The sequence below is a fragment of the Bos taurus genome, chromosome 2 (genome assembly GCF_002263795.3).
Source record: "Bos taurus isolate L1 Dominette 01449 registration number 42190680 breed Hereford chromosome 2, ARS-UCD2.0, whole genome shotgun sequence".
NCBI classification, from domain to species: Eukaryota; Metazoa; Chordata; class Mammalia; order Artiodactyla; family Bovidae; genus Bos; species Bos taurus.
The window spans coordinates 25760534-26309540 of NC_037329.1; the positions used below are offsets into that span (position 1 = coordinate 25760534).

Below are 549007 nucleotides of genomic sequence, written 5' to 3' on the forward strand. Positions count from 1 at the left end.
GACAGAAATAAAGGTATTGAAGTTTTTGAGGTAGGGACTGTAATTAAATAATAGAATCTACCCTCCAGTTATGAGATCAACCTGATTTTCAGATGCAGTGTTAATGCTTCTGTTTCTGTAAAGTAAAGCTCCATTTGGGTGTCTCAGCAGTAAGGAACCCACCTGCAATGCAGAAGACATGTGTTTGGTCCTGGGTTGGGAAGGTCCCTGGAGGAGGGCATGGCGACCCACTCCGGTATTTTGCCTGGAGAATCCCATGGACAGAGGAGCCTGGAGAGCTACAGTCCATGGGGTCACAAAGAGTTGGCCACCACTGAAGTAACTGAGCATGCATGCACAAAGTTCCATTTAAAATTGTTTTGCCTACTTGTTTACTCTCAATAATTTAGAAAAACATTCTGTGATGTATAAGGACAATGCATATAATTTCTGTATGATTATAGTTTAGTGAGGACCTTATGATGTCCATGTGAAACCAGTGATTAGAAAACGAAATAACAGAATGAAAAGCCAGAGCTTTGCTAAGGCTTGCTAGGAAAAACATGTAATTGCTTCTCCCTCTCTTCCTTAGTGGTTTCTCATTGAAAGTTGAAGCCAAGTTTGTTCTCCCCCACATTTAATTGTCAAACTCATCTGCATCATTTAGATATGTATATATTTTTTTAGTTGGTGGAGGTCTTTATGTTTATAGTATTTCTCTCCCTCTTTATACAGTGAAGAAGTTATGGGGTTATACCAACTCTAAAAGTGCAGGAATCTTTTCTGCCTTGTTTACCTCAGGGTCTCCAGCTCATAGTAGGTGCTCATTAAAAATGTATTGCCTGAATGGTGATCTGGTGTTACAGACTAGAGACAGTACCTCTAAGGAAGAACTGTAATTTACCTAGGGCATTGCACAAAGCATGATAATTGGGGAATTAGAAATGGTATTCTGTTAATTTGGGTGACTAGCTGGATAAGTGAACTTATCTAAGATGACGGAACTAACTTATTCCAGGTAGAATTATTCATTGTGCCTTTCTCCATCACTTACCCCTTGCTAACTGTTTAGAAGCCACACATGATTATTAGTCATGAAAAGAGGCAAACAGGAAACTAAGTAAAAGAGATTTACTAAAATACAATGAATTGTTGCATACAGTTTTAGACATCTAAAAAGGTGTATCTCATTTCTGCCAATTTAATAAGAATTTATATTTTATTGTTGCAATTTTTTTGACATAAACACTCTAGGATTCTGATAAGCCAGTGGACAAAATAAAGCTTTGTCAAATGAAAGTGACTGTTGCTCATCCAGGAATCATGGAAATTTGCAAAAAGAGTGTGTTTACGGCCAATCAGGGGAGACGCTTTGTAAATAAACTCTCCCATAATCGAGAGTTGCCATTTAGTGGGGAAGACTGCCAATTTTACAAAATATTTTAGGCACAAAAGAAAATCTCTTAGGTCCTGTCCTGAAAATGACATGAACATTGTTCCCGTTCCTAAGGTCTGGAGCTGGGCTCTCTTATTTACAAGACGTGATTAGGAGGAGTCTATGCCATTTTAGACTAATGATGTAAGTTGGAGGATATTCATTATGACAAAGTATTTACTGCTTATGAGCACTAATTTCTAATAAATGTTTAGTTTGCTTCTTTTTGTAATGCTGTGGATAGTTGCCTTAAGTGTTATTTGTGAATGAGCATTAAACACAATAACCAGGCAGCTCTTTTTTAAAGACCCAAATTAAAATCCCAGATAAAGACACAATCCTAGATAGATACTGATATAAAATACATTTTGCTGGTAGTTAGTCATCTAATTTGGCAGAGGAATTTGTTTCTGAACAAATTCCTTAAAAGATACAATGACAATAAGCTAGTTGACTAGATTTTTCCCCTTTAACTTTTCATTTACTACTTGGCAAAGACAGTTTGGGACAGATTTCTTTATTTTCTCCTCTGGCCTAAAACAAAAAACCCCCACTTTCCAAACTGTTACCACCAAAGAGTTTATTAAATGGCTGAAAAAGACAGCTGGTCCCACCATCTGTTAAAATTTTTCAGGGGCCAAATAAAACAGGTTACACCTTTAGCCATGCCAAGTCTTGCAATACCCCCTTCCTCTCACAGCCTGGGGAGGGCTAATCTGAATTTCACGCTCTGATTTTGCTATTGCTAATGCTTGAGCTGCTTATGTGAGCTTCTCCTTGTTGCTTCTGTTACCTCTCTTTCTTACTTACAAAGCTATTCTCACATTTCAACGAAGCTTATTTGCCACCATTACCTTACACCTAGAGCTTCTATAGTTATACCCAACAACTAGAAGAGAATGCATAGACACCTAATTTCTGACTTTTCAAGCAAAAGGGGAGAGCCAAAAGTATGTTTCTGTTGTTTTGCAACCATTTTTCTATAAATGCTAATGGAGGTAATTCAGATTTTGGAACAAAGGCTTAGCTCACCACACATTGCAGGTGTGAGAGGGTTGAAACAAAAGAGATGCTAACCCTAATGGTATTTCTTGTCATTAACAATTCTTTGATGTTCACACTGGAGCCTCCCTTTTATCTTTTAGTTTTTCAGCCATCTTTGTTAACACGCAGCTCAATTGAATCTTTTTTTTTCCACCTCCCCCGGCCTTTAAAGACATCTGCAAAATGTTTATGCTAAGTTAGTTTCCACTGCATCTTTTAGTACCAAGGCAAAGTACGATGAGATAAAGCTTGTGAGGTTATTATTAAAACATCAGTAAGTTTCTATCATTAAGCTGAAGGGGAAGATCAATAAAAAGGGAGCACTTAATGTTACTTTAATAAGGATGAGTTTCCTGTAACAGGACTTGGGATTAACTTTAGTATTATAGAAGTTGGCTTTACAATAAGGACATTGCTGTGATGAGAAGAGTTTAATTTGCCTTTACCCAATTAAGCACTTTGCAAATACTCTGGATGTACTTGATCTATTATTTCCTGTTTTATCGAAAGCGTTCCTGATAGAGCATATTTTAAGATTATTTGACTATAGCTTTTCCTTCCTTCAACATCAGTCCCTGGCAGACTGCCAGACTGTCTAAGGCCGGTTTCCCTCCGTCTGTCCTTCTGTCCATTTAGGATTGGAGGAGGGAGGAGGTGCGATGATAGAGAGTAGAAATGCAGCTCTAAGAAAAGTTTAACTTGCTTTGATGACAGCAAAAAAGTAGGGAACAGTCAACATTACATAATATACCCGTAACATATCATCCTAAGCTATTCAGAGGCGGGATCTGCAGCTACCCAGTGGGTGCAAAGTAGAATCATATGTTTCACACCAAAATTGTTTGGCTGACCTTACCATTCGTTAGTACATTTTGCATTGTTTTGAATAAAGCAGTAATGTTTATTAATTGTGTCTTAATTAACTAATACAGCTTTTCTTTTAATTGCTGGACAAGACAAAACGTTTAACTAGTTAACTGTTCAACCAGTATAAGTGCTGATCTCTCTGGACAGTTTATTTGTTTTCACCCGAGGACTCATTTTTGGCAGATATTAATTTGGAGCTAGGTTAATACTGCTGTTCACAACTATAATAAATGTGGCAGCTCCCTCAGCCTTTTATATATAGTTCAGCCCCAAATGTCAAATGCTAGGGAGCAGATAATAAGAAAAGATAAAATACAAATTAATGTTAACAATGTATCTATTTTATGATTTTCCTCTCATATTATTTAATAATTCTTAGCATTTATATGATGCTTTTCATCTTCAAAGCACTTTACAAATGTTAGCTAATTAACCACGAGGTAATGAGGCCTGGATAATAATGCTGCAGTACATTTTCTCTAGCTCAGACTATAAAGTAGAAATGGAGACGTATGTATTCATACATTAAAAAAACTAACAATAGGTGGTCTTAGAGATTTTTCTGAGTTCGAGACTCAGCCAGTTTATCTTCTATGTACAACTTATGTCTCTCTTTAAAATATCTTGAGCAACTCAGATGCTCATGAATTGTATTTCCCATCTGGCAGATGGTTGGCAAACTTGCTTTCATCTTAGCCTTGTCTGTTCTTATTCCTTGTTATTTTCACCTGGAGCTCTCTCCTCTTATCCAATAACAGAGAAAAGTCCAAAGGGAAGGACATTCACTATTAAGAATTAGGGACAAACAATCATCTGTTCTTCCCCCAATTTTCTGTGTTCTTTTCCATGTGTTTCCCATGTAGTTTTCAGCTTGTGGACTACACACTGAAACATTTGTGTTATTTTATACTTTAGTATAAGGCGCTAGTACAGGTATATTTCATTACTTTAGAATGGATGTATATTTGTGCTATGGACAGTCTGACTTTGTATAAGGCCTAAATTATATAGCTTTTCAAATGGTAAGCATACTTTATTCAATATAAAGTACTACTCTCTAATATAAAATGGACTCCAGTAAGGAAAACTGTTCCCAATAAAAGCACTGTAGTTCATAGCTGACTTCCATTAAAAACTAATAAACACTATAAAAACATAAAAACACAGTTTTATGAGAATGGAGAATGAATGAATTACTGCACTCAGGCTCTGAGGACAGGTCTTATTTTCCTGAATCTTTAATATGGAAAAGCCACTAAAGCAAATAAGACTCTTCTTATTCATGAATAAGATCTTGAGAATTCAGAGGGAATTTTATTTGAACCACATAAAGTCTTATATATTCTAAGTCAGGGAAATTTAATTTAGCAAGCAGTTATCCTATTTGTTAAAGGTTTTCCACTCTTTTTCCTATGAATTACGGTATGGAGCTATGTCTACAGAGCCCAAACCCAAGACTGATAAATTGAGGTTTCAATCTGGGAACTCTGTCCTCCTGAGACTTGGGGAACATGCTGATGCTACTGGAAAAAGCCAAATAATGATGGGTGTGTCACAGACCACAATCGTCCGAAGGACAACTGAATTTTTTCACTTTTCAGTCTATTTCTGAAGTCCTGAAATCCAGTATCAGCCTGTCTGCCTTCACAGTAATAATAGATCACCAAAGAGAAGAATCAATTGCTAAGATTCATTGAATCTGGTTCTATAAATGTCTTAGTGATATGGCCTCTTGACCAAACTAGCACTAGCTGACACAGTACACATAAAATGTACCATTATTGTAGGATTGGTTTCCCCAAAAACAAATGAATTATACATTTAACTTGCCATCACATAATGTGATCAACTGGAGCTTTCAATATGATGGTCATGGGGAAGTGTTTCTATTATGAATCATGACCTTGTCCCCAGCCTTTTATTCCTAAGGATACCCGTAGTGTGGTGTGTTATTTTGATGACTCCAGTCTTCAGATAGGGGTCGGGGAGAGGTCAGGTAGGACAAGAAGTGAAATCAAGACTAGTTTTTCACATCAGTGACAAAACCTACCCCCTTGTCTACTTGCTAGGGGAAAGGAGTGAACCCCAGTGAAAACAAGAACTGAACCAAGTTTTTTTATACTATTTCAATTAAATCTATCAAACATTTCCTTGCTGACTGATTTTGCTTCTGTTGAGAGGATCATCACCACATATAACAAGAAACTAACCTGATCCAAAATGCATAGGCTTGTCTGCAGTAGTTATTAAGTGTATACTGACAGAAATACCCTGTGGAGGCCTTGTAGAACTTCAAACTCTTACAGTATTTAATAAGAATTATTTCTTGTTATATCTAGCTTGTAAGTATAAATAATGGGGAAAAGATGTGAATTTGCTAATAATTTTTTAAAGGTGCTAAGTCACCCAAACATATTAAATATAAACAGAATAAAGATGTTAGAATAGTAGTCAGTAACTGGAGAGACCTAGTGTACTGAATAGGTGCTTCAGTGGTTTGATGGTTGTTGATTGGCAGGATCCAAATCTGGAAGTGAATGTAGGATGCTGGATTTCAGGACATAAAGTCTTGGGATTTCATGCTGGTTCAGGAAAAGCCAAGGAAGCTACTGATTGAGGGTCCTTGGAAACCCAGGCGTAGGCCCCATGGAGGAGCCCAATGCCCTCACTGGACAGATGAAAAAACTACAGTTTTAAAGAGATTCTGTCCCAGCTCCTACCCTCTTTGTCCTCTTTGACCATGTTTTCTCCCCTCTTTTCTGAAGGGTGCTTGGTGAGCTGCTAAGCACCCCATAGTGCCTTCCTCCTTCCACAGTCAATGATCAGTTAGTTATCTGTTTTATCAACAGTGTTTTTTAGCTTAGGTTCTAGCAGTCAGAACTACTGCCTATGGCTGCCTTTGCATAACACACCCCAGACTTTTTACTGCCTGTCAGTCTCCAAAAAGTTTGTTTTTCTTGGTTCCTTGCTTTAGTACCAGCTCTCAGAAGTTAGCACATCTGAGAAACTAATCACAACAGAAATGTAGATTGTGACAAGAGAGTTTAATGCACCCTTCTTTTGGATAAAAGATGGCTTAGGTGGTCTTCAAACAGAAGGCTCACCATCATCTTTCCCATTGTTTTGTTAATTTTCACCAAGAAATCCAGGATATCTCTGCAAATTCCTGCTGAGGCTATTCCACACTGCCTCCAGACATTCAGTAATTTCATATTTCATAAGTTAATAGCTGTCTGAAGCTTCAAGTTTTTTTCAAATACTGCCCCATTGGACTGTGCTGAACATTTCCACACCTCAGTTTCCTGTAAAAATGCTACTAATGATGATGATAACATCTATCTAACAGATTACTGTGAAGATTAAATGGAGCATTAGGGGGTAAAGCCCAAGATTTGGCATATAACGGGTACTCAATACATGCCAGTTCAATTATTCTCAGATAAAGATTAAATGAAAGCATCGGGATATTATATATTAAACTGCATTTTGGCTATCTGTCCCAGGTGGATCGTCATTTAACTACCAATGTACCTTAAAGGACAGTGAAATGCAGGCTGCATGGCTCCTGGAAAGAACTTGCTTATAGGACTCTGATACATCTGGATTGCCTATTGCTCCTTCCTCCTAGCTCTCTGACCAGGGTCAGGTAACCTTTCTGAGCTTTCGGTTTATACTTTTCACCTACTTAACATAGCTGGTGTGAAGATTTGATAGGAGAACGCCAGTGAAATTGTGTTAAATAAATGCACTAAATATTTAAATTTCAAAAATGGCTTTAGATGTCCTCGATTATATCTGTAAATATCTGTGAAGTTGTTGCCAGGCACTAGGTCTGGTATCAACATCTTATACATTTGGAGAGTTAGAGAAATATTTTTGGAAAGAAGAACATCTCTTTTCTAAGAGATATCTGTTCCGTGTACAAGTGAGGCAGATCTTAGACAGTATGACATAACCAGGAAGCCTGACAGTTTGGTACAAAGAGCCTAGAACACAGAATAAATTGACTTAGATTCTTTCCTCTACTCTGTCACTGCCTCCCTGTGTGACCCCAGGGCAAGTCCCTGGACCTCTGCTCTGTCATCTGTGAAAAGAGTAGATTGGCCTAGAGATTTTCTAAGTCTTAATAACTATCCCAAAATAGAACCTTTGTGCGTACAGGGCAGTGACATGTCATTTTTATGTCCCGAAGTCTAGCAAGTGACATTCAACTATCCGGTGATGTCAAGGAAGGTTAATTTGTAGAAATATTTTCTTGGCAAATCAAACCTCTTTTGTTGTTTTATTTTGTTCCCTTCCTTTTGTTTTGAACTGTATGTGGCTCAGTAAATCTACAAGAGTGTGTGAATGAAGAAAACATTCTGTGTGACTCAAAAGACTAGCATTCTTTGCTGGCTGGTTTGGAGAACAGTAAACAGTAGAGGTTTACGTAAGTGGGAAACATTATGCAACTAAATAAATAAGCACAGGCTCTCCCCAGGTTGTCACTGGTTCATGTAATGTCGTGTGTAAATGCACAAAATCCTTCTCTACCTTAACATAAGTTTTTTACAATGAAAGCCTGATTTGACTGGGCACTTCAATAAAAATAGCCAAACTGGTGTTTACGCATAGCTGGGTCAGTCTTTCAACCAATTAGCCTGATCAATAACTAGTCTGACTTTATTGAGAGGTCCTCAATGGATCAAATGATTTAAACCACTGGGTCTTATTAGACACAGTACTGTGAGCAAGTCATGGATACAAATAAGAAAATATTTAAGAGGAAATATCTCAACATCCCTTTAAAATTTCTACTTCACACAAGGAAACCCTCCTGCGCTGTTGGTGGGAATGTAAACTGATACAACCACTATGGAGAACAGTCAGGAGGTTCCTTATAAAACTAAAAACATAGCTACTATATGACCCTGCAGTCCCACTCCTGGGCATATATCCAGAGAAAAACATGATCTGAAAGGATATATGCACCCCAGTATTCATTGCAGCACTATTTACAATAGCCAAGACATGGAAGCAACCTAAATGTCCACCGACAGAGGAATGGATAAGGAAAATGTGGCACATATATACAATGGAATATTTCTGCTGAGTGACTTCAGTCGTGTCCGACTCTATGCGACCCCATAGATGGCAGCCCATCAGGCTCTGCCTTCCCTGGGATTCTCCAGGCAAGAACACTGGAGTGGGTTGCCATTTCCTTCTCCAATGCATGAAAGTGAAAAGTGAAAGGGAAGTCGCTCAGTCGTGTCCGACTCTTAGCGACCCCATGGACTGCAGCCTACCAGGCTTCTCCGTCCATGGGGTTTTCCAGGCAAGAGTACTGGAGTGGGGTGCCATTGCCTTCTCCGAATGGAATATTACTCAGCCATTGAAAATAATGAAATAATGCTATTTGCAGCAACATGGATGGACGTAGAGAGTGTCATACTGAGTGAAGTAAGTCAGACAGGGAAGGAAAAATATGATATGACATCACTTATATGGAATCTAAAAAGAAATGATACAAGTGAACTTACTTACAAAACAGAAAGAGACTCCCAGACTTAGAAAACCAACTTATTGTTGCTGGGGGAAAGGAATAGTTAGGGAGTCTGGAAACGTCATGTACATATTGCTATATTAAAAATGGATAACCAACAAGGACGTATTGTATAGCACATGAAACTCTACTCAATGTTATGTGCCAGGCTGGATGGAAGGGAGTTTTGGGGGGAAATGGATACATTTATATGCACGGCTGAGTCCCTTTGCTGTTCACCTGAAACTACCACAACATTGTCAATCAGCTATACCTCAATACAAAATAAAACATTTAAAGTCTGAAAAAAAAGCTTCTACTTCACACAAATTTGACTTAGGATGAAGACTATCATAATTCAATAATAGCTACATAGCAAAGGGGTCCCATATGTAAATAAAAAAGAAATCCCCCAAAATTTATTTTAGGAAATTGTCTCTGAACTTTGAAAAAGATTTTATATATATATATATATATATATATATATATATATACATATATATATACACACACACATATACATATATACACATGCACACATATATATACATATATATATACACACACACATATATATACATACACACATATGTGTATGTATATATATATGATATAATAATCTCTTCCTCTTGAAGGTTATGTTACTTGTTATCAGGGAACTGGCATTAAATAACTTATGAAATCCCACAAAGCAACATTAACAGTATGAAAAACCAACACTCACAGCCCTGAACAAACCACTTTTCAATGACTGCTTTGATGTCTAGGGCAGTCTAGTTATTACAATGATTTTTCACTTTTGAACCTCACCTATTTCATTAATAAAAAACTAAATCTCTCCCATTTTCACTCTAAATCTCAATTCTACTCCTTCTCTGCAGTCTCTGATTGCTTCCATCCTAAAAATCTGGATAATCCTACAATCTTCTTGAATTAACTTTCTATCCTTTTCCTTCTTTTTCCTACTAAGCTTCTGGAGAAGTGGTCAGCTGCCACAGGAAACTAAAGTGACTGTCCCAGACATCCAGTTAATAAATTACAGAGCAGTTCCAGACCTTAACCTGTTTCTTCTGCATGGGGTCATCTTTAATTTATCCCTCCCTATCCCTTCCTTCCCTATCCCCTACCACTCAACACATAAATGACGTTTTTGCAGGAGGTATTGGTTTCATACCCTTTCTACTCTCCTTCCATACTCTCACTCAGGTGCATGCTCGTGTGCTAAGTCGCTTCAGTTGTGTCTGACTCTGTGCAACCCTATAGACTGTAGCTCTCCAGGCTTCTCTGTCCGTGGGATTCTCCAGGCAAGAATACTAGAGTGGGGTGCTATGCCCTTCTCCAAGGGATCTTCCAGATCCAGGGATCCAATACATGTTTCTTACATCTCCTGCATTGACAGGCGGGTTCTTTACCACTGACACCGCCTAGGCCTTTGCTGCCTTTTGCTGAACTAACACGTAAGACTTCCAGCTGATCTTGCTGCTCACTTCTCCCCTTTACACTACTGCCAACAAGCCTTTGCCAAATCCCAGCTCTGTTTATGGCATTTCTCTGAACAAAGTCTCCAGTGGTTTCTTTTTGCCAGTAGAGTACAGACTCCCTAGCACAACATTCAAAGTTCTCTATAATCAATGTCTCTAGTTTTACCTATTATATATGTTCTATGCACTAATCAAACCAGAAAAGAACCTGAATTTTCCTGCTGCTTCACTATTCAAGATTCAGGATGAATACTGATACCTTCATGAAACATTCCTTTAGGTTCTATCCTCTAATATTACTACTCTGCCATTTCCTAATAAATATTTATCCATGTGTCACATTTTCCTTTCTATATTGTAAGCTCCTAGATCAGCTCAATAATAGTGTCTTGAAACAGTAATATCTGGAGGTTTATTTTTTAATTTTATATAAAATCATTTATTTTTAATAATAGTTCAAATTCATTGAACTGTACACTTTAAAAGCGTGAATTATATGGTATGTGAAACTTATCTCAATAAAGCTGTCATAAAAATGGAAGTTCAAATACTAATATTTGTAAATAATTTAAAATCATTTACATAATTTTAAGCAGAGCACTGGGTTTCCCTATTGCTCAGATAGTAAAGAATCTGCTTGCAATGCAGGAGACCTGGATTCAATCCCTGGGTCAGGAAGATCCCCTGGAGAAGGGAATGGCAACCCAGTCCAGTATTCCAGCCTGGAGAATTCCATGGACAGAGGAGCCTGGTGGGCTATGGTCCATGGGGTTGCAAAGTGTCAGACACTCTTGAGTGACTAACACTTAAGTAGGAAAAGTTACAACAAAGCAAATAAAGCATTCACACATTTGTTCTATTTCTTGAGATCTCATTTGAAGTGAAGTGAAGTGAAGTGAAAGTCTCTCAGTCGTGTCCAACTGTCTTCAACCCCATGGACTCATCCACGGAATTCTCCAGGCCAGAATACTGGAGTGGGTAGCCTTTTCCTTCTCCAGGGGATCTTCCCAACCCAGGGATCGAACCCAGGTCTCCTGCATTGCAGGTGGATTCTTTACCAGCTGAGCCACAAGGGAAGCCCGAGATCTCATTTAAATGGCAGTAAAGAAGAACTGAAAAGAATAAATGCAAATTTGTCATGGGAATAAACTCAAAGACGGAATTGTCAAGGGAAATGATTTTAACATATTTCTGGAAGATGAAAAGTGGAAAAAGAAAGTATCTGCTTCCAGTCATTAAGAAATAGGTAATTCAAACTGCCTTTCTTTGAGGTCAAATAGTAAATTAAGAAAAAAAATTTTAAAATACCTAACTAAAGGCACTGGAAAGCTAGCAAGAGAGTAAAGAAATACTGAACCAAGGTCTAGGAGAAGACAGCAATTCTAAGAGGATAGCTCAGCACTGGGGGTAACTTTTCTTCTGGGAGACATTTGCCAATTCCAGAACAGGCAACTAAGAAGAAGAGGCTGTTAGGTTGAGCAGTGTGGGGCCAATGGGACAAAAGTTGGACTCTTAAACATCTAACCTCCAACACATGCACACATACTCTGACTTGGATTGCAAAGAGCTCCCCTCTAGCAGATAGGGAACCAGATGCAGCTGCTCTCACAGGGACTGCAGGTCCATTTCCAACCGTCCCAGACTCTGAAGTTGGATTAAAGTTGTCCTGATTTATTCATGCCCCAGCAAATATTACTGCCTTATGGAGGAAGAGAATACTATTCTGAGCCTTCAATTACCTTTACAAACAACTTTGTACATATAATTTCCATCATGAAATAAATAATAACTAAGACAGGAAGAAAATATGAATGAGAACCATATCTAGTAAAACTGTTGGAAACCAAAGAGAGGGGAAACCATAAAAGCAGCCATGGAAAAAGACAGATTACCTTCAAAAGAACAATTTGGCTAAAGCTGACCTTTCAACAGATACAATGAGAACCAGAAGATAAAGTGTTGTCTTTAAAGTTCTAAGAGAGAAAAAAAAATAAAGTTCTACGAGAAAATAACTACCAATATAGCATTATACACTAATCAAAAATATCCTTCAAGAACTAAGGTCAAATAACGATATTTTCAGTTGAACAAAACCTTATAGCAGCAGACTCACACTAAAGGAAACTCTAGGCAGAAGGAATCAGATTCTAGAACAGAAGGTCAGAGATGTGGGAAAAAATGAACAGACATGAAAACAATAATAATGTCTTGTGGGATATAAAATACGTGTTAAATTAAGATACCTCATAACAGTGGGAATATAGTCAAGGAATATGATCAAAAGATAGATAGATACTGTGAATAGTGTTTTAAGGTCCTTGGATTCTTGCATTATCTAAGAAGAGGGTATAAGTAGCCTAAGTAATATTAGATTTTGATAAGTCAAGGGTACACACTGTAATTTCTTGGGTAACTGTAAGAGAACGATAAAAGTGTGTGTGTATATGCCTAATAACATAGCCTCAGAATGTAAAAAGAAAAAAATTGACAAAAATAAAAAGGAATAGGCAAATTCACAATCACAGAGGGAGATTGTAACATATTTCTCTTAACAACTAACAACTAACAGAAGCAGTCAAAAAATCAGTAAGAGTGGGAAGATGACAACTGTCAAACTTGAACTGCTGCTGCTGCTGCTGCTAAGTCACTTCAGTCATGTCCGACTCTATGACCCCATAGACGGCAGCCACCAGGCTCCCCCATCCCTGGGATTCTCCAGGCAAGAACACTGGAGTGGGTTGCCATTTTCTTCTCCAATGCAGGAAAGTGAAAAGTGAAAGTGAAGTCGCTCAGTCGTGTCCGACTCTTAGGGACCCCATGGACTACAGCCCACCAGACTCCTCCTTCCATGGGATTTTCCAGGCAAGAGTACTGGAGTGGGGTGCCATTGCCTTCTCCGAAATTTGAACTACTGTGTATAAATTAAAGGCTGTAGAACACACCTAATTTTAAAGTATATATGGACTATTTATAAAAGTTTTATTCCAAAAATCATATGCTAAGCCATGGGCAGGAGGAGAAGGGGATGACAGAGGATGATGGTTGGATGGCATCACCGACTCAATGGACATGGGTTTGGGTAGACTCTGGGAGTTGGTGATAGATAGGGAGGCCTGGCGTGCTGTGGTTCGTGGGGTCACAAAGAGTTGGACACGACTGAGTGACTGAACTGAAAGTCTCAACAAATCATAGTAAATTAATTCTTTGGCCATAACACAATTAAGCTAGGTTCAAAAACAAAAAGAAGAGAAAATGCCTGTATGTTTAGAAATTAATAAATAAAATTCCAAAAATCTTATTTAAAAAAGATTATAAAAGGAATGAAAATGTTTTGAGCCCAACAGAAAAAAATGGGCTTCCTTGGTAGTTCAGCTGGTAAAGAATCTGCCTGCAATGCAGGAGACCCTGGTTCAATTCCTGGGACGGTAAAGAATCCAGTGCAATGTGGGAGACCTGGGTTTGCTTCCTGGGTTGAATCCCTGGGTTGGGAAGATCCCAGAAGGGAATGGCTATCCACTCCAGTATTCTTGTCTGGACAATTCCATGGAAAGAGGAGCCTGGGAGGCTATAGTCCATGAGGTCGTAAAGAGCTGGACATGACTGAACAACTTTCACTTTCAATAATAAAAAATACTTGTATGTTGCTGCTAATTTTATACTTAGAGGGAAGTGATAGCTTAAATGAATATATTAGAAAGGAAGTCATAAAATTCTAAAAAGTTAGGAAAAATAACAGCAAATTATATCAAAGAAAAGATATAATAACTATAGCAGGAAAAGTTTGTAAAATAGAAATCAAATAGATACTAAAAAGGATGAACAAAATCAAAAGTTGTGTTCCTTAAAAGACTAATAAAATTGACAAACCTGAAAAGACTACTCAAGGAAAAAGAGAGAGAACACAAGTTACCACAAATGAAAAAGTAGACCTTTACTGTAGATTCTACAATATAAAAAATATCTTAAGATAGTTTTTGAACAATTCTAAACAAATCTGAAAAATGTAGAAGAAATGGACAAATTCCTTGAAAAAGGAAACCTACCAAAACTGACAGAGAAAGAAATAGAAAATATGAATAGTCATTTAATAAAGAAATTTATTCCATAATTAATATTTTCCCTTATAAAAAATTGTAGGCACAAACAGCTCCCTTAGTAAATTAAAAAAATTTTAAGAAGGGATTATTGTCATGCTTATACCAACTATTCCAAAGAAAGACAGATTGGATATTATGAGAATTAAAATTTTACATGCCAATTTTATCATGAGCAGAGCTATAAAAATTTTTTTAAAAAATGAACAAATCAAATGCAGCAATATGTAAAAGGATAATACAACCTGATAGAGTTGTATATAAGAATGCAGATTTATTCACATTAGAAAATCAGCATAACTCACTATTTATCAAAATAGAGGAGAAAATTCATAGGTAATTTAAATACACACAAAAACCAAGTATTTGATAAAATCAAACATCTCCTTATAAAGAAAAAACTCTCCTACATATAGAAGAGATAGCAATCATTTGGTAAAATACTGAAAGTTTTCCCTTTGAGATTGGGGAAAAAATAAGAGTCTTACTGTTAACCCTCCTAATTACTATTGTATTGGAAATCTTAGCCAGGTCAGTATGGCAGATTGATTATAAACATGATTCCATTTTCTGTCTCTCCGTGTACATGCCTTTTGTGACATATCTGACTTTGAAGCATATCTCCCATCAAGAGATAGATTCTATTTATCCACCTCAAATCTGGGCTAGCCTTGTATTTTGCTTTGGTTTAAAGAATGTGGTGGAATTGACAATGTGCCAGTCCTTAAGAGGCATCTCTCTCTTTTGGAGACAGACACTGCCACTGGGGATAACAGCAAACTGAAGGATGAGACCACAGTGAATAGAACTAAGTTAGCCCACCTGTCCCTGCTGTGGCTCTAGATATGTAAGGAACCCAGCCAACATCAGTAAAGCTGCTTAGCTGACCTGCAGCTAATTTCAGATGCACAAGTGGGCCCTGGCAAGAACAGCTCAAATAACAGAAACATTCAGCTAACCCATAGACTTGTGAGAAATATGTGGTTGATTTGGGGGTTTACGGTGCAGCAATAACTAATTGAAACAGGCAGTGAGTCAAGAAAAAACAAAGTATAAATATTGAAAAGGAAGAAAAAGTCTATAATTATTTGCAGAGGGTCTAACTGTATATGCAGAAAATCCAAAAATATCCATAGACTTGTGAGAAATATATGGTTGATTTGGGTGGTTTACAGTGCAGCAATAACTAATTGAAACAGGCAGTGAGTCAAGAAAAAACAAAGTACAAATATTGAAAAGGAAGAAAAAATCTATAGTATTTGCAGAGTGTCTAACTTTATATGTAGAAAATCCAAAAATATCTACAGATACATTATTGGAATTAATGAGTAAATTTGGCCATGTTGATAGATCTCAAGTGCAAAATATCAACTGCATTTCCATATAAGGACAATGTCTTAGTCTGTTCAGTCTGCTATGGCAGAATACCATAGACTGGGTAGCTTAAACAACAGAAATTTCTCTCTCACAGTTCTGGAGGCTAGGAAGTCCAAGATTAGGGTGCTGACAGATTTGGTGTCTGGTGAGAGCCTGCTTCCTGATTCATAGGCAGCTACCTTTTCACTGTATCCTTACATGCAGAAGAGGCAAGCAAGCTCTCTGGGATATGTTTTATAAGGGCATTAATTCCATTTATGAGGGCTCTGTTCTCATGAAAGTGAAAGTGAAGGTCGCTCAGCCATGTCCAACTCTTTGACCCCATGGACTATACAGTCCAGGGAATTCTCCAGGTCAGAATACTGGAGTGGATAGCCTATCCCTTCTCCAGAGGATTTTCCTGACCCAGGAATCAAACTGGGGTCTCCTGCTTTGCAGGCGGATTCTTTACCAGCTGAGCTACCAGGGAAGCCATGACCTAATCACTTCTTAAAGGTCATGCCATCAAATAAATTGGGGATTAAGGTTTCAGCATACAAATTTTGTGGGGACATAAACATTTAGTCCATAGCAATCAACTAATAGAAATTTTTAAATAAAAATTACATATGGTACAAATTACATATGGTACATAGGAATACAACTGACAAAATATGTATAAGATTTCTCACATAAAACTCTAAACCATTATTGAGAGAAGAAATAAATAAGTAGAAGGATATATCATGTTCATGGATTAAAAAATCCAATATTGTATACATGATAATTCCTTCTAAACTGACTTATAGACTCAAGATAATTCCAAAGAAATCCCAACAGGTTTTATTTCCTCTAGAAGTTGACTAATTCTACAATATACAAAGGGACCAAACTAATCACAGGTGTTTTGGAGAAGAAAAACAATGTTGGAAGATTTGCTCTGCTATATACTAAGACCTATTATCAAAGTATGGCATTTAAGGTAAGGATAACAGATAGATCAATGGAACAGAATAGAGTATCTAGAAACAGGCTCATGAACACTTGGTTTATATAAATAGTAGTAATTTAGAACAGCAGGAAAAGGATAGCCTTTTCCTTAAATGGGGCTGAGACAACTATCTATTACAGAAAACCTGAAAATTGACCCTTACTTTCCACCATCCACAAAGTCAATTCTGTGTGGGTTGAAGATCTAAATGTGAGAGGCAAAGCAATTAATGCTTCCTGAAGATACTAAAGATATCTTTATGACCTTGTTAAGTAAAAGATTCTTAACAGGCTATAAAAGAGCACTAATCAAAAAGGAAAAGATTGATATGTTGTACTATGTTAAAGTGACAAACTTTTTTTCAATCAAAAGGCTTTTTAAGAAGAAGAAAGGGCAAGCCACCTAGTTGAGGAATTATTTGCAACACGTATAACTAACAATGTGTAATACATTCTTCAAATTAAAGGAAAAATAGTCAATGAATAAAAAACAGACACGTAGCAAAAGGAGATATCTAAAGTGGCCATTAAACACATATAAATATTCTCCATATCATTATTAGTCAGCAATGTGTGAGCTATAATCACAGTAAGACCCTACTATATACTTGTCAGAGTGCTCATATGAAGAAGACTGATCACAGCAAGAGCTGGTGAGAATGCAGAACAATGGGAGTTTTCTTATACTACCAGCATGGCTAAATTGGTACATCACTTAGGAAAAAAGTTAGGCATCATCTCCTGAAGTGAGGGTATGTGTACCTTAGGATCCTGTAATTCTAATCCTAGGTATATAGCCAATAGAAAGGCATGCAAATATAAATAAGAGACATATACAGTAATGTTGTGGTAGCAATTTGCAAAACAGACCCAGATTGGAAACAATTCATATTTGTCTATCAAAAGTAGAATGGCTAAATAAATTATGGCATAATTATATCCTGGAATACTATACAGTCATGAAAATGAATGAACTACATTTACATCCCATAACACAGATGAACTTCACAAATATAACATTGAATAAAAAGAACAAGGCCCTCTCAAATTACATACTACATGATTCCATTTATATACAGTTTCTCAAATCTATCTATAAAAGATAAAACCTAACTGTAGTGTTTAGGGATACATGTAAATGGTAAAACTATGACGAAGATCAAGAAGTATTTACCATAATGTCATGAGAGTGCTTCTTTTTGGGGAGGGAGGTGGGGGTGGTAGTGATTGGGAAGGAGGCTTCTAGGGTGCTGACAGTGTTCTGTTCCTGACTGTAGGAGTGGTTACATAGATACTCGCTTTCTGATAACTTATTGAGCTAAGCCTTCTGATTTGTGCCTATTTCTGTATATGTACTATATTTAAAAATTAAGTTTAGAAAGGAGATGGAGGCATATCTGCAGATGAACCAAAATGGAGGAAGAAACAGTAGCTCAGAACATGAACACCAATGGTTTCCATGAAGTTTTAAAACTACTGTTCTACTATTCTTGGAATTATTTCTATTTTGCCCAAGGATCATTATTCTATCTGTTTTGATATTATCCTTCAGTCTTCTGGTTTTCTTCATGCCAGGCATTCTCACAGAGCTACTATCTGAAGTCAATGGCACAAAAAATAGGTATTTAATTACATAATTTAAAGTTTAAAAGGTAATCAACAACAATTTAAACACAAAATTGTAAGCACTGGAAGAAGAGAGGGGTGAAGAAATTGACATAAATGCACATCTTTCATAGAGGGGAGAGTAGATATTGTCTAAAATGACAAATCAACATCAAAGCAAATTATTCAGAGACATGATGGAAACCATTAAAAGAATTAGAAATAATTTTTAAAAACGACTGCTTCTGGGAGAGGGACTAAGTTTGGGGCATCGAGAAGAAGAATGCTCTCGACTGTTTGACTTTTGCTTTGGTTTTGCTATATGCACATTACCTTCATAAATCTAGTAAGACATCTATGAGATTCCAGTTTGCATCATTCTCATCTAAAGATTTAAGAATGCTCTTTGAGTTTGTGGCATTATAACTAGTCAAAGAGTAACATCTGTAGTCTGTCTTCTCTATGCAGTGACTGATAATGAGCAGCATTTCTAAAGTACTGTCAGGAGCTATGATATTACCGAAGCAGTTATTCTGTGTGACCAGATATTTTAGAGCTTCTGAATTATGATTTTATAATTACTTCTATTTCCTTTTAAACTTTATTTATGGATATATTTTAATTAGAAACAAGCCTGTGTATACAATTGTACACAGACAAGTGGGAGATTACGATCATTTATATTCAACAGTTTGAACAGCTAACATTATCAAACCAAAAGTAGATGAATCAATGATGAAAGTGAAATTGCCAAAACTACTCATATTAATAATAATGTTAAAATCTATATATTCTATATACTATATTTTAAACAATAAAATAAAATGCATTTGTGTTTCTGCTCTATTTGCATACCTTATGAACATACATTTAGGGAGAAGATCTGGAAAAAAGATCAAGACTCATTTTTTAAACAGTAAAGTTTAACTATTGAATAATTGGCTCTATTTCTTTTTCTTGTAACATTACAATTTCTGAGATCTTTAAATACCTCATTTCATCATTTGTGTTTGTAAAATGCTTATTAGAACTCTCCCCTTTAAAACTTTGGTAACAATTATTTTTTCTATTTCCTTAAGTATATTTTTGTCAAAATTTAGGTACTCCCATGTGTACTATCTGCCAAATATGTTTAAAGTAGAAAGAATATAAAGAACATCTTTTCTAGAGAAAGGGTCTTATTGGATTTTCATATCACACAGCAGTCTCACATATTGTTTTGCACAGAGTAGTTACTCAAAAGAGTTTGTTGCATTGGATCACACTGAGTCATATATGGTATAATATGATTAAATAGGACTAGTCCAAGCTTCAGTGAAAAATCAGAGCTTATGGTATAAGAAAAGTGATCAATCCTATATCACATATAATTGAAAGTAACTTCAGATATGTTTGTGTAACTAAGTCTCTCCACTCACTCAAGGTGGGCATGTCCTCCCTGTGCTGGGCACTGTGCTAGACTCTGTGGCCACAAAGATGGACGAGACAAGATACTTCCTCTGCAGCTACTCATGGCCCCATGGAGACAGTCAACCAGGGAATGGACAGCTACAAAATGATGTGACACGAATTCTGATGAGTCCAAATTTTCTTTCCAGTTCATTCCTTTCTTTTTACCGTCAAGGTGATGAAGGTGTCTTAGTAAGGTGGAATAAAGAAGCAAAGCTTTATCAGAATAACAACTAGCAGCAGAGGGGTTCATTTGCTTTAAAGGAAGAACCTGAAAGGTTCAGGCTTCTTCCCCTAAGCATGAAACATTATCCTGGCCTCAGAGACCTTGACTGTATCCTTCTGGGATGGGGGCACTCAGCAATGGAGCCCCAACACGGTGGTGAGGCGGGAAGGACAGAAAAGACCAGCAAAAGGAAAGAGGATGCAGTGCAGAGGTGAGGAGGAAAGGGACTCCTGGCTTTTCACAGGGGCAGATTCTGCATGGAACGATGTGGTAGGAAAAATAAAGAAATATCATCAGTGTCCTCAGGTGAGACTGTTACTCTCGTAGATGTTGGGGCATGAATTATGGGTATTGCTGTAGTGGAGGTGTGCTCATGTCCTACAGGGACTCAAGAGATAAGAAAAGGAGGGGTTGCCCAGCTCAGGCTACAGAGCAGATGTTACAGGGGGAGGGGAGAAGGTGATGGAGGTAGGAGAAAATGGTTTGGAATCTGAAAATTGTTCAGTAAGGCTCCAGCACAGACCACATCAAGATCAACCAAAGAAGTTGGTCCCATTGCACCTTTCTTATTAAATGACAGTCAGTGAATTACCATGATTGTTCTTACCCTCAACAGACTTGGGAGGCAGAAAGTATAGCTCAGTGCTGAGCAAAAGATGCCCCTTTTGAAGATGAAGAAAAAAAGAAAGGGTGGACTGAGTTGTCTTCCTCAGGGATAGAGTCCACAGGCGACAGAGATTTGTAATATTCATCTTCTCCATCAAGCACTTTGATTTGGCTGCAACAAAGGAAAGAGTTTCAGCAGAAAAAGAAAACAAGTGCAGCAGTCATCAATGGGGCAGCTAAAATTGTGTGAGTACCTGGAACAGGGCTGGGCCCTCACACTGGGTGGTGGGGCAGAGCTTAGTGTAGCTCAGGGCCTCCCAGCATGGAAACTGGGGTCTGATTCACAAAGCCTTTCACATCTAGGTCACACACTAATAACGGGCCCGATTTAGTGGTGTCTGGAAGTTGTGATCATATTGCAGTTTGATTTTTGTGAATTAACTTGTCTGGCTCCCTCTAGATGAGAAAGTTCCCCTCCTGACCATCTTTAGCTCTCAAACTACTACCAATTACCTATCTCATTGCTATTCTCAATAGAGACGCTAACAGTCACATCAGCCACAAACTCTGTAGTGGCTAATCATTGGGAGAAAATTTCCTCTGTGTACCTTTAAGGCTCAGGAGTAGAGGAATGTGGAGGAAGGAGTATTTGCACAACTGGGGTGCTCTGATTGTGGGAGAGTTTTATATAGCCCAATACATGTCTTGAATTATAAAGACAGTATAATTCCCTGGGATAATTATGAGAAATAACATTTACCTTTTGGTGGCAATTTCAGTCTTTTCAGACAGAATAGATTCAAGTTTTGTATACTTGCTACTGTGAAAAGTAGTTTCCAATGTCAATAATTGTGATGATATCCCCACTGTATATTTTTAGAAGCCTCTCTAGAAAGTTTTGCATTTTCTGAATATCACAAAGGACCCCGTCTGTTTACAGTTGCTTAGAACTAAGAAGACAGATATTTACCCAAGTTTTCTTGGCTTCCTCTTGCTCCCTTGATATTCTAGAGTTCCCTGTGGAGAGGGCCAAGAACACACAGTCAAAGCAAAGCAGCAAGTCGTTAATTTTTAATTCAAAGTGATTTTGTGTTGAATGCAAGCAGATGCTGATAATATCAGAAGTCACAGCATAATTTTTTTGATCAAAGGGCTCAAGTGAGCCTGATGAAGCATGCATCTTGCTCGTCTTTGATAAACCACATCAATTATTCACCGTGAAGGCAGACATCCTGACATGAAAGCAACAGATAAAGAGCCTAAGCACATGTTCAAGACGAGAGTATAAGAGAGTGGGGGTGGGGCTGGAGGGGCTGGAACAGGTATTAATAACAGAATTATTAACTGGAAACAAAGCCAGTGAAACCGCTTTATGGCCACTTTGAACTCACATTTAACTGGTTATAGTACATGGTGTCCTCAGGGCTACTCAACATTTTGGGCTCCTGACATCTTCGGCGAGGTGTTCGCTGCTTCTGTGCAAGACCATTTTCTGAATCTGCAACAGGATAGCAGAACTTTTCTGTCAACTATCTGAGGTATTGGGAAAATTAAGTGTAAAATTGCTCATCACATAAATGCATTTAGCAGAAACCCTGTCCTATTTTAACAGGCAAGTTAGAGCTTTGCTAATATCAGGAGAAATACGCCACACACACACACACACACACACACACACACACACACGGACTGCTAAGTGTAAACAAGGGCAGCTATCAGGGACTTTGCCTTCATCTTTCTTATCTGAGTCAGCAGTCAACAGTGACAGAAGGCAAATTGGTTTGTCCATGCTGGTGAAGTAGAGGTTGGTGGTCAGCCTTTGTAGAGTAGAGAATGCCCTCTTGGTGAGATAGTTAAGGCAATGAAGGCAATCTGGGGCAGTTTGTACCATGTCCTACAGTGAGAGTTCAAAGACATCTGGAGAACACACATTGCTGGGTAGATGAGAAACAAACCTTTTGGTGGGATACATTTTGGAGGCAAAGTGGCTTCAGCTAGTATTTTCTGAAATGCTTTGAACAATGCCACTGATCCATGCAGTCCCTGGAGGTAGTGTAAAGGAGAAGGGGAAAGGATGATTGCTTGATTTCACAGAGCAGCCTCTCTGTCTTAGTCCTGATTTCAGAACCCTGGACCAAGGGTGCACTGGAGATTAAGAAGCCACGTGTACAACGAAGTCATGACTTATTTCTCTTCCAAGCAGGTGCTTTCTGTGAAACCTGCTATCCTTTTGCACTATATCTGAATCAGAATTCAGCAGTTCTAACTTCTTGCCAACACACACACAGACACAAACACACACACAAACACACACACACACACACAGCTGCCATAAAATACTGCTCATGAGTGTCATGGTCTGGAGAAGAGATATCACTTTCCTCAACCAAGGATATGTATACCATAAACTAATTATTTATGAGAGTGATTTGCACTTGGAATCATAGTTTGATTTTATTAGAGATTCTTACTCTACAAGGAAATTCTAGGGGAGTTTTCTAAGTGAAGAATGACTCAGCAAAGACCATTATGAAGAGCAAATTATCAGTTTCCTAAATATGAAGTTTTGCATTTTTTTTTAACTGGAACACATCTATGTTTGAACATGACTATTAGAACCATACAGGGCTTTAGGAACTGTCTGTTCTAAATACCCATTTTTTCACAAAAGGAAACCGAGGCCCATAAATGCGGAATGACTCACTCCAGTTTAAGTGGCAGAGTAGAGACCCAACCCTAGATCTCCTACCTCCTATTCTAGCAGTTAAAAAACTATATCATATTGTCTTAATACAAAATTCTTTTAAAAAGTCAAAGGTCTGCATAAAAGTAAGCTCCATGAAAAAATATTAATTAGCACAGCAGAATGATGGTGCTTGCAGAGGATTCCAGTAGCCTGGACAGACATCCCCATCCACTTCTTCAGGAGCTGTGCAGAGAACAGGACTCCAGCCTCTTGTACTAGCAGCAACCTCAGACTATAAGGAATCCAGAACTGAAATGGGTACTTTCTGATAGTTCCAACACACCTACCTCCATATGCTTTGCAAAGTCCATATTTTGTAATATGGTAGAACCTGAGGTTGTGAGGCTTTTACATTATACCTTCAGATTTATAGATTAATGAACAGAAGTGTTTAGAGTTAAGGTTGCTTGTTTTAAGCATGTACTGAAGATCTGACATCTATTCTCTTTTAGACTTTCTACTATTACAGAAATTCCAACCCTAGCACCTCAAAAGACTGATCTTAAATAGTTTTGAGATTCAGCTGAAGTTCAGCCCAGTTCAGTTGTTCTTTATGTAAAGATTACAATTGATCAGAAGCCTTTATTTATATTCTCCACTAGAAATGCTTAATACAAGATGTGGTTCTCAACTTTTGCTCCTGATGAACTTGCTGTACCATGGGTGGGTATTCTTTTCCCGATCCTTATAAAGAATCAGTTATTGCATTGAATTTTCTCTTTTTAAAATTTCCCATAAATTAAAACAAAATATTAATATCTGATACCATACTAGAATCTAGCATAAGTTGGTGTCTGATTTAGCATCAAATTTTAATTTTTATTATTTTAACTTTAATACCTCCATATTTCATGATGTTTTTCAAAACACTGGAACAGGTATTTTGCTATTGGAACAAAATTGAGTATTAGTGATATATGGTCAATCACAAGCAGCCAACTAAATTGAGAAACAGATTCAATTACTGCTGTTACAACAACTGGACAGCAGTGTGCAAAAATATCACTTAAATACAGAGTTTACAAATCATATTCAATATGTGAGGTAGTTTGCTTGATAACGTGGGGAAGACAAAGAGAAATAAGACAAGGTCCTTGCCTTCAGTCTAGTAGAGGACACCGTGCCTTAAGAGGTTAGTGATCTGCCTAAGGCCATAGCTATTGCTGCTGATCTCAAATTAGTTCTTTTTAAATTCTATATCTTTTACTTTTCTCAATACAGTTCTTGATTCTCACAGGCCACAATAAATTCCAGATGTTATATAGTTAAACATTTTAAATAGCCCCATGAAAACTGTGGAAGGAAATGAAATAGACTACCTATCTTAACTGTGGAGGAAGATAATAGGGACAAGGATGGGTTCAATTATATTAAAGTAAAATATTCTATATGATGAACATTAACAAAACCTTAAGATGAAAGAAAGCGCAACAGAAAGATTAAAAACAAATTAAAATATAGAGACACGATATTATACATAATGTGGAAAGGCTGAGGAAGGACAAAGATGGTGGTGGTGGTTTAGGCACTCAGTCATGTCTGACGCTTGTGACCCCATGGACTGTAGTCCGCCAGGCTCCTCTGTCCATGGAATTCTCCAGGCAAGAATACTGGAGTGGGTTGCCATTTCTTTCTCCAGGGTATCTTCCTGACCCAGGAGTTGAACCTGGGTTCCTGCATTGCAGGCAGATTCTGTACCAACTGAGCTAACATATATTTATATATGTTGAAATACAATTATGAAATGAGATACTGAAAAAATATTCAGCCACCTTGACAAAGAGCTTCAGTTAAAACAATTACTACTGACTTTCTATTAGAATAAATTGAAAGGTCAAAAGACAATGTGGCAGTGGCCCTGGATACACAGATGAGTCTATAGGCTTCCCCTCTCCTGAAGTGACTTGACAATAGATAACAAAAGCTAAGCAACTTGTTTCAAGGACCATGTTCCAACAAAGTAAACTGAAAGAGAACAAAAAGACCACTTGTATGAAGATGGATGTAACACTTTCTTCAACAGAAAAAAGCTAGAATCATAATAAATATTTAATAATTGGGGAGAAATTACCGCTGAGATATAAATATGATGTCATGTCATGAAAGCACCAATGAGGATAAAAATGGCTATGATACTGATACATGAAAATTCAAAATTAAGAAAAAGACACAAAACACAAAATAGCATATGGTACACTGATTAAATCTATGTATGTATGCACTTTGAGAAGTTTGTCAAGATTTTTTTCCTTAAAAATTAAAAAAAAAATAATGGGGCATGTAGAACAAAAATTATTGTTTCTTTCAGTATACAAAGAAATTACAAGTGAGAAAGACTAAGTCTGTAAGTGGCAGAGTGGATGCACGAATCCCTGTCTTTTAGCCTTTGAGCCAATCAATTTGCCCATAAGAGATACAAAGCAACAGGATTATCTGGCAATTTCCTAGTTCATTTGACTAGTTTATGTAGATAAACTGGGCAATTTGAGTTTGAAGACATACATTAGAATAGGAGTTATTTACTTTGGAGACAATGAAGTTCATATTCTGTAAGTAGCCAACTTCTGCCTCACATAAATACTTGTAAGCCAAGCCAAACTTCAGTTTGTAATACTTGGGGTTTTGTTTGTGTGTACATGCTCAGTCATGTCCTATGCTTTGTGGCCCCATGGACTTTAGCCAGCCCGGCTACTCTGTATAGAATTTTCCAGGCAAGAATACTGGAGTGGGTTGCCATGCCCTCCTCCAGGGGACACCTCCCTGACCCAGAGATTGAACCCGTGTCTCTTGCAGCTCCTACACTGGCATGTGGGTTCTTTACCACTAGCACCACCCGGGAAGCCCGTACTCTGGGTGCCACCTATCTACTGTGCTTTTTAAAAGTATATTATATCATGAATACCGGTTTGCATTTAACATAGGTCTCTTTCCTTTTCAAGAATCTCTGTACATTTTTTCCCCCTGCACCTTTTCGATTTCATTTTTGAGATCTTGAACACACCCTTCTCTTCTGAGTTGTCACAGAACTCTATAATAAACTGGATATAAATCTGTCAGAAAATGCAAGAAATATGGAGGGAGTTTCAATAGCACCAGGAAATGCTAAGTCATGTCTGATTTAGGGAATACTCCTTATTGTACGTGAACCATGGACTTCCAGATGTTCAAGCTGGTTTTAGAAAGGGCAGAGGAACCAGAGATCAAATTGCCAACATCCTTTGGATCATTGAAAAAGCAAGAGAGTTCCAGAAAAACATCTACTTCTGCGTTATTGACTATGCCAAAGCCTTTGACTGTGTGAATCACCACAAACTGGAGAATTCTGAAAGAGATGGGAATACCAGACCACCTGACCTGACTCTTGAGAAATGTGTATGCAGGTCAAGAAGCAACAGTTAGAACTGGACATGGAACAACAGATTGGTTCCAAATAGGGAAAGAAGTACATCAAGGCTGTATATTGTCACCTTGCTTATTTAACTTACATGCAGAGTACATCATGAGAAATGCTGGGCTGGATGAAGCACAAGCTGGAATCAAGATTGCCGGGAGAAATATCAATAACCTCAGATATGCAGATGACACCACCCTTATGGCAGAAAGTGAAGAAGAACTAAAGAGCCTCTTGATGAAAGTGAAAGAGGAGAGTGAAAAAGTTGGCTTCAAACTCAACATTCAGAAAACTAAGATCATGGCATCTGGTCCCATCTCTTCATGGGAAACAGATGGGGAAACAGTGGCAAACTTTATTTTTTGGGTCTCCAAAATCACGGCAGATGTTGACTGCAGCCATGAAACTAAAAGATGCTTGCTCCTTGGAGGAAAAGTTATGACCAACCTAGACAGCATATTAAAAAGCAGAGACATTACTTTGCCGACAAAGGTCCATCTAGTCAAAGCTATGGTTTTCCAGTAGTCATGTATGGATGCAGAGAAGGTAGCAACCCACTCCAGTACTCTTGCCTGGAAAATCCCATGGATGGAGGAGCCTGATAGGCTGCAGTCCATGGGGTCGTGAAGAGTCGAACATGACTGAGCAACTTCACTTTCACTTTTCACTTTCATGCACTGGAGAAGGAAATGGCAACCTACTCCAGTGTTCTTGCCTGGAGAATCCCAGGGACGGGGGAGCCTGGTGGGCTGCAGTCTACGGGTCACACAGAGTTGGACATGACTGAATCAATTTGGCAGCAGCGGCAGCAGCATATATAGATGTGAGAGTTGGACTATAAAGAAAGCTGAGTGCAGAAGAATTGATGCTTTTGAACTGTGGTGCTGGAGAAGACTCTTGAGAGTCCCTTGGACTGCAAGATCTAACCAGTCCATCCTAAGGGAAATCAGTCCTGACTATTCACTGGAAGGACTGATGTTGAAGCTGAAACTCCAATACTTTGGCCACCTGATGCAAAGAACTGACTCATTTGAAAAGACCCTGATGCTGGGAAAGATCGAAGGCAGGAGGGGAAGGGGGCAACTGGGGATGAGATGGTTGAATGGCATCACCGACTCAATGGACATGAGTTTGAGTAAACTCCAGGAGTTGGTGATGGAGAGGGAGGCCTGGAGTCCATGGGGTCATAGTCCATGCTGCAGTTCATGGGGTCACAAAGAGTTGGACACGACTGAGTGGCTGAACTGAACTGAACTCCTTATTCCTTAATTCCAAGTCATTACATGGCATGACTGCACAATTGTTCAAGCCTGTGGTGAGAAACAAATGGCTGAATTCAGTTGATGGCTTTGTTCTGTAACTTTAAATGACTTGCTTGGGAATTTAATATTTCAATTTTCTTTACTGAACATGCAGGTATATTCTAACTAGAGTGGCTAGATCAAATACAGGGTACCTGCTTACATTTGAATTTCAGATAAGCAACTGATACCTTTTGAGTGTAAGTACAGTTCAGTCACTCAGTCGTGTCCGACTCTGTGCGACCCCATAGACGGCAGCCCACCAGGCTCCTCCGTCCCTGGGATTCTCCAGGCAAGAACACTGGAGTGGGTTACCATTTCCTTCTCCAGTGCATGAAAGTGAAAAGTGAAAGTGAAGTCGCTCAGTCGTAAACTCTTAGCGACCCCGTGGACTGCAGCCTACCAGGCTCCTCCGTCCATGGGATTTTCCAGGCAAGAGTACTGGAGTGGGGTGCCATTGTGAGTGTAAGTATATCCTGTGCAATATTCAGGACATATACTAAAAAGTGATTGATTATTTATCTGAAATTCAAATCTAGCCAGGTGTCCTATTTTCTCCTCTAAATCTGGCAACCCTAATTCAAACACAATTTTAAGTCACAAATGAGGCTTTTTGTTTTTCTCCAAATGCTCTTCCCAAACATTGACCCTAAGACTGTCTCCCTTTTTATCACCTAATCTGGATGTCCCAGTTCTGGTAAATTTCCTAGCATGGTTACAGCAAGGGAAAGACAACCACAGGGATGGCAGGATGGGTCATGCAGCCTGAATATTCTCTGGCTTGGTGGGACAGTACGGATTCCAAGTCTTGAGGAGTGGGCAGGCAGGGAGCAGGGTTCCAGGGAAAGCCAGACTTTTGCACCCTCCTTGAGGGCCTCAGCAGACATGGATACTTTCAGAGCAGTAGGACTGCTGGTTTGATTGCCATTTTGTGGATGAGGCATTTCCAGGCTTGCTTGCCAAGTAAAACATCCTCTTGAAGCAAACAGAATTTGGATTTACAGATGGCAAATCCTATATGAGGTTATGAGATACATTCTATTTAGGGTCATTTTCTTCACACTAAAGCAGATGTTCAGCTTTTAAAAGTACCAGTGTCCATATATAATGCAGAGAGCCCAGCTTGGTGTTCTGTGGTGACCTAGAGGGGTGGGATGGAAGGAGGGGAGGGAGGCTCAAGAGGAAGGGGATATATGTATAATGACGGCTGATTTGAGTTGTTGTACAGCAGAAACAAACACAACATTGTAAAGCAATTTTCCTCCAATTAAAAAATAAATTAAAAAATTACCAATGCCCAGATCAGGACCTACTACACATTCATGGACTATAGCCCACCAGGCTCCTCTGTCCATGAATTCTCCAGGCAAGAATACTGGAGTGGGTTGCCATGCCCTCCTCCAAGGGATGTTCACAACCCAGGCATCAAACCTGGGTCTCCTGCGTTGCAGGCAGATTGTTCACCGAGCCACCAGTCAAGCCCCATATCTGTATATAGATACGTATAGATACAGGTAGACAGACAGACAGACAGACAGACAGATAGATGGTGCTGGTGGTAGTTTAGTCACTAAGTTGAGTTTGACTCTTGGGACCCCATGGACTGTAGCCTACCAGGCTCCTCTGTCCATGAGATTTCCCAGGTGAAAATACTGAAGTGAAGTGAAGTGAAGTCGCTCAGTTGTGTCAGACTCTTTGTGAACCCATGGACTGTAGCCTCCCAGGCTCCTCTGTCCATGGGATTTTCCAGGCAAGAATACTGGAGTGGGTTGCCATTTCCCTCTCCAGGAGCTCTTCCCAACCTGGGGATTGAACCCGGGTCTCCAGTTTTGTAGGCAGATGCTTTACTGTCTGAGCCAATACTGAAGTGGGTTGCCATTTTCTTCTCTAGGGGAAATCTTCCTGACCCAGGGATAGAACCTGTCTCTCCTGCATTGCAGATGGATTCTTTGCTGCTGAGTCACCAGGGAAGACCAGATGGATAGATAGACAGATTTAATTTCCTTAGATGGTTCTAATGTGCAGCATGGTTGACAGCCATGGTACTAGACCAATAGGAACCACATTGGCATAACGTGTTCAATGATTTGTACTACTTTAAAAACACAGTCTGTGGGGACTTCTCTGGTGGTGATTCAGTGGTTAAGATTCCTCACTCCCACTGCAGGGGGCATGGGTTCGATCCCTGCTTGGGGAACTAGGATTTCTCGTGCTGCTCGGGCACAGCCAAAAAAAAAAAAAAGAATGCAGTCTATAGAGAATTGTATAATTATGAAGTCTGTGGAATTAGGGTTGCCAGACTTAGGAAAAGAAAAAAAAATATTTGTCTAGATTTGAATTTCAGGTAAACAACCAGTGTGTTGTAAACCACTGGCTCCTGATATGCTGTTGGACATGGGCTATGTCAGAGAAGCTCAGAGTCTTATAAGGAGTTGTTGTTCAGTTGCTCAGTCATGTCTGACTCTTTGCAACCCCATAGACTGCAGCATGCCAGGCTTCCCTGTCCTTCACCATCTCCTGGAGCTTGCTCAAACTCATCACTGAGTCGCTGATGCCATACAACCATCTCGTCCTCTGTCACTCCCTTCTCCTCCGGCCTTCAATCTTTCCCAGCATCAAGGTCTCTTCCAATGAGTTGGCTCTTCACATCAGGTGGCCAGAGTATTGGAGTTTCAGCTTCAGCATCAGTCCTTCCAATGAATATTCAGGACTGATTTCCTTTAGGATTGACAGGTTGGATCTCCGTGCAGCCCAAGGGACTCTCAAGAGTCTTCTCCACGTGGGAGAAGGCGAGGGTGGAATGATTTGAGAGAACAGCATTGAAATATGTATATTATCATATGTGAAATAGATCATCGGTCCAAGTTTGATGCATGAGACAGGGTGCTCAGGGCCGGTGCACTAGGATGACCCTGAGGGATGGGATGGGGAGGGAGGTGGGAGGGGGTTTCAGGATGGGGGACATGTACACCATGGCTGATTCATGTCAATGTATGGCAAAAACCACTACAATATTGTAAAGTAATTAGCCTCCAATTAAAATAAATACATGAATAAATAAATAAAAAAGAGAGTCTTCTCCAACACCACAGGTCAAAAGCTTCAATTCTTTGGGACTCAGCCTTCTTTATGGTCCAACTCTCACATCCATACATACTGAATACAGTAAGTATGTATGTACAGTAAGTATCCAGTATGTATGTACTGGCTACATACGTACTGGATACTTCTTTATGGGTCAACTCTCATATCCATACATACTGGATAGGGAGTCAAAGGGGAGAAATCATGCCTTGGAAGTTCAAATGTTCCATTTTAAGTCATGATATGGAGGATGATAATCTCTGTGGTTCAGCTCCCTGCTCTTATGTCTAGGGGTTCTGAAGGTCAGGGAGCTTGGGCCCCTCTGCTGGCCTCTGCTCAGAACCTGGGCTTGGACTCAGGTCTTTTGATTCGAACCCCATGGCCTAGGTCATGGCCTGTATTTTGATGCTTGTTCTTTAACTGAGACATTCTGACAAGTTTTCAGCTTACTACATCTAACTTCAGGGAAGACTAAGGAATTCAGTAGGTTTTTGTAAAACACACACACACACAACCAGAAAGAGAGATTTTCTCCTGGGGTGCATGTAAGTCAGATCTTCCTTTCTAAGATGAAAGGAAAGCTACAAATTTTCCCAGTTGCCATGTTATGTCATGAACAATCTTCTTCAAAATTGCAAAATTGCTACAAAGAAAACACCCCTGAGTTACATTAGTGCCTGTGGAAGATGGTGCAGTTTTAAATTGTCTGTGTGGAATTTTCTCCTTATTAGTTAGGGAAGTGGTAATAACTTCTCCTGAAACTATTTCATAGCTCAGGGCTTGGCATACACTCACCAAATAATGAATGAATGGTGACTATTCATTATTCTTGTTAAGGCCTGTTCCATTTCTGTGGTCCACTCTTTGTTTCTGTCAATTGGGATATTGCCAAGGACTTTCTTATCCTAGGATACCTCTAGGGAACCTTAGTCTGCCAACAAGGAAGATGAAAATGGCCTTTAACAAACAAGATTCATGTGTAATTTTTTCTTAAAATCATTTCAATATTTTTTCTAGGAATATATATTCACTCTTTAAAAAAAAATTAGTCATTCATATACTTTGTTACTACTTTTCCTCATACTTAACAGTAAAGTCATAAATATTTTTCCATTATTTAGCCTAATTTAAAAATAGTATCATACTTTGAGTTACATTTTTAAAGTAATGAATGAACATGATGTTCAAAGAAGTTAAGCAATGAAAACAAAACAAAACAACAAAAAACCCTGATCCCATTGCCATAATAGCAGTAAATGTTGGAACATATTTCTTATCTGTCTTCCAGATTTATCTAAATGGCATCAATTCTAAAGTTGCATGCTATTTCTTTTTATGAATGAACTATAATTAACTTATACAATTTCTTGTTTTGGGCACAGAAGTTGCTTGCAATGTTTTTCAATAATAAGCAATGCTGCGGGGAACATACTCATAGTTTGAGCTTTGACAATTCACATTATTTTCTTAGGATAAGTCCCTAGAAGTGGAATTATTGGCCACAGATTATATATATTTTTAAAATTTACAAATTTTATTTCCAATTGCCTTCTAGGAAGTACGTAGCAAAATACACTTCTGTCACCTGTACCTGAGATGACTTGTTTCTGAAGGCTTTCAGTATCATGGACCAGCATCTTGAAGAAAAAGCCTGACAATTCAATAGGTGAAAAAAATGGCGTATCATTTGTTTTGATCTGCATTTCATTAACTACTTGAGAGGGTGAATGCCTGCCCTTTCCTGCTGTCCATGGTTATCAGTCACCTGTGTTTCAGGATTCCTCTTGAGCTGGTAGCAGCAACAAAGTTCAAAGGTCCTGGCTGGACCTTTGAGGAACCAGTTGGACTTTGGAACCATGGACCCTGAAAAACCAGTTGCCTGTCTGGTGTAATCAAATGGTAGATGAAAGTTCCCATTGGCTAACAGGTGCGGAGATGCCTATTTTTAAAATTGCCATGTTGCAGGAAAGTATTTTTCAAACTTCCGTCATTGAGCTGCCACATAAACTTTTTTTTTTGCTATATTCAAGACACCTGTACTGTTCTTCAATATTTTAAAAATCAACTTAATTTCTTTTTTTAACTTAAATACACTTCTTTTAAAATGAAGCTTTACTCACTATTGTAAGTGGAAACTCACTATTGTAAGTGTTATTTGCCATAAATAGAAGAAAATCACAAAGTAAATTCAGTGAGAATAAAACAACATTATTACACCTGAGCTAGATTCTATTTCCCACAGAATGTTCTGGGCTTCTTAAAGTTTTGTTAAAAAGACAGGTGAGAAGAATTTAAGACATACTAATACCACTAAGACTTTCTCCTTAATCTGAAGAACTTAAAGTGAGAATTGTAAAAGGAATAACTTTCTTTTACACAATTCAATGTTATTTAAGGTCATAGCCACACACCATCTAAAATCAACGTGCAAACTATCAGAGATCTACATCCCACGCTTTAAGAAACATGAATGTTGCAGAAGAAAAAAGGCAGGGGAGTCAGAAAAACCTAAGTACGAATCCCAGCTCTAGGACTTGTTACAGGTCTGAACTTGCTGATGATGATCATGCAGGTAAGGCTGCAGTGAGGATGGCATATAACACGGAAAGAGAAAGCATGGCAGCGGAGGCGGAGCGGGTACGCTTAAGGGGCTGCCATAATTTTTGGTACATGAAAGTGGTTCTCTGCCTTGTTTATACATTAGTATCACCTAAAGACCTTTTGAAAAGCACTAATGCCTCAGCCTCACCCCTGGAAATCCTAATTCAGTTGGTTAGGATTAGGTCTCTGGAATTGTTACTATTTTAAAAATGCCCCTCCCCCTTTCAGATGATTTTAATTTGTAGCCAGGATTGGAAAAGACCAGAGATTTAACTCTTTCCTAAGAGCTTAGGTTGATTTTGTGGACTTGTTAGCTGCCATCTTGAAAGTCAGCCCAGGATGAGAGGTTTTGCAAGGATAGAAGAAATTCTGGGAAGGGGAAGCATCTCCAATAGGGCCCTCAACGTGACCAAGCATTTTCTTTGCCCTGGAAGCTGCATCAAATGGCTTGAGCCCAAAGCAGACATTGATTTCCCTGGACACTGGGAAAATCACTTCTCTTATTCCAAAAGAAAAGTTTTGCTGATCATGGAAACATTATATCTGGTTTCCAGAAGTACAATGCTGCTCAGTACTCTTCTGGAAGTTTCTATATGAATGTGTGACAAAGCTGAAAAGCCATTTGAACCTAGTAAGACTTCCTTTAAAGCAAAACAAATGCAAGGCAAAAATCTCTGAGGTGTTAGGAGGCTTGAAACTGGTCAAAAATGTTTAAAAGGTACAAGCTTAGAATCAATTATACAGATTCCAGTGGGTTGTGTTACTTTTCCTTCTTTTTCTTTTACTTTGCATAGTGGTCAGAATGCTTATAACATGTCCCATCTCTCTGCTTTTAGGAGTTTTTAAACTGCTTATTTTGAGGTCTCACAGCATTCCTTTCCAGCCAGGTGTCTTCATGTGGGGATGACCCACTTCTTCTGTTCTATAACTTTGGTCCTGTAGGGGGACAGGAATTAAGGCGAAAATGGCCACCCAAACTGTGTCCAGTGGGTAAACAGCATTAATTCAGCTTTTTCAAAAATGTCAACATGAAAAAAATCCACAACCTGGATCTGCTGCTTAGCAGACCCACAGTGCCAGGCAGCAGGCTGGGAGATGTCATTTCTGGAGCTCCTAATGAGATGCAAATCACCTAGTGAACTACTCGGGTGCTGGGAAACAATGTCCTGGGTAAAAGCAGATAATTTGGCTATTCGAGGTTTTTTGTATTTCCATACAAATTGTGAAATTATTTGTTCTAGCTCTGTGAAGAATACTGTTGGTAGCTTGATAGGGATTGCGTTGACCCACCTCCCAGAATATTGGAAATAAAAGCAAAAATAAACAAATGGGACCTAATTAACCTTAAAAGCTTCTGCACATCAAAGGAAACTATTAGCAAGGTGAAAAGACAGCCTTCAGAATGGGAGAAAATAATAGCAAATGAAGCAACTGACAAACAACTAATCTCAAAAATATACAAGCAACTCCTACAGCTCAACTCCAGAAAAATAAACGACCCAATCAAAAAATGGGCCAAAGAACTAAATAGACATTTCTCCAAAAAAGACATACAGATGGCTAACAAACACATGAAAAGATGCTCAACATCACTCATTATCAGAGAAATGCAAATCAAAACCACTATGAGGTACCATTTCACACCAGTCAGAATGGCTGCGATCCAAAAGTCTACAAATAATAAATGCTGGAGAGGATGTGGAGAAAAGGGAACCCTCTTACACTGTTGGTGGGAATGCAAACTAGTACAGCCACTATGGAGAACAGTGTGGAGATTCCTTAAAAAACTGGAAATAGAACTGCCTTATGATCCAGCAACCCCACTGCTGGGCATACACACTGAGAAAACCAGAAGGGAAAGAGACACGTGTACCCCAATGTTCATCGCAGCACTGTTTATAATAGCCAAGACATGGAAGCAACCTAGATGTCCATCAGCAGATGAATGGATAAGAAAGCTGTGGTACATATACACAATGGAGTATTACTCAATGGAACGAAGAATGTCTTTGAAGATTGGAACGACATTTTAAATGCTTGAGGATATGGGACACCAGATAGTGCTGGTTTTACTAAACTAATTGTGACGGGGTCTTTGATTCCTCATGGCAGGGGATTCTGGGCTGTTCCTCCCCAGCTCTGCCTGGCTCTCTAAATTGGGCACCTGGTTCCGGTTTCTGTTGTGAGTGTGCAAAGGGCCAGTCAGCTGTACTGACACCAGCACTGGACTTGGGGTCAGAAGGCCTGGGCATAGTTCAAGTTCTGGGTGAATTGTCTACCTCCTCGGGCCGCCACGTTTTATCTGTAAAATGGAGTTGGACTAATACAGTGATTTTTTTTTTTTCAACAGAGGATGGTGATGTGGGCTTGCCTGGAGATTCTGAGCTGTTCTCCCTGGGGTCACGCTCCTTCCCAGTGTGTGAGCATCTGTGTACAGTGAAAGATGCACCTGATGGAGGTTTGTTGCATGAAACCAGTGTGAGAGCAGGTAAAGGCTGAGAACCATTAGCTGAGATGCTCTGTAAGGTCCTTGCCAACTTTAAGATGCTGTAACTACAGACTTCCTGCCATTTGGCCTCTTAGTACCTCATCTGAAAAATGGACATAAATGCTGTTGACCCTACTGGCTTGATGGAATTTAAAGATGATCAATCAAAATACATTCGGGGGGTTAAATTCTCCATAACTACACCAGAACTTCATTCTAACACAATTCAGTCATTTAAAATGCAATGCTGCACAAGGTGGCCTCATCTGAACACCTTTCTGGGTCATTTGGTTACTGATGGACTAAAAGACCACATTTTAAGCTCACTTAGTCTTTCCCCAGACATGAGCAAAACCTGCAATTTACAGATTAATGTCATACAGCTGTACAAACACTCACCCAGGTTCATAAATTCTACATTATTTTTACAAATAGAGAGAGCAGTCATTAGTATGAATGAGTTGGTCTGAGGGAGATTATACACACAAATGACTGACAGGTATGTGTGTACCTGTGGGAAACAGAGAGAATGTGAATAACAGAGGAAAAGAAATCACAGGTATGATTTTTGTTTGCATTAAACTAATGAGATGCAAAAGTGAAATCAATGTAGTATTAGTGGTGAAAAAATAGATTCCTCTCGTTCTCTCAGTTTTAATCTCCAAAAACCCAATAAAATAGGACGTATCTGGGGGAGACAAGGTTAAATAGAAAATAATTACATTTGGGTTATTTTCCTATTTTGTGCTTCATGTTGGAAAAAAAATTCTTTGGTACACTGTAAATGAAATCTGATTCAACTATCCAGTAAACATATAAAGATTTATAAAAATAGTGAGACTCAAAGCTCTCAGTTCTCTGCTCAGATTAAGAGTTCAGACTTCAGTTCTGTAGGGTCATACAGAATTACTTAATTTCTTTTGCTTGTTTTCTTACAGTTTGATATGAGGTTAACAAAAACCTCATATGGTTCCTAGTGGTATGAACTCATAAACAAAATACTGATCTCTCATGCTCTCTACTTCCCTTTATTTTTATAGAAGGTTATTTTGTCATAAGCAGGTCATACAAGACCTGAGTTTGAGTTTCTCCACTGGACTCAAGATCTCTCAACAAATGAATATCATCAACTTTCTTCCCCTTTAAACCCCCCTTTTCTGAGTCACCTGACCAGTATAGCTACAAGCATGTTCCAACATGTTGCAGAAAAAAACAAGCCAAGTTTAACCAAAGTAAATACTTACAGCTATTATCAGCATACCTGAAATGGGTATCTCCTGGGTTATACAGTGATTTAGGCCTTAAGAAGGAAATTATCACCTTCCCTCAGGCTTCTTTTGGAGTGATTTTGTATACTGACACATATGAGTAGTTGTGATTACTAAATTTGACCAAAAGACACGTTCTGGTGTAATTTTAAGTTTCCAAACTAACATATTTCAGGGGATTCATATCAGGAGTCTTCAACTCTTGAACCTACAGGAAACACTCTTTCAGTGTTTCCTGGCTTATTCAAATGAAATTTTAGCAATCAGAAGCCTGGTAGCATTGATGTGACAATGTAGGGAGAACCATGTTAACAGGAGCTCTCCACTGGAGCGATCTTGGACGTGTGTGATGGTGAGAGGAAACGCGCCACTAGCTCTGGAAGGGCCGGAGCTCCTGGATGACTTGGCACCTTCCCACCTCCAGCTCTCACTGCCTCTCACCCTGCATGAGCCGGGGACCCAGCAGGGAGGGGTTAAATGGGTTGAGGAGCCAGTCCAGCTGGGGGTCATTAGCAATCAAGGACCAGCATTAAAAGGCAGCAGGAGACTAAGGGTCTCTGACAGGCTTGGCTCCGTGCACCATCTGGAAGAAAAGAGGCTGTCGAAGCTGGATTTAAAAAAAAAAAAAAGACTGTGTGGCGATCCCCTTCTTGAAGATACATGAACAGTGATATTATTTTCCAAGTGGGTCCTTCCTTTTTGAGAGCGAGGCCAAACAGCCACATTTCCAGGTCAATCCCTGGCCATAATGGACCAGTGGCTGGCACCTGGGGCTGGGCCAGCCCAGGACTATCTAATGGCTTGATAGTGGGTAGTGATCAGAACATCCGTGCTGGATAATGAGGTACTGGCATTGCGAAGCCTGAGTGAGGGGCAGACTTCATAGCAAATAACACATTTAACTGTATGTCTGTGCATTATAAACCAATCTGTGACAAAAAAGAGAAAACCTGACAGCTTTACTTAGGATATTCCAAGTTGATCATTCAAGTTATAATTTTTGACACTATGAAAATTTAAAAACAAGCCAAGCTCACTTCTTAAGGTCATTCTTAGGCAATCTGTACAAAGAGGTAGCAAATACAGGCAGTCATAGATGTCATAATTGCATCTACCTGGTCACTGACAGTCACATTATTCATTAAGTTGCTTTTCTCTCTTTTTTTCACTTTGGGTCCCTCCTCCCACTTCACCTTATCTATAAATAAGAAAGAATCAAATGTTTACAATACAGAATTGTATTTCTTTTGGTCACAGATTGTTGTAGGTTTACAGATAGATAAGCCTTATAACGTGATCCCTAAGATATATTACAAGACTAATTTAGAACAAGCTGCTAATCTCTTTGTAAGAATCATTAATATTATAGTTGAATTTCAAGAGGAATTTGCATCCCAAGTTCATTATTGTGTGATTCTAACACTGGTCTTCAGTATACCTTTAACCCTGATAACAAAGAAGCCAGTGCAATCAAGCAGACTCAGGGTTGTATTTGTTTTTACACGGTTGGATGTACTCTTCTGGAATTGTTAAGAATGAATAGTAGGTAAAATCATCCTCAAGAAGTTTTTGGCAAGTTTATAGATGCCTGGGAAAGGGAAAAGAAACAAGGAAGATCTAGGACACAGTAGTCTCTCAGATTTAGGGTCACCAGAGTGGAGTGGAGGGTCAGAGGGCACTGGCTGCTGATCCAGGCAATATACATAATTTGGAGAAGAAATCAAGGTGGTTGGCAGGCCAATAGAAACACAAGATTCTGAGAGTTGGGATTTGGATAATTTTTAGTCATCCTATCCTAAACTTTGGACAAATTTATATCCATTATTGGCTATCCTGTCAGAAGTACAAAGGTCCAGTCACACAGGACAGAGCTTATTTAAAAGGAGATATACAAATCTGCAGAGACAGAACATTGTAGATTCAAGGCATGGAGGAATTTTACGCTTAAAGTTCTATAGCTGGGCTCATGCTGATTTGGACAGTTCCCATGGGAAGTTTTCTTAGGTATGTAAGTGTGACTACGTGAACGTGACTTCTAAACAATGGAAACTGAGCACTGATTAGGGTTATGGGTTCCTGGGAATGGATATGAGAAAGTTCTTTCAAATAAATTGTTTGGTAAAAACATCCAAACTTGATACAAACTTACTGCCAATCTCATACTAAAACTCCACAAAAGATCTGTCTACAGATTACTATTGTCTCTTTAGCGTGACATCTTTTATTTTATTGAAGGCAATAGAAGAAGACTTTTGCGCTCTTCGGCCTTGTCCTCTCCCATCCCTAGGAAGGAAGTCCTCAGAGAGGAAATACTGAACAACTGATTCCATTTCCAATCTGCAGAGTTCCCTTAGGCTCCCCTGTGCTTAATGCTCCCATTTTGTGCAACTGGTGAAGTTTTGCCACAATAGATATTATTCCAAGAGCTAGTTGTTGGATATTCCATTTTGCCAAGTGACTCTGGCCCTTGCTCTTTAAAAGGATAAAACAAACAAAGAAACAAAAACATAATTGTTTAACACATACGACTTGTTGATAGAATCTTTATTTAGACAAGTTTTCCCAATCTTGGGTTAAATGTCCTGCTTCTGTGTGATGTTACATAGGTTACTTTGAAACACAGCAGCCAAATTTCTGCTCCATAAAGATTAGGTGATATATCATCTAACTGCCAACAGAGCTAAGCTTCTAATTCTATTCATTCCAGAACATAGTTGGTTTGCAGTGCTGATGAATTTACTGTGCTATTAACTGTGGTTGATCTGTAAATCCTCATGAAGGTTAGTAAAATCACAAACAATAAAATAGACTCTGAATTTTTCTGACCTCCAAGGTCTATAACTACTTGCTCCAGAGACTTTAGTCCCTATTCTGTGATAACAAAGCTTTAAAGAGTATATTTCCAGCTTTGTCTCTACATACTGAGAATTACATGTTTGAGGCTCACAATATATAAATTGCTTAATAATTGGAACAAGCATCTCACATCAAAATATGCAATTCAGATTCTATCTACTACCTAAATACAAAATCCTTGAGAGGGCTGAGTTACGAAATTATTCAAACAAATATTTCTAAAAAGTTTTCAACTGATAAAAAATACTATACCCTGTTTCTTTTTCCTGGGTATGATTTAGTAATAATTAAGTATCAGGATATTTAGTGTAAATATCAATATGTTCTATGAAATAGAATAATATTTACACATGTATAGGGAAAGCAATTTTAATTTATTTGTGAGAACTACCATAGCTGGAAAAGGAATATCCAAAGGTACTTCACTTCTGCTCTTCAAGACCCACTGGGAGTTTTGTTTAAAACTTATAGAACAGTACTGACCACCTGATAGAGGACAGTCAATTTCATCAACAGAACCTAGACATGTGTAATCAGAGATCTCTGCGTCAGCCTCCCCTTTTGAAAATTTGCTACATTCAGCCACAGAGCATGATGAATATATTGGAAATAAAAATTTCTAAGTGGATACTGGTTGTTCGCCTTAATATCTCCTCCCCTCTGCTCTGGTAAAAGAGTTTTATCTTTCCTGTGGGCAACATATTCCAGGAATGCGGATGTGGCTGCCTGCCCGTCCTCTGCCTCTTCCCCAGACCAGGCTGAACACACGGTCCAGGTCTGGTTCCAGGCCTGGGAGCCTGGAAGAGTGTCTCCTACAGAAACGAGTTCATGGGTGGGCACACAGGCCACAGGGCTGGAGCTCCTCTAGTAGATCTGAGATAGGGCACTGGAGGAGAAAGAGCCCTTTGCTCTTTGAGATCTCAAGTTCTACCTAGTAGATATTGGCTCAGGGCTGGCAGTGGCCATTTTACTAACGTTGAAAGTGACATCCCGAAAGGCTGAGCAGCACCGAGAGAGGGAAACATAGACAGAGGCCTAATGACATTGTTTAAACCCTAATAAAGTGCTTTGTGGCGTAAGCTAGTTTGAGATGGGTTTCTGGTTCTTGGATCTATATGAGTCCTTGCATAGTTCTTACAAACAAGTAACCTAAATAGTTATTGTCCTTCCTGCTAATTACCAGCATTAACACTCCAAACTGCACCCAATATGGAGCTCACTGGGTCCCTTTTTCAGGAACGCCTAAGTTTCTCAGATGGGTGTAGTCCATCACAGATTAGGTCATTAGGTCCTTCTGAGCCTCTAAAAAGTTAATACATGGAGGTTCCCAAAGAAATATCATGTATGGTGTGTGTGTGTGTATAGCATTTCATAATTTTAATATTAGCTAGGGGTGGAACAAGCTAAATGTGCCAGTGTAATTTGTGAGGCATCCATTTCTTATTAATGAAGTAAACAGAGGCATTTATGAGGAAACATGAGCAAGGAACTCAGCAAGCACGTGGGCAATTTCCCACCTACATCAGACAAAACATGAAAGAGTAACTCTTAATTACAACCAAATATTAGCTGGCCCCAGGGAACTCATCATCCCATCTCAAGGTCTATATTTATGAAAATTTAAGCAATGTCTTAAAACATGTTAATTTGTTCTTTGTTTATTTCTTTCCCTGACAGATTAATTTATTCCAAGGGACTTTGGTTCTCAAGCGCTAATGTATCGATCGGGCCCATGTACGACATAACTAACAGCCTGGGGAGGAGATTTTGGTGGAAAACAAAAGTCTTTCTTGTAGTTTTCCTTAGGTAATTAACTTTGTATTTGTGGGCCCTGGAATGCTTCCAGTTTTCTTGGGATTTGCATCTCTGACTTTCAGATCAATGGTTAATTTCACAAGAGAGGCTAGGAGCATGGGGAGGGGAGGATGATAGAGAAAGGACTTCAGGCTCGAATAAGATGCTCAGAGTACATGGAGGCTATAAGAAAAGTTATGGTTTTTTTTTCTTCCCTTTACTGGGTGATGTCTTTCCAAGAGCTTCTATGTAAAGGGCATTTAGACATTAATAAGAACCTGCAGTACTGGCTCTGGAGAAGAGAAGGTGAGGAGCCTGTGAGGAATGCTATTTATCACTTATGGAAACATTTGTGAATTTTGGATCTTTCCATCTTATTTAATCTCACTGGGAAGTCTGAGCAATGCTTACCAAGTGCCATCGTTTTACCTTCTGTTAGTTGCTTACCAGTTACTTTGAGGCCCGTGAACTGTACTGAGAAGTCTGTGGAACTTACACACTATAAATATTTATATCTTGTATAAAGAGAAAGTACATAGCAAGTAAGACAAAAGATTAACCCTACACTCTGTTCCCTCACCAACATCATGCTTATAACTATATCACAAGACTAACTTAGCAGAATAGAAAGCCTCCAAAAATGAACCAGTCCCCAAATTTCAGGCAACTTCTTAAACATCCCTGGATTTTGTCTATAGGTTGTTTTAATGGTATACAAGTTTTTAAAAGTACATAAAAATCAGTGACCCCTAATCATTATTTCCCTTTCACTAATCTTTCAAATCAGCAAGCAGAGAGATTTCTGTCACTCTCTGAAATTCCTGATTTCTACGAGCTTTGTGCCTTTACCTAGAGCTTGCCATATACAACAAGCCTACATTATTACTTATAAAATGCTAAATACAAGTCAGAACTCTAAGGTACATATTCTGAGTAATATTGCTTTCACAAATGGGTTAAATGGCATAAACCTAGTCCTATGTACTACTAGGACACAGACCTGAAATTCAGGTACCTACTACTTAAAGCAGCTTCCTGGTGGCTCAGCGGTAAAGAACCCACCTGCCAATGCAGAAGACTCAGGAGATGCAGGTTTCGATCCCTGAGTTGGGAAGATCCCCTGGGAAAGGAAATGGCAACTCGCTCCAGTGTTCTTGCCTGGAAAATCCCAAGGACAGAGGAACCTGGAGGGTTGCAGTACATGGAGTCGCAGAGTCAGACACGACTGAGCACACGTGCGTGCACATCAAGTGAAAGCAGTAGCTGCTCAGGATTACTGTCATAGGGGTGTTACTTTTATCCCAAATATTCCTATTGCTACCCCTCAAGTGCTTCTCCCAGCAGAAAGATTCACATCCCTGCCCTGTTGAACTCAGGAATGGTTATGTGAGTTTTTTAGGCCCATGAAACACAAAAGGATGTGTGTATTTCTAGGTACAAGCTAGAAAGTGGTTCATTCAATTTCTGCCACCATCTCTACCAGCAATGATCTGGATGAAAACTGTTACAGTAGCCTGGGCCCCGGAGTGAAGATGACACAAAGCAAAGCCACAGCCAAGCCACAGTGGTACAGCATGAGTGAGAAATGAGCCTTTGTGGTTGTAAACCACTAAGATGTGCAGGGTGTTTGTTTCTGCAGCATAATCGAATCTATCCTGACACAACATCTTAAACTAGAGATAGACACTTCATTTAACTATTTGTTAGCTGGCATCTTATGAAATTGCCATTGGTTGTAATAAATGATCTAATAGAGCAATCTCATGTGATTCAGCTTATTATAATTGAGAAAAATTGTAATATAAATTTGTATTCATGACTGCTTTCCTTCTAAGCTGTAATTGCTTATTAAGAGCACAATTATTACTTTTATTTTCTTTTTATGAGGAATATCATAGCAAAGTCAGAAAATGGTGGGAATTTAAATATGCATTCCTAAATCCACAGCAATATCACTGATCAACTGAGCGTCTTCCATGTGTCAGGTCCTAGGGATGCATTGGTGAGCAAGACAGACATGATCCCCGTCTTCACGGACAGTCCATTCATTCTAGTGGTGGAGTTCAACTCTAAACAGGTAGATTATTGCAAATGATCTCAAATGAAACAAATCATCCAAGGCTTTGATGTCCGTGGAGGGAATCTGAATTTGAAGCCAATGGGAAGCTACTGAAGGAGAATGGGAAGAAAAAAGATATGCAACAGTTTACTTCTTTAATGAAAATCATTTTCTCTGGCTGGAGTAAGTGTGGAAGTAAGAAGACCAGTGAGGAGGTCAGAGGTGATGGCTATTTGGACGAGGCTGTGGTGGTGAAGAAGAGGTTGAGACAAAATCAAGAAACGTTGAAGTCAAAACAAAAACAGAACTTGCTAAAGGACTGGATGTAGAAGGTGAGGGAAAGGGCACAATCAAGAGAGGCTTCCCGATTGCTGGCTTGGGTCCTTGAATGGACGGTATGCCATGTACTGAAATAGGGAACACCCAGGGAAGACAGAGGCTTCCGAGGCTATGAGGAAATCAGGGGTTCGGTTTTGGATACGTGAAGCATGGGATGTCTACGAAACATCTGAGTGGACATGCTGAATGGGAAGCATGTGTGGAACGCAGAGAAACAATCTGGGCTGGACATAGGAACTGAAGAGTCATCAACACCTCAGCGGGATTTTAGGTTTGGGGAATAAATATAGATGAAGAAGAAAGATGATTATTGGATGCCTGAGGAACCCCAGCATTTAGAGGTTTTAGTAGGAAATCAAAGAGTAATCATGAGGCTGGGGGAAAGCCAGGAGAGTAACCTTCACAGACACTAAGAAAGGGGCTGGTTTATGAAGGCCGAGAGAAGAGAAATAGGAAAAGGACAGAGAAGCTCCCCTGGACCTAGCAAATCGGAGGTGTTCCAATGACTTGGGAGTGTGTTTCAGGGGAGTGATGAACCCAAGAAGTTCTGTAAGGGAGGAGATAAAGGCAATAGGTACCAAAGATGTTTTAATATTTGGGATTGACATATACACACTACTGCTGCTGCAGCTAAGTTGCTTCAGTCGTGTCCGACTCTGTGCAACCCCACAGACGGCAGCCCATCAGGCTCCTCCGTCCCTGGGATTCTCCAGGCAAGAACACTGAAGTGGGTTGCCATTTCCTTCTCCAATGCATGAAAGTGGAAAGTGAAAGGGAAGTCGCTCAGTCGTGTCCGACTCTTTGCAACCCCATGGACTGCAGCCTACCAGGCTCCTCTGTCCATGGGAGTTTCCAGGCAAGAGTACTGGAGTGGGTTGCCAGTGCATATACACGCTGGTATATATAAAATAGATAAACAACGAGGACCTACTGTATAGCACAGGGAACTCTACTCAGTACTCTGTATGACCTACATGGGAAAATAAAAAGGAGTGGATCTATGTATGCATATAACCGATTCAGTTTGCTATATAGCAAAAACTAACACAACACTGTAAATCAACTATACTCCAGTAAAAAGGTTAAAAAAAAAAAGTACATTTGCAAAATCTGAAACAGCAAAAACAATTGGCTAAGAAGTGGAACAGAGAAGAAGGGTGAGGGAAGAGAGTTCAGAATTAACTGTATTTGTTTTAAAAAGACTGTGGAAAACCCTGGAAATGATTGAGCTTATACCTAGAAGCTACCAGATTGTTTTCTACCATTAGCAGAAATGTAGGCTTGAGAACTAGCTAGCCAGTTATAACCCTGCACATCTGCAATACACGGCCACTCTCTGAAATACCATGTTCCTCAAGCACAGTCTCCTCCTCCACTTTCTTTTCCTATATTTATGGAAAATGCTGACCTAGCTGGATTCTGTATCTCTTGGTACAGTTCAGTTTCCTCTTAGCTTAAGGGTTATTAGATGAGAGTAGAATTTCATTATACATTTTAGTCAAAACAATGTTTAATTAATATTTTTAATTGAAAAATTTACACACTTTAGGTATAGGACCAGACAAGCACAAAAGAGGACAGAATGACTAATTCCTCTCCAGACCCCTACCCCTTGCTCCAGAGGAATCACTGGCATTACAGTATTGTGTGAAATAGCCTATGTAGATACAATTAGAAAGCAGTCACTTCTGCTGTTAGAGCAAAACCCAAACCCCCAAGCCCCTCAAATGTAGCATATTTCTACACTCTGTGCCTTGACTTTTCTCATATTTCAATATAATATGGAGACTGTTCTATAAGAATACATATGGATACAACTCACTTTTTGTGGCTTCCTAATATTACATTTTTTATGGTTGCACCATCATTTGTTAAGTTTCTATTGATGAAGATATAGGTTATTAGCATTTTAAAACCAGAAAAAAAAAAGTCAAGTGATTACAGAAAACTTTGCCCCAGATTAATTAAACAGCTGTTATCCCTAATCCCAAAGAAGATTAGACTGGGAATAACTGATATTTCATATTTTGTGATAAGAAAGATAGTTGGTGTCCTCGTGACTTTTTCATTTATGATGTTTGGAGATGTCAGCAGCTTTAGCCTTTAAAAATAATAAGCATAAGTCATAGGAATACTAAGGAAAGAATGAATATGGAAGTTTTAAATCATTTAGGAAAAACACTCCTTTAGAGTAAAGAAACAGTATATGGGCTATCAAATGGCTTATGTAACAAGTACATGGTGTTTTATTTTCTTGAATAATAAACATGCTACTAGATTTTTTCAACTTGGCAAGGTTTTCTAAAGATACTTTCTTTCACACTTTATGTTACATGAACAATTAGTATTTTCAACTTCAAACAATAATGCTGCTTTTGGTTGAGGGGGAGGAGCAGTCTGAGAGTTCGGGATTGACACGTATACACTTCTATATTTCTAATAGATAACCAACAAGGACCTACTGTATAGCACAGGGAATTCTGCTCAATATTCTATAATAATCTAAATGGAAAAGAATTTGAAAAAGAATATATGCATGTATATGTATAACTGAATCACTTTGCTGTACACCTAAAACTAACACAACATTGTTAATCGACTATGAACTGAAGTGAAGTCGCTCAGTCATGTCCGACTCTGTGCGACCCCATGAACTTAGCCCACCAGGCTCCTCCGTCCATGGGATTCTCCAGGCAAGAATACTGGAGTGGGTTGCCATTTCCTTCTCTAGGGGAATCTTCCCGACCCAGGGATCGAACCCAGGTCTCCTGCATTGCAGGCAGACACTTTAACCTCTGAGCCAGTGACCCCATGGACTGTAGCCTACCAGTCTCCTCCATCCATGGGATTTTCCAGGCAAGAGTACTGGAGTGGATTGCCATTTCCTTCTCCAGGGGAATCTTCCCAACCCAGGGATCGAACCCAGGTCTCCTGCATTGCAGGCAGACGCTTTACCATCTGAGCCACCAGGGAAACCCTAATCAACTATGGTCTGATGCAAAATAAAAATTTTAAAAAATAAAAAAATTTAGACTCCGTCTGCCAGTGTAGGAGATGAGGGGTCAATCCCTGGGTCAGGGAGATCCTCTGGAGAAGGAAATGGCAACCCACTCCAGTATTCTTGCTCCTCCAGTAACCCCATGGACAGAAGAGCCTGGCAGGCTATTGTCCATGGGGTTGCAAAAGAGTGGGAAACAGACATAGCACCTAAACAACAAAATTAATGTATTATGGAAGTAAAGGGCTCAAATGCCCTCTCCTAGTATCATCACTGATTAGGAAGGTGTGTTTCAGGGGTTAGGGAGCTGGACATTTGTTTGAAAACACATAAAATAAGGTTTAGTTGTGAAGGTTTGGAAGTCATCTTAAAGATTTTGTCTTTTATCCTGTGAGCCTTGGAGAGGCACTGAGGTTTCTGATCAGGAACACGACACAGTACAGCTGTCCCTCAGCATCTGAGGGTGATCGGTTCTGGGATACCCCAAGAACACCAAAATCCATGCATGCTCAAGTCCCTTATATAAAATGGCCCCTTGTATCTGTGGGTCCAACCAGTCCTCAGATACAGAGGGGAGGGCTGACTGTAATTGGTAGTAGTGTAATAGAATGAATTAGAGGAGAGGGAAAAGGGAAAATGGAAAAGGACACAGCAGGAGTCCAAGCTGAGGTGATGAAAACCTTGGCTACAGTGAGAACAGACGAAACAAAATGTGAAAAGGACCTAAGAGTGAGTCTTAACCTTTTTCTCTGTCCCAGCACCCCTGAGAAGTGAGACAAATCCCATTAATTAACATTGACTCACTCTACATTCAAAATTTTGCTATAAATGCAGCAGAAAACTCAATTAAAAGGCTAAACCATTAAAGCATGTCACAACAAATCATTAAAATATATAAACAAGGAAGTGAGTGTCTTTAGAGTTTTCTGTTGCTTACATTGAATGGGCTGCTTTTGCTTTTTTTTTCTGGTGCCTTTCATGAGCCATTGCTGTTATAAGGCAGGAAGGCAAGACCTCCAGGAAGAGAAGATAGCAATGATGGTTGATTCATGAACCTAATCATTTGTGCTAGGTAAATTCCAGATGGTTTAAGAATAAACACTTTAAGGATATTTATATTAAATCTAAATGTTAATGAAGTCTTTAAAATGATAAAAGATATGGGTGAATATATAATTGGGGTGGGAAAGAACTCTATAAGTATTATACCAAAGGCAGATACTCTAAGGAAAATATAGAGTTGACTACATTAAAATGAGAAAAAAAATCATAAAAAACTTTTAACAGTGAAAGAGCAAACAAAAAAGAGAAAATATATAAAACACAAACAATAAAGTGGAAAATATTCACAACTTTTATATTTAACAACACATCACTATGCATAACGTATAAACGTCTATCATAAATGTTTGCAAGGAAGGTATTTCCTACTCAGAGCTCTCTTCAGGGAATACAGCCCACTGGATAAACCTGAAATGCCTCTCCTTTGATGGAAAGGCAGTCATAGTTACCCAGAGTATGGCCAAAGGATGCTCCCAGTGTTAACAGAATTATATACCTTAGCTTGATATAGTCCATTCTGCTGATTGGTGAGGAGACAGGATAAATAAGGACACGATGGAGACGGGGTAGGTCTTATAAAAATGAAGAAAGGATGTGTGCAAACATCCTTTCTGGGTCATGTTCCTGATCAGAAAAAAATAGCAGAGAAATAGTAAATCTATTTTTCAAGCAACACAACACACTAAGAATGTGAAAGCATCTAAAACACAGAACCCAGCCTGCAGTAAGACACTTTACTAAAAGTGTACTGAATTTAAGCAAAGGCTTGACAAACTAGAGGCAGAGAGGAAGCTGCTGCTGCTGCTGCTTCTAAGTCCCTTCAGTCGTGTCCAACTCTGTGCGACTCCATAGACGGCAGTCCACCAGGCTCCCCCATCCCTGGGATTCTCCAGGCAAGAACACTGGAGTGGGTTGCCATTTCCTTCTCCAATGCAAAAAAGTAAAAGTGAAGTCGCTCAGTCGTGTCCGACTTTTAGCGACCCCATGGACTGCAGCCCACCAGGCTTCTCCGTCCATGGATTTTCCAGGCAAGAGTACTGGAGTTGGTTGCCATTTCCTTCATCAATGTATGAAAGTGAAAAGTGAAAGGAAGCAGGCCCTCCCTTTAATAATAATTACAATAATAGCTAATTATATGATTATGACTTACTAGGTACCAGAGGCTTAGCTTAGGTCTGACATAGGTAATTTCATTTAATTCTCATAGCAACTCCTGAAAATTGGTACTATTACCCCCATTTTACAGATTGGGAAACCGAGACTCGGGAAACTGAAATGCCTTGCGTGGGTTCACGTAACTAGAAAATGGCCAGGGGATTAAAATTTGACACCAGAGCCCATGTTCTTACTACTACACTCTGGTCATTTCCTCACTGGCCATCTCTTATTACCAGGGATACCACATGTGGTCTGAATGGATCCAGGTTCTCAGCCTGCAGCCACAAACACGACTCTTGGTAGAAGGGCTGTAGTTCTGAATTTCCACATAGGATGGCTGAACTCCTCAAGTGCCATGAAGTATCAGGCTAGGCTAGGAGGCTGAGAGACTAAAAAAGGAAAAGCCACCACAAAAGAAATGGTCTCTCTAGGCCTTCTAGTTTTCAGTGACCAAGCTGCACCCTGTTTATTCAGATGGAGGCAGGCCCTGGTGCCAAGTGCTGGACGTTGCCGGGGAAGTTGTCCGTGTGGTCCTTTGATGTCCCATGCACCCCAGGAACATCCAGCGAAAACAGGGAGAGCTGCTTCGTGTTTATGCCTCTAAATAGAACCATTTGAGTATACAGACCAAAGACCTGGTCCAGGAGCACTGCGTTTTCTCCAATAGGGTGATTCATTACTAATGTCTTCGTTTTGGACACTGCACTTGAATGTGAAGCCATATGCTTTAAATTAAAAGCACACTAAGCAAATCACAAGTTTCTCAAGATGGTGCTTAAAGTCTGTTTTGGCATCTGTTGGTTGCCAAAAGACCCATATGATCCTGTAATTAAACAACAAATATTTTCTGCAAAATCAATCACTTTAGCTGTCCCCAAATGCTATGATTACGTTTAGATGCTATGTTGAGAAATAAGTTGCACAACTAGACCTTTTTAGAATTGTTTGTTCTCTACTCCAGTACTGTGCTGATCTTTCTCTTAGCCATTTTATTCCAATTCATTATACCAAAATACAAAGCTTTTTAGTTCCAATAAACATCAGAGCCACAGAGCCAGAAATATTGGCAGCAGAACCACCACTAATAGATACTGCTGTATCTACTTGGTCGGAAGAGTCCTTCACAATGCGGTTGGTACCAGAATGAGCTATGCATCTTGGCTGCAGTCATCAGAAACCAATTGAGATCATCTTAAGTAAAAAGGGGAATTCACTGGAAGGAAGTCAGGGACTCACAGAATGGATGGGCAGGTAGTGAACCCAGCCTGGTAGGATCTAGAGGCACTCTGGAGAGCCCGGGAGTGGAAAGAAGCATGACCACTGCTGTGTTGATGCCTCCGCCTCCTCTTTCCCATGTCCTTGCCTGGTTGGCTGGTATCCTGGGGGGCACCACCTTGGCAGGACCTCTTTTAAGGGTTGCTCCATGGCTGTTCTATAATAGAAGGCAGGATTGCTCATACTTTCCACCTAGATGGTAAGGAAATTATCCCCAAAAGATGGGGTTGCTGAGAGTCAACAATAGGCAGCCAAAAATTCTGGTACCACACTTCTAAAATGGAGGCCATTTTTAGGCCATGTTTTCCTACCTAAGCAGGAAAATGTGTGGATAGGAAACCAACTCTATGAGGTTCACAGACAATATAAAGGTAGGGTGAAACTTGAAAGTTATATCTCTCTGTCGTGTACAACTCTTTGCGACCCCATGGACTGTAGCCTACCAGGATCCTCCGTCCATGGGATCTTCCAGGCAAGAGTACTGGAGTGGGTTGCCATTTCCTTCTCCACGGGATCCTCCCGATTCAGGAATCAAACCCGGGTTTCCCGCATTGTAGGCAGATGCTTTACTGTCTGAGCCACCAAGGAAGACACAACACCTAATCAGCAGACACTGGCAAGCGAAAAAGATTCCTTCCGGAAAGAATTGAAGCTTTTTTCACAGGCTTATGACTGGTATCCTAGGGGGCATTTAGAGCCATTTAGAGCAATGGCTTCCTAGGCCTACTTCAGCTGGGAGGTTGCCTTCTACCACATGCTTCGTTTCTTATCCTCTTACAGGGCCTTCTCCATTCCAGAAGCAGTGAGGCAGGCGGGTAGCGGTAGTTGAAGGCAGAAGTGGAAAAAAGAACAGAGGAACGGATGCTTATTTAAAATGGCTTCTTCCCCCCTTGAATGTTATGGGTAGGAAGAAAACACATAATCAGAGTTAAGGAATTTCATGGCCAAATTAAGGCCAATTAGGAATGTGCAGTAATGCTTAGGTATGTGGAACAGCTAGAAGCAGCGTTCTGCACGATTTACATTGTACTCTGAGGCCCAGCTAAACTTAGGTAAGATCTAGCTCAGATGAGGAGGGGCAGATGGAGAGCCCCAGGCTGGAACCAGTCAACAGAAGGCCCACCTAGGAGGTGAGACATGAGGGGCTGACGGGCCCACTCTCTCTCGGGGCTGGTACCAGAAGCAACAGCTTCTTGGGTGGGGGGCAGGGGTTAAGGGAGGGATACCTCTCAGAATGGTTGTGATGAAGCTTCTTAGACTATTTTCAGTATTTGAAAAAACCCAGCCGCATCAAAGACGGGCTAATTACAAACTCAAATTTCTTTCCTTTTGGCCTGAAATGAACTTCCTCAATGCAGTGCCATTGACTGTATCATGGTGGGTTAAGCCCGAAAGGCAACCATTCCCATAATTAATAAAGTGGTGAAATTAATTTTACTAAATAAACTATATGCTTGGGAGAAGATAAAATTTCAAAATATATTATCCACAAGAGAAATAATAGTAGGTATTGTAAGTGACCAGACATGTTGGGAACACCTGCACTTGTGCATTTTGACTGCAAGTGTTTAGTTGCTCTGTTGTATCCAACTCTTTGCAGCCCCAAGGACTCCAGCCTGCCAGGCTCCTTTGTCCAGGGGGATTCTCCAGGCACAAAAACTGGAGTGGTTTGCCATGCCCTCCTCCAGGTGTGACTGGAAAGGTCTCCACTAAAATGCAGCCAGGTTCAGGAAGCGTGATTTCATTAGGTATAGGGACCACAGGAGCCTCATTCATTCATTAGACTAGCTGAGAAAGGGGCAAGAATTGGTTGGGGTTACGAGTGAGAAGGGAGGCCTATGAAGGCCCAGATGGTATGTCCTTTGGAGCTGGGAGACCCTGGAACACCCTTGAGGCACTTAGAAAGCAACAGAAAACAAGGAGAAGTGGGCTGTGTTGGGTGGGGGCAGAGGTATAGGGCTAATAACAGCTTCTACCTCATCATCTAGTCTTGCCTGTCTCAAGCTGTACTGGACAGCTCACCTCTCCAGCGGCTATAAGCTTTCCACCTACCATCTGCCCATCTTTAGTTAAGGCAGCAGTGCAAGAACTACTGCCATTTTTTGAACACCTCCTATCCCCATGAGGGCTGGGCTGCCTGATTAGAATATATTATCTTTTGTCCTCCCCACAACTCTGTAAAATGGTGGTCATGGTTCCTACTTTACAGATGAAACTTGGGAGGGTAAGTGACTTGCCCAAGATCCCAAGGGCTGGTGAATATGGCAGCAGACAGCTCCAGAGCCCATGTCATTCTCTTGCACAGGTGTTCTGTAGATGGGGAATTGGGGGGGGGGTTGGCGGGGTACTTCCCTGACCTTGGGCTCCACACAACCCTCACAGCTGAGTCCACTGGGGCCAGTGAGGCTTTAATGATCATCTTCTGTGCCTGGTACTGGGCTGCCTTTGGCAAAATAGATAGAAAAGTAACAGATGAAGATGTGTAAGTGCAGTTTGGCCCTAAGGGTGTGTGTGCTGGGAGAGAGTGCATGGCCACGGGGTGGCCAAGAGCAACAGGGAAAAGCAAGGGGAAAGCTGCAAGAAGGAGGGGGTTGGAACATGGGTGGGGTTGGGTTTGCATATGAGGGGCTGGTCTTGGGGCACAGTTTACCTCAACACATCTGCCACTGGCTGGGGCATCAGGAGATGCTTGGGACCTGCCACCCACAGGGAAATAATCTTGTAGCACAAGTTAGCCATTTTGTTGTTTACTTCTGTGGTAAAGTCCCATTTGCTGTTAGATAATGTGTTCAATGTTTGTTAGCTGAGGTGATAGGAGCCACTTCAAGTCTGTTTACCCAGCACAGAAAACATTGGTTTACTTGACAGAATAGTCTGTGAGGAAGGGTTGGCTTTAGATGTTCTGGGGGGCTCGCATCATCTAACCTGGATTTTCTCTCTCCTACTGTCTCCTGTATACCCAGTGACCCCGCTTTTCTCTGTCTCTAAACTCTGCTCCTCCCTAGGCGTTGACCACACTCTTTTGTACAGCCTTTCTCTCCCTGGCAGGGATGGGGGAGTGACAATGCCGGAGGATGTGATCTGGGGGAGGGAGGCAGCCATATGTAAAAAATTACAAGTGGGCCTAACTTAGGGCATTTCTCCCACCCTGCGCCAGTCACAGTGGCTGAGGGGATACCTGAGATACCAGGCCTGGGTCACACAGTCCAAGTTTAGACCAGGAATTGGCATAATTTGCCTGAGAGCCTCATCAGAACCACATGAAGTGTATGTGTTGGGGAGCAATTTCCCAAAGGAAGGAAAGTGACAAGATCAGAAGAAGTGGAGGAGAAGGAATGCTGACACTAACCATTGCTGGTTACAGTGTCATGAATATCACAGTGTACAAATTCAGAGAGCTCCACGAAATAATATGGATTCTCTAGGAAAAATGGGCTAACATCTCATGACACAGGAAAACCTCACAGATGCTCCTGACTAATGACTACCAGGGTGCACATCAGAGAGAACTGGGAAAAAAAATAACAGTGGAAAGCCAAGGCTGCATCGTGTTCAAGTATATGGAGCTCATTATTTTAAGATGTGCAGTTCTCTTTTAATTATTTATGATACCTCACAGCATACTGTAAGTGGATCTCAGTATGTTTTGTGAGACTAATGACGTCGTCGAAGTCACAGACCTCACTTGGGTCTGTGTTCTCAGCTCTTGCTAAGAATTGGGAGAGAAGCAGGAAAGTTGATATTCAGATCTATTTATCTGCTTGGAGATGTACATTTTCTATGCTGGTGTGTGCAAGAGGCCATGGGCTTTGGAGTCAGTGGACTTAGAGAAACTCTCTGAACCTGGCTGAGGTACGTCAGGTCACCGAACCTCAGTTTTCTTCTTTGTAAAACAGAAATGTTAAGACTCTCATTAAAATTGGTGAGAGAGTCATTCATTACTATGTTCAAACAGTGATGAGCATCTAGCATGGCTGTGTGAAGGGCTCCAAGGATACAGCACTAAACAGCATGGACAGGATCCCTGACATCAGCGAAGGAGACCAATGAAAGGAAATAATATTCAAAAGACACCTGGCCCAGAGCCTGGTACACAGTAAGTGCTTAATAACTATGAATTATTTTCCCGCCAACCAACTCACGCATCTTGTCTTAATCCCCAAATGGTTGCAAATCTCTTAATTTCTCTGAGCCTCAGTTTTCTCATGGGTTTTTTGAGGGGTTTAGAGATATTCTAATATTTCATCTTGCTTTAAAATTCTGCAGATCTTTGGTTCTCTTTCCTTTTCACCCAGGGCACAGAAAATGGGCTTATTTAAGGGAACCTCCCTGGGGACTGTCACTTAAATCCTGCTTTAAAGGGCAGCTTTATTATTGTTGCCAAGCTGGCACCCACGCTATCAACCTGACCCCAATGCGAAGCTTGCAGAGGTTTACACCCACCCATCTGAATCAGCCTCAATAAGCACCTCTATCAACATAAAGGCACATATGAGAGTGATTTTATAAGACATGTAAGAGAGTGTGGTTATGACGGGGGCTTTCATTCAGATAGATTTGGCTGAAATCTCAGCACTAATAAGGAATTTTTGGACAAATGATTTAACCTCTTCATGCCTCATTTTCCATACGTGTAAATGAGAGGAGAAAAAAATCCACTTCAACAGGGTTATTGTGAGGATTGAATAAGATAATGTATGGGGGTGGTGCCTGGTGTGGAGTGTATTAGTAAATGGCATATACTACTTTGAGTTGAGAAGTGACTGGCTGTTAACTGCAAAATGGTAAATGTAAGGAACTTCTGCTGGAAAGTAAAGCACCTGCAGCTGGTTCTAAATTTGAACTATTAATCTTATTATGTTTTAAATGAGTGTAGTACATAATATTTGTGCATTCTGTTAATACATTTTTCTTTTAGCAGAAGGTTGGGGGAAGAGATATCATGAAAGTTAATTAGGAAGTGCAATGCTCACCTATGAAACAAGAGGGCTGGATTAGGTGACCTTGAAGATTCTTTTAAACTCTAAAGTTCTCGAATTCCAGGCTTTGCTAAAAAAAGTCTGTGGGGGAATTTGCCAAAAGGGGAAAAAAAATTCTTTGGTCCTGCTCTGCTTCACCCTCTCTTTCCATACTGGACTTGTCAAATAATGGCCACCAACCTGTCTTGTCATAACCTTATGTTTTCATAGAAAATCTGTTTTGTTCAGTGAAATGTGAAAGTATGGTTTACAACCATACTTTGATTTTTAATTTTTTATCTTAGAGAAAGTGGTTGGAACTCGCTTAGCATAATCATGAGAAACAACAGAGGCCCTGTGTGCCTTTCACACAGAGATGAGAGTTCCCCTCCTGGGAATGAGGGTGAAGGTCTCAAATTGCAGGTGCATATTGACATTGAACAAGCCCCTAAATCCCCAGGAATCCTCTGGTGCTCAAAGGACAGCAATCAAAACCTAAACTAGTTATTGTGTCAATAAATTTTGCTAAGGCAAGGAAAAAATTATCGTGCCTGAGGCTATTGGAAAAAAAAGTTCCAAGTAAGGAGGAGAGGTAGTAAAATATCCAAAGGTTCAGCTTGGTGATGTTCACTTTTAAATGTTGAGAGCAAATGTGGTATTATGACAGTTTTCTTCTCTCGGCCCATTGTGACAGGACTCTGTGGCCTCTGAATATCGGGACATACTCTTTCAAGTTAATTTACTCAAAGATTCCACTACAAAATCGAAAGCCTGAGGGATGGCGAGCGTGAAGAGAGTGGTTCAGCCGAGTGTTTTCCCCAGCAGCACCCTAGAGGTCCTAATGGAGAGAAGCCAGGTGAATACTCCAGCCCACATCCCAGGAAATTCTAAATTTGGCATCAAAGTGCAGCACCTCCTCCCACTCTTCCGTTGTACATTTAAAAGAGAGCAGTGGATCATTTTTGTTCCCTCCAAATTCAGACAGATTTTCTTGGCTCGGTTCTATGTCTGTCCTTCACAGAGGTAAATATGCAGATGAAGAAAGATCTCTCAGGAAACGATTTTGTAGATTCAGAGAGATTTGAGGCAAACAAAACAAAAAGAAAGAAACAAACAAACAACCATATGGTGCATGACTTCTGATAATGGAAATGAAAATGTTTGAAAAAAAAGTTTGAAGACAGTAGTCTTAGCTGGTGCAAGGAGTGGAGCATTTGGGTCCTGGCCTTCTTGGACCTGGCTCCCTCATTACAGATGTATTAAAAATAAAATAAGTTAAAGTGGGGGTGGGCCAACTCTTATTCTCAAAGTAGATAAGTTAGGATAGAACTTTACAGGGAGAAAAAAAAAACCACCTTTTAATTTTTGAATCTTTGTCCTTTTATTCATAGGAAGCATTCACTCTCCTATGGCTTTTGGTTGTTTTCAGAGAAAGTAACTGTACCAAGTATTCTGTTCTTGAAAGTAATTTCTTATCATGTATACACATATTTGGGCTTCCCTGGTGGCTCAGATGGTAAAGAATCTGCCTACAATGTAGGAGACCCAGGTTTGACCCCTGGCTTGGAAAGATCCCCTGCAGAAGGGAACGGCTACCCATTCTTGCCTGGAGAATTCCATGGACGGGGGCCTGGTGGGGTATGGTCCATGGGGTTGCAAAGAGTCAGACATGACTGAGCGACTTTGAGACAGAGAGAGATACATATAATTATATATATTTGTATATATGTATACTTCTATATTTATGTGTATGTTGTTTATATATGTATATATGTCTATGATGTAAAAATATATAATATATACATATGTGTATATATAGTATGTCTCTGTATATATATACACAGAGATGTGTGCATGTATGTGTGTGCATATGTATGTGTGTATATCTATCTATCTATATATATAAAATACTTTTCCAATGGATACTGGCAATTTGATCTCTGCCAAAAGTGTTACATATATATAACCAGGAACCAGAGATCAAATTGCCAACATCTGTTGGATCATAGAAAAACCAACAGAGTTCCAGAAAAACATCTACTTCTGCTTTATTGATTATGCCAAAGACTTTGACTGTGTGGATCACAACAAACTGTGGAAAATTCTTTAAAAGATCAAATACCAGACCATTTTACCTGCCTCCTGAGAAATCTGTATGCAGGTCAAGAAGCAACAGTTAGAACCAGACATGGAATAACAGGCTGGTTCCAAATTGGGAAAGGAGTACGTCAAGGCTGTATATTGTCACCCTGCTTATTTAACTTATATGCAGAGTGTATCATGTGAAATGCCGAGTGGGATAAAGCACAAGCTGGAATCAAGATTGCTGGGAGAAATATCAATAACCTCAGATATGCAGATGACACCACCCTTATGGCAGAAAGCAAAGAAGAACTAAAGAGCCTCTTGATGAAAGTGAAAGAGAGTGAAAAAGCTGACTTAAAACTCAACATTCAAAAAACTAAGATCATGGCATCTGGCCCCATCACTTCACGGCAAATAGGTGGGGAAACAATGAAAACAGTGACAGACTATATTTTTTTGAGCTCCAAAATCAACTGCAGATGGTGACTGCAACCATGAAATTAAAAGATGCTTGCTCCTTAGAAGAAAAGCTATGACCAACCTAGAAAGCATATTAAAAAGCAGAGACGTTACTTTGCCAACAAAGGTCCATCTAGTTGAAGCTATGGTTTTTCCAGTAGTCACGTATGGATATGAGAGTTGAAGTATAAAGAAAGCTGAGCGCCAAAGAATTGATGCTTTTGAACTGTGGTGTTGGAGAAGACTCTTGAGAGTCCCTTGGACTGCAAGGAGATCCAACCAGTCCATCCTAAAGGAGACCAGTCCTGAATATTCATTGGAAGGACTGATGCTGAAGCTGAACTCCAATACTTTGGCCACCTGATGCGAAGAACTGACTCATTGTAAAAGACCCTGATGCTGGGAAAGATTGAAGGCAGGAGGAGAAGTGGACAACAGAGGTTGAGATGGTTGGATGGCATCACTGACTCAATGGACATGAGTTTGAGCAAGCTCTGGGAGTTGGTGATGGACAGGAAAGCCTGGCATGCTGCAGTCTGTGGGTTGCAAAGAGTCAGACACGACTGAGCGACTGAACTGATAATAATTTTGCCTCTGAGATCACATAATTTAGACAGTGCTTGTGGTAAGAATATTAACTATAGGAAGCAATAAGTTTGAGGCATATTTTGACCAAGATAATACAGACATAAGTCCTCTATGGTTTTGTGTTTGGGAACAGTCGTTTTCTTTCCTTTACCTGTCTTGTGATTTCAACAAAAAAACAAAAACCCATACCATGCACTGTTGCAAAAGCAGGTGTGAAAAGTTACCCAAGTGTTCTCTGCTACAGTGGTTGATTTTTCTTTATCACAAAGTGTCCCTTCAGTAAAGGTGCTGCATTTCTTACTTTGCTGGCACTGGGAAGAGTTGGCAAGACAGAAAACTAACATATCCATTTATTAAAAATGAATTGAGTTCCAGAGATTTTACTTAAGTGTTGTTTACCCAAACTGTTAAATATTTGGATAATCAAGTGTCAAAGTAGCGGTTCCTGAAAGAATCATTTTTCATGAAGCTGCCAAAATATCTGATTTCAACATCAAAATTAATTTCTCAAAATTTTAGATTTAGTTTAAATCAAATTTAGGTTTGATTTGGAGCCATTGATAATTAAACTTTACGAGCACACAGCAGAGTCTCTGGTGCCTGGCAAAGTCTTCCTGGCCACTGAAACCAAAGCTTCCACCATGTGACCTTTATTTAGGGGCAGGTCTACTTTTCAATTAAGAACTTTTCATCTCACAGAAAATGAAAAATAATGAGCAATTTCTTTGAGTCACATATCTCTGTTGCCAGAAAAATAAAAGGCATCGAATTTTTCAGTTACACACATAACCAGGCACCATTTTTGCTTTTATGTAAAGTATCAATTCCACATGTAATTGCTGAATATTTTCTAAATTAAGAGCCCATGTGGTGAGCGGGTGCACACAAAAAAAGATAATCAGAAAAATCTCGGCATTAAAATATAGCCTGCAAGTAAAAACACATAAATCACTTTGGTGAGGCCCAGCCTGCTGTGAAAATGACAGCTCTCAGCCTCATATTTCTGTTGAGTCTAGTGCGGAGGAACCAAAAATCCACTGGGCCTGTGAACTTTAGGTCATAAGGTAAAGGCAACTGAAACAAATAGTACAGAGCACCAAGTCAAAGACCAAACCTGAGCTTATGATACAGTCTTATGATAGAGTCTGTGCCAGAAGGAGACCTGCATTCTAGTTTCTACTATTCATTCCACTGCTCACTAAATTCACTTCGCCAAAGGTGCCACTTTCCCAACTGAGGATAATAAAACCTCTTCTCCCTGCACCTACACCGTGTGATTTCTTAAAGTGATTTCCAACTCCAAGAGTTGTGACTTTACTTATTTCTTTGTTCAGCTGCTTGTTCAGAGGCTGTTGCTAATGAAGTCACAGCTGTAGGTTATCTGGGTCTGTTCCGTTGGTCACAAATGGTACCGCACCGGGTTATTGTTACCATCACAATAACCCAGTGTACGAGACAGCAAAAGAGACACTGATGTATAGAACAGTCTTATGGACTCTGTGGGAGAGGGAGAGGGTGGGAAGATTTGGGAGAATGACATTGAAACATGTAAAATATCATGTGAGAAACGAGTTGCCAGTCCAGGTTCGATACACGATACTGGATGCTTGGGGCTAGTGCACTGGGACGACCCAGAGGGATGGTATGGGGAGGGAGGAGGGAGGAGGGTTCAGGATGGGGAACACATGTATACCTGTGGCGGATTCATTTTGACATTTGGCAAAACTAATACAATTATGTAAAGTTTAAAAATAAAATAAAATAAAAAAAACCAAAAAACAAATGGTACCGCAGTGCTGGCTGGTCATCTCACAAATGTCACCAGAGGCAAGTCTGAGATCACAGCTGTGCCTGATGTGCCCCTGTGTCTACTCCTGGAAAATCATGAAAGCGTTTGCAAAAGTGGAGGCGGCTTTACAAGAGCTCAAGGCCCTACAGTGTGGGGTGGGAGGGATGGGGGAAGAAGAGGGTAGTGGGGTTGAGAAGGTGAGCAGACTGCACAACCGCACTACTTCTTTCCACCCTGAGACGCCTTCAAAGGTGACTGAGGTATAAGAACAGATACTCTTTTGGTCCCTCTTAGAAGAAAGATATGCTCAAGTGACTCCTGAAACTCTTTTTGACTCAGGACACAAAGAATCACTAGGAGTAACACATTATTCACCTGGGATGCATTATTCAGGCTAGTAGAAACATTTGTAACTTGAGGACATGCTGGAATTTATGTGCAAGACTTAGTTGTCAGGTTTCCTCTCTCTGCATGTCCCCAGAGCTATAGTCTTCAGCCTTGGCTGCACGTTAGAGTCACCTGGGGAACTTTCAAACAATCTTGATGGCCAGGCCACACCCCAGAACAATCATATCAGAATCTCTGCAGGTGAGATCCAGGCAGGTCAATATTTTTTTAAGTTCCCCTGGTGATTCCAACATGCAGCCAAGGTTGAGAAGTGCTGTATCAGAGGAATGACAGTCTGAAGCACAGACCCCGACTCAGGAGCTGAGAAGGACGGAAATGCTGTCAGTTACGCTGACTAGTACTACCTAGCGTCTATTGGAAAGTTATTTCAGTTTTCCTATTAAAGGCCAGAATCAAAGGCACACAACCGAAAAATAACTCATCAACAACTTGTTTGGTTGATGAAAATTTTGGAAGTTCTAAGTTGTTTTTTAACTTAAGCTTATTGTCTTCTCCCTTCGAAATATTTTAAGTATTAAGAATCACCTTACAGATCAATAAAAAGTCTTGTTCACTGTGTTAACAAATATGAAAGCTCCAAAACAAACCCTGAGTATACCCCAGTGCCGACATAACTTTCTACCTAAAATTCAAGAGACACTTAAAGGAGAAAAAACCAGCAAAGATATTTGAAGAGAACTGTATTTCCTTAAAGGAATGGCAAGTGATACATTTTCCACATTAATTTATATCTGCCCTTCATCTCCACAGGCTCAATTAATAAAAGCTATGCATAAGTCATAGGAGAGATCATTAAATCAACCAGTTCACAGTGCTGACTAATTGGTAAATAAATACTTCATGAAAATGGTGATGGGTCTACAGATTCTGTTTTTCTTTTAAAAAGAAAAAATAACCATAAAAACCTTTTAACTATGGCTTCGGTAGAGATAACGACACCTCATACACTTTGATTTTATAATACTGCTGAGTTTGTTGGAGGGAGTTATACCACAAAGATAAAGCCCCACAGGGTGGGCCACAATTCTGGGTGAAAAGTTTATAATTAAGTGACAAATTCAGATTTGTTTAATTAGCCAGATGCCCGGTAGCATGTACACGAGACACCCTAAATCTGGGTGTTACCACACTTTTGTTTTGGTCCAGTTGTTTGTCACTGCATGAACGTAACTAGAGACAGAGGAAGAGGAAACAAGGCAGGCACAGGAGAGGATGAAAACACATCTTTGCCAGGATCCCCTGAACACGAAGAGACACTTTGTAAATTAGCTTGCTATCTGAGGTTTTATTTATTTTTAAATCTTATAAGGTTCTGCTATATATGAAAATTCCTGGGTTGGGAAGATCCCCTGGAGGGGATCATGGCAACCCACTCCAGTATTCTTGCCTGGAGAATCCCTATGGACAGAGGAGCCTTGGTGGGCTGCAGAGAGTTGCAAAGAGTCAGAAACGACTGAGCAACTCAGCACAGCATAGCACATATGTGAAAATAACATCTTCAGAGAGAAACATTTTTCCCCTCACCATGAGACCTGGGCTTCCCTGATAGCTCAGTTGGTAAAGAATCTGCCTGTGATGCAGGAGACCCCGGTTTGATTCCTGGGTCGGGAAGATCCGCTGGAGAAGGGATGGGCTGCCCACCCCAGTATTCTTGGGCTTCCCTTGTGACTCAACTGGTAAGGAATCCGCCTGCAATGTGGGACATCTAGGTTCGATCCCTGGATTGGGAAGATCCCCTGGAGAAGGGAAAGGCTGCCCACTCCAGTATTCTTGCCTGGAGAATTCCATGGACTATATAATCCATGGGGTTGCAAAGAGTCAGATACGACTGAGCAACTTTCACCTATGAGACTTCAGTCTGAGGCCAGGCTGTACTACTTGATCACTGTGTGATTTTGGGCAAGATGCTAAACATCTTTCCCCATCTGGGGAGAATAATGGTACCTACTTATAGAGACATTATCTTATTTAAGATACTGTGTGAAAAACATTTTAACCAGGTATGGGCAGAGAAGAAAATGCTCATGAAACACTTATTATTGCTTTTATTTACTACCGGCTTACTACCTGTCTTGATTTTTCCTAGAGAAATTCAATTCTTACAGAAATAGATCCAACAGAGCAAAGACCCAGATTCAGATGTAAATACAGATCAATGATCCTTCATAAAATAAATGAAAATTCAGGAAATTGATGCCTTGAGCTCTGACCTGTCATCCTCATCTCTCATGGAGATCTTGGATGTGGCCAAGGGAATGGTGAAAGCAAGCTTAGAAGGGATGCAGTGTTGCCACGGCCTGTGGAAAAATGCTCAGGGAGAATGAACCTGACTGTTCACTGGGGGCCTCTGACTCAGGGGGACAGCAAGGCTGAGCTTCCCTCCATTGAGTCAGGATGCAGCGGGGCCCAGAGGTGGACCAGGGGGGACCTGTTCTCAAGAATCTATCAAGCTATTAGTGGAGACCAGAGTTAGCGAAACACAAATATGCTTAAACACCAAAATCAGAGCCCCTTGAGTTCCATCAGGACCTGGGGGTGGACTCTGCAGTGTGGCAGCAGTCCAGGGGCAGTGGGGTGACAGGAGTGGCCAGAGGGCCCGAGGCAAGGTTGGGCTCCTGGTGCTCTGGCCAAGGCTACTTTTGCATTTGTGCAGAGGGGTTATGTCTCCTTGCAAGCTGTGACTTTCACAGCCTTTGAAGTGAGCGTTTGCAGAAAAGGACCTGTCAACCTCTAGAGAGTAAGCTCAGGAGGGCATTCTGTGGGAGAGCGAAAGAAATAGTCCCATTTCCTCTTCCCTGGACCCCAAGAGAGAAAAGCCACAACTATGAAAGGTTTAAATATTGAATGTTTGAACATTGCTGAGCACTTATTTCAGTCTTCTGGGGGACCTCAAAGTCACAACTCTAGGTGGGATTTGTATTTTCTTAAAGAAAAAGATGAGAGAGAAAGAAATAAGTAGAGGAAGGAAAGAGAGGCAAAGAAGAAGGAGGAGAACTGGGAGTAAAAGCAAGAGGGTGAGGAAAACTGGAGAGTTCTCACCAGGCGCCGGTTAGAGACTAGACAGTGATGTGTGTTGGAGACTAGCCAGGGATGTGTATTTAAAGGCAGCAATCCCAAGCGGGAGGGGAGGAGGGAGAAGTAGAAGAGGGATGGACTAGGAATTTGGGGTTGGTAAACTATTGCATTTAGAATGGATAGACAAGGTCCTACTGTATAGCACAGGGAACGATATTCAATATCCTGTGGTAAACCATAAAGCAAAGACTATAAAAAAGAATGTATATAAGTGTATATCACTTTGTTGTATAGCAGAGGTTGGCACAACATTGAAAATCAACTATATTTCAATAATAAGTAAATAAGTAAATAAACGCAGTGACCCCAGCAATGGGCCCAGAATTAAAGAAAAGAGTGGTGAAGTCATCCTTCCCCCAAAACAGTGCTTTTCCCCCAAGACTTCATTCTGTCCTGCACACATTTGTCTCCAAGCCTATATTGTTTTGTTTTCTTCCAAAGTCTAAGACAAGAAGTAGCAGTTGTCCACCAAACTTCTATCTCCACCTGCAACCCTTCCCAAACTGTTTTCTCTGAGTAACATCAAACCCAGGAGCTCAGGTTCCTTGCTTCCTGGGAATTTTCCAGACCTACTTACTAGTAGTGTGTCTCTCCAGATATCACCAACTTCAATCTGCTTACAGTCCTAGAACCTCTTCCTCACAAAGTTATGTAACATGAAAGAGCCTTTCCTTTGCCCCTGCAAAAGTTAAGTGGTTAGAAGGTAGTTTACAAATCAACTGGGTGTCTTACAACTGTACCCTATCCAACTTGAGGTTATCTTACATTGTGTGTGTGCCTGACTCTTTGTGACCCTGTGCACTGCAGCCCTCCAGGCTCCTCTGTCCACAGGATTCTCCAGGCAAGAATACTGCAGTGGGTTGCCATGCCCTCCTCTCGGGGATCTTCCCAACCCAGAGATTAAATTCATGTCTCTTATGTCTCCTGAACTGGCAGCTTCTTTACCAACAGTGTCACCTGGGAAGCCCGTATCTTAACGTTAGATTAAGATAAGTCTTGGCTTTCTGGGTTGTTTTCACTTGTTAATAATGACACATACCTTTCAGCTGCTTTCCAACACATATTTTTTAAGTTTTATTAAAATTGCCACAAAAGATTCTTACCTGAAAAGATAGCTTATTAACATATACCATCATCAAGAGCATAATGGTATTGTTGTATCTAAAGTAAACATTAGCTTTTGTAATAAATTAGATAGAAATTAAATTGCTTAGCCAAAATTGTGAGGGTTCAGCAAGACCCAAGCTTGCAGAGGAGGCTGTAGCCATCAGAAGGCCAAATGAGAGTTGGGCACAGCTGGGGATTCCTCCTTATAATCTGACCAGCAGCCCTTCCACAGCAGCCTCAATAAGCACACAGTATCGGTAGAAGCTGGGGGACTACAGTGTAAACACAGCTTCAAGGCCAGTCTCCTAGCTGTTCTCCAAACAGCTTACAGTCCCTAATATCTGCCCATGTGGGGATTCCAGAGCCAGCACTGGCTATAGGTATCTGAGTAGCAGTGTTTGGAGTTTCCCATTTACTGAGGAGATGCAAAGAAGGAAGGAAATCCAACTGATTTTGTATTAAATCATTTAACAAACATTAATTAATATCTACCAGTGAGCAAGGAGCCCTACTAAGATGTCACAGAAAATGTCCAGAGTATAACATCCCAAATCCTTAGCCTGTTGACACAACCAGCCCTTTGCAGGTGGACTGAACTTCTTCCAGTCCTTCAAGTTTTGTGAATGTTCCCTGCTTTCCTTTTTCTCCCAGTTTTTTCATCATTTTTTTTTGCCTGAAACATACTTTCTGCTATATTGTATGAAACTAATTTCTTCTCATCCTTTAAATATAAGCTTAATTATAAGTTTTCTAGGGTAGTCTTCTCTGATCCTTGGGACAAGGCTATGTTAATTTTCTATTTGCTCCCATAGCCTCCTGAACTTCCCTTTTCACATAATCCCTTTCATGTTTTTCGCTGCTTAAATGTCTTTCTTCCTGTCTGTAAATTTCATGAGGTGGGAGCTCTCTGTCTTCTTTATAACTATGTGCCAATATCTTAAAACTTCATGCCTAGTACATAATTTGCTTCATGTTTATTATAAGAATTATTTAATTGAATATAATGTCCCCTGCCTAGAAGAAGTCCTCTCACAAGAGAGGGGGTAAAGTACAGATAAATGCCAAAGTATATGTGTGTGTGTATATATTTAAAGTATACAAAATTAAAACCGGACAATAGCACAAAGAAAAAATTCCGAACCAAGGGTTGCCAGTTTCTGATTCTCCTAATATTGAGTAATATCACATGGATTTCAATTCCTCCCTATGGTCATTGTTACTGTTGTAGATATTTAGCCACTGCTCATGAGAATGAGTAAAAGGAACTCAGTCTCAATTTTGTTCCTCTATAGATTAAGTTTTAAAAAGTGTGTGTGTGTGTGTGTGTATTTCAGGGGCACAGTGTTCAGTCTTAGCTTTCTCTAAATAGGCAAGTTGTCTGCAGTATTACGACTATCAGTGAAGTGACATCACAGGAGCTTTGGCTGACCAAAAGCTCAACAGTAAGAAAGCACCCAAGAGCACTGTCAGGATTCTGCATATAAACCTCTGCAAGACATTTACATAAGTCACTGACTCCACAGAACTATGCTAAGCTCTGAGGAAAAACTACAAAACTATATTTAATGCTATAAAGCATTAGCAAGCAAAGGTCAGTGTATAAAAAATACATTATGATCAAATAGAATACCAAGATTTCAAGGATGGTTCAGTGTTTTTATAGTCTTAGAAATGTGTAATGCTAATATACCACACTACCTAGAAAGTTAAAGAAAAGCTTTAGTTCTGTGATTCATCTAAATTGATGAAGAAATAGATTTTGACAAAATATGGTACTCTTACATGTTATCAAACTAGGAATAGAAGATAATTTCATAAAATTAATTTATTAAAAATTTACAGTAAATATCAAACTTAGCGGTGAAACTTTAGAGGCATTTTCATTAAGGTCAGGAAATACATAGTCATACTCATTAGTTCTGCTAATATCCAATCCTGTATTGAAGCTTCCAGAGAACATGATGGGGCAAGAAAAAAAAAAGAAAGCTATCAATGGAAACGAAGAGATAATTTTCCTCTTATATGTAGCATTGTTATAGGCTATATAGGAAGCCTGAGACAATCCATAAACTATTGAAACTAATAAGTGTCTGCTACTGCTAAGTCACTTCAGTCGTGTCCGACTCTGTGCACCCCATAGACGGAAGCCCACCAGGCTTTGGGATTCTCCAGGCAAGAACACTGGAGTGGGTAATAAGTATCTAGCAAGTTGATATTCAAAATCAACATACAAAAATCAACAGTGTTTCAGTTCCACTTATAATAATAACAACAGAAAATATAAGTGTGGCGGGCCATCTCCAAGATGATCCCAATGAACCCCCGCCCACAAACCCTGCCTTCCTGGTATTCCTGTGTAAGCAATAGGAGAACACATAAATAACAATGTATGACTTCCAAGGTTGGGCCATTTAAGATACTGTGGGTTCATCTTTTCCCTCTTGGATCACTTGTGGGTGGAAGCCAGTCACCGTGTCATGAGGACACTAGAACAGCCCTCAAAAGAGACCTATGTGATGAAGAAGTAAAGCCTCTTGACAACAGCCAGGAACTGAGGCTTCCTTCCAACAGCTGTCTTGGAAGCAGACCCTCTAGCCGTAATTAAGCCTTCATATGACTGCAGCCCTGGCTGATATCTTGACTTAAATCTCATAAATAAAAAATGCTAAGCTAGAATCACAGTTAAACTTCTGAACTCCTGGCCCTCAGAAACTGTTAGATAGTAAATGTTTGCTGTTCTAAGTAACTAAGTTTTAGGCTAATTAGGCAACAATAGATAAAGAAGTTTCAGAAAAATTTCAAAAATTAATATAAGAAAAGATATGAAGACATAGAAAATTATTTTTTTTTAATTATTAAATGACATAAAAGACATTAAATAACTACAATATTCTTTACTAAAGGGGAGAAATTCTTTCCAATTTAAGCTACATATTCAGGGCAATGGAGAAGGCAATGGCACCCAACTCCAGTACTCTTGCCTGGAAAATCCCATGGACAGAGGAGCCTGGTAGGCTGCAGTCCATGGGGTCGCTAAGAGTCAGACATGACTAAGCGACTTCACTTCCACTTTTCACTTTCATGCATTGGAGAAGGAAATGGCAACCCACTCCAGTGTTCTTGCCTGGAGAATCCCAGGGACAGGGCAGCCTGGTGGGCTGTCATCTCTGGGGTCGCACAGAATCAGATATGACTGAAGCGACTTAGCAGCAGCATTCAGGGCAAAATCCCAAATCGATGTCCTTTGCAACTTGCTGCTGCTGCTGCTGCTGCTAAGTCGCTTCAGTCATGTCCGACTCTGTGCGACCCCAGAGACGGCAGGGCAGCAGGCTCCCCCGTCCCTGGGATTCTCAAGGCAAGAACACTGGAGTGGGGTTGCCATTTCCTTCTCCAATGCATGAAAGTGAAAAGTGAAAGTGAAGTCGTTCAGTCGTGTCCAACTCCTAGCGACCCCATGGACTGCAGCCTACCAGGCTCTTCCATCCATGGGATTTTCCAGGCAAGAGTACTGGAGTGGGGTGCCATTGCCTTCTCCCCTGCAACTTGCTAAGCTAATCCTAAAATTTACATGGAAGATCAGAAGAGCAAGAATAAGAAAAATTTGAAGAATAACTCCAGGTGTGTGGAGCGGGATAGATAAGGCTTGTATCCCAGATATCAAAATTTATTACAAAGCTGTTCTAGCTTAACTAGAACATGGCATGGTATTGGCATAAGAATAGACAAACAAATCAATGGAACAGAATAGAAAGCCCAGAAAGAGAGCTGGAATCTTGATTGATGTGATAGGCAGAATAATGCCCAATCCCCACCTCCAAAAGATACCTATATTCTAGTTTTTAGAATTTGTGAATATGCGGATTACATAGTAAAGGCGAATTAAGGGTACAGATGGAATTAAGATTGCTAATCAACTGACTTGACTTTAAAATAGGGAAAGTATCCTACATTAACTGAGTGAGCACAGTATAATCACAAGAGTCTTTAAAAATGGAAGTGAGAAGCAGAAGAGTCAGTGTCAGACAGATGGCATTGTGAGAAGGGCTTGGTCTGGCATTGCTGGTTTTTAAGATGGAGGAAAGAGGTAATGAGCCAGGGAATGCAGAAGGCATGCTTAAAATGGAAAAGCGAGGAAATGAATCTTCCCCCAGGACCTTCAGAAGGAATGAAGCTCTGCCTAGACTTTGGTCTTAGCCTCCTAGGACCCATTTTGGACTTCTGACCTCAAGAATTTTAAGATAATAAATTTGTGTTGTTTTACACTACCAAATAGTGGTAATTTGTTACAGGAGTCATAGGAAATGAATATAATCTATGTTACATGCCAGCAGGTAAAGAACGTACTAGTCTACCAGTGGAGTGAGACCAACTGGTTACCTATGTAAAAAAAAGAAAATCAGTTCCCTCTCTCATGTTATATACAAAAACAAATTTGAGGTAGAGTGAGTACCTACATGTGAAAAGCAAAATAGTAAAACTTTTAAGAGACATAAAGTTTAATATTTTTATGAGCTTGGAGAGGAAACATTTCTTAAACAAGGCACAAAAAGCATGAGCCATAAAGAAAAGAAATTGGCAGAACTATATTTAAATTAAAATCATCTGTTCAGGAAAAGATACTATACATAAATACCGAAAACAAGACACAGACTAGGAGAATATATGTGCAATGCATCTAAGACACAAGAAATTAATATTCACAATATAGAAAAAATTTTCCAAATCAATGAAAAAAAGGCAACCCATTGGAAAAACAAATGAAGGATATGAATAATTAGTTCATAAGAAAGAAATTCTAATGCCCATTAACATATGAGAAAGTGCTGATCTTTATTATCAGTCAGAGATGAGCAAAGAAAGCCATGCATTGTTGTATATCTGACTGGAAAGTTTTTTTAAAAAATCTGAAAATTCTAAGGATTGGTGAGGATATGGGAAAAAGGAAGAGTCATAGTCTTCTGGAATGAATACAAATCTGTAATTTGTTTTTGGAGAGAAATTTGGCAGTATTCTGAACATTATATGTGCATCCTGTGTGACCCAGATTCCTATTTAGGTAGGGATGCGCCCTTGTATATAAGGTGACGTGCACAAGAACATCTGTCATAGCATCCTTTGGAACAGTGAAAACTCATGAACAATCTAAATGCCAATGAAAAATAAAATAGATGCTGTATTGCTTCCATGAATTAATAAAAGAGTGCCACATGTGTCAACATGGATAAACACTGGCAACATTTTAAGGAAAAAACTAAACTTGCAGCGTGATGAATACATTCTGCACTTGTAAGGCTTCAAAGACACACTATTTATAGCCAAGACATGGAAGCAACCTAAATGTCATCGACAGATGAATGGATAAAGAAGATGTGGTACATTTATACAATGGAATATTATTCAGCCATTAGAAAGAATAAAAGAATGCCATTTGCAGCAACATGGATGAACCTAGACACTGTCATGCAGAGTGAAGGAAGTCAGAGCAGGAGAAATATTGTATGATACCCCTTACATGTGGAATCTAAAAAGAAATGACATACATGAACTTACAAAACAGAAAGAGACTCACAGACTTAGAGAACGAACTTTTGGTTGCCTGCACACACTGCTGTATTTAAAATCACATGGAATACATGGAATACTTGTAATGCCTTTCACACATGGAATACTTTTCAACATTATGTGGCAGCCTAGATGGGAGGGGAGCTTGGGGGAGAATGTATATGTACTGCTGGGTCTCTTTGCTGTTCACCTGATACTATCACAACATTGTTAATCAGCTATACCCCGATACAGAATAAAAAGCTTAAAAAATATATACACTTTTTATGCTTTTGTATAGAGAAGCTTGTATAGGATCTGAAGCTTATACAATTGCAGGCGGTATCCTCACTAAGAAAAAGATTATAAATAAAAATTTTAAATATAAAATAGAATATAAAATTAGGTACAGAATTGAATATTAATTTTGAATAAGGAAAACACAACAAATCACACATTTTAAAAAGCTGACAAATATCTGGAATAATAAAATCCAGAAAAAACAACATAGTATGATTACTAGCTATTCAACACATCTTTATATAATACAACGTTTTCTTATATTTGTTAGCTTCATTCTCCTTGACTGCAATTAAAAATTTTTTTTAACTTTTAATTTTATGTTGGAGTTTAATAAACAAACAATGTTGTGACAGTTTCAGGTGGACAGCAAAGGGACTCAGCCATACAAACACATGAATTGATTCTCCCCCAAGCTCCCCTCCCATTCAGGCTGCCAGAGAACACTGAGCAGAGTTGCCTGTGCTATACAATGGAATCTTGCTGGTTACCCACTTTAAATACAGCAGTGTAGACATATCAATCCTACACTCCCTATCTCTTCTCCACAGTCTTCACCACTTCCCACAACCATAAGTTCATTCTCTAAATCTGTGAGTTTCTGTTTTACAAATAAGTTATTTGGATCACTTCTTTTTAGATTCTGCATATAAGGGATGTTATATGATATTTCTCGTCTGTGTGACTTATTTCACTCAGTATGACAACTTCTAGGTCCATCCAAGTTGATTGCAATTTTGTAACAGGTTTTTTTTTTTATAGTGAGCGTTCAAAGACAATTCCATTTTTTTCTGGCATGGCTGATCAACGAATAAAAGACAAAAAAGGATCCTTTAGAGAAGATTCTTTAAGCATCACAACTCTAACTTCTGTCCTTGCACAGCAGAATGGCAATTTGACCTTTCTGGGCAGGGCTCCCAGGGCGGCCTGGAGCCTGGCCTCTGAGCAAGGAGCAGATTCTTCTCTGAGGTTGAGGGAAATCAACCGGGGGCAATCTATCAGGGGCAGAACATTTCTGGCTTCTGGGAGCTGGAAGGCTACAGAGGTAGTCTTGGCAGCCCCAGGGGTTTGAAAATTAGACTGACAAAGACAAATAGATAGGATGAAAACAAATTTATTTAATATAAATTGTATATGATACAGGAGCCTTCATTAGGAAATGAAGACCCAAAGAAATGATTAAGACTCAAAGAAATGGTTGACCCAAAGAAATGGTTATGCTAGGTGTGTTGAAGAGTAGAAAGATGTTCTAGGACAAAGGGACAAAGGTGAACTAAGTGTAGTAAACTAGGGGAAACTTAGCAAGGTGTGTTTAATCAGGTTGTTCTATGCATCCCGTCTCTTGGGATATAAGGATGCTCCTTTCCTCTGGGCATAGGTAGGAGGAAAATCTCATATGAGCGCTTTATGATGTGCTCTCATCACAAAAGGCAGGAAGTCCTTGCTGCACATGACGTTTCTGAAATTCCTTCAGCTTGAAATAGTCAGTTTGCCAGCATGTCGTAGTTTGGAGTAGTGTGTCCTGAACCGAGTCACTACACGTTCAACAGAAGATTAATAACTTGTTAGGGTATGAAATGAAAATTCAGGATAGTGATGACTGTGGGGATAAGAGACAAACAGTAGGATTGGGATAGGGTGAGGGAGGTTTCAACAGTATTTCAAATTAAAAAAAAAAAACTTGAAGCAAATAGGGTGAGATATTAAGACCACTTATGGGGCTATTTTCATGATATTTTTCTTCTTTTCTGGATGTTTGAAAATATTTTATTACTATATACATCTATAAAAATCAAAGCACCGACTGCTGGGGTTGTAACTGGCAGTGCCCCCTCCATGCTCAAATGACTTGAAAAGGTCTTGTCCAAAGAAAGGATATTGTTTAAAAAATGACAGATCTTTAAATTTGGTGATGCTTATTCTCCAGTCCTTTGCTGGTCATAGTTTCTCCGTTGTATTATACAACCAAGAAGCACATTTCATAGCCTTAATATGAATAGTTACTTCTATAGTGACATGCTGAGTAATTACATTCAATCCACAAACTTTTTGTTGCCTAGGATTTATGGACTAATTAGAATATGAATTTCTTAAAAAGAATAGCTTGTTCCCCATAACATATAGAATTTCTATAATAAAGTCATTTCTCTAAGAAAGCGATAAGCTCTTTGGAGCTACTGCGAAAGACCCAAGGCTTCAGTAAGCTTTCCAGGCCCTCCCTGTAATGCTGCCAGCAGTCGGGGGGAAACACAATCCCGGGGGTCTGTTCACTGAGACCATAGTATCTACTCTTTAAAGCAAGTTTCACAGGTGAACAATGTGAATATTTTAACAGTTAGTTCAGAGAATATGTGCAGATTGTGGATAATACAGCAAATATATTAATAGCCTAAGATATTTAATACATTTCAAAAGTATAAATTATGTAAAATGCAAATTTTAAGAGTAATTAAGAGTGTTCACTGTATTTACCTTAGGATGCTTTTGAGATCCTTTAACAGGAAATGTTTATTAAGTTTCCAATACTCTCTCACAGGGAATTACTTTTGATATTATTTGTTTAAAACAAAGTACTTCATAGCAACTCAGGAGAGGGTGAAACTTCAAATACAGAACAGCTGTTCTGTATTTAAAGTCCAGGCCAGCCTTTAATATTGTGTTTTTATAAAACAGATCTAATTAACATTAAGTTGCTTGGTCACCTTTTTGCCCATTCCTGCCTCTTCCCCTGAAACAAACCATGTTGAGTCACTAGAGGTTATAGCCCTAAGAGGGCACAGCAACCTTGTGTGTGGGAACCCACTTTCTCGCAGGCTGACAGCGTGGTTGTATTTGGGGGAGGGCACATGTACCTCCTGCTTCTTCATAACGAACCCTGGAGACTACCCCAAACAAGTATTGTTTATGCAACCTTGTTTACAGAGGATTTGGGCATAACATTAAATTTATCTCAAGTATTAAATGAGAAACACATATGGCATGCATGCACGTGCACACACACAGAGACATTCTCACATACCCTGCAGTTGTGGAACACTTTGCAGTTAGAGCAAAATCTTTCCTCTTCACATTCAATATCTGGAAATGCTTGAGGTTTGAGGAAAACATTTTCATTAAGTGTTTGATGTTGTGAAGGAGCTCCAGGCAGTGGAAGACTGCTTTGCTTCACATTTCAGAAGCTCCTCAGAATTTGGGAAGAGGAGCTAATGAAATATTTCCCTGTTTAAAGTCACAGGAAAACGAATCTTCTAAAAATTTAAGATATTCCATTTTAAAGTGCATAGTAATATAAACCACTACCTGAAAGCCATGATACTCCAAAGGGAAATAGGGACCCATCATCTCCTTGAAGAAATTCACATCCTAGTAATCTTCAACCCAATACTGATAAATGGGGTGCTGAGTCACAGATTACTAGAATTTATTCTTAAATCCAGAGACTGAAGAAACCTAGCTTTTATGTGTGTGCTAGCAATATTAAAGTGAAAACAAAAAAAAATATTTACTCTTCTGATACAAACCAATTAGCCCATATCTAGCTATCTATTTACCAATACATTCAACCAGCATTTATTGACTGCCTCTCAGGTTACAGATGTTATAAAAAAGGCCCCATTAGGCATCCAAACAAGAATGAGCTGTAAACTTTGCCCTCCAGGAGATTAAAGTCTAAAGGCAAAAACATTTTTCCCAGTGGATAATAAATCAGATAACAGGCCCATTCTATAATTTTTTATTACTTCCTAAATAAAATAGTCAGATATGAAATTTTTGCTTCTTATCCCCACAACTTCTACCTCTCCTAATCTGAAGGCCTTGGTCCCCAAGAGAGGAGTGTTTCCACCTGGAGATATAACAGTGGTTCCACTGAATTGGAAGATGAGGCTGCCACTTGGCCCTTGCGGCTCTATATTTCACTGAACCAACGGGTTACCGAAAGGGATTACTGGATGGATTGATCTTGATTGTCAGCGAGGACTCGGGATGTTCTCCAGATACTGCTCAGTATTTCCATGTCCAACAGTAAAAGTTAATGGAAAACTACAGCAAGCAGAAATATGTAGAACTAGTGAAGATTCAGACCCTTTAAGAATGCGGTAAGCAAGCTGAAATCTTGTCTGAGAGATCACAGGGTAAGGAATAAGGATATTATAAGCATCAACTAAGGCATTATGAGGGCTTCCCCACCTGGTAAAGAATCCACCTGCCTTTTGGGAGACCTGGGTTCCACCCCTGGGTTGGGAAGATCCCCTGGATGAGGGCATGGCAACCCCACTCCAGTATTCTTTCCTGGAGAATCTCCATGGACAGAGGAGCCTCGTGGGCTACAGTCCACAGGGTCCCAAAGAGTCAGACATGACTGAGCACAGCACAGCACAACACGTAGCTTTATGTTTTTCTCAGTTATAATACAAGGACTATAGCAGTTCTATGTATTTTCTTTTAGCCTTTCTTATGCACAAGTGTGTATACACAAGTACACTAATTTCTTTTTCCTTTTCTTCTTGTTCTCATACTATTAACCAATACCCTCAGTTTCACACAGTTTGTGATGGTGGGATGGGACCTGACAAAAATCACATTTCCTTTGCTATATGACTTCCTATTAGGCTCTGCCAACAGGAGGTGCTAGAGGGAGGCTGTGAGGCTGGAGGGGGGAAGGTGAGGTTTGATTCCTCCTGTTTGCTCCTGTTCCAAACAACATGACCACAGCCAGGAATCTTCATCCTGGCAGCAATGCTTAATTCCAGCAGTCACAGTTGGTCCCAGCATGCAGTGTCCACACACTGCCAGAGCCAGCCTCACTGCCTCCCCTCAGATACCAGCACTGGCTGGACAGTGACCCTTCCCAGAGGTCTGGACTGCAGCTCTGGGAGGCTCCTCATCCAAGTCTAAATTCTAACAATATCAACATCTTTTGCTCCTCAAGCTTTAAGAGTGATAGCTGCTTCCTAAAGCTATTATCTCCAGGAAACTACAGGGTCTCTTTTGCCTTTTCAGTTCTCTATTACTGGTTACCAACCAAAGAGCTAAATTTTCCCAGTTAAAGTAACTGGTGTGGTTTCTGTCTCCTGACTGATACACACTGTTATTTCTCCAATATCCTTTCCACCCCTTCAACTATACAGAGCAGTCCTGTCTGGGAAAGATTGACCCTGCTCCTGACCCAGGGATAGGCCCTAATTGGTCTAAATCAGAGCAGCTTCATTCCCTTCTTTAGATGATTGGTGTATACAACCCAGGCCTCAGCCAATTAGCTCACAGCCATGGGGACTGGTTAGGCTAGTCCAGTAAAATTGTGGGAGGTGGAGGGTCTATCTCCATGGGAACAGGGCCTTGTTTAAATGTAAAATCTACAACTGCTGAAGCCATTTTGCCATCTTAAAAGAAACCAAAGAGAGAATGAAGCTAAACCAGGCAGGATGACAGAGTCAAGGGAATTTCAAAGAACAGAGCCTGAAGTCCTGAGCATGTCATGCCTCATGTACTCAGGACATTTCAATTAAGTGAGCCAATAAATCCTCTTTACTGTTTCAGCTATTTTGAGTTAGGTGTGCAATTACTTGACAGCAAAAGCCTTACAATGAAGTCATCTTATAATTAAACATATGTGTGACTATAAAGTCATGCTCAAAATTCTCCAAGCCAGGCTTCAGCAATACTTGAACCGTGAACTTCCAGATGTTCAAGCTGGTTTTGGAAAAGGCAGAGGAACCAGAGATCAAATTGCCAACATCCTCTGGATCATTGAAAAAGCAAGAGAGTTCCAGAAAAACATCTACTTCTGCTTTATTGACTATGTCAAAGCCTTTGACGGTGTGGATCACAATAAACTGTGGGAAATTCTTCAAGACATGGGAATACCAGACCACCTGACCTGCCTCTTGAGAAACCTATATGCAGATCAGGAAGCAACAGTTAGAACTGGACATGGAACAACAGACTGGTTCCAAATAGGAAAAGGAGTACGTCAAGGCTGTATATTGTCACCCTGCTTATTTAAATTCTATGCTGAGTACATCATGAGAAACGCTGGGCTGGAAGAAGCACAAGCTGGAATCAAGATTGCCGGGAGAATATCAATAACCTCAGATATGCAGATGACACCACCCTTATGGCAGAAAGTGAAGAGGAACTGAAAAGCCTCTTGATGAAAATGAAAGAGGAGAGTGAAAAAGTTGGCTTAAAGCTCAACATTCAGAAAATGAAGATCATGGTATCTGGTCCCATCGCTTCATGGAAAATAGATGGGAAAACAGTAGAAATAGTGTCAGACTTTATTTTTTTGGGCTCCAAAATCACTGCAGATGGTGATTGCAGCCATTAAATTAAAAGACGCTTACTCCTTGGAAGGAAAGTTATGACCAACCTGGATAGCATATTAAAAAGCAGAGATATTACTTTGCCAACAAAGGTCCGTCTAGTCAAGGCTATGGTTTTTCCTGTGGTCATGTATGGATGTGAGTTGGACTGTGAAGAAAGCTGAGCGCCGAAGAATTGATGCTTTTGAACTGTGGTGTTGGAGAAGTCTTTTGAGAGTCCCTTGGACTGCAAGGAGATCCAGTCAGTCCATTCTAAAGGAGATCAGTCCTGGGTGTTCATTGGAAGGACTGATGCTAAAGCTGAAACCAATACTTTGGCCACCTCATGCGAAGAGTTGACTCATTGGAAAAGACTCTGATTCTGGGAGGGATTGGGAGCAGGAGGAGAAGGGGATGACAGAGGATGAGATGGCTAGATGGCATCACCGACTTGATGGACATGAGTTTGAGTGAACTCCGGGAGTTGGTGATGGACAGGGTGGCCTGGCGTGCTGCGATTCATGGGGTCGCAAAGAGTCGGACACGACTGAGCGACTGAACTGAAATGAACTGAACTGAAATGAAAGGACCATACGGACTTATATTATGATACCGTTTTATATACATGCTTTGCATTAAGCACTCACAGAGCACGTAACCCAAATGGGAAGAATACAGTAAATACTGAAGAATGGCAAGTCCTTCACCTTTGTTTGGGTCCTGCAACTAGAGTTATCTTTTATAACCTGTCTTCTTCCCTCTGTACCTTAAACATTTTTTTAAAAAATCTTTTTTTATCTGAGTAGGAAAAGTTTTTCTGAGTCTGTTTTTCATATTCATCAGGACATGGAAATGTGTTTATTTTTAAATTTTTTTGGTTGGTATTTCTAATATTCTGGGGATAGGAATTCAGATCAATTAGAATACATACAAGTTCAAATGAATCAAAACCTGGAAACTAATTTCCATCAGCTTCGCCTTCAGCTTCTTATGGTAGCATGTTGACAGGCCAATCGGGAGGAAACGACCAGTGGCAGCCTGCTCTTATTTCTAGAAACCTGAGATCTTGAGGCTCCTTCAGGGCCCGCCTCTGCCTCCGACCTCCTATTTTTTTGGCCATTGAACCCATGCCCTCTGCAGTTCAAAATCAGAGTCCTAACCACTGAACTGCCAGGGAATTCCCTGTTCTCCTTCTTATACATTCTTAAACACTGTCAAAGCCTCAACCCTGGGCCTTTGACACTTTCGTGAGGAGAAAAGGCACCAGTAATAAAAATCACCCCTCATATTTGCATAGTGCTCTAATTTTCAAAATACTTTAGACAGATAATTTAAATTGGATACCAAACTTCCCAGAAGGTGAACGGGGGAGGTATTGCCACTTTACTGACATGGAAGACCAGGGCCATGACTGACTTATCCTGATTGACTTCTTTCCCCAGGCCAACCTAGCACGGTGACCTTGATGTAACTAGAGGTGATCAGGAAATACAGGCTAGTGAATGAAAATGAAAGACAAAGGAGATTTGGCACAGTGACTCTCCCTACAACATTCTTAGGACTGCAGAGTTCAGTGGTGGAACTGGGACAGGAACAGAGAAGCTCGTCTGGAGGGGGCCGGCTTGGACATATTTGCATAGGGTAGGGCTGACGGTTAACCACCAAACCGAGCCTTCATCAACTGACTCATTTTCTGACAAAGCTGACTCCACAAACCTCCTTCCACATGTGGGACTCTCTCACGGAGAATTAGTAGGCCACCAGGCCTCTGGTGTTTTTGCACAATGGCCTACAGAATTGGCTATGGGATTAAAAACAAAAAGAAAGGAACCTCAAAGAAAAGGGAACTATACAAAATAAAAGTGACTTGGAGATTCGCTCCCCCCGCCTCAAAAGAACAGATGTTCCCCCACCCACCCATGCCTCTATCTAATGGTGCCTAGGGAGGAAGTAGAAAGAGCACTGCTCCTGGGCTGGGGCCTGGAGCTGCTGACTGCCATGTATCTTGAGTGAGCTGTTACGTTTTGGGAGTCTTCACTTCCTTTTGTAAAATAAAAGGCTGGACTCTTCACACATCTCTAAGGACTCTTCCAGTCATGTGAATCTAGAGGGCACTGGGTATGGCAGAAAGGGTTTCTCTGTTCAAAACCTGCCCTTGCCACTTACCATTTGTCAAACCTGGACAAAGTCTCTCTTTAAAAAGAAATAATGCTTATTTTTTTCTTCCTATTGTTAAAGTATAATATATGTACTATAGAAAATGTAAAACATACAAGCAAGTATGTTAAGGAAGAAAATAAGGATCTCTCATAGTTCTGTTACCCAGAGGTAATCAGCTGTTTTAGGGTGTTTCTTTCAGTGACGTAAATTAGGGGTTGGCAAACTCTGACCCTCAGGCCAAATCTTGTCCACTGCTATTTTTTTAATGGTTGTGACCAAAGAGTGGTTTTTACATTTTCAAATGGTTGAAAAATTATCAAAAGAGTAATAAAATTTTGTGGCTAGTGAAAATTATATGAAATTCAAATATAGGTGTCTATAAAAAATTTTATTGGAATATAATAATGCTGGTTAGCTTATGTACTGTCTTTTACTCAACAACAGCAGATCTTGTGCCCTGCCAAACCTAAAATATCTGGTTCATCACAGAAAATAGTTGCTAACCTTTGATGTAGATAAAATAAATATAAATATGTGGGTTTATGTATTACATTATGTATCTTATATCCTACTTTTTTCTCTTAACACTTAAATACAGACACTTACTGGTCACTGTAAATATTCGTTGTAAACATGACTTGCTGCTGCTGCTACTGCTGCTAAGTCACTTCAGTCGTGTCCGACTCTGTGCGACCACATAGATGGCAGCCCACCAGGCTCCCCCGTCCCTGGGATTCTCCAGGCAAGAACACTGGAGTGGGTTGCCATTTCCTTCTCCAATGCATGACTTAATAGCTTCCTAGTATTACATCATCATTTAAGATGTTGTTGGATATTTGGTTTATTAAAAATGTTCACTTATAATTTTCAGAAACATCCTTAGGCATAAATATTTGACCATATCTCTTATTATTTCCTAAAATTAGATTCCTAGAAGGGAGATGACTAGCATAAATTATATGGATAGTTATAGATACTCTAAAGAAATGCGGTATCAATTTGTACATCCATTATTCTCAGTGAGTGGGAGTGATCGTCTCTTAGTACCCTCCGAGTACCCATCATTAAAGGAGAGAGAGGGGAGATAAAAGGAGAGGAGGAAGGGGAGACAAAGAGAAAGGGGGAAGTTAACATTGAGATTAGGTGCAGGTCTACAAGCATAGCTCCTCTTCAGTGATATGCTGGTGAGAGCTCTGGAACTACAAGGTTTGCTTTAAGGGTCAAAAAAGATGTGAAAGCATTTTGTAAATTGTTAAAGAAGGACCACTGTCTCATAATAACTATCATGAAAGCTACCTATCTGAAACAGCCAGCAGTTCACCGCAAGGGTGGAAAAGCCACTCACCATAACTGTCCTTGTTATGAGAGAATTGGGTCTTAACTTTACAAACAGTATTTCATCCCTGTGTTACATTCTTAAAATTAGATCCATGTGTTTCTTTTAATTAGTATTTGATACAGTATTAATATTCTTATTTATCTTCTGCATGCCATATGGATTAAATTCTCATTACCTTTGATCTTAATACTTTTAAAATATGTAAATCAGCAGACACTCTCTTTAAAGCAGTGTTTGCATCCCTGTCTATTATTGCCTTGGGCAAAAGGAAAATATCTGCATTGCAAAAAATCCCCAAATTGTGTTGAAATCTTGAAAACTATATATTACACGGGTCAATCTCAATAGATTAAATAATGGCCAACTGAAAATGAAGCCAATTAGAATTAAATATCTTAAACCTGATGAAGGTTAATGAGAGCCCCCCCATGCATGCACATCATCAAGATGGTCACGTTTCAGGGTGAAACTGGTTAAGGCTTTGTGATTTACTTAACTTCAATAAACAGAACACAATAAAGATTTTCTGATTAACAAAGATCAGCATGCTATATTAAGTGCTTCAGTGTTCTGGGTGAAAGTCTTTTCATTTGTTTTGAGCTATGGCAACTCACTTTACTTTCTTGGTCCTTAGTTTCTTTCACCATAAAATGGGGGTGATTAGGCTGTTGAATTCTAAGGCATATTCCAGCTCTAAGCACTAATTGGAAGTAATAACAGGGCTGTTATGTAACATATGTTAAAGGAACTTTAAACTTAACGGGGACTGTAGTTACTAATTAATTTAAGAACTGGAGAAGAAAAAGTGCACCTATGGTTGATTGATGGAAATTATCCTAAACAAGACCATTTATATATCCTTTTTAAGGCCATCCAGTCTTTTAGGAAGCTTTTTATTTAAAAATGTATTGTGAAATATATATTGGCACTATCTTTTCACCTCTTAACTTGAAATATTCTCCTAGCTATTGCTGGGATAGTTTTTCCTTCCCCTTCGAGCTTATTCAATTAATAGTATAAAATATTTTTAGGGAAACTTTGTGTCAATCAAAGGTCCATAATCTGCATGCCACAAATTATTCTTCTTATTTTATAAGGTTAATTTCCTTTTGTCAGCTGTTCATTTTACTTTGGAAAACAAAGTCTCCCAGGCTCATAATGGAGGTAAGAACCCTCTTTGGTCTGTAGGAGGACTAGAGTTCTTAGGTCCAGATGCAGTTCCTTCTGGAAGAGTGTAATCATGTGTACATTGTGAATTAATTACCAAAATAGCCACTCCCTAATTTCTTGGACTTTGATCAACAAACATCCTATATCCTACTAGTTATTATATAACTCAGTTTGATTCTCAGTTCAGTAAAACTTTGCTGATACAACAGTCTACATACATATCTCCTAGAAGAAGTCGAATCTCTAGAATAACAAATATCTTCTATAGAGAGGGGGTTTTGCTTTAGAATTTACAATCCTTTAGAATTTACAATTTACAATATACAATCCAAACACACACACACCTTTTGTTTGAGCCCTATTCCTGACTAGTAGCACACTGAGACCAACTTTAAGGTATAGCTGAATATCAAGTATGGAAGATTGGAGTTTATATGACAAATTACTGAAGGGATGAGGAATACCTAGAAGAAAATCAGTCATGACACAGATTAATTCTCATAACAGACTGACCTGGAAAAATGAGAACAGGCAGAGCTTCACAATTTTGTGAATTTGTTTCCCCACTTTACACTGTGAATTACACTGCGAATTTGTTTCCCAAATTTAGCCAAACATGCTTATGGATATTTATGCTTATCAAAATCTGCCATGTTGCACCAGGGGGTGTCTTACATAAGTGGGTGCCAACCTTGGCCATGAGGCAGGGCCTGTTCCATTGCCAGGTGGAGAAAATGCCTTTGACAGCCTCCTCTACTCTTCCACCACCTGACCACCAAGTTTCATTTGTGCATTAAAGACAAACCATTGTTTCAGACTTATTTCTCTAGCTTCAACTTATCATAACCTTAACAGCTGCCATTGAGACTCATTGCCTTAAAAAGTTATTGGAAAGGCATACTTTTCTACAATGTGTTGAGGAAGAGCACAAGCCAGAATCTCTCTCCAGTAGTTTCTACCATGAATCAATCACCAGGCCCTTTTAGCTTCTCTATGGGAATCATTCTGTCTGTCATCACTTCAGAAGATGGCACTCTACAGCTCAGCACACAAGGCCCTTTCTGATCTGACACCTACTTCCCTCTATAGCTCATTTCCTACTGCTCCTCAGAGCTTGGCCTAGGCTCCAGCACAACACTCCATCTGTTAGCCCTGAAGAATCATCTCAGGTTGCTCTTCTCCTGGAACCTTTCCTGAGTCCTAAATGCAAGTTGAATGCCCTAACTCTGGGTTCCCATTTCAACCTGTACAGAACAACATAATAACAGTTATCCCACCTGACAGGTATAAAACCATATTCATCCTTCTCTTTCTGCGGCTTATATCAAAGTAAATAATAAATGAGTGTTTATTTAAGAAATGAACAAATCTTTTAGTTGCTCTTGCTTAAAAATATCCACCAACATCTCCAATTCCTTTAGAAATTCGGTTTGGTTCGGTTCAGTTCAGTTCAGTCGCTCAGTAGTGTCCGACTGTTTGCAACACCAGGCCTCCCTGTCCATCACCAACTCCCACAGCTCACCCAAACTCATGTGCATCGAGTCGGTGATGCCGTCCAGCCATCTCATCCTCTGTCGTCCCCTTCTCCTCCTGCCCCCAATCCCTCCCAGCATCAGGGTCTTTTCCAATGAGTCAACTCTTCATACGAGGTGGCCAAAGTATTGGAGTTTCAGCCTCAGCATCAGCCCTTTCAATGAACACCCAGGACTAGTCTCCTTTAGGATGGACTCGTTGGACCTCCTTGCAGTCCAAGGGACTCGCAAGAGTCTTCTCCAGCACCACACTCACTGCTAATGAAAGCCAGTTAGCCTGATAAATATGTGTTAACTATCTTGATAAATACAAGGTTATGTGAACAGCAGGCTTTTAGAAGGTAATCCTAAATTAGCAAGGGAGATGTTATTGGTGAGTCTTCCAGGATGATCAGATAGACTCATTTATTTCACAAAGATGAAGTCCCAACTGTGTTCCAAGTACCACGTTAGGGAACAACAATAGCAAAAGGCTTAAGGAGAAGGCTGTGAGAACTTCAGATTCCTGCCTATCATTCACAGATGGGTTGCTGGGGTGCTGATAATTTGTGAAATAAATGTTTATACAGATATCTGTGTGATAACTGAGAAACTGTCTGGGGCGCTGCAAAACTACAAAGAAAAAATTGCAAATAATCTAAAAACTAGCCCAGAATAAAACACAAATGGTTATTTCTTCAAGGACCAATAATCAGAATGGCCATTTGCTAAATAGAATCAGCCCTGCCAGTCATACAAGAATGATTAAGGAAAACCACCAAAAAGCAGGGTTAGGTATCCGCTACATTAGAAGTTTGTGTCCCCCCACCCTGATTCAACTGTTCATACACTGAAATCCTAATCCCTAGTGTGGTAGTATTTGGAGGTGGGGCCTTTGGGAGGTGATTAGGAGCCTTCAATGGGCCTTGTGCCCTTATTAGACCCAGGAGAGGTCCCTTACCACTTCTGCCACGCGAGGACACTCAAAAGAGCCCTGTCTATGAACCAGGAAGCAGGCCCTCACCAGACACTGAATCTGCTGGCACCTTGATCGTGGACTTCTCAGCCTCCAAAACTGCAAGAAAGAGATGTCTTCTGTTTAAGCCACCCAGCCTGTGGTATTTTTGTTATAGCAGCTGGAAGAGATGGAGGCAATGTGTAATGACACCAAGTGGAGTTATGTATTTGCTATGGAAGATGATAGAGCGGTCCAGAGCCCAGGTTTTTCGGTGAGAAAAACCCATGTGGAATCTTGGCTCCTGGCTGTGGAGTGTGGGCAAGGCACCTAACCTTTTGGAACAGCAGTTTCCTTATCTGTGAAATGGAGATATTTTGCTATTTTGTTCACAAAGATCCAATTTACAAAAGATTAATTTTAATTCAGAGGCTACCAAGCATAAAGGAAAGAGCTAAATAAAAAGGAAGACAGAAAATTAACTCAACTCCAATCCTTTAAACCAATTTTTTACATGCAATTTCTTTCCTTCAAACACCATTTTCATGCTCCTGTTACAGCAGCTGGGAGAAGCTGGTTTTCACTCCAAACTGGAAAACTCTTTTTCTTCAGCCAAGAACTTGTGTATGAGATCTAAATTTGATTTCACAATGTTTGAAACAATAGTTCTGGCAGCTCAGTACGTTAATCTTGGCTCTTCTCCCTGGATCATACCCGTGTCTGAGTCTCCTTAATCCTCTTCCAAATTAGTTAAATTAGGTTTAGGTGGATGAAGTATTTACCAAATACTCTCATCTTCAAATAATCCACATTACCTTATAATGAAAACATTGTTAAAAGAGCCAGATCCTGCAGGCAAAAAAATTAGCAAAATAGCCTAAATTCTAGAATTTAGGGATTAAAAGAGCAAAATATTTTCCATAACTTTCAGTTTTCTATCATTCACAATTCAAAACTTGAAGTTTGAGAAGATAACCCGGTTTGGTTTTATAGAGTCTCTCTCTTTCAAGGTCCTAGGAAGGAAATGACTCCTCTGCTTATAAGTTAACACACAATTCAAGTGCAGCTTCATAACTTCCAGTGAAATATCCTTCAGAGGCTATTGGTGATGAAATGTGTATCTTCTTATACAACCATTTTTACCTAAGACATTAACCACATTAGTAAAGAGAAGAACATGTTACTTGAACATTACTGGAAGTTGCATTTTTTTGTGGGGAATGTAAAAGAAAGACACTGACTTTAGCTAACTTTTGGAAAGATGGGTGAACAGCCATCAGAGAAAGCTAAATACAGACAAAAGGAAACAAAACTGGCATGCCAATATTCCTTGCAATAATATTCAGGTCCCAGCTAATGGGAAAATACAGGTATGATGATTAACAAACAAAACAGTGACATTCACAATTTTATGAATCACTAGTATTTTAAGCTTTTTTTTTTCCCCCTCTCCTCCAACCTCCCTTACCACCAAGGTTGAAAGAGAAAATGACAGACTGGATGTCTAAAAATATCTATGGATATTACACACCAACTTATCTAACAGGACACACATGCCACTGACTTCATTTTTTAGGCCTTGTCCCTGGCAATCCAACTTTTCAAAGAAACAGTTGGCTTCGTCGGCTCTAGTATCATGACCATATTCCTACTATAGTAACTGCATTCTGGAATCAAAATATCAAAGTTTTTTGGTCCGTGGAATTTTCACAGCCTCCATTTATTGCTTTAACCTTAATACTCCAAGATCCAACTGAAACCCACTGTTGAGAGTCACTGAAATCTCACTGACAAGTAAAGGTATCTTAGGGAGGAAAGCCTATACCTTTGCAAATGTGGGGAGGCAGATCACATAATCAAACCTGGGAGCTGGATGTTTCAAAGAGCTATGGTTCTCATCTCTTTATTGAGCACAAAAAGATCCAAACAAAGTCACACAACAGCTAAACCAATGCCATCTGTGTGGAAATCATATTTTAAACACAAACGAAATCAAACGCTCCATATGCCACCACTCCTGACCATTTGCTAGAATGTTTCTGAGTATTTATTGTTAGAGTGTCAGTGTGGTCAAGTGAAGCAAGCAAAAAAAAAACAAACAAACAAACCCAACAGGAAGTCCCCTGAACTCCTCCAGGGCCTTCTTCCACACTCTGCCCTTATATACCAAGGATGCTGTCTTATTTAACTATCACCATAAGCTGAAGATAACTTAGAATTAGGTGAGATGGTGGAGAAGGCAATGGCACCCCACTCCAGTACTCTTGCCTGGAAAATCCCATGGATGGAGGAGCCTCGTGGGCTGCAGTCCATGGGGTCGCTACGAGTCTGACACGACTGAGCGACTTCACTTTCACTTTTCACTTTCATGCACTGGAGAAGGAAATGGCAACCCAGTCCAGTGTTCTTGCGTGGAGAATCCCAGGGATGGTGGAGCCTTGTGGGCTGCCGTCTATGGGGTCGCACAGAGTCGGACACAACTGAAGCAATTTAGCACCAAAAATGTGCATGACTCTTCATCATTCCATTCCTAAATCTCATTGAGCTTTTCACAGTTTAGATCTGTGTAAGGACAGAAATGGTATGGACCTAACAGAAGCAGAAGATATTAAGAAGAGGTGGCAAGAATACATAGAAGAACTGTATAAAAAGATCTACATGACCAAGATAATCACGATGGTGTGATCACTCACCTAGAGCCAGACATCCTGGAATGTGAAGTCCAGTGGGCCTTAGAAAGCATCACTATGAACAAAGCTAGTGGAGGTAATGGAATTCCAGTTGAGCTATTTCAAATCCTGAAAGATGATGCTGTGAAAGTACTGCACTCAATATGCCAGCAAATTTGGAAAACTCAGCAGTGGCCACAGGACTGGAAAAGGTCAGTTTTCATTCCAATCCCAAAGAAAGGCAATGCCAAAGAATGCTCAAACTACCGCACAATTGCACTCATCTCACACGCTAGCAAAGTGATGCTCAAAATTCTCCAAGCCAGGCTTCAGCAATACGTGAACCGTGAACTTCCAGATGTTCAAGCTGGTTTTAGAAAAGGCAGAGGAACCAGAGATCAAATTGCCAACATCTGCTGGATCATGGAAAAAGCAAGAGAGTTCCAGAAAAACATCTATTTCTGCTTTATTGACTATGCCAAAGCCTTTGACGGTGTGGATCACAATAAACTGTAGAAAATTCTTCAAGAGATGGGAATACCAGACCACCTGACCTGCTTCTTGAGAAATTTGTATGCAGGTCAGGAAGCAACAGTTAGAACTGGACATGGAACAACAGACTGGTTCCAAATAGGAAAAGGAGTACATCAAAGCTATATATTGCTACTCTGCTTATTTAACTTATATGCAAAGTACATCATGAGAAACGCTGGGCTGGAAGAAGCACAAGCTGGAATCAAGATTGCTGGGAGAAATATCAATAGCCTCAGATATGCAGATGACACCACCCTCATGGCAGAAAGTGAAGAGGAACTCAAAAGCCTCTTGATGAAAGTGAAAGTGGAGAGTGAAAAAGTTGGCTTAAAGCTCAACATTCAGAAAACAAAGATCATGGCATCTGGTCCCATCACTTCATGGGAAATAGATGGGGAAACAGTGTCAGATTTTATTTGGGGGGGCTCCAAAATCACTGCGGATGGTGATTGCAGCCATTAAATTAAAAGACGCTTACTCCTTGGAAGGAAAGTTATGACCAACCTAGATAGCATATTCAAAAGCAGAGACATTACTTTGCCAACAAAGGTCTGTCTAGTCAAGGCTATGGTTTTTCCACTTGTCATGTATGGATGTGAGAGTTTGACTGTGAAGAAAGCTGAGCGCCGAAGAATTGATGCTTTTGAACTGTGGTGTTGGAGAAGACTCCTGAGAGTCCCTTGGACTGCAAGCAGATCCAACCAGTCCCTCCTAAAGGAGATCAGTCCTGGGTGTTCATTGGAAGGGGTGATGGTGAAGGTGAAACTCCAGTACTTTGGCCACCTCATGCGAAGAGTTGACTCATTGGAAAAGACTCTAATGCTGGGAGGGATTGGGGGCAGGAGGAGAAGGGGATGACAGAGGATGAGATGGCTGGATGGCATCACCAACACAATGCATATGAGTTTGAGTGAACTCCGGGAGTTGGTGATGGACAGGGAGGCCTGGTGTGCTGGGATTCATGGGGTCACAAAGAGTCGGACACGACAGAGCGACTGAACTGAACTGAAGACTACTTAAGACCCTAATTTCCAAACACTTGTAATTATTTCTGTTCCCCATAAGAAGCAGTAAAAGGTATGGCTTTCTTCACAGTGGCATTCACTTTGTGACTCTGGCTCTATGTTGTTCTTTTCCATTGGACTTTCTGCCTGGAGGCATCTCAGCATCCACTCAGCAAGTCAAATCATTCCTTTCCAACTTCAGCCAATGGCCCCAAACAAAACATCTTATGCTGATCAGAAGTGAAGCTCAGTGGTTTATTCTTCAGTCTCTGATTGGGTCTGTATCCTGTTAACTTTCTTAAACCTTTCATTACATGACTTTATATGAACAAAGCAATGTCACACTTTCAGGTCCAAAGAGTTTCAAATATTTCTATAAGTCCCATTCTTTGAATCTCCCACAATCTTCACTAGCATCACCTAAAATTCATTGGTAGGGGAGAAATTTAACATTTTCAGTTGCGAAACTTACAGAAATTTACAAAGATCTTATTGAAATTCTTATTAATTTCATTAACACTCATCTAGTTTTGATTTTGGCATCAGAATGACAGTTTCAATAGAAATATATTATAATTATTATTGTTGTTGTTCAGTTGTTAAGTCATGTCCAACTCTTTGTGACCCCATGAACTGTGGCCCACCGTCCTCTATCCTCCACTACCTCCGGGTATTTGCTCCCATTCATGTCCATTGAGTTGGTGATGCTCTCTAACCATCTTGTATGCTATCTAACCATATAAATATATAATCGTATTATAATAATAAGCTTATAACTAAACATTAGGTTAATAACTGAAATCATTCCCTCTTCATCCTGCATTGCATCATTTTATTTTTGCTCTTAGAGTCTCTGGAAAGACAACATTCTCTTCATGACAATGAATGCAGTTCAAATTTTTGTTTTAACTGAAGGTTGCTTGCAAAAATTCTATAATCTGTTTCCTACAGGCCACTGGGTTGAGTTCTCATTTAAAAATATGACAATATTAAAGGTTAGATGGCTGACGAATATCTGTGCTAAAGTTCTAGGGCTCTAAGTGTGTGACTCAGGCAGAGAAGGCTGTATTTCTTCATCAGGTCACTGCCCTCCTCTCAAACCTGGACTCAATCATGCTGAGATGTGAGGACTGCATGCACTCTACTAATCTTCCTGACTTCTAGGAGGTACCAGTGAGACAGCAGGACACTAATCAGAAACATCTGAGCTTCAGAATGATACAGAGAGGATTTACGTACTGAGAATGAGACCCTTTTCAAAATGCCAAACCCATTCACACTTGGTGTATAATTTTTTAAAAATTGAGCTTTCTTTTGCTGGCATGGTCTGATAATACCATAGATTCCCATACTTTGAATAAGTTTGGTGCAGATAATGTTAATGCTGTGGAAAAAATTAAGATTTTTCTCACCAGCCACTCATAGTTTTCCTCATAAAATGGGTAATAATATTTAGTTTCTGGGGTAAGCAGAACTTAGAAAAATTCAAATGATGGAATTCTAGCCATAATGCATATTCAAAATGAACCTAAAATGTAAGCTTTATTTTCTTTAGTTGTCTATACAATTTACATGGTAAAAATTCTCAAGTATTACAATCAGTAAAATAATAATGCCATAGCCATTTTCTAAAGCTCATTTTTTCTTAGATACCATGTTATGCACATAAACTGAATTTTCTAGTCAAAGTCCTTCTAACTCAGCAGCATTACTTCATCCTTCCCTTTGTAGCTTAAACAGTGAAGAACAAGTCTCTTAACCTATTTTAGATACTTTCTTACATTAAGTGATTTAAGCATATTCTTTTGGGAATTTCTGAGAAAATAATGCAACCTGCAGAAGTTTCTATTTCAACATATTTTCATCATTAAAATCCAAGAGTATTTTAATGTGCTATAACCTGCTGATATGAAGTCCAATATTTCAAACTGTCTTCACTGATTACTCTAGTCAAATTCTTTTGCAACAAAGGTTAGGGGATTTTTCAGGTGTGTTATGGGAAAAGTGTTTGAGGAAAGGAGGAGAAAAGACTTTAAAGTAAGCTACACCCTCCTTTCAGCAGGGCCTGAGATCATCTCTCCAGACTATGCAAATTTTTCTAAAATGATTATGCTTGTCAATCAGATGACCCAGTTTAGTTTTTCTCTCAGTCAAAGCACTGAATAAGCTAAATAAACCACCGAGCAACCTGATTTGGTCTACCTTGCTCCCTACAGATTTTTCCAAGGCTCACTACTAATCTCTTTCTCCAGCCTTGTTTGGAGACCACATTCATTTTCATAGCTGATTTGTACAAGAAAGAAAAGAAAGGAAAGACAGACAAACAGAAAGAAATCTCATCCCTAAAGTCTCCCACTGTTCTTGACAGATGGCTGTGTCCTGTTTCCTAAGCTCTAGTCCACGGTTACCAACGTTGACCAGAAATATTTACAACATGAGACTAAAACGCAAGATGCTCTTTTAGACAAAATTCATTTTCCCCTAAAGTGTCTACCCATCTGAATCAATTTATCATTTAATAAACACTTATTCAGCACCTACTGTGTGCTAGGTACCATGTCAAGCACTTTCTTATTTCTCATCTATCAAAATTCTCAGAGTGACCAAGAATTAACATCATTGGGTTCTTGTTTATACTTCAATACAACTAGCCACAGAATAGTATAAATTGCTTCCAATGCGCTTGTCCAATTATGTACAGAGAATAAGCCTTTATGGTGCAGGTGTTTCTGAGTCAAATGATATATTGGCAGATTTGTCCTCAAAGAGGGTGTTGCCCTGACACAAACAATTCTATGAGTGCCCTTGTTTCCTTGCTTTCCTGACAGCCCAGGTATTATCTTTTTTTAAAAAAATCATAGCTTGGGGCTCCCCTGCTGGCTCAGATGTTAAAGAATCTGCCTGCAATGTGGGGGCCTGGGTTCGATCCCTGGGTCAAGAAGATCTGATGGAGAAGGGAAGGGCAACCCACTCCAGTATTCTTGCCTGGAGAATTGCATGGACAGAGGAGCCTGGCAGGCTACAGTCTATGGGATTGTAGAGTCAGATACAGATGAGTGACTAACACTTTCATTTTCATTTGTAAAGCAAAAAAGAAATTTTCATTTTTTTGTATTAAATTTGAAGCTGAACATTTGCATAGAGTCCTAGGTCATTTGTATTTTTTTTTTTTCCTTTTATGAACTTCCCTTTAAAGCTCTTGATCAATTCTTTCTAAAGAGGTGTTTGTTTTTTCCTTCAGTTTGAGGTGCTGATGGGCAGTTTGAGGGTATAAATCCTATTATTAATACTAGAATACTAATAATCCTACTATTAATACTAGGCTCTGGTCATTTCAGTGGATATTAAAGCAAAAGGAGACCTAGAGAATTAAAATACTCAAGAAAAACTGCAGCAGAATCTTGGCTAATGTGATAATGAAATCAATTCTCTCATGCTATCATAAATGCTTTGTAATATAATTTTAATAGTTATATATTATTCCATAATATATGGGTTTCACTAGTGCCTGCAATGCAGGAGACCTGGGTTTGATCCCTGGGTCGGGAAGATCCCTTGGAGAAGGGAATGGCTACCCACTCCAGTATTCTTGTCTGGAGAATTCTATGGACAGAGGAGCCTGGTGGGCTATAGTCCATGGGGTACAGTGGTATCAAATTTATTTAATTGTTCTCATAACTTTTTTAGACTTTAAAAAGGCAGATTATGAGTAAATTATTGGGATAAAGGATCTGACCATTTTTAGAAGTCCCTCAATATACACTGAAAAATATTTCTGTGTAAAAATTGTTCCTTTATACTTCTACCAGCATTCTAAAAGTGTGTCTTTTCCATTGCTCTCATTTCTCGACTCTACCATAAGAAGTAGCTTCACTTTGTTTGAACAAACTGTTTCCACAAAACATACTTGAATATCTGTCTTAGAATTTTATTTGTTGTTATTGTTCAGTCTCTAAGTTGTGTCCAGCTCTTTGCAACCCCATGGACTGCAGCATGCCAAGCTCCCCTGTCCTTCACTATCTACCAGAGCTTGCTCAGATTCATGTCCATTGAGTTGGTTGTGCTATCAAACCATCTTGTCCTCTTCCACCCTCTTCTCCATTTGCCTTCAATCTTTCCCAGCATCAGAGTCTTTTTCAATGAGTTGGCTCTTTGCATCAAGTGGCCAAAGTATTGGAGCTTCAGCTTCAGCATCAGCCCTTCCAATGAATAATCAGGGTTGATTTCTTTAAGGATTGACTGGTTTGATCTTCTTGCAGTTCAAGGAACTGTCAAGAGTCTTCTCCTACACCACAGTTAATTCTTCGGCACTCAGCCTTCTAAAGGTCCAACTCTCACATCCATACATGACTAATGGAAAAACTATAGCTTTGACTAGATGGACCTTTGTTAGCAAAGTGATATCTCTGCTTTTTAATATGCTGTCTAGGTTTGTTATAGCTTTCCTTCCAAGGAGCAAGCTGGATTTTATAACCATCTCTTATAAGTGGCCTCTTTCCTGCAGGCCTTGGTATTCCATGAAGAGAGATCCAAGGCTAAATCTGATCATTAAGGAGGGACTATTTTATTCATATGACTTGAAAATTCCCCAGTTCAGAAACCAGCAAGAAACTCTGTCCTTAGCATATGTGCCTGAGATGATTAAAGTCTATATTGGGTAGGCACTACTGGTTGTCTACTCAACATTCATTCTTGCTTGCTTCTTTCCCAACAGAATGCTTTTTCATAGGGGCAACAAACTGATTAACTCAAATTTCTTTTAGGTTCTCCTGCAGATAAAGGAGGGCCCTGAGAAGTAAACAAAAGGCATTTCATAGGGCCTCCAGGAAAATCCTTTTTGTCCTTTCACAAAGAATGCAGCTGTGATGGCTGTAGCTCCGGCAGCCATCTTGAGATCATAAAAAGCCAAGAGAATTGCAGAGGCATGGCCTTGGCTGACATTCTTGATCTCTTCAGTCAATATAAAAAACTGCATACCCCCAGAGTTCTGGTGGCATGAAGAAAATGAACATTTATCTGTTGAAGTCACTGTATTGCAGTCTGTTTATTTAAATACAGAACAATTCCTAACTAAGGCACTGTTTTAAAAAATATATTCCAGAGAAGTGTTTTCATCTTTCATCTGTCAAAGGGAGTGAACTTATTAGGAATGTGAATTTATTAGTAACTGAAGTTATATTGGGTACTTTTAAGTGGTGCAGCATTTCTTCCCAGCATATCCATTCTCCATCTATGTCTACCACATTTTCTGACCCAGAAACTGACCTGTATGGAGTACTTTGTCTTCCCAGTGGCTTGGCCAATAAGGGGTCCTAACAGGACATAAAGGAAGGAAGAAAGTGAGCAAAGAGAGATAAAATACTTTCTCTTATTCCACAGCTCCCTTCCTGTCAGGTTGTTGTGTGTTGACAACATTCTTTTTTTTTTTTTTTTTAATTGAAGGATAATTATAATATTGTGTTGGTTTCTGCCATAAATGAACACAGAGCAGTCATAGGTATATATATATGTGTATATATATATATATATATATATATATATATGTATATATATATATATATATGTCCCCTCCCTCTTGAGCCTTCCTCCCACCTCCCATCCCATCCTACCCCTCTAGGTGGTCACAGAGCCCTGGTTTGAGTTCTCTGAGTCAAATAGCAAATTCCAACTGGCTATGGGCTTCCCAGGTGGCGCAAGTGGTAAAGAACCACCTGCCAATGCAAGAGACTTAAGAGATGTGGGTTCAATCTCTAGGTCGGGAAGATCTCCTGGAGAAGGGAATAGCAACCCATTCCAGTATTCTTGCCTGGAGAATCCCATGGACAGAGGAGCCTGGTGAGCTATAGTCCATGGAGTCACAAAGAGTTGGACACGACTCAGGTGACTTAGCATGCATCTGTTTTACATGTTAGTATATGTTTCCATGCTATTCTCCATTAGCCTACCCTATTCTTCCTACCTGCCGCCCCCACCCCCGTGTCCATAAGTCTACTCTCTATGTCTGCATCTCCATTGCTGTCCTGCAAATAGTACCTTCAGTACCATCTTTCTAGATTCCATATATATGTATTAATATACAATATTTGTTTTCCTCTTTCTGTCTTACTTCACTCTGTATAATAGGCTCTAGGTTTATCTACCTCATTAGCACTGACTCAAATGCATTCCTTTTTATGGCTGAATTAGAATTCTATTGTATATATATGCCACAGCTTCTTTATCCTTTCATCTGTCAATGGACATCTAGGTTGCTTCCATGTCCTAGCTATTGTATATAGTGCTGTAATGAACCTTGGCCTACACGTGACTTTTTCAGTCTTGGTCTTCTTGGGGTATATGCCCAGTAGTAGGAATGTTGGGTCATATGGTAGTTTTATTCCTAGTTTTTAAAGAAATTTCGATGCTGTCTTCCATAGCGGCTGTATCAATTTACATTCCCACCAAAAGTGCAAGAGGGTTCCCTTTTCTCCACACCATCTCCAGCATTTATTGTTTGTAAAATTTTTTGATGATGGCCATTCTGACTGGTGTGAGGTGATATCTCATTGCAGTTTTGATTTGCATTTCTCTAATAATGAGTGATGTCCTTTCATGTGTTTATTAGCCAACTGTATGTCTTCTTTGGAGAAATGTCTGTTTAAGTCTTTTGCCCACTTTTTAATTGGATTGTTTGTTTTTCTGGTATTGAGTTGCATAAGCTGCTTGTATATTTTGGAAATTAATCCTTTGTCAGTTGTTTCATTTGCTATTATTTTCTCCCATTCTGAGGGTTGTCTTTTCACCTTGTTTATAGTTTCCTTTGCTGTATGAAAGCTTTTAAGTTTAATTAGGTCCCACTTGTTTATTTTTGTTTTTATTTCCATTACTCAAGGAGGTGGGTCATAGAGGACCTTGTTGTGATTTATGTCATAGAGTGTTCTGCCTATATTCTCCTCTAAGAGTTTTATGGTTTCCAGTCTTACATTTTGGTCTTTAACCCATTTTGAGTTTACTTTTGTATATGGTAATTAGGAAGTGTTCTAATTTCATTCTTTTACATGTAGCTGACCAGTTTCCCTAGCACCACTTATTAAAGAGACTATCTTTGCCCTATTGTATATTTTGCCTCATTTGTCAAAGATACGGTGCCCATAGGTGTGTGAGTTAATCTCTGGGCTTTCTATCTTATTCCATTGGTCTATATTTCTGTTTTGGTGCCAGTACCATACTGTGCTGACTGTGTTCTTGACTGAAGGTCATCTGTCTTCTCAAGACCCCTCTACTCACATGGTTCTTTCCTTCTGGGTTCCAGATGCCATGTCCTTTCCTTACCTTTTAGGTATATATGCTAACAGCGCCACTCGCACTAGCCCCCAGGGTACGATAGTATCCTATATAGTTTCCTTACATTCTATCCATAACCTTTTACTATAAAATAATCCCTTAACAATTCTCAATCTATCCTAATTTGACTGTACAATCTATTTCCTGCAGGGATGCTGTCTGATATGTTTCTTATTATACACATACATGCATGTATCTATCTATCTATACACACACACACACACACACACACTCATATATACACACACATGTATAGACTCACACCTTCAGGCCTCCATGTCAAGGTAAAGAGCACTAACTGTAATAGGATAGGCAAGAAAACACTGTTAGGTGGTGAGTAGACTCAAAGGAAGTATGTAAAATGTTACAATAGTGAATCACAATCATTTTCTGAAAAATATTTTCTAAAATGCAGACATTGCAATCATTTTACTACCTGGGGGGAAGATGTCAAGACTCTGTCAACACACATACCTCGTTACCAACTCAGATATCTTCTCTTTACAGAATTATATAACTTTTAGGGAATTCTGGCATGACTTGATCAAACCTATTCACTTTTTAGTGAGGGCTAACCGACTGCCTAAAATCAAGTCAAACACCTCGTCTCTAGACATTTGATCAGGTTTGTTGTTATAATTGGGGGATTTTATGAGGTTTTGTTTTGTTTTATCTGTATCTTGATTTTTTTCTAAATTCTATCTAGTTATAATTCAGCCTTCGATGAAAGAGAAAAACCAACAGCAGTTTTAAAACTCTAAAATACAACATATGAGATTCCTGGGACCATTAATATTTTTACAAAATTAGTGGCCTAAGAAGTCAAAGCAGGGTAGCATCTAAGTTCAGACTGATATTAATGAGAACCAAGAAGAAACTGCTTTCAAGGAGAGCATAAATACTAATATATGTTGTGTATAAATTATCTGAGCATTTACAAGTGGCTCAGAAAATATTAATCCCATTTTGTAGGGAGTTCAAAGTAAAAAGCAAAATAATTTTTTCTCAATCTTTAAGTTCCAACTTCCAGTCTAAAATTCTAAGAATTTTCCTTCTCTATGAAGCATGGAAAATTGAACAATAGCTAAGTAATATTTTTTAATTAAAAAAAGAGTTAAGGTGATGGAGAAATAAATGAGGTTCAATATTTTAGTCTTTTCAAGAATTCTGAGGTTTAAAAAAAATTTTTTTTAAAGGGATCAATGTTTTTTTATTTTAATGAAGAAGGAAAATACTATAGCAACCTGCCTTGGCATTTTTGAGAACTAGGTAGCTCTATCTTTTTTGGATTGCATGTGTGTCTTCTAGTCCCAAGACCTTAGATCTTGGCATTAATAATGTCTTGGATGTGGTCATAGCTTTTAAAGGTTATTTGATGAATTACAGAATGAACGGCCCCAAAGACAAAGCTATAACAATCTACAAATAGTTGAAGAACTAAACCCGGAAAAAGAAGTACCTTTTTTTTTTTTTCTTGTTCAGTTATTGGGAAACAGGAAGAGAAGTCCTTCTATCAAGCTTTCTAACTATAAAATTGATAGTCTTCAAAGTTTGTCAGCTACTTTCACCAGTACAGATTCTTAACCTGGGATGAAGACCCCGATGGGACTATGAAGATGTCTGGGGAGAGCCTGGCATTATGCACAAAATAGTATAGCTGTGCATTTGCCCATTTTTCTGGAATTAGGGGATGTGGATTACATTAGTTTCTCAGAGGGGCTCTGGATATAAAAAGGTCTGCAAAAGAATGTGTGAAATCAGCCTGCATGACCATGTGTCAGGAGTGCTACAGAGAAGATAATCACTCTAAGCTCAATGTTTATAATTCAATGGTTACAGATAATGTAAGCAGAACTTTAATGCAGTGTGTGTTCAATCCTCTAATCACTCAGTCATTATTTATAGGTTGTCCTTCAGATGGGTTAATTTGCTCAGAGTGGTGGGTTGGAGGGAACATCTATTTTAACTTCCCCTTTATGGGGCAAGATAATGTGATGTACTTTTTCCCAACGCTTTCCCACAGAATTTGTTTGGTAGAAGCTGCAACATGAAGTGGGTTCACCATTAATAAACTGAATGAGAGGATGCAGTCTAGAACAAAGAATGGCAGCCCACAGCAGATGAGAAGAACCTGGTCCCCAGATGGCAACCGAAGTTGAAAATCAGAGCGCAGAGTGCAAGTGTGAGGCTGGGAGCTGAACTGCTCTGGGCATGGATAAATATAGCAGTGAAGGACAAACAGAATGGACACTTTGTAATTTGACCCTTGGAGATCTGGAGAGGATCCTAGGATGCTCTGTCCCCGGCTCATACCCCAAACATTCAGACCCTGGGTAATGAACTAGCATGCGAACTGTCCTTTTGGAGGACAAATCAGTTAAGAGCTGAAACAAGCCTCGAGCTCTTTGCACTTATCTGATTTCTACACAAAGGCAGAATTTGGCATTTAAAGCCCACTGGGAGAGCCCAGCCATTGTATCCTGGCATCAAAACTTCTCCTTTGAAATTAGGATAGTGTGTAACTCATCCCTCAAGAGCTTTGCAGATCTCTTGCATTTGTTTCTGGGGCCTGTTTGAATTTGTTCTTTTAAAGAGGCTGCTTAGAGAAATTCCCGGCACCAATGTAATGAAAAGGGATATCATTAATTTCTTCCTTTAAAAAGGAAGGGTCCCTTTGGGACCACTGATCGCCATGTATATTAGGTTAGACAAATCCAGCCTAATATCTGGGTAGACTGGCTGTTCTAATTGCTGACTGCCAAGCAGCCTAACGGACCTTCTGCATAGTGGAGAACGAAAACGGGGTTTTGAGACAGAGGGAGCTCTCAGAATCCCTTATACCATTTAGGTGGATTAATGAAACATAACTCTTTCCCAATACACAAATTGCCAGACAAAGAAAATATCAACAAATTAGTCCAACTCGTTTTAAATGTGGTAAAGTTTCAAGGTGATAAACTCTTCAGACTTGTGGTGGCAATGGGAAAAAACCAAGTGCAGTTTTAGAAACCAGCACACTCTGTAAGACTTGGCAATTTGAGCAGAAGAAAGGAAGGAAGGAGTTGTTAACTTGAAATTAAGTACTCAGAAGGATTATCTGAGGAGTGGGGAAAACGCAGTGGCAACAGCTAAACATTTATTAGGTGCTTTACACATGTCAGGCTCTGTCTTCATGCATTAAGCCCATAATCTGGAGTCAAACTATGGTATTTAGGATGCACACTTAGGGGGTGACCTCTAGGGAGGAGGAGAATCATAATCAGGAAAGGGTATCAGAAGGCTTCTGAGATGCTGGCAAGTTCTGTTTTCTGACCTCAGGTGTAATTGTATATAGACTTCATAATAATTCATTACACTGTCCATCTCTTTTATAAACCTTTTTTCTTTTTTTTCTGTCAGCATGTTACATTTCAGAATTTTAAAAGGTATCTGATGTCTCAGTGGGTAAAGAATCTGTCTGCATTGCAGGAGACACAGGTTTGATCCCTGGTTCAGGAAGATGCCCTGGAAGAAGAAATGGCAACCCATTCCAGTATTCCTGCCTGAAAAACCCCATGGACAGAGGAGCCTGGCAGGCTCCAGTCCAAGGGGTTGCAAAGAGTCAGACATGACTGAGCAACTAAGCATTCACGCACATTAAAACAACCTCAATGTTACATCTCTCATGTGAGAGCCTTTCCTGGTGTGAAAAGGGAACAGGCAGAGAGGCGGTCCTAAGATGGCAGAGGAATAGGACGGGGAGACCACTTTCTCCCCCACATATTCATCAAAAGAACATTTAAACGCCAAGTAAATTCCACAAAACAACTTCTGAATGCTGGCAGAGGACATCAGGCACCCAGAAAAGCAGCCCATTGTCTTCGAAAGGAGGTAGGAAAAATATAAAAGACAAAAAAAGGAACAGGCAGAGGGCCAGAGATATCCTTCTCCATTCTATCTGGTCAGTTCCTGATCCCCTTCAGTTCTCAGCTTTGGTGTCAGCCCACTGACCCTTCTCTGCTCCCACAAGATCACAAGGGTACCCCTGTCAGAGCATAGCTCCAGGGGCCACTCTTATTAATATCCTGTCCAGAGATCTGCTTTCAGGTTTACTTGTCTATTTCTCCCTTAGAATGTAAACCCACGAGACAATCTTGGCTGTTGCTCCATTATATACCACTGGCACCCAACACAGCACCCACCACCACCACTTAATAACTGCTCAGTAAACACCAGCTGACTGAATACTTGAATCAATGAGTAGTAAAGGTGCACTTCATGCTCCCCCACCCCTCTTTGAACTTAAACCAACAATTTCTCCCTTGCTAAATTCAGTTTTTACTGAAAGAAGACAGCCCCAGAGTCTTCCTGCGGCAAGTTTAAGTAACTAGGAGTTCTAGTTACTTTAAAGAGTCAGATAAAAATGAAAAGAGAGAAAAACCTTACCATGGTTCTGCACACAGTCATATAACCACAGATTCCACCCCCCACCCCCCGCCCCACTTATGTAATTTTGGACTATGTCTTTCTTGCCTCCCTGTAACACTTAGAATTGATTACATTTAATTTAAGGAACACATTTGTGTCATGGTCCTTACACGCTCAACTACTGAACAACCAATCACCTTGTTCCTCTTAGGCTGTTTCATTTTGAACAACCAATCACCTTGTTCCTCTTAGGCTGTTTCATTTTCTTAGGGAGTAGGTACTATGCCGAGAGTCAGGTTTATTTAAAAAATTTTTTCTCCTTGATTACGTGCATAAAAAAATTCATTACTGCTCCACAAAACACACTGCTGAGAGAATGAAAAGACAAGCTCCAGACCGGGAGGAATATTTGCAGAACACATTATCTCACAAAGGACTGGTACTGAAATATACAAAGAACTGGTACACCCTCAAATAAGAAAGCAAACAGCACAATTTAAAAACGGGCAAAAGATCTGAACGGACACTTCACCAAAGAAGTTATACAGATAGCAAATGAGCATATGAAAAGATGTTCCACATCAGGGAAACAAAAATTAAAACAACAATGAGATACCACTACATACCTATTTAAACAGCAAAAAGCCAGAACACTGACAACACCGAATGCTGGTAAGGATGAAGAACAACAGGAACTCTCATTCACTGCTGGTAGGAATGCAAAACGGTGCAGCACTTTGGAAGAGAGTTTGGCAGTTTCTTATAAAAGTAAACATACACACTTACCATATAATCTAGCAACCACACATTTTGGTATTAACACAAAGGACTTGAAAAACTTATGTCTACACAAAAACCTGTACAAAAATGTTTATAACAGCTTTCTTCATAATTGCCAAAACCTGGAAGCAACCAAGACATCCATCAGTAGGTGAATGGATGAACAAACTGTGATACATCCATATAACAGATTATTTTCAGCAATAAAAAGAAATACACTGTCAAGCCACATAAAGACATGGAGGAACCTTAAATACATATTGCTAATGGAAAGAAGTCAATACGGAAAGGCTAAATACTGTCTGATTCCAACTATACGACATTCTGGAAATGGTAAAACTATGTGAAAGTGAAAGTCGCTTCCAGTTCTTTGGACTGGAAAATACAGTCCTTGGACTTCTCTAGGCCAGAATACTGGAGTGGGTAGCCTTTCCCTTCTCCAGGGGATCTTCCTGACCCAGGAATTGAACTGGGGTCTCCTGCATTGCAGGCAGATTCTTTACCAACTGAGCTATCAGGGAAGCCAAAATTAACAGTTGCCAGGAGCTTAAGGTAAGAGAGAGAGGGATGAATAGATGGAGCGCAGGGGATTATTAGGCAAATAAAACTATTCTGTTTGATATTGCAATGGTGGATACATGTCATTATATATTTTTCAAAACTCACAGACTGTACAATGCAAAGACTGAACTGTCATGTAAATTATGGACTTTGTTAATAATAATATATCAATACTGGCTCATCACTGTAGCAAGCAAGTCACTCTAATGCAAGATGTTAATAATAGGGGAAAATGGGGAGAGAGGGAAAGGTGAGGAGAGTAAATGGGAACTTGCTACTTCGTACTCAATTTTTCTAAAAACCCAAAACTACTAGAGAAAGCTATTAATTTAAAAAAACTAATAAAATTTATTACTCCCAATCTTGGAAAACAAACAAAAGTAAATAGAAGAAAAATCATTCCATTCCTACTACACAACTGTGTGTTTCACTTTAAAGTTGAAAAGAATCCTTTAAAATGAAACAAAGGAGCCAGCCAAGGTTAACAATGAGTTTATGCAGTTTCAAATACATAAAGTAAGAAAAGAATGTAAAAATTAAATTCCTCTTGGCACATTTTACAGCCACGCCATCAACATCAAATTCTGGAAGCCAAGCACCCTAACTTGACTCACTCCCTCCACCCCTCCCCACCCTGCTTGTTTGGCAGCTGTGCTCCTGATGTCCTGGGTCAATGCCAGAATCTAACTTGGCATTGGCAAAGAGTGCATCCTGACCTAATGCACTCAGGAAAGCACCAGAAAAGTTCCTACTGATCTTCCTCAGATACATTTACATTAACAATCTAAGCAGAAATAATGTCCCAAAACTATGCAACTTTGTAACATGCTTTAATGAGCTGCAGGAATGAGAACATGCTGTCACAGGGCTTTCCCTGAGGTACATGACCATAAGAACTGTGGCTGACAAATGACCTCCATATCTTCTACCCACCAGCCCTCAAAGGGCAGCCACTTTTCCCTCTAGCCTCAACTCCTGCAATGGAGACAGGATCTCGCCAATTCAGCTGGCTGAGGGGTGGATGGTGCCAACCTATGTGGACTGCATCCTTTCTTCCTTATCATCATCACCTCCAAATTTCCGGGAAAATGGTCTGTCAAGGAATCTTTGCCTCTTGCTAGGTATTCTGCACAGTTCCTATAGAAAGCCACAATTTTGCACAGAGGCCTCAGTCGGCGTAAACTGCCATGAACAGCAACTGATGACCCAAGCACTCTGCATTCTCCAAAATTATGAAATTAAGCAAGACAAAACCAAACAACAGCCAGACAAGATCTAGTAAGAATGAGGAAAGTCTTTTAAAGGAAAGGTGTGTGATTAACATAAATGGCACTAGGTTAGAAATCAAATTTGGGATTAAGAGAACTATAATTTCTCCCCTTTTTACTTCTATTTATCTGCCCATTTATCTGTCCTCATGCTTTCAATTCTTTTGCAAAAAGCCAGGTAACAAACTTTATGGCAATGACATATGTATTAGAGATACATGCACATATTCAGATCTGGTAGAGTTTGGAGCAGTTTTGCCTTGTGGGAGGCTGGCAGAGGTAGTAGAGTTTATAAAAGACAAAAATCTTTTAAAGGCAGTAATTCCTAATAATTTTATAAATTGAGACACTTTTAAAAGTCTGGGACACTCCCTTCATCCTCCTCTACAGCAAAGTGACAAGTAACTGTAACTTTGTTCTGGACAATTTCCTGACAATTCAATGAGACCACTTGAGATAAATATGGACACTCAATATGTTACCAAACTTGCTTTGGAAAATGACAGCTGCAAAGACCAAGCTGTTATAATTGCATTTGTCTCTTAAGTGTCTTATTTCACTGCCTGGCCTGTGTTTGGTATACAGTAAGTGTTCAATAAGTGTTTGTTAAGTGAAAGAATAAAAAAGCATCTATATAAAGTTTACTTTTTCTGATTCAATGTAATATCATAGAGATAGGGGATGTGGTTCTCAAAAGGTAGCATTGTATAACCCGGGAATGTGATAAAAATGCAAATCCCTCCTCTCCTGTACCCCACACAAAACTGGAAACTATGGAATGAACCAGTAATTTGTATTTTAACAATCACTCGGGTGATACTAACACTTACTGAAGTCTGAGAATCACCAATTTAAAAAGGATCCTTTAAGAAAGATTACCTCCCACACTGCTGCTACTGCTGCTGCTAAGTCACTTCAGCGTGTCTGACTCTGTGCGACCCCACAGACGGCAGCCCACCAGGCTCCGCCTTCCCTGGGATTCTCCAGGCAAGAACACTGGAGTGGGTTGCCATTTCCTTCTCCAATGCATGAAAGTGAAAAGTGAAAGGGAAATTGCTCAGTCGTGTCCGATTCTTCACGGACTCATGGACTGCAGCCCACCAGCCTCCCCCATCCATGGGATTTTCCAGGCAAGAGTACTGGAGTGGGGTGCCATCGCCTTCTCTGAACCTCCCACACTAAAGGTTAAGAATTCCACACCAATAGTACCTTCACTATTGCACTGAGAAAAGTCCTGAGACCGAGGCATCATGATGAGAGTTTATGGTGAATTCTGTGACACCCAGGCAAGAAGAAAAGATGGCTCAGCATTATGGGAGTCAAAAAGAGCAGGGATTCGAGGCTTGAGAGATTATTAGTGGTCTCCAAGTCTTGTATGTGGCTTTCTGTCGTGGCCCTGGGTGTGGGAACGGGGAGGCCCAGTAGCCTTGCCTCCATAGGGTCTGGCTCCCACGTGCTTTCCCAACAGGGATTATGTTGCCTTTGAGTCTCTGTTGTAGGAACATGCTCTCCCTGTCAAATGGGTGACATCTGAGCCCTTTACGATCACAGTGGTTGTGGTTTGGCAAGCTGCTTGCATCCCCTTCCAAACACAGGCAGCAGTGTGAGCTGTAGCAGAGTGTAGCATAAATCTAAGGCTCAGTTTTGCCCGATACAATGATCTAATTAAAAGTTAGTTTTCACCAGTCAAGTTCAACTTCCAATATTATTATAGGGTGACCAACTTGTCCTAGTTTGCTTGGGAAAATTCCAAAAAATCCACATCTTGGAAAACCTTCAGTCCCAAGAAAATTGAGATGTTTGGTCACCCTAATGATTTGGGGTTCCAAGGATAAAAACACAGCCCAAGTTTGCTTTCTGATAGCTGAACTTCTGCCAAGACCAATAAAATTTAGTAATAAGTAGTGAGAAAGGCAGGAAAATAAGAGTAGATGGCATTAGAGAAGTAGTGGGTGAAAGAAAATGTGTATGACTTGCTTAGCAAATCTGAAGACAATATGGAACCAGATCACTGAATTCTAAAGCCACTTTGATGGGGACTCTACCATACCCCGACACTGCAAGCTACCAGAGGCACCCCCCTGGGGAGGCTAGTATAATACCACCTCTCCCTGGCTCCCTGAAAATGTACTAGACTCCATTTTAAAAAGCCATATAGCTAAAGTTACTCTTAGCAAATGCAATGACTTTTTTTACCTTCCAAAAGAAGTATGAATAATTTATACCACTCGTAGACAAGAAGATAACCAAGGGCAGGACTACCTAATGTCAGTGAGGTATCACAGGCCCTGACAATGAAGGCCCTTGAATAAGTAGGTCACAAACTTAGTAGCGTACACTTTACACTAAGAAAATACGGGTAAAATACTTAGTATGTGCCCAAAGTCGATAGTACATCTGTGGCAGTTCCCTTTCTTTCTTTCACTGGGATTTCCTCACACCCTCAACTCAGATTCCCTTTGTTAAAATATAGAAAAAACAATTAAAGTTTGGTTTTTATACCATCACAAGGAGAAAAAGAGAGAAGGCAAAAGGAAGGTATGTTATAAAAAATGAGCACATTAGCAATAGCAGGAAATAACAGCTTTGTGTTGAGAGAGAAGAAAGTTAAAATAAACAGGTGCATTAACTAAAAATCATAACAGTTGAGAGTCATCTATTTTAAGGGTAGATGACTCGGTGGTAAAGAATCTATCCACCAATGCAGGAGACATAGGAGACTAAGATTTGATCTCTAGGTCAGGAAGATCCCCTGGAGAAGGAAATGGCAACCCACTCCAGTATGCTTGCCTGAAATTCCATGGACAGAGGAGCCTGGTGGGCTATAGTCCATGGGGTCGCAGAGAGTTGGACATGACTGAGTGACTGAGCACACGAGGTGGTCCCATTTCACAATGATCTCCAAGGAGCTCTGCATTAGCACCAGTGTGAACTGTTACTAATAATCATGTCCCAAGACATTGTGAGTAAGGAGAACTGTGTCCAATACACTCAATATGAAAGGGGAGTCATAGTTTTAGAAAGTTCCAGCTGTCTGGAATATGTAACTTAATAGAATATCTCATTTCATTGATGATGTCTATCGTCTCTCCTCAAACCAGTGGTTTCCATTTCACCCTTGCTACTCAAAATGTGGACCCTGGGTCAACACCATGGCACCACCTAGAAGCTCTTTAACACTGCAGAATCTCAGGAGCCACCCCGACCTGCTGAATCAGAACACTCTTTTTAACCAGATTCTCAGGGTTTGGTAGGACATGCATCACCTGGCTCCTTACCTTCTATGGTTCTCTTTCTTGCTCTCTCAGGTCCAGTCACCCAGGTTTCCTTCTACTCCTCCTGTACTCCACACTGTCTCCTCAGGGCATTTGCCTCAGCGGTTCCCTCTGCTTGTAATGTTCTCCTCACGCCCTCTCTGTGCAGTGCTCTCTGACCACCCCGTTTAAAAGTTAACCATCCTCCATCCTCGTCCTCCATGCTTACCACCCCCGATCTCCCTTGCTGTACTTTTTCCCCTATAATACTTCACCTTTCTAACATCCCACACAACTGATTTAGGATTACGCTTATTGCTTATTGTCCCTTTGATGAATGGAGAAGGCGATGGCATCCCACTCCAGTACTCTTGCCTGGAAAATCCCATGGATGGAGGAGCCTGGTGGGCTGCAGTCCATGGGGTCTCGAAGAGTCGGACACGACTGAGCAACTTCCTTTCACTTTTCACTTTCATGCATTGGAGAAGGAAATGGCAACCCACTCCAGTGTTCTTGCCTGGAGAATCCCAGGGATGGGGGAGCCTGGTGGGCTGCCGTCTCTGGGGTCACACAGAGTCGGACACGACTGAAGTGACTTAGCAGCAGCAGCAGCATGAAACTGGGACTTTTTGACTGTGTTGTTCCTTGATGTCACACGTGACCAGAACAGTGCCCATGAAGTGTAGTCTACAGGCTGACTCTCGCCTCTGGTCTCAACTGGATCACTGAAGAAACTTAGAGTAGTTTAAGTTAGAGTAAGAAATTTAGAAAATTATAAATCAATTTGATATTGACACAACACCTAAATGGGTGATTATTTACCTAGTAATTCATTTCACTGTATTTTACAAAAATATCAGACTGTGCAGTTTGAAAATGAAAACATCCAATTCCAATTTGTTGTTTTTTTTTTTCCCCAATTTGGTCTTTTTAAAAATAGTTTGAGAAGCACTGGCCCAGGAAAGTTCCTGGCACTTAGTGTTAATAATTGTTTGCTGAAGAAATAAAGAGAAGAACAAATGCCTGAAGAATAAACTTTTACATAGTAAAGGACTGCTGCAGTCCATGGTGTCGCAAAGAGTTGGATACAACTGAGCAACTGAACTGAGTAAAGGCAAATCAGGTTTGTATCTATGCCTGGCAGTCCAATTAAATAATTTCTGCCTGGATTAGTGGCAACGTGATTCATGTTTTGCACTTCCTCGATATACTGTGCTTTCTTGTCCCATGTGAAAAATATAAGGCTCAAATGATCAATGAAGGAAATTTCTGAGACTCCCTGAATAACTGACTGAAGATAGCCTTTGTCCAAGCCCCACATCTGGACACTTTTTTGCCTGGCTGTTCTGAGCAAAGCTGGCCTGATTAAGTAACTTTAGATTTATTCCCTGCTTTCCCCTACCCTCACCTCCCTCACATCTCTTTATAAAACAATGCAGTTAGCACTCACTGAAAGTTAGAAGGCAAGCTTGTTGGATGTTAGTGTTTTCTTAAAACTGAAAAGGTCATAATATTCTCAGGCTTCTATAGAATCATGGATTGCAATAATGGATCATTTAAGGCAATGAATTGAACACAAAGGTATAACCGGCTAAAATGTCTCTTACAGAGTAAATACACTCATTTCTGCAGCTTATCACTGTGAACATATAAATAAAACTGGAAATCTTTTGTTCTTCAGCCATCTTTGTTGGCTTCTAAGGTCAAGAGGAAGAGGCTTCTAAGGTCTGGTTTATAAAATGCTTTTTCCTGCCCAAACCTTCCTTCCCTCTCCCCCTGTTCAAAACAATAACAACAAAATGAAATGGCTTGGATTTTTTAAACTTGTCCCACTGGTATGCTATACCTCTTTGGGGGTGTTAAGAGACCATGGACAGAGGAGTCTGGCGGGGCACTGTCCATGGGGTCACAAAGAGTCAGACATGACTGAGCGACTAAGCACAGCACAAGAGACCTTTATTTTGTTCCGGGATTGTTAGAAGTACAGTTTAAAACTTCTCTGACTCATTTACTTGAGCTTTATTTCATTCTTGCTTCCACTATATCCTATCACAGTTGTGAATGCTTAAGAATTCAGTTTGGGGACCCAGGCTAGTTTGCAAGGACAGAATTCGGAAATGAAAAGACATGGTTCTAGAGGGTTTAAAATCTAGTAGATGCATGTAAATAACTGTAATACAAGGAAGGACGTGATAAGTACTAAAGGAAAGTCAAAGCACTCAGAGGGAGCCATGGTGGACTCTGAAGAATGGAGGGGACCTTGAGAATGAACAGTGAGGCAGAGGCAACAGCATGAACAAAATCACGGAGGAGAGAAAGGACACACTTGGCATGCATGGAGGACAGAGAGTAGTTTGGTATGCCAAAGCACAAAATGAGGAAGAGACACCAGTGAAGACAGAGCTAGAAAGGAAGACAGGAAGAGTTAGAACAGAGACAGCCTTGTATGTTGTGCCAAGAAGCTTAAAGTTGATGCTAGAACAACAGGGAGCCACTGGAGATTATGGTGGAAGAGAAAGTTATGATTAGGGAATGCTTTAGAAGAGCTCCTCAGATACCCATGCATGAGGCAAGTTGAGAGAAGAAAAGAAGCAGGAAGACCACTTAGGATACAGTTTACAAGAGTTTAAGGAGAACTCATAGTGATGGTGGCAAACCAAACAGAGAAACCTCTAGATGGGAAGGAAGGAGCAATAGTGACAGGAAATACATATGAACATTTGCAGCAACTTATTAATAAGTTTGACTTTTGCGGACACTTATCTAAAGGCAGGGAAAGATGATTATAATCCAACATGTCTCTTCGGTAGTTAATTCAAAATGCAATATATTTTTACTCCTCCTAAACGATACCACCAAAACTTGATGCCTCAAAATAAGAACTTTATTTCTCGACCCGTTTTTCATATTTAACTTTGCATTTGTATAATGTCAATAGCATAAGTACCATTGCAACACCCGACATAATAGTGTACCGTTATGATGAGCCAGACACCACACTGTGCCCTTTACTTCTACTAGCTTATTTAATCCTCAATACAACCTTTTGGCTATGAATTACCATTTCCCTCATCTTACATGTGTAAGTCCTGAGGTAAGGAATTGTTACATAAAGCTATGTAACAGGAAAGCAGAGATTTGCATCCAGGCAGATCTGACTCCATAGGCAGAATCTGTGCCTTTGGCTATTCAAGCATGCTTTAAAATTTTCTTTTTACACGTATTTTAAAGTAGAATGCTAGAAGAGAACAAAGACCAGATGGAACAAAGAAAACAAATAACAAGATGACTGCTATAAACCAAAGTATGTCAACAGTCACATTAGATGTAAATGGTTTAAACATCCAAATTAAAAGGTAGAGATTATCTGTTTGGATAGTGAAAAATGCCAACCAAATTCTTGCATAATAGATTCTATTCCACCATGTGATCTTTTTCCTCAATTTCCATTTTTGCACCACTCTTCCCCTTACCTCAGTGTGGCCTTATTCCTGAATATTACCTGGCTGTGAGGAAATTAGTCCATTGGACATATTTATCATTTTCTGCATGTTCATTTAAAAGGTTCTGCCATAATACACGAATCCTCTCTCATCTCTCTTGAAGAGTTAAATTTCATATGGACTGAAGGTCCTAACACATATATCACACATTCTCTACTTCATATTTTACCACTTTATCACTGAAACAGACTAAGAAGAAACTTTGAGAAGTCTAAGAAACTACTATATATTGCAGAAAAATAAATGAGGTCAACAGTAAAGGCACAGTAGTTTCTTAGTATTCGTATTTTAAGTTGAAAAGATTTCTTCCTTGGGAATGATCCAAAATGTGTTTAGTATTTTCTGGTTCATAAATATTTCTTATGATCTTGCTTCTAGTTTATCTTCCAGAAGTATTGATTATAGCTACTCATAACACCCCAAACTGACTTTTACCATATTCTGTAGCAAGAATTTAGAAAGGGGGCAAAAAATATCATTTTCCATGAGTGTGGCAAGATGTCTGTATTCTTGCTAAAAGAATAGCCATGTTGCCAAAAGGGCAGAACTACTCTCTAAATCCATATTCTTTACCAAGCCCTAGATTTTGACTCTGAACTATTTGCTTCGGTCAGTTGTCTATCTTCCCTGTTGTTGTTGTTTTTAATATGGAATGCTTTGCAAATTTGCATGCTGTCCTTGTGCAGGGGCCGTGCTAAACTTTGTACCTTTCCAAACTTAGTATACATGCTGTTGAAGTGAGCACAAGAAAGTTTTAAAGGAGTTTCTTAATTTAGGCTTCTTACAAGTAAAGGGAAAAGTATGATCTTTGATATTCATTTTTTTTTTCCTTTAGAAAAAGTAAACTTAAGTGGCACAGATAGGTAGTAAACTGCTACTTTTAATGAAAGTTTTGTTTCCAGTCTTTAAGGCTTTCTATATCTGAATGTTCTGCTAACATTAGCCCATACTAGTATCAGAGTACTGCCTTCTACACAGCCTGTCTAAACAACTCATTAAAAAGTACACAAGCATGCAAATAGTAGAAATAGCTTACAATTCAAAATGTTCTTCTTACCAGATTTTGCAGGGGCTCCCCTCGAAGGACTCAGTCCTGGGCAATCTGGAACAGCATGGCATGTCTGAAAAGACAGAATCAGTCCCAGAAACTGAGTGCTTCAGAAAGACCCAGTAAAATAATTATTACTTTTATCCTCTGATGAGTCAGCCTTTAGAACTTGGCTTCCATTTAACTAAGGGACCCTGAACTTCAATCATACTAGGGAAAAGTTTAAGTATATTGGGGTCATGTGGTGAGTTGCTCATGCCTTACAGTAGAATTGAGTGGAGGTCCTCTCCTTGGGGGCAATTAGCTGCAAAGTCTCAACACCTTTGCCTCATCCATTTATTTATTCCTCTGAACAAGCCAACCTAGCCCCCTTGTAAATTAATTATAGTCCGTATAAAAAACAGCTTGTGCTGATTTTCTCTTATACTTAATTTTTATCCCTGAGAAAGAAAAAAGAAAACCTATAGGAAGGTATTAATCTACTTAACATTTCTAAGTACATCATCCAAAGGATTTTGTTTTTTTAATCTTACATATGCTCAGCAGAGTTACTGGCAAAAACTGTACATTTTCTTCATTTCATCCTTTCAACATCAAATAGTAGGCAGCAAAAATTGGATCAGACTTCAAAGCCTGCTGTGGGCTCCAAGTCACAGAGAGACGCCTCCATTTCACATATTGAATTCGAGCAGGATATCAAAGTGCTACCAAAGAACCTCAGGTCCTTACTCAAAAAGAGGCTCTAACATCTGTAGAGAGTGGAGTGTACAGACAAACCACCTCAGGGATCAGCTAGCATTTATTCTCAGCAGCAAATTTCCAGGCTTTTGATTCTCTCTTCGCTGTACCTCCCTGCCTCTCTGCTGAACCAAAATTCTTAAGCAAGCTGGGCTTTTGTCTCAAAGCCTTCAAAATATCACTAACAGTTCATGTCTGGATGGCTTGACCAAGCAGCCACAGACAGGCACCATGACCACAGACTAGGACGAGTCTGTAATAAGGATAGACAGTTACTTCAGAGTCAAGGATGTCCAGCTACCTTATTTGAGTGTCCTGCGAAGACATCACACCCTTTGGAAGAACTCTGGGCTTGTGAATGCCTAAAAATAAAAATATAATAATAATTATTATAATAATATTTTTAGAAGGCTTGAAAAAAAAAAAAAAAACTTACAGAGGATTGCTTTCCTCCAAAGATGGATCAGAACAAACTCTCATTCAGCATCTGTTGCTTTCCATTCCAATCCTTGGTTAGGAGGACATGGTCAACTTAAGGAAATGTATCCTATCAGGTGCTGCTCAAGTCAGCCTGAGATCCTAAGACCCAAGACCCTGCCCGTTTAAAGTTGTGTGATCTAATCTACTTTACTGCTGGGTGTTCGCAAACATTACCAAGTAGCCAACCATGATGCTAAGGCTGAACCTCCAATCCAGCACCTTAATCACATTGTTAAATAATTCAAAATAGATCCTGTAGTCAAATAAGTCTGGGGAATGCTAAGCTGTGTGTAGTTTAAGAGGTTTCCTTATTGCAGAATGATCTTTGACAATATGCATTTAAGGATTTCTAAAATGGGGTGTGTGAGGGAGGGGGAGAATTCAGTTCCCTAAACTACTTTGAGCAAGAAATTTAAAAAGTGATAATTAACATCTATTTAAATACTAATGTTTCATGGAGCAAAGTTTGGAAAAATCAACTTATATAAAAAATCCAGAAATTGGAACACATGGTATAAAGTGTGATGAGGGACTTCCTTGGCAGGCCAGTGATTGAGACTCTGCACTTCCATTGCAGGGGGCATGGGTTAGATTCCGAATTGGGGAATGAAGATCTCGTATGATGCACATTATAGCCAAAAAATGGTAGAAATTATTTTTTAAAAAATGTTTTAAGAGTGTGATGATTATAATTCACTCACTGCTAAAACCGACTCTCACAATTCCTTTCAGATGGAAGCCAGGAGTATGGAAAGCACTGACTAGGTGAAGGGAAGTCTGGGTAACTGAGTCCTGCTTCAAAATCCATCCTGTCTCTCTGGGTGTCTCTGTCTCTCTTACACATACACACAGGCATACACATTTACACACATTCAATTGGGTAAATTTCTATGGTATTCTGGGTTCTAGTTTTCCTCATCTATAAAATGAGGGGATTGAAATAAACTATTCCTAAGAGTTGACTCATTGGAAAAGACTCTGATGCTGGGAGGGATTGGGGGCAGGAGAAGAAGTGGACGACAGGATGAGATGGCTGGATGGCATCACTGACTCGATGGATGTGAGTCTGAGTGAACTCTGGGAGTTGGTGATGGACAGGGAGGCCTGGCGTGTTGCGATTCATGGGGTCGCAAAGAGTCGGACACGACTGAGCGATTGAACTGAACTGAACTGAAGAACTCTCCTAATTCTATATTAAAAAACTGTTTATTTAAGCTGAGCATTTCATTTTCTGAATTTCTGTGAATGGTTCATTAGTATTACCTTCAAAATGCATCTATATATAGATTATAAGCAATGTATGTAAGAGCTCAGTCATATCCAACTCTTTGCCACCATATGGGCTGTAGCCTGCCAGGCTTCTCTGTTCATGGAATTTTTCAGGTAAGAATACAGGAGTAGGTGGCGATTTCCTACTCCAGGTTATAAGCAATATACCCATCTAAAAATATCACATCAATATCTGTGGAGAGGAGACTCTGCTGATATATTTATTTGTATATATACTTGTTTGTCATATGTCTCCCACTATGGAATGTTAGCTTCCAAGCAGGTAGGGACACAGTCTGCTTTATTATATACTCTGTATCAACACTTAACCCTGTACCTAGTACACTATAAGTGCTCAATAAATATTTCACAAGTTGAATGAATAAAATGATGACTAGTGGACTCCCAAAATATGGACCATGAAGAATACCCTTTACATTAAAATTGAATTAACTAGCAATTATATAGTTTTCATATTTTAAAAATGTGTTTATATATCTAATAAGGATTTCACAATCATTTGAGCTAAGTGCTTTAATTGCCTATATTATACAGATGAAGAAACTATAGATCAGAGAGGTTAAGAGGTCTGCCCAGGGATTATGGCACATACCTGGCAGAGCTAAGACACTGAGCCCTGTTAGTCTGATCCCAAATACTCTGCTCTCCCTCTGAAGAATGACCCCCATGCCCTTGGGCCCATGGAACTCATTCCTGTCAGCTTAGGCAGGTCCTAGTGGCAGTGGGACACCTACAGAGAGGTGGATTCAGGTCTTCCAGGAGTCCTGGTGGGCTCTGGAGAAAATCTAAGGAAGATAATTTGGCTGTTGAATTACCAAGGGGTCTCTAATTTCTGCCTTTCCTGCCCCAACAAAAGAATGAAACCTTTTAACTCCTCTAGTTTGCAAGGATTTTCAGGACCCAAAGGTCAGTGCACATACCTTCCAACAATACACTGAGGGTTGGCTCATCAGTTTGACTACTTTGTCATTCAAATCTTTGGGAGGATCTAACGCATCTCAATATAATTTTTACATGTGTTACTTGGTTTTAAAAGGCAAAGGTAGAATGAGTAATGTCCAAAGGCAAACAGATTAGAAAATACTTGATTAAACAAAGTTAAGCAGGTTTCTTTCCTAAGAAGATTTCCAGAATCTTTAACTTAGTAATATGCACAATGAAACCTCAACAGTAGGAGAGAACAGGCAGCATTTCCCAGACATTATCTTGACAGTGGAAGCCTCCCTTCACTGGGGCATGTTGAGGCCCTGGTTCTTACAACACATCTTAGAAAACAGTAATCTGAGCAGCTCTTATTTGAAACAACTTTTGCCTTAAAAGAAAAAAAAAAAAAAAAGGATATAAGTCACTTTTCTTTAAAGTCTATAACTGCTTCAACTCTTTTGTAGCAATTTTATCAGATATCTTGTCATTTGCCTCAGGGACTTGAGCCTGGCAGCAAATGGATAACACTTTGCAAGTTGTCATCACCAAAACAAAGTCAATACTTATTACCTGCGTATGTGCCACCAGACCATGGTCAAACATGGATACATGGTTATCCCACCTAATACTTCCAACAACCATGTGGATTAGTTCTATTTTTACACCCATTTTACAGATGAGGGAATTAAGGATCCAGAAGCTAGTGACTCCCTGGTGGCTCAGCTGGTAAAGAATCCACCTGCAATTCGAGAAACCTGGCCTCAATCCCTGGGTTGGGAAGATCCCCTGGAGAAGGGAAAGGCTACCCACTCCAGCATTCTGGCCTGGAGTATAGTCCATGGGGTTGCAAAGGGTCGGACACAACTGAGCAATTTTCACTTTCAAGCTAATGACTTGTTTAAATGTCATAACTAGTAAACAGTGCAGCATAAAACCTGCCTACATAAAAAGGAGACTCCAAAGGGAAATCACTGATTCAGATACAAACGATCAATTGCTGATAAAATGTTAGACAAATGGTTGATGGTGAATAGGACGTGCAATATGGTGCCAAAGCACCACCATACAGATTCCTTCTTTAGGTCACAAGGAGAGTAAGGGAACTGCATACTGGATATTTATACCACCTCAATTCAGTGCCAATCTTAGCACCACTGATGCCCACACAACACTGTCTTGTGACGTGAGACAATATGAAATATTCAACATCACCCAGGATACTTATATTTTTTCATTTAGTTAAAAACTTAACTTTAATCAAAGCTTTTAGATCTAATGTATAGTTTATCTAAAACACATAGTATAGAGGGGGAAAACTAGGACTGCAAAAAATCAAGCAGGCAAATATAGAAGATGAGTTATTTTATGGGATGACTGGTTCATTCTTCTAACAAATCAGTGTCATGAAAAAGGGGAGTCTTGTATGTGAATAGAGATTTAGGGGACATAACAACTTGATATAATGTAATGTCCTACATTAGATCCTGACTTGGACAAACAGGTATAAAGGACCATTCTTCAAACATCTAGGAAATTTTTATTGGTATTAGATGATAATAACAAATTATTTATTTTAAAGCATGGTATTATTTTGAACCTGTAGGAGAAATTTTTTGAAATAACATATTGTTCTCAGCCTCTGTTAGAAATCTGATGCTAAATGACAGAAGCAGTCCATTTGGTTATCAAAGGGCGGTGAATAGGAGGTAGTTGTCTCTCTGGAAATGATCCACTGCATATTTCCAGGGCTCCTGTAGCCTCTCAGAAGCCATGACTGAGGTCTCAAGCAGATTGCCTCAAGGGCTTGGCCACTCCGCTGCTTTATTGCAGTCAATTCATTGAATTGTGGGTTCTGGGGGAGATGAAAACTCTGTCACCATTGAAAACCCTTCTGCTCGGTCTCTCCCTTGAATAAGCCCCCAAATAAACTCAAATCTAATTCTCTTTTCTTAAACCAATCCCAGTGCAACAGGATGAGGGGCAGGGTGAAGGCTGGCTCTCGAGCACATGGCTACTGAGAATGCCATAGCATCTCTGCTGTGCAGCAAAGATCCATGAGGCCAGCTGGCTTTGTCATGCTGGGCTGGCAGCACTAGGGGAAGTCACCTTGGTCCAAAACTGGGTCTCAGCTTTGCAGCCTCCAAAAATTAGTCTGCCAGTTCTTTGAGGGGTAATGTATTTTCAGGAGCTGAGTTGTACTAACCAAACTCAAAACAGTCATATTTGAAAAGTAGAATGCTATTGTGTGACTTTACAGTGAGTACAATAATCTGGACCAAACTTTCCCCCTAACTAATTCGTTGTTATACTCTGCAGACCAAATTACACATTAGAAGGAAAACAGAGGAAGCAGGGTGCTCTTTGAGGATCTGACCAATCAGGCTGGTCTTATAACTGGACTTTTTTAACTTTAGGGTTAGAATCAGTCACTTTTTTTCTTAGACAGGAATAGAGACATGCTGGCTATCCTTTGATTTGCCATTTTCTAGATTTCATTTAAATTTCTTTGTGCAGTTTTTATTAATTTTGATAAAACTTGCAAGATTGTATCTTATCTTTTATCAATTATAATGTAGAATGGTTTCTAGAACTGAGAAACCCACTAGTTGTTCACTAATGAGACAATTAGTCATTCACTTACATGCACATTCTATTTTAAAGCAGCTTATTTTGAAATTAAGGTTACTCAACCTTAATTTCTGCAATCTCTAAATAAGATGGCAGTTATTCATTGTGGGTAGATTTTTCTTAGCTTCCTACTGTCTTCAGATTTGGGAATAGTTCCTGGAAACTCTTGTCTTACTTGGTAGCCCTGGGAGAAAGGCTAATCAGAATAACCAAGCAAATTTGTTCCTGCCTCTTTGACAACTCTGAAAAAAAACCTTTTGTACATGGAGTTTTTAATATGAAGAGGTCAATTTCTTTTTTCTAAGAAGCAGCAATCAATCCACCCTGCCAAAGTTATGCTCAGACTAAGATATTTTAACTAAGATATTTTAACATGGAGACCCATGAATCTTGAGGGAGGCACGCTTCAGGCAAATAAGTCAAACAATTTTCCTTCTGGAAGTTATTACTATGAAAGATAATAGAAAACATAAACACCTTGAGAAATGGTTTCAGTAAGTTCAAGTTCTAAAGATAAATTAAGACGTTTAAGGGATAGTATCAGAGAAGAGGACACTGCCCTTTGTAAAAGATCCCATGCTAACCTGAGTGCTAACAAGGCTTCTTTGTGAGCTGGCCATAGGCTGAACCCAAATGGCAACTCAAGAATTATTGTTTAGTTCTTATATGGAATGTGAACATTCAAAGGGCTGAGGGTATAAATGTGAAACAATATCCAGATCTGAATCTACCAGCATTGTATCAACTATGCATTAACTCTTTCCTGAATTATATCAGCTCGGTGTCATTGCATATTCTTACTACTTGCTGTTGCTAAGTCGCTTCAGTCGTGTCCAACTCTGTGCGACCCCATAGACGGCAGCCCACCAGGCTCCCCCGTCCCTGGGATTCTCCAGGCAAGAACACTGGAGTGGGTTGCCATTTCCTTCTCCAGTGCATGAAAGTGAAAAGTGAAAGTGAAGTCGCTCAGTCGTGTCCGACTCTCAGCGACCCGATGGACTGCAGCCTTCCGGCCTCCTCCATCCATGGGATTTTCCAGGCAAGAGTATTGGAGTGGGGTGCCACTGCCTTCTCCGATTCTTACTGCTTACATTTATTTAAATAGCTTTGAAAGCACAGAAGATTGGAGGATAATGTTTTAAGAACACAAATTATTAAGTTGGAAGACACCCAGAGTGTATAAGTTAATGCATGTTTATTACAAAAACTGGGAAGTTAATATTTCTAGAATACTATGTTGTTTTCTATTCACCACCACCACCACAATAAATATTTGCCAAGCACATGCTAAATCTCCCCAGGGTTGTATTCATATTTCTGTGCTTTTATCTGCAATGTCATCTTCTCCCTTGACCACCTGGCCATTGCATCCTTACCCTTTAGCTCTGGCGTTGGCTCCTCTGAAGAGTCTTTCCTGCCCCATCCCCACCCCGGCTACCTCTCCCACTTGGGGCAGAGTTGGAGGTCCTTGGTGTATTTCCACAGTCTACTGAGCATAACCATACTGAAAACTTGGTTCTGCAACTGACTTATCTGGTACTACATCCTGACCAATTAAAAATGTCTGAAAATCATCTACTGAAGGTGAGCTTTATCAAATTTTGATCAAGGGAGAGAAAGCAAAGAGCAAGCACCATAATATTCTTGGCTTTTGAGATATCAGAGCTGTTCCTATTGCTGTGCTCATCAGTTTTATCTTTTCTTCTCTAGTTTTTATTTGATGAAAATGCTCTCAACTCCCAAGTGGTCTGAATATTCACCAATCACTAATCAATGAAAATGAAGCAATATCTGACTTTCTCCCCAAAGTAAATGACTAAACGAACTGGTGGCAAAATGTTTCCTTTTTTCCCTCTTTCTGATTAAAAATATATATTCACTGTTGTACTGTATAAAATATAGATATTCAAGGAGAAGAAAATAAAGAAATGGAAGAATATCCACACCCAGATATAATATCTTGCTTCACATATTTTCAGATGCTTTTCTATGTATATAATATACATTAAAAAATAATGGCTCATGATATATTTGCCATTATAACTTACTTTTTGTATTATGAGCATCTTCCCACATATGTACGTGGAATACAATATAACATTTATGTAATATACACCTATGTCATATTTATGGCTGTACAATACTACATAATTGGTTGGTATCACAAGTGATGTAAGTAATCTCTTATTTTTGGATATTTGTTTCCAGTTTTATGACATTATAAATGTGCTCAGTTAGTCATGTCTGACTTTTTGTGATCTCATGGACTGTAGCCTACCAGGCTCCTCTGTCCATGGGTCCTCCCAGGCAAGAATACTGGAGTGGGTTGCCATTTCCTACTCCAGGGAATCTTCCCAATCTAGTTATTGACCCTGCATCTCTTTTGTCTCTGGCATTGGCAGATGGATTCTTTACCACTAGAACCACCTGGTAAATAATGGGTCATTAAGGATATGTGCATATAGTTATGAGTATATCCAATTTAATTTCCAAAATTTTTCCAATTTTTAATTAGGATAAATTTAATTTAAAGCTATTAGCTTAAATGATGAACAAATTTTCTATTTTAAAGCTTTTGAATTGTATCATCAAATTCTCCTTTAAAAAGTAACAAAAATTAACATTCATAACTATAAAAGTATGAAAGGCCCCACTTGTCATATCATCAACACTGGGTATTATCAGTATTTTTCATCTTTGCTTACCTCTTAAGTAAAAAAAAAAATTTAACCCATTTTTATTTTAATTGACATTTCTTGATTCTGAAAAGGGAAAACATTATTCCTGGGGTTTAATATATGATATGAAGGAAATATAAAAAGCATAGGAGAAATGAAAAGAGTAATCATACAAAATAAGATCACCACTATAGTAGGAAAAAAGGAAACATAAAGGAATGATCACAGCTTTTGTATTTTTTTTTTCCATTGGGTTTGCTACTTGGTAACTTTTCTGTTTTGAATGCATGCACTGTATCTTACCCCAAGTAAGTATCATTACTCAATAAGTTGAATATGCAAATTATGCTTAAGTATATGGATATTTGTTTGCTCTTGGACACATTCTAAATTTTAGAACATGGCTCAAGGAGAAATTCATAAAAGGGCTCAAAAAGGCTGACAAATGTTTCATGATGCCGTTGCTTCAAGTTAGCACTACTAGTTTATGTACTTATGCTAATTTCCCAAATCCCACTGAGCCCTTTAAATTTGATCATATTTGTCTGCCTCATTGCTTTTCCCCAACCATGAGTCCATACAACCTTAATTTGCCACTTCTGTAACCTCATTTCTTTAATTTTTTTCTCCTTTACTATTTTATTACAGGCAGCTATCACTGTGTAAAGTCAAATGTAAGAGCAGAAGATTTTCTTCATTCTGCTGAGAATTCTTGTCTTATTGGGGGGAAAAAAAAGGACACTCAACACTCAACATAAAACTGACTTCAGTTCTTTGTTAGCAACCACGGGAGCCATGAGAAAATCTGACCTCAGGCTTGGGGATGGAGTTAAGACAGAGTAGTGAGGAAGAACACATGACCCAGAGGGCTGTACTGCCACGGGCTGAGGGCCCCAGCACAGCCAGAAGAGCTGACCATTCAGTCACCACATCTACATGAGCAATATAGAGCCTACCAGGGTCTCTACTTCACAGCTCAAGCTTAGGTTTTTTGAGGAGCCCGCTCTGGAGGCACCTAGATCTGCATATACAAACCCAGATCCCATGGACACAGAGTCTGTGCTCTCAGCCTGCAGTGCCATTTTGTTACTGGACTATTCCAGATATTCACTCAATCATATCTGGGATCTTAATAAATGACACCTGGGGTGACAAACATCTAACTATAAAAAACATGCTGCTGCTGCTAAGTTGCTTCAGTCATGTCTGACTCCTAGCGACCCCATGGACTGCAGCCCACCAGACTCCTCCATCCATGGGATTTTCCAGGCGAGAGTACTGGAGTGGGGTGCCATTGCCTTCTCCAAAACAAAACATGCTGGGGGCAGATTAAATTAAACTAGGTCTGGAGATAACTCTTAAACCCTGACCTGCTGACATTTTACTCACCTTACGTCTGTGGGCTAATATTAAGATTATAAACATTTATGCCACACTCAAGGCTCCAATTTGGTGGCAAGCTTTGAGATTCTGTATGATTGCAAGAACAATAGATACTACATTGACAATATAAGGTCCTGAATAGCCTCTCAGGCGTCACTCATTTGTTCCACAAATATTTATTGAGCCCCTTTATCTCCTACTGTTTTGGGGGATACAAAAGTGAACAGGAAATCTAAGATGCCTCTGCTCCTAAGAACCTATATTTCTAGCAGGGAAAGTATACAATAAATGAAAAAATAAGTAAATATGTTAGTATGTTAAACAGAAGAGCCAAAGAAGAAAATTAAAGCAAAGAAGGGGTAAAAGAAGTGTTGGAGGCAGGGTCTGCAATTTTAGATTAAGTGGGTACAGAAGGTGATATATAAGTAAAAGATTTTAGTAAATAAATATATTTCCCTTGTAGTTCAAACAGTAAAGAGTCTGCCTGCAGTGTGGAAGACCTGGGTTCGATCCCTGGGTCGGGAAGATCTCCTAAAGAAGGGAATGGCAACCCACTCCAGTATTCTTGCCTGGAGAATTTCATGGATAGAGGAGTCTGGCGGGCTACAGTCCATGGGGTCACAAATAATCAGACATGACTGAGTGCCTAACACTAGTAAATAAAAGAGAATTCACATCTTTGAAAGTGTTATCAATAAAAAAACTCCTAATGGGTAAAAAAACTTTATATGTTATGGTACCTTGGGGCTGGAGGACTGATGTAAACACTTGGTAAAAGTTTAGCAACACACTTTATGATGTGTGTGTGTGTATATATATATATTCATGATATATATACACATATTCATGATACATTAGTTCCAAAACACTTAGGCTAGTGTTGTTATATAAAATATAGGACACCCAGTTAAACTTGAATTCCAGGTACAAGATGAATAGTTCTTTTACTATAAAAATTTTCAAATACTTCATGGGACATACTTATGTTAAAAAGCAATCTGTTTTTTACATAAAATTAAAATATCAGTGGGTATCCTGTATCTTTATCTGCCAAATATGGCAAGTCTAACTTGGGCAAATCAGCCACTCAGCTTCTTCATCAGCAAAACATAAATAAAAAGTCTTGCCAAACTGGGGCAAAAGGATTAACTTGTCCTTTCTGGCAGAATAAAATAAAAATATAACAGGGTTTAAAAAGGGTTAAACTGAGACGTGTATATGGTTAGAATTTAGAAATAAAACACACACTCAGTAACGTGTTATACTTATTGCAGTTCTGCAAGACAAGTCCCTGAACATGGACACTTCAGGCTGCACAGGATAGAGAATGACAGTGACAAGTATCTGGCATGGCTTTCATCCTGTCACCTTCCTCTCTCCTTTGGGTGGGGTCATAGGTAACTTGTGGGTTAAGTTACAGGCTTAGCACTTTAAAGACTTGTAGAGGCAAAGCAAACTTCAGAGACCATTCACTACACTTTTTTTCACATTGCAAGTGGGGAAACTGAGGCCCAGGGGCTGATATAACATGTTCAAGTGAGTTAAAGGGAGAACGGGTCTAACAGCCACATTCGTTGGATGATGGCTCTTGTCAGCAGTGCAGCCCTCAAAGATAATATTCAGTCCCGTTTTCCTCCCTTAGTTCTGAAAGCAGTGCTCCGTTTGCGGAAAGAAAAGCAAGAAGCACTGAAACGCAGAGCAGGATGAGCATGGCTTGAAGGGATGGGACCCACAGACAGATGAGGAGGGGGCATAAGAAACGCTATTTAGGAAGTGTTGAAAAATGAGGTGAAAAAGTCCAAGATTGTGTGTGGTGGGTGCTGACTGGTCAGTGAGGTCACAGCGGAGCTCAAGGACAGATACCTGGTGGTGCCATGCTGATGTGGTCAGAGATGCAGGTGTGGATGGAGAGGGATCAGTTTCTAAAGAGAAAGTGGCTGATAGACTGCCCTGTCTAGAAGAGGGATGTAGTACTGCCTTTTTTTTTTTTCATTTTAGCATTTTAATTTAACTCAACTTCATATTTAGAAAGAAGACACAAGAATAGTGTATGGAGTTCTGTATATTCCTCAGCAGATTCTCCAGATATTAGAACGTGCACATTTGCTTTATCCTCTCTTTGTGTCTCTGACTTTCTTTTGGTACATGTATACTGATAATACACACATACAAATACATAAACTTTTTTCTGAATCATCTAAGAGTCAGTTGTACCTGATACTCCTTTACCCCTAAATACTTAAGTGTTTAATTCCTTAAAAGCAAGGGTATTCTCCTATATGACTATAGCACAACGCTCAAAGTCAGGAAATTAATATTACTACAATGCTATTACCCAATGTATAGATTACGTTCAGATTTTGCCAATTGTCTCAATGTCTTCCATAGAAAAAGAAAATTTTGGATGGTACATTGTATTCATTTGTCATGTTCCTTAATCTCCTTTCACCTGGAACACTTCCTCAGCCACACTTGGCATTTGATTTTGAAGCCCACGGGTCAGTCATTTTGGAAGAAGGCCTTTTGTTTGGTTTGTCTGCTGTTTCTTCATGATTAAATTCAAGTTATGCACATTTTGCTGGAAATCCACTGAAGTGGTGCTGTTTTCGGTGCATCCTATCAGGAGGCACGTGCTGTCAATTGTCTGATTATTGGTGATACTAACTTGCATCACTTGGTTAAGGTGGTGTCCACCAGGTTTCTCCCACTGTTCTTTTGAAACTAATAAACATCTTATGAAGATTTTTTCTAAAACACTGTTACCCCTTAAGCTTTCACCTATTTGTTTTAGCATCTGTGGAAGATTCCTGCCTGAAACAATGATTATTTTGATAGCTGCCAATGGTGATTTTCTGTCTTCATCATTCTTTTTACATGTGTTTCACATTTGACTGTTTCTTTCTTCCTTCCCCACCTCCCTCACTTCCTCCCCTACCTCCCTTCCTTCTTCTGCCTCCTTTGTTCCTTCATTTCCTCCTTCCTTCTATCAATGTGGATTCATGAATTCTTACTTTATCCAATGTATTATATTCTTTTATCATTATTTACTTTGATAGTGAAGTTGTCCTCCATTTGGCTTAATTTTAATGGGTTGGGAGTAACAGACTTCAAAACAAGGACTTCAGAAAGGAATGTATAATACTAAGGAGTACATAAAGAAAGGTGAATTCCTCCAAAAAAACAATAACTCTCCTTATCACTACTATTTATGAGTGCTTTTGTGCATCAGATGAGATGCCGCGTGATTTGTGTAAGTTGTCTCATTTAACTTTCATGACCCTGTAAGGTTGTCATTATGTCAATTTTACATTCCATTTAAAGATAAGGAGACAGACTCTGAGAAAATAAGTAAGTTCATCAAGATCTTACCCTTAGTAGTAGCAAGTCTAGTGGACTCCAGGGTCCCTGCTCTCAACCACTAGGCAACCCTACAAATAGGGGTGGAAACCTTCAGGAAAGGAAAAGGTCTTAGAAGCAAGGCTGCACTGTTCCTGTGGGCAGCTGGACATTAGTACCAGGATTTGCAGAGTCATCTAAGCTTTTTGTATTTTTACAAATGGGGCAATAATTGCCTACAATTCTGTCATTAGTGTAGAAACTTCCCTAACCTGCATTGTGAAAAGCATCTAACCCTGCCTAAAATCCAGGGAGGAAAGCATAAAGGACTCATTTGTATCAATGTCAGCTGACACAGATCCAGAAAGACATGAGTTGGCCAAGTCACCAAAGGAAGCATTCCCATGGGTCGAGACAAGTGAAACCCGAATTTAGGCAGAGAAGAGACAACTGAGGGAACAGTAGGGTAGGGATTCTGAAGAAATTCAGTATCTATTCATCTCTTGAGATCCCAAGTGAAGACAGGGCTGTGTAGCTCTCCCACCAAGGCTAACATACAAGATCCTTCTTCCTGCAACAGTATTAGCATCTCTATCACCATCACACCACTTTTATTATTATATTTCAGATCCTATGAAAATAAGTTTGGGTGAAATAAACATATTACCTGCTAGTGAAACTAATTCAAACAACCATTTTGCCCTAGAGGGAAAAGCACAATTGAATCTGAGAATAGCATCCTTACCCTCCCAGGAGGAAGAAACTAAAAATAAAAGACAACAAGGTGCTTCCTGCCAGTTGGTAAATCCAATAAGCAAAGAAGATGCCTCAACCTGGCACTGGGCAGTTAACAGTCAGCCTGACTCCCTCCATTGGAGAATGGCCATGTGGTTCTCAGAGCTAACAGCTGCCAAGCAGAACCTCTCAGATTAACCCATAGGTGGTGTTGAACCACTTCCCATTAAGATATTTGCAAAGCAAACAAAAATGATAGCCCCATTCTGAGTGCTGGGAGCCGGCCAGGAGCTCTAGCTGTTCTTGTTGACACAAAGAGCTCTCCAGGGAGGGTCTGGGCCAGAGTGTGGAAGGCCACTCCTGCCTGCCTCTCCAGACTGTGTTGATCTTAAGCCATTAGAATCTCGGTATCAGGGGCTGTTTATTATCTAATTTCCCAATCACAGCAGTTGCTGGAGCTTTGTTTCACCAGAACTCTCTACTTCTCTATCTCCCTGACCTACACCATTCATGAGGGAAAGAAAAAATTCAACTCTCCTCCTGTTATGTCTACTCATTAAGGAGACAAGTCTGAGAAGTTACTAAGATGCATACGGAGAGTGTGGCATCACCACTGTCAACAGCTTCTGTGGCAAACACTTGTTAGGGTTCCTTCTGAATTTAAAGTAACCATAGCAATGCTAATGGGAAATATGCTTGCATATTTGTGTCCTACAGGTAGGAGCAAGCTGCTGTTTAATTCACAAAATACACTTAGAGCTGAAACACTAATATTTTTTCCTTCTAATCCAGAGGGTAAAATGAAATAAGGTTTAAAAGGCTGTGGACACATGCAAAATTAATCTTCTTTCAACCTGGAGGATTATAGTCTCAGTTTTTTTAACTGTTCATAAAGAATTGCTTTCACATAGAATTCATTTTTACACAAATATTGTTTCCTACAATATTTTCAACTTTAGCAAGTTTTCTTTTCTCAAGTTTCTTTTCCTTCAAAATAGCCTCCATATGCAAAGGTGAAAGTGAAACGAAAGTTGCTCAGTTGTGTCTGACTCTTTGCGACCCCAATTCTCCAGGCCAGAACACTGGAGTGGGTAGCCTATCCCTTCTCCAGCAGATCTTCCCAACCATGGAATTGAACTGGGGTCTCCTGCATTGCAAGTGAATTCTTTACCAACCGAGCTATCAGGGAAGCCCCATATGCAAACGTATTTTTTTTGTCAAAAACTCATTCTGAGCTTGAATTGAACAAAGGTCTTGATGAGGACACAAGCAAAAGTTGACACCAGAAATGTGCTGAATTTCTAGAATTTCCTAAACTCATGGAATGAGTAATGCAGGAAGGGAACAAGGGATGGCAAAATGGTCAGAAGAATTTGTCAGATTTTGTCATTACTGGAAATTGTCCTGAAGTTGTCCTTTAGGTTAGAAATCAGAATGTTAGAGGTATTAATTCTATAGCGAGAGAGACAAAGAAAGAGAGATTGAGAGAGAAAGAAGGAAAGGGAGACAGATAGAGGTTGAGATTTCTTTAGAAAAAGTACAGGCATTATCATACTAAAAAAAAAAAAGAAGAGAACTGCTTGACATTTACAGTATACAGTTAGAAAGCAGCTTTTTAGACTTTTGAAAATATCTTTTAGTTTTAGATGATGTTTCTCCAACTGTTGCTGGACCCAAGCTCTCTGTAAATGTGCAAGTTTTCCAGAGAGAGAATGAATCTAACACTACAGGCCAACTTTGCTGAACTCAAGACATTGTTTGCTAATGTTCTTATCATTTGCTGATGGCAAATATGTTTAGGGACAGATTAAGTCTGTCCACGGGTGATCACGTTAAAGATGTTGCTGGGGTGGTAGAGTAACGTCGTCTATCTGTAAGATGTGTTGGACATATCGGAAACTAGCTCTCATGCCAAACTGTCTAAATTGTTTCTGGACACGCTCTTGTCTTTGTCTGAGGTACCAGACACAAAAACATTGCCTTGAAGTGTGGGTCTCACACAGGGGTAGAGGTGGCCAGAGAACCCAAGTCAGACATGCATTCTAACATCATTTCTGCTTAACTTTATTACATGCTGGTTCCTGGCAACTGATATCTTTAAGATATCAACCATAGATGGCTACCTGCCAATAACTAAGCTTCTAAAGAAAACACACAATTAAGCATCTTTCCAAACTCAGGGCTTATTTTTGAGCTAGGAAAGTATATCCACTACAGAATAATTACATAGTGTTAACAGCATCTCCCTTTATTTATATCGTTAGCACTGTTGACTTTTGAGAAAGTCAGCTTCCTACCTTATCAAAAATTAATTATTGTGTTCAAGCTAAACTCAAGATAAATAGGAAACATTTCTTAAGTAAAAGTAATGAAAGTTAGCTTTAGATCTAACAGAAATAAAAATTCAAGGAGCGTATATTCATTCGTCCATTCATCCATTCATTTTATTTTATGCGTATAATAGCTGAAGATTTTAGATTCTAGATTCAGTGAGTCGTACAGAAATAAATGACAGTTTCAATGCTGGAGTTTATTATCTCATGTAGAATATAGTAATAATGGCTAACATTTCTGTGTACTTACTACATTCTAGGTAGTCTTTTAAAAATTTCCTATGGCTCATTCTCACAATAGCCATATGAGATAGGTACCATTATCAGAAATTTGTTTAACTTGCCCAAGTGACAAATGTTTAACTTGTCACTGAGCTACTTGGACACAGACCCAGGTGAGAAGAGAAAACAATCTGTCTCCAGAATCTGTAGCCTAAGTTGTTTCCTCTACCTTCACAGAGCCCCTAATACACATGGGCAGGAATCAGACTCAGATGCTGGTGGGGCCAGGCCATGAACTAAGCAGGACTGTGAGTTACTTTCAATGGAACATAGCCTCTACTCAGTTCTAAGTGGTCGCTGCTAGATACTCCAGCTTTCAGGAGCTATCAGAATTCTGAGTTGTGATATGAAATATTTCTATTTTTATATATTAGAAACATTGAGAATTTCAAAGATATTGTTCAGGTTAAAGAAAATATGTCTGCAGACCATATTCTATCCAATGACTGTGGGTGTGCATCTTTTAGTTTATAGAATAATGTCCATAATATCATGCAGCTTTTAAGGTCTCCCATATCCAGTTCCCATCTGCCTGATTCCGTATCATAGTTCTCCCTGCATCACAGCACTTCTACCCACACTCAGTCCTTATCCCACTGGACATCTCTCCCCAGAGCCATACCCGCCCCAACACCCCCCGTACATCCTGCCTCTGGGCCAGGGCCCACTCTATTCTGCCACCTAGGCTACTTTTCTCCTGGCTCTAGTCTGCTTCAAAGCACTGCACCATGAGACGCCTCATGGGTGAGACCTTGAAGGATGGTTAAATACCAACAGGTAAAGAAAGAACTGGCAAGGGAATTCTATTCAGAAGGAACAGCATGAAAAACTACACAGAAATAGGAAAACAAAAGATTTTGAAAACCATCAAACAATTCCAAATATTTTAAAAGGTTTTTGGCCCTGAGAATCTGATCCTATAAACAGAACTCTGATTACTGACATCCTGGACATCCACAGTCCTTCTAAAAGAGTTCTTTGCATAAGGATCACTGATGATTTAAGGTTTGCTGAAACAGTTCCGATAAATATTTATGTACAGCCATAAGCAAATCCACAAGGAAAAATATAATTCAAAACAGACTTTTTGTTGAAGATCCTTGCAGCTGGTGATAAGGTTTCTGGCTTCAAAAAGGTTTTGAAAATACACGTGATCAATTACTATTTTAAACATCTAGAAACTCTAAGAAGGTGCTAACAATCACGGAAACTCTGAAAGTTATCATTTGAGGGTGTTGCCAATGAAACCTAGCTATATTGACAAGGGTGAGTCTTGGGCCCAAAATCAACCTCAGATTTATTCCTGAGGTAAGAACCAGGAACACAGAAAAGAAAATTTGGCTCTCAGTGTCAAGCTGAGAGTGAGCATTGTTCTAAAGTACTGGAATCCTCAGTGCTTATTTTAGATCACAGCGCTAGAGCTAAACCAGAGGTCTTAACTTTTCATATAATGGTAGCTTTGCAGGAAACTTTTACATACTACTATACTACTATTATTGCTACTACTTCTATCACCATGATCAACAATAGCTTGCCATCATCTTTTATCAGGCATTTATTATGTCTAGAACTGTGCTAATGCCTTTGTATAGATTACATCTAATCTTGTATAGATCTAATCTCAGATAACTTATTTTTAATTTTTTATTAATTGATATTGGAGTATAGTTGCTTTACAATGTTGTGTTAGTTTCTGCTGTACAGCAAAATGATTTAGTTATACGTACACATATATCCACTTTTTCTTAGATTCCCTTCCCATCTAGGTCACCAAAGAGCATTGAGTAGAGTTCCCTGTGATATATAGTAGGTTCTCATCAGTTGCTGCTGCTGCTGCTAAGTCACTTCAGTTGTGTCCGACTCTGTGTGACCCCATAGACGGCAGCCCACCAGGCTCCCCCGTCCCTGGGACTCTCCAGGCAAGAACACTGGAGTGGGTTGCCATTTCCTTCTCCAATGCATGAAAGTGAAAAGTGAAAGTGAAGTCGCTCAGTCATGTCCGACTCCTAGAGACCCCATGGACTGCAGCCTACCAGGCTCCTCCGTCCATGGGATTTTCCAGGCAGGAGTACTGGAGTGGGGTGCCATTGCCTTCTCCGTCTCATCAGTTACATATTTTATATACAGTAGTGTATGTATGTCAATCCCAATTTATCCCACTCTCTTCCCCCTTGCTAATGATGTTTGTTTTCTACATCTGTGACTCTGTTTATGCTTTACAAATAAGGTCATCTATACCATTTTTCTAGATTCCATATATAAGTGATATTATACAATTATTTGTCTTTCTCTTTTTAACTTACTTCTGTATGACAGTCTCTAGGTCTATCCATGTCTTATTTCATTCCTTTTTGGCTGAGTAATATTTCACTGTATATATGTACCACATTTTCTTTATCCATTTCTGTGTTGATGGACATTTAGGTTGCTTCCATGGCCTGGCTATTATAAATAGTGCTGCAGTGAATATCAGGCTGAATGCATCCTTTTGAATTATGGTTTTCTCCGATACATGTCCAGGAGTAGAGTTGCTGGATCATATGGTAGCTCTTTTTAGTTTTTAAAGGAACCTCTATACTGTTCTCCATAGTGGCTGTACCAATTTATATGTCCACCAACAGTGTAGGCGGGTTTCCTTTTTGCCACACCCTCTCCAGAACTTACTGCTTGTAGATTTTTTTGATTATGGCCATTCTGACTGGTGTGAGGTCATATCTTGTAGTTTTGATTTTAATTTCTCTAATACTTAGTGATGTTGAGCATCTTTTTCTATGTTTTTGGCCATTTGTCTATCTTCTTTGGAGAAATGTCTATTGAGATCTTTGGCCCATTTTTTGATCGGATTGTTTGTTTTTTTGATATTGAGCTGCATGAGCCATTTGTATATTTTGGAGATTAATCCCTTGTCAGTTGCTTTGTTTGCAAATATTTTCTCCCATTCCAAGGGTTGTCTTGTTTTATTATGGTTTCTTTAGCTGTACAAAAGCTTTTAAGTTTAATTAGGTCCCATTTGTTTATTTTTGTTTTTATTTTCATTACTCTAGGCAGTGGATTGAAAAGTATCTTGCTTCAATTTATGTCCATAAGAGTTCTGTTTAGATTTTCCTGTAAGAGTTTTGTCATAGTATCCAGCCTTAGATTTAGGACTTTAATCCATTTTGAGTTTATTTTTGTGTATGATGTTGGGGAGTATTCTAATTCCATTCTTTTACATGTAGCTGTTCAGTTTTCCCAGCATCACTTCTTGAAAAGATTGTGTTTTGTTTTGTTTTGTCCCCTCTGTTGTGCACTAGGTGGCCATAGCTATGTGGGTTTATCTCTGGGCTTTCTATCCTGTTCTGTTGATCTGTATTTCTGTTTTTGTGCCAGTACCATACTGTCTCGATTACTGTAGCTTTGTAGTAATCAAGATTGCTTTGATTATTTGGAGTCTTTCGTTTTTCCATACAAGTTGTAAAAATTTTTGTTCTAGTTCTATGAAAAATGCCATTGGTAATTTGATAGGTATTACACTGAATTGTAGATTGTTTTAGATGGTATAGTCATTTTGACAATGTTGATTCCTTCTGTCCAAGAACATGGCAAGTCTCTCCATCTGCTTGTTTTATCTTTGATTTCTGTCATCAGTATCATAGTTTTCTGAGTACAGGTCCTTTGCCTCCTTGCTGCTACTGCTGCTGCTAAGTCACTTCAGTCGTGTCTGACTCTGTGCGACCCCAGAGACGGCAGCCCACCAGGCTCCCCCGTCCCTGGGATTCTCCAGGCAAGAACACTGGAGTGGCTTGCCATTTCCTTAGGTAAGTTTATTCACAGGTATTTTATTCTTTTTAATGTGATGTTAAATGGGATTGTTTCCTTAACTTCTCTTTCTGATCTTTCATTGTTAGTGTATAGAAATACAAGAGATTTCTGTGTATCAATTTTGTATCCTACATTTTTTACCAAATATATAGAAGAGCTCTAGTAGTTTTCTGGTAGCATCATTATATGTATAGTATCATGTCCTCTGCAAACAATAACAGTTTTACTTGTTTTCCAATTTGGATTCTTTTATTTCTTTTTCTACTCTAATAGCTGTGACTAAGATTTCTAAAACTATGTTGAGTCTGCTGCTGCTGCTAAGTCACTTCAGTCATGTCCGACTCTGTGTGACCCCATAGACGGCAGCCCACCAGGCTCCCCCATCCCTGGGATTCTCCAGGCAAGAACACTGGAGTGGGTTGCCATTTCCTTCTCCAATGCATGAGAGTAAAAAGTGAAAGTGAAGTCGCTCAGTCATGTCCGACCCTCAGTGACCCCATGGACTGCAGCCTACCAGGCTCCTCTGTCCATGGGATTTTCCAGGCAGGAGTACTGGAGTGGGGTGCCATTGCCTTCTCTTGAGTCTAACATGTCTAAAACTATGTTGAATAAAAGTGGCAAGAGTGGACATCCTTGTCTAGTTCCTGATCTTAGAGAAAATGCTTTCAGCTTTTCACCATTGAGTATGATGTTAGCTATAGGTTTGCCATATACGATCCCTATTATGTTGAGGTAGTCAGTCAGTCAGTTCAGTTGCTCAGTCGTGTCTGACTCTTTGCGACCCCATGAACCGCAGCACGCCAGGCCTCCCTGTCCATCACCAACTCCCGGAGTTCACTCAAACTCATGTCCATTGAGTCGGTGATGCCATCCAACCATCTCATCCTCTGTCGTCCCCTTCTCCTCCTGCCCTCAATCTTTTCCAGCATCAGGGTTTTTTCAAATGAGTCAGCTCTCTGCATCAGGGTTTTTTCAAATGAGTCAACTCCTGCCCAAAGTATTGGAGTTTCAGCTTCAACATCAGTCCTTCCAGTGAACACCCAGGACTGGTCTCCCTCTAAGCCCAGTTTCTGGAGCGGTTTTTTTTTTTGTCGTTGTTGTTGTTCATAAATGGGTGTTGGATTTTGTCAAAAGCTTTTTCTGAATCTGTTGAGATAATCATGTGGTTTTTACTTTTCAATTTGTTAATGTGGTATAGGGGAAGGGGACAACAGAGGATGAGATAGTTGGATGGTATCACCAACTCAATGGACATGAGTTTGAGTAAACTATGGGAGTTGGTGATGGACAGGGAGGCCTGGTGTGCTGCAGTCCATGGGGTCACAGAGAGTCGGACACAACTGAGCAACTGAACTGAACTGAACTGAATGTGGTTTATCATATTGATTGACTGTGTATATTGAAGAATCCTTGCATCCCTGGGATAAGTCCCACTTGATCAGAGTGCATGAAAAGTATTATAAACTTATTACAGGACAGACCTATCTACTCGATTGTGTCAGTGGGGCATGTGTGTGTATGCTCAGTTGTGTCCAATTCTTTGTGACCCCATGGATTGCAGCTCGCCAGGCTCCTCTGTCCTTGGAATTTTCCTGGTAAGAATACTGAAGTGGGTTGCCATTTCCTACTCCAGGGGATCTTTCCATCCCAGGGATCAAACCTGTATCCCCTGCTCTGGTACGCAGATTCTTTATCGCTGACCCACCAGGGAAGCCCTCCCTGTCAAACCGTGTTTGACTTAATGAACAAATTTGACTTATGAATGTGCTCTCAGAATGGAACTCGTTTGTATGCAGGGGACCTACTGTAGCTAAACTAAGATTCAATCCCAGGTCTGTTACTTGATTTTCTACTGGAAGAAGGTAACCCATAGCATCATAAGCATGTCATAAAAGAAGGCCACCACCCCTAGCTCCTCTCACACCTGCTGATATTTCTCCCCTGGTGTCATGGGGAGGTGGGGGTGTCTCTTAATATGTTAGTGCAATAACTTGGCCACAGGGGCAGGAAATGTGCACTAGCCCCCTGCGTGAGTGAAATGAAAGTGGAAGGAAAATTAGCATGGGAATTGAAGGGTGGGAGAGGAAAGGTGGGAAAGGGGACCTCCTCCAGATACTGACATGGAAAGAAAAGTTTTGTTTTGTTGAATCTTCTTAGCACTGCCACATATTTCTACAAGGACCCCCCACACAGTCTGTCAAGATATGTGGCAATCTGTACTTCACAGCCCACAGGAAAATCTGGCCCACAGTCAGCCCTGATGGGAAGGCTGTTGCTCTGGCTCATCAATTCTGAGGTCAGCCCAATTGGCTTCAAGCCCCGGGCCGTAAGGATGACAAACGGGAGAAATATGAGTCCATTTTCCCCTCTTGCAAAGTGCCAGCTCCCCTCGGGCTGTCTGAGTCATGAAGTTTCAGTCTCTCTTGAGCCTGAAGTGGCCAACAACGAAGCAGCTTCTCTGGGGGTGTGTTACAAGCTGCTGGGTAAAAACATCTGCACCAGCATGGTCAATCTGCTGCGTCCCTCATAGGGGCTTCTTTTTACACAACAACAGGCTAGCTGTGCTAAAGAATGTCAAATAAAAGCCTTGTGAGAGCTTTGCCATACGCAGGCCAAATTAAATTAAGGGGCATAATCCTCGCTATTGTACTTATCAGCATTAAAATGGAGGATTACCATCATGGGAACAAAGCCCCATGGCATAAAAGACTACTTCCATTCTGTCATTCACTGTACACAGTTACAGGCTTACACAGGAAGTGGAACAGAGGAGCACCGGGCCAACCACTGACTTGCACTTGCAACATGAGGTTTCTTTCTCCCCAGCCAAGTGAGCCCCGCCCCACCACATACCCATGGGAACACCTTTCCCATGAGGCCAGAAGCTTTCTCCCAAGGTTGAGACCTGGAATTTTCTCCACCAATCACAGGCTGAGAGTTTGTTGCCCATCAGAATTTACTCCTTAGCTGGTTGTGATTCAAGATTTGTTGCAATGACAAATAGAGAATATAGAATTTTAAAAAAAAATACAAAAAACCCTGGGCTAGGCATTTGGAGCTGGGAGAGGCAGCAGAATGTACTGGCTAAAAACATGGGCTCTGGAGTTAGAGCTGAGTTCAAATCTTGACTCTGTCACTTTGCTGACAAGGTAACATCAACAGCAAGTCCCTTGTACTCTCTAAATGTCAGAATTTCTATAATATGTGCCTCTCCCACAGGATTAATATGAGGATTAAAAAGAATCATTCATGCGAAATCCTTAACACAGTGCCTAGGAAGTTGTTGCTGCTAAGTCACTTCAGTCGTGTCCGACTCTGTGTGACCCCATAGACGGCAACCCACCAGGCTCCCCCATCCCCGGGATTCTCCAGGCAAGAACACTGGAGGGGTTGCCATTTCTTTCTCCAATGCATGAAAGTGAAAAGTGAAAGTGAAGTCGCTTAGTCGTGTCCGACTCCTAGAGACCCCATGGACTGCAGCCTACCAGGCTCCTCTGTCCATGGGATTTTCCAGGCAAGAGTGCTGGAGTGGGGTGCCATTGCCTTCTCTGAGGAAGTTGTTAATGAATATCAAATATTAGTTGTTACTATTATTGTTAGAGACAGAAAATCCAGACTCAAACCCTAGACCTGCCATTTATTCTCTGTGACAGTGAGGGAACCCCATGCTAGCCGACTGGGGCAGGAGCAGGTAAATCTGATGCCTCCAACCCAGTAGTGGCCTCCAGTCCAGCATTTGAGAGCTGATTGAGTAGCCATCCCTGTATTCATCTGACTCATAGAGAACATCATGCAAAAGACTGGTGTGTGCATTCTGTGAGATAACTGTGAGGAAGACTCGCCACTGCCATAAATGTTGGGTGAGTCAGAACAATGTCCTCAACATGTCCTTGTCATTCTAGTCTCACAGTGTTTATTCTTATGTCTGGGTCTTCCTTATAAACTCTTCCTTCTGATTTTGCCTTCCCTCCATCATTCCCTGAATGTATCTGTTCTGTCGCTACCTCTTTAGGATTCTTCTAGAACACTTTATGGGTTGCTTCTCTAACCCCTTTATTCTTTGCTTACTTTCTTCTGCAGAAGCTGAAAATGCTCACCTTTCCAGCTTCCCTCGCTGGACTCCTCTCCCCTGCAGAGCCACCTCTGCAAATTTCATCTGATAAGATGTGAGAGGAGTGTCCTGGGGACTTCTAGGAAAGGTCTCCCTCATGACCAACAGGGAGAGACTCCTGACGATAGGCCTTCTCCATCCATCTCTTCCTTCCTTCTTTGGACAATGCCATGTGAACAAGGGATCCTTAGCATGCTGCTTCAGCTAACTTGTGCTTCTAAGTTCTGATGTGCTGGGATACAGCGGCAAAGTAATGGAAGGAGTCTGTGTCCACATATCTGAGTGGCCAGCCCAGCACTGGAACTTCTGATTTCAGACCTGTTACCCTGAGGGGTCCTTGAATCTGCTGAGTTTTGTTACTTGCTGCTGGGAGAGTCACCACTGGCATGACCCAGCTCTCTCCTCATTATGCCCCGCCTGACTGCCTCAAGACTTCTTTCCTTTCAATCCCTGGGTTGATCCACAGGGCATTGAGGTAAACATCAAATACAGAGAGAAAGATGGGCTCCCACCTTCCCTAGGGCACGGATGACCTGAAACACTATCTGATGAATTATTCTGAATCCTGTTGTTGCCACCACTACTTAAAGATTGAGGGAGAACATTCCTTTCATAAAAATATGAGTTCTGAGGAGTGGTCTTGGAAGTCAGCCTGACAAATTTATTGAGACCCATTGCATGTACTAGAAACAAGAAGGAAAATTTGGCCCTTGCCCTTGAGAAGCTGAACTGCTGGCACATGGTCAACCACAACACCAGACAAAACATGGGGAGCCACAGAGAGTAATATACCAAAGTGGTCCGAGGACCCAGTCTGTCAATGTTATCACTCACAATGTCATAAAGAGTTTGTGTCAGAATACAAATCAGTTCAATTAGTTACCAAGTATCTTGTTTCATTTGGCTGAGACTATACATGGGGGAGGGGGAGCAAGACTTCCTTGAAGAAACAGTAGCTTGATGTACATTAGGACACAACCTCATTTTCTTATGAACCAGCCCTTTGAGTAGTACAGTCATAAATGGACCATGATGGTTCAAGGAGTGTTAAAGAGAATTAAGGACTCTGTAGAGAAGAGAGATATGATGTTGTATCTTGATGAAATAGGTAAGAGCTGAACTGAAAGGAGAGGGCAGACAGAACAGAAGGAGATGCACTTGTAGGAACAATATGAAGTCTGACTCCAGGAAGCCAGAGGGTGCATAAAGGGTCACGCAGGAGCTGAGTCTAGAGGACAAACTGGAGTGAGATAGAGAGAGGCTTGCAAAAGCAGACTGAGGAGTCTGAACCTCTTTTGGTCTGAAATAGGAAGCCACTAAAGTTCTTTGAGAAGTCAGAATATGCTTTAAGACAATTGATAAGGTGTTAGAAATGAAAGCTGATATATACAGAGGAGAGAGTGGAGAGAAACAGATAATGGTAGGTCTGGGCTAGGGAAGGATGCTAAACAAGTGATTGGAGGTGGGGTTAAGTGAGATGTAGGGATCAAAAATGAGCACCAGGTTTGAAGACCAGGTCACAGGAGAATGTGTGTAGCACTCATGGAAGTGGTGAGGTCTGGTGAGCTGGTGGAGGTCCTTTGGTGGGCTTTTCTGTTGAGGCTCTGGTGTATAGATCAGGAAATCTACGGGCAGCAGGAGGTGGGTGTAGTAGGGTGGAGCTCAGAACAAGAGACCTGAGAATCATGCTGTCTCAGCTGAGAGTTGGTACCAGAATACACTAGTGAGAGAGGCTATCACCCAGGGAGAAGTGAAGAAAGAAGAGAGTCAAGGACTTGGAGAACTGCCTGTATTTCAAGGTGTGTGGAAGAGGAGCAGGATAAAGACGGAGGACATCTGGGAGAAAGAAGCTGAAGACCATGGTGCTGCCAAAACCATGGACGAGCACAATTCATAGAAACCATGGTCCATGGCACCAAGTGTTGCACAAACTGATGAATACAAGGCTCTCTTAGCTGGGAGCTAAGCTTCCCAAGACTGTTTGAGGGATGTGGTGAGGGCACAGATGATTTCGGGTTTAGAGAGGCAGGGGTTGGTGAGGGAATGAGGCAACCAAGCTGGAAGTCAGTCTGAGGAAGTCTGAGGTATAAAAGTAAGAAGAGGGAGGGACAGGGCCCAGGGAAGACTTTTGTTACATGGAAGAGGAATCAGCAAATGGGGAAGAGGCAGCAGAGGGAGAAAGATGTGAAAGCCAAGGCTTGTCTGCCTGATGGTGGCAGGACCTGGAGAGCAGGAACATCACAGAGGTGAGCCAGGGAGAGCTCACCTGGGTGAGCAAAGGAAGAATGGACAGCTGAATAGAAGGAGCAGTTCTAAGGTAGAGGGAAGGGAAGTGGGCATTGCTCACAGCACAGCCCTGATATTCTGAGTAAAGCTGGTCATCAGTGGAGGTTGATGGGAGTCAGGCTGGGGCTGGAGCCATTTCCCAAACTATATTCATTGACTTGCCCAAAATCACAGGGCTGGAAAATGCTAGCTTTAGGATCAGAACCCAAGTCTTCCACCTGCCAAGTTCACTGGTCTTTCTGCTGAAAGAAATTTTGAACTTTGTTCAAAATATGAGAGCATCTCTAATATGAGATACTAGGCCTACAATATTTCATCAAGTACCCTTATATGAGCTATTCTGACTATTAAGTACAATCTGCCCTCCATTTCTATGGGTTTTGTGCAAATCCAAGGTTGGTTGAATTTGTGGTTGTGAAACCCATGGATGTGGAGGGCAAACTGTACCACAACATTCTGTATGTAAAGGACTTGAGCAACAGCAAAGTTTGGTATCTGTGGGGGCTCCTGGAACCATTCCCTGTGGTTACTGAGAGACAACCACAAATTACTTTAAAAGCAGCTCAAGCAATTTGAGACTGCTAGAGAAGTACTGAGGATTTAATTTGTCAAGTTTCGAATAAGATGTCTCAAAAAATTAAGAATTATTTTTAGAAGTTACAAATTAAGACCACCTCTTTTTCCAAAAAGATACAATGAATTTTCTAATGGCCTGCTTACTTCCTCAAAATCCTGGAGTAAACTTTTAATGAAAACGATATACCCTTTTTGCATTAGCTTAAGCCCACAGTTTTTTGTCCTTTTAGGCTAGTCAGTTCTTTGGTGGGCGGGACTGTCTTGCGCACTGTAGACTGGGCAGCAGCATCCCTGGCCTCGATCCACTAGACATCCTTCACGCAAACCCCCTGTGAAGAGTTGTGACAACCACACATGTCCTCAGAAGGAGAGCGGGAGGGGGCAAAAGTGCCCCCAGTTGAGAACCACTGTTTTAACCTACTGAGGCCAAATACAGGTTTCACTACAAGGAGAACTCACAAGAAGGTTGAAACCAGATTGCCCTGTAGATCAAAGACTTTTGCCCACAGACTAATGAACTTCTGACATGGGGGAATCTGGTGGGCAACACTTTTTGGCTCCACTCTCTCCAACTCACCAAAATAACACAGAGTGAGAAATACTTTTGCTTCATTGTCTGTTGGAATAAAATCTTACAGATAAGACTCACCAATTTTTCTCAGTGACAGGAGAGGTGCTTGAAGCCTCTGCATGGCCATTGCTGGATTCTGCTTGTGGGCTGCTTTTATGATTGCCAGAGCCCCTCAGAACTAAGAGAAAACAAACAAGTGCTTAGAGACTGAGGATAAATTCAGAGGCAGGTAGGGTTTGATTTCAGTAGCCATCTATTCTCTCTGCAGCACCTTGCTGCCTGTCATGCTACTCCCTGACTTTCTGTAACCTTTGTCTAGGACACATCATCAAAAGTGACTTCTTCCATGATGACAGGCCTTGCTTTGACCTCAGTCCCAGCTGACAAACTGGATAAAATAACTCATCTTGTAGGAAAACAAGCCACCTGTCTATGACAATAGATATAAAGAGTAGACAGGTTGGAGGCCCCAAGGTGAGGAAGTTGGTGAGCAGAACACATGAGCTGGAGTGGTGTGGTGCTGGACAGTCTTAGGAGTCCAGCTTCCAGTCCTGGCTGGGCTGGGCAGAGCTGCCTGTGGGTGAGGATGGTGGTCAAGAAATACCTTCACAATGTGTGTAAGCAAGTGAAAGTGTTAGTCACTCAGCCATGTCTGATCCTTTGCAACGCTATGGACTGTAGCCTGCCAGGCTCCTCTGTCCATGGGATTCTCCAGGCAAGAATACTGGAGTGGGTATCCATTCCCTTCTCCAGGGGATCTTCCCAACCCAGGGACTAAACCCAAGTCTCCTGCACTGCAGGCAGATTCTCTACCGTCAGACAATGTGGGTAGGATTACTACAACTAGTGATTCATTTCAGGAGGAACTCAGTTCTGTACTGTGATTGAAGACAGCTCACTGAAGAGTTTCTCAAGAGTGAGAGTGACAAGTACAATTCCTCCTTTTATGACCAGGGCAGCTGTGACTAACTAACCATTGCCTTCTTCTCTTGAACTTTCATTCAGCTTCAAGTTCCTTTCTAACACAATGTTTCATGTCAGTGGTTCTCAAGGTGTTGGCCCCACATTATCACAGCTAATCAAAAACACATCACAGAAAATGTCAACATCACCTAAAAACTTGTTAGAAAATAAAATTCTTGGGCCTCACCCTGACCTAAATGAATCAGAAAGTCTTGGGGTGGAGGCTGGCAATCTGTGTTTTTAACAGGCTCTTGAGGTAATCAGGATTGATGTTGAGGTCTGGAAGACACTGCTTCAGATCAACAATTCTTAATCTTGACTGTACATTAGAATCACCCAGTAAGATTTTAAATATGCCTGAACCCAACTCCCAGAGATTCTGATACTGGTCTGGTGTGGAGTTGGCATCATTTTTAAAAAGCTCCCTAGATAATTTTAAGGTGTGGCCAGGGTTGAGAACCATAGTTACACATCATTACCACCAATCCATTAGGGTCAGAAGGAGACTCTGTACCTATTTTCTCTCCTTATTTTAGATCATCTAGAAAGAGCCAAACCAAAATACAACCAATGAAGATAATCTACACATTTTTCAATTGTGACATAGTGTGGAAGGTGCATAAAATAGTGAAGGTTTCTGTTATAATGATGGAAAATATAACATGATAAAAATGGAGTGCATTAAAAGAAATATGGGGGAGGCAGTCCTAAGATGGCAGAGGAATAGGATGGGGAGACCACTTTCTCCCCCACAAATTCATCAAAAGAACATTTAAACGCTGAGTAAATTCCACAAAACAACTTCTGAATGCCAGCAGAGGACATCAGGCACCCAGAAAAGCAGCCCATTGTCTTCAAAAAGAGATGTTTTATCAATGGTACTGTATAGAAGGAGAAGTCTTGAGACTACTGTAAAAATAAGACTGAATACCAGAAGCAGGAGGCTTAAGTCCAAATCCTGAGAACATCAGAGAACTCCTGACTCCATGGAACATTAATCGATAGGAGGTCATCAAATGCCTCCATACCTACACTGAAACCAAGCACCACCCAAGGGCCAACAAGTTCCAGAGCAAGACATACCACGCAAATTCTCCAGCAACACAGGAACACAGCCCTGAGCTTCAATATACAGGCTGCCCAAAGTTACTCCAAAACCATTGACATCTCATAACTCATTACTGGACACATCATTGCACTACAGAGAGAATAAATCCAGCTCCACCCACCAGAACACCGACACAAGCTTCCCTAACCAAGAAACCTTAACAAGCCACCGATACAACCCCACCCACAGCAAGGAAACTCCACAATAAAGAGAACTCCACAAACCGCCAGAATATAGAAAGGCCACCCCAAACACAGCAATATAAACAAGATGAAGAGACAGAGGAATACCCAGCAGGTAAAGGAACAGGATAAATGCCCAGCAAACCAAACAAAAGAGGAAGAGATAGGGAATCTACCTGATAAAGAATTCCAAATAATGATAGTGAAAATGATCCAAAATCTTGAAATAAAAATGGAATCACAGATAAATAGCCTGGAGACAAGGATTGAGAAGATGCAAGAAAGGTTTAACATTGACCTAGAAGAAATAAAAAAGAGTCAATATATAATGAATAATGCAATAAATGAGATCAAAAACACTCTGGAGGCAACAAATAGTAGAATAACAGAGGCAGAAGATAGGATTAGTGAAGTAGAAGATAGAATGATAGAAATAAATGATTCAGAGGGGAAAAAAGAAAAATGAATTAAAAGAAATGAGGACAATCTCAGAGACCTCCAGGACAATGTTAAACGCCTGAACATTCGAATCATAGGAGTCCCAGAAGAAGAAGACAAAAAGAAAGACCATGAGAAAATATTTGAGGAGATAATAGTTGAAAACTTCCCTAAAATGGGGAAGGAAATAATCACCCAAGTCCAAGAAACCCAGAGTCCCAAACAGGATAAATCCAAGGCAAAACACCCCAAGACACATATTAATCAAATTAACAAAGATCAAACACAAAGAACAAATATTAAAAGCAGCAAGGGAAAAACAACAAATAACACACAAGGGGATTCCCATAAGGATAGCAGCTGATCTTTCAATAGAAACTCTTCAGACCAGGAGGGAATGGCAAGACATACTTAAAGTGATGAAAGAAAATAACCTACAGCCCAGATTACTGTACCAAGCAAGGATCTCATTCAAATATGAAGGAGAAATCAAAAGCTTTTCAGACAAGCAAAAGCTGAGAGAATTCAGCACCACCAAACCAGCTCTCCAACAAATGCTAAAGGATATTCTCTAGACAGGAAACACAAAAAGTGTATAAACCTGGACCCAAAACAATAAAGTAAATGGCAACGGGATCATACTTATCAATAATTACCTTAAATGTAAATGGGTCGAATGCCCCAACCAAAAGACAAAGACTGGCTGAATGGATACAAAAACAAGACCCCTATATATGTTGTCTACAAGAGACCCACCTTAAAACAAGGGACACATACACACTGAAAGTGAAGAGGTGGAAAAAGATATTGCATGCAAATAGAGACCAAAAGAAAGCAGGAGTAGCAATACTCATATCAGATAAAATAGACTATAAAACAAAGACTGTGAAAAGAGACAAAGAAGGACACTACATAATGATCAAAGGATCAATCCAAGAAGATATAACAATTATAAATATATATGTACCCAACATAGGATCACTGCAATATGTAAGACAAATGCTAACAAGTATGAAAGGGGAAATTAACAATAACACAATAATAGTGGGAGACTTTAATACCCCACTCACACCTATGGATAGATCAACTAAACAGAAAATTAACAAATAAACACAAACTTTAAATGATACAATAGACCAGTTAGACCTAATTGATATCTATAGGACATTTCACCCCAAAACAATGAATTTCACCTTTTTCTCAAGCGCACATGGAACCTTCTCCAGGATAGATCACATCCTGGGCCATAAATCTAGCCTTGGTAAATTCAAAAAAATTGAAATCATTCCAAGCATCTTTTCTGACCATAATGCAGTAAGATTAGATCTTAATTACAGGAGAAAAACTATTAAAAATTCCAACATATGGAGGCTGAACAACACGCTGCTGAATAACCAACAAATCACAGAAGAAATCAAAAAAGAAATAAAAATATGCATAGAAACGAATGAAAATGAAAACACAACAACCCAAAACCTGTGGGACACTGTAAAAGCAGTGCTAAGGGGAAAGTTCATAGCAATACAGGCATACCTCAAGAAACAAGAAAAAAGTCAAATAAGTAACCTAATTCTACACCTAAAGCAACTAGAAAAGGAAGAAATGAAGAACCCCAGGGTTAGTAGAAGGAAAGAAATCTTAAAAATTAGAGCAGAAATAAATGCAAAAGAAACAAAAGAGACCATAGCAAAAATCAACAAAGCCAAAAGCTGGTTCTTTGAAAGGATAAATAAAATTGACAAACCATTAGCCAGACTCATCAAGAAACAAAGGGAGAAAAATCAAATCAATAAAATTAGAAATGAAAATGGAGAGATCACAACAGAAAACACAGAAATACAAAGGATCATAAGAGACTACTATCAGCAATTATATGCCAATAAAATGGACAACGTGGAAGAAATGGACAAATTCTTGGAAAAGTACAACTTTCCAAAACTGAACGAGGAAGAAATAGAAAATTTTAACAGACCCACCACAAGCACGGAAATTGAAACTGTAATCAGAAATCTTCAAGCAAGCAAAAGCCCAGGTCCAGACGGCTTCACAGCTGATTTCTACCAAAAATTTAGAGAAGAGCTAACACCTATCCTACTTAAACTCTTCCAGAAAATTGCAGAGGAAGGTAAACTTCCAAACTCATTCTATGAGGCCACCATCACCCTAATACCAAAACCTGACAAAGATGCCACAAAAAAAGAAAACTACAGGCCAATATCACTGATGAACATAGATGCAAAAATCCTTAACAAGATTCTAGCAATCAGAATCCAACAACACATTAAAAAGATCATACACCATGACCAAGTGGGCTTTATCCCAGGGATGCAAGGATTCTTCAGTATCCGGAAATCAATCAATGTAATTCACCACATTAACAAATTGAAAAATAAAAGCCATATGATTATCTCAATAGATGCAGAGAAAGCCTTTGACAAAATTCAACATCCATTTATGATAAAAACTCTCCAGAAAGCAGGAATAGAAAGAACATACCTCAACATAATAAAAGCTATATATGACAAACCCACAGCAAACATTATCCTCAATGGTGAAAAATTGAAAGCATTTCCCCTAAAGTCAGGAACAAGACAAGGGTGCCCAATTTCACCACTACTATTCAACATAGTTCTGGAAGTTTTGGCCACAGCAATCAGAGCAGAAAAAGAAATAAAAGGAATCCAAATTGGAAAAGAAGAAGTAAAAACTGTTTGCAGATGACATGATCCTCTACATAGAAAACCCTAAAGACTTCACCAGAAAATAACTAGAGCTAATCAATGAATATAGTAAAGTTTCAGGATATAAAATCAACACACAGAAATCCCTTGCATTCCTATACACTAATAATGAGAAAATAGAGAAATTAAGGAAACAATTCCATTCACCATTGCAATAAAAGAATAAAATACTTAGGAATACATCTACCTGAAGAAACAAAAGACCTGTCTATAGAAAACTATAGAACACTGATGAAAGATATCAAAGAGGACACTAATAGATGGAGAAATATACCATGTTCATGGATCGGAAGAATCAATATAGTGAAAATGAGTATACTACCCAAAGCAATCTATAGATTCAATGCAATCCCTATCAAGCTACCAATGGTATTTCTCACAGAAGTAGAACAAATGATTTCACAATTTGTATGGAAATACAAAAAACCTCGAATAGCCAAAGTAATCTTGAGGAAGAAGAATGGAACTGGAGAAATCAACCTGCCTGACTTCAGGCTCTACTACAAAGCCACAATCATCAAGACAGTATGGTACTGGCACAAAGACAGAAATATAGATCAATGGAACAAATAGAAAGCCCAGAGATAAACCCACGCACCTATGGACACCTTATCTTTGACAAAGGAGGCAAGAATATACAATGGAGAAAAGACAATCTCTTTAACAAGTGGTACTGGGAAAATTGGTCGATCACTTGTAAAAGAATGAAACTAGAACACTTTCTAACACCATACACAAAAATAAACTCAAAATGGACTAAAGATCTAAACCTAAGACCAGAAACTATAAAACTCCCTTAGAGGAGAACATAGGCAAAACACTCTCCAACATAAATCACAGCAGGATCCTCTATGACCTACCTCCCAGAATATTGGAAATAAAAGCAAAAATAAACAAATGGGACCTAATTAAAATTAAAAGCTTCTGCACAACAAAAGAAACTACAAGCAAGGTGAAAAGACAGCCTTCAGAATGGGAGAAAATAATAGCAAATGAAGCAACTGACAAACAACTAATCTCAAAAATATATAAGCAACTCCTGCAGCTCAATTCCAGAAAAATAAACGACCCAATCAAAAAATGGGCCAAAGAACTAAATAGACATTTCTCCAAAGAAGACATACAGATGGCTAACAAACACATGAAAAGATGCTCAACATCACTCACTATCAGAGAAATGCAAATTAAAACCACAAAGGTTCATTTCACGCCATTTCACACCAGTCAGAATGGCTGCGATCCAAAAGTCTACAAGCAATAAATGCTGGAGAGGGTGTGGAGAAAAGGGAACCCTCTTACACTGTTGATGGTAATGCAAACTAGTACAGCCACTATGGAGAACAGTGTGGAGATTCCTTAAAAAACTGGAAATAGAACTGCCTTATGACCCAGCAATCCCACTGCTGGGCATACACACTGAGGAAACTAGAATTGAAAGAGACACGTGTACCCCAATGTTCATCGCAGCACTGTTTATAATAGCCAGGACATGGAAGCAACCTAGATGTCCATCAGCAGATGAATGGATAAGAAAGCTGTGGTATATATTACACAATGGAGTATTACTCAGCCATTAAAAAGAATACATTTGAATCAGTTCTAATGAAGTGGATGAAACTGGAGCCTATTATACAGAGTGAAGTAAGCCAGAAAGAAAAACACCAATACAGTATACTAACACATATATATGGAATTTAGAAAGATGGTAACGATAACCCTGTATGTGAGAGAGAAAAACAGACACAGATGTATAGGATACTCTTTTAGACTCTGTGGGAGAGGGAAAGGGTGGGATGATTTGGGAGAATGGCATTGAAACATGTATAATATCATACGAGAAATGAATCGCCAGTCCAGGTTCGATGCAGGATACACGATGCTTGGGGCTGGTGCACTGGGATGATCCAGAGCGATGGTATGGGGAGGAAGGTGGGAGGGGGGTTCAGGATTGGGAACACGTGTACACCCGTGGAGGATTCATGTTGATGTATGGCAAAACCAATACAATATTGTAAAGTAATTAGCCTCCAATTAAAATAAATAAATTTAAATTAAAAAAAATAAAAGACATATGGAAATCAATTGTTTTTGTTTTGTCTATTCTGTGAAGAGAATGCTCTGATTTTATATTATTTGTTTGGTTCCTTAGGCATATTTATCTCTTGTGTAGCAGTAATGTGATTTTTTTTTCACTATTGGTGGTAGATAAGACCATCTGTTGTTATTATTATTGCTATAAACACCAAAAGGATAAAAAGAAAATTTTATATGGAACATTATTACATTTTTATTATTATATACATACACTCACATGCAAACACACATTATGACCAAACCATGAAACAACAATATTAAAAGAAGTGGGAAGCAGAAATCAAGAAAAATAGCTGCAGCCTTTTAGAATTTCACGAACTGATCCCCTCTCCTCCCTTCCCTGCCTTCTCTTGATTGATCAACTCCTCTGGTTAGAGGACCAGGCAGGCTTCCCCCTCCTGGAGATATTAAACATTGTTTGACCCAAGCTCATTTGTAATACCATGAGAAGCAATATACAAGTGAGAAATGATATGAAAAGAAAAAAAGAGAAGCCCACTTTAGGGACAAAAATATCTATTTCCTTGTTAAGAAGGAAAATCAACAGAAATCATTTTTAATCTTGTTCTCTGGCCCAATTCAGCAGCACCAAGGGCTACCACGCCCTGACCAAAGCACAGATGGTCTTGTCCACATAGGAGGTTGACGTTGTTGCTGTCTGCATCTATTTTGAGATCCTCAGTATGAAAATGAGAGATAGCAGTTTAATAGCAATTCAGAGAGAAAGAAGCACAAGCAAAGCGAGGACGACCATTAACCCCATTTGGTTTGGGCTCTCCTTATGAAGGTGCTGTGTCCACGGCCAGGGAGAGGGGAGGCAGTGACGCCTTTGTCTGACACTTAGCAAACGCCCCCAGTTACTCTGCCCAGGCTTCCAATAAAAACCCATAGAATTTCTGATCATGTAATTAAAGGGAAAACTCATTCCTGCTTCTTATTCACTTGCACTTCAGTCATCAAAATATTGATTTCTGAGAGTTATTTGAAGTTTAAAAGCCAAATAGAAAGGTACAGAATATTCTTATTAAAGATTAGACAAAGTCTGCTCCTCTGTCCTGCAGCTTTGTCAGAAGAGCAGTGACAAGGATTTGAGTCGAAGAGATAAACTTAAATCAGAAATGTTGTACACCTGACACAAATATAATGTTGTAGGTCAATTATACCTCAACTTTTAAAGTTTTTGAAAAAGTTGGCTTAAAGCTCAACATTCAGAAAACTAGGATCATGGTATCTGGTCCTATCACTTCATGGGAAATAGATGGGGAAACAGTGGAAACAGTGTCAGACTTTGTTTTTTGGGGCTCCAAAATCACTGAAGATGGTGATTGCAGCCATGAAATTAAAAGACGCTTATACTTCTTGGAAGGAAAGTTATGACCAACCTAGATAGCATATTAAAAAGCAGAGATATTACTTTGCCAACAAGGGTCTGTCTAGTCAAGGCTATGGTTTTTCCAGTGGTCATGTATGGATGTGAGAGTTGGACTGTGAAGAAACCTGAGCACCGAAGAATTGATGCTTTTGAACTGTGGTGTTGGAGAAGACTCTTGAGAGTCCCTTGGACTGCAAGGAGAGCCAACCAGTCCATCCTAAAGGAGATTAGTCCTGAGTATTCACTGGAAGGACTGATGTTGAAGCTGAAACTCCAATACTTTGGCCACCTGATGTGAAGAACTGACTCATTTGAAAAGACCCTGATGCTGGGAAAGATTGAAGGTGGGAGGAGAAGGGGATGACAGAGGATGAGATGGTTGGATGGCATCACCGACTCAATGGACATGAGTTTGAGTAAACTCTGGGAGTTGGTGATGGACAGGGAGGCCTGGCGTGCTGCAGTCCATGGGACGCAAAGAGTTGGACATGACTGAGCAACTGAACTGAACTGAATGTTCATAGCAGCGCTACTCACAAAGCCATAACATAAAAACATTGAAATAAAATGAAAGAGCATTTGATCATCAGGAGAAAAAAAAAAGAAAACAACATAGCAGGTGTTGTAAAAATGCCTTTGGGGTCACTCAGGCAACAAATGAGGTTTGTGGAGAACCAGAAGATGCACACCCAATTTGAAAACATTTGGGTTCAATGTTTTCTGTTAAAAAAAAAAAAAGTTGGTCTGGCCAAACAAACCATACCTGTGTGTTGATTACAACAGGAAGACCTCTTGTTTCTGACATCTGCTAGGGAGAACGGATCTAGACTGTAGGTCTGTAACATCTAGACAGCCTTCTTTTGAAACTGAAGTGTCTCCCTGTCTCACCTCCAAGCCTCCTCAAGTTCAAGAAATAATGCTGATCCTGGGGCTCCCCCTCTTCTCTTTTTTCCCTCTCCCTAACCTCCTTGCCCCGAGGTGAGGCTTCAGTTGTGCATTTTCTTGAAACCTAGGCTGGGTTGCAGATTCCAAAGAAGCAGGAAGCACCTGGACCTCACTGCTGGGCCTGGAGTTACACTGTACCTCCAAGCTCTATGGTGAGATTCAGGGCAACTCAGCCTCACATGTCATACATGTGAGCATCAGCATTAAAGGTCGTATTTTTAAAATCATAGCTGCTTCTTCAAGCAGAAGTTCAGGGACCTTCAAACTGAAAAAAAATGGAGGATTCTAATATCTTTTAAATGTTTGAAAACCATTGATCTAGTCCAATTCTCTCATTATACAATGATGGTAATTAATGGAAGGCTTAGACTAGATACTCAAGTTTTAACTTCTTGTCCACAGTGTTCCTTCCCCCTATGGATGTGCTCAATGTATCAGTGTCAGGATCATAGAAAGATAGTCCTGAGAAGCTAAACTTTCAAAAGGTCTTAAGGTAAATAAGATAGAAACATGTCAGTGTCTGCTCCAAGAAGATGAACTGAAGGGAGGCAGTTGGCAAGAGCTGCCACTGGCCCATCTTCCCCAGTGAACAGGTAACTGGGCACCCAGACAGCTGCAGAGGTGTTGAGCACCAGAGATAAGGGGCTCCCCTGCAAGACTGCCCCTGAACCTAATCAGCTGTCACCTGTAGGAAAAAAAAAAAAAAAAGCGTGCCAGACAGAGGGATCACATCAGGTGATCATTTCCAGCTCTGGAATCTTCTCTGGAGAGTCCATAAATAAAGGACACCCATCCCAAACTTCTAATGACCTCACCTTTGTGGTCACCAGGCTCGCTGGAGAACTGACCCTGTGCAGTTCCACTGCGACCCCCTGTGATGGTGGGCTGTGGATCACTGCTTTGGTCTGAAGGGCACCCTGTGGAATGAAACAAAACAGCATCTTTTCAAGGTTATGCCCTCCACCTGGATGAATTACCAAAGTGGAGGATACAGCATGGCTAGGGACATCCACATTTTTCTTATGGTTTGAGGCTCTGAGGTGATGAATCTCAGCCATGGATTTGGAGCTTATTTTGAAGAGTTAACACAGGGTGGTTGTGAAACGGCACCAGTATAGGGAACAGGAGACTTAGTAACTCTCCTGGCCGAACTCTCTACCAGCTTGGTGACATGGGGGAGGTTGGGTAACCTGTCTCATTGATTGCATTGGTCAAATAGGGAGTTGGGTGACCGAGGTCATGAGTGCAGCAGGTGGGGGTTCCAGATGTGACAGCTGGACAGCATTCCCATTACCTTTCAGCAGTGCCACCTGAAGAGAAAAAGAGGGATGAGGCCTCCTCTGTCTCTCCACATGTCTACCCTGGGGCAGGCCTCTCTCTATTCCTTTTGTCTTTCAGTCCTGTTCACTGACCTTTGTGGGTCCATGGTCAATTATGCTGTCATGGAAAAGACAGACTACACACTATCTTTAGTGGCGGAACATCACCAGTGCAGTTTTTCATAGTCCAGTTAGCATACTTCAGTAACTACAGTTAACTTACTGCAAGGAGATCCAACCAGTCCATCCTAAAGGAGATGAGTCCTAAAAGAGATCAGTCCTGGGTGTTCATTAGAAGGACTGATATTGAAGCTGAAACTCCAATACTGTGGCCACCTGATGCGAAGAGCTGGCTCATTTGAAAAGACCCTGATGCTGGGAAAGATGGAGGGTTAGGGTAGGAGGAGAAGGGGATGACAGAGGATGAGATGGTTGGATGGCATCACTGACTCAATGGACATGAGTTTGGGTGAACTCTGGGAGTTGGTGATGGACAGGGAGGCCTGGTATGCTGTAGTTCATGCGGTCACAAAGAGTCGGACACAACTGAGCAACTGAACTGAACTGAACTAGCTTACTTCACAGTGATAAACATCTAAAGACTTCTCTACCAAGACCACTAATGGCTTGGGTGAGAAAGTGCTGCAGGGATGTTCCTGGCTGGCCCAGGTCTTCTTCCATGCTCCATGACCCACAAGGTCACAATGGGTTGAAAATGTTCCTACATCTCAGACCACCTCAGGTATCTAGAGAAGCCAGGTTCTTTCCAAATAGACCCCTTGGCTTTAGAAGCAACTGTCCTGCCAGCGGGGCCCTCCTCTCCACAGCAGGCTCCTCCCTGAGGTTTCAACCCTAACTCTGTCCTGTCTCCTTCCTCCCTGGCCTGTGATCCACAGGCTGTTTGCTTTCATCTTGCACTGCTTCCTAACTCAGGCTGTTTCTAATTCTGCCAAAACTGCTTCTAGACATATCATACTAGAATATTTGGGACTTTCTCCTTTTTTATTTCCTCAGATGTGTTTCTTTCTATCCTGTCTCTCTCCCTCCTCCTGGATGGCTCCCCTCCCTCAAGCATGGCCCTCCTGGTGGCACCATGTCTCTCCATTCCTTGCAGGCAGCCCATAAGTATTCTGTGATAAGTAATGCAGGCTGCCTTGGACCACATTTAAACAGGCACACAGAGTCCCTGTCCTCATGGAGCTTGCGTTCTGACACAGAGACTGAGCATACAAAGAGATGTTTACCCTGCACCTCAGAATGTAACCTTCTTTGGAAATAGGGTGTATACATATATAATTGGTTTAAAATAAGGTCCTGTTGGATTAAGGCAGGTCTTAAACCCAATCATCAGTATTCTTATAAGATGGCCATGTTAAGACACAGGACATGTTAAGGCCATGTTAGGATACACACTCTCTCGAGGGAGACCTGGGTTCAATCCCTGGGTCTGGAAGATCCCCTGGAGAAGGGATAGGCTACCCACTCCAGTATTCTTGGGCTTCCCTGGTGGTTCAGATGGTAAAGAATCCTCCTGCAATGTGGGAGACCTGGGTTCAGTCCCTGGGTTGGGAAGATCCCCTGGAGAAGGGAATGGCTGCCTATTGTCCTAAGCTCTTTACAAAAATTAATTCATTTACTCCTACAGGAACTCTCAAAGATAGAGACCACTATCATTCCCATTTTACAACTAAGGAGAGGCACAGGGAGCTTAAACGGTTTTCCCCAGAAAATCACACACAGCTGGAGGCTGGCAGAGTCAGAATTCAAACTCATGCAGTTTTGCCCTGAAGTCTGAATTCCTAAATATTACAGGGTGTAGCCCATTTATTTAAACATTTAAAAATCATTAACCCTCACTGTCTTAGTAATGGAAATAAAAATTCAGACTTTATTTCATTCACGTGCCTGGGCCTTTTAGAGTCCCACAGCTCAGCTGCTGCAGGAGGTGGCTCTGGCGTTGCCTGGTGTTTGATGACCCACCTAGAGGACAGACCCAGGCACTGCTTCCAGCAGGGACACTGTCTGCGTAGGTCTCCTGGCTGGTGATCTTCGCCTGCTGAGCCTTCCTCACCATGGACCTGGCACAGAGGGTGCTCACAGACGAGGTGCAGAGACCCAGGCTTCCCCTCCTCACTGCTGCTGGCCAGTGGAACGAGAAGCCCGTGTGGTTTCTGGCTGGAGTTACAGCTGGTCAGTAGCCGTTTTACTGGAATTTAAAGAGGCCAACTTGTGGGAGGTCCAACAAGCAAATGCCACCAAAAGCAGCCCAAAGTCGAATTCTTTTCTTAAAGGGCAGAATCTCATTGACACAATTTTTTTCCCCCCTACAGCTGTATCACAAAGCCTGGCCTCCGCCTCTACCACACAAAACAAATCTAGTAATTTTAGGCCTATGAGCATTTTCCACTCTGATTCTTCACTACTTAATTTCAAATTAATCAAACTTTGACAGAGTTCAAAGAAAGTCTCGTCTGGTAACCACTTTCTCTAACTTGGAGGCTAAGGAGGGAGGCCTTCCTCTCCCCTGGAGATGAGCTTCCTGCCTGTCCTGGAGCATCACTGAGGAATTCCTCTTCCCTTCAGGCATCTAGGGACAGTAGCTCTCCTGTCTCCTGACTCCCAGCAGCCTTAGGTTGGATTCACTTCTTATAATTTATGCCCTGCTTGCTTCCAAAAAGGATTGAGGCAGGGACGTGTCACAGATCATTCTCTCCTTGTGACTGTGTTAGTTGGACCTGGCTTAGTCCTCTTTTCAAGCCTGTAGTAGGCCAGGTTTCATCTGAGACTGTCCCCCTCCCTTGTTAAAATCTATATTTTTAGAGCAATTTTAGGTTCACAGCAAAATGAGGGGAAGGTACAGAGATGTCCCATATACCCTTTGCCCCCACACATACTCAGACTCCCCAGTTATCAACATCCCTCATCAACTGTACATTTGTTATAACTGATGAACCCACACTGACACATCATACTTACCCCAGATCCATAGTTTACATTACAGTTCGCTCTTGATGCTATAAATTTTATGAGTTTGGACTTTATAATGACACATATCCATCATTATGGCGCCACACAGAGTGTTGTCAATGGCCCTAAAAATCCTCTGTGTTCTACCTATTTGTCCTTCCTCACAGCCCCTCACCCCTTGACAACTATTGATCTTTTTACTGTCTCCATAATTTTGCCTTCTCCAGAATGTCATATAGTTGGGATCACATAGTGTGTATTCTTTTCAGATTGGCTTCTTTCACTTAGTAAAATGCATTTGAGATTCCTTCATGTCCTTGTGTGTTAGTCACTCGGTCGTGTCTGGCTCTTTGTGACCCCACGGGGTGTAGCCCACCAGGCTCCTCTGTCCATGGAATTCTCCAGGCAAGAGTACTGGAGTGGGTTTGCATTTCCTTCTCCAGCTTCATGTCTTTAGTGGCTTGATAGCTCACTTCTTTTTAGCACTGAAGACTATTCCATTGTGTGGACGTGTCATGGCTTATCCATTTACCTACAGAAGGACATCTTTTTTGGTTCCAAGACTGGTAATTATAAATAAAGTTGTCTTAAACAAACATTCCTGTACAGGTTTTTGTGTGGACATACATTTTCAGCTCCTTTGGGTAAATACTAAGGAGAATGACTACTGGATTACATAGTATGTTTAGTTTTATAAAAAATTGCCACATTCTCTTCCAAAGTAACCACACCATTTTGCATTCTCACCAGCAGTGAGAGTTCGTATTGCTCCACATTCTCACCAGCATTTGGTGCTGTTTGTGTTCCAGATTTTGGCTATTCTAATATGTGAACAGTGGTATCTCATTGATGTCTTAATTTTATTTCCCTGATGATATATGATGTAGAGCATCCAACTGTCTTTCCATCTTTTGAAGGAAAAAAATCAGTATTTTTATGTAGTTTATGTGAGCACTCAAAAAGCATCCAGCAGAGTGTTCTGAATGACAGGATGTTCAAAATACATTTTGAGGGAAGGGCAGGAGATCAGGAGTTATGCAGTTTGAATTGCAGGGAGGTTTCTTAGCCACAATCTGTAAAATGAGGTAAAATCTCTAACCTCCTTCTCAGCGTTACTATGATATTATAGAAATAAGGAGATTGGAAGTCCTTTGTGTGAATGTATGAATTTTAAAACTGCTGTGCAAAAAGTATAAGATGTTGTAAAAATAAGTATTTCTATTGGTTAGTCAAGAAAGAAGCAACTCCTACCTCCAGTATCATTCTGTCTTCTTATAAAACAAAGTTATTTACTTTGCTCTAAATTTTTCTTAAAATGACAAAGCTCTGAATGTTTATAGTAGCTTTATTCATCATCACAGGAACTGGAAACAAATGTCCTTCAGCTGGTAAATGGACATAATTGTGGCACATCCGCAGACCAGGATTCTGCTCAGCAATGAAAAAGAACAAACTGCTGATAATGGAGCAACACTGACGACTCTCCAAAGCGTGAGGCTAAGTGAAAGAAGTCAGAGCCAAATATCTACATACTATATGCTTTACTTACATGGTGTTTTAGAAAACATAAAATGACAGGGACAGGAAAACCAGTATGGTCACCAGAAGCTGGGGGTGCGGAAGGGATGGACAACAGCAAGGGCATGAATGAACTCTTTGGAAATGTCTTTTTCTTGATTGTGTTGGGGGTTACCTGACTATATGTGATCATCCAATTTTATCAAACTGAGTTTCACTATATGTAAATTATACCTCAATAAATCTGACTTTAAAAAATTTACCAAATTAAAAAACAAAAAGGGTAAAGCCTCCTTCTCCCCAAACTGGATTGTTTCTGGACAGGAGGATGCAATTGCTTCTAACCCACTAGGAGGAGAGTCTGGGGGAAGAGCCTTGCTGTCAACGAGGGACACTTCACAAAACGTTTGCATCACTGACCATAGCTGGTTTTGACACTAAGCAGTTGGCTCAAAGTCTATGAAATTAGCAGGCTGTGGTTGCTTATACATCTCACCCATCACAACTTTATTGACGAGAATGGCTACCAGCTGTCACCTCTGCCTCCGCCTCTGTGCTTGGTGATTCAGACTGCGTGGCCACAGCAAATCAAGCCATGATCCTGCTATGGCTCTTCGTGTTGGGGTTTGAACTCCTGGCCAAATGGCTGTTGCTCAGCTGTTATGCTGCCAATCACCTGTCACTGAGGGTTAAATGTGATAGGCTTACCCATATCTTCCAACTCTTCAGACATCTCAAAGGCAACTTGCCTTCCACAGCAGGAGGCAGCAGTCTTAGTGATATTCAACTCCTGGATTTTAGAATTCCTGACTTCTGGGGGGCAGGGTACAGAGGAAACTTGCTATTTTACAGAACAAGCTGCAGAAGGGCCTCAAACCCATGAGTGGGAAAAATGATGTCAGGAGCATATCACCTAAGTCATACCAATTTTGAGATCACTGGAAAATGTATCCACACAAATGAACCATACTCTTGGCATAATGGATCATAGCTCATTACAAAAAGAAAGCTGCCTGAAATCTTTCACATACTATTGCTGTGTTTTAATTTTTCCCTGTCAGATAGGCAAAGACATAAGATTCAGAAAATCCTCTCTTTTATAAAGGTTTTATTATAATTGTATTTGAGATCTGACATGCACTATCTTTTTTTACTTCCGTATAAATTTTATTTATTTTTTTTATTTTTTTAAATTTTATTTTATTTTTAAACTTTACATAATTGTATTAGTTTTGCCAAATATCAAAATGAATCCGCCACAGGTATACATGTGTTCCCCATCCTGAACCCTCCTCCCTCCTCCCTCCCCATACCATCCCTTTGGGTCGTCCCAGTGCACTAGCCCCAAGCATCCAGTATCGTGCATCGAACCTGGACTGGCATCTTGTTTCATACATGATATTTTACATGTTTCAATGCCATTCTCCCAAATCTTCCCACCCTCTCCCTCTCCCATAGAGTCCATAAGACTGTTCTATACATCAGTGTCTCTTTTGCTGTCTTTCCTCCAAAAGTGAGAGAAATAGTTTCATCTTTCTTAAGTTACAAAATTATTATTCTAATCATAGAAGAGTATTTCACAGACTCATTTTTTTTCCCCCTCAAGTAACTTCATACTTAGGAAGTGGGGACAGAGAGGAAATTGACACTTACTGAATAGCTGCCATGTGCCAGGTCCCATGCGGGATACTTTGTGTAAATTACCTGCTATGATCTTCACAACAGTCCTGAGAATTAGACCTTAATGAGTCCCATTTTGTAGCTAAGGAAACTAAGGTTCAGAAGTTAAGCAATTTCCCCTAAACCATATGACAAACCTGGTGGTACAGCCAGGATTTAAAGTAATTTTGACTCCAAAGTCCACATGCTTAGGATGGTATATAAAACTCTCCCCAAAGCTTTGACTGGTGCCATATCCAAGATGGAAATCAACGTTAGAGCTGGTCTACTAAAAAGAGCATTGGGTAAAGACTCAGAACAGGGCTCTGATATTTGTCATTAAGCTTATGTAACACATAAGGGGAGACAACTTATGTAGACTCTCTGTGCTTCTGTTTGATCTGTTTGGGGAGAAAACAAAATCTGCTTTTCTACACACAGAAGTCTTTTGAGGGAAAAAGTTCAATAATTCTTGTCACATCAGTTAATTTTCCTACAAGGTTTCTTTACTATTACTTGGACAGAGTCCCCAAACTAATAAGGGTTTCATAAAATGTGACATCACATTTTATGATTCTATGTGAAAACAATGAAATACATAAATGCAATTCAAGAGTGTTGTTGACATCATTATTAATCAATTATTGACTACAATGCTGCTTCACTCAATGGTGAGGTGGTAGAGATACCATCTGAAGAACTGCCTTTTTGCAGCCAGATTCTGGAGCTCTACATGAAGTCCGTAAGGGAGGAAATGATTCCCACCCAAAGAGGTTCTATCCATGGGTTTACTCTGAAATTTAATCTTGAGTCCTGTGATGCCAACCACTGCACCAAAGTTTCATCTTCAGCATTTCCATGCCGTGTCAGTATGATACCAGGAAAAAGCAGACCTCAGTTCCACACTGGCTTTGCAGCTTCTTCTCTAACTGTTAATTAGGTTAACAGTACTTTACCTGCTGGGTGTTTAATTCTAACATGGGCAATAATTTGATTTCAGAACAAAGGACATTACTTTGCATCACAAGTTACTTTATGGTAAGAATTTTACTGCTTGTGCCCAGTGAGGTTTGGCAGAGCCCATTTCTTGACAGAAATCTCGAGGCTAAGGCCAGACTCTGTCTCTGCTATACACCACTTCCCTGAAGCCATGTTTCTGGAGCTCTCTGTATGTCCTGACCCAGCTCACAGACAAGGCACATTTTCCCAAAGTAAATCACAATCCTTAACCATCACCCCCCAAAACATTCTCCTTCTCTAAGAAGTTATACCTGTGGTTATCAGAAACCAGTTGCAGACCTTTACCTACAGAGAGTCAGAGAAGGTCAGACAGTGCAAGTAGACTCTGCAGGACCCTCACATTGCCTGAAAGGCACCTTCCTTCAGTTAATCAGAGCTTGGAAGACAGTGGAGCTAGCGTGAGCTCTCCATTCACCTCAAGCTCAGGTGCACCAGTTAATTCCTTCCCCTAGATGTTGTTTTACTCTTGTGTGGAAATGGCCTGAAATACCAGGAATGGAGAGGCAGCTGGCTCCTGCCAAGAAGAGTTTGGAACTTTTCTTCCCTCACATTTTGAGAAATCACATGTTTTGTGCAAAACAACCAGGAATATTTCCAAAAGACAGAAACAGAACGAGTGAAAAAACAATGGAATAGGGTGGGATGATAGAGATGCATAAAGGAGCATGCTTGTTTTCCTCCTATCTGTCCAAAGTGGATATTTTCCCTCACTGGGTACATTCATTTGACTTTCCTCTACTGTTTGACTCGTGATCAACAATGTGCTTATGCACAGATTCATCAAACTGAAAAACATCTGCCTAATCATTTTTACCTTCAAGAAGCTTGGGCCATTTCAATGTATTGTTGTTGGTTGTTTAGTCACTAAGTCATGTCTGACTCTTTTGCAATCCCATGGACTGTAGCCCACCAGGATCCTCTGTCCATGGGATTTCCCAGGCAAGAATACTGGAGTGGGTTGGCATTTCCTTCTCTGGGGGATTTTCCTGACCCAGGGATTGAACCCATATATCCTGCATTGGCAGGCAGATTCTTTACTACTGAGGCACCAGGGGAAGCCATTTCAAAGTATATCCTCAGCTATATATTACAATGATTTTGACTCTTTGGTGTTTAATAGAATTCCCTTCCAAGGAGTGCTGACATAATATAGAGTACTTGATTATACAAACAGCGTCCATTTGAGGGAAGCATGTTTTTTAATCCTCTGTGTTGAAGATGAAAAATCTGAAGCCCCAAACTAAATCCTATTGTTCACCTTGAGAGTAGCTCCAGCATAAAGCAGTTACTTAAACAGTAGTTGAATAAGTGAATGAAATAAAGACATTTCCTAATTTGAAATATAGTTGTTCTGTGCACCTAGGGATATTTCTGGGAATCTAGTTCTAGGAAATTATTGCAACAACCCAGTCATTGCCAACCCACCAACAATGCTAAAGGAATCAACCTTTCAAAATTAGAAAAGACTAGGAGGAAGGCTTACCCTGAGAGAGGTTTAAAAGTTCAGGCGTTTTAAGTGTTAAAACTTGGTTCTGCCGTGATGTGGGGTCAGACTTTTAAAAGAAGTTAACCTGGAGAAGGGGGAGAGCCTGTCTGGATTCTATGCTTGCTTTCCTCTTTGGAAACTACATTTAAAGCAATTCCCATTGGCTGGCGTCACATGATGTGCCCAGGGGTTCCAGCTGCAGCTGGTTTAAAATGCCTGCTCACAGGCTCAAGCAAGAGGGCCTCTCAGCCTTGGCAGGACTGAGGATGCGGTTCCAAAAACCACTCCCCTCAGAAGGCATTAGAAGGAGAAATGGCAATAGATTTTAGCGCTGTTATCCCCTGTAGGACCAAGGAGGGGAGTAAGTAGGAAGCTAATCAGATAACAGAGAGAAAGAGAAAACAATTTCCAAAGCACTGAAGCAATTAGATGAGAAAGTGCTATAAACCAATGGGCTCTTCCTGCTCCTGGAGGGCTAGGGGAAGAGAGGCTGCAAGAGCCAGCTCCTCCTGGAGACACCCTTTGAAGTTCCTTCCCAGTCCCTCAGGCTCCGCTGTCACTGAGGGCTTCTCCCCTGTGAGATGAGGAGCCTGGCACTTTGTTCTTGCTTAAAAAACAGATCTTGAGTTAGAGGGGTAATTTTTAAAAATTGTGCTTTCAAAAACTTAGAGAATGAGACATTGTAGACCTTTAAAAAAAATTCCCTGCAGGTTGTTTGTTTTGATAGTATTTACTGAGGAACGTATGCAATTTTAGTTGACAAAATCTAGTTATATCCATTCTCTGAAAGTTAAGAATTCATTAAGAAAAAACAACAACAATACATTAGTGATGGGTGACAACTATTGGTTTTTACTTCTACTATCCCATCTATCCAAACAGGAATATGTTTGCAATTATTTTTCTGATTAAAAAAGTACATATTTTTAATTGTTTTGTTATGTTTTCCCATAGCAAGAGCCTATTATCAGCATTAATCAAAAATAAACACACACACACACAAAAATAATAATAAAAAACACAATAAAGCATGCCACTTCTCACCAAGGTGACACTTGAAGTCGTTTCCCTCTCCTTGAAAAAAGAAACTGAGGAAGGCCATTTTTGCCCAGATCCTCAGCAGGCTCTCTGCCTGTGAACCCACATCTCACAAAGGCCCTTTCTTGCCGGCACAATGTTCCGCACACAGGAAATGTGTGTGCATGTGCCTAGCATGTTCCCCCGTTTGTTTTCTTTTCCAGCATTGCTCACTGGCTGGTGAACAGTTCAGGCCCACAGAGAGCTTGAGACCACCAGCTCATGTATTTGAAAGGCATCTGTTTATTTTGAAAATGCAAATGTGGCCTACCTCAAAGACTGACAGGCAAGAAAATACCAGGGAGCAAAGGGAGAGGTATCCAGTCTGGAGCTCTGTCCCTCCCTCGATCACGCCCGCTGAGATCACTCGCCATCAGAACCACTTGAACAGCTCCGGGAGTCTGAGCGAACGGCCCACATTTCAAACGAGCAGGCTCGTCTCTCCCAAGTCTAGCCCGGCGGATCATAGCTCACCTGATTTAAAGTACTGATTGAGTCATTTCCAAAAGTACCCTGGGACTTGGAGATGGTGGTGCCCAGGCCAAGTACTGCCTGGAGGAGGGCCCCTAACACTGACACCAGTCTCCTAACAGCCAAAGCCCTGTCCTGGGGACAGATTCCTGGAGAAAGCCCGGGAAGGTTAATACCCTGACTTTGATCTCTGTCAAGGCATACCAGCAAGAATTAATTTACATTTCAGATGAAAAAGGTTGACAGCATGAAAAGGCATCTTGTTTCTGGTATGTGAATGTGCCGTAATAGATCGGGAATTCTGAAAGGAAGTTCTGAGGAAGCTAAAGGGATAAGCCGAGCGGCTGCTTTTATTGGGAAGAAGATGAAAGGAAAATAAATTTCAATATGCGCCGCTCTGTAGCAACATGTAGGCCAAATGCTTCCTAAATTTCAAGGGCTATTCTTTCAAAAACTATGTAACATAGCGTTGCAGCATGATTTAAACAAGCAAAAAAAAAAAAAAAAGACAATAGGCCAGAACTTGAAATATAAACCAAACACATTGAAGAGTCTACATTTCAAATGAAATGATCTGTTGAAAAAATAATAAATTAGAGAATAACCGTAGAAAATACCCAGAAAAGGTTATGTTGTGATAGCATCCCTAAGCCACTTCTGCAGGCTTCAAAAGTAAGAGTACCCCTATATTTGGAGTTTGTTCTACTTGAAATGTCCCAGGGACATGAAGAGCTTGTAAGGAGAGGATTATACTTTAGGAAGAACACACCCCAAAACAGAGACATTGGAATGAGCTGTCTTGCTTTTAGATCAACACTGCCTTTGAATCGAAAGATAAGGAGAACATTTTCAAGTAAAAGTAATCTGCCCATAAAATTGCAAATGTCATTACCCTATCTGAGTATCTTTACCACTTACACAAAACCAGCCCCTCAACTCCTGTCCATGATGTTGGCTGAAGGGCAATGAGACATTGCCCGCCCTTGCTCTGGCTGTCACACTCTCCTGCCAAGAGGGTGAGGTGGTGTCAGTACCACCCTCAATAACTACATGCCCACCCAAGCCCATGGGGACTCAGAAGCCCCCAATACCACTTGATATGCAGGACACTGGCTGCCAGGCTAAGAAGGAGGGTGTTTCCAAGGTTTAAAAAAAAAAGAAGCTACTTAAAGAAATGTGTTCTCTCCAGTCCCATGAAACAAAAGGACCCTTTCATAGTGTACCCACCCCACAGGTGCTGCGCTGAAAAGATGCAGCCGAGCGTCCTGATATAATGAAGCCACTCACCTGTCTGTTCTTATGCATTTTCTTATGTCTGTTCTTATGCATGTGGCAATAACAGAGTCCAAAAGGGAGCCATCTAAAGATGATTTTCAGAGAGGGAAAATTTGATTTATGATCCTACACACTTTATGATAAGGGAATCAACAATAGATAAGCTCAAAGTTTATATCTGAAAATACATGTTAGGTTTTGAGCCAAACAGTGTGATCAGTCCAGTATCTTCTCTTGGTGTGGGTGAGGGTAAGGGGAACTGTGTGTGTGTGTGTGTGTGTGTGTGTGTGTGTGTGTGTGTGTGTGTGTGTGTGTTGGACAGTGGGGAGGAAGAGAGAAAATGCGTTTTGAGTTGTTTTACTTGTTGCAACTAGGGCTGGATCCTTCTTCCTGATGCTTTGACGCTGTGGAGCTTAGAATTCCTAGGGGATGGTGTTAAAAGTTGCACTCTGGGGTTGAAATGACACTCTTTCCTCCCAAACATTTTGTTTTTGAATAAAGTTGTCTGGCCTTACAGGGCCAGAGAGTTCTGAGAAGTGCCTCAAGAAGCCAGGCTCTGAGTAGAGATCTCCTCGAAAGGGGTGCAGTTGTTTCCCTTAAAAGTTTGTTCCAAGTGTGGCAGTATCTGAAATCCTCTCTCTCTGCTGCAAGTCCGCTGGCCTGGTCACGTCTCTCTCGTTCTGTCTCTGATATCTTGTGCTCTCAGAGCCCGGGTGTGTCTGCTCTGGGGCCTGTCTCTTCCAAAGCCTCAATTAGGCACATGCAGCTTCAAAAGACAGAGGGAGCTGAGCCCCACAGCCCCTGGGGATACTGCCCTTTGCAGAAGAACAGAGTGACCTGGGAGCCAGAGCTTGAGGTGCTCAGGCAGCTACAAGCTGAGCCACAGCATGCTAACCCCAGGGGGCCCAGAGGACCACTGCAGTCACACACAGGCCTGGGTGTGGGAAACACAGTTTGCCAGGCAAGTACCTGAGTTAGTCCTATCTCTGTGCTATGAAGAGATAGGCTGAGCATATAGTTAGAGAATTCCAAGGTTGGAAGACCTTTCAGACCTTTCTAGCCAATGTTCTTGTTTGCAGACAAGGGACGGGTGACTCCAGGAGAGGAAGGGAATTGCTCAGTTGGCAGTATGTAAAATGGACTCTATCCAAACTGGCTGTGAATAAATGCTGACTCGACTTCTGACTGGCTGTGTGACTATGGACAAGTTATTTCACTTCTCTGTGCCTTGTTTCCCCCTGTATAAAATTGGGAATACAAGAGAACCGACTTGGAGCATCCTTAGCCAAGGTCTGGCATGCAGCCAGTGCTCTCAATCATCACATGGACGGGGGTGAATCAGAACAAGCGCTAGACCCACTAGAACTCTTGACTCCTCTTCCAGTGCTCCTGAATTATTAACCTTTCAGCTTTTTGAAACTCATATGAACTTAATCACAGAAGATTTCCAAGTGGATGCTATGAAAATGATGTTTTAATTACCTGCGTGAATATGAACAGCAGGCTCACTCCTTCTGTTGCTTATTTTCTTAAATTTCCTCCGAGCATCATATCCTCTCCAGGCTAAAAATATAAAACCATGTGCTAGGAATGAGATTAATTTAAGAATGTGCCAGAGAATTGATATAAGCTGTTTCCCTCCACTCCTCTACCCCTCTCCTCCTCCCCACTGCTTTCTCACTGAACAAAATAAGCAGAGCTACGTGAGTGATGGTGGGGAAGAGGGGCCTCTCTGTACTCTCAGCTCGGCCTCCAAGATGCTTTTGAGAAGGAGTCATTTTGGTTCAGGCAGTGAATTTCTGCAACCTCTGGATTCCACTTAGGAATCACTTGGAGCCCTGTGCAGGTGAGGTGGGTCCCTGTCATTCCAACCCATGGAGGAAGCTCTGCCTTCAGGACTTGAGGGGTAGGAGAGGACTGGAATGGCCTGACTCACTCTGTATTTTTTATTGGGAGAAAGGTATAAAACATGAAAGTTGAAGGAGAGAAAAATAAATAATAATGATTAGTAGCATTACATTTGCGTTTGGTGAGGGGAGACTATGTAAAGAACTGTGTTCAGGGAGGGAATGCGTGACGGAAAGGGAAAATGCGTGGGAAATGAATGAAGAGAAGAGAAAGGGAGCCTGGGGCAAGGGGCAGGGTGTTGAGTCCTTCAGAGCGCTAGGCACTGAGCTGCCACCAGCAGCATGACCAGCTCTCCTTTTCACTTCCTCCCTGAGCGCTACAGCTCTCCATGGGACTGAATGAGGTCATGGAGTCCATGTGGACGTTATGATTCTGGGTTATGAGAACACAAAGGAAATCATCTGCTGTGCTCAAGACCTGGGACAACTGCCTGCAGTAGCACAGGAGCTCAGACGCTGTTTGTGACACAAATGACACATGTGTGTGCAAAGAGACACTGACAGGGCTGGGTGTAGGACAGAGCCTAGTGATAAGCTGCCTTGGTTTACAAGCTCTGTCTGAGCCAGGAAAGCCTCCTAGATGTGACAGTAGCAGTTCTGAGGCTGAAAACCTGGTAATGGACATGAAGTGTGCATGAGGTGGGTCATCTGGGAGCTGGGGCACATGTCTGTGTGATTGGGGTTTTACATCCACCCACTGCTACTGCCTCTATCTTGCCGTGGGTAAGGATGGCTCGTTTGCTTATCTGGAGGTCAGAGACTGTGGCAGTCTTGCTCACAGCTATACCCCCAGCACCAAGCACAAGGCCTGGCCTGCAGTAGATACTTGATAAATATTTGCTGAAGGCAAGAGGGAGGGAAGAAAAGGCACCACTGAGAAGAACAAAAGGTGAGTGGCCTCAAGCACTTAATGAAATGCCAAGATTCAGGGATGTTTACCTGACTGGATGGCAACAGCCCCCTTCTCTCTCTTCTCTCTGACTCTTCTGTATCTCCTGGCTCCCAGCCACCCCTTGGCATAGGCCTGCAGCACAACCACTCTGCCTATGACTTCCCGCAGCAGCAAATTTAACTGCTCAACATGATAATACTTGAGAAAAACCTGAAATAAGACATCAGTTTTAGCATTACATATAGGCTCCCAAGGGCTCCTCTGGTGCTCAGGGGTAAAGAAGTGTGTTAGTCTCTTAGCTGTGTCTGACTCTTTGCTACCCCATGGACTGTAGCCCACCAGACTCCTCTGTCCGTGGGATTCTCCAGGCAAGAACACTGGAGTGGGTAGCCATTCCTTTCTCCAGGAGATCTTCCTGACTCAAGGATCAAAACTGGGTTTCCTACATTGCAGGTGGATTCTTTACTGTCTGAGCCACCAGGTTCAGATAAACCCTGCCAGTGATTCTTCAGTGGTAAAGAAACCACCTCCCCATACAGGAGATGTGGGTTCTCCCCTGGAGAAGGAAACAGCAACCCACTCCAGTATTCTTGCCTGGGAAGTCCCATGGACAGAGGAGTGTGGCGGACTACAGTTCATGGGGTTGCAAAAGAGTCAGACACGACTGAGCGACTAAAAAACAAGAATAATGGACTCCCACAAAGAAATTCACTCTGCTCCAACAAATTAACATAAATATTAAAACATCATCTAAATAAAGTTTACAGTGACTTGATTTATGCTAACATTACTGATTTCTTAGAAGCAAATACGATTAATTCCCCTTGTAGGGTCGAGCCAATATGGGACTATTAATATACACAGATGATGAAGTTAACAGCGTTTTAGGAGATCCTAAATGTTCTCTAGGCCTCAGTTCTGCCATGAGTTCCATTTTCTCAGCTTCATCTTTTCCCCCTCAGCTCTGATGGAGGTGTTAAACCAGAAAAACTGACCAGGGCCGACAGAAGTTCTGAGGGAGGGGGGCTTGAATGGGCCACAGTGATCTGATTTCTGCTGAAGAGCAGCAGCATTGCCATCCACACTCAGGCTGAGGCTGGCATTGTAGGGCAATTCAGAAGGGACCACAAAAACCTGAAATCTTGTAGGAATATGATGTTCCCCCAAATGAAAAGCTAGACATGATGAGACTACTAATCAGAGTGGGCAGTAAACAACATGAGTCTAAGGAAAAAAGGACAAAAGTATAAAAGATACTCATTATTGTCATTAACATGATTTGTGTATTTGCCTGCAGTGCTGGAATAAGCAGCACTGAAAAAAAGGACATTTAAAAATGAGCTCAAAGATCTCATTCTAGAAATGTTAAATGGTTCTCAAACTACATGCAGAACAGGAAAGAAACTCTCCTCTTTTGGCCTCTGAGATCCTGGGACTCCGGACCCAAGACCAGCAAAGATCACTGTTAGGTTGGGGTCTTGTCTGGTAAGTTGCAAAACTTACAGAGCTATTCAAATCACTGATAAGAGACCAAGGTACACAGCAGAGCATCTCAAGTGACAATCTAAACAACAAAGAAAGAACTACCTTTGTTTTTCCCAGCAGCCAGTGATCTAATCTGGACTTCTCCAAGATAGCGATGCAACTCTCTTTGCTAGCAAGAGGTGTTTGATGTGCTCTGAATGCCAAGTAATAATACCTACAAAACAGAACAGTGAAATAAAGCATTTTTAGTCACCATTTGATTCAGCATCACAGAGTTGCTCTGGGCCCATTGACATGCCTTGTTTTTCAATATCAAATATTTGTTGAGCATCAATAATAGTGTACTAGGTAGTGGAAGACACACAATTCATGCTTATTAGCACTTATCTACTTTCATATTTTCTGCTACATGTATTTTCCTTTTAGTATTGCTTGTAATTCACATTCAAAGCATACTTGGCATCTTTTACATGCAAAATCAAAGTATGTAATCCTTTAAAAAACTGAAGTTTAGACAGCTCTCCCAGCAAAAGTTACCATTTTAAATGTATTACTCTTTTAAAAATAATTTGTCATCTCACTGTATGAATTTGGCTCTACTTTGAAAATTCCATCTGAAGCAATGTGTAGAGAGCAAAAATGATCACAGCCTGACACTACTGATTTTGTCTGTTAAGCTCTGTGTCTCTTTCAAGGTAAAAAGTGGGTATGTTTTCTTGAGACAATTACCAAAACCACATTTGTCTTCCTAAATTACTCATTTTAATAAACTTCTGTACTTTCAGATGAAAGAGTTTCTGGGTAGATTCAAAGAACATGACCAGATTATATATATATATGTAAGTTTGTATATGTATATGTGTGTATGTCCATATGTATGTCTATATACATGTATATGCATATATATGTACATGATGTTGAATATATTATCTTTTTAGAAAACTTTATCTTAGCTTTTCTTTTAAAAACTTTCAAGCATCTTTCCTCTGCTCCTTGTTGCCATCTGTAATTAAATTCAACCACTTGGAAGTATTTCCTTGTCAGAGGATTTTCCTGTCATTGCTCAGACAAGGGTGATCTGTTATTTCAGAATTGCTTTTAAATGTAGAGCCATTTATACTTTTTAAGAAAATCACCAAAATATAAAATATGTCCTTTCCTCTCACCAAATATTCCCATGCTTTCTGTTTATGGAAAGATAAACACACTTGATTAGCACTTGAGCCATTTAACTTTATCTTTGTGCTACAAGATTGTTTTACAAGTTAGGATCGAATGCTGATTTTGCCGAAAACATTTGCATTCAGAGATTCTGAGAATGTTTCTAAGACTCTGAGTCTCTGTTTCCACCTGTGAGGAAGAGAAGCAGTTTTCTCTCAGAACCCCTGAATGGTGGCCAGGACCATGCTAGGTCATCTGGCCAAGCCCAGGAACCTGTTCAGAGTAAATGTTCCTGGAGCTAGGTGGGAGGAGGGACAGCTAGGAGTCAGGCTGAGGTCTGGGCAGTTCATGGCATCAGCACAGATTCTTTAGCCCTAGTTTCTCAAGGACTGTAATTCCAATCATAGGCTCTTGGATTTGGCTTGGGCTAAAGCAAGAAGATTGTGTACTAGAGTGCATGGGGGTGGTAGAAATAGATGGCAAATCTCTGTGGAGTGAACATCTTGGGAAAGGTAAAGTACAGATAGCGTAAGATGTAAAAGTCATTGATAAAAGCAGGACTTCCCTACTCTCTTTTCCTTTAGTCCCGGCCATTTATAAAATGGGCTATATATTATAAATAACATATGGCATGATTATATGTTTATAATATGATTAAGGGCTTACTTCCCTGGTGGCTCAGACGGTAAAGCATCTGCCTACAATGCGGGAGACCCGGGTTCAATCCCTGGGTCGGGAAGATCTCCTGGAGAAGGAAATGGCAACCCACTCCAGTATTCTTGCCTGGAAAATACCATGGATGGAGAAGCCTAGTAGGCTACAGTCCATAGGGTCGCAAAGAGTCGAACATGACTGAGCGACTTCACTTTCACTTTGGCCTTAATCAGACAGGCTTGCTCAGGCTGATTGCTCAATACTGTTAGTGATGAAATATTTAAAGATAATCTAATGAATGACCAGAACTATGCAGTATATGAGATTACAAGATATGTTCTAACTATCCGTTCAAGGATTTATCCTTGTTTTGGGGGCATCCATGGATGCTTCTTAGCCATTTCTAAATAGACAGAATATATCTTGAATTAATATAAATATTATAAATTAACTTTGATTTTTAGCACTTCAATTCAAATCTCTTATTATGATAATAACATTCATATATAGCTTTTAGTTCAGAAAGAGATGGATAACAGTATGGTCAAGATGTGAAGATTTCAAAAAACATTAAGGGAGCATTCAAGTGATATGTCTGCAGTAGTCAGGTCAGAGAGGTATCAGTGCAGTGTGTTTTCTCCACAGAGTATTCTAATAGATAATACGGTTAAAAACAAAACAAGACAAATAAGCACTTTGGCTGAGTTTCTGTATGCTTAAACGCTTCAATATAAGGGCAAAAATGAAATGAAAGGCACGAAGATAAAAGGCCTGCCACCAAGGGGACATCTTTTTGAGAAGATCCATTCCACCCCCTTCTTGAAGCAGCTTGATGAGTTAAATAAGCAGGAGACAATGCAATAGCAAAATAATACATGTAAAGATTTGTCTTGAGGGTCTGAGTACTTGAGAACATTGTAAAGACCAGTTCTATCTCTCTATTCAAGAGTTCTGCCCTGAGCTGTTCACCAGTTCTGCCCTGAGCTGTCTCTGATAGGTAGAATTCATCTCTCAGATTGGAGTTTGAGCCCTGAGTTAAGAGTGAGAAGGTCTTTCATCTCTAACAATAGGTAAGTCACTTGTATCTGAATTTTCAAAGGGAGCAATGGGAACCAGATAAGTGGTTCTTAGCTCTTAGGTGAGGGGGAGCGTGGTGGAAGACTCTCTGAAAATCTGGTAAAAGCTATAAACATTTTTTCTTAGGAAAATGCTCTTGATATAACATATTGCACACAGTATCAAGGGTTCCACATAGTTCGTGTTGGCCCTCCAACGACCTAAGAGCCCTTCCCTATTTCAGAGCTCTACGGAAAGTGATAAATTTTACAATACTTTATCTTATTAAAACATATAAGTTATTAAAAGAGTAAATATCCAGTTGAAAAATCTCTATCCAAAAATGTTCTTTAGTTTTCTGCCTAAAATGTTTTATTGTATGAAATACAAATTTTTCAAGGAAGAGTTTTTAAACTAGTTAAACTAGAAGTACCAGTTACTACATAACAAAAAACTTCAAAACTTAATGGGTTAAAGAGTAGACATTTATTGTCTAACAGTTTGTGAGGGTCAGGAATTTAGGAGCAGCTTATCTGGGAATTTCTGGCTCAGGGTCTTACATGAGATTACAGTCAAGATGTTGGCCAGGGCTTCAGTCATCTAAAGGCTTGAGGATCTATTTTCAAGATGGTGCCACCACAAGGCTAATGGTAAAAAGCCTTAGTTTCTTTCTGGCTATTGACAGGATGCTTCTCAGTTCCATGCTACATGGGCCTCTTCAGAGGACTATTTCAGTATCTTCATAACAGAAGATGGTCTCTACCAGAACAACGGATCCCAGAGAAAAAGCAAGAAGGAATCTGTAATGCCTTTTATGACTGAGGCTTAGAAGTGATACACCATCACTTCTTCCATATTCTTCTATTCATTAGAAGCAAGTCTCAAAGTCCAGACTACATTTAATGAGAGAATTTAAGTTTTACCTCTTAAAGGGATTTAAGTATCAAGTAATTTGTGGCCATATCTTTAAACCACTGCAAAGAATCTCTCTGAATCATCAACTCTTATCAAAAAATGCACAAATACAATAAAATAAGTTAAAAGTAAAAGTAAAAGACATACCATACTAATACTAGTCAAATTAAAACTGGACTGGTTATATTAATATAAACAAAGTAGATTTCAGAGCAAATAAATATTATGAGGGATAAAGAAGTTTATTTCATAGTGATAAAGAGGTCAATCCATTAAAAAAATTAAACATTCTAAGCATTTTTTCACTTAATAACACAGCTTGAAAATACATGAGCCTAAAAGTATTAATGCTGCAGGTGCTAATACTGTTAATTGTGTCTTGTTAATAATACACAATTATAGTCAAGAGAATTCAGTACCCTCTTCCAGTAATTGATAGGACAAGTAGACCAAAGAAAAAGAATCATCAAGGATATGCAAGGTTTGAATAACCAACCTAACCTAACTGACATTTATAGAAAATTCCAGCTAAAAATAATAGAACACATTTTCTTTTCAATTACATATGAAACATCTACCACAATAGGCTATATTCTGGGCAAAAAACCCCATGACTTAGTCATACAAGGTACATTCTCTGACCATAGCAGAATTAAATTAGAAGTCAACAAGATACCTGGAAAATTCCCAAATATTTATGAACAGACTTCCATGGAAAAATAACCCATGTATCAAAGAAGAAATCAAAAGAGAAATCAGATTGATCAAATGAACATGAAAACACAACCTGTCAAAAATTTGTCGGATACTGCAAAAGTAGTAGTGTTTAGACATATATACCATTAAACACCTATAACAAAAAAGAAGAATGGTCTCAAATACATGAGTTCAACCTCTAACATACATTAGGAAAAGAACAAATAAAACCCAAGATCAGCAGAAGAAAGGAAATAAAGATCATGGTGAAAAATCATTGAAATAAAGAAGAGACACTGAATGAAACTGAAAAGTGTTATTTGAGAAGGTTAATGAAACTGGTAAACCTTTAGCCATATAGGTTAGGAAAAGGAAAGCAAACAAAGGTATGAGATTAGTGATATTCTATAGATTCTACAAATATTAAAAATACAATAAGGGAATATTAGAAACAACTTTGGGGGCCTCCCAGGTGGGCCTAGTGGTAAAGAATCTGCTGCCAATGCAGTAGATATAAGAGACGTGGGTTTGATCCTTGGGTCAGGAAGATCCCCTGGAGGAGAGCACAGCAACCCACTCCAGTATTCTTGCCTGGACAATCCCATGGAAGGAGGTGTCTGGTGGACTATAGTCCATAGGGTCACAAAGAGTCAGGGTCACGACTGGAGTGACTTAGCATACACGCACAAACTTTATGTCATGCTAACGAGATAAAAGTGAAAAAACATATGATCTTAATAAATGAGGAAAAGGATTTGACAAAATCCAATATCCAACACTAATTTAAAAAAAAAAAAAAGAAACTTTTCAACAAGCTCAATTCAAGGGAATTTCCTCAATCTGAAAAAATGAAGTATCTATGAAGACCCTACAGCTAACACCACATTTAATGGTGGAACACTGAATACTATTCCCCTAAGCTTAGGAAAAAATAAAGGATATCCATCATTACCACTTCAATTCAGCATTGTAAAAGTTCCAGCCATTGCAAACAAGAGAAAGAAATAAAAGGTATCTCTATAAGAATGGAATAAGTAGAACTGTCTTAATTTGAAGATGACACATTATCTATGTAGAAAATCCAATGGAATGTATGAAACAAACAAACAAAAATCCTACCAGAGCTAATAAGTGAATTTAGTAAAGTTGTAGGCTACAGATCAAAACCAAGATCATGGCATCCGGCCCCATCACTTCATGGCAAATAGATGGGGGAAAAATGGTAACAGTGACAGACTTTATTTTCTTGGGCTCCAAAATCACTGCAGATGGTGACTGCAGCCATGAAATTAAAAGACACATGCTCTTTAGAAGAAAAGTTATGACAAATCCAGACAGCATATTAAAAAGCAGACACATCACTTTGCCAACAATTGTCCGTATGGTCAAAGCTATGGTTTTCCAGTAGTCATGTACAGATGTGAGAGTTGGACCATAAAGAAGGCTGAGTGCTGAAGAATTGATGCTTTACAACGGAGGTGCTGGAGAAGACTCTTGAGAGTCTCTTGGACAGCAAGGAGATCAAACCAGTCAATCCTAAAGGAAATCAACCCTGAATACTCATTGGAAGGACTAGTGTTGAAGCTGAAGCTCCACTACTTTGGCCACCTGATGAGCCAACTCATTGGAAAAGATCCTCATGCTGGGAAAGATTGAAAGCAGGAAGAAAAGGGGGGAGCAGAAGAAGAGATGGTTCAATAGCATCACTGACTCAGTCAACATGAGTTTGTGCAAACTGGGAGATAGTGAGGGACAAGGAAGCCCGTCATGCTGCAATCCATGACATAGCAAAGAGTCAGATGAGACTGAGCAAGAGAACAACAACAAAAGGCCACAGATCAATATACAAAAATTATTGTACTTCTATATACTAAAAACAAAAAGTAAAACTGAAAAACTATATCATTTATAACATTTACAAATGTGAAATACAATAGTGATAAATCTGACAATAAGTGCCATTTCTTCAGTCTTTGAAGACAACAGCCAGAGTTCTACACAGTAGAGGGCCAGGGTAGATCTGAAAGGAACAGTGTATAGCATCTTTGTGTTTCTGTTGTATACAGGTGATTTGGAGATTCAGCTTTTTTTTTTTTTAACTTTGGTCTTTTTTTTCAAATATTGTTTAATAAAGTTTAATTAGCTTCAGAAAAAAAAAATAAAAAGACCTGTTCACGGAAAATCATAAAACATCAGCTAAGAAAAATTAAAGAAGACCTAAATAGATGGAGAGAGATATTATATTTCTGAGTCAGAAGATTTAATATTGTTAATATTCAAGTAAAGCACATTGGAGAAGGAAATGGCAACCCACTCCAGTGTTCTTGCCTGGAGAATCCCAGGGACGGGGGAGCCTGGTGGGCTGCCGTCTATGGGATCGCACAGAGTCGGACATGACTGAAGCAACTTAGCAGCAGCAGCAGTGGCAGCAAAGCACATTACCCTTCATAATGCAGTGAGCTTCATCCAATCAGTTGAAAGCCTTAAAAGTCTGTGGTCCCCTGAGAAGGAATTTTATCACGATGCTGCCTTTGGACACAAGACTACATCAACTCCCGCTGGAATTTCTAGCCTGCAGATTTCTAACTTGCCAGCCCCCACAACTACCTGAGCTGATTACGTAAATCAATTTCTCCTTGAGAGAGAGACAAATCTGTATCTGTATGTATAAATACACACACATCCTATTGGTCGGGTTCTCTGGTGAAATCTAATATAGTCCCAGTTCCTTTTTGCTGTTATTTAAACATGGAGTGGAGATGGAGCCAACTGTGGTGGTAAACTTCCTACTAATGGTAGAGGCAAGTAATGAGTTTGGTAGGTTGTTTTTTAGTAACTTCCTTTCCTCTCTCTCATTTCTTCCCCCTTTGTCACTGAACTCCCCAAGTTTTCCACAGATGTTGGGTTTGTGTACCACACACTGGGGGTCCAGGACATTCAAATCCAGCTGTTCCTCCACATGTTCACATACAGATCTTCCCTGTCCTGTGTCAAAACTCTCCGTGCCTGGGCATTGTTGCAGGGCCATCTGTGCAGGGGATTAGCTGGCTCATCTAATAAGCATTTAGATCCTGAAGGGAATTTAGACTCGTCAATAAAAATTCTTACTTTGTTTAGAGGAGAAAGCCTGGGAGAAAGCCAGAGAGCCAGAGCAACTGGCTTCAAGGCCACAAACCTAGAATAAGAGCTGAGGCTTTGCCTGGTCTTCTAATCCCAAGTTCAGGCTTCTTTATACTCATCTAACCTGTGTTTACTCTTAGCTATTATAATATACACAGGTAGTATCATTGTCTCTCTAACAGGGACCTTTGTTCCTTCAGCACTTTCCAGCTAACTGGAGTGTCTACAGTGATCTGGAATATTGGGACTTGACTTAGAAGTGTTTATTACCTACATCTGAACATCAGCTGTCAGGCACTCCTTGATACATGATCCAAATAATACTCTATTTGCACTAGTGTATCAGTAAGGTGTTGCTGTTTCAATGGAAAACTACATTGTCTTCAGCGTATTCTCCAGGGTTATCAGATTCTAGCCCTGGTTCATCTTCTTTGAGCTATTTTGCAACTCTTTCTAAATTGTAGGTAACTGATAGATACATAAATTCTGTCCATTCTGGTGATAATTTTAATTGACTTCTTCTCTGCTGTGGAAAAACCACTGGTGTTTCTATTCATGATTCATCTTAACATTCCTTTACTTTACATAAGCCTGTGCTGGTTTGACTTTTCCTTTGAACTGATTATAGCATCTGTCTGGTTCCCTCATATCATATAAATAAAATAAATTCTTTAAACACATTCACTTTTATATCTGTATGTAAGTCATGATTTTATTTTATGAAAATTATCTTTAAACAAGAGGAAGAAAGAAGTCGAGAAATTCAGGCTATGGAGTTTTGACCCAAAGGAGCACAAACACATGAGCAAGTGGAGGCAGGAAGTCCTCATACCTTGGCAGACCCAGTGCTACCAAGCAGTCCTAAAAGGTCTCGTGTGCTCAGAAATACTGCCACTCTTCCACCTCTGAAATGCAAATACTGGTTAGTGCAATAGGTTCATTTGGGGACTTACTGAAAAAAATAGTTATTTTCCAAAGTGATCACAGCAATTTATAGCCTCACCAGTGGAGTACAAGAGTCCAGCTGCCGTCTATCCATGGCAACCCTGGAGATTGTCAGACTTACTGATTACTGCCAAAATAGGTATGAAGTGGTATTTCATTGTGGTTTTAATTTGTATTTCCTTAATTACTCATGTGGCTGAAATTTTCCTCTTGTTTTCAACAGTCTTCTGACAATGACATCTTCTAACAATATATATAATGAATTTAATTCTTCTAGTTTTTCCTAATGATTATCCATATGGCTAGAATGGGAAAGGAAAAGAGGAGGAAAAAACCCCCCAAAACACTAAGAGTATCTAATTTAGGTAAAAATTATATTAGCATTGGCGATCACTTACTTTTTGTTATGCCTGACATTTTTAATCTGTACCTCTTACCTTAATCATTCTCCTCCTGCATCTTTATGTTGTTTGGGAAGGATGTGCCTCCTTTAAAGATGCTTTTGAAATCCCAACCTATACTGAATGAGCTCTGCTTTTCATCCCTCTGGTTTGAATTTTGCTCTCAAAGGCAAGCAAAACATCTATATTCTAAATGAAGATGTGCACTAAGTCAATAGTGAGTCATTTTAAAAACGGTTAATTATACAAACAATTTTATTTTCCTTTTTAAAGAAAAAAAAAAACTTTAAACAAGTAACTTCCTTTACGAAGAGTCATTCATTCTGTATAGTGTCAGAGCTCTGATACAACTGTGTTATTACTGTTCATCACTTTCTAAATTTCACTGACTCTTCATCCCCTCTCTACTCATTTGTTTGGGCTTCCCAGGTGGCTCTAGTGGTAAAGAACCCCCCTGCAATGCAGGAGTTGTAAGAGATGCAGGTTTGATCCCTGGGTTGGGAAGATCCCCTGGAGGAGGGCATGGCAACCCACTCTAGTATTCTTGCCTGGAGAATCCCCATGGACAGAGGAGCCTGGCGGGTTACAGTCCATAGGGTCGCAAAGAGTCGGACATGACTGAAGTGACTGAGCACGCACTACTCATTTGTTCATTAAATAAAACTTCATTTAGGACCTATTAATGTACCAGATACTGATGGAAGAGCTGGAATGACATGAGCGAGCAAAGCAGACAATTTCCCCACCCTCACAAAGCTTCCATTCTAGTGGGGGAGACAAACATTAACAAGTACACAAAGGACATCATTTTGAGTAGGGACAAGGACTGTGAAGAATAGCAAAACAGGGCAGAGGGGTTCATTAGTATATTGGGGGATATTTTGGGCAGGCAGCCTTTAGCAACCAGGATGGGGAGGGAACTCAAACCATGTTATCTGAGGAAATGGTGAAGACTTTGGGGGCTTCAAACTTAGAAACAAAAAATTTAACAGGGTCTTATATGGGAGGAAAAAGTTTTCTTTGACTCTCTTAGGGTCCCTCCCTGTTGGGGTCTGAGAATTAGACTTTCACAGACAGATTCACAGAAGAAAAGCATTCAAATCTATTCACACAAGTTTTATGTAACACAGGAGCCTTCATAAGGAAGACATGAAGAAATGATTAGATGTGAGTGTTTTTATGCTGGGTGTGATGAAAGAGTGGAGAGGTGTGGAAATGTGTAATAAGACAGGGGATGAGCTAAGTATAGTAAACTGGGAGAAACTTAGCAAGGCCTGTCCAGATTCTGCTCTGTGTCCCTTTGTCTTCATTGATAAGGATGTTTATTTCCTCTGGGTCTAACAAGGGCACCTTTCACAAGACAGTTTTTTTGGTAAGGTACTCAAATATGTTTCAAATTTTAATAAGATTCTCTATCAGTGTGTTAGTTGCTCAGTGGTGACCAGCTCTTTCTCTATAAATTTATTTACTATAAATATCCATTTACATATAATAATATACATTTATTTACTAATGAAAATTGAAATAGCACATCAAAATTTTTATTACAGTTCAAATTTTTGAAAACCAGATAATTTAGTTAATATACCTTTCTCTAATTATGCTCTGGCCACACTACCCAATGTTTTCTTTACATTCCTTCCATATAAGTTAATCTGTTTCAGATTCTTGATATTGGGTTTCATCTTACCGACTTCAGACTTTTAAAACAATGTGCATGCTTAGTCATTCAGTCATGCTCAACTTTTGCCATCCCATGGTCTATAGCCCCCCAGGCTCCTCTGTCCATGGGTTTCTCCAGGCAAAAATACTGGAGTGGATTGCCATTTCTTTCTCCAGGGGATCTTCCTGACTCAGGGACTGAACCTGCATTTACTGCATCTTTTGCACTGGCAAGCAAATTCTTTACCACTAAGCCATCTGGGAAGCCCCAAAACAGGTGATCAGTTCAGCTCAATTCAGTTGCTCAGTGATACTTGAGACCTATTAGTGCTTCTTTGTGTCAAATCAAGAAGTGGAACTAAAATATCTTCAAGTCACCCAAATGCAAGTTTCTGTATTAATGTAGAAAAGAGATGTAAGAAGAAAAGACATCACAGACCTTCTATCACAGGTATTACAATATTGGTACCCAGTCTGTTCTAGTGTAGAGCAGCTTTCCCAGGCTGCTTAATAATGATCCTAAAATTACTAGCAAGAAAAAAACAGTACAAGAACAAAGTTTCTGGCTCAACTGACTCTATGTCATAATTATTCTCTGTGAGCATATGCTCAGAAGGATCTCTATGTACAGGCAAAAATGACAGCTACATTTAAATCTTTCCAGAGATTCAGTCTCAACTACCTTCTGCCAAAGTTCTCTCTGAGTTAGAGGAGATTGGTTCCCATAGTACTATTTCATGATCTGAATCATCCTTTCTATCCTTTCTTTCTGAGCAGTTAACAATGTCCTCATTCTTCTCCTCCTATAGAGTATGCCTTTACTAAGTCTCTGTCCATCCTACTGAGGTGGATATTTTGGTAGAAGAGAAGAGAATTTGGTACTACAGTTGAGAGGCGAGTTACTAAGTTTCTTTATAAACATTTCAGAGACAGGTTAAGAGGCAGCTGAAACTTCTTGGAAATTTTCTTTGACGGACATGTGAGGAGGCTCCAGGGTCCAGGTGGGGTTGAGCACCGATGAGTCCATTGGAAGTCTAGTCACAGCTTGAAGATTCTCCTAGATTTTTGAGGTCCAGTAGAAGGTGATGCTTCAGTTTAGTTCAGTTGAGCCACTCAGTCACATCTAACTCTTTGCAACCCCATGGACCACAGCATGCCAGGCTTCCCTGTCCATCACCAACTCCCAGAGTTTGCTCAAACTCATGTCCATTGAGTCGGTGATGCCATCCAACTATCTCATCCTCTGTCATCCCATTCTCCTCCTGCCTTCAATCTTTCCCAGCATCAGGTTCTTTTACAATAAGTAAGTTCTTCACATCAAGTGATCAATGTATTGGAGCTTCAGCTTCAGCATCAGTTCTTGCAATGAATATTCAAGACTGATTTCCTTTATGATTGACTAGTTTGATCTCCTTACAGTCTAAGGGATCTCAAGAGTCTTCTCCAACACCACCATTCAAAAGCATAAATTCTTATGTGTTCAGCCTTCTTTATGGTCCAACTCTCACATCGATACATGACTACTGGAAAAACCATAGCTTTGACTAGATAGATGGACCTTTGTGAGCAAAGTAATGTCTCTGCTCTTTAGTATGCTGTCTAGGTTGTTCATAGCTTTTCTTTAAAGGAGCACATGTCTTTTAATTTCATGGCTGTAGTCACGATCTGCAGTGATTTTGGAGCCCCCACCCCAAAAAATAAAATCTGTCATCATTTCCACTGTTTCTCCATCTATTTGCCATGAAGTGATGGGACCGGATACCATGATCTTAGTTTTCTGAATGCTGAGTTTTAAGCCAACTTTTTCACTCTCCTCTTTCACTTTCATCAAGAGGCTCTTTAGTTCTTCTTCGCTTTCTTCCAGAAGGGTCATGTCATCTGCATATCTGAGGTTATTGATATTTCTCCTGGCAATCTTGATTCCAGTTTGTGCTTCATCCAGCCCAGCATTTCTCATGATATACTTTGCATAGAAGTTAAATAAGCAGGGTGACAATATACAGCCTTGTTGTATATTCCCGATTTGGAACCAGTCTGTTTTTCCATGTCTGGTTCTAACTATTGCTTCTTGACCTGCATACAGATTTCTCAGGAGGCAGGTAAGGTGGTCTGGTATTCCCATCTCTTTAAAAGCTTTCCACAGTTTGTTGTGATCCACGCAGTCAAAGGCTTTGGCATAGTCAATAAAGCAGAAGTAAATATTTTTCTGGAACTCTCTTGCTTTTTTGATGATCCAACAGATGTTGGCAATTTGATCTCTGGTTCCTCTGCCTTTTCTAAATCCAGCTTGAACATCTGGAAGTTCTTGGTTTACATACTGTTGAAGCCTCGCATAGAGAATTTTGAGCATTACTTTGCTAGTGTGTGAGATGAGTGCAAAACATTCTTTGGCATTGCCTTTCTTAGGGATTGGAATGAAAACTAACCTTTTTCAGTCCTGTGGCCACTGCTGAGTCTTTCCTTTCCTGGCATATTGAGTGCAACTGTTTCATAGCATCGTCTTTTAAGATTTGAAATAGCTCAGCTGGAATTCCATCATCTCCACTAGCGATGTTTGTCGTGATGCTTCCTAAGGCCCACTTGACTTCACACTCCAAGATGTCTGGCTCTAGGTGAGAGATCACACCATTGTGGTTATGCGGGTCATTAAGATCTTTTCTGCATTGTTCTTCTGCGTATTTTGCCACCTTTTCTTAACATCTTCTGCTTCAGTTAGGTGATGCTTGCTGCTGCTGCTGCTACTAAGTCTCTTCAGTCATGTCCAACTCTGTGCAACCCCATGGATGGCAGCCCACCAGGCTCTGCCGTCCCTGGGATTCTCCAGGCAAGAACACTGGAGTGAGTTGCCATTTCCTTCTCCAATGCATGAAAGTGAAAAGTGAAAGTGAATTCGCTCAGTTGTGTCCGACTCTTCGCAACCCCATGTACTGCAGCCCACCAGGCTCCTCCATCCATGGGATTTTCCAGGCCAGAGTACTGGAGTGTGTTGCATTGCCTTCTCTGAGGCGATGCTTAGGACTCTCAAATTGCTACAAACTAGCAAGGAAGAACTATAGACCTGGAAAGAGCAAGAAAAATCTAAACTCTTAATTGTGGTAAGAGAAAAATCTCACACAAGACAGTTCTGTGGCTTACTTCATGGAAGGTCAGGAAGTCCTTTCTACAGACACCATTTCTCAAATTCTTTCAGTTGAAAATATTCAGTATGCCATGTGTCATAGTTTGGGGTAGTACGGCCTGAACTCAGGCCCTTAAATTGTCAGACCACCTTCACCAGATCCATGTGGAGATTTCATAAAAGATGTGGATTCCTGGGCCAGACTCCAGATACAAAATCAGAATCTCTGGGTCAGGGCTCAAGATCTCTATTTTAACAAGCTAGACGCTTACTCCTTGGAAGGAAAGTTATGACCAACCTAGATAGCATATTCAAAAGCAGAGACATTACTTTGCCAACAAAGGTTCGTCTAGTCAAGGCTATGGTTTTTCCTGTGGTCAAGTATGGATGTGAGAGTTGGACTGTGAAGAAGGCTGAGCGCCGAAGAATTGATGCTTTTGAACTGTGGTGTTGGAGAAGATTCTTGAGAGTCCCTTGGACTGCAAGGAGATCCAATCAGTCCATTCTGTAGGAGATCAGCCCTGGAATTTCTTTGGAAGGAATGATGCTAAAGCTGAAACTCCAGTACTTTGGCCACATTATGCGAAGAGTTGACTCACTGGAAAAGACTGTGTGCTGGGAGGGACTGGGGGCAAGAGGAGAAGGGGACGATAGAGGATGAGATGGCTGGATGGCATCACTGACTTGATGGATGTGGGTCTGGGTGAACTCCGGGAGTTGGTGATGGACAGGGAGGCCTGGAGTGCTGCAATTCATGGGATCGCAAAGAGTCAGACACGACTGAGCGACTGATCTGATCTGATCTGATCTGATGGAGATTTTGATACATGGTAGAGTTTGAGAGGAGAAGGCAATGGCACCCCACTCCAGTACTCTTGCCTGGAAAATCCCATGGACGGAGGAGCCTGGTAGGCTGCAGTCCATGGGGTCGCTAAGAGTCGGACACGACTGAGCAACTTCACTTTCACTTTTCACTTTCATGCATTGGAGAAGGAAATGGCAGCCCACTCCAGTGTTCTTGCCTGGAGAATCCCAGGGACGGGGGAGCCTGGTGGGCTGCCATCTATGGGGTCGCACAGAGTCGGACACGGCTGAAGCGACTTAGCAGCAGCAGCAGAGTTTGAGAATTCAGGGGACCATAATAGCTGACTTAAGTTTAAGTGGAGAACACAGCTGATTTGTTGTCTTACATCCAGAGAGAAGAACTTGGATGGCTGCATAGGAGTCTCCTGAAGGCTAATTGTGGTCAAGGTTAGGAAGGACATGGTTGTGATCAAACATCTGAAAACATTTACCCTCAGGAGCTAGAGAGTAAATTCTCAGACCCAGAGTTATTCAGGAGGAAGCAGAATGACAAGGCCAAGCACATTGCCAAAGAAATTCTAGTTTTAAGGTATGTACTTGAATTGAATGACCCTTTAAGAATCCTTCCAATAGAGTCTATGTTGAATTGTCACCTGGCCTATAGAACTACTTCTGGGATTTTAGAACTGATGTCCACCCTTAACCCAGTACTGCTACTGTCACAAATCCTGGGTTATTGTTATTACCTTTGTAAGTTGGAAGTCTCCTACAGTAGCAACATCACCTGGAAACTTGCACATACACCTCCCCACTGAAGCAGAGACTCTAGGGCTCAGCAATCTGTGTTTGAACAGATTAGCCCTCCAGGGTAGTCTCATGTGGGAGAAAGTTGAAATATCACTGATTTGGAGAAACAGAATCCTATGGAAGTCAGGTGGCTTGCCTAAGGTGATCCAGTCTAGCTGAGGAAAGAAACCTGGCTCCTATAACTGTCATCTTTTTTCTTTTTTAGGCTCAAATGACCTTCTGGAGCACATTGTTTTTTCCTGGAAAGGGCAACCATTTAAAATCTACCCTAAAGACATACTCACACATGTTTAACATTTAGGATTATTTATGGAGCCTTGCTGGCAAACACGGAGAAGGCAATGGCACCCCACTCCAGTACTTTTGCCTGGAAAATCCCATGGATGGAGGAACCTGGTAGGCTGTAGTCCATGGGGTCGCTAGAGTCGGACACGACTGAGCGACTTCACTTTCACTTTTCACTTTCATGCATTGGAGAAGGAAATGGCAACCCACTCCAGTGTTCTTGCTTGGAGAATCCCAGGGACAGGGAAGCCTGGTGGGCTGCCGTCTATGGGGTCGCACAGAGTCGGACACGACTGATGCAACTTAGCAGCAGCAGCAGCAGTTGGCAAACAATTGGACACAATGTCAATATCCACAAGGAGAGGAATGGCTAAATAAATGTCATAGATTTCAATGATAAAGTTAAAAGGAATCTGTCCGAGCTATAGAACACCATGGATTTATCTCTAATACCTATTGTTAAATAGGAAAGCAAGTTGCCAAATGGTATAAAGTGTGATTCAAGTTAAGCTGAAAATTTAGGGGTTTTTCTTTTCTCAGTTCGTTTTTCTCCTGGTATTTGTGTGTGGGAGGGGGGTGGGTGTATTCTGAAAGGATAAAACTACCCTGAAAATAATAATGGCTACTCTAGAGAGGGGACATAATGTGGATACTGGGAAATGGAATTAGAGATGCAGGAAGAAAGACTTTATCCTAACATACAATATTTTAAACTTTTAAAGAAAAAGGTATTCATATACTATTTTTACAATTTGAAAATTAAATTTCAAATATTAAGTAAAAATTGTTATGATTTCATTACAATGGGCCCAAATCCTGGTCAAATATTGATTTGACCAGGTTTGATTAATATCTCCTCTATCTAAGTAGAAACATTCTTAATCATATGGCAAAACAGTATCAATTCTTTTCATATTTTAAAATATCCCCTGAGGAACCCTAAATTTCTATCAGTGACCACCCAGATCGTCTACTCAGACACCCAAAATACAGGACAATTATCTAAACAATTCAATCCATAAAAATAATTTTCTATATTGTCTAATAATATAGATAATAGAGGAAACTGAGCTATTTTGGCCTGGATAATTTGGTAATTATCCCCAATTGCCCATTTCCCTTTAGTGTATATAAAAATCCAGATTTAGTTTATTAACTTCTTTCCCATATTTACCATAAGTCCCTTTTATTTTAATTTTTTCCCTTCATGTTTTGCCTTTAATAAAGAGAGAACAGCTGGCCACCATCTGCTACCAAAAAAAAAAGTCATTATACCCATTATATCCTTAGGAAGACTCTTCAAATTTGGCCTTGCGATAAAAGTCACATTGATCTGTGTTACTAGACTGTGGAAGTCCTGAGATTGTAAATTCTAATTCAGTATTACTATAGCACTTGGTGCACACAATAGGTGCTTAATAAATGTTTCTGATGCTGTTGCTGTCTCCTAATCCAGCTCTAAATGGGAGGCTTTCTAAAGAAAAAAGAACAGAATTAGAGATTGTGTCCGAGTTTATTCACAAATTAATTTGTAATAGAAAGTTAAAATTTAAACTGATCATTCTATTTCACCACTAGTAAAATTATTAATTTTTTTTTCTGCCTGAATTCTACTGACTTTGCAATGATTATTTGGATGTGTTCAACTGTGTCATTTATGTATTTTAAGGATGGGCTTTGAAACCAGACTGATTCTCATTTCACGTCCTGACTGTACCATACACTATCTGTGTGATGACTTTAACCAGTTTCCTCATCTGTAAAACTGGAATAATTTCATCTATTTGGGGGCTAGTGGTAAATGTAGGATGCATATGTAAAGCACTGACAGGAAGCCTGGCTTAAGCAAGTGGTCAATAAATGCCCGTCTCTCCTTTCTTCTCTTCCTTTCTTTGACAAAAACGCATTTTTCTCCTCTTCAACTCAAATGTCTATGACAAAGCAGCTAGCAATCTTTCCTCTGAGTCATCCCTAAAACAAGGTTTTTAGGGTTGGGCTGATACGTACCATAAAGTGAACAGAACACACTAGAACAAGAATGACTGAGAGGTCAGTTGACGGACTGGGCAGTGGTTTGCAAGAGCACCGTATGAAAGGGAACTACAAAGCCCCATCTGGGCTCTGGAGGAAATGTGCCTTGACTGAGAAGCCAGGTCTGCAGCTGGGGCTGGAGAGTCAGTGGCGCTCATTTGCCATCTCTGTGCCAGGAGGTTTCCTTTCATACTCCTCCTCTTCTTCCCTTTGTTCATTATTTTCTTCATTATTTTTTCTTTCTGCTACTTCATCATTATCATCCAACAGAAGCCAGTTCACTGGAAATTTGTTTTAAGGAATCTCCAAGCAGGAACATAGAGTTTTAATTTAGCCTCTGATTTTCATAGAATAAGCTGGGCAGCCAATCTAGAAGTCTAGGGTGGCAGTCTTTTCAACTGCAGTGATACTGTCTAACATCTTAATAGCATCTTTCTTCTGGTTTTCCTTTATTATTTCTTTATATACTGTTTACATAGCTGTTCCCAGTGTTTCTTTTTCTACTTGGGTTCCTCCCTATCACTGAATTAGCTCATGAGGCTGCACACAGAGCAGACACTAAGGGAAGCAAGAAAGATAGCCTGGGCTTATTACTTTATTCAAATTCATCCAGCCGCTTAGTCATTCATCCACTCCTTTATTTAATTAATAAACATTAGATTTCTTTTCTGTGACAAGCATTATTAGTGGCTCACCCATTTCCATTCCCACTTCTTCCTAGCTCACAGAGAACCAATTTTTCTTTGGGTCATGATGCGCCCAGCCCCAGTCCTGGTCCTCACTTTCTAAGCCCATCTTTGTAGCTAGAAAGGGTCATTTGACTCAGTTCAGGCCAATGAGAGGTTATGTGAAGTGGTTTCTGGGGAAATGTTTTCTTTCCCAATAAAAGCTGGACAAATGTGACTGACTTAGCCATTCATCCTGCCCCTTCCCTTTCTTCCAGCCTTGAATGCAGACGTAATGCCTGGAGAGGAAGTAGCCACACTGTGGCCATGAGACACTAAGCCAATCCATGCACTAAAGATGGTAAAAAGGAATTAAAGGAGGTCAGAAGATATTCAGGGCCCTGATGACATCACTGAACAGCTAATCTAACATTAAAAATACCTTACCTATCAATTTCTTTTTGTGAGAAACCAATAAACAAATAAATCTCTTTGGCAATAGTTCTCAATATGGGCAATTTTGCTCCCCAGGGGACATTTGCCAATATTTGGAGACAAGTTTTATTGTCACTACTTGGAATGCAAGCTATTGGTATCTTAATAGGTAGAAGCCAGGGATGCTGCTATACATCTTATAAGGCACAGGGATACCTTCTGCAACAAAGAATTACCTGGTCCAAAATGTCAGCAGTGCTGAGACTGAGAAACTCTGGGTTAAGCCACCAAAAATAGTTGCTTGCTTGTTATTCATAGTCAAATGCATTGCTGACTGATAAGAGTCCTTTAACTGGGAAATATTAAATATACACCATGGGCCAGTCATCATATAATACAAGACACTAGAGATTTAAGAAATGAGTACAGTCAAGGATCAAAGTTCAAATATGAAAGACTTGAAAACCAAGGTTAATTCCAAATATGTATGGATGCCTAGAGTTGCTCCAGACCATCCACTGGAAAAAATATCTGGATCTCAAAGGATTGCTCTAGAATCTGAGAAAGTCAATTGGTCAACTCTGGAGATGTCCACAGTGTAGACTTTTATGGCTCTTCTCTCTCAGAGTAAAAACTGAAATAGAACGAAGGCTTTGTTAAGGAAATATTAAATCATAGCAATAATTTTGCAGTATAAAAGGGAAGAAGCAGCTTTCTTGAGCAAACTAATTACTAAAGACTATTCTTAGAGCACAAAGAGAGGCCAGGAGAGAGACTCTGACAAAGAAAAGTGACATCCAACATAGTCCCACATGGGACAAGACTATCATGACCTATACTGATGAGGATCAGAGAAAAGTGTCCAAAATGCTAGAAGATGAACTCAAACTAGGCCAGAACAGATTGAGTTTTTTTTAATCCCTTGGTTAAGTAGAGCTGGAAACTGTTATCAGAAACCTGCTGTATGGTAGAGCTGTGGTTCAAAAAACAAATACCTTCCCAAACAAAAAGCAGACTATGCTTAGCTTAACTTAGTAAACTGTATATAGTTCTCATTCCAGTGTTAACATTGTTATTATCAACAAAAGTTATATTCGTCTTAGAAAATTTCTAAACTAAAGACATCCTCCAGGGACTTCCCTGATGGATCTAGTGGCTAAGACTCCATGCTTCCAATGAAGGGGGCCTGAGTCTGAGCTCTGGTCAGGGAGCTAGATCCCACATGCCACAACATGCTCCAACTAAGACCAGGTGCAGTTAAATACATAAATAATAAGTAAAACAAACAAACAAACGAACAAAAACTCCTCTAGCTATCCATGTTGGGGTGAGCTTTTCTGTACTGTTACAGTTGATTCCAAGATGGCATGGTCAAACAAGGGGTAATGAATGCTTATTCTTTTAGCCTATCCATCTTTCTCCTCTCCTTCCTTTAACAGAGCCCCTCAGACCATGGTTCACATAGGGCAGACCTCCATCCCCTGGCACTTGGCTGAAGACTCTACCAATTAAACACCAGCAGGTGACCCAAGGTGGGACAACAAGAGTGTTCCTTGAATGGGAAGTCTCAGGAACTTGCTTGCGGCTGACGTTGCTAAACCTTTAGGATGCTTCCTACAGAAGCTTCCAGGGACCATCTTTGTGAACACATGGCAAAGAACTGCCTACCTGACAAAAAACTCAAAAGAGGGACAGCAAAGTTGGTGAAAAGAAAAGACAATGGCTTGGTAAAATTGCTGGATGACCTGGATCCAGACATATCTTTGAACTTTCTAGTTATGTAGCCACTATATCATCCCCTTTTAAATTTTGCTTCAACTCATTTGAGCTTCAGTCACTTGTTATTAAAAGATTCCTGACGAATACACCGGGTAAGCAGCCTTCTTTAACAGGCTATTGCCTTAATAGGGCATATGCTGTGCTGGTTAGGGAGCTCTAACTGATTCTTTCTTTTCTGGAATGTGAGCCGAGAGGTGAGAAGATGAGAAAAGAGTCTAGAAATCCAGGCAGAAGCCAGACAGAGAATCTTCCTTGTCCTGTGAAGTTTGTCTTTTCTTTGGGGGTGGTGCAGGGGGGGTGGGAGGCGGGGAAGATCAGTGTTTATTGTAGAGAGAAGTAAGACAAATTAGTTTAAATGCTACTTTTTTTAGTGTATTAAACTCTAATAATTCAAGCTGGGTTAGAAACTTTTTATTAACTTATTACGGTTTCTTACCTTTTCTTGACAAAGAGCTACTTAGCACTTACCTAAACTCTTATGCTCTAACAATCTAGATGCTACTTTTTACAATGACAAGCCAAACTTAACCTCAACAAAGCCAGCTCCTGTCATGCATTTTAAAACTGCGAGGGCCAGAGTCAACCAAGAGGTGATAAAAGAAGGTAGTAATGAAGAGGAAGGAATAAGAGTTTGCTTCAATTCAGTAAATATTTATTAAACACCTAATGTGTATCAGGCACAGTGCTGGCCAGTACAGATACGAAGTGAGCTGGAAAACACCCCTGGATCCCAGGTGGTGAATGTCAAGGCAAGATCCCAGCAGCCAGTTTCCACCTCACTGTAGTAAGCGCTACTAGTGAAGCTCATCACAGTCTCCAAACCTAGCCTGGGGGGAGCAAGGAGGAGATAGTGCCTGTTCAAAGTCTGAAGGAGTAAGCAGAGGTTAGATGGGTTAACCTTTCAGGTTAACCTGAAAACAGCAATCACAGAAAACCAACCAGGCTGATCACGTGGACCACAGTCTTGTCTAACTCAAGGAAACTATGAGCCAGGCCACGTACAGCCACCCAAGACGGACGGGTCACAGTGGAGAGTTATGACAAAATGTGGTCCGCTGGAGAAGGGAATGGTAAACCACTTCAGTATTCTTGCCTTGAGAACCCCATGAACAGTATGCAAAGGCAAAATGATAGGATACTGAAAGAGAAACTCCCCAAGTCAGTAGGTGCCCAATATGCTACTGGATATTAGTGGAGAAATAACTCCAGAAAGAATGAAGGGATGGACCAAAGCAAAACCAAAACCCAGTTGTGGATGTGACTGGTGATGAAAGTAAAGTCCAATGCTGTAAAGAGCAATATTTCATAGGAACCTGGAATGTTAGGTCCATGAAATAAGGCAAATTGGAAATGGTCAAATGAGTGATAGCAAGAGTGAACATCGACATTTTAGGAATCAGCGAACTAAAATGGACTGGAATGGGTGAATTTAATGGTCAGATGACCATTATATCTACTACTGTGGGCAAGAATCCCTTAGAAGAAATGGAGTAGCCATCATAGTAAAAAAAAAGAGTCTGAAATGCAGTACTTGGATGCAATCTCAAAAATGACAGAATGATCTCTGTTCGTTTCCAAGGCAAACCATTCAATATCACAGTAATCCAAGTCTATGCCTCAACCAGTAATGCTGAAGAAGCTGAGGTTGAATGGCTCTATGAAGATCTACAAGACCTTTTAGAACTAACACCCAAAAAGATGTCCTTTTCATTATAGGGGACTGGAATGCAAAAGTAGGAAGTCAAAAGACAGCTGGAGTAACAGGCAAATTTGGTCTTGGAATACAGAATGAAGCAGGGCAAAGGCTAATAGAGTTTTGCCAAGAAAATGCACTGGTCATAGCAAACACCATCTTCCAACAACACAAGAGAAGATTCTACACATGGACATCACCAGATGGTCAATACCAAAATCAGACTGATTATATTCTTTGCAGCCAAAGATGGAGAAGTTATATACAGGCAGCAAAAACAAGACTGGGAGCTGACTGTGGCACAGACCATGAACTCCTTTTTCCAAATTCAGACTTAAACTGAAGAAAGTAGGGAAAACCAATAAACTATTCAGGTATGACTTAAATCAAATCTCTTACAATTATACAGTGGAATTGAGAAATATAGATTCAAGGGATTAGATCTAATAGAGTGCCTGAAGAACTACACATGGAGATTCCTGACATTGTACAGGAGGCAGGGATCAAGACCATCCCCAAGGAAAAGAAATGCAAAAAGGCAAAATGGGTCTGAGGAGGCCTTACAAATAGCTGTGAAAAGAAGAAAAGCAAAATGCGAAGGAGGAAAAGAAAGATATTCCCATTTGAATGCAGAGTTCCAAAGATTAGCAAGGAGAGATAAGAAAGGCTTCCGGTGATCAATGCAAAGAAATACAAGAAAACGATAAAATGGGAAGGAATAGAGATCTCTTCAAGAAAAATAAGATACCAAGGGAATATTTCATGCAAAGATGAGCACAATAAAGGACAGAAATGGTATGGACCTAACAGAAGCAGAGGAGAAGGCAATGGCACCCCACTCCAGTACTCTTGCCTGGAAAATCCCATGGATGGAGGAGCCTGATGGGCTGCAGTCCATGGGATTGCTAAAGAATCAGACACGACTGAGCAACTTCACTTTCACTTTTCACTTTCATGCGTTGGAGAAGGAAATGGCAACCCACTCCAGTGTTCTTGCCTGGAGAATCCCAGGGACAGCAGAGCCTGGTGGGCTGCCATCTATGGGGTCACACAGAGTCGGACACGACTGAAGCGACTTAGCAGCAGCAGCAACAGAAGCAGAAGATATTAAGAAGAGGTGGCAAGAATACACAGAACTATACAAAAAAGATCTTAATGACCCAGATAATCATGATGGTGTGATCACTCACCTAGAGCCAGACATCTTGGAGGATGAAATCAAGTGGGCCTTAGGAAGCATCACTATGAACACAGCTAGTGGAGGTGATGGAATTCCAGTTGAGCTATTTCAAATCCTAAAAGATGATGCTGTGAAAGTGCTGCACTCAATATGCTAGCAAATACGGAGAACTCAGCAGCAGCCACAGGACTGGAAAATGTCAGTTTTCATTCCAATCCCAAAGAAACGCAATGCCAAAGAATGCTCAAACTATTGCACAATTGCATTCATCTCACACGCTAGTAAAGTAATGCTCAAAATTTTCCAAGCCAGGCTTCAACAGTACGTGAACCGTGAACTTCCAGATAGTCAAGCTGGATTTAGAAAAGGCCAAAGGAAGCAGAGATCAAATTTCCAACATCTGTTGGATCATCGAAAAAGCAAGAGAGTTCCAGAAAAACATCTACTTCTGCTTTATTGACTACGCCAAACCTTTGAGTGTGTGGATCACAACAAACTTTGGAAAACTCCTAAAGAGATGGGAATACCAGACCACCTTATGTGCCTCCTGCCTCCTGAGAAATCTGTATGCAGGTCAAGAAGCAATAGTTAGAACTGGACATGGAAAAACAGATTGGTTCCAAATCAGGAAAGGAGTATGTCAAGGCTATATATTGTCACCCTGCTTATTTAACTTATATGCAGAGTACATCATGCGAAAAATACATCATGAAAATAGTATATCTGATTCTAGTATCCAGAATATATAAAAATCAACAATTAAATGGGTAAAGGATCTGAATAAACATTTCTTTGGACGAAATATTATAAATGATCAGTAAGCATATGAAAAGATGCTCAGATTAGATAGCAGTGAGTTGCACAACTCATGAATATACTAAAACCATAGAATTGTGCACTTTAAAAGGTGATTTTATCATATATGAATTATATCTCAAGCTGTTGCTATTATTATTAAAAGACCTTGGGAGAAAGGATGGGAGATTAATAAAGCCTTGGGAGAAGGGATCAGGAAATTCCCAAAGGAATCTTTTTGATAAACCTTAGCTGGTAAAGTTGACAGGACTTTTGATGGACTGTTTGAAGAGAATGAGAAGATAGAGGTTACACCTAGCTTTCTGAAGGACAGGAAGTAGAGGAATAGAAGGAAGAAGGAGAAGATACCAGGGCACCATGGGTTTCTCATGCAATCATGAGAAAATTGGAAGTTGCTAATGAAAGAGAATGCTCAAACTACTGCACAATTGCACTCATTTCACACGCCAGTAAAGTAATGCTCAAAATTCTCCAAGCCAGGCTTCAGCAATATGTGAACCATGAACTTCCAGATGTTCAAGGTGGTTTTAGAAAAGGTAGAGGAGCCAGAGATCAAATTGCCAACATCCGCTGGATCATGGAAAAAGCAAGAGAGTTCCAGAAAAACATCTATTTCTGCTTTATTGACCATGCCAAAGCCTTTGACAGTGTGGATCACAATAAACTGTGGAAAATTCTGAAAGAGATGGGAATACAAGACCACCTGACCTGCCTCTTGAGAAACCTGTATGTAGGTCAGGAAGCAACAGTTAGAACTGGACATGGAACAACAGACTGGTTCCAAATAGGAAAAGGAGTACGTCAAGGCTGTATATTGTCACCCTGCTTATTTAACTTCTATGCAGAGTACATCATGAGAAACGCTGGGCTGGAAGAAGCACAAGCTGGAATCAAGACTGCCAGGAGAAATATCAATAACCTCAGGTATGCAGATGACACCACCCTTATGGCAGAAAGTAAAGAGGAACTAAAAAGCCTCTTGGTGAAAGTGAAAGAGGAGAGTGAAAAAGTTGGCTTAAAACTGAACATTCAGAAAACGAAGATCATGGCATCTGGTCCCATCACTTCATGGGAAATAGATGGGGAAACAGTGGAAACAGTGTCAGACTTTATTTTTTGGGGCTCCAGAATCACTGCAGATGGTGACTGCAGCCATGAAATTAAAAGACACTTACTCCTTGGAAGGAAAGTTATGACCAAACTAGATAGCATATTCAAAAGCAGAGACATTACTTTGCCAACAAAGGTCCATCTAGTCATGGCTATGGTTTTTCCATTAGTCATGTATGGATGTGAGAGTTGGACTGTGAAGAAAGCTGAGCGCTGAAGAATTGATGCTTTTGAACTGGGGTGTTGGAGAAGACTCTTGAGAGTCCCTTGGACTGCAAGGAGGCCCAACCTGTCCATTCTGAAGGAGATCAGCTCTGGGATTTCTTTGGAAGGAATGATGCTAAAGCTGAAACTCCAGTACTTTGGCCACCTCATGCGAAGAGTTAACTCATTGGAAAAGACTCTGATGCTGGGAGGGATTGGGGGCAGGAGGAGACAGGTACGACAGAGGATGAAATGGCTGAATGGCATCACCGACTTGATGGACGTGAGTTTGAGTGAACTCCGGGAGTTGGTGTTGGACAGGGAGGCCTGGTGTGCTGCAATTCATGGGGTCGCAAAGAGTCGGACATGACTGAGCGACTAAACTGAACTGAACTGAAAGACCGAGAAGATGGCAAAAGTTTCACTTTGTTCAACAGACACTGATTTAACAATTATTATGAACTGAGTCCTGGGAGATGCAGTTCTCCGTCCTGTGAGCTAAACCAGGAGAGGTGGGCCTTTCTGGAAAACTTAGAGGCTAAGGCCCAGGAATCCACATGTAATCTCTGAAAATCTTTAGGATGTGGACTCTGTGTATTCCTGATTTCTTATCATGCAGATGATGAAACATCCTCTATGGAAATATTAGGTTACTTGCCAAATACTCTATCTAAGAGGAGACTAGAACTTCAATCTTATCACTAAATTATACTATTTTCTACAATAGTTTAGTAAACAAACTATAAGACTTTGAACTGAATATGCTGTACTATCCTTTAGACATTTGCCAGAACACATCCAAGTATGTGCATCATACACGTGTGTCTCAGAGCAGACCTTCTGCTGGACCATGCTTCAGAGTCCACTGACCATGAAGCCAACAAGCATTCATAGATCTTTCCTGTGATAGCTCAACAGTAGGACTTCCAGGAGGTCTCAGCTGCCTGCCCAGTACTGTCAGGCAGCCTTCTTCAAGCCTACCTGAGAATAGATGAATGCTTCCGACCCACCTGGCCCCACTCTTGAGAGGGTGTTGAAAATAGCCCTTTTCTTGAAGGTGCCACGAGTAGAAAACTGGAAGGGCATTTCTAAGTCATTTTGCCAGGAAATTCAAGGATGCGGAGGCAAGGAAACATTTTAGCTTTGGCCAAGTCTGCAGACATGGGTGACTTGGGAAAGTCCTTCCTCATTTTCGAACCAGACAACATAATCCTCAAAACACTGCCTTTCAGGTGTGTGCAAGTCAGGATTTCAGTCCCGAGTGCCAGAAAACACAAAAGGTAAAGAGTAACACTAAACAAGTCTTTATCTTTTATTTACTGCCACCTGATAAGCCCTGCCTTTGATTGTTTTGTCTGCATATTTCCTGCTAAGAGTTTACAAAACAGCACTCCTGAACAGGAAGATAAGAGGCACCCCTATTTGTTGAATAACATCAAGGGGGGAAACTGCTAACTCATCCATTTTGTTGTTAAGTTGCTCAAAAGGATCAAAATACCAATTAACTTGCTGGCTCAGAAATCTCTGATACCCTCAGATTTACTGACATTTTGAAACTCCTGTTCATACTTGCCTACTGGCTTTCTGATTATGAACAAAGAAGTGCCAATCTGTTTAGCATTTGACCTGTTTTCTTAAATATTTTTTATGTATTCAACTCTTGGTAGCTAAAAATACTTGACTAGTCACATTCATGAGCTAAAATCATCTTTTTTTTTGTTTGTTCCACCTCCAAATTTAAGATGAAAAAAGAGGCTCAAAGATACTTCCTTTTAAAAAGCCATTTCATTCTTATTTTTAATTTAACAGCTCTCATTGCCAAAAGCTCTTTTTGCTCTTTCATCTGCATGGAATTTAGTGGCATTGGGAAGATCCAATGAAGTGACCTGCCGTATTAGGATCCATTCTTCCCTGAGGAAAAGTTGGAAAAATGACCTTGGGCAGAAGTTTCAGCACGGTGGTGAAAAGAAACTAAAGATGGTTGGTGGGGTACAGCAGATTTTATAATAATTTTAATTTTCCTCTCTGGATATTCTCAGATAATAATGCTTCTCAAAGATTCTCTGTTGTTATTCTTATTTCTTCACAGAAAGTTTTGTGAAAATTCTACCTATAATCACATGTATATGTAAGACATACCTATGGCAGCTGTTCAGAAAAGAGCAACATTTCACTCTTAGGTAAAGGCAGTTTCTGGGTTTAGGAAGCTCTACAGCAATTTCTGCAGCAAACTTTTATTGAATGGAGTAGACTGAAGAGATTAAAACTGTGGCTGATGTAGCCAGACTCCTTGGGTTCAAATTTTGGTCCTATCATTTATTAGCATTGGACTTTGGTAAAATCACTTACTTTCCTTCTGTGCTTCAATTTCCTCATCTGTAAAATGGGGATAATAATAAAGCCTAGCTTATGGGGCTGCTGTATGGATCAAAAGGAGATTACACATTTGGGACATTTTCGGTGCTATGTAGATGTTAGCTATCCTATTAAATTGTGCCAGATCCTGACAAAGGAGTGGGTGTTGTGTGCATTTACATTTGCCAGAATCTTGAGCCATTCATGGAAGAATACTTCCATTACAGCAAAAAAAAAAAAAAAAAAAATCTGGAGATTTTGAAACCTAAGGTTTATATATATGTTTATATATAACACATATTATATATATGTTTATCTATAACACAAAAATACCTAAAGACATTTGTATTTTTCAGATGTGATAAGAAGAGGGGCTTCCCTAGTGGCTCAGACAGTAAAGAATTAGCCTGGAATGCATGTGAACCAGATTCGATCCCTGGGTCAGGAAGATCCTGTGGAAGAGGGCATGGCACCCAACTAAAGTATTCTTGCCTGGAAAATCCAATGGACAGAAGAGCCTGGCAGACTACAGTCCACCAGCTCGCAAAGAGCCAGGCAGACCACTTTACCAGCATCCTGAGAAATCTGTATGCAGGTCAAGAAGCAACAGTTAGAGCCGGACATGGAACAACAGACTGGTTCCAAATTGGGACAGGAGTACATCAAAGCTGTGTATTGTCACCCTGCTTATTTAACTTATATGCAGAGTACATCATGGAAAATGTCAGGCTGGATAAAGCACAAGATGGAATCAAGATTGCCAGGAGAAATATCAATAACCTCAGATATATAGATGACATCACTCTTATGGCAGAAAGTGAAGAGAAACTGAAGGTCCTCTTGATGAAAGTGAAAGAGGAAAGTGAAAGAACTGGCGTAAAGCTCAACATTCAGACTAAGATCATGGCATCTGGTCCCATCAGTTCATGGCAAATAGATGGGGAAACAATGGAAACAATGACAGACTTTAAATCAAAATTGTGGGCTCCAAAATCACTGCAGATGGTGACTGCAGCCATGAAATCAAAAGGCGCTTGCTCCTTGGGAGAAAAGCTATGACAAACCTAGACAGCATATTAAAAAGCAGAGACATTACTTTGTCCACAAAGGTCCATCTAGTCAAAGCTATGGTTTTTCCAGGAGTCATGTATGGATGTGAGAGCTGGACCATAAAGAAATCTGAGTGCCAAAAAAAAAAGAAAGCTGAGTGCCAAAGAATTGATGCTTTTGAACTGTGGCATTGGAGAAGACTCTTGGGAGTCCCTTGGACTGCAAGGAGATCAAACCAGTCAGTCCTAAAGGAAATCAGTCCTGAATATTCATTGGAAAGACTGATGATGAAGTAGAAGCTCCCATACTTTGGCCATTTGATGCAAAGAACTGACCATTGTAAAAGACCCTGATGCTGGGAAAGATGGAAGGCAGGAGGAGAAGGGGATGACAGAAGATGAGATGGTTGGATGGCATCACTGACTTCATGGACATAAGTTTGAGCAAGCTCCAGGAGTTGGTGTTGGACAAGGAAGCCTGGCGTGCTGCAGTCCATGGGGTGGCAAAGAGTTGGACACAACTGAGTGACTGAATTGAACTGATCAGAAGGGAGCTTAATTTGTCTTCCAGACGACTGTAATTCAGTTGGAGTACAACAGAAACAACATTTAAGCAAGTAAATGGCAGCTGGAAAGTCTTCCCTGGTGGTTCAGTGGTAAAGAATCCACCTGCCAATGCAGGAGACGATGGCTCCACCACTGGGTTGGGAAAATCTCCTGGACTAGGAAATGGCAACCCACTCTAGTATTCTCGCATGGGAAATCCCATGGACAGAGGAGCCTGGCAGAGTCCACGGGGTTCCAAAAGAGTCGAACACAACTTAACGACTAAAGAACAAACTAGCCAATCACGTGTTTGGAGGCAAGAGGGCTGGGGATGATCCCAGGGGACAGAATAGCTTTGGCACAGTTATGTTTAATATAATGTATTTCCCAAAATACCAGCCTGACCTTTTCACAAACTCCTCGAAGAGGATGCGGTGAGAATACCCCTGCTGGCGGATGCTGACTGTCTCTAGGATGCCCGTGGAGCGGAGCTGGGCCCGCACTTTGTCTGTGGAGAACTTCAGGGCCTCTCGGTCATCATTGGGCTTGATGCAGCGTACAAAGTGGGGCTGTCCCACCACCATTTTAGAGAGCAGATCCATCAGAGAATACTACCAGGGGAAAAAATGCACAAGAAGTGAGGTTACCAAAATCATAATGGATAATTACAACAGTGGCTGGCCCAGGCTTCCAGGGCAGTTTGTCACCTTGTAAACAACTCATGGAACCTTTGAGGCTAAACAAGAATTCAGCAAAAAGAAATAACAATATAAGTTCTGACTTATATTGTTCTGTACTTATAGCTGCCTGTGGATTTTCTTTAAACATTACCTAGGGCCAAGCAATATCCCACTTGGCAGAAACTCAGCCATCTAAGAATTTGCTTAGATTATCCCATAACTCTGTTGCCAGAACTAGCTTGTCTCTGATATTTCACGGTGATGCTCCATCAACTGTATCTGTAATTTCAAAGGTCCAGCTTTCAGGGAAGGGGTCAGTTGCCTCCTTAACCTAACAATCACCAGAAAGTCTAAAGCAAAATGAGAAGAATAAAGAGGGCAAAGAAAACAAGAAAACTGGACGGTAAAAGGAGATTCTAATGAAGATAAATTAACATACACCAAATGGTTGTACAGAGAGCAGAAAGAGCACATGGAAAACTAGGGGTGCTCTCTGTTTCTCACAGACATTCACAGCAGCAGTTCTTCTTTTGGACATGTCTTTGGGGCAATTACAAGCCACACATAAAATCAGTCCCATTATTTCATAATTTTACCTGCTACTGATCCAAAATGGTGTTAACCTAGCTTGGCAATGTGCCATTTTTTTTAGCATTTGGGGACTAGTATTTTGAGGACACCCAATTGTTTGTTATGGATATGCTTCTGAAAAGTGCATGCCAATGGCTTCTTCTGCTGAAAGAGGGACTCTAGGATCTTGAGGATAACCTTATAGTTAGAGCCTTCAAATCCCATACATGCAGAAACTAGGAGAGTATAATCAAACCACTAAGGGGATCAGGATAAGAAATAAATGGCAATTAGAAATGTCCAACCATAAGTGATGAAACAGGGGCTGAAAACCTACCTGTTGGAGAAGCTGTAGCAGGCATCACTACATTGATGGAACGCTGGACCCAAAGACCTCTAGGTCCCTACAATCCATACAGAGGCCCATTCTAGTCTACCTCTAAAGCACAGGTCAGACTTCTTGGCTCTAGGTCCTTCTTGAACCCACTAGCTTTGGGTGGAACCTTCTTTCCATGATGCTGGCTCCCAGGCCCACCCTCCAGCCTGCCTGGCAACTCCAGCTCATGATCCACTTGACTTACTATCCCTGCCAAGTCCCTTACTTTGGCAACCCCACCTTACAACCTTATGCTGTTGTCCCTGGTTTCAGTAGTTCTGTCTTTGGACTAACAGCATCTCCATCGTGAAGTTGCCTGGACCTCAGTTCCCCATGGTCAGTGATCTCTAATGGGTTCCCAATCCCAGTGCTTCATAATTTGAAAATAAACAAATCTGTGCAAATCAGTACAAAGTGACAGTCTCTTATCTTTCCTCTCTAATGCGCATTTGACAGAGTCCTTATGGAGACAACATTTTTACTCAAAAGAATCATTCACCAGGTAAAAATATCAGGAATTGGGGTAACAGAGATGGGAAATAATTGTGCTCAGGCAAATGGCTCTTGCAATGGGTCAATTCAGTCTAGGAAAATAAAGTTGAAGCTAAGACATATTTTCTCATGAACTTGATAAGCCTCCTTCTGGAATTTTATTAACTACTTTACTTCTCAGTAAATATACTGGGAAAGTGGCTGACTCCAGTAGCTTTAAGGCCAAGAAGCAGCTGAAACACTAACAGAATCAGCACATTCAGTGGACTATGTGCCAGTGGCAGAGGGCCCTTTGTAGACACTTGTGGTCTCACGCTGTACTCAAGGGTGGGTTCCCTGTTATAATTCTCCTTTCCCTACACCTCCATCTTTCCTAACTGACTCTGAGCTTTGCTCTTGTTTCAGTGACTCTGTGGTATCTAGGCCTCTTGTGCGAAGGGCTGACTCATCTTTTCTGAAAACAGGCAGAGAAGAGATCAAGAAGACTCCTTACCCGAAAGTAAGAAGCCATGGTTTGCCCCTTCATGTTGGTGGTTTCTTCCGGATGCCGTATCACCTCCAGAGTGTCCACCTGGAACATAAGCAGAGACAGTGGTTTGGGTATAGAGACAGCTTATTTTCTGACATTTCCCAAAATGTGAAAGGCTATTTGATCAAATACCTGAGGGGCCTTGATGTTTATGATGTAATAGTACATACTCATTTAAAGACATCTTAAAGAAAAACAGAATTTACACCGTTCTACTTATTTGACAACGACCACACTCTGTGATATACTATATGGTCTCAGTACAAACCCCAACCATGTTCTTCCTGTATTTCTCCACATTCTGCTGGGCCCTTATTTAGTTCTCCAAAAATGTCATATGAGACCATGCTATTTTTAAAAAGAAAACTGGGTAATAACATATGAAGCTGGGCAATTTCAAAGTGAAAGTGAAGCCACTCAGTCGTGTCCGACTCTTTGTGACCCCATGGACTGTAGCCTACCAGGCTCCTCAGTCCATGGAATTTTCCAGACATGAATACTGGAGTGGGTTGCCATTTCCTTCTCCAGTGGATCTTCCCGACCCAGGGATCAAACCCGGGTCTCCCACATTGCAGGCAGACACTTTACTGTCTGAGCTGTGAAAGTCGCTCAGGCATGTCTGACTCTTTGCGACCCCCATGGACAATACAGTCCATGGAATTCTCTAGGCCAGAATACTAGAGTGGGTAGCCTTTCCCTTCTGCAGGGGATCTTCCCAACCTGGAGAATTTTGGCCTGGAGGATTCAATGGACTGTATCATCCATGGGGTCGCAAAGAGTTGGACAAGACTGAGTGGCTTTCACTTGCACTGTAATTACAAAAACACAGACCCAAAGCCCAGGTTGCACCACAAGAGAATTAGTGAAATCCTAACTGCCTTCCTGCTATCAGACTCTGACCCTGCAACATCCCTCCTGCTGCCCACAGTTCCCACGTGTTCACTGTGGACCAGAGCTTAGAGTACACCTGTTCCCAAGCATCTGCCCCAAATACCTGGGCTGACTGGAAGAATTTATGAATGAAAACCACGGTAGCAAACAATTGCAGGCACCCTGTATTCCATCATTTTATCTCAATGATAAAATGCCTGCTTCTGTACACACAGAGCTGTTTGGTTTGCAGAGCATATGAGCAGCGTCTCAGTACCAGCCTCCGTGGTAGCCTCCCATCTGCTTGGAACAGGTGGCAGGGGTATGAAGCAGGAACATTTGAACTGGAAGACGCTGCTGTCAGCACGCATGTTCCACTCAGTGGACTGCTGCCCGGGCAGCTACCTCCCCGCAGGGTGAGGATGTCTGCAGCCTTGTTCAACAACAGTGAGAAGAGGCTACTTAGAAGGGACAGGGCCATGGGAGGTGGCTGAATAACGAGACTTATTCGAGGGGCATTTAGGAAACTGTTTGCAAAACTGAAGAAAACGCTTCAACTGGCTTGTATAAAGAAAACAGGTATGTTTAAGAAGGGGAATAAACAAGGAACTAAGTTTTCAAACTAGAAAAACAACCTAAATAGTGAGCAGGAATCTGAGGGTGTCTCTGAGCAAAGTGCCATGAGCGGGGGGCAGTGCAGCTTTCTTTTTCTAGGCTGCAGACTGGATCTGTTCCCAGAGCCATCGTTTCATCTGGATGTAGCTGAGCAACAGTATAACTGCCTGTAGCTGTTTTTGTTTTTTTAATGAGAAAGGAGGAAATGACAGCTCTGTGTTGAAAAGGAAGGTTGCTCTCACATAGAAAAGAAAAAACACAACATACCCACCCCACCTGCATAGGTCCGATGGCGCTACCTGCAGGGACCACACGGAAGCTTCCTTCCCTATCTCACCCTCACTAGGAGGACACAGCTCAGCATTGGTGAGATTTGGGGAAAGCTAATTTGGACTGAAGCAAGGAGGATCTTGGCTACGGTCTGCCTTTGGCCAAACTGTAAATTCTGACAGTTTTCCTAAACATTCTTTCTCCTTATTTTCTTTCTCCCCACCTGACTTTCATACACACACACAACTTTTGAGAATTTTTCCACTATTTCTTTTTATTCAGAGATCCTCCCTGAAGAACCACAGCTTGCTTTGAACTCTGCTTTTCCTCCTTCATTTCCCTCCCTTTTTATTCATATTAGCTGGCTAGTGCCAGCCCCTCAGGCTCTAATCCACTGTGAAAGGGCATCTGGGAAACTCATCCATATTTCTCTTATTAGTAGAATTTACCTGTTATCCTTCTTCAGAACATACAGCAGACCCTTGGCATTTGAGAATTTTAACAGTTTAGTGATTAGGAAAATCTTTGATGTATATTAATTCTGCTAAGATATAACTTTAAAAGTGTGATATATACTGTTTTCAAGATCAGTACCCATTCCCTGTAGCAAGTTGGAAAAATATAGAATGAAGCACCAGTTTGCAATCCAAGATACAGGGCTGGAAGTATTATTAACTTCCCAAAGCCTGTTATTTAAAAACCACTGCTGTGCGAACACACACACATGAGGTCAGTCAGTTCCCTTTCCTTTATTGCCATGTTTGATTCAGTTTTAGTAATCACCCAGCATGACTTCAAGTTCTGCTCTTTTACTCACATACAGAGTAACTCTTGGTTAGTAAAAACCTATTCTCCTACATATAACTTGGAAATGTTAATGCATGTCTATAGTTCACCACCTACATATCTAGTACTATATTTTAAAGAACAAATAACATACGATTGCGTTCCTTCTGATTTTAGAATTTGGAAAGGTCTTGGGTTGGTCAAGGGTCTCTTGGATTGGCAAAGGGTATTTGCATAGTTATGAAGTTCCCCTGTACATGGAATGGATCTAAAAGAGGGACTTGCACTTCGGACAAGGGACATACCAGAAGTTGCCTCTCTTGAACTTTTAAAGTAGGAGGACTTTGTCTGCATTGGGCCTGCCATGAACTCTGTGCTGTGCTGTGCTAAGTTGCGTCCAACTTTGTGACGCTATGGACTGGCTCCTCTGTCCATGGGATTTTCCAGGCAAGAATACTGGAGTGGGTTCCATGCCTTCCCTCCAGGGGATCTTCCTGAGGGATAGAACCTGCATCTCCAGCGGCTCCTGCATTGCAGGCAGTTTCTTTACTGCCGAGTCACCAGGGAAGCCCACCATGAACTCTGCTGCTGCTGCTAAGTCACTTCAGTCGTGTCCGACTCTGTGCGACCCCATAGACGGCAGTCCACCAGGCTCCCTTGTCCCTGGGATTCTCCAGGCAAGAACACTGGAGTGGGTTGCCATTTCCTTCTCCAATGCATGACAGTGAAAAGTGAAAATGAAGTTGCTCAGTCGTGTCTGACTCCTAGCAACCCCATGGACTACAGCCTACCAGGCTCCTCCGTCCATGGGATTTTCCAAGCAAGAGTACTGGAGTGGGGTGCCATTGCCTTCTCCGACCATGAACTCTACAGAACAGCAAAAAACTCAAAGCCAAAAGAAATGCAAAGGTTATTGTCTAAATTAAGAGCTTGTCTTTCTGAACTGATTTCGTTAATAGTTAAAGCTAAGTGTTAGTCGTTCAGTCATGTCAACTCTTTCGGACCCCATGGACTGTAGCCCACCAGGCTCCTCTGTCCATAGGATTCTCCAGGCAAGAATACTGGAATGGGTTGCCATTCCCTTCTCCAGGGGATCTCATCCACCCAGAAATAGAAACTAAGTATCCTGCATTGCAGGTTGATTCTTTACCATCTGAGCTACCCAGGAAGCCCCCAAGCAATGGTTTTAATTTAAAAAATAAAGTTTCTTAGAAATGATCCAGAAAGTAGATTCTATTGAAGCCATCATCTAGCAAACTGTTCTTTCCAAAAGCAGGGATTTCACAACAACAACAACAACAACAGTCTTTTCTGTAGATTCTTATAAATTTTTACCTCAGATAGGAGGAAAAAAGGTTGGGAGAGCTTCCAAGCCTCAGGGGGTTTGTGCTATAGGGCCCAGGGCTTGGAATTGGACACACTTGGTTCAAATTCTGGCTCCTGTGCTTAATAGCTATGTGGACTTTGACTTATTACCTTTCCAAAGTCTGTGTTACTTAAAAACCACTGTCTTGCACATGCGCACACACAGAAAAGGTCAGTCAGTTCCCCTTCCTTTATTACCATGTTTGATTCGGTTTTAGTTTAGTAATCCATGGGGTTGCAAAGAGTCAGACGTGACTTAGCAACTGAACAACAATAATCAATATTAAGGATGCTGGGTTTTTATTTGACGGAATAAGGTGAGTACTGAGCAACTTCACTTTCACTTTTATGCACTGGAGAAGGAAATGGCAACCCACTCCAGTGTTCTTGCCTGGAGAATCCCAGGGACAGGGGAGCCTGGTAGGCTGCTGTCTATGGGGTTGCACAGAGTCGGACACGACTGAGCGACTTCACTTTCACTTTTCACTCTCATGCATTGGAGAAGGAAATGGCAACCCACTCCAGTGTTCTTGCCTGGAGAATCCCAGGGACAAGGGAGCCTGGTGGACTGCCGTCTATGGGGTCGCACAGAGTCAGACACGACTAAAGTGACTTAGCAGCAAGGTGAGTACTAGCTCCCATGCAACATAGCAAGGAAATCTTTTTATTTATTGGCAGAGAAAATACTTCCAATGAAACCAATTTCAAAATGATCAGTATAACCAATATTCTGGATAAAAACATCGTCTGTCTAACCCAGTATACCCTTCTTCTACACCACCAATTGATATAACCATATAAGCCAACTGGAGCTAATCAAGCTTGCTTTGTCAAGAAAGCCCACATGACAAATGTCCTGCCTGATTCCTTGTGAGTAGTGCTAGTTAGCCTTCAAAATAGTCATGAATAAGCTTTACAGTTTGTGGTACAGACTCCAGGCCCATAGGAAATGAGCAAGCTTCCGTATACATATGCACTACACACATGGAATTTTAGATGGTTATCTAAACATGAGTAATAAAACATTTATTGTTTCCAATGTGAAATCACTATACTAAACACTTTGCCTACATTATGTCAATGAATTCTCAAAAGGCCACTATGAGGTAAACATCATTGTTACTACTATTCTACATATAAGGAAGTTAACGCTCAAAGATTTTAGGTAAATTTTCCAGAGTCTTGCAGCCAGTAACTGGCCACGCCTAAGTCTGAACCCAGTTCTGATTCCAAAACCTACTCCTTAAACATAATATAATGCCTTTATATGTGATTTGTTATAAGTTATAAAAATCAGTCTGAAAGCATGGTATTATTAAAAAGATCTGCCTCATCTGTCAACTAAATTTACTCTAGGATAAAGACACAGCTTCCAAAAAGCCTTGAAAACCATCTACATCTCAGTAATAAATGAAAAACTGGAGGAATTTTTTCCTTTGGTCTCAGCAAGTACCTACGATTTGCATCTCCAAACCTCAGAAGTGTTTATACTTAGCCTCCTGACAAAGCCTTTGGTCAAGAATTTTTACTGCTATCAAGTGACGCATCCATCTCTTAAGGAAAAAGCCCCTGCAGCATCACTCCCCTCAAAAGTCTCCATGGCGCTGAATGAGGAAGCAAGGCTGGTGCGGACACCAGCCCAGGGTTGGGGTGCTGAATGTGGTGGAGGCTAGCTTCCGGCAGGGCCACCTCTTCTACTTTTTCTTGGATAAGGCAGAGAGGAATTGGTGGAGCTTTTTATTGCTGTTGTTACCCTCATATTTTCTGATGCCTTAATTAGAATTTTCAACTCATCTTCTCTCCAAGGGAAAATAAATCTCTAGTCATTTTCATCTCACCTATATATATATATTGTAGTGATGTAAATACACGCCACACACTGGAGGGCACACTTCTCACACAGGCAGTTCAGGGAAGGAGATAACAACGTGTGGATAGGGAGTGTGGAAGGCAGAGGAATAGGTCCTAGCAGAATCCAGAGGTCAAAACATCAAACTGAGCAAAGGAGGGCAATATGGGCTGACATCGAATAGTACACAGGAGACTCTCTCTCATTTTTTTTTTGGTCATGATCCTTTTTAGAAGGAGTCTCAGTTAATCAGTTCAGTGGCTCAGTCATGTCCGACTCTTTGCGACCCCAATGACTGCAGCTCGCCAGGCCTCCCTGTCCATCACCAACTCCTGGAGCTTATTCAAACTCATGTCCATTGAGTCAGTGATGCCATCCAACCATCTCATCCTCTGTCATCCCCTTCTCTCGCCTTCCATCTTTCCCAGCATCAGGGTCTTTTACAATGAGTCAGTTCTTCACATCAGGTGGCCAAAGTATTGGAGAAGGAGTCTGGTGGAAGCCAATGACTCAAAAAAAAAAAACAAAAAACCACACATATGGTTGATCCTCATCATTTGTGGATCTACATTGGTGAATTTGCCTACTTGCTGAAATGTACTTTTTTTTTTTTTTGAAATGTACTTTTAATCTCCAAATCAATCAATGCTCACATGCTTTCATGGTCACTTACAGACATGCAGAGTGGTAGAAACTGATACCCGGATGTGCATGCTCCCAGCTGAGGTTGAACAAAGTGACACTCTCTGTCTTCCTGTTCCAGCTCTTACACCATAAACAAGTATCTTTTTCAAGGTGTACTTAAGTGCCAGAATTTTTCCTTTTTTTGTGCTTTAGACTGGTGATTATACTGTTCAAAATAGCACCTAATCACAGGACTGAAGTCCTATTGAGAGTTCCTAAGAGTAAGAAGGCTCTGATGTGCCTGTTGGAACATATTTGTGTGTTAGTTTAGCTTCACTCAGGCATGAGTCACAGTGCTGCTGGCCTTGAGTTCAATGACACAAATACTGTATTTGAAATAATGTTTATACAAAGAAATACGGCATATAGTTAATTATTTGTAAGAAGTATCTACAGTGGACCCTTCAGCCACAGAGGTTTGAACTACATGGATCCACTTACATGCAGATTTTTTTCAATAGTAAATACATCACTACTACACAATCTATGGCCTATTGAATCTGCATCTGTAAGACTGTGGATACAGAGAGCCCACTGTAAAGTTATTAGTGGATTTTTGACTGTATGGAGGGTTGGTGTCCCTAACCTCCGTGTTCTTCAAGGGTCACCTGCATTAAATATAATGTTTTTAAAGAGAAACACACACAATACAGGTTATATATTAATCAGTTGACAACAGTATTGTGACCAGAGGCTTGCAGGAGCCTAACCGTGTATTTCTAGGAGCACTGCTTCAAGATTTGCTGATTCAGCATTCACAGAAGCCGCATAGAACATAACTTTTGTGAATAATGAGGATCAAGTGCACTGAACACAAACAACATTTACATATAATGTCTCATTATATGTACATACATTTACTCTCAGAACCACTGAAACCCCTCTGTAAACCTGACCTAGGGTCCCACATAACTCATGTTAAATAGCCCTAATATCCTGCCACAAATGCACATGGTTGAAAAGTGGAATATTCTATAGGATTGTGCTAACAATGTGGATGTAAGAATTACTGCTAACAAAGATGATCTGAATCCTTACTATGTGCAGGTCTTTTATTCTCAGAGGAAGTGAGTATAGATATGTATGTCTGTATCAATTTGGGGGTAATATTCATGAATTATATGTGGTTGTATTGATTATTCTTTATCAAATGAATCATTTAATATTCAGTATAAACAAAGGGTAAGAAAATTGAGAGACATGACCCCTGTTTATTATCCCCTCAACTTTCAGATCATTATTTCTTGCTGCTAGTGTACACAATGAATATTAAGCAGCCATTCCTTGAGATTTGGGCTAAACATTAGCAGGAAGAATGCAACAGTTAAAAATATTTTACAACCGGACATTTAGCAACTTGTCTAACACCCTCTTTGCATGGATAAGTGCATCACTCGTTTTTCAGAGAGCAAAGCGGAGTAATAGGAGGGGGCTTGGTTTCTTTCTTCCCTGCTGACTCCTTTCATTATCCTACTCTACATTGGTGATAGCTTCAAGAAAAAGTGGAATGTGTGCACTTCTTCCTGTGGCTGTGGATGTGCACGTGTGCTAAGTTGCTTTAGTCGTGTTCGACTCTGCAACGCCATGGATCAAAGCCCACCAGGCTTCTCTATCCATGGGATTCTCAAGGCAAGAATCCTGGAGTGGGTTGCCATGCCCTCCTGCAGGGGATCTTCCTAACCCAGGGATTGAACCTGCTTTTCTTACATCTCCTGCACTGGGAGGTGGGTTCTTTCCCACTCGCATCACCTGGGAAGCCCTTATATCTTCCCAGATGGACTTTGTTTTCAAGTGTCATTGTTCTATAAACTTAAGTAGTATTTCTGAGAATCAGGTAAAGGGGTCTGCATATGCCATGTGGCATGAGGATTATTTTGAACTGAAGACATATAAGTAACAACAGTTGCAAGAAGAAGCTTTTATGAACTCCCCTTATCTGCCTAAAAGCAAAGCCTCCAAAAATAATTCAACTGTCATAAATCCCCTCCCTGGGAGCTTTGCAATCAGAGAAGACTGATTCCTATCACCAGAGATGAGAGGTCAGCACTGGGATAAGAAATTACCGAAATAGATAGTGTCATATAAAACTGTTATACTTTCCATTTATTTTCCTAAGGACCATTTATTTTTCCCAAAAGTCACTGATTGTCCCAGAAGTGTCCTTCTTCCTCTCTTCATCTCCTATTAAGATGGTATAGAAACCTCAAAATCTAACGGGCCCTTAGAGTCACTATTTTGGTGAACCTCTGTATGTATATCATTAAAATATGTTTTTTTTCTCTTGCTAATCTGTCCGTTCAAGTTGAATTCAGTCATCAAACACTGAACTTAAGAGGGTAGAGGAAAAAAATTTTTCCCCTGACACAGGATTGTAAAGGATTCCATGATGATGTTTCAAATCTCTTAACCCCAAATTCCTAAATGCCTCAGTCTCTATTCTAGACTTCCTGGGTAGTGGGTCAGATAAAGGAAACTAATCCTGCCCACCTAGGATGATCCCTAGGGTGAGAACGTCTTGTGGTCCACAGTACTTTGGGTATAAACCTACAACTCACCTTGAGTCTCCCAGAACTGAAATGCGGAGGCAAAGATCTTGAGGCTGCTGTTATCCTGGCTCTTGTCTGGGCCAAGTTACCTGTGCAAAGAAGACAAAAAATTAAGGCAAAGGAAAAGTTAAAGAATAGTATGATAAGTAATTTTTCCCTTTGTGTCCCTGTATTTTTCAGAATGTTCTAAATGATCTGCCCTGAACTTGAAACATTTGGAAAAATTTTGAAATTCAATTATATAAATTATAAGTAAAATATAATATTTATAAGCTATAATTTGTAATATAAATTAAATTTATGTTAGTTTAATAAGCAAATAAGAAAGCACAAAGTCTCCCATTCACTTAACAAGCTAGTGCTTAGTCGCTCAGTCGTGTCTGCTTCTTTGCGACCCATGGACTGTAGACTGCCTGGTTCCTCTGCCCGTGGGATTCTCCAGGCTGGAATATCAGAGTGGGTTGCCATGTCCCCCTCCAGGGGATCTTCCCAACCCAGGGATCAAACTAGAGATTGAAGGAAATTACTATAACATAAGAGAACCATATATGAAAATCCCATAACTCATGCACTCAACAGTGAAAAATTGGAAGTTTTTCCTCTAAGATTAGGAACAAGACAAGAATGTCCACTCTCACCACTTCTATTCAACATAATACTGGCAGCCCTAGCTAGGTCAGTTAGGCAAGAAATAGAAATTAAAGGCATCCAAATTGTAAAGTAAGAAGTAAAATTATCTCCATTCACAGATGACATCATCTTACATATAGAAAACCCTAAAGATCATACACATGCACTAGCAAATGAATTCAAAGTTGTAGGATATAAAATCAATATATAAAAAGTTAGTGGCATTTATATACACTAACAATGAAAATCTGAAAAGGTAGTTAAGAAAACAGTTCCATTTACAATGGCATCAATAGGAATAAAATACTTAGGAGTAAACTTAACCAAGGAGGTGAAAATTTATACACTGAAAACTATACAACACTCCTCAAAGAAACCAACAAAGGCACAAATAAATGGAAAGCTATTCCATTGTGAGGGAGAAAAAAATATACTTTTTCCTCTACCTGTTAGGGGAAGCACACTGATTGAAACCGCCCACCCTGGCCAGGCACCATAGTAACCATTTGCAAGAGTTGTTTTATCACAGGAGGTCCTGGTAAGGAACAGGAAACTAATAAGCCTCCACCAACCAGAAAAGTTTGAGAAAGGTCAAAAAGAGACACCACCTGTCCGCCCACCTCCCAGAATCCTTCTCTCTGGCATCCATCTTGGCTGAACAAGGCGTGTACCACCAGGAAGAACTCTGAGTCAGAACAATTGGCTAAGGACAACCCAGAAACTAAACCCATTACCATAAAACCCGAGACTGCAAGCCATGTGGCAGAGCTGTTCTCCTGGGTTCCCTTACCCTACTCCTCTCCACCCAGGTGCCCTTTCCCAATAAAATCTCTTGCTTTGTCAGCAGATGTGTCTCCTCGGACAATTCATTTCCGAGTGTTAACAAGAGCCCAGTTTCGGGCCCTGGAAGGGGTCCCCTTTCCTACAAAATACCCAGCTTAGGTTCATTGGCTGGGGCCCTACAAATTAGACTGACAGAGGATAGAGTAGCAAGAGAAAAACAATCAGAAGTTTACTAATGCATGCATTGCACATATATATAGGATTACTCAGTGATGAGTAATTCTAAGGGGTGGTTAGAACTTGGATTTATATAGATATTAACAAAAGAACAATAAATTGATAAAGAAGTGAAAGACAAAGAAAAAGAACTTTGAGTTTCCAGGGGTGGGAAATTATGGTAAGGGTAGATATATAAGGAAGGGCTTCCCTGGTGGCTCAGTGGTAAAGAACCCACCTGCCAATGCAGGAGATGTGGGTTCTATCTTTGGGTCGAGAAGATACTCTGGAGAAGGAAATGGCAACCCACTCCATTCTTGCCTGGAAAATCCCATGGATTTTCCATGGACTGTGGTGGGTTACCGTCCATGAAGTCGCAAAAGAGCTGGACACAATTTAGCCATTAAACAACAAAAAATACATAGGGAAGCTATTATAAGATAAAGGCTAATTTATTATATAGATTCCTCTAATGGTGCTGTCTCTGAGTTGATAGGGTCTAGAGTTGTCTCTGGTGATTAACTTCTGCCTTTTTTGGTAGAGAGGAAAGGGGGCACATTTTTACAAATTTATGCCCTGCTTTTGGACAAATGCAGGGAAAGCAGAGAACTTTTCTTATATCTGCTCCTTTTCAATTGCTTTCAGCTTAAAATAATCCTTATGGCAAACTGGCATATTTTGGGGTGGCATATTCTGTTACCCTGGATTGTGTTCATGGATTAGAAGGCTTAATATTGTTACAATGTCCACACCACCCAAAGAGAGCTACAAATTCAGTGCAATCCCCATCAAAATCTCAATGACATTTGGACAAATAGAAAAAATCCTAAAATTCATATGGAACCCCAAAGGACTCCAAAACAATCTTCAGAAGGAAAAGAAAAAACTGAAGGCCTTCTATGTCCTAATTTCAAAATACATTACAAAGCTATAGTAGTTGAAATAGTCTGGCAAAACAATACTGACATGAAGATAAACATATAGACCAATGGAACAGAACAGAGAGCCCAGAAATAGACCCATGCACATATAGTCAAATAATCTTTGATATGGGTATTAAGACTACACAGTGGGGAAAGGATTATCTCTTCAACAAATGGTGCTGTGAATACTGGGCATTTACATGCAAAAGAATGAAACTGAAACCCTATCTTATACTATACTCGAAGATCAACTCATAATAAAGACTTAAACGTAAGACCAGAAACTATATAAGCATAGGGGAAAGCCAATAATTGGTCTGGACAATTATTTCTCAGGTACGACACCAAAAGCACAGGCAAAAAAAGCAAAAATAGACAATTGGGACTGTATATCAACAGGGGAAAAAAGATGGGAGAAAACCATCTATCTCGTAAGAGGTTACTTTCCAAAATGTATAAAGAACTCCTACAACTCAACTCTTTGCGACCCCATGGACTATATAGTCCATGGAATTCTCTAGGCCAGAATACTAGAGTGGGCAGCCTTTCCCTTCTCCAGGGGATCTTCCCAGCCCAGGGATCGAACCCAGGTGTCCCACATTGCAGGTAGATTCTTTACCAGCTGAGCGACAAGGGAAGCCCTATAACTCAGCAGCAAAAAATAAAATAAGCTGATTTAAAAATGGGCAAAGAACTTGAATATACATGCCTGCAAAGATGACATACAAATGGCCTGAAGGTATATGAAAAGATTCTTAGTATCACTAACAAGGTAATGTAAATCAAAGCCACAATGAGATATCACCTCATACTTATTCGAGTGGAGATTATAAATGAAGAGGAATAAAATATCTCCCTTTGGCATACTGATTATTTTAAGTTGTTATTTTTGAGAAACGTAGACACACATGAGGCTCTGAAAACTGAGCCGAAATTACCCTTTTGTAAGAAAACTTTACAAGAGGAATGAATCTCCATATGTAAAGGCGTCTCCCTCTCCCTACTGGAAAGAGAAGGATGACTACATGATTTTCAGGGCTGTTATGGGCACTGGATGAAATAATTCATGAAAAGCATTATAAACACAGCTCTGGTACAAGGAAAGTGCTCACTTCGTGTTACTAGCATTGATGATGATGATTTGCTGTGAACAGTTCACACGGTCTCAGTAGAGGGCAAGAGAACAGGGACTTGTACTAATTTGCTACTGTGAACCCTGGTTTGTAAAAAAAAAATTAATGAAAGACGAGAAAAAATGATAAGGCAACTCCACTTTGAACGTCCATCTCTTAGCCTCTCTGATTTCTGCTGCTTTTTGCCTTTGAAGGGTCTGAGTGGCCTGCTGGAATTCTCTTCTCCCTTCCTCTCCACCCACCCTTCATCTCCTCTCTCATACTTAGCCCCCCAAACCAAGAGATCTGTTTTACCTAAAATGTCATTTGATTGTGTAGCAAAATAAAAAGTTGTCAGTGGAAGGAGAAGCTGCAATTTGTGCATTTGCAAGACACTAAAGATTTCAAAGTTTTTAGCAAGTCTAGCACAAAGATGTCCAAATGTTTTCTCTGGCGATATCTTCAGAGGCTAAACTGTGATTAATAGCCCAGAAAGAATCCTTTGAAGCAGGATTGGTGACATCAAAGTCGTAATCCAGGGGTGGCAGGAGCTTTATAATGAGTGGGAAGCATTTTAACACATTTCAAAGGATTTACAGCATGAATAAACAATAGACCTCAGCAGATGTGCCACACACACCTTTCAGAAACATAACCTATAAGAAGTTTCCATTTTAATTTAAATGTAAATACAGTGTTCACACTTCTTTCAAATGTTAAGCATCCTCAGTGCTTCACCCCCCAGTCTCTTTGGCTAAGGATGCCTCACTGCTCCAGAGCACCCTCCTGTGACTCACTGACATATCGGAGAGGGAAAAAATGGAAGTCAGAGGCATTGGATGGAATTTGTATCCTATGTGGGAACTGGGTTAGGAAAGAATCTAAAATGGAGCTTGCAATGATCCCAGATAATTTCTCTGCTTCCAACTTAAAGCAAAAGAGACAAGTGATCTGAAGACAGGGCTGAAACTTTTAAAAGATGGCAATTTCCTGCCTGCTTCAGAGGATTTTCAGCTCTTGGAAAGCAACCAGCACCCAGGATTTCAGCTGCCTCTTAAGAGTTGCCCGAGATGATGGGTTGCGGTTTTAAATAATCAGGCTTGAAATTTGACTTCCCTCTGCTGCCCCCTCTGGGTTTAAAGGATTGGTTGCAGGGTTCTGGTGGTGACTGCTGGTGGGCATTTGTTTAGGAAATTTTCCTGTTTCAATTTTGCATAACACAAGAAATAGGCTAATAAGCTAATAAATGATTGCAAAGAAATGCTGAAAAGTAAAAGGCTGGTGTCAATTGCTGCCCGAAAAGGAGTTGCAAAGAAAACATCAGCTCTTTTTTTTGCCAGATTAAGTTATGTGAGTATACCTGAGAACTACTATGTGTACCCCGCAGTCAGTGTGGGTGAAAAGTGAAAGTTGCTCAGTCGTGTCCAACTCTTTGCGACCTCAAGGACTGCAAGCCTGCCAGGTTTCTCTGTCCATGGAATTCTCCAGGCAAGAATACTGGAGTGGGTGGCCGTTTCCTTCTCCAGAGGATCTTCCTAACCCAGGGATTGAACCCAGGTCTACTACATTGCAGGTGGATTCTTTACTGTCAAGCTACCAGGGAAGCCAAGTTTGAATACTGAAAACCAAAATCACACCTTTCTGTCTAAATGAGAATGACCTTGTGCTATTCCTGTCCCCATTAACATGAATTTCTTTTCCAGGAGTCTCCTGTCCAGACAAATGGTTTGATTGTTCATTACAAGAATTTCCCCAAAGACCCAAGACCCATCAACTCTTTATGAAAAATGTCCATTGTTTAAACTCCATGGTTCTGTGAATTCCTTGTTTCAAATTCACACATTGCTGTTTCCATCAATCATGGGCTGGTTACATTGTATGTGATCCTTGTTATTGCTGTTCAATACCTTAGTCGTGTCCAACTGTTTGTGACTCCATGGACTGCAGCACACTAAGCCTCCCTGTCCCTCACCATCTCCCAAAGTTTGCCTAAGTTCCTGTTCATTGCATCAGTGATGCCATCCAGCCCTTTCATCCTCTGACACCCTCTTCTTCTGCCCTCAATCTGTCCCAGCATCAGGGACTTTTCCAATGAGTCAGCTGTTCATATCAGATGACCAAAATACTGGAGCTTCAGCATCAGTCTTTCCAATGAATATTCAGGGTTGATTTCCCTTAAGATTGATTAGTTTGATCTCCTCGCTTTCCAAGAGACCTTCAGGAGTCTTCTCCAGCACCACAGTTTGAAGGTGCTCTGCCTTCTTTATGGTCTGGCTCTCACAACTGTACATGATTACATGGAAAGACCATAGCCTTGACTGTACAGACCTTTGTCAGCAGAGTAATGTCTCTGCTTTTCAACATACTGTCTAGGTTTATCATAGCGTTCCTGCCTAGAAGCAATCACCTTCTGATTTCATGACTGCAGTCACCATCTGCAGTGATTTTAGAGCCCAAGAAGAAGAAATTTGTCACTACTTTCACTTTTTCCCCTTCTATTTGCCATGAAGTAATGGGGCCAGATGCCATGATCTTAGTTTTTTTAATATTTAGTTTTAAGCCAGCTCTTTCACTCTCCCCCTTCACTCCTCATCAAGAATTTCTTTCATTCCTCTCCACTTACTCGTGTGATCCTTATGCAGTTCTAATTAAGCCCTCTCACTCCGACTCATCTTAAATCAAACTTGACCTCTCAACAAATTCTGACCCAGCCTTTCCTTCTCCAAGACACTGTCAAAGCTTTGAGAGATGGTGGTCTCCCTTCCTGTGGGGAGCAACGAACTCTACTTTGTCTAATTATAACAGGCAGGGTGAGTAATGTTTAGGGGGTCAGCTTGGGACAGACTTATGCAGGGGTGATGCTTGGAGTAAATGAAATGTTCTCATTTTAGTTAATAACACTGTAATCAATAAAAATGCAAGGGGTTAAATTCAGTAGTTGTATAAAACATACTAGAGTATTTTGTATGTTTTTTTAAAAACCACTTAGATAATGATCTATCCTATAAGTCTATATAACAAGAACTTGTTTCAGATTTGATACACTGAGATAACTTAAAATAGTGACAAGAAAATGACACAGTTGTAGGAGGAGGAGAGAGAAAGGGTAATGTTAGATTTTGTTCTGCAGATTTCACTCTCTCCTGGCCTTTATCTATGGCTTTGAGTGTTAATATCAATAAATGGACAAGGGGGAGGTGGAAGAGTTCCCAGTCTACTTAATCTCTCAAGAAAAGAACACAGGTAATTTATGTATATATGGAAGTGGCTGTAGTTTTGTGGAGGGAAGAAATAAAGAGATCAGCCTGTACTCTAAGCTGTTCTAATGAAGAAAGATACGCACATACAGCAAATGTTCTCTTCTGAATGCACAACCTAGACTTTATCATGTATGTGGGAAATTTCATGCCCAAAGGGAACCTTTCCCCGTTTCTGCATTCACTGGCATTTGTCTGGAAATTTAAGGAATTTCTGCACAATGAACACCTTTACACTATCTGCTTGAAGGAAGCCAAACCAAGGTTTCCACTGATTTTTTTTTTTTCCATTTAAAATGAGAACTACAGCTTTAAAGATTTGTGGCCCAGAGATTCTAAAACTGTATAGCTGAGGAAAAACTAATAACTCCTTTCCTCTTTAAGTTTGAAAACTCATAAACAGGATGTCATCTCAGCAAACAACTGCATCAAATCATCAGAACGTGTCGAGGAGGCAACCAGACTTCCCTTCAACTCAGTCTATAGTGGAGCTGAGGCTTCCTGCTTCCTGCAGTTTACTGCCACATGGGTGGAAACTGCCAGTTCAGCCTATCTTAATAAAGACAGAGCTAGTTAAGAAAAGCCCTGGGTATTGTCTGCCTTCCCCACATGTTTCACTTGGAGTTTGCTTGGAAATACCATGACTGCCAAGTGGCATGACATGTGTTCACAGAAGTGCTGGAACCTAGACAGTTGATACCTATCCATGAAGACTTAAGCCACTGAGAAAAGCATGACATTCACAGACGCATACCTGCCAGTACTCACACACATAAGCATCATTTATTTCCGTCTCAGAGCAACATCCATATGCAGCAGAGTGGTTTTGAGTCCAATGAAGCCTAGTCTTGGACAAAACTGTAATTTAGCCAAAGGGTATATTCGAAGTCCCATACACGGCTTTTCACATCCCTATTCCCACTTCTGAAGGTCAAAATGGCTTTAATGCTGTGTCTCTTCCCTATCCCAACAACCAGTTTTCCTATTTCCTTGCCCCACCCTGGAAATCTCCCTAGCAGACCTTCTCCATACTCCCATTGAAGCTCCCCTGTCTATGTTCTAAACCTTCATGTTACTATTCTTCCCTGACAACTAATCCAGGTCCACTTTCCTCATGGTTGGATAAATGTGTTATTTCACATAGGTGAGATGTTTGCATATGAAGGGGAGCAGAATTTGTCATCCCAAAATATGCCTCTCTAGCATAAGTATTATTTCAGGCTAATTATTTTTAAGAAATAGTCATCATAGGAGAGGCTCTGAAAACTGAGTAGAAATGACCCTTTTGTAAAGAATTTTGGAGGGAGAAAACATGGAAAAGGAAGACTTTATTAAGACATCATAAGTTACTGGTGGGACCACAGACAAAAGCTTAGCTAATTTTGCTCTTCCAGTGGCCTTATGTAGCTACTCATCCAACCATGTGGCCAAAGGTGAATGGTTTGGATACAAGCCACTATGGGACTTACATTTGTTAGGTACTACAGGGGGCAGAGTCTTGAGTAAAATCCCTTGTGGGTCAGGTTGTTGCAATACAGGGAACCCACATTTCACAGTCTAAGGCTAAATGACAAGGCAAGAGAGAATAAACTGATTACTAAATAATAAAAAATATTTTACATAATATAAAATAGGGATATAATTATATTTTTATATAATATTATATTTTATATAATATAAAATAGGATAAAAAATCCCTCCCTAGAAGCTCTGCTCAACACAACTTATCTATTGATGGTAGGTCAGTTATGGATTTCTCTATGTAAAGTATAACATTATGTTTTCAATTAAGTCTGAAAAAGCCACCCAGTGTTTCAGAAAACAAGAGGCTGGTAACTTCACATGTTGCAGAATGATGACTGAGTGCTTGAAATTATAAGTGCTTATTTAGTTCTCCCTCTTTAGCCTGGAAGCAATGAAAAGAATGCTAGACTCATAACTGAGAAACCTGAATTCTTATCCCAAGCCTATCTCTGACTTTAGATCACTTCTAGTCTCTATGACTCAACAGTATGACACCTCAAATGAGAAGTCTGAGTAGATGAGCGGTCCTCCACTTGTGTGCTGCAGCATTTTGCCATGGCACTCATGGAACAAATCCTCTGTGCTATGCAGCTGAATCTAGATCACTGTCTGCTAATGTGCTATAAGAGGGGTAGACTCGTAAGAGATGGGACTACAAGGGATAGTGTAATGTTTACCTGGTACCAAAAAAAGATTGCATGACATCTGGGGCCAGGGCATGTGAAAACTTTACCTAGGCTGTAAATCAGAGAGCTGGTCGGTCAGGGCAGTAAACAATATTGATCAAAAGCAACATCAAGGGGAAAATTCACAAATGATACATCTGATAATGGACTATTATCCAAAATATACAAAGAACTCTTGAAATTCTACAATGAGAAAACAAACAACCTGATTTTAAAATGGGCCGAATACTTTAACAGAAACCTCACTAAAGAAGATACACAGATGGCAAATAAGCATATGAAAAGATGCTCCACATTATAGATCATCAGGGAAATGCAAATTAAAATGAGATACCATTATACACCTACTAAAATAGCCAAAATCCAGAACACTGACATCATTAAATGCTGCCAAGGATGTAGAGCAACAGAAACTCTCATTCATTGCTTATGGGAATACAAAATGGGGCAGCTACTTTGGAAGACAGATTGGTGGCTTCTTATAAAAATAAACATACTCTTACATATGATCAGCAATTATGTTCCTTGGTATTTACCCAAAGGAGTTGAAAACATGTTCACACAGAAATTTGTTGCCAAAAATTGGAAGTAACCAAGATGTCAGTAGGTGAATGGAAAAACAAACTGAGTTATATCTAAGACAATGGATTATTTTGTTCTTAAAAAAGAGCTATGAAATCATGAAACGACTTGGAAGAACTTTAAATCTGTATTACTAAGTGAAAAAAGTCATCTGAAAAGGCTAGATATTATATTATTCCAAATGGAAAATGTATTATGCCAAATAGGAAAGGCAAAACTATGCAGACAATAAAAGGATCATGGGTTCAGGGAAGAAATTAATATAGTAAATGAACTGGAGTAAAAAAGGTTAAGGAGTGTTGGGTTTGCATTCAGGTCTGAAAGTCTATTGATGGTTGTGAAATAAATTTTAAGAGACTGCTGAGTTAGGGAAAACAAGAGAGAACAAAACAAAGGGGATAAAGCTAAAGTCTACGTGATGTATTATTTCCTAGCAATCTGGCAAGCAACAGGAGAGGGGAGGATGGCGATGATAGTGCACGTGTCTGTGCTCAGCAGACTCTCTGTGACCCCACGGACTGTAGCCTGCCAGGCTTCTCTGTCCATCGGATTTTCCAGGCAAGAACACTGGAGTGGGTTGTCATTTCCTTCTCCAGGGGATCTTCCCAACCCAGGGATCAAAACTGTGTCTCTGCATTGGCAGGCAGATTCTTTACTGAGCTCCTGGGAAGCCCAGCTTAGATAAATTGAGGAAGCTTAAGTAATGATTTGACAGAGGCGAGGATATTTAATTTGCTAACTCTCTCTTCACAGCTGATCACCATGAGAAACAAACCCTGGCTCTGTTTCTGGGGTCTCTTTCCAGTTACTCCTCCACTTCCTTTGCTTTTTTGGCGAAAGTGAGCTTATTCAGATCTCTAACTTGCATATCACTCTTCTACATAATACATGAGAGAGGGGATAGAGGTATAATATTTTGCTCCCCCCAATGATGTTTTAAAGATTAAGTAATTCAAGGTGATAGGGACAGAGTAAAGGAAGAAAGTAGGTGATTAAACTGAAAAAGTACAGGAGACCCCTGTAAATTAAAGATCATCCCAGTAAGCAGGTTTGCTTAGCAATAAAACCATGTGACAGAAACATGAGACACACCCCCAAAACAGTGAAACAATGGTGGAATGAGATGTGCCTCCTGCCCAGTGAGCTCAGCAAGTGAATGATTCCTCGCACATGCTTCTCCTCATTCACTAAAAACAAAAATACAGGAAAAGGTAGTATTATATTAAAACCTGAAATGATTTATCACAGTTTAGTATGTTACTGCCTTTTGGTCTATTTCTGTAGCAGCATGACAGTTTCCGTTTGACCATATAGGGACAAAAAAACTCCCTTTCCCAATGTGGAGGAGTGGTTTATGACAGAAACTTGATGTCTACTCAAGAAAGATACAGAATACGGTCTTTCCAACCCTCCCCATTTTTCCTTTGATTATAAAAATGTAGCCACTAAGTTCTCAGGGAAGCACTGCCTTGCCTGCCTGCTTGCATCTCTTACAAGTGTCCTACACTAATATACTCCTTCCTTGCCTGTCACTCTAACTCTCACTGAATTATTTCTACACCAAGACAGAAAATCCTTTGTTTCACTAAGCCCTGAAACACATTCTGTGATTTCAAAGGTGCTTATCTTCAGCATCGTCACAGTATGTATTCTCCAAATGAAAAATTATGCTTCTTTCAGTTTGGATATTAGCAAATACCAGTCATTTTGAAAAGCTGATTGCTAATATGAATGCAACCATCATTTATATAAGTCATTTTTTTTTTTTTTTGATTGAGACTCTGAAAGCATTCAAGGTTAACTTTTGGTCTATAGGTATTCAAGTCCAGTTTTCTCACTTACCAGTTATTTTGCTTTCTTTCAAGGAATGACTATTATCACCTAACACCTTTTCAAAGACCTACTCTAAACATTCAGGTGCAGAACTTGGAGAAAAACTGTAGCTGCTTAAAATTCCAGAAAATAAGGAGAGGCAAACTGAGAAAGACACACTCTATAGGCAACAAAGCTTATAACAGGCCTACCTGGCCAGTGTGACTTGTGTCTAAGCTACAGTGCCACAGGTTTTCTAGACACCAACACATACATATTTCTCACTCTCTTCTTTTGCTCTCCTTCCTCTCTCTTTCAAATTTTTGTTCGTTTTTACGATTCATAAAATGGCACTGACCAAAAAGACTCTTCTACTGAATCTGATATGTGTCATAGTGCTGAAGGATGAAGTTTATGTAAGTTTTATTTTTTAAGTACAGGCATTGTTTTTTTTTTTTTTTGACTATGCCAAAGCCTTTGACTGTGTGGACCACAACAAACTCTGGTAAATTCTTAATGAGATGGGAATACCAGACCACCTGACCTGCCTCTTGAGAAATCTGTATGCAGGTCAGGAAGCAACAGTTAGAACTGGACATGGAACAACAGACTGGTTCCAAATAGGGAAAGGAGTACATCAAGGCTGTATATTGTCACCCTGCTTATTTAACTTATATGCAGAGTACATCATGAGAAATGCTGGGCTGGATGAAGCACAAACTGGAATCAAGATTGCTAGGAGAAATATCAATAACCTCAGATATGCAGATGACACCACCCTTATGGCAGAAAGTGAAGAGGAACTAATTAAGCCTCTTGATGAAAGTGAAAGTGGAGAGTGAAAAAGTTGGCTTAAAGCTCAACATTCAGAAAACGAAGATCATGGCATCTGGTCCCATCACTTCATGGGAAATAGATGGAGAAACAGTGGAAACAGTGTCAGACTTTATTTTTGGGGGCTCCAAAATCACTGCAGATAGTGACTGCAGCCATGAAATTAAAAGACACTTACTCCTTGGAAGGAAAGTTATGACCAACCTAGATAGCATATTCAAAAGCAGAGACATTACTTTGCCAACAAAGGTTTGTCTAGTCAAGGCTATGGTTTTTCCTGTGGTCATGCATGGGTGTGAGAGTTGGACTGTGAAGAAGGCTGAGCACCGAAGAATTGATGCTTTTGAACTGTGGTGTTGGAGAAGACTCTTGAGGGTCCCTTGGACTGCAAGGAGATCCAATCAGTCCACTCTGAAGGAGATCAGCCCTGGGATTTCTTTGGAAGGAACGATGCTAAAGCTGAAACTCCAGTACTTTGGCCACCTCATGCGAAGAGTTGACTCATTGGAAAAGACTCTGATGCTGGGAGGGACTGGGGGCAGGAGGAGAAGGGGACGACAGAGGATGAGATGGCTGGATGGCATCACTGACTCGATGGACGTGAGTCTGAGTGAACTCCAGGAGTTGGTGATGGACAGGGAGGCCTGGCGTGCTGCGATTCATGAGGCCGCAAAGAGTCAGACACGACTGAGCGACTGAACTGAACTGAACTGAAAATCACTGCAGATGGTGACTGAAGCCATGAAATTAAAAGATGCTTGCTCCTTGGAAGAAAAGTTATGATCAACCTAGACAGCATATTAAAAAGCAGAGACATTACTTTGCCAACAAAGGTCCGTCTAGTCAAAGCTACAGTTTTTCCAGTAGTCATGTATGGATGTGAGACTATAAAGAAAGCTGAGCACCAAAGAAGTGACGCTTTTGAACTGTGGTGTTGGAGAAAACTCTTGAGAGTCCCCTGGATTGCAAGGAGATTCAACGAGTCCATTCTAAAGGAAATCAGTCCTGAATATTCTTTGGAGGTACTGATGCTGAAGCTGAGACTCCAGTACTCTGGACACCTGATGCAAAGAGCTGACTCATTTGAAAAGACCCTGATGCTGGGAAAGATTGAAGGCAGGAGGAGAAGGGGATGACAGAGGATGAGATAGTTGCATTGCATCACCAACCCAATGGACATAAGTTTGAGTAAACTCCAGGAGTTGGTGATGGACAGGGAGGCTTGGCATGCTGCAATCCATGGGGTCGCAAAGAGTTGGACACAACTGAGGGACTGAACTGAACTGAACTGATTGCTGTTTCTGAGAACTTGGCTTTATGAAACTGTGACACAGCATTCAGAATAACTGTTGATGTCCAAATCTCCCTTAATTAAAATCTTATCCTATTCTCTGATAAAGGAACTCTACAAGCATCACAATTCTGTACTAATTCTAAAGGCTTCAGGTAGTCAATGGATATGTGTCTGAGTCCTTTTAAGTCAATGCAAATATTTTGCCTTATATTGGTATTCGTCTTTAGAAATGGCTTTTTTCCTTATACCAGTTACAAGATCTCTGAAGCCAGGCACTAAATATTTCTATTCTAAATATTTCTATTCTCATTCATTAATTCAAAAATTATTTCTTCAGCACCTTCTACAAGACTTGTGAAGAGCTCTACAAATGTGTGTGTGTGGTTAGTTGCTCAGTTGTAGCCTCTGCAACCCTATGGACTGTAGCTTGCCAGGTTCCTCTGTCCATGGAATTCTCCAGGCAAGAATACTGGAATGGGTTGCCATTCTCTTCTCCAGGGGAGCTTCCCGACCAGGGATCAAACTGAGGTCTCCCACATTGTGGGCAGATTCTTTACTGTCTGAGCCACCAGGGAAGCCCACTCTACAAATAGTAGGTGCTAAAAAAAAAAAAGTTTATTGAACATGGTATAATTCACTGGAACTACATTTCAAATGATTCCTACCCTTGCCTTATAGGTGGATCATATCTACTACCTCTTGGCAAACTTCAGTATCACAGATTCTTCTTTCAGTCATCCAAAAAGAAACACTCATTATTCCAAAGAAATAGCAATTGACTGTGAACCATTTTACACAGTTAGTAGAGCACCATAGATGAGCAGAAAATGTCTCATCAAAGCCAAAAATGTTCCTTGATGTGACACTGAAAGCTACCCATGAATCTAATTATAACACTGTCTGTGACTCCTCACTGGAGTCTAAGCTCCCTTAGGGCAGGCACTAAGTCCATTCTATTTACTACTCTAGACCTGGTACTTAGCACAATTTACCTAGCATGTAGTAGACACTCAGTTAATATATGTGAACGAATGAGTGAATATGTGTGGCCTTACATTTATTTAACATGACATCCAATGCCCTTTTAGGAGTAGGCCGCAGCTCACCTCACTTCCCTCCACGTACCCTGAATTTTATGCTGCTCTCTGGCCATGGCACACTCCCTTCATATTTCAGAATCTTTGCTCAAGCTATTGGAGCCCCAGATTGCAGAGGTGAAGTGGTTAAGACCGTGAGTGCTAGGGTCGGACCACCTGGGATTTTTCTCAGCTCTGTCACTTACTTGGTAGGAAGGCTTGAATGAGTTACTTACCTTCTTAATATTTGGATTTCATCATCCAGAAGGCTGGATGAACATTTATTGAGTTTTGGGAATAAAGCGTTTCTGTTAAATTTACAGTGAATAGAGTTTCAGTGGTGAGTGGAGATGCAGATGTTGCTGGTATAGGGGATTTGATTAGAGCCACATGGAACCCCTAGAAGCCCTACTCGGCCAAGAGTTTTAGTTTAAGCTAAATCACTTGACTCAGTGGTCATCTCTTCAGCATATATTTTGAGATTTACAAAATGTTATTAACTAGAGGTTTTGGCTAATCAGAGTTTTATAGACTATACAATTTTCTATTGCCTAGAACCTTATTAAATGTTGGATTGGATGACTAGAAAAGAAAATAAACTGAGGATGTAAGATTTGAGGGTTTATTTTATTCTTTCCTGTTTATATTCTTAAGATACTATTTTCAAAACAGAGAAATCACAAACACTCAACAGAAAGAAAGAGAAAAAGGAAGGAAGGAGGAAAGGAAGGAAAGAAGGAAGGAGGACTCATAGTACTATATAATTTTATTTACTGTCTTTTTAAAAAACCGATCAGAGATAAGGAAATATATGTAGAAATCCACTTATTTTGCTCTATATTCGCCTCTCTACTCTGGATCAGAAAAGAGTTAATAATATTTAAATACTAACATTTATTGCATGCTAAATCGCTTCAGTCATGTCCAGCTCTTTGTGATCCTATAGACTGTAACCTGCTAGGCTCTTCTGTTCCTGGGATGCTCCAGGCAAGAACACTGGAGTGGGTTGCTGTGCCCTCCTCCAGGGGATCTTTCCAACCCAGGGATAGAAACTGCATCTCTTACATCTCCTGTATTGGCAGGTGGGTTCTATACTACAAGCTTCACCTGGGAAAATACTACTAACATTTATTAAATGCTTACAATGTAGTGGGCACTATGGTAAATGTGTAGAATGAAGTATTTAATACAACATTGTGAGCCATGTCCCCAGTTCACTAAGAAAGAAAATGGTGGCAGAGTATACAGGCCTATGGCCAAAGGTCAGATGCCCACCGTGCAAAGCATGGAGCAGTGATGCTGAGAGCCCATCAACTAGGATGGCCTAATTATAGATTTTGTGGTTATTTCAGGGTTTCTGGTCATATTCAAGGAAGACCACTGAGTAACTGAGGGGCCTGCTCCCTGGCCAAACTGATTGAACCCAATTGATTTTAGATGATGTCTGAATTTTTTAGTCATTTACACACCAAACCAGGTCAACTGCACACAGTTTCCATTGATTACCCAGCAATCATTATCCTTGTGACTAAGCCAAATCTAATCATCTGGAAAACAGTTGATCTGGGTTTTATGTAACTTGAACTGTCCTTATGAAATGTAAAGAATGGAACCACTCTACTAAATGCTCCTTCCCCACTTCCAACTCTCCAGTAAAGTTAAGTGACATTTTATTTAGTTTACTGACATCTCACATGTGCAAGCCAGTAAAGTTCACAATTGTTTCTCCACACAGCTGTGGTTTACAGCTTCTCTTCGCACACAACATGCTGGCACCAGAGCAAAATGATTAACTTTTATATGCTTCTAACATATGGACCAGACTGTTAGAAGCTGGTATTGTGTTCTAAAGAGAAAAATACAGTTTTTATTAACATGACCCAAATTCCTGGGAAAAAAGCATTAAGTTGTGATCCATTTCTAAGCAGGGAGATTATAATTATGATGGCTTTGTTTTCTAACTCACTTGATTTCGAGTGCCTCGAGTTATCTTCCAGTAAGTTGAGGGGTGAGGGAAGATGACCTGAAAGCCCCATTATAAAGAGATTTTGAATTAATAAACTATAAATGGCCTTGAGACTTTTCCTCAATATGAGCTATGAAATAAATGCAAAGAACCTTTCATCTTAAATGGGAACATATTTCTTCTCTATGAATGAGAAGGAATGCTGGTGAGAGAAGCAGAATTTGTTTTTCTTGCATTTTTGACCATTTGAAAAATCAAAGCTGCCATATTTGCTGTACTTCCCAAGATCATTAAAGAAATAAAATGGCCCTAAATTGTACTTCCACTTAAAACTAAAATGTGCATTCACTGTCACAAGTGAGAGCTATGAGAGAAGTAGTATATTAAAATAGACTGAGGAAAGATAGTGGATCTGATTCACAACAGATACTTTCCCAATATTAGAGCCATTATATTATAACTCATCAGAGAAGGTTATTTTAGTTTTTGTTTTTCAAGGACATAGTAGGAACAGGGTCCCTAGAGCTAGGAAAGTATGAGAAACTTTTGGAAATGGATTTAAGAGCCACACTGGAAGATTGCCCTGGAAAAGAAAGACTCAGGGAGAAAATTTTCCGAACAGCATTGCCTCATTGAGTGCCACTTGACTCTTGATCCTCAAGATGCTTTTTGAAGCATCTTACTGGTTTCAGAAGATCTATACATGCGAGCCATCTCTCGGTATTTCTGCAATAAAGACACTTATTGGAATTTCATACTTAGTATTCCCCACACTTTCTACCATGGAAATTTCTTCACATCACACCTCATCACATCTCACAAACCTAAGTTTTATGAAACACATGTTGGAAAACATCGCTCTTGATGCTGATAATATGGGACCTTTCTATCTCGGCAAAGAGAGCCACGGGAACATTTAACAGGCTTGTGCTGGAGCTCTGCAAATCCAGAACAATGACTTTTCTCACACACTGGGAAATAGGCTGAAGTATGAATGTAATAAAATATTACTTTATGAAGAAAGAAGTATTTATTTTCTTTGGAAGGACGAGCAAGAAGAAGGGCTCTTTGGCATTTCTTCAGTTCTCTTTGAGGGCAGAAATGAGGCGCATCTGTGGCCAGGGCAGCAGCTCTCTGAAGCCATGTTATTCAATGTAGTGGCTGCACTACATGTGAACTGTGTGGCTTGTCCGAAATGAGATGCACCATGAGCAAAAAATACACACCAGACTTCAAAGACTTAGTAAAACAGAAAAAGTAAGGCATCTCAATAATTTTATATTGATTACAATGTTGAATGATAATATTTTGATATCATGAGTAAAGATATATTAGTAAAATTAATGTTTTCTGTGCTGTAGACTAAATGTTTGTGTCCCCCGTCCCCTACACACACAAATTCATACACTAAGTCCGGGCCTCTAATGTGATGATATTTGGCGGTAGGGCCTTTGGGAGTTAATTAGGTGATTCGCAGAAGCAGAGCCCGCATCAATAAGATCTGTTTTCTCATAAAAGAGGCCCTAGAGAGTTCCTTCACCTCTTCGGCCATCTGAAGACACAGTGAGAAGACAGCCAACTATGAACCAGGACATGGTCCCTCGTCAATCATAAACTCTGTTGGTGGCTTGATCTTAGACTTTTCACCCTCTGGAACTGTGAGAACTAAATTTCTGCTGTTTATTAGCCACCCAGTCTCTAATATTTTGTTATAGCAGCCCAAATGGACTAAGGCATGTTTCTTTTTACTTTTTAAAATGTGGCTCCTGTAACATTTTCTTTCCCACTGGACAGCATGGTGCAATAGACCAAAGAACAGAAGAGAGCCCAGTGAGAGCTTTCAAACCACAGTGAAAAAAAAGGGAAGTTGCTCAGTCGTGTCCAACTCTTTGCAACCCCATGGACTATAGCCCACCAGGCTCCTCCGTCCATGGGATTTTCCAGGCAAGAATACTGGAGTGGGTTGCCATTTCCTTCTCCAGGAGATCTACCTGACCCAGGACTGAACCCAGGTCTCCCTCCTTGTAGGCAGACTCTTTACCGCCTGAGCCACCAGGGAAGTCAAACCACAGTAACTGCAGACAAAATCTGGCCACGGAGTCACTAGAGGTTGGTCTGTTTGATATTAAGCTTCCTTCTAATAGAGAGGTCCTTGTTCATGCAAAGCTTTCACTTTGCAGATGGGAAGCTTGTTCAGAGAACTGAATTAAACCCAGTGGATGCAAAGTACCAACTCAGGTGGAGCTCAGCTTGTCTACTGACTTACAATCCATGGCTTGTTACTCCATCACAGCTGCCGCTGCTGCAGCTGCTGCTGCTAAGTCGCTTCAGTTGTGTTTGACTCTGTGTGACCCCAGAGATGGCACCCCACCAGGCTCCGCCATCCCTGGGATTCTCCAGGCAAGAACACTGGAGTGGGTTGCCATTTCCTTCTCCAAAGCATGAAAGTGAAAAGTGAAAGTGAAGTCGCTCAGTCGTGTCCAACTCTTCGTGACCCATGGACTGCAGCCTACCAGGCTCCTCCATCCATGGGATTTTTCCAGGCAACATTACTGGAGTGGGGTGCCATTGCCTTCTCCACACAGCTGATAGGGTAGAACAAACTGCAGATAGACTTTTTAAAAGGAAAGAAAATTTTAAGCTGCTTACATGTGAACAAAGAGACAAATGAATAAACAAGCAAAAAGAAAAACAGTACTTGGAGAATACAACTCAAAACCTGAAGGCATTCAGGGAAAAGGAAAACAAAAGAATTTCAAGAGATGCTCTCTTCCTCCCACAACCATACCACACACCCATTTTGTCCTCAACAAGTCTAACAAAGACAACCAGTGATTCTTCTAGACGAGGGCTGAAAACCATTAACAAAGGGAGACGTAGGAAGGTGTCAGGTCTCTCCTGGGATGGTTCAGCTGCTGCCAGGACCCTCTGTAAAGGGTAGAAGGGGACACTGTTCCTCATGGAAACTGACAGCAGAGGCCTTCTGTTCTCCAGCCGGCTGCGGCAGCAATAGAAGGGAGTGTGACTTCACACGCACCCAGAGTCCCCAGGGCAGCGAGGTTTCTAAGAGAAAACATGGATCTCGTGCTTCCCAGCAAAGTACACTCTGTGCTTTAAGCATGAGTGTGCTGCTTGCTTCTGAGAAAGCCCTACCCTGCCCACTCCACATAAGGAAAGGGGCTGGCAATCAATCTCAGCTGGATGTAACTACAAGTCTATCTGCACTTCTCTAGAACCTGAGTCCTAACAGGGCATCACATTTGTCTCTCCAGATTCCAAATCCAGAGCTCTAGATGGAGCTCTGAATTTCACAACTTGTTAAAACAAATCTCTCACGTTGGTGGGCTCCCTGTCAGCACCATAAATCAGGACGACTCACACACATTTCTGATGTGTTTCAAGTGCTCTCAAGACCATGAGGGAAATCCGTTCTCAAAGTACACTCCCTGCCTGAACAGACAGACTCTCCTGAGCATCTCCCATGTGCCCAGCACCTCTCTAGGAGCTAGAAAGAGGAGTCTACTAAATGGACAAAATCCTATCCTCATGAAACTTACACCCAGGGATTTCAGTGTATTGGGGATAAACAAGAAACAGCTCCACTTTTCCCTGTTACGTCCCCATCCATGCTGTTACCTCTCCTTTCTTTGAGGATGGCAGCTCCCTTAACTATATTTTAGCTCCACGTCACAGATTTTCTGTTATTAGAGATTACTTTTGGACTTGAAGATTCCTTCTTATTTGTTTTTGACCTTTAAAATCACCTCAAGTCAAAGCTTTTTTTCCCACTGCCCCTTTCCCTCCAGGCTGGATACCTCCAGGACTTGAAGGAGGCCTGTCTCCCATAAGTCTGCTCTGAACTGGCTGCTCTGGTGTGGGAGGAGGGATGAAGGAAAGGAGAGCGGGCAGAGATCTCTTTGACTGGGTGAGGCTGTAAACTCTCTCTGGGTAAACAGAATAGTCCCTGGGCTTTGTAGGAAAAAGTGGTGGCCTCACATGCCCCCTGGTAAGGGGGCTAATATGAAACAGCTCCTGCAACAATTAGTGATTCTACTGCTGCTGCTGCTGCTAAGTCGCTTCAGTCGTGTCTGACTCTGTGCGACCCCATAGACGGCAGCCCACCAGGTTCCCCTGTCCATGCGATTTTCCAGGCAAGAGTACTGGAGTGGGTTGCCATTGCCTTCTCCAATTAGTGATCTGCTATGGGCTAAATTGCTGGCACCCCACTCCAGTACTCTTGCCTGGAAAACCCCATGGATGGAGGAGCTTGATGGGCTGCAGTCCATGGCGTCGCTAAGAGTCAAAACATCACTGAGTGACTTCACTTTCACTTTTCACTTTCATGCATTGGAGAAGGACATGGCAACCCACTCCAGTGTTCTTGCCTGGAGAATCCCAGGGACGGGGGAGCCTGGTGGGCTGCCGTCTATGGGTCGCACAGGGTCGGACACGACTGAAGCAACTTAGCAGCAGCGGCATGGGCTAAATTGTAGCCCCCCTCCTGCACACTGAGTTCATATGTTCAAGTCCTAACGCTCAGTCCCTCGGAAGGTGACCACCTTTGGACATAGAACCTTTAAAAGGTGATTCAGGGCAAATGAAGTCATACAGGTGGGTCTCAATCCAAGATGACCGGCATCCTTATAAGAGGACACAGACAGTGTACACACAGACCAAGGCGTGACCATGTGAGAGCCCTGAGAAGGCAGAAAACTACAAGCCAAAGAGAGAGGTCTCAGAAGAAACCAAACCTGCACACATCTTGATCGTGAACGTCTACCCTCCATAATTGTGAGACAGTACCTTTAAGTTATGTTTTGTCTGTGGTGCCCCGTTATGTCAGCCCTAGGAAACTAACACAGATTAGAAGTCAAGAATTGGATTTTACCTTTAGATTTTCTACCGTGCAGGAGTTAGTGAGTTATTTGACAAATATTTACTAGGACTCACTATGCATTAGGAAAGGAGGGTAGGGGGCAGGTCATAGAAGAGAGACAGACAAGATTATGTCAGCTCCTGATGGAGACAATTAAACAGGGTGTCATGACAGAGTGGGTGGGGAAGCAGGGGGCTCTCATCCATTGGGTAGACAGAGGAGGCCTCTCTTTGGTAGTGACGTTTAAGCTAAATTCTGGATCACAAGGATAGATCTGTAAAGATCTGGGCAAAGAATGTCCCAGGCAGAGTGAGCAGCGGGTGCTGAGTCAGGAAAAGGCTTGGACTGTCTGAGGAACAGAATGAAGGCAGAGAGGGAGGGAAAGAGTTCAAGAAGATGGGGACTTTACGTTAAGAGTTTCAGGTAAGCAAAGGAGTCTGGATTTTATTTTAGGTGTGATGAGGAGCCATGGGAGGCTTTAAGCAGAGCGGTGACATCATCACATTTCTATTCCTAGAAAGACGACTGTTTAGCTGTCAGGCTGGGTGAGGAGAGAGCAGAAGCAGAGTTTGGTTAGGAGATGCAGGAGAGAGGGGCTGTAGAGGCACCGCCTTGCTCTCTGACTTCATCTTCACCTGACATTCTCTGTGTGACTCTGTCCAAATTTTCCTTTTTAATAAGGACACCAGTCATACTGGCATAGGGCCCATCTTGGTGACTCCATTTTACCTCAATTGCTTCTGCAAGGGCCCTATTTCCAAACAGAGTCACATCCTGATGAACTAGGAGTTTGGATTTCAACATACATATTTTTGGGGAGGGAGACACAATTCAACCCATAACAAGCAGTCAAAAAGACAGAAGATACTATGTTGATGAGGATGACCACATTAAGAGGAATAAATAGCTGATGCAGAAGAGAGGAGAAATAATTGCGGGATGAAAGCCCTTGTGAAGGTGAGGAAGGGAATGAAGAGGCAAACAGAGAGTCGCTTGTAATGACAGTAAGGATGGTTCAGTCATTTAGATTAGCAGGAAAACAAAATGGGAACAGACGCAGGAAGATGGGTAGATTTGGTTCAACCATCCATTCATTTACTCAGCAAATACATAGAGAGTGGCTACCATATACTAGGTATTGCTAAAACTTTGAAGAGACAGTAATGGACAAACCAGACAAAATTCCTGCTATCTAGATACTTACTTTATACTGGAGGAAGACAGACAATAAACAAGTAAATTATATATAGTAAGTTAGGTCGTGATAAGTGCTAAGGAAAAAGATAAAACAGGAAATGGATTTATAAGTATTCAGTAGGTTGAAATTTTTTACCAAGGTAGCCAGGGAAAGTAGATTTTGAGAAAAGACCTGAAGAAAGTGCAATGGGTATGGGTATGTCTTGGGGGAAATATCCACACAGAGGGGATAGCAAGTGAAAGGGCACCTACATAATAACCACAGCCAGCACCATACTTAACGGTGAAAGAGTGGATGCTCTACCCCAAGATCCAGAACAAAGCAAGACGTTTCCTCTCACCCCTTCCATCCAGCTATATACTGAAAGTCATAGCCAAACAAGGCAAGAAAAAGAAATGAATGGTGTAAGATTGGAAAGAAAAATAAAGAAGGGTTCTCATTAACAGATAACATGACTGTCTATGTAGAAACCCCAAGAAATCTGCAAAAACAAAATCAAACAGAACTCCTAGAACTAACAAGTGAGTTTAGCAAGGTCCTTTAAGACAAGGTCAATCCACAAAATCCTATGGTAGAATAGAACAATGCTGCTGCTGCTGCTGCTAAGTCGCTTCAGTCGTGTCCGACTCTGTGCGACCCCATAGATGACAGCCCACCAGGCTCCCCCGTCCCTGGGATTCTCCAGGCAAGAACACTGGAGTGGGTTGCCATTTCCTTCTCCAATGCATGAAAGTGAAAAGTGAAAGTAAAGTCTCTCAGTCGTGTCTGACTCTTAGTGACCCCATGGACTGCAGCCTACCAGGCTCCTCCATCCATGGGATTTTCCAGGCAAGAGTACTGGAGTGGGGTGCCGTTGCCTTCTCCGAATAGAACAATACTAGTTCCCAAAACTGAAATACTGAGATATAAATCTAACAAAACATGTACAAGATCTGCATGTGAAAACAAAATACTAATTAAAGAAATCAAAGAGAATCCAAATAAACAGACATGGTGTGTTCATAGACTGAAAGACTCATTGTAGTAAACATAAAAATTCTTCCTGAATTGACCCATAGATTTCATGCAACAGCAATCAGAATCCCAGTAGGCCTTTCTATAGATATAGATAAGCTGTTTTTAAAGTTTACATGTAAAGACAAACAAACTGGAATAGCCAAAAAGTTTTTGAAAAAGAAGAATAAATCCGAGGCAATCACACTATGTGCTCCTAAGATTTACTGTAAAGCTATGAGTGAAGACATTGTGGCATCCATGAGTTAGACACATACCAATGAAACAGACCCACACACATAACCAATTGGTTTTCGACAAATGTAAAAGCAAGCAGTGGAGAAGACAGTCATTTCAATAAATGGTTTTGGAATAACTAGACATATTTATGAAAAAAAAAAAAAAAACAAGTCTCTATCTCACACCTTATATAAAAAATAACTCATGCTAGATCTAAACGTAGAATGTGAAAGTATTTATTGAGCATCTCTTCACACAGAGCTCCACATTGACTCCTTGGGGCACCCTGGTTCTCTCTAATTAGTCTTTAACACCCTATTTAAGTTTTCCTTTCTCACCCTAAAGCTGTCCCTGCAGAAGTCCACCTTGCCCCCAACCCTGAGCATTTCGGATCAGCATCAGGAGCCCACTATTGTTCTTCCATTTGCTTCCCCTTCCCTGTTGGCTCAGCTGGTAAAGAATCCACCTGCAATGCGGGAGACCTGGGTTCGATCCCAGGGTTGGGAAGATCCCCTGGAGAAGGGAACAGCTACCCACTCCGGTATTCTGGCCTGGACACAACTGAGCAACTTTCGCTTCATTTCACTTCTCTCTCTGCCCCGAGTCCTTTCCTCTTTGTCCTGTTCACTTATTCACCCCCCGCCACCTCCCCTCACTTCCAGGGCTGTACACCCTGGTGCAGAATGCCTCATTACACCAGACTGTTCAATTTTCTCTAGTCTATTAGGGGGGGCGGGAAATCTCTTCCAAGAAGCCTTTCTTAGTTAAGAGAACCCTTTCCCTACTCTGACTCATGATATTTCCATGACTTTTCCTTCTATTTTTACCTGTATAGATAAGTGCCTATATGCACCCCCCATATATTGCTGCACACAGGATGTTGTGCATCCTTTATACATTTTAGGACTTAGCACTCTTTCTCTGTCAGCCTATTCTGGCTGGGATTTTCTTTTATTCCTTCTAAAAAGCACCTATGCATAGCACCATATCTATTAATAGAAAGATGATAAATATATATTATCGGTTGACTGAGATGCACTCCCAAATTAGAAGAAAAAGGCAGGTCTCTGTTCGAGGAGGAAATGAGTCAGCAGGGCTCCCGAACAGGGTTGGCTTATTCGGGCCTTCCTCCATTTCAGGAAGGGCCAAGCACTGTCCACGTCTGTGACTTGGAACTTTGTCACCTAGAGTCAGTTCATCTTGCCAGACTCATACGCTGAACTGCCAGAATGGAAAAAGAGCCAGAAGTGGAAAATGAGAACTCTGAGAGATGGTTACAAAAAGGCGTCCCCTTACGACCTTAATGCTGTTAATTTGGGGAGTTACAGAATCAGGATCAGGCAATTCACAGCAAGGATTTCAGCAGGGTATTACAAAGCTCTGCAGATACAATGGGGGGGCTCGTCTTGTCCCCTCTCCAAATTATAAGGGGAGCCAATGAAGTCAAGATAGAATTTACCATTGATTTTTACTTGCATATTCCAAGAGAGGAAACCTCAGAACCCTCAGAGAGAAGGCAACAGTATAAAAAAACTCAGTTCCAGATTTTGAAGCAAAACCAGACTCTGAGGCTCAGAGAATAACTCTCTAGTTTTACTCTTGTTTTTTTTTTTTTTTCCCCCTAGCTTCTCCAAAGTTCCTAATTCTTTTAAAACCCCAAACTCCCATTTGAAAATCAAAATTCATGATTCAAAGACAGAAATGGATTTTTCAAGTTCTTTTTGAAACCTCCTCTTCTCTTTCCTCCCCTGAGCCTTTTGAACTTTTCTCTAGTTTACTTGTAGCAAGTGGAATATTCCCCAAACAGGAAAATAGGCCATGAAACCGTTATAACATCTTTCCTTTTAATGTTTTTCTACCTGGATCATTAGTTTGAAAAGTCCCAGCTGAAGGGTTGGAAAGCAGTGTTGCTGCCACAACAAATTTTCACATATAAAGTCTTCAGAGAATTTCTTATCAAAAGGAAGGATTACAAAGAAAATTTTATCACGTCTGAAGTGGCCAAAGAGTGGTTGCAAAAGCAAAGAGGGGAAGAGAGAGGATCCTTACTGACTATAGCTGCCTGTTTATCTGATGGTCACTGGGCATCTCAGAACAAGAAGGCACCCATCAGGCAGAGGTGATTCCACACCAGGCACAGCTGGGTGCCCACAGAAACAGCTGCTGGGAAGGGCACTGCAGCAACCTGGGAGGAGCTGAGGACCCTGAACCTCATGATCTCATGCTCCATGTTTTATAACCTTTTCAGTGAACAGGAAGGTGGGTGCAGGAGAAAGGAAAATGCCAACTGGAGTACTCTCTCTGATTTTATATTATAGTTTTACACAAACACACCCAGAGGTTAATCCTCTTAACCTTGATAAGAGATTAAACCAAGTGCTGATACTTCTGTTTGAAATACACTAATGAAGGGATTGTCACCCGCCCAGCAGTCCTGGGAGAGGAGGCATTTTAAGATACCATCTCTTGGCTCAGAGGTTAAAGCATCTGCCTACAATGCGGGAAACCCAGGTTGGATCTCTGGGTCGGGAAGATCCCCTGGAGAAGGAAATGGTAACCCACTCCAGTATTCTTGCCTGGAGAATCCCATGGACGGAGAAGCCTGGTAGGCTATAGTCCACGGGGTCCCAAAGAGTTGGACACGACTGAGCGACTTCACTTTCACTTTCTCTATCCTTTGGGGGAAACAAGTATTATTATGAAATTGATTGCATGTGTAAAAAAGTATCCAAAATATAAACGTACAGCATAATGAATATTATAAAGCCAATATCCATGTAGTCACCACCAAGACCAGGAACCAGAGTATTGCCAAACTCCCCTTGGCAGTCTCTCTTCTTGAAACTGAGGAGCCAAACGCTGGACCTCTTTTTAAAGTTTGGGGTTAATAGCCTCCAAGGCTTCCAATCTTTGACCTTTCTCCTTCCTCTCTGTAGTTCATCCCCTAAAAGAAATTCGTAAAGTAATTGCCCATAATATCTATGCTCATTGAACTAATGCCCCCTTTAAGTGTTTCAAGAAGGATAAATAAAAATTTAAATGACCAAGAAAATAGTTTCTCACGCACTGAAAATACTAGCATATTTTCTTGCAAGGGAAGCTCCCTGGTAGCTCCATCAGTAAAGAATCTGCCTACAATGTAAGGGACCCAGGTTTGATTCCTGGGTCAGGAAGATCCTCTGGAGAAGGGAATAGCAAACCACTCTAGTATTCTTGCCTGGAAAATTCCATGAATAGAGGAGCCTGGTGAGCTACAGTCCATGGGGTTCAAAGAGTCGGACACGACTGAACGACTAACACATATATATTCTCTTGCAAAATGCTAGGATGTGTGGGATCTCGCTTCCAGCCCCAATGCTGAGATGGACAGCCACACTGCCCTTCCTAAAGGGTATGTGCTGGAAATAAGCGTTTGTATTTTTAGCAAACACAATACAACCTTTTCTGTCCAGTTGGGTTTTTCTACTTTCAAGGGATGTAATATAGTAAAACCAAAAAGTATAGAATGTGACACTTTTAAACTTTAGAAGCTTAATTAACGTTCAGACTTTCAACAGAGGATATACAATCTCTTTAAAACTGAGATTTGAAGGCAAATATTGTCATAATGAGATAAATTAGTGCTCAATTCTAGGTAGAAAGTGAAGGTAAAAGAAAGTTCCAGTTGCCTTTAGGGCAAAGCCACATTATATTCCAATTTACTGCCTATACAGTGCCTTATTTATTAGCAACTCTTCAATGAATGTTTGTTGATTGAAGGTATTTTTTCCATGAATAATTTCAGAAAAAGAAAACAGAATCGTGCTTACTAAAGTTTTCATAATTATACTCAAAATGTGGAGAAAGGCAAAGCTAAGGATTTCAAAAGAAATTATTATGCATAATATACAACTCAAGAATACAAGGAAGCTTGTCAGGAAAACATGTTTGTTCTCGTCTCAGTTCTCTCTTTTGTTTCCTCCAGGTGGTGTAGGGCGCAGTTTCAAGGCAAGATTCAGAGGTTATAAGACAGGAGGAAAGTTGTTTCAGAGAAAAGCAAAAAGAAGCAGAGGATATCTGTTTGTTTTTGTTCCTCCCCAGCTTTTAGGCGATCACGGGCAGCAGTGGCTGCTGCAGAGCATGACTTCTGGCACAGCGCCACCCAGGGGCCAAGACTTGAACTTGTTTTTATTTTGCCAAAGATTGAAAAATTTGAAATTCCAAAATTGTCAATGGATTTGACGAGTCATTACTCTTATATACAGGAGGGTATAAATGCTAGCTAACAAGTCACTTGGATATATTTTATTTCAAAGAGGATGTCTCCTATTAAAAAATGGCTGCCTCTTTGACTCTGCAGAGTCACCTAGTGAGCATACCCCTCAGTCTCTGGTGAGGGAGCCCCAGCTCAGCCCACAGCTGCCCACTCTCCCAGAAGTTGATAATAAAACCAAATCCTGGCTGTTTCCAAGGGAGGTCTGGAGAAGAAGCTGGAGGGCAGCCTTCGGGGGGGCACTCTACTATTCTTAAGGGAGCATGTTTAAAAAAAGTTAAAAGCTGGTTTCAAAGTAAAGATGAAGCAAAGGTTGTAGACTGTGACTTTTTTCTTAAGTAAGCTTTTCTTTCCTGTGCACGTTGCTAAAATTCAGACCTGGCAACCACTCTCTTTTAGCTTGCATAGGCTCCGAGCTAGACACAATGCCAATGATCAGACAAGGGACACGAAAAGAAAAAGAAATTATGAACAATGATAAAGAGGTTCTCTGCCTCCTTTTTAAAAAGTAGCTCTTTCCAGACATAGCCTCAAAAACATAAGGCCCTTGAGAGGAGAGCTATGGGAAGCTCAAGTCTGTTGCCCAGCCAACAGCAGCAGAATCCCAGATAAATCAAAGGCGCGTGACCCAGTTAGAACCCATTGGGTAAAACAGTAAAGACTAGGATGGTCCATCTTTTGGCCTCCTAATCCTGAATGAGGCCCGACTTAACAACTACACAGAAGCTGACTCTAAGGAGACAAAGGCTGTGAATATAGGCCAGTGACACATCTGTTCCAAGTTGGTTAGAAACAGTGGTGGGCTTAGTCGATGACTAAGTGGGAAGTTGGACCAGGTAACTTTTCAGGACTGCCTGACTGGATGACTCTGATTGGCCCCAGTCCCATTACTTGAAATCATACATAAATAGAAATAATCTTCTCAATAATTCTAGGTAAACCAAGACCATCCTAAAGCATTTAGCATGAACCAATGGCACCCCACTCCAGTACTCTTGCCTGGAAAATCCCATGGACAGAGGAGCCTGGTAGGCTGCAGTCCGTGGGGTTGCTAGGAATCAGATACGACTGAACGACTTCACTTTCACTTTTCACTTCCATGCATTGGAGAAGGAAATGGCAACCCACTCCAGTATTCTTGCCTGGAGGATCCCAGGGATAGGGGAGCCTGGTGGGTTGCCATCTGTGGGGTCACACATAGTCGGACACGACTGAAGTGACTTAGCAGCAGCATGGGCTTCCTTTGTAGCTCAGTCGGTTAAGAATCTGCCTGCAGTGCAGGAGACCTGGGTTCGATCCCTGGGTTGGGAAGATCCCCTGGAGAAGTAAATGGCAACCCACTCCAATATCCTTGCCTGGAAAATCTCATGGACAGAGGAGCCTGGTGAGCTGCAGTCCATGGGGTCACAAAGAGTCGGGCATGACTGAGCGACTAACACTTACTTACTTATGATAATATAAACTATGGGCTTCCCTGGTGGCGCTAGTGGTAAAGAATCCGCCTGCCAATGCAGGAGACATAAGAGACATAGGTTCAAATCCTGTGTCAGGAAGATCCCTTGGAGGAGGGCATGGCAACCCACTCCAGTATTCTTGCCTGGAGAACTCCATGGATAAGGGAGCCTAGAGGGCTATGGTCCATGGGGTCACAAAGAGTTGGACATGACTGAGTGACTGAGTGCATAATAATACATGTTTTTATTTTAATTTTTTTTATTGGCCACACAATGTGGCTTGCAGGATTATAGTTCCCTACCCAGGGGTCAAACCCGTGCCCACTGCAGGAGAAGCATGGAGCCCTGACCACTGCACCGCCAGGAAAGTCCCAACATGCACTTCTATAAATGGAAGAATGAAAGGAATCATGCAGAGAAAATGAGAAGTCTAAAAACTGATGCTATGGAAAGTGCGTGTGTACACACATGTATATATAGGCTGATGCTGTGCAGTTAAATGCAAAAGAAATAATCACTTTCTTTTTCTTGAACTCAGGTGAATAGACTTTTACCCCTGCTCAAATTTCAAAATGTTAGTAGCACTGCCCTGGTGGTATTTAGACATGAACGAGAAAACCCCAGCAAGGCTTGTAGAAGCATGAGGCAGGCCTAGGGCTATCAGAGACGTTACAAGTACCCAATTTTTTGTTGTTGTTGTTGATTGTTGTCTTTTTAAAATTTTTAATTTATTCTTTGTGGTCATGCCACATTGCATGAAGGATCTTAGTTCCCTGACCAGTGGCATCATGGTGTCCCAACCACTGGACCACCAGGGAAGTCCCTCCAGTACCTGTTTTAGTCAAAGGGATTGAGAAGAGTTGCTGGAGAAGCTGGTTTTCTGATGCCCTCAGTATGACCACCACATCAGCAGGGAGAGTGTCTCTGTTTTTCTCAAGAACCCCAGAAGCATCATATAATACCTGCAACATAAAGAGCAAATCACAAGTGAGCCAATACTGTCCCCATCACAGTGTTGCCAGGCAACACTGGCATTGCCTGAGGTCAGTCATTAATCGATCTCTGTATAGAATTCATCTTTACATAGCCATGCTTTTAAACCTAGGCCACCAGATAAGGGGGACAATTGAAATTTTTGAGAGGCCAGTTTATCTTAACTCCTTGTTCAACTATTCTTTGATGAAGAGAGTCCTATCAAAGATAAATCACTTCAGAATAATTATATTGGCCACTCACAATATGAGAAGCATCCATCTGATGAGGTTAACACTGCTATTGCCTCCATTTCACTGTGGGCAAACAGAAGCTTAGAGAGAGGCTGAATCATGTGGCCACAGCCACACACGTCACCAGGGTGGGCAGGCATCCCAGCCCGGGCAGATTGGCTCCATGCCTATACACATTTCACCCTCGCTGCTTCCCAAGGTGCTTGTGGCACCTGAGTGGTGGCTCAGGGGCTCTGAGCATTCTTGGTTCTCAGGGCAAAGGACATTTAGATCAGAGACTTTTTAAGGGATGCTCCAAAGAAATGAATTCAAGAAAGGACACAGAGCCCAGAAGGAAAAAGATCTTTTCTTTTTCCTTTTAAAATTAAGAAAGAACAAGAGGGAAGAAGAGTGGTAGTTAGAAAATAGGTGTAAAAGGACAGAGATGGGAAGAGAGGTGCAAAGAAGGGGACGAGAATGGAAGGCAGGAGAGAGGAGAAGAATGGGGACCGGGGATCAGGGTGGATGTCTTGTGCAGTCAGCCTCCAACACTAGGGTAAATGAAGTTTTTAGGAGGGAAAACTGGATTGCAATTTCTAGCCAAGATCCAAGATAGATGCTGTCATGTATTATGTGAAGACAAAAACAATCTCTTCACTTACATTAAATTGCCTTTCAAACAACATTCAGTCAGGCAAAATTAATTTCCATGCCATAATATGAATGTGAAAAATAATTTCAACAAATCTTAAATCAACAATATAACCCAGAATGCCTTTTATTGAACTCCTACCCATTTTCTGGGCCCAGGGCCTCAGCAGACCCTGCCGGAACCAATTAGCCATAATTCACATGGCTCCTTAGAGAGTAACATGAGCAATGAATTGTTGGCTACAGGAGGAGGGGATTTCCTGAATCACTCACTAACCTCGTTCGGGAACTTGAAACTGAGACTGAAGAATAATGGATGAAAAGTGAAAATTTCAGTTAATGTTGTAAAACCTTAACATCTGGATGATGAAGTGAATTTCCCCCCCTTTTTATCTAGACACTTTTGGTGCCCTGTAGACATATGCTTGTGCTACAAAGTGCTAAAAATTGAGCCCCACTGTGATATTAACCCTCCTTCGTTGCCTACACATCTCCAAATTACTTTTGAATGTGAGCATTCACCACTAAACGCTGCAAAAGCCATCATGTTTTCTCCCTGGAGAGCTGTCACTTCTAGGCCAAACCTCAGGTGAGAAGCAGATGGCAGCTCTGTGGGCCACCCCAGTGAGAAATTGCTTTTTTGCCAGGGGCTACTTTCCATGAGCAATACCACTGAGAAGATTTAAGAATTATGATTAGGTATTCAAGAAGAATTAAAAGGAGAAAGAAATCTGCAAGCAATTTCATGAATGCCACAAACAGAGTACTGTGGACCCTTGTTCCTTGTCAAAATTCAGATTTAATAACTCACCTTTCCAGCATAGTGCTGAATGCCAAAGCACAGCTCCATTCCTTTGGGCCTCCAGAAGTATTTGCATCGAAGATTATCTTCAAATTTATCTGTGTGGATTTTCATGTTTAAAAGTTACAATGGGAACTCTTTGGTCCTTTAGACAAAAATACGCTCCTCAAATCATGACGACTCAGAATAAGGAACTTCAGAGTAGCCTGAAATTATTCTTATTTATTCAGGGATGGAGAAAGGTCCCCTCCCCACCCCCCTACATGATGGGCATTTACATTCAAGTTCTCATCTAGGTGTTTCATGTTGTCTTTTGTGTCAAGCTGATCTCGATGATACCATGTTCTTCTCTGAGAACTCCAAGAATAAACACTGATGACACCAGAAAACCAACCAATTAGCTTTAGAACCATAAAGATACTCCATGGAAGGCAAATCATCCTGGTTTATATTCCTCTTGACAACTTGCGACAATTTTATAGGTAAAAGGAAGTCAAAGGTGGCACTCTCAACTCCTAGAAGCAAAGCTCTTCCACAAATCAATTTTCCATCTCGGAAAAAGGCTCGAAACTTCCTCTCCATCCCTCTCCAGATAATGTTGCTGCTGTGGTCAAGGATGGCCTACTCTGTGTGAGGAACCGTGCTAAGCAGTAAAGGGATGCAGCGGCCGGACTTTGTTGCCCAAGGATCTCACAGAGTGAGAGATGGGTCACACGCAACGCTGAAGACTGATGAGGAGGAGGAGATGGAGAGGTATGGGGGTAAGTACAGAGGACTCCAAATGCTAGAAGGAGATGTTTTACCATCACTCCACAGACAGTGGTAATTTAATGAAAAGGTAGCTTTACAAAAACTGTATTAGGTGGGATGTCCAGCATAAAATATGAGCCAGGAAGCCAGAACATCAGCAGGGCTTCTATACAAGGTTGTACTAAAAATGGCTGGAGGTCCAGATAGAGATATGAGAGAAGGGCATGAAAAAGGAGGGGTATCAAGTGTTGCTCATGGAAAATAAGGGGAACAGAAGGTGTAAAAATGATACTGACATAGGGTAAAGGTAATTTGCTTTACAGGAACAGGAAAGTGAGGAGAGTTTGAGAAATGGTGATGGGTTTGCTTTAACACACAAATCCTACCAGGATGTGTTCTGAATATTTCAATTTATTAAAAGCAGAGTCTCTATTTTCACAATCGCCAGGTAGCCAAAATACACAGGAAGGATTCCATAAACCATTTGATGATATGAGCCAAATAGCCAAGTTCTCTTCTGCACATAAGTATGCCTTTTCTAAAAGGTACCTACCAACTAGGGTCTGGTCCGTTGCCTGAGGAAACCGGCTTTCCTCATCCAGAAGCGCAAGCAGTCCCAGGGGTTTCTGGAGGAACATATCCAGGAGGGGGCGATTGTCCTCGTACTCCACGGGGGTAGCGTCAATGCCCTCGTTCTGATACTCCATCTGGAAGGAAATGGATCGTGAATCACTCCAGCCCAGTACTGGCCTAGGTACCACCAGGCTGCATGCACTTTCTCTGTCTGGCAACACTGAACAGGGTCTGTTTTATGTGAGTAGGACAAGGCTTTTCTGCATCCAGCACTGTTGAAGCTCAGGATTTAAGACTGACCTATAGGGAGCCTATGGCAGGTGGTAAGGTTGGCAACAGAACCTTGGCTCTCTGTCTCTCTCTGTCTCTCAGACATGTACTTGGTAACTTAAATTGAGAAGCTGATGTAGAAAGGAAGGGAAGCTGAAAATTTTTTATTCTGGTGACAAGTTTGGTTGAAACCAGGAGGAAAGCAGATTTCTGTCTTCTGCAAAGGAATCATCTTGAACTAAAAAAAAAAACTAAAAAGAACTCCAGATTTCCTGGGAAAATAAATGGAAGTAAACTGGATTGAAACAAGGTCTGTTTTGTACAAGATGGGTGGGGGAGGAGTGCATTGTGGATTTGTCCAGTTTCCATGATAAAACCAATATCGGTGTTTTTAGTCCATGACTTTGTCTTTATCTAACCTAGCAGTTTAATGGGTTCCTTGCTCTTGCATTAAAACAAGGAGTTTGGTCAGAATGTTTAGTTTTTACAACTATATACTCTCTCTTCATACAGGAGAGTCTTGGGGTTGGGTTCAGGTCAAGGTGGAGGATAAGGGCCCCAGACCTTGGGTCCACTAGCTTTACATCCTGTTTTATTTGCCATTAGACTCATGGGGGGGGGGGGTGAAGATTTCCATGTTGAGAAAACCAAGAACGTATCTTACTCCTCGCTGAAGATACCAATCCACTTCTGGTGGGGTCTAATATGCAGGAGACAGGGGATTCATATGGTCAGTGAGAGAGTTGGAAACCAAGAACCTTATCCTGAGTTCCAGATCATCCGGTATCATTTGGGACATGATCACAAATATTTTTAGTTAAATAAAGCAGAACAGAATGCAGCATTTTGGGCAATGCATATGAATCAGTTTGGAAACAGCATTTAAATAATTGGCTTGTCATCAGCTTCACTCAAGGGAGGAAATGTACCTTTCCACAGAAATCAAGACCTCTTTTTATCAAACTACATTTAGATTGTCGAGTTATTTTGACAGGACTGCCTCATCAGTGGTTTTTCTTTGGAGTCTTTGACCTGTTAACCTCACTAACAAGGTTTCTGCTTCAAACTCTGGGCAGCCTGCAGGCACGTTCCCCACCAGGTCCAGGGCCTTCAGAGTTCACTGTTACCTGCTCGAGAGCAAAAACATGCTGATTGAAATAGTACTGAATTTGCTCATTGGCGATGTTTATGCAGAGCTGCTCAAATGAATTTCTCTGAAAGTTTTCGAATCCAAAAATGTCCAAGATCCCCACATTCATACCATCGTCTGCAGTACTGCATGAGAGAGAAGAATAAAACCTTTTAGAGAAGGAAACAGCAGTCTCAGGGCAGTGAGACTGACTACATTTTTATCTACACATGTAGCTACTCAGGGCAAGCGGCATCCTGCCGCCTTTCAGAAAGGAACAGTCTCTGTGTTAAACAGTTGGTTTCCTAAGCCTTTCAACAGTACCTCCAACTTCTCTTATTTTAAGCAGCAAAATTTCAAATTTTCCTCAGAAACTCCATCTATAGAGAGATTAAAGAGGAGCCACCCTATTTGAAGGGGTTGGAACTGCTGCTCATTTATTCTTCTACTTTCTCACCCACAAGGCTTAGTTAGAAGAAGACTCTAGAATTTGATACTGTCAGTTCCTCCACAATCTAGAAAACACTAATGCTTAGCACAGATAAAGCTATAGAAGTAGCAATACTGTGAGATTTCTGTGCTTTAACACTTCTCATGAAATGTCTCAGTTGATTCTAAAAACAGCAGCAGGAGGAGGATATTATTCTCATTTTACAGATGAGGAAACTATGACTTAGGATGTGCACAGATGAAGCTATGGAGTCTGGATGCAAACCCAGTTTGCCCAGCTCCCAGCTAAGCTTGTTCTTTTAAACACCATAATGCAGTGGCTCTGTAATCATGAGCCTCTCCGGTGTAAATACACCATCTTTTAAAGGAGATGCCTGAGATCTTCATTAAAGAAAACCCAAGAGAAGACCAAATGCTTCCTCTTGGAAATTCTAGGAGACACTGGGGTCAATGACAGCCCTCCTCAAGGTCTCTGCCCGTCGGGGAACTTGCCATATGTTTTTGTCTGGCTGCAGGAGCGTGTTGATGCGATTTACAATCCAGCTGAAAAGCCTCCCGTACAGGCCTTTGGACATGGCGTCTCTGACGTCCGAGGCCCTGTCCACAGTGTTGGCGCGGATGATGGTCTCACCCCGAGTGACCACACAGTGTGAGGTGAGAGCCTCCTGGAGCTCTTCAGGGCTGATGCAGAGAACCGAGGCAGCTAGAAGAGAGGGTGAGGATAATGCTGGAGGAGGTAGACATCCACTGTCCAGCCAGCCAGCCAGCCAGCCAGTTAGCCAGCATTCATTCAACATCAGCCATGTGCCAGGCTGTATCTGCAGAACTTCAGAGCCAAGGATAAACATGTGGGGCCCTGAACCCCAAGAAGAACCTAGACTAATGCAGTGCCTCCCAAACAGTTTTGAAAGCTCTTTACATGTGTTAGATGAAAAAAATGTGGAAGGAGATGGTCTTTGACCAAATTAGTTGGAGCAACTGTTGAAGACTATAGTCTGCTCTCAGAAAATCACAAAGCACATTAGCATAGTTAAGTGCTACAGTTTAACACAAGAGATGTTATTTAAATAAATTTTTTTTCTAACTCAGGAATCTTATTCTTTGTGCCACTATTATTACTTGTGGAAATTTTAAAATAAATAGGTGCATGTGTTATCCCCTCCAGATAATGATTCAGTGAATTCAGAGTGAGGTCCAACCTCTCATATCTTTTCCAAAAATTTGTAGATGATTTTTAAAAGCAGCCACTGGTGAGAATCACTGCCCAAAGTTACCTGCCATGGACTTTTCAGAAGAATGTCTACGTACTTGCCACTTATGAGATGAACGCTGATGTTCTACAAGATATTCTCTGGGAAATACTGGTTAGTGAAAACACCCAGAGACAGTTAAGGACCAGCACATTATATCTTCGAGTCTTGAAAAACTGCCCAAGTAAAAGTATTTGGCAACACAATGCACACGAATCAAATAATTACCATTTTCCAAGGCTTCTGCATTGGGCACCTCACTTTTGTCAGTTTGATGCTGAGAGGAAATAGCTGCAAACTCAATGTTTCCAATATTCAAAATCCCAGATAATATACTGTACACTGAGTGCACCTCCTGAAAAGGACATCAAGAATCATGTTTGGTCATTGCCAATCAAACCAATAAACTTACAGCACTGTGGTAGAAACCACTAGTCCACCCACATCCATCTCCACCCCACTGTCCTGGGCGTACAAACAATGTCCAAGCCTTCCTTGCAGTTAGGCCATGTAACTAAATTCTTAACAAAGGAACAGGCAGAATGAGGTGGGCCATTTCTGGGCTTTCCTTATAGAAGGGAGCATGCCTCCTTCAAGACTTTTTTTCCCTTACTGCTGGATGGAACTCCCAACAAACCACCTTAAATCATGCCATCGATTAGAGTGCCTGAGACCAACGACTCGATGGAACAGAGATGTTCTACAGTCTGAACCTCTTGCCTTGGAATGCTTACATTAGAGGGAACTGTTCTTTGTTCTTTAAGACACTTTTAGCCTTTCAGTTCAGTTCAGTTCAGTCGCTCAGTCGTGTCCGACTCTTTGTGTCCGACTAACCCCATGAATCGCAGCACACCAGGCCTCCCTGTCCATCACCAACTCCTGGAGTTCACTCAGACTCATGTCCATCGAGTCAGTGATGCCATCCAGCCATCTCATCCTCTGTCATCCCCTTCTCCTCCTGATCCCAATCCCTCCCAGCATCAGAGTCTTTTCCAATGAGTCAACTCTTCGCATGAGGTGGCCAAAGTACTGGAGTTTCAGCTTTAGCATCATTCCTTCCAAACAAATCCCAGGGCTGATCTCCTTCAGAATGGACTGGTTGGATCTCCTTGCAGTCCAAGGGACCCTCAAGAGTCTTCTCCAACACCACAGTTCAAAAGCATCAATTCTTCGGCGCTCAGCCTTCTTCACAGTCCAACTCTCACATCCATACATGACCACAGGAAAAACCATAGCCACCCTAGCTAATACCAGCTCCCAAATTCAAGTATGGGTCTTTCTTCAAGACAAGAGTAGAGATGTTTCCTTATCATCTTGAATATAGCTTATATGAAATAGTTGGAGGGCATTCACTGATGTTTCATTAGAACATCTGAAGTTAAATTATAGAGTATATAGTTATGAATGAGGTCAAAGCATTTTGAAAGACTCACTAGAAATTACCTGTCATGTTTTACTACAATAAGAAATAAACGTCTGGTCTTCATACCCATTTCTGACACAAAAGTTTCTACAACTCTAGGACTTTTTGAGTGATAGATAGAGCCAAGAAGGGTGTCCTTTGTTCATCACAGTAAGCCCCTTTCATCCACATCTGAGTTTGTGCTAAGGAGGAGACTCTTGGGGGATGGGTGTGCTGGTTGCCAGAGGAACCAACAATGTGATTAAAGGGTTGGAAATCTTAGCCGGACTCCAGACTTCAAGGAGGGCACAGGGCTTGAGATCGAATCAATCATCAATAGGCAATGACTTGATCAGGCATGCCTAGGTAACAGAGCCTCCACTAAAACCCCTAACAGACCAGGTTTGGAGAACTTCTGGGTTGGCAAACTCATGAAGGTGAAAAGAGGAGGTGGTGCCTCCTCTTCTAAGACCTTGCCCTATAAATCTCTTCCACTTGTCTGTTCCTCGGTTGCATCCTTTATAATAAACCAGGAATATTAAGTGAATTGCTTTCCTGAGTTCTATGAATCCTTCTAGCAAATTATTGAACTTGAAGAGGAGAGTCTTGGGAACTCTCTATTTACAGGCTGTCCATTAGAAATAGGAAAACTTGGGAGTTGTAACTGAGGTTGGGGCAGTCCTGTGGGAGTAGGCACCTAACTTGTATAATTTGAAGCTAACTTGAGGTAGACAAGTGTCAGAATTGAACTGAACTGTAGGAGAACTGGTTAGTATGGGGAAGAAAACTCTACACATTTGGTAAGAATAGAAATGATGTGTGATGATCTAAGTCCTATTTTTATATTGAAGGTGGAATACATAAGAATAATTAATGGTAAAAAAAAAAAGTACAATTATTTGTTTAAATATTTGCATTTCCTATAGGTGAGAACTGAAATATATAGCCAGGAAATCCCTGTATCTTATGCTTATAGATAAAGTACTTTGACTAAAAATACTCAGGCTGGGCACTTGATTGAGTACTCTACATAGCAGCAAACCAATAAAAACTGTCATTAGACCATTGATAAAGCATTGCCTCTGAATTGAGCCTTTTCTGCAAACACTGCTCAGTAAAGCCAAAAAACTGAACATGGACCATAATAGTGACATCTGCTGGATACCTGATAATGCTACAAAGACAAATGAGGATTTTAAACTAGGCTTCCACGATAGAAAAATACTGTTCTTCAAACTCCTAAATCAAAGGCAAGATGTCATGTTTCTGACTTCAAGAATCACTGTTTTAATCACACAACTTAAGAGTGGCTAAGGAGAACACCTACGAAATGGGTTTTCTGGGACTAGCGTGGATTTAACATGACAGAACCTCATTACTTTGATCAATATAGCGTTAGGCTTGTAGAATGCATCCAGAGACTCCCCACAGAAGCAGATCCCAGAGAGTAAAACAGAGACTCCACAGCAGTGAGTTCTATATCTATTATTTCTATACATAGTTATCTCAAGAGCTTATGTAAAACTCTCAATATTTCCTCTAATTATAACACACATACACACACCATGTATAAGCATACAAGCTATGAAACCTCCCAAAATAAGGCATCCAGACATTTCACCACTAGGATGACCATCCACAAAGGAAATGACAAGGACCACACCCTCGAGACCAGCATCTAACCCTGTGTGTCTTTGACAATATTCTTTCCAGCATGCCGCTCAGAGATTTCCTCTTTCAAAGAGAAAAACTACCTATATATTTCAGCTTTGAACTTTGGGTTCAAGCACTGAGCAAAAGACTTAAGTTAAAAGCAGATTGGGTCTCCTTCCTTGGTTCAGAGAAGGGGACTTGAGAAAGGGTGCCCAATGCTCCCCTCGTTATGGAGGTATTAGCCTTACAGTGCTGCCTGTGCAGTTTCCAGCCTATTCCCTTTGACTCTTCAGTCCCACTGTTGGGCCAATTAGTTCTTCCTTTCTGGCCTAGGAACCTACATCCATTCCTGTATTTAGGTCAAAACATTATTCATCTAATAGTAGAATTCAATCAGTGATATGTCCACCTGTGTGATTACTCCTCTCCCCCCAATATGCAATCCAATGCCTCTTCTGTTCTCTTCATAGCCAGCCTAGGAAGGACTTTTCACCTTCCTCACCTTGCTCATTTCCTCTTGCCTGGTATTCCTGCCTTTCCTGAAGAATCTTGCTATCTGCTTGCCATTGATGGTTGTTCAGTTGCTAAGTCGTGTCCAACTGTTTGTGACTCCGTGGACTGCAGCATGCCAGGCTTCCTTCCGGTCCTGCACTACCTCCCGGAGTTTGAGCTAACTCATGTCCATTGAGTCAGTGATGCAATCTAACCATCTCATCCTCCGCTGCCCCCTTCTCCTTTTGCCTTCAATCTTTCCCGGCATCAGGGTCTTTTCCAATAAGTCAGCTCTTCACATCAGGTGGTCAAAGTATTGGAGATTTAGCTTCAGCATCAGTCCTTCCAATGAGTACTCAGGGTTGATTTCCTTTAGGATTGATTAGCTACCTACTCTATCTTTTTATTTCTTACCAATTTCCAACTTTCTATATCATAAAATGGAGTCAGCTCACTCAGGATAGGAACAGTTAGCAAGAAGACAAACAATTCCTACAATTAGGTTTCCCAGTTCACTGCTGATGAGTATGAATTTGGTTTCACCACCAATCAGCACAAGTGGGAAAGTATTTATCTACCAAAGCCCCATGCAGGATGTATGACCTTGGCTTCTTTTTCTCTTTTTCTCAAAAGACACTTCTTCCACTGAGGCAGATATTCTGTCTGTAAAGAAGAGGCTAAGTGGAAAGCTGAGAAGAATCCTGGTTTCCCCGTTCAGTTCAGTTCAGTTGCTCAGTCATGTCTGACTCTTTGCAGCTCCATGGATAGCAGCACTCCAGTCATCCCAGTCCATCACCAACTCCTGGAGCCCACTCAAACTCATGTCCATCGTGCCGGTGCTGCCATCCAAATAGCTCATCCTCTGTCATGCCCTTCTCATCCCACCTTCAATCTTTCCCAGCATCAGGGTCTTTTCCAAAAAGTTGGTTCTTTGCATCAGGTGGCCAAAAGATTGGAGTTTCAGCTTCAGCATTGCATCAGTCCTTCCAATGAATATTCAGGACTGATTTCCTTTAGGATGGACCCCTTGGATCTCCTTGCTGTCCAAGGGACTCTCAAAAGTCTACTCCAACACTGCAGTTCAAAAGCATCAATTCTTCAGGGCTCAGCTTTCTTCACAGTCCAACTCTCACATCCATACCTGACCACTGGAAAAACCATATCCTTGACGAGACGGACCTTTGTTGGCAAAGTAATGTCTCTGCTTTTTAGTATGCTGTCTAGGTTGGTCATAATTTTCCTTCCAAGGAGCAAGCATCTTTTAATTTCAAGACAGCAGTCACCATTTGCAGTGATTTTGGAGCCCCCCAAAATAAATTCTGACACTGTTTGCACTGTTTCCCCATCTATTTGCCATGAAGTGATGGGACTGGATGCCATGATCTTAGTTTTCTGAATGCTGAGTTTTAAGCCAACTTTTTCACTCTTGTCTTTCACTTTCATCAAGAGACTCTTTAGTTCTTCTTTGCTTTCTGCAAGAAGGGTCGTATCATCTGCATATCTGAGGTTATTGATATTTCTCCCGGCAATCTTGATTCCAGCTTGTGCTTCATCCAGCCCAGCATTTCTCATGATGTACTCTGCATAGAAGTTAAATAAGCAGGGTGACAATATACAGCCTTGTCATACTCCTTTCCAGATTTGGAACCAGTCTGTTGTTCCATGTCCAGTTCTAACAATTGCTTCTTAACTTGCATACAGATTTCTCAAGAGGCAGGTCAGGTGGTCTGGTATTCCCATCTCTTTCAGAATTTTCCACAGTTTTTTGTGATCCACATAGTCAAAGGCTTTGGCATAGTCAATAAAGCAGAAATAGATGTTTCTCTGTAACTCTTTTGCTTTTTTGATGATCCAGAGGATGTTGGCAACTGATCTCTGGTTCCTCTCTGCCTTTTCTAAATGCAGCTTGAACATCCAGAACTTCACGGTTCATGTACTGTTGAAGTCTGGCTTGCAGAATTATGAGCATTACTTTGCTAGAGTGTGAGATGAATGCAATTGTGTGGTAGTTTGGGCATTCTTTGGCATTGCCTTTCTTTGGGATTGGAATGAAAACTGACCTTTCCCAGTCCTGTGGCCACTGCTGAATTTTCCAGATTTGCTGGCCTATTGAGTGCAGCACTTTCACAGCATCATCTTTTAGGATTTGATATAGCTTATGTCTTTAGTTTTTCACCAGTTGTGTGTTTTTTTGCCCAAAGCTCTGCATTAGGCCCAGCTGACAAGCATTCTTCCTTACAGGCTCTTTACTCAGTTTCCTTTTCAGAGGCTCCCAACATTCATAACTTTAAAGTCAATGGTTGGTTTAAAAAAAATTTTTGTTTTGCATGTCAATCATACATGAAAAAAGAATTTTTTTTTAAGTCAATGATAAGTCCTATTGTCTGTCATTAAGGCACTGGAAATCTCAACACCCTCAATTAACACTTTAATATGTACCCCTCCAGTCTATCCTCAGCAGTATTCTCCCAATTTATGATCTGTTTTGAAGAAAGGGAAAAAAATATTCCCTAATCTCAAAGGCTTCTCCGTAACCTCTTCATCAAGGGATCTGCAATAAATGTCCAATTTTGACCTTCACAGATAACCTGCCAGAAAAGCCTTCATGTACTTTTAAATATAAACATACCTAAAACTCAATTTATTTAATATGTTACGGTAGTTCATATACCATTGAAGCCAGGCTTCAGGAATATGTGAACAGTGAACTTTTAGATGTTCAAGCTGGTTTTAGAAAAGGCAGAGGAACCAGAGATCAAATTGCCAACATTCGCTAGATCATCAAAAAAGCAAGCGAGTTCCAGAAAAACATCTATTTCTGCTTTATTGACTATGCCAAAGCCTTTGACTGTGTGGATCACAATAAACTGTGGAAAATTCTGAAAGAGATGGGAATACTGGACCACCTGACCTGCCTCTTGAGAAATTTGTATGCAGGTCAGGAAGCAACAGTTAGAACTGGACATGGAACAACAGACTGGTTCCAAATAGGAAAAGGAGTATGTCAAGGCTGTATATTGTGACCCTGCTTATTTAACTTCTATGCAGAGTACATCATGAGAAACGCTGGGCTGGAGGAAGCACAAGCTGGAATCAAGATTGCTGGAAAAAATATCAATAACCTCAGATATGCAGATACCACCATTACCACCATTATGGCAGAAAGTGAAGAAAAACTAAAGAGCCTCTTGATGAAAGTAAAAGAGGAGAGTGAAAAAGTTGGGTTAAAGCTCAAGATTAAGAAAACGAAGATCATGGCATCTGGTCCCATCACTTCATGGGAAATAGATGGGGAAGCAGTGGAAACAGTGTTCAGACTTTATTTTTTGGGGCTCCAAAATCACTGCAGATGGTGATTGCAGCCATGAAATTAAAAGACGCTTAACTCCTTGGAAGGAAAGTTATGACCAACCTAGACAGCATATTAAAAAGCAGAGATATTACTTTGCCAACAAAGGTCCGTCTCGTCAAGGCTATGGTTTTTCCAGTGGTCATGTATGGATGTGAGAGTTTGACTGTGAAGAAAGCTGAGAGCTGAAGAATTCATGCTCTTGAACTGTAGTGTTGGAGAAGACTCTTGAGAGTCCCTTGGACTGCAAGAAGATCCAACCTGTCCATCCTAAAGCAGACCAGTCCTGGGTGTTCATTGGAAGGAATGATGCTGAGTCTGAAACTCCAATACTTTGGCCACCTCATGCGAAGAGTTGACTCATTGGAAGAGACCCTGATGCTGAGAGGGATTGGGGGCAGGAGGAGAAGGGGACGACAGAGGATGAGATGGTTGGATGGCAACACCGACTCGATGGACGTGAGTTTGGGTGAACTCCGAGTGTTGGTGATGGACAGGGAGGCCTGGTGTGCTGTGATTCATGGAGTCGCAAAGAGTCGGACACGACTGAGCAACTGAACTGAACTGAACTGGATTCATATACCAGTAAGACAAGTATAATATTAAACAAAAATAGTATGGTTTAATCCAAAAATAAGACTAGAAAAGCACAGTTCATTACAGGGTTTTAGGTATAACCCCGCCCCAGCTGCCCGCAGGGATTTCATTGTTACTGGAAGACTCTCTACCAGTGAAGTTTCTTTACAATAAACCTAGGTTCAAGGGTTCTTTCAGATATTTTTGGCTCTAAGGGTTTGGGAAAAATTGAAGGGCTTCCTGCAGGGAATTAGTGACACTGTAAGAAAGGACAGCGACCATAATTTTTATTAAATTGACCAGTTCATTCAAGCTCTGTCTAGAAATATCCCTAAGAAAAACTTAAGAGAAAGTTTTGTTACATCAGTTGTTTAGCATCTGCTTCCTGACTACAGTCAATTAAGTCTTTCTGAATTTAGTCAAACTACTTTTGGAAAACTCAGCAGTGGCCACAGGACTGGAAAAGTCAGTTTTCATTCTAATCACAAAGAAAGACGATGCCAAAGAATGCTCAACTACCACGCAAATGCATTCATCTCACACGCTAGTAAAGTAATGCTCAAAATTCTCCAAGCCAGGCTTCAGCAATACGTGAACCATGAACTTCCAGATGTTCAAGCTGGTTTTAGAAAAGGCAGAGGAACCAGAGATCAAATTGCCAACATCCACTGGATCATCGAAAAAGCAAGAGAGTTCCAGAAAAACATCTATTTCTGCTTTATTGATTATGCCAAAGCCTTTGACTGTGTGGATCACAATAAACTGTGGAAAATTCTTCAAGAGAGGGGAATACCAGACCACCTGACCTGCCTCTTGACAAACCTATATGCAGGTCAGGAAACAACAGTTAGAACTGGACATGGAACAACAGACTGGTTCCAATAGGAAAAGGAGTACGGCAGGGCTGTATAGTGTCACCCTGCTTATTTAACTTCTATGCAGAGTACATCATGAGAAACGCTGGGCTGGAGGAAGCACAAGCTGGAATCAAGATTGCTGGGAGAAATATCAATAACCTCTGATATGCAGATGACACCACCCTTATGGCAGAAAATGAAGAGGAACTGAAAAGCCTCTTGATGAAAGTGAAAGAGGAGAGTGAAAAAGTTGGCTTAATGCTCAACATTTCAGAAAACTAATATCATGGCATCTGGTCCCTCTACTTCATGGGAAATACATGGGGAAACAGTGGAAACAGTGTCAGACTTTATTTTTTGGGGCTCCAAAATCACTGCAGATGGTGATTGCAGCCATGAAATTAAAAGATGCTTACTCCTTGGAAGGAAAGTTATGAGCAACCTAGATAGCATATTCAAAAGCAGAGACATTATTTTGCCAACAAAGGTCTGTCTACTCAAGGCTATGGTTTTTCCAGTGGTCATGCATGGATGTGAGAGTTGGACTGTGAAGAAGGCTGAGCACCGAAGAATTGATGCTTTTGAACTGTGGTGTTGGAGAAGACTCTTGAGAGTCCCTTGGACTGCAAGGAGATCCAACCAGTCCATTCTGAAGGAGATCAGCCCTGGGTGTTCTTTGGAAGGAATGATGCTAAAGCTGAAACTCCAGTACTTTGGCCACCTCATGCGAAGAGTTGACTCATTGGAAAAGACTCTGATGCTGGGAGGGATTGGGGGCAGGAGGAGAAGGGGACGACAGAGGATGAGATGGCTGGATGGCATCACTGACTCGATGGACATGAGTTTGAGTGAACTCTGGGAGTTGGTGATGGACAGGGAGGCCTGGTGTGCTGCGATTCATGGGGTCACAAAGGGTCGGACATGACTGAGTGACTGAGCTGAACTGAACTGAACTGAACTTTGAGTTTACAAACATAAAGCAAACTAAGTTAATTCAGCAAAATAGGTTGTCTATAGAGATACAGACAAAGATACAACAAAAGAAATCAGGATAAGAAAGATCCAGCCTCTTCCTTCCATTTCCAGGACTGCTGACATAAACTGTGTTTATTTCCAGCATGAATTAACATAGAACATAATGAATATACACACACATACATATAATCACAGTCTGATTATTCATTTAACAGTCCAGACCAGACATAAACTAAAAATATTTACTACCTTTTGTGTTTATTTTCATAGCTGTTCATGCAATCATTCATTCATTTCTACTAAACTTTATTCCCATAGGAGTTAGGGATGGCTTACTTCAAGGATATATACTTAGCACATTTAGTTTCTTTTGTTTTTAATTTTCTTATCTTAAAACATCATCTGTTTTATTATTATGTCTACCATTAAGACAGGGCTGATATAATAGCCTTTCCTTTAGAATTGGCATCAATCTTTCCACAGTATTCTACAACCATTGTTGTACTTATTAGAAGCAAAATATTATGAACCCTATGAATGACTTTTCTGTTGTTCCTGTGCCCTTTTAAGAAAGTATGCCCTTAACACTTCAGCATGAGCCAGGTGACCTTAAATGGCTCTACTGTCAAGCTTTGACTCTTCTGGTGATGCATCTTTGATAACAACCAGCTCTATAAATTAACAACCACAAAGGTCCTTTAATAATACTGGAACCTGTTTAATTGCTGTCCTCTACGAAGCCAAGGGAAATATATTTCTATTTGTATCTGACCTTTGGGATTTTCTGCTGTCAGTTTAAAGTCTGTGGGAGGCTGACAGAAAAATTTAACAGCTAGCTAGAAAGAAGAAATGTATTATTATAACTAAAATCAACCAAGCTGGGGAGGAAAGGGCTGGCCAAACTCCTAGGATTACAAAAGCAATATTTTATCCAGAGTGGCTGTCCCAAGCTAACTCAAGTGTCTTGTAATCTAATCCCTGAAGATTTAAACATTTTCACTTATCTCCTAATCATTCACCTCCTTTGTTGGAAAGGCAAAAGAATCTGTATATTTTACAAATTTGATGGCAAAAAGCCCAGAAACTATGACACAAATGTATCACAGAGTATTATTTGAGCCTAGGGTAATAAATATTTTCTGTCACCCCTGGTATATATTTAATAGAGACAGCCTGTATCTAGTATGATAAAGGCAAGATAATACTTAGAACTATAGCTAATAATTGCAATTCTGCACCATGGAGAAGAAAGTGACTGCAAGAAAATTGAAAAGGTTTAATTTGTCTGAGGTACAAGCAACTACTTACACAAATATATTCCTGTGGCTTGGGGGTAACCTCCACATTCTTATTCTCCTACTAGACAATTCACTCTAATGTTTGGAACAACCCCAGCTCAGAAAAGGGCAGTGTTGTTTTGGTGTTTGTTATCAAAGCTGGAGTGAATTGATGACAGAGGTAACAGTTCACAGGTATTTGGCATTTATAAAAGTACTTCTACATCATTTTTTTGTTTTTATTTTTAATACTTCTACTTCAATGTTCCCCTTGGGTTTTACTAAAATGCAGATTTTGATTTATCTGTTCTTGGTTAGACCTGAGGATCTGCATTTCTAACAAGCTCTTAGGTGATGACAATGTTTCTGGTCCTTGGGTCACACTTTTAAGTAGCAAGACCTTATAACATGACCAGCATGGCATTTGAAAAGCATGGGTACTGCCCCAAGTTGGAACTTTCAGGTCTTCATTCTCATTGACCCAAGAATATGAACACTTGAGTTTCTTTTTGTCCTGGCAATCACTTACCTTGTCAGTGAATCCTATAATCCTGAAGCAATGCTGAATTGCTTCAAACTGTCTTCTGTAAGACTCCTTGGAAGTTATGTCATGCATCACCCTTCCAGTTTCATCAGCTAGGTACCTACATGGAGTACGACCACACAGAATGAGTACTGACTTGGCAAATGGCATCCCAAATACCAGAGTATCATTGGGCTCCCTCTTTGCAAGATTATTTCCTTACAGTCTAATACTGTGATGAAATAATGGTGTGCATGGCTAAGTGAAATGGCTGCAATTGAGTTTTTACGCTTTCTAGAAAATGCAAAGGGAAATAAAGTTCCTGCCATCTCATGTGGGCATTTTGGCTAAAGAGACTGTGTGTCCAGTTAGGAGAACAGCTCCATTTCCAAGTTTTGTCAATTGCTAATTGTATATTCATTACAAATTAATAACTAAAACCCCTGACACTTACCTAGGAGGCTTTTCCTCAGGAAGTCGGAACTCAGAAAGTTTCTTCTGGTGATAAAGACCAGCATAAATATAGTAAAATATGTGAAAATTTTTCTCTCCTCTGGAAAAAAGTAGGGACAGGACACGGTTAATAACGTATTCTGGGCTTCTCTACTCGATGGCTTTTCCCTTCCATGCAAAATATTATACTGTAGCCAATTTGCGTTCATAGGCAATTAATATGCTACATTTCTGGAGAAGAAAATGGCAGAATACTCCAGTATTCTTGCCTGGAAAATCCCATAGACGGAGGAGCTTTGCAGGCTACAGTCCATAGGGTTGCAAAGAGTCAGACACCACTGAGCACACAGTACAATATGATACATCCCAAATACAGAATAGCAATAGGGATAGGATTAGGATAGCAATTTCCACAGTGTCACACTATAAAGCACATTTATGTTTATACAGAAGACTTTAGAGAATGGAATATTTATAGGAGGTAACAGCTCAGGTTACTTACGTTTAGAGATCTTTCTATTCCAGACCACATAACTGTGCATCTGGGTCACACATCTTGTTTGAAGCCCATGTTGCATCAGAGACAGTGATATCCAACTTACAAAGATCACCCAAACTCCCTACTTCACTGAAGCCCAAGACAAGAAGCAGCTCACCAGTAGTACAGCAAGTTAGGGAAGGGAACTGGTCCTAGAACTAAGGTCTCCACTGTCTCAAACTTGTATTCTTTCAAATACAATCCAAAAATGGCATGCACCGGTCTACCTAGTCTTGTGGAAGGTACCTGTTTTTAGGCCACTCTGGCCAGGGTGGGTGCTGCTGGACTGTGGTCTGTGTGGTCTGTGGACTGCAGTCAGCTTATGATGAGACAAGAAACTGGAAAGTCTGTGTCCAGACATTTCATAGTAAGTGGTATTTCTATGATATCTGAGAGTATGATAATTTTTCTGGTAATACACTTCAATTACATTTTACAAAAATAAAATCACAATTTATCATGAACTATTAAAAAAAAACAAACTAGTCTTTGAATAAAGGTAGTTTGAAAAGTCCTTCTCTCTATCCTTACTTTCCTTTGGAGGTCAGAATCTTCTGTTGATGCCCTAGGATTTTCACAAATCCTCACCTTGGCCAATGTAGCTCTGTGGAAAGAAATCTTATCTTCCTTTTACTCCTTGTCCCTGTCTGTGACATGGGCCCCACTCTTTTCTTCAGTTTCTCCTGGATATTATCCTGGATATTCTGGCCTTCCTCTACTTGATTATTCTATCCAAGCTCACCTGGTACATTCTTATCTCTACCCGCCATTCCTCAGCTATTTGTTCACTCAACTAATAAACTTTCTGAGTGCCAAGTATGGCAGGCACTGCACCAGATGCCAGGGATACAGGACAGAGGATTCCTGGTCTCTGGAGCTTCCTTCTAGTGATGGACAGAGATGAATCAGTATGAAAACTGGTGATAAGGACTTTGAAAGAAACAATCAAAGGGCTGAAACAAACAACATTTGCGGATGAGGGTCACTTGTGCCCAGTGAAGGGAAGGACTCTCAAAGGAAATACCATGAAAATCAAACTTTAAAGTGTGAGAAAGGAGTGGAAGGAGCTACACGGAGAAGAGGGAAAGCATTTCAAGGAGGCGGAGCAGCACGTACACGAAGCCTCTGAGCATGATATCCATGTAGGGACCAAAAGTCTGCTGGTTGAGAAGCCGGTAGACAGGTGGGCAGGGCCAGCCCACACAGGCCTTATCAGGCTATAATGAAGATTTTGTTGATTATGCAAATAGAATTCTTTGAAGTGTTTGAAACTGTAAATGTGAGACTAGATTGTAAGAAGTTAACATGGATGCAAGGAGACCAATTAGGAGGACTTGGTGAGAGAACCCTACTACGTGCCAGAGAAGAGCAGAACCAGAAAGATCAGATGACCAGGACTTACACAAGTCCCACCTTCTTCTCATCCAATGTCTTCGGTTTGTTTTACCCACCAGTGGGCTGCGGTTCATGGGGTCGCCAAGAGTCGGACACGACTGAGCGACTTTACTTTCACTTTTCACTTTCACGCATTGGAGAAGGAAATGGCAGCCCACTCCAGTGTTCTTGCCTGGAGAATCCCAGGGATGGGGGAGCCTGGTGGGCTGCCATCTATGGGGTTGCATAGAGTCGGACACCACTGAAGTGACTTAGCAGCAGCAGCAGCTATCATATTGACTAAAATTAACAGCAATAATAAGTTATGGGTTGCTGCTGCTGCTGCTAAGTCGCTTCAGTCGTGTCCGACTCTATGCAACCCCATAGATGGCAGCCCACCAGGCTCCCCCATCCCTGGGATTCTCCAGGCAAGAACACTGGAGTGGGCTGCCATTTCCTTCTCCAATGCGTGAAAGTGAAAAGTGAAAGTGAAGTCGCTCAGTCTTGTCCGACTCTGAGCGACCCCATGGACTGCAGCCTACCGGGCTCCTCCGTCCATGGGATTTTCCAGACAAGAGTACTGGAGTGGGGTGCCATCGCCTTCTCCGAGTTATGGGTTATTAGGTGCCAATTATTCTATATTTGGCAAAAATCACATACAATCGAATTCTCATAACAGCCCTGTGAGGTTGGCTTTGAAAGTGAAAGTATTAGCCGCTCAGTCATGTCTGACTCTTTGCAACCCAATGGACTATAGCCCACCAGGTTCCTCTGTCTATGGAATTTTCCAGACAAGAATACTGGGGTGGGTAGCCATTCCCTTCTCCAGGGGATCTTCCAGACCCAGAGATTGAACCTGGGTCTCCTGTATTGAAGGTGGATTCTTAACCATCTGAACCACAAGGAAAGTAAGGTATAAGGATAGTTCTATTAATAAGTGACAGAGCTGTGTTTTAGAACTCTCCTTACATTTTCCTTGTAAAAGACCACTTTACATTTGAACACAGAAAACTACAATTTCCATTCTGTCAGAGGTAGTTTCCTGAACTTTAAAATAACCCTAATTTAGAAAGAAAGAAGCAGGGCACCTCATAAAAATTAATCAAGACACCACAGGGAAGCTAAAAATGACTGATTCTATCCTTTCATGCATTTGTTTAATTTTCAAGTCAGTCCCTATTTTGTGAGGGAACTGCAGGTATCTGATAAAAGAAGATGCTGGGGTTCTGAACCTAAAACAAGTCCTGTGGGTTCTACTTGCACAACCTCTCTCAGATTCATCAGCTCCCCTGCTTCCCCATCTCCACTGCTACCCCCTCAGTTCAGGCTAACAGTCTCTCTCAGGTTGATTTGAAAACAGCCTCCTAGTGGTCTCAGTGTAACAGTACTTCTTGTATCGTCTCCAATCCATTTGCTCCACTGAAGCCAGAGCCATCATCTCATCATAACAAAATGCAAGTTGGGTTTTGTGACTCCCCTTCTTCAAAACATTAAATGGCTTCTTTTTACCTTTAGAATAAGGTTCAGAAGAATTGTCTTTAGAATAAGGTTCCTCAACCTGGCTCCAAAGCCCTGCATGATCCGGCCTCAGTCTTGTCTTTGCTCCTCTCTTCCCCCACCCCTCCACTCCTGTCCCCATCTCATCTCCTTGGCTGACTTCTAGTGATCCTCAGGGCTCAGATTAAATGTCTCTCACACAGGAAACCCTCTCCTCCTAGGCTAGGCTATTGCCCTTTCACCTGCTCTACTTTCAGAGTGCCTTACATTGCTTGCTGGTACCTACCACAATTGTTATGCATTAAGCTTATTTTTTTTTTGCTTAATGCCTGTGACCCTTCCCGCACCTATCCCTCTCTCATCCCCGATCTACTCCAAGCTCCAAGAATACTAGGACCTTGTCTATTTTGTTTACTCTTGCAAACCCAACAGAGAATATAACACTGGCATGCAGCAGGAATTCAATAGATAGTAAATGCATAAATGGAGCCATGCTCCTGAGGAAGTCTGATGTCCTGTAATAGTAATAATAATAGGAAGAGAGGCTAACTCTCTGATAACATGTACCAACCCAGGCACTTTTAAAAGTTCTTTTACATAAACAAACTCACTAATTTTCATGGCAAACTCATGAGGTAGGCTCTAGGAGCATTTTCATTTCACAGATGAGGCTCAGAGAGGTTAGGTGATGAGAGCGTTAATTCTTAGGTAGCTTGATAAGGAGTCAGGGGCCCTTGAGGTGGAGAAAGGGATAAACCTTTTTTCTGTATTGTTTTGTCTTAATCACATAAGACGTTTTTTCTTAAACTCTGAGTTATTATAACAACAATCTTTAAGACTTTCTTTAAGCCCAGAGCTAATGATTACACATTAAAACAACTCATCTTGCTCAAAGTTATGTTTTTCCTTAAGCTCTGTACTAATGATTATATTGGAGAAGGCAATGGCACCCCACTCCAGTACTCTTGCCTGGAAAATCCCATGGATGGAGGAGCCTGGTAGGCAGCAGTCCATGGGGTCGCACAGAGTCGGACAAGACTGAGCGACTTCACTTTCACTTTTCCCTTTCATGCATTGCAGAAGGAAATGGCAACCCACTCCAGTGTTCTTGTCTGGAGAATTCCAGGGACGGGGAAGCCTGGTGGGCTGCTGTCTATGGGGTCGCACAGAGTCGGACACGACTGAAGTGACTTAGCAGCGATGATTATATAAGAACAATGTATCTTGCTCAAGGACATGTTTCTCCTTCTTAACAAGAATCTTCTGACTAATCTTGTTATCTTAAGATGTATGTTGTGGGAGTGGGTCTGGTAAAAGTATATAAGGACTTGATAAGACTAGTGGGTCACTCTCTGTCCCCCTTCTGATGTCTATGTCAGAAGCTTTCTTTGTCCTTTTTCACTGTAATAAAACTTCTGCCACACAAAAGCTCTGCGTGATCAAGACTGGTCCCTGAAAGTGAAAATGAAAGTGGCTTAGTCATGTCTGACTCTTTGCGACCCCATAGACTGTATAGTCCCTGGAATTGTCCAGGCCAGAATACTGGAGTGGGTAGCCTTTCCCTTCTCCAGGGGATCTTCCCAACCCAGGGATCAAACCCAGGTCTCCCACATTGTGGGCAGATTCTTTACCAGCTGAGCCACAAGGGAAGCCTGAGAATACTGGAGTGGGTAGCCTATCCCTTCTCCAGCAGATCTTCCCGACCCAGGAATCGAAGCGGGGTCTCCTGCATTGCAGGCAGATTCTTTACCAACTGAGCTGCTGCTGCTGCTAAGTCGCTTCAGTGGTGTCCAAGTCTGTGCAACCCCATAGACAGCAGCCCACCAGGCTCCCCTGTCCCTGGGATTCCCCAGGCAAGAACACTGGAGTGGCTTGCCATTTCCTTCTCCAATGCATGAAAGGGAAAAGTGAAAGTGAAGTCACTCAGTCGTGCCCGACTCTTTGCGACCGCATGGACTGCAGCCCACCAGGCTCCTCCGTCCATGGGATATTCCAGGCAACAGTACTGGAGTGGGATGCCATTGCCTTCTCCGACCAACTGAGCTATGAGGGCTAAATCTTCTTTGGAGATCATGAATCTGACATCGTTCTCCATAAGCTATCAGTGACATACCCAAGGTCACACAGTAAATGTCAGAGACAGCCTTGAACCAAGAACAGTCCATGCTATTGACCACTACTGCTATGCTGCTATTTTTTTTTTTTTTTTTTTCTTTTTTGCCGCACCATGCAGCTTGTGGGATCTCAGTTCCCCAACCAGGGATTGAACCCTCAGCAGTGAGAGCCAGAATCCTAACCACCAGACTGCCAGGCAAGTTCCTATACTGCTCTTCTTAAAACAAAATAACTTTTTCCTCTCTCAAACTAGGGGAAACTTAATATATGGAATATTCTCAGTGCTTTTTTTTTTTTAATAGACAAGCTCAATTTTAAGGGAACTAGTAATTTATAAAAGTAACTGCATATTGTTAAATTCTACCTGGTATAACCAACTCCAGGGAATGGGCATATCTATCCCAAAGTAATCCCAATCCAGCCCTTTCTATTGTGCTTGTAAATATCTTTTAGGTTAGAAATCACCATGTATCCTTTCCTTAAATAGTTTCTTGCCTTAGGGGAGGCTGAGGGTAGGAATGGGGAGGGATACTAAGAACAAAGAATGGAATGTAGCCATAAAAATTCCCAGAGCCTCCTGTCTATGCTGCAGCATAAAACCAGAGTGAGAAAATAGGGCACGTACACTGCCTGTTTTATAACTCTGGATTTTTCAAGGAGATATTCAGAGATTCTTGCTCCCATCACAGCTCCAGTTGGTGTAAACATCATTTCCAGATATTTTCCAAAACGGCTGGAATTGTCATTGATGGCAGTGCATGCATTTCCAAAGGCTTCCACCAGAGAGTTGACTTGCAGAATTTTTTCTCTCAAGGTCTGATTATCTGCCTGTGCCAAACAGAGAACAGTCCAGTGGAGTCTCCAGAAACATTACTCCAGTAGAGTTGCCACACACCCCTTCCCGTCCATAAAAATCACATTTATCTTTTTGGGAAAAAACTCCATTAGGGAAATTAGCATCAACCACCAGCACTGTTTTCTCAGATAAGCATCTCCCCAGGTGCATGTGTCAGATGAGGCTAGATTAGGTCAGTTTTTATGACCAGCCACACTTCTCTAAGTCCTTGACAGATAAAATGCCTAGAGTTTAGAAAGAATTTTAGAGAGATTCCATCACTTTTCTCAGTTATTCATTATAATATTCAATAAACCTCCTCTGTAAAAAAAATACTTAAATTTGTTCTTAGTCTCATAATACACTGCTTATAAGTAATTGCTAGGCTATTTTTACAGCCATATCTTCAATGTCCATTTCACCAAGCTAAAAATTTCTATTTCCCTCAACTTTTGCTCAAAGATTTCTACTTTCCAATCCTTTAATCATCTTAGTGACTCCCCTGCTCCTGCTTCTGGTGTTTAACCACTTTTACTACTTAATGGCTAACTGTTTGTATTATACTGAGAACAAGAAAAACTAATTGCCAAATCTAGTAAATTCGTGCTGGCATTATTTTCTTCACTACATGAAAGGAGGAGGACATGCTGACATCTTACAAGGCCTAGCAATCAGGAGGCGAGCATAATAAAGATGGAATGTTTCTATGTACCCCTAATAAAATCCAGTATTTCCATCATTTTAGAAATATGCAGTAACTCTGAAGGGACTTCAAGCCACAATACAGAAAGCAGGTCATCATTACCTTTCCCAAGAAAGTCAAATGCTGAACGATCAGGTGGGCACTTTCCGTCTTCCCAGAGCCACTTTCTCCGCTGATGACAATGCACTAATACAGAAAATGAAGTGTCGGTGAAGAATTCATAGCACAGTAACCATCCTGTGTGTTCAGCTATGGTTTTCATATAACATCCACCACTGTTCACCTTAACTCTTCACTGAGCAATACATCTTAGGGATCTTTCCATTTCAGTACACTGAGAGCTTCTTTAACCTTTTTAGTCATTTGTGGCTCCATTGTACAGATGTACCATAGTCTATTTAACCAGTCAGAATGGATACTTGAGTTTTTCCCTATGTCACTACAAACAATACTGCAATGAACAGCCCTATGGATAGGTCATTATATTTATGCAGGTTCATTTGTAGAATAAATTCCCAGAAATGGGATTATTGGACCGAAAGGTAAACACATTCATCAGTTTGACAGATTATACCAAATGGCTTTCCTAAGGACTGTATGACAGTGCCTATTCTCCTGCAGCATCACCACCTGGGTATGTTGGATTTCTGCTATTCTGATAGGCAAAACACTGTATCTCGGTAGAGTTTTAATTTGCACTTTTATTATGAGTGAGATTGGCCATCTTTTCATAAGTTTAATGTCATTCATATTTTCCTTTTTTGTGCCCAGTCTATATATCCTTTGCCTTCTTTTAAAAATATTATTGGTCTTTCTATCAGTTTTTTCTAGGAACTCTTTATGTATAAAGGAGATTAGTGGGTGTGGTATAATAAAAAACATATATTGGGTCTTTGCCTCTGGTTCCTAACTCTGAGCTCCTAAACTTTTGGAATGTCCCGAATGATAGAACTGGTGGAGCATCCTTTGTTATTCACAAACAAGTCCCTTTCAAGCAAATATAACTGCTAACCAAGTGGTTCAAGGTGGAGCCCAAGATAGCTTCAAGATGGGGGCTGATCACCAAAAAAGACCAAAAAAGATTTAGGGGGAGGGAACTTTCAGCTTTACCATTCCAGCTTCTGGAGAGGAGAAAAGGGCTAGAGACTGACTGAGTCATAAAATCTCTTGAACAACGAGATTCAGAGAGCTTCCAGTATGAATATGTTGCAGGCCTGGGAGGGGCCTGTGCCTAGAGAATGCATAGAACCTTTGCACCATTTTCTCTCCTATATCTTGCCCTAAGCATCTCTTCCATTTGGCTGTTTCTGAGTTGTGTCCTTTATAAAAACCCAGTAAACACAAGTATTTTTCTGAGTTCTGTGAGTCATTCTAGTGAATTATCAAACCTCAGGGGGATTCTGGGAATCCCTAAATTTGTAGTCAGCCAGGCAGAAGAGTGGGTAGCCTAGGCACCCCATTCACAACTGGCGTTGAAGTACAGGTGGTCTTGTGGACTGAGCCCCGAACCTGTGAGGTCTGTGCTAAATCTGGATAGCTAGTATCAGAATTGAATGGAACTGAATTGTTAGACATCCGGTTGGCATTAGGGAATTGCAGAATTGGCTAGTGTTGGTAGAGACACAACATTTGGTGTCAGAAGTGGTGTCAGAAAAAAGATAACACAGTGGGATAACTTTGTAACTTGAAAAACATATATATCTCCCTTCATTTACTCCTGTCTATGAATTCTGTGGACATTTCACAAATCTCTGGGAAAGGTAATAATTTGGAGAAGCCAAGTTTCTAACCCATAGTTAATCCATGTATTCCATTTTATAATTTGCACTATTTCAAGTGTTCCTCAACAAATCCAAAACTGGATTTCACAGGTCTCAGGGAATTTATACATTGTGCTTCTCTCATAAAAATTTCTCATGAAATTAGACTGTTTCTATTTCAAATAGAATAAACACACCAGGGAAAAAATACATATTACAAGTAAAGGAAGGGCCAAAGGTTGGATATGCCACCACTGTGAACTGGAGGTCCAGACAGTTACAATTTATGGGTGAGCTTTGTGTTAATAGCATTGAGTTTAAGATTTGTGCAGTTTTTACCCAATTCATCACAATTTCTTAGCAGCTAAACAGTGCGGTACGTGACCATTATCAGCCTGTGTGCAGTATTTCATACAAAAAGGACTGGACCATGAACTTTCTGAAACCTTCCTAGGAAAGAACTTAATTTCTGTCATTCTCCATCTTGTTTTTATTATAGTCATTACCATGTCATCAGTTTTGTGTTAGCTCTATGTTCTCATATTAGTATTATCTTATTATATTTTAGGGATTCCCTGATAGCTCAGTTGGAAAAGAACATGCCTGCAATGCAGGAGACCCCAGTTCAATACCTGGGTCAGGAGGATCTGCTGGAGAAGGGATAGGCTACCCACACCAGTATTCTTGGGCTTCCCTTGTGGCTCAGCTGGTAAAGAAACTGCCTGCAATGTGGGAGACCTGAGTTCGATCCTTGGGTTGGGAAAATCCCCTGGAAAATGGAAAGGCTACCTACTCCAGTATTCTGGCCTAGATAATTCCATGGACTCTACAGTCCATGGGGTGGCAAAGAGTTGGACATGACTGAGCGAATTTCACCTTCTATTATATTTTACCAGGGAAAATGAGTGTATTTGAGGAGGATGTCTCACATTTCTTGAAAAGGGTTTCTACATTCACTTGTTCCTCTAGTTTATCACTACTCCTGTCCCACTGAGCTACTATTTCATTGCCTATTTCCTTGAGTCAGTATCAGCAACCAGAATGGCAAGTTTTTAGGAAAACTCAAGAGCTGCAAAGGAGGACAGAAAACATCCTACTGTGGGACTTGGTGGGAAAGGACAGTTAAGTTCTTACCTGATCTTTGCTGAAAGTAACCATGCATTGATAAGCAGCATCTGCTGATGCAAATATGTGGGGGGGATTTGAGGCACGTTTCACTCCATGATACAGTCTGGAAAACTGAAAAACATTAATTTAAAGAACTCTTCTAATGTCCCAATACCCTTTGCCCATAAAACCAAAGCTGTGTCACTTTTCAGGGGAACTGTGGCATCAGAGAGGCTGTAGAGCAGAGTCTCCGGAGTCTACAGGCCTGACTTCAAATCCCAGTTCTTCACTTACTGGCTCCATAGCTTGTTCAAGGACACTAACTTCACTATGTGAAGTCTCCTCATCTGTCAAATAGGCTTACTAACAGTACCCATCATGCAGGGTCATGAGAAATATCCAAGGCAACTCAATGCCCGGTATACAGTAAACGCTAATTTAATGTTAGCTGTTATCGTTACATCTTAACTTAAAAGTCACCCCCAAAGTGTACGAATTTTGTTGCACTATTATTTTCAGTTTGGGGTATGTCCACCCATGGTATTTTATTCTCACTTTTTCTCCCTTTTCATTTTTCCTTGAGATTTCAAATTTCCTGTTAAGGAGCCACATGCTCAAAAACATTCCTTACCTGTGGAGAGTATATGCTTAGATTCTGGAAGGGGTTTAAGGCAATTAAGATATCTCCAACATATGTGTAAATAAGTAAGTCCACATAACGCTTCTGCAGCTGATGAATAATTGTATCCTAAGAAGAGGATAAATAGTACCGAGAGTAAGCATTATTTCTAGTCAAGGGAGAGATATTAAAAATAACAACAAGTGTATTCTTACAAGAATAATTTTCTCCAAAAGATTAAAATAGTCCATTTAAATTATACCCTATTGATTAGGACCCTAATGATCCTAAATGCAGATATTTGCCTTGAAAGAAGAAAAAAATTAGGAATATATACTATTTAAAAGAATTCAGCCCATTTAGGACTTGCTAAAAAACACTGACATATCTGACAAGAGTTTTGTTATTATTAAAAAACTGTTTGACCCCATCCAAATGTTCTATTCAGAATGCGATTTAATAGGCCATTCCTATTAATAAAGTACAGATAAATTGTAACTTCATTTTTCAAAGCATTACACTTAAAATTTATGTGGTGGGAATGTAGAATTGAACACTTTTATATCACACTTTAGTGATTCATACATTGCATTTAAGGGTCCCCAGAGTTAGAAACAGCAGAAGCAGGCCCAATGCAATTAACAGCTCTATTAAACATGCATATTTTAAATGGGGATTATCACAATTTTCAAATTTGGAATTCAAGCTATATTAGCTTCACTATTTCCCTAAATGAAGCTCTTCTTTATGAAGAACAAACAACTGTCTTAATTTAAGGGTTAAATTGCACTGTTCTATAAACAGAAAATAATTTCAGCTGATATAAAAACATCTTTTAAGCCTGGAATATAAAAGCCTTCAAGGGAAAACTCCAAATCCTTTTCTCTTCACCATTTAGGACATTTAGGGGACTATAAATGAACACAGAACAACAAGGGATCATAGTCACAGCAGCCAAACATCCTTGAGTTTCATCCCAGGGCTACACAAACCAAGTCTCAAGTGACCTTAGGAGAACATGGTCTACGACAGAAAGATCAGACCAGTCGTGTGAAACAAATGTCCTTGGTGAAAATTGCCTATTAAATATTTAGTACCTCATCCAGGACCTCCATATTGACCAAGTCATCCTCAAGGCAGTATTTTTCAGCATCTTCCACATGATAGGGTCTTTTGGTGTGCATCCTTTCATGCCTAGAGTTTATCCAGAGAATATTAGTACTAAGGCAGTAAAAAATATATCAGAAACTAGGCCACAAGAACAATTCAGCCACTGTCTTATCACACAACACGTTCAGAGACTTCAGAGAAGGGATAGGAAGAGCAAGCCTAGTCCAAGCCCTCAGCCCTCTCTCATCACTGCAGAAATTCCAGAGGTAAGGGGTGCTCCAGCATTCAAGCCTTCTGCTGCGGTGAGGAGCACTGCCAAATGGGCCCATATAATACTCATATCTGCTTTTCTTAAATGCCAACCACAGTACTTCCTCACATTATTTTCTGTTCAGCATCAGACACATAATTCTCATTAAGGTACTTCCCTTGAGGTCCCCTCTTGCTTCCACCAGCACCACTCCCCATTTTCTGGGGAATTTTTAAAGCTACAGAAAACTTTAGAGAATAATATAGCAAATACCAATGAATCAAGAAACGCTCATATTTTATCTTGTTTGTTTTAAATCCCTTTGTGACCCACTCCACTTTATTCAGTTCAGTTCAGTCACTCAGTCGTGTTTGACTCTTTGCGACCCCATGAATCGTACCATGCCAGGCCTCCCTGTCCATCACCATCTCCTGGAGTTCACTCAAACTCATGTCCATCGAGTCAATGATGCCATCCAGCCATCTCATCCTCTGTCACCCCATTCTCCTCCTGCCCCCAATCCCTCTCAGCATCAGAGTCTTTTTCAATGAGTCAACTCTTCGCATGATGTGGCCAAAGTATTGGAGTTTCAGCTTTAGCATCATTCCTTCCAAAGAACACCCAAGGCTGATATCCTTTAGAATGGATTGGTTGGATCTCCTAGCAGACCAAGGGACTCTCAAGAGTCTTCTCCAACACCACAGTTCAAAAGCATCAATTCTTCAGCACTCAGCTTTCTTCACAGTCCAACTCTCACATCCATACATGACCACTGGAGAAACCATAGCCTTGACTAAACAGACTTTTGTTGGCAAAGTAATCTCTCTGCTCTTGAATATGCTATCTAGGTTGGTCATAACTTTTCTTCCAAGGAGTAAGTGTCTTTTAATTTCATGGCTGCAATCACCATCTGCAGTGATTTTGGAACCGAAAAAGATAAAGTCTGACACTGTTTCCACTGTTTCCCCATCCATTTCCCATGAAGTGATGGGACCAGATGCCATGATCTTTGTTTTCTGACTGTTGAGCTTTAAGCCAACTTTTTCACTCTCCTCTTTCACTTTCATCAAGAGGCTTTTTAGTTCCTCTTCACTTTCTGCCATAAGGGTGGTGTCATCTGCATATCTGAGATTATTGATGTTTCTCCCGGCAATCTTGATTCCAGTTTGTCCTTCTTCCACCCAGCGTTTCTCATGATGTACTCTGCATAGAAGTTAAATAAGCAGGGTGACAATACACAGCCTTGACGTACTCCCTTTCCTATTTGGAAAATAGGAAATTTGGAACCAGTCTGTTGTTCCATGTCCAGTTCTAACTGTTGCTTCCTGACCTGCATACACGTTTCTCAAGAGGCAGGTCAGGTGGTCTGGTATTCCCATCTCTTTCAGAATTTTCCAGAGTTTGTTGTGCTCTTCACAATCAAAGGCTTTGGCATAGTCAATAAAGCAGAAGTAGATGTTTTTGTGGAACTCTCTTGCTTTTTCCATGATCCAGCGGATGTTGGTAATTTGATCTCTGGTTCCTCTGCCTTTTCTAAATCCAGCTTGAACATCTGGAAGTTCATAATTCACATACTGTTGAAGCCTGACTTAAGAGAATTTTGAGCATTACTTTACTAGTGTGTGAGATGAATGCAATTGTGTGGTAGTTTGGGCATTCTTTGGCATTGCCTTTCTTTGGGATTGGAATGAAAACTGACCTTGTCCAGTCCTGTGGCCACTGCCGAGTTTTCCAAATTGTTGGCATATTGAGTACAGCACTTTCACAGCATCATCTTTTAGGATTTGAAATAGCTCAACTGGAATTCCATCACCTCCACTAACTTTGTTTGTGGTGATGCTTCCTAAGACCCACTTGACTTCACATTCCAGGATGTCTGACTCTAGGTTGGTGATCACACCATTGTGATTATCTTGGTCATGAAGATCTTTTTTGTACAGTTCTTCTGTGTATTCTTGCCACCTCTTCTTAATATCTTCTGCTACTGTTAGGTCCATACCTTTCTGTCCTTTATTGAGCCCATCTTTGCATGAAATGTTCCCTTGGTATCTCTAATTTTCTTGAAGAGATCTCTAGTCTTTCCCATTCTATTGTTTTCCTCTATTTCTTTGCATTGATCGCTGAGGAAGGCTTTCTTATCTCTTCTTGCTAGTCTTTGGAACTCTACATTCAGATGCTTATATCTTTCCTTTTGTCCTTTGCTTTTCGCTTCTCTTCTTTTCACAGCTATTTGTAAGGCCTCCCCAGACAGCCATTTTGCTTTTTTTGCATTTCTTTTCCATGGGGATGGTCTTGATCCCTGTCTCCTGTACAATGTCACGAACCTCCGTCCATAGTTCATCAGGCATTCTATCAGATCTAGTCCCTTAAATCTATTTCTCACTTCCACTGTATAAACATAAGGGATTTAATTTAGGTCCTACCTGAATGGTCTAGTGGTTTTCCCTACTTTCTTCAATTTAAGTCTGAATTTGGCAATAAGGAGCTCCTGATCTGAGCCACAGTCAGCTCCCAGTCTTTTTTTGCTGACTGTATAGAGCTTCTCCATCTTGGCTGCAAAGAATATAATCAATCTGATTTTGATGTTGACCATCTGGTGATGTCCATGTGTAGAGTCTTCTCTTGTGTTGTTGGAAGAGGGTGTTTGCTATGACCAGTGTGTTCTCTTACCAAAGCTCTATTAGCCTTTGCCCTGCTTCATTCCGCATTCCAAGGCCAAATTTGCCTGTTACTCCAGGTGTTTCTTGACTTCCTACTTTCGCATTCCAGTCCCCTATAATGAAAAGGACATCTTTTTGGGTGTTAGTTCTAAAAGGTCTTGTAGGTCTTCATAGAACTGTTCAACTTCAGCTTCTTCAGTGTTACTGGTTGGGGCATAGACTTGGATTACTGTGATATTGAATGGTTTGCCTTGGAAACGAACAGAGATCATTCTGTCATTTTTGAGATTGCATCCAAGTACTGCATTTTGGACTCTCTTGTTGACCATGATGGCTATTCCATTTCTTCTGAGGGATTCCTGTCCACAGTAGTAGATATAATGGTCATCTGACTTAATTCACCCATTCCAGTCCATTTTAGTTCGCTGATTCCTAGAATGTCGATGTTCATTCTTGCCATCTCCTGTTTGACCACTTCCAATTTGCCTTGATTCATGGACCTAACATTCCAGGTTCCTATGCAATATTGCTCTTTACAGCGTCGGACCTTGCTTCTATCACCAGTCACATCCACAACTGGGTATTGTTTTTGCTTTGGCTCCACCCTTCATTCTTTCTGGAGTTATTTCTCCACTGATCTCCAGTAGCATATTGGGCACCTACTGACCTGGGGAGTTCCTCTTTCAGTATCCTATCATTTTGCCTTTTCATGCTGTTCATGGGGTTCTCAAGGCAAGAATACTGAAGTGGTTTGCCATTCCCTTCTCCAGTGGACCACATTCTGTCAGACCTCTCCACCATGCCTGCCCGTCTTGGGTGGCCCCACAGGGCATGGCTTAGTTTCATTGAGTTAGACAAGGCTGTGGTCCTAGTGTGATTAGATTGACTAGTTTTCTGTGAGTATGGTTTCAGTGTGTCTGCCCTCTGATGCCCTCTGTACCAATTTCTTTACCCAGTCTTATATTGATCCTCATTTAGGCTGATTCCAGCTTTTTACTATTATAAACAAAACAGCACTCAGTATCTTTATCTGCATCCCCTTGCATATATTTGTGAGATTTTCTCTAGGGGCTGTTGCTCCCCAGGAATTTAAAAACTTCCTGCCTATTAAATTAGAAGTTACTTCCTGATCCCTATTAGTGATAGATTTGAAGAAGGAATATTTTAAGCAGGTATTAGTCATCTCTAGTACTAGAATCAACTTTTCTGCTAATTCATATAAAGCTCCAAAGTGGATGAAACTTAATTTTACTTAGTAAAATCAAATTTATAACCTAAGCATTTAAAAATTGTTATTAAACAGAACAGTTTATTCATCTCTATTCTATCATATTAGTGATATGAAAGAAAATAGGTTTGGAAAACAGCTTTTTATAAAAACTCAGAGCTGTTTCTATCTAGCCACTTTGCTAAATAAAAAAGCAAGAAGGTCCATATTTCTGGCCAAATCCTCTTCACATAAAACCCAACCAGTTTATTCCCTTAAAGTTCATCATAAAACCAAATACTGTAACATATTTTTAGTAAACTAATTAAATTCTCATCATTTGAAATTCAGCTAGTTTATATCCTTCCTAAACTTATAGCTTGCAATCATATGAAATAGGTTATGTTAGAGTTTATTTCAAGCATCTTTTAACAAAGAAAGTCAGGAATTTAATAACAAAGAAAGTCAGCCCTGGTTCCAGAATAAGGACTCTCCATTCTCTCCCAGTACTGAATGCAAGTAAATATGTTGGACACAATGCATGATATTCTCAAAGGTACGTGGTAACAGGCTGACTGAGGGAATCAGAATTCAAAATATCATTGAATAAAATGGCAAGTTTCCTAGGAATTATTTTTCTTCCAGTAACTCCTGACCTGAACTTGAAGTCAGCCTGATCTGCATACAGGGATGTCAATCTTCACACTGTGTGGCATTTTTATAACCAACTAAAAATGGAAGCACTGACAAACCTCAGTTGCAGTATCACAAATAAATAAACTCTACTACAAAGTCCTGACTTTAACTATGAACATGTACAATGCAATATTGAAGGACTGAAACTATTATCTTCTGAACTCGTAGAGTTAATCTATATACCAATCTATCTGTCTCACAGATTTAACCTCCAGGAATTATGCAGATGTTGTCTGCAAATATGAGCTTGATTCTCATAAAATCTCCAGTAATATTTTATAAACAAGAAAAACCTTTTAAAAGATTTAACCTGCTGTCCTTAGCAATGTATGACCTTTTCTCATGTGTATAAGCAATTAACTTTGGGAGCAATTATTTGCTCCCAAAATTGAAACTAGCAATCTAGAAGTTGATGTAGATGTAAGGTATTTCCACTCTGATAAAGGCCACTTCATTTTCTCAACCAGGGGAAAAAAAATATGCCAGCCATATCTCTATCTTCCTCAACTAGTGTTCCTCTGAAACTGCTACCTGCTTCATTTTCCTGCTTTGGATACTGGAAAGGTTTGGAGAGAATAAAGAGAAAAAATTATTTACTCCAATTTTTATATTTTAAAATTGACATTACCCTAGATTACATGTTTATTCAAAGTGTTACACGGTTTTATATTTATGCATTTTTAGTTGAAATTATTCAAAATAAATTTGGTTTAATTTTTTTACAGTTTTCTAGAGTTAAATAATTTGTTGTCACTGGTTAACAGATGACACCACCCTTATGGCAGAAAACAAAGAAAACTAAAGAGCCTCTTGATGAAAGTGAAAGATGAGAGTGAAAAAGTTGGCTTAAAACTCAACATTCAGAAAACTAAGATCATGGCATCCGGTCCCATAACTTCACGGCAAACAGATGGGAAAACGGTGGAAACAGAGACAGACTATTTTTGGGGGCTCCAAAATGACTGCAGATGGTGACCACAGCCATGAAATTAAAAGATGCTTGCTCCTTGGAAGAAAAGCTATGACCAACCTAGACAGCATACTAAAAAGCAGAAACATTACTTGGCCAACAAAGGTCTGTCTAGTCAAAGTCATGGTTTTTCCAGTAGTCATGTATGGATGTGAGATTTGGACTATAAAGAAAGCTCAGTGCTGAAGAATTGATGCTTTTGAACTGTGGTGTTGGAGAAGACTCTTGAGAGTCCCTTACACTGCAAGGAGACCCAACCAGTCCATCCTAAAGGAAATCAATCCTGGATATTCATTGGAAGGACTAATGCTGAAGCTGAAACTCCAATACTTTGGCTACTTGACGCATAGAACTGACTCATTTGAAAAGACCCTGATGCTGGGAAAGATTGAAGGTGGGAGGAGGAGACTACAGAGGATGAGATGGCTGGATGGCATCACTGACTCAATGGACATGAGTTTGAATAAACTCCAGGAGTTGGCAATGGACAGGGAAGCCTGGCGTGCTGCAGTCCATGGGGTCACAAAGGGTCGGACACAACTGAGCAACTGAACTGAACTGTCAACTTAAAATTTCCTTTAAATTCACATGCTCCACCTAGTGCCTTATTTGAGAATAGCATCTATTATCAGTTGTTGAACACTTCCTTATTTAATGTGAACATTACAGATTTCCAACTGTATCCAACTCTGGATCTAGTATTCCAAAGCTTAGAGGGATGGAGAGATAGATAAATGGTGGATAAAGTAAACAAAGGGCTTCCCTGGTGGCTCAGACAGTAAAGCATCTGCCTGCAATGCAGGAGGCCTGGGTTCAATCCCTGGGTCGGGAAGATCCCCTGGAGAAGGAAATGGCAACCCACTCCAGTACTTTTGCCTGGAAAATTCCACAGATGGAGGAGCCTGGTAGGCCACAGTCCATGGGATTGCAAAGAGTCAAACACGACTGAGCAACTTCACTAAAGTAAGCAAAAAGTATTCTATTAAACTAAGGGTTATGGTAAGGAATTACAGTTTTGATGATTTAGAAGACATTTTCAAAATTCAGTTTTTTGCCAGATTTTCTATTAGTTTTTATGAAGCCCTAAGCACATTGTCTGCCACGCCTGGATTTCCAGATAAATGGAGTTTGGGGGTTAAAGCTTACAGAAGATGAGACTCAAAGCTCTGGTTTAGGCTGGTTCTCAGAGTTTGGGTTTTGTGTGGTAGTGGGGGAGGTAGTGGTGAGTAGGGTTGACCTAAGGATTCAGGGTTCAAGAAAAGAGGAAACTGGTATCTGAGTCCCCAACTCAAGTAAGGTGGGAATGAGTGAAAGTCTGAAACATCAAGTCTAAGGAAATAATCACTGGATCTGAAGAGTGGGTGAGACAGAGCCAGAGGTGGAGCCTAGGAGCTCCTCTAAAACAAGAGTGGGCACAGATGGGACACAGGATAGAGGGATTTTTTGGAATGCCTTGCTGCTGCTGGTGCTAAGTCACTTCAGCCGTGTCCGACTCTGTGTGACCCCATAGACGGCAGCCCACCAGGCTCCCCCGTCCCTGGGATTCTCCAGGCAAGAACACTGGAGTGGGTTGCCATTTCCTTCTCCAGTGCATGAAAGTGATAAGTGAAAGTGAAGTCGCTCAGTCGTGTCCGACTCCTCGCGACCCCATGGACTGCAGCCCACCAGGCTCCTCCGTTCATGGGATTTTCCAGGCAAGGGTACTGGAGTGGGGTGCCATTGGAATGCCTTAGGTCCAGTTTATGAGGAGGAAAGGAGCTGTAGAGGGTATGAAGCTGACTCAGACACTGAGAGAATAAACCCTGGAGTGCTGTTGCCATCACTATAGCTTAATCTCTATATCTGTATTAGGTTAAAACCATTTCTGTGAGTTCTTTTTAATGTCTCATCACTGACCTGTGGACTTCTTTATTTGAGCTGTTGGCCCTATGAATAATATTGATCATATAAGATATATTATGTCCCAAAGTGACTATTTAAACCCTTAGCCTGTTCCTGTCCATCAGCTCTGCCTGTGGAAGCAGTAACTTCAATGTAGGTAGGTCTAACAGGGCAGCAAGAGCTTCACATAGGTGTGGCAGGATACATTCTTCCCTCCACCCCGACTATGTAAAAGAACAAAGAGATAGAAGGAAGGCCTCTAAACTATAACTGAAGAGTAGGAAGGAAACAAAATCTTTTAGCCTAATAATGACAAGGGAATGTGCTAATTAGAGGCTAAACTCTGCATTGAAAAATGCCTGATTGTCTTTTAGACAGCTGCCCTGTGACAGGAGGACCACTGGGAAGGCCACCTCTACCTCCACCCCTCCACACTTAGGATCAGAGCCCTACCCTCCACCTGAGAGAGGAGCCAGTAGAAGCGAAAAATGACTAACCCGCTTATCAGATTCCAGATAAGTAAGTAAAATCTGTTGGGCATGGAGAAGAAAATGAGTAAGGGAGAGGCTTGGAATCACAGGTGGTGGTCCTCAAGAGTCTAAGACAAAGATTCTGTGGCTATATACAAAGCTTAGAGACATGCTGACAATTTGGATACATTTAGAGAAACCTTTCCTTTATCATCACATTCAGTGGCTCTCATATAGTAAGGAAAATGTTACTCAAAGTGGGGATAGAGTACTATTACTCCAACAAAGACAGTGATGTTGAATATTTCTTCCAAGTCATTATTTCCATTTCAGTATATCTCCTGATAACAGGACAGATGAAAGAAACTTTTGACTATAATTATTTAATCATGGACCTAGCATGAGAAAAATAATGGCAGACCATCTAGGTGTACCATTATTTTTTGGTACACCTGGAGGGCATGGTAACCCACTCCAGTACTCTTGCCTGGAGAATCCCCACAGAGAGAGGAACCTGGCGGGCTACAGTCCATGGGGTCACAAAGAGTCGAAAACGACTGAGTGACTAAGCACATCTAGGTGTAACTTCATCCTGTTGTTTAGTTGCTAAGTTGTGTCTGACTCTTTCGTGACTCAACAGGAAACAGGAGATGGCAAGAGTGAGCATCGACATTTTAGAAATCGGTGAACTAAAATGGACTGGAATGGGTGAATTTAACTCAGATGACCATTATATCTACTACTGTGGGCAAGAATCCCTTAGACGAAATGGAGTAGCTATCATAGTAAAAAAAAAAAAAAAAAAAGAGTCTGATGCAGTACTTGGATGCAATCTCAAAAACAACAGAATGATCTCTGTTTGTTTCCAAGGCAAATCATTCAATATCACAGTAATCCAAGTCTATGCTCCGACCAGTAATGATGAAGAAGCTGAAGTTGAACAGTTCTATGAAGGCTGACAATCTAAAACTAACCCAAAAGAGATGTCTTTATCATTATAGGGGACTGGAATGCAAAAGTAGGAAGTCAAGAGACAAGCTGGAGTAACGGGCAAATTTGGCCTTGGAGTACAGAATGAAGCAGGGCAAAGGCTAATAGAGTTTTGCCAAGAGAAAGCACTCGTCATAGCAAACACCCTCTTCCAAAAACACAAGAGAAGACTCTACACATGGACATCACCAAATGGTCAATACCAAAATCAGATTGACTGTATTCTTTACAGCCAAAGATGGAGAAGTTCTATACAGGCAGCAAAAACAAGACCAGGAGCTGACTATAGCACAGACCATGAGTTCCGTATTGCCAAATTCAGACTTAAATGGAAGAAAGTAGGGAAAACCACTAGATCATTCAGGTATGACCTAAATCAAATCCCTTACGATTATACAATGGAAGTGACAAATAGATTCAAGGGATTAGATTTGATAGACAGAGTGCCTGAAGAAATATGAACAGAGGTTCATGACATTGTACAGGAGGCAGGGATCAAGACCATCCCCAAGAAAAAGAAATGCAAAATGGTAAAATGGTTGTCTGAGGAGGCCTTACAAATAGCTGTGAATAGAAGTAAAAGGCAAAGGAGAAAAGGAAAGATATACCCACTTGAAAGCAGAGTTCCAAAGAATAGCAAGGAGAGATAAGAAAACCTTCCTCAGCAATCAATGCAAAGAAATAGAGGAAAACAATAGAATGGGAAAGTCTAGAGATCTCTTCAAGAAAATTAGAGATACCAAGGGAACATTTCATGTAAAGAGGGCACAATAAAGGACAGAAATGGTATGAACCTAACAGAAGCAGAAGATATTAAGAAGAGATGGCAAGAATACACAGAAGAACTGTACAAAAAAGATCTTCACGACCCAGATAATCACAATGGTGTGATCACCAACCTTGAGTCAGACATCCTGGAATGTGAAGTCAAGTGGGTCTTAGGAAGCATCACCACAAACAAAGTTAGTGGAGGTGATGGAATTCCAGTTGAGCTATTTCAAATCCTAAAAGATGATGCTGTGAAAGTGCTGTACTCAATATGCCAGCAAATTTGGAAAACTCGGCAGTGGCCACAGGACTGGACAAGGTCAGTTTTCATTCCAATCCCAAAGAAAGGCAATGCCAAAGAATGCCCAAACTACCACACAATTGTATTCATCTCACACACTAGTAAAGTAATGCTCAAAATTCTCTAAGTCAGGCTTCAACAGTATGTGAACTGTGAACTTCCAGATGTTCAAGCTGGATTTAGAAAAGGCAGAGGAACCAGAGATCAAATTGCCAACATCCGCTGGATCATGGAAAAAGCAAGAGAGTTCCAGAAAAACATCTATTTCTGCTTTATTGACTATGCCAAAGCCTTTGATTGTGAAGAGCATAACAAACTCTGGAAAATTCTGAAAGAGATGGAAATACCAGACCACCTGACCTGCCTCTTGAGAAACGTGTATGCAGGTCAGGAAGCAACAGTTAGAACTGGACATGGAACAACAGATTGGTTCCAAATAGGAAAAGGAGTACGTCAAGGCTGTATATTGTCACCCTGCTTATTTAACTTATATGCAGAGTACATCATGAGAAACACTGGGCTGGAGGAAGCACAAGCTGGAATCAAGATTGGCAGGAGAAATATCAATAACCTCAGATATGCAGATGACACCACCCTTATGGCAGAAAGTGCAGAAGAACTAAGAGTCTCTTAATGAAAGTGAAAGACGAGAGTGAAAAAGTTGGCTTAAAACTGAACATTCAGAAAACTAAGATAATGGTATCCAATCCCAACACTTCATGGCAAATAGATGGGGAAACAGTGGAAGCAGTGAGAGAATTTATTTTGGCTGAAGGAGATCAGCCCTGGGATTTCTTTGGAAGGAATGATGCTAAAGCTGAAACTCCAATCCTTTGGCCACCTGATGGGAAGAACTGACTCATTTGAAAAGACCCTGATGCTAGAAAAGATTAAAGGCAGGAGGAGAATGGGATGACAGAGAATGCGATGGCTGAATGGCATCACCAACTCAATGGACATGAGTCTGAATAAACTCCAGGAGTTGGTGATGGACAGGGAGGCCTGGCGTGCTGCAGTCCATGGGATAGCAAAGAGTTGGACATGACTGAGCAAGTGAACTGAGCTGAACTGGACTACAGCCCACCATGATCCTCTGTCCACCTGATTTCCCAGGCAACAGTACTGGAGTGGGTTGTCATTTCCTTCTCCAGGGGATATTCCTGGCCCAGGGATGGAAGCCGAGTCTCCTGCCTGGCAGGCGGATTCTTTATCACTGAGTCATCTGGGAAGCCTAATACCATCCTACTGAGAGCCAAATATGAATGAAGTTACCACCTAGATAACTTTAAGTACATTAGTCTATCTTGATCTGAAATTTAAGCTTATATGTATCAAATAAACATTATAATACAAAGATTAAAAAATACAAGAATTAGTTGGGGGGAAATCTCTAAAGTATCACCCTATTTTTTCATTTAAACATAGTTTTGACCATAATTCCAATAAATCAGCATCTTATCAATTATATTAAATTAATTTGACATAGCTACCTTCTCCAGGCAGTAAGAATCAGTGACAGCAGCAGAAAATTAAACATCAATTCACTTAGTTATAGACAGACAGAGACAGATACGCTGTTCAGTCATGTCCGACTCTTTGCGACCCCATGGACTGCAGCCTGGCAGGCTTCTCTGTCCTTCACCATCTCCCAAAGCTTGCTCAAACTCATGTCCATTGAGTTGGTGATGCCATCCAACCATCTCATCCTCCTTCCCCTCCTGCCTTCAATCTTTTCCACCATTAGGGTCTTTTCTAATAAGTTGGCTTTTCAAGTCAGGTGGAAAAGTATTGGAGCTTCAGCATCAGTCCTTCCAATGAATATTCAGGACTGATTTCCTTTAGGATTGACTTGTTTGATCTCCTTGCAGTCCAAGGGAGTCTCAAGAGTCACAGTTCAAAAGCATCAATTCTTTGGCGCTCAGCCTTCTTTATGGTATGGATTTGTTTCTTGTCTGTTAGGAAAATCCTTAACCTTCTATATGTCAATCATCTTCAGCACTTGATGAAGTAATCATTCAAAATTCGTCATTTACACAGGAGTTCAAGAAACCAACAGTGTGTGTGTGTGTGTGTGTGTGTGTGTGTGTGTGTATTGGGGCGTTACATGTTTACAGGTAATAAAGGAAGCAAGTGAGCAAGACTTACTGGAAAAAGCTCAGCAGTTAAGCAGTGAAGTAAATATCTGTTTTTAAAGGTCATTGCTGCTGTTTGAAAAGAAATCAGAAAAGCTGAGGTCATTGTTTTAATCATTGTTTTAAAGCCTTAGGCAAATTGCAAGAGTATAATCAAAATCCATTAAACAGAGCAGGAAACAACCAGCAACTTAATTGCTCTACCAAGTAATACTTGGTAGTAGACCCTTGGCATTTGAGGGTTTAACATTTGTGGTTTCAGCTAATCCCAAACCACCCACTGGGGAAGGAACAACAGGCTGGATTTTGCAATTTTCCTGAGGCCAGAAGCTGAATCCACAATGGGAGGCTGAGAGGTGGGAGAGGGTCAGGTCACAGCACAGCCAACCATTGGTTTCCCTGCCTCCACGGCCACTGTAGACAGTGGTTTTTACTCTTCTCCCACTAACCCTTGTGAAGTGCTTTTTTAAAAATTCATATCTTCTCTAACTTTGATAGTGATAGGACACACCAGATGATATTGATGAATTCAGGGATTTCCAAAAGTGATTTGGGGAAAAAGTCCTTTTGAAAGTCAAAGAAATGGGAGCTGATGTAAGGGAAATGGCCAAATTGTTTCACAGTATCCCTGACAGGTTAAGTAAAAATGTAACTCTAAACTGTTGTTCATGGAATATCAAGGTTATTTAACCTCCTTCAAGAGAGAGTCAGCTTTGGGTACATAACCTCTCTACTGTTCCTGAATTCAACATATGCTACAGCAAAATTATAAATTACTGGAAAAACTTAAATTCCAACAGTTTCACTCATTTAATCAGCATCAAAAATTGGTATCAAATCTCAGATAGTACAACATAATGTGAAAAGGGAATGGATCAGTCTAGCTGTCCCCCCAAACTGTACCATTCAGAAGAGAATGCTTAGACCAGGAGACAGCACCTGGGACCTCACCATTTAAGCCCTTTTTTTATTCTGTGAATGAAAAATACTGCCTGCCTTATCCATGAACAAAGGATGTTGCAGCCATCAGGCCATCACATTACAACCTCACTGATGGTGAGCTCTGAGGGAATTCAGGATGGAAACTGGATGCCTGATGCCCACCATTGAGCAGTCAACTGCTCCACCCACCCTGAATGGTGCACCCCGAGGAGACAGGAGACGCAGGATGGGAAAGCACAGGATGCTGGCCCCAGATAGCTAAGGTGCATATCAAAGGAATGATTCCAGGGAGCCCACAATCTTGTATCTTCCCATACAAAGAGAGGCACTAAATTCCTTAACTTGAGATATCTGGTTTTCTTTAATTAACTGTAATCTTTGGATGTTCTGACCATTTGGTCTTCATTGCAAAAAAAAAAAAAAAAGAAAAAAAAACTTCTACGTATCCTGGATCCCCACCTTGCCTCTTTGGAGCAGTTCTCCAGAGTTATCTGAGATGTTGTATCCCAGGCTTAAGTTCTCAGTTGTGTCCACCAAGTAAAGCATAACTCTCAATTTTTAGGTTGTACATTTTTTTTCAGTTGACAATATATAGTACAGCTTCTGCTCTATTGTGAATAAGCCCCCCATGATTCCTAACCTCACTCCTGAATACTCATCTATTTCCTCATCACAGCTGAAATGGACCATTTCCCTATAACATTCCTGTTCGCCCCTACCCCACCTTCCATCCACTTACAGTGAGGGAATAGGGGAAAGGAGCTTCCTCCTTGCTCCCCTCTGCCTTTTCCCATCCATTGTTCTCCCTGACCAGTCTCTCTCCTTGAAAAAGTTCACATCACACTCTTAAGTCATCTTCTCCAGCACCTGGCCCCCATTTGCCTTTCTCTCTCACTCCTTCTCCTGATACCAGGCTTTGGTTTTCCCATACCCTACCAATCACTCCTTGTTCTACTCTTTCCCTTCTTCTCACTACTGCACTTGACTAGTCTTTTGCAGACCTGCCCCCCTTCTAGGTATTAAACACATTGTTCTTGCCTTGATTTGAATTTTAAAAATTCGGAAGTCAACACTTTCTTATCACTGAGACAAGAGCTGGGACTTTATTTGGTGGGGGGGCTCCAAAATCACTGCAGATGGTGACTGCAGCCTTGAAATTAAAAGATGCTTGCTCTTTGGAAGAAAAGTTATGACCAACCTAGACCGCTTATTAAAAAGCAGAGACATTACTTTGCCAACAAAGGTCTGTTTAGTCAAAGCTATGGTTTTTCCAGTGGTCATGTATGGATATGAGAGTTGGACTATAAAGAAAGCTGAGTGCTGAAGAACTGATGCTTTTGAACTGCTTTTTGAACTGTTGGAGAAGACTCTTGAGAGTCCCTTGGACAGCAAAGAAATCCAACCAGTCTGTCCTAAGGAAATCAGTCCTGAATATTAATTGGAAGGACCAATGCTGAAGCTAAAACTCCAATACTTTGGCCACTTGACGCATAGAACTGACTCATTTGAAAAGACCCTGATGCTGGGAAAGATTGAAGGCAGGAGGAGAAGGGGATGACAGAGGATGAGATGGTTGGATGGCATCACCGACTCAATGGACACGAGTTTGAGTGAACTCCGGGAGTTGGTGATGGTCAGGGAGGCCTGGCGTGCTGCAGTCCATGGGGTTGCAAAGAGTCAGACACGACTGAGTGGCCAAACTGAACCAATCACTTTGTTAATTCTTTTCACATTGTGATTTCAAGAGTCTTCTTTGTTGATTCTTTAAAAATTTTTATTTCTCCTCTACTGAAGCTGTCCACAATTGTGCTGTGACTAGTTCCCAGTAATCTCTCAAAGGTTCCTGAGAACTCAGTTCTACAATCTCTTTTCTCACCATCCTTTCACTGCATCTGCTCTTTGTCTTCATTGTAACCGCCAGTCCCCTGACCCAGACGCATGTTCAAAGTCAATAAACCGCTCTGGCTTCACTTTTCTTCCACACTCCCAAAAGACCTCGGGGATACACTCCTACTCAGATTCTTTTGCCCCCATGTCCACCCATAATGTCCATCCAACCCAGTCTCCAACCTGAAGACCACAGTATCTTCTTTGTCTCCTCCGGCTCCTGTGGCTAAGAATTGCGAGAGATGATAGATGGAAAAGGTGACAGTGTTAATGGTACAATTTTACGGAGGTTCTAATGCCAAATGGTCTCCTGAATGCTCTGCATGCATTATCTTAGACACTGATTAATTCCACTAAAATACATTGCTATTTGATGAAGTTCCACCTGGGTTTTCTGTGCTATTGAGTAATAGTTACATCCATCTTTAATAAACTCTTTATCATATTTGTCATATTGGCTATTTCAAAGATTTAACACTTCCCTGGAGTCCACAGCCCATTCCCAACTTTGAGACCACTTTGCTTACTTTTTTGGAAAGCTAAAGGCCATACAACATCAATGTCCTCATAGCATCTCCTCTTCCCCCTGCCCTTCATATTTTCTGGGTATCACAACCTTTCTGTGTCTTTCCCAACCTAGATGTGTTTTCTAAGGTCAGTCTTTCTCTTAGATGCTTAATTCTCCTCCCTTGTGCTTCCTCTGTTACCTTCTCTGTTTTCAGTGCCTCCTTCCTTAGACGATCCTTCCCTCACCTATCCAAGTTCTTCCCCATTCTGCCTTCTGCCTTCTGCTCCACAGCCCCCTGAAAATACCAACTTTTCTCTCCTCTCGGGAAAGTACTAAAGTGGATAGAACATTCCCTGCCTTTGCAGGAACAGTAAAACATGTCCACCCTATAGGCTATAGTTCTCATTTCTCTACATTAACTCTCAAAACTAAACAAGTCTGTGCCGCTGAGGGGCCCAGTACTGTCTGGACTATTGAAGAACACTTCTTTGGGCAGAAAGCTAGAACCTTTGTGTGAATCTGTAAGTACACAGCATAGCATGGGCTGTGTAGGGCATCTGATAGGATATGAAGAGGAAGCAAAGCGTTTTCACTGGTCTTTGTTTCTCAGTGTCTTGCAGTTTCTATTTGATTGAAGTCTGAAGCAGGGTAAGGAGCCCAATTCAGGCAGACACTGTAACACTTCTCTCTTCCCTAATCTCTCTCCAATTCACCACTAAGTCCTGATGATACTATCATCATACTATAAGGTTGGGGCAAAATTAATTGCGGCTTTGCATTGCTGAAGTTTGCCATTTTATGTTCAAATACATTCTTAAAGAAATGTGGTTAGGTTATACATCATTTAAACGCATATTTCTTACTTTTTTTTTCTTTGCTAATGACATTACTTGCTATCTATATTTATTTTAGACTGGGGAAATGATGTTAGACAAAAAGAAAATTCAAGTGATTTTCTTATTCAAGTTCAAAATGGGTCATAAAGCAGCAAAGACAACTTGCAACATCAACAATGCATTTAGCCCAGGAACTGTTGATGAACATATACTGCAGTGGTGGGTTAAGAAGTTTTGCAAAGGAGACGAGAGCCTTGAAGATGAGGAGCGCAGTGGTCAGCCACAGGAAGTTCGCAATGACCAACTGAGAGCAATCATCAAAGCTAATCCTCTTACAACTACGTGAGAAGTTGCTGAAGAACTTCAACATCGACCACTGTATGGTCATTGTGCATTTGACGCAAATTGGAAAGGTGAGAAAGCTTGACAAGTGGGTGCCTCATGAGCTGACCAGGAATCAAAAAAATCATCATTTTGAAGTGTCGTCTTCACTTATTCTACACAACATCAACAAACCATTTCTCTATTGGATTGTGATATGTGACAGAAAGAGGATTTCATGATGACCAGCTTAGTGACAGGACTGAGAAGCTCCAAAGTACTTCCCAAAGCTAAACTTGTACCCCCCAAAAAAGGTCATGGTCACTGTTTGGTGGTCTGCTGCTGGTCTGATCCCCTACAGCTTCCTGAATCCTGACAAAACCATTACATCTGAGAAGTATACTCAGCAAATCAAGGAGATGCACTGAAAACTGCAATGCCTGCAGCCGGCACTGGTCACCAGAACGAGGCCAATTCTGCACAACATCTGACCACACATCGCACAACCAACGCTTCGCAAGTTGAATAAATTGGGCTACGAAGTTTTTCATCATCCACCATTTCACCTGACCTCTCACCAACCCACTACCACTTCTTTAAGCATCTGGACAACTTTTTTTGCAGGGAAAATGCTTCTACAACCATCAGGACTCAGAAAATAGCTTTCTAAGAGTTCATCAAATCCCAAAGCAGATTTTTATGCTCCAGGAATATAAAACTTATTTTTCATTGGTAAAAGTGTGTTGACTATAATGGTTCCTGTTTTGATTAATAAAGATGTGTTTGAGCCTAGTTATAATGATTTAAAATTCATGGTCCAAAATTTCAATTATGTTTGCACCAAACTAATATCTTCTGTTATTTACAATTGCCACAATCTGCTCTCATTTGCCCTCCTAGTTCCAACTCTGTCCAACTCCATTCCATCACTGCCATCAGAATGGTCTTCCTCAAGCACATCCCTTCTTGAAATCCTTCTGCTGCTCCCCAGTGCCTAAGAACACATCCAGGCTCCTTAGCCCATCTTGCCCTGGCCCCTGTCTCCTTGCACCCCCTTCCCCCAAGTTCCAGCGATACCAACCAACTGTTCACCAAATCCCGTAAGCTCTCTTCAGCCTCTGTGTCTTTGCCCTCTGCTCATCCTTCTCCTCCATGTGGAATAACGGTGTTCTGTTTGTTCTTCAGGATGGTTCAAGGATCACCTTCCCAACAGTTTCTAGGTTGTTCCTTTCCCAAGTACTCTGGGAAGTACCCCAGGAAACCTTCTATCCAGGTACTTTTCATGCTGAGCTGTTCTCATCTGATTCTTGTCTATTTCACACACTGGACTATTAGCTCTTTATCAGGAACTGTATCTGATTTCCCTTGTAGTTCCTCTGTTTGGCAGAGGGCTTGACACATATACACACATAAATGTCTCTGGAATGAATAAATTAGATTTTAAATAAGAGACAGAAATTTGTATTTGTAACATTTAATATCTCTGTACTGTTTATTCTCATGATGTGGTTTGGTAAGTACATAGAGATGAATTTCCACAGATTAAGGCCAAAAGAAATGGAGGACTCTGAATTAAACAAATCTCAAATGTATTCAACTACAACTACTGCTAACAATGACTGAGTTATCAACTATCATCGTTATCAGAGTTATTTAACTCCATTATCAACATTAACTATTTTTTAATGTATTGACTCAACTCTCAAAATAATCTCCATTTCACAGATAAAGAAATTTTGGAACAGAAAGATTTAATAACTTGTCTGTAAGTGGTTGAGCTGGGATTCAAACCTGGCAGAGTCAGGTTTTTTTTTAAACCACTGCATTGTACCACCTGCTGTGTGACCAAAACTGTGCAGAAAAAAAAGTAAATTGGGTATTTGCCTCACTCATCTATGCACTTACCCCACTTATTCTTTGCTTTTTCCACCTTAACTTGGAAACTCACAACTTTAAATATATTGAATTAACAGCATCAAACATTATCTAAGAATTTTTCTGGACTTAACAAACACCTATGTAGCCAGCTCCCTGCCGATTGCTAAGAGGAAGTAATAATATAGGCTAGGTCGTAAGATGTGTCAATTACATGCATTATGTTTCCTTTAGAATTAGTTTTACTTTCTCCTAAAGAAGTGCCTGCTTAAAGTTTTGACACCTATTTGTGAGGTTGTATTTTTTTAGTGACTTTTTCAAAGAAACATACACTTCTGAGTGAAACTTTAGATTACAAAGACCCTGAGAGAAGGGTCTTTGACCCTATGAGGCCTTTGACATCAAAAGAATTAACACACATAAAGAGAAATTAGAGGGGGAGGGGAGAGAGCCTGGAGCCCTGGCTTTCTATGGCAAATGGAGGAAAATTTTAAAAAAGAGGACACACATCTGGACATGCAAAATCAGACAAAAGTACAAAGCTGAATCATTTTGCAACTAAGTTTCAGAAACTGTTCTGGAGCAAATCAGAAGAAACAAGAAGACACCTGACTCAATGTAAAGTATTTAAATGCGGGGTTTGTTTCTCCCTTGGTTTGTACTTTATTTTCATCTTCATTTCTCATGGCGGTTTTGTGTGTGTGTGTGTGTGTGTGTGTGTGTGTAAAGGTGAGTGGTAGAGGAGTGGTGGCTGGCATAGGAACAAAAGCAGAAGAAGAAAAGAAGATTTCAGTTCCCTGAGGCTTAAACACAAATTCTACTGCTTCAAAAGGTACCAAGTGACAAGAATTTCTCTACACTGTAGGCAAGCCATAGAAACAGAAATTGCAGTGGAAAAAGGAAAAGAGTAGGAAAAAATTTGTTTTGAGCTATCAAAAAGGGAACCTGGTGGTGGTGGGGAAAAAATCAGCAAGATATAGTCACCTTGAAACTATGCCTCTAGCTTCCAGAGTTCTGATGCTTTTTGATTTGTAAACAGTTTTCTGCAGAATACATGAATATTTCCAGAACTTGTGACTTGTGATATTTTAGTTTCTTCACCTCCAGTCCTGTGAATGTTCTTTTAATAATAATGGATTAGAGCTTATCTGCATCCTGGCTAGTTTTATAAAACCAAGTAATTGCTGAGCTGGGGAAGTAGCTTTATTCGCATTTAATATTTTAAAAGAGAAATTCTGCCACCCTCTGGACAGAAACCAAACATCTATTTCTTAGAGACTACCACAGAATACTGTCTTAAGGAACTCCCTTTAAAAATAAACATTTTTAAAAAAAATCTACGCTACAAAAGTAGAGGAGGGAGGAATCACAGTTACTTTAGATAGCATAGACAATATCTGGAGGAAAAACTCATATAAAAATACTAAATTGCTCCTAAGGAATTTTTAACAAAAGGAAATGGGCTCAAAGCACTTTAGAGAAAAAATCTTCAGTGTTGAACTCATAATCTTTCCAAAACCACTTTATAGCCTACACTTCTGCTTTCCAGCCTGCAACAGCCAAGTAAAGATTTCTCGCACAATCAGCCATGGCTGGTTTCACCCAGTTTTCATTATTGGTGGAATTTTTAAAAATCTACATTTATATTAAATATATATGTGTGTTGGGTTTTAACTAGAATACTAGGACAGAGTGAGATTTCAGCCACTCTGAGACAAATTAGCCATAACAGCACAAATAGGCAGCTAGTTTCTGAAGCTTTGCTGTTGTCATCTACTGCACATGGAGTACTTAATGTCATGTAAATGAACTCAGAAATGCAGGGATGTGATAATTACCAGTAATAATGCTGGGTAAATCAAAACACATGACATGCCATTTTTTATAAATAACCAGAGAGAGAGAAAGCAGAAAAATGCTGTGGACCATACCTGGTTTTAACAACAGGATTTAGATGCTTCTGGTCTTGGAGGACCTTAGCCAGCTGCTTCTGCAGAAACAAAAGCTTTCCGTGGACTCCTTTAATAAATGGGTGGTCGAGGAGATGCGTGACCGAAGGTCGCTTTTCAAAATCTTTAATGAGACACCTGTTCACAAAAATCAACAAATAGTCCAAGTATTATCTTAGACACCTGGCTGCTCTGTAAATATGGGAGAGAGGAGAAAAAGCTCATTTATAAAACCTGATCACTAACCTTACATAGCTGTTTATTCATAGGTAGCAGAACATAGAGAAAAATATTCTCTACTAGTCAAATTAATCAAAATATCAGAAATATATTTTGTATGCTTTAAATATGTATTGAAAACACAATCAATTTAATTTGAAATATTCAAAATACTGAAAAGATAGATTGGTCAGACTACAATTTCATTACAAAAAAATGTTTACAATGGAGTCAAGTTGATTAGTCTACCTACTTTATTTTAGAAGCATATAAAATTATACATTATCATTTAAATGAAATCCTAGTATATGAAATGTCCAGTATTTGGTGGTTGGGGAAATGCATTTCGGAGTTTGCAAGGACAGAAATGAATCATAAAGAAATCTTCACAGAGAAGATTCAATCCCTTGATTTCTAATATCTTCTGAAGAAGCAGAAAAACCTCAGAACAGGAAGTGACTACAATATAATTCAGATGAATTGGAATGGAATTATTCAAACAGGGAACAAAAAGTCCATTCAAAATGGTAAAAACTGGGTTGCATTTAAACTCCTCTGCGGTTAATTGGTTAAAACTGCATGGTTGTAACCACTTTCTGCTTCAGATTCAATGCCCTTTACAAAGAAAACAATGATTCAGTACATTTTGCTGTGTGCTTTATGTTATTAAAGATGATTCTGACACAGGAAATTTCTAGTGAAATTGAATCTGATGAATACCCCTCCAATTACCATCGTATTTCCATTCTGAGTAGCTGCCCTTGACAGGAGAAAGAAATTTCAACATCCACACTTTTAAGTTATCAGTCCTTAGCTCACACTGGAGACTTAGGGTAAACAGTGGATGTCTTTCTGCCCACTCCATAAAATAAACGTTTTCAGTTTCCCCAATAGTGACATGCTAGCAACATGTGAAACACAACATACTTAAAATAATGAAATGCACTGACAAATGGTAAAATGTTCAGCCTCACCTTGAGCATCTTTTCAAAACATTTAAGAAGACACACTCCTCAACTGTTGGTTTTATTAAAAGGCCTTAATCTTTGTACTTCAAACCACTTTTGTATCCCTTGACTTCAGGTCCTGAAAGATACTTGGTAAATTTCCCAGTTATTTGGTTTTAGACTTGATTCAGGGGATTTCCTATCTATTGGTACTGGAGCTTTCAACTAGAAAAGCCAAAAGAACCCAGACTATCTCCATTCTGCTGCCTGCACAACTATAAATACCACCTCTGTCTTGCTATGGGAAGAAATCAATCATTTGACTTTTATAGGTCCAGGAGCCTTTTGTATTTTTTATTATTTTTCTTATAAAATAAAAAATCAGTGCCCAAGCCTGAAAAATACTCTGTTCATATTTTTAAATCCACAGTCTTCCTGGGATTCCACGTATATTCATTTATATATAATTATGTGACTACCAAAGGAAAATAAATGCTAATAATTCCCTAAGCACCTGGGAAGAAGGAATTTCTGGATAGTTTATTTGGTCAGTAATACAGGTGTATGGCTTCATCATCTTGGCTTGAGGGATGGTGTATGAAAACTCCCAAAATAAGAACAGTCTGTGTTCTCTGAGAGTTCCTACTGAAGACGGACATGGTGGCTTCATACCACCACCCCTACCCAACCTGGATGGGAAACCAGACACTGCTGGGACCCCTAGCTAAGCCGGCCCAAGGATATTGTGAGGGTGCATTACATCTGTCTCCCATCACCAAACAGCCATACCTCCTGTACTCAAGTATATGCCCAAACATGGGGAATGCAATTCCTTAATAGATTTTCCCACCATATTAATTCATTTTGCTTTCTGAGCAACTCTCAACTGCTTGTTGACTAGCCAGTACTTAAATAGAAAACTCAAGGAGGCAAAAAGTGAGAGGCACACAATTAGTAGAAAATTTACAGCAGGCGAATGGAAAAATGAGCAGGAGCTGCTTCTGTCTTCTCCTTCGGATAGGTGCCTTGGAACAGTGCTCCAGGTACTCAAAGCTTCTTGGACAGGGCTTGAGACAGACCAGGAAATCCATATTCCACCCTTATGAAAATAGGTATCTACTGGATTCTGGAGATGCAATTAAAGGTGCTATAATATCTTTCAGAATTTTAGCATCCACTGGAAGAGCAAGGTTGCAAACAAGGTTACAAGATCCTTTGGCATTTTGGAGAGGATTTCTCTCTAGATCACAGGGGGAGTAAGAGGAATGAGGATAAATAATTTAGTGAGATAATCAGACAAGGGAGAAATTAACAAGTGGATCTGTGGTCTCTTGGGAGATTCAAAAAATATAAAGATGGTAGGCATTCTACACTTTGAGGGAAAGACCAAGAGGATCTATTTGTTAGTTCTCTCAGGAAGGCCCAAGTGGGCTGAATGTCATACCATTGGGTCAGCAAAACTGAAACTGAGTGTGTATGGGAAGAATGCTAAGCAGAGGTGCGACATTCCAACTGCATCGGAGGGTTTTTAGGAGAAGGACAGGAAGACCTTGAGGGTAGGGCCTTATTCTAAAACACTCTTGCATACTCTTTTCTCATGGGGAGCAAATAGCCAGGATGAAATGGACTTATTATTTTACTGATAAATAAAAGAAAGTTCTGTCTTAGGAACAGATATGGCTGGAAGTCAAACATTACTAGATATCAATCAGGTCGTTGAAATCATATCATTTCATTTGTTCAGCAAACATTTATTACACAACCAGAATTAGTCAAAATAGATTAATTCATAAAAAAATGATGACCCTTTTCCTCGAAGATCTACAATGTGATTTTAAAGATGGAAGGACAAGAGGAACATAGAAAACAGGAGAAACCAGCGTTTGATTATTTAGAATGAAAAGGTCACAAAAAAGCATAGGGTTTTGGAGCTAAAGGACCAAGATTTTCTATTCTAACCCCTCTTTTACAAGGTAAGGAAGTTGAGGTCAAGTCCTGATAGTGATGAGACCAATTCCCTGGCTCCCACAAGAGAACCCCTCCTACTTTGCAGTGTGTTGTTAAAACGGCACAGGCACAATGTGCAGACCAATGCTAAGTTATGGCAGGTGGGGGGAGCAGTCAGGTAAGCCTAGTGGAGAGAATGAGAATTGAGCTGAATTTGGGGAGAAGTTTTGGAACTAAATTGAACTCAATTCAGGGAGAAGATATAGAAGACATTTCCAGTTTGGGAAACTGGATCAGCAATGCAAGAAGCCAGATTAGGCAAGCTGTGTAGCTAGGAACTCAGGAGGCCACCAGAATGTTGACATTCACCTCCTAAGCTGCCTTCTTCGAATATCTAAGAACAATTCTTTGCTTTAGTCCTTTTTCCAACTTTAACTTGGGAATATTCTTTATTGTTTAAGACGTTGCAATTTTGTGCCCCAAACCCATAACACTATGCTTGTCAGCTTATCATTCTGTCTTATTCTCCTTTCAGGCAGGGATTTAGTGGATTGATATAGAGTTGACAGTCAAGACCCATAAGAACTCCTGACAGCTTCCATGACCTTTTTTACAGCATGATTAAATCCTCTAACGATGTGGAGAACAAACATGGAAAACTAAGGAAGTTATAATATGTTTATTCATTTCAGGATTTCTTATTAAATCAGGAATTGCAAATTCCAGATGCAGAATATTTTCTCCCAGCCTGGGATTCAACAGTTTTTATAAGAACATGCATAAAACATTGACATCTCTGTGGGAATATAGGGGCTGGCCAATGTGAGGTAAGTTGAGTGAAACACTAGATTCATGAGACATTCCACTGAAAAATGAAACTAGTCTTCTGGTCAAAAGGTTGGGAAACACTGGTGATTCCCTAAATCAAGTAAACCTGGAGTTTCATAGTGCATATGAGCATATTAAATGTTCTTAGAAGTATGGAGGTAAAGAAAATTCAATTTTGTTTAGGTTCATGTTTCCAAACTTACTCGGCCACAGATCCTTTTTTGTATCATGGAACCAGGGCCCTATAAATGACATCCTTGAAAGCTCCATTGTGAGAAATCAGTACCAAACTTTTGCAAATAACAGCTGAGTCTTCATCTCAGCTGATTGAGGGGAGACACTCAGAGCCCCTAATTTTCACCAGCATGTTTGAGATACATGTAGGCTGCATTTCTGCAGAAGACAAGGTCTTCTGGGGACCTGGGGAAATACATTCTCTAAAATAACTTCTTCCCAGAATCTTTGACTCTGGAAAAAAGAAATTGAACAAGGACTAGATTTAGAAAATATTGCTTTTTCCCCCCAAAATCGTAAGTAATTTTTTCTTTCAGTTCCAGATGTTTTAAAACTCTTTTTTAAAAATCTGGACTTATGTGTGGTTATCTCTGTGCTAAGATACAAAACAAAAGAATAAAAAATTAAAACTACCACAAGATGTATTAGCTGGATTTACAAAGCCATGGAAGGTGGTTTAGAATATGATAGAAAAGTCTGCCAGAAGAAAAAGGAAGCAAACTTCAGCCCTGAAAGAAATTAATCCATTACCTAATTTGAAATTCTAGTACCTTCCATCATGCATTCTTGGCTGAAGATTAATTCTCAGAATTCATTAGTGTCACCACATTAAACACAGGTTGTTGCAGCCATTTGCTGCAATCTCCCAGCCTGGCTTCTGCCAGAATCAGGGGGAAAATAAAGAGCCATTTCTTAACAAGAAACAAGGTCAGACTTGTGTGTCGGGCTCTGGAGCTGGCAGTGCTTGTGTTCCTTTTGCTCCCAAACGATCACACTGTTGAGATGCACCTGCCTGGCCACTGTAAACTGGCATTTCATAACCAAAGAATCAGATGCCTTCAAGAGGGAGCTATTTATTAAGAGTTACTAATGGATGTTTACTGATAACTAAACTATGCTTGATAAAAGCAGCTGAAAAGTCAAAAACTAAAAATACTGGTGAACTTGGAGAGAAAAGCAGGAGAGGGAGCAGCTGTATTCTACATGTTGGGACAACAGTAGACGAAAACTTGAGATTCATGTCTCTTTTCATTTCTTTTTTAGTATGCTGTCTTTTATACTTTCTGCTGTTTTCTTGTGGGTTTGCTACTTAGGTTGTTAAGTGTTTCCGTTGTTACCGAGTAGCTGAACCTTCTTGATCTGAGCAAGCATTTCCCTGCCCCGTGATGCACTGCATCTGCAGTTTGTATCATTGGCAGACAGAAGCCTGAGTGAAAAAGAGGCCTCTGCATGAAAAGAAGAAATCCTCCAGAGGGTATACTAATTATAGGTTAAATATCAGAGCCCATGGTGCTGTCCTGGAAGGAAATTTCCATTTTGGAAGACAAGATTATGACAATCACAGGCATTTCCCCAATATGACTAATGCCTCAAAAGAAGGCAGGCTGAGAAACTTGACATTGTATATGTAGCAAAACAAAATCTCATTTGGTGAAAGACTTAGCTCCATTTCAGTTTTCATGTTCAGTCTGCAAATATTGCACATGGTGGTGAATTGAAATCATACACTAAGTTCACACATAGGGTAGGGAAGTAGGGTCCTAACCTGAAACAGAGAAGAGAGGACCAGAAGTCTGTTTCTCAGCGAGGCTGATCTAGGGTTATCAATCAGAGAAATCAGTATTTGCCAAAAAAAAAAAAAAAAGCCCTCAGAAGGTAGGTTGGAGGGTTTTAAAACAGGAAGCTCAGTCCTTATTATGAGATGGGTAATGGGGTAATTTTGTTTAGGTTCATGTTTCCAAACTTCCTCGGCCACAGATCCTTTTTTGTATCAATGGAACCAGGGCCCTGTAAATGACATCCTTGAAAGCTCCATTGTGAGAAATCAGTACCAAACTTTTGCAAATAACAGCTGAGTCTTCATCTCAGCTGATTGAGGGGAGACACTCAGAGCCCCTAATTTTGGCAAAGTAGGAGAGAAGTTGCAGAGTGGCAGGACCACAGGGCAGCTGGCATCTTGCCTGAGGTCACTAGGGTGAGAAGGCAGGGACAGAGTTAGAAAGAAGAGTAAGTCAGCGCCACCTTTAGACAAAGTCATCAGCACCAAAGGTCCAGAGTAAGTTCAAGGGAACACAGGAAGGAAAGAGAAATGGAAGAACATGACATGTGCATCATGGCAGCTGGAGAGAGTCCTAAAGCAAAAGGAGGGTCCAAGATAGGAGGGTGGCCTGAGGGCAGAGAGCCACCATGTGTAACCTGGAATGACCCAGGATTGTGCCCTGCATGACACCTGTGAACACAACTACCTCTTCATGTTACCTTTATGTCTCTGATCCCAGAATCAATAGTAAATAGTTAGAAAAGTCCAGACGGACTCATTGTATTCTTAGGGAAGGTAATTGGTAACAGAAATTCTAGATCCTCAAGCATAGCTTGTCTGGCAGACAAGTTGAGGGCCACAGCCAGGAAGGACTGAGGGAAGAAGAATTTACTACACCACAAAAGAATGAGTAAAAGTGCAAGAGGCAAAGTGAGGAGAAGAACCAAAAGGAACCAGGCCAGAGCAGAGGAACAAGACAAGATGGGGCTCAGGGGACACCGAAGCTGAGAAGCCAAAGGAGAGGATGGCAGAGGTGCAGTCTTATTACCATTGTTATCGCCACTCTTTCTTCTGTCTCAGTTGTGCTTTCCACATTGCAAAGACTGGGGATGAGCACACCCTCTAATGCTGTCACCAAAAAGGACCCCCGTGTCCATGTCTTAGAACTAAGGCTGTCTTAAGGACTGAAACCAGAGGGCCCAAGTCACCACCTTCTCACTCCTCTTTTTCTTTCTTTCTTTCTTCCTTGATTGGGAAAAGTACTGATACTTTGCAATTAAACAGCTATTTCTCCAGGTAACTCTGGCCATGTGGTTTAGTCAGGGTGCTGGAAAAAAATGAACCATTACTCCATCGCACAGCTCCAGCAAGTTTATTGGACAATTAATCCATATTCAGATCCCACCATCTGGTTCAAAGGGTTGGGGAAGGGGTAGTCCCTGGAGATGGGAGTCCTCTGATGGCTCCATCTCTCAGGCCGTGGCTTCCCAAGGATCTGGGAGTTGGCTGTTGCTGCAAGTGCTGCTGAACTTCCCCTGCAGCAGCCAAGCCACTGCCTTTGGGACCTCTGTGAGGGGCTGAGGTTGGCCACAGGTCAGCCCTAGACTCAGCCAGGAAACCAGATGTGGGCCTTGGCTTCTGTGAAGAGGTCTTTGCTTCAGGTGGAAATTAAGGTAATGCTTAAGGCAGGTCAGGAAGATGAGGAACAAAGAGGGAAGTGATGGCTGAGCCCAGAAGGGAGTGTGGTTATGTAATTGTTGGTGAGTCAGAGCAAAAAGTTCATTTTAAAATGATATTAACCTTTAATTATTAATGTAACTAGATTCATATAACACATTTATTATTATATCGAAACTATTATTAATCTTAAAATATTTAAAATAGTCTGTTGATTTATTTAAATGACAGTATACTTAATCATTCTTACTCAAGCATGACACATGTACTCACTCATTTAAAAAAATTGGGGTGCCAATCATTGGAGCAGTAATATATAAAGGTTAAAAGTCAGGGGTTAGGATCAAACCTAACTACTTCATATAAGTACATGATGATACACAAGTTAATTTAATTCTCTGGGCCACAGTTTCTCCATCTGTAAAACTGTAATAAAGTCATTGTAGGGAGTGAATGAGATGATCAATGTTCAGTGCCTAGTACATAGTAAGCACTCAATAAATGCCAGCTCTGTGGGCCAGCCACTGTACTAGGTGGTGGGGATACAGTCAGTCGGTTCACTGGAGGAAGATAGCATGGCATATGCATGGATAAAAAGGCATATCCAGTTCCAAGTAGGATGAGTGCTATAAAAAAGAAAGGTTAAAGTGCAACGGCTCCTTGAGTCAGATTTGAATAACACGTGCCCATTAATTACCTACTTTTTCTCAATGTGATTCCCACCACTCAGGATAAAATTACTATTTGATAGATGTCCTGATCAGAACTTTCAGAGTTCTGGGAGAACAAAGAATTTTAGGCCCTGACAATTCAGCAAAAGCAAAGAACTTTGGCATTTTCAAGTTCAAGCCTTTGGGCACTCCTATTTTTGAATGTCTGGCTAATTTCTTTGATTCAAAAATCAATTTCCATTTTGACAAACCGTTATGGTCTGCTTCTTAGTCCAGGTTTAAGTGCCAGGGCATATATGAATTCTAATCTTTCCCTTGATCCTACTTGCCATGTTGACTGGAATTAAATCCATAATTCTTATTTGTATGCATTTTTTCCTAGGAAGGGGAGGCAATGGACAGTACCCAGCCATTCCCTATGAGAAAAGGATAACCAGTTTCACAGTACATGACCATTACAGGTAGGACTACTCCAGGACTGGAGTGGGGAGGCTAGGAGAGTGCAGAATAAATAGAAGATATATGCCTCCCCCCAAAATTTATTTTCTGGGATAACTCCAAACTTACACATATGAAACATTTAGAGATCCAAGTGGGATTAAATTCATTGATTCATTCAAACACTTACTAGGTATTTAGTGTGAATGGCACTACACCAAGTATTTCGAAGAAAAGATCCCTGGAGTGAGATGTCAACTTTTACGGAACTTAAAAACAAGCAATAGGATATAGACATCAATAACAAGAATTCAAGGCTAAAAAGTGTAACCACTAGAGTGGTTCAGATGAAGTAAACAATTCTAGTTAGGTAAACAGTGTTTCACTGGAGAGGTGGTATTTAGGTCTTAAATTAGGAAAGCAATATTGACCGGAAATACAAGAGAGGAGCATTCTAGTGCAGAACACAGTAGGAATGGAAGCCCATCCGCTCATATGGGGAACAGAGTAGAATAGGATAATACAATTGTAATATAGATGGGGTGAGACCAGGAACATCTTATGCAGATCCTAGAAGATCATACCATTGAGCTTGAGTTTTCTTTCTTAGTCACATTGAAGTGGCTTTTTTGAACAGCAAGATAACACAATTACTTTAAAAAACAAACTGGAACTATACTAGAAAGTAAATTAGAGGGAGGGAAGTAGGCAGGGAAGGGATCCATTTAGGAAACATACAGTCTGAATTAAAGAAATGAGAAGGGAAAAATGATGACTGTAGCTGTGGAACTTGAAGGCAAGTCAAGAGTATGGAAAGAAAAAACAAAGAACCATCAATGGAATCTTAGACCAAGTTAAATCTAAGGACAGACCTGTAGCTAAATCTTTGTGAACATAACAATCTACTTTTTACCTTCACTATCCAATTACAATCTCTCTTGATGAAAACCAAAGATCTTAAGTTACCAATTCAATGGTCTCTCCCCATTCTATTCTCTATTCACTGATGATCACCACTGACTTGCTCCTCCTTGAAATATTCTCTTTCCTTGCCTGCAATGATGCCACATTTTTTAGTTATTCTCTTGCTTCTCCCTGACCACTTTTGCTCATTTATTTTCACTACCAGGTGGAATAAAATGACAAGGTAGAGGAGAGAGGGTCTACAAAGACAAGCCCAAAATGAGGAAGAATGGAAGTAGAATATCAGCCTTTATGCCCACAGGCTTGGAACTTGCTGCTAAACAAACTCTGGCTTTACCTGGTAGATAAAATGACCCAAATAGAGTATTTATTTGCATCCTATGGAGAAGGCCATCTCTACTCTCACAATTCCAAATAAATCTACAGATTCCACTGCAAATAAGTGAATTTAACTACAGTGCACCTGTCTGGCACAAAGGGAAAATTAAAAGTGTAAGAAAAGCAGCAAATACTACTCCATAAAATTTACAGTTAATTGCTGCAAATGACTTTTATAATAGCCATAATGAGACATAATTTACATACCATAGAGTTCACTCATTTAAAGTATACAATTCAAATAGTTTTAGCATATTCACAGTTTTGTAACCACTAATAATCAATTTTTAGAACATTTTCATTGTCCCCAAAAGAAGCTCTATATCCTTTAGCAGTCACTCCCAATTTCCCTTCAACCTCCTTAGTCCCAGGTGACTACTAACCTACTTCCTGTTTATATGGATTGCCTAGTCTGGACATTTCATATAATATGTGTGGTCTTTTGTAACTGGCTTCATTCATTCAGCAAAATATTTTCAAAGTTCATCCATGTTGTAGCATGTATCAACACAATATTCCTTTTTATTGATAAATAATGCTCCATATAAGGATATATCATAACTTGTCTATCCATTCATCATCTGAGGGACATTTGGGTTGCTTCTACTTTTTGACTACTATGAATAATGCTTCTATGAACATTTGGGTACAAGTTTTTATGTGGACATATGTTTTCATTCCTCCTAGGTGTATATACCTAGGAGTGGAATTGCTGGGTCATATGATAACTTACTTTGCCAACAAAGGTCCATCTAGTCAAGGCTATGGTTTTTCCAGTGGTCATGTATGGATGTGAGAGTTGGACTATAAAGAAAGCTGAGCCCTGAAGATTGATGCTTTTGAACTGTGGTGTTGGAGAAGACTCTTGAGAGTCCCTTGGACTGCAAAGAGATCCAACCAGTCCATTTTAAAGGAGATCAGTCCTGAGTGTTCACTGGAAGGACTGATGCTAAAGCTGAAACTCCAATACTTTGGCCACCTCATATAAAGATTTGACTCATTGGAAAAGACTCTGATGCTGGGAGGGATTGGGGGCAGGAGGAGAAGGGGACGACAGAGGATGAGATGGCATCACTGCCTCAATGGACATGAGTTTGAGTGAACTCTGGGAGTTGGTGATGGACAGGGAGGCCTGGTGTGCTGCAATTCATGGGGTCGCAAAGAGTCGGACACGACTGAGCGACTGAACTGAACTGAAATGATGATAACTTTATGTTTAAGCTTCTGAGGAACACAAGACTATTTTCCAAAGGGACTGCATCATTTTAAATTCCCACAATCAGATACAATTTATTTTGAATATTTCATCTTGCTCTAGAAATAATTTAAGGCATCTCACAACAGCATGTGTTTAAATAAATAAAGGTACTTGCAATAAGGCAAGATAAAAATAATTAAAAGCAGAAGAGAAAAACAAAACAAAGGGGAAATTAGGGAATGAAAATAGGAATTAGAATACCAAATAAACTACTTTGTTAGAGGTGGCCACAGATTTGGTTCCAGGCTCTCAAGCAGTCAATGTGAAAGGGAAATGCAGTCTGTTCTCTATTCTTAAAATCCATTATATAAAAACAGACCAGCTGCTTGAAGAAGGATGATGAAGATGATGTTGCTGTTGACTGGTAAGGAGACTAGAGATTTACAACTTTACTGGGTTTTCACAGAAATGACTTCATATAACATAATGAATATTATTTCCCTTTAGTAAACATGGCCATGGGTTTCATAGGGCTGTTTCATATATCAATAACATGTTTAATCCCAACTGATATCTTGTATCAAAGAACCATCAAGTAAAAACATTCTCCCTGGGTGGCCAAGGAAACACAGAGTTCTCTGATCTTAATCTAGGCTTTATATCTACTAGCAACTAGGTGAATTTTTGTACAGTTAAGTCCCTTGATTCAGCACATGCTGAACGCAGCATCCAGACGCTGACATCCATCAAGGAAAAGAAAGGCAAGGTGCCAAGCTACCATGTGCTGTTCATTGCAAAGAATGGAAAGAAGATGGCTTAAAAAGTTTAGCCTATGAATCAAAAGCAACTCAAAAGTCAGGAGGGGAGATTGGGAGAGGTGGGAAAAGGACTGGAACATCACATCAGTTCAGTTCAATTGCTCAGTCGTGTTTGACTCTTCGCGAGCCCAGGAACTGCAGCACGCCAGGCTTCCCTGTCCATCACCAACTCCCAGAGCTTGCTCAAACTCATGTCCATTGAGTCAGTGACGCCATCCAACCATCTCATCCTCTGTCATCCTTTTCTCTTCCTGCCTTCAATCTTTGGCAGCATCAGGGTCTTTTCCAATGAATCAGCTCTTTGCATCAAGTGGCCAAAGGATTGGAGTTTCAGCTTCAGCATCAGTCCTTCCAAAGAATATTCAGGACTGTTTTCCTTTAGTATTGATTGGTTTGATCTCCTTGCAGTCCAAGAGACTCTCAAGAGTCTTTTCCAACACCACAGTTCAAAATCATCAATTCTTCGGCACTCAGCTTTCTTTTAGTCCAACTCTCACATCCATACATGACTACTGGAAAAACCATAGCTTTGACTATAAGGACCTTTGTAGGCAAAGTAATGTCTCTGCTTTTTAGTATACTGTCTAGGTAAGTCATAGCTTTTCTTCCAAGGAACAAGCGTCTTTTAATTTCAAGACTGCAGTCACCATCTGCAATCATTTTGGAGCTCAAGAAAATAGTCTCTCACTGTTTCCATTGTTTCCCCATCTATTTGTCATGAAGAGATGGGACCAGATGCCATGATCTTAGTTTTCTGAATGTTGAGCTTTAAGCCAGCTTTTTCACTCTCCTCTTTCACTTTCATCAAGAGGCTCTTTCATTCCTCTTTGCTTTCTGCCATAAGGGTGGTGTCATCTGCATATCTGAGGTTTTGATATTTCTCCTGGCAATCTTGATTCCAGCTTGTGCTTCATCCAGGCTAGCATTTCGCATGATGTACTCTGCATAAGTTAAATCAGCAGGGTGACAATATACAGCCTTGGCGTACTCCTTTCCCACTTTGGAGCCAGTTTGTTGTTCCATGTCCGGTTCTAACTGTTGCTTCTTTACCTGCATACAGATTTCTCAGGAAGCAGGTAAGGTATTCCCATCTCTTTAAGAATTTTCCACAGTTTGCTGTGATCCACACAGTCAAAGGCTTTATTTCATAAAGCAGGTAAGGTATTCCCATCTCTTTAAGAATTTTCCACAGTTTGCTGTGATCCACACAGTCAAAGGCTTTATTTCATAAAGCAGGTAAGGTATTCCCATCTCTTTAAGAATTTTCCACAGTTTGCTGTGATCCACACAGTCAAAGGCTTTATTTCATAAGTGACATGAAAACAATAGGAAAGTCACATTTGCCTCTTAAATGATGGCAATAATGATTCCAACTAAAATTTCAGGCCATAGTATATAGTGGAAGTGGGAGGAGGATTAGATTAAGAAGAAAGATAATGGCCTAGTTCAGTGGTCTCGCTGGCATTGTGTCTACCCATATTTAGTGCCCTTTCTTTTACATGGTAAAATTTTGGTAATTTGGTTCTTTTGGTAAATATTTAAACTGACTAAATACTTCTCTGGCTGATTGCCAATTGTATGAATATTATTGATGATATTCAGTCAATTTGGGGGAAAAAAGCTAAATCAGGTTTTCATTAACAACCTAAAGTGAAAGTGAAAGTTGCGCAGTCGTGTCCGACTTTTTGCAACCCCCATGGAATTCTCCAAGCCAGAATACTGGGGTGGGTAGCTTTTCACTTCTCCAGGGGATGTTCCCAACCCAGGGATTGAACCCAGGTCTCCCTCATTGCAGGCGGATTCTTTACCAGCTGAGCCACAAGGGAAAGCCCAACCTAATTGCTACTGAAAAATCTGGAGAAAATACTGTCAGATAAAAAGTAGTTGTATGAGATTTCCCTGGCAGTCCAATGGTTAAGACCTCTGTGCTTGCACTGCAGGGGGCAGGGCTGATCCCTGGCTGGGGAACCACAATCCCACATGCCTTGCAGCAAGGCCAAAAAAAAAAAAAGTAGTTGTAAATGTCACGCAAATGAGGATTTTGCACAGCTACTGGCTGCCTGGGTTCCTGTTTGTGAGGATACAAACAACTAGCAACCCTGTCTTCTGCCATCCCTCTGCCCAGCTTCTGACAAAAAAGAACCTTCCAAGGCGATGAACTACAAAGCCAAAGAGATGGCTCCTTTTGCTTTTGGGAGAGACAGTTCTTCCTGAGGAAGTGGTCACCCAAGGAAGCCAGTTAGTGTTGTGCCTCTGTGTTTAGACCAAAAAATGAACACCAGGGAGGCCAGTACAGAGTCTTGTTCAAGCACTAAATTTTTGTATGATAAAATAGTTTTCTTTTTTAGGCAAGCGAAATCAACTGTCAAGGAGAGCCTGGGGAGTCCTTAAGGCCCCTGCGTTAACATGAAGGAGCAGAACAGCTCCATCTATTACATCAAAGCCTCATCAGAGACCCTAATCCTTTCTGAAAGGAACTCTCAGGCAGCCAAGCCTTTAATTTGATGCATAATGGGCCCTCTAATTAACCCTTGCAAAGCAAAGCATAGACACACAGACACTGCAGGGAACAAATGTTCTTGGGGGTTGATAAAGAAAGTGGGGGTGGGTAGTGTGGATAGCTTCTGCTCCCACTGTTAGTGATCTAAGTCCATGCATATGTTTCTAAATGGTTAGCTTTCTGTTTTCCTTTTTAATTTTCCTTCTTCTCTCTACAGGGAATGTGTCACTTGCCTGCTCTGTACTGGTGTGTCCTGAGCTTCAAGCCACTCTAACTCAGTGACAGGCAGAGACAGGTGATGCAGAATGACTGTGTCGCTAAATATATTCATAGCAGCAAATCAGTGACATGATAGGCTATTTCAGGCCATTTACTCACCCACCCTGCTCTAGGACAAACTACTTGTGCTCAAAAAAGAAAAAAAAAAAGTAAAAAGAGTAGGAACATATGCCTGAGGGGAAGAGAGAAGGAAGAGAGAGTAACAGCTCTAGTATTTCTCTGATGTGTTCTAATTCAACAGAAGATGTCTAGATTTAAAACGCCGTTGATCCTCCTCGTGGAATCCTATTACTGGATGGAGACAACTGTATACTATGTTGCCAAGGACAGGTAACAGGTTAGATGGGTCATGGGTTTCACACTAGTGTGCATTAATAAATCACATACATATTAGACTTCCGGCTCATTTTATCAGATAATGAAATGAATGATTGAATGTATGACACAGTGGTCAATTATCATGTGGATGATATAAATTCTATTGTGCTGAAGACATTTATCTGTGAATCGATCTGGCTTTTCCAGCAAGGATCATAAATTACTAGCCTTCCATAACCATATGATAAATACTCTAATAACAGAATGCCACCAACTCCTGGTTTCCCAATAAATTTCTACGTGGTTTCGGTTAGAGAAGTAATGCAGAGAATCTGGGTTTTCTAAATCTTTATTCTGTTGTCAAAATTATATATAGTATGAAGACCATGGAGAAAAGCCTGTCTTTCCCAAACAAACAGCAGTATGCTAAAGTCAGCAAGCGGAAGCTCCCTACGTATTACTGTTGTATTTTCAAGGATTTTGTGAACTGACTGATGTTATATTGGTATCTTGAAATTGGTCATGGTAGGAGTCCTTTTTACCATGGAAATCAGTAAAATCAATGAATACAAATCAACCCCCTACCCCCACTCACTCAGTTGTTAAGTATCACTGCTTGTGGACTAGAGATCCTGGGGAAAGCTATCTGATACTTCAACAGCACAATTCAATAATTTACATAGGTAGAAATCTCTTTTTAGCACCTTTTCCCTCTAATTCTTTTTTTCTCATTTCCTGTCCTGTTGAATTAATAAAATTTTCTATAAACCTCTTTTTTCCTTCTGTTGATTTAGAAACTAGACAACTTTATTAACATTATCGTGCATGTTTAACATATTTGCTTAACTATAAATTTTCCAGTAGTTTTATCCTCACTTTGAGCACAAGAACATATGCATGCCATAACCATGCTTTAAACACTGCCTGCCAGTTTTGTGACTGTTTAGTTTTTACATGTTTTAGCCCAAATAGTTCTCCTTCTTAGAGTTAATAGTTACTTATATCACTCCTTCAGATTGTTCCATGAAGTCAATTTCATTTCAACTGAATTTGTTTCATTTGTTGTTTTGGTGGGTTGTCTTCTTAGCCTTAGGTTTCTTTACATGTTTTGAAATATCAGTTGGCAGGCTCACTTTGAGGAGGAGAAGGGTTTTGTTTTCCTTCTCATTTCCTCTGTGTCCACCCCCATAGGCTAATAACTGTAGGGCTGTGTCTTTTCTGGGTTTCTAGCCCCAGTCTACATTGTAGAATGGCATTTTGTGCTCCTGTTCCGTGATTGCATTAGGTATACAGAAGAGCCCATCCCTGTGGCAGCAGAAGATATAGATCCAGCTGCCTACATATCCTTCTACCTCCTTGAGTCAGAAGCTGGCTAACAGCCAGCATCCCAGGGAACAGTCAGCACCACCTCAGGTGATGGAGAACAACAAGGAAGAAACTGCCACAAAATACAGAATCATATGGCCCCTCCCCTGCCCCATTCTTTTCCCAGACTCTTTTTATCAGTCCTGGAGAGCCATCCAAACACTGCTTCAAGCAGAAGTCCAAATGAATTGCTTGAAGCCCTCTTAGTCCCTTATTCACAGGAACCAAACTCCCAGACACCACTACTTGCTTTTGATCCTAGGAGACTGTGACTTCAGCCCAGCAGAGCACTTCTTGGTTTTATCCATTCCAATCTGTCACAATATTTAGAGTCCTTCCTTTCCTCCCTACCACTATGTTTTTGGCCTTTTCTTTTTTCATATGGCCTGTCATTGTTACCTGTTTGGAAAAGCACAAACTTGAAAAGCCCCCTTGACAGAAAATCTCTTGCATCTTAAGGCAAAAAATCCTTAAATATCAAAATTGAACAATTTCTTAACACTATCCTAAATTATCTTTTTAGTTACACCTATAGATAAGAAGAATGTATTAAGCTATTAACATATGTGGCCAAGATTAACATCTATCTGTGAGATGTGCCCCTGATTTTATTTTATGTGGAGGAAGCAAAGTTTAGGTCATAGGCCACAAACTCCCCCACTTCCATTTTCATCCATCACACGTTTGTATTCCCCTAAGCAGCCTTAGTGAGGCAATGTTTATATTAAAAGGAAAATTTCTGAATCTGTGGGACACAGTGAAAGCTATTCTAGTGGGAAGACGGAAGTTTATAGCAAGACAGGCCTATTTCAATAAACAAGAAAAATCTTGAATAAAAAACCAAACCTACCATCTAATGGAATTAGAAAAAGAACAAGCAAAGACTAAAGTCAGCAGAAGGAAAGAATAATAAAGATCAGAGAGGAAATAAAGGGGGATTCTACCAAAAGGGCAAAGTTTCAAAGGGGAATTCTACCAAAAAAGAAAAAAAGAAGAGCTAATCCTATATGCAGATGACACCACCCTTATGGCAGAAAGTGAAGAGGAACTAAAAAGCCTCTTGATGAAAGTGAAAGTGGAGAGTGAAAAAGTTGGCTTAAAGCTCAACATTCAGAAAATGAAGATCATGGCATCTGGTCCCATCACTTCATGGGAAATAGATGGGGAAACAGTGGAAACAGTGTCAGACTTTATTCTTTGGGGCTCCAAAATCACTGCAGATGGTGACTGCAGCCATGAAATTAAAAGATGCTTACTCCTTGGAAGGAAAGTTATGACCAAACTAGATAGCATATTCAAAAGCAGAGACATTACTTTGCCAACAAAGGTTCGTCCAATCAAGGCTATGGTTTTTCCTGTGGTCATGTATGGATGTGAGAGTTGGACTGTGAAGAAGGCTGAGCGCCAAAGAATTGATGCTTTTGAACTGTGGTGTTGGAGAAGACTCTTGAGAGTCCCTTGGACTGCAAGGAGATCCAACCAGTCCATTCTGAAGGAGATCAGCCCTTGGATTTCTTTGGAAGTAATGATGCTAAAGCTGAAACTCCAGTACTTTGGCCACCTCATGTGAAGAGTTGACTCATTGGAAAAGACTCTGATGCTAGGAGGGATTGGGGGCAGGAGGAGAAGGGGATGACAGAGGATGAGATGGCTGGATGGCATCACTGACTCGATGGACGTGAGTCTGGGTGAACTCCGGGAGTTTGTGATGGACAAGGAGGCCTGGCGTGCTGCAATTCATGGGGTCGCAAAGAGTCGGACACGACTGAGCGACTGAACTGAACTGAACTGAATCCTGTATTTCTCAAACAATTCCAGAAAACTGAAGAAGATGGAACAAAAACTCCGAATTTATTCTATGAGGCCACCATTACCCTGATACCGAAACCAGACAAAGATACTACAAAAAAGAGAAAATTGCAGTTCAATATCTCTAATTAGAAATCTTCAACAAAATCTTATGAATCAAATTCAACAGTATATAAAAGGAACCCTGCATCATGATTAAGTGATTTATTCCAGGGATTCAATGTTCACAAATTAATGTGATACACAACATTAACAAAAGAAAGTATAAAAACCACATGGTTATCTCAATAGACACAGAAAAAGCATTTGACAAAACCCAACATTCATTCATGATAAAAAAAACACAAAAAGCCCTCAGCAAAGCTGGTATAGTAGGAAAACATACGTCAACACAAGAAAGGTCATTTAAAACAAACCCACAGGTAACATCATACCTAATGTGAAAAGCTGAAAGCCATTCCTTTCAGGAACAAGACAAGGATACCCGTTCTCACCACCACTATTTGACACAGTATTGGAAGTCCTAGCCACAACAATCAGACAAAAATAAATAAATAAAAGACATCCAAACTGGAAGGGAAAAAGTAGAGATGTCACTACTTGCAGATGACATGATATTATATATAGAAAATTCCCAAAATAAAATTAGTTCTCTTGTAGCTCAGTTGGTAAAGAACCTGCTGCAATGCAGGAAACCTGGGTTTGATCCCTGGGTCAGGAAGATTCCCTGGAGAAGGAAAAGACAACCCAATCCAGTATTCTTGCTTGGAGAGTCCCATGGACAGAGGGGCCTGGCAGGCTACAGTTCATGGGGTTGTGAGAGCTGGACCTGACTTAGCAACTAAACCACCACCACACAAATAATAAACTACCAGAAAGAGAAAGCAAGGAAACAGATTTAAAAATCACATCAAAGAGAATAAAATACCCGGGAATAAAATTAATCGAGGAGGTGAAAGACTTGTACTCTGAAAACTGTAAAGTGGTGATGAGGTAAATTGAAGGTGACACAAAGATATCCCATGTTCTTGGGCTGGAAGAATTACTATTGTTAAAATATCCATACTACCCAAAGAAATCTACAGATTTAATGCAATCCCTATCAAAAAACCCAAGGCATTTTTCACTAGAACTAGAATAAATAATCCTAAAATTAATAGAGTACCCAAAGACCCTGTATTGAGAAAGCAATCTTGAGAAAAAAAGGACAAAGCTGAAGCCATCAGATTCCTTGACATAAGAAAAGGTATGGTAATCAAAACAGCATGGTACTGGCACAAAAACAGACACATCGATCAACAGAGCAAAATAGAGAGGCCAGGAATAAACTCATGCATATATGGTCAACTAATCTAAGGCAAAGAATATACAATGGTGGAGACAGTCTTTCCAATTAGTGGTGCTGGGAAGACTGGCCAGTTAAAAATGAAGAAATAGATACTAGAACATTTTCTCATATCATATATAAAAATAAATTAAAATTTATTTTAATTTATTATTTTAATTTATTTAAAATAAATAAAACTAAAATTAAAGAGCTAAATGTAAGACCAGAAATCATAAGACTCCTAGAAGAGAATATAGGCAGAACACTCTTTGATGTAAATTGTAGCAATATTTTTTTTGGATCTGTCTCTTAAGGCAAAAATAAAGAAAAGAGACCTAATTAAACTTAAAACATTTTGCACAGCAAAGGAAATATTCAACAAAATGAAAGAACAATCTATGGAATGGTAGAAAGTGTTTGCAAATGATATGACCAACAAGGGGTTAATATTTGAAACATATAAACAGCTCATACAACTCAGTTCTTAAAAAAGGCCTCAATAAAAATGGGCAGAAGATCTGAATAGATATTTGGCCAAAGATACATACAGATGGCCAATAGGCACAGAAAATGATGCTCTACATTGCCAATCACCAGAGAAATGCAAATAAGTACAATGAGATATCACTTCACACCTGTCAAAATGTCTATCATCAAAAAGTCTACAAACAACAAATGGTGAAGATGGAAAGGGAACTCCAGTACACTACTGATGGGAAAGGAAGTTGGTGCAGCCATGGTGGAAAACAATATGGTCGTTCTTCAAACACCAAAAAATAGAACTACCGTTTGATATGATCCAGCAATTCCGCTCCTGGATACACATCTGAAGAAAATGAAAACATTAATTCAAAAAGGTACATGCACTCCAAAGTTCAGAGCAGTATAATTTACAATAGCTAATATAAGAAATCAACCTACATGTCCATCAACTGATGTGTGGATAAAGAAGATGTGGTATATATAGATATACGATGAAATATTACTAAGCCATAAAAAATAATTAAATTCTGCCTTTCACAACAATGTGGATGGATCTAGTGGGAATTATGCTTAGTGAAATAAGTCAGACTGGGAAAGACAAATACTCTATGTTATCACTTACATGTGGAATCTAATTAAAAAAAATGTCTGCATATTAAAAAGAAACAGACTCACAGATACAGAGAACAAAGTAGAGGTTACCAGTGGGAAGAGGAAAGGGGGAAGGTGGCAAGATGGGGTGTGGAATTAAGAAATACAAACTCTCATATATAAAATAAATAACCAACAAGGACATATTGTACAGCACAGGGAAATAGAGCCATTATTTTGTAATAACTTTAAATGAAGTGCAGTCTATAAAAAACTGAATCACTGTTATATATCTGAAACCTATATAATACTGTAAATCAACGACATGGTGGCAGAGGCGGTGGTGGTGGCGCTCTGTCATGTCTGACTCTTTGTGACCCTATGGACTGTAGCCTGCCGGGCTCCTCTGTCCATGGCACTTTCCAGGCAATACTGGAGAGGGTTGCCATTTCCTACTTCAGGGGGTCCTCCCAAACCAGGAATTGAACCCAAGTGTCTTGCATCTCCAACACTAGCAAGCAGATTCTTTACCACTGTACCACCTAGGGAGCCCATACATCAATTTAAAATAACAGAAAAGAAAGGAAATTGCCAGCTCTGTAGAATGTCATGTCACTGATCATGGTCCTGAAACATCACGTGCTATGAGAACATAGCTTTTTCTCTTAATCCTGGGTTCAGAAATGGCTCCTCTTCAACGTCTCCTGGACTTCTGAACCAAGTGATGAAGGATGTATGGTGGGAATAGCAGCAGTGGATTGGGGTCAGGGGAAAGAGAATAGGCGAAATGGAGAGGAGTGGGCAGAAGTTGTTGGAGGGTAATAACCACTAAGAGTGCTGGGGAAGGGATTTGTTTTGATGTTATTTCCATATATTCAAAGCAACCAAAACAAACAAAAAATAATCCACAGGCAACTATGTAGTTGTCATCATTCACTTTTACCAATCCTATCATGTTTCTGACTGTTGCAATTTTATTTTTGCTCTGGGAAAGTATATGTATGTTGTTTGTTGCTGTTAGTCATTCAGTTGTGTCCAACTCTTTGCGACCCCATGGACTGTAGCCTACCAGGCTCCTCTGTCCATGGGATTTTCCAGGGAGAATACTGGAGTGGGTTGTCATTTCCTTCTCCAGGGAATCTTTCTGACTCAGGGATCCAGACCATGTTTCCTGCATTGCAGGTGGATTCTTTACCACCGAGCCACCAGGGAAGCCCATATGTATGTTAGGAGAGTGAATCTGACTACCTTTTACACCTCTCATAATCTTCCTAATGTTATATTTTTGGCTAGAAGAGACTGTTCAAAGATTATGAGTCATAACATCCAACTTCTAACTAGGTCCATCATATGCTGTGCATAATTTTGAAGATAGCACCTCCTCTCTAGGGTTCTTGTTTCTTCAGAAGGAACTGATGTTTATGAGTTCCTGCCATGTGCTAGAAACTGAGCCAGATATTGAGGATACAAAACAGAAAGACATTCTCTGCTCCCAAGGTACTCAAAATGTGAGTGGGGAGATAGACACACAAACCAATAATTTCCGAATGGCTTGACCTGCTGCTCTCCCTTCCTTATTATGAAGATCTGTCAAAGGTACCATGCTGACATGAAAGCATGAAGGAAAGGGGACCTAATTCAAGTTAAGGAGGCAGGGGATGGCCCACTTATTCAACTTTGCTAGAAAATGCAAAGAGTATGGAAGAGAAAATGCTATTGCATAGACAGTCTATTCTGAATGGCTCAGTGTACTGAAGAGCTTTGGTGTATTCTTTCAGTAATGCAAAGCCACAGTATGATTGTGAGGAGGGCATGACTTGAGCAGTTTAGGGGTTTGGAAAGATGCTGACTTATGAGGGATGGTTTCCAATGACTGCAGTTGTAGAACCAAGGAGAGTAGCATGGAAGCTCTTGCCCTATTATAGCACAAAGCTGAGTCATCACCTAGGAACACCAGAGACCTGTATGATGGAATATTCTGGGCACCCATAAGAAGCCAGATAGCAAAACTACCAGCCTAAGTTGGGAGGAGATAGGGGAAACCACATATCCTATACTATAGTTAGTGCTCTCACCTCCAGAGGCTCTGGGTGTTTTGGCCATGGATATGAGGTGGACAAAAGACCATGTCCAAACACTCCTAACTTATATGGGTACAGGGGAAGAAGAAGCATGATTTTGACAGGTATTCAACAGTCTGGTCACCCTTGGTACCATGTATGGAATGACAAGGGAAAGTACAGGAGAAATCTGAGCAGCCAGACATGGGTCCTCTTCATATCTCCACATGGAAAAAGGTGTGTGTCGGGGCGGTGGAGTGGCTGTTGACATTCTGCCTCAAAAACATACATACAGTATCATTCAGCCATAAAAAAGTAATGAAATACTGATATATGCTACAACATGAATGAATCTCAAAAACACACAGAAGGTCACCTGTAGTATGATTTCATTTATATGAAATATCCAGACTAGGTAAATTCATCAAGAAAACAGAAGTAGAAAGTAGATTAGTATCAGCCAGGGGCTAGAGGGGAGGAGGAAATAGAGAGTAACTTCTTGGTGGGTACAGGGCTTCCTTTGTAATAATTAAAATGTTTTGGAACTAGGTGTAAGTGGTGGTTGCACAACATTGTGTATGTACCGAATGCCACTGAATTATTCACTCTAAAGTGGTTAATATTATGTTATGTGAATTTCACATCCATTAAACACACACACACGCTGCAGCATCATGAGACTCAGAAGAGATATTGTACTATGATGCAGACCTGGGTTTGAATTTTAGTTCTGCCAGTTTCTAGTAGATCCAGCTGCGAGAGCACAGGCTGGTCACTGAATCCCTAAGGTGCTCAGCCCTGGATCTGAGTAGTGACCTGCCTCATATGGCAGCAGTGAGGAGTCACAGAAACAGCGCATGTAAAATCCACTTCACTGTGACACATGACAAGCTTTAAATAATTCCTCATGATTAATGTCTGTACTTCTCACATACACAATTCCAAATTTATTCAACTAATTTTATTTTAACTCTCAAGTATCTTTTATGCTATATCTTATTTAGTTGAGGGTAAACTTTCTTTGCTTTGGAATGAGTTTTGCCAAGAACAAAGATTTTCACATAGCAGAGACCCTGGTCATAATTAAAAAGATCTACAGTGGTACAAGTTACCCAGTTCAGGTTCACAGCAAATATCACTAAGCGATCATGATCCTCTATCCTGGATGTAGCCTCTGAATCCTTCTAACACAGCATTCTAAAAAGGTGATCTGGTGGTTAGTGCTGGGACGCAGGATGACACCAACTGGTCATCTCTTTCTATTGTAAGTTGTTCCTCTCAGAGAAGCACATGTGACTATGAAATCTTAGAGCAAAAAGTATATTTGGTTCTTGAAGTTCTCAATAAAGGCCAGCAAATCATTGACAAGTACAAAAACATGCCTCTTTTACTATTGGTCAATAGGCTTGGGAAGAGGAATTTAACACAAACCCTTAACATTTGAGACATTTTTTTTAAAAAAGGAAAGGGAAAAAGGGAGGAAGGAAAGTAAAGGAAGAAAATACACTATGACTCTGTGGTGTAATACTAATACTTGAGGTTGTGCTGAGGTTGTGGGTACTAAAGGATTTTACACTATCCTCACTGGTAGATGGGTAGACATTGCTATCCTCATCCACAACTTAGGAAGCAGAGGCCTGGAGAGAACAAATGACTTGAAGACATTGAACCACAAAGCCAAGCTTCCCTGGTGGCTCAGATGGTAAAGAATCTGCCTGCAATGCAGGAGACCCGGGTTCCATCCCTGGGTCAGGAAGACACCCTGGAGAAGGGCATAGCAACCCACTCCAGTATTCTTGCCTGGAGAATTCCATGGACAGAGGAGCCTGGTGGGCTACAGTCCATGGGGTCACAAAGAGTTGGACACGACTGAGTGACTAACACTTTCACTTGACTTTTAATCACCAAGTCATGGGCTATATTGGTTTCCTAGGGCTGCCGTAACAAAGTACCACAAACTGATATTTATTCTCTCACAGTTCTGGAGCCTAGAAGTCTGAGATCAAGATTTAAGATAGGTAGAGCCATGCTGCCTCTGAAGGTGCTAGAGAAGGATCTACTCAAGCCTCTTTTGTAGCTGACGGTGGTTCCTTGCTTTGTGGCAACATAGCTCCAATCTTCACATGGCATTTTCTCTGGCTGTGTCTGAATTCAAATTCCCCCTTTTAAAGGTCACTCTTTGTGACCCATGGACTGTAGCCTGCCAGGCTCTTCTGTCCATGGAATTCTCCAGGCAAGAATACTGGAGTGGGTTGCCATGCCCTCTTCCAGGGGATCTTCCTGACCCTGGGATGGAACCCAGGTCTCCCACATTTCAGGCAGATTCTTTACCATCTGAGTGACCAGGGAATTTCACTAGTTACACCAAATTAGGCATCCACCCTACTCTAATATGATTTCATCTCAACTAATTACAGGTACAATGTCCCTATTTCCAAATAAGGTCACATTCTGAGATATGGAGAGTTGGGACTTCAACATATGAAATTTTAGGGGCACAATTCAACCCATATCACAGGATGATCAAGGCCACGTTTACTGCACCTGTGTGAGGAAGACTGCCTGAGTCTAAGAGTTTAAGTTTTGGGCCTCCACTGAAAGGAAGAATTCTCACTATTCACTAAAATATCAGTTCGGTTCAGTTTAGTCGCTCAGTTGTGTCTGACTCTTTGTGACTCCATGAATTGCAGCATGCCAGGGGTCCCTGGTCCATCACCAACTCCCAGAGTTCACTCAAACTCATGTCCATCGAGTCGGTGATGCCATCCAGCCATCTCATCCTCTGTCGTCCCCTTTTCCTCCTGCCCCCAAGCCCTCCCAGCATCAGAGTCTTTTTCAATGAGTCAACTCTTCGCGTGAGGTGGCCGAAGTACTGGAGTTTCAGCTTTAGCATCAGTCCTTCCAAAGAACACCCAAGACTGATCTCCTTTAGAATGGACTGGTTGGATCTCCTTGCAGTCCAAGGGACTCTCAAGAGTCTTCTCCAACACCATAGTTCAAAAGCATCAATTCTTTAGCACTCAGCTTTCTTCACAGTCCAACTCTCACATCCATACATGACCACTGGAAAAACCATAGCCTTGATTAGACAGACCTTTGTTGGCAAAGTAATGTCTCTGCTTTTGAATATGCTATCTAGGTTGGTCATAACTTTCCTTCCAAGGAGTAAGCATCTTTTAATTTCATGACTGCAATCACCATCTGCAGTGATTTTGGAGCCCCCAAAAATAAAGTCTGACACTGTTTCCACTGTTTCCGCATCTATTTCCCATGAAATGATGGGACCAGATGCCATGATCTTAGTTTTCTGAATGTTGAGTTTTAAGCCAACTTTTTCATTCTCCACTTTCACTTTCATCAAGAGGCTTTTTAGTTCCTCTTCACTTTCTGCCACAAGGGTGGTATCATCTGTATATCTGAGGTTATTGAGATTTCTCCCAGCAATCTTGATTCCACCTTGTGCTTCTTCCAGCCCAGTGTTTCTCATGATGTACTCAGCATAGAAGTTAAATAAGCAGGGTGACAATATACAGCCTTGACATACTCCTTTTCCTATTTGGAACCAGTCTGTTGTTCCATGTCCAGTTCTAACTGTTGCTTCCTAACCTGCATATAGGTTTCTCAAGAGGCAGGTCAGGTGGTCTGGTATTCCCATCTCTTTCAGAATTTTCCACAGTTTATTGTGATCCACACAGTCAAAGGCTTTGGCATAGTCAATAAAGCAGAAATAGATGTTTTTCTGGAACTCTCTGGCTTTTTCCATGATCCAGCGGATGTTGGCAATTTGATCTCTGGTTCCTCTGCCTTTTCTAAAACCAGCTTGAACATCTGGAAGTTCAGGCTCAGGTATTGCTGGAGCCTGGCTTGGAGAATTTTGAGCATTACTTTACTAGCGTGTGAGATGAGTGTAATTGTGCAGTAGTTTGAGCATTCTTTGGCATTGCTTTCTTTAGGATTGGAATGAAAACTGACCTTTTCTAGTCCTGTGGCCACTGCTGAGTTTTCCTAATTTGCTGGCATATTGAGTGTAGCACTTTCACAGCATCATCTTTCAGGATTTGAAATAGCTCAACTGGAATTCCATCACTAAAATATAGAACACTTTAAATAAAATTCTTCTTTCAAAAAGCCAATCAATAGTCCTTCACATAAAAAATCAATTATGGGATATTTCCCCCCACTCATTAACCTAGTATGATAGCTATATCACACACTTGATCAAGTTTCAAATAAAAATACTGAGGGGTCACCAGAAGTCACACACATACCTAGAAGGAGATGAAAGATCAAAAGTATCTATGATGACTTACCGTATTTAAAATCACTGTTATAAATTTTGAATCCACTTAAAAACAAACAACAACAAAAACCAGCCCTTTCTTCATCACCCTCAAAGGGTGATATCTGCTATTTTTAACCCTGCCAGAAATTATCAGTAGGCTGGAAGAATGTAGTACTACGACATGAGCCTTCATTTCCATTTCTAATTAAAACACTTACTGATCCCAACCCAGATGTGTTTTTTTCACCATAGCCGGTGGAAACTTCACAATGGAAACTATAGTGTCCTCAGAAGGGAGGAGCAAGCAGGCAAGAATCTGGGGCTTAGCATCAAACCGGAAGACCATCACAGCCCTTGGGAGAAGACCCAGGAAGGGTATCAACCAGGCCACTCCACTTTCCCATCTTATCCTTACAATCTCATCTCTCCCAGCCCACAGGTCAGCCTTGGTGGGGGTCACGATTGGCTTTCCTCAACATCCACCACCTGGATCTACTTCCTGACTCTCTCATCTGTTGGCATCATTGTTGCTGTGAGTTACAAAATTCATTGTGACCACTTACATTTGCTGAACTTTCAGTCTGTACCTCACTTCTTTCAACACTCCATAAAGAACCTAATTGTGGATTACTACCTGTCTACATGCTCTTCACGAGCCATAAGGATAGCACCTTGGTACCAACCTGAGCCTGTGGCTGCCCTGTTCAAGGACTGCATTTCTTATCTTCCTTTGTAGCTATATGTGGCTACATGATAAATTGCAGTTAACAATATATCGTATGGATTTGCCAGAAAGTCTTCTTCAAGAAAGGAAACTTTCATTTTTATCTCCTTCCATCTGCCCATAAATGTTGGAGCTACAGCAGCTATCTTGGTCCATGAGGGAATGGAAACAACACTTACTGGGCAGCACGGGGGCAGGAGTCTGGGTGGGTGCCACGTGCCCTGCCAGACCAGCAGTACATGCAAGTTTTAACACCCAGCTTACTTTATGTGAAAAGAAATAAAAATCTACCTTATTTAAGCCACTGTTATTTGGGATTTTCTTTCACAGCAGTCTTAATCTCAAGTGGTTAAGTGCTAACTAAAACTCCCATTTTACAGATAAAGAAACTGAGGCTCAGAGAGGTTAAGTAACCTGTTCAAGGTGAAAATTCTCAGTGGCAATGCTAGACTACAACCTGATTTCAGACGCTAAGCTGTTAATCTCTCCAACATATATTCTCTAAAAAGACCCTTCCCCATGCTAAAAATAGTGGCATCCTGTTTAACTCTTCCCTGTCTGTAGCATTTGTCTCCTCCCATGGCTTCCCTGATAGCTCAGTTGGTAAAGAATCTGCCTGCGATGCAGGAGACCCTGGTTTGATTCCTGGGTTGGGAAGATCTGCTGGAGATGGGATAGGCTACCCACTCCAGTATTCTTGGGCTTCCCTTGTGGCTCAGCTGGTAAAGGATCTGCCTGCAATGCAGGAGACCTGGCTTCGATCCCTGGGTTGGGAAGATCCCCTGAAGAAGGGAAAGTCTACCCATTCCAGTATTCAGTCCTGGAGAATTCCAAGGACTGTATAGTTCATGGGGTGGCAAAGAGTCAGCCATGACTGAGCAACTTTCACTTCACTTCACAGACAGGTGCCATGCACTGTGGGTTCTGCCTTCCAGGGTCCTGGCAACAGTTTCCTGTCCCACTGCTCCCTACTTATGTAGAAACACATGGCCGGCTGCAGCAGAGACAGAAGTGCTCAGCCTGTACGAGGTATGCCCTGGGATGTGGGGGGAGCTAAGATTGTCTGCACTTCAAGCACTGTGACTCCTGCTAGGGCTGGTTCCCCCAGGCTGAGCTTGAAGGGCCTGCACCCTTGAGAAGGGAGCTGAGGAGTGTGTGTGTGTGTCCTGAGCTGTGGAAGTCGGCAAGCTGAAGTCTAAATAAACAGAAATTGGACAACAGATTCCAGAGGTGTCAAAAATGAGGTCATTGACACTCTCTTTTTTCCTAAACTAGAGGTTTCACACATATATTACTGAACCTACTAGTACAGAGGCAAAGAAACAAAAAGAAAAATAATATCCCTCCCCGCTTCTCACAAATGCCCAACTCTCCAGAGAGTGGTGATGTCTTCATCTTGATGTGGTAAGAAGTATATGCAAGTGCATACAGACCCAGCTTGGTTCTTCTCCACTGTCTCCTCTTAGAGTTGTACCTGATTTTAAGACTAGTTTTCCTATTAGAATCCACTGGGGGATTGGACAGTTCTGCTTTTGTTTCTTGGCCAGGAATTACTTGATCCTGAAAGTCTTGTGAGAAGAACAGAATCAACCACACATCCCACGATGGCAGGGAAAAGGAAGGAGCCAGTGACACTTTCAAAAGTCAGTTTCAGAACGGTGATATGGCCAATTACGAAACATAAAAATAATAGCCACTGTTGGCTGGGCACAAATGCACATGAAGCAAGTCTTCTTGGGGTTGAAATTCCAGCTCTACTCCTTAACAGCTGTGGTCTTGGGACATGGCCTCTTTTGACCTCACTTTCTATTAAATAGGGATAATATTAGAACTACTTTATAGAACTGTGAGGATTAAGCAAAGTATATGACATGTAGGTCATATCTGAATGGTCTAGTGGTTTTCCCTACTTTCTTCAATTTAAGTCTGAATCAAATCCCTTATGATTATATAGTGGAAGTGACAAATAGATTCAAGGAATTAGATATGATAGAGTGCCTGAAGAACTATGGACGGGAGTTCATGACATTGTACAGAAGGCAGTGATCAAGACCATCCCCATGGAAAAGAAATGCAAAAAAGCAAAATGGTTGTCTGAGGAGGCCTTACACATAGCTGTGAATAGGAGAGAAGCAAAAGGCAAAGGAGAAAAGGAAAGATATACCCATTTGAATGCAGAGTTCCAAAGAATAGCAAGGAGAGATAAGAAGGTTTCCTCAGCGATCAATGTAAAGAAATAGAGGAAAACAATAGAATGGGAAAGTCTAGAGATCTCTTCAAGGAACTTAGAGATACCAAGGGAACATTTCATGCAAAGATGGGCACAATAAAGGACAGAAAGGTATGGACCTAACAGAAGCAGAAGATATTAAGAAGAGGTGGCAAGAATACACAGAAGAACTATACAAAAAAGATCTTCATGACCCAGATAAGCACGATAGTGTGATCACAACCTAGAGCCAGACATCCTGGAATGTGAAATCAAGTGGGCCTTGGAAAGCATCAGTACGAACAAAGCTAGTGGAGGTGATGGAATTCCAGTTGACCTATTTCAAATCCTAAAAGATGATGCTGTGAAAGTGTTGCACTCAATATGCCAGCAAATTTGGAAAAGTCAGTAGTGGCCATAGACTGGAAAAGGTCAGTTTTCATTCCAATCCCAAAGAAAGGTAATGCCAAAGAATACTCAAACTACTGCACAATTGCACTCATCTTACACATTAGCAAAGTAATGCTCAAAATTCTCCAAGCCAGGCTTCAACAGTACATGAACCGTGAACTTCCAGATGTTCAAGCTGGATTTAGGAACCAGAGATCAAATTACCACCATCCGTTAGATCATCGAAAAAGCAAGAGAGTTCCAGAAAAATATCTACTTCTGTTTTATTGACTATGCCAAAGCCTTTGATTGTGTGGGCCACAACAAATTCTGGAAAATTCTGAAAGAGATGGGAATACCAGACCACCTGACCTGCCTCTTGAGAAATCTGTATACAGGTCAGGAAGCAACAGTTAGAACTGGACATAGAACAACAGACTGGTTCCAAATAGAGAAAGAAGTATGTCAAGGCTGTATATTGTCATCCTGCTTATTTAACGAATATACAGAGTACGTCATGAGAAACGCCGGGCTGGATGAAGCACAAGCTGGAATCAAGACTGCTGGGAGAAATATCAATAACCTCAGATATGCAGATGACATCACCCTTATGGCAGAAAATGAAGAACTAAAAATTCTCTTGATGAAAGTGAAAGAGGAGAATGAAAAAGTTGGCTTAAAGCTCAAAGTTCAGAAAACTAAGATCTAGCATCTGGTCCCATCACTTCTTGGCAAATAGATGGGGAAACAGTGGAAATAGTGAGAGACTTTATTTTTGGGGGCTCCAGAATCACTGCAGATGGTGATTGCAGCCATGAAATTAAAAGATGCTTGCTCCTTGGAAGAAAAGTTATGACCAACCCAGACAGCATATTAAAAAGCAGAGACATTATTTTACCAACAAAGGTCTGCCTAGTCAAAGCTATTGTTTTTCCAGTAGTTATGTATGGATGTGAGAGTTGGACTATAAAGAAAGCTGAGCACCGTGAACAAATGATGCTTTTCAACTGTGGTGTTGGAGAAGACTCTTGAGAGTCCCTTGCACTGCAAGGAGATCTAACCAGTCCATTCTAAAGGAAATCAGTCCTGAATATTCAGTGGAAGAACTGATGCTGAAGCTGAAACTCCAATACTTTGGCCACCTGAAGCATAGAACTGACTCATTGGAAAAGACCCTGATGGTGGGAAAGACTGAAGACAGGAGAGAAGGGGACGAGAGAGGATGCAATGGCTAGATGGCGTCACCAACTCAATGGACATGAGTTTGAATAAACTCTGGGAGTTGGCAATGGGAGGCCTGGTGTGCTGCAGTCCATGGGGTTGCAAAGAGTCAGACACGACTGATTGACTGCACTGAGTGAACTGATGATGTGTAGGGAACAGAGCCTGGCATGAGTAAGAGCTATATATGTTAGTTATTATTATAATTATCTTCCAGGTTCTACATATACATTATATAATGTCACCCTTACAGTAACCTTCTGAGACAGGTATTCTCAGCCCCAATTTGACAACTGAATACCAAGGATCAGAGAGGTTAAATACTTTCCCCAGGGTTACAGAGCTATTAAGTGACACTGCTGGATAGCACACACTGCTCTCCCATGGCTGCCTCGTCTTGATGATGAGCCCAGCTGCACTTGGGGAAGGGCTGAGAATGAAAGGACATGGACAGATGTGTGAGCCATGCCACCATCTCTCCACCCCTAGCCCATGCACACAGCTCACTGCCGACTATCACTTGTCTATTTCAACTGCAGATTCTTTTTGATGTACGTTATGAAACTCAAGCATGTGTTTTCTTTTTTTGAATAAATGGTATAGATGGTAAATTCAGACTAACCTTATCTAAAAGTCATCTAACAAAAAAAAGTCTACAAACAATAAATGCTGGAGACAGCGTGGACAAAAGGGAATCCTCTTACACTGTTAGTGGGAATGTAAATTAGCATAATCACTATGGAGAACAGTATGGAGTTTCCTTAAGAAACTAAAAATATTGCTGGATCAATCCCACACCTGGACATATATCTGAAGAAAGCCATAATTTGAAAGGATGCATGTACCTGGATGTTCACTGTGGCACTATTTACAATAGCCAGGACATGGAAACAACCTAAATATCCATCAGCAGGGGAACGGATAAAAGAGATGTAGTGTGTGTGTGTGTGTGTGTGTGTGTGTGTGTGTGTGTCTATACACACACACACACACACATACTCAGCCACAAAAAGGAATGAAATAATGCCATTTGCAGCAACACGTATGGACCTAGAGATTGTCATATAGAGTGAAGTAAGTCAGAAAGAGAAAGACAAATATTGCATAGTATCGCTTACATGTGGATCTAGAAAAATAGTGCAGATGAACTTATTCGCAAAGCAGAAATAGAGTCACAGATGTAGAAAACAAACTTATGGTTACCAAGAGAGAAGGTAAGGGGTGGGATGGATTCGGAGACTGAAATTGATACATATACACTACCTTACATAAAATGGACAATGGATGAGAACATACTGCCTAGCACGGGGACCTCTCCTCAGTGCTCTGTGGGGACATAAATGGGAAGGGAATCTGAGAAAGAGTGTATGTACTCTTTCATATATATATATATATATATATATATATATATATAACTGAATCACTGGCATGAGTAAGAGCTATATATGATATATATATAAAACTGAATCACTTTGGTGTACAGCAGAAACTAACACAACATTACAAAGAAACTATACTCCAAAAAAATTAATAAAAAAATTAAAATAAAAGTCACTTAACATAATATGCTACAAGCACTAATATGAAATCTATGACATATGCTACAGACTTGGTCTCTTACAAGTTCCAAGTGCATTTGTTGGGAAATAAACAGAATATTCTGACAAGAGTCTGGGGCACCTACTTTACCATGCCATTTGCTTATTTTGGATTAGGCTGAACTCCTCATTGCCACAGTTCTCAGGACAACAGTATATTTCAGGTATGTGCAGATATTACACTGTGTTTCAAACTTCAAGTCACACTAAGGTTTGTACCATGAGAAAAGCAGATTTTATCAGCTGAGTTTACAGGTGGAGTATAAGTGAGATTGAATCGGGCCCTTGGTGTTTTTAGATGATCTATTAGGTAATCAAAATTAGATGCTCTTCAGGGAGATATAACCTTGAAACACACAGCTTTATTCTTCTCATGAAGGGGAAAAAAAAATCTCAGTTTTTCAAAATGAGAAAGAAGTTGGGTTGCATTTATAAATATATTGATCAATATGTTTAGAGAGGACAGGAGAATTGGGAGTTTTTTAAATTAGAATTTTTTTAACTTCTCCATCAGTTTTTATTAATTCACTAATTCCCTATAGCTCAAGAGATGCTAATTAATTCAAGAAACCATAATGCTAATCATTGGCTAAATAAATCTAAAATGGAAAGAGTCTGTCACCAGAGATACCACTGCTCATTTTAATTAGAATTACCAATTCGTGAAGTAATATAAATAAAGGTTATTGTATCCTTCTACTCAGGCGATATTAACCCTGTGCATAGCCACCTGAGAATCCATCAGGACTTAAAAAGCCAAGAATATTTGTGGAACCTTATCAGTCTCTGAGTTAGGATATTTATCATTCCAAGAGTGCTGTTCACTGATACTATAAAGCCATGTGGAATTAAGCTGCCTTGAAATGCAAAATGGAGAATGGCGAAGGGCTGAGAATTGTTGCCTTGGAGGGAGTACAATCGATGTCAAGAAATTAACCATTCCAAAATGATTACCTTTACAAACATTCAGGCCTAGAGAAAAGCAGATGTTCCAGGTCTGAGTTTCAATTTTTAAGGAATAAATTTATGTAAATGCCCATTTGTTTTAGTAGTTTTGTAGCTCAGAGTGATCTCACCTTGTTAACATTCAGTGCAACTGTTTATAGCCATCTGAATGTCATTTGCAGGGATAGGAAAGGTTGCCTCAGCATTTCATAACTACATGGCAGGCATGACCACGATGCTCACTCCGGGAAACCACCTGCACGCTTAGCTACTTAAGCCAGCCAGCCCTGGAAAGAGGTGTGTGCGTGGGCAATCATGTGGTTCAAGTCATCAATGAGTCTGAAGCTGAATAGTCATAGTATTCTTGGCTGATTTGCCCTTGACTAAGAGAAATCCATCTTTATTGTCTCACTAATCGGCTCAAAAGACATTGATGATGAAGTCCTAAATCTAATTTCTAATAAAACCCCAAAAGTTTCAGAGGCAAATGAAAAAGCACAGCTCACAGATACCTTTTGACCAAAGGTTGGTAAAGAATTTTTGTAGATTAGTCCAAAGACCTGATATTGGTTTGAACTAAAAAGAGAAGTGACGTCCTTCAGAACCAAAGAGAACTTGGTAAAGGAAAATTATTGTCATCTTATCAAAAGGCTACTTCTGAATGGAGCTTCCAGACAAAATAGAAATCTGTCTGGGACTTCAACCAGATAACCTTGTTATGCAAATAGCTTTAGCCAAAGGGTAAAGGGCTGATAATGAAATCGCTACAAAGCCAGCTGCACATTACAAAGGTGACAAAAAACATCAGGCAGGGTCCTAGCATCTGGATAAAAAGCAGTGCAGAATTCATGTGAGCATCATGTTTAATTTATCATAACTAAGCTGTCAGGAGTCATGCTTTGGCAAATGCTTAGCTAACACACGTAAATGAGTCAATTATCACTAACGACCAAAGGTTCAAAACCAAACAGGCTGATGTTTCTTTTTTTTTAACCCTCAAAATAGGTTTACTAATAGGATTTCAGAATTTAAAATCTCTTCTGCTGTCTCCAAATTAAGAAGAATGCTGGAAACATATCTAAAAACATTAAGCTACTTCCTGACACTTATAGCCTGCCTCTGCTCCCACCCCAGCACTTATTGCACTTGCTCTTGCTCTCTCTCTCTCTCTCTCTCTCTCTCTCACACACACACACACACACACACACACACACACACAGAGTCCCCTGTCTACATAGCTGTGATCACTGGGCTGCAGCCTGACCAATTCCTTCAGATCCCTGCAGCAACAATGAGAAGCCATGAGGTCCTTTGATGAATGGTGACCATCATGGACCAAGAAAGACTTAAATTATTGAATTGACGCTGATATGGCTCAGCAGTTACATGAGAACCAGGTATTAAAGATTTTAAAACTTAAATTTTTCTAGTCCTATTTATTCTTTAGAAAGAACTAGTTTAGTTTACTTTAAATCAAGGCACCGTGGCTCCATCCACAATGGAAGTTGAAGAAATTATCTAGATAATTCAGGCTAAAAAAATTTACCAGATAACCCTCTTCCCACCTCAGTTTCAGCAATAACGAAAAGTTTATGATCTGAAGATCTTAATCCTTCATAGTTTTCCCTTTTCCTTCCCAAGATGAGTAAGGTAAGGCTCTCTCTTTAAATAGACATTTCTAACCCAGTGAGTATATTTGTTTACATTTAATTAGAGATTTGAATAAATAGAACGAAATAGAAAATTAAAATCGCATTTGGTAGGCTGGTTCCTAATAACCAAAGGGTAATACTTTGGAATAGTAAATAGTTTTCTACCTAAAGATATAAAATACAATAATTGTTCCTAATCTTGACAGTAATATTCCTAAAAATTTTGTAAAAGGAAAATTCATGGTTAAAAAAATCTCAGATGTTATGGGGAAAATAGAATTGAGGGACTGAGGTCAGGAAAGAATCTATGAACACCTATAACATATAATATTTTCACTAATAAAACCAGTAAGGACAAGTCATTAAATAAAGATAATACTGGTGACATTTTTCTATATCTTAAATTAGTAATAAAGCACACTATCACTTAATTTCTCTTTACCTTCACTGGTTCTTTAGAACCTTTTCAGACTCTCTCTCCTCTGCCATTTCAATAAGATGCTTTTGCTATGTAGCTGACGTATGCATACTAAAGGCATTGTTTTCTGTGTTGAGTCCTCCCTTCTAGTACCAACATTTTTCTAAGTCTAAAGCAACTCAGAATGAGCACATATAGAATTCTCAGAGTTGGGGAAAACTTAACCAGATTTAAATGGGAATATAATGGGATCTGCCATAAAGAAAAATCAATAGTAGAGGGGGACTTCTATACTATATTTAATCCTGAAAGCCACAACCCTATCATCAATTACGTACCTTTATTCCCACATCTATCCATTAAATACTGTGCTTACTTTAAGAACACAAACATACTCTTGAAGCCAAAACTTTGGTGAGTAAGTCAAGTCACATTTTAGAGGCATGCTGCCGTCTATGGGGTCGCACAAAGTTGGACACTACTGCAGTGACTTAGCAGTAGCAGTGTTTGGTATAGGAAAGCGTATTTGTGAGTATGTGATGTGGTTTTCTAGGTCAACAGCTTTGAGAAGGTCAGTCAAGGGCATCTGTGTGAAGCAATGGAATGAAAAGAAAAACTCTGGAGTCAGCTTTGCCAGCAAAATCATGAGAACCCTAACCCCTGGGTTTCTTTCTCTGGGGTCATCTGAAATGTGTTTCCAGCCACCAGGATGTCTGTAGCTCTCCAGTGCCATCCACCTCTTCGATTGGCTTCCAAATATCAGGAAGTGGCTCTTCCTCTGCTCCTCTGAGAGCATCATCCCTCCTGCTATATCTGTTGTTCCTCTCAACACTGCCCACTATCACCACCCTTGACTTGCGGCTGCTTTTGCATTCTACAGTCACTGCAGAAACATCAGAGTGGGGACCAGAGGGACAAGAAAATGTCCTCCATCCCTGGCCCTGAATTTCATGGTCACATTCCAACACAGCCATCCTTAGAGTTGTGGAATTCTTGGACCTCTTTACCCCTCCTTCCTTCTGAGGATGATAGCAAAAAGCTAGCAGGGATTGACTGGACAAACAATTTCAGGGGCCTTGAATTACTCTGTATTTGAAATGAAAATGAAATACAGGTTCACAGCTCTTTATACAAAACCCTTGGGGCCAAATATGTTTCAGAATTCAGAATTTTATCAAATTGTAGAAAAGTAAATCAGTGCATTTACTGTATGTTATATAACATCCCAGCAGGATCTGGGGCAGCACAGTATAATCAAACACATTAATATATCTGCAGCAATTCACATGAATATTCACACTGAGTAGGACAAATAATGGCTATAAATAGCCTCACTTCAGTTTAGATCATGTGTTGCCACCAAATCAGTTCACATAAGGTCAGGGCTTGCAGCTAAATGACTCAAATACAAAAAAAAACTATTTTTCCGAGTTCTTTGGGTTTTGGAATTGTGAACAAGGGATTGTACTGTGCTTAAGTAAGGCGATCAAGAGACCCAGCTTGCTTCCTTGCACTGTCTTTGTGGAAGCTAAGTCTGCACATAGGCATAAGTTAGAGAAATTTGTATTGACCCTTTCCTTCTTCCTGTTTATCAGCTATTTTGGTCACATCTTTTCTCCCTCCATTACCCTTGAGCCCCTTGTTTGATACACTAGATGCTGAGGGCACCGCTATAGCTTATAATCACCTTGTCTAGATTCCTGCCCCCCACAGTTCACCAGGCCCCTTTACATAGACCGCTCCAACACTGAGCACCTTCCCCAGATTCAGGACTAGTGTGGTTTCTCCGTCAGGCGACAGCACTCAGTCCCCATCCTATTGGTGCTACTGTTGGTTCTGCTCCTGTCTTCAGTCAGTTCAGTTCAGTTCAGTTGCTCAGGCGTGTCCGACTCTTCGCGACCCCATGAATCGCAGCACGCCAGGCCTCCCTGTCCATCACCAACTCCCAGAGTTCACTCAAACTCATGTCCATCAAGTCAGTGATGCCATCCAGCCATCTCATCCTCTGTCGTCCCCTTCTCCTCCTGCCCCCAATTCCTCCCAGCATCAGAGTCTTTTTCAATGAGTCAATTCTTCTCATGAGGTAGCAAAAGTACTGCAGTTTCAGCTTTAGCATCATTCCTTCCAAAGAAATCCCAGGGCTGATCTCCTTTAGAATGGACTGGTTGGATCTCCTTGCGGTCCAAGGCACTCTCAAGAGTCTTCTCCAACACCACAGTTCAAAAGCATCAATTCTTTGGCACTCAGCTTTCTTCACAGTCCAACTCTCACATCCATACATGACCACTGGAAAAACCATAGCCTTAACTAGATGGACCTTTGTTGGTAAAGTAATGTCTCTGCTTTTGAATATGCTATCTAGGTTGGTCATAACCTTTCTTCCAAGGAGTAAGCGTCTTTTAATTTCATGGCTGCAGTCACCATCTGCAGTGATTTTCGAGCCCAAAAAAATAAAGTCTGACACTGTTTCCACTGTTTCTCCATCTATTTCCCATGAAGCGATGGGACCAGATGCCATGATCTTCGTTTTCTGAATGTTGAGCTTTAAGCCAGCTTTTTCACTCTCCTCTTTCACTCTCATCAAGAGGCTTTATAGTTCCTCTTCACTTTCTGCCATAAGGGTGGTGTCATCTGCATATCTGAGGTTATTGATATTTCTCCTGGCAATCTTGATTCCAGCTTGTGCTTCTTCCAGCCCAGTGTTTCTCATGATGTACTCTGCGTATAAGTTAAATAAGCAGGGTGACAATATACAGCCTTGACGTACTCCTTCTCCTATTTGGAACCAGTCTGTTGTTCCTTGTCCAGTTCTAACTGTTGCTTCCTGACCTGCATACAGGTTTCTCAAGAGGCAGGTCAGGTGGTCTGGTATTCCCATCCCATGCAATACTGCCTAGTTCCTGGTAACACAGTTCCCACCGGGCACATTATCCATCAATTGGGTTTTCATCTTGTGCTCCACACTCTGAGCCCTGGCTGGGGCTTCTCACCTTGGTGCCTCAGGCCCCAGATCTCACTTTGCCTCTCAATCATCTTGGAAGCTGGAGCCCTGCTCCTAGACCACAGATCCTAAAGCAAAGCCTAAATTCCAAGCTGCAAAACCTCTGCTGAAGGCTGCCATCTTCTGTCTCCCCTCTGGCTCAAGTGTGAGTGTCAGATGTTTATATGGAGTCCCCTCTCTTATTAAACAAGACACTTTGGCAATATTTTCCCCAGGACAGAGTAGTCAGAAAATGTGACACATATGATCAGGAGGTCTGATTATAACCAAGAGTCAAATGGAATTCCGTATTTTTCAAATCTGCAGAAGCACTGTCTATCATTTACCAGAACAAATTCTGTGCCATGATGCGCTAGAGGCATAACAACATCTAGCGCCAAATCAATCCCACAGCTTGGATTCCTCCAATCACTGCCCAAGGCCTTGCTGGATGAACACTTTTTCGTGGAAGAAATACTCACTGTGAAATGAAGTGGTTGAATTCTTCACACCATTTTTCCGGATGAAGTAAAGTAGGTGGAGGATTTCTGAAAAACAAAAACATTTTTCTTACAAAAAAATTGTTTTGTTAAAAGCAAAATATCAACTTATCTTTACTGATATTGTTCTAAATAGCTCTGATAAAATCTAGGCTTATTTATTTCTGGGTAGGAGTCATTTATCAGTGGTAAATTATAAAGTACCAATCCCTATTTGTTTAGTGGCTCATTTCCATTGACTGAAGGCCTACTATGTCACAGCTTTCTGCAGGACCTCTGAAGGTTACACAGATCAGGAATATCCCTCAGGGAGTGGACACTATTGAACGGTGAGGCAAGCACATAGCCACTATAACTGAGAGCTGAGTATTATTGGTGCCATAAGAAAGTTATAAGCCAAGTGCTATGAGCTTGAGAGAAGACTTTTAATTTTACAGGATTTTCAGATTATTATGATCCATTTGAATTAATTACATGATACATTTAAAGTATACTTATAAATTCACTGGTCACAGTTTTTAAAATTTTTCCTATATGTCAACCTTGACAATAGGCACCGGAGAAAGCAAAACAGCTAAGACAAGGTTCCAGACCCTGAGAAGTTCCCGGGTAGTGAAGAGGACAGACACCTAATGCAACTGGAGTTAGGTGTACACCTAAGTACTGGAGGTCCCAAGAGAACTAGAGAACTGCAGAAAGACTCCGGGAACCAGACCACTTCCTGGTGAGAAGGCAGGAAAAGGAAAATGTCAAAACCCTGCATTTGGCTGAATATTTACCCAAAGAGGATCAATTTTAAAACAGAAGTGACATTACCTTTAACTGATAAGAATGTTTTTTTTCTAGCAATAAATGCTGGAGAGTGTGTGGAGAAAAGGGAACCCTCTTACATTCTTGGTGGGAATGCAAACTAATACAGCCACTATGGAGAACAGTGTGGAGATTCCTTAAAAAACTGGAAATAGAACTGCCATATGACCCAGCAATCCCACTGTTGGGCATACACACCGAGGAAACCAGAATGGAAAGAGACACGTGTACCCCAATGTTCATCGCAGCACTGTTTACAATAGCCAGGACATGGAGGCAACCTAGATGTCCATCAGCAGACGAATGGATAAGAAAGCTGTGGTACATATACACAATGGAGTATTACTCAGCCATTAAAAAGAATACATGTGAATCAGTTCTAATGAGGTAGATGAAACTGGAGCCTATTATACAGAGTGAAGTAAGCCAGAAAGAAAAGCACCAATACAGTATACTAACGCATATATATGGAATTTAGAAAGATGGTAACGATAACCCTGTATGCAAGATAGCAAAAGAGACACAGATGTATAAAACAGTCTTTTGGACTCTGGGAGAGGGCGAGGGTGGGATGATTTGGGAGAATGGCATTGAAACATGTATAATATCACATGTGAAATGAATCACCAGTCCAGGTTTGATGCATGATACAGGATGCTCGGGGCTGGTGCACTGGGATGACCCAGAGGGATGATATGGGGAGGGAGGTGGGAGGGGGGTTCAGGATGGAGAACACGTATACACCCGTGGCGGATTCATGTTGATGTATGGAGAAACCAATACAATATTGTAAAGTAATTAGCCTCCAGTTAAAATAAATAAATTTATATATTTTTTAAAAAGAATGTTTTTTCTAGTGGTAAATGGAAATAGGGGCTTATGGGCAAGTCAACTTCAGAAAATGAAGAAAGTTACAGTTCTGCACACCTGCACTATGACTATAAATCTTAAACCCATTATACACCTTTGTTTTCACATGGGTTCTAATTGCTCCCTAAAGCCATAGTTTGCTCAGCTTCCATCGGCAAAGAAGGGGGAGCAGCATGAATGATCAGAAATAAAAAATGTATCTGATAATGTGATAGTAAGCTGCCTCTCAATACCCTTCCTTTTCTCACCTCTTCTAATACAATTTTTATTCTGATACAATGTTGCCATATATATTTTTCCTGAGTTTTGTGCAGCTAGATATGGCCACGTGGCTGAGTTCTGGCCAAATTATATACTACTGAAATTGTTCTATGATATTTCTAGAAAGTCCTCTTTAAAAAGGATAGACATGCTATCTATTTTCTTCCTCCTTTCTGCTTCTTGGAACATGGATGTTATGACTGCACCATGAGCAGCCATTTTGTATGTGAAATGAAAATGTGAGCTATGAGCTGAGTATGGCAAAGAAGAGGGATTCCCTGGTGGCTCAGATGGTAAAGAGTCTGCTTGCAATGCAGGAGACCCTAGTTCAACCCCTGGGTTAGGAAGATCCCCTGGAGAAGGAAATGGCAACCCACTCCAGTATTCTTGCCTGGAAAGTCCCATGGATGGAGGAGACTGGGGGGCTATAGTCCATGGGGTCACAAAGAGTCAGACATGACTGAGCGACTTCACTTCCATGGCAAAGAAGACAGACAGGACGTTGGATTCGTGATGACATTTTAAAGCTGCCATACAAGCTCTAGATTGCTTCTGCCTAGTCTTCCTTAACAGGACAGAGAAATAAACTTCCATGTTCTTTAAGCCACTATTTTATGTAATTAATTCTAATTGAGCTGATCATATTTCAGAGGATTGCTCCATTATATGATTATAACAATTTTATAAGTATATCACAAGCACAAAAATATGTGGAAGCATAATAAAGCAGCAGCTTATCCAATCTGGGGAGTTCCAGAAGACTTTAAAGTGAAAATGAACTTCAGCTAACCCTTGAAAATTGGTTGGAGTTTTTTAAGATAGAGGACAGGAAAGCTATCTCAGTTTTAGGAAATAAGATGTACCAAGTTCCAGAACTGTAAAAAGTCTGGTAAGTTCAAAGAACATGAGTAATCTTTTGAGGCTAGACCATATGATTCTTTCAGATCTGGAGAGAGAGTAGGCGGGAAGGATAAGGTGGGAAAGGAAGAATGATGAAAGAAACTATACGATTTCCCTGTTCTGCATAAGAATTTAATTATTCTTCAGATCTTCTGATTCAGAAACCCAAAGGAAAATTACCTGTGTACCCAGCTAGAAAGAGTAGCCGTTGAAAAGCTGCCCTTCAGTTATTTTGGAGACTGCCTCTATCTCATTCATTTAACAATATTTGCCTTCAACTTTCCCTGGGCTTCTTTACATAACAAACATACCATCATATAACTTCTGCTTTAATACCAGCTTGGCTGAACTATTCTTACTGACTCTAGCTATTTGAGATTATATGTCCACATGTCCTTCCAGTTCACCTCAGGGTAGCAGCTCTTGGTGAGCAGTTTACTCTAGATCATCTCTACAGCCCTTTCCACAGCTCAGACTTCCCTAATTCTGCTCAGGTTTCCTGCTTATTCTGCTCTCAGGGAGGTCAGTTCCACAGAGAAGAGCTGCTCAAGCAATTTACTGTCTAACAGACTTCATCCACCTCCAAAACCATTAACTGTGACCAGTAAGTCACTTGTAGGCACACTTGATTAAACCCTAGCAGGTTTGACCTTGGCCAGTCAAGCGTGGAGGGACAAACCTCTGTCACAATTAGAGAGTGACCTCGCAAGAGACAACTGGATAAATGGATGGAAGTGTCCGTGCTCGTGTGAGGAACACTGTCCCTTCCTGTTTCCAGTCTGTCCCTCAGCAGGAACTATAAGCAGGGGTTACTGTTTATGTGTCGGCCTGAACCTCTGCAGCAGGACACAGAGGAAAACAGCAGATCACCATTCACCCAGGCTACCACCAACCCCTCATAGCTCAGTTGGTAAAGAATCTGTCTGCAATACAGGAGACCCGGGTTCAATTCCTGGGTCAGAAAGATCCCCTGGAGAAGGAAATAGCAACTCACTCCAGTATTCTTGCCTGGAGAATCCCATGGTCAGAAAAGCCTGGCAGGCTACAGTCCATGAGGTCACAAGAGTTGGACACGACTTAGTAACTAAACCACCACTACCACCACCAACAACCTATGACGGCCTCACATGAACCCTACACAAGGAAACACTTTCTCTGAGCTTGACATCATAGGAATTTAGTTTTAGAAAAGCTCATTTGACCTTGTAGATGCCCCACCTTTCCTGGAGTCCATCCATCATACTTAGGTTCAGTAAATTGAGGTTTTGTGAAAGATTACTCTCTGAGCATAATGAAAACTAAAAGGAATTTGAAGGCTTTACAGTACTTTGTTTGCATTGGCAATATAAATTTTCTTTCTACTGATACGCAGGAAGAGCACAAATAATAATAGTTGTGCCTTTTTGGCTCCTCTAAACACTACAGATGAAAGCTGCAACCCTGCCCAAAAGGGTCTCTCAACACAAGGAGAAATGCTTCATGTTCCTTGTGATAAGAGTGTCAGAGCATAGCTGAGATCAGCAGGCATCACTTACATATGTGTATGGATACTGAGAGCCTGTAGGATGTTTGAATGCTGAGTGGTTGAAAGGCCCATGAATCTGAATAACAAGTTCTCATTTGGATAATATTTATAAATATACCAAGGCAATGTAGAAAAGAGATTAGTCAGTAAAGGAATATGACTATATTTGATTTGAGGTTTCCCTGCCTGGATTTTATTCCTGTGATTTGGACTCCAAATTCAATTTCTACAAAATGATCCCTGCATACAGACAGCATTAGAGCTACATGAGGCTAGCAGCAAGGGGTGATGCCCATTTTTGACATCATAATCTTAGATCTAGCAAATACGATGGAGATAGAGTTAACCTTCTTCCCTGAAAGCCTCTGTGGAACAAAATGATTTGCTGAACAGTCAGACTGAATTCATTTTAGTTCCTGAAATAGAGAAGCAGCTGATTGGATGAAGGGGGGCACCCAATCTCAGGATAACCAATCCAAATTTCATCTAGTGACCTGTGCCAAAGCATGACTCAAAATTATAAGCTGGGTCAATTTGATTCTCTTTAGAAGGTTTCCTCCCCCGCCTCCTTTTTTTTCCACCTTGAACAGAAACAGAACAAAAACAAACAACAGGCAGTTTAGTAATGGGATCTGAAGCAGAAAGATCCATGATGACAGGAGAGTACAATATACAAACTGGTTTTGGGAAGCAGATACTAGGAATAGGCAGGAAACTAGGGAATGAGGAGCAAGCAGCCCAGGTAAGGAGAAAAAAAGAAATAAGCTACAAACATCTCAGACCCATGATGGGACGTAGGTTTTCCTTCAGTTCCTTTTGTGAGTCCTTCTCCCTTTGGTGCAACTACAATATATTGGTCCCAGCATTCTGTTCTGAGCTCTCTTCTCCTCCTATTCTAAACATTCACTGAGGGCTCACTATACATTAGCAGCTTTCTCATCTTTATCTCTTGCCTTGGTTTTTCTTCCACCTTTTCACTGGTGCATCCAACTATTTATTAGATGTTCCATTTTGATTTCATAGGGTCACCTTAGAGTCAGCATGTTCAAAATTAAACCCATCATCTTCTCCTAAATCTGCATTCTACCTGGTAGTTGAAGTCAGAAACTTGAGTTCAGTGCTCCCCACTGGCCCCACGTCCAATCTAAAAAAACAGAATAAGGGCTCCCCTTATTAAAGAAGTCCACATTCTAGCACCTGGTGCCTATGAACATGTCACCTTCTATGGCAAAAGGGACTTTGCTGATGATTACAGTTAAGGACCTGGAGATGGAAGATTACCTTGGATTATCTGGATGAACTTAATTTAATCTCAGCTCCCTTAAAGCATAAAAGAGAGGTAGAAAGAAAGAAGAGGTAGGAAAGAATCGAAATGTGAAAGGTACTCTACTTGCCACTGTTGGCTTTGAAGATTAGGAAAGAGAGCCACAAGCCAAGGACTGCACGTGGCCTCTGGAAGATGGGAATGGGACTCAGCTGCTACCCAGCAAATAAATGGGGATCTCAATTCTGCAAATACAAGAAGCTGAATTCTGCTAATGACCTGAACGAACAAGGAAATCAATTCTCCCCTGGGGCCTCCAGAAAGGGATGCAGCCCTGCTGACACCCTGATTTTAGCGCAGTGAGATCCATGTTAGATTTCTAACAAATTTGTTATGACAGTAGTAGAAAACTAATACATCAATCAAACACCAACATCTATCAATTCTGCTTCCTAAATTCCTTTCTCATCACCCCATTCCCTCTTTCATGGCCTAGTTCAGTCACTTATCTCCATCAGCCTACTCCATAGTCTCCTTATTTTCCTCTCTCCCTCTGTATTCATCTCCCTCTAATCCATCTTGTACTTGGAAGCTAGAACTTCTTTATAATATACAAATATGACCTTGTTATTTTCTTCTTCAAAATTCTGTGGTAGGCCTACATTGCCAGCATGATAAAAGGTCAACTCTTTGCCATGATATACAGATGGCCACACCTGCCTATCTACTCAATCCCATCTCAAACCACCTACCTCTCTCACCCAGAGCTGCAGTATTACACTGTGCAGAACTTGAACTCCTAAAGTAAGTCCTGTTCTTTCATGCCCTGGGGCCTTTGCACATGCTATACCTTCAGTTTAGAATGCTCTCCCCAATTTGTCGACCTAGTAGGCTCCTACTCAAGTTTCATGTGTATCTTTAGTACCTAGCACAGCAGCACTCAGTAAATTTTTAATAAATGAACGACTACATGAATGAATGCACATAAACACAGATATGTTGTAAGTAACCCAAGAAATGATGCCAGGACAAAGTATGACCGTGATCCCCAAGGTAGCAAAAACAAAACAAAAAAATCAAAGTAGCAGGAAAAAAAAAAAAACTAGACAAATATGGAACAGTTCCTTTGGATGTGAGCAAATTCACAGTAAGCAGAGTTTGAGGAACAAAGGAGTCCCCTTAGGTAGTAACTTGAGTATTGGGCTATCTTTGTAGTACCCAGGACCCTGAACATATTTGACTAAAGCTAGCAAATAAATCATCTGACATCAGATAATGTCATTGGTTTAAATCATGATTTATTCCAGTTTTACATGTGGGGAAAAAGTAGCTTAAAAGAAGGAATTTTCTTTAAAATGTCCAACTAAAAAGTTGAAAGCTGCAGCAGCTGCTGCTGCTGCTAAGTCGCATCAGTCGTGTCCAACTCTGTGCGACCCCATAGACGGCAGCCCACAAGGCTCCCCCATCCCTGGGATTCTCCAGGCAAGAACACTGGAGTGGGTTGACATTTCCTTCTCCAAAAGTGGAAGGATCAGGTTTCAAATAGGTGTTTCTGTCTCCAATGTCCATATCCCTCACTGTTCCCTGTATTTCATCTCATAAAGAGTCCATTACTTTAAAAGATGAATTAAGAGAACATATGTGCAAAAAATGACAGAAAAACAATTAGCAAACAATACCTCTAGAAGGTGTAAAAGGAAGTTGTCAAATATTAAAGCACATTCATCAAGAACATACTGAGTAAAGGATTTATCAATAAGACTAAGTTAATTAAGAAAGACTACCTGGAATTTGTCAATTTTGTGGCAGATCCTATACAGGATATATCAACCAGATGGTAAGAGGGGAAAGATATAAGCTAAGGAGAGAGAGAATAAGCAGAAGAAGATACAAAGATTGAAGTATAATAGTTAAGAATCATTAATATACAGTTAAATAAACACAGGAGTGTGCTAAAAAGCTATTCTATTTCCTTACTGATAAAAGCAATAAAGCGAGACATTCGAGAACAATGAACTATTCTGAGAGTATTAACCACAGGGACAGAGCTGCCACTCTGACGCCTACTGCTAGATTCTCTAATGAGGGGGAATGGTTGGGTCTGTGCCCATGTCTCCCCTCAGGATCACCACCTAGCTCCAACCAAAGTGGTTGCTTTTTGTCCTAAGTCATATCTTCCCTGTTCAGAATTATGTTAAAGTTTTTATATTTAATTGTAATACATGATTCCATCTCAATATTAAAAAATTCCCCAGGGATAGAGAAAGCAAAGAGTATAATACCTCTTCACTGATGCTGCTGCTAAGTTGCTTCAGTCGTGTCCGACTCTGTGTGACCCCAAAGATGGTAGCCCACCAGGCTCCCCCATCCATGGGATTCTCCAGGCAAGAACACTGGAGTGGGTTGCCATTTCCTTCTCCAATGCATGAAAGTGAAAAGTGAAAGTGAAGTCGCTCAGTCGTATCTGACTCTCAGCAACCCCATGGACTGCAGCCCACCAGTCTCCTCCATCCATGGGATTTTCCAGGCAGGAGTACTGGAGTGGGGTGCCATTGCCTTCTCTGACTACCACCCCTAATCCCAGTCTCCTCCTTGTGTCAGTATGGCTTGTATTCTCTCAGTTTTTTTTTCACTTTTAAATATTTGCTAAAATATATAATATATATAGTTTTGCTGTACTATAAATTATAATAAATATAAATTTATATTAGTATTTACAATATATTTATAGTTGAGGACTGTAGAAATTGAATCCTATGCTACACGTTAAGTGTCCTGGTCCCTACATTCCCATTCAGTAACACAACTTAAATCCCAGACCAACTTTATACTCAAATAGTATTCCCCAACATGTGCATACAGTAGTTTAGCCATTCATTCACTGATGGATATTCAGGCTGTGTTTATTTTTTCCACTGATAGAAGAAGGCTGAAATGGTTTACATATGCCATCATGTGATTTCTAACTTTTAGAAAGTTTCTTAGGTGGTGGACACCTCTTGTCAGTGGACATTTAGGATCCTGCCATATATTTCAAATGCAGAGAGAACAGGTGCTGGCTGCCTCATTTTCTCAAAGTGACCAGTGAGCAATTGTAGAGCAGAGGAGAAAGTGACAACCCAAAGGCCTATAGGGTTGTGAAGAATTGTGAAGGTTGTGAAGCACCCCTGGGTTATCGCCTCCTAGAATATGCTGTCAATGGGAACTTTGAGTTATTCAACTCCATCAATGTCAGACCAAGAATGCTACTCCTGAGGTCCCCTCTGCCACTTGCAGGCATCTGCACCCTGGTTCGGACAGTGGATATCTCTGGGTAATTATCTTGACACACAGGACATAGACCAAGATATATCAAAAATATACATGCAATTCTGCTAAAGAGGAATCATTTGAAAAAATTAATAGCTATAGCTATATCTTTAAAACCAGAAAAGAGATACATGAAAATGACATAGAAATCAGAAATACAATGCTGTGTGCTACACCCGCAGTAAATGTGAAAGCCTGGTTCAGGCTGGAATGGACTCCACTCATGCAGAATGCTAACTCCACAGTGAGGGCAGCTCCATCAGGGTCAGTCCTTTGAAGGAGGGAGGAGGAGGAGGGAAGAGGTTTTCAAGGACAACACTAGATGGATGGGAAGGTATCTGGAAAGAAGTAAATGTACAAAAGGAAAAGTACCAGTACTCCACCCTTTAAGTTCTCAACCGGGGCCCCCGTAGCAAAGGACAGACAACAAGAGAAAAACAGATAAATATGTTTTAATATAAGTTTTACATGCATGGGAGCCTTCATAAGGAAATGAAGATCCAAAGAAACAGTTAAATCTGAGCATGTGGAAGAGTAGAGAATCTTGGAAAGACACGATGGGACAAAGAGTTTGAGTAAGTGTGGTGAACTGGGGAAATTTAGCAAGGCCTGTTCACTCAGGTCCTCTCTGTGTCCACTGTCTTGGTCTTTTGCAGTAAGGATGTTTTTTTTCTTTTGGGTATAGGAAGGGCATCTCTCACAAGAGGATTTTATAAACTGCTTCTAAGGATGGTCAGAAAGTCCTTCCTGCACATGCCATTTCTCAAATTCCTTCAACTTGAAATATTCAATATGCCAAGGTCCCGTATTCAAGGGTAGCGTGTCTTGAATTATGTCATAAAAACTAAATGAGTCTAAGTCACATCTCAGCCTTGTATCACCATTGTCTAAGAAAGTAGAGATTTTATGATTAACACCTATGATAATTTTTTCTACACTAATTGACAAAGTTACTAAAAGCAGTGAGGAGAAAAGCGAAAATTTGTAACTAAACCTCAAGCTTGTTTATTCCTTTTTTTTTCTGCTTCTTAATAACCTAATTTGATTTTGTCCCTTAAATAACACTGCTGGCAATGTTAAGCTAAAATATTTAAAATGTAAAGTTACCACATCAAATCACATGGCCCATAATAAACCCATTTTCAACCATTTACCATCAGTAAGTGACAAGATGGTCATTTCCTCTGGCTTTAAGCTCAGCAAGAATCTGTTTCAAAGATCATCTCAGAATCTCAAAATTGCATTATGTTTCTCATGTCAAGCCTAAGCCTGAGATGGAAAGTTTTATTGAACTTTATTAATCTTTAACTGCTACACTACACTTCAAATGTTCACAGAATGTATTTTCTCATTCTCTCTAAAGCACACTGGGGTACCTTTCCCTCATTTGTACTTTCACTATGTAAACACACAGGATACACAGGCAACTCAGTCACGCATGCAGAGTGCCAGAGAAAGTCAAGGACAAGAGAAAGTGCTATGTCAAGCGCTGTGTGGCTCACTGTCTGAGCCACTATGGTCACTTGCTGACATCCTTTCTTCAATTTGCTCCTTCAACAATAACTCAGAAACCCCATCACATTCAACTGTTAAAGTCCAATGTGTAGAGAATTTGACCTTGCCCAACAGCTGGCTAATGACCCATTTCCTCTGTGATCCTTTATGCAGAGAGTGAGCCACAAGTCTTTTTTTTTGTTAAGTACAGTTTTAAGTACATGATACATTAATTCATGATTTTAAAGAGATGTGTTTCAAACAGATGACACTGTCTTCTAAATGTTTTCCTTATCCTCAAATTCTGGACTGTTTATATGGGTTCTGTGGGATTGTACTCATTGAAGGGGATCACTAATGATGTGTCAAAGCATTTTGGAGATACAGAATCACTCTCCAATTAGGTTAGTATTTTAAGGAAAAACAACGTGTGGTCAGATGAAAGTCATAGTGATGAGCTAGTAGGTCAGGGGACAGGCAAAGCTAAACATGTGCTACACATGCTATGCTTTCCTGCTGCATCCATTTTTCTGGCAGTAAGTTATTTTAAATTGTTTTATGCAACAACAAAAAAAATCATTGGTGCAGACAATAAAAAGTAGGACTTCTCCCTGCCTGCATTCTGAACTAATTGAGAAACAAGAAAAAGTCAGCAGATTGAGTCCAAAATGATACCTTTAGTACTGATAAAGCTGATCTCAGAGAACGTGGCTTTTACCTGCAGAAACTAGTTTCTAAGACTGAAAGACAGAGTTAGACAGACTTAACCAGCTGGTCTTGGGCCCAGGGCTGGGCCACCACAGGCCTCTCACTCAGAGGCAGAGCTTTGGATGAGTGCAGGCTGGAGAACAATCCTCTGGTGCAGGCTGACTCACAAAAGGAAGAGGAGGGACAGAGCTGGGGTCTGTACGTCCAGTGCCTCCGCACACTCCTCATCTGCATACAGCACTTCTGACCCTCTAGGCTCTATCAATTTGGGTCCAATCAGAAGACAAGCAAAACACTAGTAATTTGAATGGGGAAAATTTAATATAAAGAATTAATATGTGAATCAAGAATTTCCAGATGTTCAAGCTGGATTTAGAAAAGTCAGAGGAACCAGAGATCAAATTGCCAACATCCACTGGATCATAGAAAAAGCAAGAGAATTCTATTAAAAACACCTACTTCTGCTTCATTAATGCCTTTGACTGTGTGGATCACAACAAACTGTGGAAAATTCTTAAAGATATGGGAACACCACACCACCTCACCTGCCTCCTGATTAGTGTAGAGATCAAGAAGCAACAGTTAGAACCAGACATGTAATAAAGGATTGGTTTCAAATTAGAAAAGAAGTATGTCAAGGCTGTATATTGTCATCCTGCTTATTTAACTTACATGCAGAGTACATCATGTGAAATGCTGGGCTGGATGAAACACAAGCTGGAATCAAGATTGCCAGGAGAACCATCAATAACCTCAGATATGCATATGACACCACCTTTATGGCAGAAAGCAAAGAAGAACCAAAGAGCCTCTTGATAAAAGTGAAAAGAGGAGAGTTTAAAATTCAACATTCAGAAAACTAAGATCATGGCATCCAGTCCCATCACTTCATTGCAAATAGATGGGGAAACAGTGGAAACAGTGGGAGACTTTATTTTTGGGGGCTCCAAAATGACTGCAGATGGTCACTGCAGCCATGAAATTAAAAGACACTTGTTCCTTGGAAGAAAAGCTATTACCAACCTAGACAGCATATTAAAAAGCAGAGACATTACTTTGCCAACAAAGGTCCATATAGTCAAAGCTATGGTTTTTCCAGTAGTCATGCAGGATGTGAGAGCTGGACCATAAAGAAAAACTGAAAGCAGAAGAATTGATGCTTTTGAACTGTGGTGTTGGAGAAGACTCTTGGAGTCCATTGGACTGCAAGGAGATCGAACCAATCAATCCGAAAGGAGATCAGTCCCAAATATTCATTGGAAAGACTGATGCTGAAGCTGAAACTCCAATCCTTTGGCCACCTGATGCGAAGAACTGACTTATTTGAAAAGACTCTGATGCTGGGAAAGATGGAAGGCTGGAGAAGGGGACGACACAGGATGAGATCATTGGTTGGCATCACCAACTCAATGGACATTGGTTTGCTCAAGCTCTGGGTGTTGGTGATGGACAGGAAAGCCTGGTGTGCTGCAGTCCATGGGGTTGCAAAGAGTCGGACACGACTGAGTGACTAAACTGTACTGAATAGTGGATTAGATACTACGGGGTGAAGAGAACTCTAGCAGAGCAGATATGGGAGCAGCTACTATGTCTAGATGAAACAGAACCTCAAAAGAAGAAACTAGTTTTTAAGAGCCCTTGCCCCCAAGGCTGAGATTCTGATCTCATTGGAAAAGATGTGATTGCAGTCCATGGTGGGTGAAGTTCTCAGAGGTGAGACAAGCCAGGGCTGGCAAACAGGAAACCACCTGCCTGGTGTCTGAGACTCATCAGGAAGCTGCCTAGTGAGTTCTGGTAAAAACATACTGGAGGGTGAACACCACTGGGTGTCCCAAACGCCACTGAGAGTCAAAGGCCACAGAAGCAAGAAGGAAAAGCTACCCTGAAACCAAGAAGAGGGCCCTTTCCTCTGGCAGTGGCCTTCTGGTGCCCTCTACTGACAAAGCTTTACTTCTGCTGCTGCTGCTAAGTTGCTTCAGTCGTGTTCGACTCTGTGTGACCCCACAGACGGCAGCCCACCAGGCTCCCCCGTCCCTGGGATTCTCCAGGCAAGAACACTGGAGTGGGTTGCCATTTCCTTCTCCAATGCAGGAAAGTGAAAGGGAAATCGCTCAGTCATGTCCGACTCTTAGCGACCCCATGGACTGCAGCCTACCAGGCTCCTCTGTCCATGGGATTTTCCAGGCAAGAGTACTTGAGTGGGGTGCCATTGCCTTCTTCTACCATACGGCAAAGGAAAAATGCTTGAGTCCACTCCAGTATCACAAAGCAGGGGAAAGAAGGGTAAATTTGGAGCTGAAAGGCACTAAATTAATAACTGGCATAGGAAAGAAGTGAATGAGAGAAACAGAGAGAGGCTAGGAGTTTTACAGTGTTTTTGTTTTTTTTTAAGATGAAACACCAGATTTTAAGAAATTTCTATTTCACGGTGGGGAGAGAAGGATTAGGAGTTTGGGGTTAGCAGATGCAAACTGGTATATATAGAATGGATAAACAACAAAGCCCTACTGTATAGCACAGGAAACTATATTCAAAATTCTGTTATAAACCATAATGGAAAAGAATATGAAAAAATATATCTATCTACAGAGCTATATACCTGAGTCACTTTGCTATATAGCAGAAATTAACACAATATTGTAAATCAACTATACTTCAATAAAATACTTTTTTAAAAAGAAATTTCTATTTCAGGCTTGGCATAGGTAACTTCCAACCATGAACAACTGAATGAGTCCAGCCTTCTCTGCCTTAAGAGCACTTGCTAAATATATTTAAGAGGTAATGAAGAGATAATGGAAAACTTCTTCATCGCCCACTTAAAAATTTTGTTTTGTCACGGTGCATCAAATTTCCTCATTAAGACTCATTGCTCTCTATCCCAGAAGTTCCTTATTGAAACAGGAATATTCTGGGGAGCATCCTATTGTAAACATTTATTGGCCAAAACTTTTCTTGGGATAAAAGGCAGACAAGAATAAAAACTTAGAAAAAGGGACTCAGCAACGATCAGTGAGGGGACAGAACCACAGACACAGATTTAATCTCTTTTGTGATTTTTCCATTTCTATGATTCCAACTTCGTGTGAGCTGAAAAGTGAAGAGTCAGGTGGCATGACACCTCTTGCTACTCCTTCCTGTCTCTCTGCCTCTAAAATGCCTCCCAGCACAGAAAAGAAAAGGCATCAGTGAAAGTCAGGGTGGTTCACAATGCACAGGATCATGGTCATAGAGATGAACTCCTTTTCCTTCTGGGACTTCTTTCCAGCTTAACAGTCACCAGCACTCTGTATGGAATGGGCGGAGGGGAGCTGATACTTGTTCTTTCCTCACCCCCTTCCCATTCTCTCAAGCCCATTCAGGAGCCCAGGACTTTGCCTTGAGCTGGATCACTTTTTCTGCACTGTTTAATATTATTTCTGGGGAATCCTTAATTTCTTGAGAGCTTATTATGTATTATAAGCACTGTGCTAAGAATTCACTAATTTAATCCTCACATAAACTCTCTGAAGCAGGTTATACAATGCTCTGTTTTAGAGAGGGAAAAACCAAGCGTGAGAGCAGCTTAGAAGCTGGTAATGGTGTGGCCGGGCTTCCTGTGCAGGCAGCCTGATCCTGAAGAACACAATTACAACCACTGCTTCCCCACTTGGGAATTCCTTTTGGTTAATCAGGCACCACAGTATCTTTAGATTTTGCCAGAGCAAATTATGTCCTATTAATACAGGAATATGGGTCTGATTTAAGAAGCCAGTTGTCTTTCTGACATCCCATCAACTTAAACACAGTACTCTTCAGATAACCAAGACATTAACAAGCAAACCCAAAGAACATTTTGTTTAGGATACAAAATAATCAGTAATAGAGAGCATGAGCAAAGAATGTCTTCATCTGTTGAGTTTTATGCGTCCTCTGTCATTCAGCTCCCTCCAAAGTCACAGCTGGTAAAACCAAATGGGTCATTTTACCACAATCAGACTAACGTCACAGTTCAAGAAGCACCATTTGTCCTCCAAGGCAAAGCCATGCACCTAATTACAACACACTGTTAATAAATTTATAATAGACAAAAAGAAATTGACTGCTATGGATTTTTTCCCCCTAGTAAAGCAAAACCATTTAAAGGGCATTTTGTGCAGCTATTTCTTCTTTTATTGTTTCAATAAAGTTAGTAATATATTCCAGACAGGAAAAAGCAGGGCAGGCCTCAGATGAACAGATTGTATCATCTGATCCTACCACATTGTCTCTAATGGGGGAAATTAGCAGCTGAACGTCAACACCTGTCACCATGAGCAGACCCTGGCACACACACCAGGTAGGAAGACTGTGCTGTTCCTTAGAGCAAGCAGAGCCTGGGCCACTAGACCCCGTGCACATGCCAGAGCCGACAGAAGCAGGCTCCATTTAAAATCAACTGGATATACTAAATGCCAGGGGTGATGCAGCTGCAGTTCCTAAGGAAGACTGGGTGTTTACAACCGTGAGCTCTAAAAAGGTTTTATGAAGATTGTGCTAACTGCAAGTGGAACCACACAGACTTAAGCAGAGAGACTGGTCCCAGAAGCAACCACTGAACATTCATCCCCTTGCAAGGGCAAATGTACCACCAGAACAGCAACCCCCTCTCACACCTAGATGGCTCGAGTCATGTCTCCACTGGCAGATTACAGCCAAGTGTTTTACTAACCTCAAGATCAACTGCAGTTATTGAAACTGAATGAATTATGTTGCAAGTCCAGGCAGTCTGTGAGCATGCCCAAGTGAACAAGCCCACATTTATTTTTCTGACTTTATAAGCATGTCTTCTCTTTATAAGGGCTTTGGCCATTTTTCTATCTGGTTGCCTAGCAACATTTTGAAAGGACAGAAATAAGGGAGAGGGATGCTGGAGTCATACCAGTGAGTGAATTTGTACTTATTTCACAGATTCCTTTTCAAAATTCCTTGGGTGGTGGTGGGTTGGGGGAGAAGGGCTGTGTTATGTTATCAATAGCGCTGCTACTCTTATGGCAGGAACATACAATGCCAGCAAGTATATTTATACAAGGATACTCAGCAAACAAAGGGTGGAAGGAGGTATCACTGGTTACTGCATGTTAATAAAGATGAATAAATATATTAACATCAAATCAAAAGAAACATATTGAGTAAACATAATGCTTACTTCATTGTTCTCTCTCAGGAAGGTCTCAGACCATTCCTGAGGAAAATCTGTAATCTCTATCATTTTATCCAAATGGTGAATGGCTAATGAACAATACAGTGTTCTTGTCTGCCTTTTTGTATCCTTTCTTTTGCTAAATGATATTTCCCGACAGAAAGTACCAATTCCAATCAGATGCTCAATTTTATTTTAAAGGAATTGAATAAAGTAGGCTCCCATGATTCTTCTAATTTCCTCTGCATCTGTGGTAATTAGCCTCTAATTAAAATAAATAAATTTAAAAAAATTTCATGTGCTAAAACTTCCTTTTTTCATGCTTAGGTAATAATTCATCTATTTTATTATTTTTATCCAAAAAAGCTTATGATTTATTTATTGGTTCTATTGTTTCATATGTTTTTGCTTCATTACTTATCACTTCTATTTTATTAAATTCCTTTTTCTTCTACCTGGATTTAAACATTTTTAAAAATTTCTGTGTTAGAAGTTTAATTCATTTACTTTAATTCTTTCTTGATTATTAATATAAGTATTTGGGGCTATGAATTTGCCTCTAATCCCTGCTTTAACTATTTTCCTGTTAATTCTGATATGTACTATTTTGATAATAATTACTTTCTACATATTCTTCAGCTTTCATTTAGATTTTCTTTTAAACTTGAATTGTTAAAGATGATTTTGCTTTTTTCTCACCTAGGTGGCAGGAGATTTATGTTTTCTGTGTTTATTTCTAATTATATTGTGGACAATTAATGTTGTCTGTACTGTTTATATTTTTGGAATCTGAGAATGTCTTTGTAGTCTTTGTAACAAGCACAACAGTAGTATTGATGTTGTTGTTCAGTCACTCAGTCACGTCTGACTCTTTGCAACCTATTGGACTGCAGCAAGCCAGACCTCTCTGTCCCTCACCATCTCCCAAAGTTTGCCCAAGTTCATGTTCATTGCATCGGTGATGCTGTCCAGCCATCTCATCCTTTAATGCCCTCTTCTCCTTCTGCCCTCAATCTTTCCCAGCATCAATCTTTCCAATGAGTCAGCTGTTTGCATTAGATGACCAAAATACTGGAGTTTCAGCTTTGGCATCAGTCCTTCCAATGAGTATTCAGGGTTGATTTCCCTTAAGATTGACTGGTTTGTTCTCTTTGCTGTCCAAGGGAATCTCAGGAGTCTTCTACAGCACCGTATTTATATTTATAAAACATATGTAATATAATATCATATACATGTATATTAATATATAAAACCTTGTCCCTCAAGAATAGAGAATGCTCCTCTTTTCAAGCACTCCTGAAACATTCACAAAAATTTATACTATTGCTTATTATTTTTTAATGTACTACAACTGCCATGGGATGAAAGAGGTTCAATAATAACTTCTGCAACTAATGTGTATCTCCTTGCACTTTCTGTAGTTTCTGCTTTATGAATGTGATGCTATAAATAGATATATTTCTTGTATCTTCATTTTAAAAATAGCACCTGTTTAAAAGTACGCTTTTTGAACTAATTAAATATTTTCGGTCCTGAATTCAATATTATCTAATATTAAGAACACAGTGTTAGACCCTGCTGATCTAGTGGCCTGTGTGCCATACTACTGAGCCTGCGCTTAAGAGCCCGGGAGCTACACATACTGACCTGGAATGCCACAACTACTGAAGCCCGTGCACCCTACAGCCTCTGCTCTGCAACAAGAGAAGCCACCACATGGAGAAGACTTGTGCCTCAGCTAGACAGCAGAGCCTGCTCACTGCAGCGAGAGAAAGCCCACACCCAGCACCCACCCTGCAAAAACTAAAGAAAGCCCACACACAGCAATGAAGACTCAGCACCGCCAAAAGAAAAATGGTGTGCTTATAACTATTGCTTTACAAAACCATGTATCCTTTAAAGAAATTAGGAACAAAACTGAAAAATTATATTTAAAGAATTTTTCGCACTAACCCACATATTTACCATTCCCTGTGCTCTTTATTTATTCCTGTGGACTTCAGTTACAATCTGTTATCATTTCCTTTCTGTATGAAAGACATCCTTGGGGCTTCCCTGTAGCTCAGTGGTAAGGAATCCACCTGTCGGTACAGGAGACAGTTTTGATCCCTGGTCTGGGAAGATCCCACACACTCTGGAGCAACTAAGCCCATGCACCACAACTACTGAGCCCATGCTCTAGAGCTCAGAAACTGCAACTACTAACTCCTTGCCCTGCAACTACTAAAGCCCGCGCACCCGACAGCCCATCTATGCTCAGCAACGAGAAGCCGTGGAAATGAGAAGCCTGTACACTGCAGCTAGAGAGTAGCCTCTGCTCACCACAACTAGAGATAAGCCCATGCAGCAACAAAGACCCAGCATAGCCAATAAATAAATAAGTAAATAAAGTTACATTAAAAAGACACCCTTTAGTATTTCTTACAAGGCAATCAGCTAACAACAAATTCTGTTAGTTTTTGTTCATCTGAGACTGCCTTTATTTTCATTTCTGAAGGATAGTTTTGTTACATATAAAACCTTTGACAGTATTCCCCAGCACTTTGAATATGTCATCCCGCTGCCTCTGACTACCATTTTTCACGTGATAAATCAGCCACTAATCACACTGCCACTCTTCTACACATTATCAGTTGTTTTTCCCCTGATGATTTCAAGATTTTCTCCTTGCCTTGCAACAAACTGACCATGATGTGGACAGATGTTTAACTTTGGATTTGTTGAGATTTTTGTTTGTGTAGACCAATGTTTTTCAACAAATTTGGGATGTTTTTACCTTTTACCTCTCCAAATACTTTTTCTGGACCTTTATCTCTCTTACTTCCTTTCTGCACTCCCTTTACATGCATGTTGAAATTTATGATGGTGTCCCACAAGTCTCTGTGTCTTTATTTTTCTTTTTTCAATTGTCATACTTTAAAATGCCATTATAGCAGAACAGAAGCAGCCTAGCATAGAGGGAAAGAGCTTGACTGGGATCAAACTTTGTGAATTCAAGTCTACATACCACCATTTACTGACTGTGTGACCTTAGGCAATTTACTTGGTTTCTCTTTACCTCAAATTCCTCATCTATAAATTGGAAATACAAATAGTACTTACTCTATAGCATAGTTTGAGAATTAATTGAGATCATATGTATGAAGTGACTAGAACATAATCCGTCATAAAGGAAGCACTCAGTAACTCTTCGCTATTATTATCTCTGCTGAAGTAGGATTTTGTTTATCACCAACAGGTATAGTCAGGAATTAGTTTTGTGTCTGAAGCCTGAAATCTGGTGTAAAAGGGATAAGCCCCTTGTACATGACCCTTTCGGCAACCCTTTCTAATTTTTCCTCTGCTCCCTCAGTACCTCTGGGTTTCTCTATTGTTTTTTCCAATTTACATTATAGTCACATTATATTATACATTATACATTAATGCTCAGCTCACTTGGTAAAAACTTTAACATATGACACAGATTTTCCCGGCCCCCTGCTCTCTGGAAGGCCTGGACCTTGATTCTCATGCCTACAGGTGCTAGTTGTCATTGGGCTCCAACCCACACTAACAACTCATAATCACATCACTCTATGTATTAAATAACAAGCATTGTTTCTGTAGTAAAGGACCCACTCCTCTACCTTTCCAGCCCACTATACTGGACTGCTTGTATACGACTCTTAACATATTTGAACTCAAGTTTGTTCAAACTCCTTGAGACAGTGGATTTGGTCTGGGGTCACCCATCTCATGGAGTACAGACCAATAAACACACCAGCAGTCCAGGCTCCAGTTCTTCCTAGTCCTGGCCCTCTTCATCCTATTGGCTCATAGTCTTGAACATCTCCTTTACCATGAGTCACCACTTCCCAGTCGTGTTTCTGCGCTGACTGCGAAGTAGTTATGGCTATAATATTTGGTCAAATCAGAGTGTCAGTGGAATGATCTAGAAAGAAGTATTCTGAGAATTTCTAGTTAACTACTAACGTGGCATTGAGACAAACTCAGGTGAACTAAACAAATCGAATTTTCTAGTCCATTTGGTCAGTCTAGGCTAAGTCTGGGCAAAGATGAAGACAAAATTTTCCAGTGCTCTCTCTCCACTCTCCAAACCTGTATGCAACTCATATGTTTCCCAAAGAATGTGACTCTCAGAAGTTTTCCAATGACAACTAACGGCTCTTTGCACTTTACAGAGCACTTACACAAATATATTTCATCCAATCATCATAATAACCTTGTGATCTAGGTGAAGTCACATGATTATTCCCATTATACAGATAAGGAAACAAATTTGGAGTGCATAAAATTATTGAACTATTTTGGGTGCAGAACTGAGGTTACGAACTAATTTCTCTTGCTTTCAACTCAGTGAGCTTTTCAGAGTGTGTTTCATGAATCAGTAGTCCCATACGAATGCCGTAATTAATAAGTTTAGGAAATGGTGAAGATTTTGTCACAATAAAAATCTCCAGGAAACCCTAAAGTAAATAAATCTTGTTAAGTTTATTTTCCATAGTATTTCTCACACTTATCTAACCACAGAACCCCTCTTCTTTTCTAATAACTATTTACATGCCATAGAATTTTAGGAAATGTTGCTCTACACCAAGCTGCCTTACCAGAAAGTCACAGAAGGCCAAATTGAGTGAGCCTAGGGGATTCTTGGAGGGGCATACTGCTCTGAGCAACCTCCAGCCTTTTACCAAACACTTCCTCTATCAAACATGATCCCTGTCTGCAAGTGAAAAGGGACTCTGGTGACAGGAAAAGTGGACTATTAAGAAGAGGACAAGGAGCAAAAGCATACATGTATTTACTACAAGATCAGGATACTTCCTAAAGTGGCCCTAACTCAGTGTTTTTCAGAATGGAGTTTAAGGTAGCACATATGCATCAGAATAATCTAGGAAATCTTGTGACCATAAAGATTCCCAGACAACACTCAGAGCTGTTGAAACAGAATATCTGGGACTAGGGCCCAGGAATCTGCATTTTAATAAGCCTACAAGGTGATTTTGCCATGATTAGAATCTGAGAAGCACAGCCTAAGGTAGTCAACAACAGATGTGAGATACTTTTCCAATTAAATCAAAGTCACGAACCAAAGTGAAAATGATCTGAGATGTATCCAGTAGGGGACTATTTGGTTCCATGGTAAATAACCACATCTCAGTAAGACCAGCCTTCCTGGGGAAGACTATTCCATGGTCTATCAGATCTCTTCATTAGGGAACTTCCCTGGTATTCCATCTAAGTAGCTTTTCTTAATTTGATCCTATTACTCCCATGTTTTATACAAACCAAGTGCAGCAGTTATACTCAATAAACAAAAATGCAATATAAAGGCCATTTCAGGCTCATTTTTCCATCCAATTACTCTCAAGTGGCCATGTCTCTCAACAAAGTGAGGGTCAACCTAACTGCCCAAGGCAAGCTGAAGTCTCAAATCTTGATTTGGATGAGTAGTGCCATATTCAGAGTCAAGTGTGCAGCCATCAATGGCCCCATTCTTACAAACAGATGGCATTCTCACAGCTTCTCGGCCACATTACAAAAATTGGGACTCAGAGGGCTGTTCAAGATGGAAGCGCTTAAGGAAATTGGAATGTGACCATAACTACTGACTCAGTTATAAATGCTGTGATTTCTTGGCTTTGGGAAAGGAACCACAAACAGGATAACATCAGTACCATGACAATCAAATGGAATAAGCCAAAGCAGCAGGAGAGATTTGGATAGCACATCAGGAAATACCTGCTGACTATCTAGATTATTAGGAATGGCAACAAGCTGCCAAGATAGGCTGTATGGTATCTTTGAGGTCATTAAAAATAGAAATACAATCTTCCAAGATTTCCTGCCCAGGCACAATGGGGTGAACAAGATGGCTTTTTCAGATTAGAATAAAGATTTTAATGAGTATTCAGAAGATGTATTTAGAGAAGCGTTTTCTGTAGAACAGAAAAAGAGCTCTTTGGAAGAATAAATAATGCATTTAGAGATCATCTGAAAAATTTCATCAGATTTTCCTGGGAATACCTTGGTTTCAGAGTAACTGGGAAAGACTTCAGCAGATTGGTACACCTAAAATAATTAAAATAACTGTCTAAATCCGATACACTCCATCATCTCTACATGCACATACACATATTATATACATATGTATATACATGTGTGTGTATGGTTGGAGTCTGAAGGCTGCAACACTAGGAAGTTTCAGTCTGGAATACTTGGCAAGTTATTTGACCTAAAATTGCAATAATAATCAATAGTAATCCTGCCTAAATAATAATTCTTCGGAATCATCTCTGAAATAGCCCAGACGTCTGTTATTTTGAGGTCACATTTGTGTTGACCTGCTTAGATCCTGGGTGATAAAGAATGTGATCATTTCATATACCGTCAGGCTCACAGTTTCAGTCACAGAGAGAAGCTATGACTGGGAGAACCTGCAAAACATAGGCTCTCGATTTGGACTGCCTGAGTTCAAATTCCAGTTCCACTGCTTATTATCTGCAGAAGCCTGAACAATTTCTCAACCCTCCGAAGTCTCAGTTTTATCATATATGAAGTGAGAGAAATGCAATGATAAATACAACACTGGGATCAAATGAAGCCAGTAAAAATATTCATGTGAAACATTAAACGCACCAAATAAACATTCAATAGGTGATGTTAAAGTTGATCTTATTGTTAAGAACTATAAGTAAATCATGAGTCTCTTCACTCTAATTCTCCAGATAATCCCTGACATTGTATGATAAATTTGTGAGGAATCAGTCTGCAAAATAAAGCAGACCTTCAGGAATCATAAGAGAAATGCTTCTTTCATTTTCTGAAACTTCAGGCTTTCAAGAAACAAAAGAGATGAGGAATTATGTGCTGCTTATAGATTGTGGGAACCAAAAAACAGCAAAATTAAAGAGTAAGAACAGTAAGATGTTTGTGATCTGAAACAAAATTTGTCCAGTCAGGGCTTTAACCATCCAATACAAACTCCATACAGTTAATAAACCCTTATAAGGGAAGGCTGATGTTTTGTGAAATACATGGCTATTGGTGGCCCAGCCTCGAGGAACATAAGGGAGGACAAAGTGAATAACATTGAGTAATATAGCGTAGTGTGTTCAATTTATATATTCTAATACCAGAGATTCACCCCCAGCACAAGGTGCTTTTCTTTCAACACCTCCCATTCTAGGACTTCTTAACTCTATCAACTAACCCAAATCTGACACTTCCATTAGGGTTTACCTCTCCCCATAGCCATCCCAAGACATTTAGCTTAAAATACATTGGTCCTTACATGAACATTCACTCATTCATTCATTCAATACTGCTTGAGTGCCTACAAGCAAAATATAAAGCTATACTTAGAGCTGAGGTTGATGTATGTATGTATATGTGTGTGTGTGTGTGTGTGTGTGTGTGTGTGTGTGTTATATTCCCCCTTTCTTAGCTATATTTTCTGTTCCTAACAAGATAAAGATCCAGTGAAAGCTTTTAAAACAGAGCAACACAACCAAGTTAATTTAGGGGAAGGAAAGAATGCAATGACTGGGTTGAGTGAGTACATGGCACACTAGCCTGTCTGCAAGAGATGTCTGTCTCTAGACAGGGTTAAAGTAGGGAGGAAAGCACACTTCATAGGGAGGAATGCAACTTCAACTTTCTCCTCAGAATCTCTTTGTGATGAGTTCATGATAAATTCAGTTGGATGAACACATGAATTAATTAAATAGAGCCTATTTAACCCTCATTCAGGAAAATGGGCATACCAGGTCCTGGCTCAAGGTTACTGAGGCCTTCCAGGATGAAGTACTTGACAGAATCCAGTCACAGTACCAATTCTAAACTGCACGTTAAATAAGCATAATAAAGATGTGAGTTTGGAGGCAAATGGCCAGCAGGAGGTTACTTTTCTGGAATGGCATGTGAGGTGGGGAGGAGGGGAAAGGAGGAGAAGCAGTAGGGAGGGAAAACAGCCCCCTCCTTCCCCTCTTACCCATCAGGCTTCTGGTTTACTAAAACTCAAACAGACCTTTGTTTTCTTTCCTGGGCCAGTATGAATGGCAGTAATTATCCACTCGAGTCACGAGGCAGTGCTGGCTCCCATCTCCTTTGCAATTTTGAGCAGCGTGTGTGCATGTGTTTACCCACTACTACTGAGGGGTAGAAAATAGATTACAATTACATTCTGGCTGGCTTTTGAAGACTTGATAGACAGCTGGAAAGAAACCTTTCCTGCAGCTGGCAGGATGAGAGGGTGGCCAAGAGGCGGGCATGGAGAGAGGAAGAGAGGCCTTGTCAGGAGAGGAGGAAACAATGGACTCAGTACATTCTCAGAGGAGTATTTTTTAAAAGATTAGGGTTGCTAATATTAAAAATGAGTCTGGGGTCCAGGTGGCTAGTTGCACGTATGTGGGAAGTAGGTCCCTTTCAGGAACATTCTGAGTGTTCATTTCCAAAGATGCTGTCACTGGATCACACAGCAGGAAGACCAGACTTGGACAAGGCTGGTCCTGAGGGTGGGTGCAGCCCACACTCTGAGCCAAAGGGCTCAGCTGGACATTTCTCCCTCTGCATCCAGAATCACTTTTCTAGGTTACAACTGATACGATTCTCCAAGAGGTTAGGTGAGATGATTTTTATTCCCTTCCACTCCAAACCAAGTTGTTTGTTTTTTTTTTTTAGTATTGGGGTGGGAGGAAGAGAGTGGGGAAGCCTCAGTTACTTCCTGAGCACTAAATGCCCAGATACTGGAGAACAGGGAAGCCTGGCATGCTGTATGCAGTCCATGGAGTAGAAAAGAGTCAGACATGGCTTAGTGACTGAACAACAACAAAGGCTATATGTGTTATCTACCCAGCCCATGTAATCCCAACCACTCCACTGAGAGTGAAAGGTCAGAACTCTTATTCTATAGGGGAGGAAAGTGAAGTTCAGAGAGGTGAAGCACAAGGATGTTCAGGGACAGAGTGGGCAGCCCCATCAGGGTCATTTCAAAGTTAGTCTTCCAGCTCAGGGCAATACTGAGCCTTTATCTGGTTGGTCACAGGGCCCACAGTGCTCTGTGGTTTTTCTGAAACATTATCTCCCAGGCTATAGAACCTATTAAAGGTTGATAGGGTGAACTTCCAGAGACAACAATGGCACCCCATTCCAGTACTCTTGCCTGGAAAATCTCATGGACGGAGGAGCCTGGTAGGGTGCAGTCCATGGGGTCGCTAAGGGTCGGGCACGACTGAGCGACTTCACTTTCACTTTTCACTTTCATGCATTGGAGAAGGAAATGGCAGCCCACTCCAGTGTTCTTGCCTGGAGAATCCCAGGGACGGGGGAGCCTGGTGGGCTGCCATCTATGGGGTCGCACAGAGTCGGACACGACTGAAGCGACTTAGCAGCAGGGTGAACTTCTCACACTGTTATTGAGGAATTGTTGGTCAGAGTGTGGGACACAGGAACAGGCAGGTACAGACCAGAAGAGAATAAGGTTCCACACCCCAGGTCTGGTTCTGAGAAAAGAGCTTATGGCTGGGGCGTGGAAAGACAAGGATGGGAACTGCAGGAGGAAGAGTACAGGGGACAGTCCTGAGTAGGGCAGGTCTCTGGAAAGAACGGCAAGGCTGAACTGCAAAGACAAACTCAGCCCACTTTCTAGCCTGCCTTGGCCAGGGTCTTGTCTGTGGTCCCACACACATCCACCCTAGACCACACGAGCAATCCTGTCCCTACAACTTGGAGAACTTTCATGTAAGTGGCCACTATGACCTCACTCTCAAAAGGTCATCACAAGGGAGGTCTTTTAAATATATGAAGACCACAGATATATCTTAGTTGGAGCTGGTTCAATGAGTCAGAGAGCCTCAAACAAACCCGAGTCTCCAGAAATAAAGGTATAAGAATTGTCATACATTCCTTAGATTACAGGAGACCTTGTTAGTCTTCCTTAATCTGCCTGGAGTATCTCCTAATAGAATTGCACCTTAAGCCTCCTACTTATAAAAATAAGTGATTAAAATGAAAATTTAAAATATCCTGCTTTGGCACAGCTGGCCCATGCCTGACCTTTCTCCTGACACACTGTAGGGTGTGCCGGATGCACTTTATAGATCAAATGAGCAAGATGTGAGGTTTCATTTAGGGCCTGAATGAGAACTATTTATTCTTGTTTCCAGCTTCCTTTGGATAAGAACAGATAGATTTGAATCACTGAAGAGTGTGGCTAAGGGGAATGAAGGGGAAGGACACATACCTCTTCACTTACTAGTGGTTATCCTCTAGGCTAAATGCAATGTATCTATGGTATTTTATCTAATCATTTCTATGACTGAAATGCATGTCAAAGCAAGAGAGGCAGATCAAATTAGGCATCAAGGATGCAGCAGAAGTATAGTAGAGGTTTCATTTTTAATTTATAAAAATTAAAATATTATGCAATATTTTGTTTTTATTATAACTTAAAAACTACCTATGTGGGAAATAAGAATGTCAATTAGTGGGAACAGTGGAGGGGGCAATGCTAATATATTTGTTACTCTTTTTAATTGTGCTTTTAGATACTCAGTAGTCTAGGTTCTGCAATTCCATAGTTGGTTAAGAAAATAAATACAATGGTTACATCAAAAATGAAATATGGATAGCACTTCAATGTATAGTTTACATACATTTGCCGATATGTGGGTATAAAATCCCCACTCCACGTAAGGTACTGGGGAACTCACCAGCTTTAAGGGTAACTAGAATTCAGACAATAATTGTAGGTGAAAATGGACCCCAAATTTCAGGTAGACATGATTTCCCTGGCTGACAGATGGAAGTGATTTTGGCAGGCCTCTAATCTCCAGGGAAGGTGGTTAGCACAGTGGTCTGCATAGACCACCTGGAGTGCCAAGTAAATATTCAGAAAACCTGCTTTATCCTTAGCTAATGGCAAAAATAAACATTTCCACATTTTCCCATCAGCCTTCTATGCAGCGTTTGCCTTGATAGCATTTTGCTTATTGGTTTAGATCAAAATTAGATCACACTTTAAAAACTGGTTTACTAACCACCTCCTTTGTCAATGGGATTGGAACTCTTCCCTAAATGTGAGACAACACTTATCCACATTTGGTCAGGGATTTCTTTGTTCAGTAACACACTTACCAGGCATGGTAAGCTCCTACCGAAGGCAAAGTGAAAGAAGAAAGTGAAGTCGCTCAGTCGTGTCCAACTCTTTGCAACCCCATGGACTGTAGCCTGCACCAAATTCCTCCGTCCATGGGATTTTCAAGGCAAGAGTGCTGGAGTGGATTGCCATTTCCTTCTCCAGGGGATCTTCCCGACCCCGGAATCGAACCCAGGTCTCCCGCATTGCAGGTAGACGCTTTACCATCTGAGACACCAGGGCAAGGGGTCATTAAATAACAGAGGTGCCACTCTTGCACTCCAACTGCCTACAGATTAACCACAGGTAAGTAAATAAGCCATTACAAAATGCTGTCCAGGGGTCCCAGCTGGATGAGTCAGAGAAGGATGCTGTGTCAAATTTTGACTCCCTGCTATCACTTCATCCTATCCCAGACTGGTTTCAAAGGTAATTAGCATCATGAAATCACAGCAAACCCTAACTACTCCCAGAAACACTTGTGACTGTGAAAAAAAAATGAAAACATTAAAAAAAAATGTGCATCTTAAGACACTTGTTATGTGAGTGATAGAAAGGATAGAGAAGAAGGTATGCAAAGGAATGAAACACCCTTAGCTGAAAGAAAAAGATAATTATGTGCCAGAAGAATATTGAAAAATAAGAACAAAGTTAGGAGACTCATACTTTCAGGTTTCAAAACTTACTACAAAGCAATGATAAAACAGTGTGGTACTGGCATAAGGACAGATACACAGGCAAAAGAAATAGAATAATAAACCCATAGATCTATGGCTGATTGATTTTCAACAAGGGTGCCAAGACCATTCAATGGGGAAAGAACAGTCTCTTCCACAAATAAGGCTGAGACAAATATCCACATGCAAAAATAATGAAGTTAGACCCATACGTCATAACATATACAAAAATTAACAAATGAATGCACAGTCTAAATTTAAGAACTAAAACCATAAAGCTCTCAGAAGGAAACAAAGAAGTAAATACTCATGACCTTGGAATTGGCAATGGATTCTTAGATATGACACTACAAGCACAATCAACAAAAGGAAATAATACATGAATTGTGCTTTGAAGGACATCATCAACAAAGTAAAAACACAACCTACAGAATGGGAAGAAATATTTCCAACTTATATACCACATAAGGACCTAGTATCCAGAATATATATAATTTTAAAATCTCTTACAACTCAACAATAAAAAGATAAACAGGTAAAAGATCGGAAAAGGTATTGAATAGACATTTTCCCAAAGAAAATATACAAACAGCCACCAACCACATGAAAATAAGTTCAACATCACTCAGTTCAGTTCAGTCGCTCAGTCATGTCCGACTCTTTGTGACCCCATGAATCGCAGCACGCCAGGCCTCCCTGTCCATCACCAACTCCCGGAGTTCACTCAAACTTACATCCATCGAGTCAGTGATGCCATCCAGCCATCTCATCCTCTGTCGTCCCCTTCTCCTCCTGCCCCCAATCCTCCCAGCATCAGAGTCTTTTCCAATGAGTCAGCTCTTCATATGAGGTGGCCAAGTACTGGAGTTTCAGCTTTAGCATCATTCCTTCCAAAGAAATCCCAGGGCTGATCTCCTTTAGAATGGACTGGTTGGATCTCCTTGCAGTCCAAGGGACTCTCAAGAATCTTCTCCAACACCACAGTTCAAAAGCATCAATTCTTCGTCACTCAGCCTTCTTCACAGTCCAACTCTCACATCCGTACATGACCACTGGAAAAACCATAGCCTTGACTAGATGGACCTTTATTGGCAAAGTAATGTATCAACATCATTCAGTTCAGTTCAGTTCAGTCTCTCAGTTATGTCCGACTCTTTGTGACCCCATGAATCGCAGCACGCCAGGCCTCCCTGTCCATCACCAACTCCCGGAGTTCACTCAAACTTACATCCATCGAGTCAGTGATGCCATCCAGCCATCTCATCCTCTGTCGTCCCCTTCTCCTCCTGCCCCCAATCCTCCCAGCATCAGAGTCTTTTCCAATGAGTCAGCTCTTCATATGAGGTGGCCAAGTACTGGAGTTTCAGCTTTAGCCTCATTCCTTCCAAAGAAATCCCAGGGCTGAGCTCCTTCAGAATGGACTGGTTGGATCTCCTTGCAGTCCAAGGGACTCTCAAGAGTCTTCTCCAACACCACACTTCAAAAGCATCAATTCTTCGGCACTCAGCTTTCTTCACAGTCCAATTCTCACATCCATACATGATCACTGGAAAAACCATAGCCTTGACTAGACAGACCTTTGTTGGCAAAGTAATGTCTCTGCTTTTGAACATTCTATCTAGGTTGCTCATAACTTTCCTTCCAAGGAGTAAGCGTCTTTTAATTTAATGGCTGCAGTCACCATCTGCAGTGATTTTGGAGCCCAGAAAAATAAAGTCTGACACTGTTTCCACTGTTTCCCCATCTATTTCCCATGAAGTGATGGGACCGGATGGCATGATCTTCGTTTTCTGAATGTTGAGCTTTAAGCCAACTTTTTCGCTCTCCACTTTAACTTTCATCAAGAGGCTTTTTAGTTCCTCTTCACTTTCTGCCATAAAGGTGGTGTCATCTGCATATCTGAGGTTATTGAGATTTCTCCCGGCAATCTTGATTCCAGCTTGTGCTTCTTCCAGTCCAGCGTTTCTCATGATGTACTCTGCATTTAAGTTAAATAAGCAGGGTGACAATATACAGCCTTGACGTACTCCTTTTCCTATTTGGAACCAGTCTGTTGTTCCATGTCCAGTTCTAACTGTTGCTTCCTGACCTGCATACAGATTTCTCAAGAGGCAGATCAGGTGGTCTGGTATTCCCATCTCTTTCAGAATTTTCCACAGTTTATGAAAATGCAAGTCATAACCCCATTAGGTACCACTGCTGCTGCTGCTGCTAAGTCACTTCAATCGTGTCCGACTCTGTGCAACCCCACAGACGGAAGCCCACCAGGCTCCACCTGGGAATCCACCTGGGATTCTCCAGGCAAGAACACTGGAGTGGGTTGCCATTTCCTTCTCCAATGCACGAAAGTGAAAAGTGAAAGTGAAGTCGCTCAGTCGTGTCCGACTCTTCGAGACCCCATGGACTGCAGCCTACCAGGCTCCTCTGTCCGTGGGATTTTACAAGCAAGAGTGCTGGAGTGGGGTGCCAGATGGTTATAATACTTTTAAAATACTAAGTAACAAGTATTAGAGGGGATGTTGGGAAACTACAGGCATGTTGTTGTGTTGTGCTAAGTCGCTTCACTTGTATCCAACTCTTCATGACCTCATGGATTACAGCCTGCCTGGCTCCTCTGTCCATGGGATTCTCCAGGCAAGAACACTGGAGTGAGTTGCCATTTTCTCCTCGAGGGCATCTTCCCGACCCAGGGATCAAACCTGTGTCTCTTATGTCTCCTGCTTTGGCAGGTGGGTTCTTTACCACTAGCGCCACCTGGGAAGCCTTATTTTTTTTTCACTTTGCAGATTTTCTTTTAAACAAATTGAAAGTTTGTGGCAACCCTGCACTTTTCCAATGATATTTGCTCAATTTGTGTCTCTGTGTCACATTTTGGTAATTTTCACAATATTTCAAAGTTTCTCATTATTACTGTTATGGTGAACTGCGATCCGTGGTCTTTGATGCTATTATACAACTGCAATTGTTTTAAGGCATGATAAACCACGTCCACATAAAATGATGAACTTAATCCGTAACTGTTGTGTGTGTCCTGACTACTCTATCAACTAGCCATCCTCTCCCTCTCCTTGGCCCCCTCTATTCCCTGAAACACAACAATATTGAGATTAGGTCAATTAATAACCCTACAGTGGCCTCTAAGTGTTCAAGTGAAAGGAAGAGTTGTATGTCTCTCATTTGAAATCAAAAGCTAGAAATGTTTAAGCCTAGTGAGGAAGGTACGTGGAAAGCTGAGCTAGGCCAAAGGCTAGGCCTCATATGCCAAATGGTTACCCAGGTTATGGATGCAAAGGAAAAGTTCTTGAAGAAAGTTAAACGTGCTACTCCAGTGAGCATTTGAACGATAAGAAAGTGAAATAGCCTTATTGCTGATATGGAGAGTTTGACTGGTCTGGTTAAAAGATCAAACCAACTACAACATTTCCTTAAGCCCAAGCCTGATTCAGAGCAAGGACAAATCTCTTCAATTCTGTGAAGGCTGAGAGAGGTAAGGAAACTGCAGAAGAAAAGCTTGAAGCTAGCAGATGTTGGTTCATAAGGTTTAAGGAAGAGCCATCTCCATAACCACACGTGCAGGGTAAAGCAGCAAGTGCAGATAGACATAGAAGCTGCAGCGAGTTATCCACAGGATCTCGCTGAGAGAATCACTGAAGGTGGCTACACTAAACAATAGATTTTCAATGTAGATGAATCAGCCTTCTAGTGGAAGAAGATGCCCTCCAGGACTTTCATAGCTAGAGAAGGCTTTCATGGCTGGATGTTGCCTCTAACACATTTGAATTTGTGTTCCCGTCTAAAAGAACTAGTTTATTTGGTTGGCTTTTGGTGTTGTCTTTCTTGGAGGTTGTGGAAAAGAGGAGTGTGATAACCTAATCGAGAAAGGTCTAAAGGAAAGTGAGAAGGGATCATTAACCATAATACAGAATTAAGCTGGTATTTTTAATGCATCAAAGAATAAAAGGATTCTCGAGAGAAAGGTGAGAACTGAAATCAAGTTGAGTGTCTAAACCCAGACTCTTGGATTCTAAAGCCCAGAGACTCATACCCACAACTAGAGGATGCCCTGCACTAAAGACCCTATTTGAGATCAAGAAGAAGGAAGCATGATCTTACACAAGTCAACATTGTTGTGGGAGCAGTGATTTTTACACTTCCACTGATGCAAGTCTTGGCATGGAGAGTGTGCTCTATTCCCACCAGGCCCAGGGAGACGCCTTTGTGCCGACACAGAGAAGAGAGGTAGTCATGTCTCACCCTCAGCAACACGGCTACAAAAATAATTACAGGAGGCAATGGCTTCTTTGATTTCTGCTTTCAGGTTTCTGAATGCCAGAAAGGCCTCCAAAGGGCACTGCCTACAGCAATTACAGCATCCCCTTGCAATGTTGCTGGAATAGAACATTCACGCTTTCTCAGAAGCGGAGAATAGTCTATTATTACTGAGTGTTCTGAGACAATGGGGTTCAACAGGGCAAACAAAAGACTGGAAATAGGAAGCCAGTACATTCAAAGCATTGCCTTAGCCATTTGCTCAATAAATATCTATTGAGTACTTACTATGAGCCAGAACAAGCACATAAGAGAATGACTTCCCACATTTAGCTAAGACAAACCATTCCCTCCACCTGTGACGCAAAGTGTCTTGCCCTAACACTTAAAGGCTGTATGGGGGGATGGGAAGCCTAAATTCAAAGACTTGAATCTGACAGCTTTAGAGAGTCATACATACCACTGATATGCAATGAATTCTCTATCATATTGATAATAGGAAGAAAGGTACCTTGGGAAGAACAACGACCCACTGAACAGATCATTTTCATTTTCTCACATTAAAGGCATAATTCACCATCTGTTTCTGAGCACCCTATTCTGTAGTGAAAGTATATATGCCTTTTCAAGTCAGTGGTCAAGAAGAAAGCAATGTCATGATCAACCTAAAGTAAAAGACCTGGTAAATCACAGGGACTTTGAAATGGAAAAAAAATTCTGTGAATGAATGAGTATAAAATAAATGTTTTCCCATTTCCTTTTGCCTGAGAACACACAGAGCTACTTGCAAAAAATAAAATACGTAATAATTAAAAAAAAACAGTATTTTAAAATAGGTTATTCAAATGTACAAAATGTACGTGGGTACCTAATGACTCTTCATGTAGTAAGACGACATCACAGACCCAACCTGAGAAAAACCTGGATTATTCGTTTTCCCCCAAATGATCACCACACTGTCACTTGGTATCCAGACATGCAACGGCAGGTGGGCTAATGTGGGGTCAGAACTACAGAAGTCCTCTCTTCTCAAATGAGGACCAAATCCCTGGCCCTGGGGTCATGAATGTAATGCTCCAGCCAACTTGATAAGGATATTTGGAAAATAACAAGCCAAACTAATGGCCAGTAACTAGTCACTGTGTGATAACCTGTATTTCCAAGGTTAGACTGAATTTAAACTTCTCCACAACACTACACCCACCCACACACACTTAAACCATGAATGTATATCCACGGAGTTCATAAAATAATGAAGAAAACCTTCACATAGCTCTGACTTGAAGTTCTAACTACTGTGGAAGCATGCCCAAAACAGTCATGTGAAACAACAAAATAAAAATATTCTGTGATACTTTTCCTATTGAGGGTGAGATCTATGCTCCTATTAAGTAGTGGGATCAGTACCCTAACCCCTTGAATCTGGGCCAGTTCTATGACTGCTCTGATCAACAAACTCTTGCAAAAGTGATGTAGTACCAGTTTCGGAAACCAGACCTTAAAAGAATGGCAGGCTTCACTTCCTGTAGAGACTTGAACAGCCATGCAATCTAACAACCCTGATGGAGAGATCATGTTCCTAAGGAGAGGGGTTCAGTTGAGCCCAGGCTTCCAGACATTTCCACCAAGGCACAAGCCATGCAAGTGAAGCCATCTTGGACCTACAGACGGGACCAAAAACCAGCAGAATACCACTGGGTGACCTCAGGTTGTGTTAGAGTTAAATGAAAGAATCACTCATCTGAACTCTGCCCACAATTCTAACCCCAAATCTTGAAAAGTAATAAAATGTTTGGTTTTTCTAACCCATGAAGGTTTGGGATAATTTGTCACACAGCAACAAATATGTAAAACAAAAGCTTACAGGATCTTGGAGCTGTGACTACTTGAGTGAAGGGCATAGGGAAAAGTTTCCTAGGAAGGTATTAATTAGTAGACAGAGGGAAGCCTGTATCTCTTTCCCTCCATTATTACTGAAGACTTGATATAACGCTTGGTGACAAGGTTAGGAAACTAGAAGTACAAGGGTTGGATAAGGACTAAATAAAGGAAACCACTTCTTACAGTAACACTGCTGCAGCCTAACATGAATAGTTTCTGGAAGAGTATAAGTGGAAAATAGCCAGAAATATTTTGGGGGAAAAAGTGAGGATTCATACTGCCAGCTAAAAAAAATATACCTTCAAGTAATGAAAACAGTATGGTACTGTTTTAAACACAGAATAGAAAGGGCAGAAACAGACCCATGTATATGTGCTTTTGAGTGTGGGATAAATAGGATGAACCATCCTTCATAGTGGTAAAGAATGGAGGCTGTGTCCTACAGTATTAAGACCACAGGTTATTTGTATTTAATAAATCTAATTACATTCCTACTTGAATTAATCATAAGTTCCAGATGGACTAAAAATCTAAATAGTTCTATTATTTAAATTATTGTTGCTTTGTTGTTGTTCAGTCGCTAAGTCATGTCCAATTCTTTGGGACTCCCTGGACTGTAGCATGCCATGCTCCTCTGTCCTCCACTATCTCCTGGAGTTTGCTCAAATTCATGTCCATCAAGTCAGTGATGTTATCTAACCATCTCATCCTCTGGGGTCCTCTTCTCCTTTTGTCTTCAATCTTTCCCAGCATCAGGGTCTTTCCCAATAAGTCAGCTCTTTGCATCAGGTGGCCAAAGTATTAGAGCTTCAGCTTCAGCATCCCTCCTTCCAATGAATATTTCTTTAGGATTGATTGGTTTGATCTTCTTGCTGTTCAAGAGACTCTCAAGAGTCTTCTCCAGCATCACAATTCGAAAGCATCAATTCTTCAGCCCTCTGTCTTCTTTATAGTTCAACTCTCACATCTATACATGACTACTGGAAAAACCATAGATTTGACTAGACGGACTTCTGTTGGTAAAGTAATGTCTCTGCTTTTTAATATGCTGTCTAAAAGTTTGGCATACATTTCCTTCCAAGGAGCAGGCATCTTTTAATTTCATGGCTGCAGTCACCATCTGCAGTGATTTTGAAGCCCAAGAAAATAAAATGTCACTGTTTCCACTTTTCCCCCTTTTATCTGCCATGAATTAGTGGGTGGGATCAGATGCCATGATCTTAGTTTTTCGAATGTTGAGCTTCAAGCCAGTTTTTTCACTCTCCTCTTTCACCCTCATCAAGAGGCTCTCAGTTCCTCTTCACTTTCTGCCATTAGACTGGTATCATCTGTACAAAGATCATGGCATCCGGTCCCACCACTTCATGGGAAATAGATGGGGAAACAGTGGAAACAGTGTCAGACATTATTTTTCTGGGCTCCAAAATCACTACAGATGGTGACTGCAGCCATAAAATTAAAAGATGCTTACTCCTTGGAAGGAAAGTTATGACCAACCTAGATAGCATATTCAAAAGCAGAGACATTACTTTGCCAACAAAGGTCTGTCTAGTCAAGGCTATGGTTTTTCCTGTGGTCATGTATGGATGTGAGAGTTGGACTGTGAAGAAGGCTGAGCACCGAAGAATTGATGCTTTTGAACTGTGGTGTTGGAGAAGACTCTTGAGAGTCCCTTGGACTGCAAGGAGATCCAACCAGTCCATTCTGAAGCAGATCAGCCCTGGGATTTCTTTGGAAGGAATGAGGCTAAAGCTGAAACTCCAATACTTTGGCCACCTCATGCGAAGAGTTGACTCATTGGAAAAGACTCTGATGCTGGGAGGGATTGGGGGCAGGAGAAGAAGGGGACGACAGAGGATGAGATGGTTGGATGGTATCACTGACTTGATGGACGTGAGTCTCAGTGAACTCCAGGAGTTGGTGATGGACAGGGAGGCCTGGTGTGCTGCGATTCATGGGGTCGCAAAGAGTTGGACACGACTGAGCGACTGATCTGATCTATCTGATCTGACCTGTACACCTGAGGTTGTCGATATTTCTCCTGTAAATCTTGATTCCAACTTGTGATCCATCTAACCTGGCATTTCCATGACGTACTCTGCATATAAGTTAAAAGGCAAGGTGACAATATACAGCCTCGTCACACTCCTTTCCTCGTTTTGAACCAGTCCATTGCTCCACGTCCCGTTCTAACTGTTGCTTCTTGACTTGCATACAGGTTTTTCAGGAGACAGGTAAGGTGGTCTGGAATTTCCATCTCTTTAAGAAGCGTCCACAGTTTATTGTGATCCACACAGACAAAGGCTTTATTGTAGCCAATGAAGCAGAAGTAGGTGTTTTTCTGGAACCCCCTTGCTTTCTCCATGATTCAGTGAGTGCTGGCAATTCGATCTCTGGTTCCTCTGCCTCTTTGAAACCCAACTTATACAACTGGAAGTTCTTGGTTCACATATTACTGAAGCCTAACTTCAAGGATTTTGAACATAACCTTACTAGCATGTAAATGAATGTAATTGTACAGTAGTCTGAACATTCTTTGAAATTGTCCTTCTTTAGACTTGGAATGAAAACATTCTTTGAAATTGCCCTTCTTTAGGCTTGGAATGAAAACTCTTTTCCAGTCCTATGGCTATTGCTGAGTTTTCCAAATTTTCTAACATATTGATTGTAGCACTTTAATAGTATCATCTTTTAGGATTTGAAATAGTTCAGCTGGAATACCATCACTTCCACTAGGTTTGTTTGCAGTAATGCTTCCTAAAGCCACTTGACTTCACACTCCAAGATGTCTGGCTCTAGGTGAGTGACCACACCATCATGGTTATCTGGGTCATTAAGACCTTTCTTGTATGGTTCTTCTCTGTATTCTTGCCACCTCTTCTTAATCTCTTCTGTGTCTGTTAGTTCCTTGCCAATTCTGTCCTTTTTCATGCCCATCCTTGCATGAAATGTTCCCTTGATATTTCCAATTTTCTTGAAGAGATCTCTAGTCTTTCCCATTCTACTGTTTTCCTCTATTTCTTTGCATTGTTCATTTAAGAAAGCCTTCTAATCTCTCCTTGCTATTCTCTGGAATTCTGCATTCAGTTGAGTATATCTTTCCCTTTCTCTTTTGCCTTTCACTTCTCTTTTTTTCCTCAGATTTTTGTAAAGCCTCCTCACACAACCACTTTGTCTTCTTGCATTTCTTTTTTGGGGGGGATGGTTTTGGTAACTGCCTCCTGTACAATGTCATGAACCTTCATCCATAGTTCTTAAGACACTCTGTCTACCAGATCTAATCTCCTGAATCTATTCATCACTTCCACTGTATAATCATAAGGTATTTGATTTACATCATACCTGAATGGCCAGGGCTTCCCAGGTGGCTCAATAGTAAAGAATCCATCTGCCAATGAAGGAGAACAGGTCCAATCCCTGGGTTGGGAAGATCTCCTGGAGAAGGAAATGGCAACCCACTCCAGTATTATTGTCTGAGAAATCCCATAGATAGAGGAGCCTGGCAGGCTGTAGTCCATGGGGTTGCAAGAGTCAGACATGATTTAGCAACTAAACCACCATGGCCATACTTGAATGGTCTAATGGTTTTCCCTACTTTCTTCATTTTAAGCCTGAATTTTGCAATTAAGGAGATCACAATCCGAGCTACACAGTAAGCGCCAGGTCTTGTTTTTGCTGACTGTATAGAGCTTCTCCATCTTTGGCTGCAAAGAACATAATCAATCTGATTTCAGTATTAACCATCTGGTGATGTCCATGTGTAGAGTCATCTCTTGGATTGTTGAAAAGGGTGTATGCTATGACCAGTGTGTTCTCTTGACAAAACTCCACCCTCTACCTGCTTCATTTTGTATTTCAAGGCCAAACTTGCCTGGTATGCTGCGTATCTCCTTATTTCCTACTCTTACATTCCAATCTCCTATGATGAAAAGAACATCTTTTTTTGATGTTAGTTCTAGGTGTTGTAGGTCTTCAAAGAACCAGCCAGCCTCAGCTTCTTCAGTACCAGTGGTTGGGGCATAGACTTGGATTACTGTGATGTTGAAAGGTTTGCCTTGGAAATGAACCAGGATCATTCTGTTGTTTTTGAGGTTGCACCCAAGTACTGCATTTCAAACTCTTCTGTTGACTATAAGGCTATTCCATTTCTTCTAAGGGATTGTTTCCAACAGTAGTAGATATAATGGTCATCTGAATTAAATTCACCCACACCCATCCATTTTAGTTCACTGATTCCTAACAAGATGTCGATGTTCAATCTTGCCATCTCCCACTTGACCACATCCAATTTACCTTGATTCATGGACCTAACATTCCAGGTTCCTACGCAACATTGTTCTTTACAGCATCGGACTTTACTTTCGCCACCAGACACATCTAACTGAGTGTTGTTTCCACTTTGGCCTAGCTGCTTCATTCTTTCTGAGTTATTAGTAATTGCCCTCCACTCTTTCCCAGTAGGATATTGGATACCTTCTAACCTGGGGGGATTCATCTCCCAGCATCATATCCTTTTGCCTTTTCATACTGTTCACGAGGTGCTCACCACAAGAACACTGGAGCGGGTTGCCACTTCCTCCTTCAAGGGACTACATTTTGTCAGAATTCTTCACTATGACCCGTCATCTTGGGTGGCTCTGAACAGCAAGGTTCATAGCTTCATTTAGTTACACAAGCCCCTTTACCACAACAAGGCTGTAACCCATGAAGAAGATTATCTAAATACAAGACCCTACATTTTAAAAGTAAAGAATACTTTTAAAATCTTGAGATAGGAAAGAGCTTCAGGAGCATGATATAAAATTTAAAGCCATCAATGAAAAACTTGACAGATTAAACTAAAAGTAAAACTAAAATAAAACTAAAAGTAAAATTTCAAATTCTATACAGAAAAAGATACATCAAGCAAAATTAGAAATACAAAAGAAACCTTGGGGAAAAAATACCTGTGATATATGAGTCAAAGGGTTAATACCCATAATATATTATAAATATATACAAATTTATAAGAAAATATAAAAATCCCAGTACAAAACTGGATGAAAAACATCAACAAGCAATTCACTTCAATGGAGTGCAAGTGGCCAAAATCATCCAGAAATATGTTCAAACCTACCAATAATCAGAGTAGTGAAAATGAAGAAATAATTTTACCCACCATGTCGATAAGAATTTTGATGATTAACAATATCCAGTATTAATAAAATGTAGGGAGACGGGTATACTCACACTGTCAGAGGAAAATATAAATGGACATAGCCATCTTTTAAAACAACATGGCAATATGTGTTAATATTAAAAATAAATATATCTTTTGAGTCACAGGCTCCACTTTCTATTATCTATCTCACAGAAATACAGTTACACAAATATACACATGATGATATTCACAGAGACCTGGTCTATAAGAGCAACAAAAAAGAGAAACATCCAAAATGCTCATCTATAAAGGAAGTGTTAAATACTTCTATACTACAGAATACAACATAGTCATTTTAAAAGAATAGGTCGATCTATGCAAGACCTAACAAGGAAAGTTATCCCTGAGGAAATTGCTAAGTGAAAAAAACAGTAAAATACAAATGGTATGATCACATTTTGATAAAAAGGCAAATTGACAAGAGTGTGTTTGTGTATAAATATACGTTAGTATGTGCACAATAAAAATCTAGTGGTGCACAAACACACACATATATACATATATACACCAGAAAAGATAATGTCTGAGATTATATAAAACAAGCTACCTCTAATAGATTTAAATATTTTGTATATCACAATCTTTTTAAAAAAAGGACCTAAATCACAACCCTTTTATGATAGAAAAACCAAACAATACAGTGACCAAAAAAGGTTTAGTATTGGGTCAAACCATCTTCTCTTTGTAATTGCATTGTGACACCAAAACTACCTTCATCCTTGTCTCATAGTCAATACCTCCACATTTCAGCTCTTTCTCAGAAAATATGTTCAACATCTGAGAGATTAGCATTTAACTGTTGTGTTTGTAGGACCCATTCTCTAAAGCAGTGATCTCAATGAGGAAAAGTGAAAAATTTAACATGACACATGCCTCATGCACTCCAGATAATTCCCTTCCCCCCGCCATGGGCTTTTACTAGTATGAACTTCACTACTACAGAAAGTACCTTCTGTTAATAATAGTGTATGTTATGCCTCTCAGGAATTTGGGATCAACTGCTCAAAGAACTAGTTATTTAGTCTCCTTGAAATCGCATGCTGAAATTGGGGCTGATAGATGGGCTTCCCTGATAGCTCAATTGGTAAAGAATCCACCTGTAATGCAGGAGACCCCAGTTCAACTCCTGGATTGGGAAGATCCACTGGACAAGGGATAGGCTACTCACTCCAATATTGCTGGGCTTCCCTTGTGGCTCAGTCAGTAAAGAATCTGTCTGCAACATGGGAGACCTGGGTTTGATTCTTGAGTTGGGAAGATCCCCTGGAGAAGAGAAAGGCTATCCACTCCAGTATTCTTGCCTGGAGCCATCGACAAAGGAGCCTGGCAGGCTTCAGTTGATGGGGTCGCAAGAGTCAGACAAGACTTAGCAACTAAACCACCACCACCACCCAAAATATAGGAAGTACTCTTTATTTAGATTATACAGTCCCAAATACAGTTAACATTTAAACTGTGGAAAACAGATAACTAATTCCGCCTTTATTTAAGATAAGTACCTTCCTTTCCATATAATGGTTATTTTTCCTCTTAAAACTCTTCCTAACATTAACTAACATTTATATATTAACTCTAAGAGAAAATACCATGTGAAGTAAGAGCAAAAGAAATACAAAACCACATACAAAATAAGAACACTATTCACACAATTTCAACTTCAACTGTTATTACTCATTGTGCCTATTCCTTTTTTAAAGTCAGAAGTCTCACTGATCTCATTGTCTGTGGCAGCATTGTAGGTTAGAAGGACTCCAAGAGCTGCTGAAGGATACATCCAGCTTGGTGGGAAGGCTTGCCAACGCTTCTTCCCACACTGCAGTCTTGCTTCAGGGCTTCAGAGAAGTATCCAAAGCTCACAAACACCTATCTACTTAGAAGTTCCCAGTAAGGCTTTAATTTGCCTCCTGCTGCTGGCTCTAATTATCTAGCCAGTGCCTGAGAGGGAAAATCCAGGCTCCTGCTTCTACTCAGCCCAAGTGGTGGCTCTCTTGCTTGTTTCCCATAGACTTTCTCCTCTCACACAGACCCTGACACATAAAAAGACCCTAAAATACTGGGCTGGTGTGTCCCCACCGTCACCTGCCACATGACTGTGTACCACACAGGAAACATTTGCTCATGATAACTATCATTAGTTACTGCGACTAGACTACTGAAGATTAGCCATTAAACCACTCCAGCAACTCCCAACTACTGTTTTGTTTCCTGATGGAAGCCAGGATTCTGATGAGAGCATTTTCCTTAAAGGATTCTGCCTCTTCTCCCTTCTGATCATTTTAAGCATAAATTGAATTTAGCAGAAGAGTTTGAAGGCAGAAAGATTTATTAGTAACATTACACCTTAACTGGACTGTGCTTTGTACCCATAAGTATACAAAATTAGGATAACCTATGCCCATTATTGGGGTCTCCCTGGTGGCTCAGACAGTAAAGAATCTGCCTGCAACGCAGGAGACCTGGGTTCGATCCCTGGGTCAGGAGGATACCCTGGAGAAGGGCATCCCAATTCACTCCAGTATTCCTGCCTGCAGAATCCCATTGACAGAGGAGCCTGCCTGGCTACAGTCCCTGGTGTTGCAAAGAATCGGACACAACTGAGCAACTAACACAAATACATGTACATACCCATTATCAATTCAGTTTGAGGGACTATAATTCCCTCAAGCTTCAGATAAATCATCTGATGTATAAAGTTACCCTACAATATCAACATCCCCAAATTTTACACCCTAATATGTTTTTAGGACTAAATTATTTATTCAAGTCTAGGATATCTTCATTAGTCAGCTAGGATGCTTTTTCCTAGGACTTCAGTCCCTAAAATAAAACCTGGTTGAGCAGTTGGTACAGATAATTAAGGGTCCTGTAGTCTTTCCCATTCAGCTGAGGAAGGGATGATCACACTGACAAGAAGATTGGTTTTAACATTCGGGGAAATTACTCTCGTTGTCATCCAGTTGACTCCCACTCCCCCAACTGAGGGAGCCTCTTTCCTAAACTGAGATGTCTTCTCCACAGGTTGCCAGCACAGATGTGGCCTGAAAAAGTCTAATGAGCCTGCATGCCGGCACCCACCACGGTATGTCAACTAACTGAAGAAACCCTCTCTTTGAAATTCAGCACCTCTTCTCCAGGTTTTTTTTGAATCTCCGAAAGATCTCATGTGTGGAAACCTGGTTCATCTTCACTCTTTGCTAGTTTTGAAATGGAAGACTAAAAAACAAAAACAAACCCTCACTCTCAAGTCTTACTGAGTAAGCCATTTAAGATATAAGGTGGTAAATTTCAAAAGGTAGAAGAGTACTCTGGTGTCTACCTAATTTTTATTTTGTGAGCACTAGCTTCTGGAAGTTTGTTGCAGACTAGATGTGCCAGGATAAAAACAGCAAGGATGGTTTCAGTCTTGTCACTCTTACTGTTTCCTATGATGCCTGATCCTCTACTTTTTAAACCACAAAGGTGACTAGAAGAAACAGGTATTCTCACATCTGCAGCACTAAGTCCCTTATACTGCACTCTGGCCCAGCCACCAAGTACCCTTATTACCAGCAGGGCTTTCTGTATTACTATTCCCCAGAGGGACATAGTTGGGGGCAGGGGTTAGCATAAGCTATGCCATGTGGTAAAGATTTAGAAAATGGTATATCCTTAGATTGAGGGTTGGAAATGAGTCTTCTTTTGTGGTCCTAAGCCCTGGTATAGCAGAAAGTAAGGGAAGAGCGTACATGCTGATTAGGACTTCATTCTTTTAATATACAGTGTACTCATACTGGTCCTGTAGCAGACAAGGCACTTTATCAAGCACGTTGTCCATCGGAGTGGCAAGAGAAAGAGAACATGAAACTCGCTTTTCAAAGGCTTCCACCAGAAATGTCACATGTTAGCTCTGCTCACATTTCCTTGGCCAAAGAAACTCATGTGATCAGACCCAATTTCAAAGAGGCATGTGAATGCAATCTAACCTTGTTCCCAAACAAAGGAAACTGGAATAATGACCTCTATGCACTGCATACTTCAGAGGTGATTGAGGATCAAATGCAACAAGATACGAAATTGTTTTTAAAAACTGCAAACCCAATACTACAGCGAGTCCCCTTATTAGTGAGTGCCATACCATTGAGAGTATTCAAGACCTTTGCCACACTGAGACTGTATAATCTCACCCTAACAATGCAAGCACAAATGTTTTTGATATTCAGGAGATGCTTCCTAGGCTTTTATTAATAGATCTCATCAAAGACCCAAGATAATTCTTCCTGTGATCTAGGGATGGACCTTTTTCCTCACTATCCTCTCCCACACTAAAAAGCTTTTTATCCTTATTTTTGGGATCCCAGAATTGAGTTCATTTCCATATGTATTCAGTGTCCAGGAACAAAGGAAAGGGAATAGAAGTTAAGCAACTTGGTTGCAAATTCTGGCCCTAATACTTGCTAGTTACAAAATCTCAGCTAATCTTTCTAAGCCTCAGTTTCCTTCTCTAAAAAAATGGGCATATTAATAGCATTTACCTTCCAAAGGTTTTGAAGATTAAATATACACATTAATACGTAAAGTGTTCAGCCCAATGGCTGGCTCATCATAAGCATTCAGAGAATATTTTCCCTTTTTCTTTCAAGAAAAAGAAACTTACTAGAAAATTATTTTAAATGTCATAGTAGCAGTGAAGGTAACTTGTCCGCCAAGCCATTGGCAATGTCCAGGGAGCAAGGATGGTCCTAGAAAATGGGAGATGAGTCTGCTTCAGTTGATTCATTCATTTAGTAAGTTAATCATTCAGGCATTTATTTCCCGTTCTCTCTATTCCAGGCACTGTGTTAGGCCTATGACTTCAAAGATAATTAAGACACTATCTTTCTTTCCATGAGCTCGTAATCAAGTAGGGAAAGATACACAGATGTACTGTTCCAGAACACAAGAAACATGTTCAGTTCAGTTCAGTTCAGTTGCTCAGTCGTGTCGGACTCTTTATGACCCCATGAATCGCAGCACCAGGCCTCCCTGTCCATCACAAACTCCCGGAGTTCACTCAGACTCACGTCCATCGAGTCAGGGATGCCACCCAGCCATCTCATCCTCTGTCTTCCCCTTCTCCTCCTGCCCCCAATCCCTCCAGCATCAGACTCTTTTCCAATGAGTCAACTCTTCACGTGAGGTGGCCAAAGTACTGGAGTTTCAGCTTCAGCATCATTCCCTCCAAAGAAAGATAGAAATCCTAAGTAGAGCTAGAGGAAGCTCCTGGTCACCACCCATCCTGAATGTTATCTTGCTTGAGATTCTTTCCTAGAGTACTACTAGCCCTTTGGTGAAAGAATTTCTCTCTCTTGTTAAGAAGAAAATAGCACCAAGGAAAGAGCCACGTTATTCTCACTTCCTCCCATCCAAGACCAAGCATATCAGGAATGTCATCTGGCTGGTCTTTGGGGAGGGCTGTAGCCTCAAACTCCCCTTCCCATTCCCATCATAGGGACCCATATTTCACTGTCTGAGGTTCATTCATTTAGATCACTCTTCAGCCACCTGCAATTTGATTTGGAAATAAAACAAATTACCTTTGGAATAAAATTCCCAGAGAACAAGCCCTGAAATATATATGGCATATATTTATATCAACACATATACAAATATATTTATAAGCCTTTATCAATATTCTATCAAATCTCCAAACAGTATTTCTAGACCATTATTGTCGTAATGATTATTTGCTCGCCTAATCATTTTCCTTTATATATTTGTGTCTTTGGTCTCATGACAGCACCTGTGAAAGGCTAGAGTTCCTTGTTAAAAGTACACTCACAAGCTATTCCTATAGGATAGCTGCAGTGCTAATCAAGAAGAGCGATTAAATATCTCAAGCAATTTTAACATTCATCAAACTGATAATGGCAAGAAACAAATTGGAGCCTTTCAGTGTTTTACCAAATGTGCTCTCTAATTCCTTATTACGCTATATATTTCTGGAAACTATTTCTATACACAAACCAAGCTGAAAAGAAATGTGCTATTTGCTGCAAAAATAAAAGAACGAGTGTAAGCTGCTTGCCACCCTGGGGATAATCACAATCACATTAAAATGCAGCTCCATGGCTCATCTTTCATCTTTCCCCTCTATCAGTCAGTAAATTAATTCCTCTATAGATATGAACATCAATATTCTATTTCTGTAAAAAGTGCCCTTTTTCAATTACTTCCTGAGAAAAGCAGAGTTACTATGGCAATCTCTGAATTTTGCACTCTGCAGCTTTAGACTACCACTGTTTTATAAATGGAAAGCTATAATTTAGCTCAATTCCTTTTGCAAGGTGTAAGGAGAACACCCACATGTTCTTAACTGTCTGTGGCAACAACACGGGAGGGGGAGAAGAGAATGCATCTTTTCTTAAGGGGGAATTTTATATCCCAGCACCCAGTGAGGGCCTCGGTAATGATGGGTGCCAGATAAGTTTGTGGAAGATAAAAATGAAGAAGTAGTTTTGTATTCCCCTGGGACTCCCTCCTATTAATAATCAAATGTTCAACATGTGACGGAGACCAATTTGTGCAAAGGTTTTGCATTCCTCTGGGCTATGAAAAGTAGTCTCATGGCCCGCGAAGACCCCTATACCTCCCCATTACAGGGCTCTGCTCAGTTCTGTAGCCTCTTTTTAATCCTACTCAATGCTATCCTGCAGCTTCCCAATATCTGGATCACAAGAATCTTCTATAATAGGTCTGCTTTGATGTGGAGACATCTAAGTAATTCATTGGAAAGCCCGTTCAAACACCCTTCTTACTGTATACCATGTGGGTGTAGATGTACCGTTAGCCACCAGTAGTTACACAGATGGATTAGTAACATCTTAGGCAACTTATATTTCCACTTCAGTTTCTACATGGATTGTCTTTCAGACCAAGTTCTTTTAGGCACTCCTTTCAATTTCAGTCAGGCCTTTGACTGGAAGGACAAAAGAAGCACTCAACCCACACACAGGTCAGCACTCTGCTCATCAGAGGAGGAGCTTAGAAATGGAATGGAAATAAGGCTGAAGTCCTTCATAGAAAGATTAGGGTCTACCTCTCACATGGAAAGACCTCCCATCTTTGGAGAGCCTATAACAAATCTTCTTAACCTGGGGCCATGGATGTGCTTCTGAGCATCCATAAATCCTCTAATAGGCAACATTTTATACATTTTCTAGGAAGAAGGTTGTATGATTTTCAGCAGTGCTGTATGAGCTCAGGACCCACAAAATGGATGAAGCCCATAGGCTTAGCAGAGTTGGGCTTCAGATAGAGACTTGGAGCAGACAGCCAGCATTCTTTGGAATAACATCTTCAACAAATGGAAAAAAAAAGAGCTATCAACATGGAATTCTATTCCCAGCTATTTTTCAAAAGTGAAGATGTTCTGTAATAAAGAAAGAAAAATACAAGCCACAGACTTAGAAGATATTTATAACACATAAAACATATTATGGATTAGTGTCCATAATCTATAAGATGTTCCCACAAACTAATAAAGACCAAAAAACCCTTGATATACAAGCTGCTAATATCTGATTAAACTGAAGATATTCATATCCAGTATTACAGCTGTTCTATTTCTAGGCATGTCCTCCAGAGAAAGCCTCATTATACATGTCCACAAGAAGACAACTACACTATTATTCATATAACAATTTAGACACCCATCAAGAAGAATATGGATAAAGTATGACATAGTCTAATAATGGAATACTATGCAGCAGATAAAATGAACAGATTAGATCTACTGCATCAACATGAATAAACCACAAAAACATGGTGTTTAGCAAGCTACAAGTGAATACTTATAGTATGAGACAATTTATGTAACATTTTAAAAGAATCAAACAGTGTATTATATTACTAATAAATGCATATGCAATAAAAGTTTTCAAAAACTCATGGCAAAGAAACACACCAATTTTAGTGGGATGGTTACCTACCTCTAGGAAAGGAGACTGAGGAATGAGATGGATAAAGTCTCTTTACCCCTATTTATTACATTTTATTCATCAAGGAAAAGGAATTCTAATGGATGTGGGAGGTTCATAGGTGTCATATTTTCTAAACTTTTTTGTATGTTTTAACCATTTAACACAAAAATGAAATCAAAATTTAAAAACCTAGACCACACTTTTCGGGCATAAATCTTTTTATCATAAACATCTTTCCCAAAGCTTCCTTTCTCTTTCTTTTCCCCATCATTCACCAAAATTCTATACAGGCCTCAGAAAAAATTCCCTGCTCTGCCTGCCTCTCCCACTTCCTGCTCTGCACTCCCTCTGGACACCGCATTAGACTCAAATGCTCCCTGTTATCAAAACTACTACACTGACATGTATTGGGCTGATCCACAAGAGACTGCTGCTGTTTGCAGGTCAAAGACATTTAAGTATTGGGAATGTCATACAGTTCCACCAATCATTATATTTACATAACTGCCTTTCCTAACTAGACTCTGGATCCCTTGGATGTTCACGAGAGATTCACCGCTTTAAGCGTGACACGCAGAGGGTGCTTAGTGAACTGATCCCATAATGACAGGCATTTGCTCTCAGCCTCTCCTTCAGTCTTTTGCCCCTGGATTTAAGAGGATAGATGAGTGGTACATTTTTTCACTGTATATCAGCAAGGAGTTATGGAGTGGTCATTGATGTGTGGTCTTTGTTTCATGGAGTTCTGTGCTTATGGAAGGAACTAAAAACAGAATATGTGAGTGAAGAATTCACAAGAACTGCTCAGCTGCCAGACAGAAGGGATTCTTGGGAAACTGAAGAGCCAGTACACTGTAGCAATAATGCATAAAGATGCACATCCGTGCATTTTTCATTCACTCTTTCAGTTATTCATTTGTTCAGTCTCAGTATGCAATTTATCCAAACTTATCAGGAACGACCCAATGATCCAAACATGCTGGGCCTCTTTAACTGCCATTTCCAACTAGAGGCACCATTGCCCACTGACAGCCTTCTGACAGCTGCTCAGAGAACTGACTAGAACCTTTTACCCAAGAATAGACAATCACAATTGCTGTTACTAGTAACAGTACTGTTAGTTTCAGGAATGAGCCAGTTTATGCCTGCTTTATGACCGATGGATGGTCCACGTCTCCTTTCTTCTGCTTCTGTGAAAAGGGTGTGTCCCATAATTGCTGTTCGAAGCTGGAGAAAATACTCTAACAGGGAAGAACATCATAAAATTTACACATTATAACAAATTCATTTTAGTATTAAGGATATTTGGGCTCTTATTTAATAGCTTCAAAAGCATTCTGCTGTTGCTAAAAATAGATGTGTGCTATTTGAATTCCAAAGACCTGTTTTATAAGGGAAATAGAATGAATTGTAGAAGAGATTCTGTGTATAATCCTTTCCTATGCGCTTGCTGTATATAGGACTATGACATTCTTAAAATTTCAAGCAGGGAAACCTGCTCTGGTTACCTTGGTGATAAACTGGGGATAAAAATTACACATAATTGCTGCTGATGTCACTACTGCCTTATTGTTTCCAAGGCTACAGATTGTCTCCAAATAATTGTAATGCTTTGTGCATTGGAAGGCCACCATGTAGGAAAAAGCTTAGTACTGCAGTTATTCTTTCTAAATCTATCTAATAAACCATCCATGGCCTCTCAGGGACTTTGGATAATTACAGAGATAAATAGGCATTGAAAAGGCTTCTATCTTAACCTATCCCAGGATCACAAACATCATTGAAATATCTAATATATAGAAAAGTTAGTTTCTATTATGATACATCAGGAAATTTCCTTCTAAAATATACTTTCTCTAAATGCTAGTCAGGAAAGCAAACTGCAGAAGGGTGTGTGTGTGTGTGTGTGTGTATTCTGCATGAAATATACTGACAAATGTGCAGCAAACTGTTAACAGCGCTACTTTCTGAGGGGTAGGATTAAGGCAGGCTTTCATTTTCCATAAGACATATATTTGGGTAATATCTGAATTTTTGTGGTTAACATATATTACTTTTGTAATCAGATAAAATAGTTAAAATTCGAAGTCCTCAGCAGAGCTATATTTAAACTACCAGTCAAAATGAAATGGCCTCCTAAGTTGCATGAATAAATGAAGCCATTTATAAAGGACACGTTTCCCTCTATCCAGCTTTCATTTGTAAAAGCAGTTGCCAGTGAGTTCCTCATACAGTCACACTCAGCCACAATACAGTTATGTTACACTAGTCACAAATCAAGAATCTCTTTGAAAACCAGCAACTGATGCGTGCTGATTTAATAACTTTCTTTTTCTTTTTTTGCATCAGCCATAGATGTTGACTGCCCAAGAAATCACCATAAAGCAGTAATGGTCAGTGAAAAACACCATTAAATTTACCTTCTTGGGAAATCCTATTTAAAGCATAAGATGCTTGAAAAACAGTGTGGTAATGATGTGATTAACCCTAACAATCATTAGAATAGCATGTGCTTTCCAAAGTCACCAAACCTACTGCTAAACCTGGGCTTCTAGGTGCAACCAGAGCCCCGCATTTCAGATGCTTACTTGACCAACAGCAAACAGGGCAAGAGCCTTCCGTCCAGCCCTCTCCCAGGGCTACAAGGGCCTCACGCTGCTTGGTGACATTGGGCTTCAGCAGTGACCTTGTCAGCAGGACATTTTCCACCAAACCAAACTAGAGCGGCTGTATCTTAGCTGCCTTGCCTTGCTGAGGGGCAGGTTTTACATGGTAACAATTTACCTTTGGAGCCCGTTTACCACATGACACATGACATGGCTCACATCTGGGGTTGGGAGGGGGCTCCCAGAACAAGCTTCATCTTTTAGACTAAAATATATAGAAACATGAGACAGAATTATGATCCAGATAAATAAATTATAAAGCAAAAGCACAGCCCTTTTGTATCAGAGTCCTGATTCTTTTTCTGCTGGTGAAATTTACATCAGAAATTGCTACTATAAAAGAGATTAGAGATCAAAGAATGATGTTTACAAGAAAGGCAATTGGTTATTCTGGCCAGGTATTATATATCTACCTGTGAAGAACTGAATACTAACTACTCCTCTTTCTTTTTTTATGGTCATCATTTTAGACTCTAATAATGCTTTAATGATTTATTTCTGTGCCTCCTGTAATTGGCCAGGTATGTACCTACCCACACATTTACAACCTAATGACAGCTGCAAACTGTACTATTAAGATGGCAGGACTGTTTAAGCTACAGGGTTTATATATTACATAATATGTTTCCTCATTTTACCAAAGTGGATTTTGTAAGCTCTTAGATAACCATAAGCATATGAGTTCTACTCTAGAAAGCTCTTTAGGGCATCATGAGACCAGAATTAATAGAGCTTGGAATTTATGAATAAGTAGTCTATAAATAACAGGGGACCCATTCATATCACTCCCAGTTTCTCTACGTGACCCATTTATTTGCCATTTCAAAGGACCATACTAGGAATAGTTCATTTACAACTTGAACTAACATTAGTTTCCACATCACTCACTCCTGACCTCATCAAAAGTCTCTTTCTAAGGCAGTGGGTATAGATGGGAAATCTAACTCTTTGTATCACTTCATTTGTGTAGAGTGACAATCACCATTTCAGGAATAAAATTTACAAGTGATCTATGAATAATCCCTCCTAGGAGATGAGATTGGCTAGCATGGAAAAGTACAGAACAGTACCTCTAAGTCCTCACTCGTTGCAGAGAGGAAAGCAGCCTGGATTTAGTAAAGGTTACAAAATTCTGCTGTTAAAAAAATGTAACTGAAAAAACCTCGAATAGCCAAAGCAATCTTGAGAAAGAAGAATGGACCTGGAGGAATCAACCTGTCTGACTTCAGGCTATAATACAAAGCCACAGTCATCAAGACAGTATGGTACTGGCACAAAGATAGATATATAGATCAGTGGAACAAAATAGAAAGCCCAGAGATAAATCCACACACTTGGATTTATGGACAACTTATCTTTGACAAAGGAGGCAAGAATATACAATGGATTAAAGACAATCTGTTTAACAAGTGGTGCTGGGAAAACTGACCAACAACTTGTGAAAGAATGAAACTAGAACACTTTCTAACACCATACACAAAAATAAACTCAAAATGAATTAAAGATCTAAACATAAGACCAGAAACTATACAACTCCTAGAGGAGAACATAAGCAAAACACTCTCTGACATAAATCATGGATCCTCTATGACCCACCTCCCAGAATAATGGAAATAAAAGCAAAAATAAACAAATGGGACCTATTTAAAATTAAAAGCTTTTGCACAATGAAGGAAACTATAAGAAAGGTGAAAAGACAGCCTTCAGAATGGGAGAAAGTAATAGCAAAAGAAGCAACTGACAAAGAATTAATCTCAAAAATATACAAGCAGCTCCTGCAGCTCAATTCCAGAAAAATCAGCGACCCAATCAAAAAATGGGCCAAAGAACTAAACAGACATTTCTCCAAAGAAGACATACAGATGGCTAACAAACACATGAAAAGATGCTCAACATCACTCATTATCAGAGAAATGCAAACCAAAACCACAATGAGGTATCATCTCACACTAGTCAGAATGGCTGCTATCCAAAAGTCTACAAGCAATAAATGCTGGAGAGGGTCTGGAGAAAAGGGAACTCTCTTACACTGTTGGTGGGAATGGTACAAACTAGTACAGCCACCATGGAGAACAGTGTGGAGATTCCTTTAAAAACTGGAAATAGAACTGCCATATGACCCAGCAATCCCACTGCTGGGCATACACACTGAGGAAACCAGAAGGGAAAGAGACACGTGTACCCCAATGTTCATCGCAGCACTGTTTATAATAGCCAGGACATGGAATCAACCTAGATGTCCATCAGCAGATGAATGGATAAGAAAGCTGTGGTACATATACACAATGGAGTATTACTCAGCCATTAAAAAGAATACATTTGAATCAGTTCTAATGAGGTGGATGAAACTGGAGCCTACTATACAGAGTGAAGTAAGTCAGAAAGAAAAACACCAATATAGTATACTAATGCATATATATGGAATTTAGAAAGATGGCAATGATAACCCTATATGTGAGACAGCAAAAGAGATACAGATGTATAGAATAGTCTTTTGGACTCTCTGGGAGAAGGCAAGGGTGGGACAATTTGAGAGAATAGCATTGAAACATGTATATTATCATATGTGAAACAGATAGCCAGTCCAGGTTCAATGCATGAGACAGGATGCTCAGGGCTGGTGCACTGGGATGACCCTGAGGGATGGGATGGGGAAGGAGGTGGGAGGGGGGTTCAGGATGGGGAACACATGTACACCCATGGCTGATTCATGTCAATGTATGGCAAAAAACCACTACAATATTGTAAAGTAACTAGCCTCCAATTAAAATAAATAAATTTTAAAAAATAAAAAATAAAATAAAAGCCATGACCACCATAACTATATGCAGAATCACTCAGAGGTGCTGATTTTTACTTCTCCCTGCATGAACAAAATATAAGCATTGTTATTTAAGATAAAAATTTCTACCGTTTCTTCCTTTACCCCTCTAGAATGCTAGATAACTGGTTTAACCCATGCATTGTGTGTTTTTGTTTTCTGCACAGATTTTACTGGTTTTATACTGTTTTCTGAAAAGTATGAAACAATTCCTTAATTAAGACTACATGCCTCAGAAGTCAAAAAAAGTGCAGGAAAACTATTCATGCCCTGACAATGAGCTTTTCTTACAAGCACCAGAGACTTATTTTTAAAATAAGCTAGTACTGAGCTAATGTATGTGTTATGTGGTATAAACATGAAAAGTTCAAGAAACCCTTACTCTATGCCTTTCTAAAGCAAAACAAAATAAAATTAAGACACCAACACAGTATTTAAAGACATAGCATATATGAAATACTCTGGAGGAGGGAATGACAACCCACTCCAGTATTCTTGCCTGGAGAATCCCCAAGGACAGAGGAGCCTGGTGGGCTACAGTCCATAGGCTCACACAGAGTAGGACATGACGGAGCAACTAAGCACAGCATATATGAAATAAGTCATAGTAACAGTAATGATTCAATCACATCAAGTTCCAAAGCAAAACTGTGGAAGGGGATGGCAATGTCTGGTAATTTTGGATGAAAGAGGTTGACAGTAATCAAACATGTGCAAATCTCAGTATCTCTCTTCACAGACTCTATTCTAAGACATTAGGAAGTCCTGAAACAAGAAAACCTCTTTACTACATCTGATAAGGGGTTAATACCCAAAATACAAAAAGAACTCAAGTCAATAGAAAAACATCTTTTTTGCTGCCAATTAAAAAGTGGGCAGACAATCTGAATAGACATTTTTCTAAAGAAGATGCAGAAACAGCCAACAGGTACATGAAAAGACGCTCAATATCACTAATCATCAAAGAAATACAAATCAAAACCACCTGTCATAATGGCTATTATCAAAAAAGACAATGAACAACAAGCATTAGAGAGGATATGGAGAAAAGGGAACCGTTATGCACTGGTAGTGAAAGTGTAAACTGGAGCAGCCACGATGGAAAACAGTATGGAGGTCGTTCAAAAACTTAAAAATCGAACTATCATATGATCCAGAAATCCTACTTCTGGGAATTTATCCAAAGACAATGAAAACACTAACTTGAAAAGATATCTGACCCCATGTTCATTGCAGCATCATCTACAATCTACAGCCAAGATATGGAAACAAGCTCACAGATACAGAAAACAGATTGGTAGTGGCCAGAGGCAGGTATCAGAAGGGGGTTTTTGCCAAAGTGCATAAAGGGCATCAAAAGGCGCTAACTGCCAATTGTAAAATATATAAGGCATGAGGCTGTAATGTGAGCGCTGTAACTATAGTTAACAATACTGTATTTCATACTTGAAAAATATGAGTAAGTAAATCTTAAAAGTTCTCATAAGAAAAAAATCTGTAACTACGTATACAGGGAGATGGATGTCAAGCAGACTCAAGGGAGTGATCACTTCCCAATATGTTAAATTATCAAACTATGTTGAACACCTGAAACTAATATAATGTTATATGTCAGTAGTTGCTGCTGCTGCTGCTGCTGTTAAGTCACTTCAGTCGTGTCCGATTCTGTGCGACTCCATAGACGGCAGCCCACCAGGCTCCCCTGTCCCTGGGATTCTCCAGGCAAGAACACTGGAGTGGGTTGCCATTTCCTTCCCCAATGCAGGAAAGTAAAAAGTGAAAGTGAAGTCGCTCAGTCATGTCCGACTCTCAGCGACCCCATGGACTGCACCCTACCAGGCTCCTCCGTCCATGGGATTTTCCAGGCAAGAGTACTGGAGTGGGGTGCCATTGCTTTCTCCGATGTCAGTAGTACCTCAGTTGAAAAACAGAAAAAGATCTGTTTACTTTGTTTAAGCCAGGATTTCCCAAATGCATTTGACCCTAGCAACCCTCATAAGCTGTAATTGTTGTTGTTTTCAATTACCCTGTTTAAACATCCTATGAACCAGTGTTTAAGTCTGGGAAGTGCTGACTTAGGTCATCTAATCAATATTGTTTCAAGATCTTAAATCAAATGGTTAACAGGCAAAATGTTAGATGAGGGTCCAGTAGCAGCTAGAGCTCTGATAAGTGGACGTATTTCTCTTTAAACACAATCTTCTAACACTACTCAGACCTATAAAGTGGAAAAACAGTAACCTTCCATTTTGACACATTTTGAATAATGTCAAATCTGCCAAAAAAGCCAAATCACGTTCCAAATCCCTATTATCTAAAGCCTAAGGTCACAGGAAAAAAGGAAAAAGAGAACTGGATGAGCTAAACGTTTAAAAGTTTTGAGATTCTTTATTAGGAAATTAATATGTTGTGCAGAAAATCTTATTTTTGCTTTCTTTTTTCTTTCTAATTAATTCATTTTTTAAGGTCAAGTTTATTGAGTTATAATTTACTTTCAACAAAACTCTTCCTCTCGAGCTACACAAGTCCGGGCATTTGAACAAACATACACTGACATGTCATCACCAGCGGAACTAAGCTATAAAACATTTCCATCACTCTAAAGAGCTGCCTGGTGCTTCTTTGCAGTCCACCTCTCCCAGCTTCCCCTATGCCTTTCAGTTTTGATTCTACAGAATAATTTCCTGAATGCTGTGCAGCATCCTTAGTGCTTAATGCTAGTTCATTCGTTATTTACTAATACCAGGATACAAAGAATACAAAAGGGAGAACCCTTAGCTTCCCTCAGAAACCCCCCAGAGATGCACTCGTTAAAGCTCTTCTGTTTGCACTGAAAAAAAATGTTTCAAATAGCTCGAGGAGTTTTATGTAAGGCCATGCTGCTGCTGCTAAGTCGCTTCAGACGTGTCCGACTCTGTGCGACCCCATAGATGGCAGCCCACCAGGCTCCCCTGTCTCTGGGATTCTCCAGGCAAGAACTCTGGAGTGGGTTGCCATTTCCTTCTCCAATGCATGGAAGTGAAAACTGAAAGTGAAGTCGCTCAGTTGTGTCCGACTCTTGGCGACCCCATGGATTGTGCAGTCCGTGGGATTTTCCAGGCAAGAGTACTGGAGTGGGGTGCCATTGCCTTCTCCAATGTAAGGCCATAGTACTCCAATAAACCTGAGAACACAAAATTACATTCAGACAGGCCAGGCTCTCCCATCCTGTGCCATTGCCTTCTCTACATGTTGCCTCACCAGCTCCTAAAGTCAGCCCAGTTCTCTTCTCTATCTCACGCATGCACCCTCCACCCGCACCCCACCTTTCCTCCAGCTGGTTCTACTAATTCATCTTGAAATACGACCATTCTGGTCATCCCAGTCATCCCAGTCCCAACTCTTTCCCACTTCTCAGCTCATATACTGCTATAGTCTGAATGAGTACTTCCCCTCAAAATTCGTATGTTGAAACCTAGTCCCTAATGTGTTGCTATTTAGATGTGGGGCCTGTGGAAGATGATTAAGTCATGAGAGGAGAATTCTGACGAACGGGACTAGTGCCCTTTTGAAAAGGATCCCAGAGAGCTCTCTCACCCCTTCTTCCATGTAGGGACACAATTCCTTGTTCCTATCTATGAACAAGGAAATGGATTCTCACCAGACACCATTGTCATTCATAAGCCAACCAGCCTATATGGATTATACCACCAAATGGAATGTCTCCATGTCTCAGTTAAACTTTCTAAGAGAGGAAATCTGATTGGCCCAGCACCACACTATGCCTTCCACAGCCACTTTCCTCATTCAATCAAAGTGGAGTCTACAGGCCTCTTATTATCAACTATGGTTCATGAAATTGGGGTCATTTCAAGCTTGCGAATGCCTTACTCTGGGAATAGGCAATTGTCACAAAAAGTATTTCTAGCATTATGTGATAAAAATACATGAGTCCAATCTTTTATATGTTGAAGAAGTTTTCACAAAGGAGGTGATATATGAGCTGGGTTTTAAAGCCCACGTAGTTGGGCTTCCCTGGTAGCTCAGATGGTATAGAATCTGCCTGCAATGCAGGAGACCCAAGTTTAATTGAGTAGCTCCCCTGGAGGAGGGGATGGCAACCCGCTCCAGTACTCTTTTCTGGAGAATTCCATGGACAGAGGAGCCTAGTGGGCTACAGTCTATGGGATGGCAGAGTCAGACACAAGTGAGCAACTAACACTTTCACCATGTAATTAGGGGTAGAGCCCAAGGGGAATGTGGAGTATGTGAGAACAAATGGGCAATGAGCATTCTAGGCTAAGGATACAGTATGTGAAAAACATAAAGAACTAGGGAAGCACATGTCTTCCATAGGAAGCTTAATTTGATATTATTGGAGCGCAAGGTGCATTTGGGCAGTGTCAGGAAAAAAGTTGGAACCAGAATATGAAGGGCCTTACATGCTATAGCAAGAGATCTGGATTTCATCCTATGGGCAATCATGGGTCATTCAGAGATTTGAGGCAAAATGAAGATCCTAAGTTTGTTAGGATATCATACAGCAAGGACCCAGAGTTTCAGAATTTTCAGATCCCTGTATCTGCCTCTAGTTCTCAAGAAAGAAATGCAGGAGGACTGCTCTGGGCTTCTCTGTTAATTATCAGGCTTTCACCTCAAGGCCCTGGATGATCAGTACATCAGACAGGTGAGACTTCAGAGAGCTGAGTAGATCCCTTTTGCTTTGGGTCCAGACAGCCCTCAGGCTTACACCAAAAGCAGACTGAATACCCTCTCTGGATCTTTCTTAGAGACCAACTTTTGAATCTTGACCCTCCTGATTCTAAGTTTTATGTGGCCAATAAAGTTGATCCTGAGGAAAACACATGTACCACCCCCCCCCCCCGCAAAAAATAAAATTCACCATCTAAAAGAAAAGGAAGAAAGATCAGTTAACCAGGATTCCTTCTCATAATGGCTAACACACACACACACACATACCCCCACTACCAAAGTCTTACTGCATCCACAGCCTGGGGCTGTTCTTCATAGGTGAGTGGAGTAAAGGGAGGAAACCCGGGGTCCCTCTAGTGTTAAGCACTCCACTGGTGACAAGATGAAATTGGTTTTTCATTAAGAAGGCAGTAATGTGGAGAAAGGATTGGAGAGGTTGACTTGAAGGTAGGAAGACCAGTTGGGAGGGGCTGCTCCAGCTCAAGTCAGGGTCCATGAGGGCCTGTCCCAGGGCAGTAGAGGGCTTGGAAAGCAGTCAAGGAGCAATGGCCCATCCAGGTGTTTTCAAACCTTTGGGAGCATCAGAATAGGCCACAGTATTTGTAAAAACACACATTGGGGGTCTACTTTCAGTTTCTGATTCAGTAGGTCTGGGGTAGGGCCTGTGAATTTGTATTTCAGACAGGCTCCCAAGTGATGCTGATGCTATTGGTTCAGGGGCCAAGTTTTAAGAACCATTGGAAAAGAACCATTCTGTGTGCCAAATCAAAAATGCACTGTTCTCTCATTTTAGAAAAATAAGTCACTTGTGCTAGTGGCATTAAGATAAAATGCAGAAAAATAACAGTCCCTTACCAGTTATCCAGCATCTGCAAGATGCCTAGACACAAAGAGCTATTTTCATTGTTATGTACAGAAACCCAGGTGCACACAACCACCCAAATCTACCAGTTCTCACTCCAGACTCAGAGGCTACATTCAAAACAACTTGAAAATGCAAAAGCCATTTTTAAGCAAGGTTTCCAAATCACATTGTAGGTAGTAATAGAATAAGTACTGGTTTTAAAGTAAGAACTCCTTAAATTTGGTTTCTTTGTGGTAGAAATTCTCATCAGTGTAGTTCAGTTGCTCAGTTGTGTCCGACTCTTTGCAATACCATGGACTGTAGCATGCCAGACTTCCCTGTCCATCACCAACTCCCAGAGCTTGCTCAAAGTCAAGTTCATCAAGTCGGTGATGTCATTCAACCATCTCATCCTCTGTCATCCCCTCCTCCTCCTGCCTTCAAACTTTCCCAGCATCAGGGTCTTTTCAAATGAGTCAGTTCTTTGCATCAGGTGGCCAAAGGATTGGAGTTTCAGCTTCAGCATCAGTCCTTCCAATCAACATTCAGGACTGATTTCCTTTGGATGGACTGGTTGGATCTCCTTGCAGTCCAAGGGACTCTTAAGAGTCTTCTCCAACACCACACTTCAAAAGCATCAATTCTTTGGTGGTCAGCCTTCTTTATGGTCCAACTCTCACATCCATACATGACTATCGGAAAAACCATAGTTTTGACTAGATGGACCTCTGTTGTTATATTTGTTGGTTGTTGTTAAATTTGGTTTCTTTGTAGTAAAAATTCTCATTATGACTGTTAGCAATTTTTGAGACCAGACTAGTAGCATTATTACATCACTTTTCATAAGATAACATTGCTTAAGAAATTTCTGGGTTCACTGAAAGTTAAAATGGTTATTACTTTCAGTGATTCTCAGCATTAGGACATGTTGTACTCCATCTACTGGGCCACACCTCACACAAGCAGAAGCTGCAGATGGAGGAGGTTAAAAGAATCAAATAACAAAGTATCAACTTTGCTAGGCCACCTCCCTTCATAATTTAGACCCTTCTGTTGGAGATTTGAAAATATATTCTAGACAGATGACATGTTAAGAGAATCATTTCATGGTTCAGTGTCCTCTCAGTGTGATTTATCTCTATCTGCAGACACCAGAGGCCCCCATTTAAGAGATTTATGAGCTACCTGTACAATTCTATTTCGTTGAAAGGAAATGTATGCATTATTGAAAAACAAAATGAAAATATGTAAGATTATGCCACTTTCCAATTAGAGGGTTTAGAAACAAAACCTTTATATTCCCTGTTGCCTACCCATTTCTTTATCCCATTAACAAATCCTAAAATAATACCTTGAGGAAAACGGCAAAGTCCTCATTTCTGAATTCTTGGACCTGGACTTGAAGTTTCGAAACCTGGATGTGAATTACAAATCACTACTTAGTAGCAATCTTTATGGGCTTCAGTTTCCATATTTAGAAAATAAGTATAACACTTCCTTCCAGGGTCTGAGAATTAAGGAGAGAATACATATGGATACAGTGTGTATAGGGAGAAGTGTTAAACAACTCCATGGTTGTAGAACTAGTCTTAGCCCCTGCCTTGGAAAGATCCCCTGGAAAGGGAATGGCTACCCAACTCCAGTATTCTTGCCTGGAGACCCCCATGGACAAAGAGCCTGGCAGGCTACAATCCATGGGGTCACAAAGAGTCAGACTCGACTAAGCAACAACACTTTCACTTTTCAAAGCAGGACCAATAGCTGTGAAGGTCCTAATCTTCAGTACTTTAGACCCCAAACCTGCAGCAGCATCACTATCACATGAGATTTGCTAAGAAATGCAAATTCTTCCTGCTCAGACCTCCTGAATCAGAAATCTGGCAACAGAGCTCAGCAATGTTTTAACAAGTGCTGCAGGTGATTCTAAAGCTGTGAGAATTCAAGTGCCAAAGTGTATTTTTATTCTGATCTTGATAGATATTAATAAACTGCCCTCCAAAAGGTTTTACCAATATTCCCATCGAAAAGGTGGTGACTGTTTCCCCACATTCTCACCAAGGTTTTATTGCCTGTCTTTCCCAGTTTTACAAACCTGATGAGTGAAAAAAAAAAAGTTATAGTATAATCACACATTACATGTAAGGGGCAAGGGGTGGTGAAACACAAGTTCTAAAGTGGTGAGAAGAAAACCATGGATAGTCAAAATTACCTTCAAAGATCTTTTAGGAAAAATGCTACTTTGATGACCTACACACCCACTCCAACTACAGACAACTCAGCCAGCTTTTTCCCTAAGTTATCTCTGGGGCTCTGGATGAAATCTGGGGGAACTTGTCATATGAAAAGTACACATAATACCAGACTCACACTGTATAAAGGAATCTCTCACATTAAGAAGCATTAATGAGATAAGTGACTACCTGAGCAAACAGCAGGTTTTTCTCCCCCTACCCCCAGTCCCCCACAGCTCGCATCTTACTTTCAGAGCAGAGCCGGATGCAGGTAACTTTCATGCCCTATGAAGCAGTTCAAGTGTGTTCTGCTGCTGCTGCTGCTAAGTCGCTTCAGCCGTGTCCGACTCTGTGCGACCCCATAGACGGCAGCCCACCAGGTTCCGCCGTCCCTGGGATTCTCCAGGAAAGAACACTGGAGTGGGTTGCCATATTTTCTTGATTTTGCTACCAAAATGCAAGTCCGTGTCCCCAATACACAGTGAGGCCAAACAATGTCAAAACATCAGAGTTTGGAACAGAGAAAGGTTTGTTGCAGGGTCATGCCAGGAGATGTGTGGTTCGTGCCCTAAAAAAAACCCCAAACTCCTTGAAAGCTGTTAGCAAAGATGTTTTCTAGGAAAGGTGAGGGAGGGCATGGTTAGTTGTTGCAACTTCCTGATGTCAGATGTTTGGGCTTGAAGGTCAGGTCATGGTCATGACCATAAATCTCCAAACAAATACTATTCTCTGTTCTGACAAGAAAGGGTGAGGTCCCAGGGCACAACTTTCTCCTTCAAGGTCCAGGTCCTGGCTAAGAGCAAGCTGATCTCAGTTGGTGGCTCCCTGAGGGCCAGGTCCCCAGATCCCGCCCAGCTGTCATTGCTGAGGAAGCCAGGAGCCCAGAATCTAGCTGGCTCTCAGGTTCTTCGGGCTGCCTGATGGGTCCCACAGACTGCGTCCCTTGCAAACGGCCACTGCCATTAGGTCTCAGTGGCAGGGATGGGGAGAGGTTCACCTCTGCCTCAATGCCCCAGTGATGGCTCCAGAGCCCTACAGGACACAGCCCCCAGACTGTTCCCTGGGACCCCCAGGCTCACCCACTGCCCCAAGGGTGGGTGAGCTGAAGGGCGGTGGGAGAAGTCCTGTATGTTCCTCTTATCTCATTCTCTGACGACCACCAGTCCACTGACTGTTGGCTGAATAGGCCACTAACGGTCACTTACTGACCGTTGCTTGCTTAGGGGAGGGACCTATTGCAGCACTGACCAATGGCTGAGCAGGACCACTAACGGTTGCTAATTGACAGTTGCCCACTTGGGGGTGGGGCCCCCTGAGGGGCCTAGCTGAGTGTGGCGGTGCTGTATTACAATTTGGACAGTTTGAGCACATTTCCATGTTTCAGTGGCCATTTGTATTTCTTCTGTGGAATGCCAATGTCTATTCTTCAACGTTTCTTCAATTGGACTGTCTCTTATTTGAAGGGGTTCTTTATATATTTTGCTATGTGTAATCAGTCACTAACTCGTGTCTGACACTTTTCCAACCTCATGGACTGTAGCCTGCCGGGGTCCTCTGTCCATGAGGATTTCCCTGTCAATAATACTAGAGTGGTTTGCCATGTCCTTCTCCAGGGGATCTTCCTGACCCAGGAACTGAACGCCCGTCTCTTGCATCTCCTGCATTGGCAGGCAGATTCTTCACCATTGTGCCACCTGGGAAGCCCCTTTATAGATTATAGATATTAATTTTTTATGTTATATATGTTACAAAAATTTTCCTTCCATCTCAGTATTGCTCATTGGTACTCCTTTATACACTATATTATTTACCTGTTTCATATGTCTTCCTAACTAGATGATTGTATGAGTGAAGAACAGTGAATATGTCTTACATTTTAAAATGTATCTCATTCCCTCCAGCCATCAATTTTATAATAGAGTTACCAACAGTAAAATATTCAATAAAGGGACTCTCCTGGTGGTCCAGTGGCTAAGACTCCAAGCACCCAATGCAGGGGGCGTGGATTCAATCCCTGGTCAGGGAACTAGATCCCATATGCCACAAAGATCCTGTGAGCAACTTAGACCTGGTGTAGCAAATAAATATTTTAAAATATTCAATATATTGAATGAATTACTATAGAGAAAAGCCAAGTTTTAAGCATAAACCCCGGATTACTCAAAATTCAATTTAATATTTAAATTAACTATTTATTTAAATATTTCAATTAACAGTTCCTGTTATGATTCCTTCTTTTAAACACGTTGTCAACCATTTAACACTATTACCATCAGAAGAAACCTGTTAAGAACAATATACAGCTATTCAAAGTTCTTATCAACCTTCCTTGAATTTCTGACTCTGTGGATGAGAATCTGTTACGAACTAAGAAGTACGAATTCACTATAGATTCCTAGTTATTATGACCTTTACATAGAATTTAGAACTTCCTTCTCTCACTTGTGTCAGTTTTTCTACTCTCCCGTATGACAGAGAAAAAGATGATGAACATGTTACTACATACAGAAAACTGACTTTTTCTTGAAACAAAATTGTTAAGAAATAGATGAGACATATGCAAGCCATAGAAAGGATTACTTTAAAACATTCTAAAACAAGTCATAATTTCTGGTAAGTCATCCTACAAAAATGTAATTAGCTTATAACAATAAACCAACTTGATTGGTTATCTGGAAATCCATTTGTTTAACTCAGGGAGTATACCAAGAAATAACATGAATTAAAGTTAGCTTAAAAAATTAAAATGAGATGCCTTATTGACTTCAGTTTGTGCTCCTGTTTTATAGCCAGGTGGGGGTTTAATCTATCAGTCTAGAAAATCCAAAAATTAATCTCATATTAGGCTAAACCATTAGAGAGCCATACATGTGAACTGTACTGTTTTATTAATTTTGACCTAATTTTCCTTTATAATCATAATGTCAATTTACCTTGAAAAATTGTTGTTGGATTTACCATGAATATGATAGTGAAAACATTGTTTACTATGCTACCTGTCTTGAGCACACTGCATTTGTTTTTAATTTTTTAAACATTGCAAATCATGTAGCTGATTGTATTTTGCTGTTTGCCTTGAGAGTTAGGAAACTCAGAAACAAATGTACAGTCCAAAGGTGAATAAGAAAGCATGGTACACAGTTTGTTTATCAGCCTCCCCTTGGCTTAATCTTTTTCCTAGCTTTGTTTTCCATCCATACTAAATTCCTTCCCTCATGTGTTTTCATCTTGTTACAAAGTCTGCGTTTTCTTAAATACTTTTTGGAATAGCCACGTGATGAAGAGATGGGTATCTAACTAGAGAGGAGAGAGAGATCAAGGTACAAGGGTGGACGCTAAAAGTAAGCCCTCAGCAGAGTCACAGATTTTCTTCAAGCCGAAATCTGGCATTACCTGGGCCATAATTCAGAAGACTAAAGTACTTTAACTCCCTGGTTATCTCTTTACCCTGAAACCCCTTGTTGGGAGATCTCTGACCTCGCAGCTCCTTCACTTTGTGTCCTGGCTCCTGCTTGGCCTGCCCTTGCCTGCCTCCTGCTTGTGACTACCCACACCTTGGCCTGGGGACCTGGGGGCTCTGGCTCTGTTCCTAATGACTCTAATTTGCTGATTTTGGCCCAACTACACTATAATTACTCCAAATTCACCTATGATGTAGGGTTGTTTGTTTTTTTTTTTTTTTTTTGTAATCACATTTACCTTCCAAATTATGCAGGAAAGTGCTTTCTTTTAGAATCTTTTTGGAATGCATGAATCTTTTCAGAGCTTTGGAAACTCCAGTGGTGTGATTTATAGGCAAAATTTCACAGTACTCTGAAATTAAGGCCAAGCCTTAAAAATCTAGAAGAGCTTCAAATTCTTTAAGTGTTTGTCTCCAACCACTGTCTCCAACTTTGAAAGGTGAGAGGACAAGAGACCTCTGTATCAGGAGGCAAGAAAAGTTAAAGAGATGGAGTCCTGTTATGAAAGCCAACCTCAACAGCTTTCTGGTTCATAATCACAGCATTCTAAATATGAATCTGTAAAATGTTAAGAAGCCTTTTAAAAGCCCTGCCCTCATCAATTATCTCCTCTCACATGGCATCATCCACCTCTCTTCCTGCCCTTCTGTTTAACCTGATTTTCCCACATGACAGTCCCTTTCACTTTATTTCCCCCTTCACTGCCAAGCTGTGCTCACTGCCCTCAAATTCACTTACGGCTTAACTTCTGCCACTGGCTTTTGCTAATCACCTTGCTTCTGCTCTCTCCCAAAGTCAGGCAGTCATCAAAAGTTTCTTAAATGTCAAATTCAACAGACATCCTCTTCTCTATTTTCATTGTATTTATCCTCTAAGTGCATGTGACAGTAGTAATAATAATAGCTATTATTTATTGAGCACTTACCACAACCCACTCCAGTATTCTTGCCTGGAGAATCCCATGGACGGAGGAACCTGGTGGGCTACAGTCCACGGGGTCGCAAAGATTCGGACATGACTAAGCGACTTCACTTTCACTTACCACATGCCAGGGCACTTTGCCATATCATCTCTCCCTTAGCTCTTCCAATGTTAGCATCCAATAACACTGATATTATCTCAGCTAAGGGAGTTCACATAACTTACCCCAAAGCACACTACCATCAGTGGAGGATCCAGGATTCAAATTCAGGAATGTCTGTGTGGTGGATTAGAGATGGCTGCAAACTCTCTGCCAGTCCTCTCTCAGGTAGAGTCTATTTTCCTCCCCTTGAATCTGGGTTGGTGCTGTGATTTGTTCTGACCCATAGAATGTGGCAGAAGGGATGTGTGCAACTTCCATGGCAGGGCCTTATAAGATCTGCAGATATCCTTTCATGCACTGGGAACTTGGTCACCACGTGGGAAGTCTGACAACCCCAAGACGAGACTGCCACGCTGTGAGGCAGCTGGTGGATAGAGGAGGCCACGTAGGAGCCCAGGGCATGTAAGTGAAGAAAGACTCCTCTGATCCTTCTGGCCTAGTCAACTGCTAGCCGAATGCAGCAGTTGAGCCAATGCTCCAGCTGACTCTCACTATGTGGAGCAAAAAACCTACCTACCCAAGTCCCACCTGAATTCCTGACCCACAGAATCATGATACATCATCAACTGTTATTCAAGCCACTAGGCATTCAGCCAACTAAGTATTAGAGTTGATTGTTACATAGCAATAAATAACCAAAGAAGTCTGATATAAAAGCCTCTGCCACTTGGCCTCTCTAATATTCACTTTCTCCTACTTTCCTTGAACAAATTTCTATTTTCAGACTTATTTGATGATACATCTACACACTCAGTTACCTCAAAGTTATTTTATTTAAAAAAAAGCCTGAACACATAGTATGCATATAATTTGGTCCCAGGTGCTATGACAGATATAAAGATTTAGAAAGTTGTAGTCCTATCCCTCAAATAGCCAATCAGAGAGAGAATCACATACACAACTTGACGCTAATACACAAAGGAGTAAGTAAAAATGGATGCAAGTGCGAGAACTTGACATGGGAAAAGCCTGGGTTCAGGCTTCTGACAGGAACCCTCAGATTAATAGGGAGGCCTCAGCGCATGACTAAGGAAAGCATGCCTGGGGAAGGATCAGCCTTGATTTCTACCTGCCGACAATGCGCCACAAGCATCAGCAAGTTCTGACACCTGCCCTTGCCCCCTCGCCTCTCTCCTTGTCTTGTGCTGACTTGCTTGGCCCTGGCACAGCCTCTGCATGCCCTCCTTACCCCTATTTTCTCCAGTTCATCCTTACTCTGTCTCTAGAGGTATCTTTCTAAAACAGGGGACATACTTGTCACTGTTCTCCTAAAGGCAATGGCTTCCCAGTTCTCTGCAGTCCCAAGACACCACTCAAAATAGCCATCAAGACCCTGAGCACAGGGTTCTCCAGTCACTTTCGAGTCCCATCTTTCATGCTCACAACTCTCGACCTGGACCCACTTTTGCACTGTGTTTCCTCTGCTCATGCTCTCACTTCACTTCTGAAGTAGCACTTCATCCATCCATCACAGATGTACAAATCCAGCCCTCCCTAGGTCTCCTCAGTCAAAATCATCTCCATACCCTTTACACCCTCCCTCCATCTGCCTTAGGTGTACTCTTCCTTACATGTGTGTGTGTGTGCATGCACTCAGTTGTGGCTGACTCTCGGCGACCCCATAGACTGTAGCCCACCAGGTTCCTCTGTCTATGGAATTTCCCACACAAGAAAACTAGATGGGTTGCAATTTCCTTCTCCAGGGGACCTTCCCTACCAGTCTCTTGTGTTTCCTGCATTGGCAGGCAGGTTCTTTACCAGCTGAGCCACCAAGGAAGTCTTTCCTAACATGAAAGTGAAGTCACTCAGTCGTGTCCAACTCTTAGCGACCTCATGGACTGAAGCCTACCAGGCTTCTCTGTCCATGGGATTTTCCAGGCAATAGTACTGGAGTGGGTTGCCATTGCCTTCTCCAATTCCTAACATGAGGGAGTTTTAAATAGATTGTGAGCTCCCGAGGGCCATGTCAAGGCTGTATATTGTCACCCTGCTTATTAAACTTATATGCAGAGAATATCATGAGAAATGCTGGGCTGGATGTAGCACAAACTGGAATCAAGGTTGCTGGGAGAAATATCAATAACGTCAGATATTCAGATGACACCACCCTTATGGCAGAAAGTGAAGAAGAACTAAAGAGCCTCTTGATGAAAGTGTAAGAGGAGACTGAAAAAGTTGGCTTGAAACTCAACATTCAGAAAACTAAGATCATGGCATCTGGTCCCATCACTTTATGGCAAATAGATGGGGAAACAATGGAAACAGTGACAGACTTTATTTTTTTGGGCTCCAAAATGACTGCAGATGGTGACTGCAGCCATGAAATTAAAAGATGCTTGCTCCTTGGAAGAAAAGTTATGACCAACCTAGACAGCATATTAAAAAGCAGAGACATTACTTTGCCAACAAAGGTCTGTCTAGTTAAAGCTATGGTTTTTCTAGTAGTCATGTATGCATGTGAGAGTTGGACTATAAATAAAGCTGAGCACCAAAGAATTGATACTTTTGAACTGTGGTATTGGAGAAGACTCTTGAGAGTCCCTTGGACTGCAAGGAGATCAAACCAATCAATCCTAAAGGAAATCGGTCCTAAATGTTGATTGGAAGGACTGATGCTGAAGCTGAAACTCCAATCCTTTGGCCACCTGATGTGAAGAACTGACTCATTTGAAAAGACCCTGATGCTGGGAAAGATTGAAGGCAGGTGGAGAAGGGGACAACAGAGGATGAGATGGTTGGATGGCATCACCAACTTGATGGACATGAGTTTGAGTAAACTCCAGGAGTTGGTGATAAACAGGGAAGCCTGGCATGCTGCAGTTCATGGGGTTGCAAAGAGTTGGACATGACTGAACTACTGAACTGAACTGAACTGAAGGCAAATGCTCTTCCTGGCTGATCAATTCATTTCCACAGGTTTGAGCAATCCTTCACACATTGTAGGTGCTTATATACTTATAGTTAATTGATGGTATCCCAAACACTTTTGTCTTTAATTTCAAGCTTTGATTAAACCTGCCAAATCTATTTTATTCTTACATTTTTATTCTCAACCCCAAAGATACAGATTAACAACCAAGATTATCAAATCATCCCAGGTGGGATGCAACAATGCTATATGTAATAGCACCAGCCGCCACCAGGCATGCTTCTCTAGAAAGTATTTTTCATACTGCATACACTTTGTAATGAAAGACCACATTGGGCACATACTGCACACCACAGTCTCATGTGTGCATACTGGGATGCCCTATTTATAACACTCACAGATACAAATGACCACTGAAATTTAGAAAACGTATCCTTTATCTCCTTCTTCAGTTACCAGCTCATTTTTCCTGCTCCCTTTAGAGCTAACTTATCATAAGAGTTGTCTATAATCACTATCTCAACTTCCCTTCCGTTTATGAAACGTTTTATTATATAATATATCATGTATAATCTAACACTAGTATAACCACTACCCAGCTCAAGAAACAGAATATTGATATCATCTGAGACTCTACTCCACTTTGGTTTTTATCCCCGTAACTCCATCGAAACAGGTCTTGACCGGGTCACAGTTTCCTCCAGGTCATCAGATTCAATAGGCAGTTCTCAACCAGTATCTTACTTGACTCATGAGCACTTTATACATCTTGATCATCCTCTCCCCTAACCCTTCCTTCTCTGGTTTCTGGAAATCACCCTCTTTTAGTCCCCCTCTTGTCTCAGTGCCATTCCTTGTCAAACCCCTTTCCTGGTTTCTCTGCGTCTTTCCCATCTCTAAGTGTTGGAGTCACCTTCAGGACCTTCTTTATCTACACCCACTGGTAAAGAATCCACCTGCAATGCAGAAAACACAGGAGACATGGGTTTGATTCCTGGGTCAGGAAGATCCCCTGGAAGAGGAAATGGCAACCCACCTCAATATTCTTGTCTGGAAAATCCCATGGAGTGAGGAGCCTGGCAGGCTATAATTCAAAGGGTCACAAAGAGTTGGACATCAACACGAGCATGGAGGGACTGCCCAGGTAATGTCTACAAGACCTGTGATATTAAAAATCAAATGTATTCTGATGACTCCCATCTGATGACATCAGACCAGATGTCTCCACGGAGCTCCAGAGTCCTGCTTCTCACTGCTTGCTCAATAGCTCTACTTGGATGACAAATCTGCATTTCAAACTGTGTCTGAAACAGAACTCTTAATTCTTGACTCCTCACTCCTGCTCACCAAATCAGCTCTTCCCACAACCATCTGCACCTCAGGAAATAACCAGTTTTCCAGTTTCTCCAGCCAGCTACTTTGAGGTTTTCACTATCTCCTCATTTTTTCTCATGTCTTACATCTAATCCATCAGCAATCCTTACAACTCCACCTTCCAATTATATCCATAATCCACCTACTTCTCACCACCTGCACTTTGGTCCCAGGTACCATTCTCCCTTACCTGAGTTATTACAGGTAAGACACCCTTACCTTCCTTGTTTCTCTACCTGAACTCCTACCTCCTTCCTTCCCTAACATTCCATTCTCCATATACTATCCAGAAGATTTCTTTAAACAAAAGTCATTTCATGTATCTTCTCTACCTCAAACTCTAATGGCTTTCCATCTCATTCATAAAAGAATTCAAAACCACTGCAGTAGCCTACAAGGCTCCGCATGATCTGTCCCCAACTCTCTCCCTCTCTACATCATCTCCTCCCTTCCCGCCTCCCTCTCACTCTCATTGTGCTCAGTTGGCTTCCTTCCTACGCAAAATGCGTCTCCCGGCTTCCCACCTCAGGAACTTCGCCTTTAGTTTTTCCCTAGGCATGACTTGCGCCCTCACTCCTTTTAAACTCTTCCCTCTACCTTATCAGAGAGGCCGTTTTTCAGCACTTTATCAGTACAGTTCAGTTTAGTAGCTCAGTCGTGTCTGACTCTGCAACCCCATGGACTGCAGCACACTAGGCCTTCCTGTGCATAACCAACTCCTAGAATTACTCAAACTCATGTCCATTGAGTCGGAGATGCCATCCAACTATCTCATCCTCTGTTGTCTCCTATTTCTCCTGCCTTCAATCTTTCCCAGCATCAGGGTCTTTTCAAATGAGTCAGTTCTTCACATCAGGTGGCCAAAGGATTGGAGTTTCAGCTTCAGCATCACTCCTTCCAATCAACATTCAGGACTGATTTCCTTTAAGAAGGATGGTTTGATCTCCTTGCAGTCCAAAGGACTCTCAAGTCTTCTCCAACACCACAGTTCAAAAGCATCAATTCTTTGGTGCTCAGCTTTCTTTATATCCAACTCTCACATGCATACATGACTACTGGAAAAACCATAGCTTTAACTGGACAGACTTTTGTTGGCAAAGTAATGTCTCTGCTTTTTAATATGCTGTCTAGGTTGGTCATAACTTTTCTTCCAAGGAGCAAGCATCTTTTAATTTCATGGCTGCAGTCACCATCTGTAGTGATTTTGGAGCCCCCAAAAATAAAGTCTGTCACTGTTTCCACTGTTTCCTCATCTATTTGCCATGAAGTGATGGGACCAGATGCCATGATCTTAGTTTTCTGAATGTTGAGTTTCAAGCCAACTTTTTCAGTCTCCTCTTTCACTTTCATCAAGAGCTTTTTAGTTCCTCTTCACTTTCTGCCATAAGGGTGGTGTCATCTGCATTTCTGAGGTTATTGATATTTCTTCCAGCAATCTTGATTCCAGCTTGTGCTTCTTCCAGCCCAGCGTTTCTCATTATATACTCTGCATATAAGTTAAATAAGCAGGGTGACAATATACAGCCTTGACATACTCCTTTCCTGATTTGGAACCAATCTGTTATTCTATGTCCAGTTCTAATTGTTGCTTCTTGACCTGCATACAGATTTCTCAGGAGGCAGGTCGAATGGTCTGGTATTCCCATCTCTTTCAGAATTTTCCAGAGTTTATTGTGATCCACACAGTCAAAGGCTTTGGCATAGTCAATAAAGCAGAAATAGATGTTTTTCTGGAACTCTCTGGCTTTTTCGATGATCCAGTGGATGTTGGCAATTTGATCTCTGGTTTCTCTGCCTTTTCTAAATCCAGCTTGAACATCTGGAAGTTCACAGTTCATGTATTGCTGAAGCCTGGCTTGGAGAATTTTGAGCATTACTTTATTAGCGTGTGAGATGAGTGCAATTGTGCGGTAGTTTGAGCATTCTTTGGCATTGCCTTTCTTTGGGATTGGAATGAAAACTGACCTTTTCCAGTCCTGTGGCCATTGCTGAGTTTTCCAAATTTGCTGGAATATTGAGTGCAGCACTTTCACAGCATCATCTTTCAGGATTTGAAATAGCTCAACTGGAATTCCATCACCTCCACTAGCTTTGTTCGTAGTGATGCTTTCTGAGGCCCACTTGACTTCACATTCCAGGATGTCTGGCTCTAGGTGAGTGACCACACCATCGTGATTATTTTGGGCATGAAGATCTTTTTTGTACAGTTCTTCTGTGTATTCTTGCCACCTCTTCTTAATATCTTCTGCTTCTGTTAGGTCCATACCATTTCTGTCCTTTATTGAGCCCATCTTTGCATGAAATGTTCCCTTGGTATCTCTAAGTTCCTTGAGGAGATCTCTAGACTTTCCCATTCTATTGTTTTCCTCCATTTCTTTGCATTGATCAGCACCTTATGTATAATAGCAAATCCCACCCCAGCTGTCGCTCTCTCCTCCCCTTGTCCCAGTTTGTTTTCTTCAGTCAGGCCCCTGTCACCACCCAGTATATTATATATTTCTTTACTGTTTCTCCCCCCGCCTAAAATAAAAACTCCATGAGGACAGGAAATTAGTTTTGTTCACTGCTGTGCCTGACACAGTGCCTGATTACAGTGTATGCCTGATGAATATTGATCAGATGATTCAAGAAATTAATTGCAAGCATCAATTTACAGTCCATTTGTAAGTAGGTCACTATTGACATACAGGCTCCTAGTTTTAACTGGGAAACTCTTAAATTTTGCGAAGTTCATTTGGCAAACATTTTTTTACCCAGGTGTCATTCTTTTCTTACTTGTAAATTTGTTCCAGATGCACTGATTTTTTTTCCCACCCCTTTCCAGTTAGAGAGCTAAGCCAATGAACCATGTCCCTGATGATATACAAATTTAGTTATAGTTGGGGTTATTTTCTTTCTGATAGACTTGGAAGCACCAAATGTGAAGTGTTGGAAGGAAGTAAAGGCAGGGGCTTCTCTGATAGCTCAGTTGGTAAAGAACCTGCCTGCAATGCGGGAGACCTGGGTTTGATCCCTGGGTTGGGAAGATCCCCTGGAGAAGGGAAAGGCTACCCACTCCAGTATTCTGGCCTGGAGAATTCCATGGACTGTGTAGTCCATTGGTTTTCAAAGAGTCAGACACAATTGAGCAACTTTCACAAAGTGGGGTAGTAGAAGGAAGACTATGAGCTCCAGAAAAGAAGATCATCATCAAGGCAAAGACAAAACACACTTTCGACCTGTTGCTTTAAAGTCACTGACAGAATAGTGAGCCGTGGCAGGTGGAGGCAGACCACCAAGGCAGGACCAACAGCAATTCTAGTGATGAAGGAGACAGGCCAATTTCTCTACATTCACCCCTCGTGACCTTGACCTTGAACTGAAGAGTCCGAATGTGTGAGACTCAGCCATATCACCTAGGAAAAGTCACTCTCAGCCTCTGGGCTGCTCATGGTTGCACTGAATTATATCAGTGGTTGTAAATATTTTAGGGTCCTGTACCATTTACAGAGCTATGGACCATTGTATTAGTTTTCTAGGGTTGCCATAACACAGTACTACCAACTGGATTGCTTATATTTTAACTCAAATACCTCTGTTAAGACCATATTTCCAAATAAGGTCACATTTTGAGGCATGGAAGGTTAGGACCTCAATATAAGTTTTGAGGAACACAATTCCACTCATGACAACCATTTTTCTAAAACTGGCCCATTTTGCATTCAATCTTGGCTCATTTACAGACCCCTTGAAGCTCATCCCCTGCTACATATTAGCTTCTATTAACTGTGTGTCTTGAAGCAAACCATAACTCTTTTGAGCTGTGAATCCTCAACTCTAAAATGGCAAAAACCCTACCTATCAGAATTACAGTGGCAATTCAAAGAAATTACATATAAGACAGTAGATGTAAACTGTGAATGACAAACAATTGCAGAAGCACCATTTACAATGGTTGAACTAGAGCCCAAAGCTACTGGTCTAAGAGTGGTCTCTAAGTATTTTTGAATGTATATTTTATCAGTAAGAAATTTTTGAGTGCACCCTCTAATAAAAACTTTCCTTTCTTATAAACTTTATGCAAGTGTTACTAAATTTTAAAAATGAAGATGATGAAATAATGCTTTTTAACAGTATCCCCAGAACATTCAGCAATTAAACTAGAAAGATTTGATTGTGTCAGATTAATAACTTCTTGCTCAATATACACTGAGGAGATTTATCCTAACAGTAGTGGATATAAATCGATAGTTCAAATACTCTTCATAGTAATATTGAATTTCAAAAAATGATTTCTTGGCACAGCTGATTAGCTTATCATTGCTCTTAACTTCACGTGGCTGATGAAGACTGTCATCATCTTGATGAAGAAGGTCATCATCTCAGCAATTTTTCTGATGCTCAGATGTGCTTGCACTAGTAGAATCAGATACAATCCACAGTTCCTTTGCAGAACCCTTTTAAAACCACTTGTCCATTTTGTGAAGAATTAATTAGTTGACATTTGATGGTATTTGCCATATTACCACTTAATGAGGCACCCTTTAACTTCAGTGCTTCCTGCTGCTGCTGCTGCTAAGTTGCTTCAGTCATGTCCAATTCTGTGAGACCCCATAGATGGAAGCCCACCAGGCTCCGCCATCCCTGGGATTCTCTAGGCAATAACACTGGAGTGGGTTGCCATTTCTTTCTCCAATGCATGAAAGTGAAAAGTCAAAGTGAAGTCACTTAGTCGTGTCCGACTCTTCGAGACCCAATGGACTGCACCCTACCAGGCTCCTCCATCCATGGGATTTTCCAGGCAAGAGTACTAGAGTGGATTGCCATTGCCTTCTCCATCAGTGCTTCCTAGGACTCTACAACTGAACTTCCAAGTAGGCCCTTCTCACCCTCTTGGCTATGGAGCTCCCTTATGATTCATCTGCAGATCAAACCAGAAATGACTATCCAGCATTTGGACTGAGTGAAGGCATTAGTGTCAATCTTCAGAGTCAGTAATAGGAAAGCATAATTCGTTTCTTGGTTTCTAGATTTAAAATGCATAGGTATAGAAGTCTTACTATTTCTTCTCTGCACCCAAATAGGTTGTTCTGTATACTTCCCACACTAGAGACCACTGGACAGTCAGTACATTCCTGTATTCCTCTTCTCCCTTAAGTGTATGTTTACATAAATGAGAGTGTCTATTGAGTAACTGATGCAGCCAGAAGGATTAAATTTGGGGCAGGAGAATAGTGCAGGAAATCGGAGCAGGTGGGAAGGAGGATTTGTTTCATTTCTGTCTCCTTGGATTTTTTAAAAGAATGATGATCAAAACAGAAGAATCTGTTACTCTTGGGATTTGATGCTACTCTGTCAAGAGAGGAGGGCCAGAAACTGACCAAAATAATGAGGCCAAGGCATTGACCTTGATCAGGCATTTCTGGCTTTGAAGATGGAGAAGGAAGGGACCAAAGAGTACAGGTAGTCTCTAGAAGCTGGAAAAGGCAAATAAATAATGAATTTTCCCCTACAGCCTCCAGAATGGAACTCAACTCTGATGACTCCTTGATTTTAGTCCAATGAGACCCATTTCAGACACCTGACTTTCAGAACTGTAAGATAAGACATTTGCATTGTTTTAAGCTACTTACATCAGTGTCAATTTGTTATAGCAGGAAAAGGAAATTAACACAGGGGGTGTGCACCCCAGATCTTGTTATTATGGGGTTGAGCCTGAAGACATTAGAAACAAATATAAATTAGTATTATCCTACACATGCTGAATGACTTCCAGAAACTTCCAAATCAGGCAGAATCCCTGTAACTTGGTAGCCTAGAGATGACTAATTTCAAACCCCTTCTCAGTCCTTCAAACACCGGCTTCCCATCCCCTCATTTTTCCAGAAGGAAGGCATCTATTAATAGAAAGTGATATTTTCATCAGAGCTAGAGGTGGACTGCAGGGTAAAGGTAGCAGGAGAGGCCACACCCATCAAGACTGACAAATAATATAGCATGGTGGAGCTTCCAACCCAAGGGACAGATGGCACAGAAAGAGGGGTAGGAGGGGACCAAGACTCGAGAGAACAGAGCCAGGGTTCACACAAAGAATACGAGGCCAAAATAAGCAGCTGAGAGTTTGTATGCAGAGGGAGCAATAAGGCCATTGGTCCAGGAGGAGACCCTCGCCTCCTCACCTTTCTCTGAATTGGCCACAAGCTACAGGTGGACTTAAGAACAAAACGTGGGTGAAGCCTGGAAGTCAATGTCCATATCCCCCAGCCAGGACCTGCCATCATGCTTGGGATGCCCATCTGCCCTCTGTGCAGTGGGGAGGCCCTTTGGGAAATGGGAAGCAGACGATGCTGCTCATTGGATCATGCTCCACTGTGCTTGGCCCAGCCAAGGTAGACATGTGGGTCTTCTGGGACGTCTTCACCAACCTCACAATACCTGTCCCAGATATGTGATGGGGCTGCCACAGCTACTTCACAGTGCCTCTAGTTTGAATTGTACCGTGCAGTTCCCTTTATGCAAAGATGGAAATATCAAAGGTCAAGAGCCATCTCCTTCTATTCTGAGCTCCGTCCAGAAATCCTGAGTCTGGAAGGAAGTCAGAGAAAAAATACAGAGGTCTGTTCTCCATGCTGAGCGTTGTGGAAAGGAGTGGCTCTTCCCTGCCCAGGTAGGGCTGGATGGGGAAGGAAGTCTTGGCTCACTGGTCCAGAACAAGGGAGAGGAGGAACTCTCATGCACCTACTTCCTATCTAAGTCCTGCTAGGCATGATTTGTACAGAAATCCCACCTGGGGGTTGATGGAGTGGAAGGTTGGCCAATCTAATCCCTGGGACCCCCAACCCCAGGACTTTTCTATGCTACCATTTCCCTCCTACCCCAGTCCCCTCATCCATAATCATGCCGTACACAGCCTTCCAGGAACAACAGGCTCCAAAGGAGATAAAATCACTGGATTATTTCCCAGGGCTGCCATAACAGAGTACCACAGACTACATGGATTAAAACAACAGAAATTCATTCCCTCACAGTTCTGGAGACCAGGAGTCCAAAATCAAAGTGTCATCTGGGGCAGGCTCCCTGGAAAGGCTCCTTTCCTTCCTGTGGAAAGATTCTCCCTGGGCTCTCCAGCTTCTAGTGGCCTAGGTGCCCCATGACCTATGGCAGTGCAGCAGTCTTCCCGTCTTCACGTGCCTGTGTGTGTCTAGGTCCAAAACTCTTTCCTCTTCTAAAGACACCAGTCATAGTGGATTAAGGACCCACTCTGCTCCACTACGACCTCATCTTAATCCAGCTAACTACCCCTGCAGTGACCTGATGTCCAAATAGTGTCAGTTCTGCGGTATAGTGGGGTTAGGTCTTCAACATACCTTTTTAACAGGAGACATACCACAATTCAACCCAGACAGGCATTCCTGACTATTCTGCTGAAATCCTTTTTATTGTTCCTGATTTTACATTCTTCATAATGTACAACACCACACTCCCATCTGTATCATCTCTAATTTCTCAATTCTCAACCATGAGGTGGGGATGGGGAAGGTAGGAACCAGAATTACCAGGAGAGACACTGTAGTTTCGAAATATAAATAAAGAGACAACTGTCTGATTGCTGTTTCAGGGCCAGGTTTTTCTCAACTGTGGGTGCATTTTAGAGTCATCTGGGGGAACTTTAAACTGCAAATAGTATGCATGTTATTACAAATGTATAGACTTGTAAAATTCATTATATATTAATATAAATGCTGAGCTTGACTCCAGACTGATTACATTGGCGTCTCTGGTGGTGGTGCCCAGGCACTGGTGTTTTTCAAAGCTCCCAGGGGATTCTAAGCTGTATTTAGGACCAAGGATCTCTGTGCTGGGTGAGACTTGCTGCTTAGGGAATGGCTCCAGCCCTGCAGTTGTTGACGACGTACATTCCTCTCTACTGGTACCCAAGGAGCGTAGGGAGGGTGCTGAAGGAAACAGTTTACACGGGCCTTGTTATCTGAGTGCAAAACATTCTGCTTAAGTTTGGTGCCATTGGTGTGCCCCAGCCCCAGAGGTGAAAGGATGGACTGGTGACAGAGCCGGAGCAGAACCAAGTGTCTGAATCCCACTTTGAAATGCCAGACTCTCTTGTGGCAATTTGAGTGTGGTACCCATCCTTCCAAAGGAGTTCTGATTGGGATGGAGCCAGTGTGGGGGTGGTGTTTGTTCTGACTTTCAAGCCTCATGTTAATCATGAAAGACTGTCCTACTGTTTGACCTACTGAACTTATGCCCCAACTAAGGTCATTTTCCACCCGCGCATTCTCAAGCCATGGCTCTCTCAGTCTATATAGCTCATCAGAGTTTCCAAGTTTACTTATTTGTTAGAGAATCCCATTGTTCTTGGTGACAGAGGTCTTTGGGGAATTTCAAGTCTGGCATTCGGCATACCAGCTACCCTTCCGTGAATGTGATCAATAGGCTAATGACCTCCAACTCGTTACACACTTTAAAACATTCAGCAGACAGGAAGGTCAGCAGAGAGCCCTACCCAAGGCCTCCAGGACTTCCCACCATGGTGACACAGACAGCATCACCCCATGCTCCTCGATATATACATCCTTCCTGGGCTGTGATCCATCACCACTACCATCCTCCAGCCTGTGTTTCTCCATCTTGGCCACAAAAACATCACAATAGATTTTAACCTAAGGGCAATATTCCAAATATATTCTGTCTGAAACAGTCCCTATTTGCATTTGTCTTGCAGTAATACCAAACCACAACATTAGCTGGACATGGCTCATTTTTAGTGAACCCAGCCAATTCATAATGATCACAGATTTCTCTTCTAAGAATTCATATTTAAAATTTTAAAATTAAAATTCATATTTAAAAGAAAAAAGAAGAACCTTAGTAATTAGCCCAGCATAAAATCAAGCTCACGAGGTAGTAGTCTGCAGGTCCTGCTTTCTTTACTTTTTTGAAGAAGTAAAGTACATTCTCCCTTTCCACTCTTCGAACACTGTTCCAGTTCTCCAGAATTCTTCCAAGATCACTGTGAGTAGGTGGGCAGTCTCATTTGCTCAGTCCCTGGGGTATCACTCCTCTGAGCTGAGAAATCTGAACTCGTCTGGAGCAACGAAGTGCTCTCCTTACAATCCCTTCACATGGCTTGGGTTTCAGTCTCCCATTGCCAATGTTTTTAGGCTTTCCAGTCTGGACTGGAAAAAAAAATCATTCCCAGTCTTGACAGAGCTCTCATTATCGTCCCTTTACCTAGGGACATGAAATTACTAGAACATGGGGGGAGGGTGTACCTACCAAGAGGGTTAAAGGGACCTGCAGAGGGAGGCAGCCAAGCCCCCATGACACAACTCAGCCAAGTACAAAGCTGCCACCAAGATGAAACTGAGAGGAAGCGAAAGCCCTGCAGCCTCAGTCCTCAGAGGATGACAGTATCGCCACTCATTGTAGACATAATGAGAGAGGGGACCAAGGCCTGCTCTGCTCCCAAGGGGCATTCATCGCATTCATGGGTATATATGGGGACGGGGTGGGGGTGGGGGCGTCCACATCTCTTAGAAGCATGGGTGTCAACTAAGGAATTGTGATAATGGATACTCTGCCTGAGGCAGAGTCCCTCAGGCAGAGGCAGTAGAAGTATTGATAGTAAGGATTTATTGAGAAATCCGTCTTCATTCTCAATTTCCCATATAATCATCAATAAATCAATTAGCTAAACTTTCAAATGATTGATCTCATAGGTAGCCCTTTTGAAGAGAAGGTTTCAACTCCTGAGCTACAAGAGAAAGCAAATTTCTCACAATATAAATACTCTTTTGAGGTTTTGTTCTTTGATAGCATCCAGCAAAAATCGAATGCTTTCTATATACTGTCCTGAGCAATTTACATTCATTAACTGCTCACAACAACTCTATGAGGCTAATACAGCCTCAGCCATACCTCCATTTTATAGAGGAAGAAACCGAGGTGCAGAGACAAGCGACTTGGTCAAGTCCATACAGTTTGAAAGCAGTAGAGCTGGTATTTGAACTCATGCAGGCTGACTACAGAACACTGGGGTAAATGAATTGTAAAAACAGCTCAATTTTCTACCTGTCCCTGTATCTATGTCGGGAACCCTATCACCAGTGTGAGAAGAGTCCTGGCCAGCCTGCTAGATGATGAGAAAACACACGCAGCAGAGCCAAGTCATCCTAGACAAGGCCATCCTAGACCAGCCAGCCCCCAATCAAATCCCCAGCTGACCACAGGAAGGAAGCATGAGGAAGCCCAGCCAGCAGCCACTCAAGAACCCAGACTTATGAGAGCTAATAAGTGATTGTACAATTAAGCTTGGGGGTGATTTTTTACCTACCAGCAGATAACTGACACAAACATCAATGCTTACCATTACCCTATATTTTCTTTCTTATGACCCTGGCTCCACCTGATTTCAGGACTTTTCAGGAAAGGACAGCTGCAGCTGTAATGAGCCTTCATTTTACCACCTTATCACTGTTCATCCTTGTGCTGTCCCTGCCCTACTACTATGCCAACCTGTAAAGACAGTCTATCTAACTATTCTTCACATTTACTCCTGTCCCCCGCACCCGGCCCTGCCTCCCAGAATCAAGAGGAAATGAGGGTGCCACAAACCCTTCAGTACTATTTCAAGTTCTGTTGCCTTGCCTACCCTCTTTGCCCATCTCTCCACCATTTAGGAGCTAAGTGGAAATTAGCCAAAGTGACTGGGGCCGAAATAATGAGATCAGAGTCAGGAGGGAGAGAGCTTGGATAGAGCTCGAAGTCAACACCTCTTATTCTCCAGCCTTTTCCTCCTCTCCAGGTGGGCTTCCTCTCCACAGGGATGGGGACCAGCACTCCCTGGAGGCACGCTCCTGCTTTGCCACCTGATCTCCAGATGAAACCCTGCAAAGATGAAATTTCCCTGCCTGCCAGGAGTCAGGAGGGGCAGCAAGCTGCACCTCCACAGGAACTAAGAGCCCCAACTGCTCAACTCAAATTAAAAAAAGAGTTTGGAAACATGTTCCACAGAGTGGAAGCCTTCTTGGGGCATTTCTGCCAGCTGCCTCCAGCTACTCTGTTCTCAAGGTAATGGAGAGGATACAGGAAGGAGGGCACCCCCAAGACATCCTGAGAGGTAGGGGCCACAAGCCACTAAAACGGGACTAAATCTCCCAAGAAAGAAAAAGAGGCATAAAAGATTATTGTTTTTCTATTGGAGTATTTTTAAACTTATTTTTGCTCTTAGGCACTTAATAAATGCTAAATGATGCTAATTCTCCTAGCTCTTCTTGCTTTATGAGTGAAGCCTGGATTGTGAGGGTTCGTTGCTCAGAGAGCCAATAGCTAAGTGACTTGGGTTGATGAAGAGAAACCAAAGTTCCCCCGGGGTAAACCCAGCCTTACTGTGCCGTTAAACACCCACCCCCCTAAGTCATTACATTCCAACAATAGTTTAGTTTTAATTTCTTTTCCTTATATTTCACAGCCCTAAGGGAAAATGTCCTGTGACAATTCTACAATACTGAGACAATTACTGGTGACTCAGGACTCCCTGCTGCCTCTACAGCATCTCACAGCTGAGGAGCCGGGTTGCCGCCCATTGGGAACAATCTGGCCTGTGAATTAGGAAAGTCAGAATAAAAGGAATCTTTACCTTTTAAAAATGATGGAAATTCGATGAAGTTAGATGAAAATTCAGCCCAAGAAATGTATTTCAGAACAGGAGTCAACTGTAGGCGTTGAGACCCTGAGGAAATCTGTCACATAGACTCCTGCTTTCTCAGTCCCTTCTCTTTGCCTTTTTTTTTTTTTTTCCCGCTGTTTGACTTCTGCCCATTTTACCTCTGCCAGTGAATGGAGCAGTGAATGGAATGTAAAACCACGTTCTTCTCAGGCAAAAAAAAAAAAAAATCCTATCTTATTCATCTTGCACTTCTAGCACTCAGCCCAAGCCTGACTTAGCAAGAACCAAGTTAGAGAAGTCCTGGGTTGGAGGGCATGGTCCATCCCTAATTTCCAGCAGACTGTGTTCCTAAGCACTCTTGTGAATGGATAGTTTAGAGCATGGAAAGCATTTTTTCCCATAAGCATGAAGTTTAAGACACAGGCTGTCCTCGGACTCAATTATAAAACTCTAACTGGCCACGAGTCTAATAATACTCCAAGAGTGAGAACTTCCATTGTTTTATTGCCTCCTCCCAAATAACCACTTAAAAGTTTCCATGAGAAAATACATTCCAAAGCAGGATGCCAGGAACAGATTTCTGTTTCCTCCACAACCAAAGTGAGGCTTTCCTACTGAAAAAACAAGAGGAAAATGAAGGGGAGGAGATGCTACCAGAAGCAGCCGTCATGGCCACGGCAGGCACAGGCTTTACAAGGAGCACGGAATGGGATGGGAACGACCGGGCACCAACAATGACAACCTGAAATGCTGCTCTGCTTTTATATAATACATGTTCTTCAATTCATTAGTTCAAACACTGTCCTTAAGTGTTCTAAATCAGAAACTAAAAGGCAGTTGCCTGAAGAGGAGTTTGGAGAGGGGAGGGATTTCTGGTTTGGGAGTCATTAATCACTGAACCAAGGAGGGCTGTGCTCCCCTGTGATGACACTTGATTTCTGTTCTTCAGTTCCTTGACTGACACATTGATGCTAATAAAATTCTAACTCTCAGGTTTCCTCTGTCAGTTTGAAACGGGAGCATGGACGAAGGAAGGTAGACTGTAAGCTTCTTAAAGACTGGGATATCATTTTCATTTTTTTTTCCAGTGGATGATTTTATTCAAATTAAATATATATAACCCAGGAACAGCCCTCTCAGAAAGCTCTGAGAACAGTTCCCTCCCATTCATTTCTTTATACTCCAGCCCCCTCAGTGCTGAAATCACAGTCCATTAATAAATAAATACAACTGAAGAAAGGGCTTTAACTTTTCAAAGCAGTTGCAAAATGGGAGGTCTTTGGAGTCAAACTTTACAGATTCAAATCATTTTCCCTCCACTGGTGCGGGAGCAGGGCTTTCTCCCTGGAATTCCAGTTTTCTCCTCTAGAATAAAGGGGTGATAGCATCTACCTCAAGGGTCACTGTGGGAACGGAACACATCTGCTTTTTGTGAATTGCATAGCTCTGTGCCTGCCACATAGATGGCACTCAATTAATCTAAGCTAGGGCTTTCCAGGTGGCTCAGTGGTAAAAAATCTGCCTGCCAATGCAGAAGCCACAGGAGCTGTGGGTTTGATCCCTGAATCAGGAAGATGCCCTGGAGGAGGAAATGGCTACCCACTCCAGCATTCTTGCCCGGATAATCCCATGGACAGAGAAGCCTGGTGGGCTGCAGTCCATGGGGTCACAAAGAGTTGGACACGACTGAGTGACGCACGCATGCGAATATAATTCAGACAAGGATCCTGAGATGAAATCACCCTAAATTAGGATGAGGCCTAAATTCAATGATGAGTGTCCTCACCAGTCAGACAGAAAAGAAAAATACACAGAGAGTCAGTGAAGAAAGCCGTGTGAAAATGGAGGCAGAGATTGCAGTGACGCTGCCACAAACTAAGGAACCCCAGGAGCCGAAGAATCTGGAAGTGGCAGAAAGGATTCTCCCTCTAGGGCCTGCAGAGGGAGCAGGGTTCTGCTGACATCCTGATTTTGGACGTCTGGCTTCTAGAACTGGGAGAGAATACATTTCTCTCGTGTTAAGATACCAGGTTTGCAATAATTTGTTGTGGCAGCCCTCAGAAACTAATATATTTGGGGACAATTTGGAACAATCTAAATTTGGTGAGGAAAACAAGCCTGAATGTAAATTGGAATTATCATGAGTTCTTTTCCCAAATTGTGTACTAGAGGAAAACTCCTCTTTAGGAAGGAAAAGTCACTGGCTTCAGGGACTGGAATGTTCAAGCCATTCTGTCCCACCCACTCTCAGACAAGCACATTTCTGCTGGGAATCTTAAAAGCACTCTGCATTTTCCCACAGGAATGCAAGGAAGCTCTCAATGTGCAGTAAGACTCCGCATAGATTCAGCTGCTGCTGCTGCTGCTGCTGAGTCGCTTCAGTCATGTCTGACTCTGTATGACCCCATAGATGGCAGCCCACCAGGCTCCCCCATCCAAGGGATTCTCCAGGCAAGAACACTGGAGTGGCTTGCCATTTCCTTCTCCAATGCATGAAAGTGAAAAGTGAAGTGAAGTCACTCAGTTGTGTCTGACTCCTAGCGACCCTATGGACTGCAGCCTACAGGGCTCTTCCATCCTTGGGATTTTCCAGGCAAGAGTACTGGACTGGGTTGCCATTGCCTTCTCCGAGATTCAGCTGCTATCTGGCCCCAGTAAACTGGCCAGTGACAGGGCTCTTAGTCCTCATCCAGTAAACCCACCCACGCTGGTCCCCACTGCCTCCCTGACCCCATCTGTGGAGGTCAAAGAGGTCATTAGCCAAAGACTCCCAGCTAAGGAAAGATACCTGGTTGCCAAGAAAGGAACGTAATTGTATATTTCTCCTAACTCCATGGGTTCTTGCAAATGCATCTATGAAGTAGAGCTCATTCTAAGTGAAAAATCTATCCAGGTCATCTGCAAGATCCTTCTAAGCCTTTGGAATTCTACAGGAGCCCTCAGGAGAGAATCGTGAGAGAGAGGTTGTTGAACCCACTGATGCCTAGAGAAACAGTTTTCCTTCTTTTCCTCTCCTCTAACTCCTGGAGAAAAATAGCAGCAGACAGCAGTGGCTGTCAGAGAGGGGTGACTTTTTTGGAGCAAAGGCATTAGACAAGATGACACATGCTGACAAGTTCAGCAAACAGTGGCTGCTCTGCCAATCAGCAGATAATTTCTGTGTGTTTGCAGTGAAGGAAAGATTGCGAGTCATGTCGTGATCAGAGACAGGTCACGAATACCCCACGTGTCATCTTCTAAAGTGAAGGTCACAAGAAAGGGAGAGGTGAGTGGAGGCAGGGAGCGGAAAGCAGGAGACCCCTGTTCAGGCAAATCAAGCACAGCTAGGCAGATCTCGCCTGTTTTCTGACAAAGCCTAGGGAACCCCGATAATCACCTGTTCTGTTGACATCTGAGGCTCCCTCCTCACATGTAACTAGCACTGTGTTAAGTCCCAAGTCCTCTATCACTCACGAAAGTCACTCCTTCCCTGACTCGGGGCAGGTTTTCTTTTCTTCCCTTACTTGGTAATTCACTCAATTTATTTCCAATCAGAGAAAGGTGTAGGCAAGAGGCAGGTAAGAAAGGCCACACACAGCAGCCTGGCCCCCAAGGGCACTCTGCAATGGACTTCACTGTTTAATTAAAGAGAGCTCCAGAACACCGACAACACTCATAACCAACGAGGAAGAAAAACATTCTGAAACCAAATAGATTCAAAGGGTTTTTGTCATTACTTGCCATTAGCTTTAGGAAAGGAAATGCTGAGGTAGAATGAGAGAGAGCCCCATGAAACACACAGGTAGATAACCTGAGTGCCTATCTAAAATGTGTAAATATTAAATTTCTCCATCAAAGAAATTTTCTGAGGAAAGGATACTGTTTTTACCACCCAAGATTAAGAGGATAAACACATGAGCATACACACTTACACAAACACACTTGGCAATCTACAATCCTTCCTAAGAAAATTGTGTACTTCCAATTAACAAGATACTTTTTAAGTAAAAAACTTGGTGAGTATGCAGTAATTATAAACATGCTACATTAAAAAAATAAAATAAAACCTCCATCCTTCCTGTCCAAAAATGTCAAGCTGGCCATTACGGTTGTGATAAAGGCAAGTGCTGAGCACACGTCATCACACTGAGGGCCGGCTAACCAGCTAGCGTTCACGTTCCCTAGTTCAACCTGATTCGTCAGCTGCACAGGAACCAAGAGATGGTGAGAGGGCCAGTGGTTACAGCAGGAGGAGAGAAAGCTTCAACCTACTTTGGGATAAGGATCCGTGTCACTCCTAAGATCCTTTTTTAGCAATTCACCTGTTCCTGAAGTCTGCCCTGTCCTGAGGCAAGCAATGGGAGGCTTGGTTATTTGTGTTTCAGATCTGGAAGCTTCTCCCAAGCCAGAAGACGGAGGGGAGTGAGAGTATAAAAGTTATTAGAGAGCGGAGGTTTGGCTGGGCACAGACGCAAACTAAGGAGTCACTGGAGATAAAGGGTCTGTTGGACACAGGCACATTCGCGTGTGTGTGTACCCATGCACACGCACACACACTTCAAAGCTGCCTCATATTTATCACCCTATGAAATTGTTGAACATTTGGTCTGTATACAGATGCACATCAAAAAAAGACAGAAAACATACCCAAGTAGATGATAGCCTATTAAAAGTACATACGTCTTGCTAATCAGAAAAGTGAAAGTGTTGGTCGCTCAGTTGTGTCTGACTCTGCGACCCCATGGACTGTAGCCCGCCAGGCTCCTCTGTCCGTAGGATTCTCCAGGCAAGAATACTGGAGTGGGTTGCCATTTCCCTCTCCAAGCTAATCAGAAACCACACCTTAATTCTGGTAATTGAGAAATTATGTGGCTACAGTAAATAAAGAGTAAGCCATTTGTAAAAAATCAAAACACACATATAAATTATTCCAGATACCATCTATCATTTTCTGACATATTACTTTACACAATACTGTTTTGGGGTCCTGCATTCTTACATTATTTTGAACATTCATCAGACTACTCATTTAAAAAGCCAGGAGTTTTGTCCTAAATCTGGACTTGTTTTTATACTTTGGAAAAGTAAAAAAGACCAACTCTGACTTGGTTGGGAATCATTTTGGAAATAATGGTGGGTGGTTGTTCACATCTGGACTAGGTATAAAACCATAACATTACGGTGATGAATGCCACAGAGCCTCATCTGCATATAAATAGGCCTAATCAGAAATGCAAATTGCAATCAGGAGAAATTTTTAAAGGCTGTGATAGCTGTGTGATTGTGCAGATAAGGAAAGGTTAACACTTGTATTGTTAAAGCAGTTAAATGGCTCCCAGCTGGCCAGAGCCTTCCTTTGCAAGAGAAATATGAAAGGGACAAAGCTTTCAAGCTGCAACATGCCTGCATGGAGCTCCCAGATAGCTTCATTTTCTGTAACTAGTGCCTCGCCAAACATCAGCCCTATTCTGATGAAAGACAACCAACAAGCCTCTTGTACAAAACCTTAATGAATATAGACAATAAAAAATATATTGGCATTTAAATACCCTTCAAACAGACCTCTTTCAGCACCATTTCCCACTGAGACAGAAATAAAGGGTTAGAGAGAAAATCATGACTGATGTAACATTTTTCTAAAATTTTTTAGTGCTGGTACACATTATTTTTTCATCCCTAAATTTTTCAGCATACTGGAGAAATATTCAAACTGAAAAAAAAAGACCAGATATGATTATATAATTTAAAAAGAAAACACTAGTATTTAGACAGAGTACTTAAGCCAAAGCTGTATTTTCAGTCTTGCCATGCAAAGCCTAAAAAAATCAACATCTCAGAAAAATTGGAGTACTGAAAATATGCGATTGTTACAACATACTCCTATTATTTTTGGAATATGTTGTCTTTCAGGAAACCCTCTATTCCCCCATCCCCCGTGCCAACCCCCCCCCCCCCCCCCCCACCCGGCCCCCTTAAAAGAGAAATACATTTTACAATCAGGCTTTCACAGGTTTGGAGAGAAACTGTTTACCAACTATTTATTATCTTAACGAGCCTCGTTCACAAAGCACTAATGAGTCAAGAGCGCCATCTTGTGTCCTACCTTGGAATCTTAAAGAGCGTTTTCACAGGATGCATGTCAAAGAGGGGAGGATCTCCGTCCCCCAGTTCAATAGCTGTGATCCCCAAGGACCAGACGTCACAGCGAGCGTCATAGGAAGAGTCATACTGCTGCTCACAAGCAATGACCTACCAGACAAAAGCAGGACATAACACATCAACCTCACTGACACCTCAGACGCCCCAAAAGGCCCTTGGCCAGTCTTAGCCCCCTTCTCAGTTTCCTGGCTACACTGATACTGAATTTCAGTAATAACAAAAGGTCCGTTTTCTAGGCCTTATTTGTGTGATTGATTTATCATCGGATATGTTCATTCATTTTTAAAATGTATGAATTCAGTTCAATAAACATGCACTGAACCCTGTGGATACCAAGGACAGTGCAAGGGGAGGCGCAAGGGTGAACACCTCACCACACCCACCCTGACACCTTTAAGTGTTAGGCTTTGTCTGTATCCTTCACCTCGTTATCAGCTGCTGGTTCAACAGTGAGGAACAGCTGTTCTCGAAGATGCCTCTCTTGTATCTCCTGTGCAAAGTCCCTAGGAGTGTGGCACCGGGGCAGAAAGCTTTCGGAAGACTGATGTGGTCAACTTAAAATAGGAACCACTCCCTCGCATTCTCTTTTTCCAAGAAAATCTGCCCCCCTCCTCAAGCCCCAACTGGTTTATGTTTCCGCCCAGCTGCTGCTTCAGGGATTAGCCCAACTGGATACTGGAGAAGGGGAACCAGAAAATGCCCTTGGGCTTGTCATTGGTTTGAAGAGTTTGGAACCTTGTGGGAAAGTATTTTCCTATCAGCTTCTTGAGTTAGCAGGGAAAGCTCTACACTTAGACTCTGGTGGGTATCATAATGGGACTGGGAGAAGGCAGGGGTGGCCCGGAGCATGTGCAGGGACCAAAAGCTCCTGTTTGACCTGACATCTGCCTCCTTGACCTACGATAACCCATGATTATGAGAAGACGGGAGACTTTTACAGTTTGAAGCTGTGTTGGTCCAAACAGCCTATGAGGTAGGCATACAGCACCACTGGCCAAAGGGGTGGGCTTCCCTGCCCTCTTCGGCCATTAGAAGGTCTTTGAGTAAGATGGACCACCTGGTGGGGAGGAGAAGAGTAACAGATCTGGCTTACACATTAGCAGGAGCATTCTGGCTACTGTGCTGAGGATACATTAATAAGACACACGAGTAGAAGAAGCAAAAGCAGTTAAAGATGCTACTGCAGGAATCCAAACTAGAGACAGTGAGAAATAATCAGATTTTGATAATATAATTTTGAAGGTAGAGTCAATTGGATTTGCTGAATGGGGCTTATAAGAAAGAGGAGTCCAGAATTTTTAACCTGGGCAATTCCAGAATAGAACTGAATGGTATTTAATGAGACGGGGAAGACAGTAGTAGAAGCAGGTTTGGGTTGAACACCATGCGCTCCACTGGGGACATTCTAAGTCTGAGATTACTGTGAGACTTCCAAATGGAGAATTTAATTTTAGCTAGGTAAGACTCAGATTTCTGACCTAGAGAATAAACATGTCTTGTTTAAAGCCACTAAATGTGTGATAATATTATGACAGTGACAGAAACCTAATACACCTTTTCTCTGCCAGACCCAGCTCACTGGTCTCACAACGCCAGGTGAACGTGCCCATCTTACCCAAGACCTGGTCTCCTACTTTTATAATTGTCCTCTACCCTTTTCTTCTGATTTCTGAACTAAAGAACCCTTTTCCATGTACCTGCATCCTTGGCCTGGGATGGATCCCAGCCCCATGCTCTGAACAGACTCGCCTGCCACAGAAGGATACATTTAACACATTAAAAGGATACTTTTAACACATTATTTTCAAATGTGCATTCAAACTCAAGTTCAAATAATTCCAATTTTGGAAGCAGAGGCCGTTCCATTGTCCCGCAAGACCTCACTTTCATCACTTCAATCAGGTGAGAAACTACATTATTTTAAAAGATCTCCAGAGAAGGCTATTTAACACCTTCCCTTTCAGAAATGACATTTCCAAATGTGTGAGACAAACATAATTTTAGACCTATCAATCAGCAAGTAGTTCACCATCCTTATACATTCCTGTGAAGAAAAGAGAAATAAGACTGTATCCTTCTCCAACAAGAGCTATGGCCGAGTGAAATTTAAAGTGACACCAAGTGAAATTTAAAGTATACAGTATACTAACACATATATATGGAATTTAGAAAGATGGTAATGATAACCCTGTATGCGAGACAGCAGAAGAGACACAGGTATATAGAACAGTCTTTTGGACTCTGCGGGAGAGGGTGAGGGTGGGATGATTTGGGAGAATGACATTGAGGCATGTATAATATCATATGTGAAACGAATCGCCAGTCCAGGTTCGATGCATGATACTGGATGCTTGGGGCTGGTGCACTGGGATGGCCCGGAGGGATGGTATGGGGAGGGAGGTGGGAGGGGGGTTCAGGATGGGGAACATGTGTACGCCCGTGGTGGATTCATGTTGATGTATGGCAAAACCAATACAATATTGTAAAGTAATTAGCCTCCAATTAAAATAAATATATATTTTTAAAAAAAGAAATTTAAAGTGAACCTGTAAGAAATTAAATAACAATCTATGACACTTATAAATGTTCTAAGCCAGTACATACTAGCATGTCTAATAAAGGATGCAGGCTTCAAAAGCTTGGGATATTGGAGGGAGACCAATTCAGGCCAACCAAGATAATGAAAAGTAGCTAGTGCCCCTAGTCTGCAACTTCCAGGAAGAAATTCTAATTGACTTCTAGCCATCTCGAATGGGATACAGAAGGCAATTCCAAGAACCTGTCTAAAGGTGGGAATGGAGATATCCTATCGTTTCTCAAGTGCTGTTATAAAATATTCAAAACGTGTATCTGGTTTTCACTTCTCTTCACAGACAGACACATACGATCTTCAGCTCAGTTTGATTAATAGAAGAGTATCCTTCGGCCAAATACTCTTCCCTAAACTCAGCTAGCAATGTGACAAAGGAATTATTTAAGCTTAGCTTTCTAAAGAAGTCTATAGAAAATTTCTGTAGTAAAATAACTCACAAATAATTATTAAGTACTGATGAGCCAGCATGGTCCTAGATAGGCACACACTCACTCTGTGAGACAGGTACATTACTACCTGTAGTAGGCATGGAAATTGAGATACAACACAGTTAAACAGCTTCCCCAGGACCCGTAGCTAGTCATGGTCAGGGACAGAATTTGATCAGGCAGAGGAGAGACATCTAAACATCATAATATGATAAGTTCTCTAAATAACAAAGGTTATCAAGGAACCTGAATTATCAGCATCCGTACTCATATGTTGACCAAACTAACCACATTTTTGAGATTTGTTTCATCTAAAGTCCATGTCTTCAGAGACAGTGTCTCTTTCCCTTTCTCTTTACTGAGTTATGTGTGATGGGATTCAAAGAAGAGGTTACATTGCTGATGGCCGGTCAACACATCCTGGAACTGTATTCCTATCAATCCAACATCAAAGTCTGCAACTGTTTCTTTAGAAGAAAAAGCAATTGCATTCTCCTTAGCTCAGCATTCTCCTTGTCTCTAGGTAGAACAAAACTGAGTTAAGAATGCTTAGATGGTCAATTGGTCTTGCCCCCAGGAGAACGTGACCTCTCAAAGAGCTCTCTGGATCGCTCGTTACAATGCCCCACAAAGAAAAGGTGAATGGCAGCGGCAATCAAGGGCACTGCCCTGGGACCAGGTTTCCCAGGTTCTGTAAGTCATATTAAAGGGGTGAAGACAGGGGAGTTTGAAATGGCATTGCCACAGGCCCATGACCCCAAACGCCTCATCCTCTTCCATCCTTCCACCTCAGCTCTGCTGCCCCCAGGAGGAGACATACTTGAGACAAGCGTATACTCTCCCTTACGTCAAGCCTTTGCTTCAATCACAGGAGTATAAATGATGTTGGTGGCAGCGGAATGAGGACTATGGAACAGGTGAGAGAGAGAGAGTTCAAGGGAAGACTTGCAGGACTTGGGAGGCTAGGGAAAGGGGCACACCAAGGAAGACTAACATAAGACCTGGGTGACCAGGAGAATGATGGTACCATTCACAAAACAGGGAAGTCAGGAAGAAGACATCAGTTTGGTAGGCAGTATAGCACTGGAAAAGACTCTGATGCTGGGAGGGATTGGGGGCAGGAGGAGAAGGGGATGACAGAGGATGAGATGGCTGGATGGCATCACCAACCAATGGACATGAGTCTGAGTGAACTCCGGGAGTTGGTGTTGGACAGGGAGGCCTGGCATGCTGCAATTCATGGGGTCGCAAAGAGTCGGACACGACTGAGCGACTAAACTGAACTGAACTGAACTGATTGATAGCAAGTTCAAATTGAGTCTAAGCTCTATGCCTAACTAGGTACAGAAAAGTCATGTGTGCTCTTGGAAATTTTTTTTCCCATATGTAGATTCAATAAGAAAAACAAAATTTCATCAGGATCAGGAACAGAATATACTAAACGGTAACAATGAAACACCGATGTGCTTTTAGTGACTATATGGAATTTTATGTTACAGTAAATATATCTTACATTTCACAACTCTGTAGAGTTTAATCTTTCTATTGTTGGTTGCCAACACAACTAGTCAAAGTTTGTAGTTTGAATACACAGTTATAAGTACCAGAAGCAGATGCAAGGTTGTATATCATGAACTTTAACAAACTGGGATATTTCTCTTAATCTAGTATCGTGAATAGAAAAACTGCTAATGAATGTAAATTCTAAAAAGTAAGAATTCTCCATAGTTGATTCTAGAGTCTCACAAGCATGTTCACATGAAGAAGATATGTCTTCTGGAATGTTTCACATGATGTGTATGTAAGTACATCTGGCAAAAGCTAAGAGCATAGAATTAACTGAATTAAAGAGAGTTCTACAGCAATATTTGCTGATGACCTATCGGCTCCAAGATTAAAATGCTGATTCATTGAGTCTCTGAGTTTCAGGATGTATAAATTCCTACAAACGTCTGCATAGTCACCTTTAACAACCTTCTACTCTTCCGCATGATATCAGTGAGTGTTTATACTGCTTCTGAGTTTTAATGAGTAGTTTTATCCACTTGGTGTTAATCTATCCTTAGCCTCATCACTTCTTCTAGGTTTTAAAGGGGCCAGTCTTACGATCTCATCGAAGTGACCCCTGAAGTAAACATAAGTAACACAGGGTGAGGATTATGTCTTATCTTTCTTCCTTCCCCATCCATATCAATTTGTGGCACTCATCAGAGAAGCTATGCTGAAAAACTTTTGGATTGGAATCAGAAAGTCTGAACTCCATTATTCACTAGCTGGGTCCCTCTGATCAAGTCCCCTGAAAATTTTGAGCTGAGGGTTCTTTAGTTATAATGCTCTCACTTTCTAGATCTATAAAATGGCAGGGTAGGGATGAATGATCTCTAGTATCCCTTCAGCTCTAATATACTGACTTCATGATTTCAAAATAAGTGGTTTTGGGGTATCTCAAAATGAGAGGCTAACTTCTCTATGCAAATTACTTAGCAAACAGTAGATTATTCTGGGGTATGAACCGGATGACTAGAATTTTGAGTGGATTGTATTGCTAATATTTGGTAGAAGGTGTTAAGGTCTATGAAAAGATGCTGGTTGCTGTGATAATGCCTCTGTTAAGGAAGATAAGCTTCAGCAACACAGCAGTTGTTTGGATGCTGGTTAATGGAGCATGTCCACGTTCCTACCTTGAAATGCAAACTTATGACTTTTCTGATACACTTAGACTACATTGATGCTTATTTTAGGAAGGGGAAAGACACTAATGCTTGGATTTCTGGCAATATCTATGCACCAACCGCCTCAGTGCTCAATATCAATACCTATTCTACCCAGAGATGGGCTGCTGCTGCTGCTGCTAAGTCACTTCAGTCGTGTCTGACTCTGTGCGACCCCATAGACGGCAGCCCACTAGGCTCCTCTGTCCCTGGGATTTTCCAGGCAATAGTACTGGAGTGGGTTGCCATTGCCTTCTCCTAGAGATGGGCTAGAGCCTCTGAAATGTTAGTCATTACCACCTGAGCCACCCCAAAACTTCTTTCTTGAGGGAGCTGAGGACAAGAAATATGTTTTCACTATAGTTTAGCTTGACTGGTCTTTGTTTGGTCTTTTCTTTGTTAGGGCAGTTCTCGCTAGACTTCTTTAAGCTAACGATTTCCAAAGTTCAAGACTCTAAATCCACCCCAGTCACTCCCTCCTCCCCTCTCTTAAAGGAGTTTACAGGCTGAAGCTGTAGCTACAATTTGATAACACAACTGCTTTGACACATACCATTTCTTTATCTGTCCTTGGGCATGGTCCACTGAGTTCTGTTGAGGAGGCTGGCCCTTTCTTTAGCCATGAGCTGGAGAAAACTAATTGTGAAAAGCTCTGGGACTGTGAAAAGACTCGGCCCTCTGGCGGTTGCAAAAAGGTCCCAGACCCAGGCATCTTCATTTCGGTTTTGCCACCCTCTCACTGGATAACTTTAGCAAATTATTTAATCTCCCTGTATCTCTTCTTCCATGGAAAAGAAATGCAAAAAAGCAAAATGGCTGTCTGGGGAGGCCTTACAAATAGCTGTGAAAAGAAGAGACGCGAAAAGCAAAGGAGAAAAGGAAAGATATAAGCATCTGAATGCAGAGTTCCAAAGAATAGCAAGGAGAGATAAGAAAGCCTTCCTCAGAGATCAATGCAAAGAAATAGAGGAAAACAACAGAATGGGAAAGACTAGAGATCTCTTCAAGAAAATTAGAGATACCAAGGGAATATTTCATGCAAAGATGGGCTCTATAAAGGACAGAAATGGTATGGATCTAACAGAAGCAGAAGATATTAAGAAGAGGTGGCAAGAATACACAGAAGAACTATACAAAAAAGATCTTCATGACCCAGATAATCACGATGATGTGATCACTGACCTAGAGTCAGACATCCTGGAATGTGAAGTCAAGTGGGCCTTAGAAAGCATCACTACGAACAAAGCTAGTGGAGGTGATGGAATTCCAGTTGAGCTATTCCAAATCCTGAAAGATGATGCTGTGAAAGTGCTGCACTCAATATACCTGCAAATTTGGAAAACTCGGCAGTGGCCACAGGACTGGAAAAGGTCAGTTTTCATTCCAATCCCAAAGAAAGGCAATGCCACAGAATGCTCAAACTACCGCACAATTGCACTCATCTCACATGCTAGTAAAGTAATGTTCAAAATTCTCCATGACAGGCTTCAGCAATACATGAACCATGAACTTCCAGATGTTCAAGCTTGTTTTAGAAGAGGCAGAGGAACCAGAGATCAAATTGCCAACATCCACTGGATCATCGAAAAAGCCAGAGAGTTCCAGAAAAACATCTATTTCTGCTTTATTGACTATGCCAAAGCCTTTGACTGTGTGGATCACAATAAACTCTGGAAAATTCTGAAAGAGATGGGAATACCAGACCACCTGACCTGCCTCTTGAGAAATCTGTATGCAGGTCAGGAAGCAACAGTTAGAACTGGACATGGAACAACAGACTGGTTCCAAATAGGGAAAGGAGTATGTCAAGGCTGTATATTGTCACCCTGCTTATTTAACTTATATGCAGAGTACATCATGAGAAACGCTGGGCTAGAGGAAGCACAAGCTGGAATCAAGATTGCCAGGAGAAATATCAATAACCTCAGATATGCAGATGACACCACCTTTATGGCAGAAAGTGAAGAGGAACTAAAGAGCCTCTTGATGAAAGTGGAAGTGGAAAGTCAAAAAGTTGGCTTTTAAGCTCAACATTCAGAAAACGAAGATCATGGCATCTGGTCCCATCACTTCATGGGAAATAGATGGGGAAACAGTGGAAACAGTGTCAGACTTTATTTTTTGGGGCTCCAAAATCACTACGGATGGTGACGGCAGCCATGAAATTAAAAGATGCTTACTCCTTGGAAGGAAAGTTATGACCAATCTAGATAGCATATTCAAAAGCAGAGACATTACTTTGCCAACAAAGGTTCATCTAGTCAAGGCTATGGTTTTTCCTGTGGTCATGTATGGATGTAAGAGTTGGACTGTGAAGAAGGCTGAGCGCCGAAGAATTGATGCTTCTGAACTGTGGTGTTGGAGAAGGCTCTGAGAGTCCCTTGGACTGCAAGGAGATCCAACCAGTCCATTCTGAAGGATGTCTGCGAATGATGCTAAAGCTGAAACTCCAGTACTTTGGCCACCTCATGCGAAGAGTTGACTCATTGGAAAAGACTCTGATGCTGGGAGGGATTGGGGGCAGGAGGAGAAGGGGACGACAGAGGATGAGATGGCTGGATGGCATCACTGACTCAATGAACGTGAGTCTCAGTGAACTCCGGGAGTTGGTGATGGATAGGGAGGCCTGGCGTGCTGCGATTCATGGGGTCGCAAAGAGTCGGACACGACTGAGCGACTGAACTGAACTGAACTGATCTCTTCTTCCTGTGTAAACCAAGCAACCCCTTCTGCCTGGGTGTTGTCTAAAGCACTGCTTAGGGAAATGCTGATTACCCAGCTTTTTCTATGGTACCAGAATGTTAGTAGTGGATATCACTGGGTCATAGATGCATGGGTAATATATATTTTATTGATTTACTTCTATCAGACTGTTTACATTTTCTAAAATGTCTACAAGGAACACAAATTATTTCTATAACCAAAAAAAACAAATTTTGTCTGTTTTTCTGTCTTGAAATGTAAATAAGTACCAGAAAGTTTGCCTTGATCTTCGAAAGGGTGTGGTTACTTCCTTGGGGGTATGTATTGGCTGTGGGGATTCTTCATCAGCAAGTTGACAGGTTAAAGGTGATGTCTTGGTTGTAAAACCAGGGTCGCACAAGTTTAAAAAGAATTCTCTTCTCAACCATACCCCATTCCATTGTAAGCACAAGACTGGGCATAGTACTTTTACTTTCTCAGGCCACCGGAGTCCCATGGAATGCCCCATGATTACAGTTTCATTTCAACCTAGACCAAGAGTAGGGCTTACTGGTAAAGGTGCCAAAACAGGGGTGAGGTCTACCCTCTATCTTTGCAGAAAGACTTGAGCTATAATAACCTGAGAGAACAGTCTCTCCTCATCTCAACGTCTTCATTATCTGGGAAGAGTATCTGTATTAGACTGGATATAAGGGGAATAAAAAGTAGTTAACATATGAACTCCTGCATTCAGAAAACCTAGATTTCTCCAAACTATTTAACTTAAACCATTTATCAAATGACAAATCAAAGAGCTGCTGGGCTGAAATCTCTTTCAATAATGTGATTTTTAACCAATATTTTCAAGCAAATAATATTACAGTAGCACCATCCACCATAAGGAAAAATGTTTTGCTCTTTTAAAAAATGATTTACAAAACTTAAAAGACAACAGCTGTTATTCAGACTATTTTATTTTTCCACTAATTTTTAAAATGTCATTAAAAATGCAATTAAGTTTGCTTTATATGTTCTGATTTTTCATCTTACTAGAATTGATTGTGTGATCCAAAATTATAACCAAAGGTCAAGATTAAAATTTCAGTCAAGTACACAGGCAAAATGCTGTTATCTCAAGAGCTAAATTCAGCTTAAAAAGAGGCAAAGCAAATAGACCTAAAGCTATTAATCCTTGGCTGACCTTGAGCCCAAAAATACAGTCAACAGACTGGCAAATAAGATGGGCTGAGAAGTAGGTAGGCAAATAGGATTCTTAATTTTGCTTACATAATTCACACAGCATAATTAATAAATGTTATTGATCATAAAAATTTCTAGAATAGAAGTTCCCTAGAATTGTAAATTGCAGCTATAAATATTCCAGTGGCAAATATTATTCATCAGTTTTACATACAAACATCTTAAAGTGTTACAAGCTGAGATACTGCATAAGCACATGAAATCTCTTCCCTTGGATGAAATAGAACTTCAAGGGAGAATACATTTGAGATTTGAGGGGTTTTTTCCAAAAGGGATGTGGACTAGAAGAACTGAAATTGATGGGGTGGTGCTTTTTTTGGTTCATTCATAAAACTCAAGGCTAGAACTGAATCTATATTCTGTATACTGAGAAACTTCCAGTAATAATTTAAATTATGCTGTTCACATAAAATTGAGAAAGGTCTCTAATTAAAATATGATGTTCTGCAAGCCTTTTGTCAGGATTGTAACACTCAGCTTATGACTTGAGAAAAATAAAACAAGGTTCAACTTAAACAGACACAGAGCACACGTACACAACACCGCTTCCCACCATGGCCGGCGGAGGAAAGACACAGAGCGCATGTACACAGCGCCGCTTTCCACCACGGCTGGCGGAGGGCAGAGGGGGCTGTTCTGGGTTTGAGGCCAGCACACAACACCAATTTTTGTGCTGAAATCCCCCAAAGCCCTGGAAACATATCACTTTTGTGGTTGTTTTTTTGTTATGGACTGTAGCCTACCAGACTTCCCTGTTCATGGGATTTCCCAGGCAAGGATACTGGAGTGGGTTGTCATTTCCTTCTCCAGGACATCTTTCTGACCCAGGAGTCAAACCTGTATCTCCTGCACTGGCAGGTGAATTCATTACCAATGAGCCACTAGGGAAGCCCAACATATTACTTACACTTAACTGGCAAGCCCTGCTCTCAGACTCAGGACCAGTATCACAGAATTCCCCTGTGAAAGCAAAATCAGTGAGCCCAAATTTGTGTATATGTCCTTAGCACTCAAAGACTCTAAAGAAATACATGTGCTTGGAGACCCAGGAGAATCCCACCGCCCTCCCCTAGCAGCTTTCCCCAAATTGGAGATGGATGCTGGAAGGGATCCTAGGATTCATTAACACAATCCCCGTATTTGACAGATGAGGAAACTGAGGTCTTGGGGAATAACTGAGTCACAGAGCTGGTTTGTAGCCAAACCAGGAGCAAAGTCCATGTCTTCTCCATGAGTGAGGCATCTCCCAGGGATTCTTATAATACACAGAATGCTAAGACACTACCAAAGGGATTTCGTGTTCCATCGTAAGCCACAGCCACAGTAACTGCCATACTCCGAGCATGCAGCACTCCCTCCACTTAAGCAGGTTATTTCTACTGCCTCTCACCGCCCCATGCCCTCACTCTTCCTTCCACTGTGCCTTTCCTTTGTCAGCTAGTGATCTAATTCTACCAGAGTAGTTCTACAGTTTCATTCTTTTTACAGCTGTTAGGTCAGGTAGTCTTACCTTAGGGGAGGAAACAGATTCAGAAGGGTTAAGAAACTCTCCCCAAGTTATATAGCCAGTAGGTAACACAACTGAAGCATGAGCCACAATAAGAAACTAATAGGGGGAAGGGTTGCGGGTAGTTTTTCTCCTCTACAGTACATCTGAAAAACAGGAAGGGAAGCAAATTGAACAAAACATCTGAATGTTCCCACATGGGCACACCCCTTTATCTGCACGTGGTCTCTGGGTGATGTCCTCTCCCAGACTGACATCGCCATGCAAACCAGGGCACCCTTGGGAACATCACACAGTCCTAGCAAAGAGTGATTTCCTTTACCTTTTTAAAACCATAAAAGGTATGGAAAAAACCTGGGACATAATAGAGCACCATGAATACAAGTCCCACCTACTCGGGCTTCATGCCCAGCCCAGGCTCCCCTGGGTCCCATTCCTAATGCTGACTGCCCGCCTCCCTCTGCTTTCCTCCCACAGCTCAGGGTCCATCGTTCAGAGGAGCCAGGGCAGCACTGGCCTAGCTGTGAACTCCCTTCCCCTTCCATGGGCCTGAGTCCCTGTTCCCGGGGCAGGGCAGTGGAGGCACTAACCAGAGGGTAGCCGCCGGGTGATTCGACTTGGAGCCTAGGAGGAGCAGAGGTGGGCTCTGACATTTCTTCAGCAAACACTTCTGCCCCCGAGGGAACAGTTCTTCATCTTTGGTGGGTGAAGAAGGGGAAACAACAGGTGCCTTGACCTTCCTCACCTCCCCAGAGAGGGGTGGGAGGACAGTCTGGGAATTCGACATGCTCACAGAGGCTATGACTCTGATACGTCTTACTCAGCCCTGAGCAGGAGGCAGATTGGGGTCCCCACGTGCTTCTGCACATCTGGAAGCTGAGGCCTCAAATGGGGTTCTATATTTAGATCTGCCAGGAGGAGGGTATGGACAAGTCACCACCACCTCCGGGGCCAGCCCCCCGCCTCCACAGTGACAGAAGATATATGGTTCTGCAGAGCTCCAGCTGAGAGGGGAGCTGGGGCTGAAGCTGAGGGTGAAACCTGGGGGTGCATTAGTCACTGTGACCCTTCACCCACCGCAGCCCCAAGTGTTTGGGCTGTGCTCCAGGACCCTCAAAGACAGGACCACCCTGGGAATGCAGGTAGGGTCTGCCCCAGAAGGAGAAGGGAGGGAATCCTTGCTTCTCACAGGCTGACCCAGGAACTTGGAGGGAATCAGGGAACACAAATGGCTGCAGAATCTCAGAGATGAATGTTGTGGGGGAAGACACACAGGTCTTTCAGTCAATGATCCAAGGTTCTAAATCCCTCACTTGAATCTCCTGAGCAACCAAAGCCTATATTCCTCACAGTGAAGTGAATGGCATGTGGGGGTCCCAAGAATCCCCAGCCTTTCAAAACAGTCAGGTAAAATTGGACCCTGAAAGTCTCACCATTGTCATCACTTCATCCTTACTGAGAGCCTAGAGAAATCCCCTCTTCATTATTCCAGGAACTCCAGGGGCTCGGAATGTGAGAGTGGGAAGAGTCTCTTTCCCCCGGAAACCATCAATGTTCTCTGAAACACAGAATGGACCTCAGAGGCAGAGACTACCCAGGCCAGTCCTCTCTAAGCTGAGAACAGGGCAGGAAAGGTAGGGTTCAGGCAACAGGCCCCACCATTTTTACAGCACACACTATGATGAGTATGGCAGCAAGCACTTTCAGGACATCATTTCAATTTGTCCTCTGAGGCTGCTTAATTTCCCTTCTCACTTTACCTCTTTTAACTTCTCCCATCTTTCTAATCAGAATATTCAGTAACTCGCCTGAGGTCCATAATTAGGTGTGTAAGTAGGGTACCTACTATTTGCTCGCAGGTCTATGACTCCAAAATTTGTACTCTTATCTTTTCTACCAAAAATCAAGCCATATTAAAGTAACTGAACCACATTCACTTTTTAAAAATGAGTGGCAGGGCTATACCTAAAATTTGCTGCTGCTGCTGCTAAGTCACTTTAGTCATGTCCAACTCTGTGCGACCCCATAGACAGCAGCCCACCAGGCTCCCCCGTCCCTAGGATTCTCCAGGCAAGAACACTGGAGTGGGTTGCCCTTCCCTTCTCCGATGCATGAAAGTGAAAAGTGAAAGTCAAGTCGCTCAGTCATGTCCGACTCTTAGCGACCTCATGGACTGCAGCCCACCAGGCTCCTCCGTCCATAGGATTTTCCAGGCAAGAGTACTGGAGTGGGGTGCCATTGCTCTATTCTGAAGAACTTTGCTATTTTACTTTTCCAGATCCTTCTCTGAGGCATTAATTATACTGATTTCTAGTGTCATGTTGAAATATTGTATTTTCCTCAACATATTAGGAAGTATGATTCTTATCTAAAATAATTTTTAACTTGGAAAAAAAGATATTCATCTTATCTGGTATACTGGTAGTCATAAACAGTTTGCTCTAGTATAGGGGTTAAGAGCAGGGATTTTGGAGCTAAATATCTGAGTTTAAATCCTGGTGTCATCACCTAACAGCTGTCCAAGGACAAGAACTTTCTGTGACTTATTTACTTTCTCCAAAACACTGAGCCAGTAATAGCAGTAATTTCATGGGGTTGCTGTAAGGATTACAAATGAATTAATTCATACAAAGCATTTAGTGCCTGGCTCATAGTAAGCACTCAACAAATGCTATTAATTCTTATTGGGTACCAAACCCATTAGCTAGAGCTTAGGGAACAAAATGGTAATAATGACAACAATAATATTTCAGCTCTGTAGTGGTTTATGACTTTCTCAGCCCATCAGCACAAACCATCTCATTCGTCATCTCTATTCCTGGCAGTGCCAAAGGAAATAGCATTATTGTATCGTTTAGCTAAGAATGGCATAATTAATGAAGGCAAGAGTGGTTGCAAAAAGCCTGTGATATTTCTGCATTGGTGTAAGCTGGTTGTTATGGCAACCATCCCCTGTCAACGACCCTTTGCCAAGCAGAGAGAGATCCATTTTTGGAGCCGTCACAGCACATCTGTTTCTCTGCTCAGCTGATTAGCTCTTGTTTGCAACAACCAGCAGATGGAAGTAAAAATGAAAAAAAAAATTTCTAAAAAGAAGCAAATGTTTATTTCATCCACAATTCTGCTTTCTAATACAGAAACAGACTTTTGGCTGTTTTAGGAAGACACCACGTAAACTGGATGCTTTATCTATAGGCTGCTTCTCTCCTTGGTGAGAGGGAAAAGTGTACTCAACCTATAAATTACAGGTGATAGGTCCTTCGTGTAAGTCTTTTAAAATGATGTGGCTCATACTCCAGTTTCAGAATGTTCTTCTACCACCCCTCCGTCTCTGCACGGGTTTGACAGAGGAGCCAGCTCAGCACACACGTTCCTCACCATACGTCCCATATGAAAACACTGAAGCTGAAGAACACAAGGCCAGTGGACTAGGAGACCTGAATTCTGGGGTCGAATATGGTCTGAACTAGCTCAAAGAGTATCTTCTCTCTGCCTTCGTTTCCTCACCTGTAAAATGGCACTTGGATTCCCATGCTCTCTGAAAAGTCAAAGAGCTCCAGTACTTACCAGATATGGGAATCTGGACACAATATCTCCTACACCTCTTTGAGCCTCACTTTCCTTAGTGGTAAAATGAAGAAAATAGTATCTACTCCAGAGGGCCATTGTGAGAATGAAATAAAACAACATATTAAAAAAGCACCCATCCTAGTCCCAGTGCATTCACGGGTAGAGCCTCAGTAACTGCAAGTGTTCTTCCCGCTGTATGCTTGCTGAGCAGGTGAAATATTCAAACTATCGGCCAATCAGCTACACATGGCCCTGAAGCTGGTTCTTAAGACACCCTTCTTCCTAGACATTATCCCCTGGATATGCTGGGCTGTTAGGAAATCTGGGTGTCCAGGGAAAGAGACAGGCACTTCTGGTGGCCAAAGAGTACTCTAGAGGTTCTGGATGGCAGCCACCTACCATCTAGGACAAAAGTATTTCAATATTTTAACAACCAGCATGGTCCCACCCGTGCTTCCCAGCTAACTGTAAGGCATTATTTTAACAGAGTCTACAAATATCCTCAATAAAAACAATAATGATGATCTTGGTCACTTTCTTTGGTTTTCAATCATTTATAAATACTCAGTTTAATTCTTCAGTACCTGTGATGGTAGGAAAGGTAGATTAAGGATCAACTAGTCCTATACCCCTGCCATCACCATAAACACAAATCAGGCTTGTGTGCCTTTCTGCTATGAACCAGGATATTATCTGGCAGATGTTCAACGCAAACACTGGCCGAGCAATCCAATACTGACAGTGGGCATGGGCTGTATTGGAAGTGCCTGAGTTCACTGAGTCACAACCCAAAGATTCCAGTTACTGTTACCCACCTGCTAAGTTGCTTCAGTCATGTCCTACTCTGTGCGACCCCATAGACGGCAGCCCACCAGGCTCCCCCGTCCCTGCGATTTTCCAGGCAAGAACACTGGAGTGTGTTGCCATTTCCTTCTCCAATGCATGAAAGTGAAAAGTGAAAGTGAAGTTGCTCAGTCGTGTCCTACTCTTCACGACCCCATGGACTACAGCCTACCAGGCTCCTCCGTCCATGGGATTTTCCAGGCAAGAGTACTGGACTGGGGTGTCATTGCCTTCTCAAGTTACCCACCTACCCACCCAGTGTTCCTGAGCACTTAGCCTGGCAGAGCCTTAGATTCCTTCTCTATAAAAGCAATTTCATCATGCCTAACTGGCATCTTCACAGGTAGCAAGCACTTAAAAACAATATTTGTAAAAGTTCTGTGCATATGTGAGATGTTACTATTCATATTATTATAAGAAACTGGCTGTCAGGAGACAGTGATGGAGAAAAGAGGCAATAAACATGGGTAAAGGGAGGATCGTGTGAGTTAACGCAGTTCTCCCTTTACCGGTGTTTTATATATACATATATATATATACATATATATATAAGAGACAAGCCACAGTCACAGGCAAGGAGGGAGATCAGAGGCTCACTGTTAATTAGGTTGAGGGAAGTGACCTACACCAAGCATCTCGGAAATAATCCCAAAATACCTGACCAGAGAGCAGGTAGAATAGCACAGAATCCTCAAGGTGTTGAGGCTCCATGTGAGAAGGCAGTACATCCAGAAGAACATTGGTACATTCTAGCACATACACAAAGAACTGTGTTTGCCTCAAAGACCTAAGGCTGAGCAAGAGGGGTGTGTGTGTGTGTGTGTGTGTGTGCATGTGTGCAGACAGGCAAAGCTGAGCTAACTAACCTAGCACCTGTAACATGAGGATCTGTAGATTCAAAATGACTGGCTGATTACCTTAGAAATCTGAATTATTTACTACAGAGGAGGAGTGCTAAGTATTCTGGAGAGTTGTTACAGGTTGAATTGTGTCCTCCAAGAAAGATACGTTAAGGTGTTAGCTCCCAGGACCTCAGAATGTGAAATTACTTGAAAATAGGGTTGCTGCAGATGTAATTGATTAAAGTGAGGTCATACTGGAGCAGAATGGGTCCCTAATCCAGTATTACTGGTGTCCTTATAACATGATGGCCACGTGAAAGCGAATACACAGGGAGAATGCAATATGATTCAGTTCAGTTCAGTCGCTGAGTCGTGTCCGACTCTTGGTTTCTAATGTTGAGCATCTTTCTTTCCCATTTAAAATCATCTTGCTGAGTCACAGTATGCTACTGACATGCTCAGTTTGTTTAAAAAAAAAAAAAAGAAAAAAACTCTATTGATATTGACTTCTAGAATAACTCTTACTATGCCAGCCAATAATTCCCCAGTAGCACTGTTGCAAAGTACTATAATATTAAGGGCACCCCCTGGGATTTTTCTTCTCCTACATGGCTGAGTTGATACCACGTTCACTCAGCATCTTTCAGCCTTCCTAGTGTCTACATGAGGTGGCAAGAGAAAGTAAGTGGAGAGTGTTGTGAATATGATAATTCATGGTGCAGCTTCGAGCTGCCCTGGGAAACTGCTGTTTGGACTGAAAGTCAACCCTTGACGGTGGTCTGGTCACATTTCATCAGCTACCTGGTTTGAAGCTTATAGCCTATTTGAATTATTATAGATGTTGGAGTTACTCAGGCTGGTGAAATCAAAATGCAAATGCAATAGGGAAAAAAATAATTTGGTTCAATTTCTCAGAAATAAAATAGAGGCTTCCCTGGTGACCTGCTGGTAAAGAATCTGCCTGCCAATGCTGGAGATACAAGTTCAATCCTTGAACCGGGAAGATCCCACGTGTTGAGCAGCAGCTAAGCCAATGCATCACAACTACTCTAGAGCCCAGGAGCCACAACTGCTAAGCTCACGTGCTGCAACTACTGAAGCCCACATGACCTGGAACCAGTGCTTCACAACAAGAGAAGCCACCACAGGAGAAGCCTGCATAATACAGCTAGAGAGTAACTCCCGCTCACTGCAACTAGAGAAAAGCCCAAGCAGCAATGAAGGCCCAGCACAGCCAAAAATTAAATAAATTATACAAAATAAAATACGGTCAAGGATCTTTCAACTGTGTTTTCAAAGTAAAGGCACTGTGGCATGCAATCGTTTTATTCCACTGGCACCGGCATTACATGCATTGCTGTCATATTTAATCTGCTGCTGCTGCTAAGTTGCTTCTAACTTAGTGCAACCTCATAAACGGCAGGCTCCCGTCCCTGGGATTCTCCAGGCAAGAACACTGGAGTGGGTGGCCATTTCCTTCTCCAATGCATGAAAGTGAAAAGTGAAAGTGAAGTTGCTCAGTCGTGTCTCTTAGCGACCCCATGGACTGCAGCCTACCAGGCTCCTCCGCCCATAAGATTTTCCAGGCAAGAGTACTGGAGTGGGTTGCCATTGCCTTCTCCCATATTTAATCTAAATATCACTTATTCACATAAGCAGAAATGAAAGCATGTTAAGGTCAATATACTATGCAGGCCACCATATAAAGACAATATCCATTTGAACCATTACTGATTATCCTTTCAAGGACTCCTCTTGACCCAAACCCTGACCTCACAGAAGGACAGTATAAGTTTGTTGAAAGGCACACTAGTGAAAGTTGCTCAGTCCTGTCTGACTCTTTGCGACCCCATGGACTATACAGTCCATGGAATTCTCCAGGCTAGAATACTAGAGAGGGTAGCCTTTCCCTTCTCCAGGGGATCTTCCCAACCCAGGGATCAAACCCAGATCTCCCGTATTGCAGGCAGATTCTTTACAGCTGAGCTACAAGGGAAGCCTAAGAATACTGGAGTACCTATCCCTTCTCCAGTGGATCTTCCCAACCCAGGAATTGAATTGGGGTCTCCTGCATTGCAAGTGGATTCTTTACAACTGAACAATCAGAGAAGCCCAAAAGGGAAACTACTCAGCCATAAAAAAAGAATGAAATAATGTCATTTGCAGCAACACAGATGAAACTAGAGATTATCATATTAAGTGAAGTAAGTCAGAAGGAGAAAGACTAATACCATATGATATCACTTATATGTGGAATCTAAAATATGATATTAATGAACTTATCACCCAAACAGAAACAGACTCACAGATAAAGAGAACAGTCTTAGGGTTGCCAAGGGGGTGAGTGGGTAGGGGAGGATGGACTGGGAGTTTGGGGTTAACATGCAAACCATTATATATAGAATAGACAAAAAACAAGGACCTACTGTATAGCACAGAAAGCTATAATCAGTATCCTGTAATAAACCATAATAGAAAAGAATATGAAAAAGAATATAAAAATGTATAACTGAATCACTATTGAAATTAATACAACATTGTTAGTCAACTATACTTCAATAAAATAATTTTTTTTAAGTTTCTTGAATGGAACTGACAAATGTAAGATTCTTCCTATGGACATTCTTGTAGCGGGTCATGGAGCAGAAAGACTCTGGGGAATAAAAACGTGAGGACAGTGTAGGACTGAGTCCCAGGAGCTGCAGCCTGGTCCCAAAGTGTCTTGGATGCAACACACATTCTGAGAGAACCTCTGAGTCATACTCAGGAACTGGGCACTTGGCTCCTGAGAGGCACTCTCAAGGTCTCCATACCATAATCTGCCTGCTCCTCAATTTATCCACTACAGCAGGCAAGATGCAACACTAGCCTTTCCCTGATAAGAAGGGAACCAGTTCCAGGCAATCTGGGCAACAGAAGCTCACCATGGGCCACTAAACTGCCCCTAGTAGAAACATTCCACATATTTTCTTCAACCCAGCTGAAACCTAAAAGTCACAAACACTTCATGAGAAATGTATAAAGCCAAGAGCAGCCTTCCCTTTTCTGTGTTCTGTGGTTCTGAGAACACCAACTTGCTGAAGGCTGGAATGGGAATACCATCTTCTGACTTATGCCACCCTAAATAAGAATTGAGTGGCCTCAGTTATGCTTTCCTTTAATAATAAATCGACCAAAATCAACAAAGCAATGTGTGAATATCAATAGTAATAAAGCCCTCCTCAATCTACCCTCCAAACTCATCTTCTCCTTGATTTTTCCTTTTTAACCAATATATTCGTTCATTCAACAGATGCACATTGAGCTCCTACTCTATACCAAGCACTACACTGAGAACCTAGCATCCCAAGTCCCTGCTAGAGTTTGGAGTTCAGTTAGAAGACCTGCTTGTCAATAACTATAGTACAATGGTCATATCTTGCTAATGGAGAGCATAAAGGCTGCAGTGGACACTCAGGGAAAAGAGACTCATTGTTGGCCAAGGATAAGGACAGTTTCCTAGGGGAATAGCATTTGAGAGAGACTTGAAGATTGAGGCAGAGACATTACTTTGCCAACAAAGGTCTGTCTAGTCAAGGCTATGGTTTTTCCAGTGGTCATGTATAGATATGAGAGTTGGACTGTGAAGAAAGCTGAGCACTGAAGAATTGATGCTTTTGAACTGTAGTGTTGGAAAAGACTCTTGAGAGTCCCTTGGACTGCAAGGAGATCCAACCAGTCCATCCTAAAGGAGATCAGTCCTGGGTGTTCATTGGAAGGACTGATGCTAAAGCTGAAACTCCAATACTTTGGCCACCTCACGCAAAGAGTTGACTCATTTAAAAAGACCCTGATGCTGGGAAAGATTGAGGGCAGGAGGAGAAGGGGACGACAGAGGATGAGATGGCTGGATGGCATCACCGACTCGATGGACATGAGTTTGGGTGAACTCTGGGAGTTGATGGACAGGGAGGCCTGGTGTGCTGCAACTCATGGGGTCGCAAAGAGTCGGACACAGCTGAGTGACTGAACTGAACTGAACTGAAGATTGAGGAAAGTTGCAGAGATCTGAAGTCCACTCCAGATGATGTAACAATATATAGAAAGGTTTAAAGAAATGATATATAAGGACAGATTTGGGGAATTACTTGTTTTTCCACTACTGCTGAGGCATTAAAAAAAAAGTAAATTGGGGAAAAGTAACCTGAGATGAGGTTGGACAGCAGAGAGGCTTGAATGTGAATGGCTTCATTCCTCATCCAAAGGAATGTTGACTTTGTCCTACAGTGTTTCTCAAAGTAGAGTTCATGAGATCCCTATGAAAATTTTTATGGTTTGCCTTTGTTTCAGTTGGAGAAGGCGATGGCACCCCACTCCAGTACTCTAGCCTGGAAAATCACATGGATGGAGGAGCCTGGTGGGCTGCAGTCCATGGGGTCACGAAGAGTCGGACACGACTGAGCTTCATTTTCACTTTTGTTTCAATGATAATTTTATATGTAATAACGAAATGGGAGAAGTTGCAGTAAAAAAAAACGTGTTCCAGATTATCTGGATGGTCATTTGCCACATAACTTCAATGCCCATATTTATTTTTATTATGAAGTTGTCATCAAGTCAACAGAGATGTACCAGTTAGAGGCCAAAGGAGACGCTATTTAAACAAGGAGATCACACAGCTGAGACAGAGTAAAGCGGTGGGAGAACCGGATCACCACACGGTATGCGGTAATAAGAATGACAAAGTAACTCAAAGTAATCCATGCTGTCATGCTCTGAAATGGATTCACACTGCAAAGGACAACTGAGTTTCACAAAACAATGTCATTTGTCTCATTAAATTAAAACTGTTAATTTTAATGTTGCTGGCTTTGTAGTTTTTCATAATACATTTCCCCCCATCTCTAAGGAGATGACTACACAAGTCCTCTTATTAACAGAGGGCATTTGCTTGATCCCAGGCTGGAGTGCTGTGGAATTCAATGCTGATCTGACAAGCAAAGCTGTAGCTATGCTTCAGGGTCTGTTGGTATCTAGCCTGGAAATTCTGCAAACTTTTATATGTGTCATTTCACAGAGGATTTTGTGGTGATGCCAGAACTAAAAATTAGACCCAAATCCCAGGTTTCACTAGAGATAGAAAAAAGCACACAAGAGAAGTTGTTATGTATCCAGTATTAAAAAAAAAAAAAAGCTAGGACTATGGCATATTGTTCTGAAGGCCACCTGGAACTGAAATCTGTCTCTTCATTGAGCCATGTGTCACTGGGTCTGCCTCTATCCAGGGAAGGTGACCTCTGCTAATTTACACAATGGTGGGATGAACTTGCCAAGCCATGACCCTTGGAGAACATGGCGTCTTCTGGAGGAGGCCTTTTTTCTAACTGCCTGAAGGTATTCTATGGGCCTCTGTCACTTAGTCCTGAGATTAAGTGTCATCACTCTCACCCACCAAATCAGAACTCCCACAGTTCAATGAGGATAAAGGATTTCCTTCTTGCTGAAAGTTTTGTGAAGTGTGTGACTTTCCCATAAAAAAGGCATAGTACCAAGGCTTTCAACAAATACACAGAAATAGATGCCCTCTGCTCACCTCAGGGGCCATCCAGAATGGGGTGCCAACAGATGTGTTTCTCCGTAGACGTGTACTGGTGAGTTGAGCTGAGACACCTACAAGAAAAGCGTGTCATAATTCAGCAGCGAGCAGACGATGCTAGACCAGGGCTTGCAAACTTCTTCCATAGAGGGTCAGACAGCAAATATCTTAGGCTTCGTGAGCTTAAGGCTCTGTTGCAACTACTCAACTCTGCAAAAGCAGCTCAGATAACACAAAAGCAAATGAGAGTGGTTGTGTTTTCGCAAAAATTTATTTAGGGATGCATATCATTTTCACGTATCATACTCTTTTTTGATTTTTTCCCCAACTGTTAAAAAATATAAAAATCCTTCTTAGTTCATAGGGTGAACAAAAATGGGACACAGGTCAGACTTGGCTCACAGGCTGTAGTTATGAGCACTGTAGGTATGAGCATTTATCACTCTGTCTAAATCACTAGGATATTTTTTTTTCTAGTGAATATTTCTATCCGTACTGCTGCAAAATTGGAATCAAAAGAAAGCATCGAGAACTAGGATTAACCCCAAATACCTTCCTACTATATTTCCAAAATATTTCAGGTGATATCTAAAAATGGTGCTTCATTTGATGGAGGAAGAAAATTGGCATGTATTATCTATAATTGAACATCAGTGTAGACGTAAAAAATTTTCAGTGCTTTATCTTACCTAGAAGGCTGGAAACCTGTCAAGAAAAATACACTTGTCAAATGGAAAAAGAAATAGACCAAGACTATTATTATCTAGGGCTCAATGTTGAGGACTTGAATTTTAATATAATTCCCATGTACTTTGTTTTAGTCTTTGGTCAGTTCTCTTTTTCATGCCACAACAGATATAAAGGTGAATTGGATTAGCAGTCAGAAGCCCTGTTTCCCATAGCAATTATGCCTTTTCCTATTAGACCTCAAGCAGACAACCTCACAATGAGTCTCAGTTTTCTCACCTTTAAACTGGGGACAATACTGCTCATTACACCTAACACAAAGAGCTCTTAAACCTCAAGTAAGGGAACAACTGTGAAAATGACATAAATTTTGAAAATGAAAAGCATTTGTAAAATGGAAAGCATTTTACAAATATAAGGTACTGTTTTATACCAAGCAGAAATCTACCACAGCCCTTAAGACAATGACAATAGTTGCCACTAATGTTGTCAATAAGAACTAAAAAACTTGGATACATGTGCTCATCAGGAAAGAACATATCTTTAAGAACATTAGGCATAGATTTGCCAACTACCATGGGTTGTTTTTTGAGGGTAGTTTCACTAACTGCTTACATTCTTTACTCTTTATTAGGAAGCCAGAGAGGGTTCTTTAAACTCTATTTAAACACCCTAAAATTTTTCTTTGCTTTTTTAAAAAACAGACCAATTACTTAGTGCAATTTCATTTATCTTTGAGTAATTTCTTCTGAGCAAATGATTCACTGATACATTTTAACACTAAATTCTTTCTTACCAATAAAGCAATGAACATACAAAATCATCTTTTCTCCTCCTATGCTGACACTGAAAAAGAACATTTTAAAAAGTGCTTCTGTAAATGTTTTCTCATTATTTATAGCAGTCATGCTGAAGGACTAACTGTTGTTAAATTCATTTAGAAGATTAAACCATTTGATAAACTTAAAAAGGAAAATCAAATGGTTTGTTGGATTCAATACAAGGAGTGTTGTAAGGAGATATTAATAGTTCTCTGGCCTTAGGTGATATAACTCTGTTTCCTCTCACCCTTCCATTTCTTGTTAATGTTTCCAGTTCAACCAGCCTCACATGTAGCAGCAATAATCACAATTTAAAGGATGTTAGTTTCCAGACCCAAAGGAGTATTTTACCTTCTGCTCACAGGGAATTAGTATGCCTGAGGCTAGAGAAAGTCATTTAAAAGACCAAACGGTTTTCTCTTTTCATATGCAAAAGAATAATAGACAAAATGTAAATTATAGACAATTGCCCTGAGTTGTGAAATCCTTCGCAACAAACCAAAGTTTTTCCCATCAAATTTTTCTTTTGAAACACTTTCATATTCTCTCTTTAATAAAATTGCTTCTAAAGCTGAAAATAGATTAACAAACAGCATCTCCTAGGGTGATCCATCTGGTGAACCCCGCTCCCCACCCCGACTCTCCAGCCTGTGCGTCACTGGAAAGGCCCTCAGCCTTTGGTGTAGAAGAGAGGCCCCGGTCTTCTGAGATCACAATAAATGGCTGCCTTTGGCTAAACTGCACACATCAAGAAAACAAACGACAAGCCGTCATTACCAAAGTCAACGAGCTTAACTCCTCCTTCTGTTGTCAGAAGAATGTTATTCCCCTTGACATCACGGTGGATGATTCGGTTATTGTGCAAATGCTGAAGGCCCTTCATGGAGTCCCATCGCCACCAAACAACAGGAAAGAGAAAAGGAAAATTTGCAACGGTTAGTTTTAAACAATTACCCTACTATTAAAATCTAATCAAAGTCCATATTAGGCTACACCTCCCTGCTGTTAATACACCTTGCATATTATAGAGCAGTTTCCCCTTGTTAGTATGCTGTGGGGAGCCAACCAATGACAAACTGCCCCCTCGACCCCACCTTGAAGGACGTCCTTACCAAGAGGGCCCCATATAAGATGTATGAGATCACTGCTTCGTCCAACCGCTGGTTGCACCTAAGTAGACTTTTGACAAGCTCGGTGACTGAGCCCCCATTACACAGCTGCAAGAGGAGGTGCCGGGGAGAGAGACAGCAGGAGCATACATACAAAAAGAAAAGAAAAAAGACATTAGGAAAAGCCCACCAATTACCGACCTCAAGTAGTAAATTTGCAAATCACAAAACTCTAGGTTGGAACAATGAAACTTCACATTTCCATTGCACAAATCTAGTTCTCTGTGTGTATGTGTTTGTGTATATTTATTCAAGGTGATGACTTATGATTGAAAATACAAGTCCAAAAAAGTTGACTTCTTTCTCAAGTTAAATAGCAAAGCACAAGACATTATTTAGACATTAAAAAGAGAATGCATATAATAATCATGGTGAGTTGTTATTGGAAATTTTACATGAATACTGTCTGTTTAAACACACACACACACACACATGCAGTTTGAAGGAAAGACAAAGTCAAGATGAATGCCCTTGATTCTTGGGAGGGGATAAATTTTATTTCAAATCTTGTCTCCAGTGCTGGCACTGCAGACACCAGACGCCCAACCAGCAGCTCTTTCTAGAGTTGCTACTGCATGTCAGATTTATGGAATGGAGCCGCATCATATGTTCATTTAACCTTTTCATATTCAACTTTAGAAGCTCAGCAACTTTATGCTCTTTTTTTCCCCTATAATTAAAAACATTCTAAAAGTACAGCTTTCATATTTGCTCTCTGTTATAGAATATACCGAGATTTTAGATACATAAACTAGGCATATTATTTTTTCACAGCAACTTAAGGGTTTTCAAGGATAATTTTGACTAAATGCAGAAGGCAATGTGTAGGTTTGGGTGTGCTATATGCCATTTTAAATCAAGGGTTCTTAAGTGGTTTGAGCAGGGCTTGTATATACCTTGAAACTGTAGGCAGCATGTTGTATATTCATCTTGTACTTTCCTGCTGAGAAAATTCACAGCTTTTGTCAGATGTGCAGAGCCATCCTTGTCCATATAAAGTCAAGACCCTGATTTAGAGACCTAGGTTTCCTCCTGGCACTTTGTGTGTAATTTGAGAAAGAGTTAACTAGTGAACAGTGGGCGTCCCCTGGTTGTGGCTGCTTGAGTCAACTGGCTTTTTGTAAGCAAGGCAATCTGAGGGAGCACAGATTAGCACCTTTCCTAAAAGAAGACACTCTTTATCAAGGGAATAGTACATTAAGATCTATTTGACTCTAATTACAAACATTTGCAAGGTTTTAATAAATGGTGAGGAAATGTTTTTGTTTGATGAATGTATCTCTTCTTGCTACATACATGGCAGATACCTTGCCCACACATTAAGAATCAAGATAAGCTGAAACTTATCTGAATCTGCCCATGTTTTAAAAAACTTAAGCTGAATCTGCCCATGTTTTTACCATGTAAGTTGCTCACAAACACTATTCAACTAAAAATCCAATATAGAATTGTTTGTGGGGGCTGAGTCGCTTCTGACTCTTTACGACTCCATGGACTGCAGCCCGCCAGGCTCCTCTGTCCATGGGATTCTGAAGGCAAGAACACTGGAGTCAGTTGCCATGCCTCCTCTATGTGATCTTCCCAACCCAGGGACCAAAACCTCATCTCCTGCATCTTCTGCAGTGGCAGGCAGTTTCTTTACCACTAGTGCCACCTGGGAAGCCCCAGTATAGAATTAGGAATCTTTAATAAAACTATGATAAATCACTATCTCTCAGAAAGGATTCCCTCCTGAATCCTTGAACACTGAATCCTGAACAGTGAAATGCACTGAAGGCTATAGTGGTCTGGGATTTTATAAGTGTCCTCAGAATCCTCTCTCCACCAATGTTTGGTGTAACTTGCTAAATCAACACCAACATTTCTCATGACCATAATATTGAGTACCAGCGTAATTTCTTCCAAAGGATTCCACATTCTTTTTATTTCAACTATGTCTTAACATAACCCTGAAGGGCACATAACATTCAATGTTCAATCTAATATTCTCTTGAAAAGTGAATGCATTTTCAGTGTCATGATTCATAGAAGAATCTTAAAAGCTAAACTTTCAATAAACATAAAACAATTTTCTCAGGACTCCTCCAATTAGATTTTACATTTCAAGGGAACAAAAACAGGAAAACTGAACATAGAGTCAAATGATGATCATGTAAGAATGCAGAACATGACAGAAGGGATGTTTTGGACCCACAAAAAAAAGTCCTTCCGAGGCTGATGGCATAGAGCTTGGAGAGCTTGAGAGAGTAAGATTAGGGTGGGGATGCTCCCTTTTGGAAGTGGGAGTTGTATAAAGGAATAATGATGATGAAACTACTTCATATGAACCTCTTTTATTCAGAAATGTGCAGGGAGACCTCCTCACAGGAGCCTCATGCCAACAAAGCAGTGTCCACGCTGTACAAGATCCACCAAGCCTGGGATTCTAACTGTCCCTACACCTGACCTGCCTCCTGAGAAGGCTGTATGCAGGACAAAAAGCAACAGTTAGAACCAGACATGGAACAACGGACTGGTTCCAAATTGAGAAAGGAGTACATCAAGGCTGTATATTGTCACCTGCTTATTTAACTTCTATGCAGAATACATCATGCGAATGTCAGGCTGGATGAAGCACAAGCTGGAATCAAGATTGCTGGGAGAAATATCAACAACTTCGGATATGCAGATGATACCACTTTAATGGCTGAAAGCGAAGAGGAATTTAAGAGCCTCTTGATAAAGGTTAAAGAGGAGAGTGAAAAAGCTGGCTTAAAACTCAGCATTCAAAAAACTAAGATCATGGCATCTGGTCCCATCATGTCATGGCAAATAGGTGGGGAAACAATGGAAACCGTGACATTTTCTTGGGCTCCAAAATCACTGTGGATGGTGATTGCAGCCATGAAATTAAAATATGTTTGTTCCTTGGAAGAAAAGCAATGACAAACCTAGACAGTGTATTAAAAAGCAGAGACATTACTTTGCCAACAAAGGTCAGTATAGTCAAAGCCATGGATTTTCCAGTAGTCATGTATGGATGTGAGAGTTGGACCATAAAAAAGGCTGAGCACCAAAGAATCGATGCCTTTGAACTGTGGTGTTGGAGAAGACTCTTGAGAGTCCCTTGGACATCAAGGAGACCAAACCAGTCAATCCTAAAGAAAATCAACCCTGAATATTCATCAGGAGGACTAATGCTGAAACTCCAATACTTTGGCCACCTGATGTGAAGAGCCTACTCATTGCAAAAGATCCTGATGTTGGGAAAGATTGAGGGCAAGAGGAGAAGGGAGTGACAGAGGATGAGATGTTTGGATGGCACCACTGACTCAATGGACATGAGTTTGAACAAATTCCAAAAGACAGTGAAGGACAGGGAAGCCTGGCGTGCTGCAGTTCATGGGGCTGCAAATAGTCGAACATGACTTAGGGACTGAACAATAACAACAGCCTGCTCATGACTTGCAAGAGATTTAGAACTTGATGCTGCACTGGCAACAAGGTCAAGGCTAGAGTTTGAATGAAAAGGAGAGACAGGGAAGACCCCATGATAAGGAGTATCAGGGACCTAAGACACAGGGAGATACCAAAGGCAGACAGTAGGAGGACTCAGGGTCATCACACGGTTGGAGTGTGGTCTCATTGCCATACATGTCAGATGCCATGAGCATCTGCTGTATTCAGATTGAAATGTCACCCCAGAGAAGGACAGGAACAGGGAAAAAGAAAACCATTTAAAAGCTAAGTCCTTATCCAAGTGACTAAGCTTTGAGCTGGATTGTGAAAATGGGAAACAAATTCCCCAAACTTGTCCCTTTCCAAAGAAGTACTCAGCTGACTACGTTTAACAGGATGAGTTCAAATCAACTATTTCCTCTAGGCAGGCTGGGGGCTCAAGAACAATGTTAGGTTTAGCTATTGAAAAGAAAGTGACCTTTTGGTTCTCAGTCATTTGTAACTGTCCAGTTTGTGTCACTCAATCATGAACACTGTCCCTGCACTCAAAGAGCTCAACACCAGAAATGGACACGTGAGTAATGAGTGGCAGGTGGAAGTGGAGTATGCCCAGGGGTATGGTGGCACTGAAGAGGGAAGGGTGACCTCTGCCATGCCAGGGTAGAGAGGGAACAGTCTGCTCTTCCTGGAGGATGTAACACATACAATGAATCTGAAGGACAAACGAGCTTATGGCAGGTGAACAAGAAGAGAGTCCTTGGAAAAGGGACACCGTGTGCAAGGAAGGGAGCACAAAAGAATGAGATGGGTGGGAGTGTTTCTATTTGCCGGTCCATCTACGTGCGTGTGTGTGTCTCTGTCTGTGTGTCTGAATTCTACGTACTCTGCCTCTGTTGGGACAAAGGGACAGAACCTAGCACAGAGAGATGGAGAAGTAGAAAGGGGGACAGGGGATGCAGGCGTGCCCTGCCAAAGTGTGTGGACTTAATGCACACGAATTACGATACCATAGTATACCATTGGATAGGAGTGGTAAGCTAGCAACAGGTTTTAGACAGGAAGTCTGTTCAGATTTCTAGAAAGACCTTGGTAGCAGATTGGAGGGTGGACAGAACAGGAAGACAAAGGGAGCTAGACACCTGTCAGGAATATTGAAGCAATCAAGAGAAGCAAGGTCAATAAGTCAAGAGTCCTGAGGACAAAGAATCAGGGACAGATACAGAGTGGGTGTTGGGGGGTGGTGCTTTTATAAGATAGCATTGACACGAATTTTTGACCAGTTGGATAGAGAAAGTTAAGAGACAGAGTCTAGGGATCTTGTGAGAATATCAATAAAGTTCTTTGATCCTCTAAAGCCAAAGCAGTAATAGACACGCAAAGCACTGCCACACCTTCATCAGAACCACTTCTCAGTCTGGCTTCCATCTCAGGGAGGCACACGCTTTATTGAATTGCAAGTGCACTATTAAAATTCTACCCAGAGAACATTTAAATTAAATACTGGGTGATGATCCAAGCTAACTCAACCCTGGAATTTTCCCCTGAAACCTCATTTTAGTCTCTCTCCTGCCCTACTTTCAATCTGGCCATTTCTGGAACAAGAGCCTATTTGGTGGCATTTTAGATGGGTAGCCAACTTACAAACTTTCTTTATAGCTCTAGAACCTACGGATGGATTAAAAGCAGCCATTTTGTCAGCAGGATCAAAACTCAGCTGTAGATTTAAGAACAACAATAGAATCTGACTCAGTTGGTGCCTTTTGTTCGCTAAATGTCAGAGTTTAAGAGCTGTCTGATTTCTTGTGGCTCAAAGAAACATATAATTAAACGGCTCAGGGTACCTTTAGAGGAAGCAGTCCTGTGAAGCTGATAAGCCCACTAGCAAGGTTTTAAAGGGCAGCCTGTGGGTTACAGGGAAAGGACTTAGGGTACTTGGATATAAAAAAGGAAAGCAGGTACACACTGACAATTGTCTAATCAGAGTAAATATTCAGTGAAATGGACTGAACACTTTAAAAGCATGACAAGGGAACTATATTTAAATGCATCAAATAATATAATCCTCTTAAAGCTGTAAGGAGGCAGCCAAGCTTCCTACTTCACCCACCCCTGAGGGTTGGCACCTGCAGCCTTTTATTCCCGCCCACGCTGCCAGCCATCAGACTCAAATACAGAGGTAGGTCTGCATCCCTGCGTTCCTCCCTATGCCCTCAGCATTCAGGAAATGTGGCAGCTGGATGCATGTTGAATTTAATGAGCGTTTCGCTCCAAACCAAGAAAAACAGAAAAATCATTTACATTCCACATCTATTTTCCAAAACATCGTTGAATATTGATTCAATCACAGTATGTGCGTTTGCTAAGATGGTCGTAATTTCAAGCAATAAAATGTTCCTTGCTCCATAAGCCATCAACTTTCCTCTACATTATTAAAGAATGACCCATGCAACACAATCACCAGACCTTTATTCTAGTTGAAACTCTAACCTTCAAGTAGATCCTGTACTGGCATGTTGATTTGCCCTAAGAGGACAGAAATAGGAGGAATTTATTTTCAGTGCTTTTTGGTTCAGTGGATTTGATCTTTCAAGGGTGTTAGGTTCTACAGAGGGCATAAAGCAAAAGGCGAGGATTATCAAAATTACTCTTGAAGATGCCTTAGGGAGCACCATGTTAGACAATGTCCACCTCTCAGGAAGGCCAAGCAACATAGTTTTCCTCCACAGCATTGGGAGACATGTGTTTTTTACTGATACAAAGTGAAGTCACTGTCTTGCCCCTACAAGAATGAAAACAATGTCACTTGAAACCATGGAGTTCCAGTCAGGGTGGGCTGGGAGGAAGATGCTCACACCGCGAGAGGCAGGAGGGCCCCAAGACCCCCACCTCCTATTTCAGCCTCTCTCCAGAGCACATCGTAGATTCGTTGGGTAGGCAGAATCACTCCAACACTTCAGCTTCTTAGGCCCTCTTGTTTTTGCTGAATAAAGATAGCACATGAATATAGGGTGCAACTCAGCTGCATTTCCAAGTTCTTGCCTTCTCCACTCCCAAATGTTCTGTACTTTCCTTCTGACCCCCAGGCACTCCAATGACTCTCATTCTAGAATCCAGCCAGAAACTGTCATTGGAGTCAGTGTTCTGTGCTCCAGGGCTTTCTAACCATCTCTGGCCAATCAAAACATGGTTCAGACCATTAGGGTTCCACTATGACCCTGACTTATTAACATGATAACCTTGACTCATGCCACTCATTCCAATGGGTGGAAATGCTTTAAGGTGGTAACTTGCAATATAATGGGGCTTAGACTGGACTTTCTAGGGCCTTAAATAAATAAATGCAAAATCTGAACAGAGGTATCATTTCCCCCCACTTTGGCTTAGATACTGAACTTACACATAGATCTTTGAGAGGAAAAACAGGTTTCAAATAATTCTTTTATTTGGTTTTAAAATATAAGGAGTATTTTTTTAGTTTACATTGTCACTAGCACTCTAAACGCTCAACTATTTCTTTTAAGTTGAACATATTATTTGAGCATAAATAGTATTTACCAGTGGAAAGTTTTATACCAAAGGAAAACAGAAAAAAATATATTTCATGTCTTAGCAAATACTAGGCATTTTGTCTGAATATGGAGCTTTTCTTAAAGGTCTAATTTCTTATTATGTTTCATTTAGGTGAGAGATAATACAACTTGTAGATTTTCTGAATTTAACATTAACTAGGATAAAACTTATTCACAAATTATCCAAAAGATTATTATGTATGTTTGTCTCCATATCTTTCTCCTATAGTAGTTGTCTGTCACTGAGGAAAGCTTTGGTTTGCTTTCTGGTAACAATTAGTACTTAATTTCAGAAATGACATTTTTATTTGCTCTTGTTTTCAGAGTTGTGGTGATTTAGGAGGGTTATTAATAACAGTTTTCTATCCTCAAGAATTGCTTTGCGGAATAGCTTCTCACGGTTCCTTTCATCATATTCAGCAAGGAAAGAGCAAAGGCAATATAAATTTAATCTCAATATACAGGATGAAGGGAGCAATATTAAACAGACCATAATTTTATTATGCAAGTTTCCTAAAGCACTCATTAAAAAGCTATAGGCGGCGCAGCATGGTCAAGGCACTGTGTGGACTGTCATTATCTTCCAGCGGAGGGGGTGTGTGTGTGTGTGTGTGTGTGTGTGTGTGTGTATAATCAGGAACTGCTGCCATTTCAACCAGAGATCCAAAGTCTATTTCCCGGACCTGACAGACAGCATCATGGGCAGCAGCAACACAGAATGGGAGAAAAGCGAAGTGCAATCCTTCTCTAGTTCTGCCGTATAACTGGTTATGGGACGGTAGGCATGCCACTCCTTCTCTGGGTCTCTATTCCTCAAGTGAACACTAGGAGAGTGACCTGAAGGAAGACCAAGGTCCCTGCCAGCTCTAGGAGTCCAGGAATCTGTGTCTATAAGCGTACTGGAGGCACTGGACACAGCTAACCCAGGAGCCTGGCGTGGATGGCCCATTCCTAGACAGAAAAGACTGAGGATGTCTGGTTCCCCGTGCCATCAGCTTGGGCATGGACCAACAGAACCCGCAAAAGGTATAATATCTGCATACTGTATTGCCGAGGCATGAATAATTCAGTGTGCCAGGGCAACCTCATTATCTGTGCTTAGTCACCCAGAAAAAGCAAGCGACAGTCCGCGGGGGAGTATTTGCACAAGATCCAGTTCACAGTTCTGAGCTCCTTCTCATCTTTCAAGGCCAGGTGCAGCCCCTTCGGGCTGCCTCAGCTGTGCCTGAGGGGCTAACATTCAGTCACTCCTCATGGGGAAGAGCACTTATTCTCCAGGTGGTGGCAGGTCTGAGCAGCCTACCTACCCACTCGTCAAATGGAGGGGGGGACAGTCCCTTTTCAGGCTCTGGAAAACCCCTGGAAGGTCCAGTTTTCTATATCTGAATGCAGAGTCTTTTTAAGTTGGGGTAAAATGAAAAGAAACTAGAACTTCTTGGTCACTGTACTTATATTATTAAATGATAATCAAGTTTAAAACATTGAGATCTTACAGAGTTTAAGAAGAATATAACCCTAGAGACATTAGAAATTATTATTTCAGAGATCCTAGAAGTATTACTTTCCATATTGCACGAGAATAAGCATTTAAAAATTAATGTTATGAATATTCTAGAGCTTTGTACACAGGATAAAATCTGTAATATTCCCAGGGAAGGAGTGGGGGATAATAAAATCCAAAAGATGATACTATGAGAACATGCTATGTGACGTAACCAATCAACTAAACAGAAAAAGATGATTTCTAAAAACCAAAATCCCTTACATCTTTATATTCTGAAGAGCGCAACTAGTGTGATAGAAATGTTCCTTGCAGATTATCCCATCTAAATACAACAAATGAATTTCTCATACATGGTTGCTACGGCATCCAGTATATATTGTCTCATGACCAGGCCCTCCCAGAGCCAGATGGGAGGTTTTCAACAAAAGACCCCAGACGGTGAATCCAGGACTGACCTCCCCTTTGTTGCTTCTCTCTTAAAGCTTTCACACCTGTCCCCACACTCCTGGATCACACGTGTGACCTCAGGCACGGAGGCTGGTTCAGAGGGGTGGAGTCTAGGACAGATGAGGGTGGGCCTCGTGAGCACGAGGCAATACAACAGACCTGTCCTAATATACTGACTTCACATGCTGTCACTGCGTTGTTGCCATGTTAGTCCCACGGACGAACTGTATTTGCAGGGAATGGACTCTTTTGCACCCAGTTACACACATTCATTAACAAGGGAGAAAGAAGGGCAAGACTATAGAGGATACAGTGATGCTGGCTTCAGACTGTCTCTTCAAAGCAGATGTGGCCAGGAATATCAGCTGCTCCCTGCTCCCAAGTCTCAGAGGCAACTCTCACCAGGAATTGTGCCTAGCTACAGGAAACTTCCTCCCCCAAGGCCACATGCCCACCCAGGGTGGCATGCACCCAGTGATTGGTTGATGCAAAGATAAAATACAGGACGACCCTATAAGAGCATCCCAGGTCTTCTTCTCCCTGAGGATGGGCTGAGGCCTCTGTTGCACCTACACTGATGTTTCCTATCTCTCTTGTCCAATCCCACCTTCCGTCCAGGTCTAGCCCCCAAAAGAGGAACTCTCCAATAACCTTCCATACACAACTGTCAGAGTTTATTTTCAGGAAATCCAACCTGAGATGAGGATTAATGGCCATGAATGGGCTGATTCAAATTTGGCAAGCAAGTAAACCTTGGGTTAACAACTTTTGAAAATGAGCTGCAATCAGTTGGAACATGTTTTCTGTGAAATTTTCCCAGCCTGGAGTAGAAAATAACCTTTTCCAACTGTATTTTTATATTCATTGTATTAGAAAAAAAGATTGTTAAAACCTCAGAAGCAGAGAAACATGCACATTTTCAGCACACAGCCTACCTGTAAGAATGTAGAGAATACCACATCTGGTAAGGTACCTGTGTATGCAGGAGAGATCATTTCCCCTAAATGTGCATCTTATACTATTTAAGCAATAACGAGTCTGCTCACCCCTGCTCTGTCTGAATCGATGGTCACCCAGCGGGAGCCTCTTACCTCCAGGACCAGCCACAGCTGTCCTCCCACACAGTGATCCGCTTTGTAAAACATTCCGTAAAACTTTACAACATTGGGATGATTCGGGAGAAACTGCAAAATGTTGTATTCTGCCTCAATCTCTTCATCCATATCCTATATAGGGGGAAAAATGCATGCTGAATTCAGTATAATGTGTGAGGTAGGGTACAGAACTGATGCCATGATCAGGCAACCCCTTAATAAAGCATATTTAGTCTGCATTTTTTATGTCATCATTACCATATCCTGAAATACCAACTAAAGCCTCCTAGTTGTTAATCAGTAAAATGTCTTCATTATATATCTTTAATAATAATATCATAAATATCTTTTTAAAATTTAAAAATGTCTGAATTTTCAAAGCAATTAAAGAGAAGTAGTGCAAAGGGATCCAACCAGGATACAACACTTATAACCTCACTGTACTAAAGAGTGGACAGCATTGTAAGCTCAGTGTTCAGTGCTCTGAATTATGATGCCAGGCTAAGATGACTGAACACCACAAGTCTGGGCCACTTTGTAACTTACAGAGAGACCAGACTGTGTAAACCTAAAACATCACTCTTAACAAGAGAATAACTGTTGAAGAGCCCTGGGGACTAAAACCAAAACAATAGTAAAATGGACAAAAGGGGAAAGCAAAGGAACTTTTGACCCCAGATGAAGTCCCTTCATTCAGATGGGCTGGACTTCCCTGGTGGCTCAGACAGTAAAGTGTCTGCCTATAATGCGGGAGACCCAGGTTCAATCCCTGGGTTGGGAAGATTCCCTGGAGAAGGAAATGGCAACCCATTCCAGTATTCTTGCCTAGAAAATCCCATGAACGGAGAATCCTGGTAGGCTACAGTCCCTGGGGTTGCAAAGAGTCAGACACGACTGAGCAACTTCACTTCACGTCACTTCATTCAGGAGGGCCAGGGAGTCATAACTCATTTTGGGATATCATGCCAGGTTTCAGTATCTCTAGAAAATCACCCCCAGAATCAAGAAGGAAGTTGAAAACTCAGTGTGCATGAAACCCTATATTGTGGGTACTTACACTGATTGGATCTAGAATTTTTACTGCAGCCAGGCTCCCATCTCTCTTATTAGTCACCTTGTAGACCTTGCCATAGGTGCCTTTACCTATGGTCTCTATAATTTCCCAGGTATCTGTGGGATCTGGAAGTGATTCAAGTCCAAGCATCGTGGCGTTGTAATGAAACAATCCATACAGATGTCTCCTGGTGGGAAGAAAAGCTTGTTATGAGCAAGAGATCACAGGATTAGTGTCAGTGGGCTTTTGAAACAAGAGTATTTTTATTTCTTAACCAGCAATCTTGTGGTACTTTCCTTTTTTTAACTGTCCCCTTGTATTTTAAGAAGACTTTTTTTTTTTTTTAAGAGATTTGAAGCCTCTTTAAGAAATGCGGGTAGTAGATAGAGGGTGGGCAGCATGGCTCTGGAACATCTTCAAAAACACAATCCTAAAAGGGGAGATTATATCCACACAGAAGGAGGGAGTAAAAGGGCCAAAGAGGATGTCCAGTCATGACCAGACAACCTCATTCTAGGTTGCTAGTAGTGGCTGCTGATGCCAGGAAAAAATCTGAAAGTCTCAGGTCTGAGATCTTTACAGCTAAATTATGTAACCTTGATCAGGTCTCTCTGATGGTCACTAGAAACTAGCACCCAGCCTCTGTGTGCAAAGTCTCTGTTAGGAAGAAGGATCTGGTACCTGTACAAACCCCTATGTCCCTGTCCTTTCAGAAAGCTTATGTTAAATCTCCCAGGACTCCCTTGAGTCTCGAAAGGCTGGCTCAAGCATTAATGATTAGGAAATGTGAGGATGTAAAAACAAAGAATAGCTATTGGGCCAAGAAACTGGTAACAACTTAGACTATAAATTCACCACATAGCAGAAACACTAAACTCCCAGTTCGCTGAAAGATACAGATAAAAGCCTGACACACATTTCTGAATTGTTTCTACAGGAAGAAGACCGCAACCAGATGAAAACTGCTGACCATAAGAACAGAGATTCTAGACTGGTTGAAACTAGAAAGCTGATGATGCTTGCAGCTTCACCTTGATCCCAACCAATCCGAGATGCTTGTGCACAAGTCGATCACACACCCTCCCTCACACTGCCTTTAAAAGTCCTTCCCCAAAGCCATCAGGGAGTTCAGGTCTTTGGGGCATCGGCTGTCTATTCTCTTTGGTTGATGTCCTGCAGAAAACATTGAACTTTCTTTCACCACACCCCGCTGTTGGTGGATTGGCTTTGGTGTGAGCAGATAAGAGAACCTAAATTGGATCTGGTAATAGCATCAGTCAGTGCACAGTATCCATTGTCATCCAGGTCTTAGGTCCTGCAAGGATTAGCCAAGCCAGACCCCATCCACACAGCAACAGCCTACTGTGGGAATCACACTGAATGGCTAATCAGAAGCTGCAAGCTCACCCCACCTTAGCAGTATTCTATTTAACAAGGACTTGGCCCTGTAAAATTTAAGTACTTTAAAGTACCAGCAGCAAGCTTGGCAGGCAAACAAAGTCACCCTAGACTGGTCCCATGAAAAAGCTCCTTCAAGTATAGTTACTCCAAGGCTAGAAGAGGGGTCTCAACCCCAGGTTGTTTCTAATCTCAGGAAAGGGGCCATTAGACTCCAACAGGAACAACCACAGCATCCAGTCCCCAGGTGTCCACCTGGAGTGAGCCCTTCTGCCTCATGCTGGGCAATCCAATTTCCACTTCTAATTATTTCCAGACTGCATTCACTCAAGACACAGCCTTTTGACTTGGAACAAAAATTCACTTTTCATCCTTACCCTTCCTGATGGGGGCATTTCAAAGATATTGAAAACCACTGCCAAAACCAAACAAAATCCCAATATCTGTGGTATTGATACTGGGAGGGAATCTGTCTTTCCAGAGTCCACCTGGCAGAAATTTCATGCTCTGAAGGGGTCTCCAACCAGCACCTTGAGAGCCCAGGCCAGGCTCATCCTGGGCTGAGACAATGACCCTAAGAGGTCAGGTTGTCAAACAACTCCTGATTTTCATCTTCTGGTTTCAAGATTCTAATGAACTCTAAGCTTTCCCCTTGGCCAGTGTTTCCCAAAATCCACCTTTCTCAGCACATGTTTCACAATTCTTGCCATATATGTATGTTACCTGTGCTATTAGCTACTAATTTAAATGACTTGCTTTTTTACATAAATAAATGTCTTTTTTTTTTAAATTTTTCTGTTGCCACAGACTGCTGGGAGAAATATCAACAACCTCAGATATACAGATAACACCACCCTAATGGCAAAGAATGAAGAGGAACTAAAGAGCCTCTTGATGAAAGTGAAAGAGGAACAGGAAAAAGCTGGCTTACAACTCAACATTCAAAAAACTAATATCATGGCATCTCATCCCATCACTTCATGGCGAACAGATGAGGAAACAAAGGAAACAGTGACAGATTTTTATTTCTTGGGCTCCAAAATCATAGTGGGCGGTAACTGCAGCCATGAAATTAAAAGATGATTGCTCCTTGGAAGAAAAACTATGACAAACCTAGACATGCTAGAAAGAAGAGAGATCACTTTGCCAACAAAGAGCCATGTAATCAAAGCTATGGTTTTTCCAGTAGGCATGTACGGATGTGAGAGTTGGACCATAAAGAAGGCTGAGCATCAAAGAATTGATGCTTTTGAACTGTGATGTTGGAAAAGACTCTTGAGAGTCCCTTGGACAGCAGGAAGATCAAACCAGTCAATCCTAAAGGAAATCAACCCTGAATATTCATTGGAAGGACTGATGCTAAAGCCGAAGCTCCAATACTTTGGCCACCTGATGAGAAAAGCTGACTCAATGGAAAAGACCCTGATGCTGGGAAAGATTGAAGGCAGGAGGAGAAGGGGACAACAGAGGATGAGATGGTTGGATGGCATCACCAATTCAATGGACATGAGCTTGTGCAAACTCCAGGGAAGCCTGGTGTGCTGCAGTCCATGGTGTCACAAAGAGCTGGACATGACTGAGTGACTGAACAACAATAACAACATGGCGTGTAGGATCTTAGTTCCTCGATCAGGGATCAAACCCACACCCCTGGCAATGGAAGTCTGGAGTCTTAATCACTGGGAAGTCCCATATATATATCTTTTAAAAGCACTTCATATCCCTACCCTAAATCATTTGCCATATATCAAAATTAACTGTGAAAAGATGATTATACTAAAAGCAACAGTTGTTCAAGCACAGTCAGGGACTGCTGCCCCTGTTCTTTTGGGGAAAAGAAGGAGATCATGGAGTGATGGGGTAGAGTTAAAGACTAGCACAAACTTTCCCCTTAATCTCATCAGAAGACATGAAAAAGAATTAGCAAGTGAACAATTTTGTCACTATGTAATTCACTGTCCTTTATTGCAAGATCCTCAAAACCTCCGAACACCTTGGGAACGGCTCTTCAGCTCAGCTTTTACAAAAGCGAAAGGCGGGATCAACTGGGGATGTTGATTAAGGTCAGACAAGTGGGGATGGGGAGGGTAATGAGATGTGTTTCCTGGAGAGAAGAATCTGGCCCATCGATGTGGGTAGAATTACTTTATACTCACCAGGACAGGCCCTGTTTCTCCACTTGCATCTGGGCTCAGCGCCACTGACAGAGGTACTGAGCCAAAATGCCTGCACGATCCAGGCCCTGCCCTGCCCAGCCCCAAGATCTGCCTAGCAACGCATCTCTCTGGGCCTCAGTTTCCTCACTGGCATGGTGGGGCTGCTTCTGCCACCCACTCCACATTGTGCCTATGAGTCTAAGAGGATGAAGACAGAATGAAGTGAACGTGGTGACTGCCGACCAGTGACAGTCGCCGTCACAAAGGCTCAGCACCATGTTCTGCCTCAGCAGAGGCAGCACAGCTTCTTGCTCTGTTCTATTTTACCCTCAGCCACAAACCAAATGAGAACCAAATTTGCTCTGCTCCAAAATGGCAACCCACTCCAGTATTCTTGCCTGGAGAATCCCAGGGATGGGGGATCCTGGTGGGCTGCCGTCTATGGGGTCGCACAGAGTCAGACACGACTGAGGCGACTTAGCAGCAGCAGTAGCAATCAGTTATCAGTTTCCAACAAATGGCAAGAATTCGGTGTGCGCAAGTGAAATGAAATCATAGCCCGTGGCAGTGGGAGAGGACCCTGGAAGCCCTCGAATCAAGTGGTTTCCTAATGATTTGGGGCCATGACACCCTTTTGTTAAATTAAATCTTACTTAGGATGCTGATGGATAAGCTGAGAGAAGTGGTGTCCTTCTGGCTGAGCGAGGCTGGGGAACGGGTGCCTGCACTGCGCCTCCCATGGGGGACCAGAGGGAGCACCAATGCCCTGGTCTGCTTGCAGCTGCTGGGTTCAGCACTGAGAGTCCTGTAGCCCGGGAAACCTCAGAACTAGGCAAACCAGGACAGTCTGTCACCTTAGACTCTGGAACCTTCTCTGAGCACTATTAGAAAATCCCTGATTAAGTAGCCTCCACCACCACCATCTCATCCCCTGCTATGGTTAAATTGTAACTTCCTCACACCCCAATTCATATGACTGTGTGTGTGTGTGTTAGTGTGTGTGTGTTAGTCTCAGTCGTGTCCGACTCTTTGCAACCCCACAGACTGTAGACCACCAGGCTCCTCTGTTCATGAGATTTCCCAGGCAAGAATACTGATGTGAGTTGCCATTTCCTTCTCAGAGGATCTTCCCAACCCAGAGATCAAACCTGGGTCTCCTGCATTGCAGATGGATTATTTACTGTCTGAGCCACCAGGGAAGCCTGCCCCAATTCATATATGGTGAAGTCCTAATCTCCAGTACCTCAGAATGTATTTGGAGATAGAGCCTTTAAAGAGGTAATCAAGGTAAAATGAGGTTATGGGGCGTAGGGGTGGGAGGAAGTTAATCCATATGACCAGTGTTCTTTAAAAAAGAGATTAGGGCACAGACACACGGAAGGAAGACTCTGTAACAGAGGGAAGATGGTCATCCTCAAGCCATAGAGAAAGCCCTCAGAAGGAACCAACTTTGCTGACATCTTAGTTTGACTACTAGTCTCCCGAACTTTGAAGAAATAAATTTCTGCTGTTTAAGCCACCCGGTCTGTGGTACTTTGGTATAGGAGTTCTACCTAGCTAACTAATGGGTTTCCCTGGTGGCTCAGTTGGTAAAGAATCTGCCTGCAATGCAGGAGACCTGGGTTCGATCCCTGGGCTGGAAAGATCCCTTGGAAGAGGAAATGGCAACTCACTCCAGTACTCTTGCCTGGAAAATTTGATGGACAGAGGAACCTGGCAGGCTACAGTCCACGGGGTTGCAAAGAGTCAGACTTGACTGAGCAACTAAGCGTGCGCGCGCGCGCACACACACACACACACACACACACACACTAATTTACAGATGAAACTGAAGTCCAGGTTGGTGACAGGACTGTGTCGGGGTAGTACAGGAATGGGAATCCAGGCTTTCCTAATAGAATTAAGGGAATCCTCTGATTAGCAATGGTTCTCTCTGACCGACTGCACCAAATACTGAACAGTTCTGTGAGGGAGATGCTTCCCACATGGAAGCCAAACGCGTCACAGACCTAATAGACAGCGCTCTCTGCGCTCTGCAAAACAAGAAAAACTCACCAGAGGGGATCATCTACAGTCAACACCAGTAATGGGTGAGCGGGAGGCAGACCCCCCAGGTTCCACTGCCACGCCCATCATGTTGACCTGGACATTCGTTCACAGACAAGGTTAAATAAAGGTGCGGCAGAACAGGCACACATTAATAGGCTTGCCAGTCTGCTCTCTTTAAAATCAATACCGACTCTATAAACTCTCTGATGATTGATTAAACAGCCAGCCCAAACAGTGGCTGCTTATACAGCCCCATAAAGGTGGTGATAATCTGCTCGGGGAGGCAGCCCCACAGACAGCTGAAAAGCTGCTCCTGGCCAGAATGTTAACCTTGGTGGGTAGATGGTGCTTCTGCCTATGTCTGTGCCTAGAGCCTCACATAATTAGCCAGGAGTGACCAAAGAAGGGTCAGGAGCAGTTTGGAGTAAGAGGGATGAACGTGGGACTGCAGTTTCCTGAGTCCCCACCATGAGGTCTCCATCATTTATTCAAACACAGAATTCAAGAGTGACCTCAGGAGATTTGGCTTCCCTGGGAACTCAGCTGGTAAAGAATCTGCCTGCAATGTAGGAGACCCCAGTTCAATTCCTGGGTCAGGAAGATCCCCTGGAGAAGCAATAGGCTACACACTCCAGTATTCTTGGACTTCCCTGGTGGCTCAGCTGGTAAAGAATCTGCCTGCAATGCTGGAGACCTGGGTTCGATCCCTGGGCTGGAAAGATCCCCTGGAGAAGGGAACACCTATGCACTCCAGTATTCTGGCCTGGAGAATTCCATGGACTGTGTAGGTCATGGGGTTGCAAAGAGTTGGACATGACTGAAGACTTTCACTTCACTCAGGAGACTTGAAGTCTCAAGTTACATGGGTTGTTCTCAATGCAAAACAAATAGAAGGACAAATCTATCTGGGAGGATGTGAGTGATGGCATTTTTCAGCATAAGACGGGTTCATTCAGTTTACACCCCAATTCATATTTCTTATGGACCTGGACATGTCTGGAGTGTGGCTGTTCTAGAGTGAAGACTTGGTGAATACTCTGATTTTTTTATGTAGTAATACTACGGAAGTTGATACCACAAACAGATTTCTGATCAAAGTCACTACTCCCTCAGAGCAAGATTCCCTGTCCCCTCTCTTCCTGCGGCATCCAAACCCTTCCACTATGGGGAAAAGCTATCAGCAAGGCAAGGAGGACATCACTTACAAAAGAAATCTCCATCTAGTACATAAGGGTAACCTAGGTATTAAAGGAATGTTTCCCTACCTTTGCCCATGCATCACAATTAACAAAATATCTAGGATATATCCAACTTCTCATTACTTAAGCCACCAGATAGATAGATAGAAAAGCAGACAGATATTTAATAAGAGACTTTGAACAACGGGGTTTCCCTGTGGCTCAGATGGTGAAGCATCTGCCTGCAATTCAGGAGACCCAGGTTCAATCCCTGGGTCGGGAAGACTCCCCTGGAGAAGGAAATGGCTAACCACTCCAGTACTCTTGCTTGAAAAACTCCATGGACTGTTGCCTGAGGAGCCTGGTAGGTGACAGTCCATGGAATCGCAAAGAGTCGGACACAACTGAGAGACTTCACTTTAAACAACAAGGTCCTACTGTATCTCACAGGGAACTATATTCAGTATCTTGTAATAACCTATAATGAAAAAAATCTGAAAAGAACTCACATAAATATTTATATGTATATGTAACTAAGTCACTTTGCTGTACTCCAGAAACCAAGACAACATTGTAAACCAACCATGCTTCAATAGAAAGAAAAAAGAGACTTTATCTTTGTGGTAACAGAATCCCTTAGAAGTTAAGAACAATAGTCTTTGTTTTGTTTTGTTTTTAGAAGGCAGTCTCCTAGAGTCATAGGCCGTGCCTCTTTGCAGCAGTTGGGAAAGCAGGCTGTCAATAATATTCTTTCTGTTGATAAGTACAAATGGACTGAACACGACCTCTGTTTGCAACTAAGAGCAGGGGCAGGTCTTGCCCCACCGGAGAACAGCTCAGCTCCAGGACCTTCTACCACAAGAGAGGGGCACCTTGCCCAGGTTACACGTCACACTGCAGTGAGGAGTTCCCATGTGGCTGTAAAGTAGTAGCACATCTGCTGCTTTATCTTAGCAGGACTGAATGTCTAAAGACTTCCTGAGGAGTTCTGGTTACAATTATCAGCAGAGGACACACTTTAAAAAATAAGCCAACATATTCCAAGCTTAGGTTGCGGCAAACATTTCACCATAGAGATTTAAATTCCACACATTTTTAGCAATCACAAAGGAAAGTCAGGCATCCTGATAGAAGAACACCCTAAGAAAGAGTGTTGCCAAAAAAATTAAAGCTGAATCGGATCAGACTTCTAGATTACCAATTTACAGGAATAACACAGGTCAGGGCAACATGCTAGACAACACCGTGGGTGTGCAATAAGCAAAATCCAGACTCGGTAAGAAATGCTCCAAGACAAATGACCCAACTTCTTCAAAAAATAAACTGCAAATAAAAATAAATAAACTGAAAGGGAAAACCTCAGGATGAAAAGGTGATTATGACTTATGATACATACCAAATATAAAATAAACTGGATTCACAAAAAAAAAACTTAAAAAAAATAAGAGTTATGAGATTATTAGGACACTGACTAGTTATTTGATGATATTAAAGACATATTGCTAATTATTTGAGTTATGATAACTATATTTGTGGCTGTAATTTTAGTCCTTTTCTCTTATCAATACATCCTGAAATATTTATAGGTACAACAATAAGCTGTCTGGAAAAATATGAGTGGAAAAAATACAGGGCGTACATGACACAGATTGACCATGGGAGATTATTATTGAAGCTGCGTACATGAGGGCTCATAATCATGTTCTGTTTGTATTTGTATGTTTTTCAATTCCCTATTTTGGAGATTATAAAAAGTTTTAAAACTTCTGTGTAATTAATGTACGTCAGCATACATTCTGATATTCATACACCAGGTCAATCCCACCTCTCCCTGAATCACTTCCTCATAGTGGATGATATTCTATAAAAATGTCTCCTGACAGCTACATGTAAAAGAATGAAGTTAGAATATTCTCTAACACCACAGGGGCTTCCCAGTTGGTGCTTAGTGGTAAAGAAGTCTCCTGCCACTGCAGGAGACATAAGAGATGCTGGTTCGATCCCTGGGTCAGGAAGATCCCCTCGGTAAAGAAATGGCAACTCACTAACACCACACACAAAAAATAAACTCAAAACGTGTTAAAGACCTAAATGTTTGACCAGATATTATAAAACTCTTAGAGGAGAACATAAGTAAAACACTATATGACATAAATCACAACAATATTCTTTTGGATCCATCTCCTAGAATAACGGAAATGAAAACAAAAATCAATAATTGGGACCTAATTAAACTTTAAAAACTTTTGCACAGCAAAGAAAATCGTAAACAAAATGAAAAGACAACCTACAGAGTGGGGGAAAATATTTGCAAATGATGCAACTGACAAGGGATTAATCTCCAAAATATACCAACAGTCATGTAACTCAATTAAAACAAAAACAAAAACAAATAACCCAATCAAACATGGGCAGAAGATCTAAATAAACATTTCTCCAAAGAAGACATACAGATGGCCAAAAGGTACATGACAAGATTCTCAACGCAACTAATTATTAGGGAAATGCAAAGCAAAACTACAATGAGGTATCACCTCACACTGGTCAGAATGGCCATTGTCAAAAAGTCTACAAATAAGAAATGCTGGAGAGTGGGTGAAGAAAAAGAAACTCTCCTACACTATTGGTGAGATTGAAAAACTGGTGTAGCTGTTATGGAAAACAGTATGGCGGTTCCCTAAAAAAACAAAAAAGTGGAATTACCATATGATCCAGTAACCCCACTCCTGGACAGAGAAAAACCATAATTTGAAAAGATACAGGCACTCCATATTCATTATAGTACTATTTACAATAGCCAAGACATGGAAGCAACCTAAATATCCATTGACAGATGAATGAATAAAGAAAATGTGGTATATTTATACAATGGAATATTACTCAGCCATAAAAAAATGAAATAATGCCATTTGCAGCATGGATGCACCTAGAGATAATCATACTAAGTGAAATAAGCCAGACAGAGAAAAACAAATATCATATGATATCACTTATATGTGGAATCTAAAAAAATGATGCAGATGAACTTACATACAAAATAGAAACAGACCCATAGACACAGAAAAAAAAATTATGGTTACCAAAGGCAAAAAGGAGGGAGGGATAAATTCAGGAGTTTGGGATTAACATATACACACTATACACATAAAATAGATAACCAAAAAAACCTACTATATAGCATAGGGTACTATACTCAATATTCTGTAATAACCTATATGGGAAAAGTATCTGAAAAAGAATAGATATATGTTTATGTATAACTGAATCACTTCACTGTATACCTGCAACTAACACAACATTATAAATCTATATTTCAACAAAAATAAATTAATTTTTTTAAGTCTCAAAGTCTTATGTGGGCTAGCACTGGAGTCATTAAGAAATAGTAAACCACCAATATAAGATCAACAATAAAACACTCTGATTCTAAAGCACCCACACTCGTATTGTCCAAAAGTCACCTTTCCAGTCTACCTCTAGGTGACCGAGGCACAGTCAGTCCCCCACAGTGGCTGATGTCCCAGCCCAAACTGCCACTAAATGCAGAACTGTAGTTACGAGAAACTAATGAACCGCTGAATGGCACAGGAAAATCAATAGGCAGAAGAAGGCAAGTGACCTTCTTCTGCCCGTCCAACTCCTGTTCTTTTTTCCTGAAGGAGGAAGAGAGAAAGAACACCAATACACAGACACTGAAATAAAAAGGCTCATCACCAAAAAGATCTGTGATCTTTTTCCTCTGGTCTCTGAAAGAGGACTGCCCAATGGCCTGAAGCTGAATCTGCCCAAGGCTAAATGCAGAGTCACTACCTAGCTGGGTGGGTGGCCCCTAAGCAGCCGGTGAAAGGCCTAGAGGGAAAATGAAGGATAGTCCAAGGTGAGCCTTGGCTTTGGCAATAAAAGGAATCCACAAAACAAATTTCACAGGGTGCCCTTAAAACTGATGTGTTTAGTGAAAAAGAAGGAAACAAACTAGTCCAAAGAAAAACGGTCCTCCTGATAAATTCCCTACTCATTCACCTGTGTCTTTTCAGAGGCCCTATGAGCTGATACACCACAAGGGGTCAAAAGCAAATAGATGAGCTCAATTCTTCCAGGGCTGAAGAGAGCACTAAATATCCTCACTGTGAAGTGGGGCCATTTCTTCCATGTCCTACTGCTCTTGCCTTGTGCTTTTGCCCATCACCTCTGTGGATTAATAAAAAATTAGACTTGGGGTTTCAAGGTGCCTGTACATCAACAATAGGTCATAGATTAGCCCGTGTGTGCTCAGTCACTAAATCGCATCCAACTCTTTGCTCCTCTGTTCATGGGGTTGTCCAGGCAAGAATACTGGAGTGGGGTGCCATTTCCTCCTCTAGGGGATCTTCCTGACTCAGGGATCAAACCCACATCTCCTGTGTCTCTTGCATTAGCAGGTGTAATTCTTTACCACTGAGCCACCTAAGAAGCCCATTGGATTAGCCCAAGTTATTATAAAATTTATCATTTATATACTTCCCATCACTTCATGGGAAATAGATGGGGAAACAGTGGAAACAGTGTCAGACTTTATTTTTGGGGGGCTCCAAAATCACTGCAGATGGTGACTGCAGCCATGAAATTAAAAGACGCTTACTCCTTGGAAGGAAAGTTATGACCAATCTACATAGCATATTCAAAAGCAGAGACATTACTTTGCCAACAAAGTTTCGTCTAGTCAAGGCTATGGTTTTTCCTGTGGTCATGTATGGATGTGAGAGTTGGACTGTGAAGAAAGCTGAGCGCCAAAGGATTGATGCTTTTGAACTGTGGTGTTGGAGAAGACTCTTGAGAGTCCCTTGGACTGCAAGGAGATCCAACCAGTACATTCTGAAGGAGATCAGCCCTGGGATTTCTTTGAAAGGAATGATGCTAAAGCTGAAACTCCAGTACTTTGGCCACCTCATGCGAAGAGTTGACTCATTGGAAAAGACTCTGATGCTGGGAAGGATTGGGGGCAGGAGGAGAAGGGGACGACAGAGGATGAGATGGCTGGATGGCATCACTGACTCGATGGACGTGGGTTTGAGTGAACATCGGGAGTTGGTGATGGACAGGGAGGCCTGGCGTGCTGCGATTCATGGGGTTGCAAAGAGTCGGACACGACTGAGCGACTGAACTGAACTGAACTGAAAAGTAAAAGAAATGATCAGACTGTGTTCTAAAACAAGTTACATTTCCAAAGATACGCAGGAAAAGATGCCTCCTGCCAAGTAGAGTAATGCTAGCACAGCACTTTTAAACAATATTTCGGAAAGAAAAGCAAAGTCAATATCAATCGAGCATGACTGCCCCAATGTCCAATACCCATACATCAGAGGGCAAAATGAACAGTCCAGACAGACAGATGTTTCCTGGTAAAATTAACTGAATATCAAGGCAGAGAGAGAATTTTTCAGGTACAGAGGACAGATACACACACACACACACACACACACACACAAATGCATACCCCAAAACAAAACGAAAAGCAAACAGAACAGAACAGAAGCTCAGGTTTCTCTCCATACCAACACTTAGTACTCATTAGAGGAAAATCTGTAATCTATGTGTACAATAGTCTGAGGGAGAAAAAAGTGTGAACATTTTTATATTTAGCCAAAGTGTTATTCAAGAATAGAGACAATAAACATTTTCAGACATGGAAGAGCTCAGTGATTTTGCGACTCCTACTTGAAAAAAAAAAATTACTTGAGTTCAAAGCTGAGCAAGCAAAGAGATAAAGGTGGAGGAAAAAGTCTGATAGGGATATCTGAAATTATATTTTGAAATGATACAAAGCAGCAGTAGGAAGTACATTTACAGAGGGAACTGTTATACATTTTAATAATAAAAAAATAGTAAACCAAATTAACAAGAGAAGGAAAGTTTCTCTACTTTCTAAAGATGATAAATCAAGAAATTGACATTTAAATATACTATTTAAAATTATAAAGTTAACCAAGTGAAATAATATTAATTAAAAAAAGGAGAAAGCATATGTGTTAATTTTCTCACTCATTTCACTAGTGAGTCACTAGTAATTGATATATTGATACACAGAAGTTAAAATCACTATACAAAGTTATAAAAAGAATCTCAAAAAGACAAAAAAATCGACTATAAATCCTTGACATTATCATTAAAACATACACTTACTCATACAGACACATGTATATGTATCACATGAAGAAAAGACAAACCATGCGGTAAGAAACAGGGGAGAGGCGGGCAGCATTAAAGACAGAAAATATAATAAAAGTTAAGAAGCATTAAAAATGTTCAGATGAAATTAAAAGATGCTTGCTGCTTGGAAGAGAAGCTATGACAAACATAGACAGCATTGAAAAGCAGAGATGTCACTTTGCCAACAAAGGTCTGTGTAGTCAAAGCTATGTTTTTTCCAGTAGTCATGTATGGATGTGAGAGTTGGACCATAAAGCAGGATGAGCGCCAAAGAATTGATGCTTTTAAACTGTGGTCCTGGAGAAGACTCTTGAGAGTCCCTTGGATTGCAAAGAGATCCAACCAGTCAATCCCAAAGGAAATCAACCCTAAATATTCATTGGAAGGATTGATGCTGAAGATGAAGCTCCAATACTTTGGCCACGTTATGTGAAAAGCCCAACTCCTTAGAAATGACCCTGATGCTGGGAAAGATTGCAGGCAGGAGAAGGGGACGACAGAGGATGAGATGGTTGAATGGCATCACCGACTCAATGGACATGAGTTTAAGCAAGCTTTGGGAGATGGTGAAGGACAGGGAAGCCTGGTGTGCTGCAGTCCATCAGGTCGCAAAGAGTTGGACATGACTGAGCAATAAAAAGCAAAAATATTATATCAATAAATATAGGATTCTTTAATAAGAACAAACCAAATCTACAGAGATCCACACTAAAATAAACTATCTAAGAGTCTTTGTGACTCAGAAAGTTTAAAAGTAAAAGGAGGTTAAAGAATAGCCAGTCAAATGGTAACAACAACAAAAATCACAGTATTAATACTAGAAAAGAGTACGTTCAAGGCAAAAACTACTAAAGAACATGAAGTGTTATTAGTATGTTCAATAATAATAATTGAGCAATTACTATGCATCAGGTACAATTCTGGAGAAGGAAATGGCAACCCCCTCCAGTATTCTTGCCTGGAGAATCCCATGGACAGAGGAGCCTGGAGGCCTACAGTCAATAGGGTCTCAAGAGTCGGACACGACTTAGCGACTAAACCACCACCACCAGGTACAATTCTACATACTATTAGAATAACCAAAGTTTAAATCAGTAATGAATTTATAAGTATTATAAATCTTTCAGCACCAGAGACAGTGTTAAAATTTATAAAAACAGAAACCTCTAGAAGAAATCAGCAAAACACAATAATAGGTAACAGATATTGTAGGTCATGACAGAACAAGGAGACAAAATAAGAAATCTGAATCATACAGTCAAACTGGTTAACCCAGTTGATATATATCTAAGTGCATAATCTAACATAAAACCTCTTTTCTAGTACTGATGGGATATTTAACTTTAAAAAGATAGAATACATTAGTCCACAAAACAAAGTCTCAATGTATTCCAGGAAAGTGCAATTAGAACACTCTTCCCTGACCACACTGCAATAAAACTAAATGTTAATAATAAAAACAAGAAAAATCCTTGTCACCTGAAAATCTTAAAGCCCTCTCAGATCTTGACACAGTGGAAAAAGTTAAAACTGAAATTATAGTATATAAAAAAATCACAATATTAAAGATAGTACCTAGCAAAAAAAAAAACTTTAGAAGCTGGACTCAGTGTAGGAGCTGGGGAAAAACAAAATAAAATCGATAATAATAAACCAGTTTAGTCAAGAAAAGGAGATTGTTTCTAATAGGAAACAAGATATAACCTCAAGGTCCATCACTATGGAGAGATTGTATGATAAATCATAATAATCACATAAAACAAAATATCATCTATCCACATGTAATCACTTAACAGAAAGTAAGTTTTGCTTCAGCTAATATAGAAGAATGTCAAAATGGACAATTAGAGTTTTTTAAAAGTATTGAACAATGTGTAAAGATAACTTTTGTGTAAATAGAAATCAAATGTACATTTACAGCCATTTTATGTGTGTGTGTGTGTATCTATGCATTTTCCAGAAGGCTATAAAACTCAGACTTTAGGGGAAAATTACCAGGAGAAGCACCAGAGAGGTTGGAAAATAGAGAAACTAATTTTGAAATTAATATAATTTTTCAAAACTTCATACCTATCTACACAATACTTTTTTGCTGGGACATAGATTATTTTATTTTACAAGATAAAATTTGTTTTAACAAATAAGAGATCTCTAGAGAGATTATTCTCACCCAGATGCACGCTGGAGTCATGTAAAAGCAAAAACCACATGAAGCTGTAGAACCCCATCTTTAGAGGAAGAAAGAAGAAAAACCCAAAGGACCATATGCTTGAGAGAGGGCTGGTGACTGGGTTCACTATGAGCACTGTACCAGGGCCCTCTCAGGCCTGCTGAACTTTGCTGTCTGTCCTGGAATATCCATGAAACTTCCTATTACATTCTCCTAAGACGCCCCCCAACACAGGTCCCCTTCTCACAATGTGTGTCTCTCACAGGCTGACTTGAGTTCCTAACAACCCCAAAGGAGCCTTGGCCTGTACCTTGCTGAATACCCTGCGTCATTCCATAGTGTGGGTGCAGCCTTACCTTGCTGAAAATAAAGCAAACTGAAGCTTAAACCCCGTGAACTCCTAGTCAATCATGCCTAGCGAGCATGATTTAAATAGAAACTTGTCCAGCAACATTCCAGAATGAGAATATTCATAATGACGATATCCATGTCTGAGTATCTTACTAAGAAGATTTTGTCTATATGTTATAGTATGTTCTACATGAATCATAAATCATAGGACAATGCTTTTAAAGCTGGAAGCATAGCTTTAAAAAAGAAATCAGAAGAGTGAACAGTGAAAGTTCAGAGTAAATTTGTCCAAATATTAAATATAATAAACATGCAGGGACAGACAAAATTTAAAAACCACATACCATACAAGCGTGAACAAATCAGAACAATTCCAAACTAATGCATAAGCAAGTGCATGATGTAACGGCCAAGGCTGGTAAGACAGCGACAAGGCCCCTTCATAAGAACTGGCTTCTTCACAAACAACCCACCTGCACCTGGTTAGATAGGACCCACTCAAGTACAGCACAGATCTCATCTCTTCTGGGAGGCTCCCCTACTCTTGCCAGGAGAGGTGCCCTTTCTCAGTGGTCTCAGGTATTAGGCACTCTTAGTGTATTACATACTTTTTTCCAGCAGTAATCACATTGCCTGACATTTATTGTTCACATGTTGGTTTTCTCCTCCAGTGAGCTCCTAAGAACAGAGGCCATGCCTTAAAATTTTTCTCTGACTCATCAGTAAATACGCAATGTATAATCAGTGTTCAATAAATACTTATTTAATATAGGATTAAAAATCAAAACTTTAGAAACCAGTGAGGTTTCCTTAATTAAAAAATAATACAATTCTAGCTTCATAAAACACTAAGACAATACAGAAAAATAAAGAAATAAAAATATCACAATGCTCATAAAATTCCACCATCCAAACATAATGACTCTGAACTATAAATATCATTGCAGATACTAATACATACACTCACATATACTCACATAAAGATGAATGGCTATGCTTGTTTGTTTCACAAGGCAGAGGATCTGGTTTCCAGCCCCATCTCCCTACTGAATCTCTATTTCAAAGGTTTCAGTCATGAAATTCAAGACACTTAATCCTCATCCTTACCCTCCAGGAAATCAGCCATCAGCGAACCCTCCAGGGCTGTTGTCTTTTTTACAAAACCCTCCCTTCCCTTTGTTTTCTTTATACCTTACTTTGCTGGTTCCTAATCTGCCTCTTCATTCTCCCATTAATGTGGACATTTAAACCCAAATCCTCCCTTCAGTCCTTCACTTGTCTTACAAATGGCTCATCTCCACTGATGGCTTTAATAATCATGTCATAGCAGGTGGCGCCATCTTTCCAGCCCTATTCCTCTGAGCCCCAGACCAGGATTACTAACTGCTTGCCACACATCTCCACTAACATGCAACCCTTAATTTGCAAAACCCTCAGACATTGCACATATAAGATTAACCAACCACCTTTGGCTTCTCAAAGCCACTACTCAATTCCCAATGTCCATTAGGGGCTCCATCATTTTTTTCTGGTAGCCAAAGCTACGGCCTCACTCTTACATTAGTCAGCCACTAAGCTGTGGCCATTCTTTGTTCATTTTTGTCTCTCCCTTTTCATCCTCACTGCTGCTACCTCTGTGCATCTTACAAGGGATGGCTACAAGAAGAGCCTTCTTGTCTCCCTTCCTCTAGTCTCCTTTTATTACAACTCCTAATATACCTCACAACCACATACAACATCCAAAATCATCAAGTAATTCATGTCACAATCTTGCTTAAACAAATAATCTGTGATGGCTCCCTACTGCTAAAGGCAAAATTTAAAGACAACATTCTTTAAATATTTAAGACCTCAATAACCTAAATACAGCTTTCCATTCCTTTCCCAAAACTCCTTCCATTTCCTTGTGTCAAGCTTGTGATGAATTTCAACCTAAACCCTTGCCATTTTCTGAACCATCCTTGGATGTTTGCACCTCTGTCATTTTGGATTTCTGCCAATAAGAGTGCTCATTCCACCATATCCATTAATCAAGAATCCTGCCAGTCCGTCAAGAGCCAGCTCATGTTCCCTATCCCTCCACAGATAGGCAGCACCTCCTCCTCTGAACTCAACTCCCCTTCAGGATCTCAGTCTTCTTATAGACAGGGACCATCTAATTCATATGAGTCCCCTCTGCCCTTGCATCAGCTGTCACTCAACAAATATTTATGAAACCAAAGAGAAGAAAAGATGGAATGCAATTAAACAGGGAGGACTGAATTTTGGAGTCCCAAAGTAATAACTTAAGCTGACCCTTGAAGAAAGTATATGCCTTTAATTAGTAGGGATTGTGGAAAAGATATGCAAGAAAAAAATTAATGAAGGCATATTGAACATTTTCAACAAGAAAGCCTTTCACTATGGAGGGCTGTCCTGGATATTTCAGAATTGTGTGCCAGCCCCCTTTCCCTTGTGACAACCACAGGCAGTCCCCAGCCCTCTTCCAGGTGAGGATAAATTAAGGTGAGCCGTGGGCACTGGAGAAGAAACTGGTGAACCCTGACAAGATTTGACTGGAGCAAAAGAATTACTTCCACCAAAGAGATGAGAAGAAGTACACCCAGCACCATTTATCTCTCACACCCTCATGCTGCTGTGGAGGAAATAAAGCAACTGACAGCCACTCCTTTTTCCATCAGCTTCCTCATGTACACACTGAGAAGCAGTGAAAATATAAGATGAAAAGCATGGTCACTAACTCTGGGTTCAAATCTCAGCTTTTATACTTACTAGCTTCATTGGAGAAGGCAATGGCACCCCACTCCAGTACTCTTGCCTGGAAAATCCCATGGACAGAGGAGCCTGGTAGGCTGCAGTCCATGGGGTCCTTAAGAGTCAGACACAACTGAGCCACTTCACTTTCATGCATTGGAGAAGGCAATGGCACCCCACTCCGGTGTTCTTGCCTGGAGAATCCCAGGGACGGGGGAGCCTGGTGGGCTGCCGTCTATGGGGTGGCACAGAGTCGGACATGACTGAAGCGACTTAGCAGCAGCAGCTTCATTGGAAAGGAGAGAATTGCTTAACCCTCTGTGCCTCTGCTTCTCATCCATTAAACAGAAATAATGAGTCACCTTTCAGAGTTGTGTGGTAGTCCCAGCCAGCAGAAGGCACAAAACACATTGTTTATTAGTACATCCTGGAAAAAATCCACTAGCTAGAAAAGAGAGAATATCACCACTGGATACACTTTCAATACCAGGAAAACCCCTTCTATCATAGAGAGCGTTTTCTGAGTAAATATTAGATGCTGGACACTACGCCAGCTGCCATGCTTCCATGAGACAGTAGCTGTTACTATTTCTACTTTATAGATAAGAAAACTGAGGCACCGAAAGGTTAAGTGAGTTAAGCTGGGAACCGGGATTAATTCTTTTTGTTTACCCAACTCTGACTCGTTGAGTCAGCTAATATTTAACGAGCATCTACTAACTGTCTGGCAGGGCTTCCCAGCTGATGCTAATGGTAAAGAATCTGACTCCCAATGCTAGAGACACGGGTTTGATCCCTGGATCGGGAAGATCCCTGGAGTAGAAAATGGCAACCCACTCCGGTATTCTTGCCTGGAAAATTCCATGGGCAGAGGACGCTGGTGGGCTACAGTCCTTGGGGCCATAAAGAGTTAGAACCGACCGAGTGACTGAACACACATGCACACTGCCTGGGGGTGTTCTGGGTGCTGAGGATATAGCCAACACCTCAACTGGTGATCAACACAGGCTAAAACCATACCTTCATAGAGCTTATATTCTAGCAGGGGGAGAGAGAGAATCAACAAAATAAATAAACATAATAAACAGATGATGGGTGGTGATCAGCTGCTGGGAGAAAATAAAGTAGGAAAGGTGGATAGAAAGAGTGGTGAAAGGTAGGGGAACTGCAATTTTAAAATGCATGGCCAGAGAAGTATCACTGACCAAGAGGCCTTTGAGAAATGAAAGGAAAGAGATGAAAGAGTAAAAATCTTAGCCAGGGATTTGGAGTGGGAGCCATTCCTAATAGAGGGTATAGGAAGTACAAAGGCCATGAGGCAGGCGTTTGCCTGGCTTATTCAGGAAACAGCAAGAAGCCAGTGCAGCTTCAGTGGAATAAGCGAAGGAGAGAAGCCAGAAGTGGGGTCAGAGAGAATGGGGTGGGGAAAGAGAAGAGATCATGTAGGTCTTCGTTAGCTTCGTAAGGTAAGGACTTGGATTTTACTTAGAAAGCTGTTGGTGGGATTTGAGCAGGAGGGACATGATCTGACTTATGTTCTAACAAGTTACTCTGGTGGCTGCGTAGAGAGTGGGCTGAAGGAGATGTCACTTGCAGGTACCTTAAGAACAGCCAAAGTTATTGGCAAGAGCACAGGAGTACCAATGCCGTCCTCAGTTCTAGCAGGTGTAATCCAAATGGACTTTTTTCAGAGTAAAGTGCTTGGGAAGCCTCTTTCCACTCTATCTAGGATGTCTTGTTGACTACATAGGTCATAGGGAACCCGCCTTCAACTATTCAGTACTAGGACCCTTTCTAAAGCAGACTGTCAGGATGAAATCCACAGCGGCTGGATGGAAATTGCCACATTCACGCTCATTACTCCTTAGTGTTTCCCTCATTTTTGGTGGTGAAGCTGAGTACAGAACTGGTTGTCCAGTCTTAGTACATGGTAGACCTTCTATGATGGGAACATTTAGAAGATGGTCAAGCAGGAGGATAAAGTCCAAAGAGAGCTAGGATTAAGCTTAGCCAGATATTCCACAAAATGCATATTGACACCTACTCTGAGCAAATCAGCTACCAGGACTTCCTGGTAGCTCAGACGGTAAAGTGTCTGCTTACAATGTGGGAGACCGGGCTTCAATCCCTGGGTTGGGAAGATCTCCTGGAGAAGTAAATGGCAACCTGCTCGAGTATTCTTGCTTGGAAAATCCCATAGATAGAGGAGCCTGGTAGGCTGCAGTCCATGGGGTTGCAAAGAGTCGGACACGACTGAGCGACTTCACTTTCACTTTTCTGAGCAAATCATTGAAAGACTAAAATGAATCAAATTCATTCTGACCTAAGCAGGCATACCATCCATTACGTGAAAGGATATGACTGGAATATAAGTTACTATACAGGAATAAGTCAGCACACCACACATGATACACTATATAGTACAGTTACTTGAATACAGTTGTATAGTTACTTGAATATGATTATTTAATTACTTGAATACAAGCAACTATACTGCAAAATAGAAAGTGACAAATGTCTTATAGGGAGGGAGATAGCCCATTCAGAGGATCTGGGGGTGGCCTCTGACTTGGTCTTAGAGAGGAAACTGGAGCTAGAGACACAGAGATGGGCAGAAGAAGGTGGGCCAGGCAAAGGGAGAGACTGGAAAATGGGGGACTCAGGATGGGAGCTCAGTTGGTAAAGAATCTGCCTGCAATGCAGGAGACCCCAGTTCGATTCCTGGGTCGAGAAGATCCACTGGAGAAGGGATAGGCTACCCATTCCAATATTCCTGGGCTTCCCTTGTGGCTCAGTTGATAAAGAATCCACCTGCAATGTGGGAGACCTGGGTTTGATCCCTGGGATGGGAAGGGAAAGGCTACCCACTCCAGCATTCTGGCCTGGAGAATTCCATGGACTATATAGACCATGGAGTAGCAAAGAGTTGGACACAACTGAGTGACTTTCACTTTCAGGATGGGAACCAAGGTTGAGAGAGTTTAGAGATACTCGGGAATGCTCAGGAAAATCTCTCAGCAACACATTTAAAACGAAGATTCTGGGCCCACATCCAGCAATTCTGAGTTGATGGGTGGAGAAATCTCTATTTTTAGCAAGGACCTTCAAGTAATTCTGAAGCAGTTATGTCCCACTCAATTCTACCTCCACTTTGAGAAATACCAGTAGAGATGAGTTAAAACCACCCATGTAAATTTTTCCTTATTATTTTCTCTCATATAATCCTGTTGATTTCCTCTGCAGGACTAATTGTTATAGATACTGTTTATACATCTTTTATTTACTATTGTTTCATGCCACAGGATATGAGCTCTATTAAGTCACCAACATACAGCAAATATTGTACTTAATACTGGCAGAATGTTAAATGGGAGAGCTAAGTCTGAGTGCTGGAGGCCTTGAATATCTCACTGGGTATAAAAACCTTATTCTAAAGGCAAGTCACTCAACCTCTCTGTTCCTCAGCTCCTTCTTCTGTAGAACATGGAAAATAAGAATATTTTCTCTATGGGTTTGTTCTATGAATTAAGATAAACATGCCAACATATGTAAACTTTAGATCTATTCCTGATCCTGGTCCATAGCAAGCACTCAGTAAATTATTAGCCAGTGGGAAGCTATGGAAGTTGCCAAACAAAAAAGTAACCTAATGGTCAGTTTAGGAAGATTCGCCTGGCAGGAGTATGTAAAGGTGGATGAAAGGAGTTGACTCTAATTGGGAAGATGAACCAGAAGGCTACTAGTGGATTCTGGTTAGAGTTATAAGGGTTTGTACTAAGGCAGAAGTCTCAGGAAAACAAAAGGGCTTTCTAAGAGAAGATTAGCAGTAGCAGAATCAACAGATTTGGGGTAAAACATAGGCTGTAGAAATTAAAAGGAAAAGCAGAATTAAAAAAATAGCTAGGGTTTTGAGCCTGGAGAACTAAGAGACAGTCGACCAAAATGGGGAGCCCCAGAAAAGGCACAGTTCTGGGGAGAAATTCCAAGTTTTTCTGGAGATTGGCTGGTTTAAGGATGAGTGACAAGAAGGCAGAACTGGAGCTCAGGAAAGAGGCTGTGCTGGGAGAACTTGCTGGAGAACAGTCTGCAGAGAGGCATGACCTGTGGCCTGGTGGGGTTCCTGAGGCAGAGGTGGGTGTGGGGGAAGGAGCAAAGGCAGAACCTCATACAATCTGTTCACTGAGTAGAGGTGCGACACGTGGAAGAGGAGCCCGAGGAGGCGCTAACAAGGAAGTTCTGGAGAGAATGGAGATCAGAGTTTCCTGAAGAAGTGGGGTTAAATGCCCTGAGTGGATGAAGAAGAGGAGGCGGGTTAAGGAAAGGTCTGGAATTTTTTCTTCAAAAAGATGCTCTTAGGAGGCACCAGGTGAGAATATGGAGAGAATGGCCAGGATTTAAACACCTCGTTTGGGAGCTAAAGGCAAGTGTTCCTAATGGCATCCAGGCAGCATGCCCACCCCTGTCCACAGAATGGCACCCCAGGGGTCAGCCGGACCTAGCACGTGGCCACTCAGGCTGCAGGGCCCTGGTGCTCACAGAGCAGCGGGAAAGACAATGAGTATGGGCCATAAGAAAGTCAGACCAAAGTCATAGTTTCATGAGCTCATGATAAAGCCATTTGTCAGGGTGGGATGCGGGGTGGGAGGGAGACCCAAGAGGGAGGAGATACATTGGCTGATTCACTTTGTTGTATAGCAGAAACTAACACAACATTGTAAAGCAACTATACTCCAATAATAAAATTTTTTAAAAAAAGAAAAAAAAAAGCCATTTATCACTTAGGCCTCTACTGTTGCAGGCTAGCTCCTGTAGATGAAAAAGTCTCATTTAGCTACCTAAAAATATATTTCACTTGTGGAAGTGACCATACTTTACAGTTACCATGAGTAACTGAAAAAGCATTAACAAACAGAACACATTCTGTAAAATCCTTGCTTTTACTTGGAGAAATAATTCTATTTTTCTGTGGCAGAATCTATTGCTCTGAGGCAAAAAGTCACTGCTATGGACTATATGTTTGTGCCCCTACCCCACACCACGAATTCATTTGTAAAAGCCCTAATCCCCAATTCAATGGTATTTGGAGGTGGAGCCTTTAAGAGGTGATTAGGTCATGGAGTCTTCACAAATAGGCTTAGTGCCCTTAGAAGAAGAGACAGAGAGGATGGCCCTTTGCCAGTGAAGACGCAGCAAGAAGGTGACAGTCTGCAAATCAAGAAGTGGGCTCTCAATAGAAGCCAACAATGCTGGTAGCCTGATCTTGGACTTACCAGCCTCCAGCAACTGTGGAAAATAAAATACAAACAGAACAGAACAAAGCAGTCACCCAGCTATACCACAGATCAAACCAGAAAACTATCTGAGTTCATCACGGAGGGCCTTATGTAGATTTGAGAAGGAAATCTTCCAAATTTACAAGATTTCTTATTCTAATGAGTTCTAAGTTACTTCACAAATATGTAACTAAATAATGAGCACTTTTTAAGTACTATCAATAAGTCTGATTCAGTCAGTCAGTCAGTTCAGTCTCTCAGTCATGTCCGACTCTTTGCCACCCCATGAATCGCAGCACACCAGGCCTCCCTGTCCATCACCACCTCTCGGAGTCCACCCAAACTCATGTCCATTGAGTCGGTGATGCCATCCAACCATCTCATCCTCTGTCGTCCCCTTCTCCTCCAGCCCTCAATCTTTCCCAGCATCAGGGTCTTTTCCAATGAGTCAGCTCTTCGCATCAGCTGGCCAAAGTATTGGAGTTTCAGTCTCAACATCAGTCCTTCCAGTGAACACCCAGGACCGATCTCCTTTAGGATGGACTGCTTGGATCTCCTTAAAGTCCAAGGGACTCTCAAGAGTCTTCTCCAACACCACAGTTCAAAAGCATCAATTCTTCGGTGCTCAGCTTTCTTCACAGTCCAACTCTCACATCCATACATGACTACTGGAAAACCATAGCCTTGACTAGACAGACCTTTGTTGACAAAGTAATGTCTCTGCTTTTTAATATGCTGTCTAGGTTGGTCATAACTTTCCTTTCAAGGAGTAAGCATCTTTTAATTTCATGGCTGCAGTCACCATCTGCAGTCATTTTGGAGCGCCCCCCAAAAAAGTCAGCCACTGTTTCCCCATCTAATTGCCATGAAGTGATGGGACCAGATGCCATGATCTTAGTTTTCTGAATGTTGAGCTTTAAGCCAACTTTTTCACTCTCCTCTTTCACTTTCATCAAAAGGCTCTTTATTTCTTCGTTTTCTGCCATAAGGGTGGTGTCATCTGCATAAGCCTGATTAGCTCTATTCTAAAAATACATCCCTGAATCCAAATACCTGCTGCCACCACCACCACAAACCCCCAAGGAGCCTTTTGGGCAAATTAGAAAAAAGACCCCTTATCACATCTGCCAGCATCTCCATCAGGGCCCTGCATTCAGCCCTGCTACTTTCTCCAGGGGCTCAAGTCACCCAGGTCCCCCACCAGGACCACAGTTACAGTCTCCCTTCCTCCTGTCTCCAGCTCCTGTCCTTGCCCCTCATCCCTAGCAGTAAGTTCCCCAAACAGTTACAAGCAAGATCTGTTTTAAAGTTATGCAAAATGCTACCACATTTAGAACTGGATCCCACCTTGTCCCACCAAGACCCTGCATCACCTGGAGCTTTTCCCCTCTCTGAACTCGAACTCGTATCACTGGTCTGGAGCACCAAGCTTGTATTTTTATGATCCTACCAAATTTCTCAATTGTCTGCACCTTTTTGTGCCTCAGTTTCCTCATCTGAAAGATGAGATGGTTGAACTAATCATGTTTTTGTGATTGCTCCAGGCACTGCTTACCGAACTTGCTCAAACCCAGAGCTGCTGACACTGAATCTTCATGGGGAGAGACCAGGAATGGGCATTTGACCATGATCCCTGGGTGAGTCCAGAGATCTCTAGGTTTACCTCTAAGTTCCCTTCCCTAGTGTTGTATGATTTTTAAACCTTAAGCCTATACAAATACTGAGAGGGAAAAAAGGAATCATGGTATAATTGAATTTATCTCATATTGTTCAAATCGTCATTTCCAAATCAGAAAGCAGTCACAATGTTGCAGGTACTAAGGAACAATTCACACCCACAGCTATGACAAATGATTAACTAAGTGATCAGATTTTTTCACTTCCTTACCAAAGTATAGAGAAATTTATCTTGGCTTTAACAGCCTTAGACCTGAGTGAAGTACATTAAAAACAACTCAAATTACTGATGACTAATGCCCTTCAATTTGGCATCAAGCTGAGAAATTCTGTGCAGAAATAAAGTGGTTTATAATCCCACAGGTCTGTTCTATTATAAACTGCAGGTGGCAAATCAAGTAGCTATGAACTATGATGTATGTGTACGTGTGTGTGTGTGTGTAAAAAATCTATACTCAAGGAGGGCATTTCTGCACTCTTTTAATGGGAATTTAACAGCCCAGACAAAAGGCAGATGTTAGTCTTGAGGACTCAGGGATCTAGATGGTGCCTGAAAAGGGTTTGAGGCCAGAGTGGCTATCAATCCCCTCACCTGCGCACCAGACAGGGCAGCTGTGCCTGCCCTTTGCAAGAAAAGCAATTGAAACTAAGCTCAGAAGAAAGCTGGAAGGAAAATAACTGCAACTCACATTGATGACCTATTTTCTGAATCCGGCTTATCTGAGATTGGATTGTCATTCCTCCAAAAACCCGTCGAACCCTTCAGGCCCAGGAAATGACATCTTTGAGAAGTGCAGGGACCAGAATGTGCAACACATCATCACCAGAGAGCTTTCTTCTGACACAGGTTCCAAGTGGCACAGCTTCACAGGGCTATTGTGGGAGTGGCTGACACATCTACCAAATCCTTAGAGGCGCTTCATTATTAGCCAAGATTAACTTGATGCTAATTGGTAGTGAACCTGATCTCTTTAGTGTCTCTTATCAGCGTAACTGGCAGAATCAAAACCATCCAACCTCCCAGTCTCCAAGTGCATGTCATGTAATATTTCCAATGTATTCCTCCACTTCAGTCTGCAGTGCCCCTTCATTCCAGACATCCTACAAACTAATCATCTTTTTTCTGACTCAAGGGCTCAGTCAAGGCCTGCAGGCAGGTTCACTTTTCTGATCTGCAGTTGCACCTTGGGTAAATGCCATGAGTTTCTGATCTGAATTCCTAAATAAAAGAGAAGTGACTCTTCAACCACATTCAGAAGCATACTCTGAGCCAAGAGGAGAGAGGGGAAGCTGGGAATAGGAAGGCAGGGCCTTCCAACCTGCCTGCACTGAGCTGTTTTCTGGCCAGCCTAGGTGGCATGCAGGCCCTTGTAAAAGACTGCAAAGCAGCAGGCAGCAAGAGCCAATAACCTTGGATTAGCTGGATCCATAAATTGTAAAGAAGAGTCTGTTTAACCCAGGACCAAGAGCCCAGGGGGAATGATTCCTGGAGCAGATAAATTTAGGTACAGTTTTGAAGGAAAAAGTGAACAGGATTCATGTACATGAGGCAGGAAGGAAATACAGAGCCAAGAAACAGCTCTCAGAGGATGCAGATGTAAGAGTGTCATTTAGAGAACGCTCACATTATAGCTTGTAGAATCATAACACAGCTGGATGGAACTGATTGATCATGCCATCTATTTGCTGAATGAGTAAATGGATGAATGAATGAACAGGATACAAAAAAGAACAGAGTCCAACAGAAGGGTCATAGACATAATCAAGAGATGAGTCAACATACAAAAATCCATTGATGGCAGAGTTCTCAGGCAGCCTGAAGGGTTAAAATTTTAATCCAGAGCGGATAGGGAGTCACACCAGGTTCTTAAGCAGTGGGGTGAAGTTGGAAATTTTCTTTGAGAGATTCCTGGCAGTTTTCACAGGAAAAAGAACAGGGAGGCCAATAGGATAGTTTCAAAGATCACTGCCCAGGCACCAGCAAAGGAGGATCAGCTAAAACATCTTTAACCAGAGATTTTCCCTGGGCACCCCGGCAACTTATCCTGTTTTCCTTCCCCACTTCTCCACCCTCTACCTCAGCCCTGACAATACTCGTTAGCTCAGAATGGACCATCTGAAGGAAGAGATGTGCTCCTGCAAATGGCTGAGAGTCTGATCGCCTCCAGATAAGTTTTTTCATCTGAGTAACGAGTTAGAGCTCATTCCCAGTGTACGCACAGAAGTGACAACCTGACAGCCATTTGCATGATTTTTCTTCTGTAACAGCCTTCAAAATAATAATAGGCAAACTAGATAGAATTTATTCATCTCAAATTTGCTTGAGCTGCTGGCATTAATGAAGGTAACTACTAAAGGACCATAAACATGTCAAATTCACAAATCATGTAGTGTATCACTTGTTCTCTCTGAGGAGATATTTGAGGGAATTTGTGTTACTACAATTATCAACTGATTTGATTCTGGCATTTTGATGGCCTCTTGTTTTTGGATGTACTGATATTGGAAGGTAGCTTTCTTAGAAAGTTCATCTAAGAATGGCTGAAAAAAATGATATACAAAATAATATAATGGTATCAAGATAATGACAATGATGTAATAATATGATATCAAGAATAAGAGACACATCATGTCAGCAATGACTCAAGAATCCAGAAGCAAAAAAATGTCATAAATGACTTCTGCAGGTGCTAACGTCACTCTTGAGAAATTTGTATGCAGATCAGGAAGCAACAGTTAAAACTGGACATGGAACAACAGACTGGTTCCAAATAGGAAAAGGAGTTTGTCAAGGCTGTATATTGTCACCCTGCTTATTTAACTTATATGCAGAGTACATCATGAGAAACGCTGGACTGGAAGAAACACAAGCTGGAATCAAGATTGCGGGGAGAAATATCAATAACCTCAGATATGCAGATGACACTACCCTTATGGCAGAAAGTGAAGAGGAACTAAAAAGCCTCTTGATGAAAGTGAAAGTGGAGAGTGAAAAAGTTGGCTGAAAGCTCAACATTCAGAAAATGAAGATCATGGCATCCGGTCCCACCACTTCATGGGAAATAGATGGGGAAACAGTGGAAACAGTGTCAGACTTTATTTTTCTGGGCTCCAAAATCACTGCAGATGGTGACTGCAGCCATGAAATTAAAAGACGCTTACTCCTTGGAAGGAAAGTTATGACCAACCTAGATAGCATATTCAAAAGCAGAGATATTACTTTGCCAACAAAGGTTGGTCTAGTCAAGGCTCTGGTTTTTCCTGTGGTCATGTATGGATGTGAGAGTTGGACTGTGAAGAAGGCTGAGTGCCAAAGAATTGATGCTTTTGAACTGTGGTGTTGGAGAAGACTCTTGAGAGTCCCTTGGACTGCAAGGAGATCCAACCAGTCCATTCTGAAGCAGATCAGTCCTGGGATTTCTTTGGAGGGAATGATGCTAAAGCTGAAGCTCCAGTACTTTGGCCACCTCATGCGAAGAGTTGACTCATTGGAAAAGACTCTGATGCTGGGAGGGATTGGGGGCAAAAGGAGAAGAGGACAACAGAGGATGAGATGGATGGCATCACTGACTCGATGGATGTGAGTCTGGGTGAACTCCGGGAGTTGGTGATGGACAGGGAGGCCTGGCGTGCTGCGATTCATGGGGTTTGCAAAGAGTCGGACACGACTGAGTGACTGATCTGATCTGATCTGATCTGAACATCACTACACAGTCTGCAACACTGTGACAGTGTCTGTGATTGTCATTACATATCCCTGTCTTAACATAGCACCTGGTAACATGGGGCAATGGTGAAGGACATGACCAACTGGATGAATGAATGAATGAATGAATGAATAAATGAGTGCAGAATGAATATGATTTCTTTACATAGTAAAGGCAATTAAGATACCTAAGAAATTTATGCATCAGATCAGATCAGATCAGTCGCTCAGTCGTGTCCAACTCTTTGCGACCCCATGAAACTCAGCACGCCAGGCCTCCCTGTCCATCACCAACTCCCGGAGTTCACTGAGACTCACGTTCATCGAGTCAGTGATGCCATCCAGCCATCTCATCCTCTGTCGTCCCCTTCTCCTCCTGCCCCCAATCCCTCCCAGCATCAGAGTCTTTTCCAATAAGTCAACTCTTCGCATGAGGTGGCCAAAGTACTGGAGTTTCAGCTTTAGCATCATTCCTTCCAAAGAAATCCCAGGGCTGATCTCCTTCAGAATGGACTGGTTGGATCTCCTTGCAGTCCAAGGGACTCTCAGGAGTCTTCTCCAACACAGGGTTACTTTTTAAAATAGATGGAAATAGCAATTATTTCATCATTTATTCATAAGCCTATGTGCCCCATGTTTGCACAACTGCACACACACATCTCAAATAAAGATACCTTCAGAAGGTACGGACATCAAACAGAAAAACTTAAGTTTTAAAATTCTTTATACAGCCAAACATTTTAAAATGAATTACCATCAGTTAACCTTTCAGTCTCCCTCAATCATCTATGAAGTGCCAGGTACCGCATTTGGTGGTGGAAGAATTGCCAAGGCAAAAAAAGAGCTAACTTGGAGGTTTCTCCCCATGGATAATTTTTCCAAAGAATATCCTATTACTTTTTATCATAAACATATGCATTTTTTGGCAGGACCAAAATAATCCATTTTCTGCTCTACTTTAATACCCACATTTTCAATTCATGGGTATTATCCCTCAATTCCAAATGACATTCTAAGTCAAATGAGAACTTTGCCAAAGTCATCAGCTGGTACTTAAAAAAGGAAAACAGATCTTCATGGTAAAAGGAGAGAAGATCTCTGGATATTAAGTCTGTCCTGAATGGCACAATCATTGAAATACAAGGCAAACAGTATGTTCAATTTGAGATTTTTTAAATTTGGGGGTCTCAAGTTCTGTTTTAACACACACACACACACACACACACACATACACACACACACACACACACCAGGCATACACACATCTCACTTTTGTCTGTAAGGACAAAAGAGAAAGAATGGCTAACGAAAGAGCAGACTGAGGACTGTGGTTTTGATGTGGGTCATGTTCCCAGATGGCTGGTCCTACACTTTTATGCTTCTTTCTGTGTAAAGGACCATCCTTCTTCATCCTGAATGCCATAGAATTTACTATAATGTTGCCATTCTACTGCCCCAGTCATATTTTGGATACCACTGTGTTGAAATCATTTAGTATTCATATTGTTAAATAAATCCTTCTAACACCCCTCTAATCAAAGCACGGTTGGATCCAGCCTATCAGTGTGCTGTGGTGTGACAGGTCCTATTGCTGTAAAGCAGACCCCTCGTGCTTAGGAGTGGCACAGGAGATGTGCTGTGGGAGCCCAAGACAAACAGAGCTAATCCAGCCCAGGAAGTGTCTCTCCGACTTGGTTGCACACTAGAATCACCTGGGCAGACTTAAAAATACTAATTCCTGGTCCCAGCCCTAGAGATTCTGATTTAATTGTTCTAGAGTATGGCTTTGAGCATCAGCAGTTTTCAAACTTCCCAGATGAGTCTAGTGTTCCACAAAGTTGAGAGTCATCGCTGCAGGGAAGCGGTTTCAAATTTTAGAGGGTGTCAGAATCCCCTTGAGGGCTTGTAAAACCCAGATTGCTGGGCCCCAAACCATGAGCTTCAGACACTAGTTGCGAGGAGGAGTCCCAGAAGGTGCATTTCTATCAACTTCCCAAATGATGCTACCTCTGCTGTCCAGGGACCACACTGTTCTGGGGGTCTGAGGAGGCAGGGAGCTGAAGGGACAGGGAAGAACAGAGTGTTCCAGGCAGAACAAAGACTCAGAGATGTGCCCAAGGGCAAACACACATTCCAGGAACTGAAAGGTTTGTTCTATGGTCAGAGTTTAGCAAGCAAGGAGAAGGTAATGCAGATCAAGGCTGAGAAGTGGGTGGCAGAACAGACAGGGTGGAACACACACCCTGTTCCTGCCCTCCCTGGTTTTGCCTCAGGAGAAACTGACTCCAGGAGGCCAAATAGTTTGCGCTTCTTCACAGGGACTGGCCCCAGCAGAGCTACAATCAATAACCCCCTTAAATCTCAGGTTATTGAAAGTCCGGGCTAGATGATCATTAAAAAGCATTAATACCCTCTGCAGATACAACATTCTGTAGCTTTCATGACACTTTTGCAAGCATATCATTCAGTTCTTACAGACGTTCTGGAAGGCAAGAAGACCTGGAACTTCTGTCTTCATTTCGATGACAAGGGAAAATGAATCAATGGGCGGAGAGGGGGCGGCCAGGTCTCGGACCCAAGCATTCAGCCTCCTGGTCTGGTGATCTTTTACAATTCATTACCCTGCAACTTTTAATTCTACCTCCAAATGGAAAAGCCCAATCTCCTAGGAAAATTGTCCTCATACCCAGCTCTTCACAGAGATTAGGTGACACATACACCTGCTTATAGATCTGTACGTGTGTCACCACAGAATGTTCCAGAGAGCCCTGGCTATGTTTGGACAACTATTTGACTCCATAAATTCAGTCAGATGTAAAACTGATTTGAAAGAGAACCAAAGTGTTTGCCATCACATTCTAGATGACTTCCTGAGGCAATGGCCCTGAAATCTGAGTAGCAACTGTGAGGGGGCTGTAATGCTTAAGTGTGTTATACTGTAAGCCAAGAAAGCTGGGTTTTCCTCCACCATGGATAGCTAAGAGCCTGCATGAATGTAATGCACAATTCAGGAACTTACTGTTTTATTGCTTTTTTCTGTCCAAATTAATACTCTTTTGAAAAGATTGACTCCTACTCTAGCTTTTGCATCTTTTTTAAATTTCAAGAGTGTATTATTCCCTTTACTCTGTTTATAAAGTAGTATATATTTGTAGGCAAAATATTGGAAAATACAGGAAAGAATTTAAGTGAAAATAAAATCACCCATAATCTTGCCCCCAAAACTCATCAGAATCAATGTTTTAGTACCCTTCCTTCAGACATTTTTTTAAATGCTTGTGTGTGTTTACAAATATTAATGATCTATTATTTGACATCTGATTTTTTAAAAATATTATAGTAGTAGGTTTCTATATTATTTAACTATAATTGTGATTCTTAGAAGGGAATACGCCCTCTAACAAAGTATCAGAATCACCTAGGAAGGCTCTTTTCAAATCACACTTTCTTTCCCAACCTATGTCCCAACCAGCCCCTCCCTCAAGCTAAGACTTACTAGTGGATAAATGTTGTTCAGATGAACAAGAACATCACATGCCTCTTGTATGAGAACTGCCAGTCTAATATATCACCGACAATTTCTCTTTCTATTATGTGGCTCCACCAAAATGTATATAACCAATCTACTATGAATATTTTGTTGTGTCCAATTTTTCCACATTTAAGATCTATTACAATAACATTTTCAGGGTTTCCCAGGGGGCACGAGTGGTAAAGAACCTGCCTGCCAATGCAGGAGACTTAAGGAACGCAGGTTAGATCCCTGGGTCAGGAAGATCCCCTGGAGAAGGTCATGGCAACCCAATCCTCTATTCTTGCTTTGAGAATTCCATGGACAGAGGATCTTGACAGGCTACAGTCCATAGGGTCACAAAGAGTTGGACATGACTGAAGGGACTTAGCATACACAATAACATCTTCACATTCTTGAATGAATTCTTGTATACATACCTGATGATTTTAGGCTAAGTCTTGGACTAAAGGAGTTGAATATTTCTAAGGTTTATGCATAGCTTTGAGGGCAAAGATATGGCCTACATTTGAGAATGATCCCCCCCAAAATAGAAATATTTAAATACATAAAGAATAGTTCTCACACTGAATGAGTTGTTTTCAATCACTGGTTCTTCTAAGTAAAAGGCATCCATAGACTTTTACTTAGGTGTCCGAACACTCTAGATTTCATGCATGCAGAAAGCTCCCAGGGAAGCTCCCACATCTGCCTCTACTGTGACTTCAGAGATGCTTTGGCCTCTGAAGTCTTAACTACCTGCATATACCTTCTTGGAAAGACTCATTAGTCAGCCTTCTTAATTCTCGTAAGAATGAATTTTTTCTGGCACTAACTGCCTATCCAGTCTCTTCACTGGGAAACCTTCAGCTTCCTTTTCTTTCAAAGTCAGAATGGAAAGGCTAACTATGATGATACGCATGTCTGCATACACACAGCCCCACATGTGTTATTTCTTTTCAACCGGAAAAGGTTTCCTTGGCAACCATCTACATCACTGCCTGAACGCCTCCTGCTCAGTATGTCCCTGATATTAGCGAAGAACAAGACTCTTGCTCTATAGATTTTACTACATTGTCCCCTGAGAGCATTTCTCCACATGGGCAGAAATGGTAGCTGTCGTGTTTATCATCAACCACTGATCTCCCAGAGCTTGGCAATAGATCTCAAAAAATATTTGCTAAATGAATAGATGAGATTTAGCAACCTCCGTTTTATATGTAAGACTTGTGAAACTCACAAGCATTTTGAATATTTAGAAACAAAACCAACTTGACAAAACAGTTTGCAAACAGCCATATGGTGGTTTCCTCACAAGAGATGTTAAGAATGAAAATACCCTACTTCCTCTAATTTGATCTGAACTGAATCTGCAGTTTACTCATTAAAGCCAACTTATAAGACCTGAATACACAGTAGATGTACTATTACCCCAACCAGATTACAAAGTGAGAACTGTTCTGATCATAGTTGCTGAATATGGCTGGGGAGGTTGTACACTGCCCAAAGTTGACCAGCCAAGGAGATGAGTGGAGCCAAAATCTAGCTCAGGCTCTACTCATTAATACATGTGCCATGGCGTGGTGCTGCATATACTCAGAGAAAAAGGCAACTTTTTCCAATGATCACAAAGGCACCATCACTCACCAAGCTGTACAGTATTTTGTAATTCACACAACAGCACTAGATGGGTTCTTTGTTTCTTACATTTATTCATATTCCTCAACCGCATGTAGCAAAGTTCTTAAACATGGCAGGCACTCCATCAACATACACTACTAGATTGAGTGAGTATGGTGTTCATTGATAATTAATTCATAATTTTATTAAGACAATTCTGAAGAAGGAAACATCCCAGCAGAATAGTGGTTCACTCAATTTGGGATCAAATACCATTTTAGCAGTTGAAGAAAATTCAGAAAACATGTCCTTCTCACTTAATAGGAAAAAAGAGGCTGCAAGAGTCATCTAGATTACTGGACTCTTAGCATAGCACTGTCAGGGCAGCCCAGATACGTATTAAATTCTCCACGAATCTAAACCGTAAAAACCCCTCCAGCAGGACCAACCCTCAGTTCCCAGCTAAGCAAGTCTCATGATAAGTGAGCAGCTTTGCAATTCGACTGGGACTTTGAATTTTGGCTGGGTTGTTATACTGCAGGAATTATTTTTTCATAACATCAAGATATTTTCCTAACTTTCAAAATGAACTCTGATAGAAAAGAAATAAATCAAACTTTTATAAGATCTAATAGATGTCAGAGTGTTCATTCCTTGGCAGAAATTCTAATTCTTTTTTTCAAAAAAAAGATTAATCATCAAAGCAACTTAGTATAAAATTGAAGTTCCTCATTTATATTATATTAAATTTATATTACTTGCCTCTTCTATCAACTTGAAAGGAGTAATTTTCTATATTGAATTATTTATATTCTCTTGTAATCAGATATCTGATAAACTTTTAAACATTTATACACCTACCTAATTCAAAGATGATAAGTGAACTAATATTGAAAATGAAAATCCACCTGTCAGAATTCAGAGCAGTACAGAATTTCTGCATGTCTCTTATCTACTTACCTGTATCCCTAGACACACGCCTGCATAAAAGGTACCCAGTCATCATTAAATGAATGATGAATAAACATAATAAATATCGTGACTTAAGATGGCAAGTCAGATAATGTCCACAATAGTAGATAAGATAATATATTATCACATTATTTCAGCACTCTATGAATTTTAATGCACACTACCTTGTTTGTTATTGTCATTTCTATAGAAAAGTCTTTTTTTTTTAATTGGAGGAAAATTGCTTTACAATGTTGTATTTGTTTCTGTCATAAAATGCAAATCAGTCATAATTTTATACACATATATACAAATATATATATATATATATAAATACCTCCTCACTCTTGAGCCTCCCTACTCTCCCCCCATCCCAACCCTCTAGGTCATCCCAGAGCCTCAGACTGGACCCCCGTGTTACATAGCAGCTTCCCTCGAGCCATCTCTCTCACTCAGGGTAGTGTACATATGTCAACACTACTTTCTCAATTTGCCCCACCCTCTCACTCCTTTGCTGTGTCCACAAGCCCATTCTCTACATGTGTGTCTCCATTCCTTCCCTGCAGTTCATCAGTACTGTTTTTCTAGATCCCACATATATGTGTTAATATACAACATCTCATTTTTATGGCTAAGTAATGCTCCATTATATATGTACCATATCTTTATCCCTTCATCTATCGATGGACACATAGGTTTCTTCCATTGTAAATAGTGCTGCAATGAACTTTAGGGTACATGAAAGTCTTGATATTGGATTTCTCATACAGCAGGGGCCAACCATACTGTATCCCTGGACCATGAACCAGTACTGTACAGCAGGGGGTGAGCAAATCTTCATCTGCTGCTCCCCATCCCTTCCATCACTCACATTACCTCTTGAATCATGCGCCACCCTGTCCTGTCTGTGGAAAAATTGTCTTCCATGAATCTAGTCCCTGGTGCCAAAAAGGTTTGGACTGCTACTGCTAAGTCACTTCAGTCGTGTCCGACTCTGTGTGACCCCAGAGATGGCAGCCCACCAGGCTTCCCCGTCCCTGGATCTCCAGGCAAGAACACTGGAGTGGGTTGCCATTTCCTTCTCCAATGCGTGAAAGTGAAGTCGCTCAATCGTGTCCAACTCTCAGCGACCCCATGGACTGCAGCCTACCAGGCTCCTCCATCCATGGGATTTTCCAGACAAGAGTACTGGAGTGGGGTGCCATCGCCTTCTCCATTGGACTACTATCCTATAATACTAAGACTCTCATAATACAAGCATATTTTAATTTGGTATCAGCCATAAGAACTCCTAATCAAGATGTATGTGTGTTAGTCACTCAGTGGTGTCCCACTCTTTGCAACCCCATAAACTGTAGCCCACCAGGCTCCTCTGGTCATGGGATTCTCGAGGCAGAAATACTGGAGTGGGTTGCCATTGTTTTTTCCACCTAATCAAGACATGAACTTTTAAAAGAGAGAATTAAATTTGCTCCTTTAAAGTGTCAAAAGAAGACAGTTTACACATTGCTTATCTGTTCTGACTTTCTGTATTAGTTTCCTCAGTTCAGTCGCTCAGTCGTGTCCAACTCTTTGCTATCCGGTGGACTGCAGCACGCCAGGCCTCCCTGTCCATCACCAACTCCCAGAGTTTACCCAAACTCATGTCCATTGAGTCGGTGATGCCATCCAACCATCTCATCCTCTATCATCCCCTTCTCCTCCTGCCCTCAATCTTTCCCAGCATCAGGGTCTTTTAAATGAGTCAGTTCTTCACATCAGGTGGACAAAGTACTGGAGTTTCAGCTTCAGCATCAGTCCTTTCAATGAACATTCAGGACTGATTTCCCTCCAGATGGACTGTTTGGATCTCCTTGCAGTGCAAGGGACTCTCAAGAGTCTTCTCCAACACTAAAGTTCAAAAGCATCAATTCTTCAGTGCTCAGCTTTCTTTATAGTCCAATTCTCACATCCATACATGGCCACTGGAAAAACCATAGCTTTGACTAGATGGACCTTTGTTGGCAAAGTAATGTCTCTGCTTTTTAATATGCTGTCTAGGTTGGCCATAACTTTTCTTCCAAGGAGAAAGCTTTTTTTTAGTTTCATGGCTGCAGTCACCATCTGCAGTTATTTTGGAGCCGAAAAAATAAAGTCTCTCACTGGTTCCACTGTTTTCCCATCTATTTTCCATGAAGTGATGAGACCAGATGCCATGATCTTAGTTTTCTGAATGTTGAGTTTAAAGCCAACTTTTTCATTCTCGTCTTTCACTTTCATCAAGAGGCTCTTTAGTTCTTCTTTGTTTTCTGCCATAAGGGTGGTGTCATCTGCATATCTGAGGTTATTGATATTTCTCCCAGCAATCTTGATTTCACCTTGTCTTCCTACTGTTGCTATAAATTAACACAAACCTAGTAGCTTAAAATAACATACATTATTACCTTATAGTTCTGGAGGTCAGAAGCCTGAAATAGGTGGTTGTTGTTTAGTGCTACGGAGAAGGCAATGGCACCCCACTCCAGTACTTTTGCCTGGAAAATCCCGTGGATGGAGGAGCTTGGTGGGCTACAATCCATGGGGTCGCTAGAGTTGGACATGACTAAGTGACTTCACTTTCACTTTTCACTTTCATGCATTGGAGAAGGAAATGGCAACCCACTCCAGTGTTCTTGCCTGGAGAATCCCAGGGACGGGGAAGCCTGATGGGCTGCCGTCTCTGAGGTCACACAGAGTCAGACACGACTGAAGCGACTTAGCAGCAGCAGCAGCAGTTTAGTGTAAGTCATGTCAAACTATTTGCAACCCTATAGACTGTAACCCACCAGACTCCTCTGTCCATGGGATTTCCCAGGCAAGAATAATGGAGTGGGCTTCCATTTCCTTCTCTAAAGGATCTTCCTGACCTGGGGATCAAACTCACATCTCCTACATTGCAGGCAGATTCTTTACTGCTGGGTCATGTGGGAAGCAGTATTAGTGGGCTAAATTCAATGGGATAGTAGGGCTATATTCCTCCTAAAAGCTCTGTAGTAGCAGAGCTGATGCTGGGAAAGATTGAAGGCAGGAGGAGAAGGGGACAACAGAGGATGAGACGGTTGTATGGCATCACTGATTCGATGGATATGAGTTTGAGCAAGCTCCAGGAGTTGGTGATGGACAAAGAAGCCTGGTATGCTGCAGTCCACAGGGTCGAAAAGAGTCAGACACAATTCAGGGATTGAACTGGGCAGAGAATCTATTTCTTGATCTTTTCAGCTTCTAGAGGCCACTTGCCTTCCTCAGCTTGTGGTCTCTTCTTCATCTTCAAAGCTAGAAAAATAGCATCTTCAAGTTTCTCTTGGACTCTGACCCCTGACTATCCTGCCTCCCTCTTTCACTCACAACGATCTTTGTGTTTATATCAGACTCACAGGTAATCCAGGTAATACTCCTATCTCAAAATTCTTCATTTAATCAGACTGCAAAGTTTCTTTTGCCATGTAAGGTAATATAGTCACAGGTTCTGGGGATTAGGGTATGCACATATTTGGGGTGGGGGGGAGGCAGATTATTCTGGCTACCCCCGTCCCAAAATCATGGCTGGCGTTTAGCATTGAGCAGTGTCCTAGGGAGGCAACACAGAAGTAATGAATAAGACACACTTTGGCAGTGAAGACCAGGGTTTGGATTCTGGCTTTGACCACTTACTAGGATTCCTGAGTAGCTCAAATGGTAAAGAATCTGCCTGCAATGTGGGAGAACTGGGTCTGATCTCTGGGTCAGAAAGATCCCTGGAGAAGGTCATGGCAACCCACTGCAGTATTCTTGCCTGGAGAATTTCATGGACAGAGGAGCCCGGCAGGCTACAGTCCATGGGGTCACAAAGAGTCGGACACGACTGAGCAACTTTCAGTTTTGACCGTTTACTAGCTATACTGGAGGAGGAAATAGCAACCTACTACAGTCTTCTTTGCCTGGAAAATCCCACGGACAGAGGAGTCTGGCGGGCTACAGTCCATGGGGTCCCAAGAATCAGACACGACTTAAGAGACTAAACCACCACCACCACTAGCTATATAGCCTTGGCCAATATCTTCAAATCATATGAGCCTCAGTTTTTTCACTTGAAAAACGGGGCCACAGTACCTACTTTGTTTTGTTGCTATAAGGATTAAGGAGAAAACAAATGTAAACCAGCTGGCTCCCCATCCACAGTGGGTGTTGAATAAATTTGAGTCAACTTCTCTTGCTTCCACACTGAAAGGGCACAGCAACATTAGGCCAACTAATGACTAGTGACTGTAGCCATGAAATTAAAAGACGTTTGCTCCTTGGAAGAAAAGCTATGACAAACCTAGACATGGTATTAAAAAGCAGAGACATTACTTTGCTGACAAAGGTCCATATGGTCAAAGCTATGATTTTTCCAGTAGTCAAGTATGGGTATGAGAGTTGGGCCATAACGAAGGCTGAGCACCGAAGAATTGATGTTTTTGAACTGTGATGTTCGAAGAAGACTCTTGAGAGTTCCTTGGACAGCAAAGAGATCAAACCAGTCAATCCTAAAGGAAATTAACCCTGAATATTCATTGGAAGGACTGATGCTGAAGCTCCAACACTTTGGCCACCTGATGTGAAGAGCTGACTCATTTGAAAAAACCCTGATGCTGGGAAAGATTGAAGGCAGGAGGAGAAGTGGACGACAGAGGATGAGATGGCTGGACGGCATCACCGACTTGATGGATATGAGTTTGAGCAAGTTCTGGGTGATGGTGATGGACAGGGAAGCCTGGCTTGCTACAGTCCATGGGGTCACAAAGAGTCAGACACAACTGAGTGACTGAACAACAACAATAGCAGCATGCTGATCTGTATTATATTGACATGAAGTTAATTACTATTAAATTCAGTGTAGAGAGGATTTCTCTGGCCCAGAAAGTTGAGGATAAACAGTCAATTACAGGTGTTTCTTTGTTAGCAAACAGTGTTAAATATCAGCAGGGCCTCCTGAAAACTTGTTCTACTCAGTAACTTAAATGTCAGCCTGATTTAAGGCAATGGAAAGCATTTCTCTTTATCTCCAATTCTCAATTACCTCCTAGAGAAGATATTTATAGCCAGGAGTTACCAAATCATGTTTTAAATCTATAGAAAATGATAATATTATGGTGGAGTTCATATTAGAGGGCATTTTAAAACACCAAGTTTCTAAATAATTTTTATTATATTTTTAAAATTCAGAAGTTATATATGCATAATATATGTTGAGTTGACAAACCTGACCAAAGAAAAAAAATGCAATACTATTTGAATGTCATCATTTGGGATGTTATAGATAAAGTATTAGATTTCAGGTTAGATATTATTATTCTTCATTCATTCCATAAACATTTATCTTATCTTTATACTGTGGTAGATACTAAAATGAAAAGAAAATGAAAAATCAGTAAGATTCTGGTGCCTGCCCTCCAGGCTCTCTCAAGCTAACAGGAAAAGGGACAGAACCGTGTTATTTTTCTATAAAATTTCTCCTTTAATGTTATTTTTGAGTTTATATATAATTTACTTAGAGTGAAATGCTCAGATCTTACGTGCACTATTCAGTCTAATTTTGTCAAGTACATATCAAGAGACAATATATTTCCATCACCCTAGAAAGTTCCCTTGGGCACGTTCCTGGTCAATCCACACTCCTTTCTTAAGCAACAACTGATCAGACTTCTATCATCATAGTTTAGTTTTCCCAGTTCCAAAATTTCATAAACTGGAATCATACAGTATGTATTTTTGTGTGTTAGGCTTCTTTCATTCAGCATATATTTTTATATTGACCCATACTGTCACACTTATTGGTAGTTCATTTGTTTTCTATTGGTTGGTTTGTTAGTGTGCTTTGCTCTATACTATTCCTTTTCAAAGTGAAAGTGGAGAGTGAAAAAGTTGGCTTAAAGCTCAACATTCAGAAAACGAAGATCATGGCATCCGGTCCCATCACTTCATGGCAAACAGATGGGGAAACAGTGGAAACAGTGTCAGACTTTATTTTTTTGAGCTCCAAAATCACTGCGGATGGTGACTGCAACCATGAAATTAAAAGACGCTTACTCCTTGGAAGGAAAGACCAACCTAGATAGCACATACAAAAGCAGAGACATTACTTTGCCAACAAAGGTTCGTCTAGTCAAGGCTATGGTTTTTCCTGTGGTCATGTATGGATGTGAAAGTTGGACTGTGAAGAAGGCTGAACGCCAAAGAATTGATGCTTTTAAAGTGTGGTGTTGGAGAAGACTCTTGAGAGTCCCTTGGACTGCAAGGAGATCCAACCAGTTCATTCTGAACGAGATCAGCCCTGAGATTTCTTTGGAAGGAATGATGCTAAAGCTGAAACTCCAGTACTTCGGCCACCTCAGGCGAAGAGTTGACTCACTGGAAAAGACTCTGATGCTGGGAAGGATTGGGGGCAGGAGGAGAAGGGGTCGACAGAGGATGAGATGGCTGAATGGCATCACTGACTTGATGGACGTGAGTCTGGCTGAACTCCGGGAGTTGGTGATGGACAGGGAGGCCTGGCGTGCTGCGATTCATGGGGTCGCAAAGAGTCGGACACAACAGAGAGACTGAACTGAACTGAACTGAACTGATTCCTTTTCTGGATAAATCATATTGTCCATAGTTCAAAATGGAGTTGCTAATGTTTTGTTTTTGTTTGATATCTACCTTTATAATCTCTTTGCTTAATATAATATCTGGCACATGAGAGGAACTTGGTAAAATTCTGGTAAATAAATGAAGGAACGAATAGTGGGCTGGACCAAAAGAGGAGCTGGAACCGAACAGCACCTAAACTGTTCTACCATCTTTGATCCTGCCATCAAGGAGCAACTACCCCTTCAACTCACAAATCACTTTCCCCAACCATCTTAGCAAGAATAGAGACTTGGGGATCATGATCATAGCTCTTTTCAAGTCACATATGCCCACTTTTCAAGTCCACTGTCTTCCCACCCCACCCCTAGGTTGCACACTGAGCTTTTCAAAAACATAAGACCTGACTTTAGCATTAGCAAGTTTTATTTAATTGGGCCAGAGTGGAGCCCAGGCACCTGTCCACAACTGCTGATGTGATTAATAACAACAGTATCATGATTATACAGAAATGATCTTATTCAAGTAGTTCATTAAGACCTACACCATGTTTACTATTATTTACTATGCAGTTAGCAAGCCAGATGCTTAGAGCTGGGAGCTAATATTATGTAGGAAAAGATTAGAGAAAAAAGAGCAGAATTGTGCATTTTATACTCTTGGTGTAACTCAAAAGAGAGCATATAATTGATGGCACATTAAAAATCCTGTACAATGTAGTCGCTGCTCCCACCCAGATGCCAGGGTGGGAGATGATGGCAGTACAGACCCAGTGCAACTGATGTGCTTTTGTAAACAGTGTAGAATTAAGGGGCCCCTGAACCTTTTCCAAGTCAAAATCATTGTGGGGCCAAAAGAGAGCACCAGACTGGCAGTCAGGAGACTTGAGTTCTATTTCCGGCTATCTGCCTTATCATCTTGAATTCAAGTTAAGTACTAAGCCCCTTCAGGGAAGAGGGTGGTTGATTCCTTTATTGGATTTATTTTGAAGGACAAATAATGTCTCAAAGTTTGCATAGGACATAAAGAGCATTCCAGGCAGAGGGAATTTAGGTGGCAAAAGAAGGAAACATAAAATGCCATGACATGCTTGGGAAACTACAAGTACCTCAGCTTAGCCAGAGCATAAAAATCAAGGACAGGCAGGATGTGGGGACTCAGGCAGACCTGTTCCTGAGTGTGCCATGTGTACCACTGTATGTCATGCCAGGAAGCTCCAGCCGCATTCAGCACTGGTAACTAGAGAATCACCAAAGAGTTAACATAAAGAGCACAATAACACTATCACAATAATAGTATGTTTAGAAAAATCACTCTGGCACCAGAAAGAAAGAGTGGAGGAAAGGGAGCAATCCAAACCCAATGGCAAGAATTCAAATTAAAAGACGCCTGCAATCACTTCGCCTCTCTGCTCTCAGGTTCTCGTGTATAAAATGGGCAGTGTATTAGGATGTTGATTACAAACGACAGAAATGTAACTTCATCTAGCCTTTTTTCAAACTAGCTTTTTTTAAAAAGGTAGTTTCTTGGCTCACAGTCCAGAAATGTCCAGGAATTAATGGATTTCAGTCATCAAAGGTTTAATCAGAGTTCTCTCCATCCTTCTAACAGGATCTCTCTACATGAGAAACCAGATGGCCACCAGCCACCCATCAGTTCAGTTCAGTTGCTCAGTCGTGTCCAACTCTTTGTGACCCCATGGACTGCAGCACACCAGGCTTCCCTGTCCATCACCAACTCCTAGAGCTTGCTCAAACTGATATCCGTCAAATTGGTGATGCCATCCAACCATCTTATCTTCTGTTGTTCCCTTCTCCTCCTGCCTTCAATCTTTCCCAGGATCAGGATCTTTTCCAGTGAGTGAATTCTTTGCATCAGGTGGCCAGAGTATTGGAGCTTCAGCTTCAGCATCAGTCCTTCCAATGAATATTGAAGACTGATTTCCTTTAGGATGGATTGGTTTGATCTCCTTGCAGTCCGAGGGACTCTCAAGAGTCTTCTCCAACACCACAGTTTAAAAGCATCAATTCTTTGGTGCTCAGCTTTTTTTATAGTCCAACTCTCACATCCATACATGACCAATGGAAAAACCATAGCTTTGAGTAGACGGACCTATGTCGGCAAAGTAATGTCTCTGCTTTTTAATATGCTGTTTAGGTTTGTCAGCGCTTTTCTTCCAAGGAGCAAGCTTTTATTATTATTATGTTTTTTTTTTTTTACTTTACGGCTGAAGTCACCATCAGCAGTGATTTTCGACCCCCCAAAATAAAGTCGGTCACTGTTTCCATTGTTTCCCCATCTATTTGCCCTGAAGTGATGGAACTGGATGCCATGATCTTAGTTTTTTGAATGCTGAGTTTTAAGCCAACTTTTTCACTCTTCTCCTTCACTTTCATCAAGAGGCTCTTCACTCAGTGTGTAATTTATAGCCCCTCCAGTAGACTAGAGGCAATGGCACCCCACTCCAGTCCTCTTGCCTGGAAAATCCCATGGATGGAGGAGCCTGGTAGGTTGCAGTCCATGGGGTAACTAAGACTGAAGTGACTTAGCAGTAGCAGCAGCCAGTAGACTAACAGCTCCAAAAAAAAAAAAAAAAAAGTCCCAGGAAGGGCTCTGATTGGTCTGGCTTGGGTCATGTGTCCAACCCTGAACCAATCACTATGAATCAGGAAATGGAGTGCCCTGATTGGCCAGGCCTGAGTCAATACTCCATCTCACTTCAGTAAGATGGGGACAGGTCTACCCCATTCAAGCCACATGGAATGAGTTCCCCATAGAAAAAGGGAATGCTACTCTCAGATGAAAAAAGAATAGACATTGAGTTGGCAAAAATGACAGATGTCCTCTAGAAGCGATTATACCAAATAGTCTACAGTCCCCACACTCTAAGCCATGTTTTCAGTATATCATTTCCCTTCTCCATCCCACCAGGCTCTCAGAGCCATGCCTCCGTCCAGGAGGAAGTTTAGACATCTGTTACTGATATTGGTGAAAGTTTGGTCTTTTGAGATTACACATACACACAGACATGTGCTAATGGCAAATAATGAGCAGAAACTGATGTTCTTTAGTTCTCATACAATTCATCTTCACACTAAAAGAAAAGGAAGTAGAACAGATTTCAGTGAAGCAAGTTCCAAGAAACACCAAATAAGAAATTCAATTTAATAACCTTCATTGTGGGAATTTTCCCAGTGGTCCAGTGGCTAAGACTCTATGCTCCTGACGGAGGAAGGGCCTGGTTCCATTCCTGGTCAGGGAACTAGATCCCACATGCTGTAACTAAGGCCCAATGGAACCAAAGAAAATATATATTAAAAAAAAATAATGTTCATTGTGAAACTAGAGAGGATTTAAAAGACAGCCACAGAATTAAGTCATAGAAAATAAGCTCCTGAAAAAGACTTAAGGATCTAGGATTTTTTTCAGCACGAAGAAAAGATTAAGAATATTAAATAAATGTACCAGCATGGTGATGTGGTTCCTATCTCCAATATTATAGAATTGTACTAGACATAGAAATAACTAATTATTTCTTCCTCCTCTTTTCCCACTCTCCCTTTTGATATGAAGAATTTGGGATATCTTAAAATGATAGATATATTTTTATATAGTGAAAAGGTACTGGAAATTAGAATAGTTACTAAAGTAAGCTGAGAATGAAGGAAGGAAAGAAGCTCATAGACTGTATGGACAGTTTGAGATGGCTGGTTCTTTCCAAAGGCAATGAGAACTAAAAGATGCTGAAGTTTCTTGATCTTCTATCTGGACTTAAAATTAAATTAGGTGATAATTTATATTCTTTTCACTTGACTTTGGGCTATGTTTCAAAAAAGTGTTTAAACCCTCCCTATAAAAATATCCTGAAGAAGGAAATAGCAACCCACTCCAGTACTCTTGCCTGGAGAATCCCATGGACAGAGGAGCCTGGCAGGCTACAATCCATGGAGTCGCAAAGAGTCGGACATGACTGAGCAACTAACACACACACACATAAAAATATCCAAGTGTAAATAAATAATTTGGTCAAACAATATTCTATTTATACATCACTTAACACTTCAAGGAAACAATAAAGTGATGTAACCCTAATATCTCTTGTTTCCAAGTACCAAATAAATGCACTGTTAACTCAGGTCTTTCAAACTTTAAAAATGAAACAAAAATTTCATTAAGAAACTATATAACCCTTAGTCTTGTTATATTTGACCCCACATTAGTTATTTAGGTTTAAAGTGGTTTATGATTCAATCAACTAATGTTTACAAGACATCTCTGATGTGCAAAGTATTATCCCAGACATGGTAGGGAACACAGAAACAAAAGGCAGAGTTTCTACCTTCATGAAACAGTAATCAAGTTGTGTGGACAAAGCATAGATATTGTGAAAAGTTAAACAAAAAATGCAGAAGAATGCAGGATATGAATTATCATATGGCAGGTCATGATTTAGTACAAACTGAGGGGGACAAACCCTAAGTCCCAGGCAGGGGAAACTGCTGGAAGCTTGGGGTTTGCAAGGAGATGGGAAATCCTGAAGAGCACCAGAGATACCAGTAAGAAGAGGAGAGAGAGGATGGGATTTGGAAAGCACAAGGTACACTTGACCAGATGAGAACCGGCATAGGGTTTCTCTCGGGGAGGAGTGGGTAAATATTTGCTGGGTAAATATTTGAGGATTACTTTGGCCTTAAATATTTTGGAGTTAAGAAGATTCTTAAGGGAATTCCTAAATAAGCATTTTAGGACCATTGTTCTGTTCACAATTTATTTTTACACACTGCTTATTATGTTGCAGATACAGCTGAAGTGCTTGAAAAATAAGGACTCAGTTACTCCTCATGACGACCCATTATGGTAAATACTAGGATGCTAAAGCACAGAGAGGTCACCGTCACTTGCCTGTGGCCACCCAGCTATCAGGAGTTGGGGGCAGTGTTCACAGCAGTGGTCTGGCTCCAGAGTCCATCCTGCCCATCATTGTGCTATGTACACCCTGCAGAGGACAACCAGGAAGGAGTGGGCCTCCCAGAAACAAATCAGGAATCTCCACCCAGGATCTAAGTGTTGCGTCAGGCCATAGTGAGAGGAGAGGAAAAAGGACTCTGTGGAGGAACCAGACAAAATAATGATTGGTTGAATATGGGCAGGTGTTGGGGGTCAGGGGACAGGTTTAAAAACGGTAAGAGAGGAAAAGTCAAAGAGAACTTGGAATTTTTTTATTTTTATGCTTCCCCAAGAGAGATGCAGTTCTGGTCAGGGAAAATGGTCCCAATGTAGGCATGAAACGTATGAGCTTCTTGATGTTAAACAAACCTGGCTTTGAAACTAACTGTGTGACTCTGGGCAAGTTACACAATCTCTCTGTGCTTCTTTTTCTTCATCTGTAATAGGAACAATTTCAGCAACTGAGATCATGTAAATCAGGGGGCATAGCATAGCCTTTGACAAGGAGAAAGCCTTTTGTTTGATGCCCTTGAGACACCAGAGGCAGGGGATTCAGTGGGGATGAGTTCATGGCTGTAGAATGTGGATTTGGGGATAGAGGAGAGGAAGGGCTTAAAATAATCAAGGACCAGAAATGAGACTGCCTCTGTTCTAGGTCCATTCTTTAAACACCTTATTATATGTAATTCTCACAACAATCCAATGAGGTCATTTACAATGTAGATTAGGAAGATGGAGATGGAGGAAACTTCCCCAGTTTGGGTCTGTCAAATCTCCAAAGCCCTCAATCCTCACAGCCTATTGCCTCCCCAACAACTGTGGAGCTCTGGAGAGCTATCACCAAGCCGGACAATATCAGAGATGAGGAAGAGGGATGAGGACTGAACACTGGGGGAAAGGAGATCAAGAGGGAGCACCAGCATCTTATAGTCATAACTGCCATCTGCAAACCATTGTTATAAGCTGTCAAGCACAGTTGTTCTTCAAACATCTAAAAGTCAGAAAAAGAGTCCCTAGGCAGCTGTGACCTTGTCCACACAGCCTGCCTGTGAAATAACAGAAGAAAATATATATATTGGTCTCTGCCTTGTTCCTGGTCCATGCCTCTTGTAATTTCCTAAATGTTAAGAGCACTGGGAGCATCTTTTGTTCTAATATTTGGTCTTTGGCGTTTCCATTTGTTCCTAACACAAAACTGTTAAATTCCTTGGAATTTACTGGGTGATAGGAATGTCTTTAGTTCTAATGAAGCAACTGTTGGTGGGCTCCTGGGTGGAGGCTGGTCACCAGAAATATTGAATCATGTTTAGAAATGTGGAATTCTAAGCCCCAGTCTATATTCCCTGAAAAGGGGAAAAGGAACTGGAGACTGAATTAATGACTGATCATGTCTATGTGATGAAGCCTTCATGAAAACACCAAAAGTATGGGCTCTGGAGTGCTTCCAAGGTTGGTGAAGACATCTACATGCTGGGAGGGTGGTGTATTCCAACTCTACAGGGATAGGAGCTTGGCATTTGGGACCCTTCCAGATCTCACACTGTTTCTCTCCACCTGGTTGTTCATCTATATCCTTTATTATATTTTTTATTAGCCAATAAACAGTAAACATAAGTAAGTGTTACCCTAGCCTCTGTGAGCTGTTCTAACAAGTGATCTAATCCAAGAAAAAGGTCATGGAATCTCTGATTCATAGCCACGTCAGAGAGAAACTGTGGGTAACCTGGGGATCTACTACTTGTGACTGGCATCTGAACTGAGGCTGAAAGGCAGTCTTGTGAGACTGAACCCTTAAGCTGTGAGGTGAGCATTTACTCTAGGCAGTGAGTGTCAGAACCTCTTGGTGTGGAAAACTCACACATCTGGCACCAGAAATGTTGTGAGTGTGGTAATAGTATAAGAGTAAAGGAGAATCAAGGAGTGTGTCCAAGTAACTATCCCAAGTGAGGACTCAACAGTCAACAGTGTATGTTGGACCTATCCCAGGAAAAGCCCAGTACAATACCCCAGTCAGTCACCTGGGGGCCTGCTTTCCCATCTTCCTACTAATCCTATTTCCAAGACTAAGTGTGGTTTCTGTGTCTCTTTCACTTCAAAGGATTCCATCAAACACAGCATTGCTTTGCATTAAAAACCCTGTATCTGTACATTACTTCACACTACTCTCTCAGAGACATACTCCCATCCTACCCTCTTAATTGAGATAGCCCTGGAATTGGACTGGAATTTTCCATGCCTTTTGGTCTGGGTATTCTAACATGCTAGCTATTGGTTTTTATCTGGGAAAGGGCCACCACTTCTGCCCAGGGTTTCTCTTACCCTCTTAAGCCCACACTCATATTCCTTACATGTTTTGTAGGCTATGTTAATCCCTTTCTGGAAAATATTTGTGGCAGAGAGGTTAGTTGGGATCCAGTCAAAGAGAGCAGAGTTTCAAGAAAAGAGTAATCAGTAGTTTCATAGGCCACCAGAAGACTGAGGACTAGGAAAAGCCATTTGATTTAGCTAGTGAGAGCTAATGGCAACCCCCTCCAGAACTCTTGCCTGGGAAATCCTACGGACGGAGGAGCCTAGTAGGCTACAGTCCATAGGGTCGAGAAGAGTCAGACATGACTGAGCGACTTCACTTTCACTTTTCACTTTCTTTCACTGGAGAAGGAAATGGCAACCCACTCCAGTATTCTTGCCTGGAGAATCCCAGGGACGGAGGAGCCTGGTGGGCTGCCATCTATGGGGTCGCACAGAGTAGGACATGACTGATGTGACTTAGCAGCAGCAGTGAGAGCTAAAGGTAGTTTCCAAAGATGCTAAGCAACAGAGGCAGAAGCTACATTGCAGGAGTGAAGAACAGACGAGCTGTAAACCACTTCCCCCCAAAACTCTAAAAGGGAAAAACAGGGTAAAGAGAAATGGGGTGCGATATGGCCAACTGAAACTTTTTCTCAAGATAGGAAAAAAACCTAGGGCTATTTTCCAGCAAAGAATAAAGAAATATAATATGAAACCAAAGTCTAAGGTGCAATAAAACTTCCTTCTTGTTGATGAAATATTTCTATTTGTCATCAGGAATTAACTTCACTTTCCAAAAGCTTTAATGAGCAAGTAAAGTGTATATAAATATAGATACTCTTTCACTCGGATTTTTGCATTTAAAAATGATGCACATAAAAACTAATATATGCAAATCCTTTTAAAATTATAAGCCTTGTAGGACTCTCTGACCCCTTTTGATTAAATTCGACTGGCATGAAAAGCAGTAATTGAAGTATTAAGAATCAATTAACAGTGATCTGGCTGATTGTCATTACACCTTTAATTAGCAATACTGGTTTCAGTATCACAGTGCAATAGTTAGCGGCTATAAATGAATTGATTGCCCAGCCACCAGCTGACATTTTGAGAACCTTGATACATCATTACTTTTTCCTGCTACTAATTAAGATTTATATCTTCCACTGAATTAATATTGCAAAAGCCTTTGTGATGGAGGCGGCATTTTCCCACTGCCTTTGTGTCTGTGGGTCTCACTAGTTATAGTGTAGACACTCTGGGACCACAGACTTGTAAACTCCATCCCAGGACTCATTTCAAACTGGATCCTCTGCTGATTCATCCAAGAAATGTTTATAAAAGGACAACCACATGCAAATCACTGAGCTAAATGCCAGGGTGAAGGTCGAGGAGAGAAAGGAATACCAAGGTGAAAAAGGCACTCACCCTGAATTCAAGAAGCTCATCATTTCTGGAGGATACACACACTGGGTACTCACCATAACAAAGCAGAATGCAAATTACAATAGGCTAGAAATAATGTGAAAACCCAACATTCAAAAAATGAAGATCATGACATGTGGTCCCATCACTTCATGGCAAATAGATGGGGAAACAATGGAAACAGTGACAGACTTTATTTTCTTGGGCTCCAAAATCACTGCAGATGGTGACTGCAGCCATTAAATTAAAAGATGCTTGCTCCATGGAAGAAAAGCTATGGCCAACCTAGACAGCATATTAAAAAGCAGAGATATTACTTTACCAACACGGGTCCATGTAGTCAATGCTATGGTTTTTCCAGTAGTCATTTATGGATGTGACAGTTGGACTATAAAGAAAGCTGAGCACCAAAGAATTAATGCTTTTGAACTGTGGTGGTGGAGAAGACTCTTGAGAGTCCCTTGGACAGCAAAGGGATAAAAAAAAGTCAATCCTAAAGGAAATCAGTTCTGAATATTCATTGGAAAGACTGATGCTGAAGCTCCAATACTTTGGCCACCTGATGCAAAGAACTGACTCATTGGAAAAGACCCTGATGCTGGGAAAGACTGAAGACAGGAGGAGAAGGGGGTGAAAGAGGATGAGATGGTTGGATGGCATCATCAACTCGATGGACATGAGTTTGAGCAAGCTCCGGGAGTTGGTGATGGACAGGGAAGCCTGGTGTGCTGCAGTCCATGGGGTCGCAAGAATCGGACACGACTGAGCGACTGAACTGAACTGAATGTGAATAGGAGCACAGAAAATGGAGCACTTAGTTCTGATTTCCAACAAGTGACTTTTTAAAACGCTTATTGTCACAAAGGTTCAAAAGCTCACCCTCAAGTCATACAACAAGGAAAGGAATTTTTATTGGTTAATTACACGGCCAGACTGGGGTTTCATGAAGAAGCAGCCCCATCCATCTCCAGCCACAGATCCCCCTCTGCAGGGAGCAGAGACCAGCATAGCCTGTATGTGACGCTGGCTTGGTTTTCCCCTCATTGGTCAGGTGGTCAATGCCTGTACCTTGTAGGACATAATTTCTTCCTTCCTCCCAAAGTAGCTCAATGCCAACTGTTGCTCATTTAATTATATATGTACTGCTATAATTGGGGCTTCCCAAGTAGTGCAGTGGTAAAGAATCCATCTGCCAATGCAGGAGATGCAGCAGGAGCCTCAGGTTTGACCCCTGGGTTAGGAAGATCCCCTGGAGGAGGAAATGGCAACACACTCCAGCATGCTTGTCTAGAAAATCCTATGGACAGAGAAGCCTGGTGGGCTACAGTCCACGGGGTCACAAAAGAGTCAGACATAACTGTGTGCACGTTCGCACACACATGCACACACACACACACGCGCGTGCATGCGCACGCACACATACAACTCTGCTATAATTAAATCAGTATGTGTAAATCACTTTGGAAGCATTTTTAAAGGCCCTCCTTCAGACTCCGCTGTAAGAGATTTTAATTAAACTGATAGCCTAGATTATTTTGATGCTAGAAGTCATCAAACCAAATTTTGAGAAATATAGCCTAACCCAGCTTTCTAGCTTTATAATCAAGGACACTGAAACCAGAGAGGTAATTGACCCAAGTAGCATATAAAAACAGCGAAGACTTACACAGCACTCCATATGAACAGGTGTGGTTCCAGATGTTTTACACATGCAGAAACATTTCCTTCAATCCTCACAAATCTCTAAGGTAAATGTAAGTTTCATTTTTTTTTTTTTTTTAACAAATAAGGCACAGAAAAGTGAACTAAGTTTCACACAGCAAGAAAATATCAAATCTAGCCTTTGAACCCCAGATTGCTTGACTCCAGAGCCCACCATAACCGCTACTCCAATGGGCAACTGTCGGAACCGAGGTTGTCCAACTTGCAGCCATGAAATTAAAAGAAGCTTGCTCCTTGGAAGAAAAGCTATGACCAACCTAGACAGCATATTAAAAAGCAGAGACATTACTTTGCCAGAAAAGGTCTGTCTAGTCAAAGCTATGATTTTTCCAGTAGGCATGTAGGAATGTGAAGGTTGGACCATAAAGAAAGCTGAGCACCAAAGAACTGATGCTTTTGAACTGTGGTGTTGGAGAAGACTCTTGAGAGTCCCTTGGACAGCAAAGGGATCAAAAAAAGTCAATCCCAAAGGAAATCAGTCCTGAATATTTATTGGAAGGACTGTTGCTGAAGCTGAAGCTCCAACACTTTGGTCACCTGATGCAAAGAACTGACTCATTGGAAAAGACCCTGATGCTGGGAAAGATTGGAGGCAGGAGAAGAAGGGGATGACAGAGGATGAGATGGTCGAATGGCATCACCAACTCAATGGACATGAGTCTGAGCAAGTTCTGAGAGTTGGTGATAGACAGGGAAGCTTGGCGTGCCGCAGTCCATGGAGTTGCAAAGAGTCAGACACAACTGAGCAGCTGAACGTACTTACTCAGGTTGTCCAACTCCCAGGCTGTTTCAGCCTCCACCATACCACACTACCTCAAAGGCTGTGATTCTCAAGTAAGGACTTGGGAGTTCTTATGGTGGCCACTGAGAGCTTCAGGCATTCTTCCTTCTGGGAAGAGCTGGCTTATTTTGGAGACTTGCCCATATCACTCCTCTTCCTCTGCAACATTCTACACTTTTCTTTGCTTAGAGGATCTTGAGAGTTAGAGGAGCTCAACTTTAGAGCATCAGGTAGGCTTCAATTTAACTGATACATTCTTTGGGCAATTAAATTGCTGCATACATTAGCAGTTCCATTAGGGCTAGAAGGAAAAAGATATCACACACCCACTGCTGAATGTGCTGAATACTAGAATTATACTTTCAACTTTGCTTCAACGTTGAACTTTCCCATTTTTTTCTGCTTGAAATGATTGAGAGAACCAAACTTCTCGTGGAAGAGTTTGAAAACGAAGTTCCAGGTCATTAAGAAGAAAGGATGGGAAATTGGGTTGACAGAAATAAGCTCCAAAGCACAAGGGCCTGCCTACAGATTCAAGCATGACCATCTACACAAGAGAATAACCTTCATGAGACATTTCTCTTTATGACTCTGCTGTTTGGAATCTCTAGCAGGCTGTAACATCAATTAAGCAAAGCTCTTTGTGAGTCCCTTCATTAAAAAAAAAAAATTCTCTGTGGTCTCCTTAGTGAGCTCTTTCTTGCTGCTTTGCTGCTTTGCTGCTTGGTGCTGATAGCTAAAGGTTCTCATTCCAGCTTGGTCTGACTCAACTGCCGACTACTTTCTGACTTTCAGAAATCTCATCTCCAGGTCCCTGCTGTTTTCCTGCATGAGACTGATTGCCACTTCTGGTTCCCAGGAGGCACACCAGCTCAGACGAACTGCCAGCTTCCCACCACACAGCTTTGTTCTCAGAGCTTCTGTCCTTGATCAGCAAACTGTGTCTCCACCAAGCTCAGGGTGTTTGCACCATGCTGGACCCACACAATGTGATTGTCATGGTAAGACAGCCAGCATGTGTTTCTCATGCTATGGTGACACCATACAAGATGCAGAACTCACTTTGATTGGACTTCTGCTTTCACCAACTGCTGGCCTCTGGATTGTCAGAACTAACAAGTGTCATTGTGGGAACGGTGTTGCCTGGGATTTTACTGCAGGACCAACCTACGGCAAAGAAAGCAGTTGTCAAGCAATGTGGCCTGGGATCTAAGCAGTCTTCAGTGGTTTTAACACATTCAAGGCTTTTGTAGATGCTATCAGGTGGAGGAAAGTTCCCCTCTATTCCGAATCTGTTGCAAGCTTTTAATCATGAATCAATGTTCAATTTTGTTTTAGAAACCTTTTTCTGCATCAATTGATATGATCACATACTTTTTCTTTCTAGACTGTTAATATGGTTGGGTTATGTTGACTGATTTTCAAACACTGAATGCCTTGCATTTTCAGAACAAACCCCTCTTGGTCATGATGTAGCATTTTTTTTTTTTTTTTATGCATTGGATTTGATGTGCTGATATTCTGTTGAGGATTTTTGTGTCAATGAGGATACAGATCTGGAATATTCTCATATTGCATAAATCTAATTTTGGTATCAGGGTAGTACTGGCTTCATAAAATTGGTTAGGAAGTATTTACTCTTATTTTCTGAAAGATTATGTTGGAATGATTTCTTTGTTAAATATTTGGTAGACTTAGCTAGTGAAATTATCTGGTTTTTGGAAGGCTTTTGATTATGAAATCAATTACTTTTGATAGTTATAAGACTACTCAGGTTATCCATTTCATCTTGGGTTAGTCTGGGTAGTTTTTGGTTTTTTGAGAAATTGGTCCATTTCATCTAAGCTGACAAATTTATGTGTATAAGAAACTGAAGCCCCAGTCCTACAGCCTCAAGGAAACAAAATATGCCAAACAACCTAAGCAAGTTCTTCCCTCGTGAGCCTCTGATGAGGCGATAGAAGCAGCCTGGTGACTCCCAAAGTAGGAAATCCAGCTAAGTCATGCCCAGACTTCTGACCTACAGAAACTGTGAGATAATAGGTGTGTGTTGTCTTAAACAGAGGAGTGCCCTGTGTGCAGCCATAGAGAGAACTTCTCACAGGACTCACCTTGGCCAGACACAGGCAGCACCTGGAGAGCACCTTGTGGGTTATTTTAAAGTCCTGTGATGAGGGAGACCTTAAGTCCATTTAGATATATTTGGAAGATGGGAGGGGGAGGCACAGGTACCCTTTCTCACTGTTTTGTGAACCTCTGATGACACTGAGCCTCAGTGCTTAGGAAGGTTGTGTTACAGTTGCTCTTATCTTGTTTCTTCCTCAGTCTTTTCCATTGACTTTAATTCTCTTCCCCTTAGGTCTACGAACACCAAAGAGGACATGAGTACAATTCTGGCATATTATTTACAGAATCCAAGGGACATAAATAATTACTTAGACTGAAAAGATTAAGCTCAGATGGGGAAGCACAATCCTTTATATTTTTTTCTGTCTGTAAATGGGCAGGCATACACATGGTTGGCATTTCTTGTCCTTCCTTCCTTCCCTCCTTCCATCCTTTCTTTTTCCATCCTGCCTTCCTTCTTCAATAAATATTTATCACATATTCACTCCATACATGGTTCTATGTTAGGCACTGGGACATTTACAGTATAAGAATCATGCTGTAAGAGTTAAAGAACACTACTGTCCATCTTTTCTTTGCATATGCATGTGATTGTAGCTGGCTACATAATGTCCACATTATCCCCAATGGAAAATAGAAGTAATGTGTGATACTTACGACAAAGCTTTTAAGGAGTACATGTGTCTGTTGGTGGGAATGTAAATTGGCGTAGCCACTATAAAGAACACTAAAGAGGCTCCTTAAGAAACTGGTATCTCAAAGTGGGGAGCTACTGTTTAAAACTGTGTTTATGAGAATTGGCTTGGTGGTTTAGTGCCAGATAGAAAAGAAATAGATATAGCAGCTCAGAAAGCTGGAAATTCCTCTTATCCCATGGGTAAAATATTTGATAAAACCGTCCCCTGCGTTAACTGATAAGGTTAATCCAGTAAGGCCCATAAGGCCTGGAGCTTCACGGCAGGAGTTAGCAAACTACGGCTCATGGACCTGCTGTCTGGTTTTGTGAATAAAGTTTTATTGGAACATAGTCATATGTATTTTTTCACATATTGCCTATAGTTGCCTTTGCACTATAAGGGAAGTGTTGAGTATTTGTAAGAGAGCTCCTGTGGACCCAAGTTTAAAATACCTGGTCCTTATTTGTCAACCCCCGATATCCTGAGGTTGACAGCGACAGTGATGGGACTTGGGTGATGATGGAGCTAGAGAGTGGAAAATGCCTGGGATCCTGAATCAGCCCCTGCAAACCAGGTCATATACTGTTAAATGAATGAGAAATGCATTTCTACTGTACTTGAGCCATTATATGCTTTGGAAATGTGTTCAGCAGTTTATCTTACCCTATCTGAGGCAGACTGGTAGCAAAAATGGTCCCAAATCCTCACTCCTCCCTGGATCTCTTTTTTAAAATATAACTTTGCAATACCTGCCCATTTTGGCTGGGGTTTTCTGTCCCATCCCCTGACTCTGGGTTCAGCCATGGAACTAATTATGGTCATTAGATATTAGCTAATATAGCACAAGCAAATGCTTGAAAAAGTACCTGCACATTTTCACCTTCTGTCTCTTATTCCTCTGGCTCTGCCATAAGGATGAGCTCAGGCTAGCCTGCTAGAGGATGAGACACATGGAAAGGGCTGAGTTGGCATAGCTGTCTCAACCAAGATCAACAGAGCCATCCACCCAGCTTATTAACTCATAAGCAAAGATAAGGCTTTATTGTTACAGGTCACCGAAACCATTGTGGTTGTTTGTTACATATCATTGTGGTAATGAAACTGAGCAAGACCCTGTAGGGTCTTCTCAAGTACAAAAGCCCCTCCGTGTCCCCCATTGTTTGTTTGTAGAAAAAAGGCTCTAGTCTCCTCGGCCTTCCCCAAGTTCTAATCTGGACTTCAGGGTTTCTGTTCCATCAGATGCACGTGATAGTTGAAAGGTTTCCCGTATGAGGGACAGAAGAGACTCCATTATTTCAAGGCATGGTCTTCTCAAATCTCCAATGCTCTGTGCTGTGGGCAGATCTTTGTTTAAATTAGGGAACTGATTATAGTCACTCCCCCAAAGAGTTTACTTTCTCTGATTATTTTCTTCTTTTTTCTCTGTAAGTGAACCTTATCCTTCTTTAAATTATAAAACTCTGCCTGCCCATCAAATAGCCTTAGGCTATAAAAACCAGGAAAATTCATAATTAAGGTATATAGCATTTTAAAACCTACCAGAAATAATGATAAAAAAAGATATAGGCATCCAACCTATGAATTCAGCATAAAATTACATTAAGAAATGATCTCCTCCTAGTATCCAATCAAGGTGGCTTAGCAGACTGCAAAGATAATATCCCATACTGCAAAGCAGTGAATAAATAAATGGCCCTCCTCAAAACAACCATGTAATTTCTTCACAGGAAGCAGTACTGTTTTTAATTATTCACTCTTTAATTATTTTAGCAATATTTATATTTGAGAGACAGGGAGCGTATGGGAGGCAGGGAAGATGAAGAGATGTTTCTCACAGTTCACAGCTGGCCAGGAATGGCCACAGAGGCTTGAGAAGGTCAGGGCATACCTGGAGTTATCTGTCTCTGGTTTTTCAAATGGGCCTGAAAGGTTGAAGCAAAGGATAGGGTAAGCACAGGGAGATGGCAGCAGGGATGCATAAGGACAGCCATGCATACCAGGCTGGCATCAAGCTTCAGGAGACAGACCATTCACAAACAGTCTTGTTTTCACAAGTGCTAATGAGACCTTAGACACACCAGTTTCTGGACTTAACAGCAGTCCACAGTCTGCCCAGAAAAGCAAACACAGTTTAGTGGAGCAGAAAATGTGCTTGAGAAATCCACTTGTTTAATTTCAGTCTTTTTCTTATTATTTAATATGGAAAAATACATTTTATTTGGCCTCACTCTGAAAAAAAAAACACCGATCCTTTTACGGGAGCGAAATAAATGAAGATTCCTCTCTCAACCAGCCAAGCAGATGAAGTGACTACTCAATAAGCAGAAATGATACCTCAAGCCCTTAAATAACCATTTCCAATGCAAGCTCTGTTAGTTACTCTTGATTGCCTCTTTTTTTCCTAAGCAGCTCACTCTGCAGAAAATATTCCAAAAACATCAGAGTGCTAGAACTGAGTCCTGAGAGACATGACAACTAGATACGTGATTTGAGGAGAAAGACTAGGATTGTGGGTTCTCCACAATGGGAGTCCCAGAGTGGTCTTAGAGTTGAAGTTTCTGGAAAAATCCTTTTAACATAGCTTTAACTTCTGCCATCAAAGCTATAGCTGGGGTGAATCTACCATTTGCAGTGGGCAAGTGTTTCTAAACTCGCTAGACTTTTGTAGTCTTCAGACCGTATGCCTGTAGGCGGTCGCTTCGAGAGAGTTTGGAAGCTGCCTACAAGGGCACTTTGCTGAGGCTGGCAGATGCCTCTAGTCCCGGCTGGCTGAGCACCCAGATTACGTGCAGTGTGGAGACCGTAAGGTCAACTTCCTCCCTCCACCAGCAGGTTTGGCACCAGATAAATCCATTAATATTTCCCCTTGAAAGAAACAGGCTGGTCAAACACAGAGAGGACAGAGCTTCCACCACATTCTGTAACTGCTGTTGTAGACATTTTTAGCAAGTGGCCAAATACCAGTATTTAGGATTCCCACAATGGAGTCTCTATGTTAAAATATATATGCCAGATTCATTTTTCCATTCAGACAACCCCTTCTGGGTTCTTGTTTACAATATTCTAATGAAAGATTACTGGTGTTTAAAATGAGAGTTTTATTAGATCCCAATTCAGTCATATCCAATCAGAGCACTTTAGTTCCAATCCATTGTCCTTTTTACTTAGTCAAATAGACTGAATCTTAGACAGCAGCATTTGAACACCGAACAGTCACCTCTTCCAAAGTCATCTTCTTTTCACCACAGATTCTTCTCTGATTATTCACTCCACAAACACTTGGCAAAGGTTAGTCTGGGGAAGCTGCTGTGCCAGGCCTGGGGCCGTGACAGTAAACAAACACTGTTCCCACCCCACAGATATTACAGTCAAGCTGGGGAGACCCTGTACAAACCGCTTTTTTGCCATTCCAAAGAAAGTGGCCTTCTCCCTCCATCTTATGTGAAAGTGAGTACCCTACTTCTCTTTCTTATTAAAACCTTTTGATTAGGAAAGGCAAACATACTCACCAAAAATGTTGAAAAATATTAACATGTAGGAAAGAGAAAAGTAAAATCATACATAATGCTCTCGGAGATAACTGTTAAAACATTAGGGAGGCAATGTTCATAGCAGTACTATGCACAATAGCCAAGATATGGAAACAACCTAAATGACCATCGAAAGATGAATGGATAAAGAAAATGTATACACACACACAATGGAATACTACTCAGCTATAAAAAAATTAAACACTGCCATTTGCAGCAACAGGGATAGACCTAGAAATCTTCATACTAAGTGAAGTCAGAAAGAGAAAGACAAATACCATGTGATACCACTTATATGTGGAATCTAAAAATATGACACAAATGAATTTATCCACCAAACAAAAAGAGACTCACAGACATAGAGACTTGTGGTTGCCCAGGGGGATGGGTGGGGAGGGATGGGTTGGGAGCTGGGGACTATCAGATACAAACTACTTTATAGAAAATGGTTAAACAACAAGGTCCTACTTTCTAGCATAGTGAACTATATTCAATATCCTGTGATAAGCCATAATGGAAAAGAATATGAGAAAGAATATACACATATGTGTAACAATCACTTTGCTATAGAGTAGAAATTCACACAACACTGTAAATCAACTATCCTTCAATAAAATTTTTTAAAATTTAAAACATCAGAGAGGAATATATTTCCAGGCCTTTTTCAGTGCATTTGTGTGTGCCTGCGTGTTTCTGCAATTATGTACACTATTTTGTTAGGCTTACGGATTTGCAAAAAAGGTACAAGAGAATAAAGAAGAGAGAGAGAAACAGAAAGAAGCAGAGACAGATTTATATATTTTTATTTTATATTGGCGTAAACTTGGTCTACAGCATTGTGTTAGTTTTAGGTGTACAGTAAAGTGATTCAGTTATACATATACATGTATCAATTCTTTTCCAGATTCTTTCCCCACATGTTATAACAGAGTATTGAGTAATTTCCTGTGCTATACAGTAGGAATATTGATTATCTTGTTGATTATCTATTTTATATACAGTAATATGCATATGTTAATTCCAGCTTCTTAGTTGATCTTCCTTCCCATCACCGCCCGCCCCCCCCCACCTTATCCCTTTTGGTAACCATACGTTTATTTTATAAATTGAAACAAAGACAGTCTGACACAAAGAAACAGAGGCAGAGAAAGGGGGAGAGACACAAGGAAGGAAAGGCCCTTTTCCTTTAAATAGTTTAGGTCTCCTTCCTCACCGGAAGACTAACCAGTCTCAGGGTCTGCAGCCAGCCAAACTAATGAGCAAAAAAGCCTTTACGCTACTTCTCTTTCCATGCATGCTGTATCTATAAACTAACCCAATTCTGCTATATAAGTTCAAGTATAGCCACCCTGCCCTATGTTCAAGGTCACTGAAAATTTACACAGGACATATTAATAATAAAAAAGGATAAATTGGGAGCATAGAAATAATAGATACAAACTACACATAAAATAGATAAACCGCAAGGACTTACTGTATAGAACAGGGAACAATATTCAATATTTTGTAATAACCTATATGGGAAAATAATCTGAAAAAAATGCACATATTACATGTAAATGAATCACTTTGCTGTACACCTGGAATAACACAATATTGTATGAAAATTATATGTCAATTAAAAACCGTAAAAAGCATCACTATTTCCTGACTACTGGTTTAAGAAATATTTTTTAATATTTAAAGAACACAGGTTAAGCAGTACATAAAATACTTGGGAAATATTAATAATTTCTATCATGTATTTTTGATACCACTTTTTCCTGCCTTCTTTATGCTTATATTTGGTGTCTGATTAAATTGTCACACCATCTCTTTTGACATTAAAAGAGTTTATTTGGCAAAAAGGCAAATTCAGTTCAGTTCAGTGGCTTAGTTGTGTCCGACTCTTTGTGACCCCATGGACTACAACATGCCAGGCCTCCCTGTCCATCACCAACTCCCAGAGCTTGCTCAAACTCAAGTCCATTGAGTTGATGATGCCATTCAACCATCTCATCCCATGTCCTCCCCTTCTTCTCCCACCTTCAATCTTTCCCAGCATCAGGGTCTTTTCCAGTGAGTCAGTTCTTTGTATGAGGTAGCCAAAGTACTCAACTTTCAGCTTCAGCATCAGTCCTTCCAATGAATATTCAGGACTGATTTCCTTTAGGATGGATTGGTTGGATCTGCTTGCAGTCCAAGGGACTCTCAAGAGTCTTATCCAACACTACAGTTCAAAAGCATCAATTCTTCGGTGCTCAGCTTTCTTTATAGTCCAACTCTCACATGCATACATGACTACTGGAAAAACCATAGCTTTGACCATACAGACCTGTGTCAGTAAAGTAATCTCTCTGCTTCTTAATATGCTGTCTAGGTTGGTCATAGCTTCCAAAGAGCAAGCATCTTTTAATTTCATGGCTGCAGTCACTATCTGCAGTTATTTTGGAGCCCCCCAAAATTAAGTCTCTCACTGTTTCCATTGTCTCCCCATCTATGTGCCATTAAGTAATGGGACTGGATGCCAAGATCTTAGTTTTCTGAACGTTGAGTTTTAAGCCAACTTTTTCATGTTCTTTTACTTTCATCAAGAGGCTCTTTAGTTCTCCTTCACTTTCTGCCGTAAGGGTGGTATCATCTGCATATCTGAGGTTATTGATATTTCTCTTGGCAATCTTGATTCCAGCTTGTGCTACATCCAACCCGGCATTTCTTATGATGTACTCTGCTGCTGCTGCTGCTGCTGCTGCTAAGTTGCTTCAGTCGTGTCCAACTCTGTGCGACCCCATAGACTGTAGCCCAACAGGCTCCCCCGTCCCTGGGATTCTCCAGGCAAGAACACTGGAGTGGGTTGCCATTTCCTTCTCCAATGCATGAAAGTAAAAAGTGAAAGTGAAGTCTCTCAGTCGTGTCCGACTCTTAGCAACCCCATGAACTGCAGCCTCCCAGGCTCCTCCATTCATGGGATTCTCCAGGCAAGAGTACTGGAGTGGGTTGCCATTACCTTCTCCAATGTACTCTGCAGATAAGTTAAATAACCAGGGTGACAATAGACAGCTTTGATGTACTCCTTTCCTGATTTGGAACAAGTCTGTTGTTCCATGTCCAGTTCTAACTGTTGCTTCTTGACCTGCATACAGATTTCTCAGAAGGCAGGTCAGGAGGTCTGGTATTCCCATCTCTTTCAGAATTTTCCAGTTTGTTGTGATCCTCATAGTCTAAGGCTTTGGTGTCATCCATAAAGCAGAAGCAGATATTTTTCTGGAACTCTCTTGCTTTTTTGATGATCCAACGAATGTCAGACATGACTGAGCGACTTCACTTTTTTTCACTTGCATGCATTGGAGAAGGAAATGGCAACCCACTACAGTATTTTTGCCTGGAGAATCCCAGGGATGGAGGAGCCTGGTGGGCTGCCATCTATGGGGTCGCAGAGAGTCGGACACAACTGAAGCAACTTAGCAGCAGCAACAGATGTTGGCAATATGATCTCTGGTTCTTCTGCCTTTTCTAAATCCAGCTTGAAGCCTGGCTTGGAGAATTTTGAGCACTACTTTACTAGAGTGTGAGATGAGTGCAATTGTGTGGTAGTTTGAGCATTCTTGGCATTGCCTTTCTTTGGGATTGGAATGAAATCTGACATTTTCCAGTCCTGTGGCCACTGCTGAGTTTTCCAAATTTGCTAGCATATTGAGTGCAGCACTTTCACAGCATCATCTTTTAGGATTTGAAATAGCTCAACTGGATTCCATCACCTCTACTAACTTTCTTCATAGTGATGCTTCCTAAGGCCCACTTGACTTTCACATTCCAGGATGTCTGGCTCTAGGTGACTGATCACACCATCGTGGTTATCTGGGTCATGAAGATCTTTTTTGTATAGTTCTTCTGTGTATTCTTGCCACCTCTTCTTAATGTCTTCTGCTTCTGTTAAGTCTGTGCCATTTCTGTCCTTTATTGTGCACATCTTTGCATGAAATGTTCCCCTGGTATCTCTAATTTTCTTGAAGAGATCTCTAGTGTTTCCCATTCTATTGTTTTCCTCTATTTCTTTTTTTTTTTTTCTCTCTCTCTATTTCTTTACATTGATCACTGAGGAAGGCTTTCTTATCTCTCCTTGCTATTCTTTGGAACTCTGCATTCAAATGGGTATATCTTTCCTTTTCTCCTTTGCCTTTAGCTTCTCTTCTTTTCTCAGTTATTTATACAGCCTCCTCAGACAACCATTTTGCCTTTTTACATTTCTTTTTCTTGGCGATGGTCTTGATTACTGCCTCCTGTATAATGTCACAAACCTCCATCCATAGTTCTTCAGGCACTCTGTCTATCAGATCTAATCCTTTGAATCTATTTGTCATTTCCACTGTATATTTTCTTTGCAAAAAGGCAAAGAAAATGCCTATTAACAATCCAACCAAAGATTCTGGTCTAGTCCAAGGTCATCACTGAAAAAAAAGCAGACACTGTATTCAAAAGTTCTAGAGCAAATGGTTTTTGGTTAAAAATATACCCACGTGTCAGAACCAAGATATCAAAATACATGGGTCCTGTTTAAAACCATCTATGGTAACTGAATTTGTTTCTCTTTACATGGGGTTTTAATGTCATATGGAGAATGAGGTTTTCATTCTCATTAGAAAAAGGGAGCAAAGTCTTTGATGATCCCCATCAAGGGGTCCTCTGCCCCCCAGGATATCCTCCCAGAAAGCATTCCCTGTGTCCAGCAGAGGGTCTGACAACACCAGATTACTCTCGAAGCACAAGCAACCACCACCAGGGGTCTGGGCACCATCTGGGACCAGTGGGGCTGAGACGACGGAAGCATGTGGGTGACACTGCGGTCCAGTTCCCAGCAGTCACAAAGCCCATCGCTTCTGCAGAAAATGTGCTCACCCAACTGATTTCTGCCTCGTCATGGGGAAGGGAGAGCAGTCCAGTTACTAGTTTTTTGGTTAAGCATTACCCAAGGTGAACACACTGAGCCTCTGACGCATTTGCAGTCGCACACCATGCTCTATGATCACGTAAAAATCCTAAAACAGCTCTCAAAAGGCAATGTCTGCTGATGGGCTGTGTAAGACTTAAAACATGGCACTGAGAGGGCAGACAATTTTTTTAATGGTTCCTGGTGACTGGCTTTCGGATCCCCCTTATCTCTACCATCTGAAGACAGAGTGCCAGGGAAGGTGCTCCAGGCCCAGCTTCTTGGCCAATGAGCTGCATAAATCAACTAAAGAGCAGTGATTATAACAAGGGGAGGAAAGCCACTTGCCTCTCTGGTCCCCCTGCACCACCCTCAGCCCCATAACCTTGTCTTCATCTCAGGATAACACCAACTGGCCTTCCATCAGCCTCCCTGGAGGCCGGCCCTGGGAGGCTGGGAAGAAGGGAGGGTGGCTCAGCTTCTGATGGAGAGAAAGGGGGATAAGACTATTCCTCCCACCATCTACCTGTGCTCAGAAACCCAGAGCTTTCCCAGAATGTCAGAGTCTAATGTCATGCTAACATTTTTGAACTATAGATACAAAATCTGATAGATCATTTCTGCTAAGTCCGAAAAAAGAGCAAGAAGGTCTGAGCAATTCAGCAGCCTCCTGCCTCCAAAGTTCGCACGTAGCAGGGTATAGTCTGCATCTGCACTGTGGCTGCCTGCGTGGACTGGATCCTCTAAGCCCAGGAAGGTCTCCCACAGCCTAGGGCAGAGGAGGCCGGACAGCAGAAGAGGCGTGTGGAAAGAACAGTCTTACCAAAAGACCTCATTAGAAGGCAACATTTTCATATTTACTCCGCATACAGTTTTGCTAAAATTCACAGCTGCTGCTTATCATTTTTCTGACAAGAACACATTAAACAAAAATATATGCTGGGAGGGCAGGGTGCATAGCAAATAGCTTTTAATCATATTTAAATCAAATTTACCTAAACCTTGCAAATTTTAACTCTTCTTGTACTACAGCTGACAAGCATCATCACATGATTCACAGATGCAGCTGTTTTATTTTTTAAAAAGGAAAGTCTTCTTTGGCATGGAAACAGCACATGCTGGAAAGATTAAGCTCAGCTTCTGCACATCAGTCAAGCCCACAGACCAGTCTGAGGTGAAGGATGCAGCTTTGGGAAGTCATTCTCTTACCGGGATTTGTTTCCTTCGGCGCTTTCACTGCTCACCTCCGACGCTGCTGTAACGAACAAGCAAAAAAGCAGAATCGTGACAGCCACCTGACACCTCCGGCCCTCGGTGGCCACCAGGAACACTGGGGTCCAGGCAGTATTTTGCACTCACTCAGCTCCTGGCCAGAGGAGAATGGGCCTTACCTGCCATTATTTGACCTGACCAAAGGCGAGACTAGCCCTGAGGAAGTCCTGCTCCCGAGCTATAGAACTAGACGAGATGAGTGATTAATAATTCACTGGAACCCGAAGCGGATGGTAAGTGTGAGGTCAGAGTGAATAAAAGAAAGAAACGCTAAACAAAAAGGCCACGTTTCATTCATCAGAAAGCTCAGAGATGGGATGTTTTGTTCCACTGTTAAGAACCAGAGCCTCTGTTTCCACTCACGAGTTTTGGATGAAAAGAAACCAGGCTTGGATGTGAAAAAATTCCCAGGGGATGCTTGCAGAGAAAAGGCCCTCTGGATCCCGGTCACCCTGGTTCCTGCATGAGGCTGGAGAGGCCAGTTGATTCTGAGGAACCCATCAACACATTCTTCTCTGTCATATTAGTTCCATTCCTAGGAAATTTCCTTGTTGTTTTCAAAACAGTTTACTATTACAGGTGTGATGACCCAACTAATGCCATTCGCTGATTCTTCTACCCATGTGTCCTTCATTCATCAAACACTTAGGAAGCTACTCTCTGTGCCGAGCTCTGTACTGAAACCTGGAGCATCTCGGGACAGGCTTGTGTCTGTTGCTTTAAATGCCTGTGTGCGTTGGTGAACTCCACACAGTCATTTCCAGCCCAGACTTCTCCCCAGAACTCAGAATTCACAGAGCCAAGACCACACTTAGCATCTCTCCTAGAAATCTCTTGCCATCCAAGAGGCATCTGATTGGACCTTGTCCAGATCCAGACTTCAAACCCATTCCCCCCACAGCCTTGTCCATCCCCACTGAGGCACCTCCATTCTTTCTGTTACCTGCATTTTTCTTGGAGTCATCCATGCTTTCAGCGTGGATCAGTTAGAGTCCATTTGGGAACTAAAAACCAGAGCCGTGTTCTTGTTCTTGTTTTCACAGGGCTATGTGGCATGAGGGATCTTAGTTCCCAGACCAGGGATAGAACCCATTCCCCCTTGCAGTGGAAGCACAATCCTAACCACTGGACCACCCTGGAAGTCCCATCAGTTATTTTAACAGAGTTTAATATAAATCAATGTTAACCAGGTACTGGGGAACTGAAAAGGCAGAAGGTAGAAGAGGTCAGTGTAGGAAGCAGCCACCCACCCTCAACTGAGGGCACAGACAGAAGTGTTGGGTTCATCTGAACCCACAGTCTGTGAGGAGGGGCACACAGCTGGACCTCTGAGGCGGGAGCCATAGCCAGCAGATTCAGTGACCTCTGAGGGGCCCAGTGAAGTTGGCTCTGGGAGCATGAAGAAAAGTGAGAAACTGGAACCAGCTACCACTGTGGTGTCATTGACTCGAATGGACTCCACCCCGCACCAGCCTTCTAGCGTCCTCTGGCACCCCTTGTTAGCAGAGCTTAACATGGACCGTGCTGGCAAAAGCTGAAGGGCAGTCTGCAGGGAAACACGAACTTAATCAGCACAGACCACCTCTTTGGCTACTTAGCCTCTGTCACCTTAACACAAAGCTTCTTTCTCTCATACCCTACCCCCAACCTGCCACCAAATCCTCCCAGCTCTACCTGTCAAAAATCTCCATGACTTCACAGTTTCTCCTCACTGCACTGCCACTGTTCTGGTCTGAGCACCTCTGGGTCTCACCTGGAACATCACAATAGCCTCCCAAGCAGATTCTTTCACTTTCTCCAGAGTTAATTCTCCACACAGAAGCCATCATGATTGTATTAGTTAGCTGCTGCTGCTGCTAAGTCACTTCAGTCGTGTCCAACTCTGTGCAACCCCAGAGATGGCAGCCCACCAGGCTCCCCATCCCTGGGATTCTCCAGGCAAGAACACTGCTAGGGCTGCTGAAACAAACTGCCACAAACTTGGCATGTTGAAACAATAGAAATTTACTGTCTCAACAGTTTGGGAGGCCAGAACTCTGAAATCAAGGTGTCAGCGGGGTCCCTTACTTCGATAGACTCTTGAGGGAGAACGTGGATACCACATACCTCTCTCCTAGATCCTGGTGGTTGCTGGCCATCCTCGGTATCCTTTGGTCTAATAGACGTATCACCCCAATCTCTGCTTCTGTCTTCTCACTGCCTTCTTCTCTATGTCTCTGGATGCTTCTGTGTCTAATCCTCCTCTTATAAGGACACCAGCAATGGATTTGGGCCCGTCTTTCCATCCTACCCTGAGTAAGAGCTCCATTCCTACACGACCTGGATGCCCCACCGCTCTATTTCCCCTCTGACTGCTCTCACCTTCTTCCCCCCATAGAAGCTACTCTGTTCCTCAGCCTTCAATACTTTTCATCTATTTCATCTAGAGATTTAATTTGTATTTTTTAACTTGCAAGCTCCTATTTACCTTAAACATGTGTAATACAGTTATAATAGCTGTTCTTATGCCCTTGCCTAAAAATTCCAACATCTGTGTGAGTTCTAGTTGGATTCTGATTGTTGTTTCTCCTTATTACGGTCATATTTTCCTGCTTATTTGCATACCTGGTGATTTTTTTTATTGGATGCCAGTCATTATGCATTTTTATTGTTGGCTTTTGGGTATTTTTGTGTTGTAAATATTTTCGACTTCTTTCCCGGGATCAAAGAAAAAAGCTTTAATTTACTAGGAAATAGTTTGATTCTTTCTCACCTTTTTTTAAGGGTTTTTTTGTTTTTGTTTTTGTTTTTTTTGGTGGGAGCAAACCAGTCTTTAGTCTAAAGCTAATTATTTCTTACGCTGAGGCAATATACTTCTGAGTATTCTACCCTATGTTTCAAGAATTGTGGAGGTTTCCAGTCTGAGAGGTGGGAAGCGGCATTATTCTTGACCTTGTACAAACGATAGGTATAGTTCCTCACACACATGCATTGATGAGTGCTCTGTGAAATACTTACATGGAAGCCTTCACAGATCTCTGGAATTCTCTCTCTGCAGCTCTTTCTTCTCTAGTACTCTGTTTAATGAACTCTAGCTATCTTTTCCTCAGACTCTCAGCTCAACATCCCAATTCAGGTAGTCCAACAAGTTACACATGAATTTCCTTCTTTACACTGCTGCTGCTGCTGCTGCTAAGTCGCTTCAGTCGTGTCCCACTCTGTGCCACGCCATAGACGGCAGCCCACCAGGCTCCCCTGTCCCTGGGATTCTCCAGGCAAGAACACTGGAGTGGCTTGCCATTTCCTTCTCCAATGCGTGAAAGTGAAAGTGAAAGGGAAGTCGCTCAGTCGTGTCCCACTCCTAGCAACCCCATGGACTGCTCCAGGCTCCTCCATCCATGGGATTTTCCAGGCAAGAGTACTGGAGTGGGGTGCCATTGCCTTCTCCGCTTCTTTACACTACAGCCCATAAATGAAGTAAGGGAGATTGTAAGGTGTTTTCATTTGTTTCGCATTCCTTAGGAATCATTGTTCTTTGCTGCTTGACATTCAGTGTCTTGAAAATCACTGTTTCATATATTTGCCCACTTTTTTTTGGTGGTGGTGTTGGTTGTATCAGTAAATATGGTCCCTGTTACTCCATCTTAGCCAAAAGTGGAAGCTTCTGTCATCTCTTTAAGATTTTCAACTGCTGTGATTTCTTTTCTCATTCTCAAAAAATATTCACTTTCCTACTTTATTTTTTAAATTGGCATTGTGTATTCTTTTTCTTAAAGAGGGCCCCCATACTCAGATTCTTGAGGTAAACCACTTGGGGTGGAATTCTGCCTCCACCACTGACTACCATTGTGACCTTGACAAGCCTGTGTACTTGAGTTTCTTCACCTATAAAACTAGGATGATAAAAAGTTTCTTCATCTATAAAACCAGGATGTTAATAGGACCTGCTTCAGAGTGTTGAGTACTACAAAAGTTATCACATACAACACTTAGAAAGTAACCTAGAACACAGAAGCCACTCTATACATGTTAGTTATTACACTTATTTTTATTTAAATATTATCAATATATTGGAGAAGGAAATGGCAACCCCCTCCAGTGTTCTTGCCTGGAGAATCCCAGGGACGGGGGAGCCTGGTGGGCTGCCATCTATGGGGTCACACAGAGTCGGACACAACTGAAGCGACTTAGCAGCAGTATCAATATATAGGTGGTGCTATAATTTATGGACTAGCTATAGAGAGTGTGATGGCTTAGGATGGAATATAATATAATAGATGAGACTAGAGGAAGAGTAGGTCACAAAAGAAATAGCGTAACGGCCAGAGTGTGAGATAACCAAAACACTACACTGTAGTGTCCTAGGGAAAAAAGTAGGGCAACGTTCAAAAAGAGGAAGAGGTGAATATGGTCTAAGCCACTAGAAATCAAGATAAGGACTTAAACATGACCCCAGGTTTGGCGACATAGCAGTCATGCCTAACGGTGTAAAATGAGGATATGAACCGGACCCGCCATTTATGGTGGGCTTCCCTGGTGGCTCAGATGGTAAAGAATTCGCCCACAATGCAGAAGACCTGGGTTTGGAAGATCCCCTGGAGAAGGGAATGGCTACCCATGCCAATATTTTGGCCTAGACAATTCCATGCCTAAGGAGCCTGGTAGGCTACAGTCCATGGGATCACAGAGTGTCAGACACGACTGAGCGACTTTCACTTTGCCATATATGGTAACAATCAGCATTAAATGAGAATTTATCTAATGCCTTAGCACAGTACTTACCATATATTAAGTATTCAAAAAATTTAAGTTATTTAACACAACATTGTATAGCAACTACAACAAAAAATTTTTTTAAATATAAACTGATATAGAAAACCAAATACAAGATTTTTATATAAGAAAACAAAATGCAGAATTCTGTTTATATACAGGTGACCCTCGAGCAACATGGATTTGACCTGTGAAACACTTTTTTAAAGTTATTTTATTACTATAATTAGCAATATTATGTTTACTTTTTGCATCACTGGATCCAGGCCATGTCTGTCTCACTCTAGTTTATAAATGTCAGGGCAGTTTCAGATTCTGTTTCCACTCTCCTTGGTTCATTATCACCCATACCTCAAAGTATAACACTAGGGTACTTCCCTTTCTCTCTCTCTCTCTCTCTCTCTCTCTCTCTCTCTCTCTCTCTCTCACACACACACACACACACACACAGACTATCCTACAAAAAAGCCTTGCTTTTGTCCAAGGGCAGTCATTTCACCCTACCCTGATACTTCTGCCTATCTTTAAAATAGTGTAAACATCATCAATGGTTAGCACTCTCTGGATTCAAAAGCCAAGGCCAATTCTGGTTCAATCCTGAGTCTCATGCCCACACCCTGTTGGAGCTAGAAAAGATACCTGGGCCTCTCTGACTTTTTATATGAGAAGTAGAGCTCATTCTCCATCAAGATTCCCTCCACATAAGGAGAATGTATTCTCAGCATCCAAAAACCAGTGGCCACAGTGCCTACACCCAGCCAGTTCCAGGGGTCCAGAAAATACCCACCAAATCACAAAATTACATGGTTCTAGCAGATCAAACATCTTGAATTACATATCTAAACCTTTTTTTTTTTTTTAATTTGGGGAGGCAACACATCTGTTCAGTCCTTTGTTTGTAATCTCATGGATTCCAAGTGAAAAATTGGTCCTGTGGTTCTGATTCACTGCTGTATGAGTCACATTAGTGCCATTTGTAAAGGTCTGTGTGAAGTCCCAAATTACATCTTTCAAGATGAGAAGTATAACTTGTATCAAAAGGCAACTGATTTAAACCCTAAACACACCTGTGTTTAAAGATGCAACTGTGCTACCTGGGCTTCTCTGAACCTCCCACCATGAGTCATTCAAGATGACTAAGTGCTCCAATACTTGAAAGTTTAATTATTTGATCAAAAAATTTTAGAATTTTAGTAATATGAGACAAGAATCTTCTTAAGAAATATATTCCAACTTCCTAAACAAGATGTAGTTGTCACCAAATTGCAAGTCTGTGCCCAACACACAGTGAGGCCAAGCAATACCAAAACATCAGAGTATGGAACAAAGAAAGATTTGTTGCAGGGCCATGCAAGGAGACAGGTGGCTCATGACGAAAACCCCTGAACTTCCCAAAAGCTGCCAGCAAAGACCTTTTGTAGGAAAGGTGAGGTAGGGTTGTGCCATGGTTAGTTGTTGCAAACTTCTTGGTGTCAGGTCATGGTCAGGTCACAATCTTCCTGTAAATCTCTACCAAATGAATGCTATTCTCCGCTCTGACAAGAAAGGGCAAGGTCCCAAGGCACAACTTTTCCCCTCTAAGTCCAGGTCCTGACTAAGAAGAGGCAGATCTCAATTGACAGCTCCCTCAGGGCCAGATCCCCAGACCCTGCCCAGCTGTCATTGCTGAGGCAGCCAGGCACCCAGGACCTAACTGGCCCTGAGACTCCTCAGGCTGCCCAAACGGTGGTGCAGGGTGGGTAGCAGGTCCCACAGACTGACCCAGGCAGATGGTCCAGTATGTTGCAGAGACAGGGATGGGGAAGAGGTTCACCGCTGCCTCAACACCCGGACCTGGCCAGTGCGTGGCCCTGAGGAGGCCTCCTGAGCCCTGCGGGGCACAGCCCCAGCCTGTTCCCTGGGCCCCTCCAGCTCACCTGCTGGCCCAAGGCCCGGTGAGCTGGAGGCCCCAGGGAGAAGGCCAGGATCTGCCTCATAACTCATTCTCCACCGGACGACCACCACTCCCCAACCATTGGCTGCATCCCGCACTAATGTCACTCAGTGACGGCTGGGAGCTTGTGGGAGGGGCCCACTGCACTGCCAGCCAATGGCTGAGTGGGACCTGTTGCTTAATAATAGAGGGCGGAGTAATGGCACACAGCAATAGCTACGTGCTCTGTTACATCACGAACATAATTTTACCTTCTTTAGAGTCACTCATAAAAACATCAATAAATGGTCCAGTCTAAAGTAGATTTAAGATTCTAAGGGTTCTTTAACTTTACGCTAAGTGGATCTAGATAGATAGTTTTGAATTGTTTGGATTCTTATAGTAGTTTTTCTGGCTCCTTTATTGTTGACACTCATTTCCTGTTATTATCATTTTACCTATGTATAGTAGTTTCTTCCACATTTAACTATCTGTTGCTTTTTATACCTGACAGCTAAGACAACTTATGAGAATTACTTTATAAAGTTCATGTAAATGGATTCAGAATGGGGCCCTGAGAGATTTCACATATGAGTAATCTATACTTGCTCTGACACACTTTTTTGAAAATAGGTACAGTATAAATAAATCAATGGAACATCTTGCGACATCGACTTTGGAACCTCAGATGTTTTATTGGCTTGCTTTGTTCTTCTTACTTTGTGATTCTTGGCCAAGTCCTGTATTGGTGAAGGTGACCTGTGGTAGATTTCCACCATGGAGACTAGGCTTCAGGTATGCTTCCTTCTGTCTAGTCTTGGGCATCAGCTTGGTTAGAAACATAACCAGTCACTTGGATAATCAAGTAATTGAAATATCTCCCAGAAAAGCTTGTCAGTTGTTATGATCAGAGACAGAAAGGCCAGACACAGTCAAAAGGTTATTTCACAATGATTTCCTCATTCCTTACAAAGAATTATAAAAGCACGTGGTCTTGCCCCAGCCTTAGGTTTCAACTGGAAGAAGAACCTTTGTCCTCCTAGGTTTGTCTTCAAGTGAGCCAATTCCCCACTGGGAACATGCAACTGTCACACACCACACTCTTATCCTGCAGAAATGGCTCCCAAGGGGCTTCTTTCATGGCACCTCTCCCTGCTGCATACCACCCAGCCTCAGAATTTCTCTGTGCCCAGAGAAACCCCTACCCAACCCTTCAGTATCATCCTAGGGAGCATTTTCAATGGGTGAGTGAGTTTCCAATCATTTCATTCCTTAAACAGCAGAAATCTCAACTGTTCCCAGGAGTCTGTGCAATGGCTCAGAGAAGGGCCCTACTGCTTCCATTCCCCCCAGATATTCAGTCACAAGATAGCCGTTCATCCCTCAGCACCCCCTCTAGTCTATGGGGGATTCCCCAGGGTGGCTGGGATTCCTGTCCCTGGAACCCGTATCTCAAGTTCCCACTCTCTGCTCCCTAGAGAGATTGGCTCATGAGCTTTTTTCCAGGCTTTTCTCTCTGGGCAGCTTCTGGCTCACTTGACCTATTTTCCAAAAGCTCAAGACAGAGGGCATAGAAAGGCATTGAAACACTCTGGGTGCTGTGCTGTTTCCCGGTTACAAAACCTGCCTGCAAAGCAAATTACACCTTTTAGCAGCCCCACACCTCACAGACTTAATGGTTGATTCAAATGAATGATCAGCTTGTGTTTCTTTCCTTTCTCTGGAGTAAGAGGAAAAAAATTATTTTCTTTCAGTAGATTCTGTATTTATAAATATCATTAGAGGTTAAACATTTTCTTAATGACAGGAAAAGTCAAGATTTCCTCTATTCACCCAACCAGGACAGAGCTACTTCTCCTTTCATTGTTAAAGAGTTTCCTCCCCTCTCCAACTCCAGCTCAGTGCCCTGGATCTCTAGGTATATGGTAGTCACTCAGGAACTATTCATTCAGAGAATGAATGGATGGATTAATGGACAGATGGAAAAGTGTCTTTGCATCATCATCCACCTGGGTGCCTCCCCAGCTGGAGGGAGAACCTTCACACTGCTTCCTGGCAGCTCTTCTTCAGGGACCCACTAATCAAATGGGCCCCTCTTAAGCGTGTTTGGAGATCACACAATAGAATTTAATAATGAAGACTATTATTTACTTCTTTGTTTTGCAGAGAGCTGAATGAAAACCTGACCTCCCTGGGCCCTGGTAGAATTTCTCCATGAATGGTTAGACGGTTTTGCGTTTCCAGCACGTTGGCATCCACTTGGTCCTGGAATGGCTGTGCATAGCTGGGGGCCAAATGAGTTCAAATGACTCCTCCAGGGCTCTTCTTTGTTATGAGGCTGTTGGATTTGTGGTCTTTTTAGAAGCCTTGGCAGCTGCTAGCCGGCTCTAGAAGCCATCTTTCCTCAGATGGTCCAGGATGCCACTCCCAACTGTGAACTCCACAAAAACAGGATCCTGGGCTACTGACCCCAGAGTGTGGGAGGACAGGGGCTCAGTTTTACAAAACCAGGCCAAACTTCACTATTATGGCTCAGTGATTGTAACTTCCCTGATCTCCCAGCCCCTCCAGTCCATTTTTCCTTTTCCTAGTTCTGGAGGCAGTTTTCCCCTCGCCACAGATTCCCTAATTAACAATTCTTTCCTTTTTTTCTCTGCTGCAGTTCTATCCACAGCTTCCTACTCACAGCATTAAAGGCCACAGATTTGATCCCGCTTCTGATACGGTGTGCCTAAGAGGGCTTTGAGCCAAGAGAAGATGGGTTTATGGTCACAAGAGGCAGGAGGAGCATCCCTGGGATGAAAAGGGGTCACACCTGTAACTCACAGAGAAGTCCCCTCACAATAGCTGCTGTTGGAATATTAATTACATAGTCTTAAAGTGACTCCCCACACATTGCTTATTAGTGGCAAGGGGAAAAAGACCCAGAAAGCAGCCAGGATAAAGAAACTGTACAACACCTTGACCAGGTCCAACTTAATATCATCTGTGTGGGGAAGATCACATCTTCATGCAGCTCCAAATACCTGGACAGGACTCACATCGCTGGGCAGTAATTGGGCTGAGGTCGCAAAACCTCAGTCTAACCAGCATGAAACACATACAAGCATGCATACAAGGAGAAACATGCCCTCGAAACAAAATGGTGTGGGGTGCTCACTTTGGCAGCAAATACACTAAAATTGAAACAATATGAAAAAAGATCAACACTGCCCCTGCACAAAGATGACACACAGATAACTGAAGAAAAAAAAAATGTGCATGTGATGGGAAAGTGGGGATTGACATCATGAAAGCCAAATTAAAGGAGGTAAAAGGCAGGACAACAAAATCCAAGACCTGACTTTGCACTGGATCCTGTACTGGAAGGGGGGATTCTTGGAAAGACACTGATAAGTCACCTAACAAAATTGATATACGGGAGGGAAATTAGATAAGTGTACTTTGCCAAGTATTATTGTTATGTTGTAGAACACTGTCATTCTTAGGAAATTCACACTCAGGGGTAAAGGGCCATGAAGCTGGTAACTTATTTTCAAACTGCTAAGAAAAAAATATATTATTATAATAGATATAGAGATGCATATTATCTACATGTTATATATAATTTTTTTTCTTAACCATTATACATGTATATATGTGTGTGTGCACATACATATGAGCTTCCCTTGTGGCTCAGCTGGTAAAGAATCCACCTACAATGCAGGAGCCCTGGGTTCGATCCCTGGGTTGGGAAAATCCCTTGGAGAAAGGAAAGACTACCCACTCCAGTATTCTCGCCTGGAGAATTCCATAGACTGTATAGTCCATGGAGTCACAGAGTTGGACACGACTGAGCGACTTTCACTTTCTTTCATATACATATATATATGGAATGGGGAGAAACACGCAAATAATAAAGCAAGTGGAGTACAATGATGACAATACAGGTGCTCTTGTATTATTTTTCTATTTTTGCATCCTTTTTTGTAAGTTTGAAATTATTCCCAAACAAAAAGCTCAAAAATACAGCTGCTGTACTTCTGATTCTTAATATTCTTCGGGTCTGAGCCCTCTGAATGAGAAAAAATAGGACATGAGGTAACTCTGTGTGAAGCCATTTAGGCTTATAGATAGAGGCTCCTAAGCTGGGGAGCATTGGAATTTACCTATAATTCTGAAGCGAGTGTTTGATGATGGCTACCACTTTGAAGGACAGGGGGCCACTATGAGGAAAAGCATCAAAATCAACACAGGAAGACACAACCTCATCCCAGTCCAGTTCAGAAAATAAACAATGTCCTGCAGTCATGATCAGCGAAAACACAGATTAATTTTAAATTCCGTTTGGGGAGCCAAAAAGTAGAGATGAGCATAGCACAGAGACTGAGTGTGGCTTGGGCACCTAGGGGACTACCAGCTGTGATTCCCGAGGCACGTTCCTCTGCCCCGTGCCCCCCCACACCCACTGCTCAGGCTCAGTTTTCTTCTCTGTAGAGCAAGAGTCCTCAAAGGCTTGTTACATGGTACAAGCGAGGCTGCTACTGCTGCTGCTGTTGCTAAGTCGCTTCAGTCGTGTCCGACTGTGCGACCCCATAGACGGCAGCCCACCAGGCTCCCCGTCTCTGGCAGTACAGGCCAAATGCTAGGCATGTGGAAGCTCAAGTGCAGTCAGAGAGCAGCAACCACGAGGTAGTAGTGTTATAAGGAGGTTTTCTCCCCTGACTCTGTAACGCTGCCAGCTGCAGTTATTAATACAAAGGCTCCACTGAGTCAGAGCACAGGGCCGGGGTGGGCGGTTGGGGGCAGGGGGTTGCTGTGGTCCTAGAGACATGGGTTCTGCAGGGTGGGAAGGGTCCCTCAGCGGGAGAAAGCTCATCAAGAGAGCTCCTAAACCCATGGCATTTGCTCCGAGGGGCTTCCAGGACTAAAGCCACAGTCTGCTCAGGGCTTTGTCCATTGTTTGATGAGGACGTGACCCACACGTGCTTTATTTGATCAAAGTGCTGTGCAGGGTAGACGATTTTTACCATCAAAACCTAATCTCTACTCAGAGAAATAACCAATTCCTCCATTTAGGTCAAACTTTTTGGCCTCCAAAAATTCTTCAAAAAGTAAAACATGCCTTTAAGGAATTGACTTCCCTCTAAGAAATCTGGAAGGTATGAAAAAAGCAGAGTCGGGGTGGGAGAGAGGGCAACACCTCTGTCCTTGCATCCTGGTCATCACCCAGCCTGGTTCTGTCACCCACCTTTCTGGAGGTGCCTGATAGCCTCTCTGTTACCATTTCAGAGACATTCACCTGAGCCACATGTGGATTCTGATTTGGGCCCTAAATTCTTGGTGCCTGGCCATCATTTGCCTGTTGGGAGCTGGTTCTTTAACTTGATAAAGCAAAGTCCACTCACACAGCACCTCCAACTCTTTCATGCCCCAGCTATCTACTGACTTTGTACTGGGTGCCAGGTCCTGGATTCAACACTACAGTGTGGATGTGAATGAGCCACCATCCCTGCCCAGCAGAGCTTGGCATCCAGCCAGTCAGGTGAACATGATGACCGAGGCAGGGGAGCACCATGGTTCCAACACCACTTTTTCTCAACCCCACTCCAATGCAGAATCCGTGAGTAGTAGATTGAAGACACAGCATCCAGGCCCAAAACTCCAGACCTACCAAATCAGTCTCCAGGGTAAGGCCTTGAAATCAGCACTTTAATAATGGAATATTAGACATTCCAATTCTGAGGGGTTGATGAAAGGCACAGGGCCATTGGGGGTCTATCTGTGCGGGGTTCCAAAAAGGAGCCCACAGGACTGAAGGAGGATCAATAAACTAGCACAGTCTCTGAAAGTTCTTTAAGAAACAGGCAGCCTGGAGATCTGGGAACATAAGAGAGGGCGAGGGGGATTCACCCCACCCCAGCACTGTGACTGCTAGGAGACCCCTGGGTAGAAGTGACAGAGGCCATCACACACAGGAATGGAGGGGCAGGAGCAGAAGTCTGGGCAATTTGGGGCCAATGGCACTGCCCTCCAGCATCAGGAGAGGAAGAAGCAGCCTAGGTCAGTGCTCTGTGTGCGGCATGACAGTACTGCGAGTGGGAGCCCTCTGAACACATCTGAAGGAAACTGCAAGGAGTGGGAGTCAGGTGAGCTGTCTGCACCGAAGCTGCCAATGTCTCTGAGAGTTGTCTACTCTCACAGAGAGGAACCTTTCTGGCATTTCTGAAGTGTTAGGCACCAAGGCTGCTGCAGACTTCCTGACCTAGAGTTTGATTGTAGCCTCTTCCCCCAAGGACTCTGTTACAGGGTCACATGCTGTGTGCTTCTATATATGGGTCTCAGAAGCACCACTAGTGAGACAAGTCCAAATGCCTAGGTGAGTACATATTTAGACTCAAGCCAAGCCATCTACACCAGCTTCAACATTGGCCTCATAGTGTACACTTGATTAATGGATTCTATCCCTAAGATATCACATGGTTACAACTACATCATCCTGGCTCTTCACAGTCAACCTCCAACAATCCCAATTCAATGCTGCTTTTCTTTTTTTTCTAACCTCTGGACTGGCTTATGAAAACTGCTGCTGCTGCTGCTGCTGCTAAGTTGTGTCAGTTGTGTCCAACTCTGTGCAACCCCATAGACGGCAGCCCACCAGCCTCCTCTGTCCCTGGGATTCTCCAGGCAAGAACACTGGAGTGGGTTGCATTTCCTTCTCCAATGCATGAAAGAGAAGTGAAAGTGAAGTCGCTCAGTCATGTCCAACTCTTCACGGCGCCCTGGACTGCAGCCTACCAGGCTCCTCCATCCATGGAATTTCCCAAGCAAGAGTACTGGAGTAGGGTGCCATTGCCTTCTCCGCTTATGGAAACTACATTCATTTAATCCATGGGATCCCAGCTCTGCCACCAACTCACTGTGTGACTTTGGGAAAGTTACCTACCTGCTTTGAGTTCCGGCTGCTTCTTCTATTAAACTTGGATAACAACATGTGTATCATAGTGTTGCTTAATCACTTTCACTCCCTTTCCACTTCTCCAGAGTTGTGTGTCATCAGTAATAGACCCATGATTTGCCATTTGAAAAGACACATTTATAATCAGTCATTTTGTTCATATTTTCATATATTGATCTCAGTTTGAACATTTAGTTAATAGAAAAGACACAGCAGGAAATCCTCCAGAGATAAATGGGTGGTAGGTTTTAAAGTGACTCTAGGCCTTCTGGAATGGATGGCAGACAATTAGCCTGCCTCTTGCCTGAAAAATCAAAATAATTACTGGTGAGGCTTGCTTAATGGGGTCTTTTGTGAACTCCCTCCCTAAATGAGAAATCTTTAACTTTTCACAAAAACTCAATCTCATTTGTGCTGCTGATTCCTAATATTTCTAAATAAATACTTGGCCTCTGGGCTTTTGTAATCAAATAACCCAAATCAAACCAAGCTGCTCTGCCAGGGGAATAATTAATTTTGTGTGAATCTACTGGAAGAAATGTCTACTATCAGTTTGGAATCACCACAGGCACTCTGAGGCAAGTTTTGCGGACCTGGGCTAAGAAGTGAGTTTATTCCATTTGGGCTGAAATGGCTTGTTGAGATGTTCAAACAGTGAACACTGACATGTTTCAGAACCCACAGTGTGCAAGAAGCTGGCTGTCCCCCTGACCCCAAGTCGATCATCACACACAGACAGGTTCGGGGCTCTGTGTCTAAGGCAGAGGAGACAAAGTCTATGAAAGCCAGTTACCTGCCCTGCATCAACCTAGAAAGTGAGAGTGAAGTCCCTCATTCGTGTCCTACTCTGTGACCCCATGGACTATAGCCCACCAGGCTCCTCCATCCATGGAATTTTCTAGGCAAGAGTAGTGGAGTGGGTTGCCATTTCCTTCTCCAGGTTCATCAACCTAGAAAGGAGGCCAAAGAGCCTCAGAAGGTAGAGGAGTTGGAAGTGTGGGGCACTTTTGCAATAACAGGGTCATCAACCAGCTGGAGGTGATCTGAAGACAAAAGAACTTGACATAGAGATACATAGAAATGCTGAGGGGGAGATGCAAGTCAGAGCTTGGCAGAAGTCTGGAGAGGACCCCAAAAGTGCCCCAGAGCTGAGATGTGACCTACACAAAGACTGGAGGGCCCCACTCCAGGAGAATCTCCAGTGACCTTGGCAGGGATAGCAGAGTCTGCTATCCTCTGGGTCCACCCTTCATAGTTCTTCCCTGTCAAGGATTCTTACCCAACAACCCTTGAAATACAAGGTCAGAGTGGAACTTCGGAATTCTGGGCAGCTTCAGATTCCGTTTATAATATTAAATTACTTAGCTGACCCCAAGCTCTTGCTCTATTTTTACCAGCTTCATTGGTTCTTTTCAGAAACTTCAAGTAGGATGGTTGTCCGCCCATAGCTGCTTGGGATATTCTGGATCCTCAATCTATCCCCTGGGATGGAAAACATCCTTCTTTTTGGTTTAATAAAGGTGTCATCCCATTTTTTATAAAAAAGAAAAAAAATGGTAGATTTCAGGAAGATAAAACAAAGAGGGACAGAATGGTGTCAAGACATAGGTTTCACTGTAAATCCCAGTTTCTTGCCCTCTCCTCTACTCCTTCGCTTGGTCTAGAATAACCTGACCAAAACCATCTTTCAATTCTTTAGCATGTCCATTCTCCAGTTTCACTCTTAGCACACATATCTCCCCTCCAGGAAATAAGCTTGGACAAGGACCCCAGTCACCAGTGTAAGATTATGTAAGTCATTAAAGGTCTGCCTCTAGACAGAGCAAGGAAGACTCTCATTCCCCAGTGACCATGGTTCTCCAGCTATGGTATGCATATGGACAACTTGGGGAACTCATTAAAAATGCATCTTCCAAGGCCTTTCTTTCAGGTTAGGTAGGTCTTGGGTGGGTCTCAGGAATATGTATTTTTTAAATTCTAGAATTAAATCACTCTGGATAATTCTGATTCAGGTATAAAGAAGACATGTTTGAAAGCCTGTTTTAAGGCTGCTGCTGCTGCTAAGTCACTTCAGTCGTGTCCGACTCTATGCCACCCCATAGACGGTAGCCCACCAGGCTCCCCCGTCCCTGGGATTCTCCAGGCAAGAACACTGGAGTGGGTTGCCATTTCCTTCTCCAATGCATGAAAGTGAAAAGTGAAAGGGAAGTCACTCAGTTGCGTCCGACTCTTTGTGACCCCAGGGACTGCAGCCCACCAGGTTCCTCCGTCCATGGGATTTTCCAGGCAAGAGTACTGGAGTGGGTTGCCATTGCCTTCTCCACTTTTAAGACCACTTCAGCATAATGTCAGTGAACTTAGAGAAGAGGTACCAACTACTAAGAGGAGTAAAGGATCATTTCCCTCCACTTCTTTGGGCCAAAAAGCAGTGATTCCCAGGATCTAGACCCTCAAGAGCCCACCTGGTCCAATCCTCCCTCTCCAAGACGGCCCTCTGTGACCTCTGTTACCCACAACAGCTGTTGTCTCCCTTTAAGGATCACAAAAGAGCAAGATTCCACGGCCTCCCAGGCAAAGACACTCCAGTGTTTAATCGCCCTTCAGTTCAATTCTTTACATTTAATCAATTCTGTCATTGAAGCAAGACTCATCAACTCTTGCTCTATTCTCTGTGGAGAACCAGTTAGTGTACAACTTCCAACCCTTCATTGAATCACAGAGTTTTGAAGCTCAAGAAACTGCAGATATTATCTGGCACCACCCTTTTATGCTACCTATGAGAATGCTTGTTCAAAAACATGAATACATTCAATGGGTTTTAGTTTCCAGTCCCTCAAACATTGAAAGGAAGTAGATAGCTTTACTAGTCCCCAATACTCTGCATTTTCTATCCTACTGTATTGCCTTAATTTGGGGATAGAAGCATCCTCTTTGCCTTTTCTGTTTCCGACACACAAATTCCTTCATTGTTTAAAAAAAAAAATGTATTTTCCATTCTTCTGATCATTTTAGCCATTTGTCTTCAGATTTTTCTTTGTTGCAAGTAGGGTTACCTGATATAGCAAATAAGACAGGATAACTAGTTAAATTTGAATTTCAGATAAATAACTAATTATTGTTGTTCAGTCACCAATCATGTCTGATTCTGCGACCCCATGGACAGCAGCACACCAGACTTCCCTGTCCTTCACCATCTCCCGGAGTTTGCTCAAACTCATGTCCATCGAGTCAGTGATGCCATCCAACCATCTTGTCCTCCTCTGTCGTGCCCTTCTCCTCCTGCCTTCAATCTTTCCCAGCTCTAAAATCACTTGAGCTCTAAACAGCTAATAATTTTTTAGTAAACATACTCCATGCACTACTTGAGATATGTTTACACTAAAAAGGTTGTTTATCTAATACTCAGTTTTTACAGAGATTCCAGTATCTGGCAACTCTCATTCAAACATCCTAGACATACATGAATTAAAACCAGACACAGAACTCTTCCTATCTTTAGCAATTCACCATAGTCACTAAGGACACTCCCACCTCCTGGTGTTTCCGTTTGAAGTTCCCCCTGCTAGAGTGGCCCTGATGGTTGTATCCAAATTCTGTGACCCCATGGACTGTGGAGCCTGCCTGACTCCTCTGTCCATGGGATTCTCCAGGCAAGAATACTGGAGTGGGTTGCCATTTCCTTCTCCAGCCTGCTAGAGTGTTCTTTTCCAAATATCTGTGTGGTTTGATCCCCCACTTCAGAACACTGTTCGAATTTCTACTTATCAAAGAAGTGTGTTACCTGGCCATCTTACAGAAACCTCAGCATCACTTTTCAACCTTCTTCTGATTCACTTTTATCCCCTGACAAAGTATATATTTATACTTTGTTAAATGCATCTACTTATATAGTTTTCATCTCCTCCCTTAAAGTAGAATATGAACTCCATGACAGCAGGCACTTGGTTTTATTCACTGTTATTCCCTTAACAGTTTTCCCTGGTGGCTCAGACAGTAAAGAACCTGCTTGCAATGCCCGAGACCTGGGTTTGATCCTTGGGTCAGGAAGACCCCTGGAGAAGGGAAGGGCTACCCACTCCAGGATTCTTGGCTGGAGAACTCTATGAGGAGAGGAGCCTGTCACTCTACAGTGCATGGGGTCATAAAGAGTCAGACACGGTTGAGTGACTAACACACACACACACACACACATACACACACACACACATACTCTTAACAGGTAGAACAGTGCCTCACACACAAAAGGTCTATGTATTAGCTATTTAACACTGCATTTAAAAGTGCCCCAAAGTTTACTGGCTTAAACAATAATCATTTATTATCTCTTACTGTTCCTGAGGTCAGGAACTTGGGAGTTGCTTGGCTAAGTGGTTCTGGCCAAGAGTCTCTCATGAAGTCATGATCAGATGTTGGCTAAAGCTAAAGATATCTGAAGACTTGTTTGGGGCTAGTGAATCCACTGCCAATGTGGCTCATTCATGTAGCTGGAAGATCATGCTGGCTCTTGGCAGGAGGGTTCAATTCCTGTCCATGCCAGCCTCTTCACAGGGTTACTATGGTGCCTGTGTGAGGAGGCTGTCACACACTTCCTTCATATTCTATTAGTCAACATAGGAAGAGACCTATATTTGTTTTCTATTGCTGCATAACAGATCACCACAAAAGTAGCAGCTTCAAATCACACAAATCTGTTATCTCACAGTTTTATAAGTCTTAGAGTCTCACAAGATTGAAAACAGAAACATATATGCACAAAGAGAAAACAAATGCTAAAATTACAGACATAAATCTAAATATAATAATTAAATGTAAATGGTCTGAATATGCCAGTTAAAAAATATGTTATCCAAATGAATTTTTTAAATGCCCCAACTATATACTGTACCCAAGAAAGTAACTTCAAAGTAAAAGGATGAAACAAGATCTACCATGCACACATTTTCAAAAAAGAAAAAAAAAAACTGAGTGGGTTATATTAATTGTAGACAAGGTAAACTTCAGAACAAATAAAATGACCAGGCACAAAGAGGTACATTGTGTAGTGATACAATGATCATTCACCAAGAAGACAATTCTAAGCGTGTTTGCACCAGGCAATAGAGCTTCAAACATGAAGCAAAACCTAAAGAACTGAAAAAAGAAATGTATAAATCCACAATTGTAGCTGGAGACTTGACCATCCTCAGTTTTTGACTGAAGTAGTACACAGAAAATCAACAAGATCATGGAATCGCTGGTTTGACCAATCACCAGTGGTGACTGAACAGCACCACTGGCCACTGACATCTAACTGACGTTCACAGAATTCTCCCACAACAACAGCAGAATGTGTGGTTTTTTCAAGTACATACAGATCATTTACCTGATAGACCATATACTGGGTCATAAAGGAAATCTTAACAAATTTAAAAGAATTGATACAATATATGCTGTTTGACAATAATGTCATTAAACTAGAAGTCAATAACAGAAAGAAAAACCAGGAAAATCTCCAAACATTAAGTATTTACATTAGAGAAAAAGTCAAGTCAATAATCTAAATAAAGCTTCCACTTTAATAAACTAGAAAAAGAGGAGGAAAATAAACCAAAAGAAACAGAAGGAAGAAAATAATAAAAAATAGAAATAAAATGGAAATCAGGAAAAGAATAGGGGGGAAAAATCACAAAACCAAAAGATAGTTCTTTGAAAATAACAATAAAATTTCTGCACATCTTGAAAGACTGAAAAAAAGATAAAAGACACAAATTCCCAATATCAGGAATGAGGGTATATCACTATAGAGTCAATAATGCATGGATAGGATAATGAGTGAATACTATGAAAATCTCAGTGCTCAAAAATTTTAAAAATTAGATAAAATGAACCAATTAAAAAAAAACTATCAAAACTCATCCCAAATGAAATAAATAACCTATGTAATCTTAAAACAAATAAATTCAATCCATGGTTTAAATGTTCTGAAAAAGAAATTCCCAGGCCCAGACTGTTTCGCTGGTAAATTCCAGCAAATACTTAAAGAATATACACAAACGCTACACAATGTTGTTCCAGAAAACAGAAGAGGAAGGAATACTTTCCAACTTACTTTATGACACGAGAGCTACCTGATACCAAAACCCAACAACAGTACAAGAAGAGTGGAGACTAACACATCTCATAAACATACATGCAAAATCTTCAGTGAACTATTAGATAATCAAATTCAGCAATATAAAAAAATAATAATGTTAATACACCATCACCAAATGGGATTTATCCTAGAAATAAAAGACTGGCATTAATAATCAAAAATCAATCACTGCAATCCACTCTATCAACATTCATAAAGCAGTACCATTTGAGGCAGAAAAGGAATGTAACAAAATTTTACATCTATTCACTATTAAAACTTTTAGCAGACTAGAAAGAGAAAGGAACTTCTAAAGGATCTCTACAAAAAAAGACCTCTGCCTAATATCATACCTAGTGGTGAAGGCTGAATTCTCTCCCCTTAGATCAAGAACAAGGGAAAGTTAAGGATGTCTGCTCTTATCATTCCTTTTTTTAAAAATATAAATTTATTTATTTTAATTGTAGGCTAATTACTTTACAATATTGTATTGGTTTTGCCATACATTGACATGAATCAGCCATGGGTGTACATGTGTTCCCCATCCTGAACCCCCCTCCCACCTCCCTTCCCATCCCATCCCTCTGGGTCATCCCAGTGCACCAGCCCCAAGCACCCTGTATTGTGCATTGAACCTAGACTGGTGATTCGTTTCACATATGATAATATACATGTGTCAATGCCATTCTCCCAAATCATCCCACCCTCTCCCTCTCCCACAGAGTCCAAAAGACTGTTCTATACATCTGTGTCTCTTTTGCTGTCTCGCATACAGGGATATCGTTACCATATTTCTAAATTCCATATATATGCATTAGTATACTGTATTGGTGTTTTTCTTTCTGGCTTACTTCACTCTGTATAATAGGCTCCAGTTTCACCCACCTCATTAGAACCGATTCAAATGTATTCTTTTTAATGACTGAGTAATACTCCATTGTGTATATGTACCACAGCTTTCTTATCCATTCGTCTGCTGATGGACATCTAGGTTGCTTCCATGTCCTGGCTATTATAAACAGTGCTGCAATGAACATTGGGGTACACGTGTCTCTTTCAATTCTGGTTTTCTCAGTATTCCCAGCAGTGGGATTGCTGGGTCATATGGCAGTTCTACTTCCAGTTTTTTAAGGAATCTCCACACTGTTCTCCATAGTGGCTGTACTAGCTTGCATTCCCACCAACAGTGTAAGAGGGTTCCCTTTTCTCCACACCCTCTCCAGCATTTATTGCTTGTAGACTTTTGGATCGCAGCCATTCTGACTGGCATGAAATGGTACCTCATTGTGGTTTTGATTTGCATTTCTCTGATAATGAGTGATGTTGAGCATCTTTTCATGTGTTTGTTAGCCATCTGTATGTCTTCTTTGGAGAAATGTCTATTTAGTTCTTTGGCCCATTTTTTGATTGAGTCATTTATTTTTCTGGAATTGAGCTGCAGGAGTTGCTTGTATATTTTTGAGATTAGTTGTTTGTCAGTTGCTTCATTTGCTATTATTTTCTCCCATTCTGAAGGCTGTCTTTTCACCTTGCTTATAGTTTCCTTTGTTGTGAAGAAGCTTTTAATTTTAATTAGGTCCCATTTGTTTATTTTTGCTTTTATTTCCAATAACATCAATTTTTAATAGTAATAATAAACATAAAGAGAAAATACAGAGGACTAGCAGTTGTTGAGACATTTGTAAAACTGCACTTTGAAACTACAGTTTGCATCTGGCATTAACTAGGAATGATCTGAGAAATATGTTGACTTAATTTAACCTTACCTAATTTACAAAGATCACTATATCACCATAAAATCTTTTTGCTTCATGAAATTTTCCTCACTCTCACCCATATTTCCCTCACCTTATTACCCATCAATGACATCACCTATCACTAATCATTTCACAATGTATACCTATATCAAAACATCACATTGTACACCATAAATATATACATAATTTTTATTATATGTCAATCATGCCTGAATAAAGCTGGAAAAGTTGTATATTTTGAAGTGTATATATTTTTAAATTATACAAATTATTGTATCATAAATTTATTTTTTTACCCAACACCATGGTTTTGAACAAGCCTCTCCCTAACGGTGTACACTTATAATTATTTCTGGCTGCTACAGAGCTTTCTCACTTTGTATCTACTACTTCTGTGATGGATTACAACAACAAAATCCACACTGAAAACCTTATACCTATGTCCTATTCAAAATGATTCTCCGTAATAAACATCCAGGGTTGGTATAGTTGGGTTATAAATTATGCATACTGCTCTTTGCTAGGCTTCCCTGACGGCTCTATGGTAAAGAATCCGCCTGCAAATGCAGGAGATGCAGGTTCCATTCCTGGTTTGGGAAGATCCCCTGGAGAAGGAAAAGGCAACCTGGTCCACTGTCCTTGCCTGGGAACTCCCATGGACAGAGGAGCCTGATGGGCTACAGTCCATCTAGTCACAAAAGCAAAGGATACGACTTATTGACTAAATAACAAGGTACTGCCAGAACATCAGTCTAGAAAAAATATCTCATCATGCTGTTAGTTTGTAGTTACTTGATTGTCAGTGAGGTTATTTCTTTCATAGAGATGTTACTCATCTAGGTCAACTGGTTTTGTGAATTGTCTATTCATATCTTTTTCCCATTTTTCTATTAGGCTTTTAAGTACCTTCAACTGATTTAAATAAGTCCTCCACAAAGCACAAAGTAAACAGTTGATAATTTTGACATTAAAAATTAAGTATTTCTCTTCCATAAATAACACTATGGGCAGAATTCAAAGGAAACGAACAGATAACCAAATATAGGAAAATATTTGAGCATCTAAAACATGAAGAGTGTCTCCATTCTAACTTATTTAATCCTCCCTTTGAGCCCAGAAGTCCGTGCCCTTAGAACACTCATTTTATAGACTACAAAACTGAGACCAGAGACTCTGTATAACTCACCCATGATGAAATAGCTAATTAGAAGATTCTTCCATTCAAAAATCTATCCTCTGGGACTTCTGGTTTCCGTTTCCACAATTAAGGAGTTTGAAGCAGTCACTCAGTCCTAAGAAGTAAAAAGCTAACAGACTGAAAAATCAACTCTCTCGGATCCATAAGAGAGGGGAGGACATAAGGCAAACTGCTGTCTCTAAGACTGAAGAGAGGAGCAAAGATGGAGAGCTGCAGTTTACTGAAACTGAGACTCACCATTGGAAACATCTGCGGGCGCCAGAGCCGGAGCAGGAAAACCTGAATGCAATCGACAAGTGCTGGAGGCTCAGCGTGCAAGACAACGCTGAGAGTTAAAACTCCAATGCGACCTTGTTATGGGTGGCCCACAATACTGTGAGACTTACCTCCAGAAGTTTGACCTGGTTCCCACCGGAACTACAGGAGAAAAATCCCTCATACGATTGGCAGGGGGAGGAAGAGGAACTATTTTGAAATGCGCCAGAGTACTGTACCCTCTTTAACAAGTCCTTTGTGTGCTGCTTAGGTGTTCAGTCCTCTCCGAATCTTTGTGACTCTTTGGGTTGTAGCCCGCTAGGGTCCTCAGCCCATGGGATTCTCCAGGCAAGAATACTGGAGTAGGTTGTCATTTCCTCCACCAAGGGATCTTCCTCACTCAGGGATCGAAGCCGCGTCTCCTGTGTCTCCTGCATTGCAGGCGGTTCTTTACCTGCCGAGCCACTGGGAAAGCCCCAGCAAGTGAGACTAGTTACCAGAGCCTCATCTGCTGGGGTATTTTCAGAGTCTAAGACCAGGGGAAGGGAAATACCCAACTCCAGCCAGCTCTATGCCGTCATGTCCTACCTGACGGGGGAGGGGGAGACCGAAACCCAATCACAGGAGTAGAGTGCTTCCCCTCCCCCAATATCTCACCGCCGCATTACTTACACCTGTTTACATTACTTCTTTTAAACAAATACATTAAGTCTGGCTATCAAGAAAAAAATAAGATATACCAAAAGATGAAAACACACACACAACATGAAAGCACCAAAAAGAAATGCTAGGGATTAAAAAAAAAACAAACCCAACAACAGCAATGAAGTAGGCCTTTGATAGGCATTTAGTAGACTGGATACAGTTGGGGAAAGAAACTCTGAGCTAGAGGATATAGCAATAGCTCAAAAGCCAGAAAGCAAAGAGAATAAAGACCGAGGAAAAAGACAGGACCATCCAAGGACTGTGGGACAGTTTACAAAAGGTGAAACACACAAATGGGGTACAAGAGGGAGAAGGAGAGAAAGGAAGGGAGGAAATATCTCAAACAGTAATGACTGAGGATTTCTTCAAATTAGCATCAGACTCCAAACCACAAATCCAATAAGCTTAAGAACACCAACCACGATAAATGCCAAATGCAAACAAACAAAACAAAGAAACTATACCGCATGTCATCTTCAGAAATTACAGAAAATTAAACATAAAGGAAAAATCCTGAAAGAAGCCAGAAGGGAAAAAACCCTTACCTATAGAGGAGCAAAGGTAAGAATTAACCTCTGACTCCTCCTCAGAAACCATTCAAGCAAGAAGAGAATGGAGTGAAATGTTTAGTGTTGAAAGGAAGACACAAAAACAAACCATCGGCCTAGAACTCTGTATCTTGTCAAATTATTTTTCAACAGTGAAGGAGAAATACTTTCTCAAACAAACAAAAAGAAATTTGTTGTCTAGTAAACCTGCCTTGCCAGAAATGTTAAAAGTTCTCTAGAAAAATAACACAGGTCAGAAACTTAGACCTACATAAAGAAAGGATGAACTTCAAAGAAGGGATAAGTGAAGATAAAATTAAAATTTTTATGCTTCTTCTTAATTGAGCTAACAGAGAACAGTGTTTGAAATAATAATAGCAACAATGTGTATTAGATTTTACACACACACAGGCTTTTGTGTACTTACATAGAAGTGAAGAATGACAGCAGCGGTACAAAGTGGGGAGGAAGGAATTAGGATTATTTTGTTAATATACGGTACCATACCACCCATAAAATGGTAAGTGTTATTTGAGAATGGACTTGGGTTAATTGTAAGTGTATATTGCAAACTCTAGGGCAATCGTTTTTTAAAGAATTTTTTTTTAAAAAGAAGGATAACTGATACACTAAGAAAGGAAAAAAAATAGAATCATAGCAAATGCTCAATTAAAACCACAAAAAGCAGGAAGGATGGAAGACAAAAATAGGAATAAAGAACAAGGTCAACAAATAGAAATAGTAACAAATATGGTAAATATTAATCCAGTTATATCAATAATCATTTTGAATGCCAATGGTCTAAATGAACCAATTAAAAGGGATTGTCAGACTGGATCAGAAAACACAACCCATCTACCTATATATTGTCTACAAGATACTCACCTTAAATATAAGGATGTGTAGATGAAAAGTAAATGGATGGAGAAGATTCCACGCTAACACTAATGAAAAGAAAGCAGGAGTAGCTATACTACTTTCATACAGAGCAGTTTTAAAACTAAGGAAAGAGACTAGGGATAAAGAAGAGCATTATATGATGGTAAAGGGGTTAATGCTTTAAGAAGATGTAACAATTTTTAATGTGTCATGCCTAACAGTAGATAAACAAAAAAAAAACTAGTAGAACTGCAAGGAGAAATGTTCAAACACACTATCGCAGCTGGAAACTTCAACTCCCCTCTCTCAGATATAGACAGGACCAGCCAGCAGAAAGTCAGGACACAGCTGAACTCAACCACACCATTGATCAACTGGCTATAACTGACATCTCAGACTGCTGCACCCAACCACAGCTGAAGACACAATCTTCTGAAGCTCCTATGGAACATTTACCAGACAGACCACATTCTGGGCCATAAAACACACTTTAACAATTGTGAAAGACCAGAAATCATACAAGGTTTCCCTCAGACCCCAGGGAATTAAACTAGAAAGCAGTAACAGAAAGACAATCAGAAAATCCCAAAATATGTGGAAATTAAACAACACAGTTCTAAGTAACACATTATTCAGAGAAGTCTCAAGAGAAATTTTAAAGTATTTTGAACTAAAGAAAATGGAAACACAACTTATCAAAACTTCTGGGACACAGCAAAAGCAGTGCTTAGAGAGAAATTTATAGCATTGACTCTTTATTAGAAAAGAAGAAAGATCTAAAATTGATAATTTAAGTTTCCATCCTAGGAAACTAAAAAAAGAAGAGTAAATTAACTCCAAAGTAAGCAGAAGAAACATCTGTGCTTTTAACAATTACTTTCTCTTTCCTCCCAGGAGATTGAGAACATTAGTCTTCCACTTTCCTCTCCTCTCTTGTATTAAATATCTCTTGTTCCCTTTCTCCTTCAAGGTCCATATTCCTCAACATCAGTGTCTCCAATCTCAGGAAGTTTTTAAAGATTATTTTTTACTATACTACATTTATAGTTGTCTGTTTTTACTATACTAGCCATTTGTAATTCATACTATAATTGCATTGCTAAGTACTGTTTATAGGAAAATTAATGTTTCACCAACCACACTATAACCTCCATGAGAACATGAACATTTTACTTCTTTGTTTTCCCAGGAACAGCTAACACAGGGTCTTGAATTTAAGGCCCTCAATAAATACACGTTGCTTTAATGAAAATAAATACATGAAACACCTCTATAATACTCTATCCTACTTCCTATCATCAGTCCCCACAGAGAATATAAAAATGTCTGATACTTCTTTCAGGCGCACTGTCTGGTTTTCACTTGGTCCTTATCATAATTATTGGTAAGCTCTTTTTTTTTAAGTGACTAATTTAGTAAACAGTTACAGTTGAAAGACCTGAAAAATTTAATTTAGCCTTTGGCCTAATTCACTGGTTGAATCATCTTGGGGCAGTTATTTCTGTTACTGTTCTATTTTCTTACAGTAAAAGGTGGAAGATTGTCTGAGTAAGGATCTTTTGGACAGAATACAAGAACATAGAACATATATAAACATGGTGGAGGGGTGAGTTAAAAAAAAAAAAGCCCATCTAGCCATTGTTAAACCCCTTAACTGGTGAACTGTTGTCCTATAAACTTATATATGTGGACACATGCAAGTATACCTTTTTGATAGTATTTTTTTCTTTTTCGAAATAGTAAAATAAGTATAATGGTGGGAGATAGACTATCCTTAGAGTTGGAGGCTAGCCAGTCAGATCTGGAAGCAGAAGGAACTGAATCCAAGGAATTAAAAAAAAAAAACTTCAAGGTTGATGCTTAAACACAATTAAAGGGTATTGAGAAGGGCCTCAAATTTGTTGTCAATAGGTTTAAAACAAAGACATCAAAGAGAGATGGACTGAACAGAATCACTTGCCTTAAAAATTAGAGATTTACAAGAAGTTGCAAAGCTAATACAGAGACAACCCAATATCCTCACCCCAAACAATAGTATGATATCAATACTAGGAAAATAACATTGGTAAATGTGTGGGTGTCACTTTATCTCATGTGGATTTGTATAACTGCTACTACAAATACAGAACTATTCCATTACCACAAAGATCTACCTCTTGCTACCCTTTGTAGTCAGAGATTGCTTTTAAGAAAGAAAACAGTAAATAAAGGGTGAATTAAAAGCCTTGTCTGGGAGCACACCCAGGGAGGTGGGTGTGAAGAAAGTGGAAGAAGACTTAATTGTCAATAAACCAAAATTTCCAGTGTGTCAGAGAATCTTGGTTGGGGACCTCCCACATTTGCTGGTAGCTCCCATGAGAGGCAGAGCTCTTAAGCAGGAAGAGATTTTAATTTCCTGCTCCATTGCCCCCAGAACTCCTGCACAATCTTCCTCACCTTCTACTCTGCATCTCCCACACTCTGTCCCAGACACTTATCTCTGGCCTCCTATTCACTAAGAGACAAGTTGCAATCCTCAAGCTCCTTAGTCCCTTAGTCAGTGATATCGACCTGCCTAATCTAACAAGTACTACCACGTACCCCTCAGTAACCAGACCCACATTTCCCTGTAAATGGAAGTATTCCCAATACTCAGCCCTTGTCCACTGTGTCCTCTCCTCATGGCCTCACAGAACTCATTCCAGGTTTGCATCACAAGCTGCAGACAATTAACCGTAAGATAACTCCATGGTACCCCAGAACTGGCCTGAACTCAACTCTGCGTGCCAACAAAAAGTGTCCCCCACCATGCTCCCCATTGTTGTGCCTAGAATCATTACCCACTCAGTAATTTAATAACTTTAAAAAATAAGTAATTAAAGTAATTTTTAAAATGTAAGAGTTTACAACCCTCAGTAACTCAATTCCCATGTCCTTCACTCCAGTATCCAATAGATTGGGCTTTTGAGCACCTTTTGGCAGTTGCTTAGTTTTCTTTCCATTTCCCTCAGATCCTGATTATTTCTCAGATGAACCACTAAATCAATGATTTAATCCCTCCTCCACAGTGCCACAGCACTCTTTCCCTCAAACCTCCGAATGAAACAAATCACTCCCCTAATCAGACACCTACTCCACTTCTAATGGGACACTCCTTTTGGCATTTAAAGGACTTCACCCCCCAGATACAGCGTGTGCCCTACAGCTAACCTGCCTTTGCTTCTGCTGTGCCTTATCAGCCTGGAAGGCCCCAATCCCTTTTACCTGTTTAATAAAAAACCTATGCATCCTTCAGGGCCACTTTCAAAGCCATCTTCTTAGTTGAGCCTTCTTTGATCTCTCAGATGGAATGAATCCTTCTTGGCATTCTCATGGCACTTCGTTTTAACAATTATTTAAGTCTGCCTAGAAATATGGTTCATGCACATTTCTAACACTGTGGCCAGTGGCCACCTTAATCATTTTTGATATTGCAAAATACTACAGAGTTTTAAACTAGCATTTGAATTCCAGTACCTTTACTGACTGTATGATATTGCATAAATCAGCCTTTCAGCCTAATTTCTTCATCAGTAAAATGGGGATATAATGTCTGTCCAAAAGGGTTGCTGTAAGAACTAATATAATGTGGATAAAATGCCAAGCACAACGTCCTCTCACAGTCATTAGCTGAATTCACCACTCTATATCAATCCTAATATCTAAGGTGAAGCTTTATGAACATCAGGCTGTTAAAATGTTTCTTGGATAAAATGGATAATATCGATGGGAGAAAAGTATATTAAAAGAGCCCAAGGGATTATAACTAGAGCCACAAACTGGCTGAAAACCGACATCGCTTAGAAAGTATTTTCAGAGAGAGAGGAAAAAAAGGAAGTAGACTGATCAACAAGGATTCCTGTCAGGGGAGGAGGGCAGTGTGTGTGTGTGTGTGTGTGTGTGTGTGTGTGTGTCTGTGTGTGTGTCTGTGTGTGTGTGTGTGTAACTTGCTAATGAACATGAATAGTAGTAACACAATCAACTTCACCTGTGTGTGTGTGTGTGTGTGTGTGTGTGTGTAACTTGCTAATGAACATGAATAGTAGTAACACAATCAACTTCACCTTAGAGACATTTGTTCAAATTGCACTCACATTTTCAAATGTTCTCCCATCTTTCTATTTTGTCAAAAATTCTGACCAGTGGGGACACTCCCACTCAACTCTATTCATCCATTTCAGATTATATGCAACAGGAGCAAATACTTTTCACAAATGCTTTCTCCATCACAAGGATAATTGGTTCACAGGCTTTGCTTCCTTTTCCAGCAACTCATGGTTTTGATCTAGCGCCCGCTCAACTGTGCCCTCTAGTGGAGTTGGTAAAAAAAAAAACTATGGGATTGTTGAAACTCCAGTGTTAAAATATCTTTGTGCTGTAAAAATTTCCCCAACCTCCCAGACTAAATATCAGTGAGCCTACAAAAGAGGGTTGGGAAAATGCTTAAAAACATGTGTAACAGGAGACAGACCTGCTAGCTACCATGCAGTCTTATTTTCCTCTAAAAAATAAGATGTGTCCCCAGCTACAAGTAGGAGAAAAGACACTGAGCCAAGAGTTTAATTTCCCCACAAATCTGAGAGAACCCTACTGTTTAATCATCTTACAAAGAAATAAATTATGTGATAAATTTTTTTAACAGCAGTTATTGTATGGTAATAATATCATAGATGAGGATTATAGGTTTGCATCTTTACAGAGCTTAATTGGATTAACAGTGGAAAACTAGAAAGTAATTTCTTTGAAGCAACTATTCCTTTAAAGCAGCAAGAACATTTAGGAGAAATTGCTTAAATTGCATTTTAGGCAAGCAACAAATATGTATAGAGAAGCTTGGAGAGAAGGTTACATAATTTTGATTCCTTTAGAGTATCCATATGATGCAAGCCTCGGATGTACTGCTTCCCTGGCTGACACCTCAACTGCAACCCTAAGACACTCTGAGCCAGAACTACTCAGCGAAGCTTCTCCTGGGTGTCCGATTCACAGAACTGTGATGTAACGAGCACTGTTTTACTGCATTTATCTTTTGGGTAATTTGTTACACAGCGATAGACAACTAATATAGTCTGAATCATTTAACCTGCCACTACTAGAATCTATTAAGTGTCTGTGTTCATTTACTCATAGTATTAGCTACTGTCTTCCTTGCACAGATGAGAAACCAAAGTGTGGCAGGCACTCAGCTAGCTATCAAAAAGCCACGCACAGTCTGTTTTTCCCCGTTGCATTCCTCTAGCATAGCGGATCAAAAGCTAAAACATTTCCCTTCCCAGATCTCTTTGCACTTGGTTGTGGCCATCTGATAGTACTGACTAATGAGATATATGTAAAAGTGTGTTGGGAAAAACTTTTCTTGCTAAACAATGGACAAAACTTCAGGAGAAGCTTTCAGCCTTTTTTCCTGCCTGGAAAACAAAATTAGCAGTTATCTTGCTTTCAACCTCACAGTAGCAATGAGGTTGAATAACACACTCTAACAGTGTAGAAAAGAAAAACAGGAGGGGCCTAGATCCATAGCAATTTCCTTGTGCAGATGCCCCTTCCTGGTCTGCTACCTTCAGAGTTCCTTTTACTTGAAACTAATAAACCTTTTCCTTCCTCAAACCATTGCTTAGCCAGGGTTTTTTTGTTGTTAGAAAAAAGGCACATTCCTAACAAATATATTGAGATAAAGAGAGGTAATTCAAATCCAGGTCTGCTGATTTTATGCTTTAAGCTCAGATAGTAACACACCATCTGAATTAAAACAGAAACCAACTGGAAGTAAATGTTGATGCAAACACGACCAGGTATCCTGTAGACACAGGTAGGTCGCAGATGTGCTGGGGAGTCAGAAATGGTGTCCTACTCCTTCACCTCATTGTCAGTTTTCTATTTCTTCACCTCCAGAAGCCACACCTTGACTTCTGCAGCCACCAGTTCATCAAAGCTATACTCATCAAAGATACCAGTTAGTCCAAAATATGAGTTCTTTTGTAGCTTGTATGTCACTTAATGTCTCCACAGCACTTAATGTTTATTAGTTTCTCTTAAAATATCCTTCCTTCTAGGATTTCACATTTTTTTCCTTCCTTCCGATTGGCCTCTTTTCTCCTTTTCAATCTGGTCCTATCATCTTGCAGATGATAATTCATTCTTCACATGTATACCAAAAACCTCATTGTATTTTTTTTTTTAAATAAGAGGCCTTTTAACCTCTGCGATGCAGGAGAACCGGGTTGGATCCCTGGGTTGGGAAGATTCTCTGGAGAAGGGTATGGCAACCCACTCCAGTATTCTTAACCGGAGAATCCCATGGATGGAGGAGCCTGGCGGGCTACACTCCACGGCGTCACAGACTTGGACACGATGTTTATTTTTCCACCTCTTTGTAAAATACACACACACATACAAGTGTATGATGTACATTTTAGTTCTTGATGCTTTTTTATGGTTTCTAGTATGTATGACGAATGTAGCTGTTGCCTTAAAATGTACTACATAAACAGATCATGAGACAAAAGCCCTGTTGATCTCAGGAGCCACTGTAAAGTCAAAGAACCTTTCTAACTGCCTCCATTTGAATGTTATGGCTTCGACTGACTGAACCTCAGTATGATTTCTGTGGTGCCTCCATCTCTAGCCCATTCTCCCCTACCATATGTCTAAACATTTATCATTTACCTCAAGACCCCAAATACACTAGACCTGTTCAATACCAACTCTTATTCTGCTCCTGTGCATTGATGAGAGGTAATCTGATCAGACTCCTCTTTGCTCTGGACTTTTTCCTTTCTCTTGTCCTTTTTCCTTCCCCTTGAGCTTTTATTTGTGTTCTTGACCCCTTCTCTAGCCCGATCTTGGGCTCAGCTGCATCACTTTTGGTATGGCTGCATCTTACATTGATTTAACCCACACAAAGGCTATACAATGTCCGATGATGACTTCTCATTGTGTTGCATCAGTTGAAGTCACTTTCATTCTGCTGCTGGTTGAGCACTGCCAACTAGGATGGTAAACACAGTTCTTCCCCAGTTAATATACCTTATTATTAAGAGCCTGAAGTGCCACGAATAGAGAAGTGATCATGCTGCCATTCAGCTCACCCCTGAGGACCTAAGTAGTACTTGGTATCATCCAGCCACATCATAAAGTTAAAGGAAAGAATTATGTGCTGTACATGGGGCTGAGGCAGTCACAAGTCTAGTGATGACTCCCACTAACCATCAAGTGTCAGGCATAACCACCAGTGAATATCTTTGTATTTTGATTCTAATGATTAATACTATATTTTATTTGTTGTTGTTAACATGACCTCAACTACAAGCCAACAACAGGAATTTGACAGCAGTTACTATCCTGGAGTTGTTACAGAAACCCTTGGGCCACATCTAACACTATTGTAACCTCCAAGCCTTTGGTGGTTTCAGTCAGCATCTAAATCACAGAAATCAATAAATATCAAAATACATAAAACAGAAAAAAGGTTTGTGAACACAAATGGGTTCCTAGCTGATAACTGACAGGTGAGCTACAGGATGGAGGTGCAGGGGCAAGGACTGTCAATTCAAACAAGGTACAGCTCAATCAATGTCACGAACCTCCGTCCATAGTTCATCAGGCACTCTGTCTATCAGATCTGGTCCCTTAAATCTATTTCTCACTTCCACTGTATAATCATAAGGGATTTGATTTAGGTCATACCTGAATGGTCTAGTGGTTTCCCCACTTTCAATTTAAGTCTGAATTTGGCAATAAGGAGTTCACGATCTGAGCCACAGTCAGCTCCCGGTCTTGTTTTTGCTGACTGTATAGAACTTCTCCATCTTTGGCTGCAAAGAATATAATCGATCTGATTTTGGTGTTGACCATCTGGTGATGTCCATGTGTAGAGTCTTCTCTTGTGTTGTTGGAAGAGGGTGTTTGCTACGACCAGTGCATTCTCTTGGCAAAACTCTATTAGTCTTTGCCCTGCTTCATTCTGTACTCCACAGCCAAATTTGCCTGTTACTCCAAGTGTTTCTTGACTTCCTCCTTTTGCATTCCAGTCCCCTACAACGAAAAGGACATCTTTTTGGGGTGTTAGTTCTAAAAGGTCTTGTAGGTCTTCATAGAACTGTTCAACTTCAGCTTCTTCAGCGTTACTGGTCGGGTAACAGACTTGGATTACC

The 549007-nt window shown here is 41.0% G+C and overlaps 2 protein-coding genes, 1 long non-coding RNA gene and 2 other non-coding genes across 5 annotated transcripts; 2 read left to right on the forward strand and 3 right to left on the reverse strand.

Annotated features, from left to right (window-relative positions):
- Positions 1-18369: 18369 nt before the first annotated feature.
- MYO3B (myosin IIIB) lies at positions 18370-389335 on the reverse strand. The gene is made up of 29 exons (XM_059878110.1): positions 389214-389335; positions 327460-327525; positions 287990-288145; positions 267352-267448; positions 266267-266383; positions 265663-265767; positions 262871-262954; positions 261856-262058; positions 255708-255806; positions 255260-255374; positions 244378-244504; positions 243392-243602; positions 242448-242595; positions 241031-241184; positions 239737-239825; positions 237902-238031; positions 207371-207450; positions 198341-198418; positions 196135-196340; positions 166345-166456; positions 164805-164967; positions 163441-163521; positions 149982-150083; positions 139402-139501; positions 112211-112271; positions 111181-111244; positions 22045-22151; positions 21624-21670; positions 18370-20825 (listed from the first exon to the last, which is right to left on the reverse strand). Exons 4-29 carry the CDS (start codon positions 267436-267438, stop codon positions 20687-20689), a joined length of 3009 nt encoding a protein of 1002 aa, XP_059734093.1. The 5' UTR covers positions 267439-267448; positions 287990-288145; positions 327460-327525; positions 389214-389335; the 3' UTR covers positions 18370-20686.
- LOC112443628 (U6 spliceosomal RNA) lies at positions 110765-110868 on the reverse strand. Its single transcript, XR_003032032.1, has one exon. It is a non-coding gene; the product is annotated as a U6 spliceosomal RNA (small nuclear RNA).
- A 1185-nt stretch (positions 389336-390520) lies between the features above and the next one.
- Positions 390521-408177, forward strand: LOC112442556 (uncharacterized). Its single transcript, XR_003030665.2, has 2 exons — positions 390521-390747; positions 407724-408177. It is a non-coding gene; the product is annotated as an uncharacterized lncRNA (long non-coding RNA).
- A 6488-nt stretch (positions 408178-414665) lies between these two features.
- Positions 414666-454808, reverse strand: LOC132342959 (myosin-IIIb-like). Its single transcript, XM_059878113.1, has 7 exons — positions 454727-454808; positions 450523-450706; positions 449463-449597; positions 439357-439461; positions 439022-439121; positions 436734-436810; positions 414666-414815 (listed from the first exon to the last, which is right to left on the reverse strand). The coding sequence occupies exons 2-7, from the start codon at positions 450667-450669 to the stop codon at positions 414666-414668; spliced, it is 714 nt and encodes a 237-aa protein (XP_059734096.1). The 5' UTR covers positions 450670-450706; positions 454727-454808.
- A 70789-nt stretch (positions 454809-525597) lies between these two features.
- Positions 525598-525705, forward strand: LOC112443627 (U6 spliceosomal RNA). The gene has a single exon (XR_003032031.1). It is a non-coding gene; the product is annotated as a U6 spliceosomal RNA (small nuclear RNA).
- The last annotated feature ends 23302 nt before the right edge of the window (positions 525706-549007 follow it).

Excerpts from the sequence above, each read along its gene's own strand:
- LOC132342959 (XM_059878113.1), bottom strand. The coding sequence starts at position 450,669 with ATGCTTGGACTTGAATCACTTCCAGATCCCACAGATACCTGGGAAATT. Across the intron at positions 449,598-450,522 it reads AAATTCTAGATCCAATCAGT|GATATGGATGAAGAGATTGA; the intron begins GTAAGTACCCAC and ends CCCCCTATATAG. Across the intron at positions 439,122-439,356 it reads TCTTATATGGGGCCCTCTTG|GGCCTTCAGCATTTGCACAA; the intron begins GTAAGGACGTCC and ends GACTCCATGAAG.
- MYO3B (XM_059878110.1), bottom strand. The coding sequence starts at position 267,438 with ATGCACACCAAAAGACCCTATCATGTGGAAGATGCTGAAAAATACTGC. Across the intron at positions 265,768-266,266 it reads TAAGCATATACTCTCCACAG|TTTTCCAGACTGTATCATGG; the intron begins GTAAGGAATGTT and ends AATGTTTTTCAG. Across the intron at positions 111,245-112,210 it reads TCGCAGGACACTCAAATAAG|ACATGCCATGCTGTTCCAGA; the intron begins GTAGCTGGACAT and ends CTGTCTTTTCAG.